Here is a 526,360-nt window from a genome sequence, read left to right on the forward strand (position 1 = left end):
CTGTCAAGCATCTAATAAACCCATTTCTTCCAGTAGTTCTTGTTCCTGGACCCTTTCGATAAAAGGTTCTTGCACTTTAGACCGATATTATTATCATTATTATTCTGTAAAAAATAAAAACAGCAAATACCTATGAGACAACCGGAAGCGGCCGATCATCGCGAAGAGGAAGCGGGGTAGCCATTATTTTCTACAATGTATATTCTTCAATTCCCCAACCTCTATGCAATAGTGGATAAAACTCTAAAACTAGTTTTTTCCTGTAAAAAACCTTGAATAATGCTAAAACAGAAAAGCCTATCTTACAGTCGTAAAGAAAAAAGCTTAAATAATGTAAACATAACTTATATTTATTGATAATAAAATTATAGAATAAATACAACAATAAAATAGTGAAGCAAATAAAATTTAAAAAAAAATTACAAACCTTTATAATGGCATTTATATAAATTGTAACTTTTGATCATTCCTTTTTCAAAGCAAAATAAACATCATGTACACTAACATTAAGTATCACCCTTTGAAAGATGTCTCCACATTTTTGATCGGTCAAAATCAGCTTAGCCGCGCTGAGTTCGGCGATGGCACGCTGCGCAACAGTGCTTGAGACCATTTTAAATCCGTCTAACGCGCAACACGAGATCAACATCTTGAAAATATCGGAGAAAGTTGTTTCTTCAACTCCTGTGCGTTCGATCTTAAAAATATATAAATTTATACATTTAGTTATAGATTACGGATAAAATTTATTAATTATTTAAATCAATAAATTCTTATTTTATTATAAAATAATAGCAGCACATTTTACAACTAAATAATTTATTATATATATTTGTGTTCAATCAAAAAAATCAATAGAATAAAGACAAACTGAGAGATTGGGGTAAACTTAATAAAAAATGCCACTTTGAACTAACATCACTCAACTTGCTATACTAGGAACTTATTTAAAATGACATCAGGATTAATTATGTTCAGTCGACGTCCAATTGTTAACCTGCTGAAATAAGATAGATTATTCTGGGAAAACATTAAAAAGGGAAGTTAAAAAGTATACAGGGTGCCTCAAAAGTGGGCGTCCAAACCAAAGGATGCGGTAAGGGAATTCATTTTCAATTAAAAAAACCCTAAATATTATTATCCGATTGTTGATGGTTTAAAAGTTATTACCGTTTTTCTGATTTTTATAAAAATCGCTTCATCTACAAAACTTATAGCAAGAATATCACACTTTATTTGCTTGTTATTTGGTGCGAGAGTAGCCTAATGTATTTTATCACATACATTATTTGCTTTTCAAGTGATGCTGGCAGAAACAAATTTACTACTCAAAGTTAACATCTATTGGGAAAATTTATTTATTTAATGAAAATTCTTATGCGGCGATTAACATTTTTTAAGCTAATCGTTTTTGGACAAAAATCACTTACCCCACAACTAATTCTAAACAATTTAAAAAAGGGATTTTATAGCTTCATCGTGTTGCAGCCACATGTCTTGGCGTGTAGCTACAGATACGTCTTCAAGTAAATCGTTCAAGTTATTTTGCAAGAAATGGAAATAATCCTCGCCGAATGGCTGAAAACGATCATTTCTTACCATTTTAGGATTAACATCCCAATAATATAAATTGTGTACATTAAACATCCCCGTTCTTTTAAAAACGCTTTCGTCACTCCACAAACACATTAAAAAAAAATCCTCAATTTCGTCCTTCCATAACGATTTCCCGACAAAACTGAATTCTTTTTTCATAGTCAGTTGCCAGAAGCGCTTGAACACGTTGCACATGATAAGGATGTAACAGATTCCTTTGTAAAATTTGATGAACGGTGGATTTGGGAAGTTCCGAACGTCTGAATATGCGATAAACTTGTTGTTGGATTCCCTGTCGCAATAGCCACAATAAATTCTATCCTCTTTATCATTCTTAGGCCAATCATCCTTTCCGTGGGTGACCAGGAATGTTGCCTTTTAACTTACACTGATGCAAATTTATGACACACTCCATGGTCAGATTAGCGATTTCGACCGAGAAAACGTCTTTCATATTCTTGAAGAATATGATAACTCGAGAAGCTCGAGCTTCTCACCGAGTTTCCATTACAAAGCCCATAAACATAGTACGTTTCTGCATATTCGCGAGAAGCATAACGCATTTGTGAAGGTATTTACTTGTAGTAGTAGCGAAAGACTGAAAACACCACAACTCCAAAAAGAGAAAACCTAAAAAACCTAAAGTTTAAGAAATCAGCCAGAAGAAAGAATGAAAATTACGCTTATTTGTTGACAAAACACGAAGCAAGTAACCACCAAGCAATGATATGTTAATCTTAAAAGTTATTTGAGAAAGCTTGTTTATTTCTCTTATAGAATATTTAACTGTATGAGAATCTGCATTAAATCAGGTAACTTTTACTGATAGCTTTGTAGCAGCATCAATTCAAACGCAAAAATTTGCATGTAAAACCTAAATACATTGAAAATTTTCTAAGTACTGACAGCAGCAATTCTGCATGCAAATAATTTAGTATTACTTACGAAAAGTTTTATTACTTATGAAAAGGTCACACTCTTTAAGGTAACATTCGTAATAAATACTATGCCAATTCTTAAGGATAACCCTGTATGTTAATGTTGAATATATTTCTGACTTCGTTCTATTTTTTTTTTGTAATTTTCGGAGACTAATATGCATTCTTTTTGTTAAGTTCTAGTGCATAAATAAACTTTGTGTATGTTAAGTAAATTGTGTCCCTATTGTACAAGTATATTTATTTTTTATCATCTTATGTTAATTAAATATTCCTATATTTTATTATATTAATTCTTTAATATATTGATTCCTATAATTCTAAAAAAAAAAAACATCAAAATATCTATCTATATATTTTTAAGAAAGGAGTTATGGAAAAAAGTATTAAATTGTTATGTATAAATTTTTCATGTATATAGGTATGTATACAGGGTGGCCATTTGAAAACGAAACAGAGCCTATTTTGGGTCCCTCAGAACATTTGCGAAAAAATCCTCGGACCCGTCAATTTTTGATTCAAGGGGGAAACATTTTTTTGCTAGTTTCGCCCCCCTGAGGGCAAAGCCCTAGCGGAGATGACAAGGGCCCCCAAAATTTTAAATGGAACGGGGGGTCGCGTGATACCTTATTTTGAAGGTATTTTTATGTAAATCATAACCCTAAAGTTTTAAATTTTTACTATTTGCCTAGTCGATACAGGGGCTAATAAAATCAATTATTCATAAATTATTCTTTATCGCAAATGGTCTAGCGATGTTGGCTGACTAGCATAAATTTTAGTTTTTAAATGGCCCCATAAAAAAAATCTAACGGGCTTAAGTCCGGGGAACGAGGAGGCCATTCAATAGCTCCTCGTATTCCAATCCATTGTCCTGGAAACGTTTGGTCCAAATATTGACGAACCCTTGCAGCATAGTGGGGTGGCCCCATCTTGCTGAAATACTAGACGATATTCCAAGTACTCGTTGTTATTTTCTAGTATCTCCACTAATGCTGGATGAATTGTATTTTCTAAGAACTCCAGGTACATCTCTCCTGTTAAATTGCCAGGTAAAAAAAAGGGGTCTACGATATGTTTACCAAAAATGCCAGCCGAAACATTAAATTTTTCAGGATGTTGTGTATGCACCTCACGAAATATTCTGGGATTTGAATCAGCCCAATAGCGACAGTTGTGACGATTCACAGTACCGTTTAGGAAAAAGGAGCATTCGTCAGAAAAACATACATTAAATAGAAAGTGTGGATCATTGGTGGCTTGTTCAGATATAGTTTCACAAAATTGTACTCGCCTATCAAAATCGTCTTCGTTTAGTTCTTGTACGAGATGCATTTTGTACGGATGAAACTTGTTTTTTTTTAATATCATCTGAATGCTGCTTCTCTTAATACCAGACACGGTTGATAACTTCCTTGTGCTCAGTGTAGGATCTTGCACAATATGGCCTGAAATAGCTACTTCTAAAGCTTCATTCACCACTGGATTATCCATTTCGCGCTTTTTATTAGCCACAGACCCAGTTTCCCTAGGCAAATAGTAACGATTTAAAACTTTAGGGTTATAATCCACATAAACTTTAGGGTTATAATGCCCTCAGGGGGGCGAAACTAGCAAAAAAATGGTTCCCCCTTGAATCAAAAATTTACGGGTCCAAGGATTTTTTCGCAAATGTTCTGAGGGACCCAAAATAGGCTCTGTTTCGTTTTCAAATGGCCACCCTGTATATGTATACAGCTTCATAACATGATGGGTTTGAGTATTACTATACAGACTTCCTAAAACAAATCGTCTATAACTTAAAGATACCTCTAAATGCTAAGCATTTTAATGTCTTTAAATGTTATATAAAACCTCGAAACAAGGCGATGCTCAAAATAGTGATAGCTCTGAAAATAGTGACGTCAAATTAATGGAATAGTTTGAACACCGTTGATCACCATAGGTTTCGTCAAACTTTAAAAAATAACTAGCGACAGTTTCGAAATATATAAAAATATTCCTTGATCAGAGCGATCTACTAAGTCAGCTTTTGTTATGCTGGTCAACTTAATCCGGCCGGAACCGTATGTGGCACAAGTTGAAAAAGACTACTACAACAGTAATAGACTTTTCTGCACGTTTGATACTTTAAATCTGGAATTAAAAGGCATTGAACTATTTTCGCTGGGAATTGGAGGCAGTACGTGATCACTTTTTGGACAAAAAATGTTGGTGATATTTATTTCTATTTGAATGATCTAGTACCTCCTGAGCTAACGATAAAGTTTGTCGGTAATACCTCAGTATGAATGTCTTCCACTAATAAAGTAGGCCTCATAACTCAACTGAGTTTAGGGTATGAAGGAATTAAAATATAGTGTGGGAGATTTATACTATAAATAAGCGAGTAAGAGTAGAATAATCTACACCAATATTCCAAAATGCAAAGTTTCAATACATTTCTTGTATTCTCCTAATTTAAATAAAGCATTGGAAGTATGCTTTGGATGTTCTTCAATCACGCAACTTTTTTTATATTCGGCTTGCACTTGACCATAATTATGGTTCTTTTTGTACTATAAGCCCTATTGTTTCTATTTTTTTCTTAATAAGCGTTTGTTTTTGTTTAATGACATTTTTTACAACACATATATTTCTGAATTTAGAAAAATTAGACCGACACTAAATTTTGGTTTTAATATACAGATATGGTTTATTAATGTTCACTATGTTTATGTTGTTTCTCAATTTTGCAATATGCCTGTATTCTATCTTAGAACATTTTGTGACTGAAGCAATTCACTACACTCCCTCCTCTATTTTATTCATTTTTATCTATATCAGTTAGATATATGTTGTTATGGTTGTCTTTAAACAATGGTATTTGGGCGATTTGTCTTAAATGATTAAAAATAAAAAATTTTTAGTGATTTTCTTTGACGATATTATTCTAAATCGTATTTAAATGAACTACTTTTTATATTTACATTTGAATTTTCTGGCAATTTATCCTAAATCGCAGCTCTGCAGTTTTCATATAATAATGCCATCAGACACTGTCTAAATTATTATCCATAGGAAAGAAACACTTTCTCCTCAATTGTGCAAAGCGTACCTTAAATGAGTGCGTTTGTGCCCTAATATAGTTCCATTTATGGCATTTCTTTGTTAACAATCTTTATTTATTTATAAAAAGGATATAAATACTATAATAATTTTATTTCAACCAAAAACATAAAATCAGAAAAAAATAGAAAAGAGAATAATTTTTCGTCTAAATTATTTCTTATGCACTTACCTCAGCAACAATAGCCTGCAGCAGCAGCTTCTGCAATCGTGAACATCGTTTCATAGCCATAACTTGCGGCTGCGTGATCATAGCGGTTAAAGCTTCGTTAATATGCATTATACTGACCAACTGAGTCTTGCCGTCGGATTCGGCAATTTCCGCGGCTCGTCGGCAGATATCCAAGGCACGACGAGCATCTCCTGATACAGATGCCACTTTTCTTGCTACTAGTTGGACAGCGTCAGAGTTAAAACTGTCTGTGCCGGTCAATCGTTTTGTCACTATTTCCATTAACTGCTTATGGGTATAAGCTTGGAAGGTCAGTCTTGTTAGGCCGAGTCGGCTTGTTACTCTACTCATTAGCAACCTGTTAAACAGATCATATTATTAAATAGTTACTTTTTTTTTAATATAGTGGTACCTTTCTGGTAAGTCCATAGTGTTTGCTATAGTTATGACAACAAGTTGATCCTTGCACTTTGTAGGCCAATCTAGCAGGTTGTACACAACATCTTGCCTCTTTGTGCACAATATATCCAGCTACAGTGAAAGAAGATGAAATTGTTACATCAAAAGAAATCTGAATTCTGAATATACGTGTTGTTTCAGGATTCGATAAATCAGAAAAATGATTCGTTAAAAAAATACAGGATGTTAAATTTTATGAAACTTTGGAGATATTGTTTCTGACTATATTTATTAGGACATTGTTCAACAAAAAAAAAACACTATTTCCACCAGTAATGCGCGTGCCGAGTCAGAGAAATATTAGAGAAAAAAAATATTGTACGTCAGATGTCGTGTTAAAAAATAAAGAGTTAGCGTATAATGGTTAAAATGTTTATGTTTTAAACACCTTTGTATACCCTTACTGTTTAAAGGTCTATAAAGTTACATTGTTTATAAACCGTTGGGTGGTAAATTGTAAGCCCTTTAAAATGATCAACACTTTAGGATAGCCATTTGGCATACCAAAGTATGATGTCGATAAACTATTCATTATTACCATACATTTTAGCTCACTATTCGCTGGGACGTCTACCGATTTAATTTTTTTTGGCACTGTTAAATAAACATTTTAATGCTGCTTACAATGATGCGTCACATGATGGGAAAGATATCTTTTTTTTTTTTGGACAGAACTTTGTCAAATATAAAATTAAACGTTCCCCTAATCTAAATTGACGAGTTTTTTTGTAAGTTAGTAAGGGTGATTCGTTTTGAAATGAAAGCACTGTATGAGTTCAAATAGTGTTTAAAGGATGGCGCTACATACCTAATCTTAATTAGCTAATCCTAATAAAGTAAGGTTAGGTTCGGTTTCTTTTCTTTATGCTAGGGTTTATCCAATTTATTTTTCGGTTTGTTAAATTTTAATTTACAAGTTAAAATTTCCATATCATTTGATCGTTCTAAGACTCGCTAGTAAAAAAATATTTGAAAAACCCTAATTGTAAATTTTTATGGAAAATATAGATTTAAACTTCTTAAAAAGTATGTGCTCATTACATACATGTATATGTTAGGATTTAAAAAAACGTATACGTATCAAACAAGTTAAACACATAAATAAGAACATTTAGAAAACTCACTTAATATTTTTGACAATGGGCTTTAAATCTGTTATTTTAATGGATAAGATTTATATCCCGTATTTAGATAAAAAGCTAAGATTTAGTAGCCATAGAGCAAAAACACATAAAACCACAATATCAAAAGTTAATAAATAGCCATCGGTACAGATAGTAATTGCGAAATATGTTTTTATTCTAAAAATATTTGCTGTTGTAACTAAAGTACTTACTTATTTACACTGTGCACATGCACTTCTTCTATTATTCTAATTTATTCTTCCCTCTTATTTAAGCCTTAAAATCTTAGAGAAATGCCGAAATGGAAAAAATAAATGCGTTCTACTTGTTATTGTAAGTTGATTCAACATTTATAATAAGTCATCTTAAAATTAATATTGGAAACATATCAGCTGTTAAAATATGTTTTTCTAAAATATGCAGATATAGTTTTTCGATAGTTTTGTGTTTTCCTCAATATTTAGTTCTTTTCATAATCATATTATATCATAATTTTAAATTTAAATGACAAAAGAATTTTGTTGTTTGAATGAAGTTTTTCCAGGATTCTCTTTAACTTATTTGACCCAATTTTAAGGCAATTACAATATTCAGACTGTTCTTTAAAATACTTTTAAACATAAAGCATCATGCATTTAGTTTGAGACGTATGTTATAAAATGCGGTTGATTTAGTTATATTCTTTCTGGGAAAGAATTTTTTAATCAATTTTATTAAACTATTACGCCAAATATTTCAAAAAGATCTAGATGATTCTTCCCATTTAATAATTTTAATCTGATAAAACTACTGAAAAAACTAAAACTAAACTGATAAAACTACTTTGATAAATACTAAAAAATGCAGAAACTTTAGTTAAGATTAAAAAGATTAAATTCAAAAATCTTAAACTTCGTCATCGTAATCGTGGATGACAAATGGCTTACCTCAGTACGAACCAGAGACGGTAAAAAAAACGAAGTTGAGATACTGGCAGTGGTAGTAGTCTCAATTTATAGACCTCCAAATAAAAATATCGTTTTCCATTGTTCCTAATCTATTAAACTTTTAAAAAGTCTTCAATTTAATTGCAACATCAAGAAGAACGATCAGTCAATTCTCCTTAGAAATATATCAATGAAGGAACTGTGTTAAATGTCGGCAAAGATTAAAAATAAACAGAGTAATGATGAATTTCCCACAAGTATTGTCAGATCAGTGATTCCGGTTATTAGTAAAATTATGTGCTTATGGATTACCACTTCATTGAAACATTTTCTAGACCACCTTAAAGTTCCATTAAAGCAACCAATTTTTAAAAAAGGAAACGCCGATTTTATGGAAAACTATAGATCCATAGTTTGTTGTCGGGTTTCTACAAAATATTTGAGTTATGTATGTGTACACAATTGATGGTTTAAAAAAAATATATCCATGCAAACGGTAATTTTTAATTCAGCAAAAAAGATATTGGTACTGTTTGAAAAGGGAACTTGGTAATGGTCATTTGCTTTGATTTGTTTCAAGTTTAAAAGAGATTAAATGTTGAATTGCATAGGGGAGCATAGCTGGGCTTATTTTGTTCATAATATTTCTAAATGACCTGGGTTATATTTCCAGCTTGAAAAATGAATATGTAACTTGTTATACCGATGACACTATTCTGATAGGGGGAGAGAGTGTTGAAGATCTGATGACACCAGAGGCAGACTGTAAAGCTTTCTTTTCGACAATTATATATTGAACTGGTAGCAAAAGCTACATTTCTGGTGGTTTACATACATGAATTCTTAGACTGGTCTCACAATATCTCTGAATTATATCAAGATATATGAACAAAAAGACTTTAAATGTTGAGTCAGTCATTAAGTATGGGATTATTTTTTGGAGAACTAACAGTAAAATAAGTGAAGTATTTGTTATAGAAAGACGGGTTCTTAGGATCGTTTGGTCTACAAGTATATCATAGATATAGTACAAGAAGTTTAAATGTAAATTATCCAATACATAGATTGACGCTGACTGAGAATAATCTTTCCTATGCTTGCTTAAAATATTTTAACTGTTTACCAAACAGCTTATAATCAACAACCAGGAGAAAATATTTAAACGCGAGGTCAAAAGTCTGATGATTCATATTGAACCAATTGTTTTAAAGATTATGGTAGAGATTAAGTTAAATATTTTTTATGACGGAGTTTCTTTTTATGTTATGAGTTTTTTATATGCTTTACAGGAGGTGTATTATGCTTATAATTAGAAATATGGAATATGATTATTTTATTTATTTATTTACATTAGGTACAATACATTTTACTGTAGGCAGGGTTTTAAGACTGGACTTAGTTTGTTACAATGTAGATACTAGGATAGAAGCACACATATGTATTCTATTCCTAAGTGCTTTTTTTTAAGTTTAAAAATACATTGTAGTTTTTTTTTTGAAAATAAATTTTAATTGAAAAAAGTAAAATTATAAGAAAGACCAAATATTCTCTATTACAAACACAAATTTTACATACCTCATCTATCAATATAACTACTGGGCTGTGATTTTTTTTCTTTGTAAACCTCTCTTCCAACAAGCTTTGGGCATGTTCCCATGGTACAGTTTTAGTTGTAAGTTGCTTCCATATCTAAAAATAAGAACTTGTAATTTATATAAAATATCTGATAAAATATTATAATTTACCTCTACATATGCCTGTCTAGGCTCTGTCAATCTCATCCCATTAATACTAACATAACTAAATTTCGGAACTTTTTTGTCCTTCACTAAACTGTCAATAACTGAAGTTACCGTAGCAGTTTTACCAGTACCTGGTACGCCAGAAATATACATGCATCTATAAATATATAATTTTTATTTAACATTCACACATTTTTAAAATCTTACCCTCCACAACCATCATCAAGCTTTGCCCTTAAAAAATTATAAACATCCAAGTATTCTTTTTCTCTACAAGGCAATGAAGTGGGCACATAAGACACATGCAATTGAGTTCTGGCTCTCATCAGTGGTGTAGAATCTCCACAAATTGTGGAGGATCTTGAGTGCATTGAGGGGGTTATAACTCCTTCCCTAGAATACAATACATATAATTGGGTTAAAAACTTGTTATATTTTCTTACCTTAACATCTTAAGGCGATTTTTCGGTGTCTTGGGAGTGGTTGCAGCCGATTTCGGAGTCTTTGCTTTGTTAATTTGTTGCCTACTTTTTGGAGTTTTAGGAGCAACCTGTTGACTGGGGATTCTTTCTGGAGATTTCTGTGAACTGATTGATGATAGGGAATTACCTCTTGACCTTAGCCTATAATAATTTAGTAGGTTATTTTGACTCTCTAAATTCATGCAGGAATACATACACTCTAGTAGAAATTCCTTCTGAGTCTGATGAGGTTGCTTCTGATAGATTTGATGATATTGAATTGCCTCGTGATCTCACAACCCTACAACAGATTGTAATAATATAAAATAAAAGCTTGAATAAAAGAAATTACCTCTGATGTTTATCCACTTCAATTTTACTTTCCTTCAAAGCCTCAGCAACTTGAATTGCCTCAGCATCCTCTAAATCTGTGTAGAATTCTGCGTATGACTTTCTAGTGCTCCTTCTTAACCCAATACTTGAATTTCTGGTTCTCTCACTCTTTGAAATGTTTTCAACATTATGCCTACTTCTTAGCACTATTCTTCTAAAGGACTCATTTAGATTAATTTTAGCAGAATGGGTAGAGGTATCTTCTGTGAACCTTACTGGAGTGCGAGATAATCTTTTACCAGATAAAATTAACTGAAACAAAAATACAAAATAACATGTTCCTTTTCACATTTATTTTAACACACATTTTCATCGACTTTCATCGGACTTGGATTTGCTAGCCTGGAGTCCCTACGCCTAGGAGTTTCCACTACAGAGGTGCTATTAAGAATTCCCTTTTTGCTAGGAGAGTCGCTCATTTCATAGTCAGAATCGTTTAAGTTACTTTTGGCTAAAGAACGTTTAACTGGAGTAGTCACATTCACTTTGTTAACCATGGTGGTGCATAAGTTGTCCAAGTGTTTTTCAAGTTCATCTAAAATTCAGTTTTAGATGATCTACTATGATATTTAATTTATGAAATTATAAAAGATTTTTTTTTCGTTAAATATTATTATTTATTATTATTACATGATTTAAATCTAATTATATACAGGGTGATTGACAGACAATGTGCGCCATGGTGACAAACGATGGTCCATCTTTCTAAAATATTTTCAGAACTGCAGCATTGTTTATGTAGAAAAATTACAACACCTTTGAATTTTTAAATGGAACACCCTATATATTTTTCCTGTTCTTTTTTAGTCATACTTCTTTAGTCATTCTTCTATATCTATCTCTAGAGGTTTTTGAGAAAAGTAAAAAAACTTTCGTGTTTTTTGTTAAAAACCAAGGGATACCTAATTGCTTATTTCTCAGCCATTTAAGTTCCTAAAAAGCTTAAATTTTAACATCACTTTAAGACACCATTGTGATTAACTTCCGATAGCCCAATCAGCATTATACAAGGTTGTCAAAAATTAAATTAAAAATCTTCATTTACTAAAATAGTGAGAGTCCATTTTTTTATTAACCTCCTATACGTAATTTCTTATTCTAATAGGCAGTTAAAATACCTTTAATTTAATATAAGACATTCCCATACCAAAGTAAATTACTTAGTTAGCTATGAAAATGTTACAATGGCATAATAAATGACAGTGACATTTTTAGTTATGATACTGACAGCTTTATTTATAGTATTACTATTATGTTTTATAAAAAACTTAATTTAAAAGAGAAAGAAACGTTTATTATTAACTATTCAAATGAATTTTTGCCAATTCCATGTTCCCATATGCCTAAACCATCTATCATCAAACATGTCGTACAGATCTCTTGTTATACTGTCTCTACAGTGAACAAGATGGCCAGGGCTCCGTCAAGTTGAAACGAACAAGTACGAAAATCTGCAATGGCAGATTTTCCACAAAATTACTTACAACACTTCTTAAAATTTCTAAAAAATTGGCAGAACTAAGTGATTCATGTATGAGTGTGTGTGTATATTTGACCCAGTCGGGCGTGTTTTTAACTTTCTTATGGTCTGATGATGCTCTTAGGAGCAAAACACGTGTCACCACTTTAACAAATAAAAGAATTTTTTGAGACTTTGTGTTGTTCCCTTTTGATTAATTAGTAATTCATCACAAATTACAAATTTGACTTGATTATCTTTTAAAATACATTGAAACTAAATTCTTGAAAACCCATTTCTTTTGTCGCCTGTGGATTTAAATCATCCCAAAATTATTATTTCTTCTATTGAAAATTCCCTCCCTGGAAAAATTTGCTTCGTCGGTCCAAATTAGTTTGATATGGATCAAAATGTTTTAACATAATTCTGCCCTTTTGTGATAGACTTGCGGTTTCAAAGCATGAACTATGGTGAAAGTATGGATGCATTTTATAATTAGCTAATATTTTTTTGAATGGAATAACAAGACAAATGCTATTCATCCTTAGCACTTCTAATTGAAGATTGCAGATATGCTATAAAATAAGCCAATACATTCATAATTAAATTATCTAATAATTTACATGCAAATAAAACAACATGTTTTAAGTTATTTCTAACAATAATCATCCATTTATTTAACAAAAAAAAAACTGGGTTTAATTAAAAGGGTATTAAAATAAAAACTCCATAGTTAGAAAATTAAAAACCCATAGTCAATACCAATTAGCAATAAAAAACCCATAGTTGGCTATGGTTTTTTATTGCTTCGAATAAATTTGACAAATATTTGCTGTGTACAGCAAGTCATTTAAACGTTTTTCTACATTCATTTGAGCTAAAAAAGCCTACTATTAGTCATTGTCAATGTTCTTATACATAGGCTTTTTTCAGTCTTAAGTTTTCTTAATTCTAGTGGAAGATTATTAAGATTATAAGAACCACATATAAGTTCAGAGTGACGAATTGGTAGCCTCAGCAGGTAATTTTGTCGAGTGTTGCACTGATTAGCAAATTCCAGTTTATGTTTATATTTTTTAAAAACTAAACAAACTTTTTCCAGAATAAAAAGCCAATATAGAAGCAGATTCCATATTGAAAATGGGACTTAATAACCACTAAATATGCACATCTAGCAATGGAAAAGTTTAGATTGGTGTCTATAACTTGAAGGGCATAAGAGCCAGAGGAAACCTTTTTGCATACCATTGCAATATGGTTTTTTCAAATTTAAGAAATTTGTCTATTGAAAGACCAAAAAACTTACGAAAGGATAGCATGGTGATGAGTTCACTGTTCAAATAAATACCGTTGGTTTTACATTATTTTTATTATTAAAATTAAGAATATTAGTCTTATAAACATTGTATGCCAAACAATTTGAGTCACACCAGTATTTTATTTTCAACAAATTTGTTATTATATTAGCTTGCATGTGAGCAATTATTAATTATTTGGCCTACTTATGATTTTTAAATTGAAAGTTAAGAATCAAATATTGTACTCAAAATTTTAGTTTTATTAACACCAGGAATTATATTATTATTTAATCTAACACTGAAATTATTTTTAGTATTTGGATTCAAACTATTTTTTCCAAAGTAGATTACCAAGCTCTTGGCCAGATCTCTTTCATATCAATAATCAATATTAAATATAATAATGATTAATAATAATAATAATAATAATAACAATAATCTTTATTGAAAGATCTTAAATTACAATGACATAGGCAATCACCTGATAAATAAACCTGGCAAATATAAAATAAAAGATTTGATAAACACTGCAAAGTAAATTTTAATTTTTTTAATCAAATTTTAAAAATAAATATTAACAAGTAAGTAAGTTAAACCTAAAACTAGCAAGATACAAAAATTAAAACATAATAAAAAGAAACAATATTGCATAGAAAAGATTCATAAGTGTAACACATCAGCATAAATCATGGTCAAAAATATTTATAGACATAAATATCTAACTGGTGTATGATACTTTAAATGTATGTTTGGTTATATAAGGGTAATTGGTCTAGATCCTTGATAAATAAATAATAATAATAAATGACATTTGAATAACAAGCATAATCACTCAGGAAGGTGGTAGTATATATGAGCCGGATATGATAGAAACAACATTTAAAACATCATGTCCTGTGGTGTGGAATTGATATGTTATATTCAATATGAAAATTGAGTGGATGAGTGTCTTATTGAAAAAGCCAAAAATAATAGCTAGGTTCCCTTGACTTGCATTATATGAAATTGAATGTATTACTTCTCAGCTACATTATGGCTAAAAAAATGCCACACAGGCACTTACATGCTCCCCTAAGTACTTGTTATAACTTGTGAAGTAAAAAATGTTAAGATAACCAGGGATACCCAAAATCAAACTCTCAGCAAGGAGATTTAAATTTCTGGTAAAACAGTATTTTTAATTCAGAAATAAGTTTTAATTTATAGTATACTCTTTAACACAACTATTAACATGTTTAATGAATGTTTCTTGTCAATATACAGTCCAAAATTTTTCACCCATTGAAATCATTTGTTAAGTGTTAATAATATCTTGTTACTTTGCATAATAATTCAATCAAACCACCTATACAGCAAATTTTTGGATGTGATGATTGGTAAGCTTTTAAAATTTAAAGACCATTGATAATTCCCTTAACTTTGTTGTACCCAAAAATGCTTACCATGCTCTCATTGCATCCCATCTTAGGTATGGAATTGTGTTCTGGGGAGTTTGTTCCCAGTATCTGTTTAATTCTTTGTTTGTAACTCTATATGTGCCATGTCCCTTTTCGCACTTCTTGGCAGGATCTTTTCCTGAGGCATTCCATCCTAATCTTACCTTCCTTATTTATACTGGAAACTGGCAAAAAGGGAATGTTCAGGCCTACTTGCCGAGCTCTAGCTCCCCCACCCTTATTACTATAATGGAAATGGGCTCATATTATTCATAAAAAAATATAAACATGATCCTAATTCTCCATCTGAGTGCCATCTTCGGAACACATTTTCTCTGCCTCTTCCTATTCCAAGAACTGAGAGGGTACTTTATGGTGGAACAATCTTTACATAATTGACTTAAAAGTGAAAAAAATTGGCATCTTTAATTTTTTGTGACAGGACAAAGTGTTTGAATTTTCTGTTGTTTTTTGAAATAATTAAAGTTTATGTAATTTGTGTTTATAGGTCACCATCCACAAATGTTAGAGATTTCTTAAAGAGTCTAGAAGTTTTGTTGAGTTTATTCTCAGTTAATTCAACAATATTATTAGCAGGAGACTTCAATATTGATTACTGAAATAAGTTAGATCCCAATGTGCAATCATTTTTTAATTTGTTTATGCATGTTGATGAGCCTACTAGATTCTCTGCCTTTTCTTGTTTGGTTCTAGATTATGTGTGTAAAACATTTGATACTGAAAGTGTGAAATGCAATATGGTAAATGCTGGATTATCAGATCTTGATCATTGCCACTTGAACATTATGGTCAAAGTATACTTCAAAAAAGGGTGGGTCATATATTTTCCAAAAGAAATTTTAAAAGATTCTGTCTAATTTGTATGGAGACCGATTGGGAAAATGCTCTAAGCTTTGTCCACTTCAGAAATTTTACAATATTTAATTATTCTTTTCCCACAACAGTTATAAAAAATAAAGAAAAGAAACCTTGGATACCTCTTGTAGTATAAAAACATCCAGTAAAAATATGTAGGCATTACATTATATAAGAAAGTATTTCTCTCAAAATGTACACTTTATATAATTTTAGAATAAATATCAAAAAATTTATAGGAAAGTCATAAAATCTACCAAATATAATTACTATCAACAGAGTATTTTAAATTCAAAAAATAGATCAAAGGAGTCCTGGAGAATAGTCAACAAATCAAGAGGCAAAACCATTTCATCATCTCAGACTTCAATCATTGATGCTAGCCAGATAAATGAGTTCTACTGCAATATTGGACATAACATGAATTATGATGCTTGCACCGATCATGTGCATTTTCAGAAATACTTGGATCATTTGTCAAAGTAACAACAGCTTGGAATTTAGATGCTCTACCAAAGCTTTTTTGTTAAAAAAGGGCTGCTATAGCCTCACAGAATATTTTTCTAAAGTATTTTAATACAAATTATTAAATAGAGTTGCATTTCACAGTTTTCAAATTTAATTTTATTACCTATCTTTATTTCAATGTAATCATGTATTATTTTTTTAGTATAACACTATCATTTTATTGTTTTATGGAATTAAATTTTTTTATAATGTATATTTTATGACCCTTCACTCTGGTGAATTTGAATTTTGAGGGTAAGGGTCTCATTTGTATATGGAGTCAGGCAGCTTTTTAATCATTTACCTCTTAATTTGACGAATACTGGATATGACCTTAAGTTCAGGAAAAAATTTAAGACATTTTTACAAAGTGAAGCTTTTTACTCATTGGATGAATTTTCACCAGACATATTGTTTTATTTTATATGTTATTTTTATTCACTGACAAGTTTTGATACATGTATTTTATACATTCTAAAACCTTTACCTATAATGTTTCCTTATTTTGTTTCATAAATATTTCGACTATTTTCTTTTTTTTTACAGCTTTGTAACTTTTAGGATTATAACAATAAAGTGGCAATTTTTGACTTTGAATTATAGTACTCTTTAATAGAACTGCTAACATATTAAATTAGAGTTTCTTGTCAATTTACAGTCCAAGATTCTTCACCCACAGTCATGTGTTAATAAGTGTTATTAATAGCTTGTACCCAGACAGCCCTGAAAGCTCTTGCTAAACCAATGGTTACATTGAAACCGGTTTCAAAAAACTAACTGAAGTAAAGAAAGCTGGGAAACCATAACCATATTAAACTAGTGTGAGTACACAGAGGAAATGCAAAAGCAGATGAATTGCTAGGACAGCATCTACTACTCCCTGTACTTGACCACAGCCTGCATTGCAGGCACCGTCTATAGATTACAAGTCAGACCACTTCCTATACCGCCTGTGTTAAATTGACCTTGAATCCCTCTGTTTGCTGCGTACGAGCGTTTACCAGGGTTTATCGTAAATATCGATGAAAGCAAATTCTGAGGCGCGCTGATTATTTTTATATGAGGACTATTCATAAGAAGTATTTTAAGTCATAAAATAAGAACTTTTTTTATAGGACTGGAATAGAATGTGTTTATATGACAGTGTTTCTGAATTATTAACGCTTTTACACATTTTTTATATTAGCTTCACTTCTTTGCCTTTATGTAGCAATGTTTGTATGTATGTATATAACAAATCTAAGAATTCTATTTAAACTATAACTTCTACTTGTCAGATTGTTTTCAAATTTTGTAGGTGCTTGGCTTTCGATAACAAGGACAGTTTTTAAAATGTTTTTGAGTTTCCCTTTTCTAAAATTGGTGTATCTAGAAGTTTTGATCAGTTCAATGAATTTGAACTTTTAAATAAATTGCAAAGCGTTTAATATGGCGGATTCAAAATGGCTGGCTTTTAGGTCAAATATAATATATAAAAAGTGAATTTGAAAAAAACCTTACTTGTTGAATTGTTTAAATTTGCTACATTTTTAGGAGTCTTATCAAAAAATACAAGTTTTTACTTAATATTTGTTGAAATTTTAGAGATTAATATTCAAAAAATAAATCTAAAGTCAAAATAAATAAACAATTAAAAAACACATTTAAGCGCACTAAAAAATATAAAATAATTTAAATACGGTATGGGTTATTTTAATTTTTGAATTAGGTCGTTTTAAAAATACAAAAGCGCAAAAGAATAACAAACAATTATCATAATAAGCGCTAAATAAGTAGTTTTGTAAATTATATACTTTGTATTCATTTGTGGATATAGTAAATATATATAAAATATGTTAAAATATCAAAATTTACCGGGTCTTAAACACCGACATTGGTGGCTGACAAAGAAGTGGGGTGTGTTGGTTTGGGATAGTAGGTTGTAAAATTGGCTAAAACTATTCCAGTAACATTAGGGGGAGAAAATAAATAATAAACTATTTTTTAAGATTGTAATGCTTTTATGTAAAACACAAAATACAGAACAAAATATTTAACATATAGGGATGAAATACATACTACTTTATTATTGGGTAATTATATTTATACAAGTAGTATGTAACCAAATTATTGTCTAAAACGCTACAAGCAAAAACTCTCTCGCGAAACGGATGCACACAAGTTAACGTACTTGCGAAAACTAAACCTGGGTTCTACCCAGCCGATGCATGGCGAAGTGAGGAACGGGGGGTGGGGCAATCGATTTCAGGGCCGCTCGAGTGGTCTGACTTGTTGTAATCTATAGACGGTGTTGCAGGTGCCAAAGAATATCACATTAAGACAAACTTATGTAATGCTTTAAACTGTGTTATTACTATGGTCTAGTATGCCATAAAATTTTAGAGGAATTGTAATTTATAAGTTATTAAGTAGTTAAGTGTGCTTTACGAGGAGGTAATTTTATAAGCTGTCCCATCTATACAAATGAATTGGGACTATTGGACTGGACAATTATGATTTGAAGTTATTAGGCACAGAGGTTTAAATTTCACTTACTCTTTTTAACAGGTGTCTTCTGAATTTTTGTTGGGCTATGCATTACATTATTGAACACTTCATTTTTTCTTGGTCTGGCTCGTTTTCGTGGGGTGGATGACGGCGTGTCGTTAATAGAGCTTTTCTCTACTTCCTTCATTTCAAATTCATTAAAGTTTTTGGCTCTGATAGATGGTTTTAAACTCAGAGATGCCACATACTCATCATCCAGTTTTTGTAAAATAACCTGAGGAACTTTATTGCTGGATTTGGAAATCTTTAGCTTCAATTTTAAAGGATTTTCCTCATCGTCACTACTGCTAATGATTGAATAATTTAAAATGTTTCCTTGTGGTGATTCTACTGGAACATCTATAGTCATTTTAAAATGTGCTATTTATGGGAAATGTTTTAGTTAAGAATGTTAGTAAAACAAAAGTAATGGTATTTAATAACAAAAGAGGAAAAATTGTTTAGATAAAATGTTTTTGTACCAGCAAATACAAATATAAACAAAAAGCACGACTCGCCACGCACATACCTTGACGGTATCCTAAAAATTGGCGCGAAATTTGACATTTTTTCCGTTTGTCTCTGTCTTTTATCTTTAGCCATTTTAGCGAGTAAGCACCTTACTCGGTTGCCTTACGATATCTTAAGCGTTACGTCATCATATGGTTGCGCTCGAATGACGTCATGTGTAACAGCTGTCAGAATATAAATATTAGCTATACCTTTCATCGGTATTGAATCCGTTTTGAAGACTGACCTAAACCATGAAAACACCCATTTGTTTTAGTTTTTAAAACGTTTTAAGTCTAAGTCCGATCTCATACATTTTTAAAATCAGATCTAGATAGTAACAAAATACAAATTAATTTCGTCCTGAAAACGTTTAAAGGGCAGATATTTACCAAGAGGAAATACAATAAACAAAAAAGTTACTGGCGTAAAACCTCACTCATATTTTTTTCCACAGAAATAAACACAAACTAATCAAAAATCAATTTAAAAAAATATCCGTGCAACCTCACCTTTACGTTGTTCACTGTATTTTTTGCAAATCTATTCCCTCTTTAGATAATTTATTTTTTTCTGCATATTTATTTGGTTTGGATGTCTTAACTGTCTCATATACATTAATATTAAATAAATTAAAACTAATAGTAAGAAATATAATGCTTCTCAACTCTAAAAAATTGATATCAATATTTATTGTTAATTATTCTTTGTACAGCTTCCCTTTGACTTTGACATATCGAATTTATTAGCGATCTCGGGATCTAAACGCTTAAAGCGCCTTACAGGGTGACGTCATGACTTGATCGCACGAATGAGATGTTTTAAAGACGCTTTCTCGCTAAAATATGGCTCTTTTATTCACAGAACACAAATATGTTCTTCCCGTTCGGCAATGGCTAGACTACGAGTTTCCAGATAAATAGATAGGGCGAAGGGGGCCTATAGAAGGACCTGATAGATCTCCTGATATAACGCCGTTAGACTTTTTTCTATGAGGTCATTTGAAATCTATTGTGTTTACTCCCCAACCTGAAAGTTTGGATGAACTTCGTCAACGCATCATCGACAGCTGCCATGATATCCCACAACATTTTTACATTATACAAGTTTTTGAAAATGTCCGTCAGGAATTTGAACATCGCCTATATCATTGTTTGGCCAAAAACAGGCAACATTTTGAACATTTATTGAAATAAAAACTTATATTTTCATGTTTTTGTTTTCTATCTGAACAAATTAAGATAAACAAAGATTTTTCATATTTCTCGAAAACGAATCGACCCATTTAAAAAAATCAAACGTCAAATAAAAGACTTCGAAAGACCTTTTAAACAAGCCCTTGCCATTTAAAATTTTTAAGGGGATGACCCTAGAGGGCAGAGGGTGAAAGGGGTGAAGTAATTTTAGGTTAGAAAGTTGTCCCCCTTGACAAACCTTTTGACGTATTTCGGCGTTTTTTTTTCAAAGTTTTCAAATGAACCCCCTGTATATGCAATAAGAGTCTTCTACTAATTTCTAGAATTTTACCACAATGTTTTTAAGTATAAATATAAATGAATATAAATCGATTAGAATAATCCGGCCAATACAGGGCCGTAGTATGGAAACTCTGTAAGATTGCCCTTCTCTCAAATCTGATCGGTCAATCTGACCTACATATAACTTAAGCTTATCTAAATAGACTACCTAATACGAATCTTCATCCGGGTGCTTGCATTCCTTTGCAGTCGTTCTCTGATCAGTTCGTGAACATGGTGCAGTTTCATTTTTACATCGTCTACATAGTCCTCCAGTGTAACTTTCTCATTGCTTGAGGTACCAAACACCAAGTTACACGGTAAATGAAGTTCTCTCCCCAACAAAACCACGGTTGGTGTTATACCTCGTATCATGAATTGCAGACCTATAAGCTTGCAAAAACATTGGCAAGTAAGCGATCCCAATTCCCAGAAAGGCTGTTGTCCGTGTTTTGTGAATCCCAAGTAGTTCAGAAAGTTTCTAAGGCTTTGATTGGAAATTACTTCCTTAATCAAAATGCAGCTCTAGAGGGATCCCAAATCTGCTGAAGGCATTGTTCACTAAAACTTCAAAGAAGAGCAAAGAATTCCGGCCAAATGGCCGGAAAATAAAAATTCGTAAATACGAAAATAGTCCATGGCGACCAGGATGTACTTATTCCCTTTGGTTCAAGGAAATAGACCGGCTATATCGATGGTCAGTCTTTCGAATGGCAGCCCTACATTATACTTCTTAATCCAATCTCGTGCGTGGATCTTGTGCTAATGCACTGCACATGTCAACCCTCTATATGAAAGGTCGCTCCATCTCGGTCTTTATCTGCCGCTTTCCTTCTCCTGAAAAGTTGCTGAGATATGTTGGTCTTCGCGTCGGGCTTTTATTAACTCAGTAGTACTCCATCCTTCACTAACCTCAATTTTAAGACTTCTTCTATATGCCACATTTGCCCGTCCTTCTACTTTGGCACAGTGTTTGCATTGTGGCTGGCAATGTCTCCTGAATCTGTGTTCAGGAGTTGGGGAGGATATTAGCAATGGGAATATCACCTTCTGATGTTACCAGAATCTTTGCCACTAGGTATTTATGGGCATTCTCTTATTCTTTAATTATTCCAATAAGGCTCTCAGAATTTTTCTTCAATCTTCCAAAAATGATCTTCTATTACCACCCACTCGAACAGAATCTGCTACCACAACAATTAGAGCAGGTAAGCCGTTACTTGCACTGGACAAGATAAATTCTTCCGAACAGGATCTAAGAACATTTAGTCAAATGAGAATCCGTGCTGTTTAATAAGTCTATTCCCAAAATAAACTCATATTCTATATTAGCCACCAATATCTTGTGACTTAAAGTGAGAGCTTCCAAGCAGTCACCATGCACAGCATCATTTTTCGAGATAAGGACTTAATCTTTACTTCATGTACTATGCTTGATATTATTAGAGACACCGCTGCTCCCGTGTCAACCGTAAAGGTTGATTAACTTCAATAAATTTCCTTAACTACCCTTTCAATGCTCAGCCTTTCGGCAGATTTATCCAAGCTTCTAATGGAGATGATTCATCTTCACAAGCCACAACGCCCCTTAGTGCTGACTGTATTTAGTTTTCTTGATTGGTTCGAGAGGTTCCGTGACAGCGAACGAAATCGCATCTGAAATCGACAGTCACATTTCACTCATCCTGTCCCCGTGTCTCTTCCTCTTGTTTTTCCTGCCGTGGTCGCTCTCCTTCTTCTTGTTTTTCCTGTCGTCTCCGCTTTTCTCTCTAATAATTCTGACATGAATTTATTCATTTGGTCCAGTTCGGTACTTTGCTTTCTCGTATTTACCATAAAATTTTCAAAATTCGTTTCTCTGATTCTTTTCAACTTCTGCTCTCCTAATAGTTATATAACATTATCTTATACACGAATTATCCTGTGGGTTCAATAAATAAGCATACTTGAAACTAAACACTAAACTTTTATTTAATACTTTACTTACTATTTCTAATCACTTATTGATTATTTAGCGTACTAAAATCACAACTATCCATACTACTTAACATTTTAACTTTTGAATCTGACATTCATTTTTCTAGATTAAAATATAAATTTTCATATCTACTTAACTTATTCTATACTGTCATAAAAGCTAAGGCAGACTAAACTAATACTAATAAATATGTACAAATATAGACAGAGTAGCACTATGCTGGGTGGCTGACCGTTGCGGAGGGTGGTTTTTTGACCTGGGGCCGTATTTTTGAAACCATTCGACTTTGATTCGCATACGAAATTAGAGGATTTCGCACGAAAAATCGATATTCGTATTTTCGACCGCTTCGTATGCGAACTTTTTCGCATGCGGTGGATCGAATGGGTATATACCATTCGAATTTCAAGTTCGTGTGCGATTCTGCCACTTGTCTTGTTTTGATTTTAAACTAGCTTTGTTTTTTTTTAATTTGTGAGTTGGTTAAGTATTTTCGTAGTGTTTTTTTATTGTTTATTGAAAAAAAAATAGCAATAATCAAATGGCAAGATTAAACAATCTTGTGCAAAGAAACGTGGTCGATGCACTGAAAGAGACTAAAACTCTGGCAGATAGAAGGAATAGGATGTACTCTTCATTTCTTGACCCATTTGAAATGTATGCAGATGCTTAATTTAATAACTTATATAAATTAAGCAAGCCTATTACGATAGAATGATTAAGCATATTACGATGATGTGATCTTTATGTGCTCCTGAGACTGTGTAATCTATCCACTAGTTTTATATAAGGCTTGTGCAGTTTTAGCCGAAAAATTTTGGGTGAAATTGCCCGACTTTAATTCCGGGTGCTCTTCCATAAATGAAATTAGTTCTTTCTTTCGCTCACTCGACACAAAACCGCAATATTTTTTATTTTTTGAATTCATTAAAAAAAAAGTCAATTCGCAAAAACCCAAGAAACGCCATGAAAAAACCTCAAAATTCCTTGATGTTTTTAAACTTAAATTTTAGGTTAGGCTAAAAAATCGTTATCGTCTTCATCCCAGTTGACACGGCCTCCAATAGCACTCGACTTTGCTACGTTGCCACAACATTTCATGTTCGCATGCGAACATGAAATATCGAATGCTGTTCAAAAATGCACTTTTTAATTCGTGTGCGAATTTTGCCGCTCGACTTTGTTCGCATTCGAAGATTCTCGCATGGTTTCGAAAATACGGCCCCTGGGCGGACGTGGAGGGTTTGTCGGAGCCCGGGGAGACCACTTAACATCGAAGCAGTTCGCTATATATACCCAATAAGATTCTTCTACTAGTTTCTAGAATTTTAACAGAATATTCTTTAAGTTTAAATATAAACGAATATAAACCGATTAGAATATGACCAAGACAGGGCCGTATTAAAGCAACTTTGTAATAGTAGGAAATAGTATTATCAACAATGAATGAAAATGGAACAAAAAACTGTCTGACCAAAAATTGGTGATGATGACAGAAGTGCTTGAATGTGTTGATTTAAATTATATACATATAACCACTTTATAAGTTTAAGTTAAAGATAACGATATACATAGATAGATTTGACGGACCGAAACTGAAACATTACTGGATCAGTGCATACCGGGTGAAAGATCAAAAAGATTATAGTAGAGTATTGCGCACTCTAAACAATACAAATACCATTCCTTTAAATAAATAATAAAAATTCCGGAAAGGGCGAATAGTCACAGGGATTAAAAAACACATGATATGTAAGAACAAGGTCCTTGTAAGAACAAGGACCCAGTACCCTCAAAAGATAAATATTTGGCTGGGTATTTTTGGCCATAAAATGACTTTTTGTGAAAAATATTTGCGGCGCATTTTTGAAATTTTTACAAAATCAAACTGGACCAGCATTGAAAGAAGTTGCACCTGAAAATGAAATTTGGTTTCAAATGGATGGTAGTCCTGCGCACAATTCACAGCAACCAGGGAATATCTTCAAAACGTATTTAATGGAGGCCTAATTGGGCTAAATTAAAGTATTAATTGACCAGCCAGGTCTCCGGATCTTTAACCAAATGACTTTTTCCTGTGGGATCACATTAAAAGTGTTATTTATAAAGATGTGCATTATCAAAATTTAGAAGAATTAAAGCAGGCAATTTTAACGACATGTAATCAAATAACTGCATATCAGCTTAGTAATATAAGAACCGAATTTTACGACCGATTAGGATAGTGGCGGTAAATAGGGAACTATTTGACCAAGAAAAATAATTGTACTAGTTAAAAAAAAATATTTTGTATTAATTTTTAATACTTTTTTTGTTTGTTTTGTTTTTCTTTCTTGTTTGTAAATAGTTGCATTCCTTTATAAAATTACACAATAAAAAGTGTTGAAACTTGGTATGGTGGCTTATTTTATCACACATTTAAAAAAGCTAGCTATAGGAGAAATATAATATAGTATACTATAAAAAATGATATATGAAGAATAGGACAAAAATACATTTTAAGATCTGCTAATAATAAAATCTAAGTAAAAATAGAAAAAAAAACGGAATTTTATGCGGGAACGTAGTTGCGTATTCGCCGCTTTTGGGTGTTAATGAACCAATTTCAAGCGGTCTATTGGTAATTACCGTTCCTAAATGGTATTAACCAAACACGTCCAAGCGGTTATAGCTATAACCGCTTGAGATACGTGACGTCACCAATTAGCCCTTTATACGTCATCAATTTGGAACAGTAATTACCCACGTCCGGAGCTGTTTTCTAAACGTCAAATGTCAAGGATATTGAAATAAGTGCGGGAAAAAATAAAAACAACAAATTTTTTCCTTTTTAAAAATGACATAAAATGTATTATGGCTAATAAGTTTTCTTTTTTGATATTTATGTTTAAGAACTAATTACATATAATATTACTGGCGTCTGGGGTATTATTTAAAAACAAACAAAATAATGATAGTGACAGCTGACAAATTACGAAGTTACTTCAACCAAACACGTCCAAGCGGACACGATTGGTTATGTTCTAAAAGGACTGTTCAAGGTGAACCAAGAGCTTAACCGCGGTTAAAACCGATAGATCGCTTGGGTGACTCTATCGGTGACAGTTTGACATTTGTCATTTTGAGAGGACCCTCAAAATTTGTAAACAAAACATGGACGGTGATTCGGAAAGTACAGCCACTTCTATTGATGAAAACACAGAAAATTTTTGTGAAAATCCCACTAGAGATACGATAGCCGAAGGGCTTATGGGCCTTATTAAACCAACAGTTGATCAATTAGATGAACGAGTGCGTGCAACGAGGTAAAAACCTTCCTTTTGGACCTTCACTAGGTCATTATCAATATTGATTATTCCTAATTTATTGCAGAATATCTCAATTAGAACTTAAGCAATGTATAGAAAGTCTTAGTGAGGAATTAAAGAAGATATCAGAAGCACAAGAACAATCCATTGATCTAGAAGTATACTTAAAAAAATTGATTAATGCAAAACAGAGGGTCACTGTTTTAAGCAACATTTTACAGGTAAACAAAGTAGTTGCAATAATCCATAAATGCTCTTTACATTTAGCAATTGCGCTAATAAAAAAAAACATGCCAGGAAGGAATTTAAGGTACAAAAAGATAGTGAAAACTAAACCAAGCCATACTATGTAATTTACTTCTGCAAGGATAACAATGTCTTAAAATGTTGCTTTTAAGTCTAAAATCCACAAAAGAATTGATGCAGAGACCCAGAAGATGCTGCTTGAGCCATTTAAGACCGATTCTCTGAATTTTTTTTTTGCTTAGTAAAAAAAGATGACCCACACAACTTTTTTATTTTTTTCTAAATGAAGGCATTTTCAAGACATGGCAAAAACCCAACAATATGTCAGTTTTGTTCAAGAATATTTGTGGAGTTTGGATGCAAAATTGGATATATCCACTTTTCACTGAAAATCTTTTTTTAATGATTTTCGGTTTTTTGTTATCATTTATTTATTATATCAGGTTCATAATAATATGTTTAGAAGCAAATCAAATAAATCACATTTAAAATGTTAAGTATTGGAGCAAAACCAGATATATCCAAATTTTGATAACAAAAGTTGATATATTCAAATAAACAAGTTGTGCATATTCTGTAATCTATTCTAGTAGTTGTTGTTTCTAGTGTTGAGCTGTGATTCCACGCGCTTTTAATTCCTGTAAGACCAGTCAAATAAAAGTGTTCTTTTAGTGTTTTAAGTGCATAAGACATTACAACAAAAAAAAACATTGAAATATATTTGGAAGTGGGTTTGGTAAAAACACTGGGCCTTGACTGGCAAATGTATAATGTTAAAGAACTGGAAAACGTATACACAAAAATAAAGGGAATTTCAGAATGCAAGAAAATTCACTTAAAAAAAATTGAGAATCAACATAACAAAACCACTGTTAAAATTAAGATGTCTCAATTTTATCTGTTTACATCATTGTGACATAGCTTGGGAATCACTTCTTAAGAAGGGGAAATCAGAAGACAACGTACATCTTAGCATGCTACCACTGGGTAATTCCATACCAGAAAAAAGGTTTAAATATTTTGATGAAGGAGCATCATTGAGGATGATTGGTGAAATAGGGAAGATTTTTTGTGGTACAAAAACCTATGACATAGTAACAATACCAGAGCCAATGTGGATACTTTGGTAAATTTTGAAACCCAAGAAGAAAATGCAATACATTGGAATTTAATTTTCCTTTTATTACTTTTGTCAAATACTACTTGATCCAGTTTGTTTAAAGAGAAATAAATAAATATTTTTGTTTATGATGTCTCATTTGTATGGAAAGGCAGATATATACAAACTTTTATTGCTAATAATGATGAATTGTTAATTTTTTTTTGTTTCTTTTTATGTTAATAAATTGGACAATCCCACTTAATTAAAGCTATTTTCTTAAAATATTACTTTTTTTAAATATAAACATACAGGCTCTTTTTCGTGTTTCCTGAAAATTTTCTGAAAGTGGATATATCCGGTTATGCATGCAAACTCCTACAAATTGTTGCCATACTTGACAAAATTCATTTTGGTTTAGGTAAAACTTGGTGGTTAACAAAGGCAATGATAATTTCACTTGGAATGTGTTGTAAGTTCTATTAGTCTATTTTAACACTAACTATATTACCTTGTTTTTAAATTTAAAATAGTAACAATTAAACCCAGCCTCAGCCCTAACCAACTTTAATCATGATAATTGTGAAAAATTTCAATTTGATTGTCACATTTGAATAATTTTTCTTTTATAACAAATTACATAGTATTACTAATATTTGGACACAAGTTACTGTAGAGTTGTTACCCTTCATTTAATTGTGAATTAAAACATTCAATGCACAAAAATAGTAAACTGATTTATTGCACATGTAAACCATATTTCCTAATGTGAAATTCCATATTTCCTAGTATTTATATCAATTTAAAAGTCACACCAATATTCAGACATAAACTGGCTTCCTAGCATCGAGAGCTCCTTATTTACGAAATAATACTTGTTTACATTCTCAGCATCACTTCATCTCCTCATATTTTTGTGTTTTTCTGCCTGTTTTGTATTACACAATGCAACTTTTAGTGGAGATGGTATTATCACACATGCTCTAACAACTGTCAACTTACAAAAATCTTACTTATCATCTTACATCTAAATCACCGGAATGGCAGTGTGCTTTTAATGCATTGGTTTACTGATAAGGATAAAAACAGATATGTTGACTGTAATAGGTGCAGACAAAGGTTTCAAGGGACAAGACTATGAATGTGCAAATTTGACCAGTTCTGCAATTAGAGTAATTGAGCTAAAGAACAAACATAGCCTAAAATACTTTTGCAGTGATTAGATGAGTTGATAGTCTGGCACTCATTCCAATACTTCAAAGGCAAATTGAATCCTTTGACGAAAAGTTATCTTCTTTGGAATCTAATTTAAACATACAAGTGTAACGTGTAACTCAGTGTAATGACTCAGTGTAATGACAAAACAAGTAAAAATTGTATGACAACACAATGCTACCTAGCAGTTTGGTTGCAGCAGAATCTAAAGACAGAGATTTTATGCAAGAGATGTTTGATAAAATCAGAAAATATGAACAATGTTATGCTATTTAACATTAAATTATTGCCCAACGAATCTGAAGCTACTTAAGTATCCAACCATCGTGTGCAACTTATCCATCATCTTGAAGTTCTAAATATCTTAAGTCGGAAGAAATTCGGTTCTACTTGGAGAGTCTATGTGGAAGCTAATTTGAATTGTGCCAAAGGAGTGATCTTTGGAAAGTCAAGGATGAGTTTGAACAGCGGCGATCCAATGATGCAGGAAGTTTTATAATTAAGTATGACCATGGTAGGCTTTTATTGCCACAAAAAACGAAAATAAACCTATAATTTCATCTTATCTATCGCTATGTTATCAGAACTTAGTAATTGGGCTCTGGCCTAATTGAAAATAAATAAATGACGTCCGAAGACTGCATACAAATCATCCACATTCTTAACATCTGCACAATAGAGCAATCACATGATCAACATACCAAAGATTAGTATCCTGAGTGTCACCTAAGAATTTAAACCTTTGTTTTTTGACAGTGTTTCTAGAAGTTTTTGTTCACAGATTTAGTTTTCAACTTATTCAGAGTTAGCTGATTTGAAGCAAACCATAACTTAGCCCGATCCAATATTGTCCCAAGCAATCCAGCTGGGTTCTCCATTCCCCAAAAAGATACTCCAAATGTAGCATCATCTGCATAAAGAACACACTATATTTCCTGACAATTTGTAAAACCTTGTGGAATATTATTTATGTACAGAAGGAAAAGGAGGGCACCCAGCACAGATCCCTGGGGCACACCAGTCTCGACAAGCATTGGCTCACTGACATCATTGTTAGAGCAAATAAACTGGTACCTTTCATTGAGATAAGGCTGCAATAGCTGAAAAGCAACACCTCCGATTCCATCAAAATACAATTTGTCCAGCAGAATACATCGACTTACACAATCAAAGGCTGCTGTTATATCAGTAAATACCCCTAAAAACTTAGATCTATTTTCAAGACCGTTATACAATTCACTAAAGATAGAATGGGCATCTGCTGTTACATTTTTTCGAAAACCGAACTGTCTTGGGATAAGAATCTTATGTTTATCGAGAAAGGCCCCCAGCTGATTAAAAACGACTGTCTCTAAAACTTTGGAAAAGGCAGGAAGTATTGTTATCTGCCTAAAGTTTTGAGGAAGGTTTGGTTCTACTTTTTTATGTATAGAAACGTATCATCCATTTTTCTCTAAGAGACCAAACGAAAACAAAAACAAAGGTAAGGACACAAAGTCACGGTCTCATCCAATCTATATAATTTCTTAAAAAAGCTTAAAAGCTACACGTGTTTCGCTCCTGTCGGAGCATCATCAGGCCTAGATCTACATTCATCCACAGATCACATTACAACGTTGTAATGTGACCTTGTGTCCTTACCTTTGTTTTTGTTTTTTATGTATTGTAATTATTTTGGCAAACTTCAATTGTTCTGGGAAAATACCTTCCTCCACACATGCATTTATAATATCTACCATTGGTGAGATTATATAATCAGAGACTCTCCTAATACTAAAAACACTAACACCAAAAATACCTTTCTAAGTTTATTTATCATACTTTTTATATCGTAATAGTCAACTGGGTGGAAAAATATAGAGCCAGCTTGTTCCAGTTGTTTATCTAGATAAATACTTACCTTAATATTTGTTTTTGGAAGACTATTTGTAAAGGTGCCGGCATGGGAAATATAGAAACTATTTAGTTTGCTTGGACAGATGTTCTCAGGGTTTTTTTTTTCCAGTTTCAGTGTTCATGATATCCTAAACAGTCTTGCTGTAATTGTCAGTCTGCCCTAATTTATTATTATAAAAGTATTTTTTTGCATTTGCTAAGATGACATATATTTTTTATACTCTCTATATATATCTGTTTATTACCATCTATTATATATTTTTGTTTTATTTACTACCTGTGGAGTAATCCAGGTTTTTGGCCTATTTTTTTGGACACATTTGGGAAAACACATATCATAATAATATAAAAAATATTGATGAAAAGTCTTTTTTTTTTTTAAATCCTTGTTTAATTTTGAGCAAATTTGTATTCTAGTTTTTTATTTATTTGGTGCAATTATTGCTTTATACACGTTAATGCATTTCCAATTTTTTTTCTAGATTTCTTTTGTCTATAATAATATTCGATTATTACACTATGTGATATATACATGTATAAAATCAATATGAACATTTATTTGAATTTCAATTATTTGGCAATATGATTCACACATAGTAAATTTATAAATTGTCCTTTCTACAGGTGCTAGGTCTTTTACGATATCTAAAATTAATGAAAATAACCTTAACTAAACTATTATTAAATAAAAAAAATAGATATATATAGTCTATAAAAAAAAGTTTTCCTATGAAAAATACAATACAATTATGGGTAGTAATCTCTTACAGGCTAACATTACTTATTACATAATATATAAACTTACCTAACCAATAACAAAAAGATAATCATACTGCCAATGCCTCTTTTTTTATAGATGCACTATGGTATTTAAAATACTGTATGTACATCCTTAATAATTAGTTTTGACAACAATAACAAAGTAAAAAAATATACATATATATATCCATTTCTCAATAAACAATATTATTATTTATTACCAATGTTCCCGGCAAAAAAAATAAGGTAAAATGAAAATCCTTGAGTCTCCCTCCACTTATTTATTAAACATTTAGTTAGCTTAAAATTCCCTACATGCTTCGGACACAGTGGTGTCCATCATCAGGGGGTAAAAGGTTGAAAATTGGTAACAGGCACACGCCCCAGGGTTTGATTACATATCAAAAACCCTCTATTTATTACTATTGTATTCAATTTTAATTTTTTTAAATTTTTATTTGTTTATATTCTGCATCACAAGCACTGTAGGTGACATCTAATGTATCAATCTAATATCGAATAATACCGACCTCACTAATACCGAATTGCTTATCATTTAATAATTTGTTATTTTCAAGGTACTTTACTAGTTGTTTTTTAAACATTTCTCTATTATTTTACTTATTGTACTTGTCATGACAATTCGCCTGTAATTATTTGTTAGTTTTTTTATTGCCCTGCTTATAAAGTGGAAGTATTTTGGTGCTTTTTAGTATGTCCGAGAAAAAACCTGTTTTAAAGACTAGATTTATTAGGTGACATAATGACTTTACAAGAAAATGTTTTGTAATGTAAATTGATGTAAATTTTTTAATCAAATTTGAGTAAATATGGTCTTCCCCTCTCTTTACCCCGTGATTTTATTTGATTGGTCACTTCTATGTCAGAAACAGGATTTAAGAAAAAACTTGACAAGTGTTTTTTGTATATTCGCACAATAGTCGTTATTTCATTGAATTTTATCAGATAATTTTTTTGGATTATTAATAAAACAGTTGATATTGATTTAGGAGATTTATATTATTTTTGTTTATAGAGCAAGCAAGTGTCTTTAGTTTATCTCTATGCCTTATAGAGTTAATGAGTCCACCAGTGATCCACGGTTTAAGTTTTTTATTTTTATTTCTTATTACAATTAATTTTGTTGAACATTGAACCACATGTTTTACTTTATCTAAAAAAAAAGGTTTGCACGGACATTCTCCAATCCCAAAACCTCATCCCATTCTGCTACAGATAAAAGGTTACCAATGTTACTGTAGTCAATTTGCTCATAGTAGTTTTGTTTTTGTTCGACTTTACTTGATTGTGTTTTAATGCTTATAGGATGGAGTCATGATCGGTAAGACTATGTCTATAAATTAAAGACTTTAGATTACCAAAATATGAGTTTTTGCACCTAATGAAGCAGTGATCTAAGCATGACTTTGAATTACCTATTCTTGTTGCTTTATCAATAGTACTGACAAAGTCATAGCTGTGAAATAATGAAATGTAGTCATTTGTGAGTTCACACTCTGTTGCAAAAAGAATAGATCTTTTTGCAACAGAGTTGCAAAAAGATCTTTTTAGGCGATTTATATCGCCTAACAACACTTGAATCCCTCGATTTGCTTTGGATGTAGCAAAAGATCGATATGTTGCAAAAACATCCGCAGTGGTATTGTTTTTATAAATTCTTGCTCGAATCAATTGTAATTTATTCTGACTGATAATCTCATGCTCAACAAGGTACTCATGCCTAACATAAGCAACACAACCATCACATTTATTTAGTTGGTTTGCATTAAATAATAAACAATACCCTGGTATATCAAAGTCTTGGCTATTATATACATAATGGGTCTCAGACATTATCAGAACATCAAATGTCGACTTGGATGACTCAAGAAATACCAAAAACTCATTAAAATTCTTGTAAATACTGCTTATGTTAACATGTATTATATTTATATCATTAACATTATTAAATAAAGCAACATCCTGCATATTATCAGACTCTTGAATATCCAAGAATTATGAATATAACAATAATTTGTTATATTCATAATTCTTTGGAACATGGAAAACAAATGTTTCATATTTACTGTGACTGTATAGTCTTTTAAGTTTTTTTCTTGTTGAAAAGGCTGCATTTGGAAGTGGGCTTTCAGAGCATAATGATCTGAATAAAACCATCGTTGATAATATCTAAAAAACTTTCTGTATTTCTAAATTCAGTAGATCTATCGATACTAATAATGGCTAAATTTAATGATTTACAATAACAGGCAGAAATTTCACCTACTTTTTCAACTGACATTTTTTCAAGAGCTTGTAAGTCTTACGACATCCATGTAATTCTTACAACTCTTACAACATCCACCATTCTTGGCCTCAGTCCTGCTAGAAATAGCTAGTCAAGCGAAAATTTGCTAGGCCCATGCAATAAAGCTGTTCCTTCCTGAGCCAATGTTCATTTAGGCAGATTATCTAACATGCTGTGAATCGTCCTCCAGTCCAAGTTATTGAGTCCGCCTGGCAACTTGGAAAATGCCAGGTTTCTCAGGTCCTTGGCAAGCAACTTCTTTCGTTAGAGATCACGTTGGCTTCTGAGGTGACTCCTCTTTGGTAACCAGGTAATAATAAATTTTTCTATCAGTATATTTACTTATTATTTTGAGTGCTTGCCGCCTCTGGAGTTAGACCGACGCAGCTCTTTAATTTTTCCAAACTTTTTGCAGAAAATCTTACCTCTTTCTCCAGACATTTGCAAGTTCTTAGCCACACAATGTGCCAGACCATACTCAGCTGCAGTAGTAAACAACTTTTGCTACATTTCACAGCCACGCCGTACCGAGCCTTTCGGCCATTGGAATTACGGGTTTTGAATTAATTGAATGTCAAATCTCTTGGTTGGATTTGCCGCAGGTCAGCGTCTTCGTGGTTTCCATAATAAGGGGCCAGTCGGTTAAAGTAAATCACTTTATTCTGCGGCAGTTTTTGTATCCTATAAAGGACATCATTGATGACTTCCAGAAGTACTTGTTTATGAAAGACCTCTATTCTTATACACAGCTCACTGACGTAGTACCCCCGGCAACATCGGCTCCTGGCGGGAAACCAATATTCAGATAGCATGTAAGACGGAGTTCTCTTTCCATCACTATAGGAGCTGGAGACTTTCCTGAACTTTCATGGATGGGTCGATCGATAAGGCAGCAGAAATAAGTAAAGAAAGCAATCCCAGTCTCTTTTATCGCTAGAAACTACTTTAGCAAACCGATTAATGGTTTTATTCATGCGGGTATAATGCAGTAGTCCTATTTTTCTTGATTCCAAGCTACTTATAGCTGTTCTAGATTCAAAATTTCGTCCTGGGTTCGAATGTTCTCCAAAGGTAGACCAAAACGTCAGATCTATTCTATTCCTAAAGAGTCAGTGAGAGTAGAGGCTTCCTGGTTTGGTGGAGAGAGTATGCCTCAACCTATTTGCTGAATTAGTTCATCACGACCACGATGTACTTATTCCCTGTCAATAGTAATTATTTGAAAGGGACTGTCCACGTTGTACTGGCGCATCAAAACCTTCTGTTTTCTCTGCGGGTGATTACTTACTGCACACACAACTCATTTCCTGCACCGCTATTGACAGGTTAACAGTCCTACGGTCTTCATTACTTCAAGATAGTACCTCTTAACACAGTAGCATAGATATCCTCTAGCTACTCCGAAATCCAACATTTAGGCACAACGATTTGCCTTCTTTATTTTTTGTCGTCGTTGTCAACTATTTTTGACGAGTCCCATTGTGCCTAATATAACTTGATGTTTCGCAGATATTTTGCAACTTCTTTCAAGTATGCTTTTTCATTCCTTTATCCGGTTTGGAACTGTCTAGATATCGGGATCTTCCTCTTGGTCCTTGCTTTCCTCTTGATCCTGCTTTGCCATATTTCCTACTATTTATTTTGATTTAAAATATTCGTCGCGCTAATATTCCGACTTGAACTGGGGTCGGGAGTATTGCTCCGGCGGTCTCCAACGATGTCGCGCGGTATGCTGATTGCGACACCGAGAAGACCTGGGTTACGCGGTTAAATTTTTTTTATATGTTATTCTTTTTTTCTGGATAATGAAATATAGTGTTATATCTTTCATAAATTCCTTAGCGAAAATGCAACAAAAAATATAACTATATGAACCGATAATGGATGCTTTTTGTGTTAATAGGGTGGAAGGGGGTCTGAGAAAAGCTAAGATAGGCTTCGTGGGGAAGGGAAGGGCTCTAATATAAAAATGTAAAAATATATCTAAATATGTCATCAAATAGGCAAAGAGAGTGTTGGTCGATTGTTACTCTTTTTGCCTGATTCAGCCTTAAATGGTTTAGTTTCTGCCATAAACAATTCTTTACATATTTCTTCATGTTTAAAAGAGGCAGTGGTTATCCCTCTTCATAAGGATGGAGATTTGGATCAGCTTTGTAATTTCCGTCCCATTTCTATTTTGTCTACCCTCTTCAAGATAGTTGAAAAACTTAGTTGAAAACGCAAAAAGCAGAATTTTGTCCTTTTTACATCATAATGGCATTTTGTCTGCAAATCAGTTTGGATTTCAAGCCGGTAAAGGGACTCATGATGCTGTTTTTAGCTTTTTGGAGAGCGTCTATGTGTCCTTGAATTCTGGAGAGTCATCGGCGGCAGTGTTTTGTGATCTATCCAAAGCATTTGACTGTGTGGATCATGGAATACTGTTATCTAAGCTCGATAAATATGGTTTTAGGGGCGTAGCGTTGCGATGGCTTGAGTCCTATCTATCAAATCGTACTCAGAAGGTTACAGTGTCTGGGCGTTTTTTTGCTTCTAGATCCCTAAAATGCGGCGTTCCCCAGGGTTCAGTGTTGGGATCACTGTTATTTTTACTGTATGTGGATGACTTGAGTTCATTGAAACTGCAGGGCAAGGTGCTTCAGTTTGCTGATGATACCTCCATACTATGGAGCCATAAAAATTCTGATTATATTAAGACTTGTATCCTTGAAGACCTTCAGATTTTATCTGGGTGGTGTGTTTCCAACAGGCTCGTGTTTAATGTAAGAAAGACGTCTATTATATGGGTTTAAGTGCGATGTTCAGGGTCTGATGTTTGACGAAAATTCCCTTTTGCAGAATAAAGAGTGCTGCAAGTTCCGGGATAGGAATCACCATTGATGGTCGCCTTCGGTTTGAAGATCATATTTTACATTTAGCTGGGAAATTATCTTCTGGATGTTTTGCAGTAAGAATGGCAAAACAAGAGCTGGGAGGGGTGGTTGCACGTTCAGTGTACTTTTCACTTATTGAATCTCATACTCGGTATGGCATGCCTTTTTGGGGTTTAACTAATAAGGGGCTACTTAACATTGTCTTTGTTATTCAAAAAAAGCAGTTAGATACCTGTGTTCTGCTAACTTAAGAGATTCTTGCAAACCCCTCTTCATCTCTGAAAAAATCCTAACTGTTTTTTCACTCTTTATCTTAGAAACAACTGCTCTTATTCACAAAATTCCCAAACTACCCTCTGACACTGGCCATTTGACTCGTCGTGTAAATGATGTTTCCCTACCTATTCCTATGTCTTCCCTTACCAAAAACTCATTAATTTACATAAGTAAAAAAATTTACAATCATATTCCTCTATGTGTTAGACATATATCGGATGTTAAGAAATTTAAAAGAGAATTAAAGACGCTTTTATTCGCTAAGGCATATTATAACCTGGATGACTTTTTTAATGGTAGGTTTTAACCTTGGACATTTTTTTCTCTAGTTTTGTCAACAAGTTTACCTTTATTTAGTAATTGATTGTTTGATTTAGTTATCTTTAATTCAAGCGTGTTCAAAAAGTTTTGTCTTCTTGTGTTTAATTTTGTTCATTGTTTTGTCAATTTTTGAAATTGTATTTTTGTTTTGTTTTTTTAGCTTGTAGGATGCTTGTACACAAGATTATTCTTACGTAATATAGCACATTTTCTTTCTTTCTTTAAAAGTGGTCAAAATCGGTCTACGTAGTTAATGAACAGCCCCTAAGAAGTACTCTGTCACGTGAAAATCTATAGTAGAGTAGACAACAATATTCTTGCTTTTGCTGTAGCAAACTGAGTAGCATTTCTTGACATTCAATACATAGTGCTGCTGTCGCGCAAGACAGTAAGAACCCTGAAGCAATCTTCTGTCGATCTTAAGTATCTCAAAGTTTAAGATATACTTTTAAATCGTCTGCCAAGGAAAAGAAGTGATACTGTTCTGATGGTATATCATTTATGTATAAGTTGAACAACAGAGGTCCCAAGTGTAACACATCACAATAAAGAAATAGTCGGAAACGCTACAAATAACAGTATTAAGGCCTCTTGTGTGTGGGATTAGGGATATGCCAAATAATAATTGATAATACGCAGCCTTCGAGAAACCCTTCTTATCATTTAATTACACCCCGTTTATTGATCAGTTTTACAGTTATTAAATAATAGAATTAATTAACCAGCAGTCTTCTTGTCATGTCGCCGATTTCGTATTTCAGCTGATAAGACATTGCACATAACAAGCCCACAAATAATTCATTAGTATTATTGCAATTTGAGTATCTAGTAGCTTCCTCAAAACTACATGCTTGATTGCATTGAAGCATGTGCTTGACATTGTAAGGTTAGATTGTAAACAAACACAAATTTCTTGTAGATGAAGGTAATTCGTGCAAAAATTAATTATTCACTACAATAACCACTAATTGAGTTCAGCATTAAACTGGTTTTCAGGGCTTTTATATAGATTTAGGAAGAACTGTTTTGCTTGAAACAACAAAAGTAAACAAACATACTTCTGAGGCTAGGAGAGTATAATAACTTTCCAATAGTCCTTGGTAACAAACAGAATAATCCCTTCTGCAGTATATTTTATATATTTTAATATGCACTCCACTATTTTTTGTACCTTGATTTTAGGGAACTTAGTTAATAAATTATTTTATTAACTAAGTGACAGCATATAGTTCATTTAGTTAATAAAATAATTAACTTAACCTTTGCTCAGGTATGCATTCCTGATTCTAACTAATTGAAATACATAAAAACGAAGATTCATGCAAGAGATACAGAATAACCACTAGTTTGGAAAGTCTTTATAATGTTCAATGGAATCTTAAAAAATACCTTTAATAAGTAAAGCACATTTTTTTAAATAAAGGGACAAAGCTCATAAAAAATATGTATGACAAAAATGCTTACCAGTTTGGCATATTATAGGCAATTAATGAATTATACTAAACACTCGAATAATCGCGAAGAAAATCATCTTTTTTTAAACAAATGTCTTTAGAAAAGGAAAAAGAATTTCGGAACAAAGCAAAAAGAAAGCTTAATTTTATTAAAAAAAAAAAGAAAATGTAATGCCTGAAAATCTTAATATAGTCGAGGGCTTAAATAATTTTTTTTTCGAATACCGCCAACTTTACAAATATTTCGACGTCATTAGAAGAACTCAAAGTGATGAAATTTCCATTAAAGGTCTTAGACTCCTTGTCTTCCTTTTTGTCTTAAGCCACTAGTGAATATTTTAAATTTCTGCATTTTAGAAAAAAAAATCCCTACACTAAGAGATTTCAAATTTATACTTCATTTAACTCCTAGTTGCAGAAGATTTGCTTTATTTGCTGAAAGCCATAAGCTCAAACTATAATTGCTTCAAAATCATGTGAAGTGTTTTTTTCGCAAAATAAAAGTCATCTGCAAAACTGCACCGAAAGTTTCAAAATTAATATTAACGGAACAGTCGTGCCAATAGTTGCAGAAAATAATTTAAGTAATTTAAGAGTTATATTTGATTCAAATCTTAGTTTTCCCATATTAGAAACAAAATTACAATTGCTTACTGGCGGTTAAAAAATTTATTTCAGTACAAAAATCATTTACCATCAAATACTAAATATTTGCTTTGCTATTCCCTTGTACTATCATTGCTAGAGTATAGAGACATTGTTTATGGTGACTGTTTAACCGTATCTTTGTCAGGGACGATTCAAAAATTGCAAAATAGTTGTATACGTTTTTCCTTTAACATACCGTATGGGAATCATGTTACTCTTTATTTAAATTTTATATAAGAGAAATAGAAGAAAATATATGTATAATTTAGTTTATAAAATAATTAAATCAGGTCGGCCTACACCTCGAAACACCCCTTTCGCGTGACGACGTTTTCAGGTTAAACCATGCGGATTACTTTGGAAAAATGTTAACTTAAAATCATATCCAGTAATAATAATCTAGTGACTAGAAAATAACAATTACAGTTCTCCAAAATTTACAATCCTCATTTTTTTAAATTTTCTATTATTTGTACATCGTTCAATAAAAAAATAACTTTCCGCCCTACTCAATTGCTCTTTTGGAACTCGACAACATCTAAAATGTTCATTCGAATTCGTTTCGTAACTACTGATAGGCAACTCTAGTCAGACAGTAACTTATTTATATGACTTTCGTAATTTATTTAAATTAGGCAATTTTGTATCCTGTTGTCTAACTACTACTAAATAAATAAATATATATTTTTATTTGCAGAACGCTCAAGAGAGGCTTAATAGGGTTCACATGTCGATAGAAAAAGAAACAGTAAAACGGAAAGTGCTACTTAACAACACAATCACAGATATTGACTGTACAAGTAGTACAAGTCAACAGTAGCTTTTAGAAATGCCTCTACCAACCCCTCACTACAACTTGTCAAACCACCAAGATGTTTATGAACCAAGTGAAGATACTTTTCTTTTTTTAGATGCACTGGAAAAGGAAACAGAATTTATTAACAAAAAACAGCCTTTATTTGCATGTGAAGTTGGCTCAGGAAGTGGAATTCTTATAACAGGTTTAGCCAATTTATTAGCAAATCCTTGTATGTGTTTCAGTACAGATATTAACATAAGTGCCTGTCAAGCAACCCAATATACAGCACAGCTCAATAATAAAACTGTAGAGGTTATAGCAACAAATCTATTTGATGGACTTACTTGTGATTTTGATATAATTTTATTTAATCCTCCATATGTTATCACTAATGAAAATGAAGTTGTAGGCAGAGGAATTAATAGAGCTTATGCCGGAGGCGAATTAGGTAGACAAATCACTGATAGATTTATCGAAAAATTGCCAAAGGTGCTAAGTAAGAATGGAGTTTGTTATTTGTTACTTTTAAAAGAGAATAATGTAACAGAGATTGAAAAAATGTTGACTAAGTTAGGATTTAAAAGTGAGATTGTTTTGGAAAGAAAAATTCCAGGAGAGTATTTATATGTTTACAAAATATATAGGTAGTGTAGGATAAAAAAAAACAACATTTTTGATAACATATATTTTTTACATATTTGGCAAAAAAAGGTATCGTTCTAAGTATGGTAGTTTTCAATAAATGTCAGTCAGAAATATTTGTGTTATAAAGTAAGAAACCTCTCTTAGGCGGCCGCTGAAAAGTGTCAAAGAGAAAAAAAGGCAATTACACTTAGAATTAGAATAATACATTTTAATTTTTAATAACCATTATTTCATGAAAACTTGAAATAATAGGTACAAAAATGTATTTAGTTTTATTTTCTTATATATTTGTTTATATTTTTTACTCTTGTGCTAATTTTAGCAGCATTTATGCCTACTAAACTACGTTAACAATAATTATTGTAGAAAAGGATTCGCAGCCTGTGAGGATGCTCTGATTAGCTGAACAACAGAACTGTAGGTTAGCAGCAAAAATATCATATTTTGTAATTTGTTTTTTTTTTTTAATATTATCTTGTTTCATTTTTTATGTCACTTTTCTGCCTCTGTCCGCGTTAACCTGCACTGTTGTGTCATCTTTTACTTTAAGTCCATTGTCTGTCTTTCTACCTTCCATAGTGTGTTTTTTCTTATTATTTCCATCCGTTCCCTGTATACTGGATAGCGTATGTCCCTTACCTTATGTCGTCTTAGGTATCCCCTTTGTATCACCTCCAGTTTACAGTCGAGGAGGTTTTGACAGTCCCTGGCGGTAGGTCAGGCGCGTCCGCACTTAAATCAACATGTGTCTAGTTCTCTAATTATACAATGTTCAGTGGCGGTTGCTCCATAAGGCCGCGTGGCCGCGCGCCCCTCCAAGACAATGTGCAACACCAATTTTTTTTTACATTTTACATTGTGTTACTAAGTAAAAATTTAAACTAAAAAAAATCGTATCTAATCATCACATTCGCTCTTATCTCTAACCCTTCGTCCTCGTTGGTACGTGCGCACGTGAGAAGATTGAATCATATGGCTGGGCCGCGCGAAAACAGCGCCGCCCGCCTCGATCGTAGCCGATCGATAGTTCTAGCCTGGACACTTATCCCCGCTTCCATCGATACCTCACAACAGAAGCCGAAATCATGCGAGGCGACGACCGCATCGCGATGGCAAAAATTCCGCGCTGGGGCACGTATTTTGCGTTGATTCGAAATAATATTTTACTGCAGTTATTATTGTAGTTTATAGTAAGATTATGCATTTAAAATTTTAAACTGCCAAACTATTTTGATACTCGCTTTGAGTTTTAAAAAGAATAAAAATTCGGTATTTAAATTAGGTGGGTAAATTAACAATTTTAATTTTAACTTACATTTTACAATCTTAATTTTATTTAGAATAATGCCTACCTCTTGCTGCATTCCTGTTTAAGCTCAGAAAAAATTAAAATGGATTTAAATTTTTTTTTTTGTTTTTTTTTTGATTATCTTCGGAATCATTCAAATTTTCGATTTTTTAAATAAGCAACAAAAATTTGGCGTAGGTACCTACCTAATTTTGTTTTCGGCATTAACATTTTTACGAAAAAGTAATACAGCAATGCAAAAACTTTCCCATAGCAACCAAGATAACCCACAAAAGTGTCAAGAATAAGTTTTTGAAAATTTGTTTTTTTTTCAATAATCTTCAAAACCACATAAAATATATATATATATATATATATATATATATATATATATATATATATATATATATATATATATATATATATATATATATATATATATGGCATATTCTTTTATAAGTAAATAATGTGCAACTTTGGGGTAAATTATCCATTTTCGTATTTTGAGGGTAGACGAATTTGAAACACCGTTGATGTTTCAAATTCGTTTTTGATGATGATTTTTCCAATAAAATAAATAATAAAAAATATTTAAAACATTTATCATATACCTAAAAATACGTAATAATAAAAAAAATATATTATCTTGTAAAATGTAAAATATTAGCTCCCGCGGTATCTCCACTTAGTCGTCCACTGTACGGCGTGCGCCACCAAATCTCGGCTTCAATTTTGACGCCACGAAACCAGTGTCACGGCTAGAACTCTCGATCGGCTACGCCTCGATATGTACCGATGTAGGATTTCGGCGGCGCGAGCATGCACGAGGCCCTGTAATATTCAGGTTGCATAAGGTCAATTAGGGCGCAGATTTTCTGCGGCCTGATGTTTTTATTCTGCAAGGAAAGACGCGTTTTAATCGGTAATTCGTTGTTAACGAGGTACTGTTTTGTCGATATTATCGATTTTTGTGTTGGTGGTATCGTTATACCTATTTGGCTTTGAGGATTTTTTTACGTTTTATGATGAATACTGTAGATAATATTATTGAAATCAATTTTGATAAGGTCAAAATTAAAGAACTGGGAAGGCCCTTGCCAAATTTAAATTTAACGCAAACTAGTACGCGAAAAGCCGAGAACAGATCTTTTACCCCACGATTTTCAAAGGATATTTATGAAAAAAATAAGTGGATATGTGGGTGTGAAATAAGAAATTTGTTATTCTGTTTCCCGTGTCTGTTGTTTTTTAAAGCTGACTCTAGAATGGACTCCAACTGGGCAAGGAAAGGAATCATTGATTTACACTATCTTCCTGAGAAAATTAGAAAACATGAATCGTCTCGTGACCACATCAATTCTTACACTGCTTTAGCTATACTCGGTAAGGTTAATATTATGACACAGTTAAGCTCTGCTTACAGAGAAAGTATTATTTTACATAATGATAAGGTCGAGAAAAATCGTCATATTTTAAAAAGGCTAATTAGTTGTGTAAAATTTTGTAGTGCTTTTGAACTAGCACTTAGAGGTCATGATGAAAGAGAATCCTCAGAAAATTAAGGAATATTTAAAGAGCTAATTAACTTTACTACAGAGCTCGACAATACATTAAAGGAACACTTGCGTACGGCTACTGTTTTTAAAGGGACCTCAAATATTATCCAAAACGAAATTCTCGATAGTATGTTACAAGTATGTAGAGAAGAAATTTGCAAGCAAATTGAAAATGCTGACTATTTATCAATCCAATGCGACGAAACCACTGATGTCTCGAATTATTGTCAAATGATGTTAATATTAAGGTATTTTTATGTAGGATTTTTGGGGTTTTTTAAGGGTTACAGATAAAACAGCCACTGGATTAAAAACATGCATAGAAGATCAACAACGGTGTTCAAGCTCAAATTAAAAAAAAATACCCAAATGCTCATTTCATTCATTGTTATGCCCATCAATTAAACCTAATAATGCAGAAATCGGCATCACAAAACGCTAAAGTTCGCGTGTTCTTTAGTAATCTCTCAGCAATACCCGTTTTTTTTCAAACTCATCTCATCAGTGTGACGTTTTACAAGAAATCATTAATAAAAGATTACCAAGAGCGGTTGTTACTAGATGGAACTATAATATTCGCACAGTTAATTTTGTTTATGAAAATCGCGAAAAACTTATAGAAGTGTTTGAAGAAATTGAAAGTAGGTGTGAAAAAGGCGTTACGTCAAATGAAGCTTCCGGTCTACGAAGAGCATTGGAAGATCCAGAGTTTGTATTTTGGTTAACACTTTTTCACAGAATTTTACCACACGTTGACATACTGTACAATCAGCTTCAATCTAAAAATAAATACAGCGTTCAGTTGCAAAAAGAATTGTTAATTTTTGAGAAAAATATTTCTAATATCCGAAATGAAACTGATTCGATTCAAAAGATTGTCGAATCCGAATTTCCTACGCCTAAGAAAAGACGAACCGATGATAATTTTCGAAGTGTTATTGCCAAAGAAATTTGTGATACAATTACAACTCAAATGAAGGATCGTTTTTCCTATCGGGGTCATTTGCAAGCCGCTTACCTGTTTAATACAGAAAAATATTCAGAATTTTCAAAAAAGTTTCCTGTAGCAGTTTTAGATGATGTAGCTTCATTTTATCCAATGCTGACCAAATCAAGGCTAAGAACAGAATTAGAGGTAATCTATTCGAGAGATGATTTAAAAGAAATTGTTGGAGCAATGAATCTTCTTTCATTTATCATGGACAACACCCTTCATGAGACGTTTATTGAAACGTCAAAAATATTAAAAATAAAAATTATCGTGACAACTCCAATGACCACGGCAGAAGCAGAACGTACTTTTTCTACGCTTAAACGCATAAAGACATTTTTGCGAAATACCATGCTTAATGATAGACTAAATGCTCTGGCTATGATGTCCATTAATCGAAATTTCGGGCATGAAATAAATAATTTTGATGACAAAGTATTAGAAAAATTTATTTCCATGAAGGACCGTAGAGCGGATTTCTGTTTTAAAAAATAGCTCCTCTCGCTTGTTTATAATGTGTAAATATGTTATTATAATAAAATGATCTCGAAATTAGTATTCTAAAATATACCTAAATATAACAATAATCCATGTAAATAGTAAATTCTTACCTTATTTTTATGGTTCCTTTTACGTACTAAGAAAATGCCTTTATTCTTAGTGAACTGACTTTACAGTTTTTTTTTTCGTTGAGTTCAATCGATCCTGGATTCAATTTAGGTAAAAGAGATAGGTAAACTTTTATTCAAAACGTGCCATTGTTTTCGTTTTTTTTGTTTCATATGATATCATTATTAAAAAAAAGAAATCATTTTTTAACGAGTTTTAGGCGTGGCATTGCAAAAATTTATTTTTTTTACTCTGCCCCTCCTGGCACAAACCTCACGACACGCCACTAACAATGTTTTATTGTGTGTCCGATTTTTTGACACCCGAAGCACAGAGTCATACTGATGTCTTCCTTGACAAAGATTCGTCTATATCATCCATCACCATCATAAGTTGTCCTTGTCTAAGTACATGTTTTGCCGTTGTTGGGTCGATATCTATAATCCTGTTTTATTGATTTTGCGAGGCTTTCCATTGTTTACATTTTCCCGGGTAAAGATTGTCAAATAAATCATTGTCTTTTTTAATCACTGTAATTATTTCCTTTTTACCAACGTGTTTGTTTTTGTATTAACATGTATTCCTTTTTTTCTTTTAAGTTTTGTCAATATTGGTTCCTCTACGTCTTGCGTAAATATTATTTTTATTTTCCCGTCTCTTAGTGTTGTCTAGTCCCATATAATCAATGCGAAAACGTGCTCGTAAATCATCTCGCAAACATTGAATATATTTCGTCTTATGACACAAGAAGGCTCGGTCAACAGAAGTCATAGTCAGGTAAATCCCAGTCGGTTTGTTCGCGCAAAAACAAAGATGGAGTAGGAGTAAGTTCGGGATCCTCCAAACAATATATAAACGGCATGACAACAGCTTTACAGTCACAAACCAAAGTTAATAAGTCCTCAGCGTCTAATTTTGCGTGACCCAACATTTTCTGTAATAGCGTTTTAAAAACTCCAATCAACCTTTCTCAAAAACCTCCCCGCCACATCGCCGACAGGGGGTTAAACTTATATTATTTATTATAACCAATATACGTTCCATACTGGTATCGGGTAAAATCGAGTCCCAATAAAGCGTTTACTGCAACGACGAAATCCGTACTCCTATAGATCCTTATGGGTCTACCGGCAAAAACGACGAAACGCTTGCAAAAAACTGGAGGTCGAAAGTGATGAGCATAATTTGAAATTGTAAATGTACTGCGCGGTACACGGCACAGGTGAAAAGACACAACCACGCCTTTTGCCTAGCTCTTGAGATTAACAGGCCAGCAAAATGCACGTCGGTGACTTCAAAAGGAACTGCCAAACTTGCTCGATCTAAAGGTAACGGTGGTAACTCAACAATCAATGGTTTTCCATGTGGCCGTTTGCACACTACGCATCTGGATATGACACATCGAAAATCCAATATTTTTTTCCTAAGAATTTGAGTTCTAATGAAAACTTCGTATGCTCGAATCAAAAAAAATCCGGACTAAACGTTGCTTAGGAGGCTAAGCGCTAAGCACTCTTTTCTCATCACAAAACTGCAGGAAAGCACTCGTTAATAGATCAATTTAAATGCCAAGGTCTCGGTAGTCGTAAATTCTTCAGCACGTAACTCGCCACTTTTCTTACCATCTGAATTCATGATATTATAATAAAACAGGAGTATCCAACCAAGCATCCATATTGTATTCTGATAATTCGAAAAGTAGGCTAATAAATTTCGTGATCAATTGCGTGATTAAAAGAGGTTAAAAACATAACAGCCACGCGACGTTATTCAATCGTTATTAAATCAAAGATAAATAAAATAAAAAAAAAAGATAAATCAATATTGTTTGTAGGGGCGGCAGACACAATGACCGTTATTAGCGTGAGGTAGGAGCGTTATTAAAATTACTACTTTTCCAAACGGATGCATTGGATATAAGTACGTTTTCTATGGAATTAATTGAAGTCTTCTCTGCTCTTTTTAACCTGCGTTTGAAGCTCTCACTCGGGCCAGATTCCACTATTTATATTAAAACATTGTTGCAGTACTTTGTCTCATCTTGTCTACGTTTATTTAATATGTCTTTGAAACTTGATATTTTCCCCTTATATTGGAAAAATCATTCAGGCTTATTTCATTTTTTTATCAGGCATTTTTTTATATTATTTGAAAGTTTTTCGGTGAATTAAATGTAATAAGAATGCGGTGCAATATATGAATGATCCGAACCAGATTGCAAAATGGTCAGATTTATAAGCTTTTGTTGTATATCTTAAAGTGCGCTGGTGCCTCCAGACATTCTAAGAGGTAATAATATTATTAGTCATTCCCATCTAATATTAGCAATGTAATTCTGAATATGTCATCAGATACGAGGGACTTGGGTGTCTTGTCAAAGAAATCATTCTCTGCAACTCAGAAATCGTTCAGATGCAACTTTAATAAAACTATTTATGGTTTGTAGAGTCCAATTTCCAGAATGCAAAGTTCTTTTAATGTAATGTGCGACGACTGTAATGCCTATGTAACTTTTAGCACTTTTAAGAACAAATGCATGCATCTTTGATTATATTGTGTATGTTGTATACTTGATAATGGAATATTTTTGTTACGAGTATAATATAAGAAAGTTACGCTATTAAAAAAAAATAGAACCGAACTAGAAACACGTGCTATAAACGTAATTCAATTTCTCGTCTTAAAAAACAGACTTAACTCAAACTCAACTCCAGAAACTTTCTTATTTAAAACATACATTGTTGTTAACAAAGCTAAGAATGAATAAAATATGTGTGTATAAAATCGATATAAACCTACACATTAAATATATAAAATCAAAAGACTAAAGATGTAGTATATGCTATGTGTAATATATACTAAGTAAAATCTGTAACGTTGCCTTTGCAGTTAGCTTAAGACATCTTAGCCTTTCTAATATGAACTGGTAGGTGGTATAGTTTTTCGCCTTATGCAAAGGAGTCTTTGACCTTTTTAGTTGTTGTCAATGTTAGAATGAGAGAAGTTGATATAAATCGCATTATTAAAAAATCTACTATGTTGATCTATATCCCGTTTTAGGAGTATTTAACTAAAAATTCTCACAAAAATTGTATAAAATGAATACTGTGACCTAAAGTTACTGCGTACCTATTTATTGGACGATACCATACTTACATTATGTCACCTCAACAAACCTACCATGTTTAAACAAATTTGTTCTACTTTCTGTCCACACTGTAGACTACTATTATTCATTATGTATAAAATTAAATTTCTTAATGTTCTTCTTTCTTTAGGTAAATAAATACTAAGATTAATTTGTAAATAATATTTTATTATATACTTAATGTAAAAAGTTATTAAAACCCTTATAATTACTTAAAATACAGTTATATACAATTTACAAAATAAATTACATTTTGAAGTAACAAAATAAATATTTATAACAATGACTATTTTTATTACGTATCAGAGTATAGGTAAAATCCTGGCAAAAAAGTGTAGAAAAAGAGATAAAAAACACTATAAAATGTAATGATAAAACGACACAGTACGCCGAGCGACAGTGTGAATGAATCCAATAATTGTGATCATTTAATTTCTTTAAGCGGACCTGGACATGTAATTTTTTCCCCTATTCATTTCCTACACTTTTACCTTTTTTTGTATTAAATAAAGTTTTTGCACGTGGAACTTATCGTCGTCTTCCACACAGAGTGTCGTAACTAACAAATATTTAAAAAAATTAGTTTCGCCACCCCCAAGCTTACTTCGACTTGCCGTTTGTTCTCACAAAGTGCCGTAACTTCACTGGCGAAAACTCGGCTATAGCAAACAAAACAAATGGCATCTGACAAAATTTCGTTTTTGAATCACACAAACACACGTAACTTAATTTACGACCATTTGTAAGAAATGCTTCTTAAAGCATTTTTTACAAATGGTACTTTTTTACAAAAGTATAAAATCCCACAAAGTGTCGTATATGCAGTTAGGTCCGTTTGTGTGAAATATTTTCGTTGTCGCTTTCGAGAAGTTAAACTGACGGTTTACGTGGTGGTTTGTTATTGTTTTTGAACATAACCTATAAAACACTGTATCGTACCGTTAGTAGTTTCCACTGTTAATAACCAAAAGTTGATAACTTAGTTATGGAATATAATAATATACATAAAAATGTAAGAATTATGGATTTTTAAGTTCAGTTTAACTTAATTTGTCTGCATACTTTCGCTTTTATAGACAAATTACTTCAGGCTTCATTTATATTTTTTTTTTTAGATTTAAACCTTGCAGTATGGATGCTTTAGTTTTATGGAAAGATGGAACAAAAAATGTTGTTCGAAAAAGTGAACTGTGTTTAGTAGATGGTGATAGAATTATAGTAGGATCAAGAGTAAAATGCGTTTCAAACGTAAATGGTACTTTGGAGAGGTAATTGATGTTGAAAAAGATATCTTATTAAGTGACTCAGACAAAAAAGTGACAACCGAACATCATTCCCACTGCACGGAAATTTCTTCTGATGACGATCTTCCACTTAGCCTACTCCGAGAACGTTTAGTTCAAACAAATAATCCCACGTTGATAGAAGCCAATGAAGAAGTGGTCGAAAACAGAACCTCTAACCTGCCCGATATTTACGAAGGGATCTTGTCGTCTCCACCTTCCCCATATTATGACTCAGACGCCGACCCACCTTTTGGACAATGTGAAGTGCGTAGATGTAGAGATGAAGTTTTTAGCTCCTGCGAAATTTGTGAAAAACTTGTGTGCTGGACTCATTTTATGGCAGATGTAAAGCATTGTTGTCGTACACAAAAATGGATACACGTCACTGCCGAAGATGAAGGCACAAACCAGGGTGAATTAATAAATGACCCCATTATTACTTCCACTATTGAAAAGCCTGAAAACTACACAGTTGACGGTGGTGAGAAAGAAAATGTCGAAACAAAAAAACAGAAACGGCTCAATCAATATCATGAAGCCAAGAAACTGTGAAACTTAGGACAGAAATTTAAAAATCCTGTGACTAAAAAAAATTATTCCAGCCAGAAGGCTTAAAAATCGATGCAATTGCGAGTCTTGTAGAAAAAGTAGCAAGCTTTGCAGTGAAGTAAGTGATGAACATCGAGAAGTGATATTCAGTCAGTATTATGCCTTGGGCGATACTACAAGGCAACGAGAGTGTTTGATCCGCCACATTGAAAACATGGAAACAGCCAGGAAAACTAGCAAGAAGGAACACTCTCAAAGAAATTGCACTTTACGTTACTATCTGACAGTAGAAGGGCAAAGAAAGATTGTTTGCAAGAAACTATTTTTAAGAACGTTTGATACATCAGACCGGACTTCTAGAACTGCATTAGGAAAACTTAGTGGATCGGGCATTCTTGAAAAAGATAAACGAGGCGGAAGGCATAGTTAGGCAAAAATTAAAGAAGAACATAAAGTAAAAGAGAAAATTTCGCAACATATTGATAGGTTTCCTAAAGTTGAGTCACATTATTGTAGATCTTCAAGTTCCAGAATGTACCTTCATCCTGATTTATCTCTTCCAAAAATGTATGCCATGTTCCTCCAGGAATTAGAACAGACAACATCAGAATCAAAGCCCAGTTTTTCTACATACCGGAGGGTTTTTGTAACAAAAAACCTTTCATTTTTTCACCCAAAGAAGGATATGTGTTCTTTGTGCGTAACGTGCAAGCAAGGAGATGATGAAATAAAAAGAAAATTAAAAGACAGATATGAAAAACACACTCTAGAGGAGGTGAAAGTAAGAGAACTGAAAGAAGAATCCAAAGTTGAATCGTACAAGGATAAATCTATTTTATGTGCGGTTTTTGATTTGCAACAGGTGAACTATTTGCCAATGAGTCGTGAAAGCGCAATTTTTTATAAAAGTCGTCTGTCCAATTTTAATTTTACGTTCTATAACATAGCTAAAGAGTGTCTATGTCTTCCTTGGAACGAGTCAATCAGTAAAAGGGGGACCTCAGAAATATCTAGTTGTGTCTTTAGGAGCATCGAATATTATGCAGCACAAGGTATAACATCTGTAGTTCTATATTCGGATGGATGTTTTGGTCAGAATAAAAACTCGATTATGGCCGCAATGATGTTGTATTCAGCTCAGAAATTTAGGGAAATCGAAACCATATCTCTACGTTTTTTCGAAACCAATCATGGACAAAACGAGGGAGATTCAGCGCAATAAGTACAGCTCTTTCTCAAGTTGGTGATATTTTTGTTCCTAGCCAACTTCATCCTATATTCGAACTTGCCAGACGAAAAAATCCCTACAAAGTCATGCCAAGGGTTGGAAAGACTTTCTAGATTTTAAGGGTGTCTCAAAATTATTACGAATTTTGACAGTCCGTATCAGTCATTAGGGAAAAAAAAATAATTGGACCGATGTTATGGAGCTAAGGGTGGACAAAAAAGAACCTAGGAACCTAGGAACCTACCTAAATATAGCCACTTTGACTCAAGGTATAACTTTATAGAATTAAAGCGATTGGAGACAAAAGTAGGTGATATTAAAGTTGGTAATTTCAACAGTGCTCCACCAAAGATAATAAAGAAAAAATACGATGATCTTACTTCGCTATGTAAAGGGGATACTCCTGTTATATAAGGCTTCCCGGATTCCAAAACTTTTACTACAATCTGCCTCACGAAAATTAGTTTGTATTTGAAATACTGAATTTTCTTTTTTTTCTTCTGTTTATTTCGTAGTTTTAGTTTTTCTGGTTTATAATCAAGCTATTTAGTTAAAATACATCATATTATTATGTCAAAGAGTTTTATTGTCAACTGTCCTATCTGGAAAAAGGCGAAAAAAAATCAGACAAACTGACGCAAGTGGTAATTTTTCGAAAAATCTGGGAAACTAAAGACTTTTTCCACAACTTTTGTACGAAATAACCTTACTCGTAAAACATACTTTTACATGTATCAAAATGAAAACTTCACTCTAGATAATTTTTCAGTATGTCTGGAAAACATTACACCTATTTTCGTTTTTTCACTCTACTGTAAAATTTACAAAATGACACTTACGACACTCTGTGTGGAAGGCGACGTTATGATGAATATGGAAATTATGATTTTCAATATAATGTTAAATTATACAGGATGGTCCAGTTTAAACATCATTAATTTTAATACGTGATAGAGAATTTAAAAAGAAATAGACTTTCATTATAATTTTTTTTTCAGAAATGTTTAATAACAAAGACACAGGGTGTTAAAGCTAAGAATAATTAATTGTTTATTCATCATAACTTTTAAACTACCAGCTCAATTTTAATTAAATTTCGCATGCAGGTTATTGTAGTGAATTATCGATTACTGATGAAGCCAATTTTTAAAAAAATTGCCACTGGCATAACATACGGAGGGACTTGGTCCTTTTTTGTCTCAAATCTGCGAGGTGATAAAAGTTTTTTTTTGTCAGCTGTCAGATTCTCCATATAATTTGAAAAAAAAAGTTACTCTTGCAAAATTATGATTTAAGGCACTGTTTTTAAAATATCTTAGTTTAATTGTACAGAAACGCCAGTTAAAATGCTTCAAAAATTAAAAAAAAAAGAAAATTAGGCTTGAATCTTAAATTAAATTTGTCAAATAAAATGGTGACTTAAGGTTGTTAATATAAACAGATAGATTTGGCAAACCTGCCTTCCTATATTTTACTCGGTAATTGTACTACATTTAAAAATTCACAGAATAGAGGGACACAAAGTCAATGGTCTCAAAAGAGTAAGTACTACATTTAAGTTAACTGTCATGTGTCATGTATCTTTGTCTTTTTAATGTCATGTCAGTTGTTAGTGCTGCTTTTGCCTTTTTTTTAAATTTTGTCCGTTAATTATTAAAGTTTTGCTCTCTCTATGTAAATTATAAAATGTAATAAAATTTCTTTAGTCTTGTGTTTTCTTGTGTAACAATGGTTATGGGCCCAGGATACGCTGGCTAATTTGGAGTACATAAAAGAAATTGAGGATGCCCATGAAATGATAACCAAGTTGGAAAGTATATTTAGTAAAAAAGGTACTTGTTCAAAGTTTTATTTACTAAAAGAGCTAATTAATATGAAATATGTTTGTGCTAATGACATTCAAGACCATTTTTCGGCATGTGATAGAGTTTTTCAAGAGATTAAAAATCTGGGTGGCAATTTTGATGAGTCAGATATGTCATGTTTCCTTCTACTAACCATGCCCAGTGAATTTGAAAATGTGGTGACTGCCATTAGGACCCTTTCTGAGGCTGACCTTAAACTGGAGTTCGTAAAGAGCAGATTATTGGAATTCTGCATAAACAGAGGCTGAAATAGGACCAGTACAATCATACAAGGCCATCATCATTTGGAGCCACTCAAAAGCAACCCATAAAGTGTTTTAAATGTGGCAAGTTAGGTCATGTAAAAAGTGTTTGTGGTGTGAAATGTTTTACATGTCACAAGTATGGTCATAAATCTAATCAGTGTTCGCAGAAAAATAAAATGGAGGCCAAGAGTGCTGATCGAAGGGCCAACTATGCTATTGGCAGTAGGGAGGTAGTCGAGGGGTTGGCTGAAGGGACTCGGAGCTGCGAGCAAGGGCAGAATGTGGCTTTTTATGCTGGCGGGGATGGACAACAGATGAAAATGATTTGGTATGCTGATTCGGGTGCCACTCATCACTATACAAACGACGAGGCAGTGTTGGTGAGAAAGAAGATCTTTCCTGAACCAAAAGAAATTCAGCTGGCTGAAGAAGGCAAGGTGATGAAAACTACATGTACAGGTGACATCGAAATGATTAGTATAATAGGAAGTAGGCAGGTAAATGTAACTTTAAAAAATGTATTATGTGTGCCTGGTTTGAGGGTTAATTTATTATCTGTTTCTACAATCGAAAAGGCTGGTTTTGATATATTGTTTTCAAACTGTAAAATGGTCATTAAACAGGGGATTAATGTATTTGCAGAGGGTATTAGAGTGGGTAGTTTATACAAAATATTTTTTGAATATTCTGAGGGCTTTGGAGCCAATTTGTCAATTAATAATGACATGGAACTTTGGCATAAAGGATATGGTCATTTAAATTATAATTCCTTGTTAAGGTTAGATAGCATGAATCTAGTAAATGGTTTAAAAATATCAAATAGGGTTGGACAGAACAAAATATGTGAAGTATGTGTTAAAAGTAAACAGAAATGTTTTCCTTATCATTCAAAATCTACAAGGTCAACTAGAAAATTAGAAATGATGCATACGGATGTGTGTGGACCTTTAACACCTACTTCTTATAATGGCAATAAATATTTTGTCACATTCGTAGATGATTATTCTAGATTTTTGATGGTATATGTTATTGAGCATAAAAGTGAAGTAGTAGAATGTTTCAAAGATTATGTGGCAAAAGTAACATCGACTTTTTGTGATAAAAAGATTTCTACGATAAAGTGTGATAATGGGGGAGAGTATTGCTCCAAAATATTGTTAGATTTCTGTTCAAACAAGGAAATTGTTTATACCCCTCCTTATACTCCACAACTAAACGGTGTTGCGGAGAGGATAAATCAGACGTTAATGAACAAGGCTAGGTCAATGATCATGCAAGCATCAATGAGTAAAATTTTCTGGGAAGATGCTGTGTTGATGGCAGCATATATTATTAATAGAACTCAGTCATATCTGGAAAAGCAAAAAAACTCCTTATGAATTGTGGTTAGGTAAGAAGCCAAATGTTTTAAACATGAGGGTTTTTGGGTGTACTGCTTACTCGAGAGTGCCAGATAGTTTAAGAACTAAATTAGATGAAAAAGGTCTAAAGTGTAGATTTATTGGGTATACTGAGACAGGGTATAAATTGTGGCAAGAAGATGAGAATAAAGTTGTATTTAGTAGAAATGTAATATTTGATGAGAATAATTTTAAATAGGAAACTTCAAATGTGTTAGATGATCTTTTTGAACAGGAAAATGTTTTTGAAGAAGAAAATATACAGGTAGGTGAAAAACAGATAATACGACAGACTGATAAAGGTAATACTGAAGTTAAAATAGACAACCATGAGCACGAAGTTAAAGACAAAGTCGATGTCCAGTCTTTAGGCGATACTGAGGTAAGTTTGAGGCCAACAAGAGAAAGACGTTTACCTAAGAGACTTGATGATTATGATGTGGAAATTAGTTGTTTGGCATTACTAAGTGAATATTCAGATACCCCACAATCTTATACTGAGGCAAAAGAAAGTGGAAATTGGGATATGTGGAAAAATGCTATAGATGAAGAATTGAAAGCTGATCAGGAAGTTATCAGCAATAGGTGGGTATTTAAGGTCAAGGAAAATTCTGTGGGTAAACATATTTACAAAGCCAGATTAGTGGCAAGAGGGTTTGAACAAAGCTTTGGTGAGTATCCACAAATTCATGCCCCAGTTGCAAGACTGTCATCATTAAGAATTTTATTATCCATTTGCAATCACTATAACTTGTTTTTAGAGCTATATGATGTGAAAAATGCTTTCTTAAATAGTCATCTTAATGATAAAGTTTTTATGAAAATACCAGAGGGTTTAGAAAGTTCAAAAAAGTTTAAAAATAAAGTTTGTTTGTTAAAAAAAGGCAATATATGGACTTAAACAAGCACCAAAAGCTTGGAATGATAGGTTTAATGAGTTTATGGTGAGTTTAAAGTTTACACGTTCTAAGTCAGACTATTGCTTATATTCTTTTGTGTCACAGAAAGTGCGTTGTTACTTGTTACTTTATGTTGATGATATTCTCATAACATGTAGTTATAAAACTTTTTTTAATAACCTAACATTAAAATTGACTGAAAACTTTAAAGTTAGAAGGTCGAGTGACAATTATAACTTTTTGGGTATTAGAATAACTAGAAATGTGAGTAAACAAATAATAACTTTAGATCAGGTTACAGCTATTGATAATTTAGTCCAAAAGTTACTGTAAGGCATTTAAGACCCCTATTGAAAGTTGAGATTTTGTTATTCTGATAAGCTACGAAGATTCGGATTTTGCCAATGATTCAGTAGATAGAAAGTCTGTTAGCAGATATTGTTTTAAGCTTTTTGATAATTTAATATCTTGGACTTCGAAAAAACAAGGTTTAGTGACTTTATCCAGCACAGAATCCGAATTTGTAGCTGTTTGTGTCGCGTCGTGTGCTTTTTGTTTTATTTAAGAAATTTGTTGCAAGGTTTAGACATTGATTTAGAATTACCTATTACTTTGTTTGCAGATAATCAGAGCACAATAAAGTTGCTTCAGAATTTTGAAAATAATAGACGATGTAAACATATTGATGTTAAAATGCACTTTGTTTTAGATTTTATTAATCAAGGTGTTATTAACATTGTGTACATATCTTCAACTGGCTGATGTATTTACAAAGGCATTAGGAAGTGAAAAGTTTAATCAGTTCTTAGAAATGTTAAATCTTGGGTGTTAGATAATAAATGTTTTGAGTTTTACGTTCATTAAGGCATACATTTAAAATAAGTTTATTTTTGTTTACTAAGTCAGGTTTGAGGGAGGGTGTTAATATAAACAGATAGATTTGGCAAACCTGCCTTCCTATATTTTACTCGGTAATTGTACTACATTTAAGTTAACTGTCATGTGTCATGTATCTTTGTCTTTTTAATGTCATGTCAGCTGTTAGTGCTGCTTTTGTCTTTTTTTTTATTTTGTCCGTTAATTATTAAAGTTTTGCTCTCTCTATGTAAGTTATAAAATTTAATAAAACTTCTTCTTTAGTCTTGTGTTTTCTTGTGTAACAAAGGTAACTTTTGATCATCTTTTATATTCAACTTTTTTACAAACCCAAGTCAGTTTTCCTTTTTTTTATAACATTTTAGCAGGTATTTCTGAACAATTAAAATTATTAGTAAATCACCTCGCAGATTTGAGACAAAAAAGGACCAAGTCCCTCCGTATGTTACGCCACTGGCAATTTTTTTAAAAATTGACTTCATCACTAATTGACAATTCACTACAATAACCTGCAATGCAAAATTTAATTCAAATTGAGCTGGTAGCTTAAAAGTTATGATAAATAAACAAATAATTATTCTTAACTTTAACACCCTGTATCTTTGTTATTAAAAATTTCTGAGAAATATTCTATAATGAAAGTCTATTTCGTTTTCAATTATCTATCACATATTAAAATTATTGACGTTTGAACTGGACCACCCTGTATATCCATATCTAATTTGTTTTTGATCCTTCAAGAAAATTGTTGAAATAATAAAGATAAATGTTTAAGAAAAACCAAACGCAAACGTCGCAGTTTATATATGTATTAGCGAGATAGCTCACTATGTTATTGAAAGACCGAAAATGTTGAATCGGCAAAATGTTATATGTAGTGAAGATTAAATTTAGGAGCCCGTGTTTTTGCAGTTAGTCTTTGTATAACCTTTTACTGTAACGTTTCGTATATTAATAAATGTTTTTACAAATTAAATCGTGTACGTGATTATTAAATTCACCTGCTCACAACGACCAAATCGCAACAAAAATATTATTTGAAAAATTCTTAATTCTTTTTAAGTTCTATGTCTTAACCGTCTTAAAAGAAAAACTCCAAAAAAACTCCTACAGGGTGCGCCAACAAGGCGTACGAAAAAGATAGCTTCTAAAGTATACGACATAGAGCAAAAAGTTCTTTAACCGGCATCTTATAACTATTTTCCTGTGGTATAAATTTCTATATAAGTCATTTCTCTATAAGTCTATTCTCTAATAAGTCAGTAGTTTAATTTTTTTTTTAATTTTGTATGTTGAATCTGTAGTTGGTTTCAGGTTTTTTAAACGTTTTCTTTATATGTAATCATTTTGTGAAATAATATACAGAGCTTCAATCTAAAAAAAATTCATATTTTATGATAACTTTTTTGTGACTCATCCTGTATATGCAAAAGTCTTTATAGTTTATAGATTTTGGCAAACCTACAACTTCGCTATAGAACTTTTTGCTCTAAGTCGTATAGTTTAGACGCTATCTTTGATGTACGCCTTGTTCACGCACCCTGTATAGTTAAAGAAATTAATTTAAAACTATAAATATTATATTATGTAACATAAATACTGAAGTTTATGTGTATGAGATGTTATGTAAGGAGTTTCAAATTAACAATAATCATGATTGCAATGTTGTGTTTCACAATTTCAGACACACTAACTTAGACATAAAGTTGCTATTTTGATTGCCTCAAGAAGTACCCTAAAAACGAAAAATACATCATTTATACAAGCGTTAAAAAATCTTCGTAGATATTTAAAATAAAGTTTTTAAAATAAAAGGATTTTTTAAAATTTTCAAACGACAATGTAATAAGTTAAAATGAAAATCCTGCAGTCTCCATTCACTTATTTATTAAGCCTGATTAATTTTTTTTAAATTTCCGACACAGCGGTGTCCATCATCAGGAGATACTAAAAGGAAATGGTTCTGAACAAAGAAACAAAAAGACAAATAGACACAGAAATAAAAACTTAAAATTAATATAAGGCACGCTTACAAAAGTTTAAAATTGGTATCGGTTATACGCCCCACTTACAAAAAACTTTTGCAAGTGTGCATTATATTAACTTTAAGTTTATTTTTTCTGTGTCTATTTGAAGGTTTCTTTGTTCAGAACTATTTCATTTTAGTATTCCCTGATAATGGACATCGCTGTGTCCGAAAAATGTCGGGAATTTTTAAAAACTGAATCATGTTTAACAAATAAGTGGAGGGAGACTGCAGGATTTTCATTTTACTTTAATCTACGAAACCACTGCAAGTATGGACTATTTCTTGACACGACAATGTAATAATTATTAAATTATGCAACTTTGCCCTAATTTAACCGACCTTGTATCTCTTACAGTTTTTGATCCCAATGGTCACCCTTGTATTTTTGTCACTCTGTACATACACACTTATTTTTTAGGCTGTAGGCCATCCTCAGGGCTATGACTCTACAAAAAACTTCAACAGTGCTTAAAATTATTAAAATTAGAATTCTAGATTATTTTTTTACAGAATACATAAGGTTCCACAAATGTCAAAATGACAAAGTGCTGAGTGGATAGGAAATAAGACCCGATTAGTGCGGTCACTTTAATTAATCATTATGATGACATTTCACATTTTTCTTTATTTACGGTTTATTCAAAAAAATTAAAAGTATTATGATCGAAAGTCCACGTGCTTAGGCAAGTATTATAAAGATAAAATAGAGAAGACTTGCACACGTCTAATAAAAGTTATGGCAGAGTTTTGATTTTATACATTGGAATGGTAAATAGGTTTCCATCTTTTTTGCCTTCATTGCCGGTTGTTAAGTTTTTAAACCCAGAAGCAAGAGGCAAGTCGTGCTTCGAGAATAATACTTTTCCCATATTTCTGTACCATTCCCATTCTTTTTCAATTTTCCAATGCATAGTAGCATAGAAAACTTAGAAGTAGATAGTAAAATAAGGGCCTAAAATTTCGAATTGACGATAACGGGGGGCGGAGGAGCTTCCTCTGCCTCACACCGAAGCAAACAACAATCAAAAAGATCAAAATATAGGTATTTTGTATCTGTTGTATCTCGTAAGCTCCCAAACTTATATCTAATTCTGATCAAAAGTAAAAACCAAAAGAAGCTATGGAATATGCATTCTATCACATCAAGAAGAAACAACGAAAAGTGGACATCATAAAAATTCCAAAAAAAAAAGGAAGAAACGGAGGACAGATGAAGTTTACCAATGCCAGTATAGCTATCAACTTTATTACCTCAAAATTTAACACAAATAATTAATAACTTAAAATTACTGTTGTGACGAATTTATAATTAGTTACCTATTTTGCTGAGTATTACCATTGATTGAATATTTGGGAAGACACGCAATCCTGTGTTTTAAAATGTACCCGGTCGACTATCGATTGCCGTTTAGTTTCGTTTACCGTGTGTTGCTGCCACAAAGCGGCAAATGGGGTGTTAATACGAGTAGCACTCGATAAAATATGGAAAATAGGCCACATTTTAGGTTGCGATACAGGCACATCTTTAATTACTAATTGTTACAACTATACTTACAACTAGAAAAAGTTAGTGAAAAAATTTCCAAAATAAGGATGAGTAGTATGGGGATCTCGGAAACGGTAGAAGATAAATAAAAGGATAAAAGAAGATAAATAAATAAAGTTTTCAATTTTTTCTGGCGTTATTTGAAAATATATAATAAAATCATGTATTAAATGAATACTTTATTGTGACCACTTTTTCTCCCCTATACGATGACATCTTTAAATTTAAAATACGACATTCTGTCTTTAGAGAGCCATCATCAACTTTGTTTTTCCTTATAGGCGCTATATTGGCCATTTGCAGTTTTGAATAGCTCTTTTAATTACCTTTTCATTGAGGTGTCTTGTATTTCAAATAAGAATTTCCTAGAAGAAATTTAGGATCACCTCTATAAAATCATATACCTATCTCTCTTTTGCTCACGGAGCTCTTACCAAAATTACGTGTAGGAAATGTAAGTGTGATACACTGTTGAAAAGATAATTAAAAGGGCTATTTAAAGTTGTAAAACTTCAATATGGCGCCCATAAGGAAAAAACAAGGTCGCCATTTTAATGAAAAGTGTATACAGGGTGACCCCATACATCATCTTGAAGCTCTTGAAAAATGCCTTCCAATGATGTTATAGAAAGCCACATTTTAGAAAATTCTGTGTTCAGGAAATATTCATTTTTTTTGAATTTTAGATTTGCATTTATTCAAGTACTAAATTGCACAATTTTTCTCTAATTTAACCGTCCTCGTATCTTCTATCGCTTCCGAGACCCCATGTATATCATCGTTATCTTCGACATCCTATATTGTTAACTTTTTGGAATTTTGGGCCTAAGGCAAGTTTAGCTAAACCGAAATATTCTTGGTGAGACCATAAAATTAATAAATTGATTTAGATTTCCTTGAAGAAGTAAAAGAAAAAAATAGAAAATGGCTCTCCTAGAAATTATGAAACAATTTCTTTAAGACGTCGGTTTAGTTTTTGTAAATAAAATCAATAATTTTTGGTGAGGTTTATAACTAAATTTTTTAAGATTTGCTAATAAGGTTTTGACTTTCACATTTCAGGCTATTATAAACCAGAATCTAAATTAATATCTATAAATATTTATCAATCCGCCATGGACATGGGTTTACTATATTTATTTTTGTTTTATCTAATATTTTATAAATTGACTTGAATAAATTATTAGTTACTCTTTCAGTAAGTTCATTAAATGCTTTTATTGTTTTGACATAAATTTAAAAAAATGGTCTGATGGCCTTATTAGAGAAAATCTGATGATTTATCCTTTTTCAAAAAATTTTTACAATTTTTTTCACACTTTGGTTTCTCTATTAAGAGTTATGCGAAATATCTAGATACATTACATTAAAACACGTTTTAAAATACACAAACTTACGGTTTTATTTGAATTATTCGATATTTTTAGATTGGAATAAGTGAAGTACTTATGTTGCTTGTAGTTGTAATTTATGAATAAACAATAACTTATATTTTTATTGGGTTTAATATTTGAAAATTAAACTTCACTGGTCTATCATCCAAATGTAAAAAACTTTGGACATCTTTGTATCTACACCTATTTCTTATTACAGAATATAAATTTTCTCGGGGATCTTGATAAAGGTACCTAGTTAAAATATATTCACAATCCAAGGAGTTTGTTAAATATTCTAGTAAAACAAGGACTGAAGAGGCGACATTAAGGATCTAAATAAAACCGTAAATGCAATGATTTTTTTTTAATTATTTTTAAATACTTCATTGGACCTAAAATAATTAAGACCAAATTTACAAAAAATACGAACTTAAATCTGAATTACTTTAAACAATCCTTGATCAATAAATCCTTAACTACATTAATTAAGTGGAATAAGTATAATATATTCTTTATAAAACTACCTCTGAGGTATTGATCTACTACTCAAATTACATAGTTTTAAATTTGCTTTGTAAACCTATATTTTTTTGAATCAAATTAGATCGGAAATAAGCTACCTAAAAAATAATACCTAATTGATAATATTACGATTTTCGAAACTTTTTTTTAAATAATTAAACGAACAGCACTGCTCTTTACTTTAAAATATCTGAAAGAAAAATTAAAACAAACTAGTTGGTATTAATAGGTTAAATTGAATTCAATATAATAAGTTGTAAATATAATGTAATTCTTATGTAAATATCATTTTAAAAAAAAATATTTTCCCATATCCATTATTTTTTAGCAGTGTGTTCCCCAAAAAAATATCCACATTTCTACGGGTCAAAATCCACTCAAAGGGTTTTTGATTTAGAACCTGGGATTTTCAAGAAACTTACATTATTGTTTTTGTTTTTTTTTATTACCACGTCCTCTATAAACAACACTTTTTGATTTGTTGCCAGCATAACGGTGTATATTATGCAAGAGAAGCAGCTTTTAACTACGCTACTAAGATAATAAATTAATATTTATCACCCAAAATGTCCACAAAATCTTTTGAAGTACAACTGTCGAAAACATTAATAGATATCAGATCAAAGCGACCAAAGGCCCGAGTTTTCAGTTTTCAGGGCGAATAATGCAAAGCAGGCAGACAGTGACTGTCGGCACACAAGTCTCAGTTAAAGCTAGACCGACGCGACATTGTCGCCGTCCCATTGTCGGGTACATTTGAAGGTATATTTTCATCCATAAGGTTTCGCATCTTCCCAAATATTCCATCAACGGTATTACGTCACTATTACAGTAAATATCAATTTAGAAAATACGCTTCATATCTCATACGCTTAATTATTGAAAAGAAACAAACTCAGAGGTTGATAGATAGAAGCTCAGCTTATTCGTATATAAAAAAATTTATTATTCCTTAAGCAAATTATTGTACTTAGATCGAATTAAATATAACGAAAGGTATAGTTTATTAATTATAAGATTTAGGTTCATATTTCTTCTAAATACATACGTAAATAAGTCCTATTTTACTCTTTTATTCAATAATTGAACATGTGAGATTTTTAAGTATTTTCTAAATAGATATTTATTGAAATAGTACTCAACAAAATGGCTAAAAAGTAATCAAGTTCCAGCAGACACACTAGCGGGTCACGCTAAAGGGTATGTATCAAGTTTTCCGTGGAACACCTCAATGGAGCAAAGCACCATCTCCAACATGCTTCACGCTAGAAGAAGAAATAGAAGAATTCGTAACAGTGAGGGACTCGTAGAATATGTCCGGTCACAAACAGTATTAATATTAAAAGGACAGCAACTTCCAGAGGATGCCTCATACTGAGAAGATATTCTATATATCAGAAGTAAGATAGGAATCTATACACGTTGGGGAATTGATCATTACGCATAGAGCATGACTTTAAGCACACAGAGCCGAAGTATGGCAACGCCCACGTATGCATTTCGTGCGCTCTGCAACGTCGCTGTTTTTCAGTACGATGTTCGTAAGCGTCTGAATTTAATGGGCATAGCTGTATTACTTGCAATAAAATTTCGCAAAAGGTTACGCGAGTTTATTGCTAAAATATTTTTCTGATGCAGTTTTTACATACATCAGTGTACAATTTACATAGAATCGTAATCTCAAAATATTTATTTATTATTAACGCATAATAAAAAATAAAGCGTTATTCTAATAAAAATAAAATATAAGGTCTTATCAAATACAAAAAAATTTAAGACACTATACAAAAATAAAATTAACCTTATTTTAAAGGTAATTGAATTCTCCTTTCAATGCACCTTTTTTTTTAATAGTATGCAGCAATTTTTGAGAATTTAGAAAAAAAAGAATAATTAAAAAATGATTTATCTTTATTAAACGATTTATTGCTTCTTGAACAAATATCAAAACGTTAATTTTCACATCGAAGAAGTCATTTGTCCTTTATTTTCAACTTCGTCGCTAACCTCATGCAAAGATGAACTTCATCCCTTAAATGAAAATGGCTGTCAGAAGCGCTCGCGGAGTTAATAGTCACTCCTCGTCCTGTTAACATATCCAATCGTCGTCTTGTATACTTCTCTCGGTGGTTAGCCGCGTATTCGTGCTATTAATGTTAGGTGTTTCATGTTTTAATATACGTCTTAAGAAGTGATCGGGTTTTCTTTTTAACCGGCTTCTCAACATAGCAAAAGTAATGTTTACTAGTTTTTTTTCTGCTGTCGAATGCTGCTGCTGTGTATTTATAAATTTGCGTTTTTTTTTCTTCCTAAGAAATTGCATATACAATATTTACATTTAGTTTATTTCAATTTAGTATCTCGAAGTGTTTGTAACTGAATTTTATTTAATTCTAAAATGGTTTATTCAACTGCAGAAAGAGAATCGCCGATTGAACTGTGATACCAAAATGGTAGATGTGCTAGTGTTGTAGCTCAGATATTTATTCAAATGAATCCAGATAAAAATGTTCACCAAAAAAACATAATTGATGGTGACAAAAATTGATCAGTTGCAAACCGAAAACCAATCGTTCCAAATCGATGGATAGTTGGAAACAATCCTATGGAAATTGATGCTTTGGGCCACGTTCATGACTCTACATTAAGCACCAGGCAATTACTTTAAGTAGGTGGCATATATCGTAAAAGCATTCGCAAAATTTTAAAGATACATACATTTCACCCCTACAAAATTCATCTTGTACAACAATCGAACAAAGATGATTTTGACAGACATTTGGAATTTTGCGAGATTATGACCGAATAAATAATTAATAATCTAAATCTAGTATTTAACATTTGTTTTTCCGATGAGTGTTTTTTTCTAAACGGAACCGTTATCCGTCACAATTGTTCATACTGATCTTACGAAAAACTGTCTATGAGGTTCACACTCAACATCTTGAGAAATTAGACATCTGGGTTAGAATTTATGGCGATTGTTTAATTCGTCCCTTTTTTTATGTAAGAAAATCTTAATGGAGAACTGTATCTACAATTACTGAGGGCGCAATCGATCCTGCATTAACAGAAACGTTAAAAAATAATTACCTTGCCGAAAAGCTAAGATTTCAATAAGATAGTGCACCTCCTCATTATACTCTTAATGTTCGAGAATATTTAAATCGGACATATGCTAGTAGATGGATCGCCCGAAGAGGACCAATAGAGTAGCTGGCAAGATTACATGAGTTGACCCGTAATTTTTTTTTACAGGGTCACAAAAAGGAGAATGTATAAAACTCAGTCAGAGTCAAGAAATGAATTACGCCAGCGCATCATTGATGAATGTTTCACCAGAAATTCACCAGAAATGCTTCATAATGTTTTTAACAAAATCTTTATTATTGTATAGAATTTACTTCAATACAAAATTTTCATTTTGTGTCTTATTTCCCATATTTTCGGTGATAAATGTAGTAAAAAATATAGACAATATTTCTTTATTTTCCAGTTAACAAGAGTTTGAACTTGTTAACTGGTCATTAAATTAGACATCATGGCATAATGGTCATAATGGCAATTAGACACAATGGTCATAAATAGATAAATATTAAATTGAGGTATCACGTCAAGTTTAACCCTATATTCATTTACGAAATAAAGATCATCCGTGCGTGATGTTAATGACAAATCTATGTTTAAAATAAAGCAAAAAATACTTATACCACCTCCAATAAAAAAATTAACGGTTTCAACACTTTTTCAAGAAGCAATAAATCGTTTAACAAAAAGGAATCAATTCTTAATTATTATTTTTATTTATTTTCTCAAAAATGGCTGCATACATTTAAAAAAAAGATGCTTTGCAAAGAGAATTCAATTACCTTTAAAGTAAGGTATCACTTGAGCCCTAATTCGGTTGAAGATCTTGGGGGTTTGAGCTCACTTCCGCAACGGTATTGAAATTGCCAAGCTATATACAAAAAAATTTTCCTATGAAATATGAGCCTTGTTTCGTTTTAATTGGCCCACACATTATATGAGGTATTACGCGTCATTAAAAAAATAGATTACTTTTATAGAGAAAAACAAAAAAAAATCTAATAAAAATAATTACTAATCAGAGTAAAAATAAGAAATATAGCAAAATTGTTGACAATGAAAGAAAGGCATGGGAACGGATGAATAATTAATAATTTTTAACGGGACTAGTGATTATAATGAGTAGAGTTTAACGCTAATATTCAAGATCAATGGTCCAGCAAACGAATAATCGTGATATTGCTAATTCAATAAATAACTATTTTAAAAACATTGGAACTGATTTGTCGCTTGTCCGGTATCCATGGAGAATACAGGACAGCAACCACACTTTCTAAATTCAATTTTACATAAGTTGAACATATTTTTGTTCAGGTTAGTGTGATAGATAAAATTAGTATTGGTAATATTCAGCAACTGGTAAAAGAATGTTCTATAATCTTGATTACAATTATAAACCTTTTATTTTAAATAGGACTGGTGCCAGATAAACTAAAGGTTGCCGAAATTCAACCAATGATTAAGGGTGGAGATAGGAAATGTGCTTCGAATTATAGACCAATATCAGTGTTACTGCCATTGATATTAAAAATGGATAGTGTTTTGGTATGTACCCTAATATCTCTTGACTTACACAAAGCATAGTTGACTATTTTTACAATCTAACGAAAAGCTTTGATTTTTCTGTTCGCCCTGAAGAAGGCATAATATAGGCCGAAACATTGACATTAATGGAAAAAAAGTTTTGAAGAGCTTGGATATTAATTGACCCCTTATCCTTAAAAGTTAGCAAAATTAAACTGGGTCCCTAAAACAACACCCAACATAGCTGACTAGCATTATAACAAAAAAAAAAAACATCAACCTGCCAGAACAACTTAAATCCTGTGAGTAACGATACATGCAAGGTTAGCATTATTACTGCTTATTGCCCACCAACACGAATTTATAAGCATTGTGGAATACTTTGATCGGCCCCTAATTAATGGGCGATATAAATGCGCAACATCCAGCTTGGGGACCTATCAGAAACAATCAATCCAGGAAAAACTTAATAGAAGTACAAATATCCTTCCCAATTGATGATAGTGCCACCAAAATAACTCCAATAGGAACAAGCTGTCCAGAAATGGAACCACATATGAAGAGCCAATAAATACCGACTACGTACCAAATGCAGCCAATGCAGCCAAACGAAAACAAATTAATGTAAAGTATACTAGGCAGATGGAACATTTAATTTGCAGACTAGACCAGCAAATATAGAAGCATGATTGGCAGTTACCAAAAACAATAGGTACATATAAATGGCAAACAAATGGTATATAGTTATATAGATATCAAAGTTTTTAAACCTATAGCATCTCACGTAGCATAAATAAAATACACAGCACAGCACGCTGGCTTATGGATAGTATAATGGACAATAGATTTCGCAACTGATGTACATCTGTGCCCTTACCTCTTATAACATGATAACCAAATACTTAATACAAGACATAAGGTCCAGACGTATTATATACTTTTCATGAAGAATTGAACCAGGGCGTTACAAAGGTCAAGCTATACCAAGACAGGTATAAAAAGTTATTCTGAGATTTTATTGTGCCAAAATTAACAGCAAATTTATTGTTTGCCTCTGAAGGTTGAAAAGAGTCACAGTATATGTTTTACTGACAAGAAACGTGGTATCTTTGATCTTCACTATCAAGTGTTTTAAGTGGCAGATCAAAATTCTTAAGAGTTATGGCCCAGAAGCCTGAACCAAGTCAGTACGTAGCTATTAAAGAATGAAATGGTATAATGTATACTAATGCATAACATATATCTATTTAATATTGATAGTTTACACATATGATCAATATCACACATATTGCTGGGTAAGCAATCTAGACAACCATTCAGTAAGGCAGGAGAGGTATGTGGAAAAATATTATTTTTTTAATTAGTACATAAAGATTTATGCAGAATTTCTTCTTTGAGTGGGACCAGGTATATTTTTGTATTGATGCTGATATAAAGTAAAAGAAAAGTCACCTGGTGTAAAAGTTAATAAAAAAAAACTTAAATTTATTGGCTGCGTCTCGCACAGACCGGCTTAAAAAGAAGTTAATTTCAAAAAGAATAAGAAAATAAAATATAACTCATCCGGATTGTGTACTCTATCTAATTTCAGAATAAATATACAAACATTTAACAATTTTTAAAAAGAAAATAGTTCCTCATGGATACTTGCGTCATAGGTGATCTCCAAGCATGACTGTTTCAATAATTTATCATTTAGTTATCTTAATTTATTCCAATGCATATGCACAGTTTATTCTACGAATTTGGTCTTAATTTCAGTTTTAATGATTTTCTTTAATATTTCGTTGATTTATGATTATGAATAACAAGACAGCTATTCCAATAAAAAATAACGGAAAAAACAATAAATATACACCCAATAAAAATATGATCTACACTTTCACAGCAAAACCTATAAACAGACACTTAACTAAAATAAAATCTCTAAATCAAAATAAATATTTTAATTTTTATAGTTTTTCAAGGTTAGATAAATTCACAGTAAATAGCACTAAAATCTCAAATAACATGGCCGATGGCCAAGTTCAAAAACTTAAAACTTTCACTAGGTAATTTAATAGCTAAAAAAATTGTTCCAACGTGTTGCCGATTTAAAAATACGTCAGACAAAGGATCCGCTTATTCAATATAGTCAATTGGTGACGTTAAACACTGAAACGTGTAATGCTAAAAATAAATGCCTTCAATTACTTTAAATTGACGATATTACGAGGAGAGCCAAAGAAAAAGTTAAATCTTAGGAAAATAAACAATTTTAATCAAACAACACAATTTAACGAACGAATATTTAAGAGGCTTAAGCATTGAAAACGTATCTTTACGAACTTAAGAGATTTTTGCTAGATCGGGTAATTTATTTCTACGAATCCACTGTGTATAAATTTGAGATTTTTTGCCAATATCTGCTTGAGAACGGGTAATAGTCCGGAACATATTAGATCATTATTTTTGAACTGTAAAACGTGTATTTTTAATGGAGATACAAGATTTTCTCAAAGAAGTTTTATATCAATACCAGCAAAAACAATATCGAAAAATATTAAATTTAAATGAAAATTCGGATAATAGAATTGCCTCAAAAATTTTGTGGGTTTGGCCCAGTTTGAAGAATTTAAATTTTATTAAAGGTGAACTTCGACGGTATGGTGTAAAAGGGGTCATATCTATAGGGTGTGGGTGTGGACTTTTGGAATGGATTATCCAAGAACATACAGGTAGGCAAAATTAACTAGTTGTAAAAAACATATACTTATATTTCGATTATTAAGGTTTACCTGTGATAGGATATGAAATCAATAGGGAATGGTGGGAGAGCAAATATTCTGTGCCACCATTTATCAATCTCAGATATGCAGATGATGAAATTCAGCCAAAGTTTGATCCAGAATTTGCTATGATGTTTTGTTATTTTAATGATGGAACAACTTTTAGGAATTATTTACAGAAATATAGGTACATTTTCTCACGTAGCTACATTATTGAGATAAGATAAAAAATGTTTTTTTTAGTGGAAAAATAGTGTTAATCATAGGACCAGCAGATGGTGCCGGAAGACACACAGCACCTGAGCCGTTTTATCCGGATTTTCGTACAAAAAACTGGCGACTCATCAGTAATCAAGAAGTAAAAGACACCAAAGATTTTATTGCTATTTATATGAAGACTAAATAACATATTTTATTGTTTTTCTCTCTTGAATGTTATCATGTATATGAAAATGCTTAAACTCCAACCACTTTTTGTCAGATACCTACCTGCAGCATAAATCAGCCTTTCTTTTTGCCATTCAGCACAGAGCACAAAAAATATTATCACAGAAATTTTATAGTTCTATGGCCTCATCAGCGACCGATACCATCACTAACAGATGGAGGTTTTTCTTTATGCACCGTCATTAAATGAGAGTGATACATTTCTCGATTTACCGTCCTAAACTGGCACATAAAACATGTAAACATAAGATCCTTTTCCAACCCTGGATGTTTCGTTTTTAAATGAACCTAGAAATGCCCGTATTTAAATAAAAAATTATCATTTAGTGGTGTATAAGTACCTTATACGTGGTGCTTTGTATACAAGCATAAGAACAGTAAGAGCATTTATAGGGTTTTTGGCCGGAATGCCTAAGCTTGTGTCTTCTGAGGGAATTGTGATCGGCAGTAGTGTACTGACATTGATCGCAAGAAAAAGGTTTCTCTCCTAAAAAAACAACTATAAATCTTACTGTTATAATTTAATAAACGATTATTCATAATTTTATTGTTAATGTTTTTATTTTTTAAACTACGAACTTGGTTGCGTTAACCAAGTTTTACATTTTAAGCTGATAATAAAGTAAGAGGTGCAACGAAATTTCCATATTTTAGTGATTTATAACTTTTTAACCTAAAAATGATAACGGAAAATGGTTTTTGACAATTGATTATATTAATAATATGTAAGTTTTTTTGGACTTTTAGGAAAAAATTATAAATTTGTCTTTTTTCTGAGAAAAAAAATCGAATCAATCATGTCATCTGAAAAAAAAATTATTATTAAGCTAACCAAACAAATATTTAAGTAATATGAAAAAGGATTTTTTATTTTAACCAACTGTATTTTTGTTCTTCTATAATAACAATATTACTTTATCGTCATAAAGTTTGATAAATTTGTAGACAAAGTCAGTAAAAAACACAAACATGGCAATACAAATTATAAAAATATTTATTAGTTGATAACTACATTTAAAAAAAAAATTATTACGATTACTACCAATTTACAAAAAAAATCCTAATTACCATAACACAATGAAAAATTTCCTTAAAACAGTTGTTACAAAATATTGCTAATACAGTTTGCGAATTAATTTGAAAGACTATTGCACAGAATATTTAAGGTTTTTTAAATTATGACAGTAATTAAGTCGAGACAAAAGTCCCTACAGACCAAACGGAGCTTTCTAACTATTGGATTACGCTCCTTTATTAACAGTTATAAAGACGAATCTATTATACCAGACATTCATTTAGAACATAACAAAATATAGCAGCTTTATTACGTCTTATCTATATTGAGTTAATAGATAAAGTTAATATCACAGACTGAGAAAAGTTTTAAGTTTTAAAAAGTTTCGAATCTATTCTATATTATTTAATGCTATAAATATAATGAACAATAACCTCAAAAAGGGATGAAAAGTCTTTACTACACCTAGAAACAAAGCCTACATTTCTATATGCATTCAGAATAGACCTATGTGAGGCACAAATTAAAACTTCAAACAAGAGAAATGAGGTTTCAAAAATTCCGCCAAGACCTTTTACCTCTATTACTTTCTTTAGTACAGTAAAACCAATATCATAATCAAATAAAATAGGATTATGACTACTAAATTATTATTACTACCAAATTTACATTCGAAGTGCACACACTCTATAAATCAGATTGTAATAATTGACACTGTATTCGATGGAAAGAAATAATTTCAATTTCCGTCGTCTTGAATATGCTTTTTGAATAAAAATGTGCTCTCTATCTGTTTGATAAAGTTACTATCCAATGTCCTTGAAACAAGGAAATAGCATAAAGTCACCAGCGATTTCAGTGACTAGAAGACACTTCGGACCATACTACCGGGTTCGGTTTATCTCTCCCAAAAAAATTAATAAAAGATATTGTACCGGGTGATCAGTTAAGGGTAGCGAGCGGCCATATCTCATAAGATATTGGTCGTATAGATTTGAGAAAAAAAAAATCATGATAAAAGTCGCCAAGAGAAATTGCTGGAAATTATTTTCGAGTTTGTCAAACGTCCTCTAGAGGGCGTAACAGCCAACACCAAGTAGAAAAATGGGATTTTTATAGAATTTTGTCTAATGAAAGTATATCGGTAATATCATTCTCATATTTACTGACCATTTCCCTACATTTTTTGTCTAAAACGTTTTATTCTATCTATCAAAATAAAGCGGTGGGGCAAGTTCAATTGTTTTTTTAAATAAACCAAGATTTCTCCCGTTTCTTTTGACCGATTTTAGCAGACTTAGGCTCATATAAAAGAGCATAATTTGCACTACAAAATGCTTATTTGGTTTTGAATTTTTCACTTTTGCTGTCGCCGCTAGATGGCGATAACTCAAATGGTAGCACATTTTTGAGTTTTTTTCAAAAAAAATAAATGTAATGGTATATTAATTTTTATATATTTTAAAAAATAAATTATTGTGTGTGAGAATGTGAAAATAATTTATTGTCTACCTTTTTTTAAACCGTTGATATTGATCAAAATATAATTTTATTACATTAAAAAATTGCACGCCACTGTTTTTTATCAAAATAAAAATCAGTTTTGTAATCTCTTATGGGTTACTAAGCAAAAGAACCTCTTGAGTTTTTTCGTTAGACAAACGGTTTTGGATTAAAAAAATAAAATAGGTTTACATACTGATAATTATTATAAGGTTCAAAATTATTTTTAAATATTACATCTCACAATAATAAAATAATTATCTATTATTTTTATCATTAATAATTATTTAATTAGCGAGAGAATGCATTAGTTCATAATTTATTAATAATTATTATTATTATTTCATAAATTAAATTAAAAATCAAACATCGCATTTAAGCGAAGCAGGCCATGATCTACGAAACTGGAAAAAAATGAAAGAAAACACCAAATTGTCAATCACGCTATTTTGACAGTTCCTGCCATTGACATCTAATTTAATTTTATGTTAAAAGTAATTTTTACAACAAATCATGCCTTTTACGAATGAAGAAGCCTTTGATATGTTAAGAATTTATTTTCAATGTTTTGAAAATGCGGCGACTGCTTCTAGGTACTATGCACTGCGTTATCCCCTCCGAAGACGGCATTCCAGAATGGTTTTTCGGCGTTTAGCCTTACGTTTAAGGCAACATGGCCAAGTGCAATCAACTTCAACTTTGAGAAGAAATCGTAGGGTAAGAAGAGAAGATAACATTATAAATGTGTTCGCTTATATTCATGCACACCTCCATATAAGCATAAGAGAGATCTCCAGAGATTTAGGAATATCCTATGGCTCAGTGCAAAAAATATTAATGGATTTTAAAATGCATCCGTATCACGTCGTGATTTATCAATCCTTAAATGAGACTGACTTTGAACGTAGGCTCGATTACTGATACTGGCTTAGAGACTTCATTAGGGAAAACCGTCCTATTTTGTCACAAATATTGTGGACAGATGAAGCATCGTTTAGCAGTAATGGCAAGGTAAATCTACGTTTCCCTAATGAAGTCTCTAAGATACTGGCTTAGAGACTTCATTAGGGAAAACCGTCCTATTTTGTCACAAATATTGTGGACAGATGAAGCATCGTTTAGCAGTAATGGCAAGGTAAATCTTCATAACATGCATTACTGGTCGGACACTAATCCACACTGTTTACGTGAAGATTATCAGCAGGGTCGATGAAGCGTTAACGTCTGGTGCATTATTATTATGTATTATGCTCTTGGAAAATGTGCCTTTAGAAGTAAGAAGAAACATCTGGTTTCAACAAGACGGATGCGCGGCACATTATTCTTGAAATGTTCGAGATTTTATGAACAGGCATTTTCCTAACCGTTGGATTATTAGAGGCAGTCTATTTTTCTGCCCACCACGGTCCCCCGATTTAACCTACCTTGATTGTTATCTGTGAGGCCAAATAAAGGATTTAGTATATAAAACTCGACCAACTACTCAAGAAGAAATGATAGTCCGAATTCAAAGAGTGATAAATGGTATACCAAGAGCGGAAATTGAGTCAGCTGTCAACTCCACCCAGAAGAGATTAAACCAGTGCATTCAAAATAACGGACAACATTTTGAACATTTACGATAAAACTATTAATTTATTTTTAACGTTTATTTTTAAGTTCTGTGTTCTTGTTTTTAGTGTTATTGCTCCTGCTGTTGTTGGATAGTTTTATTAAGACAATTTTTTCTGAAAAATTTTTTTTTAAATGATTGAATTTGATTGAAAATTTTTTTTTTTAAAAAAGTCAGGAGGTTCTTTTTCTTAGTAACCTATAAGAGATTACAAAACTGATTTTTATTTTGATAAAAAAACAGTGGCGTGCCATTTTTTAATGTAATAAAATTATATTTTGATCAATAGACAAGATCAGTCAGATCAAAGACAATAAATTATTTTCACTAAATTATAGAAAAATGTATCCTCTTTTAAAATATATAAAAATTAATATACCATTACTTTTATTGTTTTTGAAAAAACCTCAAAAATGTGCTACCATTTGAGTTATCGCCATCTAGCGGCGACAGCAAAAGTGAAAAATTCAAAACCAAATAAGCATTTTATAGTACAAATTATGCTCTTTTATATGAGCCTAACTCTGCTAAAATCGGTCAAAAGAAACGGGAGAAATCTTGGTTTATTTAAAAAAACAATTAAACTTGCCCCACCGCTTTATTTTGATAGATAGAATAAAATGTTTTAGACAAAAAATATAGGGAAATGGTCAGTAAATATGAGAATGATATTACCGATATACTTTCATTAGACAAAATTCTATAAAAATCTCATTTTTCTACTTGGTGTTGGCTGTTACGCCCTCTAGCGGACGTTTGACAAACTCGAAAATAATTTCCAGCAATTTCTCTTGGCGACTTTTATCATGATTTTTTTTTCTCAAATCTATACGACCAATATCTTATGAGATATGGCCGTTCGCTACCCTTAACTGATCACCCGGTATATGACTAATTAGCTACTCAAGTGCCTTCTTAAATACTCTACGAGAACTGTAAAGTAGAGTATTCTGTAACTGAGTACTGGAGTTTATCTTCATATATCACTTAAATTCTAAAACTTGAAAAAAATAAAATAAAGTTTTTCTTTAACTTACCTGTATGACTTCTCATATGCATCCTTAAGCTACCCTTTCTAGAACCCTTATATCCACAAACGTTACACAAATACGGTTTAAGTTTTTTATGAACTGTATCCATATGGCTTCTCAGTCTACGTTTTGTTGAGAAAGTTTTGTGGCACAATTCACACTCCTCTTTTTGAACTTCGACATTTTCCCGATGAATTCGACGATGGTTACGAAGCTGCTTTTGATTTTTAAAGAATTTTTGGCAAGTATCACATTGAAAAGCCTTTATACTGCTATGAATCAGCTTATGTACTGTGTTTAATTTAGATAAACTATTCGTTTTATAATCACATTTGTCACAAGAAAACAACTCCATATCGACTTTATGCATTCTCCATAAATGAGATGTAAATGGTTTCCAAAGATTAAATTTTTCCTATCAAAAAATATATTATTTGTTATTACATAAAAAGGCAAAGAGAAATGCATTACTCCTACCTCACATTCCAAACAAGAAAATCCATCATTAAGGTGAGATTCAATATGATATTCCATGTTTCTTGGATTTTGCAAGGAAACCTTACAATTAGCATAAACACATTTTTGGGAACTATATTTAACTATAGGATCACTTTTTTTCATTAAATTCTTTATAAGTTTTTCAGAGTTACCTGCTGTAATATTAACTTGCGGAAGTGGAATTTTTGGTTGTGGCAAAGAGTGGGTAACAGACGCCTGCATTTCATTCTCTACTAGAGACGTTTTTTGAAAATCAACATCCATGAAATGCTCTAGATGAGGCATTTCTAAATTTAATGGTATATTTGAGGCAAGTTTTGGTCCAGGTTTGACTAAATTTATAACATCTGGTTCAGATTCTTCTAATTTTGACTTGCTAGCAATATCACTATTCATGGCCATTTCACTTTCCAAAACTTTCGGTTGCTCAATAATGTGATTTTTTTTTTCTAAAGTTCCTGGAGGTTTTAGTTTTTCAGTTTTCTCAAGATCCTCATCCTTCTTTTTATCTCTTTCTTTGGTAGAATAAAAATATACGGCCTAAAATAAGACATTTTAGAAAATTACTACTGACCACTGGGCAAGCCCAACTTACCTGAACAATCAAACTCAGATCATTATTAGTCACATAATGATCATGAAACAAGTGGCTCTTTAAAGAAGCCTTATGATAAAATATATTAGTACAAGCAGGACATTTTAATTGCACCAGTTTTCGAACAGCCTTATTTTTATGCAAACCTTCCAAATGCTCTGTAATTTTAGTTTCTTTGGTGCAAAGAAAGGGACACAAATTGCAAACAAAATATAGCATATCTTCAAATGACTCCCTATCATAATGCCTTGGCGATATTGATGATGTCATACTTGAGTTGCTTGTTTCAATAATATTGAGGCTTAAGTCAGTTGGTTCTAATAGTTTGGGATCACAGTCTTTGGATTGATTTTCCTCAAACTTATCAAAAAACTTATTAGAACACTTTTGCAGTGGAGGGAGGCTGGTACTGGTGTAGTTATCCATTCCTACAGAATCTTTTAGAACAATATAATTGTTTGTAGTATTAAGATTTAATGGACCTTCTAAGGGTAATTTATAGTCATTGCTTTGGAGTATTATAAGGTCCATGCTTTGTAGGTTTTGGTCTGTAGGAGCTGAATCTAAGTTTTGTAAAATGGAGGAGAACTGGCAGTTGTTCATGATAGGAAGACATTCCTGAAAATAAAATAAATTTATTATTTAATGGAAAAATAATAATTACTTAGTTATAGTTGCCTCCATCAACATTGCGGTGTTTCAATGTTTTGCGGTTTATTTATCAAATGAGCCACTGTACTCTTGTGACTCTGCCAGCGCACCTTTGCTGATAAAAGAAACCGCAAAAAAGATTAAAAGTGTAGTAAATTAATGAGTTAGGAGTATTGAATTATTAAATCTAAATTAATAGAGCCTATTTTTCTTATATTTTATGTAGATTATACTTTTTACATGATAATTTCAACACTCTTTATCAGAATTACCAAACTAATATAAATCAGCAAGTTTTTAAAAACGATTTGAATTCATCAATTAAATTTTATTTAAAGAAAAGAAACAATACTGTATAATCACAAAAAACAGTAATACAATTTTCTTTGCTTAGATTTTAGACTCATGTTTAGATTCAATTGCTTATTTCTTCTTTATTGTGCTGAAAGTGGATTGCCTCTTTATAATTAAATGGTGAAAAATTTCAAAAACTATAATTGATATATTAAGAATTTACTTATATTTTTTCTTGTTTAGCACCTGCTATACTCTTAAAACTTATTTAGACCATTTTATTACAATACTATACTATGTTTATACACTCTGTTACAACCTGTACATTAAAGATAGTTTACTTGATTTGAACCCCTATTGTTAATTTCATGTAATGAGCGGAATTTTGTGTTTTATTTTTTTTATCCTTGAGATCTTAGAACATTGAAACGCTAGAATTAGTAAACAAAAACTTTCTTTCAGTTCAACATGTGCACAGGGGCAAGGCGGGTATTTTGTTTACAAACATTCACCGATTCTCTGTTGTCAAATTTACACTCATTTTCAAAAGAGGAAATTTTCAGCTATATATCAACACATATAATATTGTTAATTTAACTTATTGGTGTTAGATTTTGGATTAAAAATAAAAAGTAGAAATAGATATATGTTCTTCTAAGCACAAAAATAACATCTACAAGGCAACAAAAAAATTATTAACATTCTTATTTCTAAAACCGCTTCTAAAAAATTTTAAATGGCAACACCACAGGCAAAAGCTGATGTCATCGCGCAAAATGTCTTCTTGACAAACGGCTTTGTGTTTACTTCAGCATTTGTAAAGTTCTGTGTTTTTTTCTTTAGTTTTGGTTGAAAAAGGAAAAAGATTGAGACATTTCAGTGTTTTTGTGAACTGTTACGATAGTAAAAACTTGTGCCGTTTGTTTCGCACTATGAAAAAAAGAGAAAAAGGCGATTTAGGCCGATCTTTTCACAAGTACATACCGATATTCTCATAACATCATATCGAGGAACAACCGTCGTAAGAATAATAAAAATTTATTAAGAAATCTATAATAATTATAAAATATTTAATTGCCATAAAAATGCTTTTTATTAGATAAGTACCATTACTCTAATGAAGTATGTTAAAAAACGCATAAAGAGTTCATACACGGTATTATTGTTTATAATTTAAAGCATATTCTATTAATAATAAATATTTATCATGTAAATATATTCTGACGACGTCACTGGTAAAGATTTCTTGTGTCTGTGGAATCAACAATGCGATTGACCGGCGTTGCGATGTTGTTGTCTTTTTCTTTAATATAGAGACGTTATCTACATTCATTTAACTTTGAATGTTGACTTTAGTAATATTGTTGTTCTTATCATATTTTATGAAAAAAAATGCTTCATATTTTATTAAAGAGGAATAGTATAATTTTGCGCCTGTCAAAATGTGTGACAAATTTTTATAATATTATATAAGTGTGTTTTTTCCATTTCTACATAAGCATTTGGCATTATTGCATCAAAGATGTTGCAAGCAAACAAATGGCCCATAGTTCCACGGCAATGTTAATTCTAGCCTTTCAATGTTCTAAGCTTGAGATTCAGCCACAATTGTGAATCCTATATAGCCTTTATTGGTAGCACCATAGTACATGCAAAAACCAGCCTGTACTAATTCCCTAAAAATTATGTGAGCAATTGCTAACTATGAACAATATCCCGGATCTTCAACCCTTAAAACTAAGTAAGATCGATATAGCCGCTCTGAATAATTGGTCAACATTAACTATACAATTATTACATTAAAAAATTGGACCAAATAATAATATAAGACATAAGCCTCTATATGAAAACTATTGCATCAAACACCCTAATCACCCTTCTCATTGTCATTTACGTATTTTTAAAATCTAGACATAAGAGAAAGCCAATACTAAGCATGAGTACCACTTCAGCAGACGACTTTCTATCTTTCAACTTCGATAATACACAACCGCAAACGCCAAAACTTTAGACTCAGCGGCATCTTTTGCAGAAGAAGACCACCGGATCACCCCGATGAGTGCCTCAGAGAAACCCAGTTGACTTCTTAAAAAGTTGCTGTATGGCTTCAGCTATTATCTACATGAAGAAGATCTAATGAATACAAAACGATCCACGCATGCTATTTCGTAGCAAAAACCGGAGTCAGCAGTTCTAGGAATTGAAAACATCTAGTATCGTTGATTGAATATTTGGGAAGATACGCAATCCTGTGTTAAAAAGTGTACCCGGTCGACTATCGGATTGCCGTTCAGTTTCGTGCACCGTGAGGTGCTGCCGTGAAGCGTCAAATCTAGGAACGATTTATTTTAGCTGCGTGGATTTGGCTTTTGGCTTCGTTGAGTCAGGTTTTCAATGACGCTGGAATCTCCGGTTACGCGGCCGTGTTGGATATTTTTTTAAGATATGGGATGATGCTGCCAACTATGTTTTTATTATTTTTTTTGAACATACAACACGGTGTCATTTATGTGGTGGTCAAGTGATAAGTGATATACTTAAGGGCGGAGGCATATTGACATTTCTTAAAAGTTAAATTTTATAAACAAATAATTACTTACCAAAATATGTTTTTGAGACAAAAATTAATACAAAAATATATATAAAAAGCTATTTTTACAAAATTACCAACAAAGTTTAATACAAGTTATAATTCCAACAAACATTATGTTTCCTCCATTTTGTGTTCAAGAGGGTCAAATTTTTAAATAAAAAGCCCGTTGCACTTAATTAACTAAAAACTAATATACAAAAAATATGTGGAACAAATTTTAAGATATAAGTAGGTTTCACGTAAATATTATAAAGAATAATTAAAATAATTTATAAGACTTAATACCGATGGTAATATAACTTCTTGATCAATAATTTTTTGTAAAAAGTAACCCATTTTGTCATGTGATTCAATATCTGAAAAATTGTGCAGCGTAGTGAGATCTGTAAAGTAAGGGGTTGTGAGTGAGGATGTTAATAGAAATAGAAAATAGGCCACATTTTAAGTTTTAAGCGACACAGGAAAATTCTCAATTACCAGTTGTTACAACTATACTTAAAACTATAAAAAGATACCTGGTAACAAAAAAAAACATTTTGTTTAAAGACCCCGCATCACGGTTATACAGGACGTCAATAGAGGTGGTATAATTAAAGGAAAGTTGAGCAATATAGTGTCCTTTTATAATACAATCTAAATACTTCCTAAATTTTGCAAAAAACTGAAATTTGGCAAAATCATTTTATTTTTTTTCTGGCGTTATTTCAAAATATATGACAAAAGTATTTATTAAATGAATAAATTATTGTGACCACTTTTTCTCGCCTATACGATGACACCTTTAAATTTAAAATACGACGTTCTGTCTTTAAAGAGCCATCATCAACTTTGTTTTTCTTTGTCGGCGCTATATTGACCATTTGCAGTTTAACGACGCGGGAATCTTTGGGCGCCCGGCCGTTTTGTTATTTTTTTAAGACAAGGGCGATGATGATAACAGCGCTTTTATTTATTTTGTTATTGCCGATATGCGCTGTGATCTTGCATAAATAACTAGATAAATGTGGTGGTCAAGTAATGTATTGGAAGGTGCTATCTCTTACAACTTAAATTTTATTAACAAATAATAAATTACTTACCAAAATACTTTTTTGAGATAAAAATAAATAAATAAGAACAAAACAAAAATTCAATAAGCTTTTATTTATTAATTAGAAAATTAACAAAAATATTAAATAAAGGTGATGATATAGGTAGTTTTCACGTAAATATAAAGAGTAAATTAAATAATTAAAGATTTAATATCTATATACGGTACTATAGTTTTTTAGAGTCAATAATTTTTTGCAAAAAGTAGCCCGTAATGTGATTTTTGACAATACGGGTTTGTGAAACCAGCCAATATCTCAAAAATTTAGGTTTAACTTTTAAAAAAGGGTAGTGAGATCTGTGGAGTACACTCTTTTTGGACAATAATATTGAAAAATAGATACCTTTAACTGAAATTAATATAAAAATAAAATCGCAAAATTTAAAAGGTTTTGAATAAGGGTGTAAAAACACTATAAAATATAGAAAATAGGCCACATTTTAATTTGCAATACAGGCAAACAATTAATTACTAATTCTTAAAACTAGAAAAAGTAAATAAGAAAAAAAAACAATATTTTGTTTAACAGTATGAAGGGTCTCATCGCGATTATACAGGATGTCCAAAATAAGGATGAGCAGTAAATGGTTTAATTAGGCGAAAGTTGCGCAATATAAATGCAATGATTAAATAAATGCAATCTAAAAATTGGAAAAATGCCAAATACTTCCTAATATTCAGGAAAAAGCTGAAATTTGGCAAAATGGTTTTTTATTTTTTTCTGGCGTTATTTGAAAATATAAAATAAAATCATTTATACATTGTTGTAAACACTTTCTCTCATTTACAAGTTAACATCTTTAACTTTTAAATACGACGTTCCTTCTTTAGAGAGTCATAATCAACTTTGTTTCTTCTTGTCGACGCCATGTTGGCCACTTGCAGATTTGAATAACCCTTTTAATTACTTTTTCAACGAGGTAATTTCTAGTGAGTAGTTAGAATCATCCCTATTAAATATAACTCTTTTAAATACAATTTCGAATTTCAAAAAATTCAAAACATACTTTATTCATAAATACATGGTACCTACTTGTTGACATGGTACTTCTATGATATAAATTAGGCACAAAATAGGACCATGAAACGAACCCTGCTTACTACACAAAGTTCAGACAAACTGCCATTTGGCCAAACAAACTTTTTTCTGTATAACAAAACAAAATTTTAACCATTCTAGAGCAACTCCCCTAAACCCATATCTAGAAAGCTTACCGAGCAGTATTCCATGGTTGACACAGTCAAAGTCTTTAGAGAAGTCGCAGAATACCGCTGCAGCAAAGTGACCTTCTTCAAGCTCAAATATAATCTCTCCAGGAATGAAAACATTACTCGACATTCATTTAATATGTATTTTTTTTTTAATTAGGAAAGCTACCATTTCCTACCATAACCCGTTTCTCAATAACTTTAAAGGCTTTTTAAGCTTTATTTTTATCTTTTTCATGAATGAATTTCATCATGAAAACAATTATTGAAAATACTTAAAATACTAAAGACCATAAACATAATATATTGATTTAAAATTTTCTTAAAGTAAAAAAAAAGAAAAAGAGAAAATGGCTCTCATAGACATGAAGACACAATATCTTTAAGAGTTCGGATTGATTTTTGTAGATAAAATAGATAATTTTCTGTGAGGTTTATAATTAGATTTTTTTAAAGATTTTCTAATAAGATTTTGAGATTCCCATTTTAGGTTGTTATAAATCAAAGTCTTAATTATTAAATGCAAAAATTTATCAATATGCTGTGGACATAGGTTTGGTTATTTATATTTATTTTATCTATAGTAATATTTTATTAATTGACTTGCATATATTATTATTTACTTTTAGAGTATGATAAAGTTCATTAAAGGATTTTATTGTGTTTTGACATAAATTTGAAAAATCCTCTGATGGGTTTATTAGAGAAGATACATTATTTGATTTAGCAAAGCTTTTATTAATTAAAAATATTTCTTTCTGATCACTTATTTCTGATTCGGCTTTTTTCAAAAAATATTCACAATTGTTTTCACACTTTGTTTTCTCTATTAACATTCTTGCGAAATATCCAGATACATAAACATTAGAGCACGTTTCCAAACTTACTGTTTTATTTAAATAATTTGAAATTTTCAGATCAGAAGAAATGGAGCTACTTGTACATACAACTTCGGAATAATAATGATTAACATTTTTATGAGATTCAATATCTGAAATGAAAACTTCTTCACTAGTCTGACTATCGTCTAATTTTAAAAAATCTTGGACATCTTCTTCACAATTTCCACTGTCTAATGATTTTTGCAACCTAATATTAATTTTGCATTGCAAAGCAATTCGAAACTGCTGCACACTTGGCTTTGCATTGTATCCACACCTATTTCTTATAACAGAAAATAAATTTTCTAGAGGATCCTGATTAAGATGCCTAGTTAAAACATATTTGCAATCAAAAGAGTTTGTTAAATATTCAAATAAAACAAGGACTGAATTAAGGGTCCAAATAAATCCGTTAAGGCAGTAATATTATTTCTTTTTTTATTATTTTCATATAATTCAATTGGGCTAAAATATTTCAGACCAAATTTTAAGTTATTTAACGACGTGGGGTGTTGGGTAGATATGGGTCGTCTATCAGGATTTGAGTCAAATAAAGTTCTACTATTGAGAGAGTCAAATATGGTGTTAAGTCTAAAGTCTTAAGTTAAATATGGTTGTCAAGTAGAATAATGTTTTTATTGCAGCTGCAAATGAATTTGAGAAAACCTGGGCAGCCAGTTTAACCCTCATTTTTTGCCAAGTATTTGGATTTATGTGGATATCTGTAATTTTCGGTAATGCTCTTGTGGTTTTGCTTTCTTTATCTATAAGTAATCTTACATAAATAAATATATACCTATAGATATAAATATAGACCCTATAAATAAAAAGTAATATCCTATAAAAAGCGTCTTTATCCCGCCTAAAAATGTTTGTGATACGTCTTTAACATCTTCTAGTTAGCAAATTAAGTCGCCTGTTAAATTTAAAATATTTGTTTGCTGTAGAACTTTTTTTGAAAAGCAGAGCTTTCTTAAAATAAATAGGAATTTCCAAATTTTGCTAAAAAACAAACAAACTTTTTATCCTAAAATGATGAGGTCTATCGTCCATTTACATTTGTGCATTAAAAGAATTATCCTGTCTATATGTAAGTAATATATAATAATAATTATAGTTATAATAATATTATAATACTTATTGTCGTAATAGGTAAGGTTTGTCACCAACTTGTAAAAGGGTTTGAAAATATGCAAAAGGGCAAATAGGAATATTTTCAGTAATGCGAGCACGAGAATGAGCATTAAAAGTATACCCACTCATGTACTTTTAATACAACAGTTAAAAAAATCTGCCTATAAAAAATAAAGTGTCAAGTTTAAGTAATATTATAATATTCTTTACTTACCATTTTCCCAATTTATTGATGAAACTTTTGCATCTAAACTCTCAAGGCTTTGAGCATTACATGAGGTATCAGGCAAAGAAATTGTGTTTCTAGAGGCCGGTTCTATAATTTAGAGTAAATTTATAACACTAATTTGGAAGGAAACAGTAAAATATCAAAAATAATACCTTTCCATGAAATTGGTACAGCTGATTTTAAAAGTCTCTTTCGCTTATTACTTACTGCAATATATATTTTGTCAAAATGTTTCTCGCAAACCCCTTTGTTTTTTAATAAATTTTCATCCATAACATATGTTTCCGCATTGTCTATATTTTCTATCCACTGGTTAACCAACACTGGTTTTAAAATCGGAAATTTGAAAAAACTAAGAACATTGTTTTTACATTTTTTTACATTATTGCACCCACGATACGCACACTGATTAATTTTGCCTAAAGGAGTCATTGTCTCACAAACTAAACACATTTACATAGTATATCTATCTATTTGTGATTATGATATCCAAGAAAATTTTTTAACAACTACCAAATTGCAACACGGCAAACACGAACCTGTGCAAAAACTCTCCCACACGACTCAGGGATGATCGGCCGATTACTAATGAGAAGCGACGGACGAAATTATTTTCGCGCATACTGGAGAGAATCGCCATCTATTTTTCAGGCATATTTTCGGTCACGCTTTAGCCCATAAGGTTGCGTATCTTCCCAAATATTCAATCAACGCTAGTATCTAGTGGACTGATTCTTACCCTATGGGAACCACTGACACAACTCTATTAGTAGAACCAAGTTTACAGAATATAGTATACAGGGTGTCCTGGAAAATGTGAAAAATCTCGCGGATTCAGGCAGAAAATAAAAAATTAATAATATAGAACTTTCCTATAAAAAAAATTTCCTATAGGCCTTCCAAACGAAGATACGGCCCCTTAAAGACGCTGGAAGTCGTTTTTCTTTGTTATTCTTAAATAACTTTTGAAACACTCGGTATAATTTAAGAAAAATTTTACATGATCAATACTACTAAGGACCTCTTAAAACGGAGTTTTTTATTGAACCCATTTATCTTGTTTATTTAACTAGGGGCGGACTATGTTGTACATTATAATGTTTAAATTTTAAACACCCTGTATGATAAACAAATAATAAATATGGATAGCTTGAACCTTAAACTAAAGAAAAGGCACTCTTGTTCATTATCGATAAAATGATCCATTTTGGAGAAAAAAATTAAGGAATCACTGTTTTATTATAATTAAAAAAACCATGATATCTTCTTTCTTTTCAGCGATGCGACAGATATTCAAACAACAATGAAGTTCCATTTTAAGTCGATTCATTTCAAAAAGTACGTTTTTAAAAATGCAGTGTGGTTCTTAGAAAGGCACCTTAACAAAATTGTTTAAAATAATTTAAACCTATGTTTTTCTTAAGACGAAAAAACAACCTGAAAAAAGAATGTAATAAATAATTAAATCAACAGTTAATTAAAAACTTCATAAGTAGGTTCAGCTTGGGATCTGACATCTGATACCCTCGCGGGTACGACGAATAGTGGACTGCTGTACTACGAGTAAATCTTAATAGATCTTATCACGTCACAATGATATGACCTTGGTTAAATACACCAAGGTTTTGCGGTGACCCCAAACGTAAAAATCCAATAGCTATTAAATCAAGATTATTCCTGGTTTTAATAGAGAAACTCCAAATAAAGTTCTCCATTCAATCGTGGCGGTAATACGAATGGCCCAATCAAAAAAATGCCAATAGATTAATGAATTGGAACGATGTTGACGCTGAGAAGGAGTGTCAGCTACAGCATCCAAAATATTTTCCTCCAATTGTACCGTACGTACTGTTCTTCTCTGCCAGTTTCCCTCAGACATTGGTCAATTCATTGAAATATCTTTTGATTTGGAATAGTGTGATTAGTAAATCTTTCTTCATAAAATTTTTTTACTTCCAAAGTATTGCAAGACACAAGATCATACATAAGATACTATTTGAATACTCAATAAACGTGAATTCCATATTTGGACTTATATACAAATTAAATTCTTTTATACAAATTAAATTCACCATGAAATCCAAAAATCAATAAATTATTATCAAAATAAAGGATCAATGTACTAACAAGGTAAAAGATGACAAGTTTTGAAAGATAGGTATTTGTTTATTGTGTACCATAGAAACGTTTGCAAAAATGGTGCGTTTAGAAAAACAAAAAGTGCTGATAAACAGATCAAAAACATTTTCCTTCATTATTTTTTTTTCTTCAAAATGGATCATTTTATCGATAATGAACAAGAGTGCCTTTTCTTTTGTTTAAGGTTCAAGCTATCTGTATTGATTATTTAAGAATCTTTATCATTCAGAGTATACATGGAATTCTCTACACGTATTTTAAAAGAAGTGGTTTTAGAAAGATGTAAGGCATTTAATATGAGTACTTTGGTGGATTTTATAACTACCACATTTGAGAAATATCGCAAGTTGCGATTGCTAGATTATACAAATAGCTGAAGTGCCAAGAATAATTTGATGTTTGGTAAGTTTGTTCGAGGTTCTACGAAACTTACGGTTTACAAAATTATGGAGAACAAATATCAAGTTAAAATTGTTTAATACTATCTGATGAAAGCTATGCAGTTTAACAGTAGTCAATAAATTATTCCAACTTGACATATTGCAAAGCAAAGAGAATTTGTGGAAATTAGCTCTAGTATAAAGTCCATCGCGTCCAAACTTATTCTCATTAGCTGCATTATTAAGCTTTACTAATCCCACTATTGCCTCATGGTCAGACAAACCGGCATTAATTGTTGTACACTGATTTTCGTGTTGGTTAAAATTCGTACAGAAGTAATCTATCAGTGAGGAAGAAAATGGTGAAATCCGGGTTGGCTGATCCACGTGCATCTTAAAATTAAATGAGTTTAACAGATTGAAAAGCATTCGATTTGATCCATTAGATTTGTCTAAAAAATTTACATTAAGATCACCAGTCAGAATCAACATCGCATTAACCGAAATTTCACTTAAGAGGATCTCCAACTTTTCTAAAAACAAATCTAAATTACGAGATGGAGATTAATGATCAAATCAAAATAAAATATACAAATTTAACTTACTGCTAAATACAATAGAAAACTCGCACACCTTTCCAATCAATAGATGATCAAATCTGTCAATAGTAATAAACACAAATTTAGTTAAAAAAGCTTTCTCTAACATAATAAGAGTACCACCATGTGTATATTGCTTGCATGAAAATTTGGAAATTAGTACATAACCAGGGATATCAATAGGCTCATCAGACCTCAACCAGTGTTCAACAAGAATTAACACACTAGGAAAGTTAACTGATTCTAAAAATAGTTCCAATTCGCTAACTTTTGAACGCACAGATTGAACATTAAGAAATGCTAGGGCAACTTGATTATGGTGGGAGTTTCTATTAAAAAAGAAGATCCAATAGCAAGGGTGTCTATAGATTGGTCTAGTTGAGGCGTAACTGAAGACCTACCTTTGATCAAGGCTGTATCGCTGATTATCCCACTATTGCTAATACCTAAAGATGCTAATACTAATTTGGATAACAGAAAAGTATTTTTAACATATAAAACTAAAAGTTTGCACATAGATTTGGCAGAATGACGGTACCTAAAATTTTTTCTGACATCAGTAATTATTCTCACAGAAAAGTTATGGTTACAGATGAAAGAATTCATAAAATGAATTGTATTGTAATATCTGCTTTTTGAGCACTTATTAAAATCGCATTTAATACAAACTATTACATTAGTTATCCTGCCCATTGATAGCAAGGATTTTATTTGGGAAAAAAGATGGCAATGTACAAGAAAAATCAAGGCAAACAACAACAGACTCCAAACAACAACTCCTTCTGACTCAGACATTTCCTTGCGGTCCCTTCAAGCTTTCATAAAGCAAGAGCTTGAACACCAGACCGGGATTATTAATAGACAGATTCACATATTGAAGGACATCAATGTGGAGATATCTAGAGATATCTCCCAGACCAGTTTGAAATCCGAGTCTCTGGTAAGTACTTATAAAAAAACATTTGGGGAAGACTAATACTAAAGAGATACGACCATGCAACCCCATGAACTAGTTCAAAGTAAGAAAAACCATATTTCTTCAGGGGTGATCAATCAAACATTCAACCCCTGAACACTAACCCTACACAAGCCTATATAGGTCAAAAACATTAAAATATGGCAAATTATAAAGAATTCATGCTTGTATGTAATTGCTCTAAAATCTCTAGGTTTTAGACATATAAACACTGTAATATCAATTTTCCTTTAAGCATCCCAATGTTATTACTCAGTCTGTTTACATTTACCTACTCTGGACTGCTGCTTTATTAAATATTGCATTACAAATCTATATGTTCAGATCATTCAAAAGGGATTAGTTTTAAGTTCCAGAACTAGAAATTGGACAAAAATATAATAATAAATTTATTAGCAATAAATAATGGCATTACAATTATAGTAACATAGACCCATAAATTAAATAAACATATTCACAAATAAATAACTTCTTTGATTCCAATCGCAAATCAGAATACCAATTCCCAAAACTCCAACTTAATTGTATTGTTTTACTTATCTAAATACCCAATCAGTAATTGGTTCAACATTCATTTTAATATCAATACCCTACATTATTTTGCTAACCACTTGATGCACAATGGTATTGGATGCACACACAGTATGTGCACCTTTAAACAATAAAGTTAATATCTTAATCAATTAAGGTTAGTTAATAATTGTTTATAAACCAAACAAAAAAAATTAAAATAGCCCTCAAAAGCAAAACAATAAATAAAATATACCTCTTTCTAGTCATAACTAAATATATTATATTAAATGAGATATTGTATAATTATTATTAATTATCCACTTATCTAATTCATTTTTAACTTTAAAGTTTTATGTATATTTGGTTAATATTTAATAAATTAGTTTCTCTAAACAGTAGTTCAGATGAATACCTTTTGCTTTTAAGAAGCATTATTTTAATAATCCACTTTTGTACAGCTTATACTTTGGAAATTACTGTAGGTCCTGCATAACCCAAAGCTACATTCTCATAAAAAATCACAGGCTTAACAAGTGCACAGTAAATTATTCTAAGGGTTATCAATACCTACCTATGAATATAATTATCATCAATACCTATGATTGTTTATTGTTAAAATATAGTGAAATTGTTAGTTTTATTTTATCTTAAAGAGTGCTATCTAAATATAAGGACTGACCTGGTACATACATATTACTTATATTTGCTGATTGAGCAATTTACAACCCAATGATTTTTAGATTTTTTTTGGTATGTTTAGGAAGCTTATCTTCAATCTATTAAATTAAAATAAAAAAATCTTGGCATGAGCCATTTTTTAAGAAAAAAAACAAAATTTATGTTGTAAAATTGATAAAAACTGGCCAGAACAATACATTATACTTAGTAAGTTTATCTTATTCTCATCAACTTTATGGCAAAAAATTGAGATTTTTAAAAAATATGTATACTATTATAATTATTTAATAAGGAACCAGAATCTTACCTCTGAGGATAGTAATTCCACATTACTAGACCAAATTGGGTCAGTTGTTGTAGATGAAAGATGTTCACTTTTCATAGTTTTTGATACAAATTCACAACCGTTTTTTAGGTTTAACTAGATTTAATTATTTCATGGTTAACATCACAGAAACACAAATATATATCTCAACATTCAGAAGAAAATTTACAATTAATAACAAACAAGTTTGTTTTTTATCACTGACATAATAGATGGACAGCCCCCCCACTCATTACGCGCCGTGTGATCGTTTGGCTCCAACATATGAGAGAGAGGTCTGAGAAAGAGTAGGAGCTAGTTTTGCCAAAAGCAAAGTCGTTATTTTAAATGTTTTTCTTTGGTTTTCACGTTGATATTTTTGAAAAGTTTTTATTTTATATGGTTATAAAGTCGGTTCTTTAATATTTCCACCGTTAAAAAACTTTCATCTGATCTATCATTGTGTAAATAGATCATAAAAAACATTAATGGTGACATATAAACAAGGTTTGGCCACATTAAAAGCATTTGCCTTCTAGTACCATTATTTTTAGTAGTACACCCAACAGTAGTGTCAATATATGGTGTGACAAAAATTTGCTACCATTTTTTAAATGCTAAATTTCACTACCATAATTAAAACTTTTAAAAAGTTTTATGTTATTCTATAACAGCATTAGCGAAAAATTCATTTCACATTCTCTAATGCTGTTATAGAACAATATAAAACTCATAATAAAATATAAAACTCAAATAAAAACTCTTTTTTATTCATTAATACAAGATTATTCTTATTTAAGTTTTTATGCAAGAATTAATAGTAACGGACAACTGAGAAACACTAAAAATTAAAAAATGCTTTGTTATAGAAACATGTCCTATAAGTACCTATGTAAAAATTTTATATACCTACCTATGTATGTGATGTTGAATTTTTTTTTAATAATTTTTAATGTCAGTATTTTTCACATTATCCAGTATATAATTATAAGACAATATTCTTCCTAAATTTATTCTATTTTTATAAATGTCTATTGGGAGCAATAAAGACTAAAAATTTGCCCAAATTAGCTCCATCCTTCACTTGCTCTCTCACAGTACGTCGGTGATAGTCGTGCGACGGTCGCTCCATTCTATTATGTCAATGGTTTTGTGTGTTTCTTATTTCTTCTTCTTCTTTACTTCACCTGTCTACCACCGTTACAGTCCTTTATAACTTGTCATGATGTGAAGTTAGTTAAATTGGACTTGCTAAGCAACCGGACGTTCGGTGGCGTCAGGACATACTTTTTTTACGAATTCATTAATAGCAGTGTAAAATATTTCACTAGCCGTTGGAGATCAAAAATGCATACTTGGCAAAAAGAGGGTCGAGGCGGGGACTCAAGTTACAGTCGCGGATTAGTCAGTCGAGTTCTGGCGGTGCGACATTTATTTTGTATTTTACTAATCAAAATTATAACCTGTGTTTTTAGTTAAAAGTGCCTTTTCTTTAAAAGTAAGACTTTATAGAGCAGCGGTGAGGTCTAATCACGTGCCTAGTTGAGTGTCTAACCCAGTTTGTTGAGTTTGTTAGTTTGAGACTGAGACTTAGAGTTTTCATTTTTTCTCCAGTTGTGGGTTAATCCGAGGGTGAATCATATCGATTGCATCATAGTGAATAATGAATACCTATAGTTATAGTTAATAGTGTTAAGTGTTTTGTTATTAAATTGGACCAATTTTTATAAGTACATCTAGAACAATTAAGTGAACATTTGACTAACGGGTCAATGGCTAATTGTATATTGTTTATATTTACTACCTACTAATAATTTATTAATATCCAAATTAGAGTTTATGTGTATCAGAGAATCACACTGATTTTTTGTTTAGTTGCAGGCAAAATTACATGAACAACAAATAGTATATGTGACGTTATTTTGTTTGTGAAGCTAGGATTTATTTAACGTGATAAATAAATTGCACTTTAAGTATTTTCTTGGTGTGTGTTTTGTGGTTTGAAATTGTTGATTAGGTTTTTTTTAAGATTAGCAGACAAATTGTTTGCGATCTGATTTATTAGTTTTATATTATTTTTAAGTTTGTTGATAAGGTAGAGTATATGATGGATGCATAGTTGTTTTTTTGTATATAAATAAAGACAAGTTGTTTAGCGAACGGAAAAGTTAAACAGCATTGTTGTTTTGTTGTTGTTTGCCAATTGAGTTTAAAGTCATCTAACAATTTTGAAAAAGACGTTTTTGATGTATGTATGGTTATTGTTTGTAGTTACTATTTATTAGAACTGCATAGACCAAGTATTATTATTTTTGTGACAGTTATCACCTGCTTCTAGTAGTAGTAGTAGTAGTAGCTCTAGTTCTTCAGATGGAAATTACAAACGAAGCAAGAAAACTAAACGAAATATTGTCTCCAATATAGATTTATGCAAGCCAAGTACCAGCCGCAGTTATACCCCTCCTCCCACAAACGACAAAGTGGAACGACTAGAGGCCTTGGTAGAAAGACTCATAAGTCATCAGACACAAACACCTAAACGAGGACAAATAATGGCTAAACCAGATTGCATACCCATTTTTACACCTGGAAACCCCAATTTAAGCTCCTCTAAATGGATTGGCAAAATTGAGCAGTTGGGTACTATTAACTTATGGGATGATACCACGATGATTTTTGTAATGCAGAGCCGTCTAAGTGGACTTGCCCGAAGATGGTATGATAATTTACCATCATATAATTTTTCGTGGCAAGAATGGAAAGAACTCCTGATAAAATCCTTTCCTGAGCATCAGGATTTTGCGCCGACATTAAGAAGCCTGGTTAATCGATACAAAAAGTCTGATGAATTATGGGATCGATATTACTTTGATAAAATGGAATTGGTCACTGCTTGTGAAATATCAGGCAAAAAGGCAGTATCGTGCATCATCGACGGTATTTCTGATACAAGTATTCAGGCAGGCGCCAGAGCAGCAAGATATGAGACTCCTGATACACTTTATGCAGAATATTTATCTTCACTCACCTCAGAAAAATTACCGCACACATCAAGACATTCAAAACCAGTCTTTGAACGTTTACGCTTAAACGTTTCCCATCGCAATGAACACAAACGTACTAGTAACAGAGAGCACCCAACCGAAAAATCAAGTAATAATGAAAAGCCAAAGTTTAGATGTTACAATTGTAAGGAAGAAGAACATTTTTTAAATAAATGTCCAAAACCTAAGATAGAATATAACAACTGTAAACGTCTAGGGCATTTAACAAAGGATTGCCGCAGACAATTTGTTAGAAACCAAATTGTGCTTCAGCAGTCGAAATGTACTAACGAAAAGTATTATTTCGATTGCTGTTTAAATGGATCAACATTTAAATGTTATGTGGATTCAGGCTGCAGTGCAGTGCTTATAAAAGAAGAGGTGGTACAATCGCTAAATCTTCCGATATATCCATCGACGATATTAATTTCGGGTTATGGAGCAGAAGCTGATGTTGAACTATTAGTAGTTCCAGATGAGGTTCAAGACGATGTTATGATGTTATGGTTGGACAGACTTTTCTTCATCAAACCCATCTAGCCATGATCGTATGTGGCGAAACTGTCAGGATATTGCCTTCTGATGAAGATGTGAGCAGCTGCATGAACATTGATGCTCGAAAAATACCATTATGGGCAAAAGAATCTACGGTCGTTCCACCAAGAAGGCAAGCCCTTCTTGCCGTTACATCGCGAGGCAGTTACGATGGGGAGGTCTTCATTCACGGAGGACTACGATTATTCCCAGGAAAGGAGCACATTGTTGAAGACTGCATTACGAATGCAGCTGATGGTTTCTTATCTATAACAAACTTATCAGATAACGAAAACAAGTTTGGTACAAGTTCTTGGTAAGTTATAAGCAAATATTAGCTAGATCTGTAATGTGTTTGAAAGATAGATCTTTTGACAATGTTATATCCGTTTTTAATGTAAAAGAAAATTACAACTTTGAACTCAAAGACATTTCATACAATAAAAATTTAACTGCTGACCAAGCTCAACGTTTATTAAATTTAATTAATGAATTTCGCGTATGTTTTGCAAATAATAATTCAGAATTGGGTAAAACTGATGTTTTAAAAATGTCCATTCATTTAAATGATAATACTCCTATTGTATATAGACCCTATCGTCTTTCTTATAATGAACGAAAAGTTGTGAGGCAGACGGTAGAGGACTTATTGCAAAATAAAATAATTCGTGAGTCTAACTCACCTTATTCAAGCCCAATATTATTGGTTAAGAAAAAGAATGGCGAACAACGAATGTGTGTAGACTTCCGTGCACTTAATGCTAAAACCGTTAAGGACCGATTTCCGTTGCCGAGAGCAGACGATTTTTATGAAAGTTTAAAAGATTGCGAACATTTTACTTGCTTAGATCTTGCAAGTGGTTACCATTAGATAGAAATGGAGGAATCATCTATTGCAAAGACTGCCTTTATTACTCCCGATGGTCATTACGAATACGTCCTTCGGGTCCTATTTGGTTTGTGTAATGCACCCGCGGTTTTTTAACGAACTGTAAATAAAGTGTTAGGCAATTTAAGATATGGAAAGGCCATAGCGTATATGGACGACATTTTATTGTCTAGCCAGGATTTTGATACGGGATTGGCCAACTTAAGAGAAGTATTTCAAACATTTGCTGCACATGGTCTTACTCTGAAGCTGTCAAAATGTCATTTCTTCAAAGAAAGGGTGGAGTATTTAGGCCATGAGATTTCCAAAGAGGGTGTTTAGCCAGGAACAGGAAAAACTGAAGCAGTGAGTAACTTTCCGGTCCCCTCAGATGTTAAAACTGTGCGTCAATTTTTGGGATTGGCAGGATATTTTAGGAAGTACGTAAAGAACTATGCTACGATCGCTAGACCTCTAACTTCTTTGACTAAAAAGCATACTAAATTTGTCTGGGATGTTGAACAAAGTAGAGCTTTCAACACTCTTAAGACAATTTTAGTATCCAGACCTGTTCTTACAATCTACGATCCAGAGCTTCCAACCGAAGTACATACCGATGCGTCTCAATGGGGCATAGGAGGTATTTTACTTCAAAAACAGCTTAACGGAGCCATGAAGCCTGTGATGTACTATTCCAAGCAAACCACTAAGGAAGAGCAAAGATATCATTCCTACGAATTTGAGGCTTTCCGAATTTATCTAATTAGAATACAATTTAAGGTCATCACTGATTGTAGTGCCGTTAGGGCTTCGCTAAGCAAAAGAGATTTAGTGCCAAGAATAGCTAGGTGGTGGCTAAGCCTACAAGAATATTCGTTTGACGTCGAATATCGAAAGGGTACGCAAATGAGTCACGTAGACGCTTTAAGCCGTAATCCCGTAGAGTGTACTTGTCGTAAATATTAATCACGAAGATTGGATGTTAGCTGCTCAAAACTCTGACGACAGATATAGATCTCTGTTGGACGTTCTAAATAGGACACCTTCCGACAAGGAGGAAGAAGATATCCATAAAGAATACTGTCTAACTGACAACAGGCTATACAAAGTAACTTCACAAGGTAAAAAGTAGGTTGTACCTAAATCGGTAAGAAGACAGACACTACTCCATTTCCACGATGCAGGTGGCCATATATCTGTAGAGAAGACATTGTCTGCCATATTAAAATCGTACTGGTTTGGTGGAATGAGGAGATATACAAAGAAGTATATTTCTAGTTGTCTTTCATGTCTCTACAATAAAGAACTCGGTGGTCATAGACCAGGATACATGCATCCAATTGAAAACATCGCTCAACCATTTGACACCTTACATATTGATCGCCTTGGTCCCTTTGTTAAGTCGAAAAGGAAAAATAATTATCTTATTGTGATTGTAGATGCATTTACAAAATTCGTTTTTATGAAAGCCGTCCAGTCAACGAAGACTCGACCGGTTATAAATTTCTTGCAAAGTGTTATGGAAAATGTTAGTGTTCCGCGACGCATTATCTCCGATAGAGGGAGTTGTTTTACGAGCAAACAATTTCGGGAGTATTGCGTTGGTTTGAATGTTAAACATGTCCCGAATGCTACTGTTACGCCGCGAGCAAATGGACAAGTCGAGAGATTTAATCGCACTATTCTTGCATCCCTTTCCGCTTCTACGGGCGAAGAGGATAGATGGGATGAAGCCATATCAAAGGTTCGGTGGGGTCTGAATTCAACGAAGAATTCTACTACAGGAAAATCGCCCTATGAACTATTTTTTGGATATGCTCCTAGAGGAGTGGCAGACGCAGTACTAGCCAACGAAGTCGTGCTAGATTCTAATACCGAAAGAAACCTGCTAGAAATATGAAATGCTGCTAGAGAAAAGATTGTCCAAAATCAACGCGAACGCAAAGTTAGATTTGATAAGCAACGATGCTTAGGTCAAAAGTTTACAGTAGGAAGCCAAGTACTAGTTCGAACTTTTCCTACGAGCAACCAAGGCGAAAGTAAGAAACTTTTGCCTAAGTTTAGTGGCCCGTACGAAATAGTTGAGGTTCTTGATCACGATCGTTATGTTGTCAAGGATATTAAGGGCTCCTCTCGATCGCACAGAAAGTATAGAGGAATCGTACCTCTAGATAAGTTAAAGGCCTTTCAGGTAAATGTAAGCTCAGAATCCGACGTGGAATCTGAAGAAGTTGAAAAGTAGCAATCCAACGTGCTGGATTGTAGAGAAAATAGCTTAAATACGATTTTAATGCTGTTTTCTCCAATAATTATATTCATTGTTTTCAGCGTGTTGGAAAATTCGAGGTCATTGGTAAGGTTGTAAAAAAAAGGGTACCCTTGAGAAAAATAATTGATAATCGATCTATTCCTTTTTATTTTATATTCTGTGCACAGTTGTTTGTTCTAATATTGTATCTTCTACTGTTGATAATTGTGACTAAAATAATTGTGGTCACAAACGTAGCCCATTTCTAATATTAACTTTATTATGTAGGTTTAAAAATTTGCCTTGGGAAGATAGTAGCGTGGCCGACTGTAAAATATTTCACTAGCAGTTGGAGATCAAAAATGCACACTTGGCAAAAAAAAAAGGTTGAGGCGGGGACTCAAGTTACAGTTGCGGATTAGTCAGTCGAGTTCTGGCGGTCCGACATTTATTTTGTATTTTACATACAAAATTATAACCTGTGTTTTTAGTTAAAAGTGCCTTTTCTTTAAAAGTAAGACTTTGTAGCAGGAAAAGAACTATTCTCTGATTCTATCATAAAATGTATATTTATGATAGAATAATATTTGTGCATGTAATTATAAAAATTATGCTTACTTAAAATACGGTCTGCCTACTTTGTAGCCTTGAATTTTGATTTTGATTGTTAGTACAGAAATCATATTCTTCGTTGTATAAAACCTATACTGTAACTATATTCTTGTGTTTCTTAGTGTTACGATAGTAGACCATTTTAATAAATATAGTTTGGGCTATATTTATTTTTATAGATTTTGCATATAAAAATTACTTCTTGAGCTTGGTTTATTACTATGAATTTCCCTAATAAATGTACAATTTTCTAGTAAATGTTGAGGATCTAGCCCATGTGTTATTTTGTAAATAAAAATAAGTGTTCTATACAATTATATATTTCAGATCTATTCAATAAAAATAGTATTGACGAGCAAAAATTCAGGTATGGCTGAATGATAATTTTATAAATTGTTAACTTTTTTTGTAATTTATTTAGCATGATTACACTGAAGGTTAAGTATCTATTTATGATTACCCTAAGTATTTGATTTCAACTATCTTTTCAATCACCTAATTTATGACAATAATAATAATAATAAGTATATAATAATAATAGCAAAAATAACAATATCTATATTTTCTATATTTATAGCAGTGGCGGTTCGTTAATTTTTAAGTTGGGCGTAAGTAACTAAATGGTAATATGAAATGAAGGATAAAAATAGAGCCGAGGGCGTACCCAGGATTTCAGCTAGGGGGGCAACTCATACCTGTTTTGAGAAGATGATCGGTCGGGTATATTAAAACAAAAAATCATGAAAATTGACTTTTATTAATTAGTTTGATTGACACAAAACAAAATATTATATATAATTATCATAATATATAATATATTATATGTATATTAATTTAACAGTAATATTCTCGAATTTGCTGAAAATTTGTCTATGGCAGTCTTTTCAATAAACTCACTGCTTTCTTTTAAATAATTACGATGTATGCTCATCAGATATCAACCTGTAAGCCTTTCTTCATTCATGGTGCTTCTAAGCTACGTTTTAATTCTTCGCAGCGTACTAAAGGATCGTTCTACGGTCGCTGTGGTGCAAGGGAAAGTACTTAAAGTAATCAATACCTTTCTGACAGCAGGGTGAAAAATGTTAACTTCGTTGAACAGATCAATTACTTCTATCTCCCTTAATTGATCATCTGATAAAGCTTCCTTCACCCATAAATTATGCCAAAGAGTTAGTTCTACGGTGATATTCAGGTTATAAAATTCTTGGAATGATTCTGCGTTCTTGTGTAAGTCTGTAATTCTGGTTTTGATCTTGGTCATATACAAGGGATGTAGCTTACTTAAAGTAAACGCCGGAGTATTTTCTTGGGAGAATCGAATATTCAATGATGAAATGAGTAAATCAATATATGGTATTATCAGGGAACGCCGCCAATATTCATTATCATTGTCTGATGGTGGATTACTTCTATGTGTTTGCTTGTGAGCAAGACGTGGAACCGAAATTGCTATGTTCAAATCCATTGCAACAGCTTGCGCTTTTTAAGAATTTCATTACTTATTCTATCAGGAAACTCGTGGTCATTTCTAAGAATGTCCTTGATATTTTTGATGTGTTCCCCCAGCGAGATCATGTTGATCGATTTAGCTTGCAGTGCTACTGGTTCTAAAACTGCTGATTTGACTATTGTTTGTAGAGCAATAATAAACACTAGTTTTGTAACGGCTGAATGCTACTGATATGCAGAAATTCTGGTGGCATGATTTTCCTCTACGGAGAACGTTTCCAGAGATTTCACAAGCTCTGGAAGATTTTGAGAAAATATTCTAATTGATTTATATTTTTCGGATCATCTCGTCTAACACAATCGTGATAGGTTTGGAGCGTAGTTTCGACGTGTAGTCAATTCTCTGAAAAACGTTATAACATCTTTTAGAGTAGCGACAGTATTTCTAATTTCTGGCACTGCGTTCGCATCATTCACAATAAAGTTGAGTTTGTGACTTGAACAATGAAAATATAAAGCACGAAGATTTTTTTTTCTCAAAATGGCTTGTACGCAACCCTCTTTCCTTGCCATTATAGAATAGCCATCGAATCCAAACCCTATGCAATCTTCGGTTGGGAGGTTAGAACCAATCAAGAAATTGTCAATTGCTTCGGAAATTGCTTAAGCATTTTGTGCTTTTAGTTCAAATTGTTCTCTGATTTTCCTTTTGAAAACCATCCATCCACCAATCTAAGGAGTTAAGAACAAAAAGACGTAGAAGCAGACAGTTTGTTATTGGAAGAAAATCAACTAAAGAGATTACTATACAGGTTGTCCCTAGATAGGTATGACCTAAAACATTTATTAACTGCCGAATTTCCAGAAGTTCAATGTAAAATGCATCCACGTTCCATAGCCATGATCAATGGTGAATACTTTTCTGACAAGCCTGCCAAAAGTAACAAACCAATCCATTCTTCACTTATATTAAAACCAGTCTTTATATCTGTGATGTATCTATCATCTGGTTAACATAGAATCACTACTTTCTAGGCGCAAAGAAATTAAACTAGACAAGAAATTAATTTTACGTGTGAAGATTTACCTTGATCTACATATACCTGTCTAAGGATGTCCCAAACTTCCTTTGCAGTTCTTGCTGATTTCACATGAACGTATAAATTTGTATTCAAGGTAAGTATCAATTTCGCCTCAGCTTTTGCCATCAAGTCGTTTCAGTCGGTCTCCACACCATCAAGACACTTCGATAAGCCTTCGAGCACAAGGAAATTTTTCAGTGCGAAAGCCCACTCCTCGTAGTTTTCGGGCCCGAAAGTTTCTGGGCCCATAACCTGATGGAAATCATGTGGAAACCACAGACAAAAGGATGAAATTGTAAGTAAAACTACTCGTTGTAAGATCTTCTAAACAACTACTTTATTTCAATGCAGACAAGTAGAGACCCATATACTTACTTATAACACTAGAGTAAAAGATAGACATACAAACGCTTGTCTTGCAACAATCTGTGAATGTAAAGGAAACGGATAGTTTCATGTTTTAACGTGAGAAGGCGCCACATATGTTTCGCTTATTTGCTGACTAATAATATATACTTTGAAAGTAACAAATTTTTCAAAAAAGATTCCTGACAAAAAAGTTAGTAAAAAAAAGCAACTTGGCAACATAGAATACCTCTATGTTTACAATACGCGTATCCGAATTCACATTGGGTTGTGTTTCTAGATATTTTTTCAATATGTAAAGCTAGCGCTCCATCGTATCCGGCGACGAAATCTAGAACGCAGCGTATGTCGTTTGCCAGCAACCTATTTATAGTCCGCGCCCGCTGTTATTTAATCGATAAATGCCCGTATCTCCTGAAATTCCCAAAGAATTTTAATATTTTTTTGTCCAGATATTAACAATCAATAACTAAATCGATTTATAGTGGTTATAAACCTCTACAAACTAAAGCTTTTTTGTAAAAATTACTTAAAAAGTCGAATTTTAAAGAAATGAAAAAGGATCCGAAAGGATTTAAATTAATTTTTTTTCTATAATAAATATCTAAACGCATTTGAGATGGTTACAAACAAAAGTTTTTTTGGTCAAAAATTATTGAATTGTTATAAAAAATATAAGGGGCTATGTAACTACGAACGGCTATAAGGAAAAGTTTTATCCATATCCTGTGACAGTTATAGCCATTTATAACATCTTACTCAATAATATTTAAACAAAAAACTTTCGCTTGTAGAGGTTTGCAACCATCTCAAATCTGTTTAGATATTTATTATACAGAAATATATTATACAGTGCTTTCATTTAAAAACAATCCACCCTTAATAACTCTCTCAAAAAAAAAAAAAAAAAAAAAAAAAAAAAAAAAAAAAAAAAAAAAAAAAAACGTTAAATTAGATATACAGGGGGACGTTTAATTTTGCATTTACTGATGTTCTGTCAATCACCTCCTCACCTCCAGCTAACCTCACTTTAATATGTCAAATGGGAACCCCCATCGTGTGAACATCATAGTCAGCAGCGTAAAATTCTCTATTCAACGGTACTAAAAAAAATTAAATCGGTAAATGTGTAAGCAAATAGTTAGCGAAAATGTCTAGAAATAATGAATATTTTATTTACGCCAAACTTTGGTATTTTAAATGAATACTTTTAGTGTGGTACCTACATCATTTTAAAATTCTTACATTTTTTATAATCGATCATCAAAAAAAAAAAAATACAAGCAATTTAGAAGTTAAAATGTGTGGTAACAAACAGTACATTTAGTTCAAGCAAATTATTTATTTTTTTAAGTAAAGAATGTGTACCGTTATTTGCGAGAAAAAAGAGTGTCTTCAAATTTTTTGCAAAAATTTGCAGTCTTATAACTTTGTATGTGTATTTATTTCACTTATATTTTTTGCAAAACCTACCTAATAGGTACAAAAAACACTGCAATACCTTATATTTTGAAGGCGTTTAAAAAGCAGGCGATTTATTATTGTTAAAACTGTCAGTTTGACGCGTGCAATTTTTCAATTTTAGTTAAAACAGTGAGTTAATAAAATGGTGTATACGCTAGCCGAAAGAATAGAAATAATTTTCCTTTATGGAGCTCAAGATCGGTGTGCTCGCAGAACCGCGAGAGCATTTAATGAAAGGTATCAAGATAAAAACGTGAGCCATAAATACGTATTAGAATTGATACGAAAATTTGAAGAGACGGCATCGATTTGCAATAAGAAAGAATATGAAAATAGAGTTGTCGATGAAGCATATCAAGTTGAAGTACTAGGACAATTTGCTATGGATCCAACTTTGTCTATACCAAAGGCCGCAAAACTAACAAATATTTCCACTGGTTCGGTACATAGTTACAAGTTTAAAAAAAAAAAGGTCTTTCCTTATAAAATTCATATTCTTCATGAACTCGGAGAAGATGATTTTGATAGGAGAATTCAATTTTGTGCAGTGATGTGCCAGCGAATTGACGACGATCCCCATTTATTGAAGAACATTTGCTTCAGTGACGAATCGACCTTTTTTTTAAATGGCCTGGTGAACAGACATAACTGTAGATACTGGGATAATGAAAACCCGCATGTTTTTCGGGAAGGCCATACCCAAGATCCCCAAAAAATTAATGTTTGGGCAGGAATTTATGGGAATGAAATAATCGGGCCATTTTTTTTTGGAAGAAAATTTGACTGGGGAAATTTATTTAAACCTTTTAGAAAATGCAATATACCCTTCCATCATCCAAACTATGGAAAATCAAGTAGATCAACATGGTGCTATATTATTGAATGAAAATAATATACATTTTCAGCAGGATGGAGCTCCCGCGCACTACACTTTGGTAGTTCGAGAGTGGCTTGATGAAAATTTTCGAGAAAAGTGGATTGGCAGACGTGGTGCAATCGAATGGCCTGTGCGGTCTCCGGACCTAACCCCACTAGACTTTTTTCTTTGGGGCTACTTAAAAAGCAAAGTTTATAAAACCCCACCTGAGAGTATTGAGAATTTAAAAAATAGAATATTTCAAGAATGCAGAGAAATTAGCGGGCAGACCCTTTGACATACATTGACATACCAAAGTTTGGCGTAAATAAAATATTCATTATTTCTAGACATTTTCGCTAGCTATTTTCTTACACATTTACCGATTTCATTTTTTTTGGTACCGTTGAATCGTAGCCGATCGATAGTTCTAGCCTGGACACTTATCCCCGCTTTCATCGATACCTCACAACAGAAGCCGAAATCATGCGAGGCGACGACCGCATCGCGATGGCAAAAATTCCGCGCTGGCGCACATATTTTGCGTTGATTCGAAATAATATTTTACTGCAGTTATTATTGTAGTTTATAGTAAGATTACGCATTTAAAATTTTAAACTACCAAACTATTTTGATACTCGCTTTGAGTCTTAAAAAGAATAAAAATTCGGTATTTAAATTAGGTGGGTAAATTAACAATTTTATTTTTAACTTACATTTTACAATCTTAATTTTATTTAGAATAATGCCTACCTCTTGCTGCATTCCTGTTTAAGCTCAGAAAAAATTAAAATGGATTTAATTTTTTTTTTTTGTTTTTTTTTCATTATCTTCGGAATCATTCAAATTTTCGATTTTTTAAACAAGCAACAAAAATTTGGCGTAGGTACCTACCTAATTTTGTTTTCGGCATTAACATTTTTACGAAAAAGTAATACAGCAATGCAAAAACTTTCCCATAGCAACCAAGATAACCCACAAAAGTGTTAAGAATAAATTTTTGAAAATTTGTTTTTTTTTTCGATAATCTTCAAAACCACATAAAATATAATATATATATTTTTTTATATGGCATATTCTTTTACAAGTAAATAATGTGCAACTTTGGGGTAAATTATCCATTTTCGTATTTTGAGGGTAGACGAATTTGAAACACCGTTGAATAGAGAATTTTACGCTCCTTACTATGATGTATCACACGATGGGTGTTCCCATTTGACATATGAAAGTGAGGTTAGCTGGAGGTGAGGAGGTGATTGATAGAACTTCAGTAAATGCATAATTTAACGTCGCCCTGTATATCTAATTTGACGTGTTTTTTTAAGAAAGTTATTAAGGGTGGATCGTTTTGAAATGAAAGCACTGTATATTACAGAAAAAATTTTAATTCAAATCCTTTGAAAGTTAACTTTTTAATTAATTTCCTTAGTTTGTTGCGGCTTATACCCACTATAAACTGATTTAGTTATCCATTGTTAATATCTAGACAAAAAATTATTAAAACTTCTTTGGCATTCCACGTTCCACATTCTGGACGCCATACGGGCATTATATTGATTAAATAATAATGGGCGCCGACTATAAATAAGCTGCTGGCAAACAACATATGCTGCGTTCCCGATTTTGGTCGCTAGATATGGACCAGACACTACCTTCATTTTTGCACACATTCATTTTGCGGCATTTTGGGTTAGCATGTTAGCAATACATTTGCTAGATTATAATAATATACTTAATTACACATTTTATTAATATTTTGGCCGTCCTTTATAATATTATAACAAGGATGACACCTAACTCGCCTGTGAAAGGAACGATTTGAATTTCTTTTTTTCCAATATAAGTGACTTTTCCTGTAGTGTCATCGATTACACAAAAACCTAAAAAATGTTCCCTTAATTCTACAGATATTATTATTATCTTCCTTATTAATATGAACAAATCTAAAACATATATTGTTAATTGTTCTTGATGATTCACATCTGGCGTACAGTCTAGGATAATTGAGTAATATTTAGCCAATGTAAGTATTTCTTTAATATTTTGTCTAATATTATTGCCCAATATTTGGAGAATTTGATTTTGAATTTTGTTTCCCAAGTAAGGCGGCATATTTTTTTCGTGAACCTGAATTCTACGTTTATGTTATTCGTAATTCACGAATAACATAAACGTATTTATATTCACTTTACACCTATTCTTTGGTCCAAGAGAACTAGATTCGCTTAAAAAGAGTTTGCAAGGGAAACAAAACACAGCATTTAACTTGACTATGTGCGATGAACTGTTTCACCGTTTGTGATTTTTTTATAGTAATAATGATCAAAAAAACTTCTATTATCATCTTTCGGGTACCTAAAATTTTTACATCGCTAGACATCCTTCTGTGCTAGAAATGATCTTGTTTTATCAGACAAGGGTAAGGGCCCTGTTCCTGGGTCATCTGCTGACAATCCACATTCTTGTTGTTGTTGCATGGATTCAGTACCTGCAGGCGTCTGTTGAACTTTGAATTCACTACCAGTGTCATTTTCTTGATGGCTCTCGACAATATCCATTTCCATGTGGCATTCCATGATGCTTTCATTTCGGTTTCCGCTATTGCTTGACTGCTGTACTTCAGCAGTTGACGTTTTACTCAATTCAGGATTATCTGCATCTGCCCTTTGAAAAAACTGCGTTATATCTGATATGTATTTTTTCATTTCTTCCATTCTCTTAGTTTTTAGTTTTTTGTACTATGCTCCAGATAGTCGTTTGCGCCCATCAGACATCTACAATTAGTATGAAAAAGAATTATTCTCAATAAAGAGAACAATATACCTATATATTAGGTATACCTATAATATATGATGACATAAATTTTAAATTATTACTTTTTGTTTTATGTAAAAATAAGCAAATTTACAACTTTATTATTATTATTCCTATTACTTACCTTGATTTTCTCTTGTGTAATGCTCACTTAACTACGACTCACAAAAATTAAAATAAAAAAAAACAAACATACAAATACTTAGATACTTGTAACTTTATTTTCTGCCTTGCTGTTTCTTTTTCTGCACCTACATGGCGACAGTACAACTTTCAATTAAGAGCCCGCGCAGACTGAGAGCGGTCAGGCGTTCCGAGTTCGGCGTTCAGAGTTCTGTGTTCTTTGTATTATAGACTCCCTTTAGTAACGGCGCACATTAGCAGCAGTCCACAAAATATTAACCTACGGAGATAAAAAAGAATCCTTTACGACCAAGGTCAAATGAAAAGATTAGTTCCCGGTTTAACCACGAAGTGAGGGCACTTCCTCTGCATTATCGATTTTTCATGGCTCCTCCCACTCCCGCTCGGGAATCCCGAAATTGGAGTCGTTTGGTTGGTTTTCGGTTTTGTATGTTGTTCGTTTGTCTCTTTGCGAATGCGAACTTTTGTGATTTCCATTTTGTGATTTGTGTTTTTCCATCAATTTTCTTTACTATTATTTAATTAGACATTTTAGACTATTTGTGATAGTGCGATACTACGATGGGCGATCATCCAATCCACTTTGGTTTTCTAAGTAGGAAAGTGTAAATAGGTACCTACCTACCATTAGGTTTGATTTTACTTATATTTTACTCCCTATTACCTATTGTTTATGCCTAAAATTTAAAATTATAGTTTAATTATAAATTATTTCCTTTCTTTTGCTTGCTTAGTTATCATACAAAAAATAATAAATTTTTGTAGAAATAAATTGGTATTTAGGGAACACAATGCAGATGTAGAAGTTATAAATGCAAGACAGTATAAAAATTGTAAATTAAACGCTCCAGGGACTTTTTTTAATTTTGTTGTAAGCGACGCAATATCAAGTCTGTTCTATCTCATACCAAGAGTTTGCTATAAAGAAAAATTAATGAGATTTTAAAAAGCAAAATGGATTCATTTAAATTTCTTAATTGTCCAAATCACCCTCAACAGGATGCACTTCTTAGAAAAATTATAATTAAATGTTGCATATTTTGGTGGTGCAAGAGAATAAATAAAATTTGTAGGGGCATTGATGAAAAATTTAAATATCTAATAAAATCAAAATCTTCTGCGGCCAACTTTGACCCTGTAAAACTACATTCAAATTCAAATTCAAAAGACTTTTATTACCACTTAAACATTGTAAATAGAAAATTACATTTTTTTTATTACAAGAATTTACACAATGCTAAGAGTAATGCGGACTGAACTGCGATTATAAAAACAACCGATAACACATACACGAGCTAGCGCGCATGTGCTGCTCAGACCGTTAAAACATACTAACCTAATTACAACTAAAAGAAGAATAAAGACTTTCCCAATTATAATTATTAAGAAAATAAGTCATTAAACCCTAAAAACATATAAAAGATAAAAACAAAAAAAAAATATAGTGTAATAATTTACTATATCAATTACATTAATATAGGTACCATCTGTGCAATAGACAGAGAGGAGGAAGGGCGGCAAAAAACACGAGCCGAGGCTGGAAAACCAGGGAAACACGAGGCAAAAATGAATAGATATTCCAAAATGAACCATTTAAAATTTTATTTTTATGCCTGCAAGATCAACAAGACCAGTGTTGATTTAAAAAGTAAGAATTCAAAAATAATATGGTTGCAATTAAATAAAAATAATTAAATTATATTTTTAATAAAAATTTGATGGCGTGAATTTGTTAAAATGCCTATGTTAGTTGAGAATCAAGAAGAATTTCTTTAACATATGCAATAAATTTCTTTGGTGAACTATTTTTAATGTAATCCGGTAACCTGTTCCACATATGAATGCCTACATACTGGAATGATTTTTTAAAACCTGATGTTCGATGAAATGGAATTCTAATTAAGTTTGGATTTCTTACATTGTGTATATAATCATGGTGAAAAAATAAGTCTCTTAAATATGGCGGCTGACCTGATTTAATTATTTTGTAAATGAAATTATACATATGACACTTCCTTCTATTTCTCATATTTAATATAAAATGTGAATTTAGATAAGGAGTAATGTGGTCTCTATACGATATATTAAAGGAAAAACGCATACAACTATTTTGCAGTTTTTGCACCGTCCTTGACAGAGATACGGTTAGTGAGTCGCCATACACAATGTCCGCATAATCCACCAAAGACAGTACAAGCGAATTGCAAAGCAAATATTTGGTGTTTGATGGTAACTGATTTTTGTATTGATATAAGTTTTTTAAACGACCGTAAGCAATTTTAATTTTGTTCTTAATGTGGGAGGCAAAGCTGAGATTTGAATCGAATATAACCCCTAGATTACGTTTTTCCGCAACGGTTGGTATAGCTGTTCCATTAATATTAATTTTAAAATTTTCCATGCAATCTAGAAGATGACTTTTATTTTGTGAAAAAAACATTGCACATGACTTTGAAGCATTTAATTTGAGGTTATGGTTTTCAGCAAACAAAGCAATCTGATTTAAGTCGGCGTTAATTTTATTCTGTGCCACCTGAGCGTCTGATGTTTTAAAAGAATTATAAATTTGGGAGTCGTCAGCAAATTGGTGCAGCTTAGAATTTTCGATGCACTGATTCATATCAGCAACATATAAAGAGAAAAGTAAGGGGCCTAATATGGAACCCTGAGGCACCCCTTTTTTAAATGACAAAAACCTTGAAAATTGAAATTCACCATCATTCACCGTTCGGACACAATGTAACCGATCTTTAAGATAAGAGCCAAAAAAATTTATGGCATTTGCCGAAAAACCATAATAGTGCAGTTTTGCCAAAAGCATTTGGTGATCTATGGTATCGAATGCTTTACTTAGATCTAAAAGAGTTAGGCAAGTTATTTCCTTTGAATCCTCTTTAAACCTGATATCATTAACAATACTGATAAGACTTGTTATAGTACTATAAGATTTACGAAATCCTGACTGGCAATCAGGAATAATTTTTAAATTATAAACATAGTCAGCTATTTCATTATATACGTGACGTTCTAAGATTTTTGAAATGACAGGCAGAATACTTATTGGCCTAATGTCTTTATTAGCTGTTGGACAAGGTATTTTTGGTAAGGGAATGAGTATCGCTTTTTTCCAATCATCGGGGAATTGGTTTTCTAAGATGCAGGAATTTAAAATATTGACTAATGGCTTAAGACAAAAAGGAAGACATAGTTTAAGATCTCTAATGGAAATTCCATCACCATCTATTGCATTTGACCCTATTTTATTTATAATATCGACAGTTTTATTTTCAGTTATAAGACTTATATTAAATTCCGTCTCAAAGTGACTAAATGTATTTGAATTATAAAAGTTAAGTTTTTCTAATGATGTTGAATTAGTAGGGCCCACGATGTTCGAAAAAAAATTATTTAAGTCCTCGGGTAAATTAAGATTTTCAGGAATAGGGTCAATCTTTTTTTTAGTAAAATTAAGTTTTTTTGCTTTGTTCCAAAATTCTTTACCCTTTTCTGTAGACATTTGCTTGAAAAAAGTAATTTTTTCGCGATTAATTGCGTGTTTAGTATAATTCTTTAATTGCCTGTAATATGACAAATTCACGAGAGTTTTTTGTCGAGTATATTTTTTCCGAGCTTTGTCTCTTAATTTAATTAGATGTTTAATATTACTCGTTATCCACGGCGTAAATGGTCTATCCTTATATAGTCTTGTTTTAAACGGAGCGTATTTATTTATTAAATAGGAAATATTATTGCTAAGTAATGACACTTTTTGATTAATGTCAGAAATATAATAAATATTATGCCACTGTAGCTGCTGGGCCTCCTCCCCAAATGAAGTCATGTTAATACTATTGTAGTCCCTGGACCTAACAACTTTTTTACATAATTTAGATTTTGGTAAGTTTAAAATCGCTTGAACTAGATTATGATCAGATATGGACTCCGATATACAGGTAGATTCAGAGCTAAAACACTCGATGTTACTGCTAGCTACAATGACGTCAATAAGGGTATTAGACCGATTGTTGATTCTAGTAGGGTTATTAATCAGTTGCCGAAGGTCGAATACTTCCAAAAGATACTTAAAGTTTTGAGTTGCTGCAGTTGGTCTAAGTAAATCTATATTTAAGTCCCCATAAAAATTATACTATCATAGCATGGAACAGATATAGTAAAAATTTCTTCAACAAGTTCAAGAAATGTAGGCATGCTAGAAGAGGGTGGCCTATATATATTTACTAATAAAATATTTCTTTTATTTGCAATAAATCTTATACTTAAATACTCAAACTCATCAGTTATATGGGGAAATGTTACTAAAGAGAACTTAATGACTTTCTTTGCATAAATACCAACCCCGCCACCCCGCCCATTCCGATCTTTCCTTATAAAATTATAATTAGGTATGTTAAAAATCAAGCTATCATCATCTGGTGTAAGCCAAGTCTCTGTAACTCCCAAAATATCAAAGTCATATTCACTGGCATAATTTAGAAATTCATCGAAACCGGTTTTTATGGAGCGAAGATTTAAATGAGCAACACTGAAATTGGCCTCAGATTGCCGATCCTGCAGGATTCCAAAACTATCCCCCATTGTATACGTCAACCCTTCGCCACCCCAACCTTTGCCAAACCGCCCCACCGCCCCATCCCTCCAAATTCCATGTCATTCCACAAAAAAATGCACAAAAAAAACAGTCGACTATATGGTAATATGCAAACATATAATAAGAAAAAAATGTGGCCTGATGGTCTCTAAGTTTTATCCACTTCCTACCGCGCAAAAAACCAGATGTAAACAAAATAATAATATTCCAAAAGCATTCTATATTATATTATATGCCTATAACATGCATAAACAATTAGAGAAGAGAAAAATTTTTGGTTTTATCGCGATGTTTAATTGTTTTTTTTTTGTTGCCACTTTATTAATCAACATAAAAAAAAATTAAAATTTAAACCTTATATTTTTAAACAAAAAAATGCCATTGTATGAAATATAAAAATCACTTCGTACATAATGTAGATACTTTTAAATTTAATTAATCGATTCAAATTGAATTTAAACTGAATTGGTCCAAAATTAAGTGCGTGAAAATAATCATGAATACAATACATTTAAATTGGCACCAATTCAGTTTAAATTCTTTAAAAAAGCGATCTTAAAATAAACTATAATAGATATCATGCTTTCAAAATTCCCGCCAATGCGATCACCACGCCATGCGAAATAAATGCGGTTCGGCCGGGAACTAATCTTTTATGATTTGAGGTTAGCATTGCAGTTCCCCTTCTATTTCCCCTGGGTTAATATTTTGTGCAGTCCATAACCCCTATAAACTGTTTATCTATGGTGCAGTCAAATGGCGGCGGTCAATGAGAACTCTTGCGTCCCGGCGTTCTATTCAGAAAAAGACAAAGAACGCGTGAACTCCGCCATGTCGGAAACAGAAAAATTAATAGAATTAGTTCGAGAAAGACGTTTGTTATATGATTTAAGCAATAATGATTATAAAAATCGTGAGAAGAAATCAGAAGCTTGGGCTGAAATCGCAAGAGAGATGGGAATTAAGGATGGTAAGTAAAAAGATATGGTTTTTTGTACTTGTGTTTTATTATATTTGTTTTTTATCTACATGTATCAGTTCTGTGTCATACATTATTCATTAAAATATGAAATAAACTGTTCTCTAACTGCATACGCCGTCAAGTTACTTCTGTGATTTGTTTGTTGAAAACTTCTGAAGGCCCGAGCGTGTCGATACAACTCGACTATATCTTCTTCTTCGTTTATCTGGAATTCTCCTTTGACTCTAAAAAAGTTATGCAAACAACAAGCAGCCTTAACGACATCAACCACAGTGTTAACATTTAGTTCAAATGGTTTTAAAAAACACCTCCATTTCTGAACCAAAATTCCGAAAGAACTCTCTACAATACGGCTTGCACAACTAAGTCTATTATTGTTCTTCAGCTTTCTTTCATCTTAAATAGGAACGTCATTTGGAAAAGGTCTCATCAAGAAGGACTCCAATTTGAAACCACTATCTCCAATAAAAACGTGAGGCGTTTATTGTTCTCTCCTTGGTAATGGCTTTGGTCCGAGAATCTTCAATTGGTTTTGAACGAGTTGTTGATAAAATGAAGAATTTTGAAAAATTGTGCTGTCGCTGTCTTTTCCATAACTGCCAGCATCAATCATTAAAAATTTATAATCTGGATCTACTATGGCAAGCAGAACTATGGAGAATCTTTGTTTATAGCAAAAATGTAATGTTCCACTGTTGGATGGGCATTTTATATAAACGTGTTTGCCGTCAATACCCCAATACAATTGGAAAATCCCCACCTCTCTCTAAATCCACTTTCAGATTGTATCCATATCGTTTCCGTGAGGAATGGCAAATAAATAGGTTGTAATGCTTTCCAGATCGCTTTACTTACTTCCTTGACTATTCTACCAACCGTTATAAATTCCATCCGATAGGAATGGCCGATTGTTTTATAGTAATCTCCTGTAGCAAGATATTGTATTATAGTGTAGTATTGTGTTTCCTCACTTCTTTATTTCTATTGGTTTTACATTAAATTGCTACTGTTAATATCTTTGACGACCTACGTGAATCATTAAGGCAAAGTTAGGTTAACCACTAATATCCTTGCACTCTACCTAAAACTTTACTAATAAAATTATCTTTGCAGGTAAACACTGGAGTATTAAATGGAAAAATCTCAAGGACAACTATAATAAGTTCCAGAAAAACACTCAAACTCAATCAGGTCAAGGATATAAAAAGTACAAAAACTGGCCCTGGGCAGATCTAATGCGGTTTCTGGATAATTTTAAGTTCAGAAGAATAACCGAAACTAATACCATTTGTCAGAGTAAAGAAACGAATCGTGACGATTCTCAATCGTTAATCATAGAAGACTTAAATTCCATACATAGCGAATCGGAAGTTCGTGAGGTTTCGCCGGAAACTAATACCCCTCGCGCCGCAAATAAAAAAAAAGCGAAGAATACTACCCCAGACTCGAGTGATAAGGTACTGGAATACCTAAAAATGAAAAACGGCCAAAAGCAACATAGAACAGTGGATGAGGTAGATCATTTCTTTTTTAGCTACGCTCAAAGTTTTAAAAAGTTTCCAGAGCGCAAGCTATGTTAAAATTAGATATAGCAACTTTATTTCCTCGGTATGAGTTGCAAGCTGCCGACGATATTATGCCTAAATTGACGCAGCAGGAAAGACCGCAGTCGCCACTGTCAAATTTGTCTACTTCTAGGAATTATTCTATCCCGCTTGGAGAAGATTCTAATTATTCTTCATTAACAATTACATCACAACCAGTTGAAAAAGAATTGAATCGCTATTATGAGACCGCAGCAAATATATTTTCGGATTCATATGATTACACGATTCACTCACCTACTTACGAAAATTTGTAACAGTTAAGACGCAAACATCATTTTTTAGTAATTAAAAATTGTTTCATTTCTTTGTGTAAAACCTGTAAATAAATATTACCTACCTTAAAAATACTGCAAGCCTTTTTTTGCAGGAATGCCCTTCCTCCAGTTAGTATCTTTTTTTCTATGTCATATTTTTTTAAACTATATAATTCATTAAAGCTATTTATTGACATACGAAAATAAATAAAAAATCGTTCTTCATCTTTAAGCAATTCAGCAAAAAGAGTATTAAATTCTTCTTGATCTTCTCGCTTTCTGTTAATTGGATGCACCCAGTGTTTTCTTTTTCTCTTATCTGCTTCCAAGCTCAATAAAAGCAGTGCTTCTTCTTCGTTAGAAGATGATGTATCTGAGAACATTATTGTTTCGCCCACAATACTTGGAATAAAACTGGAACTCTGGCATTTGACCGCCGCATGTGTGCCCCAGAACTGGAAAAATAGAACGCAGAACTCTGAACGCCGAACTCGGAACGCCTGGCCGCGCTCAGTCTGCGCGGGCTCTAAGAAATGACGATCAACGATTCAGCACATCTTAAAACCCCCAGAGGTTTATTTTAAAATTAGACTATATTTTTTGTCAACAAATAAGTGCCCCTGCTTTTTCCTCTTTTACCATTGTCGGCGTCTTTGTCCTTTGATAACGACGCGGCGCCGCGCCGTAAATTTTTTGGCAGTTTTGCCGCTGATAAATGAAAATATGTAATATAATATTTTGTCTGGTGAAACTAGATTGCTTGATTTTTTTTTGATTTACAAATATTAAATTTGACAACACTGCTTTGGAAAAAAGGAAAAATAAAATTTTCCTCTCAATTTTGCCGCCCCTAAAACCTGCCGCACCTGTGGTTTTTTAACATCTAACAATTAAATATTTTTTTACGAAAAAAACTATGGTTTGTAGAGATTTGCAACCATCTAAACTCTGTTTAGATATTTATTATCTCTAATAGAAAAAAGCTTTCTTCAAATCTTTTGGAATTGAGCCTTTTTCATTTCTTTAACATTTGACTTTTTAATTAATTTTCACAACGAAACCTTAGTTCGTAGAGGTTTGGGACCATCATACTTCGATGTAGGTATTCATTGTTAATATCGGGACAAAAATTTATTAGAATACCTTGGGAATTCCAGGAGATACGGGCATTATATTGATTAAATAACTGGGAGCGCGGACTATAAATTGCTGGCATCCGACATATGCTGCGTTCTCAATCGGCTGGATATCGATCGGACGCTAGCTTCACATGATGAAAATTATGATCAAAAGTATAATGATTTAAAATTATTCAATTGTATTGAAAATTGTGAATTTATGTCGAAATTAACATGAATACAAATTTTGATTTGAATTATCTTAATTGCATAGACCATAGCTCCTCTCCTGCGATTCGGGAAGACACGAAGCTAAACGAAGGAAGAGAAACTTGTTCCAATCAGTTTTGTCACTTGTCACTCAGTCACTATCAAAACCATCTTCCGTCAGAATAAAAGGTTATCAAAAAAAATTATTTTCATTCATTTTTCGTGAAAATTTGTAGTTTGTTTCCCTTTAACACAGAAGTTCACCCTCGCAGACCTTTATTTATGTAATAGACATGTTTTCACTACAAAATCAGAACCAGGTAAGCCGCAAGTATTTTGCAATTTTTTTGAATAGTGAAGTTCCCTAAACCATTTCCAACAGTAGTAAATATTTATGCAATGTTATTATATACGTTTATAACTTTATTAAATCTATTCGTTATTAGAATACTTTTTTTTAATTTCATTTAATGCAAATGTTATTTGCACCACTTTAACCGCAATGTTGGGTAAATACAAGCACCACATCACAGTGGATGCAAATTATAATAAAGTTTAAGAATCTATTGAATAATATAGCGATGCTGCAAAAACTAACCATAAACAGATGCTGAACACAGTAAAATGTCACTTTTGTGAAGTCAATGTTTGAGTTTGTATTGAAATTTATTGGAACATTAGTCTTTCATCTTTTATTGTAAACGCCTGTGTAAACACCACTGTATAAATGAGTGGTTCAGTTTCCAATGCTACTACTATTCTGTGGAATAATAAGTACCAAAAAGTCAGATCTTTTTTTCTAGAGAACATTCCCAATTTTGGAAAGTGCTACATGTGTAATTAACTTATTTTTAATTTTGATGGGGCTGTCGCTTTAACTTTTATTCAAGTCTGATATGTAAGGATTCCTGTTTAATGAACATGGTAGTAACAAGGTTTGAGAGCCACTTTTTCCTGGTTGTTTTGCAGTCAGGGTTGTCAGGCATGAGCTGCAAGACTGTTTCTTATTCCCTTTGCTTTGACAGATTCTCAGGTCCAGCATGGACCTACATATTAATTTTGTTATATAATCATCTCCTAATCATCTGCAGGAAATTGAATGCCTATAAGCAGACTGGTGCTTTAGTACTATGATATTTAGTATTATGAAATAATGACATATAATAAATATATACATAAATATAATCTATGTCAGAAAGAGGATGATCGATCAATTGGAAAGCAATTGAGCAGCCACACTTGGTTCTAAAAACTGGTAACACAATTTTTATCATTTTTCAGAGTGAATGTGGTGGTACAATATGCATTAATTTAAGACTGTGACTCTTGTAAGATGGTAAAAAATACAAAAGCTTTTCATCTGAATATGATATTTCTAATTTGGTCCATTCATGAAATCAGCATCTCCAATATATTGTTTGTATTCTTTAATAATTTTTGGACAGTGTGTAGTTCCTTTTTTTTTGACTGATGTTAAGATTTGGCTGGGGTTTCTAGATGTCTGTCTATGTTGTCCCAACATCAGATAACTCTTGATTTTTGGATATATGTAAATTTATCCTAGAATTTCATAATACACTATGTGAATGTTTATAAAAACCTCTACCTGTATCACAAAGTTTTAGAAATCAAGTACAATCATTGTTTTCCCTTAAATATTAATTTGGAACTATAAAATTTCCCTACAGAAATTTACAGCATATAATCGAACAATGTTTTCTGAGTCTAGCAAAGGAATTTATGGCGGTTGACAAATGTTTCTGCAAAAGAGTAAAATTAACTCACTTCTTACACAATTATTCTTTTTTCTTTAATATCAATTTCGGTAACGTTCAATAACTATTAAATTGTATGTCCCCGCCGATCTGAATATGACATCATAGAAAAATTATGTATTTCACTTCCGAGCATTAAGGCCGAGGAGTACCTAATGTTTCCACCATCGTCAAGAGGTGGGGACACCTCTTGTCAAGAGGTGGGGACACCGCGAGGGGTGTTGGGTGCGTGGGTCCACAATATGAAACAGGGTGTCAGCATTTATTGTTTTAGCTTTTATGCTGTTTTTTTAGTTCAGCCTTTATCATTCTACGTGTTTGCCCTGTTTAAATTTTTTTACTTTTCCAATTTTATTGATGTTTTCCTGTTATTGTGTAAGAACACTGCATGTAATCAGTATCACCAATGCTAAAGATGTATCATCTTGAACAATATTGGCCACAGAGATTAAAGCACTTTATTTATTTGGCCAGGAAATATTTGTTCTCATTCAAATTCAATTCAGCCAGGTGAAAATATTATTCAGGTTATAATATTTTGAGACAACATAGTGTAGATGGTAAGGTAGAAGTTACAATTTTTATAGCCAAAAATCTATGGCCTCTTTACCTTTAGAATTTCTTCTTAACTACAATTCTGGTATAATGATATCTGCTGCAACAATATTTTCTAATAATGAAAAAGTGACATTTGTTTTCAATCTAGAAACCACCTAATATTAAGACAAGCTATAATGATTGGTTTAATATAGTAAAACAAATACCATCTCTATATTTTATCCTAGGTGATTTTAATGCACATACTAATGTAGGGGGCTCTCAAAAAAATGACTCATGTGGGGGAAAAAATTCTATGATTGGTAGATGACTCTGTTGTTATATTAAATGATGAGTCGCAACTCACAAAAACTCGCCCCCAACGAACTAGATTCTGCTGTTGATTTAAGTCTCACCACACCTAAATTGGCAGCTACAGTACACTGGACAATAGATAATGACTCCTTAGGCTATGATTACTACCCTATCCTTATAAAGTTTGATTGCAATCACACCATTCCATTTAAAATAAACCCTAAAGTTAAATGGAATGCAAAAAAAGCCCAATGGCAAGAATATTTCTTGTTAATAGATAACTGTATTTCTAATAGCTTGAACCTAACCTGATAACACCACAAAGTAAGTATAGGTTTTTAATAAGCTGCATAAAAGAAGGAGCAATATTATATATTCCTATAAATAAATCTCACACATATAAAAAACCTCCTCCTCTGTGGTGGGATCTTTCTGACTGTTACCCAATAATTCAAAAAAGGAAATCTGCACTCTACAGTATAAAGGAAATCCAACCCTAGAAAATTATATTTTATGTTCTAGGAGTGAGGCAATAAGAACATTTTTTAAACTAAAAGCAAGAAAATCTTGGATTTCATGGTGCTCAAATAATAAAAATACAAACTCAAAGCAGTTATGGCAACAAGCAAAAAAAAAATAACTAGAAAAACAACTTGTTTAAAACCCACTAATAATAAATGGTTTGAAGAATTTTTTTTTGACAAAGTGACCCCCAGCAGTCAGCTGAGAGGTGCAAAAAACCTATTTTCAGTATCCAAAAAACCATTCCCCGTGCAACCTTTTAGCATGAATGAACTTTCGGCGAAAGTTCGGTAAAAAAAACACTCCAAACACAGCTCCCGGAATTGACAACATTCAATATACCGGGTGACGCAGAAAAAAGGGAACACTTAATAACTTTTTTACTTTTCAAGATAAACAAATGAAATTTGGTATATTGATAAAATAGTTACAAGAGCATCTTTTGACATATTCTATTGTTTTCCATTACTTCCGGTTTAACAGGAAGTGACACTAACTTTCTTATTTCAAATGGGACACTTGGTATATTATTACGTATTTCGATAGAAAACAATATTCTGAAAACAACGATACTCTATTTGCTACTTTTTGTTTTCTACTCATAGAAAAAAATATTTTTTTAAAATTTTAAAGTAGAGTGCCATGAATCTATTGAAAGTTTTAATTTTTAATCAAGTAATCTCAGAAAAAATAGTTTTCTCATTTATGACTTAAATCTTTTACACGCCCATTTAAAATGTCCAAACCATTAATTTTGGCATTTATTTTATTTTTTAAATAGCAACATTATTGGGAAGAACCACTTTTCAAATGCAGTTTCTTTTTCCCAATAATTTGATATGATAATTTTTTAAATTGGTTGATAAGTAAGCCCATAAGAAAAAAAAAATTAATGAACAAGAAGCATTGTAATGATACGCCTACCTATTTTTTTCTAGCCACTGTTATATTTTGTCAAATGTCATCTTACTATTTGAGAATAAAAGAACCCATATTTCAATGCAATATTTTTTTCAATATCTTAATATACTAGGTACATATTTTATTTAACATTTACCTAACATAACATAGGTACACACAAAAGGTAAACAAACGGAAAAAATATGAGGTTTATAAATTATTTTAATATAAAACTTTTTACATGTATTGTTCGAAACGACCACCTTCTTGTCTAATGAAAGTACGTATGCGCGGGAATATAGCGTACGGCCTATCAACTTTGTCTTCATTGGTTCAAACATTTCAAATATTAGCAAATTTATTTAAATAACAAATAATAATTGCACTTAACGAGATGTCATATATTATGTCAATTGAAAAATAATTGAAGGACGCGTCAAAACGCAGCCTATTCAAGAAATCAAAGCCTTCTATACTATTTTTATTAATTAAATGCGTTTATTTATGTGACTTAGTTTTTTTTTTCTCATGGGCTTATTTATCAACTGATTTAAAAAATAATCATATCAAATTATTAGGAAAAAGAAACCAGATTTTAAAAGTGATCGTTCCCAATAATGTGCTATTTAAAAAAAATAAAGTAAAAGCCAAAATGAGCGGTTTGGACATTTTAAATAGGCGTGTAAAAGGTTTAAGTCGTAAAATGCAATGAAAACTATTTTCCCGTAATTACTTGATTAAACATTAAAACTTTCAACGCATTCATGGCACCCTATTTTAAAATTTTAAAAAATTATTTTTTCTATGAGTATAAAATAAAAAGTAGATAATAGTATCATTGTTTTCAGAATATTATTGTTTATCCCAATAGGTAATAAAATACCAAGTGTCCCATTTAAAATAAGAAAGTTAGTGTCACTTCCTGTTAAACCGGAAGTGATGGAAAACAATAGAATATGTTAAAAGATGCTCTTATTACTATTCTATCGATATACCAAATTTCATTTGTTTATCTTAAAAAGTAAAAAAGTTATTGAGTGTTCTTTTTTTTTCTGGGTCACCCGGTATAATGTTGTCATACTATCTAAGAATGCAAAACAAGTTATGTTAGGTATAATTAATGATATTTTGTTTAAATAGCTATGAAATCGAGGTTTCAAAAGGTAATTGTGGTTGCTATCCAAAAACCAGGCAAGGTATGATGTTGGTAGCTCTTATAGGCCAATCCCTTTTCTCTTGTATTGTAAAGACATTATAAAGACTTATTAAAAATCGGTTAGAATTTTGGTTAAAAAATAGATGACTCTTACCTAATAATCAGCATGGATATAAAAAAGGATTTGGCTCTCTAGATGCAGTAACAAACATAACCACAGACATTCAAAATTGTTTCTCAACAAATGAATATCTAACTGCCTTGTTTTTGGATATAGAGGGTGCATATGACTCTTTAGACTTAAATATACTTAAACACAAATAACCTTATTTCTTATACCAGAAAATATTGCACAATCTATTATTTTATTATATTGCGTAAGAGAAGTTTTCATAATAAATGCTCAGAATGAAATAGTTGGCTCTAGATTTGTACATATGGGTTTATTCCAAGTCTCAGTTTTGAGCCCTCTTCTCTGTAACATGTACACTAGTGACTTACACACCTTAATATGTACATATAGTTTAGTACACTACGCTGATGATATCTTTATATACAGTATTGTTAAAAAATATGACCAATGTTTGAACAGTTATGTGACATGTTTAATATTATTAGGAACTGGTCAGTCATAAATGGTTTTGAAATATCTATTAAAAAATCAAGTGTATGTATCTTTACACATCACAATACTCCTAACATAAGTTATGTTTACTTAACGAATGATATTAGATTACCTTATGTAAGAGCAGTAAAATATCTAGGCATAATTTCAGACAAAAAACTTAATTGAAAAGAACACATTAACAACATCATTTCTAAACAAGGATTACATTTTCTAAGATATAAAATTTGGTGGGGCTGTGATGTATTACAGCCTTAGTTTTCTATAAGAGTTACATAATTTTAATTATTGACTATGGATCCGATCTTTATGGTTCTGCTTCCAATAGTTTGTTACAGAAAATAGATATCATACAATATAAAGCTCTGCGCATTAGGTTAGGACGGTGCTATATGCTCTACACCCACACGGGCCCTTATAGTTTAAGCATTGGAACCTCCTCTTTATTTGAGCAGAAGCATGCTTAAGTTCCTTATTAAACATAAATTCTCAAATACAGAACTTCTATATAAGGTACACAAATTAAACATTAATGAGTTAACAAATAAGTATTGGGTACATAAAAACTCCTCCTCCATTTTGTGAGGTTTTTCGGGAGATACAACCAATGTTAGATCTTATTAAACCCTTTGAATTAACAAAATGTGATTTTTTCAGCGCTGCTGAAACATGTGTGGGTAAATATTCTTTGTTTACCGATAGCTCCATATTAAATAAAAACATACCTAAATAAGAATTATCACAACATGATAAGAGCATAATATACAGATGCATCAAAGAGTGAAGAAGGCAATGGATCAGCAATATACATCCCTGACTTAGAAATTCAATACCAATTTAAAATTGACAAAAAATGTAGCATATTTACTTCTGAGGGCAATTGTCATTAGAGAGGCACTTAAACTTGCCTTACGAGACAGTAACAAAAACTGTTATACTATCGGACTCCATGTCTGTTCTTCAAGGCATTGAAAGGAGGTAGGCTTGGTCTTATTAAAGTTAATCCCATAATATGGGAAAATAAAAAACTTATACGTCGTTTATCCTTTTTTAAGAAAAAAGTAACATTTCTACGGGCTAAGACTAATACTGGTATTAAAGGTGAGCTGGTAGATTTGTTAGCCAAAAATAGTATTGCCGTCGGCCACTACATATCTGATCTTCCTTGTCTCACTGATATAAACGCAATAATTAGGAAAAATACATATGTTAAGTGGAATGATATTTGGGAAAATATTTGCAAAGAATCGCCAACAAGTTATTGTAAATTAGTTCCAAAAATACCTTCTACACATTAGCATAGTGAACTAGACGTGCCAAGGCGTTTTAAAACAACTATAATTCGTATGAAATTTGGACATGCTTGCTACTCAGCACACCTCAACTAAATTAAAGTATTACCTACTGATCTGTGCAAAAATTCTAATGTTACATGTGACCTAAATCACATAATTTTTGAATTTAAAAAATATACTTAAGAAATCGAGATGCTAATGGTAAATTTACGCGTGGAATGTAAAGTGGCTAATCCATTTAATATTATGCATTTATTGGTACTAGAAAATGCAAAAATATTTAATTATCTAATTACCTTCCTTAGAAATATAAGACTTACTTTTATTTAGTTTACATTTTTAATTAGAATATTTATCCTAATTCCAAGTCTCATTTCGTTATGTTTCCGTGGTCAATATCCCTTTTATTGTATTAAGACATCCTGACAGAGCCCAGCGGTGTGAAATGTGTCTCACTATCTTAAATGTTTTAGGATAGGATAATGTAGCTAAGAACCGTCCTATACATTAGATATATCTAGATATTAAAAATAATATAACATTAAAAAAAAACAAATAAATCAATAATTTCAAGAAAAATAGAATAAATTAATAAAATAAAAAAAAAATACAAGCTTGTAGATTGAAGCAATAACATAGTTTGCATAAAGGATAAGGAATATTGTTAAATCAATTATCAGGGTAATTGCAAATTAAATTAAATATAAAAATCGTACTAGCTGCATGGTTAAATGCCACATGCCACAAAAAAAAGACCTTGGGTTCTTGGGAATAAATATAGTGTTAATATCATTATTATACATATTGTCGAAAAAATTGAACTATTTTAGCAACTATTCTAATACTCTTATTATTTTGGCCACCACTGTATATATAACAATATCTATTATTGTTGCTAATAACATCAAGTACCTACAACATTTTTTAAAGCTATTAATTCTTTAATATTTTATGGCCTCAAAAAAAATGACATAATATGTATAGGCAATTTGGATTTTTAGCTTGAAGAGTGTAAAAATTGTAATAAAAACAATTTCATGAAAAACAAAAAGTATGGACTCTACGTTTTTTGGTAAATGTCCTGCAGTTGCCGTCAACGATAATCTATTTGCCAGTTCTCTTCGTCAAAGATGCGTAGCTGTTGCGCAGAACCCCGGTCAACCCCGGTTGACAAACCGTAAACTAGAATATTGGTAGAGGCAACTATATATATTTATTTTCAGCTGTTTTTGAGTTATCGACGCTTAAAGAGTAAAGTTTTCAGCTTATTTACATATATAGGTATTACTACCCTGTATTATACCTGATTTAGTATAACAATTTATTGTACATATTTTTAGAGTTTTTTTTTGTCTAATTCGGCCATGTTTTTTAAGTTTATTCTTAGTTTCTAAAAAATAATAGAATAGCGTACGCCAGTGAAGCGGCCATACTTATCCGCCGTCTCCCAGACGCAGGTATCGTTGTCGGCCTATTTGGACAGGCTCTGTATGACTAAAAACTAAAAAACACCTGCACTTTTTAACTTAAGTCTAAGGTGCTTACTAATTAAACTTGACAAATTTTTAAAAATTATTACAACTAAGAATTAAGGTTTAAATAAATATTTATAGTTAAACATGACTATATTTTAGGCCTTTGCAACTCTAACACAAATCAGCGCCAAAGTAACCACCACACCTGGCTCATTTTTTCACAAAAAGCAGCAGAATAAATCCAAAAATGCCAACCAATTCTTATGCCTTGAAAGCTTCCTTGAGACTGCACAAAATCTCGATTCGACATTTGCTCGACAACTCAACGTAACTCAACTTTTGAAAAAACCCTTCGTAAATAATTTTCACGTCTCGTACGTATCTAACAACAGTTTTTTCGAAAACAAACATGGTTTTTCAGAACAACAGCTATCATCTAATGTTCCCACACTGTTAGTAAAAGATACAGCTAAAAACATACATGTGCCAGAAGGATTTTACAACAAGCTGGTTCATGGTTTACTCTCAGAAAATAGATTTCAGTTTAATATACAAACTAGGGGGTTTAAGACTGAGCGAAGTATAAAGGCAGATCTAGAGCGAAATCCACCAATTGTAAATAGACTAAAAAAAAATCTTGCTGGACAAGGGACAGAAAATAAAGGCATCCCTCTAGGAAGTGTGGGGGTAACAGATTCTGAACAGCTCAAAAAGTTGTTATCATCTGAAGAATCGTTGCTATCAGAAACTGAGAGACAGAGACTGAAAATTGCGTTTGCGGAGGGGTATTTGGTAGGGAACAGCGGCAGCGGAAAAGCAGGCAAAGCTTCGAAATACTTTAGGGTGGTGCAGCAAGTGTTGACCATAGCAATATTTTTGGCTATTGTGGTCAGTTTGATGGCTAGTGCGAGTGGAAGCGTTTTTAGGTAATAGGAATATCTTAAAAGGCTTACTAGGGTCTTTGAATCTTTGTTTCATTTATAGAATTCAACTAGGTAATCAGGTAGAAGTAGATCCAGAGGAAATTAATGTCACATTCGAGGATGTAAAGGGTGTGGATGAAGCTAAGCAAGAATTGAAAGACGTGGTAGAATTTTTGAAAAACCCAGATAAATTTTCGAATTTAGGAGGAAAATTACCTAAAGGGGTTTTGTTAGTTGGTCCTCCAGGTTAGTTACAATTTTTTTTATAAATATTTTAGTTTTTTTTACATGTTATATTAAAATTAGGCACAGGAAAAACCTTGTTAGCCAGAGCAGTAGCAGGTGAAGCTGGAGTACCATTTTTCCATGCTGCAGGGCCAGAATTTGATGAAGTTCTTGTGGGTCAGGGTGCTCGAAGGGTTAGAGATCTTTTCAGTAAGTTGTCTTAACTTGCATTTTACCAATTTAATTTGGTTAATTTTTAAAGAGGCAGCGAAAGAACGTGCTCCGTGCGTAATTTTTATCGACGAAATCGATTCAGTTGGATCTAAAAGGACAAACAGTGTATTGCATCCATATGCCAATCAAACCATCAATCAGCTGTTAAGTGAAATGGATGGGTTCCACCAGAATGAAGGAGTTATTGTTTTAGGAGCTACTAATAGAAGAGATGATTTGGACCAAGCACTTTTGAGACCTGGAAGATTCGATGTTGAAGTGTGTCAGCCCTGTATATTTCTGAGCCAGAGATTTATAATTTATTTTGCTTTTAGGTAACAGTTCCCACGCCGGACTATACAGGGCGAAAGGAAATTTTGGGTCTGTATTTAAGTAAAATTTTAGCAAAAGCTGTTGATCTAGATCTTTTGGCTAGGGGGACGACTGGCTTTACAGGAGCCGATTTGGAGAATATGGTCAATCAAGCTGCATTGAGGTAGGATTCTGCTATAACAATATACAGGGTATTTCATTAAGGGTGTCGTGGATTCATATCTGAGCAATGAATAATCCAGGAGCTTTGGGTAAAAATCAGTTAATAAAAGTGGTCCAAAAAATTGGTGAGGCCTAAAAGGACCGAAACGCGTCCCTGGAAGAGCCACTCTACAGACTATTTGAAAATAAGGCTCTTTTTTATGGACGATTTACACCGTATATCATTCGTCTTCTTCGGCTTTCGTCTTTCACAAAAATAAGGAAACATTTTTTTATTGACCATAGTAATTACGACTTCCTAGAATTAGAAACTTAAAAATTATTTTAAGCAATTTATTTTGGCCTCTTTTATTCGTCAAAGCTCCTGGATTATTCATTGCTGAGATATGTTATCTTACCTCTCTTAGTGAAACTCCCTGTATAAATAGACAAATCTTAGGGCTGCCATAGATGGCGCTGACAGCGTATCAATGAAACACTTGGAGTCAGCCAGAGATAAAGTCCTGATGGGGCCTGAAAGAAAAAGCAGAATTCCAGACGAAGAGGCCAACTTAATAACAGCATATCATGAGGGCGGACATGCCATCGTAGCTTATTACACAAAAGATAGCCATCCATTGCATAAGGTGACTATAATACCGAGAGGTCCAAGTCTTGGACATACAGCATACATTCCCGAAAAAGAACGCTATCACGTGACCAAACAGCAGTTAATGGCAATGATGGACACTATGATGGGCGGTAGGGCTGCTGAAGAGTTGATATTTGGTCCAGAAAAGATAACGTCAGGTAATGCCATAATTTTCTGATTATACATGACAGAATAACCTAGCTTATTATTCTATGTAGGCTGTTTCTCTTTGGTTCACGATTGATTTGAAGGAAATCTATTTTCATCTCATTTTCAAGTAAATCCAGAAACACAATTGTTACCTGTTAAATTTTGCAGGCAGAAATTTCGAACAGAACGAATTTTAAATCTTTTTCTTTAGTTGATTTTAAAAATAGTAATATAATAATCTTCTTTCTCTATTGCATATTCTTAAAATATCGAGTATCCTAGAAATAATGGCTCTCGTCTGTATCTAGGGAAGTATAAGCTGTATAGCCCGCGAAACAAAAAAATGATCATTAAAGAATTCTTGAAAAATTGCTGAAAATTATTTTTTAAGTTTCCAGAACCTCAAATTATGAATATAAATTTATAAAAATAATTATTAATCATTTCATTTTAATTTATTTATTATTTATCTTTCAATTGGCCTATTGCCCAATACAAAATTAACTTAATATAAATAAATAATAAGTATTTTGTAGAGCGATGTTCATGTTCCGGGGTTTTTTTTATTAAGCGAATGTTAAAAAAGGTCATATTTCTCCAGAAAATTTCTGTTTTTTTATTGTGACGACCAGTTTCGCGATTACAAAACTAATCACATCATCAGTTCGAGGACTAAAAATCAAAAAAAGGTGGGGTAAATGCATTAGGTCTCCATAGGCACGCTCACTTATTATTATAAAAGAACTAAGGTTACTTACATTAGTTAAAACGAAAATTGTCACACATATTATAGCTAAGAGACGACAAACATGCATTTCTTTAAAATTTCCAAAATTCTTTTAAAATACAAATACACTTTTAAAAACTTTCTTTAAGAAAACATACACCTGAGAACACAGTTAAAACGAAATGAAAACAATCCAAAAATCATAATAATTGTCATTCTCTTTCAAAACAAGGAGCGACACCTAGTAAAAGCTTATAAAACTATATAAAAAAATCATACAAAGAAATCTTATCTCTAAAATTAAACAACTAAATTCTTATTGCGTGCTAAAAATACCAGGTAAAAACAGGTGACTCTAGGAGTTGGAAAGATAGGAAAAATTAACAAATTTGACAAATTTTAAGCGAGCAAAGCTTAACATAAGGCAACAATTAGGGGGAGGGGGTTAAAAGAACATTAGACAATCACTAGTCAATATTTTAATCAGATTATTTTCTATATACAGTGATTTTTCTTTTGCGTTGTTAAAACATCTTTGTATTTCTAAAACCTCTAGGTGATTGAGGTTGAGTACAATACCACTGTACTCTGTGTAAAATTACATGTCCCTGTTACTTGTTTCTTGTATGTTTGAACGGTGTCTGGTTTCCATAATGTGTTTTGCAGTTAACAACTCAGGATTATTTTACCTAATGCACCTATCATGTTCACTAAACCTGATCGTAAACTATGCTTGGTTCGACCCACATAAAAACAACCACATTCAAAATAAAGTTTATAAATGTCTTTACAGTTTAAATTATCCTCTATCCGATCCTCATTTAACCAAAAGCCCACCTAAGGTATGTTTAGTTATAAAAGCAAAACCGGTCGTGACAAAATCAATATAGGAATTTTCTGGAGAAGGCCTTTTTTTACCTTCACCTTATAAATCATAGGTATGCAAGCTAATAATAATATACAATCTTAGAACATAAACATAGAAACCTAAAATACAATTCTCTTTCGCTGTTAAAAAAAAGGCTGGTTAGCTTAAAAAGAAGTCTAAGTTGGTTTGGTGATTAGCACATATTATCATTATTGTAATGAATGAGAACTTTGAAAGGATGACACGTCCCTAATTTGCCCCCAATGTGACCCCTGAGGAACACAGAATTTCACCTTAACTATCTTAGACGTATAACCTTGGACGCAAACCATGGGTTTCATCAGTTAAGTAGCCCCTCAACCACTGTAACAACTATCCTAAGATTCCAAAATAGTCGAGCTTGAAAATGAGAATCTCATGACTGACGATCAAAGGCCTTGAAAAAATTGGTATATATGGAATGAACCTGATACCTATTCTCCAAGGCCTCCAACAGCTGGTGGTTTTACCTCGGGAGGTTCAGTTCTACAGATAACCCAGCACGTAAATCAACCTGGTTTTCCAATATATATTTGTCAAATAGTGTGCCAAGACATTATAGAATAATCTTCAACAATTTTCAATATTTATTGTTTAAATCTTGATTTTTTCTTGATTGAAATAACTGTGCCGATCCCCAGATTTAAACCGCAGTTAGACAAGGTAGAGTGTTGGAATCGGTTTTCTCTTCTAGTATTCAGAATGTGTTAGATAATTGCATTGAGCTAGGCTGATAATACTTGATATGTTGTTCTTTTCGTGTGTTTCTTGTGTACATACCAAAGCAGAAGTCTCAAACCAATCAAGATCAACTAAATAACTTCGAGACGATTAACGACGATAACTTAGTTCAACAGCAAAATTGCGTATTTCAGAAGTGATGTTTCGTGGGTAAATTGGTCAATTGCTAAAGAAAACTACTTATTTCTAGCCAACGTTTCGAATTAATTTAATTCATCTTTAGGGCTTCACAATAGATAGATGGCATTCATAATTTTTTAAAAATATTTGTTAAAAAAATATTTTTTTATGTACGCAAATGATAGTATGTCATTGGAGTTTCAAGGAGGAAAAAGAAAACATTAAAATAAATAAAACTTACCGAAGTCGTAGTTTTATCTTGTTACCGAAATTTAGATTCTAAAAGTGAGCTATATTTCACATTATTTTTTCTTTTTGATTTGTATATTTAAGCTGGTTCAAAAAAATCGAATATAATTTAACTTAAATTTTGCGGGTGACGAAAATAAATTTCGCAGAAAAAATCCTAGAACAAAGGGCTTACCTGACTCTGGCTTGAAGGGATGTCCTGCAAGGCCTTGCACTGTTTGTTCGGTAATATAAATGCCTAAAAGGGCTCTATGCGGCGACACGCCAAAGCACGTGTTAATCAACGAGAAAATCTTTTGCGATCACAATTGACTTGACTGGGCGATTGAATCAGTACGAATGCCATACTCCGCGCACTCACGCTTTAGACTCGATGCCGTAAAGGTTTTTTTAAATTTTTTTGCGTAAATGATGCACGTGAGTTTAAAATTCATGTGATTATAGTTAATGGCAAAAATGAATCTATTAAAACGCAACAGAAACCGCCCACCAAAAAGCATCGCACTTTTTTGAAAATATTGAAAATCAAAAAAAAAAAAGATATATCTCTCTAAATGAAATAAAACAAAATCATTTGTAGCATAACCAAGTCAAATCATAATACGTTGCGTCGCATTCCAAAAAAACATAAATAAAATTAGTTGGGAAGTACCTACTCATAAAATTTTAGACCCCCTTTTTTGATGTAAACCAATACCACCAAATTATACCAACACTAAACTATAATAAGGGTTTTTTTTTAATTAGGAAAAGGAGTGAAAAATTATAATTTTCATGAATGGGAAGGTGACCTAATTTTACCACAGGCCTAGTTAAGACACCCTTATTAGTCTTTACTGCAACTATTTGCTGAATTTGTGATACACGGTTTGCAATAAACATTTTCCATTTATAAGGGGGTGCTTTAATCCATGATAAGGCTACTGAAAAATCTGACTCCGTAAGTTTGGCCAACAGTAAAGCTGCACATAGTTCCAGTCTTGGAAGAGTAATGGATTTTAAAGGTGCAACTTTACTTCTTCCACAAACAAGAAAAGTCGAAATTCCCTGAACAGATTCGAGGCGAAAATAAATATAGGCAGCATACCCAATACTTGAAGCATTTCCGAACCCATGAACTTGCACTGACGTATAGCCACTAGGAAAACAAAATATAGGGATTTTTAAATGTGAAGGCATGGATAGCTCCTTTTTGTAATGTTCCCACTGAGCCACAATGCTATCTGAAGCAGTATCATCCCAATGAAGTTCGTGACTCCAAAGAGGTTGAAGAATATGCTTTAACAAAAAGGTTACTGTTGATAAAAAGCCTAACGGATCAAAAATGCGGGATACTTCAGAAAGTATTGCACTTTGTACATTGAATACGGAAAACATTAATTTCATATGAAAAAATATGTTCAGTGAGGCACCAATAAAGTCCTAATACTTTTAAATATGTATCGTGTTCGCCTTCCAATAAGAAGGGAGACTAATGAACATCTTCAGAAATAGTTTTTAAAAAGTCAATATTATTGCTTGACCTGAGCTCACAATTACCATGGGCCAAAAGTGTGATTAACTCATGTTTGGTCTCTTAAAGTCTCCTCAAGCGTACTACAGCTGTAGGCGACATCGCCAACAAAAATATGATTAAATAAAACGTTAGAAGCTTTAGAAAACTGACTTTTACCCTCCATATGAAGAAGAAGAAGCTCCATATGTAACAGTTTTTAAACGAAAATTCATCGTTAGGAGAGAAGCGAAACAAAGTTCACTGGTAATCCGTATGTGCAGAATTAACAAGAATTTGACGATTTAAGAAGGGCATTTAAACCATCTTGATTAGAAGGTTTAGAGGAAGCTTCAAGCACTATACGTAATTTGGTGGTGGAACTATTTATATTTTGTACACAATGATGCGGAATATAGTACATCTTTTCTGAATTAGGGTCATAAGAAACAGGTTCCATATGGTTAAGATTCAAATATTCTCTCATAAAATTGTTATAAGCCTCATACAAAGTTCTGAATTAAGCATTGTTCTAAATTATAAAAACGCCTTCCAGCTAAAGCACGACATTCAGAGAAATAGGGTTCTCCCTGTTTGAAGGGTAGATTCACAATAAAACGACCTGATAGAGTACATTTAAAGTTTTTCTCTGTGGTCCAAGGAACAATTTTTGGAATTTCCTCCAACTCCCAAAACGTTTGAAGGCAATCCACTCAGATTTTACAGCAATACAGCAATTTCGCAGAGCTGATGTACAAAAGGAATAGATTGGTTGCTTAAGTGACAAGTTAATTTTACCTATTAAAACCCATCCCAAAAATTGTTTTTAAAGCAATAGGCTCACTTGCATTGCCTAAAACTTTCCCAGGCTGAATAATTATATAAGGAAAATAAAAGGAAATATATTCCCACCCAACAGAAGATCAATTTCACTGGGAATATTAAATTTAGGGTAGGCTGACTGCAAATTTTTAAGATGGTCCCACATAGGAATTTTAAAAAATGTATGGGGTAAATCTGCACAAATTTGAGGCAGAACAATAGCATCAATAGACATTGAATTTTGTGGTTTATCTAGCGGGTTAATGGCAAGAGAGGTAAAACCTTTTGACGACATACTACTCACACTTTGATCTACACTTTTTACAGTAATATTACAAGATACTCTTCTCAATCCTAAGCGTTTAAAACACCACTCGGAAATAAAATTTGCCTGGCTGGCACTATCCATCACCCGAATACGGTGTAGATTATTCTGAGCATCCAAAACTGCAATAATTGCGGTTGCCAACAAAATGAATGAGTCTTTTAGCATTGAGCTAAAAAAGCTATTAATATCTTGAATTGAGTATAAATTAGGGGGTAAATTACAGGGACGATTTTGAGAAGCCTCTTGACCAGATGAGCCTTTTAAATAATTAGCGGTGAATGTACTATGTTGAACAACTGGAAAAGGGTTGGAGATGTGAGTATTTTGCAAATTAGGCCCGAAATTTGGCGCAGAGCCTAGGGTCGCATGGTGTGAGGTTCTAGAAAAAAACTCGCTCGTTCTAAAGAAGTAAAAGAGTTGTCAAAATGTACAAGTTTATGATGGCGTGATTGACATGTGCGACAGACAGATTTTGAATTGTATTTCGAAAAAGTATGTGAAATACTTAAACAATTAATAAAAAATTTATTTTGTTTGCACATATGATAACGCTCTTTTGTATTATTTTGAAGAAAATGTGAACAGTTTGATAATGTATGAGCCGCTTTAAATATTTTACATTTTGAATTAGGCTAAATTGCGGTCGAGTAAGCATTAACATGAGTTCTCCTACTTTTTAAGAAATTATTGTAACTTGTGGAAATTGGTTTCATTACGGCTCTTTTCCAAATTGTGGGATAGCTGTCATCAACAGTATATGAATTTAAAATATTTAGCAGCGGATTTAAGCAAAAAGGCAAGCACAACTTTACATCTCTCATAGATATGCCATCCGTACCGGTTGCGTTAGACTTTAAGTTAAAAATAAATTTTCCTAGGGTGTCAGTCTAAGAGAGGAATGCTAAAGATCTTATCGGTAAATCTACTATTTTTGTCAAAATTTAGCAGCTCTAAGGATGTAGATTGTAGAGTATATATTGCCAATTCAGAGGGGCCATCTCATATTACCCTTTATCGCTTGTTTGATTATTGCGACATTGCCTATGGTAATTCTATAATATTTAGAATAGAAATCTATTCAAAATTGCTGTCTGAGCTTATCCTATAACATTACCTATAGGTAGCATATAGCACTTTCTTTTATGGAAAAAAATACTTAAAGATGATAAATAGAAGGAAACAACATATATACTGTTTTATATATCAAATAAAAAGTAGTGTAAAATTAATATCTTTGAAAAAAAATTTAAACCACTATCTAGAAACACAGCGTAATCCAAATAGTGCTTTATTATGCCTTATTATATTAGTATTTTACATATATTGCCATTAAAATGTGGAATGATTTACCGCAAGAAGTAAAAAAGTTAAAACTTATTTAAATACAAGTGTTTTTTTCTCTTTGGTGAAGAGGCACTTTTGTAGTGGAGGGGTTGTAGTATTTATCAATAGTTGTATACAGATAAGGGTTGTATAATCGAGAAATGGTCCTTTTTTGTCAAATTAAAAGGATCTTTCAATTAGATAATTTACTATTAGAATTTTTTGGCAAAATAAAGAATATTTCAATATAAACTACCCACTTAGGAACGGGGAGAATACTCTCGTTCAAAAACATTATTTTCCAACCCCAAGGTCAGAGTTAGTAAAAAGCGCTTTATTTACAATGCAAGAAAATGCATAATCATCTACCATTTAAAATAACACTTGCTGTAGAGAGCCTAAAAATATACTTTATATGCATATGAGCATATGCCTAAAAATACTCTTTTCCCAAAAACATAAAAAAAATTAAAACTGATCTTCTAGTGAGGATATAAATTTTGTCCCGATATCCCTAAACGCAACACTGTGCAGCTTCCCTCATACTTTCTCCTTATAGGGTAAGTGGTGCTTATTTTGAAAAGGGTATTCTGTGCATTTTCAAATGATGTTTCTGTACATTATAGGCTAATGCCGCTAATTTCTTGTTTTTAATTGGGAATTATGGATTTTTTTATATACATATATGTATATATTTTTACGTAGTAAGTCCTTATTTTCTCTTAGTTTCGTATTTTGTTGGTAGATATAGTTACCGTTGATAAGTATTTATTGGTATAGTATTATCTAAAAAAACTGTTGTGAAATTAAGTGCCACAAAAGACTCTACTCAATTTACTTAATTGCGAATCACCAATGTATATATCCAACTTCAAATTATGTTTAGGAGCTAGTTCAGATCTGCAACAAGCCACATCAATAGCCACTCACATGGTTAAAGACTGGGGAATGTCGGAAAAAATGGGACTGAGAACGATATCCGATAATCCAAAAAGTTTCCATGCTGAACAGTTAGGACCTTCTACAAGTGAAGCTGTATGTTAGAATATATATGTTGCTTTTTTTAGTAAATGTTTGTTTTATAGGTTGATAATGAAATTAAAAGAATTTTAATGGAGAGTTATGAAAGGGCAAAACACATCCTGAAGTCTCATGCGAAGGAACACAAGGCACTTGCAGAGGCCCTTATGAAATATGAAACTTTAGATGCGGAAGATATTAAAGCGATAATGGCCGATAAGAGCTCAGAAAAGTCGTAGTGATTTATATATTAAAAATGTTTTTTTTTTTAACTTGGTAGCCAGCTACTTAAAACTCTCAGTTAGCCCGTTTTTGTTATAAACATTTATTATACCCAATCTCTCTGCAAGATTGCTGACAAATTAAGTTTGGAAAGTTTCATATCTTTTGTAGGATTTTTAAAATAGGAAAGAGACATGAATTTTGTAAATAAGGAAAGATGGTCATTTTTGTAAATACATTTTTATTTTGGCAATATACCGGTTTTAAACGTTCTCAAAGCGTTTAAATTAAAAATGGAACGCTTGTTGGTTAGTGTTTATAAAAATAAAAAAATGTTAAAGTAAAATGTCTTGTTTATTTGATCTAATTATGAAAAAAAGTATTTTCTTACTACCGTGCGTAAAGTGCTCACACTTCCCAGGGTGTGGAAAGTTTCATGACGTTTATTCGAGTGCGTAAAAGTAATTTGACGTTTATTTGACATTTAATTTATAGTTTGTGTTTTGACGTTTTTTTTTACCGTAAAGGCGTTTAAAAGCGTAAAGTAATTTGATATTTTTTATGTTTTCTTCGGTAGTAGAAAATTTTTTGTATGTTACACGTGTGTAAAATCCCCTTGTTTTATTCGAGGGAATTGTCATTGCCAAATTTCCCATTCATAAAAAAGGATCGTTTTACACAGTTTTTACATAAAAAACTATCGTTGGAGGGAAATGCAATATGTAAAATGTATAAATTTTCCAGTTGGACTGCGTTTTCAAGTTGGGAATAATCGATCAATCGATAAAGTTTTTTATATACTACGATCAGTATTTTTAAAACAAAAAATTAAAAGCGAAGAAAATCCACTGGGGATGATAACATACATCATGTTTACTAAAATATAAATATTTTATATAAAAAGAAATTTAAATTCTAAATTAAAACAAAAAATTAAGTATAACAATTAAAATTAAGCCAGTGTGAGAGCAGGTTCTTTTTAATACTTTAATTCACAAGTTTTAAGAGTAAGCTAAAAGGCATGGGAAGCTGAATGAATTAAAAAAATGTAAAAAAAAAGTAAAATTGATAAGTTTAACATTTTTGCCTTATTTAAAAATGTGTAGCACTGTTTTTTAACATTAAAAACATTTTTTTGACGTGACGTAAAAAAATTAGAAGTAAAGTATCATTGTTTCTAGAATATAATTTTCTCTCGAGCATCATTAAGGTACCAAATAGTTGACTGAAACGCCATCCATTCCACATGCATTCGATTTTAGGAATAACCTCAGCTATGACGACTCCACGGTTGGAATAAAGAACATGATATTTATTATATCATATAAATAGTATGTATAACGTGGGTGAATCAAATGTAACATCCTGATTCTAAAAATTGTTCTTACTGGCTAATGCCTGTGGAGATTTTGTAAAAAATCTGCTGAATTCATTTGCAATTATCTTGATATCTCTATTCCCTACACAAATACTGTCAACCAAGTTAAAATTGGAGTTACCGACGGCTTTCTTAATAATTCTCCATACTATTTGCTGATTAATTGTACTAATTATCATTATGCATTTTTTCAGCAGCTTAAATTATTTTATTGCAAATCTGTTTGCATGTTTTATCTTAATATTCGTTTTCATGAAAATTATCATAAGGTAGACTTTCTATATAGTTGTTTTAGCCTTCTTGAAGAAGTACGGATACACAGTCTCTCATTTATTCTTATGATTTTTTTTTTTGTGATATGATTAATAATGTGTCAAACTAAACATAAATACCTTAAATGCAGAATCTTAGAACATTGAAAGGCCTTTCAATGTTCTAAGTGCAGAATCCATACTGTTGGCCTCATATACTGACAACCAAGTCTCTTTATTAATATGAGAGGAATGAATTAAAGTTTTCATTATTAAAACTTCATGTATACTAGTTTTTACCTATAAATTAATTTTCTTTAACCGTGTATATATATATTATTTTTTAATATAAATTCAGCACTACATACTTTAAAAAGAAATTCAGTAGATACAACATCCTTAATTGGCAAATTAATGGCGCACTTCAAAAAATTATTACCAAATATTGGTACACCACCTCTATGCCTTTTCTACGAAAACTACCATTCATGCCCAATAATGATAATATTGTCGAATGATAATATTTTCAATAGTGTTTTGACAAACAAACAATATCAACCTTATTGGTGAATAGATCCACCTCTCATAAATGTCTAGTATTTCTTAGTTCTTGAATGTTTCGGTGACAATTTGTTACAGTTCTCTTATGTTTCATATGCTGCTCTACTGTATCATTCTCGGTTTCTGATAATTGCTATGCCTGATAATTAATAGTAAGGCGGTTATGCTCAGCATTTTTTTCAAAATATGACGTTTTGGAGAATAAGCTGTATGACCTATGTTAGAATCAGCTTGGTGATTAGACAACTTACATTTAATACGGCTTTTGTTCACTGCATTAGTCCAATATTTGCTGCTGTGGTTGGGACTCGCACATATTTCACAGAAAACCTCGTTAGGACAATCGCATGACAAATGTTTATATCCGGAGCACTTGAAGCAACAAGTAATTCTTGAGTATTCGTATTATAAACAGACAGTGAAATTAATTGATACTTTTATAAATATAAAAGCATCATACTCAAGTATGGCTATATTACTGTTTATGACCTGGTAACTGATCACTCAATATTTTCTTAACCTTAACCGCAACTTATAATTACTGCCCCATCTCGACCCCTTATTGGTCCTTAATTGTTCACTTCCACTGAGATTGGGTCAATTTTCTGCTTTACAGCATAGTTTGTTGATCCATTGATTGGTTGTTTGTTGGTTTAGTTTGATCCGCTTTAGCCACAACCAACCTCTCAGATACAATAGAGGAATAACTTTTGTTTTGAGGCTGGGTATTGCGTTGATCCGGTGAATTTACTTACATAAGTTACTCTCCAGCTTTATGATTTTCTGCTAGAGTTGAATTAGTTGTTTCTGTACCTTAAGAAGTTATAGTATTCCCGTTATCCTGGGTAACTTGGTATAGTACACAGGTAATGCATACTTCATCTACTGAAAACAATATACCTACTTAATATTTTTTGTTACTAATATTTAAATTATCGATATACAAATATCTTCTGAGCCCATCATAAATTCTTGGAACATATTTGGGGGTCCTAGAACGGCTGCTAGAGAGCGCAACTTCTGTGACGAATAAGAAAATGTTTTTTTTTTACAAATAGATTATTTATTGTTTTTGTGTAATCATTTTGTTGTATCTGCTAAAATAAAATGGTTAGATCATTTTTATTAAAATATTATCTGCGGATTCAGTAATAGGAATGAAACGAGCTAGGTTTTATTTAAATAAGAATTTCTTATTATATATTTCATCTAATTAATAGGTGCTGTCTTGCAACTTAAAAAATATTGCGCCCTTTTTCGAACATTCCAAAATATTACGCTGTCATTACTAATTTTAGATCATAATAAAATCTTCAAAAGTTAGTAAACCGCTATCTTTATTAATAATAAAGTAGATAATAGCTTATTTTTCCTATTGTTGTTGCCAATAACATCGGTTCGAAGAAATATAGCGAAGATAGAAGTTGGGCTCTAGCAATTTCTTTCTCATGGCCTCTTTAAACATAATTTTTTTTCCTCAGGCCATATGGAAAATACTTTGCGAGATATAGCCATGAACCATTGTTAGTGTGACACCTGGTGCGGTGACAATATGAAAGTGTACGCAGTATGATTGAACATCGTTAAGGAATAGCAAAAAATAAACAAGTTACCTAAAAAAGCTGTTAAAGATAGTGAAGTTTCATATTTCTTCAACTACTCACAACATCCATTGAAAATCATTTTAAGGTTCAATACGAGGTGTTCAAAATTTCGTGATCTAAATAAACGAATAAATGATGTGTCATCGAAAACTTCTCTCAATTTAAAAATATTTGTGATTTAAATTAAAAAAAAAAAAAAAAAACGTATAAGTACAATGTACTTTTTATTTTATATCAACTGATCGTATCCTATAATTACAATTAATGCAATAATACAGAATGTGCCTTCCACAATAAGTCCTAGGTTAAAATATGAAAAAAATTTACAAAAATTTGCTGTTTTTACACACGTGAAAAAGTAAAATCAACACATTCCAACACAGTTTTCATAGATCCAGCACAATCTGGAAAAATAAAAAATCGGAAATTCAAGTTAGATGACCTGATTCTTTTAGCGTTTTAGTAACCATAACCTCCAGTATAACCACCCCACTGATTGTATCCTCCGTAACCACCTTGCTGATATGGTTGCCAGTTCTGATATTGGTACTGATCACCTGAAAAGTGGAGTTATAAAAATATTAATATTAGATTTTGAAGGCGTAAACATTGGTACAGTAGTAATAACTAAATCTTGAACTTGCAATGGCTTTATTTTTAACACGACGTTTCGGTGGATGTGTATCTCCAATCTTTATCAAACTGACAGTTCACACTTGATGAACGGTTGGAGATACATATCAACCGAAAGGCCCTGTTAATTTAAAAAATAAAGGCATTGCTGTTCAAAGATTTAGTTATTATTAATATTAGAGTTAAAATTATTATCCCGCCTAGTAACAAGTTACCTAATGTAAATTATTCTTATAATCTTATCTTTTAAATTTGAAAACACATCGAAAAGTGCCCCTAAGCTACATACACTTTGGTATAAATATTAAATAAACATCGTTTTACCACTGCACCATAAAATTTAATTTAACAAAATACGCGAACAGAGTGAAAACATGTTTTGGTAAATAAAAAAAACATTTTTTTATTTAATATATTGATATTGAATAAAAAAATAAAAACAATAAAATGTTTTCAGGCTAGAATTCTTAAGCCTAAGTTATAAGTTAATATGCTTAAGCATTGTGATTTTTAAAAGCGACGTTGTATAAACGGGTATGCTTAGCACCGTGTTAACTTTTATGAGTTATAAATTGTGAGATCAGTGTTATGACTATCGATTCAGAAAAGTGGTAGAAACCCATTATTATTCACGTATTTAGAAGAACTATGAACTGAAACTACCAATGAAACTTTTTGTCATTAATTCAATCTAAATGCAATAATTCTTAAATAGATATTTAAGTTATAATATTTTTTCTATACAGGATGTTTTTTAGGTAGGATTGTCCTGTTAATATGATAAACAGGGTTAGTCAATAATATTGCACGAAAATTTAAGGGCATATTCCTTGGGTCAAAATATTGAAAAAACTTCATGTAAACCTACGTCTGAAAATGCAGACCTGCAACCTACAGACACTTACAAACGCCCATGCCCAGTCTGGGACTCGAACCCAGGGCCACAAGATTGCTAGACGGGTGTATACCCACCGCACTGCCGCCGCCCCGTATTACATTTGGAGTTTTTAAATACAAAAATTAAAACAACCATCTTATTTATTCAATTTAATTCTTAAAAAATCAAAAGGAATACAAAAGGGAAAAGCGATTAACATGACGTAAAACACAAACTAGGAGTAGAGGATATAAAAGTTGTTGAAAGTGTTGCCCCCTTTAACTTCAATGCAAGCACTTACCCTAAGAACCATTGATTGCCGCACTCTCTAAAAAATGTCTGCTGTTTCAATCGCTAGGCAACTTGTCACTATACTATACAAATTTTTTCTATTGGAATAGTATAAACTAATTGTTTTAGGTAAGCCTAGAGGAAAAGGTCTAATGGGTTTAAATCGGGAGATGGCGGAGGCCATGGTTGTGGACCTATACAGCAATTGGGATATTCGCTATAGTCTATTTAAATATTCTCGAGCTCTCTAAAGTGCGCTGCTAATGCATCCTCTTCGAGAAAATGTCGATAAACATCTCCAGTTAATCGTTCTGGCAAAAAAAAATGGAGCAACCTCTCCAATAATTCTTAATTCCCAACAATTATCTCCAATAATTCCACCCCACACATAAACCAGAAATTGTTGCTGGTGCCGACTTTCAATAATTCCATGCCCATATATTAAATGATTATTGTGAAAATTCATAATTGCGTTTTTTTGAGAAATTTGCTTCATCTGTGAATAGTATTCTTACCACGAATTGAGGCTTTTCTCTTATTTTTTGTTGTAGCCATCGACAAAATGCTAGTCTTTAAAGAAATTTACCTGGTAAAAGTGCTTGTACTCGCAATAAATGGTACGGATATAAGAGTTCTCTCTTCATTATTCCGGAGACTATCGAACTTCCTCATCTATAGCTATCGAATCCTTGACTAATATTTAGTGTTGTAGCCATTTTGCTTGTACTTGTTGTAGGGTCCTCCTCAATTTTGTTTAACTCTTCCGCTTCTACCGTTGCAACTGTACGAGGTCGTTCATTGTTAGCTGTCAATTTCTTGAAACTGCCATTTCCACCGAGTCGCTGATGAAGGCGAATAAACATTTGACTATGTGGAATTCGGGAAACTTTATTCGTAAATACGCCTTGTTTATTTAAATTTAAACCAACAATCGACTTCTTTTCTTGCATTTTTTGTGACGTACGAGTAATGCCTAGATAGGTTTTTCTTTGACAACAAAAATTAAATGAAAGTTTCCATATTTTTTTGAAGTCTACTCTTTATTTTTGTTTATTATTTTCGGCATTTTATAAGCATTTTGGGACATAGGCTTATAGGAAGTTTTTTCAATATTTTGACCCAAGGAATATGCCGTTAAATTTTCGTGAAATATTAATGACTCACACCCCTACTACGGTTTTATAGGGTAATTTAAAGTACTATCGTTTACAAGGTAAAGAAAGTTTTTTCAAATACAAATCGAACATCTCAAAAACACAGCTGAATTGAACTGAATAGCACATTGCGGATTTGCATTTTTAGAGTTTTATTGAATATGTAAATCAATGAAAACACTTTTTAGTTTCATTCATAAGTACATAACCAATCGCTTAAATATTAAGCTACACAAGTTGACAGTTCACAGTTTAATCATAAATTTGAGACAAAATTCTTAAAGATGAAAGAAAACGCTATTGTTTGTCGCCTTCTGATCTATCCTACAAAGACATATTTTGGGCTGGCGAACTAAGTATTTTTGCGAAAATAAATTAAAATTGAAACGTTAATTATATGCAGCATCGCGACACATTAACAGAGGTTTTACGGCGCAAATTTATGCAGAAGATACATTATTTTATAAACCCTGTTTAGTTTAGTTGGATTAAAATCAAAATAAAAACAGAGTGAAATACAACATTATAACAAAAATATTATAGACGTCCCGTTAAAAATTATTATTAGAGTACTCGTTAATATTCAATTTCGGATTGTATCGAAAAAACATTTTGTACTGTAACAAATCACGTAACCGACGAGAGTAACGCTTTCTGAATAGGAGTACTCGAAATTGGCCAAATTACATTTTCAATCGATAAGTACTTTTTTGAATATTACTTCCGACTTAAAAAATTTACTTTGAAGAAAAAAGTTTTGCTAATAATGTTGAGAATAATGGTTTTTTGTTATTTTATTATCAAAAATGTATAACAGCGTACGTACTTGATCGATTTAAACAAAATATACCGGGAAGAGAAACATCGAAAATGAAATATAATAAAAAAGTCATCCACAAATGGCTCTTATTGACTGTAAAAATGATTTTACAATAATATACGTCAAGTTCTCATTTCTGGTTTGAAAAATTGACGAATATTCTTTATCGCAACAAGTTTAAACAAGATTCTAATTTTTTTGTTCAGGTTCATACTTAGCCTAAACAAAAAACTTTAGAATCTCGTTTTCCAAAGGATATCGCGATACAAAATAAAAGTTTCAAACTTATTTTAACATTAAGAATAGGTTACACGTGTTTCGCTCCCTAAAGACATCATCAAACCTAAATAAAGATAATAAAATAGGACAGCCTACTTAAATTAATATAATAAAAAGAAATGCTTGTTTCTAATTCCTATAAAAATCTAATTTGAAAAATAATTTCATTTCAAGTTTCCTTGATGTTAAACACCTTTTTCCTAGTATCCCTCCAAAAGACTATGTTTCCCTTCTTCAAAAGATGCGACGCTCTAGCCCACTCCCAGAGATCGTGATATATAACCTAATGTCTCTTCTTTCTGCTCTAATTTATTGTTACCAGAATTTTTTCAATTCAATAATTCCATTTATAGGCAAAAGTCTATGGGTTCATGTTTGTCACTATTGTTTAAGAAGGCCTATGATATGATAGATTTAGAACAAGAAATAATGTCAAGTGGCTTTTCTGACTTTCTTACAATATATAAGAGATACGTGGACGACATTTTTATAATAGGGACAGGGAATGACGAACAAATGTCTGATTTTTTAAAAATGTATAACACTACTTCCTGCCATAGAGTTTACTACATTGGAGAGAGAGAGAAAAAATAGACAAGTTGCCTTTTCTTCACCTATTTCTGACATGTGAAGAAAACTAACTTGAATTTCAAATCTATCGAAAATCTTTAGCCATTGAAAATATTATACAGTTTTCTTCCAACTCCCATAAATTTCCATCCTTTAATTTGTTATTTTACGGGTTGTTCAATTTACCTTTGTCAGAAACTAGTTTCTTTTAAGAATTAACAGAATAAAATACATTGTCTTTAATAATGGCTTTCCCTTAAATAATATTTATAAAATGTATAATAAATTTGCCAACAAATACAAATTCTGATACAATAATATTATATACCCCCAAAAAAGAATAAAAATTTTAGATGGATTTCTTACTTTGAAGATAATTAAGGTCTAATTTTTTTTCAAATATTGATTTAATCATCTCTATCAAGCCAAGAACACTCTAAAGAAATACATTGTTAGGGCAAAAGACAAAAACGATATTTTACCAAATTCGGGGGTGTACTATGCTTTATTGTAATGACTGTCCAGCAATTTATGTGGGTCAATGTGGTAGGAGTGTTTCTACGAGGGTACAAGAACATATTATAAGCTTGGTGGAAAACTCTAGAGACTCGTTACTAAGACTAAGTCTGCCTTTGCTAACCAGCTCCTACCTTCGGGTCACCCTATATATAAACATCAGTACGTTTTAATTTCCACAAGATGTCCCATTTGATGGAGTGTGTTAAAGCACTTCAATGGAGCACAGGTTTGTCGGGTTGTAAGCTCGCACCCAGGTCTGGCCAATTATTTTGGCTTTTTACTTCTTGTTTATATTGGATTCTAGTATAGATATATAATCATCATTTTAACGATAAAATATTTTAGTATCCGTAATATTTTATTATCTTTATTTAGGTGTGATGATGACTTTAGGGGCGAAACACGTGAAACCTATTCTTAATCTTAATGTTAATATAAGTTCGAGACTTTGGACCAAACTTGTAGTTTTTTTTGTATTAAGCAAGTCTCTTTAAGAAAAAAAATGACGATTACTTTCTATATCTAATTAAAAAGTATATATCTAATAAAAGTTGCACTAAACGAGGCGAGCGCGTTTGACCATTTTTTTTTAAATCGTATTTTAATTGGTACTTAAAAGTTATCAATTAAAAAAGCATTTTGGCGAATTTCAAGTGGCCCGATTGAAAAATTCTGAGTCACTTTTAACGTAAATTATTTAATATTACCTCCTTGTCCATACTGGGTATAATTGTACTGTCCTTGCTGACCTGCTGTTCCATATTGATACGGTGGTGCACTTGCACTTGAGCCACTGTACTGATAATTGCCATATGACTGTGATTGTGAAGAGGCAGCAGACTTACCGTCCTTTTTGCTTACTGATGAACTAGAAGCTTCGCTGAAAACACATAATAGAACAATGCACAATTTAATTTAACAAATGAGAAATATAAACTCACCTCTTGGACTCCTTTTTCTTTGAATTGGAATCTTTGACAAGTTTGTGTAACTTTTGGTGCTGCTCATAGGCTGCTTGTACTGCTTCTATACTGGACCCAAAATCTTCAAGGAATTCTAATTTCCTTTGAGCGAATAATGCCTAATTAAAAAATTAGAAGGTTTAATAAGGCATGTAAAGTATTACAAGTTTTGAGAGCTTTGTTCTAAAATTGAGATTATTTACAGCCTCGATGTTTTTTACTTCAAATTTTGTCAACAACTTAATTTAATTAAATTCGATTCGAGAGAAAAAAGTTAAAGTTAAAATAAAAACTGATAAAAATGTTTTTGAATAGATAAAAGCGTAAAAAAAGTTGTAAGGTATTTGAATTTCGTGAATCTCTTTGTCATGGGTTTGTCACTGAGTAACGTCAGGATCCTGCTGGTGGTTTCGCTCGTTCACATGCTCCAGCTAATTCAGACTGTTGTTAACATTTGACTTCGACGATTTATTCAATTATTTACTATAAATAATTTCTATATATGCAGATGACTGAAAGCATGGCATTGCAACGTCGGTCTGGCTACAGCGTCGAAATGATGAACCACCTCCCACTAAGACTGTTTGTTATTGGAAAGAAATAGTTGCTTTCACCTACTGAAAGTATCACTAAATTCATCAAAGCACAGGATTTCAGCGCACAGCGTCTTCTGACGACCTTTTTCGAAAGCGAAAGTAGGACACAACATCGTTTTATAGTCGAATTTCTTGAAACGGCTAAAGAAAAACAATTAGATGTTAAATATGCAACATATTTTTATGAATTAGACTGTAGAAACACAATGAATCTTTCTATACATCAGCAACTAACAAATTTCAAAGCGACAGGCAAAACAGCAGCTGATGATTTTCATTTGCCTAAGGAAACTAGCAATTGTTTATTGTGGTTTGAACATGCTCGCATTACTGCATCGCGCTGTCAAACGCAGGACGGAAGTTTGTGCTTATGCTTTTGCTTTTATTGCTTGGCAGTGAAAAATATGCGGATTCACGCATGGATTGAGGTCATTTGATATGGTTCTCTCCTGTCTTTTTATAACGTATGTAATTGTTCATGTTGTGTTTTGGTACATCGGTACAAAATAATTACTGTAACTCATTTTTGTCGTCGAGTATAAAGAATCATAAATTCAAAAATACAAAACTGCCCAGAAAATTATGAGAAAAGTCTAAAGGAGTCAAGTCGGGTGACTGGGGAGGCCACCCAATTGTACCCCTTCGACCTACACACCGACTTGGAAAGGCATTGTTTAAATAATGGCGCACATTTTGAGAGTAATGTGCACCGTCTTGTTGAAAAAATAATTCCTCTTTAACGTATCCAGCACTGTTTTTTATAATGGCTGTTAGCGCTGGGTCTATAGTATTTTCCAGTAAATCCAAGTACATATCACCTTTAAATTTCCAGGACAAAAAAGGACCCACAATAAGGTGTTTGTCAGGATAACGTTCATTAAATATCTGCGCAACCCGATTTCCACATTCATAATTTTTAAAATAAAATTGGATTACTTCTACTATTTCTGCAATTGAAAACACCATAATTATTAAAAAAATAACAAATTTTAACGCACAAATCACAGAACAGCTATTTAGCAACTAGCATATCTGATAGTTTAACCTTAATAAACACTAAATTATATACTCAGCAGTGTTTATTAAGATCACCCTGTACAAGTTTTGCATTTGCAATTCCACCCTTCAATCAAGGTATTTCTTACAAATAGATGTATTTGTATACAAATCTTTATCTTGTTAATATTGTTAGTATCGGCATTGTGTACTGCCTACTACAGCAAAGTAGCTTTAAGAGGGCATAGTCTTGCCTAGTTGCCAGTTCTCCAGCATCTAACTTGCTCTTGTGATAAATTATCCTTCGCATCTTAGAAAAATACAAGAAAAAAAGACCTTGCCACCAAAATTGGGTGAAAGTATTTCTTAATTGATTCCGCTGACACCACCTGCTTTATTTGATGATCCATTAAAATTTACGTTTTGGGGTTTGTTATTATTGGCTTCCCTTTCTACAGCTATTCAGACCGGCTTCTATCTTGATCAGGGACAAATGTCAAATGGTTGCCGGTTTTACTATGGCCCGTAACTAATTACAGTTTATTAAATTAAAGAAAAAGAGAGCGGATATATGTGAGAAAGTGTGTGCAAAATTTCAGATAAATCTGATGTAAGGTTTTTTAATATTATTAGTACTTTATTATGCGTTAATTTTACAGGGTACGCTCTCTTCGACCTTGTCCTAAATTCCTGCATTTTATACGTTCAAGGTGGTGCCACATAAAAATCCTAACACAGTGGGGTTAGTTTTAGTTTATGTTGGCATTTATCCAATTTATTTTCCTATTCGTTAAATTTTAATTAACGAACTCAAACTAAAATTTCAATAACATTAAAAATCAAAAATGTATTTGAATAACCTTAATTGGGAATTTTTATGAAATTTTGCATTCAAACTGGTTTATTTGTTAAATTCGGATATTTGCTATTTGAAAAACGGATACAAGTATATTAATCCAGATACTGAATATGTGTGAACTTTGAGGTTATCGATACTAACTTCGATATCGAACCAAAATTTTGACTTAGCAAATCTGCATTATAGCTAAAGGTTAATTTTCAAGAGTAGCATTACTACCGTAGGAAATTTAGACTAGGCAACAAAATCTACTTCATATATTATAGGAAGTCGTTGATTAAAAAATATTTTTTCAGCTTGATTTTTATGATTAATACAGGTGAGTCCTTATTCATAGTGTCAAAAAACAAGTGAATGAGTAAATAAATAATAATAAGTATACAGTAGAGTTAATTAACTTTGTTTTCTTACATTTATTTTAATGAATAAAATATTTATATCCTTTATGTTCATTTAGATCAGATACTAAGGGTAAACTCTAGACAAAAAAAACACTATAACACTATTGAATTGTTAAATATTTGTATAAAATCATTTAAATTTAGTGCTAATACGGTACTTCTAATTACACTGTGGACGTGCACTATATAAACTCCTGGACAAAATTATCGCACCACTAATTATTTTGTCAAGAAAATTTAAATAAAAATAAATATCAGTTAAAACAGTTATAATATCTTTTCTCGTATAAAAAGCAGAACTGGACAAAAACTATGTTTATGCTTTATCATGGAACATGCTGCTCGTGAGGAGTGAGAATACATCCGCAGGAAAGTTTTCATAATTTGATACGAGGAATGCTGCAAATACTTCAAGCGGTCATTGCAGCTAGAGGTGGCAATACACGTTATTAAGAATTCATTATGGGTCTATTGTTTTATTTTTGTATCAAAATTGAAGTTAGTGAAAATCGATGCTTTTCCTTGTATTGAATTTAGTTACTTAAATCTCGTTTTGTTAAATAGAATATAATTGTTTTTGTTAATTAATAATGCATAGTTAACAATGCTTATAAGTTTGCTTATTTTTTTATCTTTATTAAAAAAAAATCTCTAAAAATCAAGTGGTGCGATAATTTTGTCCAGGAGTTTATTTGCTCAGTTATTCTTCCCTTTTCTTGATATTTTAAAATTTCTCTCTAAATGAAATGCCAAAAAGGGCAAAAATAAATGCATTATAAACGTAATTTTGGTTTAATTCTTCTTATTTTATTTTAATTTCCTATTTAGTTTTCAAAATTGAAATTTAAATACTTGACCACATTTTTGAAACGTAATCTTGAAATTAACATTGCATTCAAGTCAGACTATAAAATATGTTTTAAAAACAGATGTAGTTTTTTATCAATTTTATGTTGCCCTCAATTTTTCCTATTTATACAAAATTGAGGAGTGAAATAAAAACTATATTTGTTTTATCATATTTTTTTTTGCAAATTTTCTTAGAAACCAAAAATCTGTTCTACGATAATTTTAAATGGTGTTCTACAGTAGGTATTTAGACACTTTTAAATTAGCGCAGTTTTAAATATATTAATTTTTCTATCTTGATCTTTTCAAAAATATTAAAATAATTATACACCAGGTGACCCGGGATAAAAGGAACATTCAATAATATCTTTGCATTTTAAGCCAAATTAATTTGTAGGATTGTATGAAATGTATTTTTTCTACCACCATGCGAAAGTATTCACTCTACACACTTCCCAGGATTTATAAAGTTTGCGTAAAAAGTGCATAAAAAGTAATTTGACCTTCATTTGACATTTAATTTATAATTTGTAAATGTTGTTGTGTTTTTCTTTACGCGCTAGGGCGTAAAGTAATTTAGTATTTTTGATTTTTCTTCGGTAGTAGAAAATTGTTTGTATGTTAGACATGTGTAAAATTCCCTTTTTTTATTCATGGGAATTGTCGACAATTTCCCATTGATATGACAATTTGATTGATGGATTGGACAAATTTTCCATTCATACAAAAAAGATCATCACACTGTTATTTTTTTATAGATCAAAAAACCATAAAAAGATACAGGTTTTATTATTAAATTATGCCAAAGTTGCATAATGTCAAATAGTCTTTTGTTTTCTTTTCTTTTAAAATTCTTTTTCCAATCATTTTTTTAAATTCTTCTGACATTATTCGATTAAAAGAATTGTTCCTCTAAGGGTGTCATTTGAAAAAAATTAATTAAGCGCAAAAAATACATTTGAAATAATACAAGCCTTACATTATTTGTTTGGCTTAAAATTCAAGGAAGTTATTGAGTTTATTTTATCCTGGGTCACCTCGCGTATAATTATCTCAGTAAGCCCCATTTTTAAAAAAAAGATCTTTAAAATTAAGAAGGATTGAGAATATGAATTATCATAGATTATTATTGATCTGTGAGAAGATTCGCAAAAAAAATATGTTGATGAGACATAAATAGAATTTTCATTCGTCCATTTTATATACATATTTTATTTTATGCAGGCAGTTCAAATGTAGCATCAAAAAAATTAAGGAAAAAATAAAATTAATAAAACACTACATTTGTTTTTAAGACATATTTCAACAATTGACATGTTTCCAAGGTTAATACATGGCCAGAAAAGTAGAATTAAACTAAAATAGCATTATAACGTATTTATTTTGTCCTTTTTAGCATTTAGAAGTAAACACCCATAGTGTAACTAGAAGTATCTTAGATATATTAGCAGTAATTTTATTTTTTTTTAATATTTAAATAAAGATTAGATTAAATTTAAATAAAGATCGATTAAAAAAAAAGAAAAATAAAGATAGTGAAGTAAACAGGACCCTTCGTCTATTAATTTGCTTTGCATAATGGTACTTCGCCCTGGAGAAATTTATGGTAATTTAAATAAACATCTGTTATCTATTAAAGTAAAAGAATAACATCAGATGGTATAGTAGGTATACATTTAATATTCATCGCAATGTACAAAGTTTGCAAATAAATATTTCTCGTTAATCATTTTTTGTACCTCATTTACACCGCTCATTACTGACGCAGCATCATACCTTTGCACTTTTAACTTATTTGACGTGTCACTCATTAAAGGATCAATTTCATTTAAAATATAATTTGCTATTTTTGTCCAGGCGGTTTAAAAATTGCAAGAATCTTTCCACTGGCTTATTGGAGACCATATATCGTAAAAAATAATTACTAATAGAACTTGAAACAAATTTTAAAATATAATGATTAATACATTTTATGACCAATACTCATTGGCCCCTTAGAACGAGCCGCCACTGACTCGAGTAATAATATAAAAATAATAATAAATGCTAATATTAAAGTAAAGACGAAAATATTTAAATTTTTGAAACAGCTATTTATTATTTTATTATGTACACACTTCAAAACACCGCGCGAATCTAAAACAATTCAATAAAATAAAATTGAGCTCCCTGATATTTAATAAGAGCGGTTTTCTTGATTTTTTTATTAGGGTCTTAAAAACTATACAGGGTATTCTTTATAATTGAAGCCCTTGGCGTGAAAAGGATGCAAGCCACAAAATCCTTATACCCGACTTTTTTATTTGAAATTACTCGGAAATAAAGGTACTAGCCACATACAGCATATTTTAATGATCGGTGAATAGATGGCACTACTGTGCTAAAGTGTCGTTTTCACAAAATCTGCTCTGTGATGAAAATTTTCGAAAAAAAGAGTTTTCAAGTAATTCTAGTGAAAAAAATACCGGTGGATGGAATTCTGACGATAGTGTAAAAGACAGAGACTACGTAGAGAGTGAAAATGAATCCAGTGCATCATCCTGTGAAGAGCAACAGGTATGTATTTGAGGTTATGTGGCTTAAACCCTTTTACTGAAAATTTTAGTTATGTTATTTTGAAACTTATTTGGCTTATTTTGTGGCATATACCTTTTTTCTGAAAATTGTAGCTATGTATTTTTGCCATTATTTTTGTGTATTTTCTTAAAATATCTGTAATAATGTTTATGGCAATTCCCTTACGGGAGTATGACATTTTCATGAATGACATCATCACGGATTTTTTGTTTACAGGAATCCAGAAAAAAACGCCGTGCTGAGCTTCTTACCCCTGAAAAAAGGTACAAAACTAGATGGCGAAAAAAAAAACGTCGAAAGATCTGAATTAAGAAAAATACGTCGAAATCTTGGTTCGCCCTATATAAATAAAAAAGGCAAAAATATTGCAGCCAGAGTCTTAGATCAAAAAACTGTAGGATGTTGCTTCAAGGTACAGAAAATACAATTTTTGACGATTTTTGGAATATTGGCGATTATGACAAGCAAAACGCGTATTTATTTCATAACATAAAGCAGTTGCCAAAAAAACGTTCATACCCCAAAAAAACAAAGAGAGCTGTCTCTTCTCGGAAGTTTAGTTTTCACTATTTTGTGAGGGTCAATGGCTTTGATGTAAAAATATGTAAAAGAGAATTTATTTTCATTCATGGTCTGACGTCTCAGAAGCGAAATTACAGCTTCTGCACAAACAAATGCTTGAAGGCCTAACCACACCTAAACCAGATCAACGAGGGAAGTTTCTAGTGCGTCATAATAAAATACCGGAGGAGGCCTGCCAGTCAGCTCGAGACCATATTAATATTATTCCAAAATACACAAGCCATTACAATAGGAAAAAAAAATCCTCATAAAACTTACATTAATCATGACCTCAATATATCTTCTTTATACTATTATTATTATAAGCCTTGGTGTGTTGAAAAAAATATAATACCCATAAGTCAGGATAAATACAGAAGGATATTTTGTTCTGAGTTTAATATAGGATTTAAGCTACCAAGAAGCGATACCTGCAAGATATGCGATGAACTAGATGTAAACATTGAGAATTCTAAAGAAGATGAAGAATCTCTAAAGAAGTTAAAGACAGAAAAGCAGTTGCACTTAAGGCGCGCTGAAGCAATGCAAAATACTTTAAAGGATGAAATAAAAATGGCTGCTTTAAAGGATACATACGTATTATCATTTGACCTTCAGCAAGCACTCCCTGTACCCTCTTTAACAACTGGTCCTGCTTTTTACTTAAGGAAGGCATGGGTATATAATCTTGGAGTCCATGACTGTGAATGATAAGGGCTATATGTACATGTGGTCTGAGAATACTGGTATAAGAGATAGCGATGAGATTTCCAGTATTCTCTTTAAACATTTCAAAGAACAAGAACACCTCCCCAAAAACCTTATTGTATATACAGATAATTGCGGAGGTCAAAATAAGAACTGGGTCTTAATGAGCTTGTGGAAGCAGTTGGTTACAGAAGGTGTATTTGAATCCATAGAGCATAGATTCTTAGTAGTGGGGCATACTCATCTTCCGTCCGATAGGGACTTTGCTATGATAGAGAAATATAAAAAGAAGATAAAGGCAGTATATGAACCAGCAGATTGGTATGAGGCAGTAAGTGTAAGAGAACCAATCCGTTTAAAGTTACTGTAATGAAGCGAGAAGACTTCTTTTCCTTAAAATCTTTAGAAGGAAATACATATTACTAAAAAAAAGCTTACCGATGAAAAAGAAAAAGTTGCCTTTAGCAAAATTTGTATCTTTAAGTTTGACAGCGTAAATCCCAACCTTTTAAAGATAAAACATTACTTAAATGAAAATTTTAAAAATGTAAATATTGGAAAAAAAGGTATTAGAAGGCAATATTTAACAGAATGTTTAAAACAAAAATATATGGAGCCAATAAAAATGAACCCCAAAAAACTTGATAATTTATCACTTTTGCTACCGTATATACCTGAAGCCATCATTTTTTTTTTTGGATATTGGCGCAAAAAAACTGGTTAGTCAAGAAGGGGCATTACCGATGGATATAGAGCATTTGGATGAAGACTACCCCATTAAGTGATGACAATTAATTTATTTTTCATTTAACTTTTATGTTTTTTCAGTTTACCTTTAATTTTTCATGTAAAAGAATACAAGCCACATTTTTTTGCCAATTAAATTCCAAAAAAGTAAATCTAGTGATTTTTTTTTAAAACCTTTTTATTGGTATAAGACTAGGTAAGGTGTTTTATCCTTTACAACCGAATTCAAATAAAAATAATTTAATTTTGATTTTGTGGATTAAAAATGATTTTCCAGAGGCGATTTCTCAAAACCTACTGCATGTGGCATACATCGTTTTCAAGCCAAGGCCTTCAATTGTAAGTATTGATGTTGTGCATTTAAGTTTCCAATTCCCTTTCATATGTATATTATAGTTCACTACGCAATTTTTCCATACAGTTGGCCAATTGTAACCAATATTATCTTTAACAGTTTCAAGATCCCCATGGTCATTATTGAACTTGGGATGCCCTGTATATGTATTAATTTTGTATCTGTTAATATTTACCATGTTTTAAATTAGGCTCACAGATTTTGTGACATTTTCAATGGAGATTCCTATTTATTGAGAAACAAATAAAATCATTAAAACATAAAATAAGGAAAAATCCTACCTTTTGATCAGGTTCGCCGCCTTCTCTCGCTAAAATCTCATCAAAAACAGAGACTATTTCATCCTCATTGAACTCATCCTTTTGCAGAATAAGATCTATAAGTTGTAAGTACAACCTTGGATTTGGATCCTTGGCTATAGCTGATTTTAGTATCTAGAGAAATACCTTTATATAATTTCTTTATATGTACCCATCGTAACAGCTTTATTATTATTACGCCATATCACTTACCTCGTGAGCCTTTTCATAGTTCTTCATGATCTTAAAAGTAAACCTAGAATATTTGATAGCAATATTACTAGAAATCATCTTATTTTTAGAATTGTTTATGTAATGTTCAAATAGCTGGGTGCTCTTTTCAAAATCTCCTCGCCGCCTTTCCAAATTTATTCTACAAAATTAAAATAATAATATCTTAGTCGAATACAAGCACTGCAGAACTCTTACCTTCTGTAAGCAACTTGCAACACATTTGGAACTTGTTTTTCCAAATTGACTAGTATTTCCGCTGCTCGATTAATGTTATCCGACATTTCCTCGAACGCGGCCCATTGTAAATGCAAATTTGGTTTTTTCAAATGATGAATCGTGCAAGCTCGTTCATACACATCTCTTATTTTAGCCTGATACTCGGGATCTTTCAGACCTTCCAAATAGTTTACAAACTAGAATGAGAGTAAATATTAGGCAACATTTTACTATTTATTTTGTTAGCTTACCTTAAGCCAAAATTCTTCGTATAAAGCACATGCTATAAGGCATCGTTCAAACAGCACTATTATCCTTGTTCGATCACCCTGCTCAATTTCATAATCCAAATAATCTTGCCAGTTTTTAAGCTGACATCTTTCCAACGGTTTTACATGGAAGTAGGGTCGTTTTATCTAAGAAAGAAAATCTGTTAAATTTTTATAAACTAATGTAATTGTAAAAAAAATTTAAGGTTGAATTCAGATGGCCACTGCAAAGGCGTCTTCAAAAATTTCCTACGAAATTTTTCAGATACGCAAGATAGAACTGTATTTCATCATTAATATATTTTAATTAATTTATTAAATATAAGACAATTAAATATTAAACGAGTGCCTTCAGTTTTAGAGATTATCAAAATATTGTTAGCTCTCGCTTGTATAGGCTCGTGAACATCTATTTTTAAATGTACTGCTTTTTAAAAAGTGCTATTAGTACCTAGGAAAAGTCAGCTGCTGACTTAATTCACTCTATAGCCATTGCGAAATTGATGCTAATGAAATGTCATTTTAGCATATAACTATAATTTAATACTGTGTTACTGTATAATAGTACTGCTACAAAATCCAAAAATTAATAAAGGCCTATCCATTGTTTAGGACCTAAATTGTGCAATTATCTACCACTAGATCTAAGACTAAAGCTGAACTATAAATGCGATATTTTAAAACGGATATGAGACTGTATTTTTAAATTGTGTACTTTTTCCTTGGGTCTTGTTCGTAAAGATAGATAATTTATTTAATGATTAGCACCCGTATCCAGAATACTATAGTGTCTTCGCAAAAGTGATCGGTTGAAATTTACAATCAACTTATCTTTCGACAATATTTTCTTAATTAATATTAGAATGTATTATAAATTTGTTATTGGCTTCAGTACATTACACTCAGTTAAAGGTAATTGAACAAAAATATTTAAGATATACTATAATATATTGTTTATTAATAGCTAGGGATGACTAAATACGTATATATTATTAAAACAAGAAACATGTATTTACCCCTTCTTCATAATTCCATCTAGCAGTCACTGCATTTACAGTATTCTTATGTACCTTCCTTCTAATTGAAACTATTCGTTCTCTAATACTCTTGGACTCTTCTTCAGTGCTGGAAAATACAAAACCATCATAATGGCATACGCAATTACTTTAAAATACCTAAAGTACTCACGTATAAAGCTTTGAGTCTTCATCTCCAGGCGGCAGCTCAGCGTTTTCTGCCGCTTTCTCCTCGCTCTTTAACAAACTTCGAACTTCTTTCCGCAGAGCCATAAATTCGTCCACATCCAGAACTTTATTGGGCGGATTGGAGGACACGTGCTCTTGGAAATTGTCGAAGTGCGTAGTATAACCTTGAGTTGGAGTGGCGAGCAGTCTATCAAAAAGAGCTGTCACTTTTTGAAGACGTTTACCCTCGGTTTCCCACTTAATATAGGAGTCCCAAAGACGGTCGGAACGGAATTCGAGGCCGCAGGCTGCCAAGGCCCGTTCAAATTGGGACCTGAAGATGGAAAAAATTTTTAAAGAAAAAGTTCAATTATAAAAAAAGCGTGTATTATTTCATAAATCTTACTGCAAAAAATACATTACGAACACAATTAGGAAGAGATTTTATATATTCTCACCAATAAGACAAAATATAATTAAACAAATTAACTTTAAACCTCGTTAAAATAAATTTACTATCCTATTAATAAGAGATATTTTTTTACTAGAACTCATAAAAATTAGAAAAGAAAATTTGGATTAGAAATCTTAACCTTGTGGCTTGTGAAGAAAATACGTAAATGTTTTTTTTTTCGTATCATTACTTCACGTTATCACAGACTATATCATTATCACAGATTGTACAATAATTTTGTTGATATTATATAGACCTGCCTATTTTTTGGTATATTACAATATCAGGCTGCATGTCATGTGGGAACAGGTCGGCAAATACACCAATGGAGATTGTGACAGCATTTGGGGAATAATTTAGGAGTATATATACTCCTAGTTCGGAAGATAATTAGTTAAATTTTAATTTGCGGACGGAAAACAATAGTACCTCTCTCTCTCGATATTTTGTAAGGAACAAGTCATTAGGGTCACTAAAACCAAAAATGTGCATACCCACATTTTTTATTAATTGTCATTAAGTATTTTGACCAGTATTTTTAAAAAGGGGATTAAGGCAGTTATTCAAAATTATAGGCCTCTGATATGCGTTTTCGAACATTTTTGAGATGCTTTTGTATGACTATCTAATCACAAGGATTGAATATCTGCTTACGTTAAATAAGCACGGCTTTCTGCGGGATCGGTCGACGGCAACTAACCTGGCTTGTTTTGCGCAATTTCTTCGGGCGTTTACCGACCTCTCTAAGGTCTGCGGTAAGATTAACGATAATATACTAATTAAAGAACTTAAGGCTTTTCGCATATCAAAAAACTTTCTCATTTTTTTAAAGATCTTATTTGCTTGGCCGTTGATACTTTAGTCGCACAATTTGTAGCAACATTAGGTGTGCCACAGGGCAGCAATCTTAGCCCCTGCTATTCTTGGTCTTATAAATTCAAATTCAAATTCAAATTCAAAAGACTTTTATTACCACTTAAACATTGTACATAGAAAATTACATTTTTTTATTACAAGAATTTACACAATGCTAAGAGTAATGCGGACTGAACTGCGATTATAAAAACAACCGATAACACATACACGAGCTAGCGCGCATGTGCTGCTCAGACCGTTAAAACATACTAACCTAATTACAACTAAAAGAAGAATAAAGACTTTCCCAATTATAATTATTAAGAAAATAAGTCATTAAACCCTAAAAACATATAAAAACAAAAAAAAAAATATAGTGTAATAATTTACTATATCAATGACATTAATATAGGTACCATCTGTGCAATAGACAGAGAGGAGGAAGGGCGGCAAAAAACACGAGCCGAGGCTGGAAAACCAGGGCAACACGACGCAAAAATGAATAGATATTCCAAAATGAACCATTTAAAATTTTATTTTTATGCCTGCAAGATCAACAAGACCAGTGTTGATTTAAAAAGTAAGAATTCAAAAATAATATGGTTGCAATTAAATAAAAATAATTAAATTATATTTTTAATAAAAATTTGATGGCGTGAATTTGTTAAAATGCCTATGTTAGTTGAGAATCAAGAAGAATTTCTTTAACATATGCAATAAATTTCTTTGGTGAACTATTTTTAATGTAATCCGGTAACTTGTTCCACATATGAATGCCTACATACTGGAATGATTTTTTAAAACCTGATCTTCGATGAAATGGAATTCTAATTAAGTTTGGATTTCTTACATTGTGTATATAATCATGGTGAAAAAATAAGTCTCTTAAATATGGCGGCTGACCTGATTTAATTATTTTGTAAATTAAATTATACATTTAATATAAAATGTTAATGTTTTATATTAAATATATATATATTTAATATAAAATGTGAATTTAGATAAGGAGTAATGTGGTCTCTATACGATATATTAAAGGAAAAACGCATACAACTATTTTGCAGTTTTTGCACCGTCCTTGACAGAGATACGGTTAGTGAGTCGCCATACACAATGTCCGCATAATCCACCAAAGACAGTACAAGCGAATTGCAAAGCAAATATTTGGTGTTTGATGGTAACTGATTTTTGTATTGATATAAGTTTTTTAAACGACCGTAAGCAATTTTAATTTTGTTCTTAATGTGGGAGGCAAAGCTGAGATTTGAATCGAATATAACCCCTAGATTACGTTTTTCCGCAACGGTTGGTATCTGTTCCATTAAAATTAATTTTAAAATTTTCCATGCAATCTAGAAGATGACTTTTATTTTGTGAAAAAAACATTGCACATGACTTTGAAGCATTTAATTTGAGGTTATGGTTTTCAGCAAACAAAGCAATCTGATGTAAGTCGGCGTTAATTTTATTCTGTGCCACCTGAGCGTCTGATATTTTAAAAGAATTATAAATGACATCGCTGATTTTCTAGTTGTCCATTTTCAATTATTTGCAGACTTCTTATGACCCTACAGCTCTGTTTAACTCTTTGATTAGAGTACACTAGAGTTTAACTCTGTTATTTGGTCACCTATATATCAGAGATATGTAAATGAACTGAATATTGCGCAGACTGAAATATTAAAAGAGGACCTAATTTATCCCCCAAGAGCATCCGACAGTTAAGAACTACTACAAAGATTTCATTTTCAAAGTCTACTTAAGCGCAAACAATTACGCTCAATCTCGTTTTTGTATAAGTTGTTAGATGGTGTCACTGTATGTGAGGGACATACAGTGACACACTTTGTTGACCCAAATAAATTTTAATGCCCCAAGAATTTCTGATAGGCGGAGCAATTTAATTATTTACTGTTCGGCTATTTTCTAAATAAATAAATAAATGATCATGGATTCTCAAGGCGCTTTTTCGCACTTTGAACTGCTTCAAGCTTTATAACATCCGAAATTATTTCAACCTTCACATTTTGTGAGTTGCTGTTTTTAAATTCTGATTTATATAAACCTATAGTCAAAGTCTTTTATATCATCAAAACTAAAGTAAATCTGCAATTTCTATATGACTTTTTCTTCAGTTTGAGAACTATATTCAAATATACGACGGTACTCTGAAAACAAAAATTCGTCTTTTTTTACATAGTCTCCTTATATGTATACAATTCTCCCATCTCTCTAACCCGTTCAAATAGTACGCGACATCTTACTCTGCAAAATAATTGTTAGTGGCTTATGATCAGGTGCCTCCTCATTTGGAAAAAATCACTGTATTTCGTATCGAATTTTTAGATAAGGGAACAAAAAGAAGTCGTTGGGGCTGGATCTAGTGAGTAACGAGGAAAAACTGTCGCTATCACTTTTCCGACCAAAACAGTCTCAACTTTTTTTGAAGCCGATTCTCCTTTCGTGGTCCACTCTTGAATGCATTCTTGTGTCTTTGGAAAACGCTGCGCTCAACACGCGGAAACCGTTCTCATATCTAAATCTTGATTGCGCGTCAGATATTTTAGACATTGAATTTTAGTGATAAGTACAACTCAAAAGTTAGGCAACTATATTTACTAGCTTTTATTGACCAGTGCTGCTATCTTCACGTTAACGTCGAAAACTAACCTCGTATGTGGTTTATACTGAGGAATTTATAATAAATAAAGAAATCAGAGATTCAAAGTTATCAAATTTAAATTTACGAGTTCATCCAATGATAACGGAACAGACTTGTAATATTAGAAGTATTGTAAAATTAGTTAAGTTAATACAGATCGACTATTTTCCTATATTCAAACTTACCGTACAAAATCTTCATCCTCTCCTCTTGAACTCTTAACATAAGTCAAATAATGAATCCACAAATCGACCGAGAGTGGAATGGCTTTGAGACCTCGTTCAAATACCTATAGAAAAAAAGAAACCCCAAAGCAGGGATTAGTTTCGGTATAATTACAAAGAACAGGTAGCGCTGAGATACTGGCAAATTATGTAAGAATATTTTTTTTAGTAAAATAAATTAAATTGATAGTTTTAGTTTATAGCCACCCATATTTTTAAATCTAGAAAATCGGAGGACATAAAAATGTTCACTTTAGCTTACAACTTTTCTTAATGTATTGGACATGTTATATATAACGTTTTTCTGCTAAGTTTACACAATGAAATATATTGCAATGCCATTTTATTTTGCCTGTATAAACTTAGCTGCTAACACTTTGTTTTAGAACAAGATTTCATGATAACTCCAACATCAAATTATTCTATAAGTTGGTAGCTTAAACACGCAATATATCCATACATCCCAATGTCTTTACAGGTAACTCCGTGGTACTCCTTTTGGCGGCTTTCGGGTCACGACGATAAATACCGAACTATATAATTTTCATCACACAAAATTTTATTTGCTGAATAAATATGAACAAACAACTTTCTTAGAACTACAATATTATATAAAGTTTTATTGCAAAAACCAACATTTTATGCCTCAAAAAAAATAATTTAAGGAGTTAATACAAGCTTTGGCTGCAAACTTTAACAAAAAGATACATAGGAATAAAAATAAAGTTATCTTTTTCAATGTATTTTGCCAATATCTCAGGGCTTCGCCACCTGTGAATATCTCCCGATTAAATTTTTAAAAAACATTAATAAAATATAATATAATACATAACTGACAGTAAATTAATCCTAAAATGTATACATATAAAATCATGTTCTTATCTTTAAAAGCCTTACATTTTTGACATAATTTTGCCCAAATTCGCTGGCACGTCATTCCTGGAAATCCTGGGTTTTTCTCTAGCCTCTGGTGCGACGTCAACGTATTAACAACCTCCAGCTTAAACCTTATTTACATTCAAATAAATCATGTCTTAACCTATGTAATATGCTAATACACCACAGTATAAAAAATTTCAGTTTACAAAATATATGATACAAAATATGAAATACTATAATACAATAATAACATATTTTGACAGCAGTATGAGAGTGTAGTTAGGCAGAGGGCCTTGCTGAGCTGTGGGGTACCAAAAAAATCAGTTTGTTACAGAAAGTGGTAGAAGTCGTTTTTTTGGTAGGTTTGTTTTGTGCTATTAGGGCCATATATTAAGCATTTTATGGTAGGTAATAAAATTAGAAGAATTAGAAGAATCAAATCCTGTCACTAAAACCATTAACAATGTACTCATTAAGGAATTCATAAAATCATTAAAAATGTGAAATATTGATCCCCAGATTTTTATATAATACATGAAAAATTTACAAAGTCAATATATCACAACAGATTATCATAAGAAATTATTATATTACAACTTATACAATTAACAAGCCTAAATATCAAATTAAAACAAAATACTAAACCGAACTTAATTTATTCCATGTAGAGCAGGAGAAATCACAAACCACAAGAAGTTAAAAACACTTCTAAGACACAAGCTAAAAACTTTAATGTTCAATTCTTTATTAAAAAGTTATTCATAAATGCCTTTTTATCACCAGATTGATGATAATTGTGATATCTTTATAAAAAACTAAAGATTTTTTTTTAGATACAACTGTTTTTTACTGAATACTCTAAATATTACTGTCTTTGGAATACCTCAAGTAACAAGGTTATTTAGTATTTCAAATTTACTTTTTTTTTAATTATATCTTTCTTAAGGAGGGGGTTGGCTACAGTTTTGTGCTTTTTTTCTTTTGATTGAAGCATTTGATTGTGGATTGTGAACTAATGTGCAAACTTTGACATTGTGGTTTTAGTGTGTAGTATTTAAAGACAGCTGTAGTCGTATTTGGCTAACCGGAAACAGCATTCAAGGGCCTAAATGAAGTATCAACAGCTTAGAGCAAAGAACTTGGGTTTGCCAAGGCTCTTGCTTGGCTACTTTGCTTGGGCTACTTTTGTTTCTTACTTACGTAACTGACCTAGCTTTCCTCAGCATTAACGGATTTGGTACATTATTCACTATTGATATGTCAAGACTTCACCACTGATCATGACATCAGGACAACCAATAAGTGGTGCAACAGTAACATGGTAGTATTTAACATTGCCAAAAATAATATTTTATCTTTTAAGTGCTCTGTAATAGATATCACCCTAAATAATGTACCACTATTTAGAGTTATATTACTTAATGATACAACATTAGGGTTCCAAGAACATATACAGGGTGTTTGATAAAGGGTGGCGATGTACCATATCTAGCAATAAATTATTGATAAGCCTTGGGAGGAAAAAATAGGTTGATAAAAATGGCAAAAATAGTGTACTTCTGTTAGGGGACGTAATTGCTATGGTCAAGAGAATAATGCATTATTTTTTTAAATTACCACCATAAAAATTACTTTCATAATTTCACTACACCTTTTTGGTTTAATACTTTTTGCTATAAATTATCAAATTAGGGGAAAAAGAGAAAATTAGGGTCTATTTATAAAAGCATGTATTTATAATTTTGGTTTAGCTCTACCCACTTTAAAAACTTGATATGGTTTAAGAAAAAACGGTTTGGTAGTTAAAAGAAAATAATCGTTACCATGATTTCTTAGTTCTCGTTTTCAATTTTTTGCTTTTTATTCAGTTTTTTGATGCATACCGTGTTATGACGCTAACAAAAATTAATTTGGATATGTGAGGTATGACAAAAAATGAACGTGACTGGCAACGCTGCGATACTGTCGCGCACTTGATACAGCACGTGAATTTGTACCTTTATATCACATGGTACGACTTTAAGGCCTTTCGATAAATATGACTTTTTCGGCTGCTATTAGTGCACTGGTGCGCATTACGCAAAATAGAAAAGCGGAAATTTGAAGCAGCGTTATTCTATTAAATATTGTGTTAAGTTCGAAGAAGTGGCAAGCGTAACGTCTAAAAAGTTAAAACAAGCCTATTGGAAATATTCTTCATCCCGAGCTTAAGGTTTTCGCTGGCACAAATAATTTTTGGAAGGTAGAGAAAATGTTGAAGATAAACAACATTTATAGAGGTCTTTAACCTCGAAAATATCAAATGTGTAAAAGAAGACCTTTCAAACGTGTGGTGAAATTAGGATACCATCTAACATTAAGAATGTTAAGCGAATACTTAAATTTGAACAAATGCCAAAGGTCTGTGCTAAAAAACTTCACAATTTAGCAGAAAAACAATGAAAAAACGAATTATTGATCTAAATGACGGAATCGCCAACGAGCAAGATTTCTTTAGCCGCGTGATTACAGGTGAATTTTTTTACAATCCAGAGACCAAGAGGCAAAGTGAGAAGTGACACGCTTTCAGCTCTCCTCAACCAAAGAAAGCCAGAATGTAAATTTTTTTTTCTTGACAAAAGGTGAATCATGCACTAAGAATCTAATCCTCCAGGATAAACTGCCAACCAATTTTTTTATAAAGATATTCTTGAAAAGGTCAGAAGAAGGCTTCATGTCAGAACAAACATTTCAGGCAAATGGATGGCTCCATCATGTCCCATGTCACACTGGCCTCTTAAACTTAATGATTTGATCATTTTAGTTTGCCACTGTGTTCATATTGGAACACTGGGAACAAATGAAATTTTTTCATTGCATCAATTGCAAAGGAACAATTGTGCATCAGATATTATTTTTATTTTAGGTATTACACTATACAAGATCTAATTGATTTAGTCGAAAATGAGCAGTTTTGGGCTGCAGATGTGTTTATCACACCTCCAAATGAGGTAATGTATTCTGAAAAGAACTCTGATGATGATGAAATTGCTTCAGCTAAGTGGATGCTAAAAATGAGAAGCTTGTGCTAAAATAAAAAATATAGATGGAGTAGTCTATTGAAGATGATATCAGGATAAAAATATTGAAGAAGTATTCGCAATTGATTCGCAACCAGGAACCTCAACTAATTTTACTGTTCTTAACAATTGTCCTGAACTATCTGATGATAATACAAACGATGATATCGAAAATATACGTTTAGCTGGATTAATAACTGAAGGTAAAATAATTGATCCAAATTTAGAAAAAAAAATTGAAATGGATCACTCCTTCCCACAATTTGTTTCCGCCAAAGAACCCGATACAAATGTCAACATATTTCCAGATGCTGCTGCGTAATTAGAATCATTTTTTGACTTATGTAATTATGTATTAAAAATATTTGGATGGTATGTCAGACAAAGAGGCAATCATAATTTTAGTGTAATAATGTTTTTTTGCTATTTTATAATTTTCTTGACATTTACAAGTTTCCAGGTGGTGTATGCTTTTATTTTAACGAAAAACTGTGTATTGGTAAACATATTTCGGCATGGTGCGAAGCAGTACAGCAATACTTAGTTTCGATGACAATCAATCAATATTTATGTTTTTGATTGCTTAATTGCCATCAAAACTAAATTGAGTCCGATGATAATATAATATAATATATATATGGGTGGAATGGACTGAATAGATAAAAACATCCACAACTACAAAATTGGTGTTCATTCATTGAATTCATCCATAAATGGTGGAAATGGAATCTTTTTGTATTTTGTTTGGACTCGTACATGCATAACTCCTGGCAGTATTACAAGTTTTAACTGAATGGCGGAAAAGTAGACAAAGTTGTTTTTAATACACATAAGTAGTATGTATACATGTTTTAAATTATATTTGAAACAAGAACAATAAAATATAGATATTTTCTTTCTTCATAGATATTAGTAGAGTAAAAAGAATGATATATATAAATCAGAGATCGAAAAATGTTACAGAAAAAGGAAAAAAACCTAAGATATATGCGTATTGTACAAGAGTAAATACAACAAGTGACGATATTAGTAATTTTAATGACTCATAGAAAGTATGGGGAAAACTGAATTTAAGGCGTGCTCTATTATTAAGAAGTTTAAGAGCAATCATCAGCACGTGACTTTGCCTGAAATGGATTTAACGCGCTTTATCAGGAAGGTGCGCATTTGGCAACAACGCATCTCTAAAGCGAAGCAGAACGCTGTTCGGCTCACACCAGACGGGTCAATGTCACCAGAGTTCATTCGTCGGGAGGAACCGATTCGTGTATTTTTTAGTTTGCAAGCGGTTGGACTTTTTTGCGTTTCCTTACATACAAGTCGCACGCGTATTTTGGTATTTCACGACGTTTGATTCAGTAAAGAAAATAACATTTTAGTATATATTTGGTATTAGTATACCCTCCTATATATTACAAATTTAGGGAGAGAAGGAATGAAATATAAAAATGTTTATAATTTTGTCTCACTACCTAAAACTGTTTTTAGTAATAAGATATAAATAATAAATTAGAGACATGTGAGTGACCCTGGTCAAAAAAGAGTAAAAGCAATCCTATAGATTAAAAAAAAATGCCTTATTTCCAAATATGACACAGTTAGTTAATAATCAAAATACAAAAAATAAATTATAATTGTAATGTACTTTAATTACCAACACTGCAATAATATCACAAATTAATTTATAATGTACAGCCTAAGAATTAAATTCTAAATAAAGATAATAAAACAAAAATAAATTAATCATAACAAAATTCAACGTAAAAAACTCAATAGTACAAAGAACAATGCGCACAAAATTGGTACACCTTCGCAATAAAATACTTTTAAGTGAACTCCCAATCAATTACTCTCAATATAAACATTCAAAACTCAACATTTCAATTTTATATAATATTGAATTGGTGTTGACCAGTAGCCGATACTGCTGTTTGCGCAGATCGGGATGTCGCGCGTTTCTTGATTTGATTCACACTAGCCCGGCCGTGCGTTGTTGCCAAATGATACTAAACTTATCGGCGGTTCATGACATCGTAAGAAAAATGCCTGAATTTTGTATTTCTATTCTCAAAGGTTTATTATTAATTTTTTTGAAAGGGTTTTTTAATATAATATTTCTAAAATCGATGTATCTAGAGACGTATGGAAAGATTTTTTTATTTATCTTTTTGGATTTTAAATTAAAAATCAAAATTTTAGAAATTAAAAAAACTAGCACCTATCAACTCTTTAAAAAAATATGTACATTTCATTAGTGAAAACCGCATTAAAAAATGTTGTAAAATAAAAAAGTTATCCAGGAAACAGGAATTTATGGGTGAATAAATTCACCCATAAATGGGAATATGCGGGATTAAGGATTAGTGTGAGGAAATCACCTTTCTAAAACTAAATGCATCAATTTTTCAAGGAATGTGCTGGATGTTTGTTAGATACTGTTTCAATTGTCTGCAAATTGTCAGTTACATTTTTGGGATGCATAATAGACCAACATATCTTTTCTTTGTCATTTGACTAGATATGGGAATGAATGAAGGTCTGTTGAATGTGTACGATAGAATAATATACCGCCTCTTGAGCTCTACCCCATGTTGCTGTATGGCGTAATAGGTCTGAGGCACAAAGGCTATTTGTATTCCAAAAAAGATTTATGAGGCTGATTTGTAGTTTGAAATATAATGAGAGCTGCCGTAACATTTAAAAAATATAATATTTTAACAATGCCCGGAATGTATATATTTAAATTATTATTTAAGGTTTTTTAAAAAATATTTCTGCTGTTGTAAATAAGTTAGTTAAGATTATCAGTTTCTTTCTCCCGACTTGTCTTATTCTATTTGTGTCATATTGTATATGTAGTAAATGACCAACCAAAACATTAAACAGTAGATTTTATCTTAAGCATAAAATAACAGCGATACCGAAGTTATTAGTGCTCCAACTTGAAGCTCTGCAAAATCAATCAATCCATTTTTTAAAATGCTTGATAGTATGATACCAATTATCAAAGAAAAAGAGAATTATGTCTCACAACAATATCATTTGTCGATCTTTCAAATCCCCAGAAAGGTTATCCCCAGCAAATACGCTATACAGTAGACCCCTATGAAAAAGATCTATGCAAAGTACTAAAAGAAATTTTGAAAGCAGTAGAATTAATTGCAATTACTTCAAGTAAAATATTTTATCTCCCAAATTTTTGAAACTTTAGGATACAAAACTTTTGAAAATTTAATATATACTAATGTCGGTAATATGATTAAAAGTTCCATGCTTTGCCAATAGTTGTTCAAAGCAGTATTTAATCACACTCTCTAAACCGATGGATTTCATCAAACCCCATTGTCATAAATAATCCTTTTTCTTTTTCTAATATAAAAAAAATATATTTAAAATACCAGAAAACCCTTTAAAACTTAATCAACAAGTGGCGTCCAGATTTTGAAAAAAACATTCTATTAAAACCAATATAATTTGATGAAACCACTTTAAGGGTTTCAGGACCCTATGTTAGTTACTAATTGTTTAATAATTAAAGTTTGGAACATACAACTCCTTAATGAGCATGAAACCACTGATGTGACCCAGAAAGTGTGGTAATATGTGATAATATAATCTGTTAATATGCGTTTAACATAATCTTTTCTGGTATGAAAGATATATTCTGGAAAGAACACTTCAAATATGTTCTTTACTAGATTTAGCATTTTAGGAAAGGTTTATTTTTTAGAAGCTGATAATTTTTTATAATATTGACAAGAGCTTCAAGAACAGTTTTACCATGTATTTACTCTGTACCACTTTCAACATTATGCCAGTCATCCAGTTTTTCGTTAGTATATTGAGTTTTAATAGGTTTGAAAAATAAATAAATGTATACTCAAAACAAAGTTATTTGGAATAACAGTAAATTTCTTGGAAGATGTTTGCTTTATAAATCAACTATTTGCCAGCATATTTTAATTATTGGTAATGATGGATTCACATAAAAAATAAATTGCTGGTATTCCAAATGACTTTGCATAAACTATAAGTTCTGCTTAGAAGTTTTCTACGTTTTTTAACAGTCCCTCTTGTGATGAAAGCTGGATATAAAACTCTTTTGTTTCAATTTATTTATTTTTGTCTTTTTAAAACTGTTCTAATTAATTATTTTTATTACATTAGCTTCTTTGGTTGAATCAGAAAGTATCTTTAGTAGAACAAAGCAAATTGCTTCTGAGAAACATACTAATTTTCATAAACCTGCATATAAAACTTTAAAGTCCATTTTTATAAGACATTTTAAAATCGGCGTATAATTATAAACATAGATTTTCTTGTAAAAAAAAATTGTTTGCAGCACAATGGTGGACCACTTGGTTTAACTTTTAGACGAATAATGTTAGTATTAAAGCAGGCCCCTGCTTTATTACTGAGGACCTAAAGCAGTGCATATAAAAAAATAAAAACTTCAAAAATCACATGAATGAAAATGCTAATAATTAATGAGAATCGGTAAAATGATTCTGAATGTAAGATTAATATACATACCATACAGCTTCTAGAAATATACTATTCTAGTGCCAAAAATAATATGAATCTAATACATTAAACACTTAAAATTTAATATTCCTTTCAAAAGTGAAATTAGGGATCAATATTAACCAATGTATGTTAAAGTAGCACAACTTTTACATAATTATGCATATTTGTACATAAGCTACAGTTTCACCATGATAAACCAGAATAAGAGCACTTATAAAGCCTAAATGAAACTAATTATATGACAAATTGAAAAAAATAATGAAAATACTTGTCACAAGGCTGTAATTCATTACTTATTAAAACTTAAATCTAAGATACTTACTAATTTAAATAAATACAGTATATACAAAATTGTATTGAAGATTTGTGCTACTTTAAAAGTTAAATAAAATAGTGCCAAGATATAAAAATGTACTTCAATTATGATATAGTATTTATCTAAGAGATTTAAAGCCTTCAGTCTTAAGAGACACCAAAACAACCCACCAAAAATTAAAACAAATAAGCACCATTGCAATAAATAAATCACAGTATGATGATTCAAGAAAAATTAAATTACTATCTAAATTCAAGTAATTAAACACTTACCTCTTCACATTTTTTCTTATTTCCCTTTCTTTTTTCATAATCAGCATATTTTCTCCAGTAACCATAACAGTATGGATAATGTGACAAAAATGCATCATATGCTTCCCTCGCTGCTTCCATATCATTCTAAGAGAATTAGTTATTTAAAAAAATTTCAAACAGCACCACAAATCTTATCCTTACCTCTTGATCAACATATTGTAGCAAATAGGTCCATCCCGTAAAATCAGTTGGGTCATCATTAACAGCTTTCCAGTACTTATCCAATTCAGGCAATTTTTTGGGTTTAGCTTTAGCTACTTCTACTGGAAAAGTTGATTATGAAAAAAGAATTAACAATAAATCTAATATCTTTTACCTTCTTTTTCCTTCTCTTCTTTATCTTCCTTGGATTTTTTACAGGGAGCATCATTTTCTGAAGTGGGAGATGTTGGATCATAACCACTTTCACTCAACTTTCTTTTTGAACTCTCCTTTTTGGGTGAAGATGTTTCTTCCTCCTCACCCTCTTTTTTTGAGCTGGGCAATTCATCCTCAGATACAACCTTTGAAAAAGAAATTAGCAATATTACAAATTTGTAGATAATTACCTATTTTATTAGGTATTATATAATTAGATATATAATTATAGAAAAACCAATGTATTAAATAAAAATCCTAACTTAAATTGAAATTTTGATAGTTAAATCTAATAGTAAATATTTTACTTAATTGTAAATAGACTTATTAACTTAAATTCTACCTCAGTATCAGCTGGCAATTCAGCTCTCTTAGGTCCTGGAAGTTCCTCATCTGAGACCTCTTCAGTTTCAGGAACTTTTACAGGGGCAGGGGCTGGTAATTCATCATCTGATATGTTTTCTGCTTCCGGTTCACCATTCTAAAAGTAAATCATTTTGAAATTGTCCTAGCACTTGTTATTACTCGACTTACTGTATTTGGAACACTTTGTTCAGTACTATCCATTTCCTCCTCAATCTTCTTTCCAATTCCTTCATTTCCTAAAGAATTATCTTCCTTTAGTTCTACATGGTTTTCAGCATTGTCTGCCTCAGCAGTGTCCATTTTTTCAGACTCAATAATATCAGACAGACCATTCTCATTTGTTTCAATATCATTGGATGTTTCAATATCATCTAAATTCATTTTGTATTCAGATTCAGGACTTCTACTTTCAACTGTTGCTTCTTCATCAACTTGCTTTGTTTCTTCTTCAATTTCAGTTTCTTCAGCACATTTAACTGGATTCTTACCTTCCTCTACCATGGTAACTTCATTAGTTATAGATAGCGGATTGTCTTCAGCATCATTTGAATTCTGCTTTTCTTTTTCTGCCTCATCTCCACTATTCAAAAGTTCATCTTCTTGACTTTTTGTGACATTTACATTACCTTCATTATCAGATGCCTCTAGTATAGTATCTTCTTGAAGTGTGACCTAAATATATAAAAATAAAGAAATATGGTAACTATGATAGAATATGATGTTACCATTTTATCAACCTGATCAGCATCACTAATTTGATCCAATTCTTCATCAGTAACTTCTACTTCTGCAACAGTTGTTTTTTTTCCACGGGTCTTGCGACTGGCTGGTTTGGCAGAGCTTTTCTTGGGGGTCTTTGCACCTCTGGCAGACCTGGTTGAACGAGTTTTCCGGACTTCAAATGAAATAAATAAGTTTTTAATATTATGGAAAATTTTGTACACATGATAAAGAACTTTAAAACTGTTTTAATTGTCTCACGAAAATGCTGAACTCATTACCGAAATATGTGTTGAGAAAAAACCTAAAAGAATGAAAAGAACAGAAAAAAAGTAAAGTCACAATCTCAAAAGTTATCCAAAAAATTAGAACAAATAAGTATTAATATGATATAAAAACCCAATTATAAAAGTTTAATAAGATAATCACATATTCAACAAAATTAAATTAAATTAACTGCAATATACATACTAACTATAACTTAAACACATGGGTCTTAATCCCAAGAGTAATGATCCACCAAGATATCGACAATCACATGAACCGGAGAGAAATTTATATCGCACATGTGACAGATCCGATTAAATATAACGCATATTGTATATAGTGGCGATTTCAACAGGATGTTACTGATGTTAGTACGAGGCCTTGGCAGAAAGAATGTTAGGGGATGTCTAGCATTAAGCCTAGGCACCATGCAACATACACCAGAAAGAAGTACAGGACTATCAATGAATCCATTCAGTAACCCATGCATGAATTTTACAGAGAAGATCATTCTTCTGAGATGTAATGGATGTAGATTGAAGCGTTCCAATAGTTGCCAATGATCAAACCCTCTTACCGGATATATGCCATCCTGCCTGAAGGCCAAAAACTTAGCAAATCTACGCTGAACAGATTCAAGAAAACCAACATGATTCTGATAGAGTGGGTTCCATATAATGCAGCCAACTCCAGTTTTGATTTCACAAAGCAACAGAAAAGCAGTCTTAATGTAGATTCCAAAGTAAAACTCTGAGAACTTCTAATTATGAACCCAAGCCTTCTCAGGGCTGACTTGACTATGTTGTTGAAGTGTGGAACGAATGTAAATTCAGAGTCAAAGATGATACCAAGATCAGTAATTTGCTCTAATCTACTCAAAATAGTATCATTAATAAAGTAATTAAAATTTAAGGATGTTTTTGATCTAGAGTAACTGACCACACTACATTTAGCCGCATTCAAGCCTAACCTGTTAACAGTGCACTATACCTCCAATGTATTTAGACAGTTCTGAAGAAAAACACAATCCTCCAAATCATATACATTTAAATATAGCTTCAAATCATTGGCAAAAGCCAGCCTATGACAAGTGAGTGACTCAATCAAGTCATTTATAAGAAAACTAAACAGGAGCGGACCCAGGTTCGAACACTATGGCACACCCGACGTTACGTTAAAAAGTTTCAATTTAAAGCCCTCATATTCAACATATTGAGATCCACCTAATCTAATCAAGTAGGAATGAAATAAATTAAATAATCTCCCTGAAAAACCATACTGAGTTAATTTATGCAGCAAAATATAGTGATCTATCCGATCAAAGGCTTTTTGGAAGTCGGTATAAATAACATTGACTTAAGTATTAACATCAAGTGATTCACAGATGTGGCTAGACAGACAGGATAAGTTAGTAACACAAGATCGCCCGCTAAAAAATCCCTGCTGGTCTACAAAGATGAGTTCTTTTGCGTGACTAAATAGCGACCGATTCAGGATCATTTCGAAAATTTTTGAGGAGTTACAGAGTAATGAGATTGGCCTGTAGTTCACGATTTGATCAGAGTCCCCAGCTTTTAAAATAGGTATTATTTTAGCAGTCTTCCAAATTTCAGGAATTTGTTCTGTGGACAGTATTAAGTTGAAAATGTCGGTCAGCGGATCAGCTAGGACACCAATGCAATCTTTAACCAAGTACACCGTCTACACCAGATGTTAACTTATTTTCGAGTTCTTTACTAGCCAAAATAATCTGGGAAGCATCAACATTGGAAATGTCAAAGTGGGGCACATTATCAGACGTCGACGAATGGTTAATGACATTTGATTGTATAAATGCCTCACCAAAAACAGTGTATCATCAGGTAGCCTCATCATACCAGGAATCCTGGTGCCAGCCTTCTTAAAACCAATAAAATTCCAAAAGCTAGATGGGTCCAAAGAAATATTCCTTTCGGTGTTTGATATATACAACTTATATTCATTGCGTATTTGTAGTTTGATAAGGCGTCTAAGAGAATGGAATTTATTTTGAAAGAATGGAGAATTGTACATTCCAACAAAGTCCTTGGAAGCCTTTTCTTTCCTATAAATGTTCTTAATCAAATCTCGAGAATAATAATTTGGAAATCTTCTTTTACGCTGCTGCTTAAGAGGAATGTGTGCGGCAAATATGCCATTCAATATATCATATAGGGCTCCACATGCATCATTAATGTTAGAGGATAAATACACAGTAGATCAGTCAGCTTCAAGGATCGAGTCATAAAGGAGATGGAAGTTGGCCTTTCTAAAATTAAAAGAATGAGATAAGTTTTTATTAAGCTGAAAATTATGGACATGTTGGCCTGAGACAGTAAAATCAATTTCCAGTGCAGGGTGATGCAAATCCTCCAAGACAAAACATGAAGGCACGTCACTACGCGAAACAGTACAGGTGAAGTTAGATAAAACAAGATCCAATAGTCTGTTATTATAGTTTAGGATGTGATTACACTGAACAAGATTAAAAGTGTTAGCAAAATTATTCACAGCAATAGACTTTTGACTAACATGATTACCTGTAGGTGAGTTAATAGAGAAATCAGACACGTTCAAATCGCCCAATATTATTACATTATGGTTTAGCTTTGATATTGAAAGTGTAAACTGATCCAGAAATTGCTCGAAAATTACAGATGTGATGGATGGTAGGATGTACAAAACAATCATGTAAAATATCTGTAACCTAATAGTAAATTTACAGCCAACAACATCGATAGACGGCGCAATACTGTTGCAAAAATCAGACAAACTAATTTTTCAGACACAATGTTTTTAGAAACTCCACAGAGAACTCCGCCACCACGCGTGGCAATAACGGATTCAAATTTTCGGTCCGACCGGTAAACATCATGTCTTTGGAAATAGTTCACCACTATATATCTCTGGCCTCAACAATGGCTCAGTGATGCATATGGTGTGAAAATCCTGAGCAATGGTGGCAAGAAAAAAAGTCTTGGTTTTAGTGTTAAGACCATGAACATTTTGATAAAAACAAGTTAAGTGGGCATCACTAGGATGTGAAAATAAAGGCGAATCTAGTTTTTTTGCTACTTTTTATATATCAGATATTCTTTTATATATCAGATCTATACTTAATTTATCAGATCTATTTGACTTTTACAATTGACAATCAAAGCTTTGTTGTTGGTTGCATTTATATACCATCTCCATCTCCACTTCAAGCCTATTTAAGCCATTATGAATCCGTTGAACATGTATGTAGATATTCAAGTAGTTTGTTTGTCTTGGCAGGTGATTACAATTTACCACATGCTAGATGGGAGAATGATGATCTTGGTTTGGTGGTTGGTGGTTGTCTGCAGAATGACAGAGAGTCTGTGCTTTCTCTGGCCAACTGCTTTAGCTTCTATAACTTTTTTCAGGTAAATGGGGTTTTAAATACCAATGGGGTTGCCTTGGATCTTGTATTTAGTAGCTCTGATTTAATTAGTGTCGAACATGCAATAGACAAGATTTTTGAGAATAGCTTGCACCATACAGCAATTAGTTTTGACCTTTGTTGTGCAGAAAATTCTGATGATATGATATATGAGGAATATTTTTATGATTTTGGTAAGGGAGATTACATAGCAATTAATGATTGTCTTGCTGGGATAGACTGGAATCAATTGTTTTTGGGAGAGACATCTATTGATGTCATAGTTTCAATTTTCTATAATGTGATCTACTCCTCAATGGAAAGGTTTATGCCTCTAGAGGTACAAAAGTTCTTCTTTTCCATGTTGGTTTTCTTCAGAGCTTCGCAGGTTGGTCATAAGAAAGAAACAAATTCACAAAAAGTTTAAAATTAGTGGTCAACAGCAGGAATATGATGAATTTGTATTTTTGAGACATTAATGTGAGTACTTAAGAGAGTTGTGCTATCAACAATATATTAATAGGGTGGAAATGAATCTCGCTAGCAATCCGAGGTACTTCTGGTCATATATTCGAAATAAAAGAACTGGTTTTAGCCTTCCCTCCAGAATGACATACAACAACAGGATTAGTATGAATAACTCAGATACTGAGGATACATTTGCAGAATACTTTTCATCAGTCTATTCAGATGAGCAAGGCAATGACATCTTTTGATTTTGATAAATCAATTTGTCTGAGCAATTTAACTCTGTTAATGCAGGATGTTTATGAGGTTATTACTTCCTCTAAGAATAAGCTCTGCGCTGGACCAGATAGGATTCCGGCATTCTTCCTAAAGAAATGTGTTTGTGTTTTTACAAAACCAATACTGTTCATTTTTAACAAATCTCTAGGTACTGGTTCTTATCCCACTCTAGAAGAAAAGTTTTCTAAAACCCAATTTTTAAATCTGGTAGTAGAAATGCAATTTCCAATTATCAGGCTGTGTGTAACCAATCTGAGTTGCCAAAGCTGCTTGACTGCCTGGAGTTTTAAATCTTTATTTAATCTTGAGCAATTTGGATTTATAAAAGGCACATTAGCATCTACTGATGCTAATTTGGTGCTGTATATCAACTACCTCTACCACTGCTTGGAGAAGGGACTTCAGGTTGACTCAATATATACAGATTTTTCCAAGGCTTTTGATAGGGTTAACCATGGGGTACTCTTGCAGAACCTTAGGGCTTTAGGTATTGTGGGGCCTCTTCTTCAGTGGATCTCAGGATTCATCAGAGGTAAAACCCAGATTGTTAATCTTGGAGGTACACGTTCCTCTGAAATTTTGGTGCCATCTGGGGTGCCATAGGGCTCTCACTCAGGGTTTTGTTTTCCCTCTTTTTGATTGATTTAGTTTGGAAACTTGAAAATTGTTGTGTGCTAATGTTTGCTGATGATGTGAAGCTATTTAGGCCTATCACATCCCTTTCCGATGCTGTGCTCCTCCAAAAAGACCTGAATTTGTTCTTTGATTGGTGCCGCTTGAATAGAATGTCCCTTAATATTAATAAGTGCCATAAGATTAGTTTTTCTAAGCAAAGAAACCCTATTGCTTTTCTTTATAAAATAAATAATGTAGCAATTGGTGTCAAAACAGAGGTTTCTGACTTAGGAATATTTATTGACTCCAGGTTGTCTTTTAAAAGTCACATCAATCAGGTGACTGGTAGGGCAATGAAAATTCTGGGTTTTGTCCAACGGTCTACAACTGATTTGTCTTTGTTTACTTTTAGATTACTTTATTGCTCTCTAGTTAGGCAGTTAGTATGGCACTTATTGATATTAAGGGCCATTCTATTCAAGTGGCACCAATCAAAGAACAAATTAAGGTCTTTTTGCAGGAGCACAGCATCGGAAAGGGATGTGATAGGCCTAAATAGCTTCACATCATCAGCAAACATTAGCACATGACAATTTTCAAGTTTCCAAACTAAATCAATCAAAAAGAGGCAAAACAAAACAGGGCCTGAGTGAGAGCTCTGTGGCACCCCAGATGGCACCAAAATTTCAGAGGAACATGTACCTCCAAGATAAGATCTGATAAGAAATAAGCTTAGATAAAATTGGAACCAGAAAAAAAAATATATTATTCGGTATTTTTAATTTCTTTAAAGAGTGTATTGTTAAGAGTAAAAATTCCCAACTTTGCCCCAGTTTAACCATCTTTGTATCTCTATAGATTCCAACTTCCCCATGTGGAGGGTTGAATTTGAAACACCCTGTATATGTTTATCTCTTTATCAAGATCTTAGAGAATATTTCATTAATATAGATTTTCAGATCTTTCAGGTTTATAGGAAGTACAAGAATAAAATTAATTCTCATGGAAAAATATTCTTATTAATTTAGGTCCATAATCAAACACTTAACTTTAGCAAGTATAGCAAAAACTGTACCACTCATACAAATTGTTGTTTAAGTAAAAAATATGCAATATAAGTTACAAATGCTGAATTTTATATTAAACCAATCCAATTTTCTTTATATAAAATCCTACTGCTTGATATGTTCAAAAAAAAAATCTTGATTCCTAAGTTCTCCTTATTCCTAATTCCTTCTTACCAGGAGCCTCAATTTCCTCGTTATCCGACATGTTTGTACAATTTCCTAAAACCACTTATTTATTAATCAAACTGTCACCAATATTTGGGGCCTTCGGAAGTTAAATAGGCTTTTACGGTTCAAGTCCTAAGAACAAGATACAATTCGATAGTCCACAAAATTAATAACTCGAGAAAAAAGCGGCATTAAAAATGGCGTATCAACAACGGGTAAGATGACATTTGACAGAAAGGCGTTAGAGGCGCTGAACATTTACCGATTTTAGGCAAATAACCAAAGCGTTTTTGGGGGTTTTTTCAAAGGGTTTTGACGTCATCAATCTACTGTCAAAGTTGTCACCAACTTTAGCGGTAAGTAAAATACCCAACTGCCTAGTAGTTTTTAATTTTTGATTAAATGGTAATTTCAAATGTCAAAACATCCTTAAAAAAATTATAAAAATAATGTCTGAATTTATATACGTTGTACTAAATATTTGTGTTCTGTGCGTTGTACTCCATTAGTCGAAGTTCTGTTGAAGGCACTTTATTAGAAGGGATATATTTCTCCTTCAAAGCAAGAAATATTTTTTTCGTTTCGGAATAAAGTAACTGCCTTAAATATTTTAAAACCAACACAAAATTTTCATTAAAAAAACTCGACAGCCAGTAACCACATAACTCTTATTCTTGGATTAGCAATATCAGCATTACAAATACAGTTGGTCATCACGGATAATCAAATTAATGTAACAAAAAAAAAATTTAAAACAACAAAACGTAGATCCTAAATATTGTCCAAATAAACGAAATTAAAAATTATAGGAACTACAGACATAAGAAATAAATACAAGAGATTCGGAAATATGATTATTTATAAAGGAATATTATGTAAGAAATGAGAATACAGTACACAAAATAAAATTATTTTTGTTTATTATTTACTATTTATAATCAATAAACACTGGTTAAATCAAAACTTTTACATGAAAACAAGTTGTGACGTCAATGTAGTTGTTTGACGTGTAAAAACCAAAGATAACCGCGGTAATTACCAATAAATTGTGGTTATCTGCCTAAAATCGGTTATTGACAACTCATTGGTTGCGAAATCGGCCATACCAAGAAAACTACACGTAAGGAAATGATCTGTATGCTAAGCGTGCGAATCCATAAATGAACGAAAACTAGTTTCAGAAAGTAGCCACATCGGCGCTGTTGGTTCTGACCAACAATTTGTACATCACTCTGATTGGCTCAACACACCTTTTGACAATTAATAGTGTAGAATGTAGGTGCTTGCAAAGTAGTAATATTAAGGCTGAGACACAATCAAAAATTTATGTTTTAAGAATTAAGTTTTATGAACAAACATATGTCTTGTGTTCAAACAACACACAATTGAAATTTAAGTCTTAAGATTTTAGTTTCAAGTTTTAAAAAACCATTTTGTTGAATTTTATGAGGTTTTAGAATTCAAGCAAGAACATTGTCATTTGATATATGACTTTTTATTGTTTGTTTTTGTCGTGATGTGCGATTGCCCCTAACCTTAAATCAATTTAAAACTATTTATGATAACTAGAAAATAATCTTTTGACTATTTTGGAGCCCTAAAACTCTAAGTTCGATAATTAAAAAGTTAGGCTTTATTAAAATGAAGGGTGAGTATGATTATTTTAGATATAATTACTCCCCTTCTTCCTTCCCATTTTCTAATATTTCATGCCAAGAAGATTTGAATAATTCAGAATGTAAAAATTCAGATCAAGTATTAATCCAGTTAGTAAGAGAATATCCCTTCTTATTTCAGAAAGGGAATCGGGATTTTAAGGGTTCTTTAAAAAAGGACAATGCCTTTTTTAAAGAAGTCTTAATAAGGTAATAAATTGGGAGTTTAATACATTTACATGGTAGGTTAATAGTGGTTTAATAAATTACATTGGCTGTGCAAAAAATGTAATGAAAATGTTACAAAAGCTTTTAAGGGCAACGAAGTCGATACAAAAAATACTATTTTGGAAATGAAGGTTTCCTGTTTGCAGCAGGAGCTTGCATTAACGAATAGATTATTAAAAAACTCTGAATATACCATTAACTTGCAGAAAACAATTTTAGATTCCCTTGAGAGTAATGAAAATAATAGCTTAAAAACTAAATTATTACCTAATAATAGTAGCACTTCTAACAAACCACCTAACAACAAATATAGCGATATCGTTAAAGCAAATTTTTCTGTCTTAATTGTTAAAAGTAAAAACGAGAATACCAAGCAGGATGATGTTTTAAATGACATTACACATTTCGTTAATCCGGGTCAGATTAAAGCTCGCATAAACAATACAACGAAAATTCGTGGCGGAGTTGCAATACACTGTCAAGACAATACATCGCTGCAAACGCAAACGCTGCAAATTAGTTTAATTGCAAAAATGATCAAAAAATATAATATTGATCAAGCTAAAAAATTGAATCCAAGATTAAACATAAAGGGAGTGCGTTTAGAAGGGTTAGATACACCGGACCAAATAATAGGCAATATAACGTCTTTAAATGATATCTCAGATTTAGCATCTGAAATCAAATATATTACCAAGTTAAAGCAATGCAATGACAAAATTGAAATTTCCCCGGCACTTCGTAAGCGCCTTCTAGGAATAGGATCGGTTTATGTGGGATGGAGCAAGTCAGTTGTGGAGGACTATCTGCGTGTTATTAAATGTTTTCGATGTTGTGCATATGGTCACACCGTAAAAGACTGTCGCCAACAAAAAGACACTTGTTCCAAATGCGGAAAAAATCATAAATTGAAAGAATGTATTTCTGAAGAAAAAATGTGTATTAATTGTGTTAAATTAGGTTCTCATAACAAACATAATGTAAAGTCTATCTCTACTAACCACTATAGCTTTGATAAAAATTGTCTTTCCTATCTCCTATCAGAAATATCTTTTAAAGCTTGGATCTCAAATTAATTACGAATAACTTTTTTTACTGGGATAAATAGCTATTTTTATTGTTTTTTTTTATATAGTTTATTTTATATCTATAGTTTATAAGATATGGCTAACAAACAATTAAATTCTTATTTAAATGTAGCCAATTTAAATATTAGATCTTTATTGCCAAGTTTTCCGGATTTTCTTAATTTTGAAAACAATAAATATGATATTTTGGGTATAAGTGAAACGTGGCTGAATGAAAATATATTAAGCAGTGCGGTTTCTATGCCAGGTTATATTTTTTTTAGCAAGGATAGATTAGACAGAGTTGAGGGTGGTGTTGGCATCTATGTCAGGTCAATGTTTCAGTGCGAAATTGTAAATATTAATGTTAATAATGTAAACTTTGAATTTATGCTCCTAAATATTAAAATTGATATACACATTATTGCAATACTTATAATATACAGGCCCACTAAATCGAAAGCGTTTGAAACTATTAATTTCCTGGAAGAAGTTGTTCCACATCTTTTAGTGACCTATGTTTATTCAGTAATTCTCGGAGATCTAAATATTGATGTGTTAAAACCTAATTCATTATATTCTATGCTTAACTCTTGTGGGTACGTACAATTAATAAATGAACCAACTCGTATAACAAATACAATACAATAGCAACATGCTTAGATCCCATTTTTATCAATACAAAAGATATTTTTCATAAAAATGGCACCGTTGTTTCAGGTTTAAGTGATCACAATCAAATACCTTTTTGCACTTTAAAATTAGTAGTTAAAAGACAAAAAAAAATGTATAACCATCCGCAATTTTAAATATTTCAATAAGATATATTTTAGGATCGATTTATCACATATTTACTGGGATAATATTTATTATCTTGAGGACATAAATAAAAAAGTTCAATATTTAGAACAAAATATTAATTGTTTATTTAATATTCATGCACCCTACAGAACTATAAGAGGTAGTAAAAAGCCAGCTCCCTGGTTGACAGACACCTTAAGACTTATTTTAAAGGAACGTGATAAGGCTTTGACTAAATACAAAAATCACAAGTGTTTAGAAAGTTGGAGATATTACACGGAGTGTCGTAATTTTGCGTTGGCATCAATAAGACGAGAAAAAGCTGCATATCTTGCAAGCTTGGAGAGTGACAAAACTGGTAAAAAACTTTGGAAAGGTCTAGAAACTTTAAATATTAAAACAACCAAGAATAATAACGAGCTGCCGTTTAATATACCTGATCCAAATCAAATAAATGATTTTTTTGTAAGCGTCTTTAATAAATCTGATAAATGTGTAAGCAAAATTAACTTCTACTCCAGTAGAAGAATAAATTTGCCGAGGATAATTTTCATTTTTCTTTAGTAGACCAAAATACTGTCGAAAAAACTATAGAAAATATTAGGTCTAATGCCTCTGGTGTGGATAACATAACTCGACGTATGTTACACTTATGTCTCCCTGATATACTGGATCATGTCACTCATATTATAAATTATTGTTTGGAGGTAGGATATCTTCCTAGGGCCTGGCGTGAGTCAGTGGTATGTCCGATTCCCAAATCCTCCAGTCCTGAAAGTGTTCAAGATTTGCGTCCGATAAGTTTGCTTCCCGTAATCTCGAAAGAATAGTCTATATGCAGCTGACATCATTTATAATGTCAAATAATATCCTCCCTTCTCATCAATCTGGTTTTAGGAAACATCATAGTACAGCTAGTTCACTTCTAAACGTCACCGATAATATCATGCGAGCTCTTGACAAAAAGATTTCAGCCATTATGATAGCTCTTGATTTCTCGAAAGCATTTGATGTCATCGATCATGATTTGCTTGTAGCCAAACTGAAATATTATGGCTGTAGTGAGGTTGTTTTGTCCTTTTTTAAAACTTACTTGTGGCGTAGAACCCAGAAAGTCAGGGTGAATAATGAATATTCTGCTTCGAAAAATATTATTTCTGGTGTCCCACAAGGGTCGATCCTAGGCCCATTATTATTTCTTATATATACTTCAGATTTACCCGGTCTAGTTGAAGATTCTGAAATACATCAATATGCTGATGACACTCAATACATACATTATTTTGACTCTGCATTTTAATAACGTGGCTGATACTGTTAACGCTGATCTGAACGTAATAAATCAATTTTCAAAAGAGCATAACCTTGTCATTAATCCTAATAAAACCAAAATGGTTTTGTTTTCAAACCGAGGATTACATAAAAATATAATGGAAGCTGTTCACATTCAATTGGATAACGAAACTATTTTGTTCTCTGATACTGTGAAGGTTCTGGGACTTATTATAGACAATTTTTAAGGTTTAAGGAACATGTTAATACTCTTCTGCAGAGGTGTTATTTACGCACGCGTATGCTTTATGCCAATAAACACATTTTAAATTTTAAAACTAGGAAAAAACTCGTAGTGGCTCTTGTTTTATCTATTTTAAATTACTGCCTTATAGTTTATTATACTTTCTTAGACCAAATAAATCGTTACCGCCTGCAACGCGTGCAGAATACTTGTTGTAGATTTATTTTTAACCTCGGAAAGTTTGATCATGTATCAGACTCTATATTTCAGTTGAGGTGGTTAACGCTACCTTACCTATTCAAATTCTTCACTTCTACTTTTCTTTATCGATTATATGTTAGTCAAAGACCTGAATATCTTTTTGAAAAGTTAATACCAAGAAACCAGGTTCACACTCGAAATATTAGATACAATATCTTGACCATGCCGCACCATTCCACGGCTCTGTTCGAGCGATCTTTTACTTATAATGCCGTTAAGTTCTTTAATACTTATAAACCAATATTTAATACTTTGTTAAATGTGTATAGGAAATATTATATACTTTTGTTTTTAAATCATTCCAAAATATAGTCTAGTGTTCTAGAAGATAAATACTTTATATATACTTGTTTTTTTTTGTTTTTTTTTTCTCGTTTTCTCCATTTAAACTGTGAATCTTAGCAAGATTAAGAGTTAAAGAGTAGCTTTAAGCTAATCTTCGCCTTCTTTGGCAATGTAGTATTAAGTAATATTGTAAGATTAATATTGCTTTTTTTTAATAGACATATAAAATAATAATAAATAATAACTATAATAAATAATAACATATAATAGACATATTACTATTATTATTAGGTGGGCTGCTTTTACTTCTCTAAGATTTATTGATTCACTTACCTATTTATTTTTTTTTGTTTCAACTAGAATGTTGCAATAGATGGGGAAATCTTCGCCAGTATTTTATAAAAAAAAAACGCGAAATAAAAACTGGTGCGGTTGTTTCAAAGAGAAAAAGAAATGAATTAATATACTGTTACTTCGCATAGCCTAACAGGATATGAGAAGTCCCCTATAATTTTAATTTTTGTATTTTTTTTTACTTCATGAAATTCGTTTGATCTTTAAATTAGATTTGGGTCCTTCATTAAAGAAATAAATAAGGTCTTTTATAAGATGAAATAAAATACGTTTATAATAACCATTACTTACACCTAATAGTGTATGGATGTCGAAGTCTAGCAAACAAATGTATATTCTACTTTCATTATTCATAGATTACTTACTATTCAAACTTCAAATCTTATTTTGTTTCCTCGGTGCGACGTTAAAGGCTCGCAAAAAGAGACACGTTCCTGTACCTTCAGGAACGTGTCTGCTTCTTCTGCTTCTTCTTACAGCATTTGAATAAATCATGGATCCAAATGTTTCAAATATTCCAAAATTTGTGGCGAAGAATGGAATTTTCTGAAACCATGATGAAAAAGCAAATGAAATTTAAATTTTTACCAAAATTTTCTATTTTTAGATGAATCTATTTTCGCACTACATGAGAAACACAATCCGCCCGTTATTCGATCTTGGTCTTGGGAAAATGAGCACAGAAGTTTTGAATTCCGACTCAGTATTCCCAAAAATTAAATATTTGGGCTGGTATTTTGGGCGACCAAAATATACCTGAAAATACTGGCGATATTAAATTGCCTCCTAGATTCGAAATTACGATTCTATATGGACTGACATATTATAAAGCCTGCCTAAGAAAAATATTTTAGAATGTACAGTAATACAGTACAATACCCTGTCAAAGTCAGGCGCTTAATAACGTCGCACTGGAAAACAACTAGCAGGCAAGTAGCAACGTGTATGAAACGTATGGGACATGGGTGAGAGTTGCCACATTTAGCGTGTACACACCTCTTTATCCGTAATGATCAATTCCCCAACCTGTATAATAGATTCATATTATGTAAGTAGTAAAAATTGGTTCGTTTTATACGAAGTTCGTTATAACCAGTAAAACATAAATTACATCTTATTATATTGTCCATACTAAAAACTTCCAACATAATATATGTATTCCCAACATAAGACATACTTCTGACATCTGAGTATGCATTAATGTAGGAAATAATATATGACTGATACATAATAAAAATGATGTATGCACAGATTCTATTCTTAATTAGTATATCTACACAATGTATTTTACTATTTCGGTTTATTGATATAGAACTTATTAAATCTGCTATAGAATTATGTTCAACCTGCAGTCTTACAAATGGTCAAATTCATCTTAGGTAAAGGAAATCTGTTTTGAAGACTGTGATGAATATTAATGCATGTTTAATGGGGCAGGCTAAATAGCAACTGTTTAAGAATCTTTTATTCCTTTATTCCTTATTATTCTTTATCCCTAGTGCCTGACAAAAAATCCTATAAAATACCGAGTAGAATATGGAGGAAAAGGTATTGTCTTACAATTCATATTCAAATAGCTGTTATTTTATATCTTTTAAAAACAGAAGAGAGCTAAGAATGCACCAAATTTGTAACAATAAAAATCAGAGGGAATAAAAAATTATGGCATTAGATATTTCCCATTAGGTACCTGCATAGGTGAAGTTTTATTTGCTCAAAATATTTACTTATTCTAGCTGTTCTTTTTCTACAATATTTATACAATTATAGGTTATTGATAAATCCTGTAAGCTAATATCCTGTAAGTACAATATCTGAAACAAAATATTTTGCATATACAACTATACTGCAAGAAACTCTAAGAAATTAATGTTTTTTTTCTCGGTATCACCCAATAACCATTAAAAGCATAAAGGTGAAAATACTCGGTATTATAAAGTTTTTTAATATCTTTATTAAGAAAAACTATCGATTTGTTAATTTTAATTTCTATTAAATAATAATCCTATATTTAAAAGAAAATTCTTAAGAATAATAAAGCTTTTTTACAAGCATTATAGTTGTTTCTTAATTAAATCTAATAAAGTAATAGGTTTCTAATATATTTTTCCTTAAAAGAAAAATCTTTCGGAAATTGAGGATGAAACAACCATTTTGAATCTATGTGTAAACAGTGATTTCAATTTAAGACAAACCACCCTTATAAATTCTTAAAAAAAAACACTTTAATTTAGATGTATATTTAATATACTATAAAGGAATAAGAGTCCTGTATAGAAAGACGTTTAATTTTAGATATAAGTTCTGTCAATCACCTCCTCGTCTCCAACTAATCTTAGTTTGATATGTCAAATGAGAACCTACATCGGCTGAGACATCATTGTAAGCAGCATTAATATTTCTATTCAACATTGCCAAAAAAATTAAATCGTTTGACCCTATATTTGTGTTCTGTGGTTTGACCTACCAGCGGATAATGAGCTAAAATGGCTGGTAATAATGAATATTTTATCGATCTCCTATTTTGGTATGTAAAATGGCTATCCAGTAGTGTGATACCTCATGTTAAAGGGCAGACAATCTATTACCGAATGGGAAAAAAAAGAAAAACACGTCGATGTGTTTCCCGTATATCCCGAGAATCCCCCTGTATATCTAAATTGACGTTTTTTTTAAGAAGGTATTAAGGGCGGTTTGTCTTGAAATTAAAGCACTGTATATACATATTATACAGGGTGTCTCACGACGAATAGACGCGATCGATATCTCAGAAACAAATTTTTCAAAAATTTTGAAAATTTGGCAATATGGCACAGTCGATGGGGACCACACAACTAAAATATTTTGACAGTTGTGACGTTTCCGGTTATACCGGAAGTAGGTGTCAACTTCGTTATTTCAAATGGAACACCCTGTATATTTTTACATTTTTGGTATTCACGTAAAATTCTAGGTATATCTTGTGTATAATGTCGTATGTACGTTTTTGACATATTTTTAATTTCATGTGAAAAACTATGTTTATAAGCCCTAAATTTCAAAATTTTTGATTAATTAGTTTCCGAAATATTGATCGCGTCTATTCGTCGTGAGACACCTTGTATATGTATACATATACCTAATGACATAGGAAAAAGTGGGCACTTCAAGAAAATCAAATGAAATTTAGTACATCGATAGAGTGGTTATAAGAGGATTAATTTAATTTTGTAATTTGTATTGTATTTATTGTATTTTAAGTTTAAAAAGTAACCCATTTTGTCAATCAATACGACGTTCTGTCTTTAGAGAGCTATCATCAACTTTGTTTTTCTTTGTCGGCGATATATTGACCATTTGCAGTTTTAAATAGCCCTTTTAATTACCTTTTTTATGAGATATCTTGTATTTTGAATGAGGATTTAGGATCACCCCTATAATATTATATACAATCAATTTTATAGGGGTGTGATACAAATTAAATGTTCAAAAGAAATGAATTATTCAATATATAATATATTTAAATATGCTGGCATAAATAAATCAGAAAGGTACTTAAATTTCATAAGTTAGGTATATCCCTATAAACTGCAAATACTGCAAGAAGTTAAAATTACTTCAAGAAATGAATTTATTTAGGTAATCAAAAGAATAGGTCCCATTATATTCCCTTAAGGAACGCCGATTTTATATAAATTCCTGGACAAAATTATCGCACCACTGATTATTTTGTCAAGAAAATTTAAATAAAAATACATATTAGTTAAAACAGTTATATATCTTTTCTCATACAAAAAGCAGAACTGGACAAAAACTATGTTTATGCTCTATCATAGAACATGCTGCTCGTGAGGAGTGTGAAAACATTCCGCAGGAAAGTTACTACCCTACTAATGATCCAACGGTCTATCGACTTGAATTGTACAACATGTTGTACGATACATCGTACCGTGTGTGGCCCGTTTTAAAGACACTTATAGCCGCTTACTCGCTAAAATATGGCTTTGGTATTTACCGAAAGACGTCATCGGCTTAACCGCCAGATTGGCCCTGCTTATAGGAGGAAAGTTATAGGGGTTAACAGCTGAAAAAAACAAAAAAATTCGAAAATGGATTGTATAAACAAACAAAAACTACTATAATATTATATTTATTTGCCAAAATATACAAAAATGTATTACGCCCAATATTTTTTAAGAACTGTAAAACTACATTGGGTTTTGTTCAAACTCCATCTAGAAGAATAATGAAGTTTTAAGAACAACGTCCATGTACACAATACAGTGCCACAGAATATACATGTTATATCCAATTTCCCACAATAAATGTCACCTTCACAAAGTCACCCAGTCCTTGGTTCTCACCGGATCGGATAACACTTATCTAAACCAGATAAGGCACTTCCCAGACGCCAGATCAGCAGACACTTACACACACGATCAACCAAGATGCCTGTTCCCACTGAATCGGCATATTTTACATATAAAAAGGAGGACAAAAACCATTGTAATGAATTAATTAGATTAGGCTCTTTAAGTTAAGTCACGATACTGTAATTTTTGAAACTTATAATTTTATATAATAAAAATATTTGTTAAAAAAGGTAATTTTAAAATCAGTGATCTAACAATTGGCGCAGTCGATGGTAGGATCTGACAACGTTGCTAGAACACGAGCATTTCTAACTAGTAACGGTGGATCCCTATCCTTTAACAGAAAAAGAACCATAAAAGAATCCCGAAGTCATAATTCTTCACGTCCTGACGTACTCACTCACGGCGAACTACGGAAGGAACACCTGGTAGTTAAATCGGCGTAGAGAACAAGACGATCAACTAGATGATTTCCTTACTGTAAGTACAATATTGAATCATCACGTGTTTGTATTTTATTGTTTTTATAATTTTATTGATTGGAATATTTAATCAAAGTTAGTCAAACTGCACGACAATTTAATATTTATGATTTGATTATTTTGTTAATCAGAAAAAGAGAAACTAAACTTCAATAAAAGAAGTATTTATTTTTCAGAAAAGATATTAATTTTACACAAATAACAATACATATATCTGTAATAACAAATAATTACTATTACAATTATTTTTTAAGTTAAAACATTTACAAATTGCTTGTAATTTTATTTTATTTACTATCGATTTATTGATTACCATGACAGACATTGATAATAATGCTGCGAATAATGCTGCAGAAGTAGAACCATATAAATTATCAGAAATTTTCTTAATAATTCCTGAGTTTGAAGAAGATCAAATTTTTCTTCAAACATTTCTTAATGCTTGCGATTGTGCTTATAACATGTTCACCAGAAATCAGAAACATCTATTAGTAATTCACATCAAAAATAAATTACGCGGAAGAGCACAGCTAATAAGCTTTAGAAACCCTTTATCATACTTAGAAATAAAGCATCTACTTAACTCTCATTTTGGTGATACTACAGACCTATCCTCGCTTATTCAGGACTTGTAACACGTTAAACAAATAACAAACGAATCTCCTTTAACATTCCTAAATCGTGTTCAGACCTTAAATGCAAAAATGCATGCAAACATTCAGAAATCCAATATGTCAACTGACGAAAAACAAGCACAAATAACCCTAATCGAATCAATGGCACTCAGTACCTTACTAACAGGATTAGAACCCAGAATTGGTCATATCATTCGAGCAAGTAACCCAAGAGATCTTCTAGAAGCCCAGGTTCGCATAAGACGTGAACTTCAACTGTCTTACTTTGAAAATCAAAAAGCTGTTAAACCGAACCCTCCTAAACCAATTTTTAATCAACCAATAAACAAAAGACCCAATCTTCAACCACCCAAATGTCATTCATGTGGCCGCGTTGGTCATTATGCTAATGAATGTCGCTCACAACAACGACCAAATTATTTTCAAAATGGCAACAACAACAATTTCCAAAGGCCCCTCTTTAATAACAATCAGCCTAATCCTATTCAACAAAATAGACCACATGAACAAAGACCCCACTTTTCATCTTCTAACCCACAACCAAGTGATTTTTAATCACGTCCTTCAGTAATACAAAGAAATCCAAATTTAAATCCCGACAAGTTTAGAGCCCATTTTGTCAATCGCGATCCTAACTATGAAAATAGCTACCCTAATAACTATTATCAATCACACGATAGATATGATTTTCCCTCAGAATTCAACCAATACGATCAATTAGCAGATCAAATCGATATCCAAAATTATCAGGATTTTCTATCCCTATCCAATCAAAACCACCCACCAGACCTTACGTCCAATATGACCCACGAATCAGAAAACCAGTCAGAAATGACAGAAATCCAAGACCAAATTCAGTCATTGAATCTAGACGATTTCGACCCGTTACTGAATTTCCCAGAACAGAATTTTATGAAAACCCCCTTTTAACAGTTAATCCTAAAAACGTATACTACATTACAGACGCGACAAATACCTTAAAACTATTAATCGATACAGGTGCAGGTATTTCAATATTTAAAGAAAATGCCGTGAAAAATTTTAAACAACGTTTTCCCGAAACGGTTTCTATCCAAGGTATTACCGCTGAAAAACATCTTATTACAAAATCGACCCTCGTACCCTTTAAAGTCGGAGACCCACATAAAGTCTATATATACAATTTAGATATTGATTTTGACAGAATCTTAGGTCTTGATTTTTTGGAACATTATAAATGCACTATTGATCTAAACAACAAACAATTAATAACTTATTTTAAAACCGTGCCACTTTACAAAATTGAGAAAACTACAGAACTTAAAGAAGAACCCTCTAAAAGAAATTATCCAAATAAAATTAATACTCCAGCCAGAACAGAACAAATATTTAAACTTAAATGCAATCTCTCAAATACAGACGCTATTTTATCTAGACAAGAAATCGAAAAAGTCTACATCCCTAATGCTTTAGTTCACATAAATACAAATGGTGAATTTTTTACGTCAATAGTTAATGCTAATGCTATCCCCAAAAGTATAGAATTTTCCGATATTCAAATTGAACCTTTTGTTTCACATATCCTATTAAATTACAATATTTCTGAAATTCAATCCAATTTTCCCAGCAATCGAATTAAGAATATTAAAAACCAACTTCGCACAGAACATCTAAACGAAGAAGAAACTGAACTTATTACTAATCTTTGTCTTGAATACGAAGACATATTTTATCTCGAAGGCGATATACTTTCTTTCACTAATGAAATCAAACATCAAATCGAAACAAATAATGCCAGGCCCATTTTCACTAAGTCCTATAGATACCCTCACGTCCATAAAGAGGAAAAATGGATTCTTTTGGAAAACAGAAGTGGAGAGTAGTCATCGACTACAGAAAACTTAATGAAACTACCGTGGATGATAAATACCCACTACCCAACATCTCCAATTTACTTGATCAACTCAGAAAGTGTCATTATTTCACTACACTTGACCTCGCATCTGGTTTTCACCAGATAGAAATCGACCCCAAAGACATTCCGAAAACAGCATTTTCCGTTGAAAACGGTCATTATGAGTTCATCAGAATGCCGTTTGGTCTTAAAAATGCCCCGTCCACCTTCCAACGCGTCATGGACAATATCCTCCTTGGCATTTTAAATGAATGCTGTCTTGTCTATATGGACGATATAATCGTTTACTCATCCACAATTCACGATCACATTAACCGACTAACCGATGTTTTCAAACGCCTAAGGAAATCCAACCTTAAAACTCAACCAGATAAGTGTGAGTTCCTTCGAAAAGAAGTAGCTTTCCTTGGCCATTTGATAACACAAGAAGGAGTAAAACCAAATCCCGAAAAAATTAAATGCATAAAAAATTTTCCAAAATTAAAATCTCCGAAAGATATTAAGTTCTTCCTTGGTCTTACTGGCTATTATCGACGGTTTATCCCAAATTTCGCCAAAATTTCTAAACCATTAACAAGATTACTCCAAAAGGATGTACCTTTTGATTTTGATGCAGATTGCAGACATGCTTTCGACGAGCTCAAAAATGCGTTAATTTCAGACCCAATTTTAATATATCTAAATTTCGATGAACCATTCCTTCTAACCACTGATGCGAGTGCATATGCAATAGGCGCTATTCTATCTCAAGGCTTCGTTGTCAAAGATTTACCCATTGCCTTTGCGTCAAGAACACTATGCAGTGCTGAAACAAAATATTCCACCATTGAAAGGGAACTCCTTGCAATTGTGTGGGCAGTAAAGCAATTTCGTCCATACTTATATGGAAGGAAATTTACTCTCGTCACTGACCATCGCCCTCTCACGTGGCTCTTTTCAATTAAAGACTCCGGAAGCAGATTAGCACGCTGGCGTTTAAAGTTAGAAGAATATAACTACAAAATTATTCATAAACCTGGAAAAGTAAACAAAAACGCGGACGCCCTTTCTAGAATTAAAATTAATCATTTTCAAGATTGCTCAGATTTTCAAAAGAAGATTTCAATTTTCGCTTCAAACGAAGACGATTCTGACTCAACCCTAAGTGCTGATGAAAAATCAGATGAAGTAATAGTAGACGATAAAGAAGTAACTGGAAAATATAATAATTTTGCTTATTTATACGAAACAACATCTTTAATTGACTACTCTAAAATCGAAATTTCAAATGAACAACTTTTAGAAAAAACTCATAAAAGAATAGTCACCTTTTTTTGGCAAAACAAACTAGAAGAGCTTCATCATAAAATATTAGATGATATCTTTGAAGAAGACGCCAACTTTGGAGCAAACCAAATTAATATATTTTCCAGCAGATCTGTCAAAAATCGAAATTATTTAATAATTCCCCTTCCTTTCGACCCTGAAATGGTAGTTCAGCATTTGTTTTACGTGATTTATACGGGACAAAATAAATTTGATATGTCAACCACTTATTACGTCGAAAACCGCCTTGAATTACCTATTTTAGAAATTTTATCTTACGTTTTCGCCGACAAAGACATTAAAATCAAAATTTGCCAAAATCTCATTAAAACTCTCGACGCTGACGAAATTCCCCAAATTCTAGATCATTACCATCGCGGTAAAACTAACTTACACCGTGGCATAAATGAAACGACACGTCGAATAAAAGAGAAATACAATTGGCCAGGTCTTTCAAAAGACGTTGGAAATCTTATAAAACCATGCGAAACCTGTCAAAAAGTTAAAGCCTGTAGGAAAAACCCAAACAACCCTCTTGTAATAACCGAAACTCCTAAAACACCATTTGAACGTATTAATCTCGACATTTATGAATACCCAACTAGAAATTACGCACTGACCATAAAAGATGAACTCACTAAATTTACGCAGGCATACCCTTTAAGTGACAAAACTGCCAAAACAGTCATCAACACCCTTCTATTATTCTTTCAACATTATGGCACTCCCTTAAGGATCCATGCAGATTATGGCCGTGAATTTGACAACATCCTTATGAAAGATCTTTGCGAACTCTATGAGATAAAACTAACATTTTTTAGTGTAAGCCACCCCCAATCCAATGGCTCAATCGAAAGATTCCATGCTACTTTAGGAGAAATGATTCAGGCTAATCAATCCGAAAATCCAAACGATCACCCTTTCAACATATTACCATATGCTGTTATTTGTTATAACAACATAAAAAATAAAACACACGGATTCACACCATACGAGCTTATTTTTGGGCATACGTCTTCCAGACCTCCTAAAACCATCTATAATGAAAAAGCTTTAATATCTAAATATGTACGAGACTTAAGCAATCGAATGCAATACTTCTATAAAGTTGCACGATCTAAAACTGATAGGAAAAAAGAAAAAGCTAAGGAACGTTTTGAGCAACATCTTTCCCAAAACCCTCCAAACTATCAAGTAGGTAATAAAGTATATATTAAGGAATCTCAAATTGCAAATAAAGCAGCAATAAGTTTAACGGACCCTTTGAAATTCTCGAAATTCTTAAAAACTCAGCAATTGTATTAAACCCCCAAACAAATCAAAAATCAAAAATAAATTTTGATAGAATTAAGCCCTATCATGAGTAAATTCTCTTTCAGCCTCTTCGGACTGTTTCAAGTCATCCTTTGCCAATATTCCATAACACCGATCAACAATACCATTGGAATCTTCTTTCACGAAGAATCAAAATTAAAAATTTCTAATAATAAATGGACCCTTCTTGTTTATAAAGATTTAGAACCAATAAAAAATTCAATAGAAAATAATGACAAAATACTAAACAACCTGTTAAACACCCTCGATGAAGACGTACCTCGAATGTTAGCTTTTAAGATGGAAGTCCAAACTCACGTTAGTCTCCTTAGACAAATATCAAACTCCATAAATCAAAAATACTCAGACATTATGGTTGACACACGCAAATACATTTTTAGAGAAAAACGTGGATTATTAAACGGTATGGGATCAATTTGGAAATCCATAACTAGAAATCTAGATGCCTCAGACGGTGAATATTTTAATGAATGGATAGACAAACTAGCACGTGACGAACATGAACTAGAGAACCTCTTAAAAAATCAAATTTCCGAACAACCTCAATTATAAAGAACTTCAACGCCACCATCCAAAAACTTCAAGTTGACGAGGAAACATTTAATAAAGATATAGAGGAAATTAGGAATTCAATAATGGATATTTCTGATCAGCTCAAATACTACTCATCCCAAATCGCAATTTTAAACATTTGTGAATCATTAATGGAGAGCTATTCATTTATTGAAAACTATCTTAATGATGTCATAAATCACTTTCGCAAGATTAAAAATACTACATAGTTCAATCATCACCCCGCAAGACTTAATTGAGTCCTTAAAGCACATATCACAATCATTACAAACCAATAACCTTCCATTACCAATCTACACTTCTAGTATGGCTCAATAGCGCGATATAATAGAACTACAAGCATACCAAATAGATTCCAGAATAATTTTTGTTCTCAACATACCACTGGTAGATCCTGAAAAATATACTTTGTTTAACTTGTATCCAATTCCAATATTGGATAGTCGAACAGGTCTTCACCATATTTTAACTACATCATATAAACACATTGCGCGAAATGATGATTCACTGTTGTATGTAACAATCCGGAACCTAGGAGCATGTAAATTTCTTGGAGGAAGAACAAAACTATGATCCAGTATTCTTCCATATCCAATAGACACAGACGCCATCTGTGAAGCCCAACTCCTCAGACAACTAAGTCATCTACCCAGGACATGCCAGATTTCCATAGTACTTGCAAAAGATTACAACATCCAAAAAAACAGCCAAAACTTATGGCTAATAGCCGTTGCTGACCCTCTTCCCATAACAATCAAATGTGGTACCAGAGATATCGTCACGAAAATCACTAACAACAATACGCTCTTAGAAACTCCAACCTGAATGGAATGCATTTGTTGGCAGCACGAGAATCCACGTCCAGAAACAGATTGACGCACATGACAATATCACCTATAGCAGTCATCCAGTTATTATACCCTACAGCTGCTGTGACCACCTACCAGGAAAAATACATTTGCCTGATTTAAAACCACTTAAACTGAATAAATTGAACGTAGAGGACCTGAACATAGCACAACATAAGCTAAATCAATATTCTGACGAACTGGACCGACTCATAAAGCAACCTTTTGTTAACAAACACATAAGCTGGTTTACTATTGTAACAATAATCTTGATTGTAGTATTGCTCACCCTCTACATCACCTGTAAATTCAAAAAACGAAGAAATCTCAAAATAGGAATCGCCGCTTCCAGCGATAACTATTCTCCTTCACCACCTAAACATCCAGGCAATACTTTTACCAGACAATGGAGGAAGATCCTTCCCAGAAGAAGACCAAGCATCCATGTTGGAGATCTCGTAGAAGAGGCAGAAGAACTAGAGCTCAACCCGAACAAACAGATGTGTTAAAAAGTTGCTGTCACACATCAACTTTTTTCTTAATGGGGAAGCTGTTATATCCAATTCCGCACAATAAATGTCATGTCACCTTCACAAAGTCACCCAGTCCTTGGTTCTCACTGGATCGGATAAAACTTATCTAAACCAGATAAGTCACTTCCCAGACGCCAGATCAGCAGACACCCATACACACGATCAACCAAGATGCCTGTTCCCACTGAATCGGCATATTTTACATATAAATAGGACAAAAACCATTGTAATGAATTAATTAGATTAGACTCTTTAAGTTGAGTCACGATACTGTAATTTTTGAAACTTATAATTTTATATAATAAAAATATTTTTTAAAAAAGGTAATTTTAAAATCAGTGATATAACATACATGTAAACAAATAACCGATCGACCGCTATATTTTATACATCCCATCACATAACACCTTCTTAGGTGTTATGTGCATCCCACAGAACACAAATATATAGAGAAGTGGTGGTTGCATACAAACTGAAAGAAATTCTTCTGACAAATCAGCTAGCGGCCTCTCGCTTGGCAGCGGAAACTGTTGTAACTAACTTGACAGTTTGACGTGTCTAATTGGACCAATCGAAATGATAGAAAGGCGTGGCCAAATGAAGGCGGGAAATGACATTTTATTTAATCAGACAATCTTATCATTTAATCGTAATATCTAAAGCAAACGCCTAATCAAAAAGGTTACTCATAGAGAAAAGAGCCTTTTTGTTTAGGTGTTTGTTTAGTTTGTTTAGCCTTTTTGTTTAGCATCAGATATTGATCTGAACAAAAATAAAACTTTTCAGCTTTATTTTACATATCTAAATAGGTTAATTTTCTGCAATAATCTACGAAAGTGTACTAACAATAGTGTACGACATATCACCAATTGGACAAATGGAAATAAAACAATGTTTTTTTTGCTTTAATACATTTATTATTTAATTTTCCTGGAAAAAAAATTACTTAAAATGATACATAATATTAAATAATTCACTATAACAGACATATAAATTAGAATTAATCTAAAAATTTTTAAAATTATTTTGTTAGCACTGAACTACCCTAATTTTATACAGATTAGAAAAGGTTGTCAACATTTTTGTGCTATTTTCTCATAATACATCTAAAGGCATTCCCATTAGGTTAATAATATCCTCATTTTATTAACACATAGAGTCAATAGAGGATGAATTATTCTTATTTAATATGTACTTGTATCTGTTTCCTAAAGAAAAATTAAACAGATTTTAAAATTATTTAAATTATAATCTAAATATTAATTTTTAAAATTAATTAAAAATTCTATAACAGAGTATTATCAAAAGAAACAATATATCCATCGACAAAACAAAATAAACTCTATCAAAATGAAAACAACTTTTTAGTATAAACATATATCACTTACATAGAATATATTTGTTGGTCTCTTATAATACTAACAACATATCTTGGAACTATAATATTACTAAAAACTTAATTCAAGGATAGATGTTTACATAAAATAAAAAGAAACTCTTAAAAAAACAAGTTACAAGTTAAACAAGAAAAACATTAATTCTGATCCATTGCGGGTGCTCAGGTCTCTTAGCCGCTATACCTATGTCTTGTCTCAGTGAACACAGGAAGTGGTATGATACGAGCAGGAAATAAAATAAAAAAATAGACAGTGCAAACCTTATAACTCAATTTACTAAATGATTCATGTAAAAAGAAACAAAATAAATGTTTAAATAAATATGTATTGTAGTGTAAAGCCAGCGGTATCAGCATTATTAAAATTTGTGGAGAACTGATCAGAAGAAATTCTATAGCTCAAAGTCTTAATAATATTTACATTGCATATCCCTCTCCATGTTTTTCTTGTAATATGAACTGAAGGAAATTAAAAAAATATTTTATTACTGCTTCTCAGAAACATTTAAAATATACATACTCTTAGGTCAAGGTCAGGAAAATTTCAATTAATATTTAATTGATGAATAGAAAATGAGAGGCCAGACATTTTGTAATATGTATTTATAATAATCAAGTTAAAAATTAAATACTTGAAAAGTGAATCTTCTTCATTGAAATCAACTGAATTTGATTTTATTAAAGACTAAGGATTAACAATACAAAAACATAATAGTAATAAATAAAATCAGATTTTCTTACCAGAAACCTGGAATTGCTTGCCGCAAATTAATTAAAACACTACTCCCAATATTGAAAGAGAACTTTTTAGAAAAAAATCATAAATTTAAAATAACATCCTTAAAACAAATAGCAAACTCAACCCATGCTTGCATTCATTGAAATGAAAAACAAACTCAAATGACAATGACAAATGATGTTCTATCAGTCAATGTCAACAACTGTCTATCAGCTCCCTGTCAATTTTGCCAAGCAAGATGGCCGATATATGATTCCGATTTTCACCAAACAAGTTTCATCCATGTGGTGCATCCCATCAGGGTTAAGGCTTGCGCTTGCCTTAACCGTGACGTCATTTGACATTTTTGACACTAACCGTTGGTTCTTACTAGACTAACGACGCTTGGACAGGCTATTTAAGGGCGGCCGTACACGAGCGACTTTCTGCAGTCATACCGACCACAATTTTGCGGTCGCGTCTCGCAAAATTGTGGCAAACTTCGACTGCAGCTCGACTCCCGTGTATGGCATAAACTGTTATTCCTACGATGAGCTGCAGTTTGCCGAGACGCGACCGCAGAATTGTGGTCGGTATGACTGCAAAAAAGTCGCTTGTGTACGGCCGCCCTAAGGGCTTAACCGCGGTTAAAACCGATAGACCGCTTGGAATCGGTTATGTGAGTAATCTATGAACAATTTTAATCGTAACTTTACATACTACAGTCTTACGTCATACGTTACGTTTAACGTCAAAAAGAATGAGGTTATGATTATGATTTTATTCTTTGTTTTTAGTTTTAATTTAATTGGTTTTGTAATTCCTTCCCATAAAAAGGATCATTTATCGCTTGATTAAAAAGTGCATTGTTTATACCATACACTGCCATAAAATGCCAAACAATGCCTTGCCAAAGATTACAAACTAATTAAAAAGTAACCTGCAAAAAGTGAAAATTTTAAAGATACTCCCAAAGTTTTCCAATGAATAATATATCTAAAAACAACTTAGATGACTGTCCTGCACCAAAAAAAAATGACCAGCGACAACGAAATAGACGAGATCGACCGTTTACCATCCAATGACAGGGCAACAAATTGGGATATTGCTGGTTTTGTAATTTCAATAATAAGTCATGTAGTTGATGTCTTCTTTGACTGTAACTTGGCCTACAGGTACTATTTGCATGGCTCTGTAGAGTATTTTCTTGCCACTGTAGCTTTTATTTTGATCCCTGCTTTAATTAACACAGCATTCAGTGTGAGAATGTATGTTTTGGATCGAGACAATAATCAACAGAGCAAAACATTGACAAAAAAGTTTACAAAGAGGCGAATCTTATTTGTGCTTGTATTAATATTTCAACTAGCCCCAGTATTAAGGTATTTTGATGCCTTGCAATATGCAATAAAGTCTAAAAAAGCAGAGAAGAAGGGTGACTCTGAAAATCAAAGGAAGTTTTATGAGCTTATGGTCAAAGAAGACTCAGATGTAGCTCTTTTAAGAGTCTTGGAATGTTTTTTAGAAGCTGCACCTCAACAAATATTACAAATTGCTATTATATTTTACAATCAAGGAAAGGATATTCAAGGAACATTGACCAGTAAGTTGAAAATTATATTTAAACTGTGGCATCATAAAGATCAGAACACTTATGGAACATATTGGAAATAACATTGGTAGAAGAAGCTTGTATTATTAAAGCTTCTATTCTATTTATTAATAATAAGTTCCTTTTATTAATAATAGTTAATCAGAGTATATTATTTATATATATTATTATTTCACATTATTTATTATTATATCTTATAAAAAACAAATAGCTTCATTATTGTATTAAAAATGTAAAAATGAATAATTGTTCTTAAGATATTCATATTTTTTTAGTATATTACACAAAAAAATAACAAAACATAGTTAAATCACCATTAGGTTTCTCCACATAAACTTCCATACATGTATTTTTTTTTGTAATGTGAAAGTATAAATAAATAAAGAATCATATAAAAATCATCTAAAATTCCTTTTAGGTGGTATTAAATTAGTCTTAAATTAAAATCTTATTAATTAAGATCTGATTTTTAATATATTTTAAGTGCAGCTGAAATTTATATAAAATAATTTATATAAATATATAAATACAGCACATATTTTACATATTTTACATTTGTACAAAACTAAAATTTACATATTAAAAAACAAGGCTCTTACTTTTATTTTACTACTCTATAACAAAAACTTTATATTTATAAAAGTTACAAAATTGTTAAAAGGTATAAAAAGTTTCAAAAGCTTAACACAACTGGCAAGAATTACAAAAAATTAATTGTTATGGATGAGATGGAGTTTAAAGATAAAATGATCATTCACCCAAGGGACTTTAACTGAAAGCTATGCTGACATGTCATCAGAAGTTGGCAAATGCTGATCTGGTCACCTAAATATTAGCATTTTTATATTTATTAAACTATAAGAGACTTTTTTCATGGAAGTGATGATTATTCCACATAGACTGTGGGGCAACACACCTTAACTCATAGACCTTCAGACAAGAATGAAGATAGTTTGTCCTTAGTCATAATAAAATAATTCTTAAGGGTCTTAAGTAATGTTATAAGGTGAGAATATTTTACACATCTGTTTAGAAATTACTTCAAAACAGATTAAAATCCTATATTGACCATCATCTCCTTTCACAATTTTACATTTAAATTTGAATTTATCATTACATCAGAACCGAAAGATTAATTATAGTTATCTATTAATAAAGGTTTTCTGAAGATATCATACTTTATTTCAATATCAGATTGTGTCCTCAATTTTGGCTGTCTTTACTTACTATAGTTATATATGTCACCATTATTTAGCATGGGAAGTCATGTTGATCATTTGAAGGTATCTATGGATGTTGACTTGCTTATAATCAGGGATTGATGCAATGCAATTCCAATGGGTTCCACCACTCCAAAAACAAAGTTAAGTTGTAAATGTTATATGAATTTCATCACTATCACTCCAGTGTCTTATTTGACTGTTATGTCCATTATTACTTTTCACATAATATTTATATTACAAAAAAAAGTAATTAGAGAGTAGAGTAAGAGACCAGGAATAGAGTTGGCATGTTTTAAACAAGTATGATCCTCAAAAAAAAAAAAAAAAATATGACATTGCAACTTGTTTCATTGAGCCCTCAGCTGCCTATTCTACACACTGGGCAACTAATCATGTGTTTTATTTATATAGTTAAGAAGATACTCAATCTCCTTTCTCTTTATCTTACTCAAAAAGAAAGGAGATTGAGTATAATATATACTTTTTTTTTTAAAGAATTTCATAAAATTATTAGTTTGTAAAGCATATTACACTATAGATCAGTTTTTTTATTATGTCCTACCCTGATTACCAAATATGTATATTGTAAGTGTATTTTACCTTCTTTGTGTTTAGTAGTTTAGACTTTACAATCTTAAATCACCAAATAGTGTTGTAACTGGTCATAATTTTCTCCTGAAGATTATAACATCGTTAGCAAGTCGAGAATAAAATAAAGAGTTCTGGATAGTTGTAAAACTGTTTTGTGTAAACTGTGATTTGAGTGTCACACCAAAGATTACAACTGTATGACTATTTACAATTTTAGATTAAGTAAGGCTTTGCCAACGACTCTGTTTAGTACTATACTTTTAAATTTTAAAATAAAATACTGCTATTAATAAATATTATTAATATTTATTATTGTTGTGTGCTGGTTATGGTGGTGTAAGCTGTTGAAACGTTTTATATATTTTTAACAATTTCGTAACTAACTCAAGGTCTAATGATGCCTTTGTAAGGCGAAAAATATGGCATAAATATTAAAAATATTATCTAACCAAAAAATTTAATTAATTCATGTCAAATTGAATACTTTTGATAAACTGATATAATTCTTTGTTATGCCTCATTAAAAACTTATTATATGTTTAAAAAAATCAACAAAAACAAATTTAAAAAACATAACTAAAAAACAATTAGAACGTTCAAAAACCAAGTGTGTGATCTTTTTGGCCTGCAGGCTGCTTACCTATATTTATTTTTAATATTTTTTGACAGTTGTTCATCAGCTTCTGTCTATAGGCAGTTCATTCGTTAGCATGGCGTGGTCAATGGCTTCATATCAAAGATTATTAAGAGTTTCTATGAAAACAAAACATAATATCTCTTGGCCAGCCACTATTGTACAGTTTATGTGGCATTTTTTAGTTACCGGTATGTTACTTTATAATATATCTAAGTACCCTTAGTCTGTTACATTTATTATTTTAGTGTCAAGAATCCTCTGTATAAGCGTAATTGCTTCAGAATACCCAATACACACCATAATGGTGCTAGTTTTTCATTGGTTTTTTATGACAATATGGCTCAGCGCTACTAGTTCAGAAAATAACTTCTGTGGTCATAATAAGGTCTATGACTTTATTTTCTATTCTATTTTTGGAGCTGTTTATATCTTTACTCAGGTAAAAATAATTTATTTCATAATTAATTTACAAAGAATATAATTTTTAATTTCCTTAACAGGTTGTCTTGGTAGATGGGCCCACGTTCCTAAAATATGTTATATTTTATGCAATCCTCTTTGCAGAAAACACCATAGCAAATGTTGTGTGGATATGCAACGCCAGTGAGAGTCTAAAGCTTATGATCTACTATAAACCGATTATTTGTTTAAATGTTGTACCATTTATAGGAGGGATCTTCTTTATGGGGCTGTATTATAAAGTATTTCATCCAAGCATGGGTCAAGCATATAATAGGCACAGAGTTGCTGCCTCAAATAGTTAAAAAAATTGTAAATAAGTATTTAATTATTTGTCTCTTTCCTCTCTCTAGTATTTATTTAGTTAGTGTATTGTTTTTTCCCAGTAAGTTGCTCATTTTTTGTTATTATTGTTGTTTTGTTTTAGAAAATTTTTTTAGTCCTTTTGTATTAAAGGTTACTGCTTTAGATCTGCTGCTTTTCTTTTAAAATTAACTGGAGGCCATTTAAATCAATAGTTTTTGAATTTATATTTTAGATGAAAGGCAGTTCCCTTTTCATAAAAAAAAAATTGTGCAATGAGCACCAAGAATAAAGTTAATTTATTTTTTTAGCTGTATAGACAATTTATAGGAATCTTTTTATGTGATATCTTGATTTATAAGTTATATTGTCTCTCTTATTCTAAATAAATTATTGGAATGTTTTATTACAAATATATACAGATAATATTCATATACAGTGTTTATAAATCAAACTTTAAATAAATGTAATAAATAAGTTTTTTGAAGAAATATTGTAATTTTTATAATATTTACAACGTATGTAATAGGTTTGTACATCAGAAAGAGAAACACAGTCGTATTTATCATATATTTTATTGGAAAAATACTCAGTAGTGTGTATGAAACGAGATTTTAATTGTATTGATTTAATTTTATATCACCTTTAAACTAAATATATTTATTTATTTCTTATTTGTAATATTTTAGGAAAATAATAATTCATAGTTCAACTTTTTCAGTTTTTTTTTGGATTACTAAATATGTAAATACCGTACATTACAGTCTTTGTTTTATTAAAACGTGTTGGAAGAAGTAGTAATTGAGTATTATAATATACATGATCGAAATCTGAGGTAGACGATTAAGGCGTAGGACACAACAAGCAGACAGACAGAAAATCGCGAGCGAAAGGAAAATATATTTCAAAACCTAGAAAAGTAAGCAAAAAAGTGTAAAATACAACGTCTAAGCGAAATTTGCGAAACGGAAGTTAACTGATTAATAAATTCTTTTATTTTTCTTCTATTTAAATATAATTTATAAATATTAATGTTTCTGAAATAGAGAAGATATCGATCTGCAAAGCATCTTTGAGATAATGTTTTTAAAAATGTAAACACTAAAAGTTAAAAGGTTGGATTTAAATTAAACATTTGTAAAATTTCTTATTATATAAATTAAAAATACTATTAGTAATAAAATGCTATTTATTTAAATAGACGCAGAATAAAATAAAAACGAATTTGGAAAATTCCGATTTTCTTCTGAATATACCTAGGCATATTCTTCGGAATGTTTAAACTTTCAATAAGGCATTTCGTTAGTATTGTTTTTGATTGAATATTTGAAACGTCTTAATGAAAATCACATAAAATTGAGTTAATTAATGGGAGAAATTGATTAGATTTTATTAATGAAGTCTTTATTTAGTGCGTGTCGGCTAATAACATTACTGACTGAACTGTTTTATTTTTATAGATATTAGAATAATGCATGACATGTATTAATTTTTTAAATTTCTTTGCCACAAATATTATGCCATTAACCACTATGACCAAATACATTTTTCTATAATTGGAGTACCCTTAAAAAATTATATTTGGCAGGCTAATCTTCCAAGATATGTACCTATTAATAAAATGCCAAAAGTTGCCAACATTAGTTTAAAGTTGGCAACTATATTGTGCAAAAAACCTATTTCTATTTTTTTTTTAATTATCTAATTAAAATGCGTCCAACAAACCGCTCTCGAAAACAGATTAAATTTTGTCATTTCATTAAGATAAGCAGGAAATTAATTTTCTGCTTATTGTCTTATTAATTAATTTCGTTTAATTACTCCAATTTATGGAAGGTAAATTAATTTTTAGTATAAAAACAGAGATTCATTTTTTTCTACAAATCAGAGTCGTGCTTTAAAGTGCAAAAAATCCAGTTTGAATATACTTTTCTCAAAAAAGGTACGTTTTTTGCGATAATGTAATCAAAGCCGATTGGCCTGTATTGTATTCCTACTATTTATTGCATATATGATATATGTATATTTAAAAAATTAAAAAATCAATCTTGTATAATTGTTAGAAGATTATCCTTATATGCACTAAATGAAGGAAGCATGCTCTTTTTGTAAAAATGCAATTATGAAATTGGAAAAGGGAGTTTTAAGATAAATAAAGAAATGCTTAATAATTCAATAGAATTTTTAATCTCATGGACATTTTTAATACCTACCGTTTTCAAACAGTTATCGAATGTATCGAAGTTTCGAATGTATTACTTACTATTAATACATACTAATTCCAAATATTTTTTAATTTTATTTAAAACATTAATAATTTTCCTAGTTCGAAAGTCAAAGACAACCAAGATATAATGTGATAAACCTAATGTAATGTTTTTGAATTTTGGCCATAAATGTAGTTATGGCCATTTATTCTTCGTTTTTAACAAAATTTAGACAATGGCTTCAAAAAAAAATTACAATCATAAACAATTTAAATTGTTTTATTTACACATACATTTCGAATGAATAATGAAATGCTAAAGATAAATTTAAAAATAAAAATTATGAATATTTGCCAGTAAATGATCAATATGACCTCCACTATCTGTTTTGTCTAATTTGTCTCAATATATTTTAAAATTCTTTTACTGAAAGATCTCAGAATCTTCAAAAATAATTGCTCATTTCGAAATGACTCGGCAGCAGTTAATACAGTATTGTGCAAAAAGATAGCAACATTGAACTTTCCTGTTATATATCCTTTAGTATCTATTTTATAAGTAAGGTTTATATATTATTTACAAGAATAGTTAGAGCCTGTTTATATTTTTATATTATATTTTTTGTATCATAATAAATAAAACACCAAATTGTTTTATGCAAATTTATTATTCAAAAATATAGCAACAAAAAATAGTTTTGATTCTAAAAAAATATAACCCAACTAAATTAAAATCAATTCAATATTTCGTGTAGTACCCCTTCTCCTTTATAACATCTGCACATCGTCTTGGCATGGACTCAATTAATTTCATAATATAGTCATTGTTCACTTCTTTCCAAGCCTTTTCCACTATTTCAAAGAGAATATTTGTATTAGAGCATGTTAGGTGCCTGATTTTGGTGTCAATGTAATGCCATAAATTCTCTATAGGGTTTAGACTCACCAGTTGAGATGGCCAGACCATTACATTTATTTTTTCATCGGATAGCCACCTCTTAACAAATTGAGAAGCATGTTTTGGATCGTTGTCATGCTGAAATATGGCTGTTACTTAGGGATGCCGCGAGACACGAGACACGAGATGTCTCGTCTCGTCTCGTCTCGTCTCGAAGTCATTTTATCTCGTCTCGAAAGCATTTTGTCTCGAAATTCGAGACGAGACGAGACGAGATAAAAATGTTCGAGACAAGGCGAGACGAGACGAGACGAGACGAGACGTCTCGATATATGTAAAATGCTTCCAGTAATAATTGGTAAAATTGTCATTAAAATCACGGAATAGGTTTTGATTATTTTTTTATTTCCCCATTATTATACTAATGGGCTTACGATTTGTGTAACAGGTGGTGGGTAGATTGGAAAAAATATCAAAAAGTATGTTTATTTAAATCTCTTGGACCAGTCACGTCTGTTTTTATTTTAGCTGCGCATTTCTTTTTCAACTTAACGTTTTTATACAAGGTGTGTCATAATATTTCATTGATATTTTTCTGCTGTTAATAGGTATGTTGACAACTGTAGCTTAAATGCATATAAAATATTATTTTCAATATTCCGCTATTGCCGCTTTTATAAAAACACTATGACTGCTTTATATTATTGCTTACTATAGATTGTTGGAAAATGCGTTTTGCATGACTTTAATGGGGTGCTCATATAAAGATTTTATTAAATCTTAAAAAAATCTATCCCAACATGCCTACCTGCCCAATTAATTTAAAAATCGAATATGATTTTTTTAACTTTCATACTTAACTACTATAATATGTTTATTGTTTATTGGGGTCTATTTTTAAATTTTTAAGTTTTATCCTGGGCTTTTACATAGTTTTCAGAACTTTTCGAGACAAAACGAGACGAGACGAGACGAGACGAGATAAGGTCTTGTCTCGACGAGACATAAGCTTGTCTCGTCTCGTCTCGAAAAATATTTGTCTTGAACTTTCGAGACGAGACGAGACAATTCTTAATCTCGTCTCGTCTCGTCTCGTGGCAACCCTACTGTTACTGGCATGACTTCATCCATATATGGCACTAAATGTGTTTTCAGAATGTCTTTGTACATGAAACGATCCATTTTGCCCACTATTCTTACTATGGGTCCCATGCCACGAGCCGAGAAACATCCCCATACAAGAATATGTCCCCCTCCATGTTTAACTGTGGGGCAAATGTACTTTTGGTTTAATCTTTGTTCACTGGGGCGTCTGACGTACATCACTCCATCAGTCCTGAATAAATTATATTTAGATTCATCACTAAATACCACTTTCTTTCAATCAGCTACAGACCAGTGGACATGAGATTGGGCAAAGTGAAAACGAGCCTCGACGTTCTTCTTTGAGAGTAACGGTTTTTTGGCGGGGCAACGAGCAGGTAAGTTGGCATCAAGTAATCTTCTCCTTACGGTACTGGAACTGAGGTTTACTCCTCCACCCTCTTTTAATTTTGCCAAAATTTGGGAAGAAGACAAAAAGGATTTTCTTTCGAAATTCGTAGCAGCTGCCTATCCACCCTCAAATTTGTTTTTCTGGGTCTACCAGGAAAAACAAATTTGGAACAGCCGACGCCGGTGCAGCTGTTCCAGTAAGGAGACATTTTTTGCAAACTCTGGATACGATTGACCTGTGAAGCCGTAAGCTTCTTGCAATGTCACTCTGCCTAACACCATTTTCGTAATGCTCCACAATAATTTTTCTTACATCACCAGAGACGGTTTTTGAGCGACCCATTTTAAGTTAATTCTGAGATTAAAAAATAACAACTTTACAGCAGGTAAATCGATATTTAACTGATAAAATAAATGCGAAACAAGAATGTTGCTATATTTATGCACATTGTCTAAATAAACAAACATGAAGTTCCTTACTCTGCATTGGCATTCTTATGATATATCGGTATATTTATAAATAAAGGAGCAAATAATATTTTTGAAAACATCGCTTGTTGCTATATTTATGACACAATACTGTATTTTTTCTATGATTTTCATGTATACCCATCTGAAAAAGTCTAATGGGTTAAAGTTTCGACTTTGTGCCGTGTGGGCCAAGGTCTTCGACTTCCAAGTCATGCGCAATTGGTAACAAGAAGAACGCAATAAAAGGTAATAGATTAGTAACGAAAAGTGTGAGTGAATTTTTACAACAATTTTTATAATTATATTTTATAAACTGGCACATAAACTATCGAATCTGTTAATAAAGCAAAAAAAAAATCATTAGAAGACTATCAAACACACACCTATGCTAAAATTTTAACAAATAATACAAAACTGAGAGTTATCTGATTACCAAAAAACAAGGATTCCAAAAATTCCGAACTTGAAAGATAAAGAAAGAATTTAGGTATTTAAGAAAGATAGGAGGGAGTTTTCACAATATTAGATATATGAAGGAAGGAGGAATTGTAAGAGGAAGCAACATCAAAGAACAGCAACAAAACCTAACCGAAGCCCTCGGGAATAGTGATAAAACATGCGCCCATGTTTATGTATCTTAACAGGAATCAAAAGCGACCATGATGAAACTTTTTTTCTATCAGAATTAATTCTACAGAATACCTAGATGTTGTCTCATAAAAGGTGAGAAACAAATGTAGAAACCGCAAATATTGCTAAATGGTTTTAAAAGACACGAGAGAATAAATTCGACGTGGTAGCTACTCATGTTCAAGAACATTTTCCACGTATTATGTGCGTTAAATGTTATGGATTTGGACCAAATATTGCGTAAGAGAAGAAAACTGTTATAAATGTAGTTAAAACATAATCGAAAGGGTTGTAAAGAAACTGATTATCTTTAAAATTATTCTTATACAGGTTATTCGGATATTAAAATGAAACCGGAACTGCCCTTTGTCCAAAAAGAAGTTAGAAAAAAAGTCGACAATACCTTACCTATGAGGCAAGTGATACTTTTTTAGAGGACATGAAAACTAACAGGAAATAGACAATATTAGCAATAGCAACAGTCAATTTAATAACCCTAAAAAATATCTTACGATATAGCTAACTCGGACTTAACTAATAAAGAAAATGTTAAAAAAAGAATTGAGTTGCAAAATACTCTGCGCAACTGAAGATTTGAAAGAAAGGGCGTTTGCTTTGAAAAGCAGTTAAAATCTAAGAGACGCGAGGAAGTACATTTTAAGTGCTGCTGCTGTGATAAGTAAAATTGAGAAAACTTAAACCTACCTATTGAAGTAAGCATTTATAGACAGTCAAAAAAGTACTTATAACAAGCGACTTTAATATTAATTTTTAGATTTCAAAAAAACTAAATTTCATCGTACTATTAAATTCATATGAATTGCAATGTACAGGGTGGCCCACCGACGGGACTTCTTTGTCATCTAGCGCCGTACAATACAGTGCGATCCAAAAAATCCACTTTAGATTTTTAATTAGAATTCCCCATTTAAGTTTTTAGTTTTTTAGCTTTAAGCGTAAGTATAGATCTAATGTGATAATTAGGAATTATTTCCTAAAAATAATAATCAATATAGTTCCCATAGTAACAACTTTAAAGAACTTTACTTTAAAATTAACAATTACTTTAAAAAACGTAAAAGTAAAAATAAATTTTAGTAAATTTGCTCCTTTTGACAAAAAAAGTTGTAGGTAAAAGTGGTCCATCTACCTCCATGCAATAATAAAGATTTTGTTAAACCTATTGCTCGCATTTTTAAGCATGTCTTGAGTTATTTGTCTTCAATCAGCCGTAATCCATCTTCCGGAGATCTTGAATGGACTTTATGAAATGCCCTACTTTATGAAATTTGCAACTCCAACCTTTTATCAAAATCTTTTGTTATAAGTTTTTTTCTTTATTAATTTACAACAGTTCTCACCTTTTCAGTTCCAAATAAACTCTGTATTGAAATGTATTATTATCTATGTATATTTTTCAGGAAACCCCACATCTATAGCCCTTTTTACTTAAAGGAACTATAGTTCCTATCCCTTCTTCAATACTATTTAAGAAGTTTAAGATATAATAAAGAGAAGTTATATTTCGTTTCTATTTTTATCCCTGGCGAAAAAGGAGAGCTTCTCATTCTCAAGGATGGAGGTAATTGAAAGTTATGTAACAAAAACTAAATATGTTCGCGTAAAGCTTGGAGAAATCTTTGTTGTTCCTTGGAAAAACACTGTGTTGTAAATAAACCCAAATTCGTTGTTTTCGACTATTACTCGAAGTTTTTCGTAATAAATAAACTCTGCGGGTACCTAATATACATTATAATATACGTTATAATTATCCAGAAATACAGATTTTAGGTACACAGATATGACACTGGCCCTTCTTCGGCGATAATCGGCTAAATCAATTCCCTTAAAACCATACTTAAATAATGCCATACTGGAAAGTTCGATTTTCTTTTCTTTATATCAGAAATCTTTGTAAAAAATTAAAGGCATTTTCAAAAAAGTGCAAAGTATGCAATTAAATTAAACTTGGACAGAGACTCGTTGACCAACCATTTCTCAGTCACTTGGCAAGTAGCGCGTAGCTGGCACTATATAGATCCAATCACTATTTCATGGTTCTTTCTATAGATTAGCATTAAAATATATTATTAATAATACAACAACCTACATATTTATTTCCAAACCACATTGTGATAATATGAAATATACGTATAAAATTCTGCAAATACTCTAACAAATAAAATGGAATTATATGTAATATAAAAATCACAAAAAAACGCTCACGAAAAAAATACATAAAAAATATACAAGAAATGGTGATGTTTAAAATGCAACTATGTTACATACAAATAGTTTATAAAGAAAATTTGTCAAAATAAATATGTATAAACATATTTACTTTGAAATTTGCGCTTATATTAAAATCATATAAATAACCTTAATCACAATCATGTTCACTGACACCACAATTTATTTTTTTAGCCTATACAAAATTTGACACTATACTATTTCCTTCTTAGCAACCATCTATTTATTATTAAACTGGCAATAAATGGCCATGTTATTATAAAAACTATTATTTGGGGTTGCAGCCCAGTAAAAAATCCTTTTTTTCTCACCGACATTTTTCTTTCAGACATTTCCAGTGCATTTACCTAAAAAAATACATTATTACTATATTTATACTTAATGATTAAGTGTGGTTAACACAATAGAAGTATAAGAGAGATGACAACACTGACTGATTTAAAATTTTGATTGTGGGAGTTTAATTTGAAAGCTTTTTTTTTGAAAATTTTTACCGCTTTATTTTATTAGGAAAAAAATTATTAAGATAAAATGGTCTTTTTTACAAACTAGACGCAGAGAAGAAAAATGACTTTGAACAATTAAATAATATTATATTTCATTACAAGTGAGTAGAATATTCAATTAAATTCATGTTATATAAAACCTATAGTTTTTCTATTAGTATCATTTTGTTTTGTTTTTTTTTTAATGGTTTACGTTTTTGCTTCCAGACTGTGTTAATTCATCTTTTGCTATCAAGCTTTTAGATGGCGCCACAGGTACTCATCGTAAACAAATAAAGGCGTGAATATTCTTGCAATGATTACGAAATAAAGGTCACATTAAAATGGTCTAGGGGACAAAGAAAAAGTTATTTTCCTTTGAACATACCTTATCAATAAGGACAAGTTTATCTTACGGAATATCCCTTTGTACAATTTATGTCGCCAGTATAGTGAGAAATTATTTTAATTGTGCGTGCAACATAGTCAATACTCAATATGTAAAGACACCATCCTGATCGTGAAACACAGTTCAGAGCTGCTGTTTAACCACTGTGTATCACACAGTGGTATGAACATCCGCGACATCGTAGAAGTTGTAAATTCTACCAAGAGCACTATAGGACGGTTGAGGCAGATATTGGAAAAGACTGAGATGAGAAAAAGACATACTTATCTAACAAGACCAACAGAACCTATACATGATTGGTTTATTTGCCTTCACGCTTTACGAAACCCCAATATTACTGCCAACCAACTTTAAATCTGAAAATAATGAAATGAATACACCACTGCACTTAGTTGTCACTAGACCCATTGTGCTCCTCTGTTAAAGGAGTAGGCAACTTCTCCCGCAGCTCGTCATTCAATCCAGCGAATCAACAATAGCGACAACGTCGCCAAAGGAGCCCCTGATCTCTTCAAGAGATGAGTGGGATATGCCTAGAAAGTTGCTACGTATTGAGAGAACAGGGCAGTTGCCAAGTATTTGCTCCATTGTATCATCCTGATGGTTGCATGTCCTGCATAGTGGAGTTTAATTTTAAAAAGGCGACCATTTAATTGACATTGACCAATTAGGATGTCTATTATAAGACGTAGTTTCTCTTTAGTCAGAGGCAATTTGCGGATAAGTTTTAGTTTAACTTTTTTTAAAAACATAAAGTCATTCAACATTAAATTTAATTTAAAAATATAAATAGATAATTTTAATATAATTTTTCGATTTTCTCTAAAAATAAACTATGGCTTCTAATGCGACTGACTTTGTTTATGTCATGCTTCTGGCTGGCACAGTCTTTAAGATCTAAGCCCCGTAAAAACACTACCTAAATTTTCTAAAAAATAACATACCTGGCTTGTTAACCTCTGAACATCGCCCTTAAGACTCTCGATGGTTTTAGCAATTTCTTGAGATATGTCTACATGAGGATGAGCACGTGTACGTGATCTTGATACGTGCGGCACCCCATTAGGTACTAAATGTGTTGCTTGTTCGCTACTGGCCACATTGCCATTTGGCACAACCTTAACCTCCACAATATCTGATTGCAACTGGTTTGGCAACTGTATATAATATAATATTAAGAAATAACTTATTAACATAAGACTATATAAAAATACATACTTCTATTGTGTCAATGTATTCATCGTCACTATGGTCTGAATCTTCAGCTTTTGAGCTCGGCGATACAGAGCGTGAAGAAGAGAGATTTGAAATAAACCTTATCGGAGATCCCTCCCTTGAAGCTAAAATAAATCATTTAGTTAACAAATTTCGCGTTAAATTAGCACTCGTTTAACCTAAAGGAGAGTTGGGTTGTGACCTAACTTTTTCCAAAACATCTCCAGCGACAAGCTCTAAATCATCAAAATTAATGCCATCTAATTCATTTGTAGGAGCTTCCAGGAAGTTGGCAACCTTATCAGAATAGCTCATTGTCTCGACAATCCTATAAAAATGTTTTAAAAGCATTAGTTATAATTTAAAAAAACGGGGTTATTTTAAAAAGGGACAGGCCCTTCTTTCTTGCAAGCCTTTAACAATTATAATTATTAGTGTTCACTAAACTTACGAATGCAACTCATCCACATATTTCGTCATAGCATCGTTTTTCGACATATCGCCCAACTTTTTCCAGGCGTCATATTTGGCACGGCCAACCACGTCCCAAAATGCAGGCCTACTGCCAAAACATGGTCCCTGGGTGGCCTGTTTGAAATAAGCATAGAATCGCAGCATAAGTTCATTGCTTGGCTGGTATGAACCTAATGGTACAAAAGAATTCTTTAGTGGGTTTTCAATTTTTTTTTTTTAAATACAGTATCCCTTCATTTACGTAATATATGTATTTTATTTTTTACCAGTCTCATTTCTAGTAGTTTATAAGCGAATAAGTATATTTTTGGTTCAAACAGTTTAACTTAAACATACGTAAATTAATACAGGGTGGTATTATATATAGGAATTAGATGTCAAGTTAGTTAATTTATATGGAACACCCTATATATTATGACACTATTACATTCTGGGTAAAGATTCATCATTCGCGTTTCATATATAATGTCCTATATTTAAGTGTCTTACATGAGTGCATTATGATTGAAACTAAATAAATATTGAAGGGCAGGCTGGTCCAATACATGCCTTTATCAATTGCATATGGCATTACCTAATGTGTTTAATCTGGTCTGTGATTTGTTTCTGCAGAATATAGAACAAGTGTAATATAAAATTGTAATATTTTACAAAAATAAAAGTATTTAATTCAACAAAGAAACTTAATTGGTTTATAGATAGAAAATAAATTTACGAATTTATGCATTTTTATTTTTTCAAAATTTATTAATAGTAAACAAAAATAATGCACTTAGTTAACAACTTTTAACTACTTATTGGAATAGTTATCACTTATTAATTATAATATTTATAAATACATACAAAGATACATACTAATTAAATTTTATTTTACTGCTTAATATTACCAAATTATGATTCTTAAGATATATTTTTAAAGACCTTTTTATTGCTATTTTCAATTTAGAATAATTTCCGTTGTTTAATTCTAAGGGAAGGAAATTATCTATCCTAGGTGCAGTAAAGAGAAGACTCCTCTATGCAGATAAAAATTTTATTGAAGAGTCCTATTATATTGTATTAAAATTATGAATATATGCATCTATCGCAGTTTTATTGATGCTTAATAGACGAATAAGACTACTTTAATATATTTTTACATATTTTTTTCGTATATTGATAGCAGTTACATTTTGACAATTGTTCAAAATAAAATCCCCATTGGAATAATTATTCTAGATTTTTTTAAAATATTTTGGTGTAATATTTGACAGAAATGTAGTAAAATATAACTAGATCAAAGGCATTTTTTAACCTTCTCAACCTCAATCTCAACCTGAATGCAATAATGCTTTTTGTTTAAAAGTATAAAAAAATTATCTGAAGATTTGAAATACCCTAGAAATAGGTCAAATAACTTAAAGAATATGCCAAAGAACTTTGAACTCTTCTCATTTAAAATTTTCTGCTTTTTATACTTCTTTTCAGATTTGTTTTAAATTGACTTAATTATTCGCTGTATGTGAAGTTATTTTTTAGGGATTTTAAAAAAGATTACACTAAAACATTTACAAAAAAACTAATTTATACTGTTTGTCCTAATAACTAATATGCCATCTACTCTGGGACACCATGTAGAATTATTTTAAAATAAATTTTAATATGTTAATTATATTTTTAACTTCTTAGAAAATTTGAAAAAAAATATTATGAGATATTAATATAGCTTTCAATTTCACTGGACCACTTACAGGTATTTTAAAAGTAGTATAGGAAAAATTGAGAGAAACATAAAATTATTAAAAAACTAATCTACCATCGAGATTTTAAAATTTAAATAAGAGGGAAGATTAAATGAGCAATTATATAGAAGTGCACATTCACAGTGTGATTAATAAATAATGGTAATCAGAAAAAATAAAAGAAAAAAAAATAACAAATAACAAAAGAACACATCAAATTCCTTATGCAACATCCCAAATTGGATTCCACGACCCCACATCAGTCTGAAATCCCACATGAATAAGTTTACATGTAATACACCAGAACGACGAAAACCTTATAATACGCTAAGTCATATATGAAAATCCTGAACAACCTTAGCAAAGCGCGTTCCATTTATATTAATTAATATCTGGGCTTATTATTATTTGCCAGTCTGGCTGATCTAGTATTAAAACTATTGTGCTTAGTATTTGTTCTACAAAAAGGTTGGTAAAAAAGGCGGTTTGTATTTGTCGTAGGTATTGCCAGAACTATTGAATATAGCAAGAGAATCTACAGAAGCAGTCAGAATGTTATACAAATTCTTTAAATCTTTTTTCTCACGACGAACAATGAGAGAAGGAAGTCAAAACATTTGATACATAAAAAATACATAAAACCATCCGTACAGCCATTAAATGCCAAATATTTTTTTAAAATCTCAAAATTTTGTGCTATAACTAAATATATATACTATGATAATAATACCGGGTTTCCACCAAGCAGACCGGGCAAAAACAAAACACGAACTGTCCGTTTAAATAGAAAATTCGAACAGTCTGTTTTCAAAACTGTTGGGTCTCTAACGGACTTTCTGTTTACACCAAGAACCAACTGAAATCAATAAAAAGTGTTTAAGTTTTTTTCAGTTTACATCGAGAAACCGGACACGGCATTTGTGAAAATATGGCGCGCAGCAAATCTGTTAAGACAAGATGACGAGGATTTATTTTTGGTAGGAGCTGCATATTTTATTATGAATAAAAAGAACAACAATAAACGTCGATTTTGGGTTAGACCATCTTTAAGGAAAAAAGGAGAAAACGTGACTTCTAAACTATTGCAAGACCTAAGAGAAGATGATATAAGTATAGGAGGTGAACTGCGATCAAGTTTTAAGAACTTTTTAAGACTGTCAAGCACAGCTTTTGAAAATGTATTTTATTTAATTGGCCCTATCATTAGCAAGAACAACACCAACTACAAAGACTCTATTCCAGAAGTGGATCGATTTGCCATTACATTGAGGTTTCTAGCATATAGAGCTTTTCATACATATAGAAGATTCGTACCATAGTTTAATGTACATATTTATTTGAAGTTTCGGTACCGTCTATATTAAGAATTCTTTTCATCAAGGCTTTCTTCTGTAGTTCTTGTTTTATTTTTGTCTCGGAGGAAATCCATCAAATTATACCCAAACCATTTAGAATAAAAAGAAGCCGCTCCAGACTTTTTATATTTTTTATAATTACGCCTCTTTCTACGATACTGCGAATTAATGTTGGCCAACTTTTGCTCAACTTCGACTGTGAACACGTTACACATTTTTCCTAGTTCCATCAAGGCATCTTTTTTTTTAATTCTGTTTTTATAATCTGCGTGTAGCCATCAATTAAAAGTGCATATACCGGTTTATACGTGTCAATATTTTGATATAAATAAGTTAAAATACTTACAATAGATATTGCGACGTTTTCTCTTTACGCATTAAAATTAGACTCAATCATAACAACGAAATTAAAAACAAACTGTCTCAAGACGTCTACACCAAGCAGACAAACATTTTTAGAACACGTGGACCCTTTGAAGTTACCGACACTCGCTGGGACCTTGTTTGTGTTCGTAAAAACTCTATTCGCGGACTAAAAAGTTCTGAAAACATTAAAAATGTTCCAAAACAGTTCGCAAACAGTACACGCTGTCACAAACGGACCGAGTTTGTGTTTTGTTTTTGTACTGTCCGCTTGGTGGTAACCCGGCATAAGGTACCTAATTTAATTACATTGTAGACGTGCACTTTTATCTATTTGCTGATTTATTCTTCCCTCTTATTTAAATTTTAAAATCTCGATGTTAGATTTAGTTTTTTAATAATTTTATATTTCTCCAATTTTTTAACGGCACAAGTTTTTACCATCGGAACAGTTCACAAAAACACTAAAATGAGACTGTTTTTCTCTTTTTCAACCAAAAACTAAACAAAAAAACACATAACTTCACAAATGCCCAATTAGCTAGAAAAATGCGAAAAATAATATTTTGAAAGGCTGGCATTTTGCTATGGGTAGAAGTAATGATTTAATATTCTAGGACCATAAAGCATCTTTCACACGATGTATCGCATGATTCCCCTTTCTCATTAATTTTATTTTTCAAAAAGTTGTTAATGATGTGTGCCAAATTTCAAATTTTTATATAAACGCATTTAAAGGATAAGAGGGGGGGAGGACAACACTGTATGTGTTAATATATACTTGAACATTTTCTCTTTTGAAAATTTTGTTTACAACAAGAATTAGTTGTTCATGTTCTAAGGTTGTAAATATGAAATAATAATTTGTATGAAATATTATTAAGTACTAATTGTTAAGGTTATAATATATTTTTATTTTAATTTATGCTATTTGTCAATATTTTCTATACCCTATTGCACCCTTGCTTATACGAACCCAAAATCTTTGGATGTGTAATTCAAGCATCCCTGCATGATTGACATTTTGGAAATGACGAGGAGTGACATTATTGTGTCACTTGATTTTCGTTCACTTAGTAGGCCTTTATACAAAGTTACCCTTATTTTTAATTGAAAGAAGTCGTCCATATTCTCAAAGAGATCTTGATATAAATACGTGTTTCCATTTGAAAAAGGTTACTTTAGATAGTTTATTAAATTTCATTTATATTATTCTTTTTTTGATCAACTAATAATTATCGAAATTTCATATAAAATCTATTAAAATTGGTTCTTCCTCTACAAGAAACCCTTACAAAACATATTGATAAAGGTTTCCTTATAGGTAAAAATGATAATTATTTTATAGTCTGCAAAACTCATTTTTCACATAAAAACTTAAAAATTAGTATTTAGGTTCTAGTGTAGAATATAAAAAGTTCTAATATATAGGATGTTCCTTTTAAACTAACAAAATTGAGACTTACTTCCGGTATAACCGGAAGATGACTCACCCTGTACATGTTGACAAATAAAATAATAATAATAATAATAATATTTCCTTTATTGCCAACAAAATCAAAATAAATTTGATAAAGCAACGTCAAGCAGAAATGGTGAATTCCCTAAAATAGATTCACGATGAATATTGCATATAATAAGAAACATGATACAATCAAATACATATAGAATAAAATGAGATAGACTAACAAACAGTAAAAGTTAAAACAGCAACTACAAAGTTAAAATTACAATATCAATAAATGAAGTTCAACATATATAGAATATGTACATATGTGTAACAGGTTCACAGGTCTGGCACATCAAAATCTAAATTTAAAATCATAAAAGCACTTATCTAAAAGAAACTGACTAGTGGCTTTCCTAAATTTAACACTATTATTAATGGATTTTATTTCTGGTGGTAATAACCCATATGCTCTAACTGCCATATAATAAGGACCCCTTTCAAAAAACGCTGAACCATGGGCTGGTGCAAAATGAAATATGAAAGAATTCTTAAAGATTACCACGCTATTATAATGATTATAGGTATTTGTGAGTTTCAATAGATTAATTATTATTTTGATTAAGAATGTCAAAATAGGTTAATTTTTCAGGTTTTCAACCATTTTGAAAAAAAGAATTTTAAAATATTATAACTATTTATATAAGAGTTATAAATAAAACTAAAAGATGTATTTGGTTAACGAAATGGACTAGTTTAGGAGTTATTTTTGAGAAAGCTCGCTTAATTTTTAAAAAAATAAAAAAGGAACCCTTTTAACGGGTTTTTCACTGGTTGATTTCGAAACGACCAGAAAAAAAAAGTTTTTGAACTGTTAATCAATGTTTGTCAATCAATAATATAAAATTTAATAAAAGATATTAGAAGACAATTATAATAAAAGAATTATATTAAGCTTGACAAAGGAATGCTGGAAAAGCAAAATAATGAATTACCAAAGATTGTGATATTTTTAGGCAAATAATCTAATATGTATAGTTACACTATTACCATAGTGTAAATAAAATTGCCATTATATTGTAATCATACTACATGAACTACATAATAGTACTGATTTAAATATGATCTAAAACTTATGATGAATATCTAAAACTTATATAATAACAGTGTAGAAATAATAATAAAAAATTATAAAGACATACACTTAGAAATGTAAACATATTTCAGATTTCTCTTGCAAAGACAAATATATTTATTAGGAAAAAATTAGGAACATTTAACATACGTATAATCTTTGGTTTCTGCTTCCTCATATGTTAGACCTACGAATTCTGTGCATTTTAAGATGTTTGGGGGAAAGCAGTTTGAGCAGATCACTTATACATCACTTATCAGCGCTTCTCAGTAATCCGCACATTTTATTTTGCCAATTTCTCCTTCAACATTTTCCTTTTCATCTGCCTTACTGTTATCAGTGCGATTCGTATGTGAATTCTCCTATTTTGCAGAATCAGAATCAATGTTGGTCAATTATAAATGACTTCAGGCATTCTCACAAGAAAGTTTCAGAACCAGAAGTGTCAGTTCAAAATTCTTTTTTCTTTTATCCTGTTAGCCTTACTGACGTTAGATATGCAATTAAAAGCTTAAAAAACCATAAATCAGCTGGAGCTGATGGGATATAATCAAAATTACTACTCCTTTTGCCTGGCTCAGCATTGAAAGCCTTAGCTTCTGCCATAAACAATTCCCTTCATAATGGCAACTTTCCAGCATGTTTGAAAGAGGCAGTGGTTATCCCTTTTTATAAGGGTGGAGATTTGAGTGAGCCTTGTAATTTCCGTCCAATTTCTATATTATCTACCCTCTCCAAGATAGTTGAAAAACTTGCAAAAATCAGAATTTTGTCTTTTTTGCAACATAATTGCATTTTATCTGCAAATCAGTTTGGATTTCAAACGGGAAAAGGGACTCATGGCGCTGTTTTCGGCTTTTTGGAGAGTGTTTATGTGTCCTTAAATTCTGGAGAGTCCGCGGCGGTAGTGTTTTGCGACTTATCCAAGGCATTTGATTGTGTAGATCATGGAATACTGCTGTCTAAGCTCAATAATTATGGCTTTAGAGGTGTGGCATTGCAATGGCTGGAATCCTATCTGTCTAATCGTACCCAAAGAGTTACAGTATCTGGATGTTTATCCGATTCCAGATCCTTTAAAACTGGAGTACCTCAGGGTTCAGTGTTAGGACCACTATTATTTTTGCTCTATGTAAATGATTTGGGTTCATTAAAACTGCAGGGCAAAGTGGTTCAGTTTGCTGATGATACCACCATTTTATGGAATCATAGAGATTCTGATAGTGTTAGAGCCTAGGTTTTTAAGGATCTTAAGATTTTATCGGAGTGGTGTGCTGCAAACAGGCTTGTATTTAATGTGGGCAAAACCTTTATTATGGGATTTAAGTGTGACGTTCAGGGCCTTATGTTTAGTGAAAACTCCCCCTTGCAAAACAAAGAAAGCTGTAAGTTCCTTGGTATTACCATTGATGGTCGCCTTCGCCTCGAAGATCATATCCTAAATCTTGCATCAAAATTATCCTCTGGATGCTTTGCAGTAAGAATGGCGGGGCATGAGCTGGGAGGGGTAGTTGCACGTTTAGTGTACTTTTCTCTTATTGAGTCCCATCTTCATTATGGCTTGCCTTTTTGGGGTTTAAGCAACAAGGGATTATTAAACATAATTTTTGTGATTCAAAAAAAGGCAGTTAGATACCTATGTTCCGCTGGGTTAAGAGACTCTTGTAAACCTCTCTTTATATCTCAAAAAATCCTAACTCTTTTTATCTTAGAAACAGCTACTCTTATTCATAAATGTCCTAAACCTCCCTCTAACACTGGTCATATGACTCGCCAGGTTAACGATTTTCCCTTACCAATCCCTACATCCTCCCTCACTTATATACAACCAAGAACTCACTTATATACCTTAGCAAAAAAATTTACAACCATGTTCCTCTATGTATCAGACAAATTTTAGAAGTTAAGAAATTCAAAAAGAAATTAAAATCACTTTTATTATCCAGGGCATATTACAGCCTTGACGATTTTTTTAATGATACCTTTTGACCTGTGCTCTGACATCATTTTAGTGTTTTAGTTTTGTTTCCTTTTAAATAATTTAATTTACTTCCTCTAAATTCTGTTTTATTGCCAGCTTTACTTATTTTTTAATCAAATTTATCAAAAAGATGCTTTTTTTTTCAATCTGTTTTGTTATAATTCATGTTGGTAATGTGTGTAAATTTTATGGTAGTGTTTTAGATGTTATGTTTGTTTGAAATTTAAAGTGAATTTGGAATTTTTTAGTTTTTAGGATGCTTGTACACAAGATTTTGTTGTCTTACGTAATATAGCACATTTTCTTTCTTTCTTTCTTTCAATACTTTTAGCCTTTCTAACTTTTTCTTCTTCCTTCTTATTTAAAAAAAAACATTTAAAATCCATCCAAGCTTGACTAGTTATAGATCTAGGGATTTTCTCTTTACTGTCGTAAGAGGCACATCATATTGAATCTTGTTCATCTGCTGTAGTAGATGTCTTATCTTTCTATTGGAGTCAATGGCAGTCCCAATTGCATCTTCATTAGCATTAAATTTCAAGAAGATAACTTCTGCATTATTATCAATCTAAAAAGCATCCATTTGAAGTAATGCGCCCACTAAACTTTCAGTTACATTTCCCTTTTTTGGAAATTTGAAATTTTTGGAATTATTTTTTTTGTGGTGTCTATTTTGTATTCAGATACCACACCCAGGTAGGCTCCTCCTATGACCTCGGCCCTATGTTCTGGCTGGGACCAAAATTGTTTTACACATTTTGTAAAGTCAAGATTATCTGGTTGGAATGGAAATATACAACATTTTTTAAAACCATTTATGATATGTTGTTACATATTTGTTTTATCAAATGCCTGTTTACATGATGAACAGAAATTAAATTTGCTTACATTGTGCTTCACATTCCCAGATCCGTTTTGTCAAAGTCTTACCGTGTTTTTCCACTCGCTTTGTTAAGGTTTAAATACATTTACATCTGCAGGTTACAAGATGTGAGTTGTGATAGCTGGGAAGGCATAGAGGATAATGCCATTTTGGTCAGAAAATTCGGTTAGTTGAAGGATCATATGGGATCAGTCGTTATTCATTAATAGTAAAATTGGCCACTTTAAATTAATTTGTATTACCCATTCATTTAATTCGCGATCTATTCATAAAAATGATTACCTTACATATATCGACTATCTGATTTGAAATTCAATTTGAAGGCATATTGGCGACTAGGGTTTTTGGTGGTCGTATATAGGGGAATAAGACTAAAAGAGGTGCTATATTGCCACTGGACGTAAATACGCACAATAAGAACTGTTGTGTTCTCTTTCTCATTAGCAATTTTTACTGAATATTTATTTTTGCAGCATTAAGTAGTCAACTTTTATTTTTTTGGACATAAAGAGAAACCAGTTTTTGTCACTATTCAATATTCCATATTCATCCTCTAAAACATCCGAATTATAAAAAAAAAATTAAGATCAGCAAGCCATAACCTAATACTTTCTTCTCTGATTACAGCTCTAGCTTTCTTAATTCTTTCTGCTTCTGAATACTACTTTTGCCCTAGTCTTCTATTTTTCAATAATGACTCTTTTTCTGCTTTTATTAACTATTGCCTTCACTGTATCAAGAAAATGAATTTGACTATTCATTTGACTATTTTTTCTTTCCCTTCAATGGCATGTAGTGGATGGGGTCCAGTTTTTGTTGGAGTAATCTTTCAAGGATTCATTTCAATATTGAATTATTTTTGAATATGTGTTGTTTATTCTTATTTCTCCTTGCCATTTTTTTACCTGCAAATGAAAAATATCTAATTTTTAATATATGAACTTTATAGTGACTAAAAAAGGAACCTATTAGCGTACACACAATAAATGTGTTTTTATATATAATTACTAAATAGAAACATTCTGCCTGATTTTTTAAAAACATAATGGTGAACTCTCAGGTGAAGTAAATGTGGAGGATATAGGTTATAATACCTGGCATGCCTCTTATATCAGATTGCCAATCCCCCGATCTGAACAAGTAAAAAGATCAGTGGTGTACAATGGAAAGAAAATGTTCATTCATCTACCCTTATCCACACGCCAGGGTAGGTAACAACAGCTTGGAATTTAGGTGCTCTACCAAAGCTTTTTTGTTAAAAAAGGGCTACTATAGCCTCACAGAATATTTTTCTGGCGTATTTTATTACAAATTATTTAATAGGTTTGCAATTCACATCTTTCAAATTTAATTTTATTATCTTTATTTCAATGTATTCAGGTATTATTTTTTTAGTATAACACTACAGGGTGATTGATGGTTGATGGTACCTTAGACGTTTACGGAGAACGGAAAATTGATTTTTTTTTAAATTTGGCATCATGGATTTTAGCTGGTGATCTAACGATTAAAAATATTTTTAGCAATACAGCGTTGCCAGTTATACCAAAAAATAGTAGCAACTTTGTTATTTTAAATGGAATACCCTGTATATTATTTTATTTTTCGATCTGCTATCACTTTATGATTTGTATAAGTTTGTTTTTGTATAAGTATGTTTTTGTATAAGTTGTTCCTATACCTATCTTTATTGCTATGCTATATTTAATGCTATGCTATTGATGTTTGAGATTTAGTTGATTATTAGAAAATACACTTGGGTGTTTTTTTTTTAAATAGTGACCTAAAAATTCATTAAAATGGAAAGAAATAGTTATTGAAATTAAGTTTTGATGAATCTATTTATTATTCATGGGCAATGAGACAAAATTGTAGCAAGAACATGTAGAAAGTTCAACGAAATGTACCCCAATTTACAAAAAATTCATAAAAGAAAATTTGTGTGAATACAAAATAACTTTATACAATTTGGTTCACAACTTAAAAATGATACAAGTTTACCCAAGTCTGTAACGTATGATGAGGACAACATCGTGAATGTTTTAGCCTACTTTCATGCATATCCACAAGCTTCCATCCGGAATGCAGCAGATGATGTAGGTCTAACTTATTATTGAAACAAAAAATTCTAAACGACAATAATATGCATCCCTTTAAATTTTCAAAAGTACATCAGCTGAAACTGGAAGAACCAACGTCGCGTTCGGTATTGTGAAACACTTCTGACATGCACTCAAGAGGATCCAAACTTTCTAAAAAAAATAATATGGACAGATGAAGTTTTCTAGAGAAGGTATTTTTAATAGAAGAAATCAACATTTTTGGACTAATCAAAATCCACATGCGGTTAAGGAAACGGGATTTGAAGAAAAATTCAGTTTTAATGTTTTTGTTTACTAAAAGACAATTAAATAGCTTTTTTCATTTACGACGGGTCATGAAACTGCCATAAAGCCAATATACCTTCAGATTTTGCGTTCAGTAGTAAAAGATTTTTTGGAAAATTTAGCTTGAAGATTATCGCACTTGAGTTATGAGCACAGTTATTTGAGAAATTCGATGACCGCTGGTTTAGGCGTTTGGGACCATGGGATTGGCCGGCGACATCACCTGATCTTACACCACTTGATTTTTTAGTCTTGAGGTAATTTGAAGCAAATGGTATACAAGACACCGGTAAACAGTACACAGGATCTACGTCAACGACTTATCAATTGCATTGGTCAATTAGATCCTTCTGAAATACAAGCAGCGACAACACATACTGTACAACGCAGGATTTTGAAGTGCTTAGAAGTCAATGGCAATCATTTTGAAAATTTATTGTAAATTACTTATAATCTTAGGATAACTAATTAAATCATTCTTAAGTTATGAAACAAATTGTATAAAGTTACTTTGTGTTCACACAAGTTTTCTTTTATTCATTTTTTGTAAATTACGGTACATTTTCTTGAACTTTCGGCCTGTTCTTATAATTTTCTCACATTGTCCATGAATAATAAATAGATTCATCAAAACTACATTTAATTTATATTTCTTTCTATTTCAATTAATTTTTAGGTAACTATTTTAAAGAAACACCCACGTGTATTACTACTATTGATCAACTTAATGTAACTGTCAAACGTCAATAGCATAGCATTGTTTGGTCATGACCTTTCATGGCCGCGTAAGGCAAATATGTCAAAATATTCCAATTTTTACAGAACTTGCATTTATTTCAGAAACCGAACTACTTAGATATAGGAATATGATACCTCGTTAGAAAGGGATTTCAATTTCCTTTTAGAATATGTTAAAATATACAGGGTGTTACATACATTTTTGTTTCTAGCGGTAAAATCACTAATTTTGACCAGCCTGTATAATGTAAAACAAATTTTTAGTGAAGACTAATGTACAATACTTCCGTAGATTACGCTCATAGTTTCAAATTTCTGCGCGTTCGAGTACCGTAGTAATAAAAATTTATTTGGAGCTATGTTTTGGGCCATTTAAATTTGCTACTACTTTTTGGTATAAACGGCAATGCAGCATCGCTAAAAATATTTTTAATCGTTAGATCACTAGCTAAGACCCATGATGCCAAATTTTCAAAAAAATTATATTTTCCGTTCTTCGTAAACGTCTAAGGTACCATCAACCATCAATCACTCTGTATAATTTTATGACCCTTCACTCTGGTGATGGTTTTACCTGTTTTTTTTTTATGAGCGGCTATTTTTAGCTTGATTTTTTGTTGTATATACTAACTGGAACAATTTTTGTAATACTTTTATTTTATATTATTTTATTTTAGTTATAACTGAATTTCTTAATCTTTGTTATAGTCGGCACGCTTTATCCTAACACATAAGTAATAAAAGTTTTCCGGTTAAGAAGCGAGCGGCTCTCTATAAGATGTTTTTTAATTTATGGGTATTAGTATTAATTTCTATAGGTATAAGTAATAATATTTTATTTTCTACTAAAATAATTTAAAAAAAGACCTAAACAGGCTAAAAAGACTTGTTATATCTAAAAATACGTTAAAAAATATAAACAGAGGAGCAAAAATATAAACATTAAAAAGTTGTAACATAAATATTTTTTTGCTCTAGCCACGTTTTTATTTCCGCTTTCTTCCAACTGCTAATGAAAAATTTCTCTTCTACTCTGAATGGTATGAGGCGTTGTCCAAGACTATAATAGAAGGACTTTCCAACCGTTTGAGGAGTTTTTCTTCCAGCCAATGTTCAAAAATATCAGAATCCATATTTCCGTGGGAGTCGTTTTTTTCCTGCATGTAGCACAATGTACCATTTTCCACAACTAGAACTGCTGCTGGGATAGCATTGCATGCTATAAAAAAATACCATCTTGCCGTGATGATTTTGATGAGTTCCCCTTGGCAAAAATCCAAGTTTTGTTTAGAAACACAAATTGTTTGGGATCTTCCGAGTTTTTAATTTTTAGATATTTTCTTAGAAAATTGCATCTTTTTGTCACTACACGTGAAAGTTCACACAGTACTATCCGATTATTCGTCTTTTTGTAACGAAATCCCAAACTCTTTAGCACTTTTGCCAAACTAGTTAAACTAATTTCGCAAAGTTCTTTGTCCTTTATTATTTGTAGTATGGCCCCATCATCACGTGTTGTTTACTTTTATACATGTTATAAATAATAGTTCTAATTTTCCTCTTAATTGTTTCGGGCAGGTCCAGACTTTTTAGATGCCGACGGATTCTTTTATTTGGTTTGTCCAGTTCTTCTTTGTCCATATTGCAAATCTTATGTAAAGTGCTTCTTGAGATCTGGCATGCATTACATGTCCGCTTCTTTACTGCCAAAACAGATGTTAATGGCTTCATCTTATTTTTTGCTTGTTTAAAATAATTTTGTACTTTTAAAACTAATCGGCATTCACCCGAAGACAGAACCGATATTTAGCAACATGTTTGTCTTCTTGCAAATACATAATTCAAAAATTAAAAAGTCACAAAGTAAATTTAATTAACTTAAATTTAATTAGGAACAGAAACTTAGTATAGACTACCAAAGTATTTATCTGTCCAATCAGGCAAATTATCAGGTACATAATCTATTTTTTTCTCACTATATTGGGGTTTTGTACATTTCCCAGAATTTATAATGCTTTGTTAACCCAATTCTACCTCTTTTTTACCTTATTAAATCATAATAAATATTAGGTTACACTAATAAATAATAATATTAAAACAAATTATTTAAATACAAAAAGCATTTCCTTAAAAAAAAAATTAGTACCCTTAAAAATATTATAAACCAAAAACCAAAAATGTTTTTAAGCGGCTGGTAACAGTCCTGCAAACCGGTACTCAATATAAATAGTAAATAATATGGCGATAAAGAATTCATTGTTTAACTGGTCTACTTATACCCCGAGATAATCCAATCGAGATAATAGGGTAAAACGAGCCGACTATAACATTATTATTGAATAACTTGTTAACCAAACAACCTTTTTTGACCACCTAAATTACTACCAATAAAATTTTAAATTTTGACTGAAAATGTATGGTCGGAAACTGGTAGGAACATCGTTCATACCCGGTATAGTTTAAGCAAAATTTGAGAAACCCTTTTTAAAATTAACTTCTAATAAACTGTATAATTTACCTGCCCACCAATAACCAAAAAAGCAATAATTTCAAAAATATATTTGAATCCGCTTATGTTTTTATGAAGGCTGTAACTGTAACCCTAAACTTTTAACACAAAATGGCTGCCTGTTATTCTTAAGCCAAATCATTTCATATTAAAGTATAAACTTTCAGTATTTTTGTTGAAATTCAAATAATGCTTTAATGTATAAAGAGTGTATTAATTACACCCTCATTTACAAAGCTGGAAAAAAAATAAAATATATAAACTAAAATTGTCAAAATGATACAACCAATATAAATACAAAAACAGACAAAAAAAATAATAAAAATTGATTGATAAAGATAAACAAATATTAACACTGATAATAATAAACTAATAAAACATATCTGTTGGCAATAGAATAGTTAATAATAAGTATTTCATCACAGTCATCTCTAGTCCTCATACAATTCATCCAAGCTGTAATATGCTTCACTCAATAAAAATGTCTTAACTAACTTAGTAAATCTCTTATCATTACTAATATTTTTATATTCTAGAGGCAAGTTATTGTATATTTAGATGGTTTCGTAAGTGCATTCATGTGAGACTCATTAACCCCCTGTACTTCTCATGAACTAACTCCGAAATCAATAAAATAAAAATACAGGTTAATATTAGTATTCATTCTCGAATCAAAAGTGGCTTACAGTGGTCCCTAAAAACTGCCCTACATAAAAATCTTATAGCCGGCTTCTGCAAAACAAAAACTGACTGCAAGAGATACAAACTTGCAAAACTGCAAAACTGGATACCATATTTCAGATGTGATATGGTATCCAAATGGTCAAAAACTGTAGCTGGTCAACTAACTGGCACAACTAAAACATAAAAAATACAATGTAGGGAAAACTATTTAAATTACTTTTAAAACAAAATGTACCAATTTTTGCAATGGATTAAGTGAAAATCAACATAAAGACAGATATTTGGTTAACATCACCACAAATAGAAATAGACAAAAATGGATAATGTATATTATAACTCGAGTGTAGTCCCAAGACACATAACATGAGCATAGTAAAACTCAAGAGTGGCACAGCACATAGATTTCAACAACATACATGAAAAGTTAGGCTAAACCCTGTTAAAAAAGCAGATAATAAGATTAAATTTTATCACTGTACTACTAAAATATGTCATAAGCAATTCTTCCAAGGATGAGATCTCTTAATGTCTTAAATATAATAAATATGTTAATACTTTTCCAGACTTTTTGTTTCGACCAGATGTGTAAGTTGGCACTTTTAAGAGGTTTTTATTTAATTATTGATCATTTATTTATTTATTTAATCTATTTTATTAAATAATTTAACTGCTTGTTCAAAGTTTTTAATGACAGTTGAGAGAGCAGTTTGTGTAAAGTGCTTTTATAAATATTTAAACTTAAAATTCTCGTCTACTCTTTGTTGAAGTGTTTGTAATTGTAATGAAATGTAGTAAATACTTGAATGTATACTATCAACACTATAACTAACCTATAACTCATTATAGAATACGTAATATAATTTTATGAGTCCTTTCAGCAGCTCATTGGTTCAAATTGTGCTTAACCTGACCCCTTTATTGTCATTTATAATTGCCAATACATTATGAAAATTTATTTTTAAAAGCCAAGGGTTTCATTTTGATAGGGATCACTAACCTTGAACTGCTGCAAAAATAATTCAGTACATATATGATAGTAATGTAAAAAATGAAAAAACATTTCAAAATGTATTAATATTATTTAGTATTATGTTAAAATACTAAATATTAGTACATTTTGAAATGTACAATACATATTGTTAAAGAGGGAAAACTCTTTTATATGAAAATAAAAAGGCTTTTTAGGATGAACTACCTATTGAAGGTATTTTAGAAAGATTGAGAAAACAGGAAAACTAAAACCAAGGTGGACCTGGTTTTTTTAATAACTATTGAACTAAATTTTGAACTCATCTTAATATAAAATACTTGTTTCAATTAATATTAACATGTTATGCAAAACAAGTTACATGCAATATAACAAAGTCCAATAAAATTAAAGATTAATGGACTTACCATTTTTTGGCAAACTTCTAATCACATTTACTGCTGCATTAAACTTTTCTTCTGTGGTCATTTTGGATTATCACTTATCCTGTTAAGTAAACTAAGAACTTTTTTATAATTTAGAAAGGAAAATTTGCCCACATTATTAAAAAAAAAGCAACAAACTTTCCAAAAACATCAACCACCATCAATTTTTTTTACGGAGTATTTTGGTGAAAGCGACCAATGACAATGGACTCTGGACAATAATACACAGCTGATTGTCAAAATTATTAAGTCGCGAATATCGTCGACCAAGAGATGGCGCTTACTTATAATTCTTAAGGTTCTCTTGTTTCGTGTGGTGGTTTATTTTATTGGTTTCTGCCACAAAACACAGATATAGAAATGCGGGCTGCCTCGTTGATGAGAAGAAATCCACTAGCCCTCTACTGAAGTTGCAATAATTCGAACTAATTTTGACATTTGGCGAGTTTTAGCTTAACCAGGTAACACGAACTTAATAAATATACCTGGACCACGAACTTATAAATATACCTGAACTGCCAATTCAATGAAAAGTAAATGACCACTACTAGGGGGCCGCCATTTTTGCGTGATTGTGTCCTTTCGATGTTGGCCACTCTGACAAATTTCAGTTGTGCCAACTGTCAGGAAACAAAACAATTAAAGTTTTTGAGAGGTTATGTGTTATGTTTACAAATACAAAATAGAAAGTTACATTTACACTTCCGCGCCGCGTCATCCTTCACCCAGTTAATACGTGGTTCGTTCTTTCCTATCCTATCCTTTGGAACCCTTCCTAGACCCTTTTTGCCCTTTGCCAGTGGTAGCTGAATCTATTCACGGCTGTAGCTATGCTGGATGATGGCGGATGTATCGTAGGGAAAGCGTCACCCTGCATTTCAGTATTAAAAATTGTGAAAATATCGATTCAAGGAACAGGGTACATACCCGACGGTTTTCCCTAATCTCCAAATCGTGCTGGCAAATTGCCTTGTAGCAGAAGCCATTAAAACTATTAAGTCCAAGTTACATTTAGTTAAAAATTCATATCTTATATCCTATTAATCCTAATACGATGAAAATGATAATCTTCATTTAAATTTTTGCTTGTATTTACTTAAAAAATTCAGTTAAAAACACTTTTATTTTCTTTCTATTTTTACTGTTACGACTTTTACTTTTCTTCTATGTACAGTGTTTCCACATTAATAGGTACAACCATCTATAAAAATCAAAATATAGATGATTTTATGAGGGTTTGTAATTAGCAAGAGTTTATATAAAAATAAACAACTCTATATATTATTTTATCATAAACACAGACAAACAATTCACAATAATTCGGTTTTGAGAAACAGTGAACCAAATACGTTTAAATAAGGATGGTGATACATTATCCACGTATTAAATAAGGAGGAAGCTATATCGCCGGTTGTGGACGATATACCCAAGCGCCGTTTACAAATCGCCAAAAACTAGTAACCGTTATAACGTAATCCGCTATACTCTAGTGATGACTTCTGAGTCGGTGTTTCGACGCAGTGTGTCGACACATTAATACTGTGTCACGGTATCGATACACTTCTTATCGATAATGTCGACACAGTGACACACTCCGACCCAGTGATGTTAAATGTCAAACAACACTAATGATGACACAAAACTTTAAATAACACAAACAAAACTTAATAAAAAAACCGTTAGTGTTAATGATACATTTTATACATTAATTCTAGCACCAAGCACAGAAGGAAAATATAACTCTTTATAAATACAACATTTGTCCATTGGTCTACCGTTTGGGGTTCCCATAGCCAAACTGAATTGGGCAATAAAGCTTGATTCAGACATCTGTCTGAACCTAGTTTTAGAGCGTTCTACTAGCCGATACGTGCGTTTAAATTAGAGGTTATGTTTTGTTTTGTTTTTGTTTTATTATTTTCTGTCGGCATCGGTGGTTATTGCTTTTGAATGTTTGGCGGGTTTGCTCAAGGTAATTTTAATAGTGATTCTTAGTACTGCGTTGTGTGTCACCTATTGTTGGTTAAACCTAGTGCGAGTATAGTGTAAATTGTAAGTCGCATTTTTATTAAAAAAAAACAATAATATTTAGATCAAAACTTAAATTTTACAATTTATGTTTTCACCTAGATATTGCCAATTATAATAATTGTATTTCAATATTTCTTATCAATTTAATAATATCGAGCTACCTTTGACAAATTTGACGATAAATTAGCAACCCTCTTCCATGGTGGAAAGAAAATAAACATTTGTTTCCTAGCCTTTTTGAGTTAATGAAAAGAAGACTTTGCATCTCAGCGACATCCGTTCCGTGCGAAAGAACATTTTCGAAAACAGGGCAAATAATAACTAATAAAAGAAATCGCCTCAATTCTCAAAAGGTGGCAAACTTGGCATTTTCGCACAGCAATTTGCAATTATTTTAATATTATAATCTCATGTCTGCCTTGTTCTTTTTTTCGTTTTTTTATTTATTTTTGTTACTTTTAGATTTTTTTTTTATTTTGTCGTTTTTTAAATTTGGTTTATTAAAGTTGACTATTTGTATTTATATAACATTTTGCATTATTAAATGAGGTTTTGGTGTTTGAATACCTTGGAATTTAATTAAAATATATGGAATAATATATTTTAAATTCTGTACCAAGACATCACAAAGAACAAAAACATACCGTAAACAGTGCAACTTAAAATTATTTATTACTGTGATTTTTATTTGAGTATGTATAGATAAACCAAGAGGCAAATCATCAAATTTTCCGTCACAGAAGCGTACAAAGGTTGTAGAGTATCATTTTGGTACTCAGTACTCAGATGGGTACTATACCCATCCCACTGTGTCACTGTTTCGATACATTAAGATGCATGGTGTCGAATGAATCGACACACATAAAAGTGTCGATTTACCCATCACTACTATACTCACATGTCAAACTTTAGCGACATTAACTTTATTTATTACCGTTATTTAATATATTTTTTGTTGGGAACACTAAAAATGTTCAGCCTGACCCACATCAAAAGGACACAACCACTATAAAAATGGCGGCCAGTGGTCATTTTTGGGTATCGTGGCCATATGCATTACCAGTCCAGGTATATTTATGAAGTTCGTGCCGTATTTATTAAGTTTCGTTAAGTGTTTTGGTAAGGAGTACTGGCAACGGTGTAAATTATTACCTGTGCTGGGATTCTAAAATCACGACTAGATCTCGATACAGTCAGGACTTCGAATTCGATCGTGACTCAGTCATGACAAGAAGGGTGATTCTAAATTTTATTCGTTGGCTAAACTCGTTTTATTCGATTCGATTTAGTTTTCTTGTTATATATTTGTTATTTTCCCTAGTATTTGACATGGAAACGTCGATTGTCTTTTTTATTGATAAACACTATAAGAATAAGAACTTTTATTTATTTTGTTAGTTTTTTTCGCCTTCGTGTTTTTTTATTTAAATATATGTCTATATTATTTCTTTAAAATAAAAAACCCATTTGAAAATAATAATTGAATTCATGGAAAATCACAAAAACTTGTTGTGTTTATCCACTTTTGGTTTTAATATGGCAACATGGGTGCAATCAATAAGACCTATAACACCAGGGAAATTGGATCTCTCTATAAATGTTAATTTATTAATTTGTCTCTCATCTCTTATATTTGGAAAATTAATGAATCGGTCAGCAAGGTGATTGTAAATAATTTCAGTAATTCTATGGATCCAACTACTTGTAGTAGTTTCGCTCATTCCAAATTTAAAATCTTGTCCAATGCTTCTTTGGCAACAATCTGTGGCATAAAATCTAGACATACTAAAACTCAATTCAATGGTAACTTTTAAATAAATTTAATAATTATGTTCTGCCAAGTTGTTTTTGGTTTTAAAACAACTATTAGTTTTAGTGTCAGATTCATTGGACTTGAAACACTGTGCAACACTAGAAGAGACATTGCCAAATTAGGTAATGGATCGATAAGATCCGATAATGTTGGTTTCATCGAGCAATGAGATTAGTAATATACCGATAACGCACCGATCTGGAGTTTATAAGTTAACTTGCTCTCATGTGACATCCGTTATGTCGGCCAAAGCGGAAGGAAAATTAAAGTCAGAGTCTACAAACCCTTCAAGACTTATTACCCGAACTTTAAAAATACTTTTATTAGTAATACCAATTCTCCTTTTGCGAACCACATATTAGAGTCTGGTCGTATTTTTGATCCGGGACCTAGCACTGAGGTTCTGCATGTTTGCGAGAAAGGGTTACAATTGGACTTGTTAGAGGCATTTGAAATAAATAGAGCTATAAACTCCCCTAACTGCACATCCATTAATGAGAAAACTAACTTCGACAGTTTACGTTTTTAAAATTCAATTAGCCCTAGAAAATAACTTTTACCTTTATTTACCGTTAACGTTACGTTAATACACAATAGTTCCTTATAGTACCTTCCCTTAGAAATCTGTATCGTCCTAAGTTTAAATTTTATATTATATATGTTTTGGACTCCCGATAACGGGTGGTTTTTTAATTTCATTTATTGAACGTATATATTTTTTGTGACGTTCTGGTAAGTTCTAAACCTGTACTGTTATAACGAATAAGCTCCTTTTAAAATTGTCTTAAATTACCTGTATTTCATTTTAGTATCTGAGGATGGCTGTTTACACAGCCGAAATGCATAATACATTTAACTAAATGATCTACATGCATTTTTTCTTGGAGATAGAGACTGCCTCATTTAGAAATCTATATATACACGTTCCCCTACAAAAAATAGACTTCTATTTAATTATATACGATATTTACTTGTAAAAAGATCGGCTTAAATCGCCTTTTTCCCATGATGCGGCACAAACGGCAAAAGTTTTTACTATCGTAAGTTCTCCTTTTTATTTTTAATCCAAAATCCAACAACAGTAAGTTAAATTAACATTATTATATGTGTTGATATATAGCTGAAAATATCCTCTTTTGAAAATACATGTAAACTTGACAACAGAGAATCGATGAACATGTTTGTAAACAAAACACCCCCCTTGCCCCTGTGCACATGTTGAACTTAAACAAACTTGTTGTTTACTAATTCTAGCCTTTCAAGGTTCTAAGATGGTGAGCGTTCAATTGTTTCTGTAATAACCTGCTTTAACGTAACGGTTTGACCGATTTTAACAAATTTGGTATCTGTAACGTGCTCACAATTCATTAAAAGGTCTAAACAAATACAATATGTTTTCAATAAAAATCAAAACAATCAAAAGTATAAAGTTTTTTAAAAGGGCTTGTAAACATCATTTAATCATAAATTTAGTATTATAAATCACTTATTTTTAAAAAAATTTTCATGTTTGGTCTGGTTTGTCTCGTTTTTTGTTTGTATAATATACATATGTTTGTGGTAATTGTATAGTGTTTGTTAGTTATTCAATTCTTTTTTGAAAAAGGTATCATGGTAATTATTAAGTAACCTTGTTGTATAACTTGTATTAGTTTTCGACTTAATAAACGAAAAAATATAAAAACAAAAAAATAAATTTAATTTGATTGAATGACCCAAAACCTTAAAAAAATTAAAAAATCAAATGGAATGATATGACTTTTTCTATTGAAAAATGAAAGTCGAAAATCGGTATGAAAAAGTCGCCAAATGACATCCAAAAATGCCAGTGAAAACGGTTGTTCAAAATCTCGTTTCTAACCTTTCTTTGATTAATGTATCTTTGAAGACGAAGGATAAAAATTGAGCTACAAAACGACTAGGATGTTAAGGAGGCAATTATCAGTCTAAAAAATAGAAATCAATAAAAACGTCATAAGAATATTCATGTTGCTCCAAAGGGATTAAACGCATCCTGAACTTATTAAGTCACTTTAATATTATAGGTATATACCAGGGTATATTATAGTTAGTTTATTGAATTCTTTTTATACGGTCTGTGGCTCTAAGAAGAATTGTTTTTCAATAAAGCTTATGAAAGGAAAAAGAAAGTAATCTAATGGCGATCCAGGTGTTCAAAATGGCCTCCGCTATTTTGGATGCACCTCTGCAGACGCTAATGAGTTGAAATAACAGCAATCTCTATTTCAGCTCTAATCCTTCCTCAGAGATACAACTTAAAACAGATTAAATCAAGAGACCTAGAAATATTCATTAAGTTTTAATATGTGCGCATTTATTATAAAATACAGAATAATTCTAAAAGGTAACATCTAAAGATTCTTGTGTTAAATATTTCCCTTGGGGGCCAAGGGAATCGGCTAGAAATAGGCCGAGCCAATTGTTCGTACCGTGTTTTCAGGGCTGGGATTCTAAAATCACGACTCGATCTCGATACGATCACGACTTCGAATTCGATCGCGACTCAGTCGTGACGACAAGGGTGATTCTAAATTTCAATCGTCGGCTAAACTCGTTTTATTATATTTGATTTAGGTTTCTTGGTAAATATTTGTTATTTTCCCTAATATTTGACAGATGGAAATGTCAATTTTCTATTGATAAACACTAAGAATTTTCATTTAATATGTTAATTTTTTTCACCTTCGTGTTTTTTTATTTAAATATATGCCTATATTATTTCTTTAAAATAAAAAAAAATGTCGTTTCAAACCACCACTATCCATCGGAAAATAATAATTCAGTTCATGGAAAATCACAAAAACTTGTGTTCATCCACCTTAGGTTTTAATATGGCAACATAGGTGCAATCAATAGGACCTATAACACCAGGGAAATTGGATCTCTCTATAAATGTTAATTTATTAATTTCTCTCATCAGGTGATTGTCAATAATTTCGCTAATTGCAAATTTAAATCTTGTCCAATGCTTCTTTGGTAATAATCTGTGGCATAAAATCTTGACATACTAAAACTGCCCATTCATTGATAACTCTACTTCCTCTGCCTCTATTATTAACAAAAGGTTGTGGAAAATAGGGTCGAATTAAATCTATTAGTTGTTGTGTTTAAGAAAGCTTCTTGATATACTAAATAATTACTAATGAAAACCTGGTATGACTATTGGTAAACAATAAATGAAACAAATACGTTTAAAAAAGGATGCTGTCACATTATGCACGTATTAAAAAAGGAAGAAGCTATATCGTCTGGTGTATACGATATACCCAAACGTGTCGTCGACAAATCGTTAAAAACTAGGCAATCCGCAAGACACTCACGACTGAAAATTTTATTTAGAATCAGTCATATCAAGTAATCGTGTCGAATCGTGATTTTAGAATCCCAGCCCTGAACTGGTTAATATTATGACAAAGTAGCAGTGAGCCCTAATAATTTTATTTCCAGTAAAAAGTATTATTATTTATTATTATTATTATTATTATTATTATTTTTATTATTTAAAATATTTTTGTTAAGGTTATTTATTTGAGTGAGCTATTCTTTTGTTTTAAGAAAAGGTTTATTTATTTTTTGAAATGAGAGGATGGTAGGGCAGGGATGATTTTGTAAAGTTATTTTTTACGAAGTTTTTGTCATTGGTGTGATTTAATAAAAAAAATATATCTAAATTAGCGTATGTAAAAAAATTACGTCATATGTAATATAATAGTGTATGTAAAAAAAACATTCTAATCTTCTTTGCAGTGGCGGCTTGCTAATAGGGGCGCAAGGGCGCGCGTCCCCCCAGTAATTTCATTAAAAATTACTTATTTTAAATTTCAAACTCGTGTGCAGTAATTATTAATTATATTAGATATATTTTTTATCAACCCGCGTGTAAACGTATAACACAAGCGCCCGTACTATAGGAGATAATGCGATATTCAAATCAACAACCAAAGTGCTCCTGGCATCCTACGTATACCGCTCTCTGTCTCGCGCAAGGTACAGCTCATCTATCTTCCTCTATTTGTCGTGGGGCGCGCTCATATCCGCGTCCATAATTTGGCCGAAAAGCTACTCTTGACGACCCATCTTCTCGGCTTTTATCACGCTCGTTACCGATCGCGAGACGCGCTAGTTTTGTGGTTGATCAAGACTGGTTTCTTTTAAAAAAACAACTTTAATATACAGGACGACTTTTTAATGTACAAAGGTTGATACAAGAAAGAGAAGTGTTTACAAAATTAGTTTAAGGTATATTTATAAGTTTAAAAAGGCGTTGGCTACATAAGCATAAAAGTTACTAGCTAAGGTCCGGTTAACATGCTTGGTAAGGGCTACTGGTCACGTAACTCCTCCCCTCTGAGTTGGAGAACTATGGGGTAGTCAGAGTTCTCCTGGAAAATCGGTTAGTTTAATGTTCTGGACCGTTTCTTCCGGGGTTGTCTTCAAGAATTTTCTCTTCATCCAGCATGTTTTATACAATACATAAATTGCTAAAATTATTATAATAATATAAAGTAATATAGTATAAAAACTAACACTATTTATTCGTACAGCTGGAATTTCCGAAAATTCATTAAGTTTTTGCTTTTGTATTTTAAGGGTATTTAAAACTGTTTTTATTTCATTACTATTTATATTTTCTAGTTTTAAATCTTGAAAGTTTATTTCAGAGTCAGCATTTTCAGAAATATTAAAACTTAAATTAGGTAATTCTATGTTTTTAAAACTAGGTTTTGCATATTTAAAGCGGTGTAAAATAGTATTTTTAATATTGATTTCACAATCACTGTTTAGTTCGATTAGATAGGTGCCATTTAAAGGTATATTGTCTTTATTTCCGTCACAATTCTGGATAGCAACAACTGCACTTGGCACTACTACAATGTATTTATTTAGTTCAATTCTGCGAATGTCTATATCTTGAATCTTCATGGGAATCTGGCTGCAACTGGAGGTGTTTTTATCATATTGTAACAGCTTTACTTCGCATGGAGCTAGGTTGTCATTTTTTGTTGTATGGAGGTCCAGGCATAAGTATTCCTGGTTGTAGACCTCTTTGCAAGCGTCATTGACAAGTACGTAATTTTGCTCATTTAAAAGAAGGTATTTGGAACTCGGAATAATTGTTTTAAAGGTATTTGATAGAGGAGTAGGAAGGGAATATAAGTGATAATAATTGTATTTATTCTCTTCGACAATTGGAATTTCTAAAATAAACGTAACTTGATTTTCTTTTGTGTAGCTTTTGATTTCTATGATTTTTTCGTAAATTAAAATATTCTCTACAATGCTCGGAAAAGGGAATTTTTTATTGACTAGATGTTGTTCTACACTTCTAATTTCATTCAGTAATGTTTTTGGATCAATAATTGCATTGTGAAAGGTATTTATTTTGGAGAAGGTTATTCCTACTTCAATTCTTTCTAGAATATCATACATTATTTGAAGAGAAGATATTAATTGAGATATAATGGTTTGAGAATGTAGAAAATGATAAGTTATTAGGTTTTCATTATGAGTTTCTAAAATAAAACGTTGTAATTCTTTTATTTGATCACCTAATATTATTTGATTTCGTTCTAATGTTTTTGTAGTATTTTGAAAGTTTAGTATTGATTTTTCAAAAAGAGTTATTTGATCTTTTACAAGAGTTTTGATATTTTGTTGATTATTTCTTAGAGCTTCAATGGCTTGATTAAAACGTTCAGCGTCATTTTGATCTAAATTGCCTGTTATTGATTTTATAATTGATCCAAGACCATCTATTAATCCTCTTTTTGACTTTCTATTAAAATGTGGATTTATTTGAAAAATTTGAGATTGTATTTTATTTATAAGAATTTCTACAATGTGGTAAGTGTTATAAAATTCTGTTCCTAAGTTATGTTCGTGAGTATTATTCGTAATTACTTCTTTTATGAGTGTGTAGTAAACTTGTAATGACTTAAATTGTTTAGTTATGTTATTAATGTCGTATATTTGTATAAAAGTCCATGAGTCTATTTTGTTTTGAGCATTACCCAATTTTAAAGGGAGTATACCAGGATTGGAATTTAGATTGTGGATGATTGGTGTTTTTATTCCTGCTGCGATGCTGCAGAGGGTTGATCTGTAACAACAGGGGGCTTTTTAAGTTCTTTTATATGAATCGTTTCATTTTTATTATTAGTAGATATTTCAACACAATTTTTGTCTAAAATTCTAGTAATTTTATAGGGACCTAAAAATTTGTTGTCTTTTTTATTTCTACCTTTGGGATTCTTTTTAAATACTGTTTGTCCTAATTTAAAAATTTCGTTATTATTACCGTATATATTATGTTTAGCTATTATATTTTCTTTTTCGGAATGCAGTTTTTCTGAAACTTCGTTATAAACGTGGGACATTATGTTTTTATGGGTTTCTGTGTAATCACTATAAAAAGTATGGGGCAAAAATATTTCATTAGGGTTTCTTGATAGGGAATGACCAAAAGTTAATTCAAATGGAGTATAATTGGTGGCACTATGAATGGAACTATTATATCCTATTATAGCATAGTCCATTATATTTTTTTGTTCATTAGGAAAAAGTTCTAGTAATATTCTTAAGTGTTCGATAATCGTAGAGTGAAGTCTTTCTACAATACCGTTAGACTCATGATGATTTGGTGTTGTGAAGTGCACATTTATTTTGTGTAATTTTAATAATTCCTTTACTGTGTCATTATTAAATTCAGTTCCATTATCGGATATTATTTGTTGTGGAACGCCAAAGCATGTAAAATACTTTATTAAAGCATCAGCAATATGAATGGCTGATTTTCCATCTATACATAAAGCTTGGGCAAATTTCGTAAATGCATCTATAATAGTTAGATAATTTTTATTATTAAAAGTAAATGTGTCTATATGTACAATTTCAAATGGTCGCGAAGCTGTTTGCGTCAGCATTAATGGTACGTACGGTGTTTTTCGGGCGTATTTTGAGCGTTGACATATTTCACAAGAATTAATATATGTACTTACAGATGTTTTCATATTTTTCCAATAATAGTTCCTCTTAAGATATTCAAGGGTTTCGTTAATACCGCGATGGTTAGTTTTACCTTCATGATGGTTTTTAATTAACATGATTTGTTCCTCTAAGTTTTTAATGGTATTAACACGTTTTGTACATCTAATTATCTTGGGACCTTTTTCAGAAAAATATTTAAGATAAACGTTACAAAAATCTATGTATAATTGGTCTGTATGAAAATAAATGCAATATACATTTTTCGTGTCAGTATTTTCTTTTAAGAAATCAAAAATTATTTTTTCATTATCCGTAGGAGGAATTTTTATTGTTGTTATTTTATGGTTTTCATAAGTATCACGAGATATGTGTATTTGAGGGTAAATATTAGGCATAACGATAATTTGATTCACTTTATTATTAATAATTTCATCGTATATTTTAATTCCGTCATTTGTCGTAAAGTTAGCGGTAGAATGCTGAGTAGACGAGTGTGAAGTTCCGGGTTTGTTTATTATGTCTGGTGGTTTTAATTGGATGTCAGATATTATGTTTATTTTCTTTCGGATGTTAATATTTTCATTATGTTTCGGAGGATTTGTTTGTTGTTGCGATTCTATTAAAGGATTTTGATAGTTTTGTAAGGTTTGTAAGTTTTGGGAAACATTTCGAATAGTATCTAATATTTCTTGATCTATGTCACCTGGATTATTTTCGATAGATGCTGTTTCTAAGGCGTTTAAATTAATCCTAGAAAGACAATCGGCGTTTGTATTAAATTTTCCTTTTTTATAAACTATATTATAGTCAAATTCCTCGAGTTTTAATCTCCATCGAACAAGTTTTGAATTTGGTTCTTTAAGACTGAAAAGATAGGTCAAAGGACGATGATCTGTATAAATTGTAAATTTTCTACCAAAGAGATAGGGTCTGAAGTGTTTACAAGACCAAACAATGGCTAAGAGTTCTTTCTCTATAGTAGAATAACGACATTCGGTTTCATTAAGTGTTCTGGATGCATAAGCTATAGGTTTATCGTGTGGAATAGTCCCTTGTGAAAGAATAGCTCCTAAAGCATAATCGCTAGCATCAGTGGTTAGAATAAACGGTTTGGAAAAATCGGGGTACATTAATATGGGATCATTAGTTAAAATTTGCTTGCAGGTATTAAAACAATCAATAAATTCTTTATCATGAATGACTTTACCATTCTTTTTAAGACATTTAGTCATTGGCTTGACTATTTTAGCAAAATCTCGGATAAATCTACGATAATATCCAAGTAAACCTAAAAAACTTTTGATATCTTTCGGTGACTGGGGAATTGGAAATCTTTTAATGGCAGAGATTTTGTCGGGGTTTGGTTTTACTCCTTGGGGTGTGATAATATGGCCTAAGTATTGAACTGTGGTATGAAGAAATTCGGATTTATCTAATTGAAGTTTAAAGTTACTTTTTCTTAAACGATCAAAAATTGATTTTAGTCTTGAAATGTGTTCTTCTAGAGAGGTGGAAAAAATAATAATGTCGTCTAAATAGACTAAACATATTTCATGCTGAAGGCCTCGAAGTATGTTATCCATTACGCGTTGAAAGGTTGCCGGGGCGTTTTTTAAACCAAAGGGCATGCGTTTAAACTCGTAATGTCCACTTTCGGTACTAAAGGCTGTCTTAGGGATATCTGAATTATCGACTTCGATTTGGTGGAATCCACTCGCAAGATCAAGGGTAGTGAAATAGTTAGCTTTACCTAGCTTATCTAAAATGTCAGTTATGTTGGGTAGGGGGTATTTATTGTCGATTGTTTTTTCATTTAGTTTTCTAAAATCAATTACAAGTCTCCATTTTTTCTTTTTTGAGGCATCCATTTTTTTTGGCACGACCCAAATGGGGCTGGACCAGGGTGAGTTACTATCTTGGATAATACCTTGTTTTAACATGTTATTAATTTGATCTTTTACTTCCTGTCTATGGACTTCAGGTAATCTATAAGATTTTGTAAAAATCGGGGATTCGTCGGTAAGTTGTATCTGATGTCTTATTTCGTTTGTAAAACTAAGAGGGATTTTATCACAATAGAAAATATCTCTATATTCGAAACACAATTTTCTTAATGCGTCTTTCTCTTCTTTATTACAATGGTCTAATCTAAGGTTCTTTAAATTTTCTTTTAGATAGTTATCATGTTCAAGAGTTGGGTTAAAATCTACTTCCATTTTTTCAATAAAATTTACGTCAATTAAATTTAATGGTTCTGTTTCAAAAGGTTCTTGAATATTTATTTTTATTGGAATTTCATTTGAATTTATTAGAGAGGTTATAGCAAAATTATCTTTTATATTGACTAAGGCTTTTGGCATTTCTAAACCTTGTTGAAAAGAAAAATAGTTTAATATTCCTATACCATTTCTTTGTGTTACAGGAATTTTTATGATCTTTTGTACTCTGGGTTCAATAGTTATCGAATAACTATTTATTTTATTATCACTTTTTTCAATTAGTTGGTCGAAATTTTCAGGTTCAAAAATAATTTTTATTGTTGAATATGGTGTCTCTAATTCTTTAGTATTCATGTTAATATTAGCATTTAATTGTTTTAATAAATCAATGCCTATTAAACCATCGAATTTTTCGCTAAATTTAAACAAAAAGAATTTGTGATATTCTTTTAAATTGAAAATTTTAAAAATGGGTATTTCGGCTACTTCATTGTGGTAGGTTATATTATGTGCTGTTTGAATATGAAAGTTTTCTTTATATATAAATTTTCGATAAAATTTGTGAGCTAATTCTGGGTCTATTAAAGATTTTGTGCTGCCTGTGTCAATTAAAAAATTTGCATTAATCTGTGGTATAAAAATATACGGGAGATTTGCTTTGATTGCATTTAAATTTATTATTAGGTCAGGTTCGGTTGAGAGACATTGTTGCAAACATTTTCTTTATCGTCTAAATCGTTTTGATTTGGGTTACTGGGTAAAATAACGGGTTCATTGACATTTGCTGAGTCAGTGTCTGTTGGGAATGTATCAAAATTTTTATTTTGTTCCGTCACAGCATAAGGCATATTTGGATAAGGATTATCATATACAGGGTATGAATAATTTGGGGGTTCAGTATAATCATAGTAAGATTCAAATTCTTCGTTATCATATGGTAATTGTGGGTTGGAATACATATAATTATTATCAGAATAATAATCATTATTTCTATAGGGGTTTTCAAATTGCATGTTATTAATAATATGTTGGTGATATAGTTCGTATCTAGGTCTTTTATTTGGATTAGGTTTTAAATGTGTATTGCCAGATGATGTATCCATCGGTTCTGGTTTGTCTCTTTGAGGTTGATTATTATTTTGAAATTGTTGAGGTCTTTGCAAGAAGTATTGTCGGTTTTGTTGATTGGAATGATTGAAAGGACCAAAATTATTAGTTTGTGGTCGTTGTGAAAATTGATTATTATTGTTGGGATATAACCTGAATTGTCGGGATTGGTTTTCTCTATGGAAATGATTTTGTGGTTGAAAATTTTGATGGGGGTTATAATTTGATTGATAAGGTTGTCTTATAGGAGGGAAATTATTATATCTTATGGGTTGTAACATTGGTCTTTGAAAGTTTTGTTGGGAATACATATTTTTTCTCATGGGTGTGTGTCTTGGTGTAAGTGTATTTTGTCCTTGTGTATTTAGAGAATTTGATCTATTAGAGCTATACAAAAAGTTTTCTTCTTCTATGACGAATGCCATAGCTTGCTCTAAAGTGTCAGGTGTTCTTAATCGAATAGTAGTTTGTATAGAAGGAGGTAAACCTTTAATAAAAGTTTTAAGGGCTAAATCATCGTAACTACGTTGTCTAATTATTTTTTCTGCATTAGGTATAGTAAGAGTATTTAATTTAGAAATAACAAGACTACGTGTATCTTGGCATTTCATACCAAAATTATATGGACTCTCGTTTTTAGTTGGTCTTAAAGCAATTAAATCTTGGACTAGGCAATCTATGTCGCGCTGATCTCCAAAACAAAGGTTTAAAGAATCTTTTACTTGTTGCCAATCTCTAATTTCTACTCTAGAACCTATCATCATTAAAGCTCTTCCACTAAGTTTTCCTAAAATTGCTCTGAGAATGAAATTATTAAACTGATCATCATTTCTACGGGCAAAATTTTGAATTAGGCTTTCGCAATTACCAATAAAGATAGCAAGTGTGTAGGGATTACCTTCATAATTCGGAATTGCATCAAGATATAATTTAAATAATTGATAGTTAATGGCTGGTTCAACAGCGGCTGCTGCAGCATTATTTGCTTGTGCCATTTTATTTATTTAAATAATTTCAACTTAAACTTAAAATATTTTTATTAAAATTAAAAAAATTAAATATATTTTTTCAATATACGTTTGAAAATTCTCAATATATCGATAGAAAAAATACAAATATAAATCACTCAAAAGAAATAGATAATTCAATTTGAAAATAAACAATATTACTCACATTATCATGACGATTTGCATTTTCTGAGGTTTCTTCTTAATCTAGCTTACGTCTAGGGCTCCTATAGGTTTTGACTCCCAGGATACTGTATTTGTTGCTTCTTCTTGAGGAAACTGCCTCGATCGCTTAGTTTCTACAGCTTGTACAGGTATCTTGTCCCAATTGACCGGTGATCTACGATAGATCAGACGACCGTACTTTTTTGTAAAAACTGTTCGTTTTTTCCGTAAATCGCGTCGCGAAAGAAACTTGGAAAAGGTTAGCCAGTTTCTCGGAAAAATCCTACTATCGACTGCGCCAGTTTTGTGGTTGATCAAGACTGGTTTCTTTTAAAAAAACAACTTTAATATACAGGACGACTTTTTAATGTACAAAGGTTGATACAAGAAAGAGAAGTGTTTACAAAATTAGTTTAAGGTATATTTATAAGTTTAAAAAGGCGTTGGCTACATAAGCATAAAAGTTACTAGCTAAGGTCCGGTTAACATGCTTGGTAAGGGCTACTGGTCACGTAACTCGCTAAAATTTAGCGTCCCAGTTTTATCGTGGATTCGGCTTTTGTTTTAATGTTTTGTAAATCGGACCGCGGGCGGCAGGCAGACGTTTTTTGTTGTTTATTCGGCAAAATTTTGTTTTTAATCGGTTCCGTGATCGGTGGTTTGTGTGTGTGTGAGTATTTCAAGAGTGAACAATACAATAATTATTATTGAAATTTAATAATGAATCGTGTAAGCTTTTTAATTAACTGTAATTTTTCAAATCTTTCACTGGAAGAAAAAGTAAACATTAAGACTTTAGGCAGACCTTTGCCGGATTTAAATATTACTCAAGTGAGTGAAAGGAAAACACAACAAAGAAGTTTTACTCGCCGTTTTTCGAGGGACATTTATCTGAGAAATAATTGGATATGTGGTTGTGAAGAAACAAACTTATTATACTGTTTTCCGTGTGTGTTATTTTTTGTCGCTGGCTCTAGTAGTGTCGATCCAAGTTGGGCAAGAAAAGGGGTAAGAGATTTACAACATCTTGCGGCTAAAATAAAAAAGCATGACATTTCACGAGGACATATAAATTCTTGCGCTACGTTTGCTCTACTGGGTAATACTTATATTTTAACACAGTTGAGTTCTGCATATAGAGACAATTTAATAAAGCATAATGATGATATAAGAAAAAATAGGCACATTTTAATGAGAATTATTAGCTGCGTAAAATTTTGTGGGGCCTTTGATATGGCACTTTGAGGCCACAATGAAACTAAGGATTCTTCAAATAAGGGTTTGTTCAAGGAATTAATTAATTTTACCGCAGAATTAGATGTCACACTTAAGGAACACTTGCAGAATTCAACAGTCTTTAAAGGAACATCTAAAATGATTCAGAACGATATTTTGGAGTGTATCCATTCATGAACATTTCTGGGGCTTTATAAAGGTTAAGGATAAAACTGCAAAGGGATTAAAAACGTGTATCGAAAATGAAATTGATCCGCTAATTTTAAAGACACCTCAAAAATTAATAGCTCAAACCTACGACGGGGCAAATGTAATGAGTGGTTCAATTAACGGTGTTCAAGCTCAGATTAAATTAAAATATCCAAACGCGCATTTCGTTCACTGATATGCTCACCAACTGAACCTTATTATGCAAAAATCGGTATCTCAAAATCCGAAAGTACGCGTTTTTTTTAATAATCTGTCTGCAATACCAGCTTTTTTCTCTAATTCCTCCCACCGATGTGATGTACTACAAGAAATAACACATAGAAAATTGCCTAGAGTGGCAACAACCAGATGGAATTATAATATTCGCACCGTGAATACTGTTTATGAAGATCGCGAAGAATTAATTGAGGTTTTTCAAGAAATTGAGCAGAAATGTGAGAAAAGTGTGACGTCAAATGAAGCTTCCGGTTTAAGGAAAGCATTAGAGGATCCAGAATTCTTATTCTGGCTTACCCTTTTTCACAAAATTATGCCGCACGTGGACATACTTTATAATCAGCTCCAGTCAAAAAGTAAGGATAGTGTGTCATTGCAAAAGGATCTGTCGATATTTGAATCAAGCATTGCCAAAATAAGAAACGACACTGATAATATTAAGGCTAATGTAGAATTAAACTTTGAAAGTGTCAAAAGAAGAAGAACTGACGATAACTTGAGAAGTATTATTGCAAAAGAGGTATGTGATACAGTTGTTACCCAAGCGAAGGACAGATTTTCCTATCGAGGTCATCTTCAAGCAGCTAACTTGTTCGATAAAGAAGCGTATCCAAAATATAACAAGACCTTTCCAGTGGATATTTTAGATAATGTAGTTACTTTTTATCCAATGTTATGTAAAATTAGATTAAGAACTGAACCAGAAGTCATTTACTCAAGACCAGATTTCTCACAAAATATTGGAGCTATGAACTTGCTTTCATTTATTTTAGAAAATAATCTTGGCGAAACATTTGCCGAAACAATAAAATTATTAAATATCATTGTGACGACCCCAATGACAACTGCAGAGGCCGATCGCAATTTTTCCACCCTTAAGCGAATAAAAAGCTTCCTGCGAAGTACTATGCTTAATGAAAGACTTAATGCTTTAGCCATGATGTCCATCAATAGAAATTTAGTGATGGAAATAAACAATTTTGATGAAAAAGTAATGGAAAGGTTTATAAATATGAAAGACCGTCGAGCAGATTTTACTTTTAAGAAGTAGCTTAAGTACCTATTGAACATTTATTAATAAGTATAATTTTTCTTCACGTTTTAAAGTTACTTGTTATTGTTTTTAAAACCGTAGAGAGGTGGCAAAAATATTTTCGTGCGAGGTTCCGTGATGTGTAAATGCGATTGTTTTGTAACAATGTTCTTTATTTTTGATTGCCAAATTAAGACATTTATGTGCAAACTTTGTCATGTCTCAGATATTATAACATATACTTAGGTACGTCCAGTTATATTTTTTTATTTATTAGTAAGTATATATTTATTTGGATTTGCGCGCCCCTCCATAGTCAAATGTCACGAGCCGCCACTGCTTCTTTGGACAATTTTAAGCAAAAAAAAATGGAGGATGAATAATATTATAAATAATAATTAATAAATATTTTCTTTAATAAAATAATAAAAAAAAATCATGACAATGTTTCTATGTACGATATAAACTCAGTTTTGAAAATTTGCTGCAAGCGCTCCATAGGTTAGTGGTAATGAGAGTGAACTATGAGCTGGGCGGCCTGGGTTTAAATTTCAATTATGCCAGTTTTACCAGTAATGCCGTGTGTTTGGTTGGGACGGGATGGGATAGGATAGGATGGGATGGAATAGGATGGGACTTTTTAATTTTATTATAATAAAGACCATGTTTGGGGTTTCATAACATCCGGTACTGTTCATAATTGTCTATCAACCTTAAACATTTTTCTCCGTCCCATCCATTTTAATATAAATACTGCCCGTATACGTTTCTAATATAACTTTAAGAACGATGCAAACACCACAAACCGCAGCACTAAGCGTCAAATGACTTATTCGGCGAACAATAAATTCCTTAAGCAATTTCGATTTACCGACAAGCCTCGGAAAAAGTGTGCCGCGTTCGGTTCGGCTCGCGCGAACGTCTACACTACGCGAATTCGGTTCGTGTTTGTTCGATTCGTTCGGGCTAAAAATGTTCTGGACGCACCTTTAGATTTAATGTTGCTCTATGATTAAGGCCACAACTTTCAGAAAAGTTATAAAGAAGAAGTTATTTCTTTTCATTATCTTTTGTCTAACCTCAAAAATTTCAAAACATCGCAATATTTTCAGGATATTTATTTTATAGAAGTAATGAGTGTTTTCCACGACGAAATCGAAATAGAAGATTTCGAGTACGACGAGGACGAGGAAATTTACTATTACCCATGTCCATGCGGTGATAGGTTTCAGATTTCCAAGGTAAACAATGTTGCAAAACTTTTCAATAACACTAAAATTGATGCCTTTTTAGGAAGAACTGCTTGAGGGCGAGGAAGTCGCCACGTGCCCCAGTTGCTCTTTGATTGTTAAAGTCGTTTACGATAGGGTAAGCTAAAAAGTTGGATGTACAATGATAGAGTTTGAGACTCTGATTTTGAACCATCCTGTATTTGAGAGGATGGTTCTCAATTCTGTTTATTTTATCATTTCCTTAATAAAGGGCTCTAATTAATGCTATGACAATAAACACAATTTAAATAAGCATTCTTCCTTGTACAAAAATCTCATCCATTCTTCACAAGCCTAAAATAACAAATATCTAAAAAATAATGAAATTTATATAAAAAAACACTAAAAACCTCTGGAGAAAAATTATCAATAGAGGCCAGTAAATGATTAGCTATCACTGGTTTTGCATCATTGACCTCAGTATATTGTTTGACCACAGTGACTCAAATACTGCATTAAAATTCCCACACTTTAAAGGGTAAACCCCTAATTTAAAAAACATCTTTGCTTGATCCACTACTTTAGTTTTTAACAGGTATCTTGGACTAAATATGGTATAGTTTAACTTTAACTAGACCAAAATGAAAAAGCAGAAACATTTTATTTCAGGAGGTTTTGTAGTAGTCAGTGAAATACAATACAGTTTTTACAATTATTATTTTAAATTAGTAGATTAATGATGAATTTAAGAGGTTATGGACTATGGTGCCAAAACTAAACAAATTCCACTTTTCTTTCTGATTTTTTTTTCTCTGTCATCTTTAAAAAAAAAGGGTTTTTGATGGCTGAGATTATTTAAAATTAATGACATTTCACAGGTCTTTATAAAGTTAAAATAGAAAATTTTTGTTCCCCTATGTTAAAATTTTTCTTCTAATATGCTTAATATCATAATTATATAATTAAAAACTTATCACTTAAAAACAGTTGAATAAAAGTATGTCATATCATACATCAAATTTCTAAGAATTTGATTTGATTGATGAGAATTTGATTTCTTAGAATTTTTAATAATGTGTTTAACACAATTTTTCCATATGTTAGTCTCAGAGTCTCATACAGCTTGGTGAATGTTTTCAATCACTTCCCCACTCAGAGTAGGCGAGTGATTAAATTTCCTTAGCTGTTTTTTTATGGTTTCCCTAACTAGTTCAATCGGGTTAAAGATGCAATAATAGGGAGGCAGTCTTAGTAAAGTTTGTCTATGAATACTGTCAATAACGTACTTATTCTTGAAATTATATATTTTAATAATTTGCAGTAAATTTTTTTTAGTGGGAACATTTTCTGGAATGTCAATTTAGTTTTCATAAAATTTAAAATATCTTCTTTTTTAAAACTGGTATTTGTTTCTTTTTTAATTCAGGAATGGTAAGAAGCATTGTCCATTACGATAACAGAGTTAGGTGGAATATTTCACAAAAGCTGATCTGTGAACCATTTTTCAAATAACTCTGTTCTTTCAAATGTCATATCTTGGTGGTAATCGGCCGATGATTTCGCAATGTTTTTTGCTGATAAAGAAGTGCATTCAGAATAAAATCATTCTCTCCACCAGCATGGAGAATAATTACACGTTTTTCCCATGAGCAAGGTGTATTTAGAACACATTTAGTAGGTTTGTCAACCCAACCAAACTTAACAATGTCATGCGTATCGAACCACGTTTCATTTAAATAAACTATGTTTCTGTTCAATTCTCGATAGTTTTTAATATTGCGTAAATATTCTTTTATTCATCCTATTGTCAAGTTTTTTATGCTTAAACCCGCACTCCACTAAAATACTTCAGAGGGTCTCTAAGCTACTGTAATCATAGTCTGGATATTCACTTAGCTTGTGTTTTATCATTTCCAAAATTGGCACTAAAAAATGTCTTCACAAAAACCATACACTATTCGCCGAATAACGTTCTTGGTCGCGCTGTCAATTTTTTACAACTTCTGGTGTTGGTTGACCTGCTTCCGTTTTATGGAATGAACTTGAACAACACGATAAATTGAAGACCAAGAGATTAACGTCAATTGTTGAATTCGGGTTATATATGTTGCTTCCGGGTGATCCATATTTTGGCGTCGAAGACAAATATTTAGAACAAGTCATTGACATTGAACGTGTAAGTTTTTATGTTGAAATTCCTGGCTTTGCTCATTACCTGCATATGTATCAGGATTAGAACAAGATGGGTTATTCTTAGTTGAGCTGTTAGATTGCTGAACTTGTAGGGTGCAAGGTATCTATTATCAGCTTCTGCATAAGACATTTTTTCTGTAGCAATTAGTTAATTTATTTTTCTTTGTCTCTGGAAATCAGGGCATTTTCTATCTATTGTTGAGTGTTTGCTTTTACAGTAGAAACATTTTAGTTTAGCTCGACATTCTCTTCTTGTTTCAGTATGATTTTCTCCACATGTGGATCATCTTCCAATTTCAGTTTTACAATATTCTTTGGCATGGCCGAATATTATGTTCTTCATCAGTTAAGGCATTGTGGTACTAGTGGTATGTATGGTTTTATATTGTGTTTTATGCCAAATTTTGGGGTTTATTTTCCAGAGAAAGTAGGACATATTGTTTTGGTTTCCCTATTTCTAATTTCACCCTGATTTTCTCCTATGTCATCCTAGTCTCCTGCTTCTGTCATCTGTCAGATAATTTTGCCTTGACCTTTGAATAGGGCTTTACCAAAAAGAAAAGCCCTTCATTCAGTTCATTTTTTTTTAGAATAGTCTGGACTTCTCGTCTTCCATCTTCTGATAGTTTAGATGTGTCTGAAATGAATATTTTTCTAGCTGTTTCACGGATAAACTGGGCATCTAGGGCTAAGATGGCATGCAAGTTGTTAACAAGGCATATTACTTTTTCTAAATTCTCTAAAAATATGTTCTTGATCCATGCATAGATTTGTGATCCAGGGTAGATGCAGGGGTTTGAAAGGTATTTCCATGTAGAACGGTTCGATTTTTTGTTCCTTCCGAATCTACTTTATAAACTAATCAAAATCAAATGAAATTAAAGATGCTTTATTTTCAAATAACATAAAAATGTTGTTGACAAAGCTGATTTAAATATAGAGTAAACAAACATACAATAAAAGAATCAAATGGGCACACATGAAAAGTAAATTGATCAATAAAATTAAAATATTAGAATTTATAAAAGACTTAAATATCACATAACAAAGCATAAAAACCTTTAAAATAGTAATTAAAATTGATCAAAATCTATGTTGTAACTATTCATCATGCACTACTGTAAAAACCACATTAAATCAACATTTTTTTTTCACAATAAATCTGAATCTTCTATAGTAATTTATTAAAGTCAAAGTCAAATAAACTTAAAAATGGTCCAAGAAGTATTCTTCTATAGTGTAGTAGCCTCTTACAACTAACATCTTTCTTACCTCTCTCATAAATAATGTATAAGAAACTATCTTACGAATACTACAATAATAATAATCTTACGAATATTTTTTTATCTTCGTGAAAAATTGATTTTTTGAATGAGCAAGATGTAGGGATTGGAAAATTTTTTATATTATATGAAGACCGAGTCTTATTTACATTTTCTACTAAATAATAACTAAAAAATACTTCTTATGCATCAAGCAAACAGTCTCCAATATTAATAAAGATGGATTTTGGATAATAAAGTGAGCTTTGCAAGACTCTTAGAAGTTGAAGAATGATGCTTAGAAGACATTAATGTCTTAGGGCATGCTTTTGCAGCACAAACACAGAGTTAAATAAATTTGTGGATGCGTGCCCCCAAAAACAAATCCCATAGCGTGTGTGATTCTATATATGAAAAATAGACGTCTCTAGCTACTAATATACCTACACTAATGCTTCTAATGGTTCGTATAGCAAAACATCCAGATGCCAACTTAAAACAGAGCTGCTCAATGTGATCTTCGAATTTGAATCTACTGTCAATAAGTATACCTAAGAATTTATTAGAATAATTAATAGTAACGATTCGTGAATCCAAAAAAACATCTAAAATACATTTAAAATTTCAAGTATTGGTTTTTAAAAAATTAAAAGATAATAAGTTACTGTCACATCATCTTGTAATACCAGCTAGATCCTCGTTCACCATTCCTCGGAGGATAAGTCTTTCTTTATTATGCCAAAGAACAGTAGTATCATTAGCAAAAGATGTGCATTGTCCATGCTTCAGTGCAGATGGTAAGTCATTTACATAGATCAGAAATAGTAGGGGACCAAGAACAGAGCCCTGCGACACACCTGCTGTGACATTTAACTTTTCTGAGTCAGAACCAGCAAAACGAACCCCCGATCAACGACACCTGTCCGATAAAAATGATTTTAACCATTTCAAAATCGGACCTCTAAAGCCATACATTTCTAATTTTTGCAACAGTATTTTGTGTGACACACAGTCGAAGGTTTTTGCGAGATCGCAGAACACAACTGCGGCTGCGTCCCCATCATTGAGGCTCAGATAAAGCTTTTCCAACATCTGAAAAACTGCACCACTGAGATTTTTTTCTAAGAATGCATTCATCCTATTTTTAAGCAGCTTTTCCACAATTTTAGAGACTGAAGCAAGTAATATGTAAGTAGTAGAGTTATAAGTAAAGATATGGGTCTGAAGTTAGCAGGGGTATCCTCTCCTTGCTTAAAAATGGGATAACTTGCTTTAACAGAGCCGGAAAGACTACTGTAGAGTAAAACCGACAAAACCTTCTATAAATTTTAAGCAATACAAAACCTTCATGAATATATTATGAAAATTATCCAACCATCTTTTATAAAAAATTCACAATTCAACTCACATGGTTTTAAGAGCACTCTGTATAGAATATATGAACCTTTCATAATATTTGGACTTAAAAATCATATTCAATTATTTTTCCAATTGATTTCTGCCAACACTAATATTAAAGCAAAAACAAAAATATTTCAATTGCAAAAACAAAAATATATCAGTTGCCATGCTATTGTCCGCGCGCCCGTACCACCGCCATTGACGGCAACGGCGATCTTCTTCGAAACTAAGCCGTTAATTTCGACGGCCATCTATTGGAAAAATTTCAAGCTGAAAGTCAAGTATGGCCGCAGACCATGCCAGCTTAAACGTACAGGCTGTTACAAAATTCAGTGCAGTTTTTAAGTCCATATTGTTGGAGTCAAAATAACGCTTTTTTAACGATTAATTGAAACTGACTGTGCTCTTGACATTTTCCATCCCATTAGTGGTGTAAGTTCAGATTCAGGGGGGCTTACCCTTATGATAGCACATATGATGAAGAGGTTTTCGATAAGATATTTGAAAATCTAGAACACCATCTAGTTACCTAACCTAAACTTATCGTTTTTTGCATTTTTTCGATACAATTAATTTGATTTGACAAAAATTAAAGCAGTCACGGCTCATTTCGTTTTTTTGTAATTTAATAGTTTTATTTTAGTGTTTGAATTTACCATAACTTTTTGTAAACAAAAAAACTTATACATTATTTGTATTTACCGTTCACCACTGTTGTTCTGAATTCTATTTATGTTTGGAAAGTCTATTGCTTGAAATCCCTTGCTCCTCCACTTTCTACCGGCAGGTGATTTCAATGTAAATTACAATGAGGAGAGCTCTATTGAAGCACTGATACTACGTAACCGACTAAGTTCATTTAATCTTAAAATTCATGTTGAATCTCCGACTTGGCATTTCGAAGCAGTTATCTGTGAAATTAGTGAAGAGGGGATATGCCCCAAGATTGCTCCATGTTCTTATGATCGAATTTTCAGCAGAAAGAATTTCGGGGCATTTCATCACGCATGGCTGCTGGATGGGACGGCGTGATAGATTCGCCTGACCCAATCCCATGCTTTCACCAGAAATTGGACACCTGCCTCTCGTCCCATAGTGAAAATCAAACCAAAAAAGAACAATTAGTTCTGATTTTCGAAGGGACTTAATCGTTCTCTTCACACATTCAGAAAATTTACAGATTGTCCAGTTTTTCATCAACATTTTAATTCGAATAGAACCTTGTATAGCCGATTAATAAAAGTTTTTAAATGATCGTTCTATTCAAATCGTCTAACTATGGCTACAAACAGGTCGAGAGAAAGTTGGCGGATTGTCAATAACATCCGACAAGCACACAGCAATCATTCTAAGGCTGTCCCTAACATCCCTGCTGATGACATAAATATTTTTTTACCGAAATTGCTGAGAAAATCCACCAAGATCTGGGTTCGCCATCAGTAGATCCCATTAGTTATTTTTTACCCGATAATGAGATTCAGAGTTCATTTTTCTTTAGACCTACAGACCTGGCCGGATTTAAACAAATATTACTTTCAATGAAAAATAAAAACTCAGCTGGAGAGGACGGGCTATCAACTAAAATATTTCCTAAAATGCCAGATATAACTTTGAATGTCCTTGTTGAAGCTATTAATGCATCATGGGTTGTTGGAACTTCCTTGCTTAAAATCTTAGGTTATTCCACATTAATAAGACGCAGTTCATAAGGCAGTCTTGATGAACCATCAAACTTTAGACCCATATCACTCTTGTCCACACTTTCAAAAATCATTGAGAAGATGGTCAGGAGTCGTGTGATGTCTTTTATAGAATCCAAGAATATTCTTAGTGTTTCTCAGTTTGGCTTTCAGGAGAATAAAAGAATTCAAGATGCAATGTACAATCTTTTGAACGATCTTTACTGTCAGATCAACAGTGGAGGAGTTTCTGCTGCCGCGTTTTGTGACTTGTCGAAAGCTTTCGGCTGCGCAGTCACGAGATTCTGCTGCGGAAGCTCTTCCACTAAGGCTTCAGGGGCGTTGTCGCAACCTGGTTTTCTTCATATCTCAAAGGTCGCTGCCAACGAGTGTGTGTGGGGTCTAAGTTTTCTAAATATAAAACTGTCGACTGGGGAGTCCCTCAGGGGTCTGTATTGGGACCAATACTCTTTCGCCTATATACAGGGTGATTGATTAAGAATGGGCAATCTCTGAACTGGAGATACTACACACCAAAATATGGCGATTGAGCTTAACATGTCTAATACAAATGTTGCAGGTTTACGAGATACAGGGTATTTAAAGTTGGGATTTTAATTTGAAATTTCTTAATAATTTTGTGATTTTAAGCAGTATTGTCTTGAAAATTGGCGACTTTATGTGTTTTGACATGAAAATTACGAATTTTGTGGTGAATTTAGCATTATTTATACAGGGCGTTAGTTACACCCTGTTACTTAGGTAAATTACAACATATCTTTTTTGCCTAATCAGTTATAGCTAAAACGACTAGAAAATCTAAAAGGCTGTTTAATTTTTAATAAAAAAGGTACTCTTGTTTATTTCATGTAACTCTATCAGTTTTTAAGTTATTTGCATTTTAAACATTCAGCGTAAAAAATCCTAAGCCACCGTTATTACATTGGCTTAATAAGAATTTATTCTTTTAAATTACTACTATGCTGGGTAACAACAGTAAATACAACAAATAGCAATCAGTAACAATATTAAAAGAAAACTTCAAAGTAAATGCTCAAAATGTATATATTTAAATTATTTTGCGGTGCATGGGTATTTACCAAAAGTCTAATATTAGAGTTTTTTATTTTTTTAAATGGAATTACTATTTATTTAAACGAAAGCTCCCAATATCTAGTATTATTCACAATTGTTTTTACTTTTACATAAATTGTTGCCAAGTTGTGATGTTTTTAACTTTGTTTTTTTCTGAATACTAGCTGTGGGAAGCCTTCATTTCAGTTAAACTAAAAACATTATATAAGATATTGTCACACTTTTTGTGAATTGTGTACTGGATAAACAAAATGTAATTTTATTGACAAATGGTACACCAAAAAACTTTTTTTTCTGGTTAATAGAGGTACAATGGAACTTCTAAATGACTACACTGTAGTAGCATCACAACCACTCTTGACAATTTACATCTGTAATTGTCACTTCTCGGTTTTAATTTATTGATTACATCACAAGGGTTGAAAATTGCTTAAAGAAAAAGTTTTAAATTTTGTACTTTGTCTCTGATTTTTAATTTATCTTGTGATGTATGTTCAATAAATTATAAAAACCTCATTATAGGAAGCATTTCAAAAGGAGCAATCAGAGGTGCAGACATTGACTGAGGATTTAAAGAAGTTACAAGTAGCAAGCCACTAACTGAAAATGAGTAGGGGTCGAGGAGGAGGTCGTGGTGGAGGTAGAGGTATGTAAAAAACTACTTCATATTGATGGTTCATTTCTACTTCCAACTTAATCATTTTAGGTGCAATGAATAAGTCTTTTAATAGGGAGCAATTAAATGCTATGGGAATAGCAAATAATGAAATGTTACCGACATTGGTAACTCAGCCACCACCATTGTTCCCTCTAATGGAGAGACATCCAATACCTCTTACAGTAAGTAATGCAATAAGATTTAAAATGAAATTATTAGGATTAGTAAGATTTTTCTAATTTTTATTCCTATTACTAAACCTCTATCAATTTAAAATAATTTCAGTGTTGCGACATTCACTATATCAAATAGTAGCAGCAATTTTGCTTTCTTTTATATTTTGCATATATTATGAAATTTTTCGATTCTCTATTTGGAATATGGCTTCGTTTACCTACCCTTTACCTGCAGTTTTTAAGAAGCAATTAATTCGTAATTTTTGTCACAATAACGTATTGCTGCATAACTAAGAATGCAGCTAACCAGATTGGGTTGAACTCTTAACATAATAAATGACATTTAAATTCTTTATGATCATGAAAATATAATTTAAAAATTAAAAGTAATGTTTTTACAGAAGTAGTGGAATTTATATCAACTTTTTGAAATTCCAACATATTTTTTTATTCACAAATTGTTTTTACAAAAAAAGTGTGCACTAAATTATTTAGAGTGAAGATCAAAAGTATAAATTTTTTTAAAGATTTTAATTAATCCTTTCTAGAGCACCATAGTGCAAGTATTAAAGCAAGTAATTAAATATTCGTATTATATCAAATTGGTATAAAAATTGAGATTTCTATGATTTCTGATATTTAAGCCTGGCATAAGAAGGTATTTGGCCTTCTTAATCTCTCAATTTGAACTCCATATAGGAGCTTAGGAGGCACTTAAAAAATTATTTAATATTTTTATATTGTTGTAAACTTCAGATTAAAATATTTTTAATAATAAAATGTCAAGCCTATTGTAAAAAACATTGCCTACTTTAAAAAAATTGGCTTTTTTATTTTTCAAGTAAAATTGTGATGAAAGGAAGTGATTTTAAAAAACTAATATCTTAAATTGCCATATTTTTTGTTAAAAGGTGATTAATAATTATAGATAGACTTATTAATATACTGAACTAGTATAGATATTTGTAAAGTAAAACACATATAAATGATGAAACTTCAAAGAAAAAGAAAAATAAATACTAGGTACCTCAGAGGTTAGTCTAAGTGGAGGACGAAATTTGCAGAGCGTGTATGTGTATTATATTTTAAATGTCAAAAACTTTATGACTCCGAGAAAATCTTTTTCTACTGTGATTATTAATTTGAAATTAAACTTGTTTTAGCCCTCGCTCGAATTAGATTACCTATTAATTCTGAGGCAAGATTTTATTGACCACATGCAACTATCTCCCTCCTATCTAAAGTTACCGGACTCTAAAAATAAGCAACCTGAACAAGAAATTGAAAAGCTAGTGGCTCAGTTACCTACAAGCAAGCAAAAGTATGACTGGAGCCTGTTTCCATCAGAACTAAGGCCCAAAATGTTAGCTAAAAGAATTAAGAAGACACAGATAAAGGAAGTTGATGTTGTTGAAAGGTAAATAAAATTTTAATCGGTTGTCAAAATTTAATAATAAGAAATATACTTTCTTAGAAGGAAGTAAATAGACTTCCTTATCATTAACTCCACTTACAAAATAGACTTCTTCAATTTAAAAAAAAAATATATATAATAAATTTAATAAGTAGTTTTTTTTCAGGCTAACGGTCCTAGAGAAACAAGAAGAGTCTAAAGGTACTCCTAAGGTTAAAGAGGAAGTAGTAGATGAGGAAGCGGAGGAGGAAGTCGTGGAGGATGAGGAAGACGAAGAAATGGACGATGGAACAGATTATGCTAATAATTATTTTGATAATGGCGAGGGGTATGAAGACGAGGACGATAACTTGGATGAAGGACCTATTTATTAATATAAATTGCGTATTGTGATATTTGGGATTGTTTTTACCTACATAAAATGTATATATGTACTTTAAATAAAACAAGGCTGTTAAACTTGTCAACGTTATCTATTATCTTTTTCTTCTCTATTTTTTCTTTCATCACCATCATCATAATAAACACTAATAATACAAATATAAAGACAAACTCTAACAATATAAGATATCAATGTCAAGCCAATAACTAGAGCTGATATGGACTTGACACCAAATAGACAAAAGCTATAATAATTATTATCAATATTAAAAAAACAACTTTGGTATTGTACAGAGTAGAGTCGATGTTTCAGACACAATTGACTGTCATCTTCTAGTAGCCAGTTAAGCTGGTGACACAGACATTGTTGCTGGTATTGATGATTGGGGGTAGTCATAAGAATTTGATAGATGCAGTAGTTTTTCCTGGAAAAAAGTCTAATTAAAAACCTTTTTAAGTAGTTATTATTTTTGAATAAATCAATTGAGTTAGACAATCAAAGTTATAACATGATTAGACTAAGTATTATACAGAGATATTAGATATACAGGTGTTTCGGAATAATATTAATCAAAAAAATATAACCCGGAGTAAGCTAAGACAGTGGAAAGGGACTTTTAAATAGTGACAACATCGAAAATTTAAACAAATAATATGCCACAAAAGTGCTAATTCTTTTTCCAACATAAATATAAATTCTATAAAAAAAGATACTGAAATACAATAAGATAGTATTAGGTAAATTAACATTTTCAAAGGTCAACTCGAGCAGCTTAGTAAAGATAATATACATGATTGTAGAAGAAATATAAGATCATAATAGGAAAAAACCTAAGGTAAAAGCCCAATAAATTTAAGAAACACGATATATTATATAGAATGAGATGAATAAACGTTAAAAACCAGTTCTAATAAAATTATAGACCAACAAGTTCTAACAAAAAATATAACTTATCTAAATAACATAAAGGTATAGGTGCTTTAAGTTGAATACCACAAGTTTAAAAAATTTAACACGTTAAACATTAAATTTAAAAATTAACAAAACACGGCAGACATGCGGCCAGCTGACATTTGTGTATGGATTATTAACGCATTTGTTTATTACCTTTATAACACATAACTTAGACACAAATGTATGCACACACAAATGTAATTTAGAACAGAAATGGTCATATTACAGAAAAAAGAACTTCAACTTTCATATTTATATATCTCTCATATCTCAGTCTGAGTAGGTGTCATAAAGTATAATAATAAAATAATGTTTTTTTTTCTATATAATTAGGAAAACTATGCCAGATAATGTTAATTTCAATTAATACAATTAAATTATTATCTAATACATAAATATGAACAACTCTAGTTGCAACGTTATTTCTATGTTTGCATACATGTCCATTATTTGTTATATCCAATATTGCAAATTGCAACAGTAAATATCGAATTTTAAGGGATTTAGACTACTATATGGAGAATTCTTTATTTTAGCGTAGGTAGGTACTCGCGTGTGGATCCTAAAAACTCTGACAAGAATTTGCACTTAACTTTTTGAAGGCGAAAAGTCGAACCATGCCAAAAAGCTTACGACCCAATAATTTTTGTTTGTTTAGCGTTAACGCATTAATTTTAGATTTTCTCATGCACTGGAATTAATAAGTACTAATGGACAAGTTTTAAATGCTGTTGTACAAATTAATGACAACCGAAATTTAACAGATTCATCCCCTAATACACTTATTAACAAGAAAAAGGTTATTCTAATAGGAGATGACACGGCAAAATATTGCTCAAAACATCTTTACTCCCAGCTCAACACTGAATATTCCTTATTCACGGGAATCATTCGACCTTACGCTCCCTTAGAAGCTCTTGTCAAATATAGTCAAAAACAGTCAAATATAGTATAAAAGACAACGTCATCGTGTGTGTTCGTATCAATAAGTTTAAACCATCCTTGTTAACGAAGTTGTTTTCTCTCGGTAAAAGTACAAATGTAATCTTATCTTTTAAATATGAGTCTGTCAATCTGTACAGAAGGGTAAATTTATTGTTGTCCAGTTATTTACACTGTAACCAGAATGTTTTGATTAGAATGATAGATAATTTTAAGAATTGTGATTATAAACCAAGGCGTAGTGTTTTAAATGTGTGTCAGTTGTTTATGTTATATGTACATGTATCTAGACCAATTTCTAGTAATATTGTAATTTTAAGTTCTTCTGATGAGAATAAATCATCCAAGTTTTGTGTTACTATGTGAGCACTGGTTAAGGTACTAATGTAGTATGGCTTCCGCTTTAGCATCGGTACTTGATTATGTCATTAAGAGTTTCGATGAAGGTCTTGTTAGTGTTCTGGTTTTGTTGGACTTCTCTAAGGCCTTTGATACTTTAGACCTATTACTATGGCTTTGAGACCGATGCACTTAACCTGGTTGCATCATTTCTTCGAGACAGATCGCAACAGATCAGTTTGGGTGACTCGGTATCAAATAATATTTTGATTAAATCTGGTGTACCTCAGGGTGCTATTTTATCCCTGCTCTTAATTATTATGTACACAATAGACGTTATTGCTGCTCCTTTGTTTTGTAGTACACATGCCTATGCTGATGATACTCAGATCTACTTTTCTTTCAATCGTCAAGATACTCAGGAAGCTGCCGGAAAAATAAACTCTGATCTTAATATAGTTAATCAATTAGCTTACGAACATAATCTGAACTTAAACTCCAACAAGACAAAGTTATTGTGTTTTGGTAGAAAAACCAAAAAAGACATGGTAAAAAAGTCGTTAACATTATATACACGTTTGACGAGTTAAATCTTACGGATTGAGTTTTAATGTATTAGACCTAATAGATAGAGAGTAGACAGAGAACTACTGCATCGGTAACCTCCCACCGATAGCGACGCCGATTCTCCGTACCGCTCGCAATGTGAATTTAATTTCGGCTTGCTCGCAGTGATGTTTTAGCAAGCGCTTGGAGATGGGTAGGTTAGCCTCGAATCAAGTATTTGAATTTTACGCGCACACGAAAGATAAAAATTTATGTTGTTTTTTAACGTGCTCATAATCGCAAGTCAAAAAAACAACTTTAATATGCCCAAATCTTAAAAACCTTTGGTGAAAACTAAATACAATATTCTAAAATAAAATGAAAAATAACTCTTAAACAAAATAATAATTCTAATTAAATGGTTTATTTAATAAGGTGTTCAAATACACCTCCTTGTTGGGCTTCACAGTATCCCAACCTGTCGTAAAATTCTCGTACATTGGCTAACATTTCAGGTGTAATGGACCTAGAAATATTAATAATTCTAAGTCGCAATTCGTCCAAATTAATGGCTCTTTCATGTCGGTGTTGGTAAAGAATTTCCGTCAAATAGCCCCATAAGAAGTAGTCGCAAGGCGTCAGATCTGGAGATCGCGGAGGCCATGGTATGGTACCTCTTGTGGAAATAAGCCGTTCAGGAAAAGTGTTTGTTAAATAGTCCTGCACTTGTCTAGCGTTGTGAGCGGGACATCCGTCTTGTTGAGTACAGCGGGTATAATATTTTGTTGCAATAAAAGTAAATATCTCTCAGAGTTTAAGGTACCATAAATAAAAAAAAATCTCTACAATGTAATTGGCTAAAATACCAGCCCAAACATTTACCTTTTGCGGGTATTGAGTTCGTAATGGTACACTGAAATGTAGATTTTCCCGAGACCAATATCTCACGACTGAAGAATTATGTCGACCTAGAAGAGAAAAAGATGACTCGTCTGTAAATAAAATATTACTTGTGAAGTCGTCATTTTGATCAATTTTTTCTCCTAAGGTTTCACAAAACTCCAAGCGTTTTATTTGATCTTCTGGAAAAATTTCTCGAGTGTTTTTAATTTTATAGGTTTTGTACTTATTTCTTTTCAAAATATCACGCACTGTACGACTTGGAATATCAAGTTCTTCAGAAATTTGGGAGCTAGAACAAGGTTCACTTACTTCCACAAAAGCACACACCTTGACCTCCTTTTCAATCCTAGCGTCAGGTGTTCGACGAGGTTCCTGATCGCCACTAGAACATTTTGCACACCGATTTACACATCCCGACTGCTCAAACTTATGCCAGATATTATAAATTGTTTTAGCAGTAGGGACTTGCTGATCAGAATATGCAAATATAAAACGGCCGACAACTTCTTCTGCACTATCCGCATGACAATACCATTTAATGATATTAATCTTTTGATCAACAGTGAAAACCATTTTTATTTTATTACTGTATCCGTCTTCGTACCAAAGGTTGAAATAAATTGTAAACATGATCGGCTAACACGTACATAGGTATGCGAGGAATTGCAACCGAACTTTAACCGGACTGATAAGCGCAACGACGATGCGATAGCCGCCCAGGGTGGAGCCAAGTTTGTTCTCGCTCTACTCCATCTCCTTCTTACACATTACGCAAAAATCATATTCGAAATTTTTCAACCGCCGAACTTGTATATTGACGCCACAAGTTTATCCTCTGTATCTTGTCAACTGTCTTGACAACTGTCAAAACTTTCCATTAAAAAAGATGTTGTGTGATAGCCTTGTCTTATCGCATTTTAATTATTGTGACTTTCTGCACGGGCCTTGTCTAACTGCGGAGGCTAAATATAAAATAAATCAAAAAATACAAAATGCATGCTGTAGGGTTTTATATGGAATAGATAAATGTGACCATGTCTCTTATTTGATGTCTGAATACAACTGGCTGAATATGGAAAAATCAAAGAACACCCATCTTTTAAATTTTGTTTATATATTACTTACTGAACCGGAAGCATGTCAACTTCTTAAATTCAAATTTTTACCACGCACAACAATTCACAATGTTAACATTAAATGACGCCATGCTTTTACTTTACCACAACATAAAATAGCCATGTTTCGTAGATCTTTTATTTTCAATGTCATCAGCATATACAATCTCATACCAGACATATTTAAAATCCTTATTATAAAGAAATTTAAATTTAAATCTCGACAATTTCTAATGGACAGACAATTGTGAACATGCAAGGCAATGCCAGGTAATGACCTACGGTGGGCGCGGGATGCCTTCGATGCTTTTGCTGTGATTAAGGAGGGTCTGTTGTCTATTGCTAAACATGGGTACAGTCATAAACCGACAGCAGATTATTATTTTTGTTTTGTTGAAAAATAGTTATACAACATAATATGTCAAGAATAGCGCGTATTTAAATATTTTATTTAAGGTGAACCTTAAATAGGTTGTATAAAGTGAGAATAGCAGCTTGCTAGACTTCGCCCTTTAAGTTTACACACATTTTTCTTTGTTTCCACTGTACTTAAATATGTTATTTTTTTTGTAATTTAAAGGTTAATAAAAGTCGTTTTTATTTATTTATTCTTTATTTAAAGTCATCCGAACCAATTTACTTAGAAAATTATTTAATAATGGACAAGTATTGTCGCAAAAATATGTCACACACAAGTGTGATGGTGTTTGGACTATTTACTGGCCATCATTTACAGCAACACTAGGCATCGAACTAAACCAAATTATTTAAAAATAATAAAATTTATAAAAATTGTGAAGTTATTAAAATAAAAAGACCCAAATTGGTGCGTTATTTTTTTATTTATTTAAGACCCATTTCCTTTGTCTCTTTTTTCTCATCATGTTAAATTGCAGTGGGTCCTATTAAAGAGTGCAATGATGCTCGAAAGCTAGACAATTTATTAAAGGATTCCGCATATCCTATGCCTATTGGTTTTCTTACTTTGACTGCATCCCCAAAATTTTAAAAAATTATTACTATTTAACTATCAGTTCGAGTATATAGCAAGTCGAGACTATCCTTTCTTCTTCTAAAATAAAATAATTTTGAATATCGACCGTTCTATTTAAAGAAATACAATTATCTAGCAAGTCAATTTTTAATTAATTATCTAGTAGTAATCACAGTTGACGAAAAAGATAAGTCAGTTTAGAATACTGAAAGACACTATAGGTTGAACAGACTATAAAATGAAAAAGACAAAAGGCCGTGAAACGAAAAAAACAAAGTGAAAAAACACAATTCAACAATTACAGAATAGAAGTATAGGTCAGCAGGTGGAATTATGGAGGCATTGCATTCCTCACTAATTAACAAATTCCATACAGTATGGTGGATAATCAATTGATAATACCAAGAACTCAATATAGTCACCAAGGAACAATTTCTTGATCGTTAAAGTATTTTAAAAATTTAATAATATTAGGAGACCTAAATACTCAAAATCCATTGTGGGGATCAACAAGACAAGGTCAGATAGGAAGAAAACCATAATATGTCAAGAATAGCGCGTATTTAAATATTTTATTTAAGGTGAACCTTAAATAGGTTGTATAAAGTGAGAATAGCAGCTTGCTAGACTTCGCCCTTTAAGTTTACACACATTTTTCTTTGTTTCCACTGTACTTAAATATGTTATTTTTTTTGTAATTTAAAGGTTAATAAAAGTCGTTTTTATTTATTTATTCTTTATTTAAAGTCATCCGAACCAATTTACTTAGAAAATTATTTAATAATGGACAAGTATTGTCGCAAAAATATGTCACACACAAGTGTGATGGTGTTTGGACTATTTACTGGCCATCATTTACAGCAACACTAGGCATCGAACTAAACCAAATTATTTAAAAATAATAAAATTTATAAAAATTGTGAAGTTATTAAAATAAAAAGACCCAAATTGGTGCGTTATTTTTTTATTTATTTAAGACCCATTTCCTTTGTCTCTTTTTTCTCATCATGTTAAATTGCAGTGGGTCCTATTAAAGAGTGCAATGATGCTCGAAAGCTAGACAATTTATTAAAGGATTCCGCATATCCTATGCCTATTGGTTTTCTTACTTTGACTGCATCCCCAAAATTTTAAAAAATTATTACTATTTAACTATCAGTTCGAGTATATAGCAAGTCGAGACTATCCTTTCTTCTTCTAAAATAAAATAATTTTGAATATCGACCGTTCTATTTAAAGAAATACAATTATCTAGCAAGTCAATTTTTAATTAATTATCTAGTAGTAATCACAGTTGACGAAAAAGATAAGTCAGTTTAGAATACTGAAAGACACTATAGGTTGAACAGACTATAAAATGAAAAAGACAAAAGGCCGTGAAACGAAAAAAACAAAGTGAAAAAACACAATTCAACAATTACAGAATAGAAGTATAGGTCAGCAGGTGGAATTATGGAGGCATTGCATTCCTCACTAATTAACAAATTCCATACAGTATGGTGGATAATCAATTGATAATACCAAGAACTCAATATAGTCACCAAGGAACAATTTCTTGATCGTTAAAGTATTTTAAAAATTTAATAATATTAGGAGACCTAAATACTCAAAATCCATTGTGGGGATCAACAAGACAAGGTCAGATAGGAAGAAACCTAAAAGAAGCACTCAACCATGTAGCAATTTTATTAAATGATTGAAGACAAAACTCGAATCTTATCAGATAAAAATAGATTTTCATACATATCTATAGCATTAACCGATATAATAATCAACTTAAGAGTGAGCACATTCCAGTAATAATAACAGTCAACAACACATGAAGTACCAAGCAGAGCCCTCCACAAGAATTCGAGCTATAATAAACAGACTTATGAAGACCTTGTGAAAATAATCAATGAAGCTGCAGAGCAAGAAAACCCGAAGGACAACCAATGATATAATAAAACAAAGATATATCAAAAAACGATTGGGGTTGGGTTGACAGTTTCTGTCTGTGATATCCAAAAAGCAAAACGAAAAGAAGCCTTTAAAGAATATAAGAACCTGGAACGAACTTACAAACGTATACAAAAATAACTGCCCAGACTAGACGTTTCTTGAAGAGGAAAAAGAGTGAAAAATTCGTAAATACATATAAAGAAAATCAGATAAAGTTCCAGATTTACTATATTACTATAAAAAATTAACAGACTCGACGCCCGAAAAAAAGATGGCTTGACCAAAGTACAATAAATACTAGCAAGAAAAAGCATAAAAAAATTCACAAAACAGTTTTACCGCTAACCAAAACTCTGTATTTTATAATCGACACGTGTTTCGCCAAAGATGTTTTTGATTTTTTTGTTTGAGATTTTTGAGAGAAGATTAAAACTAAAACTACTTACAAATGGCCTTATAAACCAAAGATGTACCTAATAGAGCGAAAAATTCAATGAAGCATGACTGAACAAAATTTAAAGACTAACTAAACTATACAATTGACTATACATATTCACTAACCATAGGACTAAGAAAAACAAAGGAATCAGCTTCAGGCACAACAATCATACTAAAGCAATGATAGGATGGAAACTGTAACAAACTAGAGGAATAGAAAAGCCAAATTATAATACCTTTTTGAAATGAGGACAAAGACCAAAAAAATGCATATCGCTACAGACCAATTCCACTAGGATCATGTTTTACAATAATAATAGAAAGGGAAGATGGATTATTGATAATAGAGTCTACCTAACTATAGAAAAATATAAAGAATTTTCACTTAAAGCATTATAAGTGATAGTGGTTTTTATAGACATATATGATAATCATCGCTATACTAATAAACTACCTGGTCCAATTAGGAATACATAAACAATTTTAAAAAGTCATAGAAGAATTTTTATATAACCGAAAAATCGCAATAAAGTCACCCTCAAAAGAAAAATGTATATATCCTAGATACACTAATAAAGGATTGGTGCAAGGAGCGCGAATGCGAATGCTGATCTATTTAACATCCATATGAAACCCCTAGTGAATTCGACATAAATGAAATCAAACTCCTCAAAATTGCTAATAACTTAGCAATATTTATATCAGGTAAAAACATAGACAGAAATACACAACTAATACAAAATTACTTGATAATTTTTTTATAGTTAATATGCAGCTGAAAATAATGGACTAAAAATATCAGATCATAAACTATATCAAATATATTATTTACTAAAGGTCCTCTAAGAAGGCAACTGAATAAATTAACAATTATTGGAAGAAACCAATTATCAAGTTTTTTAACAGTTGGTACGTGATTTCTGAGTTGGTAGATGGGTTTGGTCTACAGTTGCTTGCCTATAATACATACATACAAGAGCTACAGACAAGACTTGGGATGTAAAGTGTGCCTCTTTTCATCCCAATCCTGGAATGCGAAAAATAATGGAAGTCATGCCACTAAAGTTTGATGACGGTTGAAGTAATTACTTGAATCAGTTGGTGCTACCAGGTAAACTGTTTCCAGGAATATGGAAGAACAGTAAACAACTACAACTAAGCTATGCCCGAGAAGAGAAGGTAAAGAAATACTAAGAATGGTGCCGTCTAAGGATCTAACTACGACGCACTGGTATGTACTCTAGAAATTTCATATGGCAAGTCCCATTTACAATAAGTATATCAGACCTAATTGAAATCTGGGTGACATTAACCCAATGTTAAGATCTTCAACACTTTGAGGTCGATGTTGCTTGGTTATTAAATCTGGCATATCTTTCAGCCTTAATCTACTAAAAAAAAAACCTAACGGTGCCCTGAGGATGGCTCACTATAAAAATATTGTTGAAGTTTTGAAGGTCTGAGGTAGCTTTTCAGGAAAATAGAAGACAGTCCTGGATAAGACAGATTAAAATTTTAGAAAGTGACTTCATAGATCATCTTAAGAAGCTTGTGCAATTTTTGACTAGAAATCTAAAAAAGGAACTTCTTAACAGTGGAGTGTCTTTGGAGGATTTAAGACACTGGGAACCTTCTGCATTAGTCGGATATATGCGGGCACAAGCTTGCTGGGTACTATTAAGCCTCACGTATAAGATTAAACCGGCCGCCCCATCCTTGAGAAAGGTGGAGGATGTATTTAATAGAAAATCAATGTATATAACCAGACATTGAAGGACGAGAACTAAAGAAGACCTCATACACCATATTCGTAAAGATAATGAAAATGACGATTGCTTAGCTAATGTAAAGATATTACCAAACCAGTTAATGCAGAGTGGATATTAATGTCACAACTGGAAGAAAATATGGATAAACTGTCTTGATTGAGCCAGTATTTGATTATTTGACATTAACATTTTAAAGTTATTAAGTCGTTGATAAAAGTAAGAGAAAGGTTTTACTGGTTGAACAATCAAGAACAAAATTCTGGTACAGTGCTAGAAATGCGCTTCAGTAAAGGAAGTTCAGTAGAGGAAAAAAGATGCAGTATCTTGTTGTAGAACTTTTTCCTACTAACAGAACTGGAAATCAATATGTTCTTATTGCTATGGGGTACTTCAGTAAATAGCCCGCTGATTAAAGAAATTTTTAATCTTTTGGATCCCAAAAAGTTTGCCACTTAATGGAAATGAAAAAAACTCGCAGAACATAGTATTAAGTCTAGTTCCTTAGTCTGAAGGAATTATTGAATAATTTATTTGGAACTTATGTAGGAATTATGGTAAACTCTAACCAAAATAACTGGAATACAATCGGTTTTATTGGCATATTCTATCCACGACTCTACTGGAAAAACTTCGGAAAAAGTTGTCTGATCAGAAAAATAATTGTGAAATTTTCTAAATGTTTCTAAATTATTCCATCGGTGGCTAAAAGGGACTACGTTTAATCACTTCCTCATCAGTTTTGTTGTTGATCTTGGAAGCAACTCAAAGATGTCAACGAGACTCGAAAAAGAGTGTGTCCCTGACAGGTGTGTGTTGCTGAGTTACAATATGTAGTCTTAAATTAAAAAAACGTAAGTATTTTTAGGTAAGATGGGAAAACGAAAGTGAGATACTGAAGAAAGGGAAAAACTATAAAAACCAAATATCACTCTGTTTAAAACTTAACAATTATGTTTGTGGCATTATATCTTTAACAAATATAGAAAGATAGTACGATCACAGCCGACTTTACTCAAGCCGCGAAATAACAGTTAGCAACGCTGCACCATGTGGGATTCGGATCCGTTTTGGTGGATCCCTTTACGCTTTGAAAGGCGACTCTGCCGAGATGGACGTTCAATTTTGATTTTGCTTTATTTACAAATGAGAATATTTTATTTATGTGATTGATTTATTGTTTCAAATATGTATAGGCGCCGTTAATAATTATATAAATGCATTATTAGACTTTTTCTCCTATAGTCTAGTCTTTTAGTTAAATAAATTTCATCAATTAATAATTTAACAACTTTCTCAGTCGGTGCTAAAGAAGTGTAAATAATTAGTGGCATCATTAGTTTTATTTAAGTCAGAATTTAGTGACACATCAAAGCTAGAAGAAAGATACTGTAGGTACCTCTTGGTGGGATGATTAAAATAATCTCTAAGCAATTCATATGCGCAAGAGGATATAATATATAACATAAAAGACATTACTATAGTTGATGGGCAATAACGTTTTTGCTTTAAAATAAGTTATTTGGTCTATTAAAAGTATTACTCGATTACAAATATCACTATCTTTTTGATCCTCTAAGTTGTGTGACGCCTGTTTTAAGAAATCTGAATTTTGGTTAATGAAGTCATGAAACTTCTCTAGAGATGAACAGTATGGTTTATTAAGCTCACAATAATCAGAAGACTTATACCTAGTTAGTCATTTTGGAATAACTTATTGTTTTTTAAAAAAACTTTAACATGTAGGTCGCTATCTATTGATATTTGATTAATAATATTTATATAAGCATCATTCAAATTTAAAGTATAGAAATATAGTTTTGTATACCCAACAATTTTTACATTCCTCAGATCAGATATTAGAATTTTTTGAGAATAATTACTCATAAGATCTTAAAAATTTGTTATGAAATCAAGTTGCTCAAAGGCTTCATTGGAAAGTTCATTACGTTTTTGATGATCAATATTTCTTTTGTCTGGACTTTCTCTAGGAGGAGGCACTGTTTTTGTTAAATATGCAGATAAATTTAGAAAAATTTGAGGTACTGCTGAGCAAACTAATCTTGCTTTAACTCTAATCTTAGTGAGTGTGCCATCAGGTAAAAGATAATCATCTTCATGGATAATATCATTCGGGTCAAAATGCTTGGCGCAAACCACAGAATATTAAGTAGGGCCCAATTATCTTTAGGCATAGCTTTTAGCCATTTAATTTTAAGTTGTTCATCTTTGAGGAAGCCAAAAACAGAAATAATTGCCTCCCCTGCTATTAAACTACTTTTGTAATTAGATTTACATCCGGGAACATAGCAGGGACTTGGTATGTTTCAAAAGACAAAAAAAATCTTCAATGTATGCCCATATATAAATAAAGCTAATAGATTTACCTATACTTACTAATACTATGGGTATTCCTTACCAGCTTGCCTCCAAATATATTTATAAATAAAACAAAACCTAAATTTTTTGATGTGAATAAAGCATTAACATTGGCTCTTAGGCATAAGTTTCTAGTTTTAGTGGAACACAAGATATTTGCAAAAAATCCCAAATCACACAGATAAGTGATATGTAAAATAAACTTGAAAATCGATAAATAGCACAATGACCCACTTAAGAAGCCGGCCGGCTCCACCTGTTTCTCTTTACAAAGTATTTATCTTTATAACCATTTATCACTGTTTTTATAGTATATAACACACCGACACTGGCTGGGAGATCTAACTAAGACTTAGTAAGTTCTTAATAATAACTACATTCACTTCCCTCTCCAAATTTCACTTAAAAACTGAAATTTAAAAGAGGAATTCAAACGATCCTCATTAAGCCCCATGAGAACTGAAATGAAAACGGATCTGAAAGCCCTGTTGCTGATTCGCGGCTTGAGTAAAGTCGGCTGTGGTATGATGATACTGTATGACTCTATTTTTATTATTTAGATTAGTCGCCATTTGAAATAATCAAGAAGTTATCCCCATAAAAGAGGATGGCTGGGTTTTAGTCTTAAGAGTTTTCAATTAGGAATAAGCTATTATTCTACTCTGTAATATCTAATTAAATGTAATTATTGCGACCATTTCATGGTATCAAGTGTCAAATTTTTTTAACCTTAAACTAAGATACGATTTTTGTTAATATTAATTATAAAAGGCAAAAATACTTAATGTTACTTAAAAAAGATATTTTGCTTTCAAGCACATATTTTAGAATTTTTAAAAATATATTTAATTATCCAATTTATCTCTAAGATTTATTAGAAACAATTCAATTGCGATGAAATAAAGACCAATATTCCAAATAGGTCCAAATAAGTCCAACTATCTTTTGTTCAAAGAATAAGGAATTGCGTAAGTTCAGGAGGTCACGTTCAAGCTACGTAGAAAAATTAAAAATTAAACTTAATTTAATAAAAATGTTTTTTTCTCGAGAATCGTTCATGCTATCGATATTAACTAAGAGTATCTGTTTTAGAGTAAAATTCGTACTATATAAAAAAAATTTTTTCTATAATTATTCCGTAGGAAGGGGCTGCAGGAGAAAAAATTAAGTACAAATCTTTTATTCAATAATCCTATCCGTATTATATTCACTATTTCAATATCTTAAAATATAAACAAGAAAATTTATCTTGCCCGCACTGTGACACTAAAGAACACCGCTTCCTCTCGTCGATGAGCAGCCGCCTCCGTCGTCCCAGCGGTCGGACGGTATTAGCTGTTTTTATTTTTTTAGAGAATAAGAATATTATTGTCCGCATACTTTATTTTGAAGGGCTATTATTTTTTATAACCTATTATGACTCTTTTATCCTTCCAAAAAGTTTAAATTAGGAGGTAATTCATTGGAGTCAATTGATTTCATTAGGAGTCAATTTAATTTCATTTACATTTAAAATATCTTTGCGAAAAAATATTTTTTAAACAACTACAATTTTAAATGTGGTTTCGAATTTTGAGATATCCTTTTGTCTTTGAGATTGTCCTAAATGCCATACTAAAGTGCAAGAACCTTTAATCGAAAAGATTCAGGAGCAAGGAATAACTAGAAGACATGGTTTATGTAGTGAACAGGTGCCCTAGAAGCAGATTTAATACGATCAAGTACAAGTGTTAGAAAGGAACTGGGTATGAACCGTAAAACTGTTACCAGTGTTTGGAAAGAACATGGGTACAAATATTTCAAATGTTCCAAAACGCAGGAGATATTTTCCGAAGAGCAGTGGCGAAGAATGGAATTTTATAAAAAATTATAATATACAAAATAAACATTTTAAGATTACGATTCTATGTGGGTTATACATACACTGGTGTATGTAAAGCCTACATCAGAAAAATTATTTAGAAATACCTGAACTTTCGCCTTGTCATATTTTTTGAAATTTTATTGCAAGTAATACAGTTACCCCCATGAAAGTCAGATGCTTTCTAAGGTCGCACAGCACGAAATGCATGCGTGAGCGTAGCCATATTTCTCCTTTAAGCACCTCTCTATGCGTAATGATCGATTGACTAACCTGTATATCGTTAAATACCCCAGTTATATATCTTTCACTGTCTAGTACTCGACATTGGATAGATAATAACAACTATTTTCTGTAAAATAAACTTACCCTAAAGGTCAGTAATCCTGATCCGTCGTCCTTGTGCGCATAAGCCCGCGTCTACGCAGCGATTCATCCATGCGCAGCTGTTCACGCTGCAGCTGCGCTCTTATCGAACCCAACTGCGTTAGGATGCTGCCGCGCGTGGCGTTGCTGCCCGTCACCCCAGGAGAGTCTAGTTTTTGGCTCTATAAATAATTTTTTTTAATAATTTAGATTTAATAAGGCTGCAAAAAATCTTTCCACCAAACAATTCCATAAAAAAATATTATAATAATTTTCATATGAATAAATCGTTTTCTCATTGATTTCGACAAAGGGCAACTAAAGTTACTTAACAAATTAGACAAAAAAGTACACACAAAATTATAAAGTTATAGATCAGCCGGAAGGTGGTGATAAAAGGAAATCCACAAATTGCAATTCATTATAAATATATCTCCTATAGATTTGTATATTATGAAGGCTTAGTACTTATTTCTTAAGTTTATTGTGGGAGTAAAAATAAATTTATGCTTGAATTCGAACGAATAAATAGTATATTCTACAACATGTGTAGAATAAGCAAAATTCTACATGAGTGAAGGGGTAACAAACCCATCATGAGACAAACATAAGAGGAACGGCCGTTGAGTATAGAGTTTTAAATTTTGCACGTAATAGATGTACTTTTTGTACCTCTAGCAATTTAGTTTTTGCAATAATTGCAAACAAGGGCCAGAATAAATATTCTCGCACTGATTATATAATGAAGCTATTCTTTTATCAAAAACTGCAAAATATATATTTTCCGTACCAAATGAGAAAAAGTTTAATCTTTATGTATGTTTAAGACATATTTCTATCTAAACCATTAATGCCAGATAAATTAATACGATAACTCGTAATTTCATTCATGAATTATTAACATCATCACAAACAGGGTATTCTATCAAAAAATAAGTACTTTCGGTACAAAACAGTGTAGGATATATCAAATTTGTTTTCGAAGGCGACATGATTAATTAAAAAGTCATCCTCATATTTACAACTTCAACCCGACGGGTCCATTGAAAAGCGTGACTTGTTTATAATTCTATGGCGTAAGTATTTGTGTGTGTCTCCGATTGAAGGTTGTTCATACAAAAAATACAGCAAAAGCGGCCCATGAGTAAAATAATGCCTCTCATACGTAAATAATATGGAGGTGTTCATCTTGCTGAAATACTTCCGGTAAATATCTAATCCGGTAGGTAATACTAAGTATCCGGTTCCTGTTTACTTCTGTACTCATCGCCAATTTTCTGACACTTTTTTGTGGTTTCGCCTAGTTTTTGTCTTTGCTTCATCGGATATCTTGTTTGAAGGCCTATGTTTTCCTTTTATGTCTTTCTTGATATATTTTACGCTTAAGCTTAATTCACCATCCAATTGATTATGTTTATGTTACAGCCTGAGGAAAAAAGCATGTTAAAAGTAATTTTTTGCAGTAAATAAATTGTGAAACAAAAAGGAGTCGACTTCTTTTTCCTCCTTATATCCAGAGGGTATGCTATCCGTAACTGCAAAAATAGTTGTAATTCTGTTTTTGCTAAGGAACGTCATATGTGGATGCGATGAGCAATCTTACGCAGTTATATAATAAAAAAATTTTAGCAATTACTTAGGGTAAGGCTCTATTTGCCTATCCTTTTGCAAAATATTACATCACAACAATCACGGCGAAACAAATCTAATACAATTGTATTGTAATATTATCTCGAGTTTTAATAACAATTATTTGATTTGAAGTAGTAGGACATAAAGCAAAAATAATTATTATTAAAATTATTGTTAAGTTGTCAAACATCTTTGGTTTTTTTGACAACTTAATGGATCAGATAGAATAAATAATAAAAAATATCTAGTTTTCGTTAAAGCTAGAAAACTCATTACGTAAATGAAACAGGCAAAATTGTGTTTAAAACAGCTAATTAGAATTAAATTATTGTAGCGAGTTTTCTATGTAATTTAAATTCAATTAAAAGTTAATTTTGTCTCTGCACAAATACAAATTTAAAATGAAATACGAATTTGCATTTCGCGCCGTATTTTCTTAAATCTAATTTGACCTCTAATTACATACATTCATATATCCTAGAAAAATCAAACCAATTTTTTTTCGCAATGCTTTTTGAGAGATATAGAGTATTGGACATTATGAAATTAAAATATTATAACCCTAGTGTTAAAGTAAAAATAAAAATTCAAATGCAGTTTTAACTAGGACCAGCTAAAGCTTTACTTACTTAATCTTTTATAAAATAAGATTTAATTTTTTAATAAGCTACATTTTTGATTGGAACTTATTTATGAATTTTACCAGCGCTACGTTTAAGTTTATGCAATCTGCGCTATTTTTCGTTTTGTATTGTATTTTTAAATTTAACAATGTATATACATACTATTGGTAAATGTACGTACTATTTGACTAAAAATTGTGTATTATATATTGTACATCTCCACTAAATATTTTTTTTCTGGCGATAAAAAGAAGAATAATTCTCTGATTAGAACTTAATTAGCTTGGTTGAGTTTTTGGTAAGTAAAAGTTCTATTATCAAAAATCAAATAAATTTGTTGAGTGTCTTGTGCTGTTAAGCCCATAAATTTTTTAATAGCACGTACATATACTTTTAAGCTCCTAAGTACTTTTATTAGGAGTTACTTATTATATTGGGTATTACGTCACTTATAGCAAAAATCAATTTAGAAATTTTTTATCTCACACGCTCAACAATTATTGAAAAGAAGAAGAAAATAGACTTATTCACGTATTTAAAAGAAATATGAACTTAAATCTGTAACGATACCGTTCGATATATTTAATTTAATTTAAGTTCAATAAGTTTTAAATACAATAATTTACTTGAGGTATAATAGATTTTTTTTTATATACCTAGGAGCTGAGGTTCAATCTATTAATCTCTGAGCTCGTTTCTTCTTTTCAATATCCTACCTAACTTTGTTATGAATATTATAATTAAAAAACGATAAAATACAACAAGAAGACCTACTTTTTTTAAAAAATACCTAATTTGAACCAACGTTTCGGTAGTTATATCTACTACCGTTATCAAGGTAATTAAAGTAAAATTAAATTAAATTAAAAATAAAATATACTTATCTTTCAAATTTTCAGTAATCCAGTCTCATCAAAATTTCTTCCTAATTCGAAAATACTTTATATACTTTTTTATATGATTTGACGGTTTATTAATAGTTTGACAAACTATTTTGAAAGATAACAAAATTTTCAAAGGTTACTTTTTTAAAAATTAAAGGGGTGTGATCTTAATGTAAATTAATCATAGAAAATACATGAATATCAAATATTTTAAATCATTAATTAATTTTGAGAATACCCTGATCTACCTCTCTCTTTAGCAAAGGAATCCATGTATTATGAAAATCAACCGAACAAGTAGCTAAGCATTTATCTTCATTTAACATTATAAATGCACTTTCCTTTAGCTTACGTAATTTTGAAATTGGTTCCTTTGCTAAAATTGAGGAAGCATTCCAGTCTATTCTGTGGTTATTGTCGAATGCATGTTGTGTAATTTTTGATTTTTGAAAATCATTGTTTTTTATGTAAGATTTATGTTCATTAATTCTTTTTGGTAATGGTCTACAGGTTTCACCTATGTAAAATTTACCACAAATACAAGGAATTTTATAGATTACATTTTTATTAAATTCATTTTCATTGAAAGGTTTAGTTTTTGTTAATAAGTATCGTAATGTGTTTTGTGATTTAAAAATAGTTCTTATATTAAATTTTTTAGCAATTCTTTTTATCTTATCAGAAAAACCTGGAATAAATGGTAAAATAAGATTTGTCGTAAAAAGTGGTTGATTCAATTTTATACGTGGATTATCAAATTCTTTAAAGCAATTTTCTAAAAATTCTTTGGGATAATTATTTTGAATTAAGATATTTTTAATAAAATCTTTTTCAGTTGTTAAATATTGATTATTACAAATAATGTGTGCACGATCATATAAACTTTTTACCACTCCTTTCTTTACCATTATTGGATGATTAGAATTAAAATTAAGATATCTATTAGTATGAGTTGGTTTACGGTAAATTCTAGTTTCAAAATTTTGTAAATCCTTTTTAATTAAAATATCAAGAAAAGGAAGCTGACCATCAGCCTCCTTTTCAAGAGTAAATTTTATAGTAGATTCTTTTGAGTTAATGTAATTTAAAAAATTTATAAGATCTATTTCGTTATGGTGATATATTGAAAAAATATCATCAATATATCGCCACCATATTTTAGGTTTTTTATCAAATGTATTAATAATTTCAGATTCAAAATTTTCCATAAATATATTACTTAAAATTGGTGAAAGAGGAGAACCCATAGCCATACCAAAGTTTTGTTGATAAAATTCATTATTGTATTGAAAATAAGTAGTTTTGACACAATAGGTTAAAAGTTCTAAAATTGTATTAACGCTTAATGTTGTACGTTCTGCCAAATTATTATCATTCTCTAATTTATTTTTAACAATATTTAAAGTTTTGTCAACAGGAACATTAGTAAAAAGACTTACAACATCAAAACTTACCAATAGATCATGAGGGTTAAAAGAAATTGTAGAAAGTTTTTCTAAAAAGTGTTGAGAATTGTTAATGTAAGAATCAGAATTATTAGTGTATGGAGTTAAGATATTTAAAAGATATTTTGCAAGAGGATGAGTAGGTGAATTTATGCTACTAACTATAGGTCTTAAAGGAACATTTATTTTATGTATTTTTGGTAAACCATAAAAATGTGGTGATTTACTATTATGTGGAGTTAATTTAAATCTATCAATATTAGAAAATTGGTTTCTATGCTTTTTAAGTAAATTATAAATTTGTCTTTCAATTTTTTCTGTAGGATCTTTAGATAATTTAGAATAATTGCCATCATTAATTATTAAATTTAATTTATTTTCATAAGTGTTAATATTTAAAAGAACAGTAGCTTTACCTTTATCGGCTGGAAGTATTTTAATATTATTATCGGTTTTAAGTGTCTTTAAAGCTTTTAATTCTAAAGAGTTTAGATTTTGTTTAATTTTAATTGGTTTTTCAATTTCTATCTTTGCCCTAATTCTAAATTCATCTTGTTGATCCCTTGGTAAGTCTTTCGTTGCGTTTTCTATAGCTGAAATGATATTTAATTTTGGCAGAATTTTTGGAGTAATTGAGTAATTAAGACCTTTAGAAAGAACAAGTTTTTCTGTATCAGATAAAACTCTATCTGACAAATTAATAACAGTTTTATTTATAAAATCATTATTATTTGTGTTTAAAAGTTCTTGATTTATATTTTCATTATAAAGTAGATTTATTTTATTTATGTGAATTTGTTTTTGTTTTTGAAAATTATTTAAATAACTATTATTTATACAGAAACATATATGATTGAAATCATTTTGATTAACTAAATTAAATAAGTTATTTTTTAATTTTTGTATTTCATTATTTAAATTAATTTTATTATATCTATGAAATTGAATTCTTTCTCTTAATAACGCTTTACTTGTTCTTTCTAAGATTTTATATGTTTTATTATTTTTGTATGATGTGTGTAACCTTAAGCATTTTGGTATTAAATTATTAATTTTGCATTTATGTAAAAATGTTATACTATTTTCACTGTGAGATAGTTTAATATACATTTTTTCTAAACGTCTAAAAATATCTAAACAATTAGGCCCATACCTTTGATTTAAGTAAAATCTGTATTGTTGTGACGAATTCATAATGAGTTACTTATTATATTGGGTATTACGTCACTTATAGCAAAAATCAATTTAGAAATTTTTTATCTCACACGCTCAACAATTATTGAAAAGAAGAAGAAAATAGACTTATTCACGTATTTAAAAGAAATATGAACTTAAATCTGTAACGATACCGTTCGATATATTTAATTTAATTTAAGTTCAATAAGTTTTAAATACAATAATTTACTTGAGGTATAATAGATTTTTTTATATACCTAGGAGCTGAGGTTCAATCTATTAATCTCTGAGCTCGTTTCTTCTTTTCAATATCCTACCTAACTTTGTTATGAATATTATAATTAAAAAACGATAAAATACAACAAGAAGACCTACTTTTTTTAAAAAATACCTAATTTGAACCAACGTTTCGGTAGTTATATCTACTACCGTTATCAAGGTAATTAAAGTAAAATTAAATTAAATTAAAAATAAAATATACTTATCTTTCAAATTTTCAGTAATCCAGTCTCATCAAAATTTCTTCCTAATTCGAAAATACTTTATATACTTTTTTATATGATTTTACGGTTTATTAATAGTTTGATAAACTATTTTGAAAGATAACAAAATTTTCAAAGGTTACTTTTTTAAAAATTAAAGGGGTGTGATCTTAATGTAAATTAATCATAGAAAATACATGAATATCAAATATTTGAAATCATTTATTAATTTTGAGAATACCCTGATCTACCTCTCTCTTTAGCAAAGGAATCCATGTATTATGAAAATCAACCGAACAAGTAGCTAAGCATTTATCTTCATTTAACATTATAAATGCACTTTCCTTTAGCTTACGTAATTTTGAAATTGGTTCCTTTGCTAAAATTGAGGAAGCATTCCAGTCTATTCTGTGGTTATTGTCGAATGCATGTTGTGTAATTTTTGATTTTTGAAAATCATTGTTTTTTATGTAAGATTTATGTTCATTAATTCTTTTTGGTAATGGTCTACAGGTTTCACCTATGTAAAATTTACCACAAATACAAGGAATTTTATAGATTACATTTTTATTAAATTCATTTTCATTGAAAGGTTTAGTTTTTGTTAATAAGTATCGTAATGTGTTTTGTGATTTAAAAATAGTTCTTATATTAAATTTTTTAGCAATTCTTTTTATCTTATCAGAAAAACCTGGAATAAATGGTAAAATAAGATTTGTCGTGAAAAGTGGTTGATTCAATTTTATACGTGGATTATCAAATTCTTTAAAGCAATTTTCTAAAAATTCTTTGGGATAATTATTTTGAATTAAGATATTTTTAATAAAATCTTTTTCAGTTGTTAAATATTGATTATTACAAATAATGTGTGCACGATCATATAAACTTTTTACCACTCCTTTCTTTACCATTATTGGATGATTAGAATTAAAATTAAGATATCTATTAGTATGAGTTGGTTTACGGTAAATTCTAGTTTCAAAATTTTGTAAATCCTTTTTAATTAAAATATCAAGAAAAGGAAGCTGACCATCAGCCTCCTTTTCAAGAGTAAATTTTATAGTAGATTCTTTTGAGTTAATGTAATTTAAAAAATTTATAAGATCTATTTCGTTATGGTGATATATTGAAAAAATATCATCAATATATCGCCACCATATTTTAGGTTTTTTATCAAATGTATTAATAATTTCAGATTCAAAATTTTCCATAAATATATTACTTAAAATTGGTGAAAGAGGAGAACCCATAGCCATACCAAAGTTTTGTTGATAAAATTCATTATTGTATTGAAAATAAGTAGTTTTGACACAATAGGTTAAAAGTTCTAAAATTGTATTAACGCTTAATGTTGTACGTTCTGCCAAATTATTATCATTCTCTAATTTATTTTTAACAATATTTAAAGTTTTGTCAACAGGAACATTAGTAAAAAGACTTACAACATCAAAACTTACCAATAGATCATGAGGGTTAAAAGAAATTGTAGAAAGTTTTTCTAAAAAGTGTTGAGAATTGTTAATGTAAGAATCAGAATTATTAGTGTATGGAGTTAAGATATTTAAAAGATATTTTGCAAGAGGATGAGTAGGTGAATTTATGCTACTAACTATAGGTCTTAAAGTTACTTTTACTTTTACTGTTCTTTTAAATATTAACACTTATGAAAATAAATTAAATTTAATAATTAATGATGGCAATTATTCTAAATTATCTAAAGATCCTACAGAAAAAATTGAAAGACAAATTTATAATTTACTTAAAAAGCATAAAAACCAATTTTCTAATATTGATAGATTTAAATTAACTCCACATAATAGTAAATCACCACATTTTTATGGTTTACCAAAAATACATAAAATAAATGTTCCTTTAAGACCTATAGTTAGTAGCATAAATTCACCTACTCATCCTCTTGCAAAATATCTTTTAAATATCTTAACTCCATACACTAATAATTCTGATTCTTACATTAACAATTCTCAACACTTTTTAGAAAAACTTTCTACAATTTCTTTTAACCCTCATGATCTATTGGTAAGTTTTGATGTTGTAAGTCTTTTTACTAATGTTCCTGTTGACAAAACTTTAAATATTGTTAAAAATAAATTAGAGAATGATAATAATTTGGCAGAACGTACAACATTAAGCGTTAATACAATTTTAGAACTTTTAACCTATTGTGTCAAAACTACTTATTTTCAATACAATAATGAATTTTATCAACAAAACTTTGGTATGGCTATGGGTTCTCCTCTTTCACCAATTTTAAGTAATATATTTATGGAAAATTTTGAATCTGAAATTATTAATACATTTGATAAAAAACCTAAAATATGGTGGCGATATATTGATGATATTTTTTCAATATATCACCATAACGAAATAGATCTTATAAATTTTTTAAATTACATTAACTCAAAAGAATCTACTATAAAATTTACTCTTCAAAAGGAGGCTGATGGTCAGCTTCCTTTTCTTGATATTTTAATTAAAAAGGATTTACAAAATTTTGAAACCTGAATTTACCGTAAACCAACTCATACTAATAGATATCTTAATTTTAATTCTAATCATCCAATAATGGTAAAGAAAGGAGTGGTAAAAAGTTTATATGATCGTGCACACATTATTTGTAATAATCAATATTTAACAACTGAAAAAGATTTTATTAAAAATATCTTAATTCAAAATAATTATCCCAAAGAATTTTTAGAAAATTGCTTTAAAGAATTTGATAATCCACGTATAAAATTGAATCAACCACTTTTTACGACAAATCTTATTTTACCATTTATTCCAGGTTTTTCTGATAAGATAAAAAGAATTGCTAAAAAATTTAATATAAGAACTATTTTTAAATCACAAAACACATTACGATACTTATTAACAAAAACTAAACCTTTCAATGAAAATGAATTTAATAAAAATGTAATCTATAAAATTCCTTGTATTTGTGGTAAATTTTACATAGGTGAAACCTGTAGACCATTACCAAAAAGAATTAATGAACATAAATCTTACATAAAAAACAATGATTTTCAAAAATCAAAAATTACACAACATGCATTCGACAATAACCACAGAATAGACTGGAATGCTTCCTCAATTTTAGCAAAGGAACCAATTTCAAAATTACGTAAGCTAAAGGAAAGTGCATTTATAATGTTAAATGAAGATAAATGCTTAGCTACTTGTTCGGTTGATTTTCATAATACATGGATTCCTTTGCTAAAGAGAGAGGTAGATCAGGGTATTCTCAAAATTAATTAATGATTTAAAATATTTGATATTCATGTATTTTCTATGATTAATTTACATTAAGATCACACCCCTTTAATTTTTAAAAAAGTAACCTTTGAAAATTTTGTTATCTTTCAAAATAGTTTGTCAAACTATTAATAAACCGTCAAATCATATAAAAAAGTATATAAAGTATTTTCGAATTAGGAAGAAATTTTGATGAGACTGGATTACTGAAAATTTGAAAGATAAGTATATTTTATTTTTAATTTAATTTAATTTTACTTTAATTACCTTGATAACGGTAGTAGATATAACTACCGAAACGTTGGTTCAAATTAGGTATTTTTTAAAAAAAGTAGGTCTTCTTGTTGTATTTTATCGTTTTTTAATTATAATATTCATAACAAAGTTAGGTAGGATATTGAAAAGAAGAAACGAGCTCAGAGATTAATAGATTGAACCTCAGCTCCTAGGTATATAAAAAAAATCTATTATACCTCAAGTAAATTATTGTATTTAAAACTTATTGAACTTAAATTAAATTAAATATATCGAACGGTATCGTTACAGATTTAAGTTCATATTTCTTTTAAATACGTGAATAAGTCTATTTTCTTCTTCTTTTCAATAATTGTTGAGCGTGTGAGATAAAAAATTTCTAAATTGATTTTTGCTATAAGTGACGTAATACCCAATATAATAAGTAACTCATTATGAATTCGTCACAACAATACAGATTTTACTTAAATCAAAGGTATGGGCCTAATTGTTTAGATATTTTTAGACGTTTAGAAAAAATGTATATTAAACTATCTCACAGTGAAAATAGTATAACATTTTTACATAAATGCAAAATTAATAATTTAATACCAAAATGCTTAAGATTACACACATCATACAAAAATAATAAAACATATAAAATCTTAGAAAGAGCAAGTAAAGCGTTATTAAGAGAAAGAATTCAATTTCATAGATATAATAAAATTAATTTAAATAATGAAATACAAAAATTAAAAAATAACTTATTTAATTTAGTTAATCAAAATGATTTCAATCATATATGTTTCTGTATAAATAATAGTTATTTAAATAATTTTCAAAAACAAAAACAAATTCATATAAATAAAATAAATCTACTTTATAATGAAAATATAAATCAAGAACTTTTAAACACAAATAATAATGATTTTATAAATAAAACTGTTATTAATTTGTCAGATAGAGTTTTATCTGATACAGAAAAACTTGTTCTTTCTAAAGGTCTTAATTACTCAATTACTCCAAAAATTCTGCCAAAATTAAATATCATTTCAGCTATAGAAAACGCAACGAAAGACTTACCAAGGGATCAACAAGATGAATTTAGAATTAGGGCAAAGATAGAAATTGAAAAACCAATTAAAATTAAACAAAATCTAAACTCTTTAGAATTAAAAGCTTTAAAGACACTTAAAACCGATAATAATATTAAAATACTTCCAGCCGATAAAGGTAATGCTACTGTTCTTTTAAATATTAACACTTATGAAAATAAATTAAATTTAATAATTAATGATGGCAATTATTCTAAATTATCTAAAGATCCTACAGAAAAAATTGAAAGACAAATTTATAATTTACTTAAAAAGCATAAAAACCAATTTTCTAATATTGATAGATTTAAATTAACTCCACATAATAGTAAATCACCACATTTTTATGGTTTACCAAAAATACATAAAATAAATGTTCCTTTAAGACCTATAGTTAGTAGCATAAATTCACCTACTCATCCTCTTGCAAAATATCTTTTAAATATCTTAACTCCATACACTAATAATTCTGATTCTTACATTAACAATTCTCAACACTTTTTAGAAAAACTTTCTACAATTTCTTTTAACCCTCATGATCTATTGGTAAGTTTTGATGTTGTAAGTCTTTTTACTAATGTTCCTGTTGACAAAACTTTAAATATTGTTAAAAATAAATTAGAGAATGATAATAATTTGGCAGAACGTACAACATTAAGCGTTAATACAATTTTAGAACTTTTAATCTATTGTGTCAAAACTACTTATTTTCAATACAATAATGAATTTTATCAACAAAACTTTGGTATGGCTATGGGTTCTCCTCTTTCACCAATTTTAAGTAATATATTTATGGAAAATTTTGAATCTGAAATTATTAATACATTTGATAAAAAACCTAAAATATGGTGGCGATATATTGATGATATTTTTTCAATATATCACCATAACGAAATAGATCTTATAAATTTTTTAAATTACATTAACTCAAAAGAATCTACTATAAAATTTACTCTTGAAAAGTAGGCTGATGGTCAGCTTCCTTTTCTTGATATTTTAATTAAAAAGGATTTACAAAATTTTGAAACTAGAATTTACCGTAAACCAACTCATACTAATAGATATCTTAATTTTAATTCTAATCATCCAATAATGGTAAAGAAAGGAGTGGTAAAAAGTTTATATGATCGTGCACACATTATTTGTAATAATCAATATTTAACAACTGAAAAAGATTTTATTAAAAATATCTTAATTCAAAATAATTATCCCAAAGAATTTTTAGAAAATTGCTTTAAAGAATTTGATAATCCACGTATAAAATTGAATCAACCACTTTTTACGACAAATCTTATTTTACCATTTATTCCAGGTTTTTCTGATAAGATAAAAAGAATTGCTAAAAAATTTAATATAAGAACTATTTTTAAATCACAAAACACATTACGATACTTATTAACAAAAACTAAACCTTTCAATGAAAATGAATTTAATAAAAATGTAATCTATAAAATTCCTTGTATTTGTGGTAAATTTTACATAGGTGAAACCTGTAGACCATTACCAAAAAGAATTAATGAACATAAATCTTACATAAAAAACAATGATTTTCAAAAATCAAAAATTACACAACATGCATTCGACAATAACCACAGAATAGACTGGAATGCTTCCTCAATTTTAGCAAAGGAACCAATTTCAAAATTACGTAAGCTAAAGGAAAGTGCATTTATAATGTTAAATGAAGATAAATGCTTAGCTACTTGTTCGGTTGATTTTCATAATACATGGATTCCTTTGCTAAAGAGAGAGGTAGATCAGGGTATTCTCAAAATTAATTAATGATTTAAAATATTTGATATTCATGTATTTTCTATGATTAATTTACATTAAGATCACACCCCTTTAATTTTTAAAAAAGTAACCTTTGAAAATTTTGTTATCTTTCAAAATAGTTTGTCAAACTATTAATAAACCGTCAAATCATATAAAAAAGTATATAAAGTATTTTCGAATTAGGAAGAAATTTTGATGAGACTGGATTACTGAAAATTTGAAAGATAAGTATATTTTATTTTTAATTTAATTTAATTTTACTTTAATTACCTTGATAACGGTAGTAGATATAACTACCGAAACGTTGGTTCAAATTAGGTATTTTTTAAAAAAAGTAGGTCTTCTTGTTGTATTTTATCGTTTTTTAATTATAATATTCATAACAAAGTTAGGTAGGATATTGAAAAGAAGAAACGAGCTCAGAGATTAATAGATTGAACCTCAGCTCCTAGGTATATAAAAAAATCTATTATACCTCAAGTAAATTATTGTATTTAAAACTTATTGAACTTAAATTAAATTAAATATATCGAACGGTATCGTTACAGATTTAAGTTCATATTTCTTTTAAATACGTGAATAAGTCTATTTTCTTCTTCTTTTCAATAATTGTTGAGCGTGTGAGATAAAAAATTTCTAAATTGATTTTTGCTATAAGTGACGTAATACCCAATATAATAAGTAACTCATTATGAATTCGTCACAACAATACAGATTTTACTTAAATCAAAGGTATGGGCCTAATTGTTTAGATATTTTTAGACGTTTAGAAAAAATGTATATTAAACTATCTCACAGTGAAAATAGTATAACATTTTTACATAAATGCAAAATTAATAATTTAATACCAAAATGCTTAAGATTACACACATCATACAAAAATAATAAAACATATAAAATCTTAGAAAGAGCAAGTAAAGCGTTATTAAGAGAAAGAATTCAATTTCATAGATATAATAAAATTAATTTAAATAATGAAATACAAAAATTAAAAAATAACTTATTTAATTTAGTTAATCAAAATGATTTCAATCATATATGTTTCTGTATAAATAATAGTTATTTAAATAATTTTCAAAAACAAAAACAAATTCACATAAATAAAATAAATCTACTTTATAATGAAAATATAAATCAAGAACTTTTAAACACAAATAATAATGATTTTATAAATAAAACTGTTATTAATTTGTCAGATAAAGTTTTATCTGATACAGAAAAACTTGTTCTTTCTAAAGGTCTTAATTACTCAATTACTCCAAAAATTCTGCCAAAATTAAATATCATTTCAGCTATAGAAAACGCAACGAAAGACTTACCAAGGGATCAACAAGATGAATTTAGAATTAGGGCAAAGATAGAAATTGAAAAACCAATTAAAATTAAACAAAATCTAAACTCTTTAGAATTAAAAGCTTTAAAGACACTTAAAACCGATAATAATATTAAAATACTTCCAGCCGATAAAGGTAATGCTACTGTTCTTTTAAATATTAACACTTATGAAAATAAATTAAATTTAATAATTAATGATGGCAATTATTCTAAATTATCTAAAGATCCTACAGAAAAAATTGAAAGACAAATTTATAATTTACTTAAAAAGCATAAAAACCAATTTTCTAATATTGATAGATTTAAATTAACTCCACATAATAGTAAATCACCACATTTTTATGGTTTACCAAAAATACATAAAATAAATGTTCCTTTAAGACCTATAGTTAGTAGCATAAATTCACCTACTCATCCTCTTGCAAAATATCTTTTAAATATCTTAACTCCATACACTAATAATTCTGATTCTTACATTAACAATTCTCAACACTTTTTAGAAAAACTTTCTACAATTTCTTTTAACCCTCATGATCTATTGGTAAGTTTTGATGTTGTAAGTCTTTTTACTAATGTTCCTGTTGACAAAACTTTAAATATTGTTAAAAATAAATTAGAGAATGATAATAATTTGGCAGAACGTACAACATTAAGCGTTAATACAATTTTAGAACTTTTAACCTATTGTGTCAAAACTACTTATTTTCAATACAATAATGAATTTTATCAACAAAACTTTGGTATGGCTATGGGTTCTCCTCTTTCACCAATTTTAAGTAATATATTTATGGAAAATTTTGAATCTGAAATTATTAATACATTTGATAAAAAACCTAAAATATGGTGGCGATATATTGATGATATTTTTTCAATATATCACCATAACGAAATAGATCTTATAAATTTTTTAAATTACATTAACTCAAAAGAATCTACTATAAAATTTACTCTTGAAAAGGAGGCTGATGGTCAGCTTCCTTTTCTTGATATTTTAATTAAAAAGGATTTACAAAATTTTGAAACTAGAATTTACCGTAAACCAACTCATACTAATAGATATCTTAATTTTAATTCTAATCATCCAATAATGGTAAAGAAAGGAGTGGTAAAAAGTTTATATGATCGTGCACACATTATTTGTAATAATCAATATTTAACAACTGAAAAAGATTTTATTAAAAATATCTCAATTCAAAATAATTATCCCAAAGAATTTTTAGAAAATTGCTTTAAAGAATTTGATAATCCACGTATAAAATTGAATCAACCACTTTTTACGACAAATCTTATTTTACCATTTATTCCAGGTTTTTCTGATAAGATAAAAAGAATTGCTAAAAAATTTAATATACGAACTATTTTTAAATCACAAAACACATTACGATACTTATTAACAAAAACTAAACCTTTCAATGAAAATGAATTTAATAAAAATGTAATCTATAAAATTTCTTGTATTTGTGGTAAATTTTACATAGGTGAAACCTGTAGACCATTACCAAAAAGAATTAATGAACATAAATCTTACATAAAAAACAATGATTTTCAAAAATCAAAAATTACACAACATGCATTCGACAATAACCGCAGAATAGACTGGAATGCTTCCTCAATTTTAGCAAAGGAACCAATTTCAAAATTACGTAAGCTAAAGGAAAGTGCATTTATAATGTTAAATGAAGATAAATGCTTAGCTACTTGTTCGGTTGATTTTCATAATACATGGATTCCTTTGCTAAAGAGAGAGGTAGATCAGGGTATTCTCAAAATTAATTAATGATTTAAAATATTTGATATTCATGTATTTTCTATGATTAATTTACATTAAGATCACACCCCTTTAATTTTTAAAAAAGTAACCTTTGAAAATTTTGTTATCTTTCAAAATAGTTTGTCAAACTATTAATAAACCGTCAAATCATATAAAAAAGTATATAAAGTATTTTCGAATTAGGAAGAAATTTTGATGAGACTGGATTACTGAAAATTTGAAAGATAAGTATATTTTATTTTTAATTTAATTTAATTTTACTTTAATTACCTTGATAACGGTAGTAGATATAACTACCGAAACGTTGGTTCAAATTAGGTATTTTTTAAAAAAAGTAGGTCTTCTTGTTGTATTTTATCGTTTTTTAATTATAATATTCATAACAAAGTTAGGTAGGATATTGAAAAGAAGAAACGAGCTCAGAGATTAATAGATTGAACCTCAGCTCCTAGGTATATAAAAAAATCTATTATACCTCAAGTAAATTATTGTATTTAAAACTTATTGAACTTAAATTAAATTAAATATATCGAACGGTATCGTTACAGATTTAAGTTCATATTTCTTTTAAATACGTGAATAAGTCTATTTTCTTCTTCTTTTCAATAATTGTTGAGCGTGTGAGATAAAAAATTTCTAAATTGATTTTTGCTATAAGTGACGTAATACCCAATATAATAAGTAACTCATTATGAATTCGTCACAACAATACAGATTTTACTTTTATTAGGACGCAATTTTGTAGCTTTTTAACAGTATATTTTTTACAGAATATAAAATGTTGCTTTTTGACTGTGTGCTAGTCCTGTAAATCTGTTTAATGTGACTAGTTTTTCCTACAATAATAATTCGTCTTTTTCGTCACACCAAATCTTGTGTTAATATAAAATGGGTAGCTGTAATATATCTAACAGAAAGCTGGATGTCTTAAAGGGATAACCGATATTATCAAAGCATGAAAAAGTCCCGAATTTTATAAAAATTAAACTTAGATTTCGTAACCTAAGTTCTGATTCTATTGTTTGAGTTATTTATTGATCCTAATAAAGTAAATTATAAGTTGTTAAAATATTTCTCTGCTACTTCAATACGCTGTATATATATATATATATATATATATATATTTTCGATATGTGTATCACTAAAGATGTGAATATCTTGTGAAGATTAAAGTTTCAAAAAGATTTTTTTTATGGGACCTAATTTAATATTATAGTCATTATGTGATCTAGACTAAGACTTAAGAAAAGATGTTCTCGACAACTCCTAAACCATTTCGGGTGAATCTAATTGCATTAACAGGCTTTGAAAAGTGACTGCCCACAAAGTGCATGATTAAGAGTCGTTTTTATTTAAATTCAATAGATTAATCTACATTAGTGGAATTCGCATGATGGTGCAAGACTATTTAATTACCTATATACTTAAATGTATTAAATCTAAACTAGTTAACAAATAGACGGTCTTTAACCACACACTTCTGTTAAATACATCAAGAAAGAGCCTACTCCCTTATATTAAAATATGTTTCATGCGAAATGTAATATAGTCTCGATTCAACCGAGGTACCGGACAGTTGATCGCGGATAAGCAACGTTGAGCATTTGGAATTCTTTAAAGTACTGTGAATTTATTAATTAATTAGTTACATATTTAAATAGGATTATAAAAGAAACAATTAAGAAAAGGCAAACAACAATCTTCTCAAGGCAATCAGTTTCCTTTCTTCCTTGTTCTGAAAGAGAAGCTTTGAAAGCAAATGAGTTTAGAAGTCGAATGTCGTGTAACACCATAAGCAGCAATATGAGATAGGATGATAATACCGAGTGGAAGAAAGAAAAGTAAGGGAAATTAGCAAAAAGAAAAGAACGAGACAAAAAAAGGTTTGAGCGGGGTAAGTCTGGGGATCCTAAGTCCGGGCAGTTCAAAAAACCTGTTCAATAACCTCTCGCAAAAGTAAATCCCTACAACAAATAAAAACCCCATCAACCTCAAAATCTTATCCCGCTCCCTCCGCCGGTGATTCCAACATGTCCGGAGTTTGAGTTTCCCCTTCTGGAGAAAATGAAGCAAACGGTTATTAATAATGAAAGAGTATAGATTAAGATTCAGGAAATAGAGACTGTAATCAGAAGAGAACAAGAATCCCTTGAACAGAAGGAAAGAGAGGTTGAAGTTCTTTAAAAAGCGAACTCTTTTTTCAAAAAGGTGGACTGACTTGGCTTTTTAAAAAGCCAAGTCAGACGTGGAATCGATGCAAACAAAAATTTATAATTTAGAAGAAAAAACAAATTGTTAAGACAGCAGCTTTCCTTCCTGTGTTTAAAACTATAGGAACCATTGGATTTTAATAGGAATTTGGCCACTAATAAGTCAAAGCTGGCAAATGAACTGATAGCATTGAGAGGTCACAATCAGAAAGAGGAAAACAGATGAAACTCTAGAAAACAGATACGCAGTGTGCAAGCCTCCTCAACTGACTGCTCCCAGGGAACGCCAGATGTGGAGACGAGCATACCGTCAAACATGTCACAAAATACTCAAGATACAAATAGAAAAAATGATAACTTCCCAGCATTCCCAAGAATAATTGCCAGGCACGAGCCGAGAGTCTAAGAGAAACCCTCTTCAAACACCACTATCCAATTAATCACCTTCAAACCAAAACAGAGCCAAGCCTTAGAAGGATAACAACATGATAAAAGTTCCAAAAATTGTATTAAAGGACACGACAAAGTGGGTGCAAAAGCACAAACTTATTATGAATAACAAAATCGAGTTAAAAGAAGTGAGAAAAGACTAAGCGACAATATCGTACTAAGCTTCTCAAAGAATATGACCAAGAGTATCATTCGTCCTTTTTGGAGGATGATCGTAAGCTCAATTTAATCTTAAGATGTTTCGATAATAACTTTAAATTGTCTGAAACAGAGGATAAAATAACAGCTGGCTTTCACCCCCTGTGAATTGGACGGGTTTAAGACTGGTCCAGGATGAGGGAGAGAGAGACCTAGTAGTGTCAGGGTCAAGAACCTTAGATCAAAAACCAGAGAAGACACAAGATAGACACTAGCTCAGTAATTGCAATATTGCGCCAAGGTGCCCTAAGTACAACGGAGTACATTTTTCTAAGAATTGCTATAAGGAAAAGGAGAAAAGGCAGAATGTTGCAATTGTGGTGAAGATCACTCTGCAAACTATGTATTGGTAGTGCCCAAAAAACTCTTTAATTATAACATAATAACATAATTATCTTTGTCAATAGTCCGGAAAAAAAGGCTACGGCAGTATCATACGCGAAAAAAGCTAGGCCCGACATTGCTGTTTAGGGACGCAGCCACAGAGGGAGTGGCGGCGTCACCAAACATTATTAGTGCGGTCCTAACCTAATCCAACCTAGTCCAATCCCAACCACTGTACACAGAAAACAAAGAGAGAAAGAATTCTCTCTTTGTTTTCTGTGCCACTGTAGCTCAAACCTTCATGCAGGACAGCCGCCCCGAAAAACTTATAATTAACTGGAAAATGTTTAAGCATATACTTGCAAAAAATTACCCAATCCTAACTCCAAGCTCTATTGAGGAAATAGATTCCTCAATAAAAAAATAGTAAATGCAATTAAAGAGTCCCCATAAAACCACTTAAGTCCCAATCCCAAACATCCACTCCATAGTCTTCCCAATGAGAATTAAAATATTAATAAGAACAATAAACAGACTAAATAAAACAGGCTAGACTGCAAAAATATTGCGAATAATCTTACGAAAAGAATTAAAAACGAAGTCTCCTTATAAAATGAAAGATTTTGGCAAGTTTTCCGCCTATAGAAAACCAAGACGGTCTTTTGGTATACACGGATTGGGATAAGGCTGAAACTTTTAACAGATCATTAACAAAACCATTTGACCTTAATGATGTACCAGATAATCCCGAACTACATGAAGATATAGTTATCAAACATAAAAATCGAAAACCTACCACTAAACGCATTAGGAAACTACTTAAGTATAAGCCTACAAGAAATAAGAAATCTAATAAAAGACCAAATAAATAGGAAAGCACCAGACCATAATGAAATAAAAAACAAAATTATGAAAACACTACCTGACAACACACTATTGGACATAAAAATCATTTATAACAAACGCACCAGCCTGTGCTATTTTCCAGTAAAATGGAAAACAGCAATAGTGGTAGCAATACAAGTAAGCAACCCTTCATGCGCTCTACTTTTTCTGTTTGCAGAAGCAGTAAGCTCTTTGAGTAAAAAATTACTGGTTTACAAACAGGTTTAGCGTCCAAAGCTACTTTTACGTGCGAAGTTGCGCTCGAACTCTGGAATACCACGAACACGAACGAACATCGGGCACCATATCAAAAAGCTTCAGAACTTTCAAAATAAGTGTTTGAGGATGTTTATACTGCCCTTATTTGTAAGGAATGTAAGATCTGCACTCTGACTGCAAACTCAATACTATTCAAGAGTATAAAGTGAAAAAACATTCAAAGTTTAAGGAAAAAGTGTGCACAACACCCTAATAGAAGAATTTCTCTTGAGACCAAGGAAAAACATTCCCGTACGCAGCACAATTTTTGCATCCATAGGTTTGAGACCTTTGGGTGCTTGCAAAATTGCAGGAAATGCTATACAAATGAGCAACCACCTGTTGTTAGACCGCTAGACGAAGAAAGGAAGCTTCGAGAGGTTAATGTTTGTGCTGTTCCTTAAATGAACTTTCCATGCAATAGTACAACCATTGCCAAAGAAACGGGTATTGAGCCTTTAAGGGTTAGAAGAATTTTAAAAAGAAATAAGTACAACTGCTATAAGTTGCAGAAAACCCAAGAAATATTCCCACAGGACCATGAGACAGATGGAATTATGCCATGAAGTATTGGAAAGGGCAAATCGGGACGAAATGTTTATTAGTAACATTTTGTTTTCAGATGAGTCCCCTCTATTTGTGGTAAACATAATCCGTCCATTACAGTGGGTTTCGAGGAAAAATATGCACATAAGCATACCGACACGTACACAATACCCTCAAAAGGTTAATGTATTGGCTGGCATTTTAGGTGATTCAATTATAGGCCCTTTTTTTATCGATGGAAACCTTAATGCCAACAAATACCTTAATCTTTTGAGGGATGAATTTCTTCCTGCTATTCGAGGGCTCAATATCAATTTAGAACAAGTTTGGTTTCAATAGGATAGTTGTCCCGCTCATAACGCATTAGTCGTAGGTACGTCAATTTCTCGAATCGTTTTTCCCTGATCAAACAATCAGTGGAAACGGTACTATTAAATGGCCCGCCAGAAGCCCCGATTTAGGGCTTGACGGGGTCCGCTGCTTCGAGTATGTTGTCACAACGTTGCCAAACCTACCGCGATATTATAATTCCTATAGGCGAAGTTAGAATGATCATATCTGTATACTTTCCAGTCTGCAAGAAATTTTTCTTGCATTTCGCTAAGTTTGGGAATAGGTTTTATGGGATAAATTTAAATAACTAAACTTTGATACAACTTGAAGTGGTTTTGCCAGTACATAGACACAATCACGCACAAAAAAAGCAGCTATTTGATCTGGCCCAGTATACTTCTGACAGTTTTATCGCACGCTGAATGTCTTCTTCTTTAAATATATCAAATGACTCGTATAACTTGGAGTCAATTTTTTAAAAGAGCTTGTAAATATTATGGTTCTATAGAAATGGTGTTCTACTTAGGCGAAAAAGGGTTAATCACTTGTTTAGTTATGTAGTGCTTATTATCAAATCAAGAATGCGTTCGTTTCTAATTAGATTGCTCTGTTGCAAGTTCACAAAATATAAAAACTTGATTAATGGGTGAACTAAATTAGTTTTTCGTTAGTAGCTGGATAGCTTACGTAAGATCATATATGAGTCGCCTATAATGAATATGTTTTTCCTAAACATTTGAAAATAAGAAGATAAGAGGTGAAAGAGGTTTTCGAGATCCTCTTCTGAGCAGGATCAGAGTATACAGACAACAAAAAAGAAAAACGATATGTCAAAGTTAGTTTAACACCCACATTATTTATGTTAGGGAATATCTGTATACCGGTGCGGTAGTTTCTAGGTTTAAATAACAGTTCCTTAATGTTTTTGCACCCTATAAGTATTCCTTCATTGCTCACAGGTTTAACTTACGATATGAACAAGTTTGAATCCATTGAGTTAATAATTTTGAATAGATCTTGGTCGAGAAGTAGATGGTTTGAGAAATATATTGATTTAGATCTTTTGGCTTACTACTGTCGGTTGTGATTTATTTTTAATATTACCACAGAGCAGCTCATAACCCGTTTTTTTTACCAAAGATCTATTAATTTTTGCCTCTATTGAGCTATGAAGACTCACTCTATAGGTTCACAAGATCTTAGTATCTCAACAGCAGATTGAACCTGAGTGTCAACTAGCGCATAGATTTCTTCTTGATTGAATGTGTTAGCAATTTACAAACACAACAATAAGCCTTTTGCTTCGCGAATTTACGATATCGCCACAAAAACTACAGTGATTGCTTGTTATTTTATTACAACTCACCGGCTTTTTAATTCACTACATTAAAAAAATGATTTCTAGTACCGGTAACTAAATTTGATATTCTCTCGTTCAAAGCCAATTTTCAAAATTCTTACTATGAAATAATAGATTTATTTAGCACGAAACGCGACAGTTCGAGTTTAACAGCAAATTCCGTATACCAAAAGTCCAAACCTGGAAATAAGGCCATTTTAGAACGAGGCTACCACAGAGGGAAATCTTAGAAATTGCCAAAAGAGCATGTAGCACGATAAGCACATTTAAAAATAGACCATTCTTAAGCAAAATCAAAAATTGCAAAATTGTGTAGAACTGCTAAACGTCGTCCTCTCCTTCTAGACTAATATGCTTACGCAGCAGGACGTTCAACAGAGACGGCGTATAGACTGCTGTCCATGCTAGAGAAGAAAACAAAAATGTGATGCTGATCGCATTTCTGGATAAAGGGGGCACTTGAATCAATAACAAGAGCTGCACGGGGGTTTGGAGACGATGAAATGACATGCAGATGAATTGACTGCATGCTCACAAGCGGATTAGTGAGCATCGAATTGTTTAACGAAAAAATTGAAGCCCAGGTAACCGATAGTGTCAATCGGCCTTAAATGTTGTTATAAAATAGACTGAAAATAAAGGTTTAAATATCAGTCCTGTTAAATCTATAATAGTGCCATTTACCAAAGGGCGGAAGTACGAGGGCTTAGGATCTCCAACATTGCACTGTAGAGAAATTTCTTTGCTCTCAGGACTCTAAGTTAAGCTGAAACCAATAATTGGATAAAACAATGAAGCGGTCGGCAACCATCCTTTTGAATGCAGAGACAGATATGAAACTTATCTACATCAAGGTAGTGCTACCAATCATTAGGTAGGTTAGGGTAAAACACTAGCTGTAAGATATAAGAAAGACCTTGAAAACTACGCAACAGCATCGATGGGGGATAGATCTGACAGCATTCAATAGCACTTGCAAATCTCAGAGTTACATCGAAGCTGGTATGAAACTGAACTAAAGAAGCTGAGTAGTCGTAACAATTTAAAAGTTGTGTGGGTATCGGGACATAGTGGTGTATCAGAGCGAAAAGGCAAATGAACTTGTCATAAGAGAATCTGCTAGTCACTTTATTGGGCCAGACCCTCCATTGCAGTGCCAAAAATTACCACATGCCAAGAAATACAAACCGGCATTAAGAGACAACCGCAAATTCACTGTACAGAAATGGGGCAGTTGAACAGTTTTTTGAAATTTTCTATAAAAAAATTGTCCTTATTTTAGTTAACTAATACTAATCATCATATAGTCATAATAGTCATCCTTTTTGGCAAGTTGGTAATAACAACAGATATTTCACCAATAAGCAGACTGTTACAGATGTTCATATTTAAATAATATTTAACGTCAATGTTTTTTATAGTTTTAGTAAGAATTTTCTTGTCTTGATTTTAATTGAATTTTTCTTCAATTTTTATTTTAATTAAAGTAAGTTTAATTCTTAATTTAAAGTAATGCGAAGTAAATCAAAACAGTAGAAGATCCCGCTTATAATCTAGAGGCTCTCCCAAGCAAAACATAAAGTCTACTACAAAACAAAATTATTTTATATTAGTTATATTAAGAGCGTATTGAACACTAAAATATTATTTAACGTCTTTAATTAAAATAATTCGGTCTTATAAACAACCTTATTTTATAACAAGATTTTATAGATAACTTTGTGACAGTTTAATAAAATATTTTTATAATGCAATAAGTAATTTGGTATAAAGCATTTATAAAACAATCTTTTATAACTATTTAGTTGCTTTTTAATTGTTTTAAAACATATCTATAAAACAGATATAAATCATTTTAGTGACTTTATAGTTTTAAGGATTATGTTTATAAAAATATTTTATAACACTCTCTAAAATGTTATTCATATAGTATTTATAAAAGTTTTATAAAATAAATATGTGTTTTTGTTCACAAAATTGTTGTTTAAGAAGATTATATAACTTTTTGGAGACTAGGCTTTAAATTAATTTATGATATCTGCTAAACAAGAATATATTTTGTTTTTTCTTGCCAATACTTATAAAGTATAATTTTTTTCAAATCAGAATGCTAAAACATATCAGATTTCGATGATGATGAAGTGGAAGCTATATACTTATAAGGTTAATGAACTTACTGACATTTCTGTAAACATAGATAGAGTAGTGAGCTAAGGTTGGGGGGCAATAAACTATAGTAGAAATTAACATTTTTAATAAAAGAATTCCAAATAATATTCCATCAGATATCCTAGAATAATAAAATCAGCCTCAAATTCAAACATTTTTCCTTGAATTCTAGACCTCTAACAGCGCCATCCATTAAGTGCTGATGGCGTTCGCGAATAAAACAATTATATTTTAGGCGGATTCTTTATAAAATAAAAATATATATAACTTTTATTACAGATAAAATAACTATGTCATATTAGTGTTTCTTATAAAATTAAATAGATTTATTTAATGACGCCACTTTTAATGACATTTATTTAGGTTTATTTCCGCCATGTTGGCTTTTACGAATTGAATTAAATGCATATGCAATTTTAAGAAAAACATACTTGAATTACGGTTTAGTTTGTGATATTTCTAATTTATTTATGTACGTAATATAAATGTAAGGCCAAATTGAGTGAAGAAAGTGCAATTTTTTTAATCTTAATTTTAGAAAATTCTTTTTACTTATCCAAAATCTTGAATATATCAAAGGGGAATCAAAATTGAGATGCGAATATGGACTTATAATACCAGTAAAACTCGTCGCACAAGAAAATATTCGCCCGGAGAACTCTAAAATGTTTTCCTATATAATAATCATTACAGTATGATCAGCTCAACTAAGCCGCCATGATACGCGTAATGTTGTTTTCAACTTTGCTATTTAGCTTTTCTTTTTAGAAAAGGTATGGAGCTTATAAACTTTGTTAATTTTATTAATCTCTTTGAGTGGGATAAAATAATCTCAACCGAATACAAATTGTGTTGATTGAAATATTTATATTTTATAATTGTATTTATATAGTCTTATAAGTTAGTAATAAAACAATAATATAACGGTAATAAAATAATTTTGTAAATGCTTATTATGGACTGGAATTAATTTTATAATCTTACATAAAACTATTAAACGAGTTTAATGAAATAACAATATTTTATTAGCGTGGGGCCTTTTTGAGTTTTTACACGATTTATAAATGCTTATAAGAACAAGTTTGACGACTATAAAGTTTTTTTATTATGTTATATAGCGTGCTATATGATAATTTCAAGAACATGCTTGGGCTGTAAGAAGAGTGTTCTTACAGGTGCGGGAGTTAGTCTTACAGTACTTGTTAAGAGTGGGTGTTGAGTGCTAAATAGTTTTTTTTTGGCCTTATTAGTTTGAAACGAAAATTCAAATTCAAAGCCTTATAACATTGAAAGGCCTTTCAATATTCTAAGTTCAGGATTTTTTTCATAGATAGCCTTTCATAGATGTCTAAATGATTATTAAGTATGAAACTTAATTACTAAAAACTACTTTTATTATTATTATTATCCTATTGTATTTTTATAAACTCCAAATTTGCAATGTAAAAATTCAATATGTTAGCTCTGGCATTCTTTTCGTAAACTCGTTTAGTTTTTCAGTAATAAAACTGTGTATCAAATTTCACGGTAGACAAATTTTAATTTTTTCTTGCAATATTAAAAAAAACATCCTGTATATGCAAAAAAAGAAAGTTTCAATTATTTTTATGTCGTTATCTATCTAGTTAGTCGCTATCTAGTTAGAATTATTCGTGATCTCACTAAAAATAAAATGTAACTGACCTGCCATCGATCGTCTATTCTCCGCTGGGTCTCTCGGTGCGAGCTAAAGGGAATCGCATTTCGAAGCTCCTTGGCGACCGGTGAACGGGCCTTGAGCATCGGAACGGGAAGCGGATCTTCAAAGCGGGAAGACGAGTTGCGCCTGCGTAGCCGAGGCGACCGGTTCAGGCTTAAGTCTTGCTGAGTGGCGCTGTGCCTTCAAAAAAAGCAACATTTTATTTAAATATGTTAAAAAATGGCGAAAATCAATCCTATATATTCCTAGATATTCTTCCCGAAAGGGAGGAAAACTGAATAAGGTTTGCACCTGTGCTAATGGTTTCATAATCGAGACATGGTCCTATTTATTTATCATCATGGTTTATTTATTGTAAATTGATAATTATGTTTGTAATTTTATTGATAAATAACTTTATTTTGAATTTGAATGAATAAAAAAAAAAGAATTTTTAAAAAAATAATTTTCGTTATTTTGAAGACAATAATAAAGCCTACTTTCAAACTCTTCACGTACATTTACAAATGTTTCTCTGGATATAGCACGACGCTCCCGAACTATTATATGCTGGAGTTGCTCTAGTGACTCAGGTTGCGTTCTAAAAACCACAGATGGTTGATTGTTGAACCACAAAAAGAAGTCAAGAGGTGTCAAGACCGGGGATCTAGCTGGCCATTCAATAGAACCTCTTCTTTCAATCCACCGGTTAGGATAATGATCATCCAACCATTGCTTAACAGGAAGCACAGATGTAAATAGCTCCGCACCAGATAAACACTCCAATGTTAAATTTGCGGACCCTAAAAGGATGCTGGCCTGAGTGAGCTCTAGCATCCAAAGCCAAAATTATTAGTCTATGTTGCCAAATCGAGCTTCCCGGTTCGTTGCGTGCCTCTACGTTACGGCGGGTAATAAAGGATTTGGATCTTGGGTATTTAGTTAAATTTATACATTTAGTTTGTAAATTTAACATTTGGGGTATTGCCCAAGAGGTTTTTTTACATTTAACGAAGTTTACATTGATACTTGATGAAAGAAACTGCAAAATAGATTATTGAAATTATAGAGGGAACTATAGATACATACTTAATGTATATGTATGTCAATTGATTTTATATTTCAATTAAAAGCAGTACTTTAATAAGTCCTATAGTTATAATAACAGGATAAATTTAAAGCATCCTTAATTATATTTTTGTTTCATAAAATGTATATAAATGTAGACATTGTAAATGTTAATTATACAATAGTAATTATACAATAAGCATGATCAGGGAAATACCCAGAACCCGAAATTGGATATTGGGTTTTTCCCACGCTCACATGACATGCTCTCGACGAATGAGAGCATTACAAATACCCTAAAATCCAATTGGTCTACGTAACCTGATTGGTCTATTTTTTCCTTAGTGTGTTATTATAAAAAAATATTTTAATTGTGTCACTTCACGCAGAAATTCTACCATTAGGATGTTTAGGTTTCCAGTGAAACTTAAGGACATTTGCAATCAATGGATATTAAATTTGGGTAAGTAAAATTATAAGTAAAAGTACAAGTTCGCTTCTTGTGCTATTAATTTTTAAACAAATATCTTTTCCAATTCCTAAAAAACAATTTTTTATTTCTTTTCTAAAATGTCAAGAAATATCCTTAAATAAAACTTTTGTAAAATATCTATCAATGTGCACATGTACTTTTTAAAAAATCAAAAACTTATTTATTATTTACCCGTCTATGTTTTATTAACTATTAAGATTTTTTAAATACTTAAGGAAACGCTAAGTTGGCTGGAGTTCCAGTTGAAAGCTTACATGCTAAATACATTTGTAAAAACCATTTCAACAATGAGGACTTCCGGACAGAAAACCAAAAATATCTGAAGAGTAATGCAGTTCCTCAAAACTATATTGCTTTATTTAGCAGCTCTTTTGCTTCAGATAGCGAGAAAGCTTTAACCGTGCAGACTCCAAAAAGAAAATATACTGCAGGTGAAAACAATTCAGCTTTTAAGACCAGTCCACTTATCTCTTCTAAGAAACGCCTCAAATTTAAACATGAAAATATAACCGATAAATTTTAACAATAACTTAGTAGAACTACTGGATACTGTTGCGACACTAAGAAAATTAGAAATAAAAAAAAGTAAGATTTTTAACAAATAAAAATAAAACTTAAAAAAAAATATCTAGATTGCACAAAAAAATCAAAGATCGAAACTAGCTACCTTTACACATTTGCTTTTGTCTTTTATGTCCCCGGTAGCAAAAATATTAGTTAATATGCAATTAAGAGGTAAAAGAACTGTAGTTTGGAGGGAAAAGGAAAAAGAATTCTACATTTCTTTTAACTACAAGTCACCATCAGCCTATTATTTTTTAAGGACAAAAGGCGTTGTGCTTGACAAGGCGTCAAGCACAAGGCGTCAAAAACTGTTGTCGCGTTTGATGAAATAAGCCTCAAAGAAAACTTGGAATTTCATTAGAAAACTCGACTTAATAGAAGGATTTCAAGACTTGGGACCTCTCGGCCGAACTGGAAAAAAGCCAACCATGCCCTTTTTCACATAATTATGTTTCAAAAGAAGATTTAAAAATTATAATAAAATACATTTAAACACTCTTTATTCAGTTGAGTTTTCACTTCTTGCTATGGTTTGCGATCAGGGCATCAATAATAGGGGCGCTATGAAATTATTAGGCGTTATGAAAGATACACCTTATTTTTATTGTGAAGGCAGAAAAATATTTTTACTTTACGATATACCTCATCTTTTTAAAAGTATTCAGAATAATATGCTATCAGGAACATTTGAATTATTTAATAAAAAAATTAGTTTTGATATAATTAAGAAAACTTATGAAATTAATAGAGCGTCTCAATCCGCTAGAGTTCTGCTAAAACTCACTGACAAGCATATTAATCCAAATAAATTTGAAAAGATATCCTGCAAATTAGCCAGAATAGTTCAATCTATAAAAGAAAGAAAATAATCAATTTTTACTGACTATAATATAATAGATTAAATCAAGATTTTATAGAAAACTTCTTTTCTATGGTGCGACAGCGTGGTGGTTATAGAATCTCAATCCAACAGCTAGATGTTTTCTGCAGTTTTTTAGAATTAAACGTACAACAGACTTGTACTTTTGTATGCTGTCAAACATTTCAAATTCCGAGATAAATACAGATATCCGCCCATCATAGATACAGATATCAGCCCGATCCGGCTAAATAAACGATAATGACAATATTCACTAATAGTCTAGATCAGCGTTACTCAAAGTGTGCTCCGCAGAGCCCCGGTCCTCCGCGAAACCTCCGGTAGTGCTCCGCCAGCAATCATAATAAATGAATGCATGCATTAAAGTAGACCTGTATCTATCTTTTTTTGTATTATTATTAATAAACAATTCACATATAGCTGCTTTTGCTTTTAGTTTAGAGTTTAGTTCCGTCACGAAAAAAGTTTGAGTAACACTGATCTAGATGACAACAATGAAAATTTCAAAAAGGTCGGTATCGCGGTTGCCAAGCGTATTAAAAGGGTTTGCTACAAGTAATTCAGAGACGAACAATCTATATATGGTAAGAAACGTTCTTTTGAACGAGACTTTCGAGACGAACGAGTTCGTTTCATTTCAATTACTTAATCTGAATTTAATAAAATTCAAATAAAAACGGACCTAACCTGTATCACTATTTGAGGTGAATTAATCCAAACCAAAAAAATTAAACAGGCTGAAGATGAGGATATCATTAATGATCATCCTTTTTTACCTAGGCAAAGTTCCAGTATTTATCATTAACAAGACCGCAAAGTGATTTAAATTTTTGTAGACATTTCCAAAAATCACTAAGAAAACATAAATTATCCTACAAGCTATTATCTTGCTTTGGGGCATAAAATATGTCACTTTGTGGCATCTGAGACTAATTGAGTTTTTCTCACAGTTGTCTCACGGTTGTAAAAATTTATTACTAATATTGTTTGTGTTACAATAAAATGATAGTTCTTAAGGACGTGAATCCTTTGGTATTTTAAAGTAAGAACTTCAATCAAACTTATATCCTAAAAATCTTAACGTTTAAGTTATAACATATTAAAGATTTCAGATTTTTTTAAAAACTGATTTCCATTATTGCCTTTTACACTGAGTGTTTATTTCATATCATGGGAACACCTTAATACATAATTTTAATCACTATACTTGGGTTACCGAACAGATGGAGTGGTCACGTAATCGTTCTGCGCCGGAGGTGTGGCCTTGAGCCTCGATAGGGTTCATGACTTGGGGTTTTATTTAATTTTATTAGTCGAGCGGCTTTAGATCGTTTTGGTTGAATTTTCTGCTATTCGAATATTTGAATCTTTGCAATATTGAAAAGTTGAGATTGTGTTTATTTTGTTGTTAATTTGTTTGTTAACAAAGAATGGCTGACGCGCCACGTACACCCCCATTATCACCCCCCAAGAAAAGAGTACGAAAACATTTGACCATTGCTAAAAAGGAAGTGAATATGAACATATATAAAACATGTGATAATGAGCATCCAGCATACAACAAAGTGCAAAAAGTCCAGTTTACAGCAGAAGCAGCAGGTAATAAGCCCTGCTTGATGAAAAATAAAATTTAGCATATTATTATTTTTTAAATTTTATAAGTAGGTAAAGTGGAGGGTAAAGTAGTAATTCTAGGCAAGATATAAAAAAAGTTTATAAGAAAAGGTTGTTTAGAATGCAAAATTATGCCCGAATACCGCATTTCATAACCATAGACCTACTTTGATTTTTACGTTTTGTGTGACCTGGCACGATTACTTAAAAGGATTACCTATCCCTTTTCGGTAAACCCCAATATATTAACATAACTTTGCATAACAAAATACTTAAAAGGGATTATTATATCATTACCTGGCACAACCTCAAAATCGGTTTGGACCCATTTTACAGGCGATCGTATTATATTTTTAAAAAAGCTGCTTACAAAGCAAAGCTGTATGGTAAAATAATTTAAAATAAGTAGGCATAATTCTCCTCGTCTAAATCTGCTGAGGTTGCATCGATGGGCGGGCCTATATTTCGCGCACATCATTTACTCCATCTGTTCGGTAATCCGACTATAATTGTTTTTATCTAATTGTTTCAAATCCAACAGAATTCTTACCTTCTATGCAAGTCAGTCAGCTCCCCTCCGGTACTCGAGTAACCATCACGCATGCTCATGGTTTCGAGTCGGTGACTAAGTGAGTCGATCCTGCTAAGCGAATCGAACCGATCAAAACGTGATCGAGCAGTCGGATTGCGTGCAAGCGGCATCGTATCGTATGAGTTTACCGACTCCATCCGCCTGAACTCACTCGGTTTGCGCAAAATACCGCCAGGGTACGAGGAAGATTCGAAACGAGATGTGTTATATCTAAAAATGTAACACTCTTTGAACTATAATCAAATTTTGATCAATAGAGACAACAGTATCAAAAGTTTAGTCGTGTAATAGATAATTTATTTTAAAATATATCAGTTATCGTCACTGCAATGTTGAAACAGAAAATGACATTAAATTCCTGAAGATTTGAATTTATGAATTAATAAGCGGAAACAATTAATCCTAATACAGATTCTTAAATATATTAAAAATACATTATTTTAAGTTAATTACTAAGATATATATTTAAGTTATACAGTGGTAATTAAATGCATCAATGAATGTTTTATTCGTTCAAAAGCGTCTTCAGATGTACATCCAAAATTCCAGATTCATTCATTAGATTACTTTCTTTTCCCTTTCATGGGATTTATCTAAAAACGGTTCTTGAGTCACAGACCATATCATAAAAAGAATTCAGTAAACTAACTATAAAATACAACTTTGAAGCAATATGAATGTTCTGATATATATTATTTAATGATTTATATTTTTTAGGCTTACCATCTTACCTCTTTAACATCTTATTCATGTTGTAGCTAAATTTTTAATAGTTTTAGGAAATTTTTCGCCCGGTCCTTGGCCTTCAAAGATTCATTAATCTCATTTTCCCAATATTTGAGGTTAGGAACTAGATTTTTATAAAACGGTTCTCACTGGCTTCTTTGGATGTTATTTGGCCACTTGTTCATAAATAAAGTCATATCATCATTTCATTTGATTTTTGAGATTTTTTAAGAATTTTAGGTCATGGTGTCAAAACTAGCTCCCTGGCGAAGAAGGATTTAACTAAATTGACTATATTCTGGTTGATTCTTATTGCCCAAGAAGAGTTCTTTTCAAGGATACCAAATTTGTTAAAATCGGTCAAAGCGTTAATAAGTTAATTAAAGCAGGTTATTTAAAAAAACAATTGAATGCCTATCACATGACAATCATAGATAAACTAAATACTTTAAAGAGAATGCCCTTTGAAAATATAAGATGGCAGTTACGCCCTCTGGTTGTCAATTTTAGAACTTGAAAATATCAAGTCATACTAACGGTTCCCAAGATATGGCCGAGGAATAGTCTTATTGGCTCATCCGGTACATATAATATGTAGCATATTTTTAAAATGAAAGGAATATTTCATAATAGGTGTCAAATTCGGAAGAGAAAAAACATATTTTAAACGGAAAAAGAAGTCTTTGAAAGGTTATTAAAAAAAAAAAGTATGGGTCTATCGCCCCTTAATGCTGAAATAATTTTGCAAAATATTGAACAGAATCGTTTAACAAAAATGCTTATTTTTAATTAACCTATGACTTTTAAAGGATCCAGTATTTTTTTAAACATTTGATGTATTTAATTATGGTGGCCTACCTGAAACATAGTACTACCGTAAGTGGGGTGAGATTGAGCCATTTGAACTTCATTTCTTTTATATTTCAAAACCCTGGCCTATTTTTGTTTGTCTTTAAACATTTAAGTACTCTATTAGGGTCCAAAGAGCAATAATTGAATTTTATAGCATGCAACTGGCGCTTTGAACAGAAAGGGAACAATCACCTGTCAAACCGTTTTTTGAATTTTTAAAAAGGGGTGAGATTAACCCTGCGGCGTTAGGTTGATCACACTATTCTTATAATAGCTTTGTTCCAAGCACGATAGAGAACCGTTCTTGGACGGCATTTTGAAGTTGTTTAACATATTTTTGCTGCCTAGTCAAAGCAACCTCCAGCTATATAGTTTCGCTGCACAACTGAAAATTACCGTTTTAAAAAGGTTCTCTCGGGGCTTGGAATAAAGCTGATATAGTCTAGGGATGATACAAAATATTAGGAACAGTTCTTTTGGAACAGTTCCAAACAAGTAACGGCTGTAGCAGGTATTAATTTAAAATTTAAGAAAATACTAGTTCCAAGATATCAACTGTTGTTCCGGAGTAATAGAATATAACAGATTACAGACGGAACAGTGGGAATAGCAACAGAGGGAGAACAGAGAACCGAATAGCGAAGGAAACTGCCTTTTGGCGTTCCTTTTTTATTCGACCTAGGCGACGCGATGCGATGAAACAAAACATGCGACGAAACTAAAGTAGGTATTAAATTAAATTTTATATCGTGTCAAAGTTATTTTAACGATCTCGGTTGGAACTGTTATTGAGTAACAGGTATTTGGAACTGTTTCGGAATAGGATCAGGAACGTAACGGAACAGTTCCAAAAAAATACTAGTCTGTACCATCCCTAATATAGTCGCCTTCGCTCTTATCGTGCGGGTTCAAAGGTCACCACGTAATATGAATCAAATTGAAAAATCAGTGGCTGCCAAGAAATTAGTATACGATTTAGCATGACTATGTATGTGCATAACATACTAATTTGTCGATTTCAGGGCACAGCGTCTAATTTTTAACGATTATTTGATCTTGTCTTCTTCTTTGTTTATGTGTGATTGTGTTTTTTTTGTAATAATTATTGGGAAACTATACATTTTGGTATAATGACAAACAATGAATTTGTATTGTGTGTGATGCAGTGCAGTCAGAGACCAGAAAACTACTTTCTTTGTTTAAAGGCAAGTTCATGTTACAATCTCACTTTTAAAATGACATTTTAATTTTATGATTTATTATTTGTCGTTCGACCCAATCTATACGTTGATGCACAGAAAATTAAAAAAGTTGTGTTATCTTTTCTTTTATATCAGTTAAAAGTCAAAAAAAGATAATAAATAACTAAAAAAAAACTGGTGAATGCGCCGGGCATATCGATCTCCCAGCGCATTCACCAATTTATTTACTTAGCTTTGTTTAAAAATTTTTTTTTTTACTTTTTAATCATACCTAAATAATAAACGAAATGCAAAAAGAAAACTAATTATTTTAATAACGAAAAAGAAAATAAGGGATTGCTTAGAATGTACAAGAAGAAGTACCTAAAGCGCTTGGAATTAGTTTAAGAATGGTGCAAAAGGTTGTATATGAAAACAAGAACAATCTTATTTCCAAGCAGGAAACAAAGTGTAAAAGGAAGAAGCCGAAGACTGAAGATTTAAGTGAATGTGTAAAAATGAAGTAACAAATTTGACTAAAAAAAGAAACTAATTATAACTATCATTATCACTAACAGAGTCGGAAAACTCTTCGTCATTTTCCGAATCTTCTTCAAATGGAGCAATGATCAATGGTTCAACTTGGATATCGAGTACTTTTTCTCTCTTCCACCAGGTTCTAATAATGTTTTCTGTGTGATCCACTGATTTCCGCCAATACTCCTTTGTGATGTGATTCAATGCCTCATTCCAAACAGCTTCAACCTGGTCAGATCTAAGCCCAGCACCCACATGTTTCTCATAATAAGATTTTGACCCTGCCCATATAAGCTTAATGGCATTAAACTGACAATGGTATGGTGGCAATCTTAAAACTTCATGGCCATATTCACGTACTATTTCGTCAATAGCATATATTTTTGGTCTTTTCAGCGATTTTGCAATTGAAAGAAGTTCGGATTTTAGCATATATGGCAAGGGATTCTGATTTTCTTTTACTAACCATTCATAAATTTCGCTTTTTCTCCAACTTCCACTTGGTTGTTTATTCAAAATTCTTGAATGATACGACGCATTGTCTAATACTATTAAGGAAGGTTCTTGCAAGTTAGGTATTAACTGTTCCTTTAACCATTTTTCAAGCATTTCGCAATTCATATTGTCATGATAATCCATACTTTTAGACTTAGAAAAAAAAATTAAACTTGCACCTGGAACGAATCCCGTTGAAGACCCGGCATGTAAAATAATAAATCGTTTTCCCTGACCAGATCCTTTTTTTCTTTTCACGCTTTTCACAGATTCATCTTGCCTTGCAAGATTTTATTCCACTCCCGTTTGAAAATATCCAAGTTTCATCTAAGAATACCACTTTCCTTAACTTTGATTTTTTATTTTGTGTATATTGTCTTAAAAATCCTATTGGTTGGCTCACAATATTTGGTAGTTCACACAAATATCTTCTATTGCAGTCTTTTTTATAGTGAAACCCTATGCTTTTAATTAATTTTGATAAAGCAGAAAGTACAATTCCCAAAGTGCCGCGTTGCTTTAAAACATCCCTCACAAATGGCAGCGTTATATTTGTTTTTAGCCTATATAGTTCATAAATCCTATCCCTTACTTCCATTTTTACACATTCACTTAAATCTTCAGTCTTCGGCTTCTTTCTTTTACTTTTTTTCCTTCTTGGGAATAAGATTGTTCTTGTTTTCATATACAACCTTTTGCACCATTCTTAAACTAATTCCAAGCGCTTTAGCTACTTCTTCTTGTACATTCTTAGGCAACCCTTTATTTTCTTTTTCGTTCTCGAAGTAATTAATAACATTAAGTACCATTTTTTTGGCTTGAGGATTTAGAAATCCACGAAAAGGCTTTTTCTTTTCCATAATTTGAAATTTAAATTATCTTGTGACAAATAATGTCATCCGTCAATCGAAACGAGACAGGCATGTTTGTTATGAAAGTAATTGTTTTGGAACCACTGACATTTATCATTTTATCTTCTTTTGATACATTAACGCTGCATATATCTGTTTCGTTTATCTGACGCGTTGTAGCTTAAAAACGTTGTTGCGCAAATTGAAATAAAACGTAACTACAAAAGTTTGTCGTTGATAATCCGATATACCCGCACGATAAGAGCGATTTTGACTATATCTTCATTTATTTATATAAAAAAATTAATTTCTTAGAACTAAAAATTTAATTCAAATCATTCAAAAAAATAAAGAAAATGGGTTTGAACAACTAATTCAAAATTTTCATTTGCATCATCGTCACTGGACTCCTCAGATGTTCTTCGGGCTGAAACGTTTTGGCCTGGTTCAGCTTCTAACAGTTTTCTTATACATCGAGATTAATCGAATTATAAGTCTTTCAAAAAAGCGGTAAGAGAGCATCTAAGCTCGTCTTTGTCAATAGCGTCTTGTGGCAGCCTTTCCAAAAACTGGGGATTGATTGAGATTGAATGATGCAATGCCACACCCTTCAAAATCAGAAAGCAAATTTCTTTTTATGATACTTTTGTCGCCGTCTGGTCTTTTAGGTGGTACTTTATCCATGTTCTCAAGTGTTTGCTTTAACAGCTTGGCAAATTCATTTTTTTGGAATGCCAGACATTTTGCAATTTTGTATTTTGCAGGATATTGCAGTTTTTCTCCAGCTTTCTTTTAAGGGTCTTAAGAATGCGACATCTAAGGGCTAAAAAATATTGGTGGAGTTGCATGGCAGGCAAGCAAATATTATATTAGTTTCTTCATATTGTCTCAGAACATCTGGATTAAAATGCGAGGCTAGGTTGTCTGCTTTTAACACCTTTTTTCCCTCGAATCGCCTAGCGTGTGGTAAGAAACAAGTGACAAACCAATCATTGAAGTTTGACATATCAATCCAGCCATGAGAGGCTCGATTATATCGTGTCCCCAGGGACCAACATGATTATTCGCAGCATGGGCTGTCCTTGGGACCATTTTCTGTCCAAGTGTCCCATAGATTTTCCGATTTGTATATGACATCAGACGTAATAAGAAAAAACGAAATTTAAAGTTGAAGAAGTCCATACTTGCAGTAGGGTTAATATGTCAATGGGTAACTAAAAATGCTTCGGTCATCCTTCACTAAATTTATTTAAAAATTATTCATCCTACATGTTTCCGACATATAACATGTCCATCATCAGAGATCTGATTATTCATTGTTAGTGGTTTTTTTTTTGACATTGCCAGAGGCACTATAGTTTTTTATATGTATTAAGGAAAACCCTCAATTCGTTTTCCCTGGTTCTTTATGGTTCTTGCAATAATTTTTAAATAAATTTAGTGGAGGATGACCGAAGCATTTTTAGTAACAAAATTTAAAGTTAATTCGGGAAATAAGATTCTTATTAATTCTTTAGTTGCTAATAACCACTTCATTTCGGCGACTCTTTCTTTTTCTTTAGATTATAATGTTTAAGTGGTGGGGGAACAATACGTCATACTAACCTGTGAAGTTATCAACGAAAAGAGCAACCTCAATTCTTACCAATTCCACGCTGAAAATCGGCTTTAGTGTTAACATCATACGAAAATATAAACTATTTATAATTATATTATATTATATTATAATTATTGAAAATCAATTGGTATCAGCAAAGAACTCTTTGATTTTGCAACTTTTTAATTTCTTCCAAAAAAAAGCTCTATTTCACGTAAGAATGAAAACATATTTTTTAAAGTTAAAAATAAGGCTTTTTTTGATAGACAGCATTAAGTATGGCAAAGGGTAAACCAATTTGCTTGGAGTTAATGGTAGGCTCATTTTTGGAAGGGAAGCATCTGGTTGATACTTCCCGGCAGTTTGTTCTGCCAAAAACTTGCCAACATCAAGAAAGCCTAAGAAAACTATATTTTGGATGGATAGAAAATAAAGAGGATTAGTCAAAGAGATCAAGAATAATTGCTGAAATTTCTGAACTGGAAGTAAGCGCGAGGTATATCCAAGAAAGATTAGCTAAGCAAAGCTTTACAGCAGACGTCCAGCTAAGAGACTGCTGGTTTCTAAGAAAAAATATAAGAAATATATTTTTAATGTATAAAAAAATTGCCGTGCGAGGCTTGAGTAATGCACACCGTTACTTAAATAAAATTGGACAGTTCAAGATTGAAAAAAAAAAATTATTCAGCAACGAAGTTCGATATAAAATGTTTAATTCCAATGGAATGAGTGTTAGGCGTCCAGTTAATACGAGTACTGTTCCACTGAATCCAATGTAAAGCACTGAAGGGATAAAGTGTTTTTATAGATTTTGTTTTTTCCTGGAGCGGAACCCTATTGCACTTCATAGACAGACCTGGATTGACTAATATAGAGGGAGAATGCCACATATTCCAAAATATTATGTTGGCTTATGATGAGTGGGAGATGCCTTTGTAATTCGTTTTTCAAGACAATGACCTCAAGCATTTCATCTTATTTAGGAGTGGCTTCAGGAAAACAGTATTCAAGTCCTCCAATGGCCGGCACAATTACCAGATTTAAAACCTATTGAGAACTTGTGGGAGGAGGTTGAGCGTCAATTCCATCCCAAGACATTTACAAAGAAACATACTTTAATTGATAAAATTAACGAAGTTTGAGCCAATATGTCGATCGTTACTATTCAAAATTTAATTTTATCGATGCCACTTCATTACCAAAAAGTTATCGCTAATAATGGATATCCTATTGACTATTAAGTTAAAATTATCTAAAATAAAATTTTGATTGCATAAAAATTGCATTAGTTTTGTAGCGTTAATTAATTTATTTATTTACAAACACTACCTTACAGGTAAAAACTCAACTACAAGGGAGTACAAAAAAAAATACATATATACTTAGATTAATAATAGCTCACCAAAAATCAAACAATTTCTGTTAATAAAAATAGATACATATTTTAACAACTTATTTATATCTAAAAGTGGCTTAAGACTTTGCAAATAGATCGGCATCCTCTAATATAGTATTATAATTATTACATATTGCATGTAAAGGTAAAAACCTCAAAACATTTGTTTGAGAATTGAACTGTGATACTATAAAATTTACCGCATTCACTCTACACTTCTTAAGTGATGTAAAGTTCAATTTTTCATGTGGACAACCTCTAGGCAGATATACTCTATACTGCTTCAAACTTAAATATTTCAAAAATTTTCTTGTAATATTCTCTAAGGTAGAATAGTGAACATTATAAGGCTAGCCAACGTTCACTATTCTAAAGTGAAATAGTAAACATTGGCTAGCATAGCTAGTGAACATTGAACGTAGGGCAGCAAAGCACAGCACAGCCTAGGGCAGCAGAGGATTTTGTAACACACGCAATTAAATTAAACGCCGCATATTGGACGTAGCAGAGGCGAGGCCTGCGCGACATAGTAACAGAGTACTCTGTCCGGCCTCTGTCGGTTGTGGAGTGTGCACAGTTTTCTCTGCAGAGTGGCAACTGTTGTAAAAAAATGGAACTCCTAATTGAACTCGTGCGGGAAAATAAAGTATTATATGATACAAGTCACAAAGACTATATGCGTACAAATACTGTTTAATTTAAACGTCACCCTAATCACTTAAGAGATTAAATTCTCCATGCGTTCTTCTTTTTTTAAATGAGTACTTTCACCTAAACACTTTTTTCGCCGTTTTAAATAGAAACACAACAGAATATTCTCGATTTCTGAATCCGATTCTGAATCTAAACAAAGTTCGTCTTCTGTAGACATATTTAATTCTATTAACTAATAGGTACCGTCAATTTAATTATGCTCTTTATATGACAATATAGGTAAATATATACATAACAAAAAAAGACAAATAGCTACGACATGCAAAGGTCCTACGTTCAATATGCGCTCGTCGCAGAGGCAGAGCAGAGGAATAGTTTTCCTCTGTTATGTCTCGGCTGTGCTGTGCTCTGCTGCCCTACATTCAATATGCGGCTAGCCAAACCCGGAGACCATACTTAAGCTTAAAACGAACGTAAATAAAGATAAAATATCAACTTATCAGCATCAACATTTTGAAATGCCTTAGATGTGAATGAAATATAGTGTGGTATAAAAGATAACTTACTATAAAACAGGACTCCTCCCTGAATTTATCTGAATGGATAAGTAGTTCAAAGTTTAAGTAATCGTCATAGAACATTTTTTTTGTTTTTTTTCTTGTGTAAGACACTACAATAATTTTTTTTACGTTTAAATAGAGATTGTTTATATTACACCAGACATTAATTAGGTTTCTGTTTGATTGAATAGTTAATCATAAATTTATTTTATGTCGTCCGCGTATAACGAAGAATTTATATTTAGCGAACTCTCTATATCATTAATGAATATATTAAAAAAGTAGGGGAGCCAAGACCGAACCTTGAGGTACCCCCGAAGTGGCTATAACATATACATATTGACATCGATTTGAAAGATAACACCTAAGAAGATTTATAAGCGACTCAGAAATGCCCATATTAGACATTTTCTTGAGTAGAAGAATGTGATGTGAATGTCAAAGGCTTTTGAGAAATTCAAATAAATGACTCAAAAACTTTGTCAATGGTTTCTGCAATAAATTGAGTCTTTATAGTTAAATTTGACGTTTTAGATCGATTGCTAACTAATAACATGTTTATTTTGAAGTTTAGGAAAAAGAAAGTCGTGAAGAATTTTAAGAACTTAGAGAGTTAAAGAACTTTCAAAATTTTTTGAAAAAATACAAATGATTGAGACTGGTCTATAAATTTGCATGTCATTTCTGTCGCCTTTTTTAAATAGGACAAACTTTAGATTTTTTTTTAATGTTAGGTATTTTTTATTGTTTAATAGATACATTATAGATTATTTTCAGAGGTTTTTACTAATAGAAAACGACAATCTCGTATTAAAAATGCTAGAATCAAATCAGGTCCTGTTGTTGGTTCAGATTTAAGTTTACGAAGTGCTTGCAAAAATATCTTCTTCGGTATAATTTCTATTTGTATAATTTCATTATTTATATTAAATATTCAGTTGTTTGGAACATTGTTGCCTGTTCGTATTAAATAATGTCTTAAAAAAGTCCACAAACGCAATAACTATGTCAATTAGTCTGTTTAGTCAACACCCACTCAAAGACAAGGCCTTAGTGCTTGGCGCGTGACGTCATCGATGTGGGCCACCGATTTTTAAAAACCAAGGGATTTCATATGCTAATATCTCAATATTTGGCTTATTTTAAAAAATGCTAGGAATAGAATAGAGTTCAGGAAATATTTAAAGGTATGTTTTAGTTCTGGTTGAATGTCAGGTTAAATATTATGGTGTAATATTAAATGCAGACTCCCAACTCCCCTACATCTGCGCCAAAATTCAACATACGTATTTAGGATTTTTTTATTTTTTTTATACCACTAAGTAGTAAAAAATGTTATTATATACACATAAATACATATATTGACTTTAAAAGCTTAAAAAGCTTAGGTATACCTACTCCAATTCATGTAATTTTTTAATTGCAGAAAAAGAAGCACATTTTTTCTTCGAGGTGTCAAAATCAGGAAAATAAAATTTTTGGTCTGGTTTAGAGTTAAGCCAATTATTAAATACACATTTAAGTAAGTGAACTGTGTCAAATAGGTAAAATAATGGTCTCTGATTATCTATGGGATGAGTATAAACAATGCTAAGTTGGTCTGCAGTTGAAAAACAGTTTGCAGGTTTGTAGTTGCAGGTTGCAGTTGTATGTACCCAATCTCCTCTAAATTTTCAATAATTGTCTTAATAAAATTATAAAGTATGTCTGATGTAATTTTGGAGATGGGAGCTATGTGAACTACTTCCTTAAAGCTCGAACACACACTTGTAATCATAAAAGTAAATGCCTTTGAAGCTAGAGACTTATTATTGACTAATGTTCCAGTGATATTACCGCCTTTATAGTCCATGTAAGGGTCAATATGAATTTCATCAAAAAGTAGTGTCACAAATCTCTCATGATCCTTTAGTAAACTAAACACATTTCGGGCATAAGTTAAAAACATTTTTTTTTAATCTATGTGGGGATCGGTCATGTGTTTGTTACAAATACCCATTATAGTTTGAGGATGTGGTAAAATTAGGGATCCATAATCTCTTAAATACTTGTATGCATGAGGACTAATAGTATAGATTATAGAAGTCAAAATTATTGTACTACTTGAATATCTGTACATTTCCTTTGCAGTTGTAAGCAAAGCTAATTGTTCCCAAATAAAATTTAAAGAATGCACTATTTTGTCTTGTAATGTTAAAACACAAACTGGCTCCCTATATAAAAAAGTTTCAAAAGTTTCAGTCATGGTTTTAGTAATTCTATTGTAAAAATTTTACCTGTGTTGGAATCTTGAACTTAATATGTATAATAAAACGTATAATAAAGTACTCTTTATTATACTACCTTCAGGAACATGAGCTTCACATACTTTGGTGTTGTTTGTGGGCTCAAAGTCATCTCTGTGTATGGCTTTTACCCATTTTCCCCTTAGATTTAGGTATATCCTTAGGAAAACCGAAGACATGCACTCTAGGTCCGTTTTTATAGTTTCCGTTACAACCCGGAACACAACACATTTGAGGCATATTTACACTCTGATATAAGCTACAGGCCGAACTAGGAGAAAAACATTAAATTAAACAAGAACTGAAGTATTAAAGTCTGATATAAACAAATAAAACCGCGGCGCGCCGGAGACCCGGTTTTTCCGAGGATTTTTCTAGTCGGAAAGTACGATTTTGCGATTTAAAAGTACGCGAAGAGTTTACATAAATATAACATACACGTTTCGCGGAAATAAACAGTTCCGATTTTAGAAAAAAACACAAAAATGAGCTAATGTTTACTGCGGATCTCGTCAGAAATACCGGCAACCACAGAACATAAATATAAACAACCTAACCTCTCGTTTCATCAGGTGGCACAACTAGTAGATGCGCCGCTGTCAGATTTATATAGAAAGAACTCCTATTGGCAAGTAACAAGGTATTAGATAAATTATAAAATTTGAAAAAATGGAAGTTTAAATTATGAAAAGAGAAATAAGGATGCACTCTTTTTTTTAACTAAATTGTAAAGTAAGAGCAGTTAAAGATATAGATTTAATTATTTTAAGATAGAAATCATTCATAACATCCTAATGTTCACGGCAATCTGCAAAGTCTGGCAGCGTTGCAGGTAGCCTTCCGCGGACGAACAACGGCAGCGTCAACAGCCGAATTCACCTGAAAATCAACCCGAAGTGCATGGCCCAAACGCGTGACGTCACGAGCAAAATTTTTTGGAGCGCTTTGTCCTTTTGTAGAGGTGTTATTGGTTTAGTTCCTGATTCTCTAATCTCATAGAACCAGATATACCCGTAATGTTGTTACTCTTGTCTCTGAATTCATTTAAATCATGCAAATCCCCTAAGTGAATATATTGTTTAGCCTTTGTTTGGAATTGCATTTATAATGTTGGCTGAAAACCCAGGAGGATATTTCCTGTTTGATTCTGATGGATATCACGGAACCATTGAATCCAATAGAATATATTTTTTTATAAAATATCCCAGATGTGCTGTCAACACAATGACAATCCTGCAAAAAAGACCAGTTTTCCTGCAATAACAAATCATAGAGGACAGGAAGATTACCTTTGCGAAAATTATTCATATTTTTAATATCTGATCCCATATTATTTTTAGCATTTATATCCATTTTAAGGCTTACATTTAACGCTAATGCAGGATGGTAAGAGTTCTCCAGTGTAATCAAATCGACCACAAACATTCAAAAAGACTATTAAGGGGAAATGTATATCACAAGTACATAAATCGATGAATATTTACTACAAATATTGACCCTCAATTTTCGGTGAAAGACCCGCTGTATTAATATTGAAACTAGAAGATTCAAACCTGCGATCGACAGCTAGCAATACACCTCCTCCTCTAGATTTCAGTATTTCTGAAAATTTTCTGTCAGCGCAAAAAGTATCTATTGGGAAAAAAATCTATTTTTTCATTTAAGATTTAAAGTTTACGTTAAGGCTATTACATCGAAATTACTAGCGGCCGTATTCTGATAAACTTCTAATGTTTTATTACGAAGTCTGCGAGTGTTTTGAGCATTAATACATACATATATCTGCGCTCTCCTGCTGAAACTCTGGGCTTGACTGAAACCGTCTATATTAATGCTACGAATACTGGTACTGGTAGGTGTGTTTATGCAAAGGATGTGTACAGCGGAATCAAAAGTAGGGATAATTGCTACTGGTTTAGGATACATGATCTAAGGCGAAAGCATGCCGAACGATAAGCAATACATTTATCAATGTCCCAAGCAGCATGGCTAATATTTAGCTTTGCACAGTTCCCACCTCCATCACGTTTTTCCCCAACAAAAATTTGGACATTTTAAAACTGTAGCTATGTAATCTTTTTAATTATGTTTGTCACTATATCTTGGACATATGATTTCATTCGACCAATTTTTAGAATGGTTAAACGTTACACTTATAACAATTTAATACCTGTACATCAGAACATGCACTGTATCCCACAAAAATATTTCCAATTTTGATGACGCGATAATAGGAATGCCGATCTAATTAAAGAGTTGCCTGAATAATATCTGATTTTTTTTTAGTATTACATTGATTATTTCACAAGAAGACTTTTCGTAAAAAATATCCTCATTTAGTTTTTTAATAACAGATAGACTTCATCTTAATGTCATAAGAGTTAACCATTTTTTTCTCTGCGAGTTGCTTAAGTCTGGTATTTTCCTCTTGACTTTTGCATCCGATCAAAATTCCTCCATTGTTGACTGCATTGAGATTTGGCAATTTTTAACTGGGTCTCTGCAAGATCAATGTTAACAGCCACATGACGCAGCGAATAACAAAACTTTTTCAAACCAAATTTCGGATTGGTAGAAGGGCAAAATTGAATGGTCAGCAAGAAGCACGCCTCTCATATGACAAGATTGTAAAATATTAATGAACTAAAAGGGCGACTAAGCAGAGTAAGTAAGCCGTATATTTAAAAAACTTCGTTGTGATACCCTCTGTACCTGTATTAATTTGTATAAAAATATTTTTATAAAATAGATCCAGAAGATATTTATAAACTTGATACGCACTTTAATAATTATTTTTGATAATTAGTAAGGGGTTTCGAGAAGGAATAAAACATGTAGGGAAGTATCTTCTATAAATGAAATGAGTTGCAGAAATATAATTGTATAAATAACCCAATATCGATCGTTGTATTAGTGTCTTACCTATTAAAACTACTGCTATCGGGGAACACATTGCTGGGTGGCATATTGTATGACGTTGCCGAAGAAGAATAAGGCGAAACTGGCGCCCTCCTGCTTACCGGAGGTGAGTAACCACTGCTACCGGCTCCGCAAGTATAACCTGTTGGGGAAGTACCAAGCCCCAAAGTATCCAAGTTGGCGCTCTCCGAGTCCGCGTGACGACGCCACGGTCTGTTCATCTCATGTAATTCGGTCTTTCGTCGCAAGAGGTCATCGCTATGTCTGCGCATCTAAAAGCTACCACTTTTTAAACAATTCAAAAAAATAGATCAGACATAATATTACAAGTTCGGTTCTGCGCTGCCTCCTTTGGTCTTCTTGCGCCTGTTCTTCACGCATACGCAATAGCTGTTGCTCCAGTCTCCTGTTTTCTAGCTCCCTTTCACGTCTCTCCTGATCCTCACGTAAAGCCGTCAAATGACGTTTCTCCTCGATTTGTAATCTTAATTCGTGTTGGTATGATTCTCGTTTTAATCTTTCTCTTTCTAAGTCGTCACTTCTATCAGAATAACTAAATCCATCCATAAAAGTGGTAGACGCGTAAGAGGTTTGACCCAAATCTGAATTGTACCTATCTATAAGTAAAAAAAATAAAATTAGGTTAAAGGGACAATGGCTTATCAAGTAATCATAGTTGCCGTCAACGATCATTTATTTTCTGTTATCTAAAAACTAAATAATCCGAACGCATCTATTAATGTAATCGATAATCTATTAATATAATGTATTAAACAAATTTATATGTTAAAAGTTTTAAAAATTAAATATAGATACATAACTTTAAAACCAATTTTGCAAGAGGGAAATTTTCTTTTCTTTAAAATATAGACCTTTTTTAATGAATTACATTATATAATCGAAATTCAATAGAATTTTTACAAAATACAATAAAGAGAAAAGATGAAAAGAAAAACAGTAAGTTAACAATAGGCCCTAAAATTTACTTCATATATGCGCTCTCAATAGCCTCTTAAACTGATTAACATTTCTACAAGTTTTTACATCATTTGGTAATTTTGAATTCACTTAGTCCTCTATATAAAACATGATTATGGGTTTGACTGGTACTACATCTATTAACCAAAATAAAATCCTCACATTTTATGGTTTTATAATTTGTGGACATTACGAAAAATAAGTTATCACAGTTATATTAACGGGTAGGTTACCGGTAGGTGCAACGCCCTGTTTTAATTTTGAATATAAGTAAGTTAACATTAAAAACAATTCTTTGCTGAACGGATAACAAACTTAGAACATCTAACATAGTCTTAAAAGTGGTTACACTTTAGCATCGTTCTCATAGCCCTATTTTGAATTTTCTTAAGTTGCTGAATTTTATACTGTGGTAAGTTATATATTTGGAGCAAAGAAACGAGAAAAAATATAATACGAAAATTATATTTCTTCTTACACCGACCATTTTAACTGCATTGGCATTTTTTCGATAAAAGTAACACCGTACACTCTAAACTAAAAATAAAGCATACTAAACACGGAGAGAAAAAAAAACTCTAAACACAAGAACAAAACGCATAAAACTAAAAGACCAAAAGTCAATCAGCCGGTATCAAAATTAATATCAATCGCGCAACGTCGCGTCTATTGCCAACTTACGAACAGCGAATAGCCACGCGGCAATTTAAAATTCAATGTATTCGACCCATTACAGTTGATTTGTGGGGTTAATTCACCCTCTGTGACGTGCAACGCTTTTTATCATACAAAATAAAAAGCGTTGTATAGTAGTGTCGAACAAAACTATATATGAGTAAGGGCATTGTATAGTGAAAGCTTGGTATGCATCGATAGATTTTGACCTATTCTATTAATAAACCCGAATTTTTTAGAAAATGTTCTCATAATATAATCAGCGTGTGCATGAATATTCAAATTAGAGTCTAAAATTATACCCAAGTACTTAATATTCCCATCATATACCAATTTTTTTTCCATTTATTGTGATACCTATATTATTTATATCTACTGAACTCATGAAATTTTATATTAATATTTCCGACTATAATAAAATAAAGCTAAAGTTTCTAAAACCAACAACAACTATTGGTTTTAGAAACTTTAGAAGTTTTATAATTTTTTGTGCTCTAAAAAGCTTCATCTTTAATTTTTTTTATTAATAATAATAAATCGTCTTTATTTAACAAGCCCTGTAAATCACAGTATTTGACTGAACAGGCGAAGATTAGCTAAAAGCTACTCTTTATCTCTTAACCTATCCAGTTAAAAAAAAACTAAAATTAGTACTACTTTAAAGTAAAACATATGTTCCATCAGCTAAGTAACAATCATTGCTGTTCCAAGAGTAGATCTTTATAGAATCTTCGATAACAATAATTGGTAAAATGAAAATTAGGACTGAAACGATTAAATAGAATCACAGCTTCATAGGTGAAAGAACGTTTAAACATTGATGTAGTGTGACGTGGCATTGAAAGTATATTATACCTTATATTACGACTATGAACCTCACTTCTGTAAATCATCCTTTCACACAAAGACACAGGTGTGCGTGTTTTAAATAGGCGATACAAAAATACTAATAAATACAACTTAAATATAACCACAATTTTTAGCCATTTAAGTTGAAATATGGTTTGAGATACATGGTCGTATTTCCTAAGATTATTAATAAAACGACAACATGTGTTTTGGATACGCTGCAAGCCATTTTGCGTTATTCTATCTAGACATGGGTAAAACAATTATATAATAATTAATAGACATAACCAAAGATTCAGAAAGCTTTTACCTTGTGTTGTTATGCCGTTGATTGCGACCCGAAAACATTAGAACTTTAGTTTTAATAGGGTTTATCTGCAAATTATGTTCACTGGAGAAATTCATTATCTGCTCCAAATAAAAATTAATAGAGTCTGCTGCAAGCTGAACATTATGTGGGTTAAATAGGTGAAGAACCTGAGTATCGTCCGCATACAGGTAGACGTCCGAGTTTAAGGCTACGTTAGGTAGATCAGAGGTATACATTAGGAACAAAAGTGGCCGCAATATAGATCCCTGCGGTATCCCGGAAACTATTATTTTTGATTCAGAATATTCATTTTGTACCCGTACTCGCTGCGACCGTCTCCATAAATAGGATTTAAAAAACGATAAGAAGGAGTCATCACAACCAAAATAAGACAACTTGGCAACAAGCAAGTCATGATCAATCAAGTCAAAGTCAATTAGAATAATCCAGTGCCACCAAAATCACAGCCCACTTTTTGTCTAAGGCTGTAATGATATTATCTGTAATATTTAGAAGAGCACTAGTAGTGCTATGACCTTTTCTAAATCCGGATTGTTGAGCTGGCAGAATATTAGTCTCACAAAGATGATCCATCAGTTGACCATGCACTATTCTTTTCAAGATTTTAGAGACAAGAGGCAAGAGACTTATGGGCCGTAGGTCTTAAACTCCCAGATTTATTGTTTTGTTATGCAAGAGCATTTCGCAATGCAAATGATTGCAATGATTCAAATATACACAAATTTGTATCCAGAAAGACGAATTCCAAGTTTTACAATATTTACCAGGCTAGAAAGAAATTTGCGCCAATATGGTTCTTTAGAGAACCCACAAAAGAGAGGCGCCGGTGTAACAGTAGAAGGAGGCGAAGCAGAAGTAAACGTGCTGGGTAAACCGGCTTAACTGGCTTACACATTTTAGTTTTAATTAATTATTTTTATTATTTATTTTAGGATACATTAATTACAAAAATCAAAATAGCGATAGTTCTCTTAGAGAAGTGCAGAAAGAGACTGGAATTTCAAAAATGTCCGCCAAAAAAGTATTGCGTAGAAATAAGTTTAGACCTTATCGATGTAGAAAAATACAACATTTAAGTCCATATGATTATCGGAATCGAAGACTATTTGGTAGACAGGTTTTAAGAAATCGAAGGCGTGACCCTAACTTATTAACAGTGATTTTGGTTGCTTTAACAGAGATATCCACTATCGTTGGCCTCAACGCGGTGAGGGGGTAATCAACATTTTCATCGAGAAACGGCGTTCCAAGGCGCAATTCACACAGAACAGGCGTATGGCGGTGGCGTGGGACTGGCATGGAGCTGGAATGGAGCGGTACGCGCCACGTCAATCAATCACTCAATTTACATAGAAAGGGATTCAATGTGATTATTGTCATTTATTTGTTACGTACATGACTGTGTAGTAAAGTTACAATGCTTTCGGATGACGAAGTTGATCAAGATATGTTGAACCTTGTAAATTTAGCTAACATTCAAAGGCAAAGGAGTTACCGAATACATTCCTTGTGGTTAGATAAATGGTTCGTTTAATTTTATGCGGGAGCTCAATATGTACCCTGAATGTTTTCAAAGTTTCTATCGAATGTCAATGTTTTTATAAAATACTAGTAAGGGTTTGGTAAGGGTTAATATTGAGAAGAAACCTACAAATTGAAGAGAACTTGTCAATTCAGAGGAAAGCTTGTTAATAACGCTGAGGTAAGTTGAAGAAAATATATTTAAGTGAATCTATTTCTGTTTAATCTAAAACAAAAAAATAACGATACTGTTACCCTAATATTAATTATTGTATTGTATAAATTTACTCAAATGAAATTCATCCGTGTTCCTGTGCGGTACTGAATCTAGGTTTCTATTTACCGAATCTTCAATTCAAGATTGAAAACTATCTATTGGGATAGTAGAGGCTTCAGGAATGGTTGATTATAGTATTTGCTCGCCTAAATTCAAAATTCCAATTTTGAAACGCCGCTTCTGAACAGAATTCATGGACTTAAAAACGCCAGGTCTGGGTCAGGAGGATAGATTGTGGCATTCGTTTTCGTGCTGTTTTGGATCCCCAGCAATTGTTGTTTTTTTTTTCAAAGTACTGGTAAGCTTGCTGGTTGAGCTGATTAATAGCGGTTGAGGCTGCTAACTTGTTTTTTTTTCTAAAATCATGTTCTTTCTGTAGTAGTGTTTCAGGTGCTCTCATTGCTATCGGTTGATCATCGATAGACGTACTGGAAGATGGTACAGGTGACCGAGAGGAACGACTAGATAGAATGTTATAAGGTGAGAGTACATCACCATTGGAGGTGTCTTTAGACTCATTAGATTGTGACCCCGTTTCAGCTACGTGGTGGCTCGATGATGCGTCGGCAGACTCTTGATCCACGTTGCTCTTACAAGACTTCAAGAAAGGATCCAAAAAGGAGAGATGTGGGACCAAATAATATTCTTTGACTCGTTTTGTTCCTTGTCCTGATTCTATTTTTAGTTTGGCTTTATATTTTGAGTAGCTTCCTCGTATGTTTTGCCAGCGGTCTTTACACTCGGTTACTGAAACAAAAGTATAATTTCTAATGTAAATACGAGTTTAAACATCTTTTGTTAATTAACACATACATACTTACCATTTTCGCTGAATTTATTTGATATTTTTTCCCATGCGTGATCTTGTGCAGTTCTATTGCAGTAATCCGACCTTTTATGGTCGTATAGAACTGCATACTGTTGCACGTCTTCACAGAACTCGTATTAAATAAATAATCACCCCGCATTTTATCAAATAGACAAAAAGAAGCAATATAAATCGCTGTTTGGTATATGGCATTTACCACTAGTGTATGCCACTCGTGGCGTCGAAGTGACGTGGTGGTGGCGTGACTTATCACGCCTGTGCCACGCCATTTCTATCTGTATTGCCCCATAAGCGAACATGCAAGTGGCACATGCGTCTACCACGCCACCCCCATACGCCCGTTTTGTGTGAATTGCGCCCAAGAGAGGTTCGTCATAAATGTTTGGCAGGGAATACTTAACACACGAGTAGTTGGACCATTTTTTTCCCATGAACATTTAACAAGTATATCATAATTTTTTAACAAATTCTTTGCAAGATCTTTTGGATAATATCCCTCGTGATGTAATAACAAACTTTGAATATTTTCTTCTTCTTCTTCCTCAAATACAATGGACTTGCGTAATTTCGACGGCCGCCCAATCTTGTTGTTTATTATGGACCTACAGTTTTTAACGTGGGTTCCGAACCACGAGAGTTTTTTGTATGACAAACACAAACAGCCATGCCCATGCCAGGATTCGAACCTGAGACCACACGATCGCATCGTGAACGCTTTGCCCACGGTGCTACCGGGATCGGCCTTTGAATATTTTCAATATGACGGTACACCTGCTCATCGAGATCGGCGTTGTACAAATGTACAAGGTTTCTGAACAATTTTAAACCACATCGTTGGATTGATAATAACAGTCCTATAAATTGGGCCGCAAGATCGCCTGATTTAACACCCCTGAATTTTTTCATGGGGTTTTTTTAAGGACCAGGTTTCTCAAACTATGCCTCAACATTTATAGGGCCTAAGTTAAAAAAAAAAGAGAAGCGTTCAATAAAATTTCTCCGCAAATGTTAAGGAACATTCAGAGAAAAATGGTAACCAACGCGCGAAAACGCTTATAAAATAATGCTGGTCATTTCAAACATTTAGATTAATAACAATTTATTTAATAATTATGTATATACTATTTAATAGGCTTTATTTATTTTAAATGAGTTCTGGATTTATTTCTGCTCATTGTTATATTATTTATTAAAATAAATTTATTATAAAGTTAGTCAGATCATTGTTGTAATATTTATTTTTTAAATACCTTGTATTTGGAATAAAAAGACATACATATATTTCTCATTAGTCAAAAGACGCTAACTGGCTTAATATGCATAATAGACGAATATTGCATTCTCTTTGTTTCTTTTACAAAATACTTAAATTTCAGTCTTCTTCTTATTTCCTAAAAAAAGTTAGCTACCGAAGAGATGTACATAACATTAGCATAATGCGTAAAAATCTATTAACAATTCCACAACATAATAAAAATTACTTCAAAAGGTCGTTTTCGTACTCCATATCACATTTAATTAACAAATTTGAAATAAATGATAAGATAGTTTATTAAATCAACTAAGTAGTCTAACTATGTTAGTGTTAAAATATGTACTTTTCTTTTTTACCAAAGCTACCGCATATATAAGTAATATTAATACTAATATGCCACATCCCTGCCCCTCTCCTTCCTTTACCCTATCGCTTTCACAGTATGTATTTATTATAGCTTAACCAGTATTTATTATAATTTACCTATATTTACTATTAAATTTATATTTTAATATTGGCAGGGCTCAACAGAATCCAGGGAGTCCCCATTTATAGAAGATTTCTGGAAATCTTATTAAAAGGCCTTTTAGTTGCCTGACGGTAGTTATTTACTTCGATTAGTATTTTTGTAACTTTTTTTTTGGGTAACATTATTATTATTATTATTATTATTATTATTATTATTATTCTGCTAGACCTAAGAAAATAGATTATCGTTGACGGCAACTCTAGTTCATATTAAATAAATGTTGATAGTCATAATCAAGCGTAATATAAAGATATTGCGGGATTTAATTGTATCTTATTTATATGCGAATTTCCTGCAAGTGAAAAATACTTAACGATTCCAATAGTTATTATACTTAAATACATATTTACTTCAAAAAAATGTTTAGAAAATAAAAAGTTAGTTAAAAATCAGATCAACTTTTTAAGCTTTTTATTATCAAATGTACTCAAAGCAGAAATAGTACAGTCAATCTGGCACCCTAAAAGGTTTATAAATAAAAAATCCTTACAGCCATTGTTTTTTGTCAGCCTTTAGCAGTCTACGAAAAAGGCCTAAAAACGGAAATGTTTATTCCTTCCCCTTGCCGTTTTTTTAATTTGATTTTCTGGGTAAACCGTACGCGGGACAAAAAAAATTGTGAAACAAAAAATGAAGATAATTAAATTCTTTTATTTTCTTTCTCACAAAATTAGCGAGAACAGAGCAATATGTCATTTGTTACTAACAAAATGGGGGGCAGTAAATTTAAATTGATATGGTCAGTTGCTCGCCCAAAAGTTTTTACGTTTAACAATAAAATTACCCCACACGTGACGTGCATCAGAGTGAATGACCTATATAACAGTAATTTCCATCATTAAACAATATACGATACCTCTAGCACTACCAGTTCTTCTATTCGATAAGATACTTTTCGGTTTATCCATAGTGATTGATGGGTTCCGAGCACTTGCGGCTCTCAACAACACTGCATTCTCCTCGGTGGTCAGTCGCTGGTCAAGGACGTGGCGCCGTAACGGTGAACGTGTTTGAAGCGCCAAGTCCACCAGGTCGTCAGTCACGGTTCGGAGCGCGCTACTCTGCACCACTTCATTTTTTATCTGGAATTTTGAAATTTATTCTTACTTGTATACAAAGGAAATAATGAAATATTCGTAAATTTTTCATGTGTATTATACAAGACAGATAACATTGTTCTGTCTCCATTATTAGATTATCATATTTCATTTTCAGGGCCCGCCTTCAACTTCTCAGGTACATTTTAAATATAATTTTGCGAACAGCTATAGTTGCTAATTAAAAACTGTTTTTAGACTTTTTTTTCTAAGATATCATGTAATAAAATCTTATTAAAACTTTTTTTTATCGCATAAATACTGAAAATGAGTCTTTAAGAAACACCCTGTATACTAAAACGAATTGTAATTTAAAGGCCACCACCTGCTCTTTCCTGGACATCTAATTTACACATAGTCATCATTAAATAAGCCACGCTTCAACTTATATAGACATCACAGCAACAACCTCTGACCACTTTAGGCTTATAATTGGTCCTATATTTTGGTGCGCACACCACAAACATTACGATTATTGTTGTTTTAGTTTTATTTGAGACTGGCTTAGATTTACTTTTGTTTAATGACTATGAATTCTAAGCCATATTGTACAACACCCCGTTAATCACTAGGCATATAAATAGTTCATATCTTAGAGCCGTAGTTATTCAATTGATAACGACTTTTAAATAACACAGCGAGTTTTAGTCAGTACTGTTTTTTACTAATGCTCTCCTCATATGTTCAGACTATTGTAAATATTAATTGGTATATACATTATTAAGATAAATGTTATTTTCAAGAATTTAATAAACAGGCAATTTTACAGCTTATCAATAAAAAAATTGAACTTACAACCAATTCTGTATTGATATTTTGGATATCGGTCTGAACCGATTTGGTATCAACAGAGATTGCGGAATAGGTACTTCGGCTACTTTTCTCGAGAGGAATTTCACTACTTTCAGGGGTTTCAATTAAAATTTCCGGAATAGGAACTGCTTTTTGGTCTTTCTAAAAGAAATTATAAGGGAACAAACTATAAACCCAATAGAAGTTAAAAAAAGAAGAAATAATAATGCAAACAAAAAGTTACATTGTTGAACCTTAAAATACTTACTTGTCTAATACTGCCCTCACTGGTACCACTGGTGCTCCTGTGAATGACAGGCCGTTTGATGTCATACTCCCCCAGCCCTTCGTGGGGTGCCGCCCTCAAAGTGGTGTAACACTGTTGGGGAGCGAAATCCCCTCTACGCAAGTGGGGCAATCCGAAGAGGGCCCTCTGTCCCACTGAACCTGCGACCCTTGTTTCATTCTGATTAACAAAAAGGTAATTTTTTTTTGGGTTAAGCTTGTAATTTCATGCACTTTCGATGTAAGGAACCAATTCCTTTAAAATTCAGGTGTTTTTTTTTCTTCTTTTATTTTTCGGACACATCAATTATTAGCATTATCACTTGCGAGTTTTTTTTGCAATAAAATGTTTGTATACCGGGTACCTCAAGTAGAAACTATGACGTCAAAAATATTTTTTCAAAATGGAACGAACACCATTATACAGGGTGTTTTTTATATATTGCGACCAAATTCAGGAACGTGTTCTTTGGACAAAAATTCGCAAAAAAGTTCCTATAAACATAGGTCCTAAACCTTTTAGATTTTGAGCTACAGGGTGGTAAAGTTTTAACAAAAAAATTTTTTTTTTCGATAACTTAAATACCCCTGTAGATATTTGTCCAAAGATTGGTATGCAGGGTCTGTGTATCCAGAGCCACTGGTTTTTCTTGTATTAAAAAATATTTTTAAATTCCCCATTTTTTTTGCAACACTTTTGATCCCTTGGACTTTGTCCGTTAGATACACGGTTTTCGCACAAAAAATTAAAAACCATGGTCATGTTGCTCAGATTTGATTAGACTTTCTTTATTCTAGTAATTATTCGTTTTTTTTAGTTCATTGCAATTTAAAAAAAAAATATTTATTAATTATAATTTATTAATTATAATTAATTTAGTACAAAAGCCAGCCCAATTTAATAAAATTTTAATTGAGGATTTAAAACTTTTGCTTCTACAATCTTTAATTTTAAATACATGTTTTTAAGTGATAAAAAATATTTCATTTTTTATTATTTATTTAAGTAATAGTATTATTTTTACAAAAGTTGTTCAAAGTGTGCTCCTCCAATATCAATATAAGCATCTAATCGACGTCGCATTGATTGGCGGACACGTTCAAAAATTCCTGGTGTCTGCCGAATTATGTCACAAGACGTTATAATGCGATTACGCAATTCCTCCACATTATCAATTGGATTTCTATAAACCAGTGATTTAAGGTGGTCCCACAAAAAAAATCCATCGGATTTAAGTCGGGAGATCGTGGGGGCCAAGGGTGAATACTTCCCCGACCTATCCAACGATTTGGGTACGTAATATCCAAATACTGCCGAGCCACTAAACTAAAATCGGCTGGAGCACCATCATGTAAACAAACATTTGCTGTATCAGCTGAATGGGGACATCTTCTAGCATCGCTGGTAATTCATTTTTAAGAAATTGTTGATACACTAGTCCAGTCAACCTTGCTGGTAAAAAAAATGGACCGATGAGAAAGTTTTCAATAATGTCGACCCATACATTAAGTGAAAACTGGTGTTGATGACAGTTTTCTGCCACAGCATGTGGGTTCTCATAATGCCTGGTTATTGTGGAAGTTCATAATTGCGTCCCTGGAGAAATTAGCCTCATCGGTGAAAAGTATTTTTCTTATAAACAGTGCATCTTGCCTTATGCGTTCTTGCATCCAACGACACAAAGCCGTTCTTTTCGGAAAATCGCCTGACAAAAGTGCCTGCACCCGCTGAATATGATACGAGTATAAAAGGTTTCTTTTAAGAATGTTCCAAACGTAAAGTTACTAATGTGTACCGTCTGAGCAATTTTCCTAGTGCTTGTGGTGGGATCTTCCTCGAATTCATTGAGCACCTGTTCTTCAATTTAGGAGGAACTGTTCGGGGATGTCCGTTTTTAGCGGTGAGTTTTTTAAAGCTGCCGGTTTCACTTAGACGTTGGTGTAAACGCGTAAACATGGAGTGATGAGGAATAACACGATTCGGGTAACGTTCAGCATAAATACGCAAGGCTTCTCGTGCGTTTCCGTTAGCCAGTCCATAAATGAAGTGCATATCGCACATTTCATTATTTGTGTAATTGTTAGCCATTTTTTTAACAAATTAATCTTGTCAACTGGCGGACAGTGACTATGATTTAAAATTTAAAATATCACAAAATCTTACAATATCAACTTTATCGTGGGCAGAGGAAGAATGTGGTAAAAAGATTAAACTCTTAAACAAGAATGTGTTTATCGTTGCGGTGGCGTTGTCCGTAGTTACGTTAAAAAAAAATATGTTCACAGGCTACTTCGCGATTTTGGAAGCGTGAAATTTTAAAACGTTACTCATATGTCACTTTTTTTAACATGTTAAATAAAGTGACATATTATGAACTACAATGAAATTTTAAATAAAATTAAAAAAAAAACTTACTTTTTATAACGATCATAGAAAAAATTAATTTTAACGATCAGTCAAAGTAGAAAAATGTTTTTTAATTTTTTGTGCGAAAACCGTGCATCTAACGGACAAAATCCAAGGGATCAAAAATGTTGCAAATAAAACGGGAAATTTAAAAATATTTTTTAATACAAGAAAAACTAGTGGCGTACCATTTTTCTTTATAAAAGTATTCAGCGGAAAACCCGCACAAAAGACGCCACTGGAGAACATAAAAATGTTAAAAGTATGTTGGTAAATGGCTCTGGATACACAGACCCTGCATACCGATCTTTGGACAAATATCTACAGGGGTATTTAAGTTATCGAAAAAAAATCATTTTTTTGTTAAAACTTTACCATCCTGTAGCTCAAAATCTAAAAGGTTTAGGACCTATGTTTATAGGAACTTTTTTGCGAATTTATGTCCAAAGAACACGTTCCTGAATTTTGTCGCAATATATAAAAAACACCCTGTATATCATAACATTTTACAAGTTTACGGTATATTCTGAATATTATTTGTATAGCAAACCATATGCATAAAGTCAATGGCTTGTCAAATATGACATAACAGACTAATTAAACATACGACATTAAAAAATAAAAATGTAAACAATATATATTGCAACGGATATACCATTTGTTGTCCATTTACTTCAATGCATTTTTAAAGTCGGTAAATAACTTCTACATATCGTAAATAATTTCATTTTTTCAATTACTTGCGAATGGATTAGTCTAATTTCTTGTCGAATTCTTTGCTAAAAATCATCAGCCTATTGCATAAACTTTGGAATTAAATAGCCCTGGAAGAAAAAAATCTAATGGGGTTATATCTGGTGACCTCGGTTGACCACTCAATCGGTCCTCTTCGTCCAATCCATGTGTTGAAAAAGTTGCATCAAAAAATTGTCGAATGGCAATGGCAAAGTAAGGAGGTCTTGTTGAAACCATATCTCGTTAATAGGTATGTTAGTCTCTTGTGGATCATTAGGGAATAAAAAAATTAAAGGAGGGATATTTTCAAACTGTAGAAAGTCCAAGTAGCGCTCTTGTTGTGTATGCACCCGGTTTCCAAAACCAATCATTATGACTATTTCAATTCGTCTCAATCTTCAATTCTTTCTCAGAAAATATGCATTTTATTAAAAAAATTATGCGTGAATTGACAACTGATATGACAATTATTAAAATTGCCATTTTTTAAAAGATTCGTTGACGACATTGCCACGTGTATTCCAAAAACTGAAATAGAAAATATAAAAAGTACATTTAACAGCTTCCACCCTAAATTACAGTTCACTATAGAGTGTGAAACAAATAACAAACTTCCATTTCTAGACATTCTATTAATCAGAACAGAAGATAATACAATAATCACTGATTGGTATCACAAACCCACTTTCTCTGAGAGATTTCTTAACTGCCAATTAAATCACTCATTTAAACAAAAATTAAACATAATTAGCAACCTAAAGTCCCGCGCAATAGCCTTATCTCATTCCAGTTTTCATCAAAAAAATGTTAACAAAATTAAAGATATTTTACTAAAAAACAATTTTCCTCATAAACTATTAAACAAAATCCTTAACAACAACCCTACACCTATTAAAGTCAAAGAAAACCAAAACCATAAATTTGAAAAAATTCCTTATGTCAAAGGTTTGTCTGAAAGGCTAACAGGAGTTGTTTCTGATGATGAAGTCAAAATAGCATTTAAAAATGAAAATACCATCAACAAATACTTGACAAAAATCAAAGATAAAACACCAAATGAGTTACAAAGTGGTGTGGTTTATAAAATACCCTGTTCTGATTGTCAAGGTCTGTATGTGGGTCAAACGGGCAGGTACTTAAAAACCAGAATTAGCGAACACGAAAGAAGTGTAAAACCAACGAACTACGCAGCATCTGGGAAGACTGCTCTAGCAGAACACTCCTTTAACCAACAACACCAATTTGATTTTAACAGCACTCGGATCATTGGCAGAGAATCAAATTATAAAAAAAGAACTTTACTAGAAATGGTTAATATAAAAAAAGTACAAATAAAGTATTAACAAAAAACAGGACACCGATGATCTGAGTGCAAGTTACTATAATTTAATTAATTTATTACCAAAAAAATTAGACTAAAACACAAAAGTTTAATTTTTGTCAAAGAGTGTATGTCCCAAATTTAGATCTCATAGTATATTCAAAAAATTAAGTTTCTGGTTTTGAACGTATCCTTCCTTATCTATCTTCCTTATCTACTAATCCTTAACTTATCAACATAACATTGAGTCATAAAAATTAAATAAATAAACGCTCGAAAGAAAAAAAACATTTGTTTCTTGGCTTATTGTTGATTCTAGTTTGCCCACAATAACTCCTACAATTTTTAAAGTTAAAAATAATTCTACGCTCTTTTTATAAATGTGTTTTAATTATAACTAAAGAAACCTAGACTTAGGTAAGAGATGTAATGTATGAAAAATTAATTTTATATTGTTTTTTTTTATAAGAAAAATTTTGTTTAACGGATTGTACCTGAATGTAATTTTAACTGTGTCGTGGTTTTTGTTTTTTGTTGTTATAATTTTTGTACACGTAAAGAACATTTATTTTAATAGTGTTTTTTATGTATTTGAAATGATTGAACTCATTTGAAATTGAATCCATTTCAGTGTCCTGAGGATGACTTAATATAAGTCGAAACGTCGACATTCAGGTAAACAGGTTTCTGTTTTATTTCTGACCCAACCCAAGCAATATTGAAGATATTGGGTCACAAACACGAAACTGAAAATTAATTTTTGCTTTTGTTGGATATAGGTCAAACTTGTTTTGACTTATAAACTGATATAACGAGAAATAATTCACAGAAAATAATAAGGTCTACTTACTTTCTAAGAAATCACATAAAAAATTAATATTGGCGTTATAGTTTCTACTTGAGACATCCTCTAACCAAAATTTGTTTTGCAAGGACGCATTAAAAGAAATTGACAATGAAGGTATTAATGTACACTCTATTAAATAAAAAAAAAATCTACCAATTTGCCAGATCCGCAAGAAATAAACTCATACTTTTCATCTTTTCTACAAAACATTTATCCGCATTGTCTTAACCAAATTAATTTCTATAATAATAACCTTTATAATAATAAGAATCACTTTAAGTTTGAACTAGCGACAGTCGAAGAAATTCTGACCAATTTAAACTCTATAAAAACAAACGCGTTAGGATCAGATTAATATCAGATCAGATAGGCATTAATATTAAAATGTTTAAGCTATGTAGTCCATATATTGAACATGTAATTTTACATTTTGTTACAAATAGCTGCATTAAATATAATACCGTTCCAGATTTATGGAAAATTATAGCAAGTTTGCCTCTTTCTAAAGTCTAGAGTAATCTCCCGACGTGCGCATAATTAGTATTTTTGTTCCCACATATCTAAAATATTTTATAATCAGATCTTTAAATTTTTAACTGAAAAAATATATTGTCCGACTCTCAATGAGGATTTCGTAAAGTTTTCAGCACCGCAGCAGCACTAACTGCGGTTTTGGATAATGTAACTAAAGCCTATGATCATGGTTAATCAAGTGTACTTATATTATCGTACTTCTCCAAACCATTTTATACGCTCGTTCACCGGCTTCTCCTGGCAAAGTTGAAGTACTACGGTTTTGATGAAGATTCTGTTGAACTGGTAAAATCTTTTCTAAGCTATAGGAAAAAAATATTCTGTCTGGAACTCCTCAAGGTTCTGCTGCTATTCTGCTCCCTCTCCTCTTTATCATTTACACTATTGACATAATAACATCTACAGAAACAATCAAAATTCAAATTCAAAAGACTTTTATTACCACTTAAACATTGTACATAGAAAATTACATTTTTTTATTACAAGAATTTACACAATGCTAAGAGTAATGCGGACTGAACTGCGATTATAAAAACAACCGATAACACATACACGAGCTAGCGCGCATGTGCTGCTCAGACCGCTAAAACATACTAACCTAATTCCAACTAAAAGAAGAATAAAGACTTTCCCAATTATAATTATTAAGAAAATAAGTCATTAAACCCTAAAAACAATTATAAAAGCTAAAAACAAAAAAAAATATAGTGTAATAATTTACTATATCAATTACATTAATATAGGTACCATCTGTGCAATAGACAGAGAGGAGAAAGGGCGGCAAAAAACACGAGCCGAGGCTGGAAAACCAGGGCAACACGACGCAAAAATGAATAGATATTCCAAAATAAAAAAAAAATAAAAAAATTAAAGCATATCTGACAACAAACAACTGTACCACTCATTTCATCTATCAGAAATACAACAAGCCCAAAGTAATAATAACAGGAATTTGGAAACTGTTATCTGCCTATCTTTACAACACAATTTAAAATTAAATTTTTATAAAAATAAAGTACTTTTTATTGGTCCTAAAAAAAGACTCATCACTTTCACTTTATACAAAACTCTCCTTTATCATTTGTAACGAGCGCAAAAAATAAATAGGCTTCTGGTAGATGAGAATCTGCATTTTAATGAACACCTTAAAAATCCTCCTTAAAAAGGCTCCTTAAAACTACTATATAGCATTATCTATATAGCCACTTTAATTTAAAAAAAAACAATAATGCGAAACCCTTGTACTTTCCCACTCTCGATACTGCGATTTCGTATACGAACCTTGCCTTTAAAGCACTGATAAAAATAAAATACAAAAGCATACTGTAAAATCCTATACGGGTTAAAAAAATACGATTATATATCCTATAAAATATCCGAGTGCAAATGGTTAAATATGGAACGGCGTAGAACTCTTCAGTATTTTCGCAAATTTTCGGCAATTTTCGTGCACTATACTACGACTTCTATTCCTCTTAATCTCAAAAAAGTAAATTCGGTTCTGGTAATAGTACACCACTTTAATAAAAGACAAAAAATACATTCACTGTTCTGCAACATCACACTACTAAGTTTCAAAGATCTTTCACATACAACTCGATTAAACTTTACAACTCCTTATCAGACGAAATAAAAAAATACAATATTCAGAAATATAATATAATATTAAATATAAGATTCCCAGAAACATAACTCTCTAAACAAATTGGGCAATAGTAATAACAAAGTGTATACTGTTGCGTGCAGCTGTTTAGATTCTGCGAATGGCTTATAAAAATTAAATGATTTTTTTATTTATTTTTTTTTTGCTTAACTAATGATTGTTGTATTTTTTAGTGATAAGTAAATTTTTTTGATTGTTGTCATTTGTTATGATAATCGTAACTTAGTGGTAATTTATTTCGCCAAATCCAATAAACATCGCCATTACCTGCAACGGAATAAGGGAAGAAATATTAGTAAATACCACCGGCATAATTCAACTAACCGAAGCATGCATCTTAAAAACCAAACAAAACAATATAATTGCAAAACGCTTCGATACCGTTCCTGTTGTGTCAAGCTATCACAAACATCAACATTTGTTAATCTCACCGACCTACACCAAGCAAAAATCAATCCAGTCAGCAGTTTTTCGAGGGAACCCGCATTCAACGTAGCAGATGACCTTACTAACCTTTCATTGGATGAGCAGCGACTAGGTTAGCAGTTGGAAGGCGAAATATGGAAGAAAGCCACACTTCACTCCTACACTGCAAGTGGCTACACCATATTGATCATTATCTCGATATGTTGCATATCCTTATGGGTTATGAAGAGGCAGTACAAGCGACGTCGATCTACACATGACCCAACAAGATGACGATGGTGGAACTCTGGCCCTTAAACATTCCTTCAGCAGAAATATCTCTAAACGACATTTTTTAGTATTTTTACATTCTTTGGTAGCTTTAAGTATCCATGCATAATTATATAAAATTGTTTATGTTAGTCGATCAAGGTGTTTGCGATGAATTTTAAGCTCACGTTTGTTTTAAGTTCGCAAGGTCGTAATTGGCAAATAGTTGAAATTATAATTACGTTGCTCATCATGAGTTTTATAATTACCACGAATTGTTATCTTAAGATTGATATAAGTAGTTGTTAATTTTTGTGAATACAGGAGTATTGAGTTCTACACCCAGTAGTCTTTCATTGCTCAACCTATACTACGGCTAAGCCACCTTGTCTTAAACCTATAGTGAGACTGCTATATGGTAGTAGGGGAAAAAAGGATTATAGGGAAAAGCCCTAGATCTTTTCATGGTGTAATTTTTTCATGGTCAAATGTACGGGTTAGGTAAATGTATGGCTAGACTTCGTCTAGTGAGTTTTTCCGAATATGTCTAAAAAAAATGAGTGTATTTCTTTTCTTATTCTATAATTAGGTTTATATCTGTTAAAATGTTCATTTGTTCAATAAAGGCATTATCTATCTATCTACCTATACTTATCTATCTACATATATATTCAGAATATATCATAGAATTGAAAAACGTCATAATAAACAGGGTGTTATATTTAAAAAAATTAATGTGGAGGCCATCGTTTCTACTTGAGGTACCCTTTATAGAAATGTTTTATTTAAAAAAATGCGCAAGTGACAATACTAACCTATATGTCTCAAAAATAAAAGAAGAAAAGAATACCTGAATTTTAAATGAATTTGTTTTTTTATCGTAAATGCATTGAATAATAATAATTGTAGTCTTACCGGTTTAGATGTGAAAAAACTCTCCGAATTGGCAAGTTTTTCTATCAAAGCTTGTTTCTTTTGTTCTAAACTAAGTTCATAGCAGTCCCTCAGATCCAGAGGTTCGACTATTGAAGGCACCTTCTACAAAAGAAAATTGGGTTCAGTTTAACCTTCGTTATGCATTAGATTTTGTGAATGTATCGATGTTTAAACTCCAAAATCCCAAATAGTCGCTAATTAAAAAATGTTCTTTAAATTCTAGGAATTTAATAAGTTTTCTACCAATTAAGAATATATTTAAAATACTTTTCATTTAACTTAAAACTTAAAAATCTATATATAAAATATTATTTATCAAGAAAGATCTACAAGAAAATAACCCATACAATAAAACTAACATATACAATTTGATTATATAGCATTACCCAAAAACTTGACAGCTATAATAACTAGCTTTAACTAGCAATTTATATACCCTGAATTTAAAAACACCTCTCTCTCTGGCCTCCCTCAATAACTTGTTATAGAATTTAGCTGACAGAAAATCGAAAACTTCTGGCTGGAATTTTTCAAGCGTTCGGTGTTGGTATCTGGTTTTATTCTGATGTATGTGAATTAAGTTTTGAAAACTATATAGAGATGTAAGAATTTTTAAGGTGCTCAAACTATTCCTAGAACCATCCTTATAACCAATGGCAGCAATAAACTCATCGCAACTATGAAGAGTGTTCCCGGGCAATAGCGGCTTAAGAATGATGAAGAAGAAGGATGTTTATGGTAAAATTTCTCAATACATAAATGCTTCTGGATACCCTTCCACTTGCTCTTTTGCCACCAATTTGTTGTGCGAACCCCAACCAAGAAAAAAATAGTTCAGACAGTAAGAAATTTTCGTTATTTACAACAACAAAAGGTCTTGGAGCAGATAACATTTCTTTGACAGAAATCACATATAAACAGTCACTTAAATATTACTACCATATTTTAGTTACCATGACTTAGTGTGACAAAATTAAACGCTGTGCTTGAGTCACAAAAATATTCACATACTTTTTATTTTTTTGATAAGCGTCAGAAATAAAAGACACGAACGCAGAACCAGCACTTAAAGCTGTCCTACAACTAAACTGCCGATAGGAAAATACATTATAATTGAATTCTCTTCGAGATATTCGGAAAGTGGATTTACCAACGCATCGGTTGCAACTCTCTGACCAATTCAGAATTGACTATATAATAATAAGTAAAATATCAATTTTTTAGGCTAGTTGATCTAAGAGGCAAATGTCAACCAGACTTACATCGCAATCATCTACCTGTAAATTCAAAAGACATCGTTAAGCGAAACTAGTTTTATTTTGACAAGATTTAAGTGTAACTTTTCGGAAATATCATAATCAAAGTTGAGTCTAAAATAATATTATGATATTCGTAGTATTTAACACCATTACCGATAAACTTAAAAAAAAAAATCCGTCCACCGCTTTCGCAAAGTTCAACCATAAAAAACAATTTTATTCTAATATCATTCAAAATTAAATTGATAACTGTAACATCTTTAGGGAGTAATAGAGGGGTAAAATGGAAATGGAGAATAGTCACGCACAAGCCGACTTGTTGTTTACTTACATTATTTAAAATTTATATTTCATTTTTCTCTGCTTGGCATTTCATTTTTTTAGCTATGAATTTTTATTATTTATTCAACGTGGACGAAATTTATACCACAGTTAGCCTAACATATCTGTTAAAGAGTGGCAGTGATTTTTTACCATTTTTGTATTACAGAGTTCTCAACATTTTTAAATGAGACACCCGGTATATTTTTATAATATTAAACGTATCTGTAAAATACCTTAATTTTTTGTTAAATATGTCCTATATCTAAGGCGCTTATTTTTTAAGATATCTTGAGTTCTGTATAAGGTAGGATTAAAAAGCTTATTTTGGGAATTTTGATTAAGATTGATTTAAGAAAAAATGAAACATTGTTAATATGCAATTAATTGCCAAACACTATCATTGTCAATCGATTTAATAGCCAATTTGCGACTAAATTTGTTTTTCGCCTCTATCTATTATAAATAATTAATAAATTAGATCGTAATGAATTTTCTACGTGAGAAACTCATTGATATACTATAATGGCTTATAACACTCTTTCGCCCATTAAGCCGTTAGCAGTGCTAATCGTCAGTTAATCGCAGGAGACTATTCTAAACTGGAATAATATCACAAACACAAAAGACGTAAAAAAATAAAAAAAACTGTCAAAGAAACTCAATTTGCAACAGTTTAATATCATATTTAGTCAAAGCCAAAAAGTTCCTTTTTAATTATCACTAAGCAAATGCCCTTATCTGAAATCGAAATGACTAAGTTCTTCATCTTAGTTTTATTCAATTTTAAAATTTTATGACGAGAGTTCAAATGATATTTTAATTTACTTCTTGAGGCAATATTTTAAATCTAATGTGAGAATATTCATCTCAGCGTCAATTTCGGAGAAATATTCACCTCCAGCAATTTAATTGAAGAAAATCGGTGGGCGTTTTCTCCCTCTTTAATTTTTTTTAAAAAGTTCGGTGTTGAGTAATTTAAAAAATATTTTAATAAAAAAATATATATGCATATAAAACCAGGTTCAGTACAGGAAAAATGTATAAACAATATGTTTAGATTTATTTAGATTGCAAGACGTGTGGCATTTTTTAAATGTATACTATAAGGTTAAAAAATAAAATCCTTCTGGTAACAAACTCGAATCAATCGTTCCGCTAGATATCCCATTTATCTAATGGTCGGAAAAAAAAACAAAGTGCCCATCAACTTTCCTCGCAAAATCAAAGTATTATCTGACAAAGAATTATTTAAATCATAAACAACCATCTACTTAAAAAGAAGAGAGCGAGCTTATTTGTGCATCACCAAAATTGTCCAACTAGGTGAGACATAGAGTAATTCATAGATGATATTACGTAAAGCAGCTATTAAAAATCCCAGAGCTCCAATTGATAATTATAATATTTTCCGTTTTCAATAAGTGTAATGTCTGACAAAGTAAAAAATATTTATTTCTAAAACAGTACCAATTGTATCAATGTCTTGTTTTGTCTGTCGATAACAAAGTGAGAAACATGGAAAAAGGCTTATTCCCATAATAAAAACAATTAAATTTTTAGGGCGCCAGATTGTTTTAAACGTTGTATTAGGTTTGATGACAAAAAAGTATTGAATTATTTCCAAAAAAAACATCATTAAAAGCAAAACGGTCTATCAGCAAGACGGTCTATAAACAATTTTTAAGACTTTGATCGGTATAACTATATTACTTACGATAAGATTTCGCAAAATACTACGTGAAAGTTCAGGCATGTATAAAATATTTTTCTGATACAGGTTTTATATACATCAGTATAACCCACATAGAGTCGTAGTGTCAATTTTTTTATTATGCTGTGTATTTCATAATGAAAATGAAAGCATTATTCTATTAAAAATAAAATATAAACTCTGATAAAAGTACAAAAAAATTAAATACCATACAAGAATAAAATTTTAAAACTCTTAAAAATAAACTTAACAAAAATTAATTATTAAAAAGCAGATCAAACATTTTCTTTCTTTGGCTAAACAATAGGTTAACCTATCATAAAAGCCATTTCGTACTTACAAAGGAGTTTCTGGTGAAATGGAATTGGCACATTCAACAATTCTCTCTCGCAATTCGTCTAAATTTGTTGGCCTACTAATTTCATGTTTGTAAATGGTTTCCTTAAGATAACCCCAAAAAGTCATTTGGGGACAATTCTGGAGATTTGTATGGAGAGGAGGCCAGTCCTACTAATAAGATGGTTATGATAAGTATTTGTTAAACATTCTTTTACCATAACCGCATTATGAGCAGGACAGCCGTGTTGTTGAAAATAGACCCCTGAATGGCAGGAGTATTTTTCTTCCGCAACAGCTCTCACTCTCTCACGATTTTATGCTCGCCTGAAATACCAGCATTCAATTTTTAAGGATACTGATTATGTAGCTTCTGTGCCCTTTTTTTCCAAGAGACCAATATCGAACAACGGAAGGATTATGTTTTCCATGTTTTTCAAATTTCCCACTTTCATTTGCTTTTTCCATTATGGTTTCAAAAAAATTACATTTTTCGCCATTGGCAAAGGGATGTATCTCCGTTTTTTTTTTAAATAATGGCAATAGTTTTATAATCCATGCCCAGTTCCTCCCCAACACTTCTATTTCATTGTGTTGAATCCACCTCTAGGCTACAAATCATTGTTTCCAGTCGTTCTTGCTGCTAAACCCTTTCGATAGAAGATCCTCCCTAAGTGTCGAGAATAAAACAAAGAGTTTTGATGAGTGGTCAAACTGTCTTATGAATTGAGTGTCACACCAAAGGTTCCAACCATAGGACCATAATAAGTTGAAAAAAAAAAAGAAAATAAACACTTTAAAATTCAACAGTGAAACATGCAGTCACGCAGCAAAATAAGGCATCCTGATCTTATCTCTAAAAAATAAAAATAACAAATACCTATTAGACGACCAGAGATGGCCACTCTCTGACGAGAGGATGCGGTGTTACCATTATTTTGGACAATGCGTAATCTTTAATTTCCCAACCTGTATATAGGCTTTCTTATAAGAGAGGACTCACATCAATAGATGCGTTAAGCAAAATATTGGCGAAGGAAAATAATATAATAGGTAATATCTGTTATAATTATAGTCAAATTGTTCTAAAAAAAAACGAACTGAAACTTGTATTATTATTTTGTGTTTCAATCAAGGCACCGAGAAAGCCAGTAAAAACTAAATAAAATGAAATTCGGAAAGAAGCTAAAAATGTATCACCATGCTTTTCTCACGAACTTAATAGCACTACTTCCATTTAGTAAAGATACGTATCATTGAAAAAGCACGACACGAAGACACAACAGGTGAGGATATACTTTTAATTACAGATTTATACAATGTACAGAGTTGTTCCTTATATTTAGACATAGCCCAGCTCGGTTATTATACGGGGTGGAGAAAAACTTTAAATATAAAAGTTGTAGGGTTTACCTTAAATCGCCGAGAAATGTTCTAAAATATAATACAGAGGCATCGTAAAGTTAATAAAAAATACAAGTTTTTCTTAAAATGGAACACCTTGTATATTTAAATATTAAATGAACAATATTTTTCTTCTGATTTAAAAAAATATATATTATGTTAATATTTCGTTTACCTTTTTTAAAATATTTACCTTGTTTAGAAAAAAAGAATCTTAAATGTTGTGAAACGTTTTTCTTCTTCACAAATATTGAATATAGCCTAGTATATAATTTCTATATTGTTTGTATAATTTCAACAAATCATTGAAAATAATCACAGGATATTTTTATTTAAGTAGTTTATACTTGAGTTCTTTCCCTTAAATCTTTAAATTTTAAATTTAAATTTTACTTTAAACTTTAAATTTTTACGTCTTTATAAAGTTAAAAGTTTTTAGATATCCTGTAGAAAACTGTCTAATAGAGTCTAAATGAGATCAGGGCTATTTGGTAGCCAGTTAATAGAACCATGAGTTCCAACTCACTCATTAAAACGATTATTTAAAAAAAATCTAAAGTTATGAGGCGGTCCGGTGCGCCATCTTGATAAAATAATGGGATATTCTTTAAGAAAAATGTAAACCAAGAAACCTTTATTTTATAAAAACTGGAGATGTATATTTCTAGTCAAGGATCCTAGAAATATAATAGATCCAATTATTCGATATCTAAGGATACCACCTATACGCGAAAAGTATTTTTTGTTGTTTTTTCCAGATTTTTCAAATTTTAGCTTCTATGGTTGACATATGGACATGTTACATCTGGGTATTTCAGTTGATTGACTAGGCTGGTGTAATATCCTAACCCGCTGAACTTCTTTTTCTGGAGATATTTGAAGAGCCTATTTGCTGAACCTGCCTTCTAGCTTATGTTATAATACTTGTATAATATAATACTTATATCATATTTATATTTTAATGAAAAAAACTTAAATTATAATTAATTCTCTTATGAATTCCCTAAGCTTTTCAAAAAACATCTAAAACAAATGCAATCAGTTGTGCTTAAAAGAGGACAAAACTCAAAAAATTATATTTTCGTTAGAGACCAAAGTTTTCTATAGAAAATGGATCTTCCACCCGAGTCTGGGGTACCTTTTTATGGAATTCAGTTCTACAATGCCCTGCCTGTCTCTATAAATAATCTACCTCTTAAGGCATTTAAGATCAAAACACACACTGTAAATATATTAATCAACTTCTTTTCTAGATATTCCTTAAGAAGTCATGCAGTAAATAGGCACGAGTAACCTAAGAGGATACGCGCCCTAACAAGATTAATTTCAAAATATAATGAAAACAGCTTTTTTAAAAATGTTCAATTTTATTGTGTTCATAGTATCAGTGTTCCTTAAATAGCTAGAGGTGCTCTATCTGCAATATTCTAACTTTGTTAGTGGATATAATAATATAAAATATTTATGCTATGTCTTTTTGTGCCATTTTGTACAGTCTAGCCATGTGCAGTATTTTTACACAAGGCAAAAACACTGCACACAAAAACCGTAGTGTAGTTAAAAAGAACCCAACAATCCGTTGTGAGAAATTAGGTAAAATCTCAATTCTATTGCTTTAAATTGCTAGATACAATAGATAACAACATCCTTAAAAAATTCGCATTGTTGTGACCAACAATGCGAATTTTTGCGAATTTGCCAACTGTTGGATTTCTTTATAACCTTTCCCCATCAGTGTGGTTAATTTTTTCCATGGTGTGGCACAAACGACACACGTTTTCATCAGTTCACAAAAACACTGAAATGACTCAACCTTTTTCAACCAAAAACTAAAGAAAAAACACAGAACTTCCTAAATGCCGAATGTAAACACAATGCCGTTTTTCATGATGACATTTCGCAAAATGGCATCAGCTTTTGCCTGCGGTCATTCCAAATTTTTTAGAAGAGGTTTTAGGAATAAGAATGTTAATAATTTTTTGCCTTAAAGATGTTATTTTTGCACTTAGAATATATCTATTTGTACTTTTTTTAATCCAAAATCTAACATAAATAAGTTTAATTAACATTATTTTATGTGTTGATATATAGCTGAAAATTTTTTCTTTTGAAAATGCGTGTAAACTTAACAACAAAGAATCGATAAATATGTTCGTAAAAAAACACCCCTCTTACCCCTGTGCACTCGTTAAACTCAAACAAAATTGTTGTTTACTAGTTCTAGCCTTTCAATATTCTAAGTTTGTTAGATTCCATCAAAATCGCATTCCTTAACTCTTCGAGATTTGGAATTCTTCTCCTTGTAAATTTTTATTTTTTAAAAAGCCTCACAGAAAAAAATCGTCGGGAGCGAGATCAGGAGACTTTGGTGCTCAATTTATTACGTGTAACAGGCCAATTACATTCCCATTGAAAGCGTTATTTAGATATTCCCGAATAGCAGCATAGAATGCGCCGGGCAACCATTCATTTGCTACCAAACCTCTCGATTTTCCCCGACACGATCATTTAAACTCGGCAAAATCTGTTCCTAAAGTAGTTCTAAATAATAATTTCTATTTAAATTTTGATTGAGAAAGAATAGTCCTAAAATGTGTTGCACGAAAATCCTTGTCCAAATATTAACTTTCTGTAAATACTTCGTTCGTTTATGCTGATATCCTTTATCCCAATAATTTTGATACGTTAGGTTCATTGTTTAAAGTAAAAGTGCCTTCGTATGTGAAGCAAATATTTCTAATAAAATCCCTATCCATGTTTGCCCTTTCCATCATATCCAACAGAACTCCTGCCGCCCTAATTCATCCCCATCTCTAAGCTCCTGATGCATTTCATATTTGTACAAGAAATATTTCTGTTTTTTTAAAGCCCGATACGCAGTTGTACGATCAATTCCCCTGATCTCTCCAAGATTTCTTGTACCTATTTTTCCTTCATTTTCTCCCATATGTAAAAAAAGCTTCAAGACTCTATCATTTTCTTCGTTTTCTTGCCTTGATGATTGTTTCGTTCATTGTTTGCCTCACATTTGCAATTATTTACTACAGTGCCGTTTTGCTCACATTTTGTAACAGTTCTATTAACTGTTGATTTTCCTGGCAAAGGCCTATTTAAAAAAAAATCTGCAAACCAGTCTGAAATTTCTCGACTATTGTTTATTATTATTGGCTATTAACTATTGCCTTGGTAAAATCATTCAACCATCATTCAACTCATAGCTGAGTTTTTTAATGTAGAATTTAGTTTAATGCCAGGACAAATTATTTGATGTTCACCACGAGTCAAGGTAATAAGTTTTGGCTGGCATACCTGTGAATACGAGGCAATAAAAAAGACAAATTTTCTTAAAGATTTTTGGCTGTTACTAATAAACGGACAAATAAAAAAGTAATTGAAGTTATTTTATTGGTTGCAGATTTTGGTGCTCTTTAAATTATTCTATAATACAACAATTATAATACAATTTTTCTCTAAAATATTTAGGGAAGCCAATATTTGACCCTATTAAAAATTGCATGGGATTTCCTATGTCCACAGATGCAACAACTGTATAGCACTCGGTCGGAGGGCTACCCAACGCACTGCTCGTTTTTTTCCTCAATCCTCTACGGTGCTCTTTAGGAGGACAGTATCGTTATTTAATAGCCAGACGTCGTAGATGGCAGTAGAAAGCAAAATTACCGTCTCTAGACTGCACGGACTGTCAAGCATCTGATCTTTTATATGACATAATAAAATTCGGCCATTCTTTCTAGCCTTTCAGCTTCTAGAATTTTGCAGACGGCTTCTTTTTAGCATACGTTAAAAGACGAATATGCCCAGCAAATAAAATTGAAGACGGGACCGAAAACCGATTGATTACTTCGTTTACGTCCGTAAAATTTCGCGCCCGATTGGCATATTAATTTTGTTTCGTTTTCCTTAACGAACATTGCAGAATGTATTTGCTTTGCTTCCTAAATGATTTAATTATCACGAATAATTATTATTTATATCGATTTTGCGACCATTTGAGTGCTCACAGCAATCAGTGGTTAGTGTTGAACAACAAAAACAAACATTTGTGTTTAATTTCTAGTAAACTTTCCAGTGATTTCTTTCTTGCATAATTTGTTATTTAGCTGCAGTATCTGTTTAGGATAATTATGGCAACACTAAGGTAAGATATAATTTTGTTATTTCTAATCTGAATTATTATGGATTTTGCAGTCAACAAAATGCAATCTGCAAAGTCTGTGAGAAGGAATTTTCAAGCACATCAACGAGAAACAGACATCTTAAGAAGTTTCACCCAGAATTTGTTGGTCAGGAATACAAGAAACATATTATTATTATATGTTCAATGTGTACCAACGATACCCAGACATTCTCTTATTTTAATAGTTTAAACAAACATTTGCTTGATATTCATTATATAACGATTAAACATCATTTTTAAATTTTAAGAATTTCAAAGAATATACCTCTTGGAGGGCGCAAAGTAATAGGGAAGTTGATTATGCTTGCCAGACCCGAAATAAATTTAAGAATGGAGAAGAACATATATTTTACAATTGTAACAGGAGCGACATCAGAGGTTGTATAAACTCTTGTATAGACATAATTCTATATTTTGTTGTTTACTTTTAGGATTCAATAGCTCATGTAAAATTAGAAGTGTTAAGTCTGGGGGAAGCATACGCATTCAAGGAACATGCCCCTCAAGGATTTTAGTCAAGGTTTTAAAGAATGGTAATAATATTGCATTAATTTTAATATTCCTAGACTAATTCATAATTTTAATCTTTTGTAGGATCAATTGATGTGACATTTTTTGAAACACATGTAGGACATGTAGACGAGTTAAGAACCAAAAGGTTATCTAAGGCTGAAGAAAATATCATTGTTGGGAAATTGACTGCAGGTGTAACAAATGAACAAATAATTTAAGATGCTAAAAAAACTCAGAATGACACAATAGAAAGGCTAAACTTGCTAACAAGAGGTGACCTGGCATATTTGATAAGGAAATATAACATTGACCAAAAAAAAGATGGTGATAATATGGTAGCCAATGCTTTGAAAATTAATGAATGGAATAGCCAAGGGAAAAATTATGCATTTTTTTCAAGAGAATTTGTATGTGTACATGCATAAAAATTAAACTTAATACTTATAACAAATTAGAGAGTTTTGTTTGGGTCCTTTAATAATGATGTAAATAATGAAAGTGCTAATGCATATGATTCATTAATGAAAGACATCTGATTTTTTGACCAATTTTATTTTAGTTGTTCAATAAGCTTTAATTTTCATATGATATTCTTATCTGGGACTAAAAGATAATGATTTTGCTGTGGGCTATATGAGTGGAATTATGGAGAAGAAATTAAAAGAATTTAAATTTTAGATTCCCCAACTAAAGAGGGAGAGGATACTGTTTTGTTTGTTGATGAACCTACAATTAGCCAAACAAATTATCAGGATGATGTAAGCTATTTTATTCAGGAAAGTTCAAAAATGAAAGTCAATAGTTTAATATTGAAATTTGAAGAAAAGAGAGAAGTAGTTTGCATAAAATATAATTTGCATCTTTATTACATGCTTTATGGTTATTTTAAGATTGCATTGCAAGCAACGTGTAAGCTGCCATAGCTGTGTAGCTATGGTAGCACTTTAGATGAAAATGCTTTGGCCATATTTATGACTCAATTCAATAATTTCAAAAATAAAGCGATGGAACAAGAAAACTTTCATAGCTTTGAAAAGAAAAGAAAAGAAAAACGAATGTACTACCCAAATAAAAAATAAGTCTAGATTTGTTTAAGCATTTAATATTTATAAATATTTGGATTGTTGTTGTGGCTATATTTTATCTTTGCAGGTATGTACGTAGCTAAAATATGATGATGTATTATTCAGTATTTTGTGTTCTTTTAAGGATTTTGGTGCAGGATTGGTAGATATCAATTTTAAGAGGTTTGATGTAAACTATCTTTTATCTTGAGACTACTTTACCTTATTGGTATTTTAGTTATTTTCAAGTTAAATTTTCAAATGTACTTAAATTTGGATTGCTATATAAGTGTAACATTTTTAGGGCGCCGAAAACGTAACTAAATTACTTCAAAACGGAGATGGAATGATGAGGGACAGACCCTCTGTGAGTATATTTATTTATTAAAATGTATACAGAACAGTAATTTTTTTTCGTGCTACAAAAAAATCTGTTGAATGGCTGGGCTGTACATGACCAGCAGAGAAGACAAAGCTAGCTAAAGTGCTAGTCTACAGACCAAGCATGATGGATTTAGTTTCTTCTGTACCATTTTAGTTTTAAGTTGTTGATATAATATAATACATTTTGACCAATCCTAATATAGTATAAAGTTAATAGTATAGTTTATATTAAAAAAGTTATTATAAAATTTAAAACATTTAAGCTAGTCGACATTAAGATATTTGATAAATATAATGCCATATTTTTAATTTCAAAGTAATATTACTGTCATCACAATGATTTGAATAATTTTCAAATTGTCTTACTGAAAACTACTCAACAAGCAACAGTAAGTAAGCTGCCTCAAAGTATTTATGAAATATTTACTTCTTATGGCGACTATGATGATGCGTCACCTATGGGATTTTATCAAAACAATGCCTACATAGTTATACAAAAATTAAAATAACCACATATTTTTTAGGATTATTTGTAATATATATTTTGATTTTAATTGTTGTTAAATTAAAGTTTATATGTTATTTATATGGTTTTTTTTGCAATTCACATACTTTTAGTTATTCATCGCCTAGCAATCTTTATCATCTACCCACTTAATATTCTCTGATCCACATATTTCAATCTCCTAAGTAATGTATAATTGGCTATTTAAATAAACTTCAAACGCTCATTAACAATTATTATATTATGAAAATTATAAATTATAGGTACCTATCATAGGCATATGGCATGAAAGAGGTAATTTGACACAAAATTTTAATATATTACCATAAAAAACATCTTTAAAACATTGAAAGGCCTTTCAATGTTCTAAGTAAAATATCAAACAAAAATACAAACTTTTAAGTGTTATCATTAATAATAATGCCATAATTTTTGGATTGCTTAATGTGTTTTATATATACCGTACTCACTCATGCACTTGTACTTATTTACTAATTAATACAGCAGCCCCACCGTACTCGGTTCCCTATTACGCACGTTTAAACTTCAACTAAAGAACCCTAGAAATACTTAGTGTCCTGAGGATGACTGGTTTCTGTTTTTTTTTTTAATTTCTGACCCCATCCAACAACTGTCTCCAGTAATAATGAATATTGCTTTCATACCTCTATCACTACCATAATAAAATGATTTCAATAAGGTACTATATAGGTATTTATAAAAATCATTTTGGCAACTATTTATAAATTACCTATTTTCAAATTCTTAAAAATCTTGATCACGCTGTAAATATATATAAAAAAAATCATTAATTTACTAATCTATAACAGCTACAAATATTTCTTTTATATGCATATCGCATTTTTTTTAAAACAAAGTCCTATATTAGCAAATATATAGGTCAGAGATGCCAAATCTCGCTGTTCAACTACATGCATTGAAAAATTCGTATTTTGAGTTTTGGCGGTACGCAAGCCACACCTCTGTGGTGCCGGAATCCTCTCATTGGCTGGGCATATTCGTCTTTTAACGTATGCTCTTCTTTTTACTTCTGCCGAAATTTAATTTTTTTATTACCCAAACTAACTTTCATTAATCAATTTTTTTCCAGGTATTTAGTTGAGTGTAGTGCTCTGTGGTTCAGTGTTCTATTGGCGCCATTAATATCTAAGAGATATTAATCTATATTGGTAAGCGTCTGACTTTGATCGGGGTAACTGTATTACATATAAAATAAAAAGTAGCAAAGCAATAATAGCGAAAGTTCAAGCATTTATAAAATATTTTATTGATGCAGACTCTACATACAATAGTGTACCACCCACATAGAATCGTACTTTTAAATTTATTATGCAGTGTATTGCATAATGTTCATTAAGGCGTTATTCTAATAAAAATAAAATATAAACTCTAATAAAAGTAGAAAAATGTTTAACATCATTAAAAAATAAAACTCCTTCAAACGAGTCGAGCAGTAATGCAATTTTTGAGGATACTGAGTACGGAATTGAAAACTTTTGTGGCTATTCTTCCGAGACCAATATTGAACAACGGAAGAATTGTGTTTTCATGTATGTAATAGTCCTATAGTTGGAACCTTTGGTGTGACACTCACATTACGAGACAGTTTTATCACTAACCAAAACTCTTAATTTTTACTCTCGACACGTATTTCGCTAACAATGTTAGCATCTTCGGTCTTACATACTAATGATGCAACTAATAGAGCGGAAAATAGAGAGGAACAAATCTTAAACACTAACTAAACTATATAATTGACTATAAGGGATTGGACCTTTATCCCTGTTAAGAATGTTTTTTTGATTTTTAAATATGGCTGAACCTTGATAGACCATTCTTAGACCTAAGTCTTTGAAAACTCTATCAAAGCCTCTCGTCAACATAGGATCATATTGGCAAATTGTACACTTGTGCATTGAAAAAGCATGACTAATAAATAAATTGTTTTTATCATATTGTTGGGTGATTTAATCACCATTTAATGAAAAGGATCAAATAGCACCTTCATTTAAGTTTAAGTATGCTTGATCGTCGAATTTTCCGCAAGTAAAATAATGTATTATTAGGTTTGTGATAAAACGCGTCTTAACTTCTTACCGGTAAATTAACATGTAACGGTATATCAATTCCTTTGTAAAGCACTTGATAGTTTGTAGCTCAGAAAATTTTTATTTTCACAACTTGGGATTGGCTTACTATTGCGTTCGACGAAAAGTGAGTATACCTTACGCACAATGAGAGGCAGATAAATTAAGTTAAGTGAATTTATTGATGGATTATCTAGTTAAAAAATTATTATATAAAAAAAGCCTTTGATGTGTTGGTCGTCCATTATACCCTCTAAATAGTATATAGGGGCGAATCACTTACAACTTGCAACACACGGTATATTGAATCTATGAAAATCTTTGGGGGATAATGTCGATTTTTTTTATTGTAAACGTTAATAATTTTGTTTGCAGTTTTTAGAGTAAAAGATAATAAAAAAGAGTAACAAATAAAGATAAGAATAAAAATAGAAGCAAGTCTAGAAATCTCAATTACATAAATGGTAAAATCTAAAATAAAAGTAAAATACAAAAACAGCAACCATTTTTAAAAGCAAATTGATTGTTACGGCACATTTTCTACTTACTTTATTTACTTAAGAGCGGACCAGGGTGTTGTCCCTTCGTAAAAAAACAATAAAACCCAGAAATCCAAAACATTGACAAATAGTCATTTTACTATTATTGAATAGTATTTTCCACAATAACTTAAAAAGTTTAAAATAGGTCAGGCGTTTAAAAGGAAAATTACAGATTGTCTCTTTATTTTATTTATCTATTAACTAGCTATACAATGTGCCTCCGATTAAGTCGGCACTATTGGTATCTTTGTTAAAATTTAAGATATAGGGTTGGTTTAATTATTTAATCTGATTTTTTCTGCTGATTAAAACGGTAAAGACAGAGCAAAATTGAACATCGCGATTTCGAGAAAATCTGAAAAATATACTTTTGTTAAATGGAATCCCCCATATACATATTATATTTACATAAATCAAAAGATAATAACTTTCTTAATAAAAAAAGTTTATTTGCACTATATACAATAGCCTAAACCTAAAAATCACAAAACTATAGCGATATTAATATTTTACCAAATTTAGGCAAGTGTTTTGAAATATAAAAATAACATTAAGTAAACCTACTTAATTTATAATAAATAAGCAAAAACATCGCTCTCTTATTCAATGCAATTCTGAGCATATTTAATCACGAGTCTTGTAAGTTTTAAGATTGATCTTCTATCTATTGATCTTCATCAACGGTTCATTAAATTCTGTATTTTTTGTATATACTTTTTTATATATTTGTGTTTCTGTAAGACCCGCCATATTGTTACTAAGCTCACACCGTAAGCTCTTGCTAGATCTCTAGTTGAGTTTTTCATATGAGCTTCATAATATGCCAAAATAAAAATCTCAACATCTTCGCTTTTTATAAATTGGTTGCTTCTTCTAGTTCTTTTAAACACGTTTTCGTTCCTTCTAAATATTCTGTAGAGAATTAAGAAGTAACTTCGGTTTAGCAACTTACGTGTCCGCAATTTCTGGCGTAACTCTTCTAGCGCACTGTGACTATTTTTTCGGCATACAAGGTAACATTCTAAGATATCACATTTTTCAATAAAAGGCATTTTACTAGTCTAGATTTTACAAAAATCAAAAACTTTGCTAACGTGTAACTGTCAGTATTTATTTATCTTATTAAATCTCCATGGCTTCTGTCATTTTGTTAGTCAAACAATGATTTATTCGTTTTGCTCTAAATAAGTTTAAACCCGACGTGCCTAAATTTGGCAAAATTATTAATATTCCTATAATTTTGTTATTTTTAGGTTTAGGCTATTCGTGTAAAACGTGATTTGTGGAAAAATATATATCCATTTAACAAAAGTACTTACATTTTTCACATTTTCTCAAAAACGCACTGTAAATTTTTGTTTTGATTATTTTAATCAGGAGCAAAAATCCTAGTTTGCTAATTTATCCGAGCCTGTATTTTAAATATTAACAAAGATACCAAAAGTGCCAACTTAATCAGAGGCAACCTGTATTATGCGATATAGAAACACTCACTCTTTTAGCTCTCTTCTAGCTTCTAGCTAACTCAGAAAATTAAAAAAAAAACTGCGATTTTCAGAGTGAGATATAAAATAAAATTTTGAAAAACATCGTTTTTTTTTGGGAAAATATTCCAAAACTGCACTTTTTTATCACATAATGGATTATGGCACTCTATGATATTGTTATAGGAACTCCAAGAATACAAACACTATCGGACAAAAGTAGAGAAACTTTAAAAAAATAGGTTTTATTAGAATATTCCGAGAGTACTGCAGTTCTATATATAATGAAAATAACCAATATTTTTAAATATTTTATTTTGGTCAAGTAATAAACTATACAACGAAAACCAAAGATTTTATTTAAATAAACATAATACTCTAAGGACAAAAGTAGATAAACCAAATTATTTTAATAAATATTTCAACATAATACTTTTTTCTATAATAATAAAATTAATAGTATGTTGAGTATCCCTTATTTGCAACAACCTCGCAACATCGCTTGCGCATGGATTCCAAAAGTTTCATACTGGTTTCTTCTTCAACAGAATTCCAGGATTCTTGCGGATTTACGAGATATTGAAAAATATCTAGTATTATTATATCTCGGATATTGAAAACCTCCCAGAGGTTTCTTCATAATCCTAATCTATCTAAATTAATCTCAGCAAATGATAGCATTACATTTTTTAGAATATCTAAATACACAAATCGATCAATACCTTCAATAACATGTACCTATACCGTACTCAGAAAAGCAACCCCATATCACGAGGGATCGACCGCTATGCTTTACAGTAGAATTTGTATACTTTGGATCAAATCTTCTGCCTTCTGGGCAATGCACCCATGATATTTCATCAGACTCAAATAAATTAAATTTACTTTCATCAGTAAAACGAAACTTTTTTCCAGTCGTTGGTTGTCCAATGCAAATATTTTTTTATCTTGGTTCTTCCTGCTGATTAGCAGTTTTTTCGTGGCTCTTCTATTAAATAATCCTGCTTCCCTTAGATGTCTTTGTATGGCCTTAGAGTTAACATCAGCACCAGGCGATTCACTTAAATTTTTTTTTACCGATTTATAGGGATCAGATTAAGCAATTTTTTTATATCAATCATTTCAATTTTTTTTTCAATTTTCAATTTTTTCTTGGGCGGCCACTTTTTTAAGGCTGTTTAACGAATTTCGTGTTTTAAAATTAGAAATTGTCTTGCTTACAACAAATTTATGCAAACTAAGCATTTTGCTTATATCCACTTGTTGTACATCACTCTTGTGTGCATCAATTATTTTTGTACGAAGATCTTTCGACAAATATCTTCCGCGAAGCATATTCACTAAAAAACTATTAATAGATCTCACGTAAAGCAAAATAAATACTAAATTTGGTTTATTCTTATGTGAGTTTCTCTATTTATGTCCAACCTTAAATATTCGGATTCATACTATAAACAAGTGGTAAAAAGAATGTGGAATATGATGGAAAGAAATATCCGTTAGTTATGAACTATATAACCTCCGACTATACAGGTTGGCGAATAGTATGTAATAATAAGACTACAAATAGGCATTAAAAAAGACAATACCGCTTCTCGCTTACGGCTACTTATTTTCGGCACCGCGGAATCAGCAGACCTCATTTTGCTGTGTGATTGCATACTGCACTGTTGAGTTGTTGAGTCTTAAAGCGTTATTTTAAATTTTTTAAATATTTATCATTATGACTGTTTATACCCCTTCCGAAAAAGTTTAATTGATTAAATTCTTTTATGGAGGTAATTCGGCATTACAACGCAGGGATTTATTTAATAGACCGATCCCTTGTGCAAAAACTATTTTAAATGACGTATCAAATCTTGAGACATCTTTTGCCTCCAAGAATGTAGAAATTGTCACATCAAAGCTCAAGAACAATTTGAATTCAAGACGAAGGAGCAAAAGTGTTGGAGAGGAACTGGGTATGCATCATAAAACTGTGACGAGTATTTGGGAAAAAAAATTTAGTTTAAAACAAATGTTTTAAATATTCCAAGACTGTTTCCTGAAAGTGTTTCCTGAAGATCAGTGGCGTTTTAATATATAATAATGGTTAATTTTAATAATGGTTAAAAAAATTATAATAATGGCATTTTGTGAAATCATGATGGAAAAGGCAAATGAAAACGAAAATTTCTTAGAAAATATTTTGTTTTCAGATGAGTTCTCTTTTCTATTGCATGGTAATCACAATCCTTTCATTGTTCGTTACTGGTCCCAGGCAAACGAGCACAGAAGTTTTCAGTTTCGTATTCAGTGCCCTCAAAAGTTGAATGTTTGGGCTGGTATTTTGGGCGTTCATATTAATGGGCCATTTTTCATTAATAATACTTTGAACGCCGAAAAATACCTTGATGTGCTACAAAACCAAGTTCTTCCTGCCGTTCAACTTCTCCCTGATATACATCTAGGATCAGTCTATTTTCAACAAGATGGCTGTCCAGCTCATAATGCGGTTAGGGTAAAAGAATTTTTAACAAATACTTTTCCTAACCGCTTTATTAGTGGGGCTGCCAATATTAAATGACCTCAAAGATCTCCCGATTTGTCACCAAAACTTTTATTTGTGGGGTTATTTTAAGGAGACTATTTATGAGCATTATAATAGTAGGCCAACGAATTCAGAGAAGTTGAGAAACAAAATTGTTAAATCTGTCAATTCCATTTTACCTCAAACTCTATTGGAAGTAAGAAACAGCTTTTACGATAGGCTAACCTTTTGTTTAGCTAATGGAGGTCTTTAGAAAAATATTATACCAATACCGGCGTAATATTTTTTCTAAAATAAAATTTAAAATAATCGAGCTTGAACCTCAAATACCAGTGTACTATCGCGGCGGCGGCTTTGCAAATTTCGTCTGTTAGGAGCTTTATAGGTGCAGTGATCCATTCGCCAATCTGTACATTATTTTTGCTTACTATGTCATTTAATCTCTGACTGTTTCTTAGATTATAAATAATAGTAAACCACTATTGTAGAAGAGATAGATTTGTGATGTTCTTGAAAACTTTTTCTGTTAAATTTTTAAAAAGCTTTGCCTGTGATTCCGTATCATAACTTGTTGTTAAGAACGAGAATATTTTTAGGATATTTATTAAATATTGAAAGTTTTTATATTACATATAAGGAATTTTAAAAAGTTTCTCTACTTTTGTCCGATAGTATACATGATATACGCTAAAATCCTTTCAAGGTTTACAAGAAATGAAGAAATTTTTGTTTTACGATTTTTAGGGTGTGAATAATACGTGTTTATGTAGTACTGTCGGAATTTCTTGTAACTCTATTTTTTTTTTTTACAAACATACGCGCATATCAGAAGGAATCCAAGGATTCTCCTAACTATAACTCGTGTTGTTACCTTTGTACTATATACTCAAGAATCACAAACTCGTATAAATCTATGGCAGTTAGATTAGTCACCTTGGAGGTCATGCGAAGAACCTTAAATAAGATTATGCCGTGTGGGTTATCGAAAACGAACCGCAAGGCATAACTGCTAGAATTTTTTTTTTCAAAAAAACCTAAAAACCTGTTAGTTCTTTGTAAGGGGGAAGTCCCTTAAGTGGAGGTGTCATCCTCTAATTTTTTTCAAATGGGAAAGGGAGAGTTTAATGATACCTTACTAAAAAGTACAATTAATTCCCTATATGCTGCTGCTTATTTTTTGAAAATCGATCAACTCGTTAAAATTAAAATTCGAAAAATACATTTCTTAACAAACGTATGAATTAAAAAAAACTTTACGAAAAACGGAATTAATCAAGCAAATGCTGAAAATGTTGCTCGCTAACCTCCATGTAGTAATACAAATTATCTTCAAACCGTTCTTAAAGATTCTGAAGAAATTGCGGGGTCACTTCGCGACAAACATCAATAATTCATCGTACGTCATCGCAGGTGTTCTAATGAGGCAGGTGGAGGGCTATACAGTTTACTTTTTATGTGTCCCTACAGAAAAAACTCTAAAGGAGTCAAGTCGGGTGACCGGGGAGGCCACTCAATTGAACTTCTTCGACCTATCCACCTGTGAAGAAGAATTCACCAATACCTGTGAAGGTATTGTTTAAATAATGGCGCACATTTTGAGAGTAATGTGGAGGTGCAACGTCTTGTTGAAAACCACAAAAACTCTCTCAGACTAGTAAGGACAGTTGCGCCGATTAACTATGCCGTTAAAAAAATAGACACTTATCCGAAAAACACACATTAAATAGGAAATTGTTAGTATTCGCCGCTCGTCCACTAATAAGTTCACAAAATTCCAAGCGACGATCAAAACATCCTCGTGTAGTTCCTGTACGAACAGAATTTTGTATGAGTGGAATTAGTGTTTTTTAAATATTCTTCGGACACTTGTACGACTCAGGCCGCCATTTTTTTCTAATTTTCACGCCGAAAATTAGCCATCTTATTGGCTAATTTTCTTGTACTCAATGTATCATCCATGGCAATTTGGCCCAATACTAATAGCTTCATTTACTACAGAATGTTCATATTTCTTCTTTTTATTCGTAAGTTAAGAGAAACTGTTTCCCGAAATTTTACTCCTAACTCGTAAACAATTTTACCAGAAAGATGCTTGTCAGGTTGGTGTTCATTAAATATCTACGTAACCCGATTTCCACATTATACACAAAAACAGCAAATTGGTCAAAGGAATTTATCCCTATCATTTTAATTCATTTAATACTTCGATACATTTTTAAACAAAATCGATTTAATTATTTGCATTTTTGAGAAAAACGGTTTGTTGGTATTTTAGAGTTCAATATTTTCTAAACGAGTTGACTGCGAAGACATATTATTAATGTTTGTCGCGAAAAGACACCGCAACTTCTTTAGAATGTTCGAGAACGCTTTGAAGATAATTTGTATTACTGTACGGAGGTTGGCGGGCAACATTTTCAGCATTTGCCCTCCAAAGTGATTAATTCGGTGAGTTTTTTTAATGGATTTAATTTGTGCGTTTTCTAAACAAATTATTTTTCCCGTTTGAAAAAAATTAGGACATGACACCCCCACTTAGGAGGTTTAAGATTTTGCAATAATTTTTGAAGCAAAAGTTGGCTCCCTTACAAATAAACTTGACGTATTTTTAGATTTAAAAAAAAAAATCCCTAGTAGTTATGCCTTGCGGTACCTTTTCGATGGCGCACCCTGTATATATTATATATTCTCGAGATCCCCATGATGATTGTGATGGTTGAATTTGAAACATTCTGTATATATATTATAATAGCGTATGAACAAACTTAATCTACCTATTCAACTAGCGAGAAATTATTCTGTAATTTCGTATTTAACATTTACATGAAAGTGGGACAGAGCTTTGCCTAGTTGTAATCACATAACGTCTTTTCTAGAGTCCGACACGTGCTGGATCAAAAATAATTCCACTTGAAATGAAAATATTTTACCTGTTCCTGTAAGGACGATTTACAAAATTATGTACAGGGTGGCCGTTTTATTAGGGGCCTATGTCTTTTCTCAGAATCTACAGGGTATGCAAAAAAATTCATACAGAAGTGTTTTCGTTTTAAACAAATTTTTAAATTATTTGAGTTTCATCAATATAGGGTGTTCAAAAAGTGCTGCATCGACTTTAACACTAGAATTTTAAATGAGACATTATTTGAACACCCTGTATTGATAAAACTCAAATAATTTAAAAACTCGCTTAAAACGAAAACACTTTTGTAAGAAATTTGTTTTTGCACACCCTGTAGATTCTGAGAAAAGGTATAGGCCCCTAATAAAACGGCCACCCTGTACAATTTCATCTCAAACATTAACAGCAGCCGAGTTGTGTTGGAAATTATGAACATAATAATTTCTGTGGCACCTCCAGAAAAACAAATTTAAAACTAGCATTTCCTCTGATTTGCTCTTCAGCCCTTATGCAAGGTCATCACAAAGTTTGTTAAAATCACTCAATTGTTGGTGTAGCTGCCAGTCCTACCTGCTGGTGTAACTTATTTTTCGCATTTAAAACAATTTTTCATTCTCTTTTACTAGAAAATACTTCCTGTGGATTCAAACCAATCCCTGTAAATTTAGCGTTCTAGTGTCAAGATATTTTTTATTGGTAAATAAAAGAGTAACTCTTAAAAAAAAAACCAAAAAAACTAAAAATAGACCCTCGATGTATTTAAATTGATACGCTATATATTATATATTAATAATGGGGGAGGAGAGGGAGATGTAAAAAACCGTAATTTGAGTAAAAGTCTAGCTTTCTTCGCAATTCAAACGAATCACGAACTTTTCAACATGAGATATCGATGTGTTTGTTCACACCTTGTGTTATATCAATGACGTGCATCTCGGCATTTAACTTCTGTCTAACAAAACTGACAATCAAGTGACATCGTTGGCATTTTTGCTTCCCACGAAAGCAACATTCGGGCCCGCCAGCGGATATTTCTTTTACTGAGTAAGAATTCACCTTTCTCCATTTAAGGGCAAACGGAAATCAAATTCTAGATGCGTTTGTTTGTATTTCCCCATACAAATTTTTAGTTGTGTCGAAAAGCTTCTTTTACAGAACAAAGTCTTTTATCCTAAATATCCATCTGGAACATAACCTATAAAATTCGCCTTGTTACACACAATAACATCAAAAAGTCTTTTTGCTAGAAGATAGATATATTTATCTTGCATCAAGTCTTCGTGATTTATGCATGAGATCTTGGTCTCTTTTCAAAGCGAGATCGATAGAATTTTTGATAATACAAGTAAAGATGCCACAAATTATACTATAGTATCTTCTTATATAAGTGGGTTTAACCTATATATCATTTAAATTCTATTTTTAGTGTTGAATTTTTATAATGATTATTAATCGGCTTTAACTTTTTGATGCTGTAAAATATTTTTATCTTAAACTTGTGACCGACATACATTAAGTAGGGCAAAAACTTTGTTGTCAATAAATAACCGAATCTGACCTACTTTATTTTCAGCTCCTCTACCTATAAAATCACATACCTCACAACTAGGTTTCTTCTCTTCACAAATCCCTTTAGCAGATCCTTCTTCTTTGGCTCCTACACAGTTTTCTTTAGTATCGTGCAGAAAGGCTGCACTTTTCGCACTGTCATCTTGCTCTTGGTTCTCTTTCCTGTCGAAGTCACCCTTATCCGATGGCCTTTTGTTTTCCTATAATAGCACACAATGTAATTATATAACCGTTTAACGCATTCAAGGCTTTATTATGTAAATGAATTAATTTTCCTTCAAGAGGGTTTTCTTCAGGAAAGTGATATAGCGAGACGAGAAGGGAAAACTCGGTCTTTCCGCACGACACGACGAAAAAAAGGAAAATCGCACGACGCGCCGGAGGGGGGAGAACTGGGGACTGATGAGCCCTGTTTTCCGGAGGAGGTCGCGACCAGACACTGTTGCCATAATATCATGAAGGTTTTTTGTAATAATATTACTGCAAGTCTAGCAAAATAAAAATACGTATACATTAAATTTTAAAATTTCATAGACTATTTTTGCAGTATGAAAATAAATCCACTAAGTCAAAAAAGTGGCTTGCATAAGTATAAACAGAGAAAATAGAAAGGAATCTTGTCTCCAATCAGAAGATCAGATCTTGGAATGTTAAAGGCGCATTTGATAATAAATCCAAGTCTTTGACACCACTTTTTTCTCTTGCATTCAATGGAATACTTATTTTATCATTTTCTTACGAGTTTTTACTTTAAATATTTGCCTATTGACATACTTGTACGTAAGTAATTCGACAAAGGTAACTTTAAAGAAAAATTCACGTAGATATTCTACTTTTTTTTTTTGACTTACGTAGAATTATGACATGGAGCCAATATTTATTACAATAGATGTGTAAGTGAATATCACTTCTACATCGTTCGTTGACGATCGTTCAACAAGCCTATTTGTAAATAAAAATAATATTGAAAAAATTTAGATCAGTTGAAATTGTCAATTTGACAGAAGAGAAAAAACCCGGATTACTTGAGAATCTTTAATTTAAATTCTTCATTGTAATAATATCCTGTAAATGAATCAATCAGTTTTTCATGTGTGTAAAGTGCAAATTGTAATATGCATATAGGTACATACGGTTACAACATACGGTTATTTTATTTCGGATTAATGATTACCTCTTAATAATCCAACCAAAATTTATACAAACATTACAATTGCAATAAAAATGCAATAATACCAATCTCTATATAGGGTGTCATTGAGTCAGAATTGAGTATAGGGCAGAAAACGCATATTAAGGGAGTTAGGTGCACTAAAAGGGTAAAATTGGGTGGAATTTAAAAAACGGTTTTTTTGAATATGTAGGCTTAAAAAACGACCATAAATTTTGACCTTAAATCAAATGGTGATCAACTGAAAAACTTAAATGAACTGAAAAATTATTTGAAAAATCAGAAAGGGTAATTTTTGGAAGGGTAGGGGGTTGTTTCATGAATAACTTTTTGAGGTTATCTTTTTCACACCGTGGGTTAATTTTTTGAAAACTACATACTTTTTCCTATAAAAAAGGTAATCTTGTTACACATCGCCCAGAGCGATTTTCGAGAAAATTGAGGTAATGAAATTTTTTTTTGCATACATGCAAAAGAAATAAAGTGATAAGACCGCACACCTTTAATGAATCAAATAAGAATATGCATTTAATAAGGAATTTTGGTATTTGGTTTATTAAATTTTTTAACGCTATAACATGTTTTTAAAAATGAAATTTTGATTACTTTCAAACGATATAACTTTCATAAGTTTATGTTGATTAACCAATTAGCAACCCATCAGAGCAAACTCTTTGTCTTCCATTTTATCGAAAACCATTGCTCTCGTCGATGTGCAACAATCAGTACCTATTTTGTAGGAAAAAGTATGTAGTTTTAAAAAAATGAACCACGCTGTGAAAAAAATAACCTCAAAATGTTCAAATACTGACAATTACACGTTAGCAAAAATTGTGATTTTTGTAAAATCTAAATTAGTGAAACATATGGAAAAATGTGATGTGTTACAATGTTACCAGCGTAGATTTGAGACTCTAAACTTGCCAAGCGAAGAAACTTTTTAATTCTCTGCGGAAAATTTAGAGGTAACGAAACCGTGTTTAAAAGAATTAGAAAAAGGAACCAATTTTAAAGTTCGCATGAAAAACTCAAGTAGATATTTGACAAGAGCTTACGATGTGAGCTTAGTAACAATATGGTGGGTCTAGAAAAAGTTATTCATAAAACAACCCCCTACCCTTGCAAAAACTACCCTTTCTGATTTTCCAAAAAATTTTTCAGTATCACCATTTGATTTAAGGTCAAAATTTATGGCAGATCTCGTTTTTTAAGTCAATTAAAAAAAAAAAACGTTTTTTAAATTCACCCTTTCAGTGCCTCTGACTCTCTTAATACGCATTTTTTGCCCTGTACTTACAGAAACTTTTTTATTTTTAGGAGTACTGTAACCGCCTCGAATTTTGATACACCAATTTAATAACACCCTGTATAAGTAGTAGTCTTAATATTAATAAGTAAATGATATGGGGATGAAAAATACAATCCGACAACCCCTCCGTGCCAGCAGTCGTCGAATCAATATCAGGCAAGGTCGAAGGCGGCAGAAATTGGGCCGATCAAGGCCTAGAATCGCGATGCCGCCTCTCGCTCTTTCGCGAAAATATGCAACTCCCACGCCGCTTACCCCAAAAAAAATAGTGACTAGAGAAAAAAGCAAGAGCCGAAGGGAAGACGTGAGCCCCAGTCGATTTTCTAATGTTTGCATCATCGTTGATTGATCCGTATATCTGTTTAGGATTTTTTAGAACTCGTGTCGTTCAATATAAAAACATTTTTTGGAGGAAAATAAAATGATAAAACTTAACTATACAGGGTGTTTCATTAAAGGAGGTCAGAAAGTATGTCAGCAATAAACAATCCAGGAAGCTTGAGGAAATATCTGTTAATAAAAATGGCAAGAAAAATTGTTAGAAATAATAAGAAATAAGTCCCTAATTCTGCTACTATAAATAATAATACTAGTATAATAATTATAATAGATAAATTTACTATAGATAATTTTATTTTTTTTTGTTAAACACGTTTTGACCTATCAAATTAGGGCAGTATGGGAGAGGGGTAAACTCTATTGACAAAAGTATTCATAATATTAGCTTAGCTCAATTTGATAAACTTGGTCTTATTTAAGAAAAATAATATTTTTTTGAACACGTTCATATTTATTCATACTTAAACGAGCTGTATTCAATTCACATAAATTATTTATATAAACCAAGACGTATCCAAAACGGATCCTTGTTAATATATAATGAATAGAAATATAATCAATGTAATTATCAGCTCCCAATCTATGATCTGCCAGATAAGACTTAGATAGTGATATAATCACTGTCACATTAATTTAGTCTCCGCTAAAGGAATTTGAAAACTTCTCCAGAAACCTAGAATGAGAATATTATTATATCATAATCAAAAAATATAATGAATTTGTAATGAAAAAAAAATCAATTCGATTTTAGTTTCATTCTTGATTTGTTTCAGAGTTACAGCAAAAAGAATTAAATGAACGAAAAGAATTTAATGAAAAAAGCATGCTTTTAATTTACTTGTGAAAGTTTGGATAAAAATAAATATGTATCTGCTCTTTTTTAGATATGTATTTGCAAATCATTTGATAGGATCACGATGTCTTGTTTAGAAAATCCATCACGCATCAATGGTAGCATAATGATAACACTGTTTCAGTCTTATGAGACAGGTAATTCACAGAAAGTCAGAGTGGGAATTGATAATTACCAATGATCCGTTTTGGTCCTATTTTGTCTTTGGTTTATGTAAGTAATCTCTGGGAATTGTCTTTAGAGGGAAAACTATTTTTATTTTTAAGCATTTAAAATAATTTTTATTTTTAAGCGTTCTAACATGTTAAACATACCTTATATACCTACAAAGGAAAGAATGAATGAAAAAAAAAGAATGAGATCTTTAGCATTCCTCTCTTAGACTCTGACACCCTAAGAAAACTTGTTTTTAACTTAAAGTCTAACGCAACTGGTACGGATGGTATATCAATGAGATATGTAAAGTTATGTTTGCCTTTTTGCTTAAATCCGCTGTTAAATATTATTAAATTCATGTATTGTTTAATGACAGATATCCACAATTTGGAAAAGAGCCATAATCAAACCAATTTAAAAAGGTTCAAATCCCCTAAAACTAAAGGATCTCAGACCAATCAGTATTTTACCTGCTATGTTGAAAATAATTGAAAAAACACATTTTCATTTAGCTTGGTCATTTTGCACGTCCATAAAATTCTTCCAGAATGCCAGTTAGGATTTCGCTGGAGGTATAGCACAAGTACTTGTCTTACAAAAGTATTAAATGATGTTCCCTTCAGTGAGGAATAGAAATCTGGCACCTGCATGGCTCTACTCGACTTTAATAAGGCCTTTGATACGGTAAATCACGACTTGTTACTAGCGAAATTGCATTGTTTTGGCCTCTCAGCGTATAATTTTAACACTGTATAATTTTTTTTAATTTATTTTAACAGTCGAGAGTGTCAAGTGGCCATTCCTGGAGGTGCGGCATCACGAGGTACTCAAAGTTTCAGGCGATCTCTTGCGGGGTGCCACAGGGCTGTCATTTCACCTTTATTATTCTTAATCTATGTTGCGGATATGTATAAGTTAGTCAAACATGCCACTTTACAATAATATGCTGACTATTCGCAAATCTATATATCAATAAATATTGACTATTGAAACAACACAAAACTCCGTCATATCCGATCTAAAAAGCATTGAAACCTTCGCAAAAGACCACAATCTTAAATTAAATTCCGCCAAAACGCAAGTTATAGTGCTAGGAAGTAAAAACATACAACAGAAGAGATGTTGAACATAATTTAAATATTAGCATTTCAGGTAATAAAATTCCAGTCGTTAACCAAGCAAAAAATCTCAGTATTATTAAAGATAATGCCCTTACTTTTGAGCCTCATATTAAAATGAAATTAAAAGCTGCCTATTTGCGTCTTAAAAATCTATATAAGCTGAAAAAATATATTCTCTCTAGGCAAAAGTATTTGTTGTGTTTAAACACTTTAGTTCCGTCTCTTTTTGATTATGGTAACACTGTATACAATAATACTTGCTGCCATACGTAAAAAGAATTATACAAAAGGTACAAAATACCTGTCTAAGACTTTCTTTTAATATAAATTTTAGAAAACACATTACACCACATATGAATAGAGCAAATATTTTAAATATGGAAAACCGCAGAAAACTTCATATGTATAATTTTATTTACCGCATTATAAATAATAATAAGCCTCCCTATTTAAGAAATATTTTAAGACCTGCCAGTCATATTCGCAACACTAGGTTTAATCACAAATTTTTAATCCCTCAGCATCATACGGCATCATTACAATGCTCATTCTCTTTTGTTGCTGCGAACTTGTGGAACCAACTGCCGGAACAGATCAAAACACGTAGCAAGAAGGATTTATACATGTCATTAATAACACGACATGCTGACTTCAACGTCATATTATATTATACTAGCTGAATGCCCGCGGCGTTGCTCGCGTGGAATTTAAAAATAAATGAAGTTCCACTGAAGAACTTCTTTGTAAACAACATTTTTTGTTTTGCCTTCTTGTGTCAGAGTATAAAGTTTTTTGGTGAACTTGTTCTAGAACAGGCTACATAGAATTGTCCATGCGTAAAGCAATCTTGTCTCAAATCAATCCCTGCTATCTTTGAGTCTGGCCCTGCCTGCGACTTGTAATAAACAAAAATATTCTTCAAAGAAAGAGATGAGAAGCTTCCTTCCGTGTGCCGCCTTATATTTATAGTGGTTTCTTACAGCGTTGTCAAACGCAATTTTATTTCGTGAACGCGGCTTCAGGATAAAATGTGTCATCATAAAAAATACTAATAGCCAAATTTTTTTTGTATTGATCATTAATATCATAAGGTGTTTACAACGTAAATTAAAAAAATGGAATTTTGGAAAAAAAAACGCGAAAGTCATGCAGCAAAATAAAATTGTTTACATGCAACGGTCAGACCCCACTGAACACCCGGTTCTCGTCCGATCACCGTCCGAAAGTTAAGCAGCGTCGGGCGTCGGGCGTGGTGGTTAGTTACTTGGATGGGTGCAGGGTGACCGCTTGGAGGAAACACTATGCCGCATCGTTGTGTAATTTTCTTATTTCTTTCTTGTGTAACTTTTTAGTACTTTTATGCAAAAAGGATAATTTAATACCGCTTTTTAAAGTTAAAAATAAATATAAATATTCCTTATAATCATTTATTTTTAAATAATTGCAGATTTTAACCCCGTTTACCTATTATTTTGAATGCACTACTTAGGTATACATAATAATATGTAAAAATATCAATTTTCACCGCTATAAGTTTAAAAAGAAAGAATTTTCGTAGAAGAAATTTTCACCCCATTTCACCCCTTCAGGGTAGCGGAATTTTCGTGAATGTTGTTGTTTTCATTAAAATGAAATTAAATTGAAGTGTTTCCGAAAAGCAATCAATTTTAAGGATAAGAAAAGATGTTAAAATGTTAAAGGGTGGTTTAAACCACAAAAAAAAAACAAAATAATAGAAATTGAGTAAAAAAATAAAATATGTTTCACCGATTTTTAAAAAAGTACTTAGTTTTGAAGCTATGATACATAAGGGGTGGTTTCAAGCCCTTCCCGATGGAATTTCAAAAAATCCCTTCTTAGTGGACGTCTACGTAACCATAGGAATGTTGTTCCCAAATTTCATCTTTCTAGGTTCTACCGTTTGGCTGTACGTTGATTATCAGTCAGGACAAATCTTTTTATATATAAGAAGATTATAATAATCTTTTTCTTTCTTTGCTTTTCTCGCGACCAGACTGCCCTTACTGTCTCTCTAATTACAAATTTTTTGTTTTTTTTTCATAACTTAACATTATATTTCTTGTAGTCGTTTTAAATTCTTTCATAGGCTAAATACTAATAATAGTGCTTGCATCTGCCAAACATTGATTCTTTTTTTAGGTTAGTTTTTATTTAGAAATATTTAGCTGTTTTGTTTGTTATGTATAGGATAGTTCACATGTGCTTTCCTTAATATAAGGGGTATGTGAAGCAGTTTTTTTTTATAATCGATGAACTGTCCTTTTTGTCATGCTTCTCTTTTCATAAAAGGTATTCTGTTTTTTTCTTTTGACAAATAAATGATTTTGTGTTTGTATTCATCTCATTTCCTTTTCCACAATTAAAAAATTGATTACAATTTTTATGTAAATAGCCTTCATGTAAGAGTAGTTATACTTTAATTGTTCGGGTAAACAGTAAAAAAAGATGGAGAGAGATATGCAATGCAAATTTTATTAAAACTTTGAGTTATAGAGTTTGTTTTGATCAGTTCTCTCCAACAAATTTTAATAATGCTTTACACTACAATACATATTTATTTAAAATGTTGTTTTGCCATTATTTTTCACGTGAACCATTAAGAGAATTTGTTTATAAGGTTTGCACTGCCTATTTTTTTATTTTATTTTATGATCGTATCATTCCACTTCCTGTGTTAACTGAAACAAGACATATTAGTACAGAGTATATTTTGTATTGCAGATAGATATATTGTTTTTTTTAGATAATAGTCTGTTAAAGAAATTTTAATTAGTTTTTAAAATATGTTTAATTTTTCTTGAGGAAACAGAAAGAAAAATATATTAAATAAAGATAATTCATTCAGCAGTGAAATGTACATAATGATAATCACACTACTGTATACAGGGTGTCATTGAAATGGTGTAAAAAAATTCGGGGGGTGATAGTACTCCTAAAAATTTTAAAAAAAGTTCCTATAACTATAGGGTGGAAAATGCATATTAAGGGAGTTAGGGGCACTGAAAGGGTAAATTTAAAAAACGGTTTTTTGAAATTGTAGGCTTAAAAAACGAGATAAAATTTCGAAAAAAAATCCTCTGCCATAAATTTTGACCCAAAATCAAATGGTGATACTGAAAAATAATTTGGAAAATCGAAAAGGGTAGTTTTTGCAAGGGTAGGGGGTTAATTCGTGAATAACTTTTTTTAGGTTATTTTCTTCGCAACGTGGGTTCATTTTTTAAAAACTACATACTTTTTTCTACAAAAAAGGTACTCTTGTTGCACATCGCCCAGAACGATGGTTTTCGAGAAAATTGAAGGCAAAAAGTTTGCTCTGATGGGTTGCTAACTGGTTAAACAACATAAACTTATGAAAGTTATGGGGTTTCAAAAGTAAACAAGTAGTTATTAAATAATTAATTGAAAAATCTAAATTTCATGATTTTTAAAACATCGTATTGCTTTAAAAAAACGAAATAAACCAATTACCAAAATTCCTTATTAAAATAATGCATTTCTTAATTCATTCATAGTAAATGTTCAAAGTGACCACCATTCATTTCAATGCAGACATCTGCTCTTCTTCTCCATGATCTGCGTACCCTGTGGAATATCCCTGGGGTTGTACGAATTTGATTGGAACAGTCGATAATGCGTTGACGTAGTTGCTCTTCAGTATTAATCGGATATTAATAAGGAATTTTGGTAATTGGTTTATTTCGTTTTTTAAAGCAATAAGATGTTTTAAAAATCATAAAATTTAGATTTTTCAATTAATTATTTAATAACTACGTGTTTACTTTTGAAACCCCATAACTTTCATAGGTTTATGTTGTTTAACCAGTTAGCAACCCATCAGAGCAAACTTTTTGCCTTCAATTTTCTCGAAAACCATCGTTCTGGGCGATGTGCAACAAGAGTACCTTTTTTGTAGGAAAAAGTATGTAGTTTTTAAAAAAAGAACCCACGTTGCGAAAAAAATAACCTAAAAAAAGTTATTCACGAATTAACCCCCTACCCTTGCAAAAACTACCCTTTCCGATTTTCCAAATTATTTTTCAGTATCACCATTTGATTTTGGGTCAAAATTTATGGCAGAGGATTTTTTTTCGAAATTTTATCTCGTTTTTTAAGCCTACAATTTCAAAAAACCGTTTTTTAAATTTACCCTTTCAGTGCCCCTAACTCCCTTAATATGCATTTTCCGCCCTATAGTTATAGGAACTTTTTTTAAAATTTTTAGGAGTACTATCACCCCCCGAATTTTTTTACACCATTTCAATGACACCCTGTATAGCGAAATGTATTCTTTTAACTTTTCTAGGTTTAGTATATGGATGTTAGTACTTATGTTATTAGTCTCCAGTATTATCTGAAAACATTACCTCAATTGTCTGCTAGCTGAACTATATAGTTTATAAAATGTTCCTTTTTTTTCGTGTCACAATGTTGAAGACTGCAGAAAGTATGAAAGCATGAAAACACTGCAGAAATTTAAATTTGTCGGCCTTTTATTTGCATATATAGTTTTGTATTTCACTTATAAATATTTTATGTGACTGTATTTTTGCAAATAAAAAACATTTATTATTATTATTATCCTCAATAGAATCTGTTTTTGTTGGTAAAATAGGGATATTATTAAATTAATGGTAAAGTCCTTACATGTTTAAGAAAATAACACTAAAATCTTCACAATATTTTCTAATCCGTTTGGGTTGGCATAGTTTAATGCAACAAAATACGTTTAAATATTTTTAGATTAATTTTAATTTATATAATATCTATTATAATGAATTATTGTATATTGTATATATAATTTTAAGTAATTATATTTCTTGAATACTAAATAATAAATGTATCATTGTTTTATTTCCATTTTGAAATTGGTGAAATGTTGTACACTATTGTTAACTGATTATTGCAGAAAACGGTGGCCATGACCTTGGCGGCCAATGGGACCATCTTCGCCCTCTTCGGAGCAGGTTCGCCATGTAAAGTACACTGTCTCAACCGTTCTTTGGTTTCTGGTGTGTACCAGCGGATCCATGTTTCGGCGACTATCACAAAATGACGCAGAAACTCCTTTGGATTGCAGCGTCAAACACTGCTCTGAAGTGGTCTCACGGTTGCGCTTGTTGTCCAGAGTGAGCAAACACGGCACCCATCGCGCCGACAGCTTTTTCATGCCCAAAATTTCATGTAGGATATGCCTACTATCTCAGTTATCTCGCGCACCTTCAGTCGGAGGTCTGCCAACATGAGATCGTGGATTTTCGCCCGTAAAAGCAGTTTTGGAGGCACCTTGGCGTGACTCATCAGAAACCGATGTGCGACCACGTTGAAACTCGTTGAACCAATTTTTGACAGTTGCTACCGAAGGAAAAGTCGCCAGACACAGCATCCAAGCGATCCTTTTTGATTTGGCCGCGCGATTTTCCTTTCAAAAACGAGAATCAAATCACCGGTCGATATTGCGCTTTTTGCATTTTTCTAAAATCTGCGGACACCACCATTTTCACACGCGGTCAAAACAAATGCAAAATACGAGTCCGATTTAGCTGGAATTTTGAAAGTCGCCGTCTATGAGAATGTACTACACGATAGTGCATTTCTCTTGTTATATTGGTGCCACAAGGCTGAGAGGCTGACTACTCATCGGACCGCCCTTGTATGATGGTTTCAAGGCCGCAATATTGTTGACACGTATTGTAACACATTCAATTCGAGTTCGGTCGACATATATCTCCATTTATATCAAGATTAAAGGGATTTCAAGCTTCTAGACCGTTGATACATTATGACTGAAAGAAAAACCTTTTTAAGGCAGTTTGCGATTAAAGTTTGTTTAAGAGTTTGATCAGATTCTTGATCTCCGTTAGTTGACTGACTTCTTTTTTAGATAGTGTTTTCCTACAATGGCAATATTGTTGAAATTAAAAGCATTTGTTGTCAACGTGATCTGCCAATTCTATTTTGTTCTTTTAAGATTTGTTATACTACGATTATATTCAGACATTCTCATTTTTTAATAATTGCCCGGCTATTCACACTGGGCTCGCTGCATGTAAGCTCCGTTGAATTAATTATAAGGTATCTTATAGATAACATAATTTTCCACTTCTTGTGGTCTTATTTAAAATAAGCTATCAATCATTTATCGATCATGAGGTTACTTGTACATAGTTAAAAATGTTGAAAGCCATGGAAACTCATCTATTTATATATATTTCCCACTACAAAAATTTCAAAATACCCCTAGACAATTCCCTCGAGGCACTGGTGGGCGATTGGATAAATTACAACGATAGTTTTTCCGGGCGTCTGGATGAATATCCTACATACGGCGCCGCGTCTTTTCGAGGTTGATAAACTCCCCAAACGATGACTCGATTTTATAGGGATGTACAATGTCGGTGTAACTTTAATAAAATGAAACGGAAATTTGAAATCATTTACAGCTTGTATAGATAACTTTTATACTCAGGTCAGGGTTCTCTCCCTGATGAATGGAAGAAAAATATATGTTTAAAGAGAAGCTATGAGGTTCTTAGAGAACATTTGCATATTGTTAATATTCGATTTAAATAAGTTTACAGTTCCAAACTTCTTGAGAACAAACTTCTAAAGAGTGGAAATATTTCGAAAAACACAATTAAAAATATTTTATTTAAATAATTAATGATTTTTCCTTTGGGCACTCAGTCACTATATCCACAACAATTTCGTTTTGTAAATATCAATGCCAACTTTTCTATAACACGCGCAATGAATGCAAGGCTTTCGTTAACTCTCAGGTTGTATTAAACAGTAATTCGGTAAATTCTTATCCAGTAGAATAGAATGCCGAAGATTACACTTACACAAGGCAAAAAATTATAATCCACAATGTTTGTATGTTTTATCTTCTTTTTCTTTGCAGAATTATTCTCAAAGCTAAGGTCCATTCAATTGGATAATTTGTCAGAAATTATCAGATATAAATATTTACAAAAAATTAACAAACTATTGGTTCGTCAGACTTGAAGCGAAAAGCATTCCGTTGTCAAATCAGTACAACTAGATGAAAAACAGTAAATTCTCAAATCCAAGAAGCCCAGCTTTGAATTTAGAATCCCAAGCGACTAGTGACTAAAGAATACTAACTTGATCTTGAATTCTGGCCAAAAGCGTGCTACAGAGATCAATATAAATCCAGAAATACAAACGAACCTAACAGCATCCCAATAAACAACTTCAACATAGAATTCCAATAGAATAGAAAAACTTTCAAAAATATCATAAGAAAATCAAACTAGTTACTACTTGCAGGTATGAAACAATGATCATATATCGTAACAATAGTGCGTAGCAATAAAAAGTTATAATAAAAATAATAATGTGCTTTATTGTCACAAAATTCTTATAAATTTTATAGACTCTCAACATACAGAAAACAAACATAAAAATAAATATTTGTAAAAAAAAATAAAAATTGTATGTGGACGGAATATAATTATAGTACATACGTAGTCTAGTCCAAATAGAGTGGAAAGGCGTTTCGGAGATGCAAGTTAAAAAGGGCATAATAAACTGATCTAGACGCTTAATTTTTTAAATAAAGCCTATGTGTTTACAATACCAATACCTACCTACTTACAATAAGTACAATAATTTAATAATTCAGAATAATCTTATATGATCTTAAAACTATGTGTGTATAGATAAAATATGCTAATGTAGCCAACCACGTTGTGGATATTCAGCAGTTTTCACGACGATCATTAGGTTAACTACGCCATTGGAAAAGTCTATGGTGAAGAGTTAGCGGTTCTCACGGATATAACTCGTCCCTCCTTAAGAGGCAAACATAATGGAATTTGTTTACTCCATTTCTCGCTCTTCGTGTCTTGATTCATGAAGAGGTATTGCAGTAGTTTCAGGTTTTAGCTTCTGTATCTTGGAAGCATCTTTTCTTCTGGATAACCACCAATATTAATACAGTGATTGGAATACGTCTTGTCATTTAGTTTGATTTCACAATTTGTAGGAATTTGGACTAGAGTTGGTTCATCTAGTATTATGTATTGAACAATTTTTACATTTGATCAATAATTGTGTATTTTTGGTCGGTAAAATCAAGAATTGTTCATCAGCAATTTGTTCAATAATGGGTTGAACTAACCGAGTTTGTATCGGTATGCAGCTTGTCGGTGGTCGTTTGTTTAACAGCTCTGTAGTACAACTGTCTTGCGGATGGAAGTTCTCGATGCAATAGAAAGTCTGTTCAGTTTCAGGGCATAAATATGTTGCCTTCGAACTGAATGTCATCTTCTCCTTGTGCCAAATAAGGATATTTTGGGTATTGATGGAATTATTTTGTATAATAGGAAGTAAATGATAAAAGGTGGATTGTTTAAGTTTTAATATAGGGACATGTATAATTTACTTGTGTTTCAAGAAATTGATAGTGACAGAATATTCTTAAAATTTGGTAATCCATTAGAGTCATAAATGAGTCTGAGTCTGAATGATTTTTGATCATTTCTTTAATTTCATTAACAGGATTATGGACAGCATTAGCTCTTCGAACGTAATTGAATTTTCAAGATTACCTAATAAGTTAATCAAATTTTGGCAATCTAGATTAATTTGAGAAATTACGCCTTCAAAAGAAAATATAGATATGTATTATTTATTTCATTTTTAATGTACAAAAATTATATTTTCCTTGCAGTAATGCAGTATTTGTTCCTTGCAGTAATGTTAGGTTTGGTAAAAATACATGACGTTATCTTGTTCCAAAAATATCTTATTCTCCTATTTTGTAATTAATTACTCTACAGTACAGAAGAAAGAGTTGAAATTATCAAAATATTTAATGATTTAAAGAAGATATGAAAATAGGGAAGTGGATGTTTTAGAAAGTTTAAATCAAGTGGTAGCAGGCGCAAGGAAGAAATATCCATCTGGATTGATAAACATATTGTTGACTTCTCTAGACAGTAGACTAGTAAAGAAAATACTTTTTAAAATTAAACCCTATGCAGTTCAGAATTTTTAGACCCGTTTAGACTATTTTACTATTATTTTTATATTAATTAACACTACTTTAAACTAAATTTATAATTTAATGTTTTCTTGTGTGATGATAACCCAATTATATTCCATATCTTGTGTCTGTTCATATTGTTGATTAAATAGCAGCTTTCAATTTGAACATTCAATTCACAATTTCTGTAGGAAAGAATCCTATAAGGCCCATTTTACATCTGAATCAATTTCCTACACTACCAAGGGTTTTTATATAAAATGCTACATGTAATGGTTTTTATTTTAAGTAAACTATATCATCAGTCATCATTTACAATTTTATTTTTTAAATTCCTAATATTAGGATATTTATATAAAATGTAGCTAGTAATATTTATACTAGTTATATTTTATTTATATAAAATAGGACTAGTAATAAATTAAACTTTAGTAACATATTATCAATAAAATGTTAATAAATTCTTATATACAATTTTGTTAATAGATACATATAATAGAATTTTAATAATATTAATATATAATGGAATTTTTGTTAGTATTACAGAACAATATCACATATTCAAACTCATTTCTGGTGCATTCTTATAATATTTTGCCACACAATAAGGAACACACAACAAATCATGGTTTCTAAGTTAAAAGCAGATACTTAAAAGTAAATTTTAGTAAGGATACTTGGCAAGTTGGAGAGTTTATAACTCTAGTTGTAAGATTTTAAGATGAATAAGCCATATAATAATTATGATTTTTAATATAAAAGTGGGTTGAAAATTAAAACTTTTAACACATTAATAAACCTACAAAATGTATTCCCGTCTTTAAGTCTAAAGTCTTAAAGTATTTAAGTCTTTCAATTACATTTTGTGTCTAGGACTACATGACGTAAAGAAACTAAGGCCCTTATGAGACAATGCTGCCATTTATATTTCAAATCAATAATATTAGATTTAAGAGAAGAATACTACAGAACAATGGTCAAAGTTTTAGTTATTAGAAAACTTAATTAAATTATTAATACATCTTGAATAGCATCACAACACCAGAGATCCAAGACTAATCCAGAGATCCACTGAGGGACTTAGTGATACTTAAAGATAGTATGACCAAGAAGTTCTCAAACCACTTCTACTAGCCTTAGAACATTGAAGGCCTAGAATAAGCTGCAAACCATAGGCGAGATTGTTTGAGTTCACTATCTCTCAGAGAATGATGTCAAATCGACTTTCCAATTTTTCATTCAATATATAATTTTCTAAATGCACTACATATTTTTTTAATGTGTTGTATTGTGTAACAGGTAAAAAATGTACTCTTCGTTTACTAAAAAGCTTCGTTTATTTGCTGACTAATAATGTATACTTTGAGAGTAATCAACTAATTTTTCAGAATAAAAAGATTCTTGAAAAAAAAGCAACTTGGCAACGTAGAATACCTCTATGTTTACAATGCACATATCCGATGTTGCCACTTTGTGTTGTTTTCTAGATATTTTCATATCTGTGAAGCTAGCGCCCGATCGATATCCAGCGACCAATTATAGAACGCAGCATATGACGTTTGCCAGCAACCTATTTATAGTCCGCGCCCCGTATCTCCTGAAATTCCCAATTTTAGGAGATACGGAAAAGGAATTTAAAAGAAATTTTAGAGTGGTTATAAACTTCTACAAACTAAAGTTTTTTGGTAAAAATTACTTAAAAAGTCGAATGTTAATGAAATGAAAAAGGCTTCCAAAGGATTTGAATTAATCTTTTTTCTATAATAAATGTCTAAACGCATTTGAGATGGTTGCAAACCTCTACAAACAAAAGTTTTTTGGTAAGAAATTATTGAATTGTTAGATGTTAAAAAATATAAAGGGCTATGTAACTCCTAACGGCTATAAGGAAAAGTTTTATCCATATCCTTTGGCGGTTATAGCCGTTTATAACATACTAACTCAATAATTTTTACACAAAAAACTTTCGTTTTACAACCATCTCAAATCCGTTTAGATATTTATTATATATTACAGAAAAAAGTTTAATTCAAATCTTTTGGAAGTTAACTTTTTAAGTAATTTTTACAAAAAAAACTCAATTTGTCGCGGTTTATACCCAATATAAGCCGATTTAGTTATCCATTGTTAATAGCTAGACAAAAAATTATTACAGCTCCTTTGGAATTCCAGGAGATACAGGCATTATATTGATTAAATAATAATGACGACTATAAATATGTCGCTGGCAAACAAAATATGCTGCGTTCTCGATTTTGGTCGCTGGATATCGACCAGTCACTACCTTCATTTTTGCACACATTAATTTTGCATCATTTCAGGTTTAAATAAGTAAAAATTTGCTAGATTATAATAAAATACTTATTTACACATTTTTATTAATATTTCGGTATCCAATACCAATACTTAATAGATACTTCACAAATTTGTCGTCTTTTATATTATTATAACCTAGAATAATGACACCATTGATACCTAACTCGCCTGTGACAGGAAAGATTTAAATTTTCTTTTTTCCAATATACCTACATAATATGTGACCCACTTCAGACTTCTTAATCATTTTTTAGCAAAAAGGGAGTTTTTAGTTTTAATATTAATTTTAAAAATACACTGAAATCACTCAAAATATCCTTTTAATACTTATACTGTATGAAAGGTGCACCATTCAAAAGTAAACAACGAGCCCAGTTGCCAAATACCTTTATCGCCAGAATATTTCTAGGGAAAATCTACAGCGTTGCCGCTATGTGTGGAAATTTGTTGATTTAAAGAATCCAAATTAAAAATATTAATTATTATTAGTGTTTAGTGTAAATATAGTACAATATAGTTTTGGTTATTAAACGAGTTTCACTCTTTCTTTTGCTTTATAATAAAGAATGCAACTCAGTTTCTGCTAATTATAATTATTTATTATATCACTTTATTTTCTTCTGTTAAAATTGAATAATCACTGGCAACACGGAATACTAAATATGTTTATCAACAAATATCCCCTCTGCCCCCTGTGTAGATGTGCTTAATCCAAAGCAGTCAATGTTTATTCTAGTTTATTCCATGTTCTAAGCTACTAGCCTATCAATTATTATGATATTAATGATAGATCCTGTCTAATCAATCAAATGATATCATACAGTGGCAGACAAAAGTTTTTTTGAAACAATTTATTTAACCACAATAATACAATGTATAACGAGTTTTAACAATTTCTCCAATCAGTGTTTGAAAACACTGGCCCCGAGAATAACAAAACAGTAATTAATTATCTATAGTAAACAAATGTTGCAATGTTGCTTATAATTTTTTATACATAAATTAATTAACATTTTTTAAATCTTTTAATTTTTTAACGAAAAATCTATAGTTATTTATATCTTTTATACAATGAGGTAAACTATTAAATGTTTTAATTGCATCTGTAATTGGATTTCTTAAACCTATGTTAGTTCTTGTAGAAACTTGATAAACATTATTTAGTGATCTTGTTTGATGATTATGTACATTATGGTAAAACATAATATTTATGTTACTTTTTTGTCTGTTGTTTATAATTTTATATACAAGTTTACATTGTTCTATCTCCAATATCACTTTTAATTTGTTTAAACTTAAATTTGAATAAATTGTATTAGAACTTGTAAGCCAATCAAAATGAAACAAAATTTTCAAAATTTTATTTTGCAAAATTTGAGCCTTATTAAAATTAACTTCACCGCACTGGCAAGAGGTACCTAAAATGTGTGAGAAAGAAGGCATTATAAATTTGAAATTTACTTTTTTCAGACAAATAATCTCTACTCCTATATAAGGCAGATAGCATTGGAACTGTTTTATCAAAAATTTTGTTTAAGTGTAGTGACCAATTTAAATTTTCATCTATTTGCAAATAAGTATATAAATTTTTTAAATATTTTTTTTGGACACAACTTTATTAGCAATATATTTTTTTTACTAAAACTACATGTAAAAAGGAATTATATTTTATTCAATAAATCAAAAAAAAAAAAAGTTCTCAAAAAAATTAAAATAGAAAATTAATTGGACAAAAGTATGAAAATTTATAAAAAAAGTGCAAAAGATATACTTTGTGGCATATCCCTTGACAGTCAATATTGCTTAATATCTTCTAGGTAGAGAATCGATGAGGTTCTGGTATATTTCTCTAGAAATCTTCCATTTTTCCTGTTTGGTTTCCCAAAGTTCATACTTGTTTGCTATATTTTTTTCATATTTCCCTTTCTAAATGGTCCCAAAGGTTCCAAAAACATCCACACTATTTTCAGCAAAATTTTTTTTACTAATTTAGAGTACATTGTCCTCTTGCAATGTACAGTGTAAGGGCATTTCTTCCTCCACATAGGATATCATTACATTTTTAAGAATATCCCTATAAAAAAAATGATCCATTTTTTCATCTATTTTCAATATAGGGCCAGTACCAAATGGGGAAAAGCATTCCCACACCATGTTGAAGCTTTGTATTAACTGTTGAAGTTTGATATTTACCATCGATTCCTTCCCACTGGTCTTCTTACATTTTTTTTCCCTTAGATCTAGAGAGGTTAAGCCCACTTTTGCCACTAAAAGGCACCGTTTTTCTGTTTCCAAGTAATATGCTGTTGGGGAAATTTTATCTGGGTCTTACAATTTTTTTGAAAATGAGTGGTTTCTCTACAGAAACTCTACCCATAAGCCCAGCTGCATACAGGCGCCTCCGTACAGTTCTATTACTCACATTAACACTGAACATTTCCCTTACTTCTTTGTTAATCTCATGTGTACACTGTGTCCCATTTTGGGTGAGACTGAAGGGTATTTCTGTAATTTTTTAAGATAGGGCTTTGCGGTTTGCGCGACCCTGTATCACTTTTTTGTAAAACTTTTAAAGCCACAAACAGAAATATTCTAACTACTTTTGTTCCTGAAATACAGGGTGAAAACGAAAATGTTCACTTTTGGAGATGTTATTATTTCTCAGGCCCTGTATAAGATAGAATAAAAATGAAAACTGCTTATAATAGATATTTTTACATAAAAGTCAGTGGCGTATTTAATTTTTTTTCCCAATGCACTGTTTTTAAGATTGGGCACAAACTTGGTATTTTTTAAATGGAACACCCTGTGTATTTTAACATCAAATTTTTGCATTTTTTTTTCTGAATACATTGATGTATCACAACCTAATCTTTGATAAATTTTAGCTCAAAGAATTAGAAAAATCCATATTTATTTTTGTTTTTAATAGTAGGCCATGAATTCTTACACACATGCATTTAATTATTACTTTTTAAAACGCCATGTGATTTAAACCTGTTTATTTAACTATATTTTAAACATTAACTTAAAATATTAATATAAACATAAAAATGTTAAAAACAAAAAAAATATATCGGACCAGGTTTAACATTAAAAACTAATTAGTAATTACAAGAATCAAATTAGAAATCTGTTTGTGGCTTTAAAAGTTTTACAAAAAAGTGATACAGGGTCGCGAAAACCACAAAGCTCTATCTTAAAAAATGACAGAGATACCCTGCAGTCTCATCCAAAATGAGACACAGTGTACATTCTCTTGTGCTCGCAACAGACAACCTTTTTATTGTTCTGTCAATATTAGGACTGATGTTTCTTGGGACAACTTATTTTCGGGAGTGTTTTTACATTGCCTACTAACCAATTTTTCCTTAAAATTTTTGACACTGTACCATCACTAATTCTCAAACTTCTTGCAATTATTTTTTGTTTGAGCACACCATGTTTTAGCTCTAAAATTTTTTTCTCAGACCATCAAAAAAATATTTGTTTTTCCCCATCATTTAGAAACTTTTGCATGCTACTAGCTAAAAATGTGCATTAGCCAATAAACTAAATATACACACAGAAAAATTCAAACTAAAAAAATGTCCATTCCTTCATCCATCCCAAAAAACAATAAACATGGTGATAAAAAAAGGAATGCACACAATGATTTATCTGCAAAAAAGTATGTACCATAAAATATTTGTACCTTTATTGGCTAGTACTTTAACAGTATGGAGAGATATTTGCATATTTGGTATTATGTTATTTATTATAAAACCAGAGTTTAGAAAATGGTGTCTAACTTACCTAATTTTGAATTACAACAGTCTTCTTTTATAAGTAGAGTAATTTATACAATAAATTATACAGATATAAATGTATACATAATATTCATGTAATTTACACTATTTTCAGTTTCAAATTTCATTTAACACAATTTCAAATATTTGTTCTTCTGTGCATAAGTGTTTATACCTTAATTAATATCATAAGATGTATCATAAGAAGTCTATTAAAAATTTGATTTATTTGCCTTCCTATTTCCTAGTATGGCAATGTTATGTTTTGCTTAAACTAACTAACTACTAACTTGGGCACTTTACATAAAAAAAATATTTTTAAAACAGTTGTAAGAGTGTAATTTAAAAAAAAAAAACATTCCTGTTTTTTTAAAGTAGAGCAACTGCCAAAGGTATATATCCACTTAAAGTTAGAGAGCTCTTTAGCCTGCTTTATCACATAATTTTCTTTTGTACAAAAAAGTGCTAAGATAAAGAAAAATGGAGATTGTGCACTTCAGTGTTTCAACAACCCTTTGAGGGTGATTTTGCCCTTATTTTATGTTTTTTGTTAAGCAGTTTTTTACAGATCGTTAAAATATCGAAAAAAAAGGTTATTTGTACATACCTGTAAGTCGTCAATCTTCCCCTGATTTTGGACATTTTCTTTATTTTCTTCTTGAAAAAATTTAGTCAACAAATTTAACCTTTCTCGTTCCCGTAGAATTTCTAAACGGTGCTCTTCCAAAAATTGCCTTATATCTCCAGACATTTCATTGCGGTTTGTCGTCCAATATTCGATTTACAAATCTGGCAAAATTCAAATCGGTTTTTAAAATTTTCAAAAGTTTATAAACACAAACCGTGGCTGTCACTGCGAATTTTGACAGAAGTAAACAGACCCATATGACAAGTTGTTTTTAACAGGTGGATGGGGTTAAGGTACGTTTTCTTTTCAGTGCCAAGAGCGAACGCGCGCGCTGACACGAGTTTATTATCAACAATAATTATATTACTTTAGGTACTTTCCATAACAACTTCAACACAACAAGTTTAAAAGATCACATCTAAAATCATTTCATAAAATCAATCATTACATAAAATCATTTCTAAAAAAAATTATAAGTTGATATGATCCATAATACGTTCCATATGATTAATCGCAATATTATAAGATGTTTTTGAATAAATTGTTTTTAGCCCAAAACAATCATACCACCAAGGCAATACTGGATTATCTGAGATATCTATCTGAGAGCTTTGAAATGGAATATACTATATTGAAGCCACGAATTTAAAAAATATACCTGGACTACTAATGCATATGGCCCCCATACCCAAATATGACCACTGTCTGGTGGCCGCCATTTTTATAGTGGTTGTGTCCTTTTGATGTTGGTCACCTTGAACATTTTCAGTGTTGCCAACAAAAAATATATTAAATAAAGGTATTGAAGTTGACGACGCTAACGTTTGACTAAACTAAACTAAAGCCGATTTTCAGCGTGGAATGGTTCTTCTGTCTGATTGGTTTTAACCAAAATAGGAGAAAACGTGACTTCACGGATCAGCTGTTTGGCGTTTGGTATTTACCAATTATTACCCGGGTTTGGACATGGGTTAAACTTTCGGTTATACAGTCCAGAACACGAACTTAATAAATATACCTGGACTGCTAATGCATATGACCACGATACCCAAAAATGACCACTGCTTTGTGGCCACCATTTTTAATAGTGATTGGGTCCTTTTGATGTTGGTGACTCTGAACATTTTTAGTGTTGCCAACCAAAAATATATTAAATAATGGTAATGAAGTTGACAACGCTGACGCTTGGCGTGTGAGTATAGCGGATTCAACTACATCTATACTTTAACATCTATTTTTGCATTCTGCATAGAATTTTAAGTATATTTTGTAAACCATGTCTTATAGCTAATCCTAACATTATAAATAAATTTCCAACTGTTTGGGTCATTTTAGCGTATTCAAACATGTTTTTTCATAGTTTTTTAACAAGTATATTTGATTGTTAATACCTTGTCACCATTGACACCTTGTCACCAGGCAAAATTTTCGGTATTGGGCACCAGGAAATCCACACTGGAGTACACAATTTCCCAAGAACTTAAACGTATGGGCAGGAATTGTGGGCACGTCAATTAAGGGTCCCTATTTTATTTAGGGCGCACTTACCTCTGAAAAATATTTAGAGAAAATATTTTGCTTCAAAATCAGATGATACTTAGTTTAATTGCACTTTATCCAAATGGTGAAAACCTATTTATCCGGCAGATTCGATATGGTTCCAACAGGATGGCGCCCTATCCACACTATTCGCGATTACCTTACGAACATTTTCCCAAATAGATGGATTCGAAAGGGGAGTTTTATTGAATGACCGGCAAGGTCGCCAGATTTAAACCCATTGGATTTTTATCTATGGGATTATCTAAAATCCAAAGTTTATTTTGATATACCTGAAAGTTTAGAAGAATTAAAAAATAAAAGTAGAGCGGAAATACAATAAATCCGGCCTTAAACAATAAGTAAAGTATTACAAGAATTTAAATATCGCCTTGGTTACTGTCGGGAAGTTATTGGTCAACAATTTGAACATTTATTTTAATTTTTTTGTTTTGTTTTTTTTTATAAACTTTTAGTTTTAGAAAATTTTAGTGGGATGGTGAAACAGGAACCTATTTATTTTCAAAAAGAAAATTCAAAAGAAAAAAGAGGGAATTTCAAATTCAAAATTCAAGGAAACCAGCACAACATTCGTATCCAGGTCCAAGTGGACATAAAATTACTGAAAAAAAAACTGCGTGTATAAAAATTTTAAGTGCCATAATTGTGGTGTAAAGGAATATTTAGCGCCCCAGTGTGAACGAAATCGCAACCATTTTATGCAGGAAAATAATGAGTGGTCGGAAAACTCCGACAACGGGGAGTCTATATTTAATATTAGGCAATTGGATGTAAATAATATTCAGGATTCAGGTAACATTAAACCATTTTATATTAAACTCCATGCTGAAAAAAATTCCACTTAATTTTGAAATTGATTCAGGTTTTGCGCATTCTGCAATTTCAGAAAAAATATACTTACATGTATTTAAAACATTTTAAAAATTACAATTTATATAAGAATGATTTGTCTCTTACAGATTATGTAGGTATAACATTTAAACCCCTGGCTTTTTTGCTTTTAAATATTATTTATGAAATAAAAATCATTCCTTAAAAACTTATGTAATTAAAAATGGAGGACCTCCACTAATTGGCAGAAATGCTTCATCTATGTTAAATTTAGGATTTTGTAAACAAAATAAACAAATTAATTATTCTGTAAATAATATAGAAAATAATAGTATGTACGCAATGAAATTAGGGGGAACAGGTTTTTCTACCCAGCTTTCAAATTTAATAGAAAAATATAAGATATTTTTGACTCAAAATTGGGTACATTTAATAAATTTGAAGTAAATTTAAAACTTAAGGAAGCAGTTACACCAACATTTTGAAAGCTATACCAGTACCTTTTGCATTAAAACCAAAAATTGAAAATGAAAACTTGAACGACTTGTTCAAATTGGAGTTTTGGAAAAAACTGAATTTTCAAACTGGGCGACTCCTATTGTGCCTCTCTTAAAACCTAATGGAAATTACGCATTTGCGGTAATTTTAAAATTACTTTAAACCCTCATCTTACAACTGTTCAATTTCCAAATTTCCATTACCTCCTAATGAGTATTTGTATACACAGTTACAGGGTGGTCAGAAGTTTTCAAAGATAGATTTATCTGAAGCTTATCAACAAATAAAACTTTCTCAACCATCTAGAAAACTTAACGTAACGATTTCGACACATAAAGGTTTATTCTCTAATTTTTCAAAAAGTCGTGGAACAAATTTTTTCAATACCGGAAGTTGCGTGTTTTATTGATGATATTCTGGTTATGGGAAAGGATGATCTAGAACATTTGGAGCGCCTGGAACAAGTTTTTCATCGACTCCAAGAATGTGGGTTAAAAGTCAAAAAAGAAAAATGTTCCTTATTTCAAAATTCGGTTCATACTATAGATAAAATAGGTTTGCATACATCTAAAGAAAGAGTAACGGCAGTAACAGAATGTCGAACACCCAAAAATGTAACTGAATTTAAATCCTTTTTGGGATGATAAATTTTAATTGCAAATTTTAAAAAAATGCATCGGGCATTATGAAACCTTTGTATAATCTTCTAAAGAAGGATACAAAATGGCATTGGACGGATGCCTGTAAAAAAAGTTTTCAAGAAGCAAAAAAATTATTGATTTCATTTAGGGTACTAGTTCATTTTGATCCATCGAGAAAAATTAAATTAACTGTAGATGCATCTCAATTTGCTTTAGGCGCTACATTAAGCCATATTTTTGATAAAAATGTCTAAAAACCAATAGCATTTGCTTCGCGACTACTAAATAAAGCAGAAATTTCTTATTCCCAAATTGAAAAAGAAGCGGCTGCAATTATTTTTGGCGTAAAAAAATTTTTTAAGGCGATAAAATATGGATAAAAGATTTTCGCAGTGGCAAATTTCCATGGTGCCCAGGAAATATTTTTGAAGTGCTTGGTAGAAAAATCTACATAATAAAAACAGATTGTGGAATGACATGGAAACGTCATACAGATCAACTTAAAAATAATTTCTCAATAAATAAAAATCAAAATGTAATTTCATTATTCCACGCTCTGAATTAAATTTAGAAAATAGTTACGTAAACAATAATAGTAAAGTAGTACCTGGTGTAAGTGATGGAAATACAGTTGAAAAATAGATAGTAACAGGGTGTTAAGGCGTCGCAGTAAGTTACAACCACCTGATAGATTAGTGCTTTAAATAATTAATTTGGATTAAATTGTAGAATTAAGGGTAAGGGTGTAATGTATGAATATACATTCGTTTTTCATTAATAATTGTTAAAATTCCAATAGGTTTTTCTATAAATTCTTGATGCTTTGGCCCTGTCTCACACCTGTGTATGTAGGAATTGTGACCAATTATTATAAAATGAACTTACTCAGATCAGTAGTCATTTTATTTAAATTATTCCCAAATTCATATTAATTTGTAGAATATCTCAAGATATTACAAAACTGTTCCAAAAATGGTTATTTATAAAAAAATTAATCGCAAATTTCTTAATAAATATCGAGGTTAGGTATAGGATATAGTATACAAAATGTACTTAAAATTTTATACAGAATTAAAAAATAAATTAAAAAATGGGTGTTTCTATTTAAAAAAAATTAAGTTGATCGTAGCTCATTTTTGATCGACCCTGTATACATGAATGCATCATCAAAAAAATCGCTTGTAATCATGGCCTATTAATGTGGAAACTCTGTTTATAGAAGGAAAGTAGAAGTAGTAAAGTAAAAATAGAAAGAAAATTAAACTGTTACTATATTTGTTAAGTAAACACAAGCAAAAATTGAAATAAAGATCATCATTTTCATGGTATTAGGATTTATAAGATTCAAATTTATCTGAATAATAAAACAAATATTTTAATGTGCATGCATCTATCCCAAGTTAATTGAAACTTTGTCTCATTTAAGGTGAGGATTACTTTCTTTCATAAATTTTAACGAAATTCTTAAAGAAGTACAAGAAAAATCACAGACCTAACGCAACTATCTTAAATTCTTAACTAAATGTAATTTTTAATTTTGTATTTGTAAAAATAAACTCTCAAAAACACTAATTATTTTGTTTCCATACAATTGGCACAACTGAAATTTGTCAGAGTTACCAACATCGAAGAACACAATCACGCAAAATGGCAGCTCCCTAGTAGTGGTCATTTACTTTACATTGAATTGGCAGTCCAAGTATATTTATTAAGTTCATGGTTGAAGCCATTTTTCGTTTTGGCGTTTTAAAGGCCTTCAGCTGCATATCCCATGGGATTCTTATTAGCATAGTGACACACTATAGGGTGTGTCCTTAAAGAATATTACTTTCCGAAATATATCTTATTGGATAATTGGTGATAATGATGATGATCTTGTTGATGCAAAGAACTTTTTGGAGTTAAGTTCTATCTCAATATCACCAAATAACTCATGGTTTGTAACATCCCTCTATTCTAGGATCACTTCTTTTCATAATTTATGTTAATGATATTGAAAGGTAGCAGAAGTAAACATTTAAACTGCTTGGAGTGCGTTATGACGTGAATAGCATTAGACAACAAAAATTTAAGCGATAACTTAAAGATCAAAACTTTTAAATTCTAAGTAAGGCATGAAATAAAACAATATTAAAATAGGTTTATTTAATAATCAAGATAAATCAGTACCAAGGTAATACAAATTAATTCATAATTAAAAGGTTTGGTCATATTTCTTTGTTCAAAACAATTACATTTAAAATATATATTATATTAAAATCGAGTTAGAAAAAATATATTAGCAAGTCTTATACAGTGCTCTCATTTCAAAATAAACCACCCTTAATAATTTGATATTTGACAAAGTTCTGTCAATTACCTTCTTAAAAAAAAACACGTCAATTTAGATATACAGGGGGACGTTTAATTTTATAATTGACAAAGTTCTGTCATTCACCTCCTCACTGATATGTCAAATGGGAATCCCTAAATTGTAAGCAGCATTTTATGTCTATTTAGCAGTGCCAAAAAAATTAAATTGGTTGACATACCAGCGATGATAGTGAGCTAAAATGTCTGGGAATAATGAACGTTTTATTGCCGTCATACTTTGGTATGTCAAATATCTATCCTATAGGATGATACAATATTTTAAAAGGCATACAATTTCCTACCTAACGAAACCGAAGCGAATATTAAGTATAAGCGAATAGTAAGCAAAAATGTGTGGTAATAAAAGACCTTTAATCAACTTAAACTTTAAAAGGACATATCAAAGTGAGGTTAGCTGGAAGTGAGGAGGTGCGTGACCGAACTTTGTTAAATATAAAATTAAACGTCCGCCTGTGTATTTAAATTCACGTGTTTTTTTTAAGAAGGTGTTAAGGGTGGTTCGTTTTGAAAATTTAATTAAAGCGGATAATTTTAATATACTTACAAATAAATAATGGAAACTTAATAACTTTTATGATCACAGTATGTTATTTACCCAGCAACGAGTTCTTTGCACTACCTGCCTTCTTTCAATCATCAGAATCTTTAATGCAGGTTTAAATTGAATATTGAAGAACACTGATAGATGAAAGGGGCGTCGTGTATGTATGTACATAGGTTGCCTGATAGACTCACCGCGCCATACCGAGATTTTCCAGAGGTCAGTCTTTGAAATTCTAATGAGGCTTTCTGGTAAGAGAATTTGTTGTTGCTGGACAAACTGTTGCCAAGATAATTGAACATAGCGTGGGTGCCAGACTCTCACGGATGACGTAATCTAGGGTTTCTACCTACTCCTAATACAAAACTTCAACATACGTGTTCTCAAATTATATTGAAGACTCTGGCTAGCACAAAACAGAAAACTATTGGCTATAGTTTATATATAAAATTGGCTGTTTGAATTTCTATCCAATCCCTATATCATTTCAGTTCCAATTGTTGAAAAAATAAATTAAAATGCATATAAATAAACGGTTTACGAATCACAGTGTTACAAATGAAAGGCAGTTAAATATGCTTCATTACAAGAAAGGTTGTTTTATATCCTGCTGTCTAGCAGCTACTTTAGTGACAGTTATATATTTGGCTGAGTCGATTGTGTGTTCAGCCCTGCAGGTTTTTTTACCACTTCACCTAGAACCTTTATACACTAGCACTACTATAATTAATATATTATAGCTTGTAGCTCCCCATATATTAATTAAAAACTTATTTGAGAATTTTGATGCAGTTTTTTCCTTACTATATAAGAAAATATAAGTGGTTCGTTACCAGAGTAACGAATCACAGACGAAAGTAGTATCCTTTCATTTTTATTCACACTTCTTCAGTTTTTTCAGTTTAAATTTGTCATAATTTTTCCACAGATTTTCTTTAGTCCTATTCCACTATATTTATATTTTCGTCTTTAATTTAGTCAACGACTCATTTATCAAACTTTGAATGATTTTTTTCTTCGAATTCTTATTTTTGGTTGTCTCATAATCAACTCAATAGGAATAAAAATCCAATAATATGAAGTTCAAAAAGCCTCAATATTCTATGACTCTCTCAGAAATGTTATTTACTCTATATAACTCTCTTCGCGATGAATTATTTGTAATAATCCATAGCAATTACACAAGTTTGGATTAAATTTAGAATCAGAAAATATTCTACTCGCATTTCTTCTTCAGTATATTTTGCCCAACCTAACGATCTTTCGAAGTACTTATCATTATTGATAATTTGGGATGTCCTGTTTAGTAATATATTTTATTTTTATTTTATAATTACATAATATGTCAAAACCATCAGGCCAATCTTTTTTTGCTGTGTCATATGTGTCATATAATGTGCCGTTTAAATAGAAAATTGTTCTATTAAAGGCTCTTTTTCCTAATTTTTTGGCATTTTTAGTATTCTATGCACCACGTGATAATCTGATAACTTTCCGTCACAGCAGACCTTTTGTTAGCCATCGTAAACTTGTAGAATGTAATAATGTAATGTAATGTAAGAATGTAATAATGTTAATGTAATGTAATGTAGAATTCTACATATATAAGTTCATTTTTTATGCTTTTTGATTTCTACAGGATAGTTCTACAGTATGGTTAGAAAACTTTAAAAAAAAAAAAACTTATTAAAAACTTGAAAAATGACAGGATCTTTATAGAATACACAACTAAAATATTTTGATAGTTTCAGAATCTTTTCTTAAACCAGAAGTAGATTTCAACTTTAAACGGAACACCCCATATATTATTACATTTTTTGATTCTTTGTGAAAATATATTAGAGGATTTAATGTATGCCTAAATCAAATGGTTTTTGACATAGTTTAAATTTTACTTCAAAAATGAGGTAAGGACCAGTGTGGAATATTTATGGGTTGTTAGTGAGGACCAGTTTACCAAATCTTAAGAAAAACTAGGAGGATAAATTCTTAAGTTATTGTACTTCAAAACATGATATATAGTCGCTGTGTAGTATTGTAAGTTAAAAAAAGAAATACCAGACACAAACTTTAAGGGTACCATTATGCAAATTAAATCAAGTTTTTTTAATAAAACCTGAAGTGCAATACTTCGATTAGTTTCAACCAATGGCAAAAAAGGTTTGGTAGTCACATGACTATAAAAATCTTTTTTTTTTGAATACATTGCCACAAAAGGCCAAACCCTACGAAACTACGAAAGTGTCTGTGAATATTTTCCTTAAACTTCTTCAAGTTCTAATATTCCAGAAGGACGTGGTTTGGGAGTTGATTGAGTTTCTCCATAAAAAGGAGTCCTAATGTTCGAGCCGTCTGCAGATGCACTCGATATTTATGAATCGCATCTGCCTGTCGAGTAAATCTTGTACATATTTTACCGCTAGTAATACCAGGTGGAATGATATGAGTTAGTACAGACGAGCATTTACCGTAATAGTATCGATTAAATAGAATCAGGTCCGCCGCCTTCCTTCTATGCGCCAAACTGTTCAAGCTTTTAATAAGTTTTGAATCGCCTTTAAGATGTATGGCTCTCTTCTGGATGGAATTAGGCAGCTTCAAAATGTGTTTGGGTGCAGAGCCCCATATGTGAGAGTAATACTCAAGAGATGGACGAATATAAGTCTTGCGCTGTATACAGCCTTTTAGTTTTAAAGAGAGCCCCAAGTTTTTGAGAAGCCGCTAAATATTCCCCATACATAATCGTGCCAAAACATATTACTTCCGGCGGCAGAGGCAGCCTTCTTTGTAAATACAACAGTCAGCCTTAAACTCAAACTGCATTAAATTCAATCAGGTTGCACTCACCCTACTCCAAAATGATGTTAAGGTGCGCATTAATACTTATCGGCTGAAGTCATCTGGTTGGGCGACTTAAAGGAAGACATTATTGCACTGTCATCAGCAAAGCTATAAATTGGATTAGATGTTTTGTAGAGAAGATCGTTGATATATAATAGAAAGAGGGTAGAAGATCAGATATATCCCTGAGGGACATCAGTATTAATTTGAAACTTCTGCGAGGTGTTCTATTAACGACAACCTGGATGCATCGGTTCTTGAAAAAACTTCCAAGCCATGCAGCGAGAGTTGGTGACAAACAATAAGAATACAGTTTTTTTTAGGAGGTTTTCATACCAGACTTTATCGAATGCCTCTGAAATATCTAAAGCTATTGCCTGAAATTCACCATGTTTCTCGATAGCTTCGGTTCAAATATGCGTAATATATGATAATAGATTGCCACTAGATCTGTGTTTCTAAAAAGCATACGGACATGTTTTGCCTTGAGGGTCTACGGTACAGTTTCATGCAAACATCTGACCCAGCAAGCCTACCTACGGTCTTGCAATCGGACCATCTTCCGTAATTAATGGTGGAATTTTTGACCTAAATGAAACTTTGGCCAACTGCTTTTGCCACAGACCAGAAATCTTTTTCCAGGTTGACACAATTTGCAGGGCTTGTCTTTTGGCGCATATGCGATAAACAGCATTTTTGTTGTGGACTGCCTATGTGCAACTTTTATCGAACCACTGTTTGCTGTCTGAAGAGCTTTTCACGGTGTTCAGAGTATAAGACTCCATAACCTTCAAAATTATCTCTGAAATTACGCTCGCACTCGCTGAAGGCTCATTGCTCCTAAAGCAGTCACATATTGAAAATAAATTCATAAATATTCCCACCTCTCAGTTGAAATCATTGTTCCCACAGTATTTTCTTTAGGGTTTAGGTTTACACCTACACTTATCTGAAAGAACGTATTTTTTTGGGTATTAATATGTACTAATAATGGAATAATAAAATTTAAGATGTGTTATAGATAGAAATACCTTTGGTATCCTATAAAATATGTCAAATGCGAAAATCCAAATAACTCAAAAACCGTTAAAGGTAATCAAAACTACGTTTAATATGTAATTTCATATATTAAATGCCATAATAATCAGTTTATTATGGTATTTATTATCTCATCCAATTGGCACCCTTAGATGATAATAAAGAAAATAAGATTTTTGGGTCACTCTTTCTTGGAAAAAGTTTATTATTGCTTTCCATGTATATTGCTATACCTGAATTTTAAATGAATTTGTTCTTTTCCTCGTGAATTCACTGCATATACAGGGTGTTTCATAATTAGTGAGACAAACTTGGAGGGGGTGTAGAGGTCCTCAAAATAAGCAAGTTCACGCCATAAATCCCTATCCGAAAATGATTAGATTTTAACATACAGGGTGATAAAATTTAAAGAAAAAGTCTTATTTTTAATATTAACAATGGCAAAAATTCACTTTCTAGTACCGAACTCCACACTAAAAGCAATAAACTTTTTTCCTTATAATAAATACCGTAAATATTATCAAACCGATGAAACTAAAAATATAAATTTTAGCGAGAAATAAATTTCGAACAATGGATTTTATTTCTTGTGTAAGAGATTTATTTTAAATTAAATGAAGATTTGAAAAATATGTTTTATTTGAAGCAAACACAATGGTGTACGATTTTTTTAAAGAGTTTATTAGGTGTTACGCCGCATGGACGCCACTGGTAAAATAAAAAATTAAATTATGTTTTAAAAAATAGTACTAGATGCATAGAAACAATCTACTAATTTTTAGAAGAATATCTACAAAAATGCCAAATTTATCATAAAAAATATGATTTTTTTTTAAATTTATCACCCTGTATCTCAAAATCTAATGCTTATTTTGAGGCCCTCTACAACCTGTCCAATCTTATCCCACTAATTATGAAACACCCTATTAGCCAAAGATTGGTAGATAATCTGCCAAATTTTAATGTTTCGCCATCTATACAAATATGGTAGCGTGATTTATTGTTCAGAAAGTTTGCCAGTTGAAATATTAATCTCATATACCGTCGGGTACGCGAGCGCCATCTCTTGGTGATAGTGTGCACGAGGAGAAGTTGCTATATGGCGAAGCCCACTAAATGCCATAGCAACACATGGACAAGTTGAAGAGACGTAAACTAGCAACTTTAAACTAACCTCAAAATTTGTCCGCGAGTTGCATCGTTTTTGTTGGCATAGAAAATTATTAATATTCCTTAAAGGATATCTATTTTTTATTAATTTCGTCTAATAAATTAATATATCAAAGGAAAAATTTACAGACAACGGTTGTTCCAAACACATCATAGATTCAAGCCGGGTATCAAGGGGTTGTAAAGAATATGATGCCCATAGGCTCACAGGCCCCTTCAGCACAAGGAGCTCCCTCAAGTAACTCATCTTTGACCCCTACTGGTAGCTCAAACAAGTCGAGTAGCAATTTAAAGCCCAATTACACTCTGAAGTTTACTTTGGCTGGACATACAAAAGCAGTTTCTTCAGTAAAATTTAGCCCAAATGGAGAGTGGCTTGCAAGCTCTTCTGCTGACAAATTAATTAAAATTTGGGGTGCATATGATGGCAAATTTGAGAAAACTATAAGTGGACATAAGTTGGGTGAGTGAAGCAAATACAATGGTCTTTTTAGAATTCTAAATATTCTTGAATTACGGTAGGCTGTTTTTTAATATAATGTGTTTGACTGAATTATTTATCTGATATGCAGTAACTTATTTAAACTAAACAAAATTATTGGCATTTTTCCATTTTTCTGATGCAAAAAAAACACTGTAGTGGCACAACTACCTGAAGCAGTTAAGCTTACAAAATAATTGAACAATAGGCTCCATAGAGGAGATTAAAAGAAACTGCTGAACTGTCTATTTCTAGAGTAGATGTCCAACATAACTAAGGCCAACAATTGGTGGCAGCCTTTATAATCCTATTAAAAAACTACATATCAGTTAAATAGTTAGTGCAATCCTTTGATGAACTCACCAGGACATATCTCCATCCATGCTTTCTTTAACATGGGGTTTAGAGGAAATGTGAAAAAATGTTTTTATTGTTTAAATTTTTATAAGTGACTAAACAATTATTAACATATATATTTTTACACAAGGAATTTACATGATAGTTTTATCTTAATTTTAGATTGAGACAAAAAGTAGACAATATGACCTGACATATTTATTAGTTTCAGAAAGACAGCAAAATTTTGAATAAATATATATGTGAATCAATTTTATTGCAGTGAAGAGGGAAGAAACTAATAAGGACAAACAAAATTAAGTTAATACATTTGCAAAACAAGGATCATTAACTTTCAGTAATAACCAGAATGAAATAACTCTAATAACCAGACTTGCACAAAAAACTATTGCATGAAGAACAAAAGACTTATTATTACATTTTACAGTTTTATGGCTTATTATAAATGTTTTTTATTAAGGGTAGATTGTTTTTGAGTTGTTTTGAGAATATAAGTAATCTATTGGTAGTGTACACATCTTAAGTTTCCTGTTGTTAAGAATGTAAATTTTAGAAATAGTAGAGCCGCATAGGGCAAAAAAAAGTGGTTTGCGTGCCAAATGGTGATGAAAGCAAACAACATATAGAGGTTAGTTAGTATTAAGTTACTGATCACAAAAAATAATGTTGCCCTCCTCCACCCCCGCGTCTCTCATCCCCCAACCCCTAAAATGTATTTTTTTTAATTGTTAATATCTCGGATATCAATAGAGATAGAATAAAACACGGTAAAACATGGTAAAAGGGGTGTTACATAAAGGTGGCACAAACAATATATTATACCTGCCTAATTATATAATGGCTAACAAATTAAAAACCTCTTTTAACCCCACCCCTCACTCCAACTCCCAGCCCCAACTTGAATTTTTGTTTGCAAATAAGAACAAAGAAAAAAGCTCGTATTTCGCGAATACGAGCAGGTCTCTATTTTTAATTTCATAATAAATATATGATCAAAGAAAAATAATTATTAGAAAATCTAGGCACCATACAAATAACTCATAGTAGTTTCATTTTCCCGAAACACATTACATTTTTCACATCAAAGCGCGGTCGATCCCTCGCTCGTCAGCTTTACGAAGAGCCCAATTACAGGCATATATTTGGATAAATGCTCATAAAAAAACTCAAGTAGAATTAGAACCAACCGAGTATGGCTGGCGAAAAGAAGAGAATGTGTTTCTACCAGTTCTCTCTGATCTACCAAATGTTGCGCCAAATGAAATTTTAAATTTAATCTCATGTGCCTGCAAAAAAAATAGATGCACCACAAAACAGTGCAAGGGTGTTCAAAATAAACTTCAATGCACGGAGAGTTGTATGTGTGTGGACGAACTCTGAGAACCACAACTCTTTTGAAAATGAGAGTTCTGATGATGTTCTGATAATTTTTTTTTACCTGTAAAGTAATTTTTAGTTTTTTATGTGCAATTTATTATACCAATCTGTACTTATTAAAGTAATAAATAAATGTGTTTTTTTTTAAATTAAAAAAAAAGAGTCGGGGGGGAGGTGGTATTAGTTTGGGTTAAAGGGGAGTTAGGTTTCTCGGTTTCTAATTCGACCACAAAAAAAATAAATCGCTAACATCAATAGTTTCCGAGATTTAAAAAGTTTACCCCTTAGGGGGGAGTGGAAGTGACTCAAACGTGGATGGAGGGGAAAATATGTATTAATTATTTTCACTATCCTAAATAATAAATAAACAAAATTTCTATAAAAAGGTCGGTACATTATACTAAGGATTTTGTTAAATCTAGTATGTGAATATATTTTTTTTTGGTTTTATGATCGCTTTTATTTTTTTTTTTTGAGGGGAGGGGTTAACGTAATTCAAACAATATGCACCTTTTTAAAAAGCTTAAGAAATTTGCATAATAAAATAGTTGAAGTTTTTTTTTGTAGGATGAAATGTTAAAAAACTAAAATTTTCATCAAAAAAACATACAAATTTGAATATAGTTTCTTTAGTTTTTGAGATATGAAAATATTTCTAATGACCTTTTTCTTTCTACAAGTACTTGTGAATATGACAGTAAAAAAAGTGGACCGCTAGCATTATTAGTTTTCGAGATACAGCGATTTAAAAATTTTACCCTTTAAAGAGGGGTTGGTGGTGACTGACGCGGGAGTGGGAGGGGGCAACATCGATTTTCGTAATCAGTTACTTAATACCATCTAACCTATATAGGTTGTTTGCTTTCATCACAGTTTGGCACGGGAAATGCCCTATGCGGCTCTACTAAAACTGTTGATCGGGTCTGATTATGCCTTTAGGAGCAAAACATGTGTTACCAATAAATGATTAATCATATTACAGGTTCAAGACCGAGCAAAATCTTAGTTTTTTGTAAAAAGTAAGTTTCTTAAAGAAAAAATGGATGACTACTTTTAATTTTGTTTTTGACTTATTGATGCATAAAGGGTCACATTTTTTGGGCTTATATTATTTAATTAAATATAATATAAAATGCAGGTAATCCAGGTCACCAATGTAATAATATCAACTCCAATCTAACTGACATTTTTATCTGGTATAGAGAGTTGATTAATTATTAGTCAGAAATGATACATAGTAAAACAAATTATTCTGTCAACAAAAGAACTGATATAGAAAAACTAAGCTCTGCATACTACAACATCTTAGATAAAATAAAATAACTAGTGGTAGTGCTAAAACTGAACAATTAAAAATAATGAAAATAAATAATTGATAACCATCAATAGTACATATTTTATTATTGCATTTTATAATTATTTTTTACCAAAAGTCTTGTCTTGTGTAAAGAAATATCCTTGTATTGTCCAATTTATACCTAAATGTTTTTATATCATCATTTTATTCAGTGAGACATGGCTCTCTGAAGACATGATAGATCACAGACATCAAATAGACAGAGTTCAACACTCAGTCTGTTTGATTACCATTATTTAGATAAGTGGTGCTGTCTCAATAGGAGGTGGTGTCAAATTTGTATGAAGTAAGACACTTAAGCAGTTATTAGTTCTTCTTGTGATGATGATACCTATTTCATACTAAAATCATGATTTAGCAAATATCAACTAAGTGCTAAGTGAAAATGTTGACCTATTTTCAAAACAGTACCAGTGTCCATTTCTGTTGTGTGCGGACTTTAGCTTGGCTAGGGCTACATGGACTTTGGATCAGTTTTGCTCTTAGGGTATCCGCAATGCGCACCCTATTTTGGGAGGCAGAATTGAATGTCAAACTTATGCGCTTTTAAAATTTTTTTTCTCAATTGAACAGTGTTTCAAAGCATTGGACAGAAAGACAAAGAATTCTGACATCCAGATGTACTACAGAAAGTGGCAAACTAAGGCTAAAGGAGGGGTTTCAAGTCAAAATCCCGACAAGGGAAGAATGGTCGGCGAACCAAATTAAAGAGCCAAGTGGTTTCCAGGCTTGGTACACAGATGGATCATGAATGAAAAGCGTCAATTCAGCCGGAGTGTACAGGATGTAAACGAACACAGGGGAATCCTTCGCGCTAGGGAAACACACCACAGTTTTCCAAGCAGAGGCGTTTGCTATACTCAATGTAGCGAACAAACGAGAGGCATTGAAAGGTAACGGGGGGATTTGCATCTACTCCAATAGTCCAGCTTCTCAAAGCCCCAAAGCGATTCAGAGACCAAGGGCCAGCTCAGCTCTAGTCCAGGAATGCAGAGACGCATTGGAAAGCCTTGCAGCACACAGGGAAGTGAGACGGGTGGGTCCCAGGACACCAAGGTGTCGAGGGCAATGAGCGGGCCAACGAACTGGCAAGACAAGGTTCTGTTAACCCCTTCGTAGGCCCCGAACCTTGTCTTGGTCTTAGCAAAAAACAAATCTCCCAGGCACTTAATAATTGGGCCTGGGGAAAAACAAGGAAGAATTGGAGAAGGACATAAGGATGTAGACAGGCCAAGGAGATGATACCAGACCATGACGGCTCTAAAGCAAGGCCAACAAAGACCCAACAAAGTATCAAAGACTTGGTGGGAATCCTGACCGGGCACAACAACTCCCGGGTCTAAACAACCCCGGGTCTAAACAGGCATCTACACCTTCTTGGTATAAGAGAAAGCCGACTCTGTCCGAATTGCGGTACAGGAGAGGAAACCATACCACATACTAGGTATCTGTGATAGGTGGAGTCGCCTGAGAAGGAAAATTTTCGGAGCAACGACATTCCAACGAGAAGATGTTAAAGATGTGGACTGAGACAACATGCATGCCTTTATTAAAAGGACGGGCCAACTCAGTGAAGACCGCGCATTGGGAGTGGAGGCGTAGGGGTGGGTGATTCTGGGGTTGGCGAAAAGGGACTGTTCAGGCCTACATGCCGAGCTCTAGCTCCCCCACTCTTACTACTACTACTACTATGTGCTTTTAATTTTTTTTTCTCAATTGAACATTGTTCCAAAGCATTGGACTTTGTTTTTGAACAGGGTGTTCTCACAGCGGTTGACAATGCTGTAGTACCTGAAGGTGTTAATTGTCAATTCCTGATATCAACTGTAATAATATGAGTACTTAAGAGAGTTGTGCTATCAACAATACATTAATAAGGTGGAAATGAATCTCGCTGGCAATCCAAGGTACTTCTGGTCATATATTCAAAATAAAAGAACTGGTTTTAGTCTTCCCTCCAGAATGACATACAATAACAGGATTAGTATGAATATCTCGGAAACTGCGGATATGTTTGCAGAATACTTTTCATCCGTCTATTCGGATGAGCAAGTCAATGACATACCATCTTTTGATTTTGATAAATCAATTTGTCTGAGCACTTTAACTCTGTCAACGCAGGATGTTTATGAGGTTATTACTTCCTCTAAGAATAAGCTCTGCGCTGGACCAGATGGGATTCCAGCATTCTTCCTAAAGAAATGTGTTTGTGTTCTTACGAAACCAATACTGTTCATTTTTAACAAATCTCTAGGTACTGGTTCTTATCCCACTCTCTGGAAGAGAAGTTTTCTAAAACCCATTTTTAAATCTGGTAGTAGAAATGAAATTTCCAATTATCGGGCTGTGTGTAACCAATCTGAGTTGCCAAAGCTGCTTGACTGCCTGGTCAGTCATAGGATTGCCTGGAGTTTTAAATCTTTATTTAATCCTGAGCAATTTGGATTTATAAAAGGCAGATCTACTGATGCTAATTTGGTGCTGTATGTCAACTACCTCTACCACTTCTTGGAGAAGGGACTTCAGGTTGACTCAATATATACAGATTTTTCCAAAGCTTTTGATCGGGTTAACCATGGGGTATTCTTGCAGAAGCTTACAGCTTTAGGTATTGTGGGGTCTCTTCTTCAGTGGATCTCGGGATTCATCAGAGGTAGAACCCAGATTGTTAATCTTGGAGGTACTTGTTCCTCTGAAATTTTGGTGCCATCTGGGGTGCCACAGGGCTCTCACTCGGGCCCTGTTTTGTTTTGCCTCTTTTTGATTGATTTAGTTTGGAAACTTGAAAATTGTCGTGTGCTAATGTTTGCTGATGATGTGAAGCTATTTAGGCTTATCACATCCCTTTCTGATGCTGTGCTGCTGCAAAAAGACCTCAATTTGTTCTTTGATTGGTGCCACTTGAATAGAATGTCCCTTAATATCAATAAGTGCCATAAGATTACTTTTTGTAAGCAAAGAAACCCTATTGCTTTTCTTTATAAAATAAATAATGTAGCAATTGGTGTCAAAACAGAGGTTTCTGACTTAGGAATATTTATTGACTCCAGGTTGTCTTTTAAAAGTCACATCAATCAGGTTACTGGTAGGGCAATGAAAATGCTGCGTTTTATCCAACGGTCTACAACTGATTTGTCTTTGTTTACTTTTAGATTACTTTATTGCTCTCTTGTTAGGCCCGTCTTGGAGTATGGCTCAATTGTGTGATCCCCGTCATATAACTGCTACATTGAGCAGATTGAAAAAACTCAAAATAAATTTTTAAGGGTGGCGGCTTTTAGATGTGGTTACAGGAGACAGGACTATTACTATCAGTGGGTCAGGGATAACCTAAACTTACCCACATTAGAGTCACGAAGAACATTACTCGAGTTATGTTTTATGCATAAGGTTTTAAATGCTACTATAGATTGTCCCGAGTTATTGTCTCTTTTTAAACTTAGGGTGCCTTCCAGATTGAATAGACAATCAGAAATATTTTCAGTCCCATTCCACCATACCAATTATGGCATTAATGAGCCAATTACATGAATGGCTCGAAGTGCTAATGGTCTGTCAGGACAGATAAACCTTTTTGACTCTAGGATAACATCTTTTAAGGGGCAGTTAAAGAATATTATTTCATAGGGGCTTTAATTAATTAACTCATCTAGACCTTTCACTGATTTATAGATAGTTTTGTATCTGAATATATATGTTTGTATGGGTAGGCTATGTAACACGTTTGTAAATGGATTCCGTTAATAAATAAATAAATAGCAAATGTCTGTGTTAACAGGAAAAGTTTAATTAAAGATGAATTTTATTATAATATAATCGATGATAAACATCTGATTTTTATTACTGTCGCAAAAATCAAATATTCTGTTGCAAAAAGTTCTATTGTTTTCTTGTTGAACCAATGTTAAACCCAAATCCCTTTAAATTTTTTTTTTATCAAACCTATCCTACCCCTAGGGCAACTCAATTTAATCAGTTGATACTGTGTTCAACACAAAACCCATTAAATTATATTTATCCGTAATAGTCAATGTGAGCATGTAGTCCATGGGAATTCATACTTTTTGCACAATTTCTCATACTAAGATATTTTCAGACAATTGGATTATTTTTGGTCCATGACACCATTTTAGTTTCTTGATCATCCCATTCTTGATTCAACCTTTCTTATTAAAATATAGTATACTAACTTAATATTTATTGATTACAAACATAATATAATAATTGTTTGAAACTAAACATAAACTATAAGAAACGATTATAATTTTAAACATAATAATAAAATAGCAAATTAAACAACTTTATCTAAATCCTAAAGGATTGGAGGACGGATTCTATATATGAGTAATCTGACGTTCCTAGACAAGCCACCTGTCAGTCCTCTTAATTGAAAGCTTTTCCTTGTTTAAGTTTAACTTATTAAGCCTTTAATCTATAATGTGTTATTACCATCAATACATTATAGATTAAAGGCTTAGAAAATATTACTTTCATTGTCTCAGATATAAAGTGCAGATGAATGTATCAGGAATGTATTATTGTTAAATATGTCCAAGCTAAAAGCTTTTTTGAGAAATTTAAATATCTTAAAACCAACTATCTATCCTTTTAGAAAACTTGCCGCTTTTGTGGATAAAATACACATGGGCACTTTGGATTTAGTGTTCGATCTGTATCTCTCTATCATCATTCTTTTCAGAAAATCTTGAAACCATTTTCGCATTGTAGAGTGGATTTTATTGGTCTAAAATTAAAAAATAGGTGTCCAAAATTCGGTGCAAATATTTTAAGAGTGTTTTGTTGGAGTAAAATAAGATATGTATAAATGTGTCCTAAAATGCACCCCCTCAGAGCTACAGCCCGCGCAAATTGCTTGAAGGAAATCGATTATTTGGAACACTGACTACAGTTATACGTCAAATCTTTTGGAAATTTGCAAGTCCGAATTGTTTTGGGATTCCTTGATATTTTCCGTCCCAAAAATAATGTAAACCCAATTTGAGGAAAGGATTCAGGGGGGCTTACCTATATAGAACACGATCTTATTAGCCATGAAAAAATCTGAATCGTTTTTCTCTTAAACGGCCACCAGAAGGGCAAGCTCCTCTGAATCAACTCCTAAAGTTGGATTTACACAATTTTTGGGACGAAAAATAAAAAGAGCACCCAAAAAACGGAGACCCCTGTATGTAGTACCTTAACGTATTTACTTATTTTTGTTAAAATATTTTTCATTGCTGCAAACAATTTACTGTAGCTTCTTTAATACGGCAGCAGTTTATTTATTGTTCTATTCTAGAGAATTATTATTTGGAGACAATTTAAATTGGACTATAAATGTCAGCCGGTCTAAGTCCGTTTTCATAATCGAATTTAATTTATCGTGAATGAATATTTTCGATATATTATACATTGGTTGGGTTCTTTTACATTTATTAGAATCAAACTGCACAGAAATATTATTTAGCATGAGTCTTATTTATATTCTTTTTTACAGGAATAAGTGACGTAGCATGGTCTAGCGACAGTAGGTTACTGGTATCCGCCTCAGATGACAAAACCTTAAAAATATGGGAGCTTGTATCAGGCAAATCACTAAAAACCTTAAAGGGTCACAGTAACTATGTGTTCTGCTGCAATTTCAATCCACAATCAAATCTCATAGTCTCTGGCTCATTTGATGAAAGTGTCAGAATTTGGGATGTCAGGACAGGGAAATGTCTTAAAACTCTTCCAGCTCATTCTGACCCAGTGAGTGCAGTGCATTTTAATAGAGATGGGTCATTAATTGTCAGCAGCAGTTATGATGGACTCTGTCGCATTTGGGATACTGCTTCAGGCCAGTGTCTGAAAACCCTTATTGATGATGATAATCCTCCAGTATCATTTGTGAAGTTTTCTCCAAATGGAAAATATATTTTGGCTGCTACTTTAGATAATACACTTAAACTATGGGATTATGCCAAGGGAAAGTGCTTAAAAACGTATTCAGGCCATAAAAATGAAAAATATTGCATTTTTGCTAATTTTTCTGTAACTGGAGGAAAGTGGATTGTCAGTGGGTCAGAGGATAATATGGTTTACATTTGGAATTTACAAACAAAGGAAATTGTACAGAAGCTACAGGTAAAGGTTTTTATTATTATGCAAAATATCGGTAAATAGTCGGTACAAAATCTTAGCCCGTATTCCTCAGGTCAAAATAGTCTCATTTAAAGCAACTGACTTAGCCCCAATTACGTTTGTTTACGAGATACAGGGTAATGAAGTTAACAATGGTATCAGGAGGTTTTTTTAGCATCCGAAACTCGAATATGGCCTCACTGTGGTGGTTCACACTCTACTTTTAATTTTGGTTAGGATTTGCTAATGTGACAAATAAATGGGTTGAAGCTTAAAATACTTCTGACAATTCACCGGATTTTTGGATGGGTTCGTTAAAAAGTGAACGCTTCTGTAGTTATTAAGTCACTGTAGTAAGGCGGAGTAAGGACGATAAAGGCTCGGGGCAATAACAGAACACGAAATTCTGTAATGGTCAAAAAAATATAACTTTTGCAATTTTATTTAATTATTATTTGTCGGATATGAATACAATCGTTTATTTATTACGCAGTGCCCAAAACTGCTCAAAATATTTCAAGGGTAATTAATTTGGAAAAAAAAACATTCATCATTACATCGTTTACAGGCTGTATTTAGAATATTTACAAAATGCACTTCGGGATTTATTAGAAATGTTATCGCGACTTAGATGAGTTATGTTGTTCATGCACTATGGTGCTCCACCACATTTCTCTTTAAATGTGTGAGCAAGTCTTTGTATTAACTAGTGGCGGCCCTCTATTGGGTTTACCGATTTTTTTTTTACTGTACATACTATAAAACTAAAATCTGTAGGAAGAAACTTAAGATTACCTCAAATAACTGACAAGACTAAATAATATACAGGGTGGCTCCGATTAAGTCTGCACTATTGACATCTTTGTTAACATTTATCTAATTTAAGATACAGGGTCGAGTAAACTAGTATAATTTTTTTTGCTGATTAAAATGGCGAAAACAGAAAAAGAATTCAAAACAGAAAAACATCGCGTTTTTGAAAAAAATGTGAAAACAGCACTTTTGTTGTGTCAAGTAGAATCGGAAAATTCATAAAAAAAAAATACCATTTCATTTAATACTACTGTTGTGATGCTTTCTGTATTATGCAGTCTAATAACAGATAAGTTATTTTCCTAATGTAGATATGAAAAAGATTTATAATTTTTATATGGGATACTTTTTGATAAAAGGGCATGTTCACAAATTACTAAGGAGGTCCGGGACTTTTTTTAACACACGCTATAATTTTAGTACATACATTTATAGTTGCCGTCAACGATAAACTATTTTTCGGGTTCTTTCATTATAAAGGGTGCGCTGAAACTCTCCGCCAGCAGCACCAATTAATTCCTGTCATAGAGCGTCAAGTCTATCGTAATGTAAATGCAAGACAAATTATTAAAAAAACAAAATGTTGTAAGTTTAGTTGTGTGGTACGTAAAACACCGGATCTGGCTCATGGCCACATCATGATGGATGTGGACGAGGATGCTTTGACTTTTTCTGAGATAAAATAAAATTGATTTTGAACATTTTTTAAAACTTTTTATCTTGTAAAAGGATGCTTGACGAAGCAATTCGTTTTCATAATACTTTAATTCAGTGGTTTTGGTCACCACAATATCAGAGATGTGAATTTGTGCAATTGTGAGCAAACGCGACACTCTTCGTGTGTACAGCTCCTTTAGGTTCAAATTTTCAATCAATGCAAAGTACAGCACTTTTTGATATGCCTACTATTTGAGCTGCATTTTCAGTCGACCGTCATCCAATCCATTTTGTAGATTTTACTCACCATTTCTGGCGTAGTCACCTTATTTGGCTGACCTCTGCAGTTAGACGGCGGTAGGGTCTCTTCTAGCTCATATAATATTTTATTGTTGTAAGCGAGAGAGCAGACTCCTCCAGAGTAAACTCCACCTCACCTTTAATATTGGCTGGAGTGAGACCTTTGATATATAAAGAATGATTTTTTCTGAATCATGGAGAAAGTAATCCGCCTTCTTCCCCACAATGCAGAAAAATAATATCTATTTTTACTACGGGAGAAAAGGTGAACTCCTAAATCGCATGTTAAGTATTCTTCTTTTTTCCTCCCTAGGATAGTAATCTACAATTTGTGGTAAATAAACAATAAGTAATTTTTCTTTGTATGCACTTTGCTCACATACATACTATACTGCCCCATGTGCAATTTCACGCATTATAAAATTATGATCAGTGATCAGATCCACATGAGTGGATTTTAATCTTCAAAGTTTTCGTTGTGTTAGTACGAAGAATAGAAATGTTCAAAGGAGGTAAGAAGAGGATTCCAGCCTTACCTTATAATTTTAATAATCTTAATTTCTTTTATTCAAACTTACTGATAAACTTTACCACCATTTGACAAATCATATTTGAAGAAAATGACTATAATAATTTTAATTGTATTTTCTTCTCAGATTTTGTGCTGCCTTGAATTTCTTAAATGTTAATCGGAAATTTATAATTAATAAGAATTAAAAAAATTGTTTAAACTGCGATAACACTTCTTAAACGACAACTTTCCAACTCACCTGCACCAATTAGTTATGCTGTCTTATAATGTTGTTAATATTTTATAATGTTTTACTTGTGTACAAAGGAAAAGAAATTTATTTTTTTCTGGTTATTTACTAAAACGACCTTTAGTATATGATTTACCATTTTATATTTATTTGATATTAACTTGATTACCTGCAAACATGGTCGTATTTTACAAAATGTGAATGTAAAAATTCGAAAATCCTGTAAATAATTTAACATTAGATTCTTCAAAAAAATAACCTAAGTCGAATGTCAAAACGCAAATGCAAGAAAAAGGTACAAAGTGATAAAGTTCATTTAACTTTTTTTAAAATTTTTATCATAATTTTCGCAATAATTGGCCATTTCAAAGAAAACCCAATGTTCTATATAAAGTTTTCATTAGAGAGCGTCATTTTCTTTAAAAATAATTCTTTATAAGCTTGTTACGCTTCGCACTGTTCGATATGACTTCGGATGAAAAATTTCCTGCCAGAAGGCCAATATTTTTTTTGGCTTCCTAGTCGGTTAATGTTTACATTTATATATTCTCTTACGAAATACTATTTATAAACTTCCCCTACATAAATATCAACCCTGCGTAGGTTTAAAGGTAGTTCTTCTAGGTAATCAATTAGTTTCGTTTGTAGGAACTTTAAATATAACTCACCATATAAATTATAAGGTAGATCATACAGCCATTAATGTTTATAATTTATCGGACTGAGTAAATCCTACTTAAACATTTAAACCTTGAAAAAGTAGGTTTTCGCGGAGTTTTCTAGAGTTTCCCTTTCTCGATGAGCAGTGGAATCATCTAATAAATGATTTCTTGCAAGTTTAAGAACACACGCACCACGAGTTTTTAAATATATACTCATTTAAAGATTAATTCAGAATGTTTAAACGATTTTTTTTTTCATTTCTAATTATATAATATAATTATATAACTATTTAATTAATTTCTAATTTTCGTAGTATTTTAGATCTAGATGTCTAGCTGAAGATGCTGAGCTTCTTTGCAAGAGCTAAGCCTTGGATTATTATTAAAAGTACGAAGTACATAGTTATTTAGATTATTATTTCAATGATTTCTATTTTGTTATATATTAATACCTAAATACAGACAACTTTAATCGCATTAATAATAATCATTATTATTTTGAAAATAAATGACCTAACATTCAAAAAATTGTCATAATAAAATGCAAAAATACTGATAATCGTAATAATCTTTAATAGTAATAATCTTTTTGTTTCATGGCCTACTCTAAAATTTTAAAAAAAATACAGGTCCAATGAATTTAAGCTTTTTTAGCAAATTATGTATTAAATGAAAAAAACTTATTGTCATTTTTTTGTTGTAAACTAAGCAAGAACTCCAGAAACCATTTTTATTTAAAATAAAATCGGTGACGTATTTGTTTAATAAAATTTGTCCGCAGATGATTCGTACGCACTCCACTGGTGAAAGTACAATAATAACTTTAGCATGAAAAGATGTATCTGTTTTACCTAACCAAGCGTGCCAAATTTCATTCAAATATGTAAAGTAGTTTTAAAAATATAATCAAATTTAAATATTTTAATTAAAATAAGGAAACGTTATTCGAATAAAGTTTATATTACAAACTGATATTATTTTAAGGTTTTCTATCTGCCATTTAATTTTCCGCTTTCGAAACTGGACCACCCTCTATAATATGAAAGTAATAAAATTAATAAATTAATGTATATATAAATCACAAAGTATATAGTTATCTTATCAGTCCAAAAATTAAAACACTTTAAAAACCACCCCTGCCTACTTAGAGATGGTAACTATCGATTTATACTTTTACCAATGTGTGCGTAAGGAGAACACTACTCTCCAAATCTACTCTATTTGATAATACATTCCATCAAAAGAAAATTGTGGACTTCATTTCATAAGTGTTACTTCTCTTTTTAAAATGCTCTGAATAAAATATGATAGTTATGATATGGGCTCAAGCTTCTCAGTGAAATAGCTGCAGCATTATCCATTGCCGGACAACCGGTCAAGGATACTTTTTTCTAGACGAAGTTAAATCATTAATTAATTCGGACCATAATAATTTTAAAGGATAATCGAAGCCTTCATACGCACGTAATTACGACTGACGAAAATACGCCATTTCGAAATCCTCTGATTTAAGTCATCGACAAATACTGAATTTATAGTGATGTTCTATTTTTAGGATTCGCATAATCCTACTTTTTTTTGATTTGAATGAATTCTCATTTTTCGTAACATCTGCTTGTAGAACATTATTTGGTGTTATAGATGTTAAGATAATTGAATTACATGGTTGGTTTCTTTTTGGTTTTTTATAGCACTAATTATAGCGCAAACTTTCCGTCACGAAAACAAAAATTTACTTTCTTTTAATTGAAAAATGGTGTCAAACAAGTTTCCGTTATTTTCCAAACATAAGTATGATATTGGTAGAATTTAAAATATTACATAACATCTCTGGTGTAATACTTAAATGCAGCCGTTACACATTCCTACTGCATTATTTCTAGTATTTTTATGGCACAAAATTAGCATGATAGATAGCATATTAAACGTTTGTTCATGGAGATAACGACCTACCTACTACCAAAGATAATTATACTAACGAATAGATAACCCACGTAAATGGCAAGCTGTGAACCGACAAGGAGACATCAATGCTTCCTTAAATAATAATATTTTATGCGCTAACCGTGTAAGAATCGAAGCGACGTTGCCATTACTGATACTGAACATTTTAAATTTTATCTAATTCTCTCGCGCCGCATAAAGGCAGAACGAGGTATTAGCAAAAATTAAGTTTTGGGAAAATGGATGTTTTAATTAATTTTTAGTTTATTCTTAACATATTGATTTAACTTATTATTAGAAACTTGTGACTATGTTTTTTACCTTATTTATTTAGATACACTGAGATAAAATTGCTTGGGCCTTAATATATAGTGAGGTTTTGTCGCCTGCATTATTTGCTTCTGTAAAACTACATAAAATCTTACACCTACCATATTATTGCATTAAAAAAATTTGTAAAAATCGCGAAAAATTATTGAGTCATCATTTTGGTTTTGTTCGCATTAAAATTAAAATTTCTCCATTATTATTTCAAACGCTAAAATTAAAAAAAATGCGCGTGCCTAGAAAAATAAAATGATTCCAAATCTATAAAGACTTAATTTTTGGCATTCTTTGCATTGATTTGTCTTTGTACCGCATCGCAGAATTATTATTGATAAGGCCTTAATCTTTAAAGTTGACATTTGAAGTTAATTAGGAACAAAGTGGAGGAATATGTTTTAATATGTTTTAATAAAAAATAATTCTCACAAACATTTTAATTAACAAAATCAAAGAAACATTACTAGTACCTATATTATTTTTATGAAAAAACTTAAAGTTATGGTTTAAAGCTAATTAAACAGGACAATATGCCGGGTTGAATTTTGGTGCATAATTGCCTATATTTTATAACAAAAATTTTAAAACTTCTAATTTTAATAATATAGGTATATACTTACATAATATATGTATATGTACTAAGTATATGTATATTATACTTCCTACTTAAGTTATTCTAAAATTGGATTTTTATATACATGTGGGTAGTACATATTTACATTTTTATAACATTTATTACTTAAATCTTGGATTCGCAAATATTTAACACTTTTAGACGAAAAAAAAGAAAATTATTCTAATACTTATACTTATATGTACATCACATACATATAATATATATCATCTAATACACCTGTACACCCTGTATATATAATCTAATACAATAGAAATAGAAATTATTTTAATTTACAGCTATATAATTGATACAGTTAAGTGTTCAAACTTAAATTGTAGGATTTTTCATAAATATGAGAATACAGGGTGTCTCAGATTAAAAAAAACATAAATTTTGATGCAATTAATGGGTATTGTTTTCTTAATTTTCTCCCTAAAAAATCCACAAACTAGTTAAAAAAATGGGCGGTTGACAAAAAAATTGCAAATAAAATATGCACATTTTTAATACAGCGTGTCCCTGGATGAACGTAGTCGAAAACCATTTACAAAAGAATTGTTTTCGAAAACAAGAAATTATAAAATCTGGCAATTTGATAGGGTTGATAGGGATGGGGAGGCATACGACTTAAATATTTTTATGCTGGTGGCACTTCCGGTTATACAGGAAGTTAATGCTCATTAGCTTATATTAAATTATGTCTATACAGTGTGTCCTACTTAAAGGTTAGCCACCCCTCTAAAATTTTTATTTCTTGACCAATTTTCAAAAACTTTTTTTTGTTGGATAGATGGTCAAAAATGGCAAGTTCGACATTTAGAGAAAGCAGGTCATGGCCTACTCTATTCAAGTTTGAAGTGCGAAAAATCGAGAAGTAGTATTAGCGATATTTATTTTTGAAAAATGGTACTGGATTATTGTTCAGGACCACTTAAAACATAAGTGTACCAAATTTGGTACAGGGTCTTGAAATAAATTGGAGTCAAATTTTTAACAGGCGCAATAACATTCTTAATCAAATACGAATATTTTTTAAATATTTTGGCTAAATGGCATGCGCCTTGAGAACACAAAGTTTGGAAATATCCTTCAATAGTAAAAAACATTCATTCATGAATGTTTTTCGTAGATTAAATTTAACGTAGAATTAAAAAATTAAATGAAGTGTACAGCACAGAATAAACGATCTCTCTATGAGATCGTTTATTCTGTGGTGTACAGCGTGCCTTTTAAAATAAGGAAGTTAGCGAAAACTTATGGTATAACCGGAAATGCCATCATCATGAACATATTTTAGTCATATGTCTCCATTAGCCTTATCATGTTACCAACTGAAAAAATTGTTTTCGATATATCGATCGCGTCAGTTCGTGGGACACCCTGTATAATGAAGAAAGCTTGATAATAACAAATAATACAAAAAACTACTTATTTTTTAAATTTTTTAGTTTTTGTTTTTGTTCTTTTTTTAAAGGCTCGTCCCATTTGTAAAATTTAAATATATTACTGATAACCAAATGATGCACTAAAAAAAGTTTGTGTGAGTAACAAGAATCGTCCTTACTTCCTAGCCAAGTAGAAATCTCTTTTTGAGCAATAATTTTGTTCTTTATTTTGAGACTCAAACAATCTTGCATTTTATATTCAATAAAATGTTTTTTGGACAAAATAAACATCTTTTGGACTGAACTACTGTATTTACTACCAATACAGAAGGCATGTATAAAATGACAAATTTATTTAACGGTCCACTACTCAAGATAAAAAAATGTTGGTTGTTACCTGTAAATACATTGCAATAAAAAAAGATAATTTTTTAATTTTTATATAGATTTTTGGCTATAAAGCTTAATAAAGCTCACAGAACCGGCGTGAATTGATATATATGTCAAAGGTATTTTGACTATCAAAGTAACAAGTGGTAGAGATTTAAGCTATTTAAATAAGTAAAAAATGTCTGTGCGTGACGTGCTATTTTATTGCTGTACTATTTTATAGGCTGTAGATTTTAGTGCTCTTTAATAAATTTTAATACTTTTTTTTCTAAGTCTAAGTTTCCTGTGTCCCACTTAGCAATGGCAACACTAAGTATACAAAACTGCATGAGCACAAAAAAACGATGGCGCGCAAAAGAGAAATTCTATCAAAAATATTTATATGAACGATCCTCAATCTTCCCCAAAATTGGTATCATATAATACCTACCTATTTAAAAAGAAAAGCGTAACTTATATTTTTTGTCAACCTGATGATCTAAATTCGACGATTCGCTAATTTTTGAGTTTGTATACTTTAAAGTTGGTCAAGATTAGAAGATTCAGTATAATAAAATAAAATAATATATTTTTCGCCTTCACTCAAAAAGTTTACTTTATTGACTATTGACTATAGAGGCAGTAAAATGATTAATAGGGACTAAAATGATGAAGTTTACTACACGAGCTTTAGCAAAGGCAGTAATTTTAAAACGCCTATTTTACTCTAATAAATAACTATTATTATTTTTTATGGTACTATTTTTAAGGTTTAACTCAAAGTAATTATTGTTTTGTAATTTGACTATTTAAGCCGGTATTATATATTTTTATTCTTTAAATTTAATTTTCAGTATTCAAAAATTAACTTTGTACATCACCTCATAGTTTTACCACCTTAGAATTTTTCATTTACCTAAAAGTCAGAAAATTATAGTTTTTGGTTAACTGTAATTTTCATTGCCGAATAGTTCCCAATTAAAACTTGAGATAGATATAGATTGTAGGTGATGTTCATTTCACAGGTATTCAGCTGTAACTTTGCGTAAACATACACGTATTTATACCTGGCTCTTCTAGGAGCCACAGTTAAAGACCCATGAAACGAACTTTAGGTACAAGGTGTTCCATTTAAGAGGAAAACGGCATATTTTTTACTTTTTCCGTATATTTACAAAAATGAAGATAGCCAATCGACGTATTTTAACTCGGAGAATTTGAAAATCGTAATAAGAAAACAATGTCGTCAGTCTTTTTTGTTTTTTATGGAATGGTTTTCTTATTACAATTTTGAAATTCTTCGAGTTAAAATACGTCGATTGGCTATCTTCAATTTTTTTAAAATATACCGGGAAAGTCAAAAAATATGCCGTTTTTCCTCTTAAATGGAACACCCTGTACTTACTTACTAAGGCACTGTTAAGGTTGAGTATGTTTATAGAACTCTAGGTCTTACTGCAATTTAAAATCTTATATCTCTAAAATTTATAACTTTCGCAAATACTTGGATTTTTATAAGGAAATTTAAACATCTTTAAGGTAGGATTCTCTCTTCTAGTTCGCGAATAACAAAAATAATATTGTGTTGCTCAGCCGAGTCGCAGCCGCCGAATTAAATTTTGCAACACAGCCAAGCGATGGGCCAGATTTCAACGCGTAATTTCACCGATGGATCCTCGCTCGAAAAGCGGGGATCCTTTTAGGTGGTCAAAAAATTTACACGGGATGGATTTTCTATAGTTTACTATTATTTTCTTTGCTACTACTATACTAAACCTATAGCTATATATACTTATAGCTATACTATACTATACCTACGGTATATTTGATGGTAATATAATATTACCTATTTAATAATAAAAAAAAATAATAGCGACAAGGATAATGATTTTTTTCTTACCATAAACATAATAAGCATTTACATCAAAGTGTCAAAGCATTTGTTTGTAATGCCTGCTTACAAATATTTAAAAACAAATTACACTTTTCCTTTAACTCGCATTAACTGACACTTAAAATATTGTTGAATTAGGAATAAGAAATGGAATTAGATACAGGGTGTACTTTTATCTTGGACTGTATAAAAATTAATTTGGTGGTTTCTCAAAAAGGAAACGTCTCATATAATATCTACAAATGCCATGTAGTTCCTTAAAAGTTCCAATGGAAAAGTGTGTTTTAAAAAACACAACCTTTTTCTAATTTAACCGAAGAAGGTACTGAGGTTCCCATGCTTAGGACACCTTACCACATGAATATGGGTATGATATGATGATGAATATGCGGTACTATGGCAGCTGACACTAGATCTCTGGTCTTTGAATCTAGTTTTAATGTTACGTCTAGGTCCTCCCGATTCGGCAATATCCTAAATTGTCTTTTGAAAATGTTTTCTCTCTTAAATTAGTTAAGTTAACTAGTTCGTTTTATTGAGTGAATTAAAAGCTTTTAACTAAAATATGTCGAAAAGGGGGAACCTCATCAAAATGTATAAGATATATTTTTTTTAAATAAAAATTATTGACAAAACAAGAATAGCAAAGTTATAAAATTTTGCTTTAAAGAAATTGATATGGAAGATATGATTGGTGTAAATATTATAACACTTTAAAGAAATAAATTAAATTTTATCATACTCTATCTGTTGTTGAAATTGTACTCGTTATTTGCTTTTTAAAGAATCTGATTTTAAATTATTGACATTTTTCATATTCATAAAAACACCATAACTTTGTATCAGTAAAAAATTATTTTTTGTAGGGTCACACAGACGTTGTTCTATGTACAACATGTCATCCTTCAGAAAACATAATTGCGTCCGCAGCGTTGGAAAATGATAAGACGATAAAACTTTGGAAAAGCGATACTTAAATTTAATTGTACTTTTAAGTAATTTTTTTCTCTGTTGTACAAAAAACGATAATTGTTGTACATTAAGTCGGTTTCGGTTGCCCACAAAGCTGGGCCTGTCTTTTGCATAAACAGTCTTCTAATTTAATTTAACGTTAGTATTTAATTCATACATTTTTTAATTATGAACGTAATTTTAGTGATAATAAAATTAGTTATTTTTAGTACTTTTTTACCTGTAGCGATAGAGGGTGTTTCAAAATTTACTCGTTTGTCCCCACTATTACGGATAAATTAAAACTTTTTCATAAGTGCAATTTTTTGAGATTTAGAAATGTGTTTTTATATATTAACTATTAATACGCATGGATTTAACATTTAATAGACCGTTTCTATAATTAAATATATTACTAGGTTAGCCGCTTTTAGGAGAAGGCTACGCTTATGAATGATTGAAGCAAATATATTTAATTTGAGTTATCGTTATTTGCATTATTAATGGTTTATAAACGGCTTTAAATTTTTCCATTAAATTTTCTATCTAAAATATCAGCGTCTGTAATTTTAACTGAAAATTTAAGTTTCACGAATTAACTGTAGATTAAAGTTGATTTTACTCGACAAAAGAATATTTTATTCCTCTGGAATTTACCGTAAAGACATCAGTAGTTAATTGTGAAAACACCTTCTAAAATGGCATCGCAAAAATTTAGACTTAGGGAAACAGCTTCATTTGTTAGAAATAAAGATAGATGTATGTTTTTTTTTATATTTCAGCAAAGGAGATTTCAATAAATTATTTTTTTGCCTTAAGAAATTGTTTTTTTTTCGTTTTATTACGGTATGACGTAATATTGGCCGTAACTATTATGATAAAATAAAGCGGCACTGCATATTATTCTTAGATGGTCCTAAAAATAAACAGGAAACTATTATATAAATATTTTAATAACTTTTGAATGCCTACCTTATTTTCAATGAATTGTTTTCTACATATTCGTAGGTTTCGGATTATTTGGCAAATATCACAGACTTTCTCGAGTTTCATTTGTTCAAACATATTTGAAATGGCCAAAAACAAACCACTCGTTGTTGCCCCGTCGCTGAAAAATACGGAATTATTAAATATATATTTTTTTAAATATACTAGAATGTTTTAGAAGGTTATCAACGAAGAAAGTATGCGAGAGACTTCATTGTCGGTCTTAAATATTTGAATATCTTGTATTGTCACAAATAACTCGATGCCCGTTCCCACGGTTATTAAGTATAAATTAAAAGCAAACTATTCTACAGGATTATATACTCTTGATGTCTGAGAACTGTCCTGTTTTAGTCTATGGTACTTCGTCCTCAATTCCAGGAGTAGGTTTAACGCCCCTGAGCGCTTAGGTCCTGGTTGCAGAAATCAATGTAAACTTCCAATAATACTACTAATTCGATCCAAATTGAACGTAGAGAAGGCCAAGATTTCTTCCGAAAACCGTTATAAATCCTTGCTAATATTTTTTAGTTCGATATTGAACTCAGCATCGTTATTGCACGTAGTTAACAAACGTTTGATACAATGTTTTAATAATGTTTGGTAGGGGCAGGATAGTTGAACTGAGGTTCTTATGTTGCCTTTGACGTTCTTTCGATTTCACATATCGAAGCCAAAACTTGGTTTACGCTGAGCCGCGTTGATTGCATGCTCCTCAAACCATTCCACGTAAATATTTTCTTCGACTGGTAGGTGGGATCTTTGGATAAAGTCCTGTGTTTTCTTCTGCCCTCATCACCTTCATAGTCCCTTACCAGTGTAGCATTACCCTTGTGTTCCGGTAAAATCTCGATAATATTTTCCCGTCTTAGATGTTTTAGTGTACTCTTCCTTATTGCATATATTTGCCTTGGTTACGTTGCACCTCAAGTTGGTCCAAAGTACATCGAAGCTTATCACCTTCAGTCAGTCCGTGGCAGATTTAGGATTTCTACAGAAATAATTACATCTTCAATGATGATAGGTTCTTAGCCTAGGAGCCTCCTTACTGACGCAAAATTGGTAAGGGGCCTCTTAGATACGTTAATTACAATTCTTTGATGTGTAGAATGTGGCTCAACTGTCCGGTTATGTTTGTTTGTTTATTAGGTAATGTAATTTGGACTGGTAATTTGCCTTTAAACTTCATCTTAGTTTCTGGCAAACAAATTTAATTTTGCGAATTAAAGGCAAATTGCCCATTGGAAGTGAGAACTAGGAAGTATCGGAAATGAACTAAAACAGGAGAGATCTCCAAATGACTCCAATAGCCATTGGTCTGATGACTGTTCTGGAAAAAGGAAACTCCTAAAAGCAACTTTGCTTTTAGTGTACACTTGATGAAGGTTGGAAATATACCCACTTACTAACCAAAACCTCGTATTATTTAGTTGTAAAAAGAAAAAGACAATGCAGGCAATAGCAGTTGTCAATTGTTGTCCCTTGTCTTTTTCAATTTTTGTGTTGTCTTTTTGTGTTGGACAACAATTGTCTTTGTCAATTGTTGTCCCTAATATGCAGGTACTCACTGGCAAGTGACTAAAACAGGGGCAGCACTAGGTACAGTCTGTTGACATTCCACAACAAAAGACACAAAATCTTTTATGTCCTTCTCATTTATAAATTCCCTATTGTAGCATAGGATCTTCACAGTCAAGAGTACTTGCTAAAAAGATAGGTGAATAGCTCTCTTAGCTGTTAGGATAAATCACTACTTACATCATCATCATTTTCAGTTGACTCAATAATAATTTTATGAATAGTCGTTTCTTCACAGATTTCCGATTTATCATGCTTAAGGCATATATTTTTAGAGATATACATTTCGCCGTCTTGAGGTGGCCAAAACTAATAAAAAAAAATGTATTATTTGTGTATTTTCGAGAATAATATATATATATGTACACAGTGTGTCCCAGGATGAATGAATTTATACGTAAAAATGACAAAAAATTTAGTTGAAATTTGACCGTTTAGCATCAAGCCCTGCTTGATTAAAAAATAAAATTTAGCATATTTTTATTTTTTTTAATTCAAGCATGTCTTGATAGGAGCATTTTTTAAATTTTATCAGTAGATAAAGTATAGTATTTCTAGGCAAGACAAAGTTGTTTAGAATGCAAAATTATGCCCGAATTTCATAACAATAGGCCTACTTTGATTTTTACGTTATGTGTACCAATTATTTTTTTTTTCATATTTAATTATTAGAAAAAACTAACTAATTTATTTATCTAATAGTTAAATCACTGACCTAAGAGTTACAAACCATCCTCAAAAATATGTTTGTAATAAAATGCACATAATACGTCTAATTTAACAAGAAAATTTATTTTATTTACTTATTTTTAAATTTATTCAATGTAGTTACCTCTATTATCGAAACCTTTTTCAATATCTTTCCTAAACCTTTTAAAAGAATTTCTAATTTCTTCAATGGAAATTGAGTTACAAGCATCTCTAATTCTTTGTTTTTGTTTAATTTAGTTAAATTTAACTCTTTGTCATTTGGTGATGGCTCGGAATAAACAATTTGCATGAGACGGCCCCATAAATAGGAATCAGAAATGGTTAAATCAGGGGACTACTATAAATAGTAGCTGCCACATTTAATTGAGAATGTTTACATTTTGAAAAGTTAGACAAAAACTCCTAAATGCAGCAAAAAAGAACCCAATATAATAAGCGGCATGCATTTCACGAGCAAAAAATTCCAGGGCAATAATTTTCACTATTTTAATTATTAATATTTATTTGATTTTTGTTTAAACTTTAAAAAAAGTGAGAATAAATAATTAATAAATAATAATAAATGCTTTAAACGTAAAAATCAAAGTAGGCCTATGGTTATGAAATTCGGTATTCGGGCATAATTTTGCATTCTAAACAACTTTTTCTTATAAATTTTTTATCTTGCCTAGAAATACTACTTTATTTACTCATAAAATTTAAAAATATGCAAAATTTTATTTTTTAATCAAGCAGTGCTGGATGCCAAACGGTCAAATTTCAACCTCAAAATTTTTTGTCATTTTTACGTATAAATTCGCTCATCCTGGGACACACTGTATATGACCGGTATAACTAAAACTGATTAAATCATGTTGAAACTTGAGGTTCTCGGCCACTTAGTGGCAGAAATTAATGAGTTTTTTTTTAAAAAACTTATTCACAAAAACTCAATCTACTATTAACCCTACTTTAATTAACTAATTAATAACACTACAATTCTTCATATGCATCGCAACAATATTACTTCCTCTCATATATAGGGCAATTTACGACCGATGGTAGACGTATATGGAGAACAGGACATAATACTTACATCTTGTTAACCACTTGGCGACATTGGTGAATTGGCACAAAAAAAGTCATTTAAAATACATACCACCGACCATTAAAAGTAATGCTTTCAATAAACGTCCCAGCTTCCATTTCAGAGGCGAATTATAGTCCATCTACAAGGACCACCATGGCTCCAATATTAGTGTTGGTGGTATCACGCCATTTGCTGTGCTGCTGAAGATTCGTGAGATACTCGAAAGACAATCGCAGCCATATGTACTGAACTATTTGCTGCAGCATATGATATTTACTAAGACAGTTTGTTGAGGTACAGGGCACAGGATATGTCTTCATGAGGCACAGCTGAGTGCCTCAGGAAGTATATTTCGAGTAAAAAAAAAATAATGGCACTACTGGATCCAAAAGTGTGAGAAATGATATTATCCATCAGTACCATAAAGAGAAAAAAATGCGTGAAATTTGCATTGAATTAATTGTAGCAACAACTACTATATTTAATATAATTAAGAAATATGGTGAAACGGCTAGTATTGATGTTCGCGGCAAAAGCTCAGGCCACCCAAAAGTTGTTTATCAAAGAAGTGTAATGTAAGTCAGGAAGAAGAAATACACTATGAGAAGTAAGTGCAAGGTGGAATAGGGAAACTGGGATGAATCTTTCTAGAGAATGCTGTCGTAAATATGTCCACAAGAGCGGTCTTAGTTTTTATGAGTTAAGTTTGGTAACTTCCTCTTGGCGATATAAATTTCTATTTTTTTTAAATTTATTCGAGTAGGCCAAAAAAAAAATCTTTGTTGATAGAAATTCAAAAAAGGAATCGTTGCACTTGGCCAAATCAAAACTTTCGTGGACCAAAAATAAGTGGAGCAAAATAATCTATAGCGACGAAAGCTAATTTGAGTAGTTGCAGTGAGAAAGAGCAAATTTGAGTAGCAGAATTGAGAGCAAGTCTGTGTGGGAGATTACCGAAAGCAAAAAACAGAAGCATTTCATAAGTATTGTCTGAAAAGAACTTTAAAGTTTCCACAGGGCATCATGGTGTGGGGTTGCATGTCGGCGAAAGGATTGGGAACTTTACACTTTATTGAAGGCATAGTAAATGCAGCCAAATATCAAGATATCCTTGAACATTCCAAGCCCAGCAAATTTATCTCCAATATCCGGAGATTTTATCTTTCAACGGGACGGAGCCTCATGCTATATGGCTAAATCTACCAGAAAATATATGGGAGAAAACATTAAAGTTTTATCACATCCCTCTAGCAGCCCGGATCTTACTTTTCTGTTTCATTTTGTGCCACTTTGGCACAAAATGAAACAACGGCTACGAAATAATCCTCAGCGTACTTTGCCATAGGTACCTACTAAATTGCAAGAAATATGGGCTAGTTTCACCACTGAATTTTGTGAAAGCTTAGTTGGTACCATGCCTCAGATAGTTCAGGTTGTTAATAAAGCTTAGGGCGACGTTACGCCTTATTAATTTTTATTTTTTAAAAACCACTTGATCCAATATTTAGTTACTAGCATTTTTCGATAATCAATAATTACCATAATAAATAATTATAAACAATAATAAATATTTAACATAAAATATTTAATTAAATTGTAAGAGAAAATTAATTAAATTGTAAGATTCCATACATCATATAAAAATGTTATTAATTTCATAATTGCGAAGTTGGTTAAGATAATCTAAAAATGACAAAGTAATTAAATCTCCTACTGTCTCTATATAACTGTCAATTTTTTGAGATGCAATAAGAGGGTTCGTCCGAAAACAAGTAATACATTTAGCTAATACGATACGAATTTCACTTCTGTCATTTATTATTTAAAATTATTGGCACAACGTAGCTAAAAGAAGTTGAGGGCCATCATGCAATTGTCTTTGATAATAATCCATAATTATTAAGTGCGTAAAACGTGCATGCGTTTTTTTAGGCCAAAGAGTTGGAAATTTAATAGCATACTTTTAATTGTAATTTAATAATTGACCACCCACTCACATGAAAGGGATCTTATGATTTTAAGATATGGTTATTGCCGACTAAACCCTTTTTCTAAAAAGCCTTAATTTTGGTATGGAATTCTCGACGTTGTACTATTTTTATTAAGCCATTTAACCCCTTTTCTAATTCGGTTAAGTTAAATAACGTTTTAGTCGAGTTTGGTCTTACCATAAATTCTAATGCATCTGTATCAGCTCTCCAAGATACTCCTAAAGTTTTTTACTAAAAAAATAGCCCTTTTCTTGATAAAGTTTATATAATAATATAATGCTTTATTGTTAACAAAATTTACAATTTGTAGACGAAACCTCAATAAAAGTAAAAATGAGGGAATTCAAAACATACAAAAATACAACAAAAAAATACACATAGAAAGAAAACAAACATACAAAACTTTATACAATTTAACAAAATTGTATGGAGTCAAAATACAAAAAAAAAACCAAACCAAAAAACAAATTAATAAATAAAAGAAAAATCAATATAAACTAAAATGTATATAAGGTCAAACAAATTACGAGTATGCAACATAAGCGCGAACAATAAAATAGGTAAAAGAATATTTTTATTTTAATTAAAAAGTGTGTGGGAAATTTAAATTTAAATATAAATAAAAAAGTCGTTTACTGCATACAAGGCTCTTTCCAGTACGTACGATTTTAATGCTTTGAGAAATGAGGGAAAGGAAGGTATGGACTTTAATTCTAGTGGCAGATGATTGTGCACTTTTTTTTACATTATACAAAATCGATGTTTTCACTAGCTCTGAGCGAGGGCTTGGAAGATAAAGATAATGCTCTGCGTTCCTAAGTGGGTAAGTGTCAAGTGGTTCCTCTGAAGTACGTGCTTATGTATTAAACAAATAGATTCAAATATGAATAAAAACGGTGATAAAAAGTGTTAAATTTTTGAATCTTCTAAAGAAACCCTGACAGTGGGTTCAACTGTTTAGCCCAAGTGAGTAACGAACAGCTCTTTTTTGAAGCTTGAAAATACGCTCAAATTGAGTAACGCAACACGTACCCCAGAATGGAAGGACATATCGGAAAGAATACACTGTTCTAGAAGTGGACAAATTAAGCTCCTTAGAAACTGATCTTAGCGCAAAATAGACAAAGCTTAATTTTTTTAATAAAGCCTCAATATGCAAGTCCCATTTTAAGAAGTTATCCACAACAGGCAACAAGAATTTTACTGAATCAGCGACGTGGACAATAGTGGTGTTACTCAGTTTAAAAGATTGTAACGTACTTTTATACGAGGGGCAAGTAAAAAGTAAGATTCCCAACGCTGTAACTCCGCCGCGCGTGTTGCCAGGCGAAATCCGGCAACACCGCCGTGTGCGTCTGTTCCCCCTGTTCATTCCTAGCGGCCGGGGAAGTCGCTACGACGCTCAGTGCCGGCCTGACCATACCCTGCGATCTCTAATTGCCAATATAGACCCGCATTGAGCTTAATTCCACTCCTATAGATGGCGTTGAGGCCATTTAAAAAAAGATTATGCAACCTTTAGCACATTGCGAAAGGGGTGACGAAAACAATGTCAAATGGCGATTTGTTCATTTGTTGACATTAGCACTGTTATTTTGCAATAATCGTGTCTTGTGTTTAGTGATTTTCTGTGATTTCGGCATTGTTTTGTGTGTTTTAAATTCAGAAAGACTTAATATATACTTATTTATTTGCACTGCATTTTTAAATTTGTAGGTAGGTATTCTAACATTAATTTATCTTATGCGTTATGCCAGTTTATCTTGATTATAATATATACTATCATGATTATGATATGAATTGTATAAATGTTAAATCATTTGAAATAACCTATTCAAAAGATATAAGTGGTCTTAAACGAAATTCGTTCTTGTAGGTATAGTATCTTGTATAATATCCTGCTGTTATTTACTTGTTATTAATTTTCAAAGAGATATTAATAATATACAAACGATTAACCACACACTTCAGTTAAATACATATTAATGTTTTATTGTTTGTATGAGTAAAAAAATATGTTAGTATTAAAGGAAAAGAAAATATTTAAATTTGCTTGGCTTCACACATTCTACCTTGATTCCTGTTTACAAATAAGAAGCACCTCAGCACTTAAAATGTTTTCTTTATGTTTTCTATCTCTAAACATCGCTTTCCCAACCCATCTAAGAGCAAACCCATTTTTAATAAATGGGTGAATTTAACAGGAAACAAACGATTGGTATTAGAAATTACACCTGAGAAAATCTACAATAATTGCAGAATTTGTGCTTTACATTTTCTGCCCCAAGACTTTGGTGCTAATAAAATACTCAAAAAAGATGTTTTGCCCTCACTCAATTTACCAGGTTAGGAAACTTTAGGAAAACAATATGGTATATAATCAACTTTTTACTCTACATTAACATATATTGGTTAGGTCTCTTGGAACCACTTGAGGTAATTTGCAAAGCAGAAAATACAGTTACTGCTGTATTAGGAAGAACTGAAGATTTATGCAGTCTAAAATCAGATTTGTTAAATGATCAGTTCTTGTATAATAAAGTGACTGTAGAGGCAGAATCTGAACCCAGCACCAGTAAGAAAACTTTATTACAGACATTTGAGAGTTCATCTGTAAAAACCAGTGGTTATGGTATATCATTACCTACCCCCACATTAAATCCGGTAGGAGCATCCTCAAATAAAAGAAGTAAGCCATTGTTTATAACTTAAATATTATTACTATCTGAATATCACAACGTATTCTTTTGTTATCACTGTTATTCACAATGAAAAATCCAAATTTTTATGATAGAATTTATTATAAGTTGACAATTAAGCCATATTATACTTTTAGTTTTATTAATTAAGTGATATCTAATGTAAAAAAATCAATTTTTTAATTGACATAGAAGTAGGATTTTCTCATAATAAGAATACTTTTTGTAAGGATTTACTTAGTTAACTTCAAAAACTTAGTTATAAAAGATGTTATACTATCTTTGACAAGTGTGGATGAATATAGAAATTTGGAATATTTCTGTAAGTTTTGAATAATTACTTACAAATTATTAATATTGAATTTAAATTAGGCCGGTCTACACTACTCTCTGAAGTGAATGTTTCACAAGTAAAAGATCTAACTCCAAAAGCCAGGCACCTTTACAAAAGAGCAGTACAATTTAAAAGGCGAGCTGCTTTGTCAAAAAAAAGTAGGCTATCATTTAAACAGAGACTCTGTGCTTCGGAGAAGTTTGCTTCATCTGACATTTTCAAAAAATGTGTTTCGAGTATGGACCGTATTCGGCAAGATTTTTCCAATGTCAAATTGAGAATTCTGACAGAAAACCAAAGGGTAGACGGTACACACTTGAAGATCAGGTACTCGCATTAGCTTTGTATAAACAAACTGGCTCTGGAAACCATTTCTTATCAAAGTTCTTTGCATTACCATCAAGAAAAACAGTTATGAAGCTCCTTAATAGGATTCCAATCTGTCCAGGCATACATGAGCAAGTTTTTTCAGTTTTAAAAGCTGAAGTGAAAAACTTTAAGAATCCCCAGGATAAACATTATGTCCTAATGTTTGATGAAATGAGCATTCAGTCAAATCTACAACCAAATTACCATGAAGAAAAAATAATTGGTTGTGAAGATTTGGGTTTTAGACAAACTCAAGAAATAGCAAATCATGCTCAGGTAAGATTGTCATAGGTTTTCTATGTTATTTGTTTTGAAACAATTTTTCATTAATTTTTATTGCTTCATTAAATTATTAAAATTGCTTGATACAAGATGTGTTAGATCTATTGCTGGGCCGAGTTACCAAAATTGCTGCTGGCAGCATTTTAGGAGCCTTGCATCCAATACAAACTTACATTTCCCAGTATATATTTATATGTACCATTGTTAGTTTACATCGTTAATAACATCTTCCAGTATAGTAAACACTAAAATTCACCATTTTAATATCAGGCATAACAGAAACATTATGACTGCATTTCATATGCTTTTGAGGATCAGGGGTGGTTCTGATTAAGTTCTGATTAATTGGTTCTGATTATTTTCTAAGTTAACAAATTTACAAAAAAAAACTTACTTTTAAAACGTAAATGTACTAACTAGAAACTTAAGTACCAGTTCTAAAGTAGGTAGAAGTTGTGGTGTAAATTAGGAATTTATAACATATTCCATTTCCTTAAACATGTGATTTAAATTTTAGAAATATGTTGTTTTGATATTAAACGAATTTAAATTGTAAACGTGTAATAACCTTTATTTAATCTTTAAGATTTTCGATATATGTAACCATTATACTTATATTATATAAGTATGTAACTATTATATAAATTATATGCTTAATATATGAAGTGTTTTTTCAATTATTCAGTTTTTAAATATTAAAGCAATGGGAGTAAAGCGGAGTCCGCCAAAACATTTGAAAAGCCCGCTTAAAATGGCGAGATCTTGCGTAGCGCGGCATCTAGTAATAAAAGATGTACACCAGTACTTTATTCCAGACCGATAGATGGCGCTAGGTGTAGCAAAATAATGCTGACATCTGCATTAACAAGGAAGAGTCCATTCTATTTACGTCTTTATCTATGGGCCTGACAGCCGTTCGAGATGGAGCCCGCAATCGCCGTCACCGCCAGGTGCGAGATCCGGGCAGTGATCCGTTTTCTCAACGCCAAGAAGTTACCAAAACAAAATACTGCAAGACACTAAAGAAACTCAGAAGAGCCATCCAAAATCGCCGGAGAGGAAGACCCTGATCTTGCACCGAGCGATTTCCACTTGTTCCCGAAATTGAAGCAACACCTGGGTGGACAACGCTTCGCTACGGACGAAGAGGTCCAGAATGCAGTCACCACGTACCTCAACGGGTTGGCGGCGGAGGTTTTAGAGGCAGGTTTTCAAAAAAGGATTTCTCGACAGCAAAAATGTGTAGAAAAATTTGGCGACTATGTAGAAAAGTAGCTAAGAGACCAAGCTTTCAGATAGTGTAATTCGCAATTTCAATAAAAAATGTCTTACACCTGAACAAAAAATGTGGGAACCTTACTTTTTACTTGACCCTCGTATAATAAAGCCTTAGTTTTAGAGATGTTAAGGCACAAAGATTAGAATCGCACCACACTTTATGGTCAATAAGTCAATAGAAACGATTCTATGGAGTGCTGTGTTGTCCGGATTGCGTATTTACATACTATACTACAGCACAGAGCATTAGAAAGAAAAATGTTTTTATGTGATTTGTTTGGTGCTGTAAAATTGGTAGTAACACATTTAATTATTGTGTAATTATTTATTAATTTAAATAATTACAATTAATATATACAAAATAATTAGTAAATAATTATTAATTATTTTTTCTGGCGATTTCGCTATAAGACAAGATAAAGGATGTTTAAATATTTAATGAATATGATGCGACTGGAAAATTTGAAACCAGATACCTAGTGTTGTGAAGGTGTGTTGTACTTTAAAAATTTTAATAGTGGATTGTGGGTTTTTAAAGGTACGTAAATACTTTTCAGTGGTTAAGCTTGACTACGTTAAGTATTTTTCTGAAGTTTGCTTTAAATTTTTTTGCAATTTCAGAAAAGTTTGCAAACTGTTTAGAATTAGAATGTGCACCAAGTAAGGATACAACTATAAGAGATTATTTTATTAGATTAATTTTAATAGAAAAATAAAACAGATTTATAGGTATTAAACAAATATTTATTAAAAATAAATACAGGTACTTGACGTAAAATAAAAATAAAATATCTCAGTCTACGAAACTTTATGTTAGTATCTTAACTTTATTATATAATTAGTTGTATTAGTATCTAAATTAGTATTTTATTATAGTTAGTTAGCCTAAAATAAACTTTTTAATAATATTTGGCGTTATGGCTATTGCAGTCCTCATCTTGATTTAGTGACCTTGGAACCTTACGTCTTCGGATGATTTATTTATTTTTTGCTGGCCTTCCTGCCTGAATTCTTTTTGATCAAGATGTCATTCCAGATCTTTGCGATCTTCTACTTGTGGACGTAGGCTGTACTTTAATTATTTTTCCATGACAAATATTCTTCATTTTATATTTGTTGCTTCAGGAGTCGAGTCTCTTTTAACTATCTGTACGAGATTTGAAAAATTTTGACCTAATTGTTCTACCGCAACTTCTTTTCTCTTAAGTAGATCATCTGAACTATATTTGTGTTCTGTGCATCTGAATGTGAAGATGATGAAGGCAAATTTGGAACCATATCTTGTTAAAAAAATGTAAGTGTGTCATCTTTTTCTTTACTGTTATCTTCATTTATGATCACTTCTATGTTAGAAGTATCCATCATATCTCTAAAAAACATGTCATCAATATTTTCCTCTAGGGCTATTTTAGTTAAGATAGGTACTATTGAATTTAAACTTTTTATTATGAATACTAGGTATCATCTCTTTTATTTTTTTATATAAAATAGACCTACTAAATTATGGAATGATTTCTTACAGCTTTTTCTTACTGATTAATAGTGGTATTTGTATAAACTCCTTAAGTTTAGTAATATTGTCTATAGAATAGGTAACATGTCCAATCTATGGTAGTTAATATTAGGTAGATGAGTAAAATAAAAAGAAAATAAATAATAATCTGTATATAAGTATACATTCGGTCTCATTAACACACAAAAATATGCTTCTAATTCAACCATTTCTAATCCGCAAAGTCTTGAGGTTTTGCTTTTATATTTTAAGCAAAAGTAATTGCTTTATTTTTATTCATTGGACCCTTTAAATTTCAAATCTAAACTAAATAAGTAGCACCTAATTAAAATCTAACAATTTATATGTACTTATTTAGATACATACTTTGTATTCATATATATTAAAATAAAAAACCTAACTTAAAAACAAAGCACTATCGAAATTCTAAAACCCAAAATACAACACACGTTCAAAACATTATGTTTTTAAATTTGACAGTAGCATTGAATTCATTAGATATCTTAACACGTCTCATCTTGTATATTAAAATTACCAACAAAAATGAAACGAAAACCAATAATAATCATAACACATTTATTCACTCTGTTACTACCAATTTTACAGCACCAAAGCAATCACATAAAAACATTTTTCTTTCTAATGCTCTGTAGCGTAGTATAGTATGTAGTGATAAATAAGCGTATTTCTTAACTACATATTATACTGCGGTGCAGAGCCGCCGAGTTCTATGGTTTTCTGTGCTGTAGTATAGTATGTAAATACGCGTCCGGATTGCTCCAAGTGAAACTGGTGTCGCCCGCGAAGAGACAAATTTTCCCGCTAATATTCAGGTTAGCGATGTCGTTGATAAACAGCAGAAATAACATTGGGCCTAAAAGAGATCCCTGAGGTACTCCGAATTCAATAAGGCTTCTAAGAAGACAGCGTCGAATCAACCCTTACAAGCTAATTTCTGTTATTATGATACGACTTAAGCCATTTAAGAGGCGTACCTCTGAATTCTTAATACTGTAACTTATTAATTAGGATGTTGTGATTTACACAATCAAATGCTTCTGAAAAATCACAAGATTGTCGCTGTTAAATGATGGGTGTTTAGGCTGGAGTACACATTATTAAAAAGAGAAGACATAGCGTCATTTGTGCATTTGTTATTCAAAAATCAAACTGATGAGAAGTGAGAATTAAATATAAAATTCTACAGACAGAAACTATAGGAGCCTTTTTTTAACTAATTGTTCAATGATTTTCGACAGCGTGGGGAGAAGTGCGATTGGGCAATAGTTCGAAGCTTCCTTTTTATCTCCTCCTCTATGCAAGAGAATAATTATCGCAGTCTTAAGACAGTTCGAAAAAACTTCATTTTGGAATGACAGGCTAATAAGAGTAGTAAGATGATTTAAAGTGCATTCCGGCAGGTTTGCAAATATTTTTAGTGTTAGTCCATCAGTTCCCGATGAAGATTTATTTTTAATGTCTTTACCTGTACTGCTAAGCTCTGCTGTTACCACGGGTATGAAGAAAAAACTATGCAAGTTTACATTAAAATTAGAAAGATATAACAGTGGTTCAATTAACGAAATTATGGTACTCATTAAATTTTTAGCCACATTTACAAAGTAATCGTTTAGGCTGTTCGGTGAAGTAGAGATGTTAGATTTGGGACCCTTATATCTTAAATCATTAACAATAGACCACGTTTCTTTGGCAAAATTACCGAATTTAGCCAACCTCGTATTATAATAAATGTCCTTGGCGGCGTTTATAGTCTCATGGTAAACTTTTCTGTAGAGTTTTACGTTTTTACGTATTTGCTGTCTGAAAATTTGTTTAAGTGGGATAATAAGCGCATGTTTTTAGCTGATGTACGTAGACCTTTTGTGGTCCAAGGCTTACGTTAATGTTTACCATGGCAAAAATGATTAAAAACTTCAGGTTCGTTTGATTATTAGCCGAACCGACTTATTAGATTATTTAACCAATTTGATTATTAACCGATTAACTATTAGTAGCACCTCAAATTCTAGATGTAGCGATTAAATCACCAACGTAGAAATATTTACTGAATTCAATTCTGGCGAGCTGTCTGTACATTCAACTGATATTTGTTTCAGATATTTTGTGGCTAAAAATGATACAAAAGTAGTTCCGTACGTTGCAGTTTTTACTCTAAAATGTTGAAATTCTAAACCTAGATTTTCACGCCACACAATCCGATGCAAATTGCAATGCTCAAATAGCTAAAATATTAATCTGTCTATACATTTTTTCTATGTCAGCAATTATTACTAGACTAGGTTTACGAAATTACTAAGTGTTTATGCACTTGCATCAAAAACTACATGAAGTTTTGTTATGATGCTAGAATCATTAAGGAGCGCAAAATGGGATAAGTATTAAGTTTTATGATTAATGTAAATTTCATCCTTTTCTAATTTAATCATATGATCTAATTTAAGATACCGATTTTTATAAATATGGAATACTTATCGTATAAATATGTATCTCTTGCTAAACTTTTTTCTAAATTGTAGAAATGCCTTTCTGTCTGTTCAAACGATTCTCTTAACTTAGCTAAATTTTCTTTCAAGGACAAGGCTATACGCTATATCGTCCTAACTCATCTCGAGTTACACTGTTCAAGAATACATTTTCGCACTCCCGTTCTTATAAGGCATAAAATTGTGGACTATTTGAGCATTCTTCTAAACATCTACATTTTTCGAAATGGTTTCAAAAAATTACAAAGGATTACATTTGTACTATTATTTTCATGCCCTTATTCTGATACTACCCATCTCGACATTGTGTTTTGAAGAATTCGAAGGTTTCTACCTAGTTTTACTTGACTAGCACAGAGTAAATCATAAAACATTGAAGCATTATGAAGTATATCTATTTTGGATCGGCTTATAGCTCAAAGAAATTTGTAATTTAACAGGATCAAAAGTTCTTACAGGAACATGAGCTTTAATGTTCAAGGCACCTCAAAAGCAAATTGCTCTATTGAATATAATTTTCTAAAAATGTGATCAATGATTTGTATAATCTCAAATAAAGCAGCTACACGGTCAACTAATGCCTGCTATCTACTGGTGTTTTATAAACTACTAGCTGAATGCCCGCGGCGTTGCTCGCGTGAAAATAAAAGAAAAGTCGAAGAAGGCCTCCAATAATAGTAAATGCAACCCATAATTGCCACGCCGTTTTTCTTGAGGTCAAGGGGCGCGATTAATATAATATAATTATTATAAAACCAAGACATAAATAATCTTAAAAATGATATGTTAGATGCAGAGCGAGCGGTAAGACTGAGTCGAGTCACCTCTCGGGTATCAGTCTCGCATGGACCCGCCTTGTTGTTATGTCTACCAAAATATAAATAATACAAAGGCACTTTTTCAATCGTATTTATTAATCAGTTTTATGCCGCTATACGATATTTATCATATCGCTAACACCCCTTATCGGTGGAATTTCGAAAAATCCATTCTTATCCGGTGCCTACATTATAAAAGGAACCCGTTGGCAAAATTTTACGTTTCTAGCTATTGTAGTTTGGGCTTTGCCATGATGAGTCTTGAGTCGAGTCAGTCAGTCAGGACAAACTCTTTTATATATATATATAGATTGACTAATTGATACCACAAAAGATAATTCAGTCAGTGGTGAAGGCTTAGGAGGCCAAGAAATTGGACATCTACTGGAAATCTAGTTTTGTCCTAAGTCATAACCTTTACGGTAAAACATAGGTACATAAAGATAAGCTTAAAAAAATAGTAAAATACATATTATTTTATTTAGGTTATTTAAAAGGTATTAAATTAAATAAGCTGCTAAATAAATTTAAACTCTTGGGAAAAAAACTTGGGAAGAAGTTGCCAAGTATTTTACAAATGTCAAGTGATATTGGGCACAATGGGACTTTCTAATTTTGGAAGATGAACTTTTATGGCGCAAAATAGTTGACGGCAAAGAAGAAAGAAGGCAAATCTCTGTTCCAAAATCTAGGATTTCAGAGTTACTAGAGGAAATCCATGCTGATGTGTTAGGACATCCTAGAATAACAACGACCCTGAGAAAAGTAAGATTTTACTGAGACTACGTCAATGGTCTGCGTCTAAGACTGGATGTCATTCATACTCAAGCATCATTATCAGAGGGCCAATATAACGATCTTAACAGCCGCGAATATAGCAGTTTTCCGGCATTCGGGAAATATCTTGTCCGCCGCCTAGATCCCAAGTTGAGACAAAGATGGAACGAGTGGCGGGCACAACTTGCGACATCTCGGGGCAGACGTACACACACGGGGTACCGAATGTTCCGGAACAATGGTATGCCTAATAGATAAGGAGCCATCGTCATTAGGATAAGCAAGTTCAAGTCTGAATATTGACACGACTTAAATCGAAATAAAAAGTAGGAATGACTACAGTGTAAATAAATATTTCTACTAGTCTTATTATGTTAAATGTGTAAATGTGTAATAAACCAGTTGACTCTTTTTTATCAAGTCTTTTGTTATACAATTAAACAAACATTTAAAATGCTACAGTATCTATCATTATACATTACCTGTTCATTTTGAAGTACAGGATCAATGTTTATAATATTTTTGATTTGTTGCTCAATAACCAGTCTCCAAAAATCATTTATTGTATTGGTGAGCGGATGCTGTGTGACAACGTAGCGCTTTGGACACATGAAACTATTAACATATATTGCGTTGATGTAGCAAGATGAAGGCCCACCATTTGGAAGACGGCTGAGGAAAACTTGAAATACTTCATCTGCATAATTATGGTTATTTTAGATTAGAAGTTAAATTAGATAAGGTTTCGTATTATTTTTTACCAGGCAATATATCCTTATATCGATTTTTCTCGGGAACGATAGGGATGTGCTGTACAACAGATGCGACTGATTTCATCGCATCATCTTGCCATTCGTTATCTTTAATATATTGCATTTGGTCATCAAATAGAATATTCAGAACCTTGTTTTCGAATAAATCTATGCCACATTCTATCCCGGTATCTCGAGCTTAAAATTGTACCTAAATTAAAGTTTTTGTTTTTATAGACCATAGAAGGCTTACCAGTTAAACAAGCTAAAATAGCTAAATGAGCCAACTTGTATTGCTCGACATTATCCACCATATTAGGGCGTTCGGTTCTCATTTTTGCGAAGAAAGCCAACACATCCACGGCGCCTTCTGCAGCACACATTCTTAAACACATATCGCAGAGAATTACGGTTCCAGTTCGACCAACTCCTGCGCTAAAATTTTGAGAGATTTTTAACTTTTCTACAATAGCTTAGATAAGATACATTTAAGGTTTTATAGGCTAGAAAGATAAGAAATAAGATATGTTTTGTAAATAGGAAAAAAAATCTTTGACCTGCATATTTTACAATGGTTCGAAAAGCTGTTTGCAGATAATAATTTTGGAACTAAAAATATATCTTAACTCAAGTAGTGAACTTAACTAATAATACCAAAATAGTACAAACAAAAGACTTAACGTAAATCTTTTATCCAATGATCAAATATAGTTTAGTGAGCTCAATTAACATTGACGACATCAACAATTTCTACTTGCGTTGTTGTGGTTAGCTTCATTTGGTACCACGTGAAATTAACCTTCCCCAGACTTAAAACCGCTATAATTTGCTTTCCATTCTGGAGGATTGTCTAAGAAGTCTCCATTTTAACTCCGTAACTCCTTGAACTTCAAATCAAAAATATGGGCGCATAAGAATCATCACATCTCGATAATTCTAGAGACGTTCCACACTGATAACTAACTAACGACAACCAAACATTTTTCGCTGATTTTTAACGCTTTTGTTAGATAGTGTTTACATTATTTTATACAAGGTTTTTTAGACAAAGTTTTAGCATTTCAGTGATACTCGCTTTTTTGGACTTGCCATACTCTTGTAGATGTTATAGGCATATTGCTATTTGTGTATAGGTTTCTTACACTGGAACAGCCACCTCAAAAAAGCATAGTATTAATGCTTGGCAATATAACTTTCCTGTTTTTGTTTAATAGGTTGGTACGTATAAAGCGGAGTTGTGCAAATTCCTCAAAATCTGGTGACCAATTAAAATCCATGTTTAATAAAAAAATTTCGAAATATACATAAAGTCGTAGAATTCGTCTTAGTTGGCGATTATCACTGGGTGGTATGAACTAATCTATTTGCTGATGTCACTACTGAGTTTTAAATTTTGTTTAGAACAATATTTAAAGGATGGATTAACGAATGTTCTATAACTCTTAAAGATTTCCTTAAGGATTCCCTTAAAAGTTTCCTTAAATATATTTGACAGAATAATAAAGTTATCCAAATAAACTAGGAAGATTTGTTCAAGTCATTTTGTGGTTTCTATTAGCCTTGCTTAGCCTTGTTTAGCTTTAGTGCTGACGCATTAGAGTTGTTACAGTGAAAAAAGCATAATTATGAAAAAGCATTGTGAAATGGATAGTACGTCCAGATTATCGTCAATTTTTAGTCAAGAATAGCTTTCTTTCTTGGCGATAATACTGCCTAGTCGCAGATAGGGGCTGGTAGGCCTATTCATTTTTTTAATGACGCAAGTAAAAAGGTCCAAATCCGTTGGGATGCTTTTGTCACTCCTAGTCCTTTCGTTTCTTGTAGCATTGGCAAATGTCCCATATTCACCTGGCTTGGCTATGGCAGCTCTCCGACGTACTTATTTTATTGGACCGTTATCTCCGGTTGTTACCATAATTTCATTTCAAAACAAACCACCATTAATAACTTCTTAAAAAAAATAAAACACGTCAACTTAGATATACAGGAGAATGTTTAATTTTATATTTGACAAAGTACCTCCTCACCTCCAGCTAACATCACTTTGATATGTCATATGGGAACCCCATGGTCTAAGCAGCATTAAAATATCTATTTAACAGTGCCAAAAAAAATTAAATCGGTTGACGTACCAGTGAAAAGTGACCAAAAATATATGGGAATAATGGATATTTTATCGACCTCACACGCTTGTATTTTAAAAGGCATTCAATCTCCTATCTAACCAAACAAAAAAAAATACAAAATCAAATAGTAAGCAAAAATGTGTGAATAAACAGTTCATTGAGTCCAGATATTTTTTTAAAATATGCATCCTATGCGTACCCAATAGTTACAAAAATAACATTGCAGTTACTAGCATTTTTAATACGTTCAAAAAGTAGTTCATTATTGTAAAAATTGTTATTCTGACGCTCAGTTAAAAATTCATAAAAAATATAAATTAATTTTCTTTAGGGCGCTGAAGATCCGCCAGGGCATTTAAGACAAGAACATAGGCCATAAATATGTACTAGAATTGATAAGGAAGTTTACCGGCGTAACTGTGGATACTAAGATAATGAAAATCCACACCTTTTTCGAGAGGACCATACTTAGTATCCTAAAAAAATTATGTATAGCCAAATTATCGAGTCACTTTTTTAGGAAGAAAATTTAACCGAACAAATTTATTTAGGCCTCCTCGAAAATACAATATATCCTTCAATCGTCCAATCTTTGGAAAACCAAGTGGATGAAAGTGGTGTTAAGATACTAAACGAAAATAATCTCAAACAAGATTTTGATAGTTCGAGAGTGGCTTATAAATAGTTTGGAGAGATGTGAATTGGCAGGCCTGGTGCAATTGAATGGCTCGCACAGTCGCCAGACTTAACACCGCTAGATTTTCCTTTAGGGGTATTTAAAAAGCAAAGTTTATAAAACCCCACCTGAAAATAGTAGTGATTTAAAGGTTCGAATTACTCGGGAATGTAGCCCTTTAAAATGATGTATTAGACTATAGGATAGCCATTTGACATACCAAAGTATGAATATTCATTACTACCATACATTTGACCTCACTATTCGCTGATACGTCAACCGACTTAGATTTTCTTGGCACTGTTGAATAAACATTTTAATGCTGCTACATTTTAATGATGTGTCACACGATGGGGGTTTCCATTTGATATATCAAAGTGAGGTTAGCTGCAGGTGAGGAGGTGACTGATAGAACTTTATCGTCAAATATAAAATTAAACGTCCCCCTGTATATCTAAATTGACGTTATTAAGAAGGGTTCGTTTTCAAATGAAAGCACCGTACAATAAATTTCCATATAACACTTTTTTATAATCCTTGAGATGGTTAAATTGACATAATATTTTTTATTTTTACAAACAATGATACTAATATAATAATAGTAAAGTATAAATAATCAAATACGTAGTAAAGTAATAATACCTGCAGTGAACTAAAATAGGATGCTTTGAACTGTAGGGAATAGTAAGCATGTACTGTAGTAGCGGTACCATGGTTTCAGCAAATAACGGCTGTCCTTGGGAAGGCCATGCTGTGAAATGGATATGCGTGATCTAGAATAACAGAAACTGTTTCTAGGGATGTTTTCTTCACTTTATTTTTTTTAATTCTTACTTTTTTACAGAAGGACTCGTCAAAAATATTAAACTCTCTAACAATATAAGTCATAGTGGAAGTTTCCTTACAAAACTCTACACTGATCCCACCGAAATCTATGAACTCTCCTTTGTCCGGAAAATATTTTTCACAACATTTCTAAAAAAAACAATATTTAATAATATAAATGGGGCGACTTGTAAAAAAGCGGTCCATAAAAAAGACAGAGTCTTTGACAACGCCGCTAAGTAAATCATAAGTGTCAGAAATTATAGTTTCGATTTTTAAATTTTAAATTATGGAAAATGACGCATCCAAAATTGTCAATAATTGTAACTTCTACGTAACAAAAATGATAGACAAACTTATTGGTCGGCAATTCAATCTGCGGGCGTTGCTACAGGGCAAAGCAAAGAGGACTTTAAATAAAAAATGGCTGATTTCATTCAGGAAATGGTCAGCGGCGTGTGCAATTTTATATAATCATACTATCAGTCAAATAATGCAGATGTAAGAAAACGCTGTGATGATAAATCATTCTGACAGATAGTGGCATTAACTCTCTAGACATCTCTCCATAGCCGATTTTCGCGTGGAATGGTTCTTAGTTGGTATTTACCAATGCGTTTCTGCGCTTCTGGCTTTAACCGAAATAAAGGAAAACGTGACGTCACGGATTAGCTGTTTGGCGTTTGGTATTACCCAATTATTACCCGGTTTTGGACTTGGGTTAAACTTTCGGTTATATAGTCCAGAAGAAGGCTATGTTTAGATTGTAAAAAATTGATTGAGAATTGCGATATGGGGCAACAATACGTCACACTTACCTGTCAAAGTTGTCAACCAAAAGAGTAACGGCGGTTCTTACCAATTCAACGCTGAAAACCGGCTCATATACATTTCGATGAAATTTTGATATTATATATTATATATTTGATATTATATATTTTGATTTGATATGATATATATTATTATACGCCAAGTGAATATCTCTCAGAGTGCCCTCTTTTTGTGAAACTTGGAAGCAGCGGGTACAGGACAATGCTGCACACAGTTTGTAAATCATGCTTTTTAAATAAATTCTTTAAAAAAAAGGTGAAGTAGAAATCTTCAATACGTGGAATCAAAAAATTTTCAGAAAATCATCATCTGTTTCGATTTTAAGCAAAATAAAATCCTTTGAATAAACGAAAAAATGATACATTTTTAATCCAGTGACATATAATGAAAAAAGATGGCTGCTTCACTTCTTTTTTTGAGAATTAACTATTAATATAGTCCATATACGAAATACTCAATTCGCAATCAATCATCATCTGTTTCGATTTTAAGCAAAATAAAATCCTCTGAATAAACGAAAAAATGATACATTTTTAATCCAGTGACGTATAATGAAAATTGCATTTGTGAGTAATAAAGATGGCTCTGTTTCACTTTTTTTTTTTGAGAATTAACTATTAATATAGTCCACATACGAAATGCTCAATTCGCAATCAAAAGTTTTAAGTTTTCGCGACTTGCAGGGCATTTTATTTCGACATAAAAATCAACCCCATTGAAAACTAGCTCATCTGGACTACATGGTTGTCTCATGCATATACTACCAACCAATTCAATCTTCAAAACCATTTCTTGGGAAAGTCTTGCTTTAGCTGGTGGCTCTGTTTTCATGCCATAAGCCATGGCTTCCGTCATTATTGATCGGCATCAATTATTTCGTGTTGTCACAAAACCATGAAATTATTACGGTAGCGACCCCTAAGAAGAACACAGAAACATGGCGGAGCAAATAGGCTTATTAAGTATTGCAAAATTAAACGGTGAAAATTGGGTTATTTGGAAGTTCAAGTAAAAATAGCATTAAGGTCAACGGGCTATTTCGGCATAGTGGATGGTATTACAGAGAGGCCAATGCCTCCAGGAAAGACCCAAGGATGGGATAGCAAAGACGCTAAGGTTCAAGAGATTATACTTTCCAGCCTGGATGAGAGGGTCATAATTCACATTTTAACATGCAAATCCTCAGCAGACATGTGAGCAAAACTTAAGGAAATCTATGATCAACACTTTTTGCTTTAGAGTATGTAGATGGAAATGTTCCCAATTAGAAGAAATAAAGGACAACTTAAAATCAATGGGCGAAAAAATTAGTGTTACTAAATTAGAGATGATTTGAGAATCTACTCCTAAAGATTCTGACAGATCTGTTATCGAGGTTAATGCTGGAAGAGAAAAAGAGTAAGGGGACAGATAAGGCGCAGGTCTTATGAGCAGGTTTTAATGTGTGGAAGTTCAAAAATAAGGCTGGTACAAAAGTGTTTGGCTTTCAGTGTGGTGGAAAACATTTAAAAAGAAATTGCCCTCAACGAACCTGTAACTTTTGTAAGAAGTTAGGTCACTTAATGGAAAAATGTTGATTTAGGACGCAAAGGCATGCAGATGCAGGTTAAGGACAACCAGAGATCAGCTGATCAAAATCTGAATGTGGTATGGACATTATGGCGATAATTGGGTCAGATGATATTAAACACGGTTGTTGGCTGGAAGGTGGCGCAACCGAGCATATGTGCTATGACAAAGACCAGTTTATAGAAATAAAAACTTTGATAGTAGCAAAGTAAGTAAGAGTTGGTGATAGCAACTTTGTAGAAGTAAAAGGAATAGGAAAAGTGCAAGTTTTGGTCTTCAATAGAAGGGTAAGGACTGACTTAATGTATTATTTGTTCCAGATCTGGCAGTAAATTTTCTCTTTAAGCACATCACTACATAAAGACTTATAAAAGTAAGTGTGAAATCATAGCCTTAATATACAGTGCTTTCATTTCAAAACGATCCACCCTTAATAACTTTCTTAAAAAAAAAAAAAAAAAAAAAAAAAAAAACACGTCAAATTAGATATATAGGGGGACGTTTAATTATGCATTTACTGAAGTTCTGTCAATCACCTCCTCACATCCAGCTAACCTCACTTTAATATGTCAAATGAGAACCCCCATCGTGTGATACATCATAGTAAGGAGCGTAAAATTCTCTATTCAACGGTACCAAAAAAAATTAAATCGGTAAATGTGTAGGCAAATAGTTAGCGAAAATGTCTAGAAATAATGAATATTTTATTTACGCCAAACTTTGGTATGTCAAATGGCTACCCCATGGTATGATACATTATTTTAAAGGGCATTCATTATACTATCAATGGTTGTAAAAAAAAATAAAATTGATTGACCAAGAAGCAATTAAAGTGTAAATCGGTAGGGTAGAAAAACAAATTTAATTAGTTTAACAAATTTATTTAATTAAATTTTCAAAATGCGCGCCGTTATTAGCCAGACAATAAAAAAGCCTATTTTCAAACTCCTTACGAACATTGGCAAGGGTCTGCCCGCTACTTTCTCTGCATTCTTGAAATATTCTATTTTTTAAATTCTCAATACTTTCAGGTAGGGTTTTATAAACTTTGCTTTTTAAGTAGCCCCAAAGAAAAAAGTCTAGTGGGGTTAGGTCCGGAGACCGCGCAGGTCATTCGATTGCACCACGTCTGCCAATCCACTTTTCTCCTGCTCAATCCTGCTGAAAATGTATATTATTTTCATTCAATAATATAGCACCATGTTGATCTACTTGATTTTGCATAGATTGGATGATGGAAGGGTATATTGCATTTTCTAAAAGGTTTAAATAAATTTCGCCAGTCAAATTTTCTTCCAAAAAAATGTCCCGATTATTTCATTCCCATAAATTCCTGCCCAAACATTAATTTTTTGGGGATATTGGGTATGGCCATCCCGAAAAACATGCGGATTTTCATTATCCCAGTATCTACAGTTATGTCTGTGCACCAGGCCATTTAAAAAAAAAGGTCGATTCGTCACTGAAGCAAATGTTCTTCAATAAATGGGGATCGTCGTCAATTAGCTGGCGCATCACTTCACAAAATTGAATTTTCCTATCAAAATCATCTTCTCCGAGTTCATGAAGAATATGAATTTTATAAGGAAAGAACTTATTTTTTTTTTAAACTTTATGTACGGAACCAGTGGAAATATTTGTTAGTTTTGCGGCCTTTGGTATAGACAAAGTTGGATCCATAGCAAATTGTCCTAGTACTTCAACTTGGCATGCTTCATCGACAACTCTATTTTCATATTTTTTCTTATTGCAAATCGATCCCGTCTCTTCAAATTTTCGTATCAATTCTAATACGTATTTATGGCTCACGTTTTGGCTTGATACCTTTACATTGATACCTTTCATTAAATGCTCTCGCGGTTCTGCGAGCACACCGATCTTGAGCTCCATAAAGGAAAATTATTTCTATTCTTTCGGCTAGCGTATACACCATTTTATTAACTCACTGTTTTAACTAAAATTGAAAAATTGCACGCGTCAAACTGACAGTTTTAACAATAATAAATCGCCTGCTTTTTAAACGCCTTAAAAATGTAAGGTATTGCAGTGTTTTTTTGTACCTATTAGGTAGGTTTCGCAAAAAATATAAGTGAAATAAATACACATACAAAGTTATAAGACTGCAAAGATTTTTGCAAAAAATTTGAAGACACTCTTTTTTCTCGCAAATAACGGTACACATTCTTTACTTAAAAAAATAAATAATTTGCTTGAACTAAATGTACTGTTTGTTACCACACATTTGAACTTCTAAATTGCTTGTATTTTTTTTGATAATCTATTATAAAAAATGTAAGAATTTTAAAATGATGTAGGTACCACACTAAAAGTATTCATTTAAAATACCAAAGTTTGGCGTAAATAAAATATTCATTATTTCTAGACATTTTCGCTAACTATTTGCTTACACATTTACCGATTTCATTTTTTTTGAGAATTTTACGCTGCTTACTATGATGTATTACACGATGGGGGTTCCCATTTGACATATTAAAGTGAGGTTAGCTGGAGGTCAGGAGGTGATTGACAGAACTTCAGTAAAAGCATAATTAAACGTCCCCCTGTATATCTAATTTGACGTGTTTTTTTTTTTTTTTTTTTTAAGAAAGTTATTAAGGGTGTATCGTTTTGAAATGAAAGCACTGTATATATAACCCGACGGCGTAATAGCAAATACTATCATGTTTAATACTTTTGAAGTAATATTTATACTCTGTATTTTGATTACCAGCCCTATTTATGTATCTTCACTGGAAGTACAATGAAGTTTACAGTACCTGCCGAATTACTATATTAAAAATTATGCTAATCTGTCTTACATTTAAAAATAGCACCTACCTGTACCCTTCTTATAGCGTTCGACCTTTACCTTTTTTCCCGCCCTACCTACGCCCACGGATAACCACAGAACTCTCGGAAATTTACTACTCTCTCTATTATTTAATTACTCTCTACCTATTTGAAATACAGTATAGGCAGGAGTTATCAGAACTCACATTATAGAGTCGATCTTTTTTTATGGCGCTAAAGCTGGTGCATGATATTTGCAGTATCTAAGAAATTAAATGGAACAATACAGACTTACAACTTTTTCCTCCAGCAGTTCGTAAAAGTAAGTATTTTCAGCAGGGCGCTTAGATTTTTGTGTGTAGGGTCGTACGGTTATCTTTTACGTACCACCAAATCGTGTATATTCTACTACGGTGCTTGACTAACAGGAATTGAGTCGTTTGATAAAATATGATTTGATATGTCAGTTAAAAAAATAAGCAGTCGTGTTATTACAAAGTCCCCTGCTATTGAATAAAATTTAAAACATAAAATTTATTTTGCTTTATGACTTTCAATCCCTTTACTTTAACGACACGCTTCTGTCAGGGCAGAATCCTATATAATTTTTTAATTATTCATTAGTTAATGTTTTTGCTCATTTAAGTACAAATAAAACGACACTTACTTTTTTGCCATCATATAGGTTAGTCAACATAATGATGCAATTAACATTTCTTTCCCATATCATCCTCCAAAAATCAATTACTGTGTTAGATTTGGGACCTTGGGCAGCAATATATGCTTCAGGCAAATTATAACCCTAAAATATTTTAGTAATTCATTATACATAGAAATCACTATAAAATTTGTTACTCCGTACGGAAATAAAATTCGCATTGATATAATCCGATCCGTCATCTTCATTTAATTTAATTAACTTGACGCGAGTGTCATCATCTAAAAAATAATATTTGTTAGAAAGTTCTTATATTGTTTAACTAGAAGGAATCCTAAATATTATTCAAGAACTTACAAGCAGTAATATTATTATATCTGTTTTTAGGTATATTTGAGGGCAAATTTCCTATTATAGCTGAACACTTTGGGTCAATTTTTGGAAATAACTGAAAAGCAATAATGGATTAAGAATAGGTCCCTAAATATTTTATATTAAATCGATCTTACTTGATGTTGTCTTAATAGTTCTGGACCTTCAATTGCTTCCTTGACATATTCTTTTAAACAGTTTATTTTAATGCGTTTCGAATGACTTACAACTCTGTCGTCAAAGCGCTCCTAATAACAATATAAAAAAAGTATAGTGTTATGTTACCATCCAATCTTCTTATGCGAACGATAGGACATTTAGTATTATATATCATTAAAGTAATCAAATATCAATTCGACGTTAGTGTGAAGATATTTCAACTAGAATGGAACGGCATATCATTTAGTAATCATCATCAAGAAAATAACTTTTCCACTAAACCTCCATGGTAGACAGGCATTATTTTTAACAACCCCGGCCCAAATATAAATTCAGTGAAATCATAAGAAGAAAAAATTCCCAATTCTCATCATGTTCAGATACAAGAAATGGTATAATAGTCTTACGTATATATAGTACATATGTATGCATTATTGTATGCCCATCGATTTGCGGCTACTGAAGGAATTCGAACAACAATTTTCGATGTTGCCGACAACTGAATTGCAAAAGATGAATCAAGCTGGCCGGAAAGATATTTTAATTTAAAATTAAATCTCGTACCATCATAAAAAAATATTGAGGATTATATTATGACCTTCAAAGTTATTTTTGTATTTAATAATTAATTTATTGTAACAAGTAAACTATATTTTCTTGTGACTGGATATAATTTAAAGTTAACATTTTCCCAACATCCGCGAAAGGGTTGTGTCGATGCCGTCTAGTATATACCTATAAACTCTGATCCCATTACCAGTGTGAGCAAATTTTAAAGCCCAGAAAGAGAGAAAGCAATATCGAACATAATGGGTACGTTCAGCCGAGGTCAGCAGATGAGTAGTTGAGCTAGCGATTGCGTTCAGATGGAACCGCTAAGAAGACGCTCAGATGAATAATTCGGTAAGCGGAGATTATTTACGCTTTTCAACCCAGCGGTTTATTGCACATGCGTCGTTCATCAATATTCTTTGAAGTTTGGTTTTGTTTTTAAATTTTTTTAAAATAAAGAACAAGTTTCGAAGTTATTTTATGGAAAATGGATTTAGGAATATATAGTCTAATACTAAATAAAACAGATCAACGACCCATAATACAAAATAAGAAAATCCTTCTATTGAATGATTTTAGTCAGTAAAAATTTAATAAAGCCTGCCTATAAAATTTTTTCACGCCAATAAATTTATTTTAGTGAAATTACTGATAAGTTAGAGAGAAATTTGACTTGGCCAATACGAACGTAGATGTACTAATAAATTTGGAGTAAAGTTACTACAAAATCCTCAAGTATTCTCGATGAATTTGTTGATATTGAAGGTAAATCCTTGTTAGACCATGCTTCAAATAAATTTACATGGACGCATCAAAGTACACTATTGCTTCTGGAAGAATAGAGGAACCGAATTAAAAATTTAGGAATGCAAGAATTAAAAAAAAAAACCTTTGGGATTAAATTTCAAAGGCAATGAAAGTAAGGAACTACTTTGTTGATGCCGATATTATTGATAGAAAAATGAGAAACATGAAAAATACATTCCGAAAAATATTGACAATAATAATAAAAAAGTCTACTGGAAAAGGTAGAATTCGCGAACATAATGCTGGACTTATTTCAAGAAGATAAAACAGGTAATTTGCCAGGTACCATTTTGTCATCAACAAAAATCACTGAGGAGTTGTCGATTGACCCTTGTGTTAGTGATACCAGTTTAAGTTCACCTTGCATGTCAGCATTTGACGATAATGAAAGAAAAACATTTTTTCCAGAATTCAGGGCAAGATATCCCAGGATGTACCATCAACATCAAAAGCAGCTAAGGCAAAGCAGTTAGATAAATTTAGGGAAAGGCAGTTGGAAATTGAGGAGGTAAAATTTTGAGAAAAGTATTGAGAAAAATAAGAGGAAGTATTGAGAAAAGTAATATGCTTCAAAAACAGAAAATTGAACTATTTAAACAAGTTTTGGAAAATAATAAAAAATAGACATTTTTGTGATTTAATTATGAGTTATAATTAATTAAAATAAATAAAAAGTTAAGCTATAAACATATTTTTTAGGAAGCAACTGTATATCTTAAATCTCCAGTTATTGTTTCTTACACTCCACGTTTCAATTTTTTTGGCTTTTAATGTTATACTGGAAAACAATCAAATGTCACAAATCAATTCATTTAGCCGAATCTCCGCATCGCTACTCTGAAGTCACCCAGCAGATTAGCGCTTAAAGTCAGCCGCTGACATCGGCTGAACGTACCCAATATTAATTTGGCATAAGTCTATTTCGTAGTGGAAAACTCGCCGATGCGCCTGAGTGATATTGTTATTTCTTAATGGCTGGTCATATCCTTCCTCTATCATCCCAAAACGAGGATTATCAATCGTTTAAACTTGCGCAGATAATTAAATTCCACTGTGAAATAGACTTATGCGTTATAGCTTGGTGCTCTAACAGTTTAACATACCAGTCTCTCTATCTTCGCTTCACTTTTGTCGCGATGTTACCAGTATTGAGTTTATATATGTATATATGCGGTCTAGTCTCCCTAATTCATTGCTATGCTCGTTTCTATGGAGAAATTCAACTCGCTATTGGACATACTAAATACATATTAGTAGATCCCGATACATGTAGATCCATACATGCACCCACATGATATTTATTTGAGTCTAAATGTATTGATTAGATATTGAAGTATTCAGTGGAAGCTTTGCGTTCAGTATTCTTTCAAGTTTTTATGTTTGGTATTCTATAAAAAAATATGTATAAAATTTTTGCTTAGCATTTTTTGAATAACATTAGCCGTATTTTATTTAACACTGCGTCCTTCTTACCGATGCTTGGTAGCCGCAGATTGGATTGCCAGGCAATACAAAGTAGACAGAACCTGCTTGTATCCGTAAAAGTAGCGACAAGCTTTGCTTAAAGCAAAAATAAAAACTTAAAAACTTGTTTTTTAGGTTCGCATAGCCTCTAAGTAACTGTGACTGTAAGGTCAAATAATAACTCCTTTTAAATTCTGCAATATATACTTTTGTTTAAAAAACGTATAATTGTATGACTGACAAAGAATGCTGAACCTGTAATAAATTATTCAGAAATATGGTATAGATCAATAATTTTAGAACCAAAGTTATAAGTAAGAAAAAGGGTTATAATTAATAAATGAAGAATTGAAAACTTCGTGAGAATACATTACATTGAAATATCTTGTATATATCTGAAATTTAAAAACGTAGGCGATTAATGCTATTGGCATCAATAATTCTCTATCGATAGAATTTATTGAGAATGATTATATCAGTGATAAATCTAACAACAATGAGTAAATTTGAGGAAAAAATTTTCATTTATATTCTACGTGTATAAAACTTTAAAGAGCAATAGTTAACTGGGTAAGAACAGAGAAGATGCGTCAAAATCCTTAATTAAGATTTTCTATTTTCATCTATCAATGTTAAATTGACTAATTTAAATACTATTTTTTTATAGTCGCGATGTCTATGTATTGTAGCGTATACAAGTTAAAGAATTAAAGATTGCGCATTGTCCAAAATAATAGCAACACCGCCTTCTCAGTGAGCGGCCTCCTCCGGTCGTCTGATAGGTATTTGCTGTTTTTATTTTCTACAGATTCACAATAGTATAATATGGGTATGCCTTACTTGGCTGTGTGACTGCACACTGTTGGTATATGTACAATTCGGCTATACATAATCCCATTGTCATAAAGGCCACACTAAAGTCAAGTATGTATCTTTTATTGAAACGCTCTAGGAGCAAGATCGACTAGAAGAAATAGCTTGTAGTACACTAGAAGTGGATTTAATATGATCAAGTAGAAGCGTTGGAGAGGGTATGGACCATAAAACTGTTACCCGTAGTTAGAAAAATTATGGGAACACATTTTTATTCCAAAACCATCGAATAATTCAATTTTATGAAACCATGATGGAAAACAGGAATAAAAATTTTTCTTTTCGAAATATTTTATTTTCAGGTGATCATTACATGAGAAACACAATCCTTTCGTTGTTCGATATTGGTCGCAGGAAAATAAGCAAAGAAGTTTTCAATTCTGTACTCAGTATCCTCAAATATTGAATGTTAATAGAATATTTTAAGCGACCATATTATAGGACGATTTTATTGATAGTACTTTAAATGCCGAAAAATGCCTTGAGTTCTGCAAAACCAAGTTCGTCCTGCAACTCAAATACTTCTTCTTCAATCTTAAGGAGATCATTTACAAACACGTATTTAGTAGGTTTATTTGAGCCTTTTATTTAAAGAATTAATTTTTGTTAAGTTTATTTTTGTATAGATTTTAAATTTTTCAAAGTTTATATTTTAGAATAACGCTTTCATTTTCATTATGCAATACACAAATTCTCAAATGCAAAAAAAATTTAAGATAATGATTCTATGTGGGTTGTATCCTGATGTATAGTATCGGACGAAATTAGAGCAACTTTTAAACAAACTGGTTTTAATATTGTATGAGAAACTGTACAGATGTGAGATTTTTATTTAAAATATGCCGCGTGGTCTGCATTATTCGCTGGACCTAAAACAAAATTTTAACCGCAGTTGGTGACGTAAACGTGTCTTCCAGAACTATTTAACATCTATTAGTTGATTTCGGATTAACAGCGAGAAAACCCGCCAAAAAAAACCTTCTTATCTAAGAAAAATAGGGACGCAAGAATGTTATTTGCTAGGTTTCATCAAAACTGGATAACCCATGATTGGAAAAAGGTACTTTTTTCAGAAGAATCTAAATTTCTTATATTTTCAAAGGACCAAAAACAATTTGTAAGACGTCCTCGAGAAAAAAGGCTTGACCCAACGTACGTTGGTACTACTGTAAAACATTGGCGGCAATATCATGGTGTGAGACTGCTTCTAGGCTTATGGAATACGTGCTATTTACAGAATTAGGAGCATAATGGACAGGTTCGAATATGTTATTATATTGGAAAACATAATGGTGCCTTATGGGGAATGGGAAATGCCCCTAAAATACACATTCCAATATGACAACGACCCAAAACACACCGCTAAAATTGTAAAACAGTAGTTTATTAAGCAAAAAATGAATGTTTTAAAGTGGCCACCGCAATCGCCAGACCTAAATCCTATAGGAAGCCTGGAATGGAAACAGTGGAAAAATGTATTTGTCGATCACAAATACATAATGCGATAGATGAAGGAAGATGTAATAAACAATCTGGTAGCTTCAATGCCGAAAATATGCGATGAAGTCATTAGGAACACTGGGTACTAGATAAAATATTGATTTTTAAAGTTCTGCATACAGTTTAATTTGGAAAAAATATTAGGTTGCTCTAATTTTGTCGTGATAAAAAATCTTTATTTTAAATATTTTAATAAAATAAATAGGATTTTAAGCCTTTTACTTTTTACTTAAACTTAATGATTTAAAAAGCTGGTTTAATTTTGTCCGATACTATCTATATACTAGATAGATGCGTAATATTTTGCGAAATTTTATTGCATGAAATACAGTTATCTCCATCAAAGTCAGACTTGATGATGACAGAGAAGGTTGTCATACTTCGCCTTTAAGCACCTCTCTGCGTAATGATCGATTTCCCAACCTGTATAGAATGATTTTGAAATAAAAACTAAAGAGATTCGTTAAAAAATTGTTCTATTAATACTTTTAATTTAAAAAAAAGCTAATTTACTTACATATTCATCTAAAGTGTAATCATCTATGTTGCAACTCTGTGATACATTTGGAGTATCTATAAATGTAAGATAACAATAATTTAAAATAAAAATCACTGATATGATACATTTTGAGAAAAAAGATGAATTTTGGTGAATGATAATTTGATTACGTTTTATGCTAGAATTTAAATGCAAAAGAATCAAAAGATAGATAATAAACTGTCTTCTGTTTATTTTTATATAACTCTTGTCTTATTACTCGGCTAACTGGTAAGCATTTAAAGAAAATCAAAATTGTTACAAGATGATAAATAGAAACATGATGAGAAATGAAGCAGTAGCAGTTGCTATTCCGGATCAAGTTACTATAGGTGGGCATACAGAATTCCACTTCTTTAAAAATTAAATAATGATAATAACGACAGCCGTTTTCAATTTTGTAAAATAATATTCGGAATAATTCTAAGCTACCCCTTTTTTTAACATAACACTGTTTTCTCAAAGGCTCTGCCAGTCAATATAATTCTCTGACATGAATCCAAGGTTTATACAGAAACAGGGTTTAAAAGCATGAATGCACAGAAACGAGGTTTATATAGGACAGTAAACGTTTTTTTAGGTTGTTTTTTGGTGATCACATAAGTGAACCATTCTTTTTAACGGGAAATTTAAATAGAGATACTTACCTAGACCCCCTGGAAAATATCTTCGACTATGAAAAACAACCAACGTTACCCTGAAGAAAATCTCATATTTTAGCTCTTTTTGCAACCAAAAAAATATCATCTCATTATCTACATCTCATGTTATTATCTACCGGGAAATTAGAGAGGTTCAATCTATATCTAAAATATCTGAGGGAAGTTCAGATATTTTAGGTATAGATTGAGGAAATTTTTAGTAGCAAGTATTTGCAATTTTAAACTTAATGAGTTTGACATGTAAGTTTATAATTTACGTTTTTAAAAGATCTTTTATTGAAATACGATATTTTTCTGTTTTTTTTTTTAATTTGAAAATTACTCAGTACGTATTATTTTAAGAAATGTAAGTGATTTTTGGATGTTAATTTTTTAGTTTTGTTAACAACTTCCTTAAAGATGACCATTTTTTCTTTTGAAACACTCGGTAATAAAAAAAAATCATTGTACGCATATAGTTGCTCATTGAAAATCTTAGAGTAGAGTAATTATAGCGTTATATAATATTATTGTTCATTTTAAATGGTTGATAGTTATGATCGAATAACCGTTAAATCTGATATTAATTTACTATAAAACTCTACTTACATATTAGATATATATTTTCCGAAATCTTACGCCTTCTACCAATATAGTTTTTTCCTGATCTAAAAATATTTTATTAGCTTATAAGAATATAATATTAAAAAGTAGTATAATACAATTATAAAAACAAACCTGAACATATAAAATACTATAACTCCTGTGGAGATTGCTCCTACTAAAATGATGATAGACGTTATTGATATCCATGTATCGTTAGTTTCTAAGAAATAAATAGTTTAATTTAACAAATTAAATTTGGTAAAATCCTTACCTTTCTTGGGTTTTTGACATTTATTATATCTATCCAGTTTAAGATCACATTGCTTACTTTCATTATTAAATATTTTTTCCTCGGGGCACTTCTTCTCTACAGCATTACCATCGGAACATAGTAAATATTGCGAGCAGTCTTGAGGGTCCTCAATAGTATCAGTTATTTTGGGTGGACAAATATTATATACTGCAAAAATATATATATTTAATTGCATTCCTTAATGGTATAAAAGTTATTAAAATACTTTCTTTTAAGGCAATACCTACAAATGTCGTAAAAATACTAAATACAAATTTATTGTTCGCTTTTGTAGATTTAAAATATGCATATTTATTTGTATGTACACCTTCATTATCTTGCGTTAACGCTATGTCCTGGTGAGAAATAATCAAAATTCTACAAAGTGGAGTGGTTTCTTGACCGAGCCGGGATGGGACCAATTTGCCCATAAATTAAAAAAAAATCGTTTCCGTCTATACAGGTGGTATTTCTCAACTCTTCATTTTCTGAAAGATACAGTAACACCCAGAGAGTCAGAGATAAATATGGCATTTCTGAAACAGTTGTTAACCCGACCAATTGGGCAATTTTATTTGCTTTAGTAATGAGTGTAACTTATATTTAAATGGGCATTTTAATAAGCAAAACTGTTGTTACTGACGAGAATCCACATGTTTATTAGAAGGGTATACACCCAAGTACACCCAGAAAATTAATGTTTGGGCAGGTATACTGGGAGATGGTATTATCGGCCTAATATTTATACCAGGAAATTTAAATGGCAACATGTATGCTGAAATGAGAGATCTATCAAATTTCTACAGGATGGACGACCTTCTCTATGAAATTAGACCTTCTAGATGTGTACCTAGTTCCCGTTAAGCAAAGGTTGGAATCATCATTATCATAACCAATAGATTGGAAGAAGAAGTCCTATTGAATGGCCACCGGACCTAACACCTTTTGACTTCACTGACCGTTTTGTGGGGTCACCTAAAATCTGTGGTTTTTGAAATGCAACCTGAGTCACTAGAGCATTCCAGCATAGAATAGTTTAGAAATTACTCATTACTTATTTTTATTTTAAAGATTTTGTATACAAACTAATTTCTTTAATTATAGTTAGCTTACGACAAATCATAACTGTTAGAAAGCGACATAGCTTTTAAAATAACATTATGAAAAAAAAACGAATTTGAGACATTTCATTAATTCCGGAAATATTCCGGAATGCTCGGCAGTTTGCCGAGCATATTGATTTTGGGCACCATAAATTAGAATAATTTCCACTCTTTCGGCTAGTGTATTTTGGAAGTAAAATCTTCAATTCAAGAAATACATTTTCACTATTCCAAGACTGTCACAAATGTAACTGACGGCAATATAAATTCTTAATTTTCCTTAGCAACTAAATAACTAAGCAGGTATAACAATAAATATTATTCACCCAGGATATCTGTGTTGATGAAAAGAATGCGGAAAAATTGGTCAGGTTGTTATTATTTAGTTTTTTCCACGTCTAATCTTCGGAATTGCTGTTTATGTTGGTAGTTTTCGTTTTAAATTATAAACGAATTGTAAATTTGGCAAACCCTAACGGGCAATATTTTGAACACTTATTGAAATAAAAACTGATATTTTCATGTTTTTGTTTTCTATCTGAACAAATTAAGATAAACAAAGATTTTTCTAATTTTCTCGAAAACGAATCGACCGATTTAAAAAAATCAAACGTCAAAATAGACTTCGAAAGACCTTTTAAATAAGCTATTACTCGATACTCCTTGCCATTTAACATTTTTAAGGGGATGACCCTGGGGGGCAATGGGTGAAAGGGGGTGAAGTAATTTTAGGTTAGAAAGTTGTCCCCCTTGACAAACCTTTTGACGTATTTCGGCGTTTTTTTTTAAACAGTGGTTTTCGATAAATCCGTGGTGGGAAGTTTTCAAATGAACACCCTGTATATTATATATTGAATATTTGATTCCTTTTGAATTTAATTAAAAAAATAATTTATTTTAAAAATTTCGAAAATATGGGTTCCGTGATAAAAAAAGAAGAATTTCCAGAAAAAATGTAAAACGGTTTTGCTAAATTTCATTTTTTCTAAGAAGTAGTTATTAAGGTTTCAATATTTTTCATCCAATAAAGGTGTACTCTACAGATCTACCTACGCTGCATAGTTTTTTAGATACTGAATTATATGACAAAATGGGTTATTACTTTTTACAAAAAATTATTGACTAAGAAGTTATATTACCATAGATATTAAGTCTTATGAATTATTTCAATTGTTCTTTATATTTACACTTATGTCTTAAAATTTGTTCTACATATTTTTTGTATATTAGTTTTTAGTAAATTAAGTGCAATAGGCTTTTTATTTTAAAACTTGGCTCTTGAGCACAAAATGGAGAAAACATCATGTTTGTTGGAATTATAACTTGTATTAAACTTTGTTGGTAATTTTGTAAAAAATAGCTTTTTATATATTTTTGTTTTATTAATTTTTGTCTCAAAAACATATTTTGGTGATATACAGAGTGCGTCAGCAAGGCGAACGGCTAAAGTAGTGCCTAAACTATACCGAGTAAAAAACAAACTTATGTGACATGGTTAAAAGATTAACAAAAATCTACTACTAGTTAAAAGATTGACAAAAACTAAAATTAAAAATAATTTTAAATATATAGGGTGCGTCAAAAATAAGTTACGCAAAAATATGTAGTTTTTTTAAATGGAACACCCTGTATTTAATGGCATTATCCAGAATTTATGCGCAACGTTACCCCGAAGGCACCCTTTTCATCCTTACCATATTCAACTGTGGCATGAATTACAGCAGTAAGATTATGAAAGACGACTTATTTTTTGTCAATGGGCACAAAATATGATGCAGCAACTTAGTTTGGTACTTTTTTCGGATGAGGCAACTTTTCATAATAATGGCAGCGTTAACAGGCACAATATTCATTATTATGATACCAGCATCCTTTCTTTACACGTGAAACTGACCAGCATATGGTCAACAGTCACAATACAGATGGTCTGGAATTATGTCATTGGACCGCATTTTTTTCATGGACATCTCACAGATGAAATGTACTTGGAATTTTTACAAAATGGATTAAATGAAATGTTGGAAACGTTGCCTGTACATTATATCTAGGACAAGATTTGATTTCAGCAAGATATTCAGCTCATTACAGAGTTCCAGCTCATTACAGTCAGCTTATAAGGCACTATTTAGATGACCGGTTTCCAAATAGATGGATAGGTAGGACTACAATGGCTACCCAGGTTTCCGGATTTGACAAAGATGGATTTCTTCTTTTGGGGATATGTAAAGGAAAAAGTATACTAAGTGACTCTAAGCGCAAGTGAAAATATGCAGTTAAGGCTCCGCTACCTATCCTTTCGTGTAGCTGCTGCGGAGCAGTGGTGAGAGCCGAGGAAGAAATATTACGGCGGCCGGTATAGCACAGACATTCTTAAAATGGTAAACGTTATATTCTAGGGCTGTACTGGAATTCTAAAAATACGATTCGACACGATTACTCGATATGACTGATTCTAAATAAAATTTTCAATCGTAAGTGTCTTGCGGATTGCCTAGTTTTTAACGATTTCTCGACGACACGCTTGGATATATCGTATGCACCAGACGATACAGCTTCTTCCTTATTTATTACACACAACTAATAGATCTAATTCGACTCTATTTTCCACAACCTTTTGTTAATAATAGAGGCAGAGGAAGTAGAGCATAGTTGCATAGACTTATTAAGACTAGGGGCACTCGATCAAATCATGAACTGATGGCGGGCCGGCCATCAGAAGAATAAAGAATTGATAATTTATTAAAATTGAAAAAGAATTTTTTAATTTGAAGCGCGGCACTACATAGGGCTTATAATTTTTTTTTTACATTTGCCTCAAATTTACTTGTAGCAACATGTAAAACTGCTTCCAAACATTCATTTGCAAGGCGGTTTCGATTGTTTGTTTTATTATTATTTAGCATTGAAAAAGTTTGTTCACATATATAGGGAAACCAAATAAGCTGGCACATTTCAGAGCGTTTATGCGCAACTTTGTACATATTTTTATTAATGTAGCGGTAAAAGTTCAGCAAGTCTCGTTCGTTTTCTTCGTTGAATTTGTTGCGTAAATCTTGGTCGTTTTGAATGTCGATAATTTCTAACTGCATTGACTCTGGCGCATTTTCAACTAAAATTGTAAGAGGATTGCTGAATATGTCCAACAGAGGTTTCACTTTTATAAACTCCGAAAATCTGTTTTAAAAAGATTGAATTAAAATATCTAGCTTTTCTACATAACTGAAATTAATCGCAGTTTTGTTGAATTTCAGCCATTTTTTTATAATTCGGAAAATGATTGTAATTTTCAAAATTCAATTATGATCTGAAAAGTGTCAGCATTGAAGGATGATACATGAGCGTAGAGCTGGGATATCAGTTGTTTTTTACCTTAAAGCCGTGTGTCAAGCCATTCAAATGATTTGTAATGTCAACTAAAAAAGCTAAATCACACAACTAATCAGGATTTTTAAGTTCCGGAACATCCCTTTGCTTCTCCACCAGAAATATTCCAATTTCTTAATGAATTTATAAATCGTTCCAATGTTAATCCACGACTTTTTACACGACACCACGACACCTTACTTCTGTATAATGCAGTAAATCTCCGTATTCGCTTTCGATGGCATCAGGGAATTATTTGAATTGTCTGTGATTGAGTCCTCGTGATTTTATGAAATTTATAGTCAAAACTAGCACTTTCATGACATTTTGAAATTCAATTTTTTTAGAACAGAGGGCTACTTGGTGTGTAATGCAATGAAACTGGATGAGATCTTAAACACTCATCCAAAAGTACATTGAGTAAATCAACTCCTTTGGTTTGACCTTTCCATGAACACATTCCTAATAACTCTTCTAAGACTTCAAAATCTTGAGTAATAATCTGGAATAATAACGTAGTTATTACAGTTCTGAAAAAAAATAGTAATTTATTTGTTTTATTTTAATATTTGGCCAACATTAAAGCTAAATTTGATTAAAATCGATTAAATAGGTAGAGAAACATTTATTAATAACAGCGTTTTACTTACGATTTCACAATTCAATTATATACGGCACTTGACGGGTTAACACTGCAACAGGAAATCTACGTTGATTGTGGATCAAAATATATGACACCAGCTATTGCCTCGCCAAAACACTATTAAACTGCACTTATTCTCAATCACTCATTACTTCGCTTTGTATTTTCGCGCTTATTTCTTTCTGTTGACACTTTACTCAAATTAAAACCGAACTGTCGGTCGCTGTGGTTAGCGTAGCTTTTATACCGCGCATACAACTCTGGAAGATTTGTGTATCTACCTACGCGAGCAATCGGGAATTCGGGACTATTGTTATCTAGCTTGCTCACATCGCGCTAGAAAATTCTTGATTTCTCTACTATTTTGAACTTTATATAAAAGCGGCAAGCGATGTTTTTGACTTAGTATTTTTGGGCGCTAGATTCAAATAGCGCGCGCGCGAAATTGAAATTACTTTTCGTACAAATTTTTTTTTGGTTTTATCTGGGATAGAATTCAATATTTTTCGAATGTACGAGAGTATTATTTTTACTGTCGGGGGGCCACCAGTATTCGAATGGCGGGCCGCGGTCTGTGCATCCATGAAGTAGAGTTACCATTGAATGGGCAGTTTTAGTATGTCTAGATTTTATACCACAGACTGAAACTAAAGAAGCGTTGGGACAAAATTTTAAATTTGGAATTAGCAAAATTACTGCAAGTCGTTGGATCCATAAAATTGCTGAAATTATTGACACCTTGCTGACCGACTCATTACTTTTGCAAATATAAGAGATGAGAGACAAATGAATAAATAAAAATTTATGGAGAGATTCAATTTCCCTGGTGTTATAGGTCCTATCCCATGTTGCCATATTATTATAAAATTACGATTTTTGGCTTTCTGACAGCGCGGCGGCAGTGTATGAGATAACAAAACAAAACATATACAAAAACCGACATGCTTACTATTCACGCTAATAGTTATTGCCCTAAGTTGCTTTGAAGAGATTTTAAATATGGCTGATTATTATAGAAAAGGAACAAAGACGATTTAGGTTGAATGCAAAAAGAAAACCTTCAGAAAATAGAATATACTTACGCTAAAGTATACGATATTTTTTTATTTGAACAATGGCAGCTTGATTTTTTAGTGACGCCCTTACACGCGTTTATATACAAGGTGATTAACAACTAATACGTTAGATGTAAATAAACACTCTGAAAATTAGGGTTTTATCGTGGTTTAATATGGTTTATCATCTAAAATATTTTTAGAATTGCGAAGTTTCCTGAAAGTCGTGTATATCACCTTTTTTGTAGGTTTTTTTTAAATCATGGCCTTGTATCTGTCGCCGTTTTCGAGAAAAAATAACTTATGATTTTTGATTAATGAAAATTTAGGTGAAATAAATGCTCACGTATCTTCGATCATCAAACTCTGTATATAGTGCAAAATACTTAAAACTTTATAGCGGAAAAGAAAATATAGCATTTGTCGCAAGCTGTGGCGGTCAATGTCAAAATCCTGATTTGTCACCGGGTGAGCTTAAAAGGAAAAGTAAAACATTTTTAGAAACATTATAAGAACTTATAAGTCCCTCTAAACATTTTTTAAAATATATAAAAAATTAAAATAATAGAAGAATATACCAGGCAACAACATAACTCGGATTTATGGTTCCTAGAACGCCGGAAGCCCCTTATTGCATCTAATTTTAAAGTAATTTAGCACTAGGAGTAATAAATATTCCAGCAACTACTCCATTTAAAAATATTGAATTTAAATAGCGTTAATCGGGGTAGGCAGAATGAGAAATGCGCAATTGATACATTATAAAAAATTTCCGGTAAAAACATCACCTTGTAGTCCGTATATTAATTAAAGGTTTTCATATATGACTCCAAATGCCTTATTAAGAAAAAAGTGCGAATAAAATGTTCATTTAATGCCAGAAGCCTCAATCTCAAGGAAGAGAAGAAATCGAATAAATTAATCAAAACCACGAATGGTTTTACCCAGTACAAGTCAATTATACGTAACTGTTTGGTGTAAAAAGGAAATAATTTTAAAAAATAAAGTATTTTGAGACAAAATAAAGGATCAATTGACCGTTTTTTATGAAGTATTTACTTGTGGATTCTGGAAAACCTAAAAGTATGGATATTAGAAACATCACATTAAAATAAATGTATAGTGTTAAGAATTTTTATTGACATAATAATTTTGCGTGTTTTTTGTTAAAAACTAAGGCATAACTAATATCTTTTATTCACTAAAATAGCGAAAAGTCCATTTTTTAAATGGAAGACCCTATTTTTATGTTATATTCTAATGGGCAGTTAAAATACCTTAAATTTAGTATATCATATTCCTAAATTTTTTTCACAAATAAATTACTAGTTGCCTTTTAGAGTGGCGGTTTAGAAATAAATACTCATTTTTATGAAATTTAATAATTTTTTTAAATATTTTATAGATTACTTAGTTAACCATGAAAATGGCACAATAGTTTAATAAATGACAGTGACGTATTAATTATAAAATATTAACATGGTGTCTTACTCTAAACTTAATTAGAAAGTCTAAAATGGAAGATATTAGCTATTTAATAGTATTTAAATCAGGTTTTGAAGAGATTATTTATTTTCTATTCTTTTATCTGCTAAACAAATTTCATGCATGACTTAAATGGTACCATTGTTATTAAGTTTACAACTTTATTAAAAGAAAATAGAAGACTTAGAAATAACTATAAGTACAGGCCTTTACAAAACTACTAAATAACTACAACAAAAAAATCGAATCAAATACACACTAGTAAAATGCTTTATATCCATAAAAATAATTATTTCTGTTTAAGAAATTGTTTTTATTTAAATTGGAATTATTTGACCTTGTCATCATTATATTACTTAAAAATGCATCATTTAAATAAAATATAATATGGCCTGAAAACCTGAAACTGAAAAATAACGCTAAAACGCTTCGTTAAAAACGAAGTAGTTAGTTAATCCGTAGAAGACGCCACGTTGCGGTTAAATATGCTTAAGGAAGGGTTTAGAATATATCGTTTTTTTTTGGGAATGTCATTTTTTTTGAATTATTTTTTGTACCAACTTACAGAAAAAGGTTTGCTGGATTGCTAAAAGTATTTTAAAATATGGTGTGAAATCTACTATTATATTTTAAATTGCCTTGATGTATGATAATATTTAATTGAAAAATTCATATATTTCTTAAATTTTACTGCACTTCTCATATTATAGTTGTAGGCATTATCAATCCTTTAACTGAAATATAAAAAAAATTAAGCCGAAACGTGCAACGGTGTCCAAATAAGACAATATATGGAACACATCTAAAAAGCAATTTTCGTGGGCGTGGGAAGCGGAGCGTTAAAAATTAGAGAGGTTATCCGAACAATAACACCTAATATGTTAGAAAAAGTGAGTAATTCATTTTTAAAAAGAATTAATGCTTGCGCACCAAACTTAGGAGGACATATTGAGAATAATTTCTAGTGTAGTTATAATTTAACTTTAGGACAAGTTTAAACTTTTATTAGTTAGTTTTAATACATAATTGTTAGTATAAATACATACATAAATACACAGTTAATACAGATGATTTTATTAACATCGTTTTTTATAATTTATTGTAATTATAAAATTAATTAAAATTATATTAAATTTAAATGTAAAATATCTCAAAAAAAGCGTAGGATATACTTTGTGAGAAATTTTAGACATTAAATAAACAAATTTCATGAAAGAGAAAAATACAGGATGTACCATTTAAAAAAATCGAGTTATTGCATATTTTATTTGAGTAAATTTTGAAAAAAAATACATATTTTTCCATAACTTATTATATGTAAAATTATTTTTTTTAATTTTAGTTTGTAGATTTTTGTCAACCTTTTAACCATGTTACTTAAGTTTTTTCCACTAGGTATAGTTTAAGCGCTATTTTAGCCGTGCGCCTTGCTGAAGCACTCTGTATAAGTAATTATTTGTTTATAAAATTTAACTTGTAAGAAATTTCAACATGCCTTCACCCTTAAGTTGACTTGACCCTCTTAATAAAACCAAATGTTTGTTGTATGTTTAAAAAAAATAATAAAAACATAGTTGGCAGCATCATCCACTTCTCAAAAAAATAACCAACACGGCCGCGTAGCTTCCAGAGTCGTTGAAAACCTTACTCTAGAGGTGGGTTGCTAAATAGCCTGCTATTTTATAACTGCTAGAATAACTTCTATCTTGTTTGTAACTGCTATGAATCCAAAAAATAGCTGCTATATTTGTAGCAGCTGTAATAGGAAAATATTAATGTGCAGTGCAAACGAGCCGATTTTGGTTAGATTAGTAAAACTGCGATACCCGACCTTCGACTGCGACCAATAGTATTAGCAAAGTATATAGATTTCAACTCTGTTAGACTGTGGTATTAGTAAGTATTAGTAATCTGTGGACTGTGACTGAACGGCGAGACGTGATTCGGCAATTTTCGACTATTTATTTAGCATTTTTAGCAAGTAAAGTGGAGAGAGTAAGCTTTATGACCGGTTTATTATTATATTATTTAACGGAACAGCAATTCGGGCCACATTATTTTATATGGTGTGTTTTTAAAAAACAAAATGTGATTTGTTGTTGTTTTTCTCAGATTAAAGCAAATTATAATCATTGTTGGTAGAAAAAGAGGTGGTTATTGGGTGACAAGGAATATCTAAATATTTAATATAAGTACATTTAATTTTGTTTAATTAAATACATGTAAAAAGTACCGTTGTGACGACGATGACTATCATCGTCGTAATTAATTTTTATTGAGTTCTAAAGCCCGTTTTAAACGAACATAATATAACAATCGTGTAAATCAAAGATTTAATTTTAAAAAAGTTTAATTTTAAATTTTCAAATAAAATTTAGGTTCAAAAACTAACTTGTGTAACGAATGGGCACAAAAAACATTCTTAAAAAGAACAATCAAATATATTTAATTAAAATTATGTTATTAATCAAAATACATACATACATACATACACATACATAACGTATCAAATAGAGCTGATTTAAATAGCAGCTATATTTAACTGCTATTTCAATTTAGCAGTAGCAATAGCAACTGCTATACAAAAATAGCGGGTTCGACCTATCTCTACCTTACTTAAACCGATTCCAAGCGGTCTACCGGTAATTACCGTTCCTAAATGGTATTAACCAAGCACGTCCAAGCGGTTATAGTTATAACCGCTTGAGATACGTGACGTCACCAATTAGCCCTTTATACGTCAACAATTTGGAACAGTAATTACCCACGTCCGGAGCTGTTTTCTAAACGTCAAATGTCAAAGATATTGAAATAAGTGCGGGAAAAAATAAAAACAAACAACAAATTATTTCTTTTTTAAAAATGACACAAAATTTATTATGGCTAATAAGTTTTCTTTTTTGATATTTATGTTTAAGAACTAATTACATATAATACTGGCGTCTGGGGTATTTTTTAAAAACAAACAAAATTATGATAGTGACAGCTGACAAATTACGAAGTTACATCAACCAAACACGTCCAAGCGGACACGATTGGTTATGTTATAAAGGGACTGTTCAAGGTGAACCAAGGGTTTAACCGCGGTTAAAACCGATAGATCGCTTGGAATCGGTTTTAAAGAAGCCAAGTCCAAGCAGCTTAAATGAATCGTTCCTAGATTTGACGCTTCGCGGCAGCACCACACGGTGAACCAAACTGAACGACAATCGATAGTCGACCGGGTACATTTTAAAACACGGGATTGGGTATCTTCTTATTATTCAATAAACGGTATTATGTGGCACTTTATTTTCTTAATTAGCACTTTATATTCTTAAACTTATCTTAGTGGTCTTATTTTTATATAAGATTCAGTTATTTTCATTGATTTTTTCCTGCAATGGATTTTTAATTTTATGCTTTGCTTCATTTTCAAAACTTTTCAGAAATATGCTGGAGTTTCAGGACTTGATGATTTTCGGCCGATAAGTATCCTTACAAGCACGTCCAAAGTTCATGGAATAATAATGTTTACACAAATATCGGAACATTTAAATATGTATAAAATTCTCCCTGGTTTTAGTTGTGCAACCGCATTATTAAACATAACTGATGATATAATTAGTGCTGCAGATGACAGCAAATGCACAGCTTTAATTCTATTAGATTTCTCTCGTCATTAGACACTATAAAGCATGAACTCATTTCTTCAATCTTAAATTTTGTTGAGTTTTCAGAGCACGCAATTGTACTTCTAATGGATTATCTTTCAAATAGATTTGAATTTGTTAAAACATTAGATGGCAGATCAGAATATGGCAGGGTAAGTTGTGGTGTTCCACAAGGATCAATTTTGGGCCCTTTCCTCTTTAATACTTATACTAATAACCTCACTAAATGCCTAAAATTCTGCAAGGTACACCAATATGCCGATTATACACAAGTTTATTTTTCTTTTCTTCCATCAATATATTAATGCAGAGAAAGTCATAAATGAGGATCTAAATACTTTGTTATCATTTTAAAATCGTCATAATCTTCTTATTAACCCATCTATCCATTTATTCTCACAGGCATTCACAATCGCAATCTTTAAAAATTAAGCTGACTGACCCTTTAGTTTTGAGCCATTTTAACTTTTGTGATGTGGTTTACTCACCTTGTCTAGATTTCACTGAAATACAAAAGATTCAACGGGTACAAAAATCTTGTTTAAGGTACATCTATAAATTTAGAAAGCATGAGCCGGTCTCTCGTAAACTAAAAGACTGTAACTGGTTAAATATGGCAAAGAGAAGCAAATTACATTCTTTGGTTTTATTTCAAAAAATTATACTTAAATAATTGCTTGCTAGAGAAGATTAAATAGCAAACAGACGTTCATAACTTAAATTTAAGATTTAAAGGGTTAATTACTCTACCACCTCACAAGATCAGTTTTTTTTCAGCAATCTTTCTCTTATAACTTTTATCAGCTTTATAATGACATTCCTACAGATCTAAAAGCTTTATCGGAGGACTCTTTGAAAAAAAAGGTAAAATTACTGTTTTAGTAGCATGGTGTCTGGTTACGTCTTATGTGATGCTTTGATCAAGGTTTATAATATGTATGTATGTATATATGTATTTCTTTTGGTACGTTTTCATTAGTTTTCTGCGGGCAACAGTTGTAGTATATAATATTTTTCAGTTGTATATTTGTTTTTGAATTCTTTTTTTTTGTTTTCGGAGTCATACGTGATCTTTCTTTTAATTGTTTTTGGCTCCCTTTTGTAAATCAATGACAAAATTAATATTATATATATTTATGATTCGGATTGTTTTTTATGATTTACAAAATAAACACATTATTATTATTATTATTATTATTATTATTATTATTATTATTATTATTATTATTATTATTATATTGTTTTTTATAATATAAGAAAATCCTAAAACTCCATAAAAATATCCCAAGTGGATATTGTTTTATTTACTATCTCCTTGGCCTTTTCAGTTACTTCATTTAGAATTTCTATCTGGGTATGATTTACAAATCTAGTCTTATTTGACTGTCTATTTGTAAAATATGTAAAAATTCTTTATCTACTTTGCTCGTAGTTTTTTTATTGACAATGCTTATATTTTTAGTTGGTTTTTACTTTTCCTAGAAAGCTAATTTTCGAATTTACAAATTTTACGCTATTAGAAATATTTAAAACAGAAGTATGCTTATAACCATTTACCAAAGTTTAGTAAAATCAGTACTAAGATATGAAATATTAATCTGGGCAGTATGTATTACAAGTCTTTAGATAATGCTGCCCTCTTCAGATAATGTATAATAAAATACTGAAAATATTTGTTAAAAAATAATATTTATATCCTACTCAGGAAATTTATAATGAAATCTATATAAATAAAAGAACTTTATTCTGTTCAACTGTTGGTTACTTAATGCACAATCGTAAAAAAATTAGATATTCAATAAATCACAGCCAAAAAACTAGATTTAAAATAAACAACTCTATTGATTCTAATATTATAATAACTTATAACTGGGTAACTATGATTTAATAAATTTGATTTGCTTTGATTTGATTAAAAAAATTTTCGTTTGCCCTTTAACTAATACTTACACTAGTGATCATTTTTTAGTATTATAAAATATATTAATGCTTACCCTCTTTCTTATATACGTTTATGACTCTTAACATATTCAGTGAGTTGGTTATAAACACCACAAGAACATATTTTTTTCCATCGTTCATGGTTTGCTTTCGGTTAAATATTAAACTTTGCTCCTTCGAAGAATTGGAGAGTTTTAGTTCATTAAGATATTGATTATGTCTTGGAAGCATTCCATTAGTTATAATTCCATGTTTAACCAGATCAATTTCTTTATCCAGTCCTATTTGAAACTGTTAAATAGTTTAGCTTTTGACGTAAACAATTTTTTTTTTACTTACCTTTTCAGAGTTGTACCATTCACTTTTAAAAATAACGAATCTCGATTCGAAGTATTCAATGACAGGCTCTGGCACTAATAGATTTTCACCAGTAATCTTAATTTTATTAGAAGGGTAAGGTTTTGGATTTGCAGGCGATATAGAGGAGTCTGTGGTGCTTTCAATGGAGGTTTCGCCATCTTTTGATAATGCTGATATATACAGGTGTAATTTTATAATTTTTGTTTCAATCTAAAAATAACAAAGATATAAAAATAATGTACGATTCGTAATCAAAATAAACGATATTAGTATTCAGTAATATTGAGCCTGCAATTAGACTATGATGACAGACTATTAGACATGATATATACGACGACCAAAGGCCTATATCAATTCTAAATTGAGTAAGAGTTAGTTTGGTTTAATGAAAAGTTAATATAGGATGCCATGGTCTGCTTATCCAAAATAGTGATTAAGAGACTAGTTTTAATCAATTGATAGACAAAAACTAAATACATTGTGTTAGAATTTTTCTTAATACAGCTATAGAGATTTGCCAAGAGCGTTCAATATTATTGATCATAATATTCTTATGCAAGCTTTAGACTTTTAATAACAGGCTTTGGGACTAACACATTTTTACTACAAATCTTAATTTTATTACAGTCCGGTTTTGGATTTGCAGACCATACAGTATATAGTGTTTTCAATGAAGGTTTCTCTGTCTGACAATGCTAATTTAAACAAATGTGATAGAGCTATAGAGATTTTGGATGAAAGCTCTTAAAAAATGCTTTTCAATCAAAGCCTACAAAAATACCTTCGATGTAATTTTGTGTTCACTGAATAAAACATTACTTAATTAAATTACAGTTGTATTTTTCCCTTTCATTAAGTAAGGTACCATAAAAGCCTTTTCAGATAAATGAGAAATCAGATGAGAGCTTTCAGATAAATTATCACGAGTAGTGGTTTGCCATTTAAGATTATAAAGTTGTGGTAGTTGGGAGTGAAGTCGTAAGTAGACGGAGCTATTACAATATTTCTTTCCTTTTTCTATTATAGAAATTAGCTTCAGCATATTTTTTTTAGTTTCTCAGATTTAGCGATTGTAAATTTATTAAATTGCCACCCTGTATAATATCAGTTCCGCGTATTAATTATGATAACCTGGTATATCTTGAAAATACACCCACAACCATAAAAAATTGAAGAAAAATGAATCCTTACGAAAATTTCAGGTAAAGACAGAGAGTATCCTTTTGATCAGCTCTACAGGGTACGTGGCATTTTTAAGCCCACTCAATTTTCTCTACTAGTAGATCAAATCTCAGATGTTCAAAACTATTATAAAATTATTTTTTCTTTTCTAATTTTGGCCCGTACGTCGAAATTTAAAAAATGAGAATTATTATGAGCTTAAAACTAGAGCACCGCCTAACGACTTACCCTAGTACCGATTAAAACTAGAGTAACCTATCTAGTACACTTTCTAAAAAGATAGTATCTTAATTTAATTTTCTTTCAAAAAAGATTATGCATATAAGCCTACAACATTTATAACTAACAATCCTACGTTCCTACCTTAAACGATTCATAATATTGAATAGCACCACTTGGCGATACAGTCTTTGAACTAATTTCGTTTTCATTCAATTCAAGACGAATTTTAAATTCTTTTATTTTTTTTGTTCTGTATTCATATTCCCACCATATGTTCAAATACGTAAAATCCAGTTCGTTGCTCCACTTATACGTTATATTAAACGGAGGATCCGGCTCTAAAATTATAGTCGTATACCTCAAGTTAATCAAATTAAAATGATACTTTTTAATATAATAAATAATTTGATATTTATTTTTTATATATTACTTACTCTCTAGATTAATCGGCACTTTAACAACTGCGTAATATTTTGGGTTCTCTTTTACTTCTTCTATATCTTGCATTTTGTTTTTAATATAGTAATTGCAAGTTATTACCTGTAATAGATAAAAGATTATTTTTAGATATACCCTATTTCATTCTAAAAGACGATATTCTGCTTTTTCAGATTCTTTTTTTTATTTCACTGATGTGAGAGTGCTAAAATATTGATATTATTATTAATAAATATTATATTTATTAATAATAATAATAATTATTATTATTATCAACGACTCTTTATAATACTTAGCGAGTGTTTGATCAATCGAGTATTCAGAAACAAAAATACCTAGTTTAATAATAATAGCATAGAACCTTAAAGAAGTATTCTTCTAATTAAAGAATAACAATTTTGCTTTGAATATTTTAAACTAACAATATTGAAAATTACATATTTAATAAAATATAATATATATAAAACAATTTGTACCAAACCATAGATTAAACTAGCTACGCAACAGATACCTACTGCAATAGTAAAATCGCAGACCCAAATTGTCCTTCGACCGCTTAAAAAGCCGGCGGATTTTAATTTTAATAGAAAATGACATTCTGAGAAAAATGACACGCAATATGTTAAGTTTTAATATCTAACCTTTAAATTATTAAATTTTTTAAGATTTAGATCTAGAGTGCTATGAGCATAAGTTTAAAATCCATCAAGTAGGCCTAGAAAAATATAATTGACCGTCTTTTATTTTTTTACAGATTTCATATGATCGTTGTAAATTGTAGATGGGTCTATAATTTTCAAAATCGTATTTCCGGCAACAAATTATTAAAAAAAAACTTTTAAACTATGGTAATGAACTACCCTGGTTTCATTTGAAAAAAAAAACAGTTAGAGCCATATTTTCGGTTTTTGCAAATTTTAGATTCATCATCTAGGAAAGCTGTGAAAAAAACAAATTACATTTTTCTATGCAAGATAAATGTAGTAGTATTTCTGAATATAAAAAGGATATTAGATCTTAATACCCTAAACAGAAATATGGACTCTACCATTCGTGTACTAGAAATAAATAACTGGTCCTATTCCACAGAGATCAATGAGCTGAAAGAAGAAATTTCCAGGATTTCTATTCGGCCAAATCAGAAATCCTCTCCCATAGACCTCCCTCTGCAGATTCCAGCAAAACCTTCTGTACTAAGTCCTTCTCTACGAGAGGAACTACTAACTGCTTTCTCTTCAAGAATTGACGGTCTCTTGACGAATGAAAACAACCACCATGACAATATTCCCAAAGCTTTTGCTGGCAGTAACACTATGAATAGTTTAGACGAACACGGAGAAGATTGTTTAATTAATAATACTCATTTCAATAGTAATATATTACCAAAAAAAAGTCTAAGCGTAATTATTTGATCTTTTTATCTAATGACCAGGGAAAATGTCTGTTTTATCCCTTACTGAAAGGCTTAGGTAACTATAAAATTGTAAACTTCGAACACATCATTAAACCAGGTGCATACTTACATAATGTTATTGAAAATACTCCATTTCTAACTAAAACATTTAGTAAGAATGATTATGTTTTACTTATAGCGGGCTCTAATGATTTTTATTACAAAAAAACTTGGTATACAGAATAGTTTAGATACAATTAAAAGTTGTTCTAATGCCAAATTTATTGTAGCCTCAATTCCTTACTTAGAGTCAGCTAAAAAGAGCATAGTTCTTGGGAACGGCTTCCTTTTTTAAATAAAGCTTTTTATTGGTACAAGAGTCCTCGCTTTGGAAGTGATCTTGACATACGTGTTTAGTATGTAACACTTCATTAGGAATTCCAGCAAATTTAGCATTTCCTATAATATACCGGAACAATATGTATACCTTTTTTAAAACACTTCTTCAAGAAGATATGTAGGATTTCAGATACTGGTGTAAAAAAGCAAGTGAATGTAGTTATTATTAAGAACTTACTAAGTCTTAGTAACATCTCTCAGCCAGTGTCGGTGTATTATATACTATAAAAACAAACGCTTGTTTGTAAACAGAAACACGTGGAGCCGGCTGGCTTCTTAAGTGGGTCATTGTGCTATTAATAGATTTTCAAGTTTATTTTACATATCACTTTTAAGATTTTTGTGTTGTGCTGTTATCTGTGTGATTTGGGATTTTTTGTAAATATCTTGTGTTCTACTAAAACTAGAAACTTATGCCAAGGTTAATGCTTACATCACTTTATTCACATCAAAAAATGTATGTTTTACTTATAAACATATTTGGAGGAAATCTGGTAAGGAATAGTATTAGTAAGTATAGGTAGTAATAGTAAAATCTATTACCTTTATTTATATATAGGAATTCATTAAAGATTTTTTTGCCTTTTGAAACATGCTAAGTCCCTGCTGATGTAAATTTAATTACAAAAGTAGTTTAAGAGTAGGGGAGGCAAGTATTTCTGTTTTTGGCTTCCTTAAAGATGAGCAACTTAAAACTAAATGGCTAAAAGCCATAGCTAAAGATAATTGGGCTCCTACTCAACATTCTGTTGTTTCTGCCTTGTGTCGTTTGTATCGTTTACCTGATGGCACGCTCACTAAGATTAGAGTTAAAGCAAGATTAGTTTGCTCAGCAGTGCCTCAAATTTTTTCAAATTTTCCTGCATATTTAACAAAAAGTGCGCAAAATATATTAACTAGGTATAAGTCTTCTGATTATTGTGAGCTTAATATACCATACTGTTCATCTCTAAAGAAATTTCATGACTTCATTAACCATTCAGATTTCTTAAAACAGGCGTCACACAACTTAGAGGATGAAAAAGATAGTGACATTTGTAATCGAGTAATACTTTTAATAGACCAAATAACTTTACTTATTTTAAAGCAAAAACATTATTGCGCATCAACTATAGTAATGTATTTTATGTTATATATTATATCCCCTTGCACATATGAATTGCTTAGAGATTATTTTAATCTACCCACCAAGAGGTACCTACAGTATCTTTCTTCTAGCTTTAATGTGTCACCAAATTCTGACTTAAATAAAACTAATGATAATGATAACATTACTAATTATTTAAACATTGTATCCACTTCTTTAGCACTGACTGAGAAAGTTGTTAATTTATTAATTGATGAAATTTATATAACTCAAAGACTAGACTATAGGGGAAAAATTCTTATTGGTGTTCCTTCAAATTACAATTCTTTAGCATAAACCGTCTTAGCATTTATGATTTGTTCATTTGTTCTTATGGAAAATTTTCTGAAATTGTAAAGCTTTTACCAGTAAGTAAAATTAAAGAGGCAGATATGGTTCCTATTACAAGAAATGTGATCTCCTTGATGCAAAAAATGGTTTTATCAATCACTTTTTAATAATTTAACTAACAATAGTAGTTTTTTTTCTAAACCCACAAACTCCTGATAGTAAGATTTTTGCAACCTTTGATTTTGTGCATATATCTAAAAATGTAATTAATAATTGGCGGAAGTTAAAAAACCTTGATAAAACATTTGTGTTTCCTGATTTTTGGCTAGTTTAATTTCTCAACTACAAAATTTGCTAAATTTGTCCAGGTAAAAGATGTATATGACAGGGAACAAAACATGATAATTAAAAAAGCATTTAAACTTAATTATAAAACAGTATTTTCAAATGTTTTAGAAGTTCAAAAAGTTTACCTTGCAGATAATATTTGTCAAGGACCAAATGATAAAGCTGTTTAATTTAAAAAAATATATTTCCTGGCTAGATGCATGGCAAAAACTAGAAAATAATAATGGTTGCTTTACAACTAATACTCATTCCGTGCGACAGTATATCTGTTTTTATTGAAATTATCTATTACGATAAGAGATAATAAGACATTAAGAGATATAAGACATAAGTCTCTGACATTGCCACAAATAGCACAGCTCTTTTCTCAAGTAGTTATACTTACAATGCCGTAACAATTTATAATCGACTTAGACCTAATTTTTCAATTCGCATATCGCGCTTTAAAATTAATTATAAAACTTTGTTCTTGGAGGAACAATTACATTAGTTTTTTTTTCTGCGGATTTACAAATGTATTTAATTATTTTTTTTATCTTCTTTCAATTTGTTTAGTTAATTTCTATATTACTATTACTGCTTGTTTGTTAAAACATTTGTAATTATTATTATTATCAAGGTTAAGAGATAAAAGTAGCTTTAGCTGATCTTCATTTAATTGTGCATTTGATACCAAATTTATAGATAACATATTTATAGATAGCCTGAAAAACTTATGCAAAATAATTGATGATAGACTTTTCGCAGAGAATCAAGGTGATTAAGATAAGGTGGATACGAATTAAGAATCCAGGCATAAAATTCTAATATGAAGACGGAAAACTAGCATCTGCTTAGTCGCAAAGCAGAGGAGAAAAACCAAATACTAGCCTACTTTCTGGATCCGGCATACTACAAAAACTTAGAGAAAGCAGTTTAAGGTCTTCTACCAGCTTCTAACACAACTTTTATAAAATATGTTATTTATATATTTTTCTTAGATATAGAAGATAAAAATTTTATGATTTTATGTTTAAATAGGCACTAGCTGCATCCACCACTAATTTAATTCTGCTCTATGTATAATTTTTTATTTTTTAGTGTCTGTCCACGCCCGGTCTAACGTCAAAAACGGCGGTTCAGCAATATGGATATAAATATTAGATAGATATAACATATCTACTTGATTAATATATCTTATTGTGAAGAAGTTGATTGTTTGAAATTAGCATATTTAAGCGTGCTAATTACTTATTATTTAAGTGTATAGGTCATTACTTGACAAATTTTTGAATACCTATTTAACCACTTGTGATGTTACTTGTAATTTAATATTTTAGTTGAATTTTAGTTTTATCAGTTTTTTGAGCTATATCGAAATTACTTTTCTACCATGATCAACTAAATATAATATTTTTACGAACACCGACTCTGTTTTTAGAAATAAATTTCACTTCACTTCACACGATACATTTCGCTTCTCAGCAAAGTCATTATGACTTTTTTTACAGATGGACCAATGCACTAACTGTTAACACACTTACACTTACTTTTATTGAAACATTGCGTTTCGGTCCATTAACATTTAGTATCATAGTTTGTTCGTCCTTACTATTAGTCATTATATTTTTCGCCATGCTATACCCTTTATCATGATAAATCCGATATTCGTCGGGTAAGCAATCTAGATTTTCAGGAAGTTTCCATCGTAAACGTATTTTGCCTCTTTCATATATTCCAGTTAAGTTGATTACTGGCTTCCAAACAGCTAAAAGGATGATTAACTATTACTATTAAAAACATATTCTATTATTATAAATTGTTACCTCTTAAAGTAGTTGTATTTTCAGTGAAATTCGGAAAAAATAAAGGTTGAAACTCGTTATTGCCGTTAATTTTAAGTGAAATATTTAGGAATTTCCAATTGTCTTCCACTTTGATATAGGCAGAGGAAAACTGGCAATCTATTGTCTCTGTCCTTGATAATGCCCGAGTTCCTTTTGGGCAGGCTAAATTATCGTAAAACTAAAAAGGAATAATAATATATTTATTTCTTTTGACAACTTCAAGAAGAATTAATTATTTGTAGCCGGAACGTTGTCCAAAAAAAGTGGTTGAATATACAGGATGTTAATTCATACCTTATTCATAATTTAATGCAAATCTCGTTTTCTTCAAAAAACGTCGTTTAAAAATTTTTTTGTCTCAAATGTTGCTTTTCTATCTTATGTTCTGTTTCAAATTTGGAAGATCAATTATTTTTCAACATCTCTATACTAAAGTAAAAAGGTCGGCCATAATTTTATAAAATGCCACACATCTATTCAAATATGAAATATTCAAATATATATATTCAGTATTCAAATATTCAAGTTTATGTAGTTTTTGGTTACGGCTTTTGTAATTGGAATGCTGCAGCTGCTGTTTAAGAATTCCTCTGATTGTACCCAATTGGTCAATCCACAAAAAAGAGTAATCACGACTCTTTACGAGTAAGGCGTATACCACGTACAGCGTGTACAGCACCTATAACCGGAAGAGTATATGTTAGGTGTATGCAATTTTATGGTTGGATAAATGATAATCGTGCTGTTGTATCGCGCATACTTTTTACCAAAGGAAAAATTCACTAGCATCAATATTACTCACAACTTTCATGTATGGTCAGTCGAAAATTCACACGCAATAGTCGAAACTAATTTTCAGCACAGCACAGTGCTATGGTCGATAGTTATTCAATTGGACCACACATTTTAGAAATTCGTCTCACAGTAAAGAACTACTTTTTTTTGCGAAATGAGTTATAAGCATTATTAGAGGAAGCTCCTGTAAACATCGAAATGTAAATTTCTTTTCAGTAATCAGTATTCGTTCTTTTCAGCATTCGTAATCAGCACGATGGAGCTTCCGTACATTTAGCTCGTCAGGTCAAGTAATATTTGGACGAACAGTTTCCATGGTTATGGACTAGTCGCGGTGGTTCTATTAGTTGGCGTCCAAATTCTCCAGACCGCATACTAATGTATTATTATTTGTGGGGATCCTTCTACATTAATGTCTACAAAGTGAATGTCGACACTCGGGAGGCCCTAAATCGACGCATTAAAAATGCGACAGTGTTTGTCAAAAAAAGACATGAATAACTTAGAAAAGCAACATGCGCCCTTCGTAGACAAAGTACAATGTGTTTAAAGGTTAATAGCGGTATTTTTAAACATTTGTTAAAAGAGCGCTATATTTAAGAACATGTTAATATAGAAAAATTTTGTTTGTTTGTAAATACGCTACTTTTTGAAAACAAATGAGAATCGCATAGGAACATCTGAATTTTTTAAAATAATTTTTTTTACGCGTACAATACTTACCTGGAGTTTGGTGCGTTCCTACCAACTCACCCAGTATAGGTGAAATTTCCAGGTTCAACGACTTTCTTTTACTGAGCAGCTTTCTCTTACTTAGCTAGCTGACTGTTTGTAAACAGATAGTATGTTTTTCATGTTCACACTCTTGGCGGTGTGGTATTAAAGTTTTTATTATTTTGGTATTAAAGCAATTTTAGTGAAAGTATTTTAATATTACCTTTATCACCTGGGCAGAGTACTATGACCCTCTCTTTTATGTTTAATGAATGGGAGTGGGTATAGAAGGAATAGTCTACTGTAGAACCATTATACTGAAGTGAATTCTTTTTTATCTCATTGGTAGAGAACTTTCGTTTGCTGCAAGCTGTTGACAGTTGTTACAAAATGTTGCTGCCAAGTCAGATTCCTTTATACGAGGTCTGGTAACATGTCTTCATACTTTTTCTTGTTTTTGTGTTTATTGACATCGATAATTCCTCAACTTCCAATCCTTCATTTCATTTTTCAATTAATGCTTCTTAAGTAATTTCGACCGTATACTTATTTTTCTTAAATATTATCCACAGAGTATGCTTCAGATTTCTTGGAAGATTACGAGAATACCAGCCAGATTGAAAGCGGAAACTCTGATTAAATGGTATAATATATTATGTCAAACTCAATAGTTTGTATTTTTCCAAAAATTCTTTAAATTACATATATTTTGTATCAGTTCCATTTAACCATGTCAAAGATCTAATTTCCGTTGATTACGATGGATTCTTTAGTATTAATTGATGCTCAAACTTGGGTCGATGATATTTATACTAACCTTCAAAAAGCCTTTGATAGGATAGACAATTGTCTTGACAGATGTCTAGTTTTATAGAACCCATATTGAATGAGCCCAGCCTCTCAGCTGAGTTAATAGGTTTGTTTAACTCATATTCGCTTAATAGATACCAGTTTGTCGATTATGAAAGCTTTAAATAAATCTTTTATAGATATATCGGGTATACATAGCTAATATTTATTCTATTCATTAATGACTTAGTTACATCACTTAAGTGTCAGAGTGGCATGTGTGTATATTCTCTGCAATACCTTAACTAATGATGACGTACACTGCAATTAATGATACCACCTTAAACAGGCTTGATCAGACTACAGATCTTTTTCATGCAATTTGTATTACTGTCAATAACTACCATTGCAACAGGCACTTACCGGCCTGAGTTTTTTACGGCCTTTAAGAGAGCCATATATCCACTACCCGCTTTCTATTTCAGAGGAAATGACAATTACTTATATACTACTATAGTAACGTATAAAAATAACAACTTATAAACAAACAATGCTTTATGTACTTACATAAGTAATGAAAATTTTAGTACAATGGGTCACCTCTTTATTTTTAGACCAATTTAGGTAAAGCCCATTTTTTTGTACTAGCATAGGTGGTTTTAAGATAAATGGAGAAAAAGTATTTGTACCTGAAAGAATTAATGATATTTGTTAAAATGTTAAATAGAGCGAAAAATTACAAACTTTAATAGAAAATCTTCTTAGGCATAAATTATAGATTAAATTTCTACAAACTATTTCAGTAGGCAACATTAGTAGGACCAAAGTGCAGAAGATAGGTAGCTCAAAATTACATTTTAGAAAACAAAAGATTTTTTTTAAATTTTAAAACTGTAGAGCGAACAAGCTGACAACATTTATATTAAACTTTCTTCCAGGATTACTCATCTTCGAGATATAGCAGTTTCAATGCCCTTTACTGCTCACACAGCTGTCGCGCTACTTATTGTCTGACGACTCCCTTCCCATAAAGGCTCATCACATTACTTCTTTTGTCGTCTTTTATCTCAACTAGCTGACCACTCGAGAATCGACAATTTTAATGCAAATACAAGTATGTTGTTGTTTTAAAAAATTTCTCTTTGTTTTATCATGAAAAGAAAATATTCAGGAGAATAGTCAACCTATGGATGTAAAGCCATTTTTATCATGTCCTGAATGTTGGAAGTATTTTCTCGCAGAATTTATTATTTAAATCTTAGAACATTGAAAGGCTAGAATTAGTAAACAACAACTTTTAAAACTGTTTAAAAAACACTGTTTAAAAAACATGTGCACAGGGGCAAGAGTGGTGTTTTGTTTCAGTTGTCAAGTCGACGCAAATTTCCAACGGAGAAAATTTTTAGCTATATTTTAACAACCATTATAACGTTAATTTAACTTATTTGTGTTGTATTTTATAGGAAAATTTAAAATAAAAAGTATAAATACTACAATTAACTTATTTTAAGAATAAATATAATCTCATTAAGCAAAAAAAAAAACAAAATTATTAACATTCTTATCCCTGTTTCTAAAAAATTTAAAGCGACAACACCGGAGCTTAAGCGCCTGAGCCATACGCGTAGTATCTGTCAAAAGTCTTTTTATTTATATTCGGGATTCGTGTATTTTTTTTTAATTTTTGGTTTTAAAAGGAAAAAGGCCACATTTTATTGTGTTTTTAAATTGCTAGGGTGGCAAAAACTTGTGTCGTTTGGGTCTTGTCGACTTTTAATATCTCCGATTTTGCAATATTTTAAAATTTGAGCATAAAGAGTACTTTGAAAAGAATAGATTAAGAGAAAAAAATTAAAAGCATCATCTAAAAAGCATAATTATCTTATATAAGAGAAAACATGAAATACATCTAAATCTATCTGCTAAAATGATAGCAGTGTTTTTACACTATAATAGTGAATGGGTTTTACTTTTACACACATTTGTACACAAGCAAAAAATTCATTCTCTTATGCAAAGGTTCGTAGCCTCCATATTTTCTAACATTTTGAGATTCTATTCATATGAAAAAATATAGAGAGGGCTCGTAAATGCCGAGCACATGGGGGGCTTACGCCACCCATGGGCTTTATAAGATAAGATAGGTTTCATAAGATATTAAATTAAAATTTGGTGTGAGGGGGTTTTTTGGAACGAGAAAATGAAATCCGTTCACGTATTCACTATACCTTGCAGAGGGCGCCACCTGCAGTATATTACATGTGTTAAAAATACCAAAACTTTTTTGTATCCCTGTATAATAAAGTTCTAGGGAAAAATTCTAATTATTCAATCTTTTCTTGTAAAAAAAGTATTCTTAGTAAATGTCGGCCTGAGAATCCGTTTATTAGATATCTTAATTTTAAAATCTAGACACATTTTAACAAGTTAACAAAAGAAACGTAAATTATTTTTTCTAAATTAATGCAAAATTACTTATTATAATAAAAATCATAGAATAATGACCCTAAATTATTTGTTCTACGTGACCTCTATTCATTTGTATACACATACGATCCTTCTTTATTAAAGAGAATCTAAGGCTTTGAAAAATATTTGGTTTTAACCTGAAATGCTCTACAGCCGCAATAATTCTTTCCCTTAAATGATCCCCATTTAAAATCGGAACCATATACACAAAGTCTTTCATATATCCCCAGACTGAAAAATCCAAAGGTGTAAGGTCGGGCGAACGAGGTGGCCACAGAACAGGAGCATCTCGACCCCGACCAATCCAGCGATTAGGAAATACTTGATGTAAATAGTTCCTAACATTTATAGCAAAATGAGCCGTCGAGTGGAAACTAAATAGTTTCTCTTACATTTAGAGGCAAATCATCAAGTAAATCGGGCAGTATTTCCTGTAGAAACAATAGAAATGAATCACGAGTCAAATTACCTGGTAAGATGACAGGTCCTAAAAAAAAGTTATCCACAACACCTGCCCACACATTGACTTTAAAATTTACTTGATGATGTGTCTCAACTATGGCCCTAGGATTCTCTTTAGCCCATATGTGTGCGTTATGGATATTTGTCATGCCGTTTCTGGTGAACGTGGCTTCGTCGGTAAGCAGAATCGCCCTTATAAAATCTACATTTCTATTATTATTCATTTCACATAACCATCAACAAAAAGCAAGTCTTGCCTCGGGATCGTCGGGTAAAAGACCCTGTACTTTTTGAAGATGAAATGGGTAAAGTTGTTGACTTCGTAAAATATTGTGTCTTAGTTTTCCCAATATTTCTCACCCGTTCAGCCAAAACCCTAGTACTAATGTTTGGTGATTCTTCGACAATTCTGAAATTTTCTTCCTCTTGCCCTGGTTGAACGGCACGAGGTCGGCCGCAATTACCCTTCCGTCTTTCGCTGAAACTTCCAGTCTCCCTTACGCGGTTAATCAAATTTAAAAAATATTTTCTTTTGGGATGAAATCGGTTTGGAAATGTCTGGGCATAGCGTCTAGCGGCTAAACTAGCATTGGAGTCACATTTTCCTAGTTGAGAATTGACAGATATTTACTGTTTACAATAATATTTAAAACTTATTAAACATCAAAAATCATATCCGTCATTTCGGAAAAGGGTATATTTCTTGGTCTATGAGCCATTATGGTTTTATAAGTTGTAAGAAAACACAACAAATACAAATATGTAATTAAAAAATGTAGATTTATTTTAGGAGTAATTGAGAAGCTTGTTAAGAAAGTCAAAAGCGTTTAAATTTGTCACTTTGACAGTACCTAAAAAGTTGCTGGTGCCCGAGGTTAGCCAATTTGTTTAGAAAGAAGTATCTAGATTTCTAACAAATGGATTCTCAGGCCGACATTTACTAAGAATACTTTTTTTACAAGAAAAGATTGAATAATTAGAATTTTTCCCTATTTCTTGTATTATTCAATTTCTCGTTCCAAAAAACCCCCTCACACCAAATTTTAATTTAATATCTTATGAAACACTCGACTTACTTTAAAAAAAACGATTTTATATTTCTCATTTTGACACAGCAGCCCAATTAAAAAATAGCATAACGAAAGTCGCATTATTTTGGTCCACCCTATATGTGGCCGGTGGATTGGTCTCCTTTTTCCGGACACCCTGTATAGTTATGTTTTTTTTAATATAGACATTAGGAAGATAGATGAAATTGCTATTTTTTTATTGCCTTTGAAGAATTTTGAAATTTATTTAGATATTGATATCTATGTATAAAGTTAATTTTGTCTTTCCCAAAAATTTGGTCTATAATTTTTTTTTGTTTTACCATATTGCAACTTACAATAATATATATAGTAATTGGCACCACATATTAATATATTACTGTAATTTTTTTTTGCTTTTTGATTAAATATCAAATACTTATTATAGATTGCCTAATATATGCCCAAAGGGAACAATGGATTTCAGTAATGGAAATCAACACAATTAAAAAGAACATATTTGTTTGTTCAGATCACATCCTTAGAAGTGATTTCTTATATAAGGAAGATAATATTATCAGTAGCCAGACTTTATTAAAAAAAATCAGCTCTACCTCAAAGGTAATTTTTTTTAACTATATTTTTCTAGTATAAAAAAATCGTCACAAAAAGTATTAGTGTTATTTTACTCATATAAGCTTTATTTATACCTAATACTTATTAAATTAGGTATGTGTGTAAAACTATTTTTTACTAGGATTTATGATGCATGGTTAAAAACACAGCAGCCGATAATTCAGTTAATTTACCTTTTAAGTTATTTACCCTTCAAAGCTACAGGGGTAGCTTTCCTGAAGAGTGCAAAAACTTCTTTAGCTTCCAAAATGGTATATAGTACAAACAGTGAAGCTAATATAGACAAGTATGGATAATTAAAATAGATTAATATTCTTGATACACCAAATTTTGTATAATTACAGATCTGATCATTAATCATCAACAATAACTGCATCTGAGATTAATAGTTCTATAGTAACCGTGGGGTCTAGGTCAACAATTATTAATTTTCATACAAGCCGTTTTTGTTTAACTGCTACACGTTTCCTGACTCTGCCAAGGAAAGGGTAAAAATACACTCGAAATAGACTACTAGTTTTATGCCATATCTTATTTAAAAGTGATATAGTATTTTATTGTCTTATATTTGTTTAATTAAATGCAATTAATCAAATGTATGATATTACAAAGATTCTTTATAATAACATACATTTTATTGATCAATTGGATTATAATAATACATTTTTTAAATTTTTTCTTTGTAATTTTGGTAATACTATATTTTTATGTATATTATTCTAGGGTAAAATCAAAATGATAACCTGAGGACCTAAGCACTAATGATTCCACCGTTTCAAAAACTAAATCACTTGTCACCAAATTATTGAAAAAAAAAATAAAGACAAAAAATTAAAATTCGAAGATTGCAACAAACAAATTTGCGCCAAAGAAATTGAATTAGATGTCTCAAGTCATTATTCAAATACTCAAAAAATAATAACATGATTTTCGAAAAAGCCCAACATACTACATATTTTATTTGACTTGTAAAAGTACTTGTTTGTATATTACTACTAATAAACTATCTAATCTAATCTATTGTACGTAATCTTTATTCTTAGGTAAGCTTTGTTTTTTAGTATCAATTAATATGATATAATAATTGATATTAGGTATTATATAGGTCAAATGTCTCAAAACCATTGTACAGGCTAAATACTCATAATAAAAATCTTATAACCTATAAAAAACCTGCAACTCCTTCACAATTTGAACATCCTTGTAGTTTTAACTCTTTCTGCTGAAGCAATACTGTCCTTTTGAAAAAGTCAGCACCATAGAAGTATAGATTATGTGATATAAAGTAAGTGATGTAAAACTGAGTTTTCTCCGATATAATAATAATAATAAAATTTTGCAAAATGTTAAAAATTTGTGTCTTAAAACATGATTTATTAAGAAATCTATAATATTATATTAATTAAATATTTAATTTCCATAAAAATGCTTTGACAAAAATGCTGCCTTTTATTAGGACCTTCCTCTAATGAAGTCCGTTAAAAAACACATAAATAGCTCATAAATGGTAATATTACTTATATTCAAACTCTATAATAATTAATAAAAACTTATCAGGTAAATATTTCTTGACGACGTCACTGGTAGAGAGTGCTTGTATCGGTGGCATCAACAATGCGATCAAGCGGCGTTGCGATGCCATTACCGTTTTCTCGTTTCTTCGTACTTTATTTTCATTTATTTAACGTATATTGACTTTGATATAGAGTATGTTATCAAATTTATTTAAAAAAAATGCTTGATATTTTAATCAAGGGGAGCAGTAGTATTGTTTTGTGCCTTCGGAAACAACTGAAAATTTTTATGATATTATAAAGTGACTTTTGCCATTTCTCTATAAGCATTTGGCATAATTGCATCAGAGATGTTGCAAGCAAACAAACCTGCCCATAGTTCCATGGCATGCTACTTCTAGCCTTTCAATGTTCTAAGATTTAAATATTACACTATTAAGTACGGTCTAGAATTGAAAGAGTCATTTCTGCAACGCATTCATTCACGCATGCCGCGCGACTCCAATTTCAAAATTTTTATTCAAAATTTGGCTCGGTGTTAAGACTTACTTGAAGCAAAAGTTTATTTACCGTTTTCTCTTATGATGAACAAAAATCATTACATGAAAAGGGGAATCACGTCAGTTTTACGTTAACAGTATATGTCCTATGAATATATAAGGGAAAAGGAATAAAGGGTAAGAAATGCGACATTAGCAACAGTAAGCGAGTTCATGCATATTTATGTATATAATGTAAAATTCTGGAATAGTCGCAATATCAAGAAAACGGTTAATCCTGGAAAAAAAATTCAAATGTCAATTTTGTAAAGTTTTTTATGTCTATAATTTTGAAGAGCTTGCAGTAGATATAATCTATTTTTATGTCTAAATGAAGAATTAAAAAAAAAAAGTTATATTTTTACTTACCATTTTTCTTCTTTTCTTCTTCAGAAGAGTTGCTTGAATCTTCATTACTTTCATCTGCTTCTATTGTATTCAAATAAAAAATATATTATTCAACGTCAGAAATGAGTCTTAAAATGTTAAAGATTAGGACAAGTTCTTTCTTAATTTTAATGTTCACGCCATTCTACAAAAAACTAGCCCATAAGTTGAAAATGTAAGTCAATGATTCATTTGTTAATCTGCTTGGTGAAGGACGCATATGATGTAAATGCGAAAGACCACAGGCGGAGACTAATAATGGTGGCATGGTTTGGCATAACTACGAGACGAAAGGCTGTGTCCCGGAAACATCAAACATTCTGGAATGGGCCATGTAAAGTTTCGGCCATAAAAAGTAATAAACTATGTCTTCTATAGGATATAGAAGTCGCCGCGGAAGATTATTCACTTCAACCGATTGGCTCCTTATTATAGAAACAGGCACTGAGAAGAAGTCTTCAGATTTCAGCCGTGCAAGTTTTGGTGTGCTATTATAGTCCTTAACGTCGTTTTCTGGAGAAAAGCATAGATTTTTATAAGAGGTTCTGCTACAAGAGGGGAACCTTCTACCGATATCGACATCCACCATACTTGGAATCATTGCAGAATAAAATTAATATAGAAAGGGAGGTGTAACGAGCTTAATAGCCGCGAATATACCTGCTGTTCTCCGGCATTTGGGAATCATCTAGTCTGCTACCCGACAGTGCAACAATGATAAAGCCAGTAGCGGGCACACCTAGTGATAACTCGGGGTACATGGGAAAGATTGGCGAATATTCCGGAACAATCGTCTACCTAATATACAGCCCATTGAAGACAGTCCAGCAAGGTTTGGGGCCCTTTTTTAAAAAAATGCTAGGACCCGTCGATTTTTGATTTAAGGGGACATTTTTTTTAATACGTTCAACCACTTAACATCAACACACTCAAAATCTTAAATACAAGTTGAGGTCAAGGATAGCTTATTTTCAAGTTTTTATTCTAGTTACAACTGCCAAGTTTGAAATTGCTAACTTGAGTTTTCGCAGTATGACAGCTTGTCAAAGATTTTGAAACAATACCATTGTTTAATACTTTTAGCGCTAGTTTTTAGAGGTTCTTGATTTACAAAACAAAAATGTTCGCACCCGTCGATTTTTGATATAGGAAAACGATTATTTGTTAAAATTTTTAACCCCAAAATTTCAATTCCTTAGCGGGGGCGACATTTATCCTTATTTTTTAAATAGGAATAGGAGTGTGTTGTTTTTTAAATTTGATTTCAAACATTTTACTGGATATTTTAGGCGTGTGGAAAAATTGTTTTTAAACTATCAAAAATCACTCAAAAGTCTGACTTTATCTTCAGTAAACAAGTTGATATAAATTAGTTATTTCTGTGCTTTTCTTTCGATTTGATGAAAATGGTTTATTCTATTGCGGAGAGAGTGGAAATAATTGAATTATACTTTATAAACAATCAATGTGCAAGACTAACGGCAACTTTGTTTAATGAGAGACATGCAGATAAACACGTACATCATGGTTACATTCTAGAGTTAGTGGCAAAATTTCGAGAAACTGGTTGGGTGGCAAATAAAAAACGGAATATTGAAAATCCAGTGAGAAATAAACCAGTAGAACTCGATGTTCTCAGTAAAGTATGAACACTACATTAAGTACCAGAAAACTTTCTCATGTATCGGGCGTCTCACGGCCACTGTATAGAGAATTCTGAAACATAATAAATGGCTCCTATATAAAATTCAACTTCAAGAATTAAATGAAGATGATAATGACCACCGTTTAAAGTTTTGTGAAATAATATCCGAACTAATTTCAAATAACCTCAACTATCTTTTAAATATTTGCTTCTCAGACGAATGTTCATTTTTTCTCAATGGCACTGTCAATCGTCAAAATTGTCGGTACTGGTCCGACACGAATCTGCCATGACGTTCATTCTCAAAAATTTAACGTTTGGGTTGGTATTTTTGGTGATCACATAATTGGACTATTTTTCTTACCGGGAAATTTAAATGGAGATATATGTACTTAGACCTTTTGGAGAATGCCGTTAACCCAGCATTGATTGAAATTATGGAAAACCACCAACGTGAAGAAACCATAAAGTAAATGCGATATTTCAGCAGAAGACGGTTCCTCCCCATTATGCATTAGCAGTACGGCAGTTTCTGGATGAAACGTTTCCTGATAGATGGCCATCTATATCGAATGGCCCGCGGTATCACCCTCTTGATTTCTTTTTGTGGGGACATCTGAAGTCAAAAATGTATGCCACCCAACCTGAATTTTTAGAAGATTAACGGAACCGCATCATTCATGAATGCCAACAATTAACACCCGATATTCTTCACCATATCCGGGAAGACTTTGAACAGTTTCTATACTATTGTATGGAGGTAAACATCGGCCGTTTTCTAATATTTAATAAGATAATGCGTAAGTAATATTTAATAAAATTAAATTATATTTCTCCGGAACCTGCAGCTCAAATTTAAAAAACAAAACGCTATTGTAAAGAAAATTGAATGCCTTTTCAAAAGATATATCACAAAACACCCATTTAAAAAATAAGAGTGAACGTTGCCTCCGCTAAGAGGTCAAAGTTGTGGGGTTAAAAATTTAAGCAAAAAATCACTTTTCTAAAATCCCTTAAATATCACTTGACCCACACTCCTATTTAAGATTTTGACGGTAGTTGCAACCACTGCCAAGGAGTTGATCTTCAGGGGTTCAAAGTATTAAAAAAAAATGTCCCCCTAATATCAAAAATCGACGGGTCCGAGCATTTTTTTTAATTTTTGAAAAAGACAGCTCTGCGTACAAAATATTTCTTTTCTTTCTGACAAACATCAGAGACCAGTTCGACGGCATAATTCACTTTTGCTTTCTGAATTTCAAAGCTGTTCTTTTAAAAGTTACTTTTAATATGGTATATATATATAATGATATTCATAATTCGTTAAAGATATATTTAGTTATAACTTTCAAACGAAAATTAAAACGACAATATTTGCAGGATTTCTTATCCTCTTAGTATTTTATTGTTTTTAGTATATTATTATTACCTTTTTTAAACTCTATAAAAATAGCTAAATACTGGACTTACTGAAAAAGGGATAAAAAAATAAAATAATTGGCTTTATCTTTTTATCCTACATAATTCTAAATGTGATGAAAATTGCACTTTAACTTAAAATTTACATTTTTAAAGGTCAGGGTAATATGAGGTATTATGTTTTCTCATAATATAATATATGATTTTTTTCTGACAGTAAGTGATTAAAATGCTTAACTGTTTAGCTGGGCATATAATATTATAAGTATAATAATTCACATGCACGGTTGATGGAACTGTTAGGCCGGTAAAGTCACATAGATTCTGTGAGCATAGATTCGGTGAAAGATGCTGGTTTTATAACTGTTTTAAAATTGGTGGTTTTTGATGTTTTTTTTAATTTAAATTAAATTCCATTATTGCTTGTTTCTTTTTTCTCTCTTAATTGTAATTTTTCTTAAAATTAATTTCTTTGCAGGTAGGTTATATGTAATAGTAGCTTAATAGGTAAATATCGCCTTAACACGTTTAAATTTAAGAATAATTTGTTAAATAAGTATAACTGTACCCGCAATTGCTTAACCTCCCCAAATAATAGTTAGTACTTAGCTGTAAGGTTAGAAAATGGGTGTGAATGAAGGATACTTACGTATAAAGGTCCTCAAAAGAAGTACATAGATAAGAAATCTAAAAATAAGGATGTTAGTACTTTACTTTTATTATATGCTAAGTATTTTAAAGATAAGTATAATACAAAACATTAGTTTATTTTACCCAATATCAAATTATTTTTTGTTTACCTTATGGTAAGAATATTTGTCATTTTCAACGAAATAAGCACATGGTATGTCATAGAAACTACACTGCTGTATAGAATAACTTAAGACCGCAAAAGAAAATATGTTATTTTTACGACTGTTATTATTTTATTTCTGAAAACTTAAATATTCATAAAGTTATTGATATGCTTGAATAAATTTGGTTTTGATTAAATATTTATGTTTCGTTTCTAGGGTATCAACGGATTATTATTATTAACTCTTATATTTTTTTCCTTAAATTGAGATTAGTTTTCGAATTCGATACGTACTTTTTGAAAAAATACCCATTTGAAAAAATAAGGTTAATTCATCTCCGTTAAGGTAAATAAATTCAGGACTGATTTTTTGATGACACTCCTTTAAACCAAGTTTCAAGAAGTTCAATCCTTCCTAAAAATAATATTATTTTTAACCTCATTACCTTTAACGGAAGTCTGTTTTTCGTATGACGCATGGTTTTCGTATAGAAAAATAAAAATAATTTTCCGGCATTTCCCGTTAAGATATACAGTCGTTATTTTAAATTGAAAAAAAAATATTTAGGTGCGTCAAGCAAAAGATATGTTTACTGCGGAAGTTTTCAAACTGAATCCTTGTGCCAAGCGCCAGAGCAATCTATTTCGATTTTTTTGAAAACCGAGCAATCAAACAAAACTCCGTTTTTTATCGAGTCTATATTTACAGTTCATGCCCAAAATCAATTTAAAATATCTAATAAAAGTAAATATTTAAATCGCTGTTTTAATTGCAATAAAAAGCGGCAGTTCAAAACTTCTGTAAAGAACTTGTCACTTTTTGTAATTCATGACAATTCAAAAAGAAATAGCAAGATGAAGAATAGATCCAGAATATTTACAGACAAAACATACCTCTAACATGATAAGAAAACGCATTGAGCTATATACAATATAAGAACTTACCTATTTATAGGACAAAACTTTATAGACCAAGTGTTGTCACGTATGTTAGGTTCCCTTTAGAATTTAACTTTTGGTTTGTTTTAGTTTTATATAAAACCCATAGTAGGTATAACTGTTGAACATAATTAAAAGGCATTTTTTGTTTGAATTTATTTAAAGTTCGGAGATGAAAAAATCTTACGTCCTGTACCAAAAGCATCAAGACCTTTTCATACTATTTATATAAGTCATTTGCTATTATTTATTTATCTAGTAAACAATATAAGGACATTTTATGTGATAAATACCTTGATAGTTAATTGAAAACTTGCTTTTAAAATTTTAATTGGTGCTATAACGATTAATAAGCTATGGGGTTCAGCATTTACCTTCACTAAATTTCAGGCTTTCAGTAACTCCTGTAAAATAGTACTTGAATCTGCATTCTAGGACTGCCGCGAGGAAATGACAAGTTGGGCGGTATCAGCAATGTATTTTGAATTACTTGTATTTTGTAATATTAGTAGTAATTACTTACTATTTTGAATTACGTTTGGTGCAGATTTAAAGATAATGAATGAGACGAAAATTTGTCAAATATTTTGTTTCGGAACAATAAATAATATGGGATGTCGCGTATTAAGATAAATCAAATTTATGCCCGAAGATATATCTGATACTATCGGCATTACCGCTCTACAAAAAAATATGTGATAATAATCTGATTTGTTAAGCAATTACACCAAAACGAACTATTCGATGCGCGGCGACGTGCTCCTGGTGTATTTTAAGTTAGCCATTTGGTATTGGTGTCGCTAACTTCTGCCCAAGTTACAGAATCAATAAGAAAGCTGCAGCCTAAATAGATACCCTAAATGGCCAGGGCCTTTCAGGGTGACCAAGGTTTTGGGAACAATCGCTACAAAAACAGTGACATTGTCTATACGAAGCCGTGAATTTCGTTTTGAGTGTGGCTTAAAATTTGGTAGAAGTATATCTTAATTAATCTGAAATGCTGTGAACTACTGTGTTCTGTTTTGGGTGTATTTGAATATCTGGTATACTTATTGCATTTCAGAGAGTTGGTGAAGAATGAAGGGTTGGAACCAGGAATAGGATTGTAAGTCTCGGTATTCCGAATTGCTTTCAATTAGTCTAGGTTACTCATAAGTTGAAGCAGGAATAGGGTTGTAAGCCCTGGTATTCCCGATTGGTTATGATTGTTCTGGGTTACTCTGGTAATTAGTTTGAGTTACTCTGGCTATCTACTGGTTAGTTCGTTACCATATATATAGTTTTGATATAACATTTTATTTTCTATTGCTTCTTTTACTGCTTAGTATTTGGTATTAGTTCATTCCATCCATTTATATTATTATTTTACTTTATATACACCCCATAATATATCCCTATATATCTCATAAGTTTAAGAATAAGAAAAAAACAGTGAAATATCACTTTTTGTTTTTTTAATGAATAAAAGTTGTTCGCCAAATTTCAAAAGAAAATCTCGTGTAGTATGATGTTTATGATAAAAGATATTTATTTTTACTATTTTTATTCAAGGAACTATTTTCTAGACTGAATTTGAGAGAATTTGTTCCATGGGTTACATGGTTAAAAAAAAGTTCTCCCGAGGAAAATGATACTAATAATCACAATAAATCCATAGTAAATTTTGAAGGTTAAATAATCTCAAAAAAATATCAATTAATAGCATCAAGAGAAAAAGATAGCTAAACAGGCTAAACAGTACCTCAAATAAGTCTGTACAGCACGACAATACCTAGAACCTTCTACACGTGCGTAATAATACAGAAACCGTACGAATTACGTAAAAATTAAATTAAAGTACTATTAATTAATTAAATTACCGTCTTGAATGGTATAATATTTTATTGGAAATTAGTTGTTGAATAATTCATAATGAAAGGAAAATATTATTAATCAACTATAAACGTGAAAACTGAATTTTTAAAATATTTTTTTAGCTTTAGGGGCCTACGTTCATCATGTATAAATTTTTATTATAAACGTCATTTTTGTTTTCCAAAAATTGTTTTAGAAACGTTCGGTTGTATTCTATAAAAAATGGTTGCAATTGTAAATATAATACATGTTTAGTAAGTTATTTTCGCTGACGTTAACTATAGCTTCCTGAAATAAGTATACGCAAAGTATAAATGATTTCTTGTGTGCATAGTATAGAATATTAGTTACTGGCAAACAAAAATACAACACGATAATCACTAAAACCAAATATAGCAGCAAAAATGTCATTTGGATCACTTTATCTAATGCAAATAATATTCACTATGGTTTTAGTAAACGATTATTATGCGACCGCTTGTATGTACATAGATATATGTAGGTTTATTTTAAGACTGTTCAATATATAAACATTCGTATCTGATTTGATATTTACTATCTATTTAATAATATTGGTAAGATATCGATTATCCTAATCAAAAACTTTTGATTGGATTGGGGCCAATAAAACAATTTGATTCTTGTAATAAAAATAGTCTTATTAAAGCTAACATAAATTTCTTTTAATACAGTATAGGTGAATAGTTGCGTCTCGATAGATTTACTATGATAAAAAACTTGCATTATTATGTCAAAGCTCCTTGATTGTGATAATCGAATATTTGCACCACCAAAATTTCATTTGTCACTTTAAGTAAAACTAACTTTTTTAGTTGAGGTAGTTAGATATACAAAAAACAATAAGGTATAAAAAAAGTAAATAAAATTATGTAAATATAGCATTGCCGACACTAAAGATGTATCTGGAACAATATTGGCGAAATTATAGCAACTTACTATTTATTTTCATTGCTAAATGTTCTCATTCTTAATGAGTACCTATTTGAAATATTTTGGTATTCGTACATTACTCAATACCTAAAATCTCAACGAGAAAGGACTATTTTTCAATTTGTCCTTTGTTTATTAATAATAATATATTGTATTATTGTAGCTAATAAAATTAACTACCTAGGTACAGCATTTTTTAAGTTTAATTCTTTATTATTTTAGTGCCTTAAAAAGTATGGTATAATAATATATAAAATAATGCATTATACCTAATTTACTATAACACATTATTTCACATATTGTTGAAGTTATTGTAAGCCATTTTTTTTAAATTTGTTTTTATTTCAAAAAAAAAGAATAGCACATATTTGGTACTGTGTATTGGCCCAAGACATTTTTTTCAAATGTGTCAAGAAGTCTATACAAGATCACTGAAAAAGGAAAAAACTTTTAAAACTTCTTTGCTTATTAAGAAAATAAACGAAATTGGCTATGAAAATACCTTACGTTATTGCACATTTTGTGACGTATTTAGTTATTTTTAATCACTTTCGGTTTAACCAGTACATTTTTGTATATTTCAATAGAAACTATTATATACTAAAAACTATAATCCTTGGACTCGATAATTGTCAGTTTTTGACATATATTTTTTTATTTTTAATGAAAGTGCTGTGAATAAGTTAAACATATAAAATTTTTATCAAGTAACGCTTGACAAATTTTGATCTTAATTAGAAAGACGAATTGAATATTTTGGTCTTACTTATAATACCACTATCGTGTTTTTCTTATCTGGTGAATTTTCAGGTACGGTATATATCTGTTTGACTTTTTTATATTAGTGGATAAAATAAGTATTTTTACTAAGAAATGTTAATTGATCTTTCTATGTTGAGGTTATCATGTAGGGCGGGTATTGGGACTGGTTGAATAACAAAAAATAGGTATAATAATTTATTAATATTTAAATACATACAGGGTGTCTCACGACGAATAGACGCGATCGATATCTCGGAAACTAATTTTTCAAAAATTTTGAAAATTCGGCAACATGGCACGGTCGATGGGGGCTACACAACTAAAATATTTTGACAGTTGTGACGTTTCCGGTTATACCGAAAGTAGATGTCAACTTCGTTATTTTAAATGGAACACCCTGTATATTTTTACATTTTTGACTTTTACGTGAAATTCTAAGTATATTTTGTGTATAATGTCCTATACCTAAGTGTAACCGTTTTTGACATATTTATAATTTCATGTCAAAAACTATGTTTATAAGCCCTAACATAATTTTCGATTACTCTCTTTTATTAGCCTTCATTTATTGGTTAGTTTTGCTTTTATTTTAGAAGAAGGACCACTTTAAAAGACTATTATAATATTTGGCTAAAAAAAAGATACAGGGGGTCAAAAACTAGCATTAAAAATTAAAATGAAAAAATCATTAAAAGTCAATTTTTTTAAATGGAAACCCTCTATTTTTATAATTTTTTCATAAAGATAATTAAAAATAAGGTTAACTTTGTATAAGGTTATCTAGTCCAAAAATTGATAGTTTCCGAAATATTGGCAGTTTAAATTTGGCCTAATATTAAAAGCCGTATAGTAACACGGCTCAAGGATTGTTGATTAGTTGGGCATAACGGTTGTCATAGTAACCGCTAGAAGCGGCAGTAAGACAATGAATTATATGCATTAAGTTTATAAGTTACTTGCTATTTAAGTTTTCTTCGTAAAAGTGTAATTTAATTAAAAAGTGTACATTTCTGTTATAATCCATTATCTTACTGCCGCTTCTAGCGGTTACCATGACAACCGTCATGCCCAACTAATCAACAATCCTTGAGCCGTGTTACTATATGGCTTTTAATATTAGGCCAAATTTAAACTGCCAATATTTCGGAAACTATCAATTTTTGGACTAGATAACCTTATATAAAGTTAACCTTATTTTTAATTATCTTTATGAAAAAATTATAAAAATAGGGGGTTTCCATTTAAAAAAATGGACTTTTAATGATTTTTTCATTTTAATTTTTAATGCTAGTTTTTGACCCCCCTGTATCTTTTTTTTTGCCAAATATTAAAATGGTCTTTTAAAGTGGTCCTTCCTCTAAAATAAAACCAAAACTAACCAATAAATAAAGGCTACTAAAAGGGAGTAATCAGTAATTATGTTAGTGCTTATAAACATAGGTTTTCACATGAAATTAAAAATATGTCAAAAACGGTTACACTTAGGTATAGGACATTATACACAAAATATACTTAGAATTTCACGTAAAAGCCAAAAATGTAAAAATATACAGGGTATTCCATTTAAAATAACGAAGTTGACACCTACTTCCGATATAACCGGAAACGTCACAACTGTCAAAATATTTTAGTTGTGTAGCCCCCATCGACTATGCCATGTTGCCAAATTTTCAAAATTTTTGAATATATATACATATATATATATATATATATATATATATATATATATATATATATATATATATATATATATATATTCAAAAATTTTGAAAATTTGGCAACATGGCATAGTCGATGGGGGCTACACAACTAAAATATATATATATATATATATATATATATATATATATATATATATATATATATATATATATATATATATATTCAAAAATTTTGAAAATTTGGCAACATGGCATAGTCGATGGGGGCTACACAACTAAAATATTTTGACAGTTGTATATTATATTATATATATATATATATATATATATATATAATATATAATATATATATATACATATAAATGAATCTCGGAAATGTTTGAGGAGGCCTAGCCTTCCTTGATTCCTCTAACGAGCAACCCCTGCTGGCCTGCTGGTATGTGTTCATAACTCCGTCGGTTTTCCAATTCATTATTACTTAAATGAGTAGAAAAAATATAATTTTGGTACCTAATTGTTAAAGTACTTTTTCTTCGCAATGAAACGCTCATTCTACTCCTCTGTTACTTGATATAGCTAAATGTAAATTATATTATAGATGGGATTTGTCTTTGTGAAGTCTTTATTTCTTCAATTATGTGAGGCCGAATTAGGTACTGTTTCTTCTGATATTGTGGAAGGTAATTTGTTATAGATATCTGCAAAGTATTCAACAAATATTTAGTCAGTCAGTCAGTTAGTCATTTGTTGCTTGTTTGTAATCGAATCGACAGTTTCAAATAGTCCTGGGGTTGGGGTAACTTTGAGTCTTTTAATTTTATGCTAAATATTTATAGATGTATAGGATGTCCAGAAAAAGGAGGCCAATCCGCCGGCCACATATAGGGGACTTTCGTTATGCTATTTTTTAATTGGGCGCTTGGTATTCAATATACAGGGCATCAAAATGAGAAATATAAAATTGTTTTTATGAAGTATTTGTGTTTCATAAGATATTAAATTAAAATTTGGTGTGAGGGGTTTTTTTGGAACGAGAAATGTCCTATAATAATTAAATATATCTTGCCGAGGGCGCCACCTGCGGTATATTGCATGTGTTAAAAATACCAAAACTTTTTTGTACCACTTTATAATAAAGTTTTAGTAAGAAATTCTAATTATCCATTCTTTTCTTGTAAAAAAAGAATTTTTAGCAAATTTCGGCCTGAGAATATGTCTATTAGATATAATTTTAAAATTTAATACTTCTTCTAAATATATTGGCTGTCCTCGGGCACCAGTAACTTTTTACGTACTGTCAAAGTGGCAAATTTAAACGCTTCTGATGCTCTTAACAAGCTCCTCAATTACTCTTAAAATAAATCTACATTTTTTTAATTAGATATTTGTATTTGATGTGTTTTCTTAGACCAAGAAATGTACCCTTTTTCGAAATGGTGGATATGGTTTTGATGTTTGGTAAGTTCTTAATATTATTATAAACAGAAAATACCTATCAATTCTTAACTAGGAAAATGTTACTCCAATGCTAGTTTAGCCGTTAGACGCTATGCCCAGACATTTCCAAACCGATTTCATCCCAAAAGAAAATATTTTGTAAATTTGATTAACCACCTTAGGGAGACTGCAGGTTTCAGCGAAAGACGGTACCCTTCCGTGGCGCACCGACCTCGTGTGGTTCAACCAGGACAAGAGGAAGAAATTTTAAGAATTGTCAAAGAATAACCAAACATTAGTAATAGGGTTTTGGCTGAAGAGAGTTAGAAATATTGGAAAAAGAGAGACACATAATATTTTATGAAGTCAACAACTTTATCCATTTCATTTTCAAACAGTACAGGGTCTTTTACCCGACAATCCCGAGGCAAGACTTGCTTTTTATAGATGGTTATGTGAAATGAATAATAGAAATATGGATTTCATAAGGGCGATTCTGTTTACTGACGAAGCTTTATTCACGAGAAACTGCATAACAAATATCCATAGCGCACTCATATGGGTTGAAGAGAATTTTAGGGCCATAGTTAAGAAACATCATCAAGTAAACTTTAAAGTTAATGTATATGCAAGTGTTGTGGATAAATTTCTTTTAGGACCTGTCATTTTACCAGGTAATTTGACTAGTGAATCATTTTTGTTGTTTCTACAAGAATACTGACCGATTTGCCTCTAAATTTAAGACAAAATCTTTTTACTGATGAAGCCTTGTTCATGAGAAACGGCATAACAAATATCCATAGCGCACACATATGGGTTGAAGAGAATCCTAGGGCTATAGTTGAGACACATCATCAAGTAAATTTTAAAGACAATGTATGGGCAGGTATTGTGGATAACTTTCTTTTAGGACCTGTCATTTTACCAGGTAATTTGACTGGTGAATCATTTCTGTTGTTTATACAAGAATACTACCCGATTTGCCTCTAAATTTAAGACAAAATTTTTGGTTTCAACTCGACGGTGCTCTGGCTCATTTTGCTATAAATGTTAGGAATTATTTACATCAAGTATTTCCTAATCGCTGTATTGGTCGGGGTCGAGATGCTCCTGTTCTGTGGCCACCCCGTTCACCCGACCTTACAGCTTTGGATTTTCAATCTGGGGATGTATGAAAAACTTTTGTGTATATGGCTCCGATTTTAAATGAGGATTATTTAAAGGAAAGAATCATTATAGCTGGAGAGCATTTCAGCCATTTAAAACTAAATATTTTTCAAAGCTTTAGATTTCCTTTAATAAAGAAGGCTCGTATGTATATACAAATGAATGGAGGTCACATAACAAATAATTTAGGGTCATTATTCTATGATTTTTATGAGAGGAAAGTTGCCTATTATCGGATACTTTTCTTTTAATTAACAAAAAATACCTACATACCACATAAATTAATTGCATGTTAAAAACGGTTAGGATGATATATGTTCTTTCATTATGTGACACGAAATAGCTCTAACTGGCTCTAACTTTCACAAAAGTAAAAAAAACATAACAGTGCATAAATTAATATTTTGAAATTGGGTTCCTTATGTCGGATAGTAGGTGTTCCTAATATCGCATATATCCGACATTCGGAACTTAAACGTTTAAAATAAAAGCATAGGTATTTGTTTAGATTTTTATTAATATTAAATTTTAAAATACGTTCAAAAACCTTAAAGTTAATCTAAGCACATCTCACAAATAAACCATAGATTTTTGTCAGTTCCTGCACATTCTTTATAGCACCAACGAAAGCATTGATTGCATCTGATCCACTTTTTCCCTGCTCTGTCCTCTGAATAAAAATTATTGCAATACAGACACTCGGTGTTTTCGGCATCTCTGTCCATATCATCATCACTGTCTACTAACTCCAATTCAGTATCAGTGTAATCATCACTGGATGAGGTGAGAGGTTTTTTAGCTTTTCCCTTCCCTTTACCATTTTTTTTCGTTTAGCTTTTGTGCTTCTGTTTTGACCCTTAAGTGCAGTGTTAATCGGAACTGTTTTTAATTTTCTTTTGTTTAAAGCTTCTTCCAGTTCTGATTTGTAAGGCGATCCAGGTATTAACGCAGTAGTGCCACGTCTTCCTCGCTTATTCGTAGATCCGGACATGTACAAGCAACTAGACATAGGGCTGATATCTATCGGTTTCACCAACTTTCTGTTTGTAGAAGGAGTGATCAAGCTATTTATTAAGGGTTTTGTGGGGATAGCATCAGGTGTTTTAATCCTGTCCCTCATAGAAGATAGAGGTATTTCATCTTCGCTTTCTATTTCCTCCGATTCTGGCCTGTTCTCATCAAGTTGTTGGGATGGTGGCGGGGTTCTTTCACGTTGGGAATGAATAGCAAAATCATCGTCTCGAAATACATGCCTGTTGAGCGGAAAAATTTTACATTTTCTAACACCATTTACGGCCACTTCAACGCTTGCAGCACGGTATGGTATGCAGGTATGCTCTCCCTAGCAGCTCAGCGACCTGATAGTGAGTTACCACCCTTCCTGGGTTATTTTTGAGCCATGACTCAATCTCCAATGCATAATATGTTTTAAATGGAGACATAAAAGCTACGTCTAGGGGTTGTATCTTATGTGTCGAATGAGGAGGTAGACATGAAATATGCACATAGTTTTCCCTTGCTAAATCAATTAAAGGGATGTTGCGCGTATGAGAGTAGTGCCCGTCTAATATTAAAACCACTGGATCGCCCTTTGCTGGTTTAACATGCTTTATAAAATGTGTTAGCCTAGCTGTAAACAGATCATGCTAAATCCAACCAGAAGGATGACATCTGGCGATCGTTCCTGGCGGTGCTCCATTTAGAAGTTCAGGCTTCATATTTTTTCTAGGAAATACTAGCATAGGTGGCACATATATTCCGGTAGCGCTCATACAAGTCACTACAGTAACAAGAGCTCCCCTTTCGGATGTCGTCAAGGCCCCTTTGCCTTTTACCTCGTAAGCTGAGAACGAGCTGACTGAGAAGGCTGACTGAGAAGGCTGGCTCTAACAGATCAAAAAAAGCCGCGCAATTTTCTCGAGTAAACCCTTTTATGCGAGCTGCAGATACACCCTGTGGCTTTCTAAAACTCAGTTCAGGATGTCTCTTTAAAAACCCTTTTTGCCACTTTTTTCCTGCACTTGATTTCGTCATAGAAAAAGGGTGTCAGGCTACAACACCCTTTTTCTATGACGAAATCAAGTGCAGGAAAAAATTCTGGATAGCTAGCTGAAACGCTAGCCTTCTAATATCGGAAGCTCTTAGTCCATAAAACCGTTTCTCCATATCTAAACAATATGTAACTAACAGATTTTCAATTTCGTTGCTTAGCGCAGGTCTTCTTCCTAATTTCGTAGCTGTTAATACTTTTATTGGCTTGTCTGTTTTACGTAATCAACAAGGGTACTTCTTGGAACTTTATATATTTTTGACGCTTTTAAATACCCCATTTCTTTGCTTCTAACCGCATTTACCGCAAGCTCCATGGCTCTTGCATCCCATGTTTTACGACCTTTCTCTTGTTTTCCGTTCATCTAGAAAAAAAAGCAAAAAACCTCCTTAATCAAGGTTAAAAGCATAATAATATGGTATATGAAACTTATTCTCATTTATTAATAAAAAAAAGAGAGTAAAACGCAAATATCTATGACAGAAAATCAGTTGATTCTTTTAAAAGCAGCTCCAGAAAACTGGTTCCAAATATCGGATACTATACTATATTAGGAAACCAGAAGTATCCGATATTACGGTACATAACCTCACTAAATTTACCGTTTTTTTTACATTTAAAAAATAGTTCACAGAAGCAATTTATACATTAAAACGTGTCATCTGCAATCTACTTAATGATATGGTATGTAACAAACAAATAATTTAACCTACCTTTTCCAGAAATAACGCCAAAAATTACACACTGTTAAAATCTATGCATCGAAAACCGTTACAGTAGCAAAATAACGTTTTATAAACAATGATAGGATTCTGTAATTCTTGTAGGAAATGATCTGCGTAATAGTTCTCTTAATTACTATGAACGTTACAAGATGGCGCTGTGCTATTACAGATTTAGAGTAATGACCGATATTAAGAACCTATGCAGTATTAGGCTACTTTCCTTATAATAAGTAATTTAGCATTAATTTAAAAAAATAAATTTACGTTTATTTTGTTAACTTGTTAAAGTGTATCTAAATTTTAAAATTAAGATATCTAATAAATGGATTCTCAGTCGACATTTACTAAGAATATTTTTTGACAAGAAAAGATTGGATAATTAATATTTTATTATACAGGAATACAAAAAAAAAATATATTTTTAACACATGCAATATACCGCAGGTGGCGTCCTCTAGAAGGTATATATCCGTGAACGGATTTAAATTTCTCGTTCCTAAAAAAACCCTCACGCCAAATTTTTATTTAATATCTTATAAAACACTTGACTTTCTTGAAAAAAAGCATTTTATATTTCTCATTTTGACTGCCTGTATATTGAATACCGAGAGCCCAATTAAAAAACGGTATAACAAAAGTCGCATTATTTTGGTTCATGTGGCCACCCTGTAGCATTGGAATGAATAGAATTTATAAATTCATTCCAGGAGTCTCTTTTAGCATTGAATAGAATTCATTTAGACTTTACTCTTTGCTTCTTCAGATATTCCGTATATGATTATTACAATAGGTTCAGTTATTTTATCTGCGGCCTCATCTACATTATCGCTTATTGTATTTGGTGGAGTGAAATCTATCTGCTAATTGCTAAGTAAACAATTATAAGAATATAGAACCTGTAAATTTTCGAAAAAATATAATTATGTAAAAAATATACGAGGTATGACATTTGAAATTCGCCTATATATAATTTCCCGTTAAGCCGAAAGCGAACAAGCAAATATGTCAAAAAATGCGCATTCGTGCAACATATCTATATAACAAGTGTCATTTATTTTGCTTAAAAATTAAAAAAGTTTATTCACCTTATCTTGGGCCACCCAGAAATATTATAATTAATAATTTTAAGCTAAAAAATCAGAGACATAATTTTTTTAATTAAATACCTCATGGCACAACCTTTATATAGGTTTGTGTATGGCCGTATAGGATTGTTTAAAAATGTAGAACAAGATATACATTTACAAAAACGGCATTTGCTTATAAACACACACTATTACAGTTTTTTATTATTTTTAAAATACGACGATTACCTTCAGAGACATTTTATAGTAAGATTATTGCAGGGACTCCAATATATCAAATTAAATTATAGCTATAATTTAAATAATATTTTAAAAAAAAAACATATTCTTACACAGAGGACTATAATAATAGCTACGCTAAGTAGAGGTCTTGATTATAGTGACATGTCAGTTTTGAAAGGAATAGGTAAAGCTGACAAAAATTAATCATATGCTCATATTTGATATGAGACTATGATTAATGGCCAATTAAAACCATGCCTAGTCTCCCTGAGGTTGAAACAAATTCCCATGCAAATATTTAGGTCAATCCTTGCCGCAAGTGAAAAGTTATAAGTCCCCAAACGAGCAGACATTCACTTTTATACCTATATATAGATTATACTGGCGAATACAAATATAAAACGTTAACCACTAAAACCAAATGAATGATATCATCAAATATGCATTGATATAACTTTATTACAGGACAAACTGTTTGTCAGTTAGTCATTGGCTTGTGTAATATATAAAGAAAATGTCTATTGGACCTCTTTATCTGATGCAAATAAGAGTCGCTATACTTTTAGTGAACATTTATTATGCCGCGACTGGTATGTATACATATATACACACATTATGTAGCCGAGCATTTATTACCAGATTTTTTGCTCTTCAACAACTCATTTCATCTTTCTCAATAAAACATCGTCTTTTAGCTATAACAGTAAAAAACCTTTATTGAAATATCGGGGAGTATATATTTAGTGAAATATATATTGGGGAACAATTATAATGATTTGGATAATATTCCTCTATTCGAAATTTTTCTTTCAAGTCTCATACCTGAACTTTTATTGTGTGACTCGTCTGAACGCAATCAATTCTAGAACTATAAGAAAATCTTAATTTTCTTCTTATAATTACATTTTTTTATTTTCTTTGGTGTATTTAGACTCTAGTATAATTTTAGCCCTTATAATGCAGTTGGAAATCTTTAGACATTTTTAAACTAGTGTCAGGAATTGAATATAAAATATTTGTCAAAATCAAGGAAAGTGGTTGTCATGATTAATTTTTCATGTTTTTATATACATAGTACAGTACATACATACATACATAGTACATAATCTTTAATCTCTATAACCAACAACCATATTAGCAGTCATATTTTTCATAAAAAATCAAAGGATGTGTATAAAAAACGCTCAGATACGTCAATTGGTCTTTTCATTTGCGCATTATCTACAATAAAAACTTTTTATGTAAAGTGTGTCATAAAGCAGTAGTCCCAACCAATTTTCTTATTTTAAATGAAATGCCTCGTTTATTAATCGATTTTTAGATTCTCGATATAGTATATAATAGATGCATACCATATTTTGATTCGACTGTACAAGAATAATTTTTACTTCATAAATAGTAAAAACGCAAAAGCGCTGTATTTTTTCCTGTTTAAGGATCAGAAATTAAATAAGTAGGTGTCATATGTTATATGATTTGTATTATAAGAATTATTATAAATACAAAGTCTGTTTAATTGTCCATCTCTCCGCATTTATACTGAATAGACCACTACACACTAAACCCAAAAGAACTAAAAAACAGCGGCAAAAGATCTGTACAGGCTAGTGCAGGGCAGCAAAGTGTTAAACTGAATGAATATGGTTAGTAGAGTAAGCACAATAAGCCTCACATGTCAGGGTGAGGTTCACTTAAGAGTGAAAGCTCGGCGAGCCCCAGAAAAAATAAAATCATATTTACACAGCTTTACCCCATAATTTTGAATGAGTGCAGATTGAGAAACAAGAAAATAATGTGTCAAAAATTTCGCATCGGAAGAATTCTCTATCTATATATATATATATATATATATATACAGATATATCAGATATACAGATATACAGATATACAGATCACCCTGTATATATATACAGGGTGACAATTTCAAGAGTAGCCATGGCTTATAATTTTTAAACCGTAAAAGATATAAAAAAATGCTTAAAACCGTTTCTATAGTAACAAGGGGGAACCAAAATGATGAATTTTTTAGGGATATACTATCATCCCCCTAACCCCCAGAGCCACCCCCTTAAAAATTTTAAATTGGAAGGGTAGTCGAGTGATACCTTGTTTGAAAGGTCTATTAATTCCCTATATTTTGCCGTCTTACTCATTAAAATCAATGCAACCATTTCCGAGATATGTATGTCCTTTTAAATGTTAGTCAATTCATTTTACTATCAGAATAAAAATATTTATTCTGATACTAAAATGAATTGTTAAAAGTCAAAACAAAACTCCAATAAATAGTACACTTATACTGAAATTATTGAATTGTCGGAATGGTATTTGGCGATGTAAAAAAAAGGAAAATTTTCGATGCCTGCCATTCTCGAAATATTTGTTGTTTTTTGTTTATTTAAATTTTGCCTTAAAATGTTCAATTTTTGGTTTGGTTAGTAATATCGTGGTTCTTTTTGTGATTTAAAGTTCTCTCACTGCTCTAGTTTTATTTTTACAATGGTTTATACGATCGCCGAAAGAGTTGAAATGATATTTATTTATGGTTCTCAAAATCGTTGTTTTCGTAGAAGTGCCACAATATTTAATGAGAGGCACCCAGATAAGCAGGTTGGGCATTATTACACCCAGAAGTTGGTAAGAAAATTTAAAGAAACTGGGTTTGTAGGTAATATAAAGAAAAATCAGCCAAGAATACTGGATGAAGCAACTCAGATTGAGGTTCTTGGGCATTTTGCTATGGATCCTGGTATGTCGACTCGTCAAGCAGCAGCTGCCACAGGAGTGTCTCGTGAATCAGTACGAAAGATATTAAAAATTAATAAATTCCATCCTTACAAGCTACAGATTATTCAAGAACTTGGTGATGACGATCCAGACAGGCGGATCGAATTTTGTGAATTAATGACCCAAAAAATAATAAATGAGCCACGTTTTATAAAAAACATTTGTTTCAGTGACGAGTGCACTTTTTATTTAAACGGTAACGTTAATAAGCAAAACTGCCGTTACTGGAGTGATGAGAATCCCCATATTTTTAGGGAAGGGCACACCCAATATCCCCAAAAAATAAATGTGTGGGCCGGAATTCTAGGGAATAATATAATTGGGCCATTGTTTATTGATGATAATCTAAATGGAGAAATTTATGCTGAAATGTTAGAAACAACTGTTGAGCCTTTAGTAATAATGGAATTGGAAAACCAAAGGGATGAAAATGGAGATCTTGTTCTTGATGAAAATTTATTGCTTTTTCAACAAGATGGGGCCCCACCACATTATGTATTGCCTGTTAGAGAGTGGCTAGATAATAATTATCCAGACCAATGGATTGGTAGAAGAGGACCTATTGAGTGGCCGCCAAGATCGGCAGATCTCACCCCTCTCGATTTTTTTCTTTGGGGTCACCTAAAATCGGTCGTTTTCAAAACGCAGCCTGCCACCATTGAGGAGCTAAAACAAAGAATTACACAAGAGTGCCGATTATTAACAACTGAAGTTTTAGAAATGTTCGTTAAGAGTTTGAAAACAGATTGTACTTTTGCTTGCAAAATAATGGAAGCCACTTTGAGCATTTAATAAAATAATTAAAGTTCAATGCAGATTTTTATTGTTTTAAAAATAGAATAAACGCAATATTGCAGAGTGTTTTCCTAGTTCTTAGCCATTTGTACTAATGTTCAAATGTTAAATATTTTATGACATTTTCAAAATATGTTAATTTTATAAGAAATTAAAAAACACTTAAATAACCTTTAATAAAATATTAAAATTGGCATAACTCTAAAATAAATGCATTGATTATTATAAGTAGGGTCGCATAATATAGGGAATTAATAGACCTTTCAAACAAGGTATCACTCGACTACCCTTCCAATTTAAAATTTTTAAGGGGGTGGCTCTGGGGGTTAGGGGGATGATAGTATATCCCTAAAAAATTCATCATTTTGGTTCCCCCTTGTTACTATAGAAACGGTTTTAAGCATTTTTTTATATCTTTTACGGTTTAAAAATTATAAGCCATGGCTACTCTTGAAATTGTCACCCTGTATATATATATGTGATTATGGCTTTCTTCGCTAAAAATTTATGAACTTACAATACAGAATCGCATACAAATTTGCACAGGTTTCATTCGCAAGCTGCTCACGAGGCAACCTGGCTGTCACGTGCGCAACTACGCAAGTGAAATCGATAAACTGGAAAACATTTAATACTAAATAGCGTCGTAACCACCATGCACATTAATAAATCCATGTATTTGGAGTGGAAACTGTCGATTTGTTCACTCTAGATGCTCTTTAAAGTGAATAAATCTTTCGTCTTTTACTAAAAAAGATCTTAGCTTCCCACTATATATCTTCTACCACGCAAGCAGAGCTGCGTGTTTGGGCAAATAGAGTATAGAAGACACCGTTTCTGATGCGGAATCTATTCTATTTTTTTTAATAAAAAATTATGATGAGAAATTAATAAATAGTCTATTAAATTAGATAGTAATATAATATATAATAATAATTTATACAGTTATAAAAGAAATACTCGAAGAGAAATCATCATTTATCATTCCAATATTACAACTTAACTTACAATTGCAAGCCGGTTGTATTAAATCCCACCAGATGCTATTGAGACCGCAATCTGGAAGACTCTTGACCACCTTAATATTTACAGTAGGTCGAAAAGTAATATGGCGTCCCTAATTATTTGAAAAACTCTGACATAATTAATAAATACTTTATACAGTCAGTAAAGCAAATCTCTAATAATGTGGACTATAATACCATTTCCATGTACCTTAACACAAAATGCACCATATCAGAATTGGAACTCGAACTCATAAACGAGGATAGTTTACCATAATACATACGACCTCTATATTATTTGTGTATATAGAACACCTGACGCTGACTTACAGACTTTCCTTCAAAAACTATTAAGCTTGCTAGAATCCTTGCCCTTAAAAGGTAAATTAATTTTGTGTGGCGACCTTAATATTAATTTTTCCAGTGTGTGTGCTGCTCAAGAATCTCTTCACTCTATTTTCGTCTCAATGGGTATAGTAATGCATATTAACTTTCCTACCAGAATAACTAGAAATAGTTCTAGTACCATCGACTATGTCGTGTCATCTTTTGCTCCTGAATTCGTAGATTGTACGGTTTTTAATTCAGAATTTTCTGATCATAAAGCTGCATTAACTAAATTTTCCATAAATTCTAAAGGCAAAAACACGTTACGTAAATTAGGTCGTGTTTTTGGCAAAAATAATTTCTTACAATTCAAGAACTTATGCCAAACGGCTGATTGGGATTTTCTTTCTGACGATATAGATAGTGAATTTTCTACTTTTATAAAGTCTTTATCAAGTATTGCAGATAAGTCGTTTCCTCTTAGACCTATCAAAATTAAACATCATAAGCCATGGACCACTAAAGGCTTACGTGTTTCTGCAAAAAACATGCGCTCTTTATCACACCTGAAAAAATTTACAGACAGCGTATTTTTTCATAACTATGTCAAGCTTTATAGAAAAATGTACCATAAGACTATAAAAGCTCCAAAAGATATTTATTATAATAAAACGTTGATCGAATCAAGTAATGTTGTCATAGAAACATGGTCTATTGTAAATGAATTAAGAAATAAGACTTCTTCATCTAGCACTATCCCTACTTCACCTGAGGACCTTAATCACTACTTTGTTAATGTAGCTAAAAATCTAATGGCTACCATAACACCTTCTCACGATCCTCGTTCATATCTCCCAACTGAAAATTTACACAGCTTCTTTTTTACCGCCATTGTATCAACAGAGCTTAAAACTACAATAAATGAAATAAAAAACAAATCATCATCTGGTACAGATGGGCTCACTCTCAAAATGTTTCCCAATCTACCAAATTGCACCTTAATCCATTTAACAAACTTAATTAACAAGGCATTCCAAAATGGAGTCTTTCCTACCTGCCTTAAGACTGCAATAATTATTCTTTTGCATAAGGCAGGAGATAAACAACTAGCTTCAAACTATCGCCTAATCGCACTCCTTCCCACTTTATCAAAGATCATTGAACGATTGGTTAAAAAAAGGCTCTTATCGTTTCTGTTTAAATATAAAATTCTTACTCCTCACCAATTTGAATTCTTGAGTAACAAGTGCACAAATGATGCTATGTTTTCTCTCTTTAATAGTGTTTACACCAGTATAAATAATAATCATTCAACAGCAACAATTTTTTGTGATTTCTCCAAGGCTTTTGATTGTGTAAGCCATAATATCTTAATTGACAAATTGAATCACTATGGGTTCAGAGGAACGCCCCTTGAGTCGTTTAAATCGTATCTCAGTTACAGAAATCAGCTTGTAAAGGTTGATACGACGAAGTCTTCTTGCAAACCAATAGAATGTGGGGTACCTCAAGGTTCAGTCTTGGGCCCTATTTTGTTTCTGATCTTTATAAATGACATGGCCAATCTTAACATCAGTGGCAAAATCTGTCTTTTTGCTGACAATACTAACTTTACATGGAGCAATCCGGATGCTAGGGCACTACATGCTACTATTTCTAATGACTTAATTACCATTAAATCGTGGTGCGATTGTAATCTTCTGTGCCTAAATGTCTCAAAAACTAAAGTCTTATCATATAAAACTATTATTTAACCCTTTGTACTTAACAACACCAGTTTGGACGTCGTTGAATCTGTGAAGTTCTTGGGGCTTAATATTGACTACTCCCTAAAATGGGACTTGCATATTGATATATAAAAAATTAAGTTCAGCATGTTTTGCCTCAAGATCAGTTTCCAGGAAATTAAGTTTTCAAACATCAAGAACAGTTTATTATGCCCTTTTTGAGTCACATCTACGTAACGCCCTTCTATTATGGGGTACATGCGGTGTGACTTAATTTGAGCGCATCTTTAAACTCCAAAAGAGAGCAGTTCGGTATCTGCTTGGCCTTATTAGCAGAGCTCACTGTCAAGAAATCTTTAAAAAATATAAGATACTTACTCTTCCCTCTTTATTCATATTGGAATCTATTTGCTTAGTACGCAAACATAAGTCAGAAATGCCAAGTAGGCCGTCTCACAATTATTCACTTCGCAACGCAGTGCATGATCTTTATCTGCAAACCTCTCGGTCCGAGTTAGTAAAAAGCTCTATTCTATACAGAGCCAAAAAGATGCATAATCATTTGCCTTTGGAAATTAAATCAATTACTTCTTTTCCTCGATTTCATAATGCTTTGAAGGCGTACTTTCTGGAAAAAGCCTTGTACACATTGGAGGATTTTTTTCTAAGATAACTTTTTGGGTATCACACACACACTGGCTCTTTTTATATCTTAAAATAGAGAATATATTAGTTTGTTTTTTTTAGTAAATTAATTGCACTTTCATTCTGTATTTAATTAATTTACTGTTATTGACTATTGTGTTTATTTTTATTGATATTTTATACACCATGATGTATATTGACCAGGTACATTGTTTTTGTACAGTTTTGCATGTATTTATTTTGTGTGTTTTGTTTTGTTTTTTTCTTATATGTTTTTTTTTATTCGCTTTGTCTACAAACTTTTGTAATTTTTTGACAATAAAGCATGTGATTGATTGATTGAGGATGAAGTCGTCTGGGCTCTCTCGCAAATAAAATTCAATGCGACTGGTGAAGATGGAATTTCACTTCTAATGCTGCGGCTGTGTTGTCCAACAATTCTACCTATTCTTAGTGAAATATTTAACACATGCATAAAAAAAGCATTTTTCCCTCACAGTGGAAGGTAGCGGAAGTTATACCGTTGCCAAAAGTAAGTTATCCTTAAACATACCAAACAGACCATCACGACCCATTAGCCTGTTACCAGTGGTTTCAAAAGTGTTTGAAAGTCTTATTTACAAACAAACCATCCATTATATCATTGAAAAGAATCTGCTACTCAAAACGCACTCAGGTTTCCGTAAAGAAAATAGCACACGGTCTTACTAAAAGTGTTGGATGATATCTTATTGGAAGCAGACAGATACTAGTTTACAGCAAAGCATCCGATACCCTCAACCACTCTCTGCTTTATGCCAAACTAAACTATTTCGGATTCAATTCAAAAACCATACAGCTTATCCGAAGTTATTTGGACAACTGGTCCCAGCTAGTGATACTTGATAATATAAGATCAGTGCCTCTAGAAGTTGATAGGGGGGTACCTCAAGGGTCACTCCTAGGTCCTCTTTTCCTTATCATTTTTACAGCTGACATGTCAAATTGTTTTAGAGAATGTAGTGATCACAGATACGCAGATGACACGTAGATCCATATTTCATTTTTACGATCTGATGTCCACTACATCAAGGAGACTTGACAAATGTCTGTGGTGCGTCTTTAAATATTCGCAAAATAACGGCTTTAAACTTAAAACTCAAATAAGCCAGCTATTATTTAATTTGGATCGTCCAAGGATTGGTCAGCTGAAAATTTGAATGTGTCAATAGATGGTGTTAAAATCCCTATTGTTGCCGAGTATAAAAATTTGGGTGTAGTATTTGATAACACTCTTCGTTTTCGTAACCAAATATCTAAAATACTCCAAAAAGCCTATATTAATCTCCGCAATATCTGTAAAAGCAAAGATATTTTGAACTTAATAAACTTCAAGATCTTAAGTGGCTAAATATATCCGATCGACAAAAACTACATTTTGCTTGCTTCCTACATAAATTAATCAAATCTGAGAGCCCTTCTTACTTGTTTCAAAAACTAACACGTAGAGATAATATTCATCTATGCGAAACTCGTTTCAATACGCACTATGAACTACCCAAAATTAACAAAGCCATGACTCAGAACTACTTTTCTTCACCTCAGCTAAACTTCTTGATCAATATCCAATTATCAGTCAAGTTAAAGATAATACCTCCTGCACATTTAAATCAAAATTTAAAAAGCAACTGTTACGTTTAAATGACTAATATCCTGTTTTCTGCTTATCTTATATGTTTATAACTTGTCTATTTCTTTTTAATTCTGTCGTATGTGTATGATAGTTTTGATAGGTAAATGATATTGTGAAACTTTTTTTTTTAATGTTATTTGTAATTTTATAATTGTAACTTTAAATGCTCAGTTAAACCAACAGCTTAGCTGAATTTCGCCGAGTTGAAAATATTTTATTTATTTATTTAAGTTACATTATAAGTATTCTTAATTACCTAAGAGCCATAGAGCAATTTCACTAACTAATTATGCAGGAAACATATTTAGCAGCGTTTATCTTTCAGACTTTTATTATTCAGAAAATAATTCACATTTAATTCATCCAAAATGTATGGCTTGATTTAGAAAAAAAAGAGGTGCCTCAGAGAATATCAGCAACTTAGTAAGAGAAACTAATGACTTCTTTCAAAAACGAACTAGTTATTGCAAGCCTCAGTTATCATGTACTATTCATGAAATAAATTAAACGATCAAAAGCTCTTGAAAAAACCATTTATTATTATATAACTTGAGAACAACAACATAATGTCTAGCACGGTATTTTATATACTACTATTATGACATATCAAAAATATATCTTCCACATCATAGTTGCCGGCTCGTGTAATTATAGCACTAGACTGTAACATATATGATACGCCTCTCTTTACAAAAATAAGAAAAGCAAGATTATATAAAATGAAAGCTTAAATTTAAAATTTATACATTTAAGAATCTTTGAGGAAAGTACCTTACCACTCCCAGTAATCACTTCACCTCTGTGGTCAGTTTTTCCAGTGTGTTGAATGTCATTTTGCGTTTGAGATATTATATTAGATGAGTCACTGTCATTATCCGTCTGTTCACCAAAATTTCGGCATTATGGTATTATTTGAAAAGGAATTTTTTATTGTTGATGTCGATTCCTGCAGTACTGTGCATCTGCTACTTGAGCATTATACTCATTTCGATCTGACTTGTTACTGACTATATCTGGTTTGCACTGACGTAATTTATCATAACCATGCTGATTTGCTTGTAGATCATGCATTTTCTTAGAACCTAGGTCATGGTATATCTTTTGTTGATTTTGAATCCATTTAATCTTTTCCTTTACACCATCTAGGGAAAATTGTCGCTTTAACATATTTTCATGTATAGGCAATGTTGATCTGAGCATTCTTCTCATTAAAAGATCACTAGGAGCAGGTAAGTATGGCTTTGGAATTGTGTTATAGTTTAGGGCTGCTAAAAATGGGCCTCCTCCCTCGATGTATTTAGTGAGTAAAGCTTTAATATTTTGAATTTCTGTTTCTACCATCCCATTAGACCTTGGATAGTGAGAACTTGAAGTGGATAATTTAATGTCATAAGTTTTAGCAAACTTCTTGAATTTAAAGGATGTAAAATGTGAGCCACAGTCAGAAAAAAAATTTTGAGCTGTACCATAGGTGTATCATCAAGGTGAAAAAATATTTTTTGAAGTGGGAATCACAGTTTAATATTGTTCCATTAAACAATGAAATTGCTAAAGTAATCCACTACTACTAAGTAGTTGATAACAACCAATTTTTTGCCAAGGTAACTCAGGAAATTCATGTCGCATCAATAGTTCCCTATGATTAGATTTGAAGTATGTTTGACAAATCTTGCAAGAAAGTACTAGTTCTGACTTCCTCTGACTTTTTTTTGCATGCTACAACAAATTAGTGTGCTCCATGTATTAAGTTAAGAAATTCTTATAGTCCTATGGTTGAAACCAAAACTCTTTATTTTTACTCTCGACACATGTTTTTTCAGTTTTTTGAAACTTCAGTTTTAATCTTCTACCGAAGATGCTAACATGGTTAGCGAAATACGTGTCGAGAGTAAAAGTAATGAGTTTTGGTTAGTGATAAAACGGTCTCGTAAAGAAATTCTTGTTTGAGCTTTTTTTAGAATAATTATTATATTGTTATAGAAAAGAACATCATTATCGAGGAAGAAGCCTTCTTCGTTTATAGCTTCTACAATTCTTCTTTTGTTATCTTCCGGAGTAGCATTATTTTTAATTAAAGCACGGAGATTTGTGGGTAGCTAATCTGTGAAAATAGTTTCTCTTGTAAATCTTGTAAATAAGATTGGCAAGTCGACAAATCTTAAATTGAGCTAGGTTTAAACTTAGAATCTAAATAAGTTTTCCCAAAAACACCTATTTTATGACCTGAATAAAATGACAATATACAAGGCTTCGACAATTGTTCTCTTAGAATTTTTAAAGCACAAAAGTCTGATAGGTTTAGAGTAATAACTATACTTTTACTGTCTATTTTCATTATAGTCTTAACTTTTTAAAGTAAAATGTTTTCAGACCATTCAATAGCATTAATGTCTATACTGGTGATAGTCCACACAACATATTCACTATTTTGTTCAGAGGAGTCAAATTCAATAGAATAGTCTGTATTATAAGGCTACTACAGTCTTCGTGAACTTCATGCATTTTTTTATTTCTATTTTTACCTTTGATAATTCCATTTAAAATTACATTTACTACAAAAACGATTAAATGCTGAGCACTTGCCCCTCTCATGTTGCTGGCTGCAATTTCTGCAATTAATGTTACCGCCATTTTGTCTTTGACTCTCCATTTTTCACAACTCCAGTAAATACCCGGGAAGATCTTACCAAGGAATAACCAACACTGCCCAGGACATCCAAAATAAAATAACAACCAGAACAACAAAGATGGAAACGAGAAGATGCTGCAGAGCTTGTTCTAACGGACTGTATTCCACTTTATTCCATACAAAATATAAAGGCTGGCGGACATATAAATCGGTAAAAACAACTTAGAGTTAATAATTCGGACGGAGGCCTTGTTGTCGAGCTGGTGCAGCAGCAGGCTGGCAGCATTTGGCGCGGTTGCCAAGGTTAACAATTTTTAAGTAGCGCCAACATGCCCCCGACCTTGAAAGGGCCCACACTTTCAATCCAATGGAAGTGGGCAGATTCTCGAAAAGCTCCTCGTCACAATGCCGAAATGCTCGATATCTTGATAGAGGCGACGCGGCAAACGTTGTCGGCCCCTGGGTGAAGCGTGAGGATGCAACCCAATTTGCAATTAGTCGGCAAAGTGTGCTCCTCCTTGATTAGGACTAACGCTCCCTCCTTCAATGCTCCACAATTTGTCTTCCATTTGCTGCGTTGCTGCAACTCAGCAAGCTACTCTCGTTCCCAACGACACCAAAAACGCTGACAGATTTTCTGGAGTAACTGGAATCTGGTCAACCTGTTGCTTCGTAGGTCTTCTACAGGTTCATATGGAGCGGCCACAATTGGTTGTCCAATAAGGAAATGAGCCGGGGTTAAAGACAGGAAATCGTTTGGGTCCGACGACATCGGACAAAGAGGTCTTGAGTTCAAAATCCCTTCTATTTGGCACAAAACTGTGCAGAATTCTTCGAACGTTAAGCGCGCATCTGCGAACTCTTTTAAGGTGATGTTTGACGCTTTTTACGCCTGCCTCCCAGAGACCACCGAAATGCGGGGAGTATGGAGGAATGAATGACCATTCAATAATCTCCTTTATTGCTAGGCTAGTTAGCTCGTTCCCTGGTGATTTTAAAAATTCACCTAACTCTCGACTGGCTCCAACGAACGTAGTGCCGTTGTCGTCTGAATATATTTTTGAGGATTTGCCGCGTCTAGACACAAAGCGACGTAAAGCTTGTATAAAAGACTTAGACGACAAAGTAGATATAAGCTCTAAATGGACGGCTTTCGTGGAAAAGCAGACAAAAACCCCTATATAACATTTTTCATATTTACGGCTCGTACGACTACTACGCACGAGAAAGGGCTCAACGTAATCTATGCCAGTGAATTGGAATGGACTAGAGGGCGTGACACGCTCGCGAGGTAAATTCCCCATAATAAGGCTGATAGTGGCAGCCTTGAATCTAAAACATTGCAAAAAATTTTTAGTGACTGATCGAGCTAGATTTCGACCAGAGATCGGTCAGTACCGTTCCCTAACAGTAAATAAGAGAAGTTGCGGACCTGGATGAAGTAGATTTCGATGCTCGCTTTCAAATATTAATCTAGTTAAATAATGCTTATAATCTAGGATAATTGGATGCTTGGCATTAACTGGTAACTCTGAAAATTTTAAACGGCCGCCTACTCGCATTAAACCATCGCTACCCATAAACGGATTAAAATCACTAAGCTTGTTATTCTTGTCTAAAGTTTTACCCTTGGATAATTGTAAATGCTGATCAGGAAAACTTTGTGTTTGCGCGGCGTATAAAATACACTTTAATGCTTCATTCATTTCCTGTAACGAAATGGAATTTCTAGTTTGTGAATTTTTAAGACACAAATTTTTAAATCTCAAAATGTAGCATACAATTCTTGGCAAACGATCAAGAGTTGAGAAGCGCTCGAATGGAAAATCATTTTTTTAAATGTTAACAGGCATCGCCACAGTTTTAACTGGCTTTAAACCGGGCAGCTCTTGAAGGTGATGTTGAAAAAAGGCCACTCGGACTTGGGTCCTGACAACCATAAAGGACCATGCCACCAACTGGAAGTTTTAAGCAACTGGCTTGGAAGTAAACTGCGCGATGCGAGGTCGGCGGGGTTGTCTTGGCTAGGAACGTACTTCCACTTGCCACTTTCAGTTAGGCCTTGAATCTCTGAGACTCGATTGCTTTCAAAAACCTTTAATAGGTTTGGGCTAGTCTTCAGCCATGTTAAAGTGATAAATGAGTCTGCCCAAAATACGAGATTGTCGAACTTTAACTTTACAAATTGTATAACCTTGTGAGCTAGCCTAGCTAGCAGCAATGCTGCGCATAGCTCCAATTTGGCGATTGTTATGGCTTTAAGTGGAGCAACTTTGGGCTTGGCACATAAAAGGTTTACGGTTATACAGCCGTCTTGCACAATAGAGCGAAGGTGAACGCAGGCACCATAGGCCTTCTCTGATGCGTCGGCGAAACCATGAAGTTCAATCTCTATGGGATCTTTGCAGAGAACGTGACGATCAATTTCTAGCTTATTTAAATTTTAGCTTATTTAAGTCTTGACGAAATCGATTCCATTCCGATGCTAGCGATAATGGTAATGGATCGTCCCAATTTAACTTTTCTGACCAGAAACGTTGCATGAATATCTTAGCTATTATAGTGGAAGGATTTAGGAGACCCAAAGGATCAAAAATTCTGGCGGTCAAAGAAAGTACGTTTCGCTTGGTGACTTTGCGTTCGGTCAGAGCGGCTTGCACGTCATAAATTAAAAAAATCATTTTTGCAAACCCAAGTTAGACCTAAAGTTTTAGATTTTTCATCAGGAGCAAATTCTAGCACTTCGCTTGACATTTGGTTACTAGATTCAAATATATTTAATATTTCTTGCTCATTAGAATGCCATTTGCGAAGCTCAAAACACCCTCGTTTCAAAACTTCTGTAACCTTTTGGCAGATATATCTTGCCTGTACGATGCTATCTGCTCCTGACAAAAGATCATCAACGTTAAAGTCGCGCTTGATAATCTCTGCGATGTCGGGATTAGAAAGTTTGCACTCGTTTGCCAACTGAACTAAACAACGGATGGCTAAAAAACTAGCACTTGCATGCCCGTAGGTTACGGTGTTTAAAGTGTAGGTTTGTACCTTAGCTTGGGGATTAGGTCGCCAAAATATTTTTTGCAGAGCCCTTTGACTTGGATCGACTAAGACTTACCGGTACATCTTTGCGATGTCGGCCGAGATTACCTAAGTATGTTTACGAAATCGAACTAGTATCGAGAACAAGTCGTCTTGAAGAACTGGACCGACTAGTTGAATATTGTTCAGGGAAGGACTGTTGCTTGTGGCAGCTGAAGCGTCAAAGACTACGCGCAGCTTTGTAGTCACACTTGACTCTCGAAAGATGCCGTGATGAGGCATATAATACTCTATTTCGGAACTGCTAGAATCATCTTCCTTTTGCAAGGTCATATGATTTAATGCTTCATATTCCGCTATAAAGTTAACATAGTAATTGCGCAAAACCTTGTTTTTACCCAACCTTTTCTCGGTAGCATAGAACCTCTTTTCCGCTAGGTCTCTGGATTTGCCCAATGTGTCTGGAGCTTGCTTTAAAGGCAAAGTGACAATAAAATGCCCTTGATAATCTCTCTGGGTGCTTTGTGTGAAAAGAGTTTCGCAAATAGATTCCTCTTTAGAAAGAGCTCTGGAGGTGCTTATCTCCTCAATTTCCCAGAATTTGGCAATGGATTTTTGTAGCTCAGAAGTAGTACTTAAATTGCACAAATAAGGAGATGCATTGGAAGAACGAGAGTTGCCTATCATACCGGCTAAAATCCACCCTAGCTCTGTCTCTTGTAAAAATAGCCGATTTTTACCGCATGATATTTTACTTTCTCCTAATAAACTCCAAAATCGATCGGCACCAATTAGAAGATCAACAGAACCCGATTTTAAAAAGTCTGGATCGTCAAGGTAAAGGTTTGCTGGAATATTTAAATGCTGCAAGTCAAAACTAGCTGATGAAATACTTGTTACCTCTGGTAAAATAAAGCACGTTAAAGTAGCCTTAAAATCCTTATACATTGAATAAATTTGGACTTGACACTTGCTTTGAATATTGGAAGTAATATTGGCTATTCCAAGAACTGAAAGATTAGCTACGTCTTGTTCTAGTCCAAGACGTTCTGACATTTCCTTGGAAATGAAAGAAGACTGGGATCCACAATCTAACAGCGCTCTAGCGAAATGATCCCTTCCCTGCTTGTCGAACACTTTTATTCTAGTTGTGGATAGAAAAACGTATCCCTTTCCCGAAGGAACTTGCTTGCTTAAAGCAGCAGTTGTCTGCTTATTACTACTTGACTCTGGACAGTCATTTAAAGAATATGCGTTGTTTTCATCCACATGAAGCAATGAATTGTGCCACGCCCTACATATTTTACAAGACTTGACATCTTTTACCCTTGTGATTGTCGCGAAGGCAATTCATGCATAAGCTTTTATTTTTAATAAAATTTGCTCTCTCTGGAATGGGCAAAACAATACATTTTTTGCAAGAATAAATTGAGTGATTTTCGTTACAAAAATAACACGAATATTTGCTTACTACTAAAGACCTAACTGGCTTGTCTCAAGAAAAATGCCTTTCCTTGTCTGGCTTTGGCGCGCTGCCGGGATTTAATAAATTAACTTTAAACTCGATTGTCTCTAATACATCCGCACGATTTTTAAGAAACGCAATAAACTGATCTAGCGTGGGCGCATTAGTACTAGCTGAAGATCTTTCCCAATCTAAGTTAATTTTTTGATCTAGCTTAGAGGTAATCATAAAAATTGAAAGCGTGTCCCAATTGGTGATTGCTTGACCTAACTGTTTTATTGAACTAAGATGCTTGCTCAAATCATCTACTAGTACTCGAATTTTCGCAGATGATTCCTTTTGAATACTTTCTAAAGAAAAAATCGCCTTTAAATGGTTATGAATAAGCAATTTATGATTGTTGTACCGCTCCAGAAGTGCATTCCATGCCACTGCATAGCCGCTCTCGGAAAACTCTAATGCTTTAATGATTTCGGCAGCCCTTTCCTCTAACGAAGCCCTTAAATAGTGAAATTTTTGAATTTCGGATAATTCTGTATTTTTATTTATTAGCGAATCGAATGTATCCCGAAATTTAAAAAAATATTAAAATATTAAAAAAACTCCTTACATCGGGATGGTGGGATACCTATCCCAAAATTTTAACGAACTTAAATAACGAAATAGTATAATGTCACTTCGGATATGGATGTCAAGCACTTTTTAGAACTTCATATTTGTGTTGGAACAAGCTCAACTGTTCAAGATACAATTTCAGGCAGTAAGGATATCACTCTAGGTAATAAGGTCAACACCAATCAATGTGTTAGTGGTTGAGATCAGAGAGATGCCATTAGATATATGTAGATAATTATTAATGTCAGCTAAATTTACTTTAAAATGTTTTCATGACAATATAACGATGGCACAAAACATAGTCTTGAATTTTTGAGATTTACAATGCTGATCTGCCTATTTGGATGGGTATTCAAAACGACCGTATTGATTGAAGGGTTTGATTAGGTCATGCAATATGATGATAAAATAGCACAAAGTGTAACACTGCCATGTTACAGCACTTATGACATGTCAGTCAATTCATGAAAATGTGATTATACTAATAAATACTCGATAATATTATTCGAACTAACTATTAATAATTTATATTTACACTTACCAGGAGAAAACGCTTGGTTAAGTGTGCAAGATTGCATTTTGTTTTCTTATAGAAGTTAAAGTATGAAAATGAATTGTTTTTACAAATTTAATAAATTTTAAGGTATTTGGGATTTTATAATAATCAGTTGCCCTGAAAACTGTGCAAACGGTTGTGAATGGTATTCAAGAACCTGCCAGGATGAAGCCTGTAAAGCAAATTACACTGGACAATGGTGTGAAAAACGTAAGTTGAAATATTTTATTAATAGTATGAAGGGTATTTCCGGATAAGTTTAGCTGACTTCTAAAAGAAAAAGATCGGGAAAACTAGGTCAAATATTTTAATAACAATTCGAATTCAGCTTTCAGTAATTTAGTAGAGATGGCGATACCCTACCATAATTTAAGGTCTGACAAACAACAATATTTTATTCATTTGAACAGACGTGAATTAACGTTAACCTTAAAATAGTGACTTTAATTAATACTATCAGTATTTAAACTTTTTATTTTATTGTTAGTATGTATACTTTAGCGAGTCAGAATTATGTTCGGATTATGGATCACCCTGTAAATAATTGCAAATAAATAACGTAAATATCCCAAAATTAAATATTTCGTTTCGTGAACATTAAAGCATAAACTCTCAAATGTAGTATATTGAGTATAGTTTAATTGGTGTTTTAACTTAAAATTAACCAAATACTTTTATCTAGCCACTGGTAAATATCATACTAATATGAAAAATAATAGGCCTAAGAAACAACTATTTTTTAATGTTAAAATTTAAAAAAATAACTATTTTTGGTGGAGGGTTCTCTTCAGTTCAGTATTGATCGTTAGTCATAGTAGGGTGGAGTTAATCCAATCTGGTATTAAGTATAGGACGAGACATCTCGATTTCTTTATTGAACAGTGAGTTTGGACACTTTGAGGCAATTTTTTGAGACGCTTTTAACTAAATAATTGAATTTTTCTTAGCATCCAAGGTTCTGCTTTAAGAGGTTGGTAAATTGTTTGCAATCTAGTTTAAATAATATTTCCTACAATGTCAGGTTGATTGCAAAATAGTTATTTATGTAACAACTGTGTAAAATAAGCCTTTTTTGATGAATGGGAAACTTGACAATTCCCATGAATGATGTTTATTTAGCGTTCTACTTATGTTTGGTTTAATCTTTTCATCATAGTGTCTAGTTTTTAATTAGTTTATCTTGTTTGATGTTTATTACAATTCTATATACAATTTAGGTTATATTATTGTAAATCCTTGTATTTTAAATTTTCTAAAATTTGTATACTTGCTTGCTTTGACTGTCAGTATTCTTCTAAAATTATTGGTCTCTTTCGGTAAAAACAATGAAGAAATTCTAAATATTTCGAGACTGTTCCATCGGTCTTTAAAAAGAACGCGCTTCGTGACATTTCATTCAGTTTTAATTGTTTAATCTATTTTTACCTTGGTAACAATTAAACTACATCAAGGCGAGTTTTGACGTTGCCGACAAAAGTGTGTTCCAGAATTTCGTTACAATATAATAAACTCAGCAATAGCCACGCTTATAATGAATTAATTACAAGCAAAGCTAAAACCACTTAGCAATCTATATAACCTGTGCAAGTAATCTAAAATAGTCTCCTATTTTTAAATTGTTTTTGTTTGGAACAGGGTTAATGTCACTTGTGCGAATGAATATTTTGCCTTTGAACATCATGTCATATAATAATTTGCCCTTCTAGTACCCAACAACGCCTAGTGTATACGTTCCTTATATACTTAAGGACATCAATCTGCTTATTTCCAAAAATATAACATTTTAATCGTTCTCCTCTATCAGTCAAAATTTTATTTTTAAAAGTGACGAGTGAAAAGAGTCTGGAACGTTTGAATTCTTGAAATAGAAAGATAAAAATGATTATGCTGTCTGTTATTAAGACGGGGAAACACAATTTTTAATATTTACATTTGCCCAGGTGAAAAAATGTATATAATAGCACAAAAGCAAAATAGTAAAAAAACAGTTAAGACATAAAATAGTAAAAAAACAGTTAAGACATAAAGGCACTAGAAGATGAATAGGATAGAATTTTTGCTAGCTAAAAAATGAAGAAACTAAAACTCGATATTGACTTATAAAACAAGTCAATTATAAATGCCTATGTAAGTAATTAAGGACACATTTTAGAAATACTTTGCTTCAATAAGAAAAACCTGGCTTCAAAAATAAAAGCAATAACTTGTTTAAAGTAGATGTTTGAAAAATTTAAATATTCTTTTCTTTGCTTTAATATAAGAATTACTATTCGTCATTAAAAAAATAAGTGAACATGATTTTGTTTCTGATACCAATAATTATCAAAGGTTTATAAATTCTATTGTGGTCTTAAAATCATGTTACTCTTAAATAGAAAATTGAATTGCGAATGTTTTATAAAAGATATTTGTATTTTCATAAAATTTTTGTAAAGGTCTTATATTATTTAAAATGAGTTAAAGATTTTGGTGTTTTCGAATCATATAAGGGCGAATTATTTATTTGGCCTTGGTAATATTTTACATGAAGCGTAAAACTTTTTTTCGGGGACGGAAATCTAAGAAGAATACTTTTTTGCAATATACAGGGTGTCCCGAAAGTAATGGGACATAAAACAAGACTAGATTTCTTACGTCAAAATAATTTGATTGAGGTCAACTTGCCTTATCCTAACTTTAATAGTAACTGAAAGACAGGGTGTCAAAGTATTATTTGACTTATCGTTTATTTCTCATAGGTCCTAAACCGATTGACATACTGACATAAAATTTAAAACCACCTAATTTGAACGAAAACTCGTGTTTAAATTTCTTACGAAATGAACTTGGAGGTCTTTTTTAGAATTTATACCATTAAATGTTATGCAGAACATGTATTTTATGCAAGATGGGGCGTCAGCGCATTTTTATTGACAGGACGCAATTACCTTGACGAACAATATCCCGAACGTTGGTTGGCCGTGGAGGACCTTTGCTTTGGCCTGCGCATAGTCCAGACTTAAACCCCATGGACTTCTGTATTTGGGGATATTTGAAATCAATTGTTTATGATAGTCCTATAAATAATCTAAATGAACTAAATGTAAAAATTGTAAATTCTGTAAATATGTCAGTTGTTAAACGTATTTCAATATGCATTGAAGTTAATGGAGGGCATTTTGAACAGTTGTTATAGTAGCGTTATTTATATGTTTCTTTATTGATTATTGTTTTTGGTATATTTGTTTGAAATTAAAATATAAAAAAATAAATAAATATCATTTACTTTGGTTATGGATACAAGAATTAACAAAAAATTGCAAAGTCATCCAAAGTCGTAATATTTTTTTTAAATTTCGTAGCTATTCTAATTCAATAATCTTAGGTATGAATTTTATTTTATTTAGGATTGCATTGCTAAAAATCTAGTGAATTTAAGTCATTCACATATTATGAAATCCTAAAAATGCGATTATTTCGAAAATGGTTACTCCTAGTGACTTTAAAAAAGTATACATTTTTTATGTAAAATTAAAAAAGGAATTTGTTTCGATACTTTTTAAACCGATATACGGGGCTGAAAAAAAGATAGGGGCTACAAAAGTAAAAACTAACGCAACGCGCGCCCTCTACCGAAAACACAAAAATTGTATACGAAATTTTATTTTTCTTTTTAAAAGATTTGTTTTAAATGCTTAACACTATGTTTTAAATTTCATGTCAGTATGTCAATTGTGCCCTTATATTTCAGTTACTAATAAAGTTAGGATAAGGCAAGTTGACCTCAATCACATTATTTTGATATCAGGAATCTACTGTTGTTCTGTCTCATTAGTTTCGGGACACCCTGTATAATAACACTCTGCTTAAAATAATTACTGGATATGGTGACCCAGGATAAGAAAAACACTATAACTTTACTTTTTAGGCAAAACTAATGAAGGTTGGTATGCAGGTAAGTTGCATAAACACATTGTTTGACATTTGACATTGTTATAAATAAAAGCCTTATGGAAAAAACCATTTCTATTTTTGGTATAGCATTTAGTAAAGTTTGTTAAATATAATTGCCCAATTGTTTAAAAGTATTTTAAAAAGCGATCTATATATTTGTAATATCCTGAAAAAAACTCAAATAAGTTAAAGACTATACTGAAAAATCTATCCTTTTATCATTTAATTTCCGTGCTAACTTTTTTTTATATTTGTTTTAAATTCACCCAATTATTTTAAATAGCTTTACCAAATTATTTTTAAGTTATTTTTTAATCTTATCAAATAATTAAATCTTAATCAAATAATTAATTTAACATATCTAAATTATTTATTTGTTTTTCTATGTTGATTATTTGTTTAAATTTCTAAAAAAATGTGGTATAAAAACATTATAGTACATAAATACATTTTGCATTTTTACTTCTCCATTTTATATATATATTTTATACAGGTAATTAAAATGTAGTATACGAAAAATATAAATAAATGATGTTAAACTGATCCACACAAATTGAATACAGGAGGCACAAAATAGGCGAATATGGAAGCAATCAACGGAGGCTTATATTCAGTAGTGGACGAATATGGGTTGATTGATGATAATATGAAAAATTGAGGAAAACAAACAAATAATACTAAAATGCTACATATGTTTTTAAAACATTTTTTAAAAACTAACAGGTTTCCAATGTCCAGCGCCCAGAAAGTGCACGGCTTAAAATCTGACGCACCTCATGTGTGTGACCAATGGCGGCAACGGACTTCCACCTTTAAACAAGTCCCTCGCACTCCCGCGCTTGCGTATGCATGGACGATCAGGTGACTGGCGGCTAGCGACACCGTTCCACTTTGGCTGGGACATTGCGCGCATGACATTCGTGTTCCTCTCTTCTGTCGTTCGTTGTTCATTCCGTTTTCGGCGTTTTCCATACATTAAGGTTAGAACCATATGGATGAAACTTGTATGGTGAAAATCAGAATCGTATATCGGCCATCTTGCTTGGCAAAATTGACAGGGAGCTGATAGACAGTTGTTGACATTGATTGATAGAACATCATTTGTCATTGTCATACCATTTGAGTATGTTTTTCATTTCAATGAATGCAAGCGTGGGTTGAGTTTGCTATTTGTTTTAAGGGTGTTATTTTAAATTTATGACTTTTTTTCTAAAAAGTTCTCTTTCAATATTGGCAGTAGTGTTTTAATTAATTTGCGGTAAGCAATTCCAGGTTTCTGGTAAGAAAATCTGATTTTATTTATTACTATTATGTTTTTGTATTGTCAATCTTTTGTCTTTAATAAAATCAAATTCAGTTGATTTCAATGAAGAAGTTTAACTTTTCAAGTATTTAATTTTTAACTTGATTATTATAAACACATATTACAAAATGTCTGGCCTCTCATTTTCTATTCAACAATTAAAAATTGATTGAAATTTTCCTGACTTTGATGTAAGAGTATGTATTTTTTAAATGTTTCTGAGAAACAGTAATAAAAGATTTTTTTTAATTTCCTTCAGTTCATATTACAAGAAAAACATGGAGAGGGATATGCAATGTAAATATTATTAAGACTTTGAGCTATAGAATTTCTTCTGATCAGTTCTCCACAAATTTTAATAATGCTCATACCGCTGGCTTTACACTACAATACATATTTATTTAAACATTTATTTTGTCTTTTTTTTTACATGAATCATTTAGTAAATTGATTTATAAGGTTTGCACTGTCTATTTTTTATTTTATTTCCTGCTCGTTTCATACCACTTCCTGTGTTTACTGAGACAAGACATAGGTATAGCGGCTAAGAGACCTGAGCACCCGCAATGGATTAGAATTAATGTTTTTCTTACAACTTGTTTTTTTAAGAGTTTCTTTTTATTTTATGTAAATATCTATCCTTGAATTAAGTTTTTAGTAATATTATAGTTCCAAGATATGTTGTTTGTTAGTATTATAAGAGACCAACAAATATATTCTATGTAAGTGATATATGTTTATACTAAAAAGTTGTTTTCATTTTGAAAGAGTTTATTTTGTTTTGTCGATGGATATATTGTTTCTTTCGATAATACTCTGTTATAGAATTTTTAATTAATTTTAAAAATTAATATTTAGATTATAATTTAAATAATTTTAAAATCTGTTTAATTTTTCTTTAGGAAACAGATACAAGTACATATTAAATAAGAATAATTCATCCTCTATTGACTCTATGTGTTAATAAAATGAGGATATTATTAACCTAACGGGAATGCCTTTAGATGTATTATGAGAAAATAGCACAAAAATGTTGACAATCTTTTCTAATCTATAATATCTGTATAAAATTAGGGTAGTTCAGTGCTAACAAAATAATTTTAAACATTTTTAGATTAATTCTAAATTATATATTGTCTGTTATAATGAATTATTGAATATTATGTTTATCATTTTAAGTAATTTTTTTCCAGGAAAATTAAATAATAAATGTATTAAAGCAAAAAAAACATTATTTTATTTCCATTTGTCCAATTGGTGATATGTACACTATTGTTAGTACACTTTCGTAGATTATTGCAGAAAATTAACCTATTTAGATATGTAAAATAAAGCTGAAAAGTTTTATTTTTGTTCAGATCAATATCTGATGCTAACACCTAACACCTAAACAAAAAGGCTCTTTTCCCTATGAGTAACCTTTTTGATTAGGCGTTTGCTTTAGATATTACGATTAAATGATAAGATTGTCAGATTAAATAAAATGTGATTTCCCGCCTTAATTTGGCCACGCCTTTCTACCATTTCGATTGGTCCAATTAGACACGTCAAACTGTCAAGTTAGTTACAACAGTTTCCGCTGCCAAGCGAGAGGCCGCTAGCTGATTTGTCAGAAGAATTTCTTTCAGTTTGTATGCAACCACCACTTCTCTATATATTTGTGTTCTGTGGTTAGAACTCTGAACTTTGTTCGTGTTTTATGCTTTTGCCTTTGTGAGTTGCGTTGTGAGAAATTTTGGTTCTGTTGCTACCTATATAAAAATTATTAATTCAGTAATATATTTATTATTACTGATTTAAATTAATGGTGAAAATGGACAATAATAACAGAACGTGCAATATTTGCAATAAAAAATTTGGTGAAAAGTATAATTTACGAGCCCATATAAAAAAATTTCATCCAGGTGAGAAAAAATGTTATTTTCTTTAAAGGAAGTCTCGGTATTAAATCTAGTTTGTCTTATCGTAGATAAATTAGAAGACCTGGCTCCTCTGAAAGCCTATAAATGTTCTGCAGTATGTAATAGGTGTAATAAAACTTTCTTAAAATACTCCAATCTAATGCAACATGTCAGGCAGTTTCATCCAGGTAAATAAATATATTAATATTATTATTCTTTATTTCATATACCTAATTTTTTTCAATTTTTAGATCAAATTAATGAACTTACTAAACCAAAGTCTTATACTTGTGATAAATGTGATAAACATTTTTCACATTTACGGAATTTTAATTATCACCTCACATTAAAGTGATACACCTCAATTTAAGTAAAGAAGAAAAACAGGCACTAGGGGTTTTGATTGCATCAAAAGTGTCATTTGAAAATATTTTGGATCAAGTTAGAGAGTCAGTCAGTGGGACTTTAGAAAGAAGCCACCTTTTAACGAAAAAGGACTTGTTTAACATTGAAAGAAGTTTGAATCTAAATAGTGAAGCACGTAGGCACAGTAATGATGGAGTAAGTGTGGAGTGATGGATTTACCTATGCACAGACTCTATTGCACATGGCATGTTGATAGAGCATGGCGCAATAATTTACATAAAGTTAATACCAAGGAATGACAGGACACAATTTTAAATATTTATTTTAAATCTTAATATTTTCGTTAAATAATCAAATTTTTGTTTTTTTGAAATATTTCAGAAGGCCATATAAAAAGTTTTTCAACGTCATTTAAATAAGCTTCAAACCATACAAAGTTTTTCTAATTTAACCTAAGACTGAAATCCCCTTAAGATCCTTACCTTGGCCACCCTCTTAATAAAAAAATACTCTCATACTTGTTAATTTTTCAGATGGAAGTATATAAGCAGCTACGTACGTTGCTGCAAGAAAGGGACGTAAAGGCATTCATGCCTTTATATGTTCATGCCTGGATTGTAGCATAAAGTGGAACATGTGTAAACACATCCATCTACTTATCAGATTTTTGAGTAATCACAAGCATTCAAGCAATAATTGTGAACAATCTTCACAATATTCAGGTATGTTGAATTACTTTTCCTTATTTGTTATAAAAATCCTTAAAATTTTTGTAAAAATAAAATGATAATATTGTTTACCTCTTTATTTATAGGCACAGTTTACATAATATTATGACAAAAAAAGGTAAAATTATTTGTATCTGGTGTTGTTTGTGTTGTTGTTGTTGTTGGATAAGTCAAAAGTAAATGTATGTACTTAGTGTGGTTTAGGAGCAATATACTAAAAAAATAGTAAAAATTTGTATATAGTATAAAATTTTTAATTGCTTGAAATATTTTAGATGAATGAATTTTCCTTAGCCTTCCTTAGTTATTTGTTTTGGTAATGTTAATTTTTTAAAGCATACTTCATATTGAAATTTATTCTAGTGTTGCACATTATCTACGATATTGCTTTGATAACATATAGTTCTTAGTTCTTGTTAGTCTTTTACATGACATCAATGTTTTATTTTTTTAGATGATACACATTTAGTCATTGACGAAAATGTAAGCTCTGAAGAAATACCAATTCTCGTCGATGCCTTAACTATAAAAGACAAGCCTGGGGATAATATTCAATTTATTTCCGAGCGTGAAAAGTTTAAACAAAATATGTGTGATCTTATTGATAACATTACCTGTTATGAAGAGTTAGATATAGCAAAAAAAGCAGCAGCCCCTATTTTACCCACTTTAGCGGCTTACAGAACACATAAAACTAAACAAACAGAAAAAACAATTAATACCAAAAACATTCCTCGCAATAAGACTTTTTAAAACTAAAAAATGTAAATCAAGAAAACGAGTAAATCAACTGTCAAAGCCAGAAGGACAAGAAGCAAATAAAATTGCTTTGAATATGCTATTCTAGAATTAATTGTATATGTATTATGTATTAATTCTGTAATAATTCTATTTTGAATAAATTATCTTGTTTACTATATATTAATGTGTTTAAATATAGCACCTACTTGTTCGCATTTTTTAATAATATATGATTGCAAATTTTCTGTATAAATAATAAAAATTAAAAATTTTTGGAACAAAAGCTAAATATATGTATACTCGTATGTAAATTATAAAAATTGATTAAATCATTATACTTACCTAGCTTTTTTTTAAAAAGTATTTTAAAAAAATAGGTACCCATTTAGCACTCGACATGTAGTATGTATCTATACATAATAATATAAAATTTCAACGCCTTGAGGTACAGAAAATTTGGATTTCACTCTCGTATACCTACTTATATTTAATTTTTAATGTTTACTATATATTACCCATATAATGTTCAAATCGTTATTTAAATATTACAATATGAAATTGCTAAAAAAAGACCATTCTTGTTAATATTAAAAAAAATGAATTTATTAGGCTACAAAGTTATATAACTAAATCCCAAATATCAAATTTTTATAAAGTGATTAAATATATACACAAATATATTGGTATAATTACATAACCACATTCAGTTTGCTCTTGATTTGCACATTAATCATAAAAATTAAACCGATACTAAGCTGTAAAATCATCAGCAAAATTGACAATAATTATTACTGTTTTTACTAAAGTCAAAACTATTTAAGACCTTTCGATCTCGATTTTTTCCTTAAGAATCATACAAAATTCACTATAATCTTTAAAAAACATTTAAATTATGACGCCAAGATTCCTAATCCCACCCCACTTGTTATAAATTTAATGGCATAAATATGGTTTTATGAACCAGTCTAATATTTTTATATTTAAACGCTAAACACATCCTGTAAGGCACGACCACGTTACGTCGACGCTGTAGACATGACAGAGTATCAAAAGCAATGGCGTTTTTCAGCGGCAATTTTATATTTGGATTTATATTAGCAGCATTAAAATGTGTATTCAACAGTGCGAAAAAAATTAAATTGGTTGACGTACCAGCGAATAGTGATCAAAAATATCTGGAAATAATAGATATTTTATCGACCCCAAGCTTTTGTATTTCAAATGGCTACCCTAAGTGGAATACATCATTTTAAAGGGCATACAATCTCCTATCTAACAAAGTAAAAAAAAAACAAAATCGGTTGAACTATAAGCCAATAGTAAGCAAAAATGTATGCCGGGCCGTAGCTAGCCTCTGCCAGTGGGAGGGAGGCACAATTTCAGCGCCCCCTTTCAAAATAGTTTTATGTTAAGTTAATAAATTTTTATGTTTAATATGCCTACATACATATACATATTATTATACTCATACTTATGACAGCCTTTTCCTTAGGTAAGGCTTAATATAAAATAAAACTCATCATTATGAAAATAAGTATATTTTAAATGTAAAAACCAAAAATACGTAATACAAATACAGAAATTGAAAGCTGAGTGTATTTATTGTAAGTCCATAAAAATTTTAATAAGTTTTTCGGACAACAGGAGAATTCCTTTATGACTTTAAAATTTAAAAATAAGGTAAATAGATTTAGCTTATTTTAATTCTACGTTCCTTAAATTTTGTCTAGGAGCTAATTAGCTCTGTAAAATCTATCGTTTCTGCTAATTTTTTCTCACATTTTAGTAATATTAAGTCATTCAATCTATCGTCATCCATGGTTGTTCTAAGTAAATTTTTAACAATCTTAACTTGACTGAAACATCTTTCATTTGAAGCAGTTCCGTAACCAGCAGTGACAATGAATTGGATGAAATAAGTTGCTAGTTTTAACATTTTATATTTTTTTTGTTAAAATTTGTAATACATCTTGAAGACATGAAGCTCAAGAACACGCATTAAATAAAACCTCTAATTTAGAATGTAGAGCATATACATCCAATTTAGGTAAGTTTGAAGGAATCATATCAACTAATACCTCTAGATCTTTAATCAATAATTGATGTGTGGATAAAGGGAAATTAAAGATTTTGAAAAAGGGTGATAAATTGGAAACAATATCTTCAATTGATGCCATAATTTTGTTTATAAATAAGTATTCATAAAGCGTTTAAATTCTTTTCTATAAAATGTGACCAAGTCAAAATCTGCTTGAGTTTGATTATTTTCATCTAACCATTTGAGTATTAATCTTCGCCAATGATATTTCTTAAAATCGTCTTCAGCGTTTATGGCTACCTTAAAAGCAATTTCTTTAGTAGCTGTTATTAAATTATTTAGTTCAAGTGGGTCTTCAGTAATTTTTTTAAGTATTTCTGTCCTACTCTCCATAACGTTTTTGCAATCAATTATATTCATGTCAGGGGTTTCTTTAATTTTATACATAATGTGTTTCATAAAATAAAGAGATACGATAAAATCAAAAGTGCAAATTTTTCGTTTTAAACCCAAACTTTTAATTTTTGTTTGCTTGTCGTTTGAAGTTTGGAAAAGCTCATCCAATACTTCCAGTATTTTTTCTTATGAAATATGAACTGCTTTAATGCTTTCAGCACGATTGGTCCATCTGGTCTTGGACAATTTTTTTAATTTAAGTTTATTTTCTATGTCCTGTAGACTTTGCATTAATAAATGATTTCGTTTAGTGCTAGATGTAAAAAATGCATAGAGGTCTTCCAAATAATTAAATAGTTCCCTAACAAGTGAGCTAGCATTGCAACAGTGTTCAACAGCTGTACTAATGTGGTGATCCTTACAAGGAACAAATGGAACTGAGTGCTCAACGAGATCCACAATTTTTTGTTGAACGCCGTTATACTGCCCTGACATAACAGTCGCAAAATCATATGACTGAAACGACAATTTATTAATATTAATACCATTAGAAATTAAGTAAATTTAAAATCTCATCAGCAATAGCACTACCTGTTTTGCTTTGGGTTCTACTACGTCCAGTAATCTTTCATGTGGGTTGCAATTTTCATCCACAGTTTACACTACTATAGAGAGTCGTTCAGTGTGTGAATAATCTGGAGTTGTATCGGTCACAATTGAAAAAAAATCCTTTTTTCAATGTCCCTAATTATCATTTTTCGTAAAGCTTTTGCAAGAAGACTAATAAATTCATTTTGAGATTGTTTTTGTATTTTCTATCCATTTTTTTTAAAAGAGGGTTATTTCGAGATAATAAACTCACAACTTAAACAAAATTGCCAGTGTCACTATTATCATCGTTCGTATTTCTACGGAATGCTAAATCTTGACGACACAAAGTCAAGGTAATATCGAACAAAATACGAACTATTTCTTTGTTAAATTGTAAAATTCTTTCTTTTTCTAAAGAAATAGCTCTAGCATCTTTGTCCAGGAAGGGTTCAATATGTTGGCTGGTATTAGAAAATTTGTAATTTTACAATGAAAATTGCAATATTTTTTTAAAGCTGAACGATGGCCTCGAGATGAAAAATATTGTGGTAGTTTTCCGAGCTTATTTTGGCCAGAGCTTTTCATTTTTCCCCAATTCTGCACCCCTTTACTACCTGCCGTGAAAGTCAATTTTTGGCTTCGTTTTCTTGAGTCTCTCTTCCTTTTATAAGATTCTTCGGCTTTCTTTTTGTGTAGCCTATTCTGTGTGCTTAACATGTTTATATCTCTATCTTATAGAGTGATTTAAAACTTGTATAATTGTGGTTCTTTAGTTCCACCTTATTCCTTATTTAAACTTAACTTAATTTGCTTTTTCCAGATATGCAGTGCTTTCTTCTGCCAAGTGCAATTGGTAGCACCCCTATTTTTAACTTATGGCACCGACGTTGTTTATTGGTAGTCTTTCCTTTGGGTTTTAGCCCACTATATATTCCAAAAGTGTGTAATTCAGATACTAACCCACATTCAGTTGAAAATAATTGTGAGTTACTCAAAAATTTTTTACAGCTGGAACAAACACTGTTGGATTACCTTTAAGACCATCTGTAATCCTTTTAAATAGGTGTGTAACTCGAAAAATTCATCCATTATCCCAAAGATGCTGGTCATACATTTTTATAAAAGGTAAAAACACCAAATCTACAACAAAATAGATTCTGTTATGCTGTAGATTTTGTGTTTTTACCTTTTATAAAAATGTATATGCGTAAACTCCTCATGCTCTTCTTTTGAAATGGCACTGCTAGTCATCGCGTATTATTTAGTGGTGTATTATTTAGTATTATGGTGTATTATTATTTGTATTATTTATTGGTATTCATCGTATTATTTAGTGGTGTAAATAAATACCAAGTAGATAGCTAATTTATTATAGCTTGATTTGCATGTATGTTTAAAATGTGTAGTTTGTAGCTTAATTTTTTAAATTTTAATTAATTTTTAATTTTCCGAGCTCTGCATTCTGCATTTAAATATTAGATTAATATCATAGAAAGAAAAACCTAACAACAATAAATTTTCAGTTAGCCATTTATTATAGTAACTTACCTGCAAGGATATTGTAGTCTTGATTTGTTGTTTGCGAATTCAGATTTCAAATTCATGTTTTCAGACTCTTCGGGGATTTTTACCCAGAGAAAGAAGCTATTTAAGAGGCCGCAATACACCTTTTGCGATGAAAAATATATCTTGTTTTACTTTTTCACATACAAGATTATATGATGTGATTGTTTCAGATTCCAAACCTAAAATCTGAGGCGTGCTTACACAGTATTTCGTTGCTGCTAACAGGACACAAAAATACTCTTCTTATTAGATCAATAGTATAAGAACATTTCGTTGCAGTATTTATGAGTAATGTTAGCAACACAGAACACAAATAGTTAGCAACGGACTACGAGCAACGGCGCTTGCCGATATATGAGGACGCGCGCGATGCTTATGAAAATTGATAGTTTACTTAACATTAACAAGTTACAGTTCGATATTTTTTATTTAAATTCCAACACATATAAGGAAAAAATTAAAGCTTTGTTAGTTGATGTAAGACGCTGGCCAATACTTTAGGCATGTCTTATTAGAAAGAAATATAGAATACTCGCTAGACTATTGATTTTTCTTTGTATACTTTGTATCACTCAGTAATTCGACATCTACGCCTGTCTGTTGAGTGGTTCGTTTCTTTAACTAAATAAATAAATAACCTAGTAGTCAAATTTGAAGAAACTGGCTCTTTTACGATTAAAAAAAAATGAACCAATATTATTCGACCAAACAGCGCAAATTGAAATTCTGGGTCAGCTTCCAAAAAAGTCAACTTTATCAACCCGTCAAGTAGCTGTAGCGACTGGATTATCTTGTGAATCAATAAGAAAGGTACTTAAATTTCATAAGTTTTATCCCTATAAACTGCAAATACCATGAACTTGCTGACGATGACCCGGACAGACAAATCTAGTTTTGTGAAATAATGACAGACCGAATTACGGCAAAGCCTCGACTAGTTAAAAAATGCTTGCTTCAGTTTGGGCTGGTATATTGGGAAATGGTTTTAATCGGCCCAATATTTATACAAGGAAATTTAAATGGCGACATGTATTCTGAAATGCCATAGAGGTTTATTGAACCATTAATTGTGCGGGAATTAGAAAATCAGAGATACATACACGGAAAAATTTATAATAAATTTTAATTAATTTTTAATATTCCGAGCTCTGCCATTCTGCATTTAAATATTAGATTATTATCATAGAAAGAAAAACCTAACAACAATTAGTTACAACGAAAGTTATCTTTAGAAGAACGCTTACTACAATTCAAATAGGATGGAGCATCCCTTATTCAGTTTTTCGTATCTATTATGTGGCATTCATAAATTGTAACCCTTTATATTGCACCCATAAATGTTTTAATATTAAATTGTCTATTCTCTTTTCCTCACCTGTCAATAATCTAAGACTTTTAATTAAAAGTTTAAGTCCATATCGATAGATTTTTTTCCGCCCCACTCTGAATTTTTCTATCCCCGTAATTTTTTTTTGAGTTTCTTATGACCTCTTCAACTAGAGAAGTCGGCCAGACTAAGTTGGTGATTCGGGAAATCGTCGGGTATGTATCTTATTTGCCGAATCGAATAATCCTTTTTCTCCAATCTCACAAAACTTTAATGGAGGAATAATCAATGCACGATGTCGACTCTCCCATGATGCATCCGGCATCATCCGGCCTGGCTATCGGCGTCAATAAGTTCAGCCACCGCAGGCAAGGATAGGGAATGATCTGAAAAAGAAGTTTGAATGATAGGAAAGGACAAACAACAACCACTTATTGACTAGGTGAAATGTCATGCAGTACCACGTAATATTGAAATCGGTTTTTTTTCTTGGAATAGAATTTAACTAGGATAAGAAACACGAAGTCTCGGTCTCAAAACAAAATGGTTGCATGTTTCGCTTGAAGAATTAGGTATCGGACCTAGAAACATAAACTAAACCTGATTGCAAGATAAATCTTAAATGTAAATTAAAAAATTTAGAAACTGTTTAAAAACTTTCAAAAGCCTTACCTGAACGGGGACCAGTAATACACATACATTCTACCAAAAAACTATATGATAACACTGGAAATAACATTGGCTAACTAAAACAACATGCTTTTAAAAAAAACCTAAACAATGAAAAAACAAATAATAATAAAAAATAATATAAAAGAGAGCCAATGAGACAGACACCAAGAGTATCATACCTACTACTGCGCTATCGAGAACTTATGGCATTCGTGAATAATCGACACATTTTCAGGAACCGAAAAATTGCGTCCTGTTGATATAAGATGGGTAGCAAAAGCAGGCTTGGTTTCTGTAACACTTGTATCCCTAATTTTATTTACAAGACTGAGGTGCTCTTGTACCTTCATCTAAACTATCATCCTAACATCTAAAATTTAAAAAAATTTGATTAGTGTAATTATAGTTTGTACCAGTTATAAAATGTAAAGTGAAGCTGGTACAATTTGTTTGAAGGAAAATGCTTAGGTTTAGGTTTGAAAACGACTATCGTCATCGGTAAACGAGAATATAAAACTTGATATTCGACTGAGTTATGAAGAATAATCACTCCGGCAAGAAAAGTAGCTCGGGATTACGATGTAAGTCACAAAATTGTTTAAAAAATTCTAAAGTTATCAGGAAAAAGAGCCTAATAAAACCAGTCCAGGAGCTGCTAGAGAACGATTGACTAGTGCGTAAAATTTTGACAAATCATAAATTAAACGTCAAATTATTTTTTACATACAGTGCCTAAAAAGACTTTTGTAGGCACAACTGCGTAAGACCGTCTAAAGTCTTAGTGGACAATGTTTTCGCGTTTTACCGAAATATTTTTTCCAAGAGCACTAGCGAATTTATTCCA

At 31.5% G+C, this 526,360-nt stretch overlaps 15 protein-coding genes and 3 long non-coding RNA genes across 29 annotated transcripts; 12 read left to right on the top strand and 6 right to left on the bottom strand.

Annotated features, from left to right (window-relative positions):
* Positions 1-329: 329 nt before the first annotated feature.
* On the bottom strand, positions 330-19,567 carry LOC126736079 (origin recognition complex subunit 1). Its single transcript, XM_050440287.1, has 11 exons — positions 19,031-19,567; positions 11,225-11,454; positions 10,879-11,171; positions 10,744-10,827; positions 10,509-10,688; positions 10,273-10,458; positions 10,069-10,222; positions 9,899-10,012; positions 6,227-6,345; positions 5,815-6,172; positions 330-697 (listed from the first exon to the last, which is right to left on the bottom strand). Exons 1-11 carry the CDS (start codon positions 19,389-19,391, stop codon positions 464-466), a joined length of 2,313 nt encoding a protein of 770 aa, XP_050296244.1. The 5' UTR covers positions 19,392-19,567; the 3' UTR covers positions 330-463.
* Positions 19,568-24,250: 4,683 nt separating this feature from the next.
* LOC126736083 (oocyte zinc finger protein XlCOF6-like) lies at positions 24,251-90,284 on the bottom strand. Of its 6 annotated transcripts, none has more exons than XR_007660606.1 (7): positions 90,043-90,284; positions 76,370-76,987; positions 75,754-76,314; positions 75,283-75,691; positions 70,457-70,602; positions 70,158-70,403; positions 24,251-24,346 (listed from the first exon to the last, which is right to left on the bottom strand). XR_007660606.1 is itself a non-coding variant. In XM_050440294.1 (7 exons), exons 1-7 carry the CDS (start codon positions 90,115-90,117, stop codon positions 70,245-70,247), a joined length of 1,917 nt encoding a protein of 638 aa, XP_050296251.1. In that variant the 5' UTR covers positions 90,118-90,284; the 3' UTR covers positions 70,028-70,244. The 6 variants fall into 6 exon arrangements, 3 of the variants coding, with proteins under 3 accessions (XP_050296251.1, XP_050296249.1, XP_050296250.1); XR_007660604.1 differs by lacking the exon at positions 24,251-24,346 and adding an exon at positions 48,616-58,551; XR_007660605.1 differs by lacking the exon at positions 24,251-24,346 and adding an exon at positions 68,832-69,069.
* Positions 26,161-40,460, top strand: LOC126736090 (SNAPIN protein homolog). The gene is made up of 3 exons (XM_050440301.1): positions 26,161-26,331; positions 26,399-26,555; positions 40,130-40,460. Exons 1-3 carry the CDS (start codon positions 26,180-26,182, stop codon positions 40,250-40,252), a joined length of 432 nt encoding a protein of 143 aa, XP_050296258.1. The 5' UTR covers positions 26,161-26,179; the 3' UTR covers positions 40,253-40,460.
* Positions 40,262-41,366, top strand: LOC126736088 (methyltransferase N6AMT1). Its single transcript, XM_050440299.1, has one exon. It carries the CDS (start codon positions 40,262-40,264, stop codon positions 40,877-40,879), a length of 618 nt encoding a protein of 205 aa, XP_050296256.1. The 3' UTR covers positions 40,880-41,366.
* On the top strand, positions 69,148-70,135 carry LOC126736089 (uncharacterized). Its single transcript, XM_050440300.1, has 3 exons — positions 69,148-69,617; positions 69,672-69,855; positions 69,912-70,135. The coding sequence occupies exons 1-3, from the start codon at positions 69,377-69,379 to the stop codon at positions 70,072-70,074; spliced, it is 588 nt and encodes a 195-aa protein (XP_050296257.1). The 5' UTR covers positions 69,148-69,376; the 3' UTR covers positions 70,075-70,135.
* A 20,604-nt stretch (positions 90,285-110,888) lies between the features above and the next one.
* On the top strand, positions 110,889-112,982 carry LOC126736158 (uncharacterized). The gene is made up of 3 exons (XM_050440387.1): positions 110,889-111,102; positions 112,228-112,571; positions 112,649-112,982. The coding sequence occupies exons 1-3, from the start codon at positions 110,889-110,891 to the stop codon at positions 112,664-112,666; spliced, it is 576 nt and encodes a 191-aa protein (XP_050296344.1). The 3' UTR covers positions 112,667-112,982.
* A 1,468-nt stretch (positions 112,983-114,450) lies between these two features.
* Positions 114,451-133,763, top strand: LOC126736082 (ATP-dependent zinc metalloprotease YME1L). Its single transcript, XM_050440291.1, has 9 exons — positions 114,451-114,623; positions 123,063-123,829; positions 123,888-124,072; positions 124,133-124,261; positions 124,314-124,543; positions 124,600-124,760; positions 125,199-125,548; positions 133,136-133,284; positions 133,335-133,763. The coding sequence occupies exons 1-9, from the start codon at positions 114,597-114,599 to the stop codon at positions 133,506-133,508; spliced, it is 2,172 nt and encodes a 723-aa protein (XP_050296248.1). The 5' UTR covers positions 114,451-114,596; the 3' UTR covers positions 133,509-133,763.
* A 3,733-nt stretch (positions 133,764-137,496) lies between these two features.
* On the bottom strand, positions 137,497-175,488 carry LOC126736077 (pre-mRNA-processing factor 39). 4 transcript variants are annotated; one of them, XM_050440285.1, is made up of 18 exons: positions 175,266-175,488; positions 168,992-169,149; positions 168,423-168,926; positions 168,232-168,369; positions 167,848-168,034; positions 167,673-167,794; positions 167,490-167,615; positions 158,398-158,501; positions 154,246-154,575; positions 154,074-154,182; positions 153,040-153,204; positions 152,768-152,985; positions 152,552-152,711; positions 152,321-152,473; positions 143,370-143,509; positions 143,136-143,308; positions 137,759-137,842; positions 137,497-137,689 (listed from the first exon to the last, which is right to left on the bottom strand). In XM_050440285.1, exons 1-18 carry the CDS (start codon positions 175,294-175,296, stop codon positions 137,628-137,630), a joined length of 2,964 nt encoding a protein of 987 aa, XP_050296242.1. In that variant the 5' UTR covers positions 175,297-175,488; the 3' UTR covers positions 137,497-137,627. The 4 variants fall into 4 exon arrangements, with proteins under 4 accessions (XP_050296242.1, XP_050296240.1, XP_050296241.1 ...); XM_050440283.1 differs by having other exon boundaries at positions 168,980-169,149; XM_050440284.1 differs by having other exon boundaries at positions 167,673-167,791; positions 168,980-169,149; positions 175,266-175,487.
* Positions 175,489-196,008: 20,520 nt separating this feature from the next.
* Positions 196,009-200,489, top strand: LOC126736085 (XK-related protein 7-like). The gene is made up of 5 exons (XM_050440295.1): positions 196,009-196,176; positions 196,295-197,100; positions 199,593-199,748; positions 199,806-199,999; positions 200,061-200,489. The coding sequence occupies exons 2-5, from the start codon at positions 196,509-196,511 to the stop codon at positions 200,322-200,324; spliced, it is 1,206 nt and encodes a 401-aa protein (XP_050296252.1). The 5' UTR covers positions 196,009-196,176; positions 196,295-196,508; the 3' UTR covers positions 200,325-200,489.
* Positions 200,490-208,108: 7,619 nt separating this feature from the next.
* Positions 208,109-227,699, bottom strand: LOC126736086 (acyl-CoA-binding domain-containing protein 5). The gene is made up of 6 exons (XM_050440296.1): positions 227,453-227,699; positions 210,832-211,024; positions 210,560-210,708; positions 210,384-210,505; positions 210,110-210,322; positions 208,109-208,618 (listed from the first exon to the last, which is right to left on the bottom strand). The coding sequence occupies exons 1-6, from the start codon at positions 227,511-227,513 to the stop codon at positions 208,469-208,471; spliced, it is 888 nt and encodes a 295-aa protein (XP_050296253.1). The 5' UTR covers positions 227,514-227,699; the 3' UTR covers positions 208,109-208,468.
* A 16,766-nt stretch (positions 227,700-244,465) lies between these two features.
* LOC126736159 (uncharacterized) lies at positions 244,466-245,533 on the top strand. The gene has a single exon (XM_050440388.1). It carries the CDS (start codon positions 244,466-244,468, stop codon positions 245,531-245,533), a length of 1,068 nt encoding a protein of 355 aa, XP_050296345.1.
* A 1,275-nt stretch (positions 245,534-246,808) lies between these two features.
* On the top strand, positions 246,809-257,076 carry LOC126736087 (DNA-directed RNA polymerase III subunit RPC7-like). The gene is made up of 5 exons (XM_050440298.1): positions 246,809-246,883; positions 254,879-255,002; positions 255,063-255,196; positions 256,354-256,607; positions 256,771-257,076. Exons 2-5 carry the CDS (start codon positions 254,963-254,965, stop codon positions 256,976-256,978), a joined length of 636 nt encoding a protein of 211 aa, XP_050296255.1. The 5' UTR covers positions 246,809-246,883; positions 254,879-254,962; the 3' UTR covers positions 256,979-257,076.
* On the bottom strand, positions 257,059-379,263 carry LOC126736080 (uncharacterized). Of its 2 annotated transcripts, XM_050440288.1 has the most exons (12): positions 378,991-379,263; positions 358,326-358,496; positions 335,443-335,565; positions 326,329-326,526; positions 326,064-326,222; positions 325,028-325,253; positions 317,255-317,544; positions 316,931-317,199; positions 302,833-303,084; positions 297,669-297,864; positions 271,534-271,712; positions 257,059-257,410 (listed from the first exon to the last, which is right to left on the bottom strand). In XM_050440288.1, the coding sequence occupies exons 1-11, from the start codon at positions 379,132-379,134 to the stop codon at positions 271,542-271,544; spliced, it is 2,199 nt and encodes a 732-aa protein (XP_050296245.1). In that variant the 5' UTR covers positions 379,135-379,263; the 3' UTR covers positions 257,059-257,410; positions 271,534-271,541. The 2 variants fall into 2 exon arrangements, with proteins under 2 accessions (XP_050296245.1, XP_050296246.1); XM_050440289.1 differs by lacking the exon at positions 326,064-326,222.
* LOC126736093 (uncharacterized) lies at positions 344,956-345,578 on the top strand. The gene is made up of 3 exons (XR_007660609.1): positions 344,956-345,073; positions 345,127-345,228; positions 345,290-345,578. It is a non-coding gene; the product is annotated as an uncharacterized LOC126736093 (long non-coding RNA).
* On the top strand, positions 360,054-361,211 carry LOC126736091 (uncharacterized). The gene is made up of 2 exons (XR_007660607.1): positions 360,054-360,432; positions 360,785-361,211. It is a non-coding gene; the product is annotated as an uncharacterized LOC126736091 (long non-coding RNA).
* An 11,017-nt stretch (positions 379,264-390,280) lies between the features above and the next one.
* Positions 390,281-411,104, top strand: LOC126735979 (protein will die slowly). The gene is made up of 3 exons (XM_050440111.1): positions 390,281-390,967; positions 399,574-400,202; positions 410,791-411,104. Exons 1-3 carry the CDS (start codon positions 390,694-390,696, stop codon positions 410,899-410,901), a joined length of 1,014 nt encoding a protein of 337 aa, XP_050296068.1. The 5' UTR covers positions 390,281-390,693; the 3' UTR covers positions 410,902-411,104.
* Positions 411,105-411,643: 539 nt separating this feature from the next.
* On the bottom strand, positions 411,644-479,952 carry LOC126735978 (uncharacterized). 3 transcript variants are annotated; one of them, XM_050440109.1, is made up of 27 exons: positions 479,842-479,952; positions 479,691-479,728; positions 475,960-476,019; positions 469,510-469,631; positions 466,624-466,822; positions 466,348-466,565; positions 461,258-461,363; positions 460,965-461,161; positions 459,399-459,629; positions 459,113-459,350; positions 445,796-445,984; positions 445,657-445,744; positions 445,528-445,586; positions 444,257-444,312; positions 438,522-438,632; positions 438,370-438,460; positions 438,217-438,293; positions 438,022-438,156; positions 432,174-432,314; positions 431,982-432,112; positions 428,791-428,972; positions 428,547-428,735; positions 428,268-428,482; positions 413,621-413,749; positions 413,431-413,567; positions 411,848-411,983; positions 411,644-411,791 (listed from the first exon to the last, which is right to left on the bottom strand). In XM_050440109.1, exons 1-27 carry the CDS (start codon positions 479,892-479,894, stop codon positions 411,717-411,719), a joined length of 3,603 nt encoding a protein of 1,200 aa, XP_050296066.1. In that variant the 5' UTR covers positions 479,895-479,952; the 3' UTR covers positions 411,644-411,716. The 3 variants fall into 3 exon arrangements, 2 of the variants coding, with proteins under 2 accessions (XP_050296066.1, XP_050296067.1); XR_007660575.1 differs by lacking the exons at positions 413,431-413,567; positions 413,621-413,749; XM_050440110.1 differs by lacking the exons at positions 411,644-411,791; positions 411,848-411,983; positions 413,431-413,567; positions 413,621-413,749 and adding an exon at positions 422,974-423,542.
* A 36,978-nt stretch (positions 479,953-516,930) lies between these two features.
* LOC126736882 (uncharacterized) lies at positions 516,931-517,646 on the top strand. Its single transcript, XR_007660814.1, has 3 exons — positions 516,931-517,094; positions 517,160-517,279; positions 517,343-517,646. It is a non-coding gene; the product is annotated as an uncharacterized LOC126736882 (long non-coding RNA).
* Positions 517,647-526,360: the final 8,714 nt, after the last annotated feature.

This window comes from Anthonomus grandis, chromosome 5 (assembly GCF_022605725.1).
Source record: "Anthonomus grandis grandis chromosome 5, icAntGran1.3, whole genome shotgun sequence".
Lineage (NCBI taxonomy): Eukaryota > Metazoa > Arthropoda > Insecta > Coleoptera > Curculionidae > Anthonomus > Anthonomus grandis.

Excerpts from the sequence above, each read along its gene's own strand:
- LOC126736079 (XM_050440287.1), bottom strand. The coding sequence starts at position 19,391 with ATGACTATAGATGTTCCAGTAGAATCACCACAAGGAAACATTTTAAAT. Across the intron at positions 6,173-6,226 it reads ACTATGGACTTACCAGAAAG|GTTGCTAATGAGTAGAGTAA; the intron begins GTACCACTATAT and ends TCTGTTTAACAG. Across the intron at positions 698-5,814 it reads TGCAGGCTATTGTTGCTGAG|ATCGAACGCACAGGAGTTGA; the intron begins GTAAGTGCATAA and ends TATATTTTTAAG.
- LOC126736090 (XM_050440301.1), top strand. The coding sequence starts at position 26,180 with ATGGACGGTGATTCGGAAAGTACAGCCACTTCTATTGATGAAAACACA. Across the intron at positions 26,332-26,398 it reads GAACGAGTGCGTGCAACGAG|AATATCTCAATTAGAACTTA; the intron begins GTAAAAACCTTC and ends AATTTATTGCAG. Across the intron at positions 26,556-40,129 it reads TTTTAAGCAACATTTTACAG|AACGCTCAAGAGAGGCTTAA; the intron begins GTAAACAAAGTA and ends TTTTATTTGCAG.
- LOC126736088 (XM_050440299.1), top strand. The coding sequence starts at position 40,262 with ATGCCTCTACCAACCCCTCACTACAACTTGTCAAACCACCAAGATGTT.
- LOC126736089 (XM_050440300.1), top strand. The coding sequence starts at position 69,377 with ATGGAGATACAAGATTTTCTCAAAGAAGTTTTATATCAATACCAGCAA. Across the intron at positions 69,618-69,671 it reads GATTATCCAAGAACATACAG|GTTTACCTGTGATAGGATAT; the intron begins GTAGGCAAAATT and ends TCGATTATTAAG. Across the intron at positions 69,856-69,911 it reads AATTATTTACAGAAATATAG|TGGAAAAATAGTGTTAATCA; the intron begins GTACATTTTCTC and ends TGTTTTTTTTAG.
- LOC126736083 (XM_050440292.1), bottom strand. The coding sequence starts at position 90,117 with ATGAAAAGTGAACATCTTTCATCTACAACAACTGACCCAATTTGGTCT. Across the intron at positions 76,988-90,042 it reads TGGAATTACTATCCTCAGAG|GAATGTCTTCCTATCATGAA; the intron begins GTAAGATTCTGG and ends TTTTATTTTCAG. Across the intron at positions 70,404-70,456 it reads TACAAAGCACCACGTATAAG|GTTCATTTAAAAACGAAACA; the intron begins GTACTTATACAC and ends GGGCATTTCTAG.
- LOC126736158 (XM_050440387.1), top strand. The coding sequence starts at position 110,889 with ATGGCGGCGGTCAATGAGAACTCTTGCGTCCCGGCGTTCTATTCAGAA. Across the intron at positions 111,103-112,227 it reads AGAGATGGGAATTAAGGATG|GTAAACACTGGAGTATTAAA; the intron begins GTAAGTAAAAAG and ends TTATCTTTGCAG.
- LOC126736082 (XM_050440291.1), top strand. The coding sequence starts at position 114,597 with ATGTTTTCACTACAAAATCAGAACCAG. Across the intron at positions 114,624-123,062 it reads CACTACAAAATCAGAACCAG|GCCTTTGCAACTCTAACACA; the intron begins GTAAGCCGCAAG and ends ACTATATTTTAG. Across the intron at positions 133,285-133,334 it reads GACCTTCTACAAGTGAAGCT|GTTGATAATGAAATTAAAAG; the intron begins GTATGTTAGAAT and ends TTTGTTTTATAG.
- LOC126736077 (XM_050440283.1), bottom strand. The coding sequence starts at position 175,296 with ATGTCGGATAACGAGGAAATTGAGGCTCCTG. Across the intron at positions 168,370-168,422 it reads AACAAAGTGTTCCAAATACA|AATGGTGAACCGGAAGCAGA; the intron begins GTAAGTCGAGTA and ends ATTTACTTTTAG. Across the intron at positions 153,205-154,073 it reads GATGGAATTATGAAGAAGGG|ATAAAACGACCCTACTTCCA; the intron begins GTAAATACATGT and ends TTTCTTTCTTAG.
- LOC126736085 (XM_050440295.1), top strand. The coding sequence starts at position 196,509 with ATGACTGTCCTGCACCAAAAAAAAATGACCAGCGACAACGAAATAGAC. Across the intron at positions 197,101-199,592 it reads TATTCAAGGAACATTGACCA|TTGTTCATCAGCTTCTGTCT; the intron begins GTAAGTTGAAAA and ends ATTTTTTGACAG. Across the intron at positions 200,000-200,060 it reads CTGTTTATATCTTTACTCAG|GTTGTCTTGGTAGATGGGCC; the intron begins GTAAAAATAATT and ends TTTCCTTAACAG.
- LOC126736086 (XM_050440296.1), bottom strand. The coding sequence starts at position 227,513 with ATGACCACAGAAGAAAAGTTTAATGCAGCAGTAAATGTGATTAGAAGT. Across the intron at positions 210,709-210,831 it reads TATGTGGATGAGTTGCATTC|GATTGTCGAGACAATGAGCT; the intron begins GTAAGTTTAGTG and ends ACATTTTTATAG. Across the intron at positions 210,323-210,383 it reads AATACATTGACACAATAGAA|TTGCCAAACCAGTTGCAATC; the intron begins GTATGTATTTTT and ends TATTATATACAG.
- LOC126736159 (XM_050440388.1), top strand. The coding sequence starts at position 244,466 with ATGCAAAAATCGGTATCTCAAAATCCGAAAGTACGCGTTTTTTTTAAT.
- LOC126736087 (XM_050440298.1), top strand. The coding sequence starts at position 254,963 with ATGAGTAGGGGTCGAGGAGGAGGTCGTGGTGGAGGTAGAG. Across the intron at positions 255,003-255,062 it reads AGGTCGTGGTGGAGGTAGAG|GTGCAATGAATAAGTCTTTT; the intron begins GTATGTAAAAAA and ends TAATCATTTTAG. Across the intron at positions 256,608-256,770 it reads GAAGTTGATGTTGTTGAAAG|GCTAACGGTCCTAGAGAAAC; the intron begins GTAAATAAAATT and ends GTTTTTTTTCAG.
- LOC126736080 (XM_050440288.1), bottom strand. The coding sequence starts at position 379,134 with ATGTCTGGAGATATAAGGCAATTTTTGGAAGAGCACCGTTTAGAAATT. Across the intron at positions 326,527-335,442 it reads GTTTTTTCACATCTAAACCG|AATGAAACAAGGGTCGCAGG; the intron begins GTAAGACTACAA and ends TTTGTTAATCAG. Across the intron at positions 326,223-326,328 it reads GTGAGGGCAGTATTAGACAA|AAAGACCAAAAAGCAGTTCC; the intron begins GTAAGTATTTTA and ends AATTTCTTTTAG.
- LOC126735979 (XM_050440111.1), top strand. The coding sequence starts at position 390,694 with ATGATGCCCATAGGCTCACAGGCCCCTTCAGCACAAGGAGCTCCCTCA. Across the intron at positions 390,968-399,573 it reads TATAAGTGGACATAAGTTGG|GAATAAGTGACGTAGCATGG; the intron begins GTGAGTGAAGCA and ends TCTTTTTTACAG. Across the intron at positions 400,203-410,790 it reads AAATTGTACAGAAGCTACAG|GGTCACACAGACGTTGTTCT; the intron begins GTAAAGGTTTTT and ends TATTTTTTGTAG.
- LOC126735978 (XM_050440109.1), bottom strand. The coding sequence starts at position 479,894 with ATGACATACCATGTGCTTATTTCGTTGAAAATGACAAATATTCTTACC. Across the intron at positions 459,351-459,398 it reads AATGGTACAACTCTGAAAAG|TTTCAAATAGGACTGGATAA; the intron begins GTAAGTAAAAAA and ends ACTATTTAACAG. Across the intron at positions 438,461-438,521 it reads AACTATTAAGACAACATCAA|TTATTTCCAAAAATTGACCC; the intron begins GTAAGATCGATT and ends ATTGCTTTTCAG.